Source organism: Physella acuta, unplaced genomic scaffold, assembly GCF_028476545.2.
Source record: "Physella acuta isolate Inbredline_101_S28 unplaced genomic scaffold, ASM2847654v3 ptg000606l, whole genome shotgun sequence".
Classification (NCBI taxonomy): domain Eukaryota; kingdom Metazoa; phylum Mollusca; class Gastropoda; family Physidae; genus Physella; species Physella acuta.
Window position 1 is genome coordinate 65,001 of NW_026732125.1, and position 489,260 is coordinate 554,260.

Here is a 489,260-nt window from a genome sequence, read left to right on the forward strand (position 1 = left end):
CCACTTACAACCCCACCCCAACCCCAACCTGATTTCAGCATCTAGATCTACTGGTAAACAAAAGTACTCCTCTGTCGTTGTTGAATGAAACGGAGTTCCTGTAGACCTACTTGCGTTTGGCAAACATCTTCGTAACAATAGCGATAATCCAATAAAACCTAATCCAGCTATCACTGAACCTTGAAGCTACACCTAGTTAGGACTCAATCCTAGATCCCAGCCCATTCGCTAACCAGTTCTAGTTCTGGCCTAAATACGATGCTTATAAAATAAATTTTTAAAAACTTAATACGACAAGGTATTGCTCTATTGCCATTCAACCGTTTATATTTGATCACCAGTATTCTTAGGGGAGGTGAGGGGAGGGGGGAAATCACCAAAAAGTGTGACGCCATTTACGGGTAATATTTCTAGGCGTAGGCCATCGACCCTCCTCATCTTAAGCCACGCCCAAACCTAATATGGCGTCTTAAAATATTAAATACTAGCGTACCCGTCCCCCGCGCGTTGCCGCGGGGATAGAAGTAAGTTTGACGAAATGTATTAGAATGATTTCAGCAACACGTTACCAAACATATGTTCTAAGACGCGTGACCGTCTTTTCTAAAAGTGAGTTATTTAAATGTAAACAATGCCTGCGCTTAAATCATAAATATCGGGACACGGGTTTACCTACACTACAGCATGTAAACATTGAGTGTACATTAATCACTCACCGAAATAATGTTAGAACACACTTCGGTGACCGCCCATGTGTCAGAGACGTACAGGGGCGCTCTCAGGGCCCAACCCCCGATTAGACTACCGCATATGCGCGGCGTACGACCCCTGGCTCCTTAAAACTAACAGGCGCCATCGTGCCAAATAGCATCCTGTTAATAATGATGCAGATTTCGTCATTCGCTAAAGCGACACAAATGAACCGGATTGTTTTCTTTAACACGTAAAAAAAGTATTTAACGTGTTTTAAACATCAGTGTGACTGATGCAATATGCTAGCGTTACTAATGGTCTATTATTAGACGCTCGATCTCAATTTCTGACTGGCTTACGAAATTAAAAATGATTTTTTTACAGAACCCTTCCCTAGAGTTTTATAATGAACTCCCCAAAGTTTCATGCCTATCGGATAAACGGTGTCACTGCAATTCACTTTTATTATTTTTATATACCGTACATAGAAAAAAATCTGACCCTCCCGTGGCGCCGCCCTTGCGTAATTAATTTTTTTTTACAGAACCCTTCCCTAGAGTGGTATAATGAACTCCCTAAAGTCTCATGACTATCGGATGAACGATGCTAAACTAAAATCGACTTTCATTTTTATATACCGTATATAGAAAAAAAAGCAAATCGCGCCCTTTCGGGGCGCCACCCCTGCGAATTTGAAATATTTTTTTTCGCAGAAACCTCCCCAGGAATATTGTCAACAACTTACTAAAGTTTCATGCCTATCGGATGAACTCACTGCAATTCACTTTTATTATTTTTATATACCGTATATAGAGAAAAATCGGAACCTCCCTTGGCGCCGCCCTTGCGAAATTAAAAATGAATTTTTTTACAGAACCCTTCCCTAGAGTGGTATAATGAACTCCCTAAAGTCTCATGACTATCGGATGAACGATGCTAAACCAAAATCGACTTTTGTTTTTATATACCGTATATAGAAAAAAGCAAATCGCGCCCTGTCGGGGCGCCACCCCTGCGAATTTGAAATTTTTTTTTTCGCAGAAACCTTCCCAAGAATATTGTCAACAACTTACTAAAGTTTCATGGCGATCGTGTGAAAGGTGTCACGGCAATTCACTTTTATTATTTTTATATACCGTATATAGAGAAAAATCGCACCCTCCCGTGGCGCCGCCCTTGCGAAATTAAAAAATATTTTTTTACAGAACCCTTCCCTAGAGTTTTATAATGAACTCCCCAAAGTTTCATGCCTATCGGATGAACGGTGTTACTGCAATTCACTTTTATTATTTTTATATACCGTATATAGAGAAAAATCGGACCCTCCCGTGGCGCCGCCCTTGCGAAATTAATTTTTTTTTTACAGAACCCTTCCCTAGAGTTTTATAATGAACTCCCCAAAGTTTCATGCCTATCGGATGAACGGTGTTACTGCAATTCACTTTTATTATTTTTATATACCGTATATAGAGAAAAATCGGACCCTCCCGTGGCGCCGCCCTTGCGAAATTGAAAATTATTTTTTTACAGAACCCTTCCCTGGGGTGTTCTTATCAATTTCCCAAAGTTTGATGGCGATCGGATGAAAGGTGTAAACCGGAATAGACTTTTATTTTTATATACCGTATATAGAGAAAAAATCGGACCCTCCCGTGGCGCCGCCCTTGCGAAATTAATTTTTTTTTTTACAGAACCCTTCCTAGAGTTTTATAATGAACTCCCCAAAGTCTCATGCCTATCGGATAAACGGTGTCACTGCAATTCACTTTTATTCCTTTTATATACCGTAAATAGAGAAAAATCGGACCCTCCCGTGGCGCCGCCCTTGCGAAATTGAAAATTATTTTTTTACAGAACCCTTCCCTGGGGTGTTCTTATCAATTTCCCAAAGTTTGATGGCGATCGGATGAAAGGTGTAAAACCGGAATAGACTTTTATTTTTATATACCGTATATAGAGAAAAATCGGACCCTCCCGTGGCGCCGCCCTTGCGAAATTAAAAATTATTTTTTTTACAGAACCCTTCCCTAGAGTGGTATAATGAACTCCCCAAAGTCTCATGGCTATCGGATGAACGATGCCAAACCAAAATCGACTTTTATTTTTATATACGGTATATAGAGAAAAACAAATCGCGCCCTGCCGGGGCGCCACCCCTGCGAATTTGAAATTTTTTTTTTTCGCAGAAACCTCCCCAGGAATATTCTCAACAACTTCCCAAAGTTTCACGGCAATGTGATGAGAGGTGTAGTAATGCATAAAGGACAAACACACACACACCCACACACAAACACACATACATTGCTTTTTATATATATAGATTCACTACAGATACATTGTGTGATTAAACTTAACTGTTAACTATGTGGGACCCACTTACTTATGATACCATTCTACTTAGAAAAAAATAATGGGGAAAAAAAGAATATTGGAAATCAGTTTTGTAATAGCGTTGCTCTACACTACAATCTACAATAAAATTATCATCACCCAACCCCATACAGACTATTAAAGGTTAAACGTGCCTGTCCCGCCTGTCCCCAATCGTTTTATATGTAACTTTCGTTTTTTCCCCACAAATTAAGTCACAATGTTTTACGATATTTACCTGTATCCCTTCTTCACAAATGTTCATCGTCTCCCCCTGCTGACGACCCCCCCCCCCCCCCTGCCGCCCATACTCAGATACAAACAAAAATTGTAAACAAACCTCGCTTCAACATAGAACAGTGTCAACAACTTTTTTTTCCAGAGTTGCTGACTGTTTGGTCTGGTACCCATATAGATGAATATCGTCTTTTGGCCGACAACTTCACGGCTCCCTATAGGTAGGTCTACATTAATGTATAAGATAAGTATCGATTAGCCTTAAACATAGAATTATGGACCATTAGTTACGTTGTGTAAATGTTAGTTCTTTTTTTAAAGGGGCGTTAACCTTTAATGATATTGCACATGACTGTTCTAAACATAGAATTATGGACCATTAGTTACGTTGTGTAAATGTTAGTTCTTTTTTTAAAGGGGCGTTAACCTTTAATGATATTGCACGTGACTGTTCTAAAAATAGAAATATGGACCATTAGTTACGTTGTGTAAATGTTAATTTTTTTAAAGGGGCGTTAACCTTTAATGATATTGCACGTGACTGTTCTAAAAATAGAAATATGGACCATTAGTTACGTTGTGTAAATGTTAATTTTTTTAAAGGGGCGTTAACCTTTAATGATATTGCACGTGACTGTTCTAAAAATAGAAATATGGACCATTAGTTACGTTGTGTAAATGTTAATTTTTTTTTAAAGGGGCGTTAACCTTTAATGATATTGCACGTGACTGTTCTAAAAATAGAAATATGGACCACTAGTTACGTTGTGTAAATGTTAATTCTTTTCTTTTAAAGTGGCTTTATGGAAGACAACGGCTGGCTGCAAAATTCAACCTACGACGGGGACTGCGTGAGTTTGGTCTACACCTGTAACCCAAATATGTGAGTAGATTTGCTAGTTTTACCAGTTTTAAAAAAAACCACATGGTTAAATAAATGATGGTGTTGTCCTTCATACTTCTGTTTACGTTTCTTAATTAATTTTGGCTGCTTTGGATTACTGTCTACGTGTAATTACATGCTAGGTTTCGGATGTATCTTTTGCATGGGTGCCGGACATTACTCCCCCCTCCCCGTCTATTACCCTTCTGACATTTCCCCCACGACATTACCCCCGGAGCATTTACCCCCCCCCCCCCAGGTATATCACTCTCCCCCCCCCCACCCCCGTCAATTACCCCCATCCAGTTATGAATAAATAATGGTTAGAATTAGAGCTAGTGATATAGTTAGATGTAAGTTTAGAGTTAAGATTAGGATTGATGTTGGGGTTAGGGATGGTTTTAGGTTTGTGGTTGGGTTTTGGGGTTAGGGCTCTTCAGCATGTGGGGCTAGGGGGGGGGGGGGGGTAGGGGGGGGGGGTAATTGACAGTGAATGACTTCGTGGAGGGGAATTTCAGTGGGTAATTGACAGGGGGTAATGTCATTTACCCTTTTTGCATCAATCTGCATCAACCCATCTGCATCAACCCATCTGCATCAACCCATCTGCATCAACCCATCTGCATCAACCCATCTGCATCAACCCATCTGCATCAACCCATCTGCATCAACCCATCTGCATCAACCCATCTGCATCAGCTATCTGCATCAACCCTTCTGCATCGACCCATCTGCATCAGCTATATGCATCAACCCTTCTGCATCGACCCATCTGCATCAACTCATACACAACCACGCCTCCCATTTTCAGTAATAATAAAAGACAAAGATTTGCACCCCGCCCCTTATTGTCACACATCTCTGCAAAAGGCCAGATTCCCCCCGCCCCCCCCGTCACCAATTTATACTTCCCTCCACTCCCTACCATGCCCTAGATCCCCCCCCCCCGTCACCAATTTATACTTTCCTCCACTCCCAACCCCACCCCTGTCAGTGAACTAATAGACTGTCCTCGGAAAGTTTTTTTTCCAATTCTATCCGAATGTGTCAAGCCACAATGTTTCTTGATAACTTTTCTCAGCTGTATGTCTCCATGTCTCCCTAGATCAGTGGTTCGTAAAATGGGTTCCATCGAACCCTAAGGGTTACGTGAGTCAATCTCAGGGGTTCGGCTGGGGTCCAGGCAAACACCCGACTTATGATTCACAATCGCATCTTGTCAGTGTAGACGATTAAATGAGCGATTGCAGGCATGCTAGGCTTTGTCGCTTAGGTACAAATCTACAGGCATGTTTACATAGGGCCATTTTGCGTAAATTTTTATTTTTCCAGACACACATACCTTCTTCAAATGCAAAAATATGTCAGAAAATGTTAATTTTCAGTTAAAATGATAACGGTATTTGGTTTATAAGATGTTAATGTTTAGAAATAATTAATTAAAAATCGGAAAAAAAAACAACAGAAAATTAAGCTGAGTTCGGTGCTCCACCCCCTTATAAAACTAGTGGGGTTCGGTACCTCCTAAAAGGTTAAGAACCCTCCATTCCCCTGACATTTACTTTTACCTTTCCCTTGGTGTCCAACTTGAGCCGTTGTTGGAATTTTCTAGATATCGGCTGGCATTGTGATATAACTTTGTTGAAATATCTTAAAATTATCGTTTTAACAAAAGCTCATTATCTGAATGCTGACATGTCTTTTTTTATATCAACTTCATATTGCGTCCGTAAAAGAAAGGATAAAACATTGTTAAATATCAGATAATTATATTTAAACCTTTTTAGTAACTAAGAAATTGTAACGAAAGCATATTTCACGTTTTTTAACATGTTGCATCTATCCCGTCATATTCGTCTCGCTGACGTCCCTTTACGTTTTCCCAGTCTAGGAGAGATCGGTTGCACTGCCACCTACCTCAATAGATTCACCGCCTGCACAGAAAGCCTCAACTTTGTTTGCATCTTTCGTGGAATTCAAGGTGACTTCCCGGTCTACCCTACAGGTTTGTGTACATTTAAAAATAAACCGGGAGTGATTCCCCCTAATTTTTCTACAAACGTCAAGATTTGCAAACATTCGATTTTTTTTTCTATTTGATCTTTTTTTTTTTTTTTTTTTTTTTTTTTTTTTTTTTTTTTTTTTTTGCACGATCACAAGACTTTCTCTATACTTCGTATATAAGAAAAAGTAAAAAAAAAAAAAATTAGCAAGAGCTAAAAATAGTTGAACCACTAAGGCCTTTAGAAGTTTTGTGAAGATGTAGGACGAGAGACAAATAAGAAGTGGTGGTTAAAGAACTAAAACCGGGAATTACCTGTTAGAATTATTGTATTCGGATTGGGGATGGGTCGTCCATCAAGTCATAAAATAAGGGGTCGGGGGTCGAATTTTTGTGACAATATGTGACAAGAGAGGTCTGAGAGGTTCAGAAAGTGTGATGATTTGTATTTTGTGTTTTAAAAGGAAATGCTTGAAACTGAATTTTAGCCGTTGTTTAGCATCTATTTAAACATGTTTTGTGAAAATTGTAATAAAAACTTAACAGTATAGATAGACGACTGAATTTTGAACGAAGTTAATATTTTAAAAAGAAATTGCTTTCTTTTTAAAAATAGCAAATTTTGAGGGTGGGGGTGTGCTATGCTAAGCTGGGATGATGTTTTACTGGGATGATGTTTTACTGGGATGATGTTTTACTGGGATGTTTTACTGGGATGATGTTTTACTGGGATGATGTTTTACTGGGATGATGTTTTACTGGGATGATGTTTTACTGGGATGATGTTTTACTGGGATGATGTTTTATTGGGATGATGTTTTACTGGGATGATGTTTTACGGGGATGATGTTTTACGGGGATGAAGTTTTACTGGGAAAGCTGGGAGGCTGATCTTTTATGCCGATGTAAGGGGAAATGTAAAACTGTTTTTAAACGTTCACATCGTTTGCGGACTAAAAAATGTATCTATAAATGTTAAGATCGATTCAGTTTTATTATCTCAAAATAAATCCTTTTGTTAGTTTTTCCCCTCGTTTAAGTAGGCCGGATGTCACGTGACTCGGAGTACTGAGTAAATTTACACATCTTTTCTTTTTTTCTTTTTTTTTCCAGCCAGAGAGGGTGTGGTTGTTCTAAGTAACGACTACATCCTGACGGAGTTTTACATTTCTAACAAAGTGTCCAATGTAAACGGAAGTGACGACACCTGCCTTGCTAAGCTGTCAGGCGGGAAAACCTTCAGGTAGTCTTTCTGTTTCTATTCAAATAAATCTGGGCTTATACGTCATATTGACTATAAATACAACAACTGCAGGTGGAGAAGGGTTAAGTGTCGTCATCAATCTCTTTAAAAAAAAAAACTCAATAAATTCTAGGAGACTGCGCTATTTAAGTAACAAGATGATAATGGAGTTTTCTAAGAATTTTGTTCAGGATTTCTTTTAGATATTTTTCTTCAAGAGGAGGTGCGGATCTTAATAAAATGTTTTAAGTGGTGGTGGGGGGGGGGAGGGGGAGGTAATCCAAAAACTAAGGCGGGAGTGACTGTATCATTGTGTCAATAAAACGTTGCAGTACAGTGAGATGTCAGTGGAGAGTTTATATATATGTATATATATATATATATATATATATATATATATATATATATATATATATATATATATATAGAGAGAGAGAGAGAGAGAGAGAGAGAGAGAGAGAGAGAGGGGAGAGAGAGAGAGACAGTGAAACATCTATTATGGTCTTTAATCAATATTTTCTATTTACATTATTTTATATCTTTTTAAATATATCAATATTACCATTTTTAAAACTAATTGACTGCTGATTTCATACCCATGTCTTATTGTCTAGTCTGTCAACAAGCGGTCAGATAGCCCTGCTCAACAAGTATGTGGGGACTACAGCGTTCTCTGACTACACTGAACAACAGGTCTCCTTCAGCGGTGATCTGGAGTCCTTGCTGTTCTGGGTGGACGGTCTCAAAGACAAGTGTGTGGCCGCCCGATTTGTGGACAAACAAGGGGTAATTAATTAGTTTGTGAAATAAAGTAAACAGAGTTTCTTCCAGGTATCTCTTTGGGGGGAAGGGGGCTTTGCCCCCCCCCCCCCGAATGAAATGAAATTTATATAATTTATATAGAAAATATATACTTTTAACAGTGTCCCGTCCCCCCTGAAGAAAGTCTCCCCCCCCCCCGAAAATTTCAAGTGCCCCCCCCCCCCCCCCCGTAGAAAAAAATCTGGAAGAAACACTGAAAGTAGATATCCTCAACTGATTTTTATGGAAACGACTTATGATTGGTTATTTTTGTTAAAATTGAAGGAAAAAGATAATGTGTTAAATTTGTTTAAAATTCGCCTCAATTATGGAAATTGGAGTTAAGTCAGTGTTTGTTGCTTCATTGGGAATTGTGTTTGTAAACAGATCTGTTTACAATTCATATTTCGTGTATGTTAAAAGAAACAACTGAGATCTACATTTTTCTTCAGGCATACACAGTGACCTTCACCTCCTGGCCATGTGACCAAGACTTACTTGTCCTGTGCCAAGTCGCAAAAATTCTACCAGGTAAAACACTTTGATGTTGTTTCCTGCTTTATTTTCTAACTATACTTTCATCTGATACAATGGCTGTTCTTTATTAAGTGTAGGATTTAGAAAGAGACATCACAAAGTCAGGTGTCAACTTGGACTTGCGCAACCTTTCTCTAGTTTCTTTCAGAAAACTCTTTGAGGATGGCCACTTAAACTCCCCTTCCTCAAGCATATTGGCCTCAAGCCCCACCTCTGAGAAAATGAAAACATATAATTTACATAGAAAATGTATAGATAAGTGTATAGATTACTTTTACCACAGGCCACCCCCACAGAAATTTGAAGTATGCCTTCTCTAAAGTTTTGAGTGCCCCCCCCCCCCCCCCCCAAACCCTCCTGAAAAGAATTTCTTGAAGAAACTCTGCTTTCCTGCCAATAGTATTTATTTTTGGTAGAACATAAATCTAACAGAATTTGGTTTGTATTTTTTAATAGAAACGCCAGTCCCAAGATTAAAGTTTGACAGTCCTCGGTCTAACATTATTAAAGTGGACAATGAAATCCAAATGCCGTCAAGCTATTACCTCAACATCAACCCAGTCAGACAAACAACACCCGCAGTGAGGTTGTACTGTGTTACTGCTCCACTGCAGCCTGTAAGTAGCTTGAATCAGTAGTGTAGTGTAGTATAGTCACAACTTTATCATTGTGAAGGAATGGTTTGTTTTAAATTCAATATGTAAATATACATATGGATGATAAATATACATACAAATAGTAACCTTCATAGACTACATATACACACCGTTAACAATATGCATACACAAGTGCATAAGCATGCACAATATACTCATTTACCACATATACATATATGTGTTTGTGTATATAAATATGTGTATATATATATATATATATATATATATATATATATATATATATATATATATATATATATACACACATACACATATATACATACACTCATTCACCACATACACATATATGTGTGTGTATATATATATATAATATAATATAATATATATATATATACATATATATATTTACATTTATATTATGTCATTTTGATTTGAGAATAAATTTTTTTAAATCTATTGGTTTTATAAATTATTTGCCAAGTAAACGCCTTTTTTCAGAGCAAGAGGGAAGTCTGAAATATTTTACTTCAACACATGATTTTTTACAAATTTAATGCATCATTAATACTAACTCTGTACTTCATGGTTAAAATAAACCATTTTATTAATATATTTTAATTCTATTTTAATGAACATTTGCAGCCTTTCCAGACTGTTGTTATATATGCCAATCAAATACCTGTTCAAACCTCATCTGGTGTTAATCAGACTCTACATGAGATTCAGCTGTATCGCAATAATGTGAGACAATTTTTCCACTATGTTTAATCCTTTCTTGGTATTTAAACTACATTGTAGGCCTATATTAAACGGTTCAATCACCTATCTTGTGTTAATGATATTGAAGAGCTTGCGGCTCAATGGACAACAGATTTTCACTGCTGTGCAATGATGTAAAAAAATAAGTTAAATTACCTATTGACCAAATCATCCATATCCCAGATGACATATAGTTCATATTTTACCCAGATCTCTATACACGAGCATGTATAGTCAACACTATGCCTCATCATCTTTACTTTTCCCAACTGAAGTCAGGTACCAGTCAGAGATGAGTGAACTCACAGATATCCTACTCACTCTAACCACTGAATATTTGCATTATTTATCATGTAGTGGGAATATAAAACTTCTAAGCTTTTTTAAAACAAATTATTTTTTTCTATGAATAAAACAATTTTACAAACTTAGCATTTTTTTGTATTTAGGATTTCTCTTTAAATTTCAGGGAGATGTATATCCCACTGACCAAGGAAATATTTACTACCGCTGTGAGATCAATGATGCTAATGATAACAGGGTGTTAAAGTCAAATAGTGTTTTTATTCGTCTGATTGGTAGGTTTTTATTTAACCTTCTTATTCAGACCAATAGTAAGCAAGTAAAGTTCCCTTTCAAACCTGCCTGGTTTATAGGGCAAGTGAAGTAGAGTTCACTTGTTTCTGTGACCTTGGCATATGAAGAGATAGTGTCAGACCTATAGACACAGCTTTTAATAACATGGCAATATGTGCAATATACACATACAGTAGATAATCAATTAAATTATAGGGGATTTGGTGATTATGAGGTAAGAAGATATTTATGACAATTTTAATCATTATTCAGAATTAATCTGAATGGGATTGTATTAAATATCATATACATCAAAACATCATCAAAATGTTGGTTAACAAACTAAATTTATTCATTAACATATTTATTAACTTAGTTAACTTTAGTTCAAATATTATTCAGGTAGAGTGTAATTTTTCATGCAAAATATAGCCTACTTTTTAAAAGCATGAGTTCATTGTTGAGTCTGTTGTCCACTCTTACCATTCAAACACAGCACACTAAAAAGCATCTAATTAATTTTTACAAGTCTACAAAATGGGATGGATTAAAAACAAAACTTAACAAGCTAAAAGTATTTTTAACTTAAATGTACAATGACTTTGTGATAATCTGCTACAATTAAAAGATGGATGGAAATTGGCTAAAACGACATCAGGTCATTCACGGCTGTACTGCTGTGTAAACTTTTATAATAAAATTTTACTACTGAATCAGATACATTTTTTCCCTTTCTATCTCTGTTGGATGGAAACTATCCAAGCAAAAGGACAATTACTTTTTACAGACCAATCCACTGTCTTGTGAATTTTTATTCACTGGTCTCAAAAACATAAGTCTGAACATTGTAAGTATCATTGCATGCTTGATTACAGATCAGGAGATATACGCTGTCCACATACCACTAAACAAGACGTATGATTACACAACTCGCGTGGCATGGATGCTGCACAAAGCCACTTTAATTGACAACTGGTTTACAAGTGACGCTTACTATGGGTTCAATGAAAATATAAGGCTAAACCTGAATGAAATAACTACAAGTTTACAAAGAATAACAACTGCAACAGGCTTTACACCAGTACCTAAACTGTTTATGTAAGTATCATTAATATATTGATTAATATATATTATATATTAATAATATATATGTATCAGGTGTTAAATGGGGTGTGTACATTTGTATATAATCTGAACAAAAAAAATAATATTAATGCTGATCAATTCTTTTTTCCTTTTTTTTTTCAGAGCTGATAATGAAAATCCTACTTTCATTTTCTATGTAAAAAGGACAATACCAAATAACTTTACAATAAATAACTTATCAAAAGCAAACTATGATAAGACTGTGAATGCATTAGAGTCTTCTATTAAAATGGTAACTGAAGAAAAAGAATATATATATATATATATATATATATATATATATATATATATATATATATATATATATATATATATATATATATATATATAATGTTTGTGTGTGTGTGTATATATATATATATATATATATATATGTTTGTGTTTGTGTGTATTTATATGTCTATATGTCACCTATATGTCTGAGTACTTATGTGTGTATTTCAATATGAGCTTGTGTTTATATACATACACGTATACACAAATAAACACATGTATGCATGTTAATGTAATCTTTTTACAAAGCTCAAGGGAAATCTAAGTTACTTTGATGTGGGCTCAGTTCAAGTGTTCAGCATTGACTGGTGCTGGAACACCTCAATTCAAGCTGATGCCGTTGGTTTAAATGTCACACTGCCTCGGTCCAGGATTGGCACTGTCTGGTCAAGTGCCCAGCTCTGTGCCCAAGGTAATTCAAACTTGTTAAATATACTATACAATATTTTTTTCTTTACATTTTTGTTTCTTCTAAAGGTTTGAAAGTATTTGTAATCATTTTGTGTAGATGGACAGCCTATCCTAACAGTGAGGTGTAATGGAAATAAAAAAGTTGGATTGTCTTGGAGTAAAATCAGAGTTAACCCCCTTTGTGACTACTCAAGGGTTTTACAAAACAAGACTAATATTACCCACATTTTGGAAACTGTCTCACAGGTAAGCTAGGTAATCTTTCTTGTGGTATTTATTGTTATATCTTCTGCTCACTTATTGTGTATATATTTGTCAAATATTTTTTACCTATTTATTTGATAAAATACCTTATTAATAAAATAAATATTTAAAACTTTTATAATATTAAACTTTTTTGATGCACTGAAAATAAGAAAATAAAAAGTCCATTAAAATTAATTTGCTTTCTTTCAATCTTTAATAAAAGCTTTGGTCACTCTTGAGATATCTTACATATTTTAGCTACCAATGCTTTTACTGAAGAAATCAAATGATATTTAATTTTTTTATTTTGAATGTAGTTAAAACCTTATTACTATAAATTATTTTATGTTTTATTTACCACTTTTTAGCAATTCTTTATTAATGAAGTTGACACCGATTAAGCTCTTACTAAAAATATTTGCATTAAAGCCTGATCAGTAGCTTTAATTAGACTTAAACCTGATATTCTTTCAAGGACACTGGAGATTAATTTGTCTGGAAAGTTTGAACAAAATTAATTTTTTCACATTCCATTGTTTTTCTATTGTCAAAACATATTTTCAAATTGTAAATAATTCATGCATTATTTTTTATGTTTTTCTTAGAGCTATTATTCAGTTATTTCAAAATAAATATAAAATTGTGTTCTCTTTTTTTTCAGCAAAACATTACATCTATCAATGTTACAACTATCATTGATGCTGTGAAAAACTTGACGAGTGTACTTAAAAATGGCACAACAACTTCCATTGACATCGTGTATCTAGCTGACATCTTACAGAAGAGCACACAGGTAGCTAATCTATCATCAGACACAGTGCAAGGCATTATGGACATGGTATCCAATTTGAAACGTTTTTCCAGAAATCTACTGCAAGAATCAAACCAGATAGGCAATGCCACAAATAGGTGAGTCATTTTATTTTACATGAATTAAATTTTTTACTTTTCTTTTTCAAATATACAGGCTATATCAAAGCAAGCTAGTTAAATATACTAAAAAAAATTGGTAACTCTAACCTTACTACTGTTTTTCTAGATAAACCATGGTGTGAAATGGTTAAAAGGTTAAAATATGAACTCCTAGTTTGCTTAAAATATTACTAAGTGGGCTTACTATTGTGACCTGTAAAGTTTTCAAAAACATTTAATTAATTTGATTGAATATAGTTAGTTACTTTCATTGCCTCTTCAAAGGTATACAATGCATTTACTGTAGGCCTGCATATCGTACACTGGCTATCTTATTTGAAGTACTTGTAGTTCTTGAATCAGATCCTTTTAAAACTCTATACTTTTGTGAGCAACTAGCAGATACAATAATTACTATACCCACTACATAATCTTCTTTAGTTAATGTATATGTTTTTGATTGATCTTTGGCAAAACATTTTATGAACAATGTCTGGTGTTTGCTTTCTGTACAGAAAATATTTTCAAAAGTACACTATATTTAAATTCTAGTGAATTTTTAGTTTTCACATTCCTAGTTTTGCTATTAATTATTATAGTTTTGAAACTAGAATAAGGTAGATTAAAGTAATAAAAATAATTTATTTTAATTTACATTTAAATTTTTCAAAATAGACTTCTTAAATTAATTATAAAATACTTATTCAAATGTCAAGCTAAATATATACAGTAAACATTTCCAAATTAAACTTCAGATTACTCAAAAGCATGGACCACCTTGGAAAACAAATTGCCTCACAAACTGAAGGTGGTCTTCATCATCAGAGATTGATATCTGGGGGATTAGGTTTAGATGTTTGGGACTTTGCAAATGCTAAAAATTTGACAACCATTATTGGTTTAAAGGTTTGTTACTAGGAGTTAACATTAATCATTTGCTTTTAACACTATGTTTTTCATTTTATTTTTTATTCATTTTTTTTTAGTTGTTATTTTGATTTGTTTTCTTTTAGCTTAATAACTTAACAAATTTCTCTTTGAAAAAACAAAACTTTTAAAACTTCCAAACAAAACACTAAATCTATTTATTAAATATTATTCACTATTTCTGATATATAACTATGCGTTATTAAAAAGAACTTGGTATATCTGGATATAACAGGTCCTGTCTGGAGGTGAAACAGCTGTTTTATCAGCAGGTGAGCTCATCTCTTTGTTCACTAAAGAGAACCTACACTACAACGCAGCGGAAGTGGCTATAATATTGCCAAGAGAGTTCATTGAGGTATAAAATATTTTATTTTAGTAATGCAGTCTTTTTTAAAAAGAAAATTTTGTAGATATTTTATAATATTTACTCCATATTGAATTATTTCAAATAAAAATAAATTTCGTATTAGTCTCAAACCAATGGCTCAACATTTCTAATAAAACAATAATTTCTATTACAGCAATTTCAAGCCAATGGCTCATCACTAAGACTGTCAATGAATGTGTATAAAGACACAACGCTTTTTACAAGCATCCAAGACAACAACAACAGAACACTTAACAGTAAAGTTATAGCAGCACAGGTAAACTAGCCTTTTCAAAATAAAAACAATATAAGACTATGCAAATGTTGTATTAGCATTTTATGGAGGGTAATGGGTGGAGGGCTGACAGAGCAACAGCCAAGGGCCTCTGATAAAATATATTTTTGTTATAACTATATTTGTGTTTTGCTGTTTATTATGTATTATTTTCTTTTTAAAAATCAATATAAAACAAGATCTGTAATTAAAGTAATAAGTAACATAAATCAAAACAAACACTGGAATAAGGAACAAAAAACTGTAAATAAACATATCTTCTTCTAGAAGTAGAATATTACAAAAGATTCAGTTTATGAGCTGTACATGCTTAGCATTGATTTTTAAAATTAACATATATCACTAATTAAAAAAAAAAAAATATATATATATATATATATAATGTATGTATGTATATATATATATTTATATTTATATTAGTAATATTTAGTCAATCGATGTGATTTCATTTACTCCATCACATACAGATTCTGTTGGACAGCCAACAAATTTCTGACCTGAGCCCATACAATGTGACCACTGTATTTTTACCCTCTCAACAACTGCCACCAAAAGCTAGGACCAATCTGACCACCTGTGTGTACTGGTCATTCACTGAGAACTCTGGTGCAGGGGGTTGGAGCAGTGACGGATGTATGTACCAGCAGACAATAGAGGGCAGGGACATATGTGTGTGTGACCACCTCACCAACTTTGCTGTTCTCTTGGTAATATTTACATATATGTATAATATATAAGTATATATATATATATATGTATATATATATATATATATATATATATATATATATATATATATATATATATATATATATATATGTAATATATATATATATATATGTAATATATATATATATGTAATATATATATATATATATGTAATATATATATATATATATGTAATATATATATATATATATGTAATATATATATATATATACTTATATATATATATATATATATATATATATATATATATACTTATATATGTATATATATATATATGTATATATATATGTATATATATATGTATATATATATATATATATAAATATGTATATATATATATATATATATATGTATATGTATATATATATGTATATATATATATATATAAATATGTATATATATATATATATATATATATATATATATATATATGTATATATATATATATATATATATATAAACATATTTTATAGTTATACAAATAATACAACAACAAAGTCATTTAATTTATTTCCTTAGAACAATCGCTTTTTTATGTATAGATTTTTCAAATATATTGTTCAACACTTCTATAATTTAGCATTAAATTTGTGTGTATTTAGAGCTTCAATGATCAAGAGAGCATGGACCAAGAGAATCAGCTGGCACTAAGTATCATCTCCATTATTGGGCTCAGTCTGTCCATCATTGGGCTTTCGTTATCCATTCTTTCATTCCTGCTTATAAAGTAAGACTTTCAATAGGAACAATTATCTTTTTACACAAAATCAAACTGAAGTTGCATTTTAATCGGAGCTTGTGTTAAATGTTTATTAAGAGTGCACTGCTACCTCCTGCAGAGCACTGCGTCAAAGCCGCCCCCAGCAGACCATGTTCAACCTCTCCCTGGCCCTGCTCATGGCCTGGATTGTCTTCCTGGCAGGCATCAACCAAACGTCTTCCCACGCTGGATGTATTGTGGTGGCCGTCCTGCTGCATTACCTCATCCTGGCATCTTTCATGTGGATGTTGATGGAAGGAATTTTACAGTACCTGCTCTTTGTTAAAGTTATGAACATATACTTCCATCGTTACTTGCTCAAAACTGCCTTACCTGCTTGGGGTAAGAATAAATGAACTATTAATAGAATATTTTGGGTCAGTTGTCTATGAACTCATACTTCCATCGGTACATGCTCATAACTGCCTTACCTTCTTGAGGTAAGAATAAATATTATAAATGAACTATTAATAGAATATTTTGGGTCAGTATTAAGCTATGGTTTAGCCTTGGAGCACAAGTTTACAACTATAATGGAAGGAGTTTGCGTTTGTCTTAAGATTTATAGTTGTCACTTAGTCCAACCAGCTCTGGTGGCTATGGCATGTAGTTAAGTAAGAAAAAATGTGTATGGGTTTTGTAAAGTTCACATAATCTTCTAATATTGAATTAACAAAAAACCTTTTTTTTCCCCTCATTGTGACACAAGCAATTTCTTAATCTTTTGTCGTTTCTGAATTTCACTTTCTTATTAGCTGGTTTGATGGAGTTTATTCAATATTTCAGACTTTATGATCCCAAAGGGGTATTTTAAAGTGAATGGGTAGAAAGTGTAATGAAATTATTGCTACATAACTAATGATTTGTGTAAATAATGTGTAGTGAGAGTAGAATATTTGTATGTTGGTGGTTGAATTACTCAATGTATTGTTAGCATCAGGTTAGTGAATGTGTTTAGGTAAGTGTGTTAGTTTAAAGGCCCTACTCATGAGAGTAAAATTGAATTGGAAAAAGAAACAATTGGTGGAGTGAGTACAACAGTATGTCACGTAGTGTGTGTGTGGGGGTGGGGGGGGGATGAAGCAAAACAAGCACAAGTGGTAATGATGTACATAAGGAAACTTTGGTGGTGACTTTTGATGGTTACAATCAAATCACATTTTAATAATTACATTCACTATCATCACATTTACATAGTTCTAATTTTTTATGTGCCAATTTTTCATGTTGATTAATTTCATAAATCAGTGTTTGATTTAATCTGTTTATGACATGGAATCGTTGTTACCTGTGTTCATTTCCGTTGTTTTGTTTCTTTAAATAATTAGTAAAGACAAAATTATTTCTCAGCATGTATACAATTCTAAATTCTAAAAATAATTTTTTTAGGCCTTCCTGTTGTACCAGTGATAATTATACTGATTATTGACAAGGAATTATACAAAGGAGGAAATGAATAGTTAGTATATTTTATACTGTTGCTTTCATGTTTTTTGTGGTATTTTTTGTTATTTTTATATTTTTCCTTGTTAGCTTTATAACATTTAAATTATTATTAATCATGGTAAATTAATCCAATAAACATAATACATGGACCTGATGCTTTGTAATTTTTATGTAAATGTATTTTACTATTTGTTTCGTAAAATGTACTTACTCAATTTTTCAGTTGTTGGATGTCTTTACCGGCATTGTACTATGGGTTTGCTATCCCAATTGGAATCATTATCCTGACGAACATTGTCTTTTTCATCATGGTGACTGTGAGCCTGTGTCGCAGGAGGGACATGAGCAAACACTCAACCTCCAAGAGAAATCAGACGGTGGTCAATGTTAGAGCTTCCTTTATCTGCTTTTGTGTGCTGGGTAAGAACTTGGAAAATTTAAAATTACACTGTTGTTTTTTCTCATAATTAATAAAAAAGATCTAATGTTTCATTGGGCAGATGAAGTGGAGTTCATGTTTCTTGACCTCAGCAGAGGCGTAGCGACCCTTCCCGGCGCCCGGGGACAAACTTTTCTATTTGCACCCCTCCTCGAGATTTTGATTTGCACCCCCCCTCCAACTTTCGATTTGCACCCCCCCTCGAGCATTTGATTTGCAGGCCCCCCTCCCTCAAACTTTCGATTTGCACCCCCCCCCCCCTCGAGATTTTGATTTGCACCCCCCCCCCTCAAACTTTCGATTTGCACCCCCCTCAACCTTTCAATTTATTTTTCCAACCCATTTTTGGCGCCCCCTAAACTCGGCACCCGGGGACTTATGTCCCGTCCCCCCTCCCCCGCCCCCCCCCCCCTTGCTACGCTACTGGACCTCAGCATATAAGGGATAATGTGGTCAGCACTATGCCCAGCTGCCTTTACTTTCCCTAACATGAGTTAGGTAACCATCAGTGTTGGGTGGACTCAGGGACTCATAATTAATACTGGAGCTAAATTTAAACTAGCTTCAAGAAATTATACTCATTTATAATTAGCATACAAAGTGGGTGATATAGAATTAATAAACCATAGTTATGTCAGAAAAAAAGTGATAAACTAAAATTCTATGTAATAAACAAGTAACGCAATAACATTTCTTTCCCTTCCATTTATACATTTTAAGAAACCACCTATAACTACTCTGGTTTGAGTGCTATATTATATATGTAAAAATGTTATATCAAATTTTAGAATGTTTATTATTTTAAGTGTTGCAAGTATATTGAAAATAAATTCTAAAGTAAAAGTTTGATAAAGCCAAAACACTTAATAATTTTTCACATGATTTTTCTTTTAGGCCTGTCCTGGATATTTGGCTTCCTGGCAATAGCTGATGCTCGTGTTGCTTTCCAGTACTTGTTTTGTATTTTCAATACACTCCAAGGTTTTATAATGTTCATTATGATGACAGCTCGAGATAGTAATGTGAGAAAGTATTGGTTATCCAAGTTTTACAAACACCGCAAAAAAGAGAAAGAAAGAAAGACTGGTAATAGCTTAGTTATGTAATAAATTTATTCATAATTTAAATTACTTTTACCTAAGTTAAGAGATGATCATTCTAAAACAAATAGAACTATGTGTCATAGGTTAAAATAATTATACTTAATAAGAATTATACAAATTTTGTCCATTTTTAATAAAGAAATACTTTTGTTTCAAAAGAAAAGTCTATTTTGGGGAAATTTTTTCACTTTCTTTCATCTTACATAATGTCAAAAACAAATTAATGATGTAAATAGTTTTCTATTTTTATATCCCACCAAGTTCTTGTTTATTAATATACACAGTTTTATTGTAATATCATTGTATGCAATTTATTAACTGGTTATTTATCTTAAAAAATACATTCCTTATTTAAAATTTCTTCCTGCTTTAAACCAGAAAAAACATAACTTTTAATTACCAGATACTTACTTCCCCTTAACTTATTTAATTTCCCAGAATAGTGTAGATGTAGATAAGCAATTATGTTTCTCTAAAATTAACAGTATAACATTCATATCTTCATTTGTATGAAGTATTAATTTGTTCTTTATTTCAACAGGAAAAAGCAACTCTGAGAATACTAATTTCTATCCTAAAGCTGCTGCAACAAATAATACAGTCTCCAGTAATTCAAATTCAAAAAGCACAACTACAACAATTTTTGATGGAATAGATAAACATTGATCTGATGCAGGAATCAATAAGCATGATCAATTATAGTAACCTCTTGGTTCTGTTGTATAAATAGATGTCTTATAAACACCACTCATAATTTACTGAAAAGATATGTTTTATGTAGTTAAAATATTTTTTTCATATAGTAAATGATGGTTGTTTTTAAATATTTTATTAAAATGTATATATCTTATATTTTTTAAATAGATAGGTTTTTTAAAAGCTGTATGTTTATAATGAAAGCAATGTATCATATTTGATTGAATGTACTGAATTTATTAAAATTTTTAGCAAGAGACTTGCTTTATTTGCAGTGCTTTTATTTCTATAATTATTGGCATTATGGTACAAACACAATTATTGTTTTTTAATGTTTTTATGTGTTTTTTCCCTGGGTTCTCAAATCTGTTGTAACATTGAAACTAATAACTGTTGTTTTTAACCTAATCGGTTGTTCCATGTCTACCACAACTTAACCGGTTATTCCATGTCTACCACAGCTTAACCGGCTATTCCATGCCTACCACAACTTAGCCGGCTGTTCAATGTCTGTTACCACTTAACCGGTTGTTCCATGTCTACCACAACTTAACCGGTTGTTCCATGCCTACCACAACTTAACTGGTTGTTCCATGTCTACCACAACTTAACCGGTTATTCCATGTCTACCACAACTTAACCGGCTGTTCCATGTCTGTTACCACTTAACCGGTTGTTCCATGTCTACCACAACTTAACCGGTAGTTCCATGTCTACCACAACTTAACCTGTTGTTCCATGTCTACCACAACTTAACCGGTTGTTCCATGTCTACCACAACTTAACCGGCTCTTCCATGTCTACCACAACTTAACCGGCTCTTCCATGTCTGTTACCACTTAACCAATTATTCCATGTCTACTAAAACCTAACCAGTTCTATTTCTACCACAATCTAAACATATGTTCCATGTATGTTAAAACTAAACCGGTTATTCCATGGCTTATACAGCCTAGCCAGTTGTTCTAGAGATTACTTTACTGCTGGATAGGAGGCAGCAATTGTTTATACACGTTTTTTATTCACCTTAATTCCTCTGTAATGCTTAATGCTTTATTCAACATGGGTGGAATCTTGTGATCAGAGAATTTAACCAGTTTCAACCAAACTAGCTTGAAACATGGCTATGCTCCAATTATCATTATAGTGATTCCTTCTAACTATTTAGTTCATTGTTTAAATTATATTCCAATGTTTATGGGCTCATGACTAGATACTACTATGCCTACCCTTTTATATTTTAAACACTTTTTTACTTAAATTTATATTGTAAACCTTTATTTACTTTTTTATATACATTTTTAAAAAGCTTTTTAAACAAAGAAATAATGTGCATTATTATTTTTTTTTTGTAACTATATTTTGTGGCATTAAGTTAAGATGCTATTGGGAGGTTGTGCACAATAGTCGGATGAAAAAAGTTCTATAAATATAAAAAAAACAAAAACTATGTAATAGGTTTTTTCCTCATTAATTTTAAATAAAACAAAAATAAAAGTAGGTGTCCTTTGAAACCTGGTAGTCCATGAGGCAGAAGTGACCTCCCCATGTGAAAGGACAGTGTGGTCAGCACTATACCCAGCTGCCTCTACTTACCCTAATTTGAGTCTAGCTCCCATCAGTTCTAGGTGAACTCAGGATCTCCCTTGGCATATTGAGAAGCCTAAGACTTGATCAAACAAGCTAGTTTGTGATTTCAGTTTTTATTTTATCCTGAAGTGATCATGAGTCTCTTTTAAAGGCTGTGTAATATAGTCAAGTCATGTTCTTGTACTGGTCTGTAATGGTTAAAATTATTGTCTATGCAGACATACTCTAAAGAATGCTTGTAACTTTAAAATCTCAATTTGAATTCAAGACTTTTGGGCTATAGCATACAGCAACCATGCTGTCCCATTTAAATGTAATATTTACATTCATTTTCACCCTGCTCTGGCTGTCTAGACCAATTATTAGAACAGACTAAACAAGCTTTATTGTTTTTTTTTATTATCTGGAAAAGACACTAATATAGACTTATGATAAAAACAAAACTATTAGATTTTGTATTACTTTTATTTATTGAAATTCAAACATTTGTTGAAGATGAAGGAAATTCTCAGCACTTTACATAAAACCTCCCTTGGAAATTTTTCAAAACCATTTTATGTTTGATAAAGAGATTAAGTTTTAATGACTTTTTCCTTGATTAACATTGTTTAAAAATTCACTTTTTGAACAAAATGTAAAGAATAAATTAAAAAATCCTCAAGTGGTAAAAAGCTAAAAAAAACTCTAACATTTGTTGAACATTTTACTTTGTGTTATAAACATGTTATTTTGAAGAATCATAAAAAAAAATTCAGCATGTATAAACCTACTTATACTTGTTGTTAAAAAAACAATTTCTAGATTAATATCATTTATACATTGTTTTAATGGCACTTTTTTGAAAAAAAATATGAATAAAGTTGGCTTATAATAGGGCCTAATTAAATCATAGGGCAGCTTCTAATGAGCAGTAGAATTTAATCAATGGATAAAAATATGGATGTACTCATAGTTGAACAATTTAATGTATCGAATGCATCCATTTTAATTTCTGAGAAAAAATGTGCAGTTTATGGCACATGTTCACTTTTAAATCTGCAAGCAGGATAGGATTAAAGTAAAATTTAAACACTGGATTAAATCAACTTCAAAGTTTTGAGACGCAAAATCTTTTTCAATGGAAACCCAAAGTTAACACACAATTTAAAAAAGGCAATTAATACATGGCATATACACAATAAAATGTAAAGATTAATAAACATTCTATTACTTATCACAGTTTGCATGTAAAAATAAAATAATAAATCAAGGCTTGTGTTTGTAAAAATTTGTAGTAAAGGCTTTATAATACAGTGAAAAGAATTGAAGGCTTATGATGATAAATGAAATCAGTTGAATATGTATTTTATTAAATGAAATCTAAGAAACACATCTCATTCAAACACACAATATGTAAAAAAAATGTTACTCAACCTAACTACTAATTGTAACTGGTTTTTAGCCTTATAGTTTTACAATGGCTTTCAATTTCACTGAAACCAGTAATATAATAAATTAAAACTATTAAGTGCATATCAAAAGGCATTATATAAAAAAGGCTAGTTTTTATGATCATTTTATGCCATATTGATTATTAACAGGATCAATACTGATATTTACCATCAGGGTTTATGATACCACAAAAATACTGAGACAGTAATACTATTTGTAAAAAAAACTTGATTGAGACACAAAATACTGTTGTAATCAATATCTGTAAGTGCATTTTTACATTTTTACTTTTATTTAATATCAAGTGAAATGGGCTTCTAAAATATTAGTTGTTCTAAAATATTATGTACAAAAAACTCAAAGCATTAACAAGGGGTGATTTTTTTTTTAAACTGTTAAAAAGCTATTCATGTATTACTTTGATATTTTTCTACTGACAATACTAGTAATCTGAGTCACAAAGCTTGTTTTATTTAAGGGCAAAACATAATATATGGACTGTTTTAATTTATTTCAAAATGGCAAGAACAATAACAGTCTGCTATAAATTATTTAATACTGTAGTTGAAAACTGTTTATCTTTTCATATAAACTTTAGTTAAAATATGACAAAGTGGGTGGAAAACCAACATTCATAAGAATTATTTTATAATTCAAAAACAATTAAAACTAAGTATAAATAGTGATAATTTGAAAATTGTGCAGTAAAATGCTCAGTGTTATAAGACACTTGTGAGTTTTAAAATAATTGGACAATTAATACTGTAATTAACATCATGTAAAATGTTTAATGCTGACATGCAATTTAATATCTAATCATAATAATGCTGTGCTGAATCAATAAAATGATTTAACTAAGCTTAATGAAGCTAAGCAATTCAATTTGTAAACTTAGAAAACAGTGTAAGCATATGATTAAAAAATCAGTTATATCATCTTATTTATTTAAGACCTCTTAAGCTGGAACAGATGATTCAGAGTTGAAATTTTTTTGTGAATCATGGTATCTCAGGTCAAAAATACTGTAAAGATCTTACAACCAAATTTTTTTATTTTCCCTTATATTAACAGGGCTGTAATACATTACCAACAGAATATGCATTTATTCACATAGATGAAAGAATTTTAAAATCTCTTAATTGTGTACTTTTAAAACATTTAAGAATAGCTTACCATTGCTGGTGCTGAATTATATAAGGAAAAACATTCGCAATTGAAAATTATTTTTCTGAAGAAAGATATTTTTCGGTTCTTGAAGAAGCTTACTGCGCCTCCCCTAATGAAACAGGATGTATGCCAGCACGAATCTGCCTAACCTGGATCTCATCTAGAATATTCCTGAAAGATTCCACACTGACATGACCTTTGGGGTGAGTCTGGGAGGCCATTTTGTAAACTTTATCCAACTCCTCTCCTGTCAATCTCACACCAATATTTGTGAAGATGGAGCGAATCTGAAAGTCGGATAAACTTATGGATAACAAATAAATGTGCACATTTAAAAACATTTTAAAAATTTCATACATATTTAGTAGACCTATTTGATTTGATAAAGAAAGTTGGAGAAAACATTTGATCTTAAAGGTACATAAATTTTAAAAGTAAACTTAGATTAACAATTTCTTTTTAAAATATTAGTAGATTAAATTAAAATATTCTGAATAAAGACATAAAACCAAATGTTGAAAAGGCTGACACAATAGTTAGCTTTGTTGGCCTAAATTATAGAGATATCATCTTTAATTGAAGGGAGATAACTCACCTCTTCAAGAGTTCTTGGTTGAAGTAAATCTCTCTCATAAACACTGTGCTGACTGAAAAGAGAGGGGTACATCAAGCCGTACACATAGGCTTCATCCCCGTAGTTGATTCGATCAGCAATCCTCTTCACTTTGGGGGCACGCAGGTCAGAGCGTACACTTGGCACCCCGTATGTTCGAAAACCTTGTTTAAAGATAAAAAATGTGTCTAACATACATGATTTATTGTAATAGAAACTCAATGTACTGAGAAATAAGAAAACACTTTTTTTAAAAGATAAAACATTCATCTAACAAGTTCTATTGTAACTTAAACTAAACATACTGGGGAATTAGTAGAAAAAGGGCTTTGTTAAAAAGATTAAAAACGTATGCCAAAAATGTATTAGATTGCTAAAGTGCTATTTAATTCTAATGTTTTGTTTCTTACTTCAAAATAAATAATATTTAAGTGGTTTTTGCCTGCATTAGCATACTGCTTACTACATACTGATTGGAGCAATATAAGAATAATTATCTACAGACTTATGTTTTGACCTGATGAATGTGAAAGTGTTTTGGGCCTGCATTCAACAGCTATGAGTTCCCATAAACATAATGTTACTGTCAAACATAATGTCTAGACAACTCAGTATCACTGTTAGTATCAGGATTAAATTTCGGGTAGTGATACATAATTTTTTTTAGCTTTAAATAACTATTGCTGGAACTAGTTTTTGGTCAGGGTTGGGGTTACAGCAGCAATACTAAAAAAATTGCCTTGGATATAATTTTCTGGTTTAGTTCTAAAGCCAGACCGAGGTTAGGATTAAGGTAGCTATTCTAACAAAAAGTGTCTTACATTCTGCCAACTTTAATAAGAACCTGATTTTTTTTTATACATTAAGTGCACTCACTTTTTGAACTAATCCCACCTGGGCCGATGACTGCGTTGTACATGGCATTACTGGTGCTATGGTTACCAACATTGTAGTCAATCTGCCTGGGCAAAGTGCGGGCTGTAACTTCACTTGTCTGTGGTGTCTTCTGGACCAGGTCTGACTCGTTGATGAGTTTTTCAGGTGGGTTTGGATTCCTCAGGTAGTCGGCTCCAAACATCAGCGGTGGGGGCGCTAGGAAAGTATATTTTGTTTCAGGTGATTTATAAAGTTATGTTTTGATCAATCGTCAAGTTCAATTATGTAAACATTTTATGTAATTGTTGGGGGTTTGCAAGTTAAAATGCTTATATACAGTTGACTGCCACTGACACAGTCACCAACAAATGAACATTTAACTCAGATCACATGTCCTGTGAAAAATTCAGGACTTAAATTATTTAGTGACTAAACTTACATTATATACCATTTTAACATAAAAACAGAAATTTTGCTTATTGCTTAGTATTACTGTGCAAATGTACTAAAAATATCTTTTTAAAAATGTATTCATTTAAAGCTAAGCCTACTTATAATGAAAAAAAATGACTAAATTTTTAAACAAATTATTTGATAAACTATGTATAATTAAATTTAACTATAAAGACGCAAATCTTTATAAATGTTAGTATGAAAAATTAGTTTCAAAATAATTATAATTTTTGTGTGTGTATCAAGTAAGATAACAACGCAGAGGAAAATACTTACGGCCCAAATCATCCAAGCCTGATGGCATTTTTTCCTTCCAGTTGAGAAAATTACAAAATTCTATGTAGCTGATCATTCCATCCCCATCAACATCACAATAGTCCAGCACCTTCCCCAACATATCATGGTCTACTGGCAGTCTGTACTTTACACACACATTGTGCAGGTTTGACAGAGTTATTTTCCCTTTACCATTCTACACACATAATAAAACAATAAACTGTTAATATTATATAAACATTCAGAGTCTTAAAAATGAAATAGTAAAGTTTAATAAACCGGGAGTGATCTCCCCTAAACTTTCTCGAATATTCTTATATAAAATAACAGGGGATGGGAACTCGGGCTATAGACATGATTTTTAATCCATTTTAAATACTTTAAGTTTTAAAAATAGAATAAAATCTCGTAGACAAATTAATTGCACACCAAGTGAACGCCAAATAAAAAAGCGCATAATGGTGCGCAATATTATTAGTACTTTTAAAATTTACATTAGTTTTTTGAGAAATCGGAAGTAGCGTAAATTACTACTTCCAGTCAACGGAAATTACTCAAAATTTAACAGAAGGTAGAGAATTAGATCTTTTACTTACATGTGAAATTTCATTTATCTATCTGAAATAGTACTCAAGTTATAGGCTTTTGAAAAATTCAAAGTAGGAAAAGTACCACTTCCGGTTATCGGAAATCGCTCAAAAGTTGATACGGATCTACGATTTCGATAAAATACTTATATATGAAATTTCATCAACGTAGCTGTAACGGTACTCAAGTTATCGTGTTTACACACGGACAGACAGACACACAGACACACAGACAGACACACAGACATACGGACAAGATTGCAAAATTATGTTTTTCCGTATCAGTGAGGTGTAAAACGTCGAGATTTGTAAAAATCTCGATTTTTTTTTTTGCACGATTACAAGACTTTCTCTATACTTCGTATATACGAGAAAGTAAAAAGGGTTAAAATACATACTTTTCTATTTAAAACAGAACTAATTAAATTTGATAAATTACATCTAAAGCTTAATTGTACAGTTCAAAAAATTGGATTATAGTCTGTTCATTAATATATTCTTTCTTTGTTTATAATTATTCTTTTATTTTAACTGTCACCATACCAGCCTTGCCAACCATCATCGGTGATTCCGCCCATATACATTTATATAGAGAAAAACTTTGGAGATGTTATATACAAAACCAATAAAATATGTCTATTATGGTAGTATCACAACAATACCACTAATTTATCATATAAGCATGCATCATGGTCTTCCATTGATGTCACATACCAAGGGGAGGTAGTTTCTTTTAACTGAATTTTGTGACTATGAGTAATGCCAGGGTAAAATACTTAAAAAAAACTTTTTAAAAAACCACGTTTTTCTTGTGGACTAAAAAGTAGAAAATAAAATTTTCTTTTGTGCTTCCTCGAGCTGTGCAGGTTCTTGTGATGACTGACAAAAAACGTGGGTACGTTCACCATCAAATTTCCCGACCCATCTGCCCGACCCACGTTTTTTGTCAGTCATCACAAGAACCTGCACAGCTCGAGGAAGCACAAAAGAAAATTTTATTTTCTACTTTTTAGTCCACAAGAAAAACGTGGTTTTTTAAAAAGTTTTTTTTAAGTATTTTATTTTCTCCTTTTTAGTCCGTTGCTACACATGAAAAACGTGGTTTTTAAAAAAAGTGTTTATAAATACACGGACTAAAAACTTGAGCGACCAGGATTCGAACCTGGGTTGTCGCGGCCACAACGCGAAGTACTAACCACTATACGATCACGGCCAGCGCGCTCACATCGATTGGGGCCGAAGTAACTGGGTCAATAGGCCTCCAGTCTTGTCGGTATCTTTAGAAATCATGTCCTCAATTTTATGGTCCTTGGGGCGTAATTAAATTAAGCTAATTACGGTCACTAATTGCTAGTTTTTATGATTGCATCTGAAATTGTTAGGCGAAAGTAGCATGCATGCCAAATTTCAGGTCTATAGAGCAATCAGAAGTGGGCTAATTTTCGATGTCAATTTTAACAACAAACATCCAAACAAACAAACAAACGCGAAGCTGAGTTAAGAAAAACGTGTTAAAAATGGGTGAGGGGTTGAAGAAATGCAACAAAGCATGCTTTACTTAGTTCATAAATTTAAAGACACTTAAAAATTATGTTAATTTTTATTATAATTTCATTTAATGCTGGATGGGGGTAGGTAGTTAGAACTTTGTGACGTCACCATCTCAGGTGTGAGATCGAGCCTTAAATAACCTTACTGGGTTACCTGAATGTATAAACACAAGAACAGGTGAAAGAAATCTCTCAGCCTACCTGATCATAAAACCTAAAAGCTTCTAGAAGATTGTTGAAGTGGTGGTAGTTTATTTTTTTCAGCTGTTGTCTTATTGCGGCAACAAGAGCTCTCTGGTTCTCCTTCCCCCTGAGTAGGTTGTCTACCTTACGATTATGAATTAAGTCCCCTGCTCCATAGGGGTCAGGCTTATGCAAGGCTCCAAAAGTGTGGTCAGGGGGGACGTTCAGTGTGTCTTTTATTCTACGCAAAAAAAGGAAAAAAGGTTTCACTCATCTAAAAATGTTAAACAATTTAATTTTAACAATTTAAGATTTTCTAAATGTATGTGTGTGCTAATCTAAGTAAATACTACATAAATGTATTAAGTTACTTCTTGAAACTTTTTTAAATTTAACATATATTTTAAAAATTGTAAATGAAAGGGTTTTTATTCTGTAAATATTGTGTTAACATTCTGTAAATATGATGTTAATATTCTGTAAATATCATGTTGCCATTCTGTAAATATCATGTTAACATTCTGTAAAAATCATTATAACATTCTGTAAATATAATGTTACCATTCTAAAAATATCATGTTAACATTCTAAAAATATCATGTTAACATTCTGTAAATATGTTGCCATTCTGTAAATATCATGTTAACATTCTAAAAATATCATGTTAACATTCTAAAAATATGCTAACATTCCATAAATGCCAACTTACGGGTCGTGAACCTTCCCCAGCTGTGGCTGGAACTTCTCCCTGAAGTCATCTAACCTCTTGTTGATGATTTTTGTGGCCTGGTCTGCCTGTGTCTCATGGATCCACTCAAGGGTGTGTTTCGTCAATCTGCCGTCATTGCAGTGCGGAGTAGGCAAACCGTATTTCTTCTATTAAATAAAAAAACAATACTAAATATTAAACACACTTTCTTGATTTAAATGACACAAAAATATGTCACTTTCTGTTTTATGATTAATTCAAGTATAGATAGTAATGAGCCATCATGGCCTAATAATATGTGTGTTGTTTTTCTAAAAATAAAATATTTAACATTGAAAAGCATAAACAAGAGTTGTGTTGACTTGTAGCAAGACAAAGGTATTGCTACCTTAAGTTGATATTAATACCTGAGGGTGAAAGTTTGGGCTGCTGTAGCTGCGATTGACACGTTCCAAGGGGTAGTAGTCTGCATGAGACTTCACATAGAGATCATGTCCCTGTGAGGCCTCTTGAAAAACTTGCTCGTAATTTTTTGGTGGGTTTATAAGACCCCCTGCTCCAATCTCTGTGATAGATTTTACAAAGTAAGATTTTTAGATGTTTTTTTCTTCTAGGGGTCATCCATAAATGACGTCACACTCGTAGGGGGAGGGTCCGTAATTTTGTGACGGTGTGTGATGAGGGGAAGGGGTAGGGGGTCAGATGGTGCGACATTACACTTTTGCATTATAAAAAAGCAATGTTAGAAAACGAATTTTAGCAGTTTTTTCGCGTTTTAGAAAACTGTTTTGATAAATTGTAATAGTAATTAATTAAAATACTCTATGTTGACAGAGTTCAGACAAGATTTTGGAAAAATATCGATGTTTTAGGAAAAATTCAATTGCAATTTTGAGGGGGTTCTAAGCTGTTGTGTGACGTCATTTTAGGGGGGGATCTGGCTTTTTGTGACAATGCGTGACGGAAGGGAGGGGAGGTAAAAATCGTCAAAAAAATCGTGATCAGAAATATTGTGTATTAATAGTATTAGGTAAGCAAGGTACCTTCAGTTGAATGAATATCTAGTTATTAGAGTATAATAATACAACTGATTTCTATTTTTGGAAACAACACAGTTAGAATCTAGGTTAAAGGACCACAATAGTGTACAGATCACATAAGAGGTTTAAATGCACAGCTTACAGAAACCTTTTTATGTATTTAAACTATTTTCTTTATAGTGCAATTAGTTGTCATTTATTTGTTCCTTAAATATAATTATTTTATTAAAAATAATCAATAGAACTACTGATACAAAGTGCATCAAAGACAGTATTTTACTAGTATGGCTGTTAATTTCTTTGTAAAGGGAAACAATATTCACAATTTTCTAAATTTAACTTTTTAGTGGGATGTTCAAATTAAAAAAAATATTAACTCTTTCTATACCAGAGCCGTTTCCACCTCCTGACCTCATTATTTACGTGACCCAATTTTTTTTACACAGCCCTCACCTACTTAAACAATTATAGCTCCTATGTTTTTCTAACCAGATTTATGTATTATACATCAAAATGAACAGAAATGAAATTTCTATAGTAGTATATGAAGATAATTGTGAGTTATGTTAAAGAATGTAGGTTTTTTACATGTTAAATGACGTGTTAAAGAAACAAACACTAGCGGTGTCGAGCCGTACCTTGCGGCTCGCGGGCCTACGGTGAAGCTGGCTCAAGCCACATCTCGCGGCTCATGGGACGGATTGAGTTAATAGTTTCTCATAAACTTCTGTTTCTTTTTAGCTTAACATCTTTATAGTTATTAACATACCCATTTCTGTTGGAATGCCAAAGGTGAAACTACTGGGGTCAATGTTGTTAGGTAAATTTTTTCGCTGATCGTATGATCTCCCAAGTGGGGCTTTTTTATGGCTGAGATAGTCACTCTCTTGTCTGAAAGTATTTTATAACTTTTTTATTTCAATAAAATCACTTCATTTAAGTACACATAAAAAAATACACACATCAAAAAATAAATGGAGATCATTTGGCCATGTGTTGAGAAAAGAAGATACCTCAATATCAAAGACATCACTTTTAGTACATCCGATTGCAAAAGAAGGAGAGGGAGACCAAAGTATACCTGGTATTGAACAGTCAAGAGTAAACAAAGACAGCAGATCAAACCAGAAGGCAACAGAGAACCTGGCCAGACACAGACAGGAGTACGAGAGTTTTGTTGCGCCCCTTCATACTAAACAGTGTAAAAGGAAACAAATGGCAGTCCATGGTACAAGTAGAGCTCACCTGTTTCAAAAACCTCAGCATATGAAGGGATAGTAGGGTCAGAACTATGCCCAGATGGCTATACTTTCTCTAATTTGACTGAGGTACCCATTAGAACTGGGTGGACTCAGGGTGTCTTACTGACTCAAGCCTAGGATTCGAACTCCAGATGCTCGGGTTAGCAGTCAAACGCTCTACCATCCAACCACACTTTCCCCTCAATGTTATAGTTTGCAACAGAAAAAACGATATTTTTCATTGAAAGATTTAACATGTTTTGAATGAAAATCTAGGATGAAATTTTAAAATCTAGTCATGTAGTGTAGATTTCATATTATAGTTAGCTCTGAATACATACAAAAATTATCTTCAACCTGTCAAGAATCCTTTGAGTGAAGAAGCTTTTGGGATCCGGATTGACCACTTCCTTGGCACTGCTTGATGGGTGTGTGTTAACTCCATGTGTCATTTCTACAGCCCATTGTCTGTGGGGATCATAAGCAGTGCCATAGAACACTCGCATCTGTCCAGCATCAGGGCGGACTGTAGCTCGAAATTTTCTAATTACTTCTGGAGATGGAGGCTGGTATAAAGATATAATTTTAAAAACATAAATTTTAATTATTTAATAATATTTAATAAAAAAAAAACTTAGATTAAATAGTAATAATTTACAATTAGAGATACATAATTTCGTGAATTTGTTTAATGCTCCATAACCTATGTGCATAAGAATAAATAGTAAACAATATTTTAAAAATTTTACATCTTTTGGCTAAAATTTCTAAAGCAATAGCTATTTATTTCATTTGCCATGAGGTAAAGTAAGAAGTTGGGGGTTGTGGATCTTAGAAGTGTCAGTGTTGTAAATATTTATTATATTTCCTTTGTTTTGTTGATCTTTTTCTTTCCTGGCAATTTGATATTGTTACATCTTTAAAACTAAAATATTAAAACACTCACCCTGGTATCCTTTACACGTAAACATTGATCAGAAGAATCTCCAAAATAATTTAGCTTTCCAGCCTGTACAGGAAAATAATGAAATTAGCTGCTTTTGTTGGAAGTAGCATAATCATTAATTAGCCTAACAAATAGATCATCAATTGCTTCCATTGGCTTGAAAAGTCTATGGAATCATACTAAGAAACTGTTTTAAATCTATTAAAAAAAATATGGCAAGAGAAAAAATTATAGTTACATTTCTAAAAAAATAACAGTCAGGACCTGCCCATACAGCTAAATGGATAAGATTTACGAGAAACAAATACATATCTGGGAAGTGTGATCAATAAGGACGGGGGAGCAGACAAGGACATAAAATGCAGTATGAACAAGGCTAGATGTGCCTTCAACTCACTGCGCCCGATGTGAAGGTGCATGGCCCTGCCTGTCACTCCAGAGCAAAATTGGGATTTTCAACACAAATATTAAGGTAGTATTGCTCTAATAATAATAACATCACAATATTGCTACTTACAGCCACACATTGAGGTGTCCTGTCAATGAATTTTCCCTCATAAGCTGGTTTACCAGAAAGTGCAGGAAATTTAGAAGTTGTTGGATTTGCCATTTTTATTTGGCCAATGTCATTAAAACTCAGAATAAAGAGTTACGTGAGTGAATTTATTTGTTTACAAAAGCGCCATTTAGTATAGGCCTGATTACACGTATAAGTATAAAAGGTTTAATGGTCTTATAATTAGTACTCAGGCTTGTGTTGTTTCAATTACTACACACGACCTCCATCTTCATAGCAATTTCCTAGCAACCAGAAGCTATTACTTGACACGCAAATTGTGGAAATAGAAAAACAAATGTTTCACATTTATTTTACCCAAATCATTTAGAACATCTTTACAATATTTTAATAATTTACTGGTTTTATTTTGAAACATTATTACTTGTTCTTTATTAATAATTTTTAAAAATAAACTTCCTCCAGAAACAATTATTGTGGAAAATTAATTTACCATTAGTAAGATGGCGACCTCCATGGCTTATTTCGTCAGGAAATGACTTTGCCAAAGAGCGCAGGCTAAGATTAATTATTTCTTTAAAGTATATTACTAAAATCGAGTGTATTATCGTTTATAATAAGTATTGCAAATATGCAACTAATTAAAAGGGCAGGGTTTGCTGTGGCAAATCTTGTAAAAGTCAATGCATCAACAAAATTCTCCAGGCAAGTTTGTTTCAAATTGTTTGGTTTTTCTCATTTTTGTGCGATTGAAGAGTGATTAGAATGTAGATCTAGATCTAGAGTCTAGATCTAGATTCTCTAGATCTAGTTAAAAGTATTAAATAACTAACTTATATGATTTTTTAAACACAAAAATGAATTTCGCCAGTATGGACAATAATAACAATTAGTTGTCAATTAGGCCTAAACTCAAGGTTTGATTTCATTACTTCCATTTCGGCACTACTGACTCAGTACTGAGGCTTATCCACTATCCAGTCTCACCAAGGCCCTAGACTGGGTGGCAGGAGATGTGGAACGCAATAGTTCTGTGCATGCAAACTGACCTTATAGCTGCGCAATAGGCACAATTTAGTATTTACCCTTTTACTTTTAGACTTATTCTTCTGTCAGCGCTTTCTGTACCATGTGATTGAGCGGTTGCGCTTTTTTTGCTGTGTTTTTTTTTGTTTTTGTAATAATGGTTTTTCATATATCAAATTGATAGGATAATAAGTAATTATTAAATGCTTGTGAGATTAGTAATTGAACAAAAAGTAGCAAAATACGAAAAAAATAGTTACATAGGCCTACGCATTTGCCTTTTCCGGCTAGAATCAGCCGTAACTTATATTCCCCCCGCCCCTCGTCGTTTTGAAAGCGCTTGTAAAAAATGGCATAGATTATCTATTTTTTCAAGTACTTGAATATTGAAATTAAAGATTTTATAGTTATTGGCTAATTAAAGAAGCCTAAACTCATTTTTATAATAGTTAATAAGAATCACGTGCGTGTGACCTAGTCTTTGTGGTTTGTTTCATGAGATTGAGTGCTGAGCTGCATGAGCGAAAGTCTGTTACAAAGAAAGTATCTTAAAGTAAAGTAGTTTAACAAGAACTAGATTTATATTAACAGTAACAGGTAACCACTGCTAATTCCTCTTTCCCACAAGTATATAATAAAATAATTGTGATGACTCAAGTTAAGTTATGGATGTCAAGCAGAAGATAGAACAAACAGAGCATAGCGTAGTCAGGTAGACGAATAGAATTACAGGAGATGACAGGTCACGTGAGACTGTCAGTTGACCACTGAAGCGTGGGTCAGCAGTTAGAGATAGGTAGCGCTAGGGGCGGGAAAGATGTAAGAGTTAGAATGTAGGTAGTAGTAGGGATGGTCATAAAAGCGTGTAGGGAGAAGTCAAGTTTTAGGTGCAGTCATTTAGTGATAGTAGATAGTCATGTGTTTAAGGCGTAATTATGGTAGAAGTCGATTTGATGTATAAATAAAGAAGTGTATTATATTGAATTGGACCTTTTGTGTTGATTCCACTCTGTACCAGGCGTACATAAGAAGAGGCGATCCCCGTAGAAAGAATATATACCATATGTTCATAACGAAACATTACAGCTATATATATAATCAAACTTTCTACAACTCTGCCACAACTGGAAAAACTCCACCCTCTCAATAATTATAATAAATTAGTCACAATTGTTTAATCTAGCTCAGCCATGAAATTCTTCGTTTATTACGACATAACGATGCCTTTAAAAAATAATCAACAATCCAAAACAGAAAAGGTAAAAATGGGTGGGGACTGATGTACCTGGCAAAATCACTTCAATCACACTCTTAATATAAATAAGTTTTTTGAAGTTATTTATTAATACATAATACATGTAACTTTTAGATTTAGGCCCTATACATTCATTCCTAAGATATATTTCCTCACAGCATTCTTAAAAGTCTAGATTACATTATCTGTTTTACCACAATTAAAAATATTATGTTTAGCAGAATAGATCTTCATCAACCCTGAATTGAAGTCAGTTTGGGCCTTGTTAAATCTAGTGTTCAGTTAACTTGAATGAATATACTTTGCACTGGAACAAGTTAAAAATTTTTTTAAATCTATTAAAGTTTAATTAATCAACATTTTACTTTATTAGAACAAGAAATGTCCGCTGGCTTAGTGACGAGGTAAACAAACGTGTCAGAGCATTGAAACCTGGTGACAAGCTTCATGGCTACACAGTCGAAAAGGTATACATTTGAAATACATTTTAAACTTTACTCATTTGCTTTTCCAGAACTTTTACTTTCTTAGTACTTACTTTATTTTATCATAAACAAATGTATTTAATGTGAATCAGGTTGAAGAAGTCCCTGACTTTTTCATCACTGCTGTTATGCTCACCCATGATAAGACTGGTGCTCAACATTTACATGCTGCTAGGGATGATGACAATAATGCATTTAGGTCAGTGTAATCACCATTAATAATATTTTTAATTAGCAATTTTGTCTGTTACAAGTATTTATGTTATATATTTTTTGTATATTTCTAATGACCACTACTGTTTTACTATATACATTAATATATAAATTGGTGTGAAATTTAACTTACTGCTGTCTCTGTTGTTTGTTATAGCTCATCATCTTTCTTTTCCAGTGTAACTTTTAGGACAACCCCCCTGGATAGTACAGGTGTCCCGCACATTTTAGAGCACACTGTCCTCTGTGGGTCTGAACGTTTTCCAGTCAGAGATCCATTTTTCAAAATGTTAAGCAGGTCTTTGGCCACATTTATGAATGCCTTAACAGGTATTGTATATACTCTCATTCATTTTGTTGTAACTTTACTATTCATTTAATTACCTTGATAACTTATTTTACTTTATTTAAAGTATTACAACCAAAAAAAGATTGACTTAGATGTATGTTAACTGAAAATCTCCTCAAACGTTAGTAGAAAAAACATTGCTGCAGTAAATGAATTTTCAGTGTGCTTTTGTGTGTGTTTAACTCCAGTACTGTAAACCTTTTTATTTTGCAGCATACGACTGGACCATGTATCCCTTTTCTAGCCAGAATGAGAAAGACTTCAAAAATTTGTTGTCTGTGTATATGGATGCAGCATTTTTCCCATTAGTCAGAGAGCTAGATTTTTGGTAAGGATAATACCTAGTCACAGTGTATAGGGCTTGCTTATTTCCAGTCAAACTTTACAGCTCTTGTACAGTATAATTACTCAGTTGTGTTATTCACTGTGCTGTATATTTATAAATATTTGATTTACCTTATTTTATGATAGTTACAGCAGAACTATAAAATTTAATAAAGACTTTTTTAATGTTTTAGAAAAAGAATATGTCTTTTTATCTTTTTTAGCCAGGAAGGTTGGAGAATTGAACATACAGAACCAGGAAATGCATCTTCACCTATTATATTTAAAGGAGTAGTTTACAATGAAATGAAAGGTGTTTTTGTAAGCATCCATTTTTTAACACTTCTATCTTGCTATAATTGAATGTTTAAATAGATTAAAAGCAAAGTAAAGTTAAGATCTTTAGACCTAATGATCCTTTGTGCAGATGAAGTAGAGTTCATATGTTTCTTGACCACAGCATATGAAAGGATGGTGTGGTCAGCACTATGCTCTGCTGCTTTTTCTTTCCCCAAAATATGTCATGTACCCATCAAAGCTGGGTTGACTCAGAGATCTCCTACAGTAAGAAGTCTGAACCGAAATCCAAACTCAAGATCTTTGGGCTAGCAACTAAACACTCTACCATTTGACCATGCTGTTCCTATTTAAATAGATTACAAGTATTTATATTCCTAAGGGGAAATATTTTCATTTTTTTTTTTACTTCCAGTCCAATTCTCAAAATGTTTATTGCCAAGAGGCTTTGAGCTCTCTGTTACCCAGTCATACCTATGGTGTGGTATCTGGGGGAGACCCTGCTCATATACCAGAACTAACATATCAACAACTTAAAGAATTCCATTCTACCCATTACCACCCTAGTAATGCCAGGTCAGTGTGCTTTGTTGAAGGCTTAAATTTCATTAAAAAATTTCACCATTCAAGTTTTGAATTCTTTTTTTTTTACGTTTATCTGAGAGCATTTATTTAAGTTTTTTTGTCTTTTCATTAACTTTATATCAACATTTTTAACATAACTGTAATCATGCTGTTAAAAATAATGCTTGTTAATTTCTTAATGGTTCACTAATGCTAGATCAATACTAATAAATTACATTTTGCGGTTAATTATAATTTAATTATTAAAGTCTGTTACAAAGTATTAATTTTTACCATGTATCTTCATTAATATTATCCTTCAGATTTTTCACTTATGGAAATTTTCCACTAGAGAACCACCTGGAGTTCATCAATGGATACATCGGTAGATTTGACAAGATCGCGCCCAGTGCAGAAGTTCCTAAAGAACCCAGATGGGACCAGCCCGTAAGTCTGGCTTTTGTTCAACTGTTAATTAGTGATCTAGTTATATTTTTTACTAATCTCGTCCATTTAGGTTAGTAGATTAGTCATCATCTAGTCTAAGAAATTTTAAGGCTCTCATGCTTTGTTAAAAACAAGCATTTGTTTAGTTCAGATGTTTATTTTTTTTAAATCTTATTTAATTAAATTTATTGGGTGTTAGCATTTTACTGTCCACAACATACACCCAATAACCTACAGTTTTAATAACTGTTGTGGCTACATCATGTTAACTTTACTCCATTGATTACCCTTTGTTTAAAACAATTGTAATTAAGAGCTCTTATCTTTTCTGAAAGAAATCCAAAACCATATACTGCCCTCCTGACCCAATGGCAGCAGATCCAGAAAAACAAAGTACAGTATCTGTGAGCTATTTGTTAGCAGAGTAAGTAGCACTTTACTAAATAATCAATGAGTACTTGCACTATATGTTTATAACTTTGTTAAGCTATATCTTTGTAGTTGGTGTTTTTTTTTAAATATTCATATTAAAATTGTGTTTTGCTAATTGGTTTCAATTAATAACACTCAGCATTTTTAATGAGTTGTTGGTTTCTATAACAATTTATTTAATACTCATATATTGCCACAGTACTATTGTTTACATTATCAACATTTTTGAGCATAAAATGCTTGATCTTCTCTTTACACATTCTTTCCCATGTCTGCAAAACTAAAAGTTAATGGCCTGTTAAATTGCCATATCAATAGCCTGGTTTTGATATGTGTCCAAAGTATAAGTCCTCCATGAAAACTGTTGTGTATCCACAGTATAAGACCTCTGTTGAAAATGTTAGGAATCCACAGTATAAAAGACCAGTGTTGAAAATGTAATGTATCCACAGTATAAAATACCCTTGTAGTAAATGATACGTATCCACAGTATAAAATACACTTGTTGTAAATGTGTATCCACAGTATAAAAGACCCCTATGAAAACTTTGTGTATCCACAGTATAAAAGACCCCTATGAAAACTGTGTATCCACAGTATAAAAGACCCCTATGAAAACTTTGTGTGTATCCACAGTATAAAAGACCCCTATGAAAACCTTTGTGTATCCACAGTATAAAAGACCCCTATGAAAACTGTGTATCCACAGTATAAAAGACCCCTATGAAAACTTTGTGTATCCACAGTATAAAAGACCCCTATGAAAACTGTGTATCCACAGTATAAAAGACCCCTATGAAAACTTTGTGTATCCACAGTATAAAAGACCCCTATGAAAACTGTGTATCCACAGTCTAAAAGACCCCTATGAAAACTTTGTGTATCCACAGTATAAAAGACCCCTATGAAAACCTTATGTATCCACAGTATAAAAGACCCCTATAAAAACCTTGTGTATACACAGTATAAAAGACCCCTATGAAAACCTTGTGTATCCACAGTATAAAAAACCCCTGTAGTAAATGTTGTGTATCCACAGTATAAAAGACCCCTATGAAAACCTTGTGTATCCACAGTATAAAAGACCCCTATTAAAACCTTGTGTATCCACAGTATAAAAAACCCCTGTAGTGAATGTTGTGTATCCACAGTATAAAAGACCCCTATTAAAACCTTGTGTATCCACAGTATAAAAAAACCCTGTAGTAAATGTTGTGTATCCACAGTATAAAAGACCCCTATGAAAACCTTGTGTATCCACAGTATAAAAGACCCTTTATGAAAACCTTGTGTATCCACAGTATAAAACACCCCTATGAAAACTTTGTGTATCCACAGTATAAAAGACCCTTATGAAAACCTTGTGTATCCACAGTATAAAAGACCCCTATGAAAACCTTGTATATCCACAGTATAAAAGACCCTTATGAAAACCTTGTGTATCCACAGTATAAAAGACCCCTATGAAAACCTTGTGTATCCACAGTATAAAAGACCCCTATGAAAACTTTGTGTATCCACAGTATAAAAGACCCCTATGAAAACTTTGTGTATCCACAGTATAAAAGACCCCTATGAAAACTGTGTATCCACAGTCTAAAAGACCCCTATGAAAACTTTGTGTATCCACAGTATAAAAGACCCCTATAAAAACCTTATGTATCCACAGTATAGAAGACCCCTATTAAAACTGTAACCACAGTATAAAAGACCCCTATGAAAACTTTGTGTATCCACAGTATAAAAGACCCCTATGAAAACTTTGTGGGCAGTTTCTTGGGCCACCTATTGACAGAGGGGGAGACCTCACCATTTTACAGAGCTCTACTGGAGCCCAACATTGGCAGTGACTATGCTCCAACCACAGGGTAAATCACTTACTTTAATGTTCAGTGGTTAGATTATAATCTTTTGTTGTAGATGGGCAGAGGATTAGCATTCAGTTATTCAAACTGCAGGATAAATTGTAAATCAATTACTATAATGTTCAGTAATTAGATTATCATCTTTTGTAGTTGAGACAAAGGATTTATATAATTAGATGCTAACTGGAAGTTTATTATAACAACTTACTGTAAAAAAATATGTTAATAGTTAATTAACTCTTAAAGCCAAAGATTTAAAATTTTCTTTTATATATTAGCAATAGGTAATAAATATGAGTAGGGTAGGGCTGATTAGCATATTGCTAAATAAGTGATGTATCTATATTTTTACAAAAATGCCTAGCATAATCAATTTAAGTATGACCTTTTTGTAAACATAAGCACTTAGTTAAATGTATTTTTATTTAAATTTGCAAACATCATAGAAAGTTAATTGTTTACCAGTTATGGCTTGTAGTAAAAATAACATTTGCTGTGTTGGTTTCTAGAAGTCTTTTTGTAAACTTTAACTTTTGTTGTGTGTTTGTTAGAGGTAATGTATTTTCTGATATTTTAGCTATCAGTCAGATACCAGGGAGGCTGTGTTTTCTGTTGGGCTTTCAAACATCAAACCAGATGATGTTGAGGAGGTGCTTAAAATAATTGATGAAACTATTGGCAAAGTTATCAGGTTAGTTGGGATGGTTAGTTGTATCTTGACGAATAAACTATCCAGAAAGTTATCAGGTTAGTTGGGTTAGTTGTATCTGGACAAACTCGCATTGCATGGAGCATTTGACATTTTGTTCATGTGATTTTATATTAGTTTTTTTTTTAGTTTTAAGTTATCATGTAAGTTTTGCTTGATAATAGTGTCTTGACAAATTAATTTCATATTGAATCACATATAAGAAGCATAAAAAATATAAGGTTTTGATAGTGAAGCTTTTTAATGTATTTTTTATTTTGTTTTAGTGAAGGGTTTGACAAGAAAAGGATTGAAGCTTTCTTACACCAGATTGAACTGGGTAGAAAACATGAAACTAGCAACTTCGGTTTCAAGTTAACACAGGTAAGTTTATATTTTTTATAATGACAAGTGGGTAACTGGTATCTTTTTTTTTGGGGGGGGGGGGGGTGTTCAGAAGGAGGAAGTATTTTGTGTACTTTCCTTCAAACTTGCAAAGGTTTAATTTTCATTTAACATGGATTGGAGTTTGTCAAGGTGATTTGGGGGGGGGGGGGGGGGGGGTGGAGTGGAGGACAGGTGAAAATCGCTGAGGTCATTGGAATCACCAATTTGGTTTACTAGATTCAGTCAAAATTGAAAACTAGTGTACTGTAAATTGTATATCTCTCTCTAACCATGTCCAGGCTCTATACAACATTGACTTGTGTAGTATTAAAGTTGTGTATCTCTAACCATGTCCAGGCTCTATACAACATTCGACTTGTGTAGCATTAAAGTTGTGTATCTCTCTCTAACCATGTATAGGCTCTGGCCAGTGTTTGGAACCATAATGGTGACCCAGTTGAAAGCATGAAAATAGAAAGTATTCTGAAGAGGTTCAAAGATGATTTGAGAAAGAACCCCAAGTTTTTACAGGAGCAGGTCAAGCTGTTACTCAAGGTCGGGCTAAAATATCTTTTAGTTTTTAATATAATTTTACTTTCTTTCTTTTACTGTTCCATATTTGTCAATAATGTTTTTTTGGTTTAAAATTCAGCTTTATACAATATATGATCAAACTAGGGTTCAAAGCATTGCTTAACTAACTTAGCAAAATTGTTTTAAAACAATCGATCATTTTTCCTAATTACAATAGGTAATTAGTTGTTTTTTTATTTTTAAAATATATTGCTATATTTTTTAAATGGCTTATAAAAAAAAAGCTATTTAAGTCTTTTAATTAACCTTATTCAAAATGGCTAAGCTTATTCAATTTAAAAAAATGTGTGTAATGTTTGAACTAGCTTGATCGCTCTCTATGATGAGAAGGTAAAAACTGTTCTCTGTTTACACAGGACAACCCCCACAAGCTGACCCTAACAATGCACCCAGAAGACACCTACGCCAGCAAAAGAGACCAGAGTGAGAAAGACAGGCTAGATCAAATTGTTACCAAACTCAATGATGCTGAGAAGGAATCTCTGCTTCAGAGAGGTGACTAAACATGACAAAATATCAGTGTTTTATACCTTTTTTCTGTCTTTCTGTTGTGAATAGCTCTTTTGTACTGTGAGTTTTTTACTTGAAGTTGGTTAATGCGATAGAATGTTATAGTTCTTTTGTTATAACCCTTTTGTTTGTTTCTATGTCAAACTATTGCTCTTGGCTGGAAAGTTTTGTTCCTGGTAAAGAATTATGTTAACTCGGACATTTAAAATAGTTGCATAATTTCAGCTGGTTTATTATTCTATTACTAGTTTATATAGAAAAATTTGATAGGCCACAGTATTTACAATATGGACTTAGTGCTGCAGTAATAATAAGCAAATCTTACTTGGGTGCAGTACACAATATATTCGTTCTACTCTTAGGTCTAGAGCTCCAAGGATTACAAAACCTTAAAGAGGATATTTCATGTTTACCATCCTTGAAAGTCAGTGAGATCAGTAAGACAATCAAGCCAGAGGTGATAGAGATAAGAGAAGCAGGTGAGTACAGGTAGAGACGCTGGTAGTGGGGGGAAGGGGCAGGTGAGGACAGGTATAGAGGCAGGTAAGTACAGGCAGAGAGGCATGCAGTGGGGGAAGGGACAGGTGAGTACAGGTAGAGACGCTGGTAGTGGGGGGAAGGGGCAGGTGAGGACAGGTATAGAGGCAGGTAAGTACAGGCAGAGAGGCATGCAGTGGGGGAAGGGACAGGTGAGTACAGGTAGAGACGCTGGTAGTGGGGGGAAGGGGCAGGTGAGGACAGGTATAGAGGCAGGTAAGTACAGGCAGAGAGGCATGCAGTGGGGGAAGGGACAGGTGAGTACAGGTAGAGACGCTGGTAGTGGGGGGAAGGGGCAGGTGAGGACAGGTATAGAGGCAGGTAAGTACAGGCAGAGAGGCATGCAGTGGGGGAAGGGACAGGTGAGTACAGGTAGAGACGCTGGTAGTGGGGGGAAGGGGCAGGTGAGGACAGGTATAGAGGCAGGTAAGTACAGGCAGAGAGGCATGCAGTGGGGGAAGGGACAGGTGAGTACAGGTAGAGACGCTGGTAGTGGGGGGAAGGGGCAGGTGAGGACAGGTATAGAGGCAGGTAAGTACAGGCAGAGAGGCATGCAGTGGGGGAAGGGACAGGTGAGTACAGGTAGAGACGCTGGTAGTGGGGGGAAGGGGCAGGTGAGGACAGGTATAGAGGCAGGTAAGTACAGGCAGAGAGGCATGCAGTGGGGGAAGGGACAGGTGAGGACAGGTATAGAGGCAGGTAAGTACAGGTAGAGAGGCAGGTAAGTACAGGCAGAGAGGCATGCAGTGGGGGAAGGGACAGGTGAGGACAGGTATAGAGGCAGGTAAGTACAGGTAGAGAGGCAGGTAAGTACAGGCAGAGAGGCATGCAGTGGGGGAAGGGACAGGTGAGTACAGGTAGAGAGGCAGGTTGTGAAGGCGTAAGGAATCTCATAGAATACACTAACAACACATTAAGGCTAGTTATAACAGTCTCTTTTATTTTTCCTTTACAGTTCCACACATCAACCGGTCTACTTTCACCCCAACCTTCAACTGTCGTCCGCATTCATTTCTACACACCTCCTTTCTTTCGCTCACAACACAACCGCTGTCACTCGAACAGTCGTTTCCTGTGTACCTTCGTTCACTCCATACAACACACCCGGTCTCACGTCTTGCTGCAGGATACATGCACACAGACAGTGATCCGTCACATGTTTACACCTTTCATCCACATTACATCACCATACATGTGTATCATTCCCCATGTTTAACACTTGATGTAAATAAAAACTTGTATGTTTGCCACTTCTCAGGAGGGTCATTCATTCAAGCTTGCATCCAGCCCACCAATGGCGTCTCTTACATTAGCATGGCATCAAATCTAGAGACAGTCCCAGAGGATTTAATGCCCTATGTTCCACTGTTTTGTGACGTCATTACAAGGTAAACATACTAGATCACCTATTGTTTCATCAGAATTTATTTCTTTACCAATATCTAGATATTTAATAAAGTTAAATAAAGGGAATTGGTTTTTTTTTCTAACATCACATTTTTCTCAAGATAATACCAACATTTCAACCAGCACATGATTTTTCACAAGCCTTTTTTTAAAGTACATTTTTTTTATTTATGTTTTTTTCACTTAAGCATAGGAGCCAAGTCATAATTTTAAAACATATTTTTAGTAAACTTTTAATTAAATTATTTTATCCAATACCTAAGTATTGGAGCCAAAAACCCCATTTAAAACACCAGATTTTTTTCTTTCACATTAGTATTGGAGCAGGGGGACATGATTACTTATGGGTCTCTCAACAACAAGAGTTATACACAGGAGGCTTGAATGCTTCCCCTTTGATCGTACCCCACCACACTGATGATGGCCGTGTCCAAAGAGCTGTCCTATTTTCATCTTTTTGTTTGGAGAAAAACTTTCACAAAATGATGGAATTATGGACATTTATTATCAACAGGTAACTTTTGGATGTTTGTTTTTAATTTTTTTTTTTTTAAAGAGACTCTTGAATTGTGGTGTTTACTTCAAAATAAAAACTCTTTTACTCTTACCCTTTTTTTCTCATCCTAAATTTTTAAAACTCTTTTACAAAGTTGAATTCTAAAACTTAATTTAATTTAACATTGAGTTTAAATTGGGGTTATTTATAAAATTCAATTGTCTGATTTCAGATGTCTTTTCTGTTTTTTTTTTTTTTTAAATTATTTACATACATAGAAAATCATCAAAAATCTATAAAGATCTATAATGTATTTTATGAATTACCCATTAATTTTAACAGCCCACAATTTACACATCAAATATATGCCAACTGTTAAAAACCCAAAATCACCTTAAACAAACATTTATTTTTAATCTAACAGCCCTGACTTCACAACCTGCGAACTCTAAATACCTAAACTCACCAATAATACTAAAATATTTAATTTGAATTCAACAACCCTGACTTCACAATCTGCAAACTCTAAATACCTAAACTCACCAATAATACTAAAACATCTAATTTGAATCCAACAGCCCTGATTTCACAGACAGCAATCGCCTGTCAACACTAATCAGAATGGCTGCTAGTAACTTGGCCTCTAGCCTTTCAAACAATGGACACAGCTATGCTCTCTCCAGCGCTGCCTCAACTTTAAACATCACATCTTCTTTACATGAAACCATGTATGGGTTTTCACAGGTTGGACATTGTTTTCCTCTGCTAAATATTTAATATTAATGTAAATATTACTTCTAATTAAATTTGCTCATGTTATATTACTGACTCAGGAGTATATTACTGACCATGAAATATCTGACAGAGGAACATTACTGGTGTTGTGTGGTAGGGTACTTAAAGCTCATGGTTGCCGAACTGAAATGTCCAGTGTTCGAACCCCAGGGGAGAGGCTTAATAGCTTGTGACAGCATCTAAGAGAGACAACCCAAAAATCAAACAACTGCTGTGTTGTAGTTTGTTCTTAGATGGACAAAGACTATGGAAACAAATCCAAAAAAAGAAAAGCAGGCTGAAATCGGATTCAATGGCCTATATGGCTCTTGATAAGTTGACATTTAATAACTAATTATGTAGGAGGATTATCATTTCAACATTACAATTAAGAACAAAGAAGAACTGGCTCAGGAACATCTTAATGACTCAAGAACATCTGACTCATGAATATCTTACTGACTCGAGTCAGTAGCAAAATCAAAATGTAACAATTGTGTGCTTTACCATGTTTTCCCTCATGGACAAACTGGGAAGAGGTTAAAAAAATTCTTTCCTGTGTTTAGAAACATATTTGTATCATACATGACAGGCTTCAGTAAAATAAGACTTTACTTAATGATGGTCAAATCTGAAGTTTATGTCTTGCAGGTACAAACAATGAAAAATATAGCTGAAAAGGCAGATCTCAGCGACGTAACATCTAAGCTGCAATCAATCGGTGACGTGGTGTTAGACCAATCCTCCCTGAGGTAATAGCCATGCCTTAAGCACATACTCTTATTAAGTTGTGGTAATAGACGTCTTTTTTTTAATCCAGTTAACTGACTTGTTACCTAATTTAATTTTTTTTTCAACCATGCCAGGATTTCTATAAATGCCACACCTACAGCCATGGATAGGTCTGTTCAAGCCATCAAAACATTCTTGGGGAATTTGAAAGGAGAAGCTGAGATGACAAACATATTTCCAGAGGTACTCTTTGAAATTGGTCTATTTTAACATTTATTGTTTGTAATTTTTAAAATTTAAATGTTTTACTTTTATTCTTTCAAAATTGTAGCCTACAATTTTGACATTGATCTGTTTTAACATTTTTTGTTTAAATATTACCATTAGAGGTAAGTTAAACTGTAAGTCTAACGTGAGCCAAAAATCAGTTTTCAGTGTGAAGTCTTTTAATGGCATTTCATTACATTATAATATTAAGTTAGGTTTCTTTGCAAGTATTGCTTTTATGCTTTGATATAAGATAATGGTTTGGGTAAGTATGATGACCTTGGACCAGTGTTTGGTAGCAATCCTAGCAAAACATAGCTTCATTAAGTATTCAGTACTGATTTTTTAATATTGTGTCTTTTATTTTGGATTTCTAAAAAAGAAATTTCTTAGTGAAAATGAGTCTTTTAATTTTAGTGTAATCTACTTTCAGATTGACACAATCAAAGGAACTTCCCATAAAACACAACTAGAATTCCCATTTACAGTGAATTATGTTGCCAAGAGTTTTCCTGGGGTTCAGTACACACATAAAGACTACACACCGTAAGTCCAACTACTGTGCTGTCTTTTTGATTCTGTAAGAGATTTTTCTTTGTACAACTTCTATGCTGTCACTAATTGTGTTACAGATTTGTTTCTCTAACTGATAACTTGAAGGGTCATTTGTTTTGGCTACACTAAATGTACTTTTTAAGTTGTGATTAAAACAATGTTTTTTTTATGTCAGTGTGAAGTAAAAATTAAAATGTGTCTTTTATGTCTTAGATTAACAGTGCTTTCCAACCTCATGACTAGGAAGTTTTTACATAGAGAGATAAGGTAGATAACATTGTTTTGTTTAAATGTTTACACATAATTTATATAAACTATTTCCTTTTTTTTAATGCAATGATTTTGTGTTGCATGCTCTTTTAAATTATATTATCTAAATTATTATTTGAATTTTTTTTACAAAAATTCAGTTTTATTTATGTTCAGTTAAAAATTGTTCCACGCAACTAACATGAGTAAATCACAAAGTATCATATTTTCATTATTTATTTCATAGAGAGAAGGGTGGAGCATATGGCAGTGGTGCACAGCTTGGTTCGGGTGTCTTCAGCTTTTTTTCATACAGGTAACTTCCTTTTTTCATAGGGGTAACTTGTCTTTTTAATTCTCAGTGTTGATTTTAAAATTGTTTTACTATCTTTCTACTTCTATACATAACTTAAAATAATAAAAAACACACTTAAAATAAACAGTTTTCTTTTATTGATGATTTTCATGTTCAAAATTTGGCCTTGTATTGTCTTTTCATAGTAAATTTAGTTTTAATTTGCGAACGGTGAGAAACTCTTTTTTTACAACCACATAGCTATGTTGAAAGGAATTTTAGTAATGATGATGTTTTTGTTGTTGTTTAGAGACCCCAACAGCCTGAAAACTCTGGATGTCTTCAAACGTTGTGTGGAGTGGGCCAGCAAAGGAGATTTTACAGCTGAAGATGTAGACGAGGCCAAGCTTGGAGTTTTTCAAAAGGTATGCCTCTAGAATGTTTTCTGTATTTTATACAGAAGTGTATTTTTCTTTGTACACAGTTTCTTTTTTTTTTTTTTAAATAGAATTTCTCTTAAGTATTTTGTTTAAGATTGGTATTCTCTTTTTTTATATCAGTATATTTTCACCCCTTTTCATACAAGAAAAGTTAACATTTTATTGAAATTTTATCTAAAAAATTATTGGCATTGACAAACCTGAAGAATTTGACCATTTCAATCCTACACAAAATGTATCTTATGTTATAGATAGACAAGCCTGAAGAATTTGACCATTTCAATCCTACACAAAATGTATCTTATGTTATAGATAGACAAGCCTGAAGAATTTGACCATTTCAATTCTAGACAAAATGTATCTTATGTTATAGATTGTCTGTAGAATTTGACCTTTCAATCCTACACAAAATGTATCTTATGTTATAGATAGACAAGCCATTCACCATTTCAATCCTACGCAAAATGTATCTTGTGTTATAGATAGACAAGCCTGAAGAATTTCACCATTTCAATTCTAGACAAAATGTATCTTATGTTATAGATTGTCTGTAGAATTTGACCTTTCAATCCTACACAAAATGTATCTTATGTTATAGATAGACAAGCCATTCACCATTTCAATCCTACGCAAAATGTATCTTGTGTTATAAAGTCTTTTGAATTTGACCATTTCAATCCCACACAAAATGTATCTTATGTTATAGATAGACAAGCCTTTCACCATTTCAATCCTACACAAAATGTATCTTATGTTATAGATTGTCTGTAGAATTTGACCTTTCAATCCTACACAAAATGTATCTTATGTTATAGATTAAGTCTGTAAAATTCACCATTTCAATCCTACGCAAAATGTATCTTGTGTTATAGATAGACAAGCCTGAAGAATTTGACCATTTCAATTCTAGACAAAATGTATCTTATGTTATAGATTGTCTGTAGAATTTCACCATTTCAATCCTACACAAAATGTATGTTATGTTATAGATAGACAAGCCATTCACCATTTCAATCATACACAAAATGTATCTTATGTTATAGATTAAGTCTGTAAAATTCACCATTTCAATCCCACACAAAATGTATCTTATGTTATAGATAGACAAGCCTTTCACCATTTCAATCATACACAAAATGTATCTTATGTTATAGATTAAGTCTGTAAAATTCACCATTTCAATCCCACACAAAATGTATCTTATGTTATAGATAGACAAGCCTTTCACCATTTCAATCCTACACAAAATGTATGTTATGTTATAGATAGACAAGCCATTCACCATTTCAATCATACACAAAATGTATCTTATGTTATAGATTAAGTCTGTAAACTTCACCATTTCAATCCTACGCAAAATGTATCTTGTGTTATAGATAGACAAGCCTGAAGAATTTGACCATTTCAATCCTTCACAAAATGTATCTTATGTTATAGATTAAGTCTGTAGAATTTGACCATTTCAATCCTAGACAAAATGTATCTTATAGATAGACAAGCCTGAAGAATTTGACCATTTCAATCCTACGCAAAATGTATCTTATAGATAGACAAGCCTGAAGAATTTGACCTTTCAATCCTACACAAAATGTATCTTATAGATAGACAAGCCTGAAGAATTTGACCATTTCAATCCTACGCAAAATGTATCTTATGTTATAGATAGACAAGCCATTCACCATTTCAATCCTAGACAAAATGTATCTTATGTTATAGATTAAGTCTGTAGAATTTGACCTTTTCAATCCCACACAAAATGTATCTTATGTTATAGATTAAGTCTGTAGAATTTGACCATTTCAATCCTAGACAAAATGTATCTTATAGATAGACAAGCCTGAAGAATTTGACCATTTCAATCCTACGCAAAATGTATCTTATAGATAGACAAGCCTGAAGAATTTGACCTTTCAATCCTACACAAAATGTATCTTATAGATAGACAAGCCTGAAGAATTTGACCATTTCAATCCTACGCAAAATGTATCTTATGTTATAGATAGACAAGCCATTCACCATTTCAATCCTAGACAAAATGTATCTTATGTTATAGATTAAGTCTGTAGAATTTGACCTTTCAATCCTACACAAAATGTATCTTATGTTATAGATAGACAAGCCTTTCACCATTTCAATCCTAGACAAAATGTATCTTATATTATAGATAGACAAGCCATTCACCATTTCAATCCTAGACAAAATGTATCTTATGTTATAGATTAAGTCTGTAGAATTTGACCTTTCAATCCTACACAAAATGTATCTTATGTTATAGATAGACAAGCCTTTCACCATTTCAATCCTAGACAAAATGTATCTTATATTATAGATCACGGGTTCCCAACCTGGGGGTCGCGACCCCCCTGGGGGTCGCAAAGGGCTGTCTGGGGGGTCGCCAACTGGTATACTAAACCTTAGTAATTTGAAACAAAACATAAATATTTAGAAGAATTTTTTGAAATTCGGCTTTACTAACAACACTGGAAAGGGCTCAGAGAAGAAGCAAAGCATACTGTACAAAGTTGTTCTCAGTCACGAGTTTATGAAATCTTCAAAACTAAAAAAAAAGATATGGAGTTCTTTCGTCGGTATGAAGCTAGTTGCGGAACGTCAGAGACTTGATCGAACAGGAAAATCCCAAGCAAAAACAAACACAATAGGAGAAAATCTCATCAAACGCTGCATGTTGAAGATTGTAAAGTTAATTCTTACATGTCCGTAGATGTTAAATAACACATTTTTATTGAAATTAAGCTTTCACCATTGTTTGCTTTTCAAGTTGATAAATCAACAGACGTGAGTTCGTGTTCGCAGTTGCTGGTCTTTGTCTATATTCATTCAGATGATAGCAAAGAAGAGTTGCTCTTTTGTGAAGATAGCATGGAGCAAATAAATAGTGTTTTTTTTTTTAATTGGATGATTAAAATGGGTTAAAACGGCTGTGAGGGTTTGTACGGATGGTGCACCATCTATGTTTAGGTCAAAATCGGGCTTTCAGAAAGCAGAAAAGATTTAGCTCCCTAACCACTGCCCTCGCCAAAATCCATCAAGACTCCATTGCTGGTATAAGTGGTAAATTATATAAAATCTGGAGCCTTCAAAGAACTGAGCAAAGACCTGAATAAAGATCACGAGGTTCTGCTCTTCTACACTACAGTGCGCTGGCTGTCAAACGAATTGGTGTGAATCGTGTTTTTGAATTGAAATCTGAAATCAAATTGTTCTTAGAAATGCAAAGGAAACAAGACCTTTTGGTATACTTAAAACGACATAGAGTGGTTGGAGAGAGTATCATACCTAGCAGATGTGTTCGAACATCAACATAAGCATAACCTGAAGCTTCAGGGAAAATGAACGAATATTATCACTTTCCATGATTATCTCGGGGCATTTTTAGCAAAGCTGCAAAATCGGCGAAGAAAATAAATCTTGGAAATATTGTAAATTTGAGAAACTCTGCAGCGTGGTAGATGAATCTAATTGTGAGATAATTAAAATTTTGAAAGAAGAAATTTCTGGGCATCTTGAATCAAGTGAAAACGAACTGCAGCGCTATTCATCTGAGCTGAAAACAAAAAGAAACTGCATTGACGCATTATCCATTCTCTTCTTCCCTCGATGTTGCCAGCATTCCCGATGAATTACAAGATGAATTATTTGATTTATAGAATGATTCCGCGTAAGATAAAAAATGCAAACTCAATTTTGGTGTAGTATTCACCATTCATACCCAAACGTAAAATTGATTGACTTTTCGAGAATAGATTTTCAACACTATTTTTCGATTAAAAACAAAATTAAGATAATGAAATAGGTTGGCATTAACAAAAAAAAATACTTTAAAAAAAATTAACCGCGAATGTTAAGTGAATAGTTTGCAATTTTACTCATGGTATTAAAACAGTTATCAAGAGTAGTTGATATTGAAAGTCTACTAGAAAATTAATTTCCATACTAATTTCGGCTTTTTAATTCTATGGGGGTCGCGGGTCACTTAATTTTTATAAAGGGGGTCGCCACTCGAAAAAGGTTGGGAACCACTGTTATAGATAGACAAGCCATTCACCATTTCAATCCTAGACAAAATGTATCTTATGTTATAGATTAAGTCTGTAGAATTTGACCATTTCAATCCTACACAAAATGTATCTTATGTTATAGATAGACAAGCCTTTCACCATTTCAATCCTAGACAAAATGTATCTTATATTATAGATAGACAAGCCTGAAGAATTTGACCATTTCAATCCTACACAAAATGTATCTTATGTTATAGATTGACAAGCCTGTGCCTCCAGGCAGCAGAGGACAGACAAGGTTCATCTATGACATCTCTGATGATATGAGACAGAAAAACAGAGACAGACTTTTTAGAGTAACACCAGAGGACCTGAAACGTGTAACAAATTTGTAAGTAAATACAAACTTACATAAGTTGAAGAGGTGGGGGGGGGTATATTTAGGCAGTGGCTTTTTTTCCACATTGCCAGGTTGGTAAATCAAGCTTAAAATTGTTTAAAAATCCAAGCAGAATTAGTTTTAAAAAAGTAGGATTATTTTTGTTTTTTTTAAAATGTGTATACTACTTTTGTATGCTAGCTTTGTATTTTATTCTCCAATATATTTAATTAAATGTGTTATATTATGTTATTTCTTTTTGTTTGTTCAGGTATCTGAAGTCTGAAGGTATCCCTAATGGTTGTGCATTCCTGGGTCCCGCCAATGAGGCCGTGAGGGCAGACAAGGCATGGAAAGTTGTCAAAGAAGAAACTGCGAAACCTGCATCAGCGTAGCTAACAGAATCAAAGGCTAGTTTGACAGTTTTCAGGCACTCTTGTTGCTGATGGTGGTAATATAGAAATATGAAATAATTTGTGTTTTGTCAAATTGAGCATGTGCTAGGTGGTTTACTTTATTAATTAATAAGAACAATCATTAGCACATTATATATTTTTAATTTAAAAAAAAAATTAAATAAATATATTAAAAAATATCAAGCTCATTTGTTTTGACAAACAACTTGCATCACAAATATTATTTTCAATTTTTCTTTGGATAAAATAACATTTAAGTTGTAGGCTTACAATGTTTTATAACTTGTTCTGGTTTTGTTAACTGAGTTGCCACAAGGTATGGTTAACTGCTTGTAAAGATTGTCGATGCATTTATAAAATTTTGTATTTATTGAAAAAATTCAGAGAGGTTTGGTTCTAGATCTGTAATGGTTTGTGGCATTCAAATTAAAAATTCATTTTTACTCAGTTGCTGAACTAATTTAGTTACATTTTCAACTTTAATGTGAAGGATTTTAATGTTTTAAAATATTGTTTTGGTATATTTTCATCTTTTTTTTTCAAAGAATTATTATACATTAATCCTCCATAAGTAGAATAATTATAAAAACTGGCATGACACTAACCAGATGAAAAAATTATACAAAACAGCTTGTTAAATTGCCTTCAAAAGTTGACATGTGTTTAAGTAGTGTACTGACCACATGGAGATTTGTAAATATATTTTACAGTGCACAGAGATTTCATGTCTGATTTGTTCATTTGACATTTGTGTGATAAAAATTAAAATAAAATTTGTTAAAAACAATTACTGACTTTATTTTTATGCTCCCTACTTTGTTGTTAAACAGCCTGTTAGTGATACAAGAAATTGTACGTAACATCTACCCTGAAAGAATTATCTTCCCTTGCTTTGTGAATGTGTCATTTAATAACAATGATTATAAACAAATTTACCCAAAATATGTTACCACTGTTCTACTGAACACCTCAACAAAAATTGGAAATTTGTATAATCTACCATGAAATGGTGATCAACAATATTTCTACAAACAATTCAAGGTAACACCCAGAGAAACTTGGTAATTTCAAAGAAATATTTTTGTAAATAGAAAAATAAAAATTTTCTGATAAAAAACTTTTTAAAGAGTTACTGGTAATTTTAGCTTTCAAAAATTACATATATCAGTGAACGTTACTTTTAAAAAATGTACTAAAGGATTAAATATGTAATAATAGCATGTTATATATATATATATATATATATGATTGAAAGTGTTTCTTAGAGTTTTAAATATATATATATATATATATATATATATATATATGAAAACACAAAATTACATTAAATAAAAAAAATTGTATGCTAACAGAGACTGATAAAAGACAAGCAAATGTAACGATCTTTTCTAGCAGAAAGATTACACCTAGAAATATGGAATGTTTTTTTTTTTTAAAAACTAGACTATTATAGTTAGTGCCACTAAATGTCACGCAAAAATAAACGACTTCCTTTTTCCATGAACCATAAAAGAGAATGTTCTAAGAATAATAACTTACACCATTTGAGCCATAATCATTCTTAGATATTATCAAATATATTGAGTATCTAATATTCGGTAAATAATGATCTGATATATGTTACAGCAGTAGATAAAAAAGAGCATCAAAACCAGATAATTGGTTCTTCATAAACATCAAAAAATGGTAACATGCTGCCCTTCAAATTGTGAAATACATAAGTTGGCCTTTTGGAATTGGTGGTACATAGAGCAGATGAAGTAAAGTACATCTGTTTTTGTGATATATGAAGGCGAAGGGATAATGTGGTCAGTTCTGTGGTCAGCTACCTTAATTTTCTAATCTGTAAGGTGCTCATAAGAACAAGGTAGTCTCATTAACCTCAAGTCTAATATCTGAACTATAGTCTTTTGGGCTAGCAGTCATGGGCTGTATTTCCTGATCTTGCTGTTGTGGGTAATGTTTCACATTGTAACTTTATGATAATAAGACATTTGTGCAATTTGTAAACAAAGTCAAACTTGGATAGTCATAATTTCAAAGACTGCATACACATATTTTGTGTAATACTAATAACTAATTTTTTGAATGGTTGAAAAACTGCAACTCTGAAGTTATGGTTTTTGCTTCAGTTAATAAAATTCTTTAAAGCCATTTAATTATGTCGTTTAATCATTTGTGTTGAATTGAAAAATAGTTTTTACTTAATTTTTTTTTCATTTAACAATAAAATGGGTAAAATATCACTCTTCATGTACGCTAATGTATGGGTGACTGGAAAGAGGCACAACGAAAAGATGCACATTTTTTTTTTGCAGATTTAGGCTAAAGTGTAAAAAATTAGGAATTGTTTCTATGCTAAGTATATTAATATTAGTTATGTGAGTAAATCCTTTTTTTTTTTTAAATTTAACATTAGTTATGGCAATTAAAGTATGATTGATAATAAAATCAACATTTTTAATGAAAGTTTGCAAAACCCTCCAAAATTTAGTTCTAAGGGGAACCAGCAAGCAAGCACAAATGGACCTTTTTATCTTAAAAAAAACTTCTGGACAAAAGAAAAGGATGTTGGTTTATGAACTTTTATACATTTTTGTGTATACACTGAATAATGAGATTGTAAGGAACTGTATAATCTGGTGAGTGTTAATATTGTGAAAATTTAAGTCTTTCTTTTCTAAAACTAGAACTACATCAACTTCATAAATCAGATATTGGACATTAATTTTTAAATGACCTCACTAAAATCTAGTGTGATGGGACAGAAATGCTGGATACAGTGGTTTAAGTTCTGACATTTCAATGCTGCATTTATTTTTCTTTTAAGAAACGACATACAAAAAATATGAAATGTATTAAGATATGAATGCAAGTTTGGGGGCAATATGAATGGCATTATGGAAGGCACCGACGTCCCTTGCTGATTCAGGTTATTGGAGGACCTGGCACATATGGTATTTATTAAGCATTTTAAAACCAAGGTTTCCCATCTATCATGGTCCTATTGTCAGAAAATAGCTTGAGATCAATATTAAGACATGAGATACAAACCATTTCCATTTAATAATTAAAAAAAAAAAACACTGGTGGCCTTTGGTTTACCTGGTTGCATAAATATTAGGAAGGTTTCTTTGTTGAGTATTAACACATCTAACTGCACATGTACACAATATAACAAATAAACTTTTTGGGTGTGTAAACAACAAATTATAATATCAGTGCTGTTACCCCTACATCTATTAAATAATTACCTGACATTAAATAATTTACTTTTTTTTTTTTAAATGCTGAACCAAAACGGAAAAAAAAAATGTTACTTAACATTTGATACATTAAACAAAATGTAAATTGGCATTTTTTAAAAAATGAAATTTTAAATCTGAGATTGTTTTGTTATTTCTCTTATTGAACATGTGTCCTTTATTCATTAATAAATATGAATATACATTTCTACAAATTTTAATGGCAACATTATACCAACAACAGTATATTCTTTGATAACTTAGAACCTATACATATCACTCCCCTCCAATATGCTTTGGGTTTAGTTAAACCAAATAATTTGTTTCATTTCTTGCAACAATGGAACAGCAATGAGCAATGAAAACCAAAACAGTCTCTTAGTAGACACTGTGCAATAATTAGAGACTTAGCTCTTATGGAGCATGAAATTCATTGAGTGAAAGAAGAAAAAAATAATGACTCAAGATGGGGACCTTTGGCTTTAAATGTTAAAAAAATACAACCTCCATGTAAAGTAAAGAAAAGGTAGAGTGGTGTAAATTATGACAGTCACATGATATTTGTTAGCTGCTGAGTTTTCTTGTGGTTTTGTGGTTTTATCCTGTGGGCTTGTGGGAGGAACTATATTTTGATGATCTGTATTGACCTTTAAATTTAAAAAAAAAAATTATTTCTTAAAATTATCAACTATTAAATATTTTTAGTTAACATTTATGAAGATTTCAATTAGCAAATTTAAAAAAAAAAAAAAAAAAATTTGAATCAAGGTTTTTTTTTTTTTAATTTTCATCCCAATTATTCACTTGATTAATTTATAATAATATGTAGGCTAACACATTAATTAGAAAAGTGAATCTCAATTAAGTGAACTCATATGTTACCTGATCGATTGGAGTTGTGTTCACTTTTCTACACTTTCTGTTTTTGTCTTGCCTGCACTCCACAACTACTTCCTCATCACTGTCACAGATAGTACACATTGAACATTTTGGCAGGAGTGGGTATATAATATCTGAAAATATACAAGTTATTTATTATTCAATTAAATATTACATCATGGTAGGACCAGTTGTAATGCCAGAATAGTACCAGTTGTAACGGCTAGGGTTAGTTGGATGAGAAAGACATTTTTTATAAAATGTAATCAGATATATTAATTCAGGCCTACAATTGTCTTTCAGTTTTTAAAATAAGAGAGCACCCTTTCTAGACTTGATGGATGGTCAATAAGGCACATGAAATAGAGTCCCTTTAATTTTCAGGCTTAGCATAGCTAGTTTCTTTTTAAAAAGAATTTCTTCCAGTTCTTAAATTTTAGGTTCAATTGCACTACTTAGCATAACAACTAAATATTAGTAATGTAATTTTTCCTTGTAAGGATACGTAAATCTACAACCTAGGCGTAATCTAAAAGTCTACTATTCCAAGCAATTTACACTTATGACCCTAATCCTTAGATCTAAAGAAAGAACAGTTTTTGGTAATACAAACTAAATAAGATTGATCAGTTTGTAATATTCAAGGTTCAGCACCTCAAAACCTCAACAGGAAAAAAAATTTTTTTAACAAGGTCGTAAAAAATTTAATGCAAACTTAGGAGACTCAATATCAATTAGCTTTAATCGTACAAGAAATATATTATTGTAAAAGAAAATCATGTTATAAAAAATAGTGTTGCATTTCAGTTACGGCATGTTTTAATTATAATGGTTAATATAAATGACAAATGTGAGCAAGCAAGATATTTTATTTTATGCAAACATTTTCTAAATTATATTATAGAAAAAAATAATGATTTTGGGCTATACCTGAACCAGTTTGGTAAAAATTTTCAGGACATACATAAACAGCATCAGATTGATATGTGCAAGGTGATTTTTCAATGAGATTGTCTCCAGGATTCAACTTAGTGCACGCTTTACATCCTTCACATTGATGCAAAGTCTTTTTCATGTATGTTCCTGAAACAGATTTAAAAAAAAAAATAACAATCATTGTGCTAATTTTTAGCTAACTTATTTTTGTTTCATTAATGTTTTAAATGTGGGTTGGTGTGGTTGAATGGTAGAGCATTTGGCTGCTAGCTCAAAGCTTTTGAATTCTCATCTCGGAGAGGAATTGTAAGTGTGGGACATCCCTGAGTCTATCCAGCTTTAATGGGTACCTAACAGATATTAGTGAAAGTATAGGCAGCTGGCCATAATGCTGACCACACCATCCCTTCATATGCAGAGATCAAAAAAACATATGAACTCTACTTCATCTGCTCAATGGATCACTGGATCGAAAGAGAAACTTTAATTAATGTTGTAAACATTATGAATGGGTCAATTTGAATCTAAGAAACATGTTAACATATATATATATATATAACTATATATATATATATAACTATATATATAACTATATATATATATACAACTATATATATATATATATACATATAGGGGGGGGGGTGACACCAAGGCAAAAAAATAGCTAAATATATAGAGAAAAATGATAATTCCACTTAATTAAGTGATTAATTGAAGTGTTAAATAGTCTTTTAAGAGGTGCAAATTGAAAGTATGAGGGGGGTGTGCAAATTGAAAGGTTGAGGGGGGTGCAAAAAGGGTCGCTACGCCTCTGAGGGGTGACACCATTATGTGCCGCACTTGGTGACACCCGAACTCGCTACGCCACTGCCTATAGGGCGTATAATATATATATATATATATATATATATATATATATATATATATATATATATATATATATATATATATATATATATATATATATATATATATATATATTTATATTTATATTTATATTTATATATATATATATATATATATATATATATATATATCCCTATATATAAGCTGTCAATAGATGTCATAGGTTAAATGTTAAAGAAGGCTTACACACATAAATATATTAATTAGCCTACTGATACAGGTCTTATTGCTAAACCTAGTTACTAGTAGTATCTTTGTTTAGTACTTGGCTAATGCTAAAAGACCTAGTAACACTGCTAAGTAGTGTCTTAGTAGATACGTAATCAAGTAGTATTAGTAATTGAGCTACCTTTAAGCCAAGCAGATTATTTAATTAATTATACAACAAATCCAACTGAGCACCAACAATGTTTACCTGCTGGACAAGTATAACACTGAGACTCAGTAGCATCGAAATACTGTCCAGCCATGCATAAACCTGGTTCACATTCTGCTTCAGCTTCTCTCTTAACGTAGGTACATCCTTGGCAGACACTGAGACAATTTGTAAATATACACAGCAAAACTATCATCAAAAACTTTGTTCCTTGAAATCTAGAGTTAAAACTAGATACATGAGCTACTCTCTTGATTTGTTCTGGTAGGTCTTTTGTTCTCTTTGCTTTGCATTTAGATATAAATTTAGAGTCAGCCATCATTTTTATAGTATAGATCTAGATAATTCTAGATGTACTCATTTTCAGTAAAGTAATTAAAATTTAATTAAAAACTTGTATCGAATTATCTAAGTATATTATTAACTATGCCAACGTTGAGTCTGCCTACACTATAGTTCAATATCTACCCTGACATATGGCCGTCAATTAATTATTATGTATAGTTCTAGAACCTGGATATTTATATTGCCATGCTAACAGAACAGAGGAAATTCCCTTTCTTCTACTTTCTATGCCTAGGGAATCCCCTCTATTAAGGCGCAGAATATGCAGGCCACTCCCCCTACGACCATTAAAGGATAGTAGTGCCTTTTTCGGAGATTAATTGAATACAATTTAAAACACTTTCTGCTACACACACACGCACATAGTGCTTCTTTCAGACTTTTTTCTTTGGGGGGGGGGCTATTGATATTTTCGGGGGGCGGTCAACATTTTCCGGGGAGGGGGAGGAGGCGGACACTGATAAAAGTATATGATTTTTACATAAATTCTATTTCGTTCGGGGAGGGGGGGGTAGACTTTCTTCTGGGGGGGGGGGGGGGCTCAAGAGAAACTCTGCACACACACACACACACACACATCAAACACATTACTTAAACTACAAACTAAATATCACCGTAAATATCACATTTTTAAATTATCTATCGCCAGTAGATTCTAGATCTTTAGGCTACTTCTTGGCTTACACTAGGCATGTCCGATGCAGAGGCGTAGCGAACCTTCCCGGCGCCCGGGGACAAACTTTTTTCGATTTGCACCCCACCCTCAAGATTTCGATTTGCACCCCCCCCCTCAAACTTTCAATTTTGCACCCCCCCCCCCCTCAAGATTTCGATTTGCACCCCCCTCAACCGTTCAATTTATTTTTCCAACCCATTTTGGCACCCCCTAAGGTCGGCGCCCGGGGACATATGTCCCTACCCGCCCCTCCCCCCTCGCTACGCTACTGGTCCGATGCGCTTTTCTGTCACATGGTCTTTCCACTTAAGCGCATGTACATCTGCTCATTGTGTTGTAGGACCTGTTGGTTTCTTCCTGGCATCTCTTCGGGGAAGGGTGGGGGGGGGGGGGGCGGAAACGATCTGGAACTTATATAGTATATACTTTTATCAGTATCCGCCCCTCCCCCAAAAATATCAACGTTAGTATGAATCAAGATGATCAGCAAGTACATATGTCCTTAAAGAACATATACTGAAATACCTCGGATAAATTTATAATTAAAACAACATAAAAGCACTGTGGATAAGAGTAATACTGCCTTTGGTGGTGGAATAAGCAAACTTCAAATAAAGAATAACTACAGGTGTTTACTTTACAAACAGAATCATAGCTATTGAAACTGGTAAAACTGAATATTATTTTGCGATTACCAGTAAAGAGGTGTGTGAGGTGTGTGATCTAACCTATACCTTATCATTATGTTAAAAATAATCTTTAAGCAGAGGCGTAGCGACCCTTCCCGGCGCCCGGGGACAAACTTTCGATTTGCACCCCCCCCCCCCCTCGAACTTTTCATTTGCACCCCCCCCCCTCAAACTTTCGATTTGGCGCCCCCCTAAGGTCGGCGCGCGGGGACATATGTCCCCCCCCCCCCTCGCCACGCCTCTGTCTTTAAGGCAGAGGCGTGGCAAGGGGGGCGGACCGCACCGGGTGACTCCATTTAAGGTGGTGACACCAAGGCAAAAAATAGCAAAATATATAGAGATAAATGATAATTCGAGTGTTAAATAGTCTTTTAAGAGGTGCAAATCGAAAGTTTGAAGGGGGGGGGTGCAAATCTTCTTCTTTCTTCTACTTCGTTCTTAATTGAGAATATGGTGGAGGATTTAGACAAGTCCAACTTCGTGAATAAACCGGACTGTGGTCTCCAGATCAGCAGGCGCCCCATATAATTTTTCCCTGAGTGGGGTGAGCAGGGGCCAGTGTCTGACTCGCGCCTGGCTATACAAAGAACATTCCTGAAGGACGTGCTCCGTATTTTCCGGGGCCTTGCCACAAGGGCATATTTCGCCACACCCAATTTTTAGTTTTTTATGCATGTGTTGATTTAGTCTAGAAGGTGGAACTAATCTCATGACAAAGGTATCATTTTTAACACGAGAAAATACTAGCAGGATGAATATTTAAAAATATTTATTTGACAAAAATTATGAACATATTTAATTTTTGTGTATTCGTTACAAGCTAGACATATTAACACTACCACGTGACCGGGTACCCTTGTCAGTTCCACACCCCAGCATGTGAAAGAGAATCTTCCTAAACTTGTTGTTGAGTATGACGTAGATGAGAAAGTTGACCGCGCTGTTGGCGTAGGAGCTGGTCAATACAAGACTGCCACACATCTGCTCCACATCCGCGTCTACAAAAACACCCTGAGAGACAGCGTAACGGAAGCGGATAGCCTGGGTCAACCCGAACACTAAACACACCGTCAACAACATTTTGGTCGTCCTTAATGAAGACGCTGAACCCGATGACGTCATTTTTCGACGCTGTCGTTGTATGGCTACAACCTTGACCAAAATGGCGGCAGATCCTAATAATATGAATAATAGCTGGACGTAGCTAGACAGCCAGAACATGAACGTGTCAAGAATTGCTTCCTGTTCACTGTAGTGAATATCGTACGTAGCCAAACAGGTAACGCCGTCATTGAGACTGATGTACGCAAATTCAAATAGTTTAACATACATGAACATGTAGCCTATCCAGAATAGGTATAAGCATACGGACACAACCCAAGCCCATTTTGATGTGAAAATTACAGAAAATTTTAAAGGGAAGAAGACGGCAAATAATCTCTCAATCGTTATGACAACACACAAACAGTTACTGATGCTTATACCGCTGTAGGTTATGATGAATATAGCTGTTGAGATGTACAAGATTGTTTCCGCAAACAGAGGGTCCGCGCATGCGTACTCCAAATAATCGCTACCAAGTGGTATGTGGCTGGGGAACTGGGATAAGATTTTGTAGACGTCAAACGAGCCTAGAAGAACGCAGACGTCAGCGATAGCCAGGTTAAATAAAAACACGTTGGATGGTTTTTGAAATCCGCTCCGTTTTAGAACGGCGCAGTTGATTAGATTTCCCAGAATTCCAAGCACGCCAATAATCGGATCTACAACAACAGATGAGATCCATTTCAGGGATATGCGGATATTTCTGTTGGGAGTTGCCACCGGTGTGGATATCTGCTGGGTCGTGTTGTTGGTGTACGTGGATGATGTTGTTTCGTTATCCATCTCAAGAAACAAAACATTATTCGCTTCTTCAACCAGATGAGTTTCCGTTTCAAGAACCGTCTGATTGTCTGCATTAAAAATTAACTGAATATCTGCTCCAAGACCTATCTGATTATCTGCTTCAAGAAACGTCTGATTATCTGCTTCAAGACCTATCTGATTATCTGCTTCAAGAACCTTCTGATTATTTGCTTCAATACCTATCTGATTATCTGCTTCAATACCTATCTGATTATCTGCTCCAAGAACCGTCTGATTATCTGTTCCAAGAACTATCGGATTATCTGCTTCAAGAACCGACTGATTATTTGTTTCAAGACCTATCTGTTTATCTGCTCCAAGAACCGTCTGATTATCTGCTTCAAGAACCGTCTGATTATCTGCTCCAAGACCTATCTGATTATGTGCTCCAAGACCTAACTGATTATCTTCTCCACCGTTCGTCCCCTTAAGCCCTGCTGTCGACATAGATCGGATCCAGCGGTCTGTAATGACGCCGTTACAAACAGACGAACTAACGCTGGAGCTGTTGTTGATTATGTTACGTCCCACATTGGTCACTTGACTGTCATCCTGTCCGGCTGTCTTCCCCAACAGGCCCACAGTCGTGTCTTGAGGTGGCGGATGTTCTATGACCCTGGTCCAGTTGCTGGGACCGCCTGTCTCCGTCAAATAAACACTGTCCACATGGACATTCTTGGAGGCAAATTTTACGTCAATGACGTCACCGGCGAGCAGGCAGATCAAATGTGAGAAGACAAAAGTGAAATACATGGTCGATTCAGTGTCACGTGGTACCCTGCCGCCTGGCATGATGACGTCATACAGTCAGCTCAGGTAAAAATAAAGTCCCAGCATGACTTGGGATGATATTCAAAATAGCTCTATACCTGACTTAGTTTCACATATATATATGTAGGAGTGTAAACTCTTTACTTAAATGTAAAACTCTTACTAAACTTTTGTTTAGTTTTAAATATAAATATTTTTTCCGATGATAAATCTAAAGTTATATTTCACTGGATTTTTTTTTAAATAGATCAACGTTGTCATTTGATGATATAAACACTTAATTATATGTATTTAGAATAGTGTTTTATATTGTTTTGAAAAAAGAACAACTTAAATAGTGGAAAAGGCCGTTCCTATAATTTGACAAAACACCACGTTGGGAAGAAACTGCGCCACAAAAATACTGCTGTAATATAGGTAATGATGTACGTTCTCCCTTGTAATTATAAAATTTACAGCCGAACAAATAACGACAAAGGATGACATCACATCAATTTTAAAATGTTTGAAGTGTGTGTGTGTGTGTGTGTGTGTGGTGAGTGTGTGTGTGTGTGTGTGTGTGTGTGTAAATAGTAATTCTAATCATACATTACTTTCAACGATACTTAAATGTCATTACAAACTGTTTAGAAACAATACAGTTGTCTAGTTGACGTACCTATGTATCATTACATTGAGTGGGGTTTCAGGGGTCGGGCGGATGAGGTATCAGGGGTGGGGGCGGGTGGTATAAGGATAGGCTGATTCAAATGTTCATGAACGGAAACTGAGCTTGCAACATGAACAAAGAATGTGACAAGAGAATTTTTGTTGATAGAGCTAGCAGTTTTTTGTCAGTGGTTCAATTACATCAGATAGCGGCACTTTATATTATTCATATCAATAAAATTGTACAGATGATTTAGTCTATGTAGAGATTTTATATGGTCTCTGTTAGTCAGGGTAACGTGTAAAAATTATTTGGCGCTATTATACACCCCCCCTCCTTATATATAGGCTGTATTGTATAGCATGCCTATTTGTTGAACTATAGCAGGGGTCGGCAACCTTTTGAAGCGGAAGAGCCAAAAGTTACAATTTTCAAAATTTCTCTGGTTTTAAAGAGGCACTAACATTTTTTTTATTTCAAATATTTTATTTTTTTATTAAGGTTATTAGTATTTGTGCAAGGAGCTGGAGAGCCGCATCTTGATATCAAAAGAGCCGCATGCGGCTCGCGAGTCGCAGGTTGCCGACCACTGAACTATAGAAATGTTAAGTGAGGTGGGGAGGGTACAATTTTATATTTTTGTGTTATATAAAAAGTCAATGATCGCTGAATTCTAGAAACTTGTATAAAAACGTCAGACGTTGACAAAAGTAATCGTCTATTCTGTGGAAGTTGTGATGTCTCTCGAGCTACACCCAACAACATCCTTAAGGTATGTGTCTTCAATCAAAGTTACATAGGACAGCCACTTCGAGGTATTTGGTTATTTAATCTTTACATCATACGGTCTGCAATTAACGTTTACAGGTTAATTTTATAGTGTAGAATACAGCAGTATTTATGATAGCATTTATTAAATAACTTTGTTTATAATTTTAATATTTTTTTTGTTTGAAATTTATTTTATTAAATTTCTTTGTGTGTATTGATTACTCTTTGGCTGATAAAATTCGACAAAACTCAAACCGACAAAAAAACGCTGGAACTTTCTCACTTATTTTATTGCAATATGCAGAGAGATAATATTCACAAAAATGTGTAAAGTTTTTATAAATTCGTACACAAATCACTTACTTAATCAGATACGTTTAAGGTCACAAAAATTGTGTATAGTTTTTATAAAATCGTAAACGAATCGCAATTGTTATCATCTAATAGTATTGTCTTGGTTAAGCGAGGTCTTCCATAAATGACGCCAAACTTCTAAGGGGGAGGAGGGGTTCGAATTTTGTGACGATGTGTGACGGACATAGTTGGGAGGCTAAAATTCGTTGTAAAGGCGTGACGTCATTTATGGCCGACCCCTTACACCAAACAGCACTTGTTGACTTTGATAATTTTAAAAATAAAAAAAAGTAAAATAATATCATTGCCTGCAACTATCTCAGATCATGTTTATAAACAGAGCTTCACATATGCCAGCTCAGGCGCCTACTATATCATCCAATTACAGGATACATTTTCAGGACAAAATTAGAGAAACGAATAGTGTCTTAATATATTCATTGAATATCAAAATCTGTCAGATACTTCATAGTCATCACCAGTAGCGTACGCAGGGGGGGAGCAGGGGGAGCGGCCGCTCCCCCTCTGGCCATTTTCAGCAAAGTGGCGCCTTTTTGGAAACTTTTTTAATTCAAAGTTTTAAACAATGAAATTTGTTAAAAAAATATTTTTGGTCGGCACATTTATGTAAATCACAAGATTTCTCTTCATGCAGCAATTAAGCATTATTGTACTAGTCTAGTAGTGTCTACGATTACAACACGTATTAACAGCTGCATCATTTTGCCATTCTAAAAATAACCATTACGATGCATTGCAATGTTTAAAAAACCTCTACGGGTAGTACCACTTGGCAAGAGGGGTGTTAAGTTTAAGGCAACTGTATAATGTTTTTGCGTACGAATAATTGAATTAGAAAATGTTATATATAAAACTGCACACAATTACTTTATATATACAGTTTGAATCGTGTGATTAATTAAAAAAAATACAATACAGAAACAAATACAACTGATGTGGCACCTCTATTTAAATTTACTTATGAGCAAACTGCGTAGTGGTGGGGAAATTTTGACAAGGTCAACAACGTCATCACGATGAAGTAGTAGTATTCTTACAGTTTGGGCGATAGTGATTACGATTACAAATTGTATGAAACAGTTACAACCCCCTCCCCCATGGACCCCTCTGTAAAAAAATATTGTCATAATACCACTGCTACTTATTTAAATCTATTTCTGTAATATATATCTGTGTAATATATATTTGTGTAATATATGTATGTTTAGAACAGTCATCTAAAAACTGACGCTATGTTCACTCTGAGTTGGTTATCTCCCCCCCCCCCCCCACACACACACATACACACAAACACCACCACAATTGTGTAGAGCGATGTTAATGTCACACCTAGGTATACACTGGGTTGGATAATTGACCTAAAGTGACCGGACAGTGGTGAATGAAGTTGAACCGACCCCCCCCCCCCCAACCCACCCCGGACTGATCTGTTAAGTACATGTAGAAAAACGCGTAATGATGTACCAAAGTACCATGCCGCCAGAAAATTAGCTTTTTAAACGTAAAACTCTGTGAATATTGTTTTTGCAATTACCAGTCAAAAGGTGTGTGATCAATACAGTGATCTAACCCATACCTATCACTATGTTAAAAAATTACCTTTAAAGAACTCAAAGAAGCAGTAGTTAATTAAAAATATTTGATCTGTACAAAAACATCGATATTTAGTTAAATGTAGGCTGTTATTCCGAATGTTTTTCTATTTTATCGAAAAGCGTGGTTTTAAACCAACTCTGATTTTAAAAACTTTCTTTATGCTGTAATGCTTTAGCATTTATAATGACGATATATTAAATTCTGATTATAGACAAAAACATTTTGTAAACACGAATAGTGTAAAAGAATTTCATTATATTCTAAAGTAATTATTTATTTGTTTTGACGTTTATAATTAAATGTGTAGATATATACATATTTATAGTAAGAGAGTGATTATTTCCCATATTTCACTTGTCTTAAATAATTTCCCAGGAATTATTATGTAAGAATTTTTTTTACAAGAATTACAAAACAGATTGTGTTACGTTCATTGTTTTTGGTTGTTGTGTGTGTATATTTTTTTTTGTTTAGATTGATACAATTTTTGTTTTGTCGGCCTACATTGTATGTTTTTTCTTATTTCTTCAGAGTGCTACTTTCAATTTATTTTACATCATAGCGAAGTAATGACATAAAGCTAGTAATTATATATATATATATATATATATATATATATATATATATATATATATATATATATATATATATATATATATATATATATATAATACACGTATATAGAACGTGTTCAAAATTCGGCGCCTTTTTTGCTCTTTTCGCTCCCCCTACAACGAAAACCTGGATACGCCTCTGGTCATCACACTTTCTGACGTACTATGAATGAGGGCAGTGCTTACTATTTTGACTTGACATTGATAAACAAAAGCTCCATTTTATTCCAGCTCATTGGATTTCACGTAGATCTATGTATTTCAATTTATTTCCATTTATTTCTATTTATTTCTATTAATTCAATAACGGTAACAACAGTAGTCACGGAGGCTTTTTTCACATTGGCTTTTTATAAAACTAAAAACAAACAAAAAACAACCCTTAATAACAACATTTTAGTTAAGAAAACATGATAACAACATTTAAATTAAAAAAGCAATTTTACAAGAAATAGACAGTTCAATGTGTCCTGTGTATTTACTATACAGTAAGTAGATACTGTCTGAGGAATAACAACAACAATTTTACATAAAATGTAGATCTATAGTTACTTCATTTATTCGGTTAAAATTCTGAATATTTGCTTTGATATTGTTAGTTTCTGATACTACTCATATCCCTAATCCACCCAATTATTAACCTCTAGCCCCACTACTTAACCTTAACCTTTAGCCCTAGCCCCCCACCCCCAACCCCTAAGCCCTGACGCGTAACCATAAGTAAGATATAAATAATGCAATACAAAATTAATACTAGGACCTAATGCCATTTGAACTAATACAAAAATGTATTAAATAAAAAGTCTTCTTTTTAAATATTCAAAAGCATCTATGCTGATAAATAGAAGCTAAATATAGAGGTAATAAGCACATCCAGAAAAGCAATGAGCAAAAATAAAATCCACTCCCATAGCAGTCCGAATATATATATATATATATATAATATGTTTGTGTGTGTGTGTGTGTGCATACACATTTTTTTCAATTTTTTATGTTTGCAAATGGATCATAATTATAGTTGGCCTACAACACAGATACAGATGATAAACATTGTGATGATCCGAAGCCATTTTGTTTTTATTTGTGAGGCTCCATTTAAATGCTGCGTCTCGGAGCTTTCTGTATTGCTTTGGAGCTCAATGGGCATCTGAAGAAAAGTATCAAAACATATATATATATGTATGTATGTATATATATATATATATATATATATATATATATATATATATATATATATATATATATATATATACATACATACATATATATAACGTGTGTGTATAATGTGTAGATAAATATAGATATATGTGTATTATTGTGTATAGATTATGAACAGTAACAGAGTAAAAAGTGCCATTCAACATACAATGGCCATCAAATTTGCAGTTCGAGCTTGTTCAATGCACACCGTGTCTTTGTTCTGAGTGCACGGTTCAGCAACGCCAGTGAACGGACATGATGAACACTCGGTGCACTGAGGTAGATAGTCGTAGATCGGGTCTAGGGAAAGACAGAGAGAAGGTCTTTAAAATAATAAATTTAGTTACCCGTAAATACAGTATAGGCGAGTGCCATAAATTAAGTACGTTAGTTAAAACTACGACTGAGTATTCCTAAAAAATTGAAAACGATAAATTGTTTTTTTCACTTTGAACAAAAACCTACCCCCTCCATCACTCCTCTATCCACCCTCGCCCCTCCCTGCAAACTTCTAATTTAATATTGCCTGAGCAATCAAAATGTTGCTGGGCATTACTCATTATCTTGGATGGTGTGGTCGAATGGTAGAGCACACTGCAATTCACCCCGAAAGTTTCGAGTTCGGTCTGTGAGTCGACCCAGCTCTAACGGGTACCTGGCTCAAGCCACTAAAACAGCTGAACTCTATCTGCTCTCTAGACTACAGTTCCTGACAAAACAATATGTTACATCATCATCTGGTCGTACCGAATCCTATGCAATAGAAATTGTGTGGACAGCCCAACACTGTATCCTTTGTCCGATTGCACGCGTGAATGACCACCGCCACGTCCCCGGGCTCCAGGGTAGTGCAGGGCTGGCAGCTCAATGCTCTGTGGTCAGTCTCCTCCATATAGGTGCCTGTGATAGAGAGAATGTTGACAACTTAGACACGTTTTTATAAAGTGTGGCCAGTCTCCTCCATATAGGTGCCTGGGTTAGAGAATGTTGACAACTTAGACACGTTTTTATAAAGTTTGGTCAATCTCTTCCATATAGGTGCCTGTGATAGAGAATGTTGACAACTTAGACACGTTTTTATAAAGTGTGGTCAGTCTCCTCCATATAGGTGCCTGTGATAGAGAATGTTGACAACTTAGACACGTTTTTATAAAGTGTGGCTAGTCTCATCCATATATGTGCCTGTGATAGAGAATGTTGTCAACTTAGACACGTTTTTATAAAGTGTGGTCAGTCTCCTCCATATAGGTGCCTGTGATAGAGAAAATGTTGACAACTTAGACACGTTTTTATAATGTGTGTTTAGTCTCCTCCATATAGGTGCCTGTGATAGAGAATGTTGACAACTTAGACACGTTTTTATAAAGTGTGGCTAGTCTCCTCCATATAGGTGCCTGTGATAGAGAATGTTGACAACTTAGACACGTTTTTATAAAGTGTGGCCAGTCTCATCCATATATGTGCCTGTGATAGAGAATGTTGACAACTTAGACACGTTTTTATAAAGTGTGGCTAGTCTCATCCATATATGTGCCTGTGATAGAGAATGTTGACAACTTAGACACGTTTTTATAAAGTGTGGTCAGTCTACTCCATATAGGTGCCTGTGATAGAGAATGTTGACAACTTAGACACGTTTTTATAAAGTGTGGTCAGTCTCCTCCATATAGGTGCCTGGGTTAGAGAGAATGTTGACAACTTAGACACGTTTTTATAAAGTGTGGTCAGTCTCCTCCATATAGGTGCCTGTGATAGAGAATGTTGACAACTTAGACACGTTTTTATAAAGTGTGGCTAGTCTCATCCATATATGTGCCTGTGATAGAGAATGTTGACAACTTAGACACGTTTTTATAAAGTGTGGTCAGTCTCCTCCATATAGGTGCCTGTGATAGAGAAAATGTTGACAACTTAGACACGTTTTTATAATGTGTGTTTAGTCTCCTCCATATAGGTGCCTGTGATAGAGAATGTTGACAACTTAGACACGTTTTTATAAAGTGTGGCTAGTCTCCTCCATATAGGTGCCTGTGATAGAGAATGTTGACAACTTAGACACGTTTTTATAAAGTGTGGCCAGTCTCATCCATATATGTGCCTGTGATAGAGAATGTTGTCAACTTAGACACGTTTTTATAAAGTGTGGTCAGTCTCCTCCATATAGGTGACTGTGATAGAGAAAATGTTGACAACTTAGACACGTTTTTATAATGTGTGTTTAGTCTCCTCCATATAGGTGCCTGTGATAGAGAATGTTGACAACTTAGACACGTTTTTATAAAGTGTGGCTAGTCTCCTCCATATAGGTGCCTGTGATAGAGAATGTTGACAACTTAGACACGTTTTTATAAAGTGTGGCCAGTCTCATCCATATATGTGCCTGTGATAGAGAATGTTGACAACTTAGACACGTTTTTATAAAGTGTGGCTAGTCTCATCCATATATGTGCCTGTGATAGAGAATGTTGACAACTTAGACACGTTTTTATAAAGTGTGGTCAGTCTACTCCATATAGGTGCCTGTGATAGAGAATGTTGACAACTTAGACACGTTTTTATAAAGTGTGGTCAGTCTCCTCCATATAGGTGCCTGGGTTAGAGAGAATGTTGACAACTTAGACACGTTTTTATAAAGTGTGGTCAGTCTCCTCCATATAGGTGCCTGTGATAGAGAATGTTGACAACTTAGACACGTTTTTATAAAGTGTGGCTAGTCTCATCCATATATGTGCCTGTGATAGAGAATGTTGACAACTTAGCAGGGGCGGAACTACAGTGCCGCCAGACCCCGCAATGCGGGGGGGCCCACGCCATTTAGGGGCCCAAGGCCGCCCATAATAATTATTTTTATAGTTAAAAAAAAATAATTTTCTTGCATTTTTGACTTGATGGTTGTTTTTTATAAAGAATATTGTAGCTGCGGTTGGATTATCTTTATTCTATAGACACCATCCCACACTCTTGTATATTATTTTTCCCTTTGTTTTTAAACCCTAGTGAAAGCCGAGTCATCTTTCTTCTACAATCAAACTTATCAAAGATAAGCAAACTTTGAAACCACTTCCATGACTTATTTCCCTTTTTAAAAAAATCAAACAGGGGTGCTCATAAGCTCCTTTTAATAGATTTGTACTAAACAAAATAAAAAGCAATTACCTCTTTTAATTATTTTTTTTTATAAAGTACTTACTAAACTTACTAAAGAATGACACTGTATAAAAAAGAAATGTATTTAAAATTAATAATTTAAATACAAAAAAATAAATAAAAAAATAAACATAATACGAGACACCATTACTTATTCAAAGCTTTCATATTTTATAATCTTTTGATTGAGAAGGGGTCAGAGGTAGTATACTAGAAAATTTGTATTTTGTGAAAATCAGTTTTATCTTATCTTAAGAAATAAGATAAAACTGATTTTCACAAAATACAATAAAGCACTTAGATGTACACACATATTTTGACACGATGTTGTAATTTGTTTTAATTGAAAAAAAAAACTTTTTTTTTCCCAACTAGAACAGGCCAGCAATGAGTAACATATATTCGTATTTTGTGTTTATATATATATATATATATATATATATATATATATATATATATATATATATATATATATATATATATATGGGGGGCCCTAAAAGTTTTTTTGCGGGGTGGCCCTTTTTTTCTAGTTCCGCCACTGCAACTTAGACACGTTTTTATAAAGTGTGGTCAGTCTCCTCCATATAGGTGCCTGTGATAGAGAAAATGTTGACAACTTAGACACGTTTTTATAATGTGTGTTTAGTCTCCTCCATATAGGTGCCTGTGATAGAGAATGTTGACAACTTAGACACGTTTTTATAAAGTGTGGCTAGTCTCCTCCATATAGGTGCCTGTGATAGAGAATGTTGACAACTTAGACACGTTTTTATAAAGTGTGGCCAGTCTCATCCATATATGTGCCTGTGATAGAGAATGTTGACAACTTAGACACGTTTTTATAAAGTGTGGCTAGTCTCATCCATATATGTGCCTGTGATAGAGAATGTTGACAACTTAGACACGTTTTTATAAAGTGTGGCTAGTCTCATCCATATATGTGCCTGTGATAGAGAATGTTGACAACTTAGACACGTTTTTATAAAGTGTGGTCAGTCTCCTCCATATAGGTGCCTGGGTTAAAATATGTTGTCAACTTAGACACGTTTTTATAAAGTGTGGTCAATCTCTTCCATATAGGTGCCCGTGTTAGAGAATATCATGTCAACTTAGACATGTTGCATTTTTAGAGTATATATTTTCAACTTAGTCATAATATATTGCTTTTTTTTAGAGAATATGTTGTCAACTTAGTTCTATGCTTTTATAAAGTGTGGTTATCCTCATAAAGGTGCCTCTGTTAGAAAATATTTTGTAAACTTGATCCCATTTTTTTGTTCTTCTAAAGACGGTAAAATGGTTTTACCGCCATCTTGCCATCTATAATTATATATATATATATATATATATATATATATATATATATATATATATATATATATATATATATATATATATATATATATATATATATATATATTTATATATATTCTTCTAGGATCAATACATAGTATTAATACATTACTGCAAAGCTAAATTTAGATACGTAGACCCTCTGTCAACCTCACCCACCATCGTCACTTACCCTCGGGACAATCTTGGCACCATCCAGTTGCCTGCTGATAGAATTCCCCAGAATGACAAGGTCCTTTGTCGTTCGTCACTGGACTGAGCGCTTCTGCCACCAAACGACCGGCAGACGTGAGCAAGAAGAGACACCACACCACGTGACCTGCTAACCTTGACATTTGCATTCCTCGCTGCTCACGTCTTGCGCGTGCTGTCATTTTGACTCCACGTTCGAAGCTCACATTTCAATGTCTTTCAGCTGAGAAAATCACACTCAAAGAAATAGACTGTCTAAAAAAATTGCAAGCGTAGATCCTTCGTTTTGTAGTCCAGATATCAATATTTTTATTTCATCAAATCTAAGAGCCAATGAAACAATTTTGTAGGTTCATTGATGAATTAATTAATGGTAAAATTTGCGTATTTCTTTGAGATCTTTTTTTTCAATAGAAAATGTTTTAAAAATCAAAGTTTTTTTATCCTTGCAAAAGTTTTCAAATTGTAATTCTTGTGAATTTACAGACCTCGTAATAATTTAGGTCGCGTGGATGTTCGAATAGCAGTCTGTTGGTGTTGGCGAAGAAAAATTTACTTGAGAGACTGCTAAAAATCACGTGATAGAGGTCATGTCTAGTCAAAGATCCCGAAGATGTTGAAATTCTTTGTTTCTGATGATAAACGAGTTTTAAAGCTCAAAGTAAACGAATTGGCTTTAAAGTTAAAGAATTTCTGTATGTCGAAGAACAATAACTCTAGCTCAATAGTTGGAATAGAATAAACACATTGTGTTGTCTTGATTCTTCCCTTTTAGAATTTTAATTTTAAATACGAATGTTTATAAACATAATCTTGTTAAGAAAACATTTTTAATTTTCAAGATTTATTTTTTAAAACTATTTTTCTAATTAATATTGAATATTTGAAAACTATTTCGCTTTTAATTTTTGTTTTGTTTTGATTGCAACAAAATACATTAACTTCTGATAATCTTATAAGGTCTTTCCAGTTCTAATTTTAAACTGTCACATACAAAAACTAACTTTAGTCATTAAAGTAAATAGGATGTAGTAGTTTTAAAAAAACCATAAAATTTAGAAAGTTGAAAAAAAAATTATGTAATAAATTTAAAAAAATAAACATACAAAAACTAACACATGAGGTAAACCAAATAGTCTATAGTGTATAAACAACGCCAACCTTCAACTAGATCTGCAACCACGAATCTTTTTAATCTTCAGATTTTTAGTGTTACCCTGGACACGCAACATTAAATCAACCATTATTTTTAGCTCGTCATAAATATAATGTACTTTAATATTATACAACAGTCTATCATACTATCATAAGAAGTATTTAAAAAATTCACAATTCTCACGTAAATTATCCATTAGATTAACAATTTAGAAAGAATATTTCTTCAACAGGAAGATAAATACAAATATATCACTTAAACTTACATGTCATCGGAAAAATCCGATTCAACTGCCATGTAATTTTTTAACAGGTGAACAACTTTCCACCTGCTGACGTCAGAAGTTGAGGGTTAAAATCTGGGCAACGTCAAAGTTTAGTTTCTATAACAATAAAGAATGTGGGGTAAAGAGTGGGCCTAAATCTTGATGGCTAAAACACACCAGAAGACATGGCCACGAAAAGGTGTGAGGCAGTGAGGTAGGGGGTGGGGTAAGACGACATGACCTCACTGAAAAAAACGCAGAACCCACAAATTGTGCTATTGTGTTCACACAATTAATTGTCCGTAAAAAACATTTTACTTTAAGCTAAACTAGAGTTGTTAGATTTCTGCCTAATACCAATTCGCCCCCCCCCCCCTTTTTTTTTCTTTTCTCCAAATAAAATAGACTAGGCAAATAGAGTTATTTACCACCATTCTCTCATTCCTTATTTTCTTCGTTCTAAAATTGTAATATTGGAGGGGATTTCCTCATACATAATTAAGTGTTACGTGTCAACATGTTACCCGCTATATGGCCGTTGATTCCGACTTCAACCTGCTTTGCTTTTTGGATTTGCTTCAATAGGTTTTGTCCACTCAAGAACAAACTACAAGGCAACAGTTATTTCGGAGTTGTCTCTCTTAGACTGGTTGATGTTCCCAGCTAACAAAATGCTTAGGCCAGGGGGAAGAACTCGAAACGTTAGGAGTTAGCAATCATACGCTGTCTCTCGCATGACCAATCCAATCCTCTCATTTAACTAATGAGGGGGGAGGGCAAGTGAGAGAAGCAACCTGGGGGAGACCACAACTCCCCAGGGGCAGAGTGAGATTTATAAGACCTCCAGCCCTTTCCTGAGTGGAGTTACTTTTTGAAAGAAAAATAAAAAAAATAAAACATGTTATTTTAGGAAAATTAAATTTTATTGACATTAGAAAAAATGTATATTATATATTTTACAGAACTATTCACAGCAAGCTCTACAACATTACTAGTCTGGTGAAAAACTTAGCAGAAAATCACAAGGTTAATAACTAATTAAGAAGTCTACATGTTAGAACATGCATTTTATTGTAATTAATTAAATTTCTAAAATCCTTTAAAATGGCAGTTAAAATTTTCATTGGTTGGGTTTAGACACATCAGAGACTTGTGCATATGTTTGAGGCGTACACATAAAAATAAGTCAGAAACATAAAAATTAGAACACATAAAAACAAGTCGTATAGGGCATAAATAAAATAAAATCTGAAATGTGAAGAATTCAAAAATAAATTATACTCACCAACCATAATTGGTTTACAAAGAATCATTAAGAAGTTGCAATCACATAAAAACAAAATTAAAAATAAAATAAAAATGGGGGACTGAGCAAACACACTTCAAGTTCTATAACTCTGAGCAATTCAGGTTGTTTTTGTTGTTAACTAAAGGAAAAACTTTTAAAGCCACATATTGTAAAGAACTGACAATTGTAAAAGGAAATCGTTGATAAAATGTATTTTGTTTTTGCGAATTAAACATTGAATAAAAATTTATAAACTCTAATAGGTTAAAAAAAAACAACTTCTATTTACATGATAAATTGATGCATCATAAATACATAACTATTATGCCTGGATTTTTAAAATGTAACCAAATTAAATAAAAATAGTCCATTAACTGTTTATGTGGCATAAAAATATAATGTGCTAATTAACAAAAGTGCAAAATTTAAAAAATCTGGCAGCTTGGTGAACCATGAATAGTATTCTTGGGATACTTTGTCTACCTATATGGCAGGTTTTACTGGCTAGATATATGTATACTTAATTTACTTTTAGATAAAGGTAAATTATTAGTTGTCTGATAAATGTATACTTATGCCAGATAAATGTATACTTTGTTGGTTGCCAGATAAATCTATAGCTTGTTGGTTGCCAGATAAATGTATACTTTATTGGTTGCCAGATAAATGTATACTTTGTTGGTTGCCAGATAAATGTATAATTTATTGGTTAACAAATATATGTATACTTGGTTGCCAGATAAAAATATACTTTTAGTTCAAGATAAATGTATACCTTATCCACAGAGAACACAATGTTTTTGTTTGCTTGTAAATAAATTTACCAGTATCCACCTGGTTTATTATCGGCTAGTCGTACGATGGAGCACATTTTTATCCAAATCAAGATAAGAAAATATTTTCTATAAATATTTGCATCAATCACTTTTTTTTGTTTCCAACAGAAATAACATGAGGAAAATATATCCTTTCCGAATAGAGGAATTAAATATTGGAATGATTCCTGAACAGATCACATTTGTAGGACAGTTAACTCTGCTGAACATGTGACTTCTCCGTGAGAGTTAACGGCCTTGCATACATAGTCCCCTTCGTCGTCTTCTTCGATGCTTCGTATAATCAGAGAATGAGCGCCAGTTGTTTTGTTGGCATTCAAGGTGTGCCTGTCATCCTGATGGACTTCCTCGTCCTCAAGGAACCATGTGACGTCAGGTGACGGGTCACCTGACACAATGACGTCAAACCTGGCAGAGTCACCGGCACATGCCTTGCAGTTTTTTACAGTTTTGGTGAACACTGGAACTGATGTTTTTGTGACAGTTCCTGCATCTAATTGTTTATCATCCAGTTTTTTCTTTGCTAACGAGGGCGAGACAGTGTTAGGTGCGGGGGCTATCCTCGCAGTTTCTTTCACCTGCGAAATGTCCTTTTTGTCACGTCTAAATTTAGAGTCACTGTTAATAGAGCTCAGATCTTTAGAGTTTTCAGACGCAACATTTTCCTTAAGATTCTTGTGTACTGCACGTCCTTCACTTGTTTTATTATTTTCTTCTTTTGTCAGAGAAGTAGCTTTGTGGGAATTCCCAATGTTCTTTTTATCACTTTGGGAATTCCCGATGTCTGAATTATCATCCAATCCATTTACATTGGAACTTTGGGCAATTTTAGGTGAAATTTCATCAAGATGGTCATCACTGGACATCAGTTCACTGCGGGTCAAGGTCGGAGCTTCTCCCTCCTGACCAGGTGATTCTGAGATGACAGGTCTTGAAGGTGAGGAGCTTCTGGAACCCAGGATGCTGTCCTGGCTGCTGCTTCTGCTTAGGTTAAAGTTGTTTTGGCTGGGGATTTTCTTCAACCTTCCCACAGCGAGCACAGCCTTGCCAGTTTTCTGTTGACACGGGAGAAATAAATGTCAGACCAAAATGTTACCAAACAATGGAAAAATATAGGCAGGAAATGCTTTAATTAAATAAGGTTAAAAATTGTTAAGGGCATGGGCAGGTGATGAAAACCAAAATAACCAAAATGCTTATTTCTAACATAATGCTATAATATTTAGCATATAGTTATGACTCAAAGAGATTAGTCAAAAAATTTTAAAAAATGGCAAAAAATGTCCTTCCGTTACCATGGTGATGGCGGCAATGTATATGCTAAATACTTAAGAATTAGGTTAAGAAATAAACATTTCTGTTATTTTGGTTTTCATCACCCACCCATGCCCTTAAAAATAAATGGCTAAAACTCATTTGATTTAGAAGTTTTCTACCATCAACCAGTAGTTAAATAGACTCATGTGGTGTATTGTGTATAACAAAATGTATGAAAGAGGATTTTTTTTTTATTAAAGCTTAGGAATACTTGCAGATAATTAGTTTTAATAAAGGGTCTACATTTACAAAAAATCCTGAACAAAATTTTCAAAATATAGACCAGACGAATTAAGTCCACCTGTTTCTGACTTTGGTATAGGAAGAGTTAGTGTGGTAAGGTCTATGACCAGTTGCCTTTGCTAGGGAATGTAAATGCAGATGGCAGCAGGCAGATGGTAGCAGGCAGATGGTACCCAGCAGACATCAGTGAACAACCGCTCATTCTATTTACAGCAATCCAGAACTGAACTTGAGACTTAAGCACTACCACCTAACCTCACCACCCCATCTCTTAAGTCATAACTCCCTAAATACATTTTTAACAAAAGCAGTTCATAATCTGCTCTATACTTTCACACGATTTTGGGGAACTGAAGACAACAGGGTGTCTGCAAAATCAACAGCCACGGAGCAGACAAAATGGAAGGTTATGGTTGAGGCCCTATCCTCCACAAGGAGTAAAGAGGAATAAAGGCAATCAAGTCACCCAAAATTAAGATCCCTTGATGTTGTAATTTCTATTAGCAGAAAATCTAAGGTTTCATGTACCAGACAGCTTACAAAGTGGTAAAAAATGAAACAATTGTAAACAAACGGACCATCCACTTGCAGACAGCTTACAAAGTGGATGAAAATGAAACAATTGTAAACAAACTGACCATCCACTTGCAGACAGCTTACAAAGTGGTAAGAAATGAAACAATTGTAAACAAACTGACCATCCACTTGCAGACAGCTTACAAAGTGGTTAAAATTAAAACAATTGTAAACAAACTGACCATCCACTTGCGCCTGACCATGAAGCGTTTCAGTCTCTCTGTGTTGAGGCGCTTGTACCGTATGCCGTCGACCTCGTCTTGGTTCAACCAGTCATGTGACAGGCAGTCATGTGTCAACATGCGGTCCCTGTTAGAAACATTTGAAAAAATCATGCGTCAACATGCGATCCCTGTGAGAAACATTTGAAAAAATCATGTATCAACATGAGGTCCCTGTGAGGAATATTTTAAAAGTCATGTATCATTAAATGAATTGTGTTTCACATTATATTATGTAGATGATCAAATGTTTTAAAATGCTCAGTACCAACACATTACTTGTATTTCACATTATATTAAGTAGATGATAAATTGATTTAAAATGCTCTGTACTGAAACCCTTCTTCACTCCAAGCAGATTGTACTTAATATAAATAGACAGTAGTAATTTCCTGAACTTGGTTATCAATAACAGTTCAACACAAATAATTGAGTGTTGTTTTTAGTGCCAACTTTGATTTTTACAACTCACTGAGTAAGTTGAATGTGTAATGCTCAAGCAATACATCTACTGAATAGTTCATGTATTAGAAAAAAAACAACGAACAATAGGAATAACAGCAAACATGTTTGAAAACTTTAGTATAGTTACCAACATGAAATGACCACATATCAAAGCATGACTTACTCTAACTCTAGTATAGCTACCAGCATGAACTAACCACATATCAAAGCATCACTTACTCTTTCTTCTTGACCAGTAGCTTAGAGATAAAATCTTTGGCTTGATCGGAGATCTCATCAAAAGCCTCGTCATCAAAGTCAAACTCTCCGCTGGTCACGCTGGCCAGGGTCTCGGCCTCATTGTCACCCAGGAATGGGGACAGGCCAGATAAGCTGTGATACAACAAGATACAAGATAAGCTGAGAGATATAGAAACAAGTTGATACAAGATAAGCCGAGAAAAACAGATACAAGTTGATGACATGGTGAGAAAGACAAGATAAAGTGGCTGATGAGAAGGGTGTCGTAATTAAACTGTGATTTACCAAGCTCTTATGAAAAAAAAATGGCATTAAATAAAAGCTAATATGAATAATTTACTGAATATAATACACTCCATAAACAAACAAATTACAGCACATAACAAATAACTAAAACACCCCACAAAAAACTTACAGCACATAGCAAATGACTCCAATACTCCACATATCTGTACTAAATCCAATCTCATCATAATTGATGACTTCAGGGGCAATGAACTCTGGAGTTCCAAACAAAACCTTGACACTCTCCCCTGCTTTAAAGAAGCGAGCCAGGCCAAAGTCTATGATCTTTATTCTAAAAACAAAATATCATAATCTGTACGGAACATATTAATTAACATCATTTTGATTTAAATGTCACTTATATGTCAGTATATTCACCATATTATGACAAGGGGTCATCTATAAATGACATCACGCCTTTTTTGCAGATTTTTACCTCCCCCCCTCCGTCACAAAAAGCCAGCCCCCCCCCCCCCCCCCCTTATAATGACATCACACCTCAGCCTACAGCCACCCTTAAAATTGCAGTTGAATTTTTCTTAAAATACGATATTTTTTCAAAATCTTGTCTGAACTCTGTCAACATAGAGTATTTTATTCAATTCCTAGTACAATTTATTAAAACAGTTTTCTAAAATGCAAATTAACAGCTAAAATTAGTTTTCTAACATTGCTTTTTTTTAAAATGCAAAAGTATGATGTCACACTATCTGAATCCCCCCCCCCCCTCATCACACACTGTCATAAAATTATGGACTGCCCTGCTCCCCCCTACGAGTGTGATGTCATTTATGGACGACCCCCAACTGCAATCCATAACAGATTTTTATAAATCTTAAAGGAATGGTGGGGTCAAAAGTTAGAGCTTGAGACTGCAAACCAAAGGGCTCGAGTCTGTAAGACATTCTTTGGGGGAGTCTGTAAGACATTCTTTGGGTCCACCCAGCTTAGATGGTTACATGACTCATGTTAGGGAAACTAAGGACATGGGAATATTGCTGATCACCTCAAGCTTTCGATTTGCACCCCCCCCCCCGCTCAAATTTTTCTCCATATGTTTTGCTATTTTTTGCCTTGGTGTACCCCCCTAAATGGTGTCACCCAGTGTGGTCCACGCCCCCTCCCCCTCTCGCTATGCCCCGGTTGCTGACCACACTATTCCCCTGTATGCTGAGGTTATTGATATGTCTAAACTCTAATTCATCTGCCTCATGTGTTTTGGGCCCGGGCACGAAAAGATTATAATGATAAATCTGCCTTTGGATAATTAATCACAATGTGAAAACCTGCCAGAATTGTCTGCTACACGCAGGATATCTTCAGGCTTGACCGCCACCCCGCATCAGCTGATCTTTAATTAGACTTAGTTTGCTTGATTATTCTCATTAATATCGCCAGGTAATAAAACAGCTGGCGAGACCCACCTGTTGGAGTTTTCAGCCACGCAGAGAATGTTTTCTGGCTTGAGATCAAGGTGAAGGATGTTGAGGTTGTGCATGTAGGAGACCCCCTCACAAATCTGTCTCAGAAAGTGGACGCAGTCGCGCTCGGTGAGGACAAAATCTTCCCCGATCACTCGCTCAAACAGTTCACCTGCCCCAACGCTGTGGACAAACAATAAACATGTGATTTCTTGCTTCATAACTGCACACATTATTTTTTTAAATTTTATTCAGTAAATATAATATTACTTGTCCAGTTGTTTATATTATAACATTAAATTAAGTTAACGTATTAAATTAAGTAATTATGACCTAATTTAACTTACAAAGTCATGACTAAATCCAAAATTTTTGTATTTTTCATGGCTCTTATAACTCATATAACAAAAGCAAACAGGCTGACATAAACATGTAACTCACAATTCCATAACTCATAAAAATTAAAAAACTCATTATTTCCTAACTAAAAAAAAATCTCTTTATTCTATGAGATAAAAAACAAACATCAATTTACTATACCTGACTTAGAAAACAAAAACCATAAACTCAATATTCCATAAATTAGAAAAAAAAAAACAACTCATTATTCCATGAATTAGAAAAAAAACCATCAACTCATTATTCCATGAATTAGAAAAAAAAACTATCAACTCACTATCCCATGAAAGCCATCAATTCACTAATCCCATCAATTAGAGAAATAAACCGGGAGTGATCTCCCCTAAATTTTCTCAAATATTCTAATATAACACTACGTGGGCAGGCAACTCGGAATATAGACATGATTTTTGTTTACTTAAACTTTAAAAATAGAATAAAATCTAGTAGAAAAAAGAATTGCGCACCAAGTGAGGTGTAAAACATAGAGATTTGTAAAAATCTCGATTTTTTTTTTTGCACGATTACAAGACTTTCTCTATACTTCGTATATACGAGAAAGTAAAAAACCATCAACTCACTATTCCATCAATTAGAGAAAAAAGCCATCAACTCACTATTCCATCAATTAGAGAAAAAAGCCATCAACTCACTATTCCATGACCAATATGATTCTCCTGGGTTCCTCAAAGGCGTCCCATAACATGAGCAGCTTGGGATGGCGCAGCTTGTTCATGATATCTATCTCATTCTTCAGCTGAGTTTTTTCTTTTTCTCTGCATTTGATGATCTTGGCAGCAAACACACTTCCGTCTGACTTTTGATTGCACTTATATACAATGCCAAATTTCCCTCTAGAATAGAAAATAATTATGTAAAAAAAAGATTATTTTAACCAGCAATTGTTTTCTTTTTGTTATAGTATATATAAACTGTTTTTTTTTATTATAATAATAATAATAATTAATATACTTAGATTTAAATTAATTAGGCATTATTTTAACAATCAACCTTTTTCTTTTTTATTTGAAAAAGTTTATTTCTTTATTTGTTTATTAATATTTACTATTTAGTCTTAAATTAACTAATTAAAAAATTATTTTAACCATTAACCTTTTTCTTTTTTACTTAGAAAGTTTAGTTTCTTTATAAATTTTTAAAAATATTTTTAGATTTGAATTAATTAAACAATTATTTTAGATTAATATTTATACTTACTAAAACTATATTTTCACTACTTATAATTATTTAACCAAGTTTGTATGACAAATAAATGCTTTACAAAATGGTTGTCTACCCACAACCAGCTTTGTTTGTGTAGTTAACAGTTATTTCCCTTGACTAGCTCAGTCTAATATTTTTACAGCAAGAACCATTGACAGTGACAGAAATTAAATTCTTTAAGGGTTAAAAAAACAAACTTACTTCCCAACTTCATTTTGGAGATCATAAAGATTTTCAAACTGATCTTTTATGTTCACTTTAACATCTCTTGGTTCAAACGGTAGCTCATCTGAGGGAAACAATTTAATTAGGTTTTTAATTATAACAGTCTTTTTACATTTAAGGTGTTTAATTTATTTACAAATCGAATTTTATTTTTATATATAATTTATGTGTAAAAATATTACAAAACTTATATTAATGTCAATGTCATTTTATGGTAAAAGTTAAAGAAAACTAATGTTTTAAAGCCACAAAATCTTATACCGCGTTTACACTTGCGACATGTATACTATATATTTCTAGGAAAAAAAACTTCGCAATAAGTGAGTAGGCTCCCCTATTATCGTAGGCCCTATAGCGAAGTTTTTTTTTCTAGACATGTATAGTATACATGTCGCAAGTGTAAACGCGGTATTACAGAAACTGTTTCATAAACTTTTTTAAACACTAAAGTAAACTGTCACAACTTATAGAAAACAAAGATCATTAAAGTATTTTATTCCACTACCAAAGTTAATTAATATATATGATCTAAATGTTAACTATCCATTGCTAAAGTGATATCTAGATTTTTAGCTACAGACTCAGAGTTTTTAACACAGAGAAAAGTTTTAAAGTTATTACAGGTTTCAGATTATTTTAGAATGGTTACATATTTAGATATAATAAATAAATAGTTGTTATAATTTAGTTGAATAAACAATTTTATTTGATCAAAACATGATTGGATTGTTTGAAAGATTACTAAGTCCACTGTCAAAATTTAAGAAGGCAATCTAAAAAAGTTTTTTCAAACAAACAAAACAGAAGCGGTAAGCTTCAAGCCGTAATACATTACTTCCTAATTATCATTTCATTAAAACATTATATTAAGTATTTTTTAAAATTCCGTTAGACTGTTTAAGATTTGCACCCCTCTCCCCCCCCCCCCCTTTGCATTATAATTAAGATCATGCTTGACTGATTATGAAATCTTCCCCAATTAATTTAACTCCTGCAGACAAGCCAGCAATTGTTCATGCAAATGATATAAAAACTATAAAATTGTTTCTCATTAAACTTTAGTTACTAATTGCATTGCATAAGTATTCACGATGCTTGTTCTATTTTAATTAAGAGAGTTCATTATTTATGTTTACAATCCTGATGTTAAAATTTGGATAAATTTTCTCTATATCCCTAAGCGTGCTGAAAATTTAATACAAGTTCCAATGATATATTAAAAGTTTAATGCACCATATATTTCAAATCTAATAATACATCATGGATCAAAAGTCTATTTTATCATGTGTTAAAAATCTAATACAAAAATCTGGGTACATTCACCCTTTACAACCTGAAGCAAATATTGCTGGGGACTGGTGAATACATTTCTATGGTGAGCTGCAAGGGGTTAACACACTTAGGAATGATTGACAAATGATTGACAAAGGGATTGATTCACAAATGATTGACCAACATGGGAATGATTGACAAATGATTGACAAACATAAGAATGATAGACAAATGATTAACATACGAATGATTGACAAACAGGAATAATTGACAAGTTATTGATCAACTTGAATGATTGAAAAAGGACTGGCCAACATAGGAATGATTGCCAAGCTTGTCACTCATGAACGCAGTAGACAATAAAACCAATAATTACAATGACCTTTGAACCGATAACTTCACTTCATTCAGGGAACCGAGTTAACATAACACACACCTCCACACAATGTTAACATGCTCATCCTCTTGGTGCAGTGTTAACAATCTGACATGCATTTGACATGCTCTTGATTATATACCAGGTGGATGTTATCTATGGGTTCTTACTGAAGCACAGGCAGGATGTAACAAAGATCAAAACTGTGAGTTTGCTTATGGGAGGGTAGCCTAAGTCATAGTTGAGGGAAGGGTTCAGGCTATTGAAGTGTGGGTGGTAATGGGGGGGGGGGGGGGGGGGGTAAGAGAAATGTGTGATGTAATTCAAATCTCCTAATAAAATTGCATGATGGCATCTATTGGCAGACCTTTATCATTATCCCAACCTTAAAATTTCTACCAGCATAAAAAACTTTAATATAATATATTATATTATCATCCAACCTGTGATTTAATAAGAACTTTACACAATTATTGTAACCTTATTATTAGGTGATAGCATGCACCAACACAATAAGGAAACTCTACCTCTGGGGTGGTGACATGTATAACCGGCACCAACACAGAGAGGGGGGGGGGAATGACTAGGACTGTGAGTACACTCTACCCATGGGGTGATAAGTTATGTATATTATAATCTTTCTGCACCAAGCTGTTTTATTTTCACACAGGTGTCTATTTGTTTTGTGTATAACTCCTTTAAAATTCATCAATTTTTAGATTAGTCATGGGAGGTAACTACAAAGTTGTTTGAATACAAACCTTACACTTAAAATGTAAGTGATAATGTTTACAATTGCAATCAGTTTTGTGAATAATTTTGTTTTAAATTAACGGCAATATAAAATGAAATTATAAAAAATAAAATATATTTAAATTCATTAAATTACAGTTGTATGAGAAATGCCAAAGCCTTTAAAATTTTGTTCTCAGTTGTCACATATTATATAAATTATATACTTTACAAATGCTGCAGTCATTAGGCATGTGTCATTATGGTTGTCCACCCCCCCAGTAATTTTCTTTTTAAGAAACTAAATAAAACAGCCCCCCTCCCCCTGTAATTTACATCCTTCACCAAATAAAAATTTATAATGTGACATAACAGTATAGATCCTAACAGAAATGTGGAGAGAATGTTAATGAGAGAGTACAACAAGAACTATAATCATTATTTCTCGCATTTAACTACAATATAAAAAATGTAATGTAAGTTTTAAATAAGAAATCATTGAAGAATTTTAGAAAAACATTTAAAAGCTTTCTGAGAAAGACAAACAAAAGTTACCTGTAGGAAAATTATTTTTTTTAAAATGTCAAATTATAAAAAGATTTCACATTGAATGTTATTACAATTAGATCCAAATGAAATATAAATTAATTGAAAAGTTTAAAATAGAAGAAAGAAACTGACATGTATTACTGCTATGATTATTTTTCTAGTGTTAATATTGGTATGAGGTTGATGCTTGTATAGAATACGTAAGTCATACATATATGATTGAATTAAAATGAAGAAATGAAATGAAACAAATAAAAAAATTCGGGCGCAAGCTCATGACAATGTATAAGCTGTTTAGTTCAGAGTTCATTCTTTAGCATTACCTCTTCTTCGATACTCAATAGTGGGGGTAAAAACTTCAGGGTACCCTGGTGAAGCAAATGTAAGACAGAAACAGATAACTTGGTGGTCAAATCTTTTCAGGGATTCTCAAAGTACACACCAAATGCACAACATACCATCTTCATAATTGAAAAACTCAAATACCTCATTGAATTTTACTTGAATTATATTCCTTTTTTTGCCTTCTATTTGTTCTTAAATATATAATTAGCTAAATTAATTGTTGAGAATCCCAATTTAATCAAAGAGAGTCGAATCTAGAGACAGATCCTTGATGAAGAGAGGCCTCAATTGTAAAATATAACCAGGACATTAATTAAATTAAAATACTTCATAACAGATCCTTGATGAAGATGAAATTAGGCTTCAATTTTAAAATATAGCCAGGACAAAAATTAAATAAAAATAATTTATTACAGTTTTAAGATTTGAAACAAAAACTATTTTGGGTTGTGTGGTACGAAAAACAAATTTGGACAAATCAACGGCTGTATCTAATACATATTTATGACATCAAAGCATGCCTTTAAGATATGCATGTAATATATTTCTAGGTTGTAAATAAAAAGTGATGAAATAAAACTGAATAAAAGCTTTCAGATTTTAAAATATATATGAGCTTAAATATGTAATATTGTAAAGATGATACTGAAAAGAGAGAGTATAATAATTTCATTTAGTAAAATAACTATTAAACAAATGGGTATTAAAAACTAACAAATTTTGAAAACATGAACTGTTTATTGGTTATATAAAAAAAGTGAGTCATCGGCAAAGAAATATTTGTTTACCTTGAAAAGGTCGACCTTCAGTGAAACAAAATATAATTTCTTAAGGATTTTTAAAATTAAAAAAAAATAATTCAAGATATTTGCTAAGTCATTTGCATTAGATGGGTAGAAGAAGTTTTGAAAAATATGTTTCAATAAAAATAAAACTTCAGAATGCTAATAGACATAATTAGACTAATGATTAAAACTATATTCCAGCACAATCAGTGCTAAAAGCTACCACGTATGCCATCAATTTTAAAAACACACGCAACAAAATTAGATTTTGACTTTAAATTTGATGGAGGAAAAGAAAACAACATATCAGCATCAAGACTGATAGAGATAAAAATAAAATATACATGAGAGATATGAAGAAACAAGCAGGTCTTCTATTGAAAGATGTTCTAATTCACACAAAAAGCTAGATTTCTATATAGATAATTTTACACAATAACAGTGATATAAAGGTAGGTCTACACAACAAAGAAGATGAACAGATAGTTCTACACAATAAAAGTGATATACAGGTCTACACAACTAAAGTGATATACAGATCTACAAAACAAAAGTGATACAAAGGTCTACACAACAAAAGTTCTATACAGGTAAGTCTATACAACAAAAGTGATACACAGGTCTACACAACAAAAGTGATATACAGGTCTACACAACAAAAGTGATATACAGGTAGGTCTACACAACAAAAGTTATATACAGAGTGTGTACTTCATGCACACTACCAACGCACTATTTAAATTTTTCTTATTAGTTTTGACATACACAAATACAGCAATTTATTGTGAACTGTGCTGACAAACTACGCAGATGTGCATTTGATGCTACAAAGACTTGTGAGACAGCCATAGCTTTCAAGCATTTTTGAGTAAAAACAATTACATCTACTCCAAGCTTACTTTCAAATAATTTTTTAAAGGTCTGTTTTAAAAAGTAATCAATTTTTAAGCGGTTTTTAAATTCCATATGGCAGCTACATTATATGGTTCTAGCTTCAAAGCAAATCAGATCTACAGAAGCTCTTTAACAGATATAAACAGCGAAACAAAAAAACCACTTGATGCTGACGAAGAGAAAAAAAACCCAAATTATCGATTAGAAAAGCTTTTTGATAGATATAAATAGGTTACTGACCTTCTGACTCGTAGTCGCTGGGTGACCTGAAGGGGTCAGTTGTGATGACCTTCTCCGAGGGCTCCGAGGGTGAGCTCAGTCCATGCATGTTGGCTGCACATACACGGAACTGGTACGTGGTGCAGGGCTTGAGGTCAAATATGTGGCAGGAGAGTTCCTAAAGGACAACAGGTTGGTGGAAAATATTGTTTTAAAGAAATATAAACAAATTACAAAAATACTTTATTTTAAAAATGTGTACAACTTGTAAAATTTAATCTAAACATTTATAACTCTTTATGTCAAATATGTGGAAGTATCATTCTTACATGACAACAGGTGGGTGGAAAGTATTGTTTTAAATAAATAAAAACAAATGACAAAAAAAAAATTATTTATTTGTAAGCTCGTAAAATTTTATCTGAACATATATACTCTTTAAATAAAGTCATAGGATTTACTTCTAAAATATTTTTTTTGTTGAAAATTTTAGTTAATCGGGTTTTCCCCAATATTTTGGAATAAGTTATGTAACTTATAATAACTTTAAAAAAAATAAATAATAATAATAAATAAAAATAGTAAGTACTTTTTCAAAGAGAGTTACTTCACTTTGTAGTACATGTAAGTTGTTTTGAACAGAGTTGTGGAACTTACTTGTAAAAATACTTTTGTTTGTACAACCAAGTTCATTAATGTTCAAATGTTTCAATTATTTTTAATGACAGTTAATGTGTTTATTTTGTCAAAGAGAGTTATTGGACTTGCTTTTAAAAACTGTTTATTTTGTCAAAGCAAGTTACTGGCCTTGCTTTTAAAATGAGTTTAATTTGTCAAAGAGAGTTACAGGACTTACTTTTAAAATGCGTTTATTTTGTCAAAGAGAGTTACTGGACTTACTTTACACTGAGGAATCAAGACATCCCAAGTCTTCTGGCTCCGTGTCTTGGCCTCAATGATGTAGTAGATGACAGGGCTGCCACCATCAAACACCGGCCCACACCAGGATAAGGCTGCTGAGGTGGAACCAATCTCATAGACATGAGGTTGACCTACAGGCACCCCAGGCACATCTAAATACGGCAGTTGAAATAGATGGTATCAGTTTACATACAAATATAATAATCATTAAAATATAAAATAGGGTGTATGATTAGGCTACAGGACATTACCCCCCCCCCCCCAAATTTACCCCCCAGAGCAATTACCCCCCCCCCCCCCCCCCTGGGGAATTACCCCCCCCCCCCTCAAGTTATCAAGTTAGAATCCCAACTCTAACTAGAATTCTATACCTATATATTACCTTAATACTAACCTTAAGAAAAAGACCAAAACCTAAGCATACACCCTCAGCCTAAAACTTAACACAAAACCAAAACCAACACTAGACATTAGTTTAAGCTTAACCCTAACCCTAGCCCTACCCCTGTCCAGGGGGTAATGTCCTCCTGGGCGGGGGGTAATTACTCTGGGGGTAATGTCAGGGGGAAATGTCTGGGGGTAATTGACAGGAGGGGGGTAATGCCCTGTTCCTGTATGATGAGTACCAATTATACATTGAAATATTTTAAAAAGAGAAATTATTTTTATTATATTAACAAAAACAAAAGGTTTTAAAGTTGATTTTGCTTCTTGCCAAGTAGTGCCAGGTACTGATAGGAACTGGGTGAGCTCATAGATACCATAAATACCCAAGTCATCTACATATTCAACTACCAGTATTCAAAGGTTTTGTCACTTAACCCTGCTTTCATATACCTTCGGAGAAAGAAAGTCTAAAAACAAATGTCAGTCTGAAATAAAAAGCTAGAAGCCTAGAATTACCTAGAAATTAAAAAATAACAGTTTAATTTTTATTTCTCACCCTCAATGGAGATTTTAGCCTCAGCTTGATCAGACCCAATACTGCTGGTCAGACAGGCAGACAGGGACCCTGCGTCAGCTGGCAGGGCAGGGTTAAAGGTCAGGACACTGCTGGTGTCGTCTGTCTGCATACACACTCTCTCGTCTGGTAGAGAAAATATAAAAACTTTGGGTTAAAATGGTTTGTTATTAGATTGTTGTGTTCATTAAGTTAGGAAGCTCTTGTTATGTACATATCGTTTAGGAAACTCAGTGGCTTTCAAAAATTAACGTTACTGTGTCATTATTTAAATTGGGTTAGTTCATTTGTAGGGGTGTGTAGTGTGTCAAAATGTGGCTGAAGTAGTGTCTACAACAAGATGTGGTGATGGTGTTGTGGGTGGAGGTGGAATAGGATGGAGTATATTTGCTTGGATAGATCGGAACATGAAGTTACTGCCTAAATTTTATGTTACTAGTAAAACACTTCTCAAACTTTGTCTGAACTCTGAGCATAATTTCAAGTTAAACTAGAAGCAGCTTGTGACTCATTTCCCTGTCTAGGGTTTAAAAGGAAAATATCCCATAAAAGTTCAGATAATCTAATCCTACATGTCAAGCCTCATCGTTTTGTTTTGAAACAAGTTTGAGAGAATTGATCTGGCCACCAGTTGCCTCTCATGTGACCAGCATTGATAAACCTTATCACACTTGTTCCCTGTGTACGTTGAAACAGACAGAATTGTGTAACATCCATTACACTTTCTGTGAAACAGGTGTTTGCTTGCTTAAGCTTTTTTTATTGATTGATTCAGACCTCCTAAAATGTGTCCGAGGTATAAAAAAAAATGTCGTAAATTTAAGTTGTAATGGGAGAATGAAGTTATCCATACAGGGGTTTACTCGCACTAGGGAGAAAGCTGGGAGGATTCAAGAATAGGAGGGGTGGGGGTTATTCACACAAGAAACAAGGGGGAAGTAAAGAAGGGTTCTCTGTTAGTCTGTGATGTTACTGTAAACATTACATTGCTGTACTAAAAAACGGAGCTTGTTTCGTAAATTTGAGACACGGCAAGAATTGGAGCCACGGCTAGAATTGGAGCCACGGCTAGAATTGGAGCCACGGCTAGAATTGGAGCCACGGCAAGAATTGGAGCCACGGCTAGAATTGGAGCCACGGCTAGAATTGAAGCCAATGCAAGAGTTGGAGTAACGCAAGAATTGAAATCAAAGATGTTAACTAAATTAGATGTTGGTGAGACCACTAATGGTATCTTATTCCGTGCTTTATACGGTGTGTTTAATTTCAACATAGCCCGGGTCCCAGATCATTGAAATACAAGAAGTGATGACAGGAAACGGGATACTCCTGGTAGATGTATGAAAGACTAGTCCAAGTAAAGGGTCGTTTTTAAGATTTGTCATCAATAATGGACGATCCCTTGGTTAAAGTACACTGATTTAATAAGTGAAGCTCATTCAACAGGACTGTGCCAAGTTTAGGTCTGGCATTTTGTCATTCGGATACAGAAATCAGTACACGTATCGGCTAAGTTTCCACGAAAACCACAGGTCGCTAAAAGATGGGTGAAATGAAATAGTCGACCAAACATTGATGTATAGCTCAACCTGTGAGGATAATTATTTGTATAAGGGTTTATGCACTCAATGTTCACATATTTTGAACATATACTTGATATTTTGATGTGTTAAGTAAACAAAGTCCAAAAATAAATACAAATAAAATGCTAGCGTAGGCAGATGCTTAATAAACAGCTGATTTCGATTTGTTTCAGGTTGTTTGTTTTTTTTTTAAACGAGCCGGCCCGCGGCATAACATACGCCGCTATTTAGTTGTTTTTTTTTCTACTTTTCAGTAATTCATAATTTGTGAATTCGACAGTACCAACGCTGCCACTGAAAATATTTCTTTAAAACACTATAAGTAGCTCGTTAAGGACCATAACCCCCCCCCCTTCCTTCCCCCTCCCCCCTACGTTTAAAAACGTTGGCTCTGCTTGTAAACATTTAGAGTGAACACAGCTCAATAAGACCATGTAGGGGTGGGGAGGTAGGGAGCGGGTTTACAGCTTGTTTTCTAGCGGCTCCCAGAAGAGAATTATATATACGAGCCGGCCCGCGGCTTAACATACGCCGCTATTTAGTTGTTTCTAATTTTCAATAATTCATAATTTGTGAATTCGACAGTACCAACGCTGACACTGAAAATATTTCTTTAAAACACTATAAGTAGATCGTTAAGGACCACAACCCCCCCCCCTTCCTTCCCCCCCCCCCCTCCCCCCCCCCCCTACGTTTAAAATCGTTGGCTCTGCTTGTAAACATTTAGAGTGAACACAGCTCACTAAGACCATGTAGGGGTGGGGAGGTAGGGAGCGGGTTTACAGCTTGTTTTCTAGCGGCTCCCAGAAGAGAATTATATATACGAGCCGGCCCGCGGCTTAACATACGCCGCTATTTAGTTGTTTCTAATTTTCAATAATTCATAATTTGTGAATTCGACAGTACCAACGCTGACACTGAAAATATTTCTTTAAAACACTATAAGTAGCTCGTTAAGGACCATAACCCCCCCCCCCCCCTTCCTTCCCCCCCCCCCCCCCCCTACGTTTAAAATCGTTGGCTCTGCTTGTAAACATTTAGAGTGAACACAGCTCACTAAAACCATGTAGGGGTGGGGAGGTAGGGAGAGCGTTTGCAGCTTGTTTTCTAACGGCTCGAAGAGGAGAATTATAAATATAGAAGATAGAAGATAGATAGATAGAAGATAATGGCGTTCAGGGGAAATAATTAGAGACAAAAGGGGAGAGAATAAATGACAGAATAGTCGCTGACGTTAACGCGTGTTTTCTAATTTGGGAATCGCTACGGTACAAAAACTAAGCATACTTTTAAACCTCAAAAATTACAACAGCGTAGCCTGTAAAATCCACATTGTTAACAAAATAAATGATGCTTATTTAGAAAAAATAAACAATAAGTCTCAACCTATGAACTTCACGATATTATAATTAGAAGATATGATAAAATCATAAATTTCATAACAGTTGGTACGTCATTGTCTTGTACAAACTTTTCTCTAACTCACTTCCTCGTCAGTCTGTCTAGACCGAAACGCCCGAGTGAAAATTCGGACGCTTCTACTTGACCAATACGATTCACACTTGGCATGTGGGTCAAGACATGAAGACAATGCAATGTGATATTAAATTTGACTTAATCGGATGCCTAATTAATTTTGTATGAATTAATTAAAATTTGGACCGAATTAGTAGGCATGTTTAGCCAACCACACCACACGCGTCATCACGTTCAATAGCTGCGCCATCACGTTCTATGGCTGCGCCATCACGTTCAGTAGCTAGGCGCGCAATGGTTTTTAGTCATGTAACTCTATTGTAAATAAAACATGTAAAATACTGAAAAAAAAATTCATAAAAAACGTTTTAATAACAAGCTTTTTTATGTAATAATGCACTAAAAAGTAGAAAATAAATTATAGACTATTATTTAAATAACTAGAAAGAAAAGCGTGGGTCACTTTAGTATCTATTGGATACCTTTACTATTGTTAACGAAGACACCCACCCTTTTCTTTCTAGTTATTTAAATAGTAGTCTATAATTTATTTTCTACTTTTTAGTGCATCTATATATATAAAGCAAAGTGGTCAAGTGCCCGATAGGGCACTTCCCGGCACCGCAGGCGCGTCAAATTTGGCATGATGGTGCCTTGGGGCAATAGAACACGAGGGCCGGTGACGGTTTGCCGAAAAGTCTACGGAGAGGGGGTAAAAAAAGACCTCGACTGACCGGCGCCTTATATGGGCTATATTACGAAAAAAAAATTCCTCCAACGACCCCCCTTGAAATTTTGTGAGGTGGTAGGAGAACGCCTTGGGGTGTCACTAAAAACTCGCCATGTCCGGGAAAATTCGTTAAATGGGTCAAAACTGACCAGTCGTATTTCCCTATATAATCTTTGTATTTTATAGGAAAAACAGAGGGTGATTTCAAAACGGATTTGAGGGCACTTACCGTCTTTACATCTGGCTAATTTTTTGCATGCTCTTAGGTAAATGGCTTGACCTTTAGGGAAAACTGTCGGTTTCACTCATAGCCCTCGACGACGGCTAAAAAGTGACCGCGAGTGAAATTCTCATTATACGAAATTTGGTCATTTTGTCTATGAACAGGGGAAGTAACTTTTTAATGTAATAATTTTTTAAAATTTGTATTCTCTTTTAAAAAAAACCAAAAATCATAGAGTATAGCATTGTTTTAAATAAATATTTAGTTATAAATTAAGTTTTGTATTGTACTGACATTGTAAAAATTAATTGCAAAAGTATTTTATTATAATATTTAATTGATACTATTGAGAAACCCCTTGCAGTTCTAATAACCGTGCAAGTAATAAGTTTGCGAATATTCCATCAATATCTGTTATAACCGAAATTATTCCGCTGTATAAATTTAGGCCCCTAAGCATTTAACATAGCAGCCAATCACCTATTAATTAATCATTCAATTCCACAATTTTTTTTTGTAAACCTAAGCGAAGCTAGGCAGTATGCCTAGTTATTACATAAAAGCTTGTTATTAAAACGTTTTTTATGAATTTTTTTTTCTCGCCATCCGCGAAAATTATTTAAAATTATTTTAATCCTCTACCTTCTAATGTCCCTAATTCCATTTGACTCATCACGCTATCAACAGAGTCGTCCATTGCCCTGCTCCTTATCCACAGAACATAACCATTAACTTGTACATGATATCCGTGCGTACGGGACCACAGAGATACAAGTGTACAAGCCGCAGGTATGTACACTAACCAGCATCCCTGTAACAGCTAGGCCTAGACATAATAGCCCAACCAGCTGCCGTACACAATTAAGCGAGTGTTAGTCAGATCTTTCCGCACACTCGCATTTTTTTACTTCTAAAATACTAATCATTCAACGACACGCTGAGAACACAAGTGATCCAAAACATTACATAATCTCATGTCGCGGTGTCCCAGTTGGGTTTTTGTATCGCTTGAAAGCGTTTGTTTATGTTTTGGTATTCGCGTGCGCGCGGTGAAATGTGGTGTGGATCTGATGGGTGATTAGGTGTGGAGTTTGAGCATCAACGATTCACCAATCACCGGGTACAAAAGCTTCACCTATTCGTGTACACAAAAATGTCACCTGTGACCGCATTTAAACAGTCTAGGATTTTTTATACAGTTTACGTAATTGATGATTGTGTGTGTGGGGGAGGGGGAGAACAAATGCAAAGCTCGGAGCTTTGAACAAATACACCATTGTAGATGCGGGTTCAAATCACGTATTTACAAGCTCACTAAAGCGATTACCCCCAAGATTTAAAAAGCTGTAAATAGTACCCCCACCCCCTCACGTATTTACAAGCTCACTAAAGCTATCACCCCCAAGATTTAAAAAGTTGTAAATAGTACCCCCCCCGGCCCCCACGTATTTACAAGCTCACTAAAGCTATCACCCCCAAGATTTAAAAAGTTGTAAATAGTACCCCCCCCCGGCCCCCACGTATTTACAAGCTCACTAAAGCTATCACCCCCAAGATTTAAAAAGTTGTAAATAGTACCCCCCCCCGGCCCCCACGTATTTACAAGCTCACTAAAGCTATCATTCCCCAGAATCAAGAAGTATTATAGCTACCCTCCCCACGTATTGAAAGCTGACAAGCTATTACCCCTTAAATCTTAAAGCTATATGTAACTACCTATCCCCCCACACGTATTTACAAGCTAACAGAATCAAAAAGATGTATCTAGCTACCCCCCCCCCTCCCCTCCCAACCAGTAGTATAAAACTATCACTCTCACCAGACACCATACACAAATCCCTGCTACAAGTCTAGTTCTTCTAGACGAATCTGGCACATCAAATCCCGAGCGTGACACACCAAATCACGAACGTGACAATTAACGTTTTCACCGGGCCATCGTGGAAGCCAGACTTAATCACCTTACGATATTAGCCCCACCCCCTCGCCCCCTCCCCTGATAACAGGACCAGGCAGTCTAGACCCGATAATGTCAAATGTAAACACCCGACTTATTGAATCTACTCACACAACTAGATCTACTGAAGATATGGAGGAACACATCACGTGTAAAATATAAACACCCGACTTATTGAATCTACTCACACAACTAGATCTACTGAAGATATGGAGGAACACATCACGGGTAAAATATAAACACCCGACTTATTGAATCTACTCACACAACTAGATCTACTGTATAACACGTGAAGATATGGAGGAACACATCACGTGTCAAATGTAAACGCTTGACTTATTGAATCTACTCACACAACTAGATCTACTGAAGATGTGGAGGAACACATCACATGTCAAATGTAAACACTTGACTTATTGAATCTACTCACACGACTAGATCTACTGTATAACACGTGAAGATATGGAGGAACACATCACGTGTCAAATGTAAACACTTGACTTATTGAATCTACTCACACAACTAGATCTACTGAAGATACGGAGGAACACATCACGTGTCAAATGTAAACACTTGACTTATTGAATCTACTCACACAACGTGAAGATTTGTAGGAACACATCACGTGTCAAATGTAAACACTTGACTTATTGAATCTACTCACAAAACTAGATCTACTGAAGATTTGTAGGAACACATCACATGTCAAATGTAAACACTCGACTTATTGAATCTACTCACACAACTAGATTTGCTGTATGGCACGTGAAGATTTGGAGGAACACATCACGTGTCAAATATAAACAACCGACATATCGAATGCACTCACACAACTAGATCTACTGTATAACACGTGAAGATATGTAGGGGCACTGATTATAGTTTTTATTTTCTATATAAATAAATTTGTTTCTGTTTCATTGGGGGGGGGGAGAAAACTGTGGACCGCAGAGACCCTGAAACTCTCTACCCCACTCATCTACGCTTCTCATATGATGTATATATATTTCCATGTTCCGTCTACATGCCTATAATAGTCTATATCATGGACAGTTCGCTAAACTGCAAGAAGTGCTCACTGATAGACAGATGAACATACTTTTTAACGGAAAAATACCGAAGGTTCGATATTTTAAAACATTGTTAGAATTATATCGATAATGAGTAGATCTAGTAATTACATACTTGTGTTGGGAGTGAGAGATGTATGCATACACCAACATACATTACATATACATATATACATATATAATACTGTATCTTGCCATGAGCTAAGAAATACGAATATTTACTAGTAATAATATCTAGATCTACATACCAGCAGGATCCGAGTTTATTCAGTATAGTAAACCATCCAACACAACTACAACAGAAAAAGATAGACAACTCTAGGTCGCGTTGTTATCAGCGAAGAGTTATCCCGTTTTTAAGCTTGTTTTTGTGATAACAAATTGATAAAGAATGATGGATAGAGTTTGGCCTACAAAATCACAAACTCTCCAGTGGGGTATTAGACTCAATCTATCTCCCATATTATATAGGGCATAGCTTAAACTCCATTAAAAAAAATACTAAACACCTAAAAGGAAATATTATTTCATTTTAAAAACTCAAGCTTGAAAATTCGATTTTTAAAACAGCTGTAGTTGAATTTTTAATGAAAATATTACCGATAGTCTACTGAGTTACGAAATAATATGCTAACATAAGCGTTTATTTAAACCTTCATACTATCAAGCCGGTCAATAAAACTGTGTATGAAAAACATTCAAAAGTCCAAACCATCTCTGCACTCTAAACTCTACATCTAATCTCACTGCACTTACAATTGGCATGAACTCCATCACTCACGTCATAATTTAACCCTCGTCGACCCCCGGTCCCAGAAATATGCCATCGCTCCACAAGAAAGACAGCCGCCATCCTCCCACACGTATCTTTTATATGGCTCGCGTCGAGTTCTGGACAGGAAGTGACGTCATTGAACACAACTAGATATGGCTCCCTCGCGTGCAGGGCAGATAGATACATCAACGGATCCCCGCCTATTCATTTCGATGTAGGCTTCAATCACGCACTTTACATCATGTACGTTACAAGTTAGAAGCTACATAGCGTTGCCTAATAATACAGTATGCTAGAGTGCTGCCCCCTTATTTCTTTTTTTACTTTGTATATGTGTTTTTAAGTATTAAAATTGTCCTCATAAAACTGCCAAGAAGAATTTACAATCAAATTTAGGTAACTTTCCTGGGAACTTTGTGTAGTTAAGGTTAAGATTATCTCTTATCAGTTAATTTAGGTTTAACACGGAAAATAACGGCTAAAATTTAGATTTAGTTAGAACAATAAAATAGGCCTAAACAGTGTTTCTTCGAGACTTTTTTCTCCAGGGGGCACTTGAAATTTCCGGGGGTGGGGGGAGGAGGGGGGGGGCGGTAGACTTTCTTCGGGGGGGGGGGGGGGGCGGACACTGTTAAAAGTATATATTTTCTATATACATTTCATTACGTTCGGAGGGGGGGGGGGGGCGGAGCGGCGGTAGACTTTCTTCGGGGGGGGGGGGCTCCGCTCCCCCGCAGAGATGCCTGGAAGAAACTCTGGGCCTAAAGTGTAAAGAATTGTATCAGACACAGCTAGCTCAATTGTTGACATAAGGATGACATTTGCTAGATGTTGACATTTTGTAGGATGTCAACAATATAATGACATTTGGTAAGATGTGACGAACTTGCTGACTCGCGAAAAAAACAACATTCGCCGACATGTTTTTTTTTCGTCAAAAACTTTTGTCAACAAAGGCTAGAGGTTACATCGCGTAGGCTGGTGAACTTTCGACATCAACAACGTCAACACCCACAACAACAGCAACAAAGTGAGTACATGAACATCAACAGCCATTCTAAACGTGTATAGTCAGTGGTGTAAGAACGTAAGTCGGCAGCAATATATCGTCTACAGAGGCCAGAAGTTTTAGAAAGTTATAGAGTTCTGTACATGTCAGATAAAGATTGCTCGTTAGACCTAACGATAAGTTGGGCAGATGAAGTGGTGTTCATGTTTCTCGACCTCGGCATATAAAGGGATAATGTGGTCAGCACTATGCCCAGCCGCCTTTACTATCTCTAACCTGAGTTGGGTGGACTCAGGGACGTTCCACTAAATTGAACCCGGATTCGAACTCGAAACTATCGGGATAGCAGTCTAGCGCTCCATCGCTAAGCCACGCCGTCCCATGTATAACTTACAATAAGATCTGTAGAGCGAATTCAAAAATATCGATACAGGTTCTATAAAGTAACAACCCTTTCAGGTGGAGGGTGTTCACTATAGGAAGACAAGTGGTTGGCGTGACCCCCCCCCCCCCCACCGTACCAAAATACTGACTACGCCACTGATGGTATATGTATCATATTGAGTATGACAGAGGAATACACAATATTAAATCAATATCGAACTTTTAAGATAAATCGTAAGCTAGATAAACTATAGGTAAACAAAGATAAAAATGCTCAACTTATAAGCTAGCTTCACGAGAAATTACTGTAATCGTTGTTTGTTGTTGTTTTTTTTGTCTTTCAAACCTTAACAGGAAACCTAAAAAAATCATATTGCTATTCCTGCTAGAAGATTTACTAAGTATCCGAAACTTAATCATTAAGTCAGTGTACCCGGAAATAAAATTCAAGAATCAATACAATAATGACTCATATATTTTTTCCTAATTGTAAAAACCAACACGGGTAATATGCAACACACGAAATATAAACAATCAAATAAATAAAACGATACAACTAAAATAAAGCTCTATAAAATACCCGTTTAGTTAAAGTGTACTTGACAATCGTAGGTAAAGAAAACACAATGCGAATCCCTGCAATGAGAAATGTCAGTGTAAAATGTAATATCCCATATTACAATCTCGTCAATGTGAAAAGTTAGCGGCCTCGTACAGGGGAGAACCCAAGGATACAACCACAAAGTTGTAGCGTAGGGGAGTCATGTGATACAACCACGTAAAGAGGTGTGCTGGACCCTACTTGAGATTTGTAGCCCACTACTTGAGAGAACTGTATGGAGGAGTTGCGCTGATTTGGTGATTGTTCTTTTTTTACTTCTGCGCTGTCAAGGTTCAATTTCAAACAGCTAAATTTCTTTTGACAGTTATTTTTTTAAATTTGTTTTACGGCGAACCAATGGCCAATCCAAAACAATAATACCTGGCGCTGCGCCAGGTGGGAGAAGAGAAGGGGGGAGGTAAATACGTCATTAGATGGAGGACATAAAAAATTATCGTGGACTGCCTTTTGCAGAACTAAACAAAGCAGCAGAGGACCGAGACAGATGATAGAAAATTATGAAATAGTCAACTGTGGTGCACCCACAATCCCAAGGATTAAGGGATGATTGATAGATTAAAGGTACTATCAATCAAAAGCGAGACTACAATTTTTATATATACATATACAAATATATATTCTCTTTTTTTTTAAGTTTGAAAACTTTTCAATTTGACCGAAATGTGATCTCAGCATTAGTTGAACCGTCTGCTTTAGCATGAAGCTACAAAACGTGGACTAGATATTTTTAAAAACGTCAGCTCTAGTGTGGCACATCTTCACCCACATTGACCTCCCCACACGCTCCCAACTGACCACTTGAGCGTACAAAGAACATCAAGTGGACCTTGACCTCCCACTTGTCTCCCTTACGGCTTGCCTCACCTGATTCAAAGTTCATAACACCATACCCACACATATATATCTGGGAGACGTTTCATGCGTTTAACTGGGGTCAATCAGTTCTTAAGATACGGAACCGTTCAAAGTTTATTATTTTAAACAACCGCAAGTATTAATGTTTAAAAGTCAGATTCATTGATTCACTGGAAATTAATTTAGCTACCCAAAGACAATAATTTGTAAACTTGACCTCTATTCTCACTCTTGCGCCTTATGGACTTAATTTATACAGTCTTCTGATATCTTCTTTATTATTTCATTATTTTTCCCAAATATTTTTAAAAAGACAAAGGAGATAGAGTGATATAACTGCTCAAGGTAAAACAACAAGATGGCTAATATGAGACAATAATGATTAGATTGGTATCACAATCACATACGATTCATAGCCAATACAGATGAAGTTTCTTACATAAACAGATGATTCACATACAATACAGATTAGATTTGTTACATAGATGATTCACAGGCAATAAAGATTAGGTTTGTTACATAAACAAATGTTTCAAATCTTACCTGGCTTCAGAGCTCTCCCGTTGAGTAACCACTTGACAGAGGGGGCGGGGTTTCCCAGGTAGGTCAAGGTGAACTGTAGGACGGTGCCAGACAGGACCGAGGCGCTGGGAGGGGAGAGGGAGACGACACGTGGGGCCTGGGACACGGGACCCTCAAAGGCTCGGCCCTCGGCTCGTGATGATACTGGCAGAAGAGGAGAGTTGTGTGTAAACGGGAGGGTTGGTCAGTGTGTGGGGGGCGGGGGGGGGGGGTCAATGGGAGGGTTGGTCAGAGGGAAGGTTGGTCAGAGGGATGGTTGGTCAGTGTGAGGGTTGGTCAGTAAGAGGGTTGGTCAGTGGGAGGGTTGGTCAGTGGGTGGTTCGGTGTGTGAAATGGTTGGTCAGTGGCAGGTTTAGTCAATGTGAAATAAATTTTATAAAGCAGAGTATTGTATTCGTAATAAGTGTATCATAAAATAATGACGTTGATCATACAGCTACAGTAGAATATTTTTTTTTATAATTCATCAAAATATCGCCATAACTTTATTGCATTAAACTCTAACTTAATTCAGATAAAAATCAAATTTACGTAGTTAAAAGTATTAACGAGAGGCAGATCTAAACTATTTGGTTAACTATTTATTCGGTGATGTTTTGTAGCTATAACTAACGGACATTATTTTTCCATGCTTAAGTTTCACTGCTCTAATGAGACGCGCTAATATCGAACCTGTAATTAATGTGTCCAGGTCATGACTTATTTACATTAAGGCTAAGCTTGATCTAAATTTTAAATTGCCCGCACATTCAAGGGGCATAACTCGACAGGGGAAGTAACTCGTCTTAGTAAACTCAGTCTTAATTTAGTTTTTAGCTTGGCCCGGCGGATATATAAGGAAGATTATGTGTTGATATTTAAAGTGTGGCTCTTTCAAAGATAGGACTACAAGATATTCATACAGTATCAGAACTCAAATATTACAGTATGTGAGTTTCAACCATAAATTTTAAAGAAAAAATTAATAAAATGAACATCAAAAAGATTACAGTTTAGCAGCCCTATAACTAAACTAGGTAGGGACCACGATGTAAAAAACGTGAGACTCATTGATTACACTGTAGCAGGCTATGACTAAACTAGGGTAGGGATCAAGGTGTAAAAAATGTGAGACCCATTGATTACAGTGTAGCATGCTGTAACTAAACTAGGATATTGACCACGTTGTAAAAAAAGTGAGACCCATTGATTACAGTATATTAGGCTATAACTACTAAACTAAGACTAGGGACCACGATGTAAAAAACGTGAGACCCATTGCCTACAGTGTAGCAGGCTATGGCTAAACTAGGGTAGGGACCACGATAAAAAAAAACTGAGACCCATTGATTACAATGTAGCAGCCTATGATTTAACTAAGACTAGGGACCACGATGTAAAAAACGTGAGACCCATTGATTACAATGTAGCAGCCTATAACTAAACTAAGACTAGGGACCACGATGTAAAAAAAAAACCTGAGACCCATTGATTACAATGTAGCAGCCTATGATTTAACTAAGACTAGGGACCACGATGTAAAAAACGTGAGACTCACCGCTGAGGGTCAGCTGACAGTGTGTGGAGATGCTCCCGTAGGGGTTCCTGGCCCAGCAGGAGTACTCACCCACGTGCTCCGTGTACGTCTCTAGGATGACCAGCTGGGCCACGCCCTGCTCGTAGCTCACCTCGATGTTGTGGGTGGGCTGTGGACAGGGAATGGGCAAAGGTCAGTCTCACATGTCAATCACATGACATTTACACATGGCATTTGTATGTCAGTCAAAAAATGTCAATCACAAATGCCATTTACATACGTCAACCACGATTGTCAGAAAAATGCGCAACGGAAAAGTGCGCTACTGAAAACTGCGAAATGGAAAATGCGCAAACAGAAAAATGCGCAAATACAAACTAATTTTACTAATTCACTTTGATTTCGTCCTATTTCGTGGAAATATGTTTTATTATGCTTAAGTGTACATGTAGGCACTCTTTGCTGATTTTTTAAATTTCTATAAATGCTCGATTTAAGAAAACAAAATGCCCTGGTGCTTTTTTGTGCGCAGTTTTCCGTTGCGCAGTTTCCTTTACGCATCTTTCAGATCACCGTCAACCACATGTCATTCGCACGTGTCATTCACATATATCCTTACGCATGCCACTCTAGTAACTATCAACACGACTGATAAAAATGCAAAATACTGCACTGAAAATATTTCGGTTAAATCTTTCATTTAGATTTGCTAAACAAAATTCAAGCAACACAAAATGCTATAGTAGTAGCTTTGGATACTGTGAGTGTTAGTCAGTCAATCCATAACCCCAACCCAGAGACCTAACCCATCACATCGACAACAAATCTCTCTCGACTTGAACATAACTATACGCGTACCTTTGGCATGTTAGGGTATTGAAAATATTATGGTGACTCGTAATCCTAACCAAACCGTAATATGAACTCAAACACTAACCATCTCAACAACACAACATTTAAAAATAACTATCTGTTAGCTGAATGACAAAAGCCTATGTTACCCTACATAAACACTTCCCAACATGCGTCGTACTGAAGAGTTCAATGCCCGCCTTAACTTGTGAAGAACCGTTAAGTTTTCGATTGAAAACAAAAAAAAAGTTGACAAAACATCGACATATTATTATGCTGACTGATGTTAAATAAATAAACACAAATTCAATCACGCAATCATCAAAGTGAACTCATTCTGTGAACGTCTATATAAGAACACTCAAAGGTCGACTCAGTCACGCAACGTCAAGCGCATGTCCATCGGGAATTTCCGAACTTTCGATTTCTTCAGCACCATCGAGCATTGGCTGGATTTGATAAGCTTGGTGGGTGGGAAGGGAGAGAAGCTGGCGGTTGTACTTTTGATTAATAATAAGAGAAGATGGGAGTAGCTTCCCGTGGGTTGGTTAAGTTAACTCGCGAATTTCCAAGGAAATAAATGAAAATTTATAGACCATAGTTATGAAACAAAATACTTTTTTTAATGGGCAGGACAATGTAGTACAGAATCTATTATTTTTCCCCACCGTTATCGCAGCAAGCGTTAGAGTATGAGTTAGAGTTTATGGATAAGGTAACTATCTAACAAAGAAGCAGCCCTGTTGAATTTCGACAAGTACTCCCCCCCCCCCCCACCTCCGAAAATATGCCGATAAAATTGAACAAAGTAATTTATTGACTAATGAACCAAACTACGCAGATAAAAATTGTTGTATTTTGATATTTATCTGATTTTTCCCCCCAAGTCAGCAGCACTAACAATAACCACACAAAAAAATGTACAGATAGACATGCAGACAATGGCTGGGGAGACATTGAATTAAAAATTCCCTGACAGCCGGGTAAACAGACTTCCAGACATACATTTTTTTTTCTCGTTAGATATCGGCTGTCACAGAGTATTGAATAACACAAACAGGCAATAAAAGACACAAGCAACAAGCCGCGCGGCTGTACAAATCAATAGGCAGTATGTAACACACGGACAAACCCACCCACCCACACACACACACGGTTCGTATAACAAGAACTAAAACATTTGAGATAATACATAAAAAAAAACAATACATCAAGAACAAGAGATAAAACATGGCCTGTGTGTATTATTTGAGCTACTGTTGTACTGGCAAGTCTATATGCAGAGGGGAATATCAATCAAATGTTAACTGGTTTACTAGTTAGACGGGTTGCTGAATCAGGGCTGTTTACTTATTGATAGAGGGCGGCAATGTGGAGGTATTGGTGGGGTGATGGGGTGGGAGGGGGGAGCTATGGTTACAGATAGAGGGCGGCATTGTGTAGGTGTTGGTGGGGTGTTGGGGGGTGGTTACTTACAGATAGAGGGCGGCATTGTGTAGGTGTTGGTAGGGTGCTGTCGTGCTGGGGTGGGGGTGGGTGGTGGGGGGTGGATACTTACAGATAGAAGGCGGCAATGTGGAGGTGTTGGTAGGGTGCTGGTGGTGGGGGAGGGGGGTTCATGGTTCATTGGAGGTGAGAGGTAAGGTATCGAGGGCTACGCAGTTTACTTGAGTATATTGGTAACGTGAGATTTGATTAATGGGTGGGTATTTTACTGGAGTGTACGTATACATCATGGAAATAAGGCTTGAGGCTTTATGAAATGTAAATATAGTAAGGTAAAATAATTTGTTATTGAAGTTGCGTGAGAAAAAGCGCCAGGACGCTAATAAGTCACACCTAACATTAAGTTAATAGTAAAGTAAATAAAGTTCCCTTTCGAACCTGAGGGTCTATGGAGCAAGATGAAGTAGAGTTCATCTATTTCTGTTACCTCGGAATGCGAAAGGGATAGTGTGGTAAGCACTATGCCCAGCCACCTTTACTTTTCCTAACGTGAGTTAGGTACCCATCGCAGCTGGTGGAATCAGGGACGTTCTGTTCACTTGAACTCAGATTCGAACTCGAGGCTTTTTGAATTAGCAGTCGTATGCTCTATCCTTCGACCGTCCTAATATCATTACATAAATAACCCATAAACTAAAATTTCTGAATACAAATACTTCAGAAAAAGTATATTTCATTTTAGAATTAGAGAATGTTAAAGAGCACTGACCCTAAACGATAGACGCAACCTTTGACAGCACACTAAAGTCCCAGTGATTGGAAATAATAAAGAATCTACATCCAGGAAGTAATGAAATTTTACGACGGGAGGTTTTTATAGATTAGGGGTTATTTTTAGGGAAGAGGATGAAGTGGGGACTGTGTTCTTCAAGGTGAAGGCATAGGGTAAAGAGGGTATGGGGGGGGGGGGGGCAGAGTGTGTACGTGAATTTTTCCTATTCTTATTCTTAAGTCCACATTTAGGGTTAAAAAGTGGGGCAAACATAATATCCCAGATTAATGCTAGGTTTGTTCTAGATGATGTCTTAAAATATCAGCACAAATTGATACTTTGAATGGATATCGTCAGTAACTTAGATAACTATACCTAAACTAAACTTAGATAACAATAAGTGAATTAAACTTAGATAACTATACCGACACTAAACTTAGGTAACATTGCCAAAACTAAACTTGGATAACAATACCTAAACTAAGCTGAGATAACTATTCCTAAATTTAACTTAGACAATAATACCTCAACTTAATTAAAGTATGGCCTAAGATTTAACTCCCAGCTCTAAATCTCACAATATGTTTTTATCGACAAACGCCACCGAAATGTATAAACTAGTAATGCTAATTGACAAGAACCGAAAAAGAAAAACGTAAAATGTTTAATATTTTTTTCCAAACCTACCCAATGACAAAAAAAAACTAACGCCGCCCTAAAAAAAAGTTTACCAACAACAGCAATCTCACATAGAATGACTCACATATCAAAAGCACGCGCGTCTGTGTTGTGACAGGGTCGCCGACATCAATCTAACACTAAAATGTTTTTCTACCCCACTCTCAACTCCGCTGGTACCGTAAATCCCCTCGTCCCAGCTAGATCAGAGCCAACCAACACCTCCTCCACCCAACCGTAAACCCCCTCCACCCAACCTGAACCCCCATCACCCAACCTAAACCCCCTCCACCCAACCTAAACCCCCTTCACTCAACCGTAAACCTACACCAATCATGCGTCAACATCCATCAGTCAAGCGCGACTGTTTTATAAGTCCGTGTTGATCACCAACAATACTTCTAATCCAGTCCAAGTTTATCCTACCATAACAAAACGAGGTAGACCTTACCACCGCCCATTTAATCCAGTCCAAGTTTATCCTACCCTAACAAACCGAGGTAGACCTTACCCCCGCCACATCTAATCCAGTCCAAGTTTATCCTTCCACAATAAACCGAGGTAGACCTTACCCCCGCCCCATTTAATCCAGTCCAAGTTTATCCTACCATAACAAACCGAGGTAGACCTTACCCCCGCCCCATTTAATCCAGTCCAAGTTTATCCTTCCCTAACAAACCGAGGTAGACCCTACCCCCGCCCCATTTAATCCAGTCCAAGTTTATCCTACCACAATAAACCGAGGTAGACCTTACCCCCGTCCCATCTAATCCAGTCCAAGTTTATCCTACCACAATAAACCGAGGTAGACCATACCCACGCCCCAATCCACCCATCACTCAAGATTGAGTCACCTCAGTGGTTCCCAAATACAGCAACAAGCGACACCCTCAATTCACCCAAGTACCATTTCGATGGTTTCTATTGAAAGCACTCATTCTGCTCAGTTACGCTTATTAACAAAGTTAATTGAAGGGGTCGGCGTGGTCGAGTCGGTAAAGCTCTTGGTTGCTAAACCGAAAAGTCTCGCGTTCAAACCCTCGGGCAGATGAGGCTCGTTAGCTGGGGACAGCCACTCTTCTAGGAGAGACAACTCCAAAATTAAACAACTTCTGCCTTGTAGTTTGTTCTTGGTTGGACAAAGGCTATGGAAGCAAATCCAAAAAGAAAAACAGGCTGAAATCGGAGTCAATGGCCTCAATGGCGCATAACCAGTTGACACGTAACGCTTAATTGTGTTGGAGGCGTGGTCGAGTCGGCAAAAAGCTCATGGTTGATCAATTCGAACAAAGTCTTGAGTTCAAACCCACTGGCTGATAAATCTCGATCCCCTTCAACACTAATAATTAAGAACGAAGAAGAAGAAGAAGAAGAAGAAGTTAATTGACAATAATTTTAATTTAACTCAAATTACCACGACATATTTTAAAATCTATTAACCCCAAGTTTGTTATTAGTGTTACTATTCGTAATTCGTACTCAACCTCCAACCCCTTTTTTTCTGACGAAGGCCTTTGGTCGAAACTTTATCATATTTCTACATTATTTTGAGGACGGTGAGATTGCAAGTGAGATCGTAGGATTGCTAACTCCTGAAGTCCCGAGTTCGAAACCCCGTGATGATGAGGCCCTTTGGCTGGGGGCAGCAACCCAACAAGGAGAGAAAACTCCCAAATCAAACAACTGCTGCCTTGTAATTGTTTTTTTTCTTGGATGGACAAAGGCTTTGCAAGAAAATCTAGCAATTACCAGGTGACACGTAATACTTAATTGTGTTAACTAAATCCCCTTTTGTTTTACAATTAAGAAGAAATGACTGTATATTTTCTCGTACCAAAGTTAGCAGTGTAAGGGCACCCGATACAACACAGTGTGAGAAGCTCTATCGAGTTCATGTTTCCCATATTGACACACCTCATACGTTAACCCATTAGATAAACACACACATAAACGGGGCCAGATATTCAACCACTGCAATACAAGGTCAAAGGCCATGGCACTTGGACGAAATACTGCAGAAAGCTGCATGTATAAAAAGTAATTTGGTGAAAAATCGATACCGTCTTGGTAGATTATTTATGGTATCCCACAGCGTGTTATCTCGGAAACTGGTCCGATTTTTGTTTTACTCCAAAAAAAAAAAGAAATATGTAGAGATCACTTATGAAATATAAAAGCGACCAAAAGTAATTTGTAAGCATTCATATTATAAAATAATCTACCTAGATTGTGGGCGTTCAGACAATTTATTAGGATGTTAAAAAGTAAAAGTCAAGTTCATGTAAAAGGAACTAAAAAATATCAAGGGAAACAACTACCATTTAGCCTTTACTTCAAAATACTAAGAGTTACTGTTCCTGCAAATAACATTTTGATCAGAAAGAGTTAACACTTTTTCTCTGCGAAAAGGACATATATTTCATTTAATTTACAGCCTATTTAAAAACGCTTACATTGACTAGGCCGGACAAGACATAAGTGTTGTATATGAAAGAGACCTTAATTTCAATTTCAACTCCAACTCATAATCTAATCTATTCAAAATTAGCCCAATAATAAAAGTAGACCACGTCTAGACCAAGTCGTAAGCTGATTGCTTGATTGTGACGTGTTTTAGCCAAAAGAAACTCGTAAATAACCCCGACATAATTGCTAATTACCTGTTTATTAAAACTTTTAGCTACATTCATAATGTTATACAAATAATAAATGTATATTTTATAGGCCTATATAACAAATATATAGGCTATATCACTGTACTTTTTTACTTTCTCGTATATACGAAGTATAGAGAAAGTCTTGTAATCGTGCAAAAAAAAATAGAGATTTTTACAAATCTCGACGTTTTACACCTCACTGATACGGAAAAACATAATTTTGCAATCTTGTCCGTATGTCTGTGTGTCTGTCTGCGTGTCTGTCTGTGTGTCTGTCTGTCTGTCCGTGTGTAAACACGATAACTTGAGTACCGTTACAGCTAGGTTGATGAAATTTCATATATAAGTATTTTATCAAAATCGTAGATCCGTATCAACTTTTGAGCGATTTCCGATAACCGGAAGTGGTACTTTTCCTACTTTGAATTTTTCAAAAGCCTATAACTTGAGTACTATTTCAGATAGATAAATGAAATTTCCTATGTAAGTAAAAGATCTAATTCTCTACCTTCTGTTAAATTTTGAGTAATTTCCGTTGACCGGAAGTAGTAATGTACGCTATTTCCGATTTCTCAAAAAACTAATGTAAATTTTAAAAATAAACCGGGAGTGATCTCCCCTAAACTTTCTCGAATATTCTTATATAAAATAACAGGGGATGGGAACTCGGGCTATAGACATGATTTTTAATCCATTTTAAATACTTAAAGTTTTAAAAATAGAATAAAATCTCGAAGACAAATTAATTGCACACCAAGTGAACGCGAATAAAAAAGCGCATAATAGTGCGCAATATTATTAGTACTTTTAAAATTTACATTAGTTTTTTGAGAAATCGGAAGTAGCGTAAATAAGTACTTCCGGTCAACGAAAAATTCTCAAAATTTGACAGTAGGTAGAGAATTAGATCTTTTTCTTACATATCAAATTTCATTTATCTATCTGAAATAGTACTCAAGTTATAGGCTTTTGAAAAATTCAAAGTAGAAAAAGTACCACTTCCGGTTATCCGAAATCGCTCAAAAGTTGATACGGATCTACGATTTTGATAAAATACTTGTATATGAAATTTCATCAACCTAGCTGTAACGGTACTCAAGTTATCGTGTTTACACACGGACACACACACACACACACACACACACACAGACACACAGACATACGGACAAGATTGCAAAATTATGTTTTTCCGTATCAGTGAGATGTAAAACGTCGAGATTTGCAAAAATCTCGATTTTTTTTTTTTGCACGATTACAAGACTTTCTCTATACTTCGTATATACGAGAAAGTAAAAATACTAATAATATTGCGCACTATTATGCGCTTTTTTATTTGGCGTTCACTTGGTGTGCAATTAATTTGTCTAAGAGATTTTATTCTATTTTTAAAACTTTAAGTATTTAAAATGGATTGAAAATCATGTCTATAGCCCGACTTCCCATCCCCTGTTATTTTATATAAGAATATTCGAGAAAGTTTAGGGGAGATCACTCCCGGTTTATTAGAAAAAGTCAACCAAACACTTTAACAACAGCAAAACAAAACAAAAAATTAAGACACAAAAAATCTGAATTTTTACAATGACAATAACAGGTAAGGCCGTGCTAGACGTGGAGGCCAATAGAAAAAAAAAGCAACTAACAATGTCAGGACTGTCTTGGGGGACTGCCAACAAAATAGCAGGTGACCGACAAAAGTGGAGGGAGCTTTCTGTGGCGGCCCCGTGTGTCTTGGACACAAAAGGGAACAGTTGAAGGATTTAAAAAACGAAATTAAGACTGAAAAAAAAACTTTTATCTAAAGTAAGCGGTAAGAAGTAAAACGGGCCTTACCTCGATAGGTGTGAGGTTCATGAGCCACCTAATATCAGGTGCGGGGTTTCCTGTCACCTTACATTGGAGGGTGGTTCGTGACCCGTACAGGACGCAGGTGTTAGACAGTAGCAGGGGGAAGCTGGGCGGGCACGGCGGTCCTTGATCTGACGACGCCATCTCTAGCGCAGACATCGGCCCCGCAACACTTGCTGTTTTAGCTTCTAGAGACTCCATGGAAGACGATAGAGAATTATCCTCGAGAGTTAAGGAACCGGATGTGTTATCTAAAGATTTCGCTTTGTTTCTTAATCTCGCCAGCCTTGACCCCGATGTAAGGTCAAGGTCGGACGGTCGTTTAACTCCCCCAGGGATATCCGCTCCGCCCTGATCTTCGCTTTTAGAGACCCGGTACCTGCTCCTCCTGGCCAAGACCTCGCTGTCGCTCTCGTTGGAGTCGGAGTTCAGGTACTCAACTTTGTGCTTGGTGCGGAGGTACGAGCTGACCCGCCGCTCATCCCTGATTTTGGTGGGGTCACTGGGCTCCTTGACCTGTTCTTTATTCAACCTTGACCTTCTCTCCGTGGCATAAGACCGTCTGCTTTCAGCGTCTTTTAATTTATCCGAACTGGTATCAGCATCTCCTGATTTATTCTCTCTGTACTTAGTTCTGTAGATATCCAATCTAGTGCTCCTATCAGGTTCAGTGTTTGTAAGTTCGGAGCTTGAATTTGTTTTATTCAATTTTCCGGAGACATTTTGGTCGTAAATTTGACTTTGGCTGTTTGTGTCTACTTCTGTCTTGTCTGGAACATTGGTGAGCGTTGTCTGCGAGACGGCTGTGACGTCATTGTCGTCCATGGTAACCAGCGCAGGTGCGTCTCGGCGAGCGCGGATTTTTTCCTTGTCGAAAATTTTCCGCGAGTCGCCGCTTCCGTAGCTGGAGTCGTTGGTGACGTGGGAGAAATCTGACGCCGACGAGGACATGGAGGTGGTGGAGATAGCTGACTCGGAGTCATCGAGCGATCGGGAGAGATCGGTGGGGTAGAGGGGTTCGTTGTCGTGGGTGGGGTAGAAAGGGATGGCACGACTGAGTCGGGATTTTCGCCACTGGGCCACATTGGGGATTTCCGCGCTGTCCTCTGGCGTGGGGAAGTATGACTCTGAAATCTTGGAAGTTTTGGGGATTTCGACCTGCTGCTCTGGTGCAGATGTAGCTGATGGTTGTGTGGAAGATGATTCGTTTTTGTCGTCTGCGTCTGGTTTAGATCGAGCTGGTCGAATGGATGTCTGCTGTGTAATACTTTCTGTGGTTATTTTTTGCTGAATGTTTTCCGATATTTTGGATAATTTTTTATCAGAAATTTCCACGATTTTATCATCTATTGGCATATTAACTTCATTACCAGCTTTTGGGGGTGAAGTTCTCTGAGATGGCTTGTCTTCTGATGGCACTGCTGCTGGCTGTGGTGCCAGAGTATGTGTTTCAGCTTTGTTTTTGGTGACGGTACTATGTCTCTCTGTTGCTACAGCATTACTACTAGCAGCACTCATTGATTGGTCTGTATTTTTAGACAACTTATCATCATTCAATGATTGGTCAGTATATTTAGACAACCTACTTCCAACACTCGCTGATTGGTCAGAATGTTTTCCAACATTGTTAACATCATGTAAAGATTGGTCAGAATATTTAGAAAGCCTAGCATCACTTCCTGATTGGTCAGTATATTTAGACATCCGAACATCACTCACTGATTGGTCAGTATGTTTTCCCACACCAGAATCCACCATCCTAGCACCAACGTTCCTCAACGTCTTTTTACTCACCCATTCAGGCTTAGCATCATGCTTGACCCTTGACCCTATGACCCCACCTCTCGGTGACTTATCACGTATGACCCGGCTCTTGCTATGACCACTACCGACCACCTCCGGGCTCTCAGAGATGAGCTGAGCCTTCTGCTGCAAGCTCTCGAACAGCTCCTTCTTGTTCTTGAAGCTCCCAGCATCCACTGCTTCCTTCTTCTCTTTCTTTGGTTTCAGCAATGTCTTCAGTGCAGTTGTATCATCCTGCCCTTCAAACACAGATCTTCTAGAGCTAAACGGAGCTTTTTCGATTTGCAAAGAAAACCTTTTATCCGCAGATTTGATTTTCACCCAGTCAAGAGGTTTGTTTTTCACAAAACTTTCTTGCAGAAGTTCATCATTGGATGAAGACTTCCCAATTGCGCTTAACATTTTCTTTGGCTCAAAACTTTTTTGGTCTGATAAGTTCACATTTTTATCTGGCTTGCTGTCAAAACTAGCTTCTTTGGTTACGGCAGATCGTTCCTGGTGAGATGGGACTTGTTTTGAAAGCTTTAAGTCCGTTGTAAAAGAACTTTCGATAATTTTAGCAGAAGTTTCAGATTTAGCAGAAGTTATTGGTGACTCAGCATATGAATTATTTTTGCCTTGAGAAAAGTTCTCGAACTTGCTGATTATATCTTTAGGTTTAATGACTTCCTTGCTGTCTCTGTTTCTAGTTGTTAGATTATCTTTCTTTGTAGATGGAGGGTGATCTCTCCTTAAAGGAAAACGGTCTGTGACTTTGGATGAGCTTGTAAAACGTGTAGAAGTGTTAAATGATTTCACGTCAGCAACGCTGGAAAAGTTACCGCTCTTAGCCTTAGGTTGAACCCTATCGAGAATAGGTGCGTGTGATCTCCTGGAGTTTTCAGCTTTAGCATTAACAGGTTTGAGTCTGACATGTGTAAACAAATTCTCCGTGGACTGAGACAGGTTTTTGCTAGACCTGAATTGGGAGTTTACTGCAGGTTTTGTACCTGATGACCTAAGCTTAACCGCACGGAAATCATCAGAATCACATTCTAAGTCTGGCTTAAACGATGTGGACTTCGACCTGTTTGAGTTTAGCTTAAACGTGGAGGATTTGGTATTGGAATTTTCATCCTTTTCTGTTGAAACAAACTGTACAGAAGTTCTAGAATCTGAGGATTTCTTTGCACCATTTGTATAGGTTTGTGGTATAGTAGAACTTAATGGTCTATCCATTGAAAAACCAGCTTCAGTGGTAGTAGACCTCAGGTTTTTTAAAGAACTGTTGCCGAAATCTTGATAGGATAATGTATCGGAGATGGACGAGGACAAATCATCGGAATCTTCAGAGAAAACATCACAGTCTTCTGTGTTCGTTTCACAACCAAGTGATGAACCGTCTAGCGAGAAGGGGTGGTCAGTGTGTAGGGAGAATGACCTAGGCAGAGTGGCAGATTTGGGCATATTTGGTGAGATGGATTCAGATGTCAGCAGTTTGGTGTGGGCACTGGGTAGAAATTCAATGTAACTTATTCTCCGCGTGCTTGTTTCTTCAGATGGATCTGTGTTCAGACTCTTAGAGTTGGTCTGAGAGGAAATATCTTCAGCTTTTTCTACAAGATTAACTTTAGCGAGATTTATACTATTAACACCAGGATTTGTTTCAACGTGTAAGGAATGGGTTTCTTTAATTTCAGGTACATTGTAAGAGAATTGGTCATCTTTTGAGCTATTTATGTGGACTGACATTAATCTTTTGGACTCTGGGTCTGTTGAGCTGACAAGCACCATGTTCACTGGGGAGCTAAGTGGAAGACTGAAAGACTTTTCTGTTGTGTTGGGATAAGCACCGGGTGGGGTGGAACTGTGAACACCTGCAGCGTGGAACTGGATGGGGACGGCTGTGTAACCACCGCTGTTGTCCTGTTTGACAGAAACAGCTGTTGGGGATATGACCAGGCTCATCGTAGTGGTGAACTTTTCATTGGCTTTATCCTGCTCGAAACTGTGGTTGTCACCTTCATCGTAACCGTTAACCGCGTCTAAATCTTTAGATGTGAGGTGAGCTGATGATGAAGGAGGTTGAACACTGAGCTCATTAGCTCTGAGAATGATGGGAGTTGCCACAAAAACTGGGTCTGTAGAAGGTTTTGGTTGGTCAGACACATTCCCAACATCCACGCCACCTTTTCTATGGGATGTTATCTCACTAGAGTGTAAGTTATTTTGATGGACAGTTAAAGGCTCAGGATTTGAAAACACAATTGTAGATTTGTCACTGTGAGATAGCACTATGTCAACAGGGCCTGCTAAATTTGGAATGGTTTTCACAGAATCTGTTTCCTTGGAAATACTTTTCACATTTTTATCCTTACTTTTAGAGAGAACTTCACGAAAATCTATCTCCTTCTGCTTGGTTCCAGAATTTTCCGGAACAATAGACTCTCTAGGTTTAGATTTTAAAAGACTTCTAAAATCAGTTATAGGTTCTTCATTCTTGGGTAAATCCTTCTTTAACTTCTCCCCCGTTTGGGTTTTAGATTTTTTGTGTAGAACAGATCTAAAGTCAGATATGGGTTCATTAGGCTGGTTAGGATGAGAAGGGGAATTCTCTTTTGAATACCCAGTTGATTTGATTTTATCATAGTCTGTTGATTTGATTTTAGCATTATTTGTTGGTTTGATTTTATCATTGCCTGCTGGTTTGATTTTATCATTGTCTATTGATTTGATTTTAGCATTATGTGTTGGTTTGATTTTATCATTGTCTGCTGGTTTGATTTTATCATTGCCTGTTGGTTTGATATTATTACTGTCTGTTGATTTGATTTTATCATTGTCTGTTGGTTTGATTTTAGCATAGTCAGTTGCTCTGTTATTAGCCACTGGGTTACTGTCCTCTGTGTTGTAAGTATTGACGCCTGCAGACTTTGCTGCAACTGTGGCCTTGTAGTCTTGTAGAGTTTTAGTCCTAGGGGCAGGCACAGGTGGTTTGGGGTCCTTGTGTGCACCTGAATGGGGTCTCAGCTCAATGGGTGCAGCTGGGTGCTCAGTGTCAGGGGGGAGGGTGTGTGCACTCACATGAGACCTTGGCTCACCAACCGTAGCTGGGTACTCAGTTTCAGAGTGTAGTTCTCTGAGCTTGCTCAGCCTAACAGAAAAAAAAAAATGGTTAAAAACTTGTCAAATCATTCATGTCATCAATGTAACACCATGTTTACACTTGCCATATGTATACTATAGGCCTACTCATCTAGAAAAAAAAATTACAGCAAGTTTGTATACATGTTCCACGGAAAAAAAATGTTTTCACATGACATTAACTTGCTGCCAGTTTTTCTCCTAGACATGTATAGTATACATGTTGCCAGTGTAAACACAGTATAACTTTCAGATTAAATAAATTGTACACATAGAAAACTCTAAAATTTGTAAAACTAAATAATTAACATAAAATATTTTAAAAGTTCATACTCCAATTTTCAATAGTTAACCTAGACTAATTTTTTCACTTTCAACTATCTAAAAAGTTGATCTAAAAGTTATTCAAATTTACAAAATAGACAAAGTTTAAAAAAAAAAGATTCTAATAACCAACCTCATTTTTAAAGCAGCCTTGACCTCGTCTGTGCCCCTGGTTTCATCATCTGCCAGGTGTAGAGTGCAGGTGGAGGATGTTTTACCTACGCTGTTTTGCAGGTGACAGGTGTACTCCCCCGTATCAGACTGGTCAACATCGTATATAAACAAACTGTGCTTGTCCTGGATCTGAGTCAGCTGTCAACGAGTTAAAAAATTTTGTACCACCGCCAAACTACAGGGCTAAAAGAAAATTTTTGTACCACTTTCAGACTACAGGGCTAAAAGAAAATGTTTGTACCAGTGTCAGACTCATTGGCTAAAAGAAAATTTTTGTACCAGTGTCAGACTCATTGGCTAAAAGAAAATTTTTGTACCACTTTCAGAATACAGGGCTAAAATTTTTGTACCAGTGACAGACTACTTGGCTAAAATTTCTGTACCAACAACAGACTACTTGGCTAAAAGAAATTTTTTGTACCACTATCTTGGCTAAAAGTTTCTACTTGGTAACCCAGTATGAGACCAAAAATCAGTTAAGTCCCCTTCAAAACTTGATGTTCCATAGTATCTCTGCATATGATATCAAATATCGATCAGAACTGGATGTATCATGGAATTAAAACTGACTTCAAACTGTTAGGAATCAAGTGTTCTATCACTTGAACCAAAGACTGAAGTCTACCCACTATTTACACACTTACATCACTAAAAAGAGAGACTTATATTTAGTCATATCAACTTACTTTATATTTTTGGCTAGATGCTATGGCCACACCTCCCTTTTCCCATATGACCTGGGGTTGAGGTTGACCTTTGACATGGCAAGTGAAGGTCACAGTTTTCCCCTCTTGTGAGGTGAGTGAAGGTATGGGTTGGGTTATGAAATCTGGGGCTTCTGGGTGTTCTACTTCTGCATGCAAATGATGGGTAAAACAAAAACATAAACACATGCAAAATAAAACAATCTTCAGGATGTGTAAAACTCAATCAATGACATTTAACAAGCCAAATTAAAGGTGGACTGGATCCAAACTAAAGCTGGATTGGACAAGCACACAGGTACTTATTTTGTAAAAAACATGGAAAGGATAAATTATTTAATATATGTATCACAAAAAAGGTAGTTTGTAAAATGTCTGTAAAGTTAAAACATTAAAATTAAATAAAACTTTGTTGGAAATATGATTGAAAGAGTGCAATATAGTTATAGGATATAAATGGCACATGCAAAATAATAATTAAAAAACGCATGTCCTTGTTTTCTACAACTACGTAGTATTTTTTTAAACACTACAACTTAAACAATAGACCATTGTAAAAAAATTGAATGACAAATGGATTGGGGTTAGGCTAATAAACAAAACAAAACAAAATCCAACATAAAAAAGTGGAGGAACAAAAATAAACGAATGAAGGAAGGAATGAATGAATGGTGGGCCAAGTTTATAGTCTGGCAAGTTTTGGGAGAAGGTCTGGTCTGGATTCTGTTGAAGAAACACATCCAATATTAATCAAATATTTCAAATATTTTTTTAATTATCAACATTTAATTAACTTTCTACAAAAACCTGCCCTAATTATGTTAACTAATTTTAAAACTCAAAATGTATTTGCAATACTTGCATTACATTATACTTCTTGCTGTTTCAAGTTTCAAATTCAATGCATGCAAGTTTATTTAAATTTCATTTTTCCTGAATCAAAAATTGATAGTTATATTAACTTATTATTGGTAACTTCATCTAGTATGTACTGAATTAAATTTTAGCTGTCATTCAATGAAGCAATATTTTATTAGATCTACAATTTTCAAACATGCATGTTATCATCCCACTACACAAACAGCTAAAACATCTTGCAAGTAAAACAAGGGACTGTTAAAAATCACATTCCTTTGATAATTTAAAAAAAGACAACTAGGTTCATGCCTGAAACAAACAAAAATATTAGTTTTTGATAGGAGAGGGGGAGACAAGATGTCTTTCTTGGCCTACTGTATCAGATCACTAAAAGGTAAGTTACAACAAGATAAATTAAGCTGAAATTGATTTCAAATTATTCATAAAACTTTACGCATTAGAACACTAATTCTAACAAGTAGCTAGTAATTATAATTATAATATAAAAAGCTACTACATATTAAATTATTAAGTATTAGCCTCTAATATTATGTATAGCAAAATAATTTCAGTGTGAATAGTTTAAGAAAAGTATTTTAAAAGCAAATATATAAAAAAATACTTTTTGCAAAAAAAATTAAAGCGTGTTTTTTTTTTAAATGTGTATTAAAAATCAAGCTAAATAACTAGGCTGCATAACAGGGTTTCTTAAACTGTGTCCCTAACCCCAGATTAGAAAACTAAATCGAGAAACATAATTGTTCAAACTAATTAAATAATCATGTAATCAAGGGGTACAAGGTGAATAAGTTTGAGAAGCCCTGTTTACAGTAGAAAGATGTAGAGGTATACCTTTCACATCTACTAGACAAAAGGTGTCAGTATCGCCATAATTATTATAAGCCTCACACACAAACTCTCCAGCATGGTCCAAGGTAACACAGGACAGAGTTAGGGTGTGAAGGGTACCCACTGACGCCAGCAAGAAATGTGGGCTGTCCTCAGTTATTTCCACATCATTGTGGTACCAGAACACCTCGATTGGCGGTTCGCCTGTGTAGAGGGAGGTAATCACACACGCATGCTATTTTATATGAGTTGTGGGCCTTTCGAAACAAAGTGCTGTTTTCAAGCTTGGTTAAATATTATTTGTAAAAAGTATTGCAGTTGAGAAGTTTTTGAGAAAATAAATTGTTGAAACATTTTGTAGTAATTCTGTTTGTTTAATATAATTTTTACTGTATTTTTTTTACTGAGTTGTTTTTTTTTTCCATTTTTAATGAAATTAGAAATATAAAGCTTTTCATTAAAAAAAAATATGTTCTTTAAAATGTTTTCTTTTGTATGGTATGTTATTTAATTTAAAAACAGTTAGCAACATGTTTCCATTTAATTTTAAAGGTTTTAAAATTTAACAAATAGGCCTAATGAAATTGTTTTTAAAAAATATTAATTTTTAAAATAAAGGCAAAAATGAAACACTTTTTCTGCAATACTTTGAGTCAAAGTTAAACCAGTTAAATACTACATATTAAAATAAAATTATAAAGGCATATATATCACAACTAAAAATAAATGATATTATTAAGCATACATGATAAAGCATTAAAACTGTGCTAGCAAGAATTTTTATAATGAGCCATTAATTTTAAAAAAATAAAATAAGCCACTAAAATAGTTGAATGTGATATTGTTTTCAATAAAACCAATTTTCTAAAGAAAAATATTTTTTAAAAAAACTATTACAATCTAGTAAAGATGATCTTTTTTTAATATCTTATCTCAGGGGTCTCCAAACTACGGCCCGCGGGCAGGATGCGGCCCGCGAGGTCCTCTCATCCGGCCCGCGGAGATCTTTTTGTCCAAGGAAAAATCGTTTGTTGCTGATGGCTGAGGAACTTTGCCCAGAAAAATCAAAGACATGTCTGGAAGAAACTGGCCCCCGAACTGAAAATTTATAGTTAATGCGGCCCTCGTACTGAAAAGTTTGGAGACCCCTATCTTATCTGTAGTTAATTAAACATTGGTACAAATGTTTAAATCTGAGGTTTTAAAATCAAAATACTTTTAAAATATTTAAAATAATTTTTATTTTTAAAATTATCTACTCCCAATTAGACATCTAGATTTTATTATCTTTTAAAAAAATATTTAGGAACTACAAAAATTTAACAAATCTTCTTGCACTATGTGTAGCTTTTATTTCATTAAGTTTTATTTCATTAAATTTTATATTAGTAAATAAAACCTACCAAAACAATACACAATGCACCCATTCAGATGTATTTTTAATAAATGCAGTTAATTAAAAAAACTTGTGCAGATACATTGGTTAAAATGTAATTAACAAAAATGCAATCAACTAGTGAGTCTAACGATGCTACAGCCCAGGTAAACAAATCTCACCTGTGACCTCAACTCCCAGCTCCAACTTAGCTCCCTCCTCTACCTCTATGTCTTCTAATTCTTTCACAAATACTGGAGCTTCCAGTTCCTCGTCTTCTATATAACATGGAAAATAATTTGTCGAAACAATTAAAAATTAGCCGGTAGTTAGATAGGTAAAGTTCTTAAAAATTTATTTAAATAATTTTAAAAATTTCTATAATTTAATTTTGAATATATAATGTAATGTATATTAGAGTCTAACGTGTATCAACTTTTTACACAAGCAAATAGTAAAAAAATTAAATTAAAATTTTTCATTTCACTTTGATTATTATTTGGCTTGGCGTGTGGACGTTTAATTTATTTTCCAAAGAGATATAAAAAAATTATTTCAAATGTTTAATACTAATCCAAAGCACATGCCTCCAACTTTTAAATGACACGAGGTCTCTAGTTCTCCGTTACTTCCTGCCATTATGCACTTAAACTCTCCTGCGTCAGTCCTGCGGATCTTCTTAATGCTCAGCGTGCTAGTCTGTGCTTCATGGGACAGTTTCATACGGAACCCTGAAAATATTTCTTGGCCATTGTGGAACCATTTGCTAGTAGGTTTTGTGATATCTGTAGAAAAAGGGTGTAATAAGTTAAACAGTTTATATCTAACGGAAAATATGGATATGTTAAAGCAATTTTTTTTCTATAAGTTATAAGAAGAAAAGGTTAACTAAAAAACAGTCTATATTTCATTTTAAGTATCACTTTCTTTAATTTCACAATACTGCCTAAAAAAATTATACATATATACCCAATTTCATAATAATTTTAAATCTGGATGAGTCTATTGTATATTTTCAATACAGTGGTAAATAGGTAATTAACATACTTTATGAATGAATGGGATTTTGTTTCTTAATGTAAGCAACAACAGCAAAAAAGCTTTCCTTGTAAGGGATCAACTAATAAAAGTACTAATAAGTGATGAATAATTACCCCTGTAATAAAAATCATAGTTTAACACATTGTCTAGTAGGAAATAATATTTTTAAATTCATTTTTGCGCCAACTGAGCATACAACTGAGCCTATACATTATTTCCTATATGTTTAATGAAGTCTTATATAAATGTGATATATTTAACACTTATCATTCATTTAACTAATTTTAATTTTCCCAGCATATTCACAGTATTACAGATATGACTTATTAATTAACTAACAACACTTTTATTCTCATATCCACAGAGTTCCTAAAAACTTTCCTACCTTTAGCAACACATTTCAGCTTCCAAATTCTCAAATCAACAGAGTTCCTAAAAACTTTCCTACCTTTAGCAACACATTTCAGCTTCCAAATTCTCAAATCAACAGAGTTCCTAAAAATTTTCCTACCTTTAGCAACACATTTCAGTTTCCAAATTCTCAAATCAACAGAGTTCCTAAAAACTTTCCTACCTTTAGCAACACATTTCAGCTTCCAAATTCTCAAATCAACAGAGTTCCTAAAAATTGTCCTACCTTTAGCAACACATTTCAGCTCCACATTCTCTTCATCTTCTGGCACCACTAAATCTTTCAATGGCTGCTCCCATTCTGGTCCAGATTTAGACAGAAGTTTTGGCTTCACTGGAAATAACAACATTGGAATTTCATACATTTACAGTACGGTAGATGGGCTATGAGGAATTGATAACAGTGGGAACAGGGCATATCCCCCCCCCCTGTCAATTACCCCCCGGACATTCCCCCCCCCCCCCCCGGAGTAATTAGCCCCCTGTCAATTACCCCCCCCCCCCGGACAGGGTTAGGGCTAGGGCTAGGGTTAGGGCTAGGTTTTGGGGCTAGGGTTAGGGTTAGGGCTAGGTTTAGGACTAGGGCTAGGGTTAGGGTTAGAGTTAGGGCTAGGTTTAGGACTAGGGCTAGGGTTAGGGCTAGGGTTAGAGCTAGGGTTAGGGTTAAGTTTAAACCAATGTCTAGTGTTGGTTTTGGTTTTGTGTGAAGTTTTAGGCTAAGGTGGATGTTTAGGTTTTGGTCTTTTTCTTAAGGTTTGGATTAAAGTAGTATATAGGTATAGAATTCTAGTTAGAGTTAGGATTCTAACTTGGGGGGGGGGGGGGTAATTGCTCCGGGGGGGGGGGGGGAAATCCGGGGCGGGGGGAATGTCCGGGGGGTAATTTCCAGGGGGGTAATGTCCTGTAGCCGATAACAGTACAGTAGATGGGCTACAAGGAATTGATAACTTTATTAACAGTACAGTAGATGGGCTATGAGGAATTGACAACAGTGCAGTAGAAATTAATAGATAGAAAATAATGTCAAGACCTAGATATCTTGAGGAAGCAGCAAATAGAAGAAGAATCTACACATACTTAGAAACATTTTTCTTTACATTTAAATAAACAAATAGAGGGTGCATTTAGATCAACATAGAGTACTACACTCTAAACCCTGACGGCTTCCTAAACTACCTTTGTTCACATTAAGGTTGTTAGCAGTCAGTTAGACTAGACTTTAAGCCTAGATTTAGTACTAGTTTGATTCTAACTAATAGTCTAGATTAGATATGTCTAGTAGTCTATAAATATGAATAAAAATTAAAACTTGTAGACCATAGATTTAGTAAGAGTATTGAAGTATTGATCAACATTTCAGAGTAGTAGACCTAGATCTAGGTCTAACTTGTTAAAGTTTTTTTTTTTCAAATATTAATATTAGGCTGTGTCCTGAGTGTTTCCTATATGCATTGCAAGATTATAATCAATGGGTGTACAATGGCCTAAATATTACATAGATCCACATCATAGGCCTACAACAGTCAAAGGCCACTGGAGTGTCCAGGCTGACTGGAGTGACCAGAGTGACCAGTGGCTGGAGTGACCAGGGTGAAAAAAGTGACGGAGTGATCAGAATGACCAAAATTATCAGAGTGAACATGGTGACCAGAGTGAATAGAGTGACCAGGGTGAATAGAGTGACCAGGGTGAATAGAGTGACCAGGGTGAATAGAGTGACCAGGGTGAATAGAGTGACCAGGGTGAATAGAATGACCAGAGTGAATAGAGTGACCAGGGTGAATAGAGTGACCAGGGTGAATAGAATGACCAGAGTGAATAGAGTGACCAGGGTGAATAGAGTGACCAGGGTGAATAGAGTGACCAGGGTGAATAGAGTGGCCAGGGTGAATAGAGTGAATAGAGTGACCAGGGTGAATAGAATGACCAGAGTGAATAGAGTGACCAGGGTGAATAGAGTGACCAGGGTGAATAGAGTGACCAGGGTGAATAGAATGACCAGGGTGAATAGAGTGACCAGGGTGAATAGAGTGACCAGGGTGAATAGAGTGACCAGGGTGAATAGAATGACCAGAGTGAATAGAGTGACCAGAGTGAATAGAGTGACCAGGGTGACTAGATTGACCAGGGTGACTAGATTGACCAGGGTGACTAGAGTGACCAGGGTGACTAGAGTGAACATAGTGGCCAGAGTGAATAGAGTGACCAGGATGGCCAGAGTGAATAGAGTGACCAGAGTGGCCAGAGTGAATAGAGTGACCAGGGTGACTAGATTGACCAGGGTGACTAGAGTGACCAGGGTGACTAGAGTGAACATAGTGGCCAGAGTGAATAGAGTGACCAGGGTGACTAGATTGACCGGGGTGACTAGAGTGACCAGGGTGACTAGAGTGAACTTAGTGGCCAGAGTGAATAGAGTGACCAGGATGGCCAGAGTGACCAGGGTGGCCAGAGTGACCAGGGTGACCAGAGTGAATAGAGTGACCAGGGTGGCCAGAGTGACCAGGGTGGCCAGAGTGACCAGGGTGGCCAGAGTGAATAGAGTGACCAGAGTGACCAGGGTGGCCAGAGTGACCAGGGTGACCAGAGTGAATAGAGTGACCAGGGTGGCCAGAGTGACCAGGGTGACCAGAGTGAATAGAGTGACCAGGGTGGCCAGAGTGACCAGGGTGACCAGAGTGAATAGAGTGACCAGGGTGGCCAGAGTGACCAGGGTGACCAGAGTGAATAGAGTGACCAGGGTGGCCAGAGTGACCAGGGTGACCAGAGTGAATAGAGTGACCAGGGTGGCCAGAGTGACCAGGGTGACCAGAGTGAATAGAGTGACCAGGGTGGCCAGAGTGACCAGGGTGGCCAGAGTGAATAGAGTGACCAGAGTGACCAGGGTGGCCAGAGTGAATAGAGTGACCAAGAAGACTGGAGTGACAGAGTGAGCCAGACTTACCAAAGACTTCCAACTCGGCAGAAGCAGTGTCCGAGCCTGCTGAGTTCTGCACCGTGACCGCGTAGATCCCTGTGTCGTCTGCTGTGACGTGTACGACCTCTAGATAATGGAATCCGCCGGCCTCGTAAATCTGAAAGTTTGACAGAAATGTTGACTAAACTAGATTGACAGATCCATTTGCAGAATAGACTAACTATAGTTTTATTCTTAGCTATGAAATAATGTTCTTTCATTTGTCATAATAAACTAGAGCTAGATGTACAATATTTTGATTTTATAGGACTTTGGTTAAAACCGGAAAAAAACATTATCTCTTAAACTACTGTCTAAAAATAGAAACACCGCGTAATTCATTGAGAGTGCTTTGAACTTAAACCAGTTAGGCTGAACAATGAACTCTTTTAATTCAGGAATTTAAATGTAATCGAAAGTGAGCCTACACCTTCCACGCCCCCCCCCCCCCCCGTAGAAGCGTGATGACTCCTAATTTAAAACATAAGTCATACCCACTGCACCTCGGTGTCTAAAAATAATAATAGACCATTAGTAATACATTTTATTCAAAAGACTGTCTAGTATGAATTTCTCATCATTTAGCTACATTACCGCCTATTTAGAGAAACTATGAATGGACAAACGAACGGAAATTCCCACGAGCTCCTAATGTTATTTTGCGAAAAGCCTGTTTGGTTTGGAGAGTTTAGTGTGAGCAGGGGCGAGTTGCGCAGCCAACCCCACACGGAGCGGGGAGGTGGGGGGGGGGGGATGGAAGAGTAAACAAACGACGGCTCAGTCAGTGACCAAACAGGAAGCTGCTACTGTCAAGCTAACGTTGTCGTTAAAGGTTAACTTTTTTTTTTAAATACACGTGACATGGGGGGGGGGGGTCATTTGATGGTGTTTTTTTTTTTTACTTTTTGCATTTATTGCAGGTAATTTTTAACCAAGTTTTACAAAGGGACATTATTGCTGTATGTGTATGTCCTACGATACATTATTTTTACAAGATTTATAATCGGCGCATACATTATACAACAGTCCAATAATTTTATATCCTCCAATGTTAAAAAAAAAAATTAACAGTAGGCTCAAAGTACAATATTTAAAAAAAAAAATAAAGAGTAGGCTATATAAAATGTTACTGCTTTAGTCATCACATACATCACTCAACATTCCAATAATTTTAGAACATCTTCCAATATTTTTAATGAGTACACACTTTTTTTTTTATTATTAGACGTCCTTTGGGTTTAAAAAATTGCGTTCTATTTTCTTTTTTTGACAGTTCGGGCGAAGACCGATTGCCGAAACATAAAAAAAAAAGTTCCGTTTTCTTCTTGAACAATAAAAAATAAGTCCGTGTGTGGTTACAATAACATCTTGTATATATTTTTCTCTGTTATTTTTACATAATGTTTTTTTTTATTAACAAAAACCCAACTTCCTTAAGACTGATTACTCAGCCGCTTGTTTCAACCGTCATACACTTACATCTTAGAGCTATATATAGAAATCCGTGAGTAGCCAACGCCCACTCGACCTCACATAAACTGCTGTCTCAACACGAGCATGCCACAACTCACTCCCTCACAAACTGCTGCCTCAACACGAGCATGCCATAACTCACTCTCTCAACACGAGCATGCCACAACTCACTCTCTCACAAACTGCTATCTCAACACGACATGCCACAACTCACTCTCTCACAAACTGCTGTCTTAACACTCTCTCACAAACTGCTGTCTTAACACTCTCTCACAAACTGCTATCTCAACACGTGCATGCCATTGCTCACGCTGACCTTAAAGTGCTCATCCGAGATCAGCACGACCCCATCCTTGCTCCAAAACAGAATTGTACTCGTTGACCCGTCGAAGCTGGCCTTGAACTTGGCGGTGGCCCCGTCGTCGGTGAACTGTCTCCTGGGCTTGACCACCAGCTCTGGGGCTACTTCCGGTTTTTCTGGCACTTTCTGAGACTTCTTTTTTGCGGAAGTTGCTTTATCTGTGGGTTTGTAGAAGTTGATAATGTCCCAACGGATGATTATAGATACCGGTGTCCGATAATAGACTCTTCCATAAAATAGGTGTGTTGGGTTGTTAGTAGTATTGTAATCTCGACTAATTTTATGGTTAGAACTTAGGGTTAGACATATGGTAGGACCAGGGTTGGGGTTAGGGTTAGCATTGACAATAGTTAGCCAAGTTTTTATTTAGTTAACTACCAGTAACCTAACACCCCTTTTTTAAAACGGACACCGGTGTAAATATTCTCCCTTCAACTTAGGGCGATACATAGTGTGGTCAAACCTAAGCCCAGCCGCATTATTAACTAACGAGAGTCAGGTACCCAATAGAGCTGATTGGACTCAGGGACGTTTGTAAAGAAAAAAATTATCCTTTTAGACCAGACGGACAGAGCAAGTAGAGTTCACATGTTTCTGTGACTATGGCCTATGATTCTTGTCTAGCAAACCACATATAAATTGTGTATAGTACAATAGGCTATATTTAACACTTCAACAAAGAAAATTGGACTCACCTTCTGTGCCGTCTGTTTTCTCTTTGGCTTTACCTAAAATACGAGAGGAAAATACTATTTAGTGTCATATACAAGGAATTAAATATAGGACATATAAGTACTTTATTTTGACATCGCATGCTAGCTATAAATGCATTTCTATCGAAACTCTTGTATTATAAGCAAGAGCTTCAGAACAATATAGAAAGTGTTTTTGTTTAATTTCACTATCCAATGAATTAAGTGCATCAAATGCTATAAAGCCTTACTGCGCTACTAGTAAAAAAAAATACAACACAGATTAAGCGTACATATCGTGGAGTAGAGCACGCAACAAGTTAATAAAAAACACACCAAACTGTACTATAGGAGACACAAAGGTGAAATTGATTAAATAAATGTGTACTAGCAGGACGATGATTGGTGACTCGAAACTCACTCCCTAGTGTAAAAAAAGTTTACGGGGCTATGTGGCACATATAGATCTAGATCTATGGACGTAATTTGGCAAAACATCACTTTCTGTAACTTTTTTTCAATTTACTTTAAAAAAAAAATATCATGGTATAGCATATGCCTCATCTGCCTTTACCTGAGTTGTTAGGGTTTTATGTACAGCAGCTAGTTTGTGCAGGCAGATGCTCAGTCGATGCCTGGCTATTCCACGAGTAAGTTGAGTTAACGGGTCACATCTAGACCAATCGCTATGTAGTTTACAGGACACGTCTCACACAAGCGCGCACACACACACACACACACACATATATATATATATATATATATATATATATATATATATATATATATATATATATATATATATATATATATATATATATATATATATATATATATATATATATAACGACCAATAGTTACAACAACGTAATACAAATGTCATTTAGGGAATTGGGGGGGGGGGAGGTACACACCCACCTGTCACTAATAGCTTCCATGCCAAGATATTTGCAAAGGTCCAACGGTCAACGTTTAAAACAACGTCTAGCTCCCCCCCCCCCCCCCCCCACGTCAAACTGTATATTGCTAAACCCGCCATATTTGAGCAGCTAATCTGGGTTCTAATCCCACCCAATCCACAGTAGCTACGTCCTCACTGGGCGATCTATCACTCTGTCAGGGGCTCGTTATATTTTTCTACGGGCGTCACGTGCCCCCCAGCCATTTGTCAACCGTCGCCGGACGCCCGCCACACCTGGTAAACGCTACACAAGTTTGCCAGATTTTTTCCCCTCTCTCGACTTAAACTAACACGGGAATGGAACGAAAGGCCAAAGCTAAGGGAGATATTAGTGCATGTTTCCATTCAAATAGACAATGTGTAAATTATATTCAAATAAATTGGCGCGCTGTTAAAGAGAGCTTGATTACAATTTTGAGACATTTCTTTGGGGTGACATTTTGTAAGCTAGGATATATTAACTGCATATATGAACACACATAAACACAAACACACACGTTGTATTTATTAGTTGCTTCGACCAAGCAAGGAACTCATTTTTAATTAAAGGGAATTCCCGAAGAACAAGCTATTCGATGAAATTAAAAATATCACGATCATTTAAGGAATTAATCAAAACTTTTCGAAGAAGTAGAAAAAAAACCCAGCAGTTTATAAATATACCATTTCGATCAACATTGGTAGGGGAATATATAGCCAGAATCTTTCACGTCATGAGTGTGCCCTAAGTTTGATTAGAATGTAATTCTTTAAAAAGATTGGTAGTGGAGATGGGGAGGTTGGGGGGGGGGGGGGGGTGAGGTGGCCTATTGACATCTTGTTGTGTGACGTGCCCTAGAAAGCTATGCCAGATATCTAATCATTCCCAGCGAAGGTCAAGGTTGGACGTGAATTAATCCATCGCCCTTCTGTCTTCTGTAAGTGACGTCTTGTCTCTTAACAACAACTGCAAGAATGTGGCCACCGTAGCGAGAAGGGGGGGGGGGGGGGGGGGGGGCTGGGCGGGATGCTGGGAAGGGCAGTGACTTTGATAAACGCTTAATTATGGTTAGGACTAGAGTATTGGCATGAATAGGAAATAGATCTAGTAGTATAAGTAGATTAACTAATTTAAGTTATTACTAACTAATAACTTGAAAAAAACCCACTATTTTTCTGAATATTTCAATTATATTAACAATTTCGCAGACTCAAATTATGGGGGAAAAAACACGTTCTTTCAACATTTAAAGACACATTTTTAAAAAAAACAGTTGATTACTTACAGTTGTTTTAGAAAGAAAACAACTCGAGAAAAAAATGTCACAAAGCACGCGAAACAAAACATCCACAATTTCACTCTCAAAGTTTTAAGATCCACGCTCCGCTTTCGTTTTCCGCAGACGGCTAGAATGGTAACGGTCCAGTTACCGCCACACCGACTAAACCAACACGCGCGCACCTCAGCACGCCTGTCCTTCATGACCGGACATGAAATATTAATCTCTCGTGTCCAGTCTAGTCCATCACGTTTAACTAGCGCCGGAAAAAAAATTCTCCAGGAATTTCGGTCATATTTCTTTGACATTCCGCATATCGGATTAAAATAACACAGGCCGGTCCTGCTGTTGCTTGAAGGAGGCTACACAGTTTTCCCCTGGGTTTTTTCAATTGGCGGATTAACGCGGGCTTTGTGCGAGTTAGGGCATAATGAAGACTCGGAAATACTAAAGCACGAAGTGAATATCACATTCCCACGAAACAAAGACACTACGTCACTTCCTGGGGGTGATTAAAGTATTATTTTTTTAAAGACGAATGTTAGTATGTACTTTAGTAAAAACCTTTCTTTAAAAATACGCTCCCGTATTATATATATATATATATATATATATATATATATATATATATATATATATATATTATATATATATATATATATATATTATATATATATATATATATATATATATATATATATATATATATATATATATATATATATATATATATATTATATATATATATATATATATATATATATATATATATATATATATATATATATATATATATATATATATTTACATGCAGCTAGAAAATATCAAACTATACGGCAAGTAAGTAGGTTATTTACTTTTGCCTCTAAACCTATTAATTAGTTGAATGAAGTACAATATAATAAGTAGTCCTAATTAAAGTGTGCAACTCTGGTTTACTATAAACCAACCGAACGAGCTGTAAATGTATTCACGTAAGATTGCTCGCCCTTGGTTGTTTATGTTTACATTAGCTTGTGAGCAGTAATCGTTTGCGACCCGCCACAACAAAATGAAAACAACAACAAATGACGCTGTTTACAGGACGGCTAAAACAGACGAATCGCACGTTAAAATTTCGACGGACGACAATCACCCCGTGGGTGTTTCTTTGTCTCCCAGTCCCCAGCGAGCCGGAAGTCATACCAGGCATTCCAATCAAACGATAGGCAGACGGTTAAGACGTTGCTCTTGTCTGAGAGACAGATGTGTATTTGTTAGAGCGGAGCCTGTAAGGGGGGGGGGGGGGGGGGTCGGACTCTTTGCGGCCTATTTAGCGTCACCATAAATAAACAGGTTATTTTTTTTACCGTTGTCCTTGATATACACAAGCAAAGTGCAGCAACAGTTACCCTTTATGGGCGGATGATGAATACTCGATTAGCCAAAATGCTTATTTATAAACCTAATGGAATCATATCTAGTATATAGTTTTGATTTAGAGATCAGTTTTTGAACACAAATAGAAATTATGTACTCTTTATCGGATACTGAAGGTAGGTCTCTTCTAGAGTGATTCAACATTGAAAGAATCAGTCGAAATTTAACCCACTTGTAAGCATTAGCTAAACGATAGTAATATAATAAATAACGATCTATTTTATTGTTAGTTATTGTACCTCCCCCCCCCCCCCTTTCACCGATTATAACCTCGCTTATTCTTGCGCCACAATTAACACCAACTTACTACAATTACTGTTGAGCAATGTTTGAACACGTCATTGCAACCACTACAACCACCCGCCACCCCACACCTAAAACCACCCCACCTCACACCTCACCCTACCCCCCACACCTAAAACCACCCACCACCCCACCCCACACCTCACCCTACCCCCCACACCTTAAACCACCCACCACCCCACACCTCACCCTACCCCCCACACCTCACCATACCCCCACAACCACCCGCCACCCCACACCTAAAACCACCGACCCACCACCCACACCTAAACCACCCCACCCCACACCTCACCCTACCCCCCACACTACAACCACCCTACCCCCACACCTCACCCTACCCCCCACACCTCACCCTACCCCCACACCTAACCCCCACACGGATCAGAGTTTCCTGATGCGATAACACCCGCACACGAACACATCAACTTTCGACACTTGACACAAGTCACACAGGAAGTCATCTCCATGACAACGACAACAAAGCCTCGTCTCCACGTACAGCTGTTCGCACATCAGTTGTGTACACTGTTTAATCTCAAGTAGTGAAATAGCTGGGGACTCTTCGCACAACTTTCGTGGCGGACTCGAAGTGGCGCTGTACAATGTTGAATTAAAGGCGCCGTTTTGTTTGAGGGAAGAATTCATTACGTAATCCAGAGCCAGGCTTTACCTCCCCTTGACGCGTTGTTTCCCGCTCAATAGTTGTGTACTTTGAACAGGATTTGTATGCAATGTCTAGGTTTATAATAGTTGGGGTGCCCTTTTAGATCAGACGGTCAACAGACCGGGGAGGGGTGGTGGGGTGGGGAGTGAAAATACACGATTGCTAACTCCGAAAGTCCTGATTTCGGTTCCCCAGGCAAATGATACTCGTTGAATTTGGACTAAATATCCGTCTAGGAGAGACAACTCCAAAATAAAACTAACTGCCTTGTAGTTTGTACTTGGTTGGACAAAGGCTATGGAAAGAAATCCAAAATGAAAAGCAGGCTGATATCTGGGTCAAAGACTTTTATGGCGCATAACAATTAACATGTTGATAAGAAATGCCTAATTGTGTCGGAGAAAATCACTGTCAATATAACAAGTAAGGAAAAAGAAGATGAATAGAGCAGGTAAACTTCATCTGAACATTTTTCTTACTTCAGCTTATGAAGAGATTGTGGGGTTGGGTAGTGAACAAAGCTGGTTGAACTCACAGACATGTCTGTTGGGTTACTATCGTGTGCGCTACTACTCGACCATTCGACTATACGCGCGATGTGGAGGTAACATACTGCAGGTGTATACTCGAGAGTCTCGTGTGCGAAATGTGTACTCACGTCTGTCTATCTGTGACACGGTGTTATGATGGAGAAAGATGAGTGTTCGAACCTGAGAGGTTTGGGTTTGTTAACGTGTATTCTACCAATCGACCACGCAGTCATATTGTCTATAATAGTGCAGTGTTTCTTTCAGACTTTTTTTCTCCGGGGGGGGGGGGGGGCACTAGAAAATTTCGGGGAGACGGACACACGGGTAAAGCACATATTTTCTATATAAATTCTATTATGTTTTGATGTTTTGGGAGGTAGACGTGCTTCAGTTTATATTAGAAATCTATATAATTTTTGGCTTTTACTTGCCAAATCTCATCCACACAAAAATATTTGAAAACGCCACAGGAAACGCAAGCGTAGCCTTGGAGAGCCAGATCTAATAATAGCCCCATGGAAAACCCCAGAATACAGTGATCCCTACGGCGCCACAAAAGACCAAAAAAAAATCGTCACATATATTTTTTTTAAAAATTCTTTTCTAGAAGCAGATAGACACAACGCAACATGGGGCCAAAAAAAAAACCACACCAAAATCATGGGTATGTTATGCTGATTAGCATAACACGCCTACGGACGGCAGGAAATGTTAATGCCATGGGCGTATGGAATTTAAACTAGGGGTGGGTCGACAGAGACCCGCTGCCCATTTTTAAAATTAATTCTGGGGCTAAGGTTGCAAGGTAAAAATACAGTCTATACAATTTAAGAATGCGTTCTAGAATTAATTAAATGAATATAGCATGTACAATTTTTCTTTTTCTTCGTATCTAGGAAATCTACGCAGACATATATATATATATATATATATATATATATATATATATATATATATATATATATATATATATATATATATATATATATATATATATATATATATATATATATATATATTACGGTCAAGGCCCGGAGAGATCATTTAAAAACTAGGATTTAAAGTTGATATTAGTACTTGTTCTTCTGTATCGTTCATTGCTTAAAGCTGTGAGCAGAGTTTCCTTAAGGCATCTCTAAAGCATGTCCGTTAACCTCTCCCCCTAATCCAACGAAATAGAATTGATATAGAAAATGTATAATTCAACCAGTGTCCATCCCTCCCCACCCCGAAAAAAAATGTTTGAAAGAAACACGGGCGGTGAGAAAGAATCGAAAATTCGGTTGCAACCTGCCTTGGGTTCGAATCCAATACGAACTGCAAATATTCCAAGGTTGTTAATTTTTGTTCTCTAACTTTTGTTACCGTTGTGCTTTTTTTTTTTTACACGGCAGGAAAACCCAACGTACCGGCACTGAATTTGATTGGTTGATTTTCAACTCCCCCCCCCCCCCACCCTCCCAAACCCAACCCTACCCTCCCATTTCTAAAGAAAGATTGCAGTATGAGATTGTATTATATAATAACCGCTTAGGGCTTGAATTTTTTTTTCATAACCAGTTTCTATACAACAACCTGTTAAATAAAGTTTACTCTAGTCGCGGCGTGCTGTCTACGGTTAAAACATTGGAAAGGGACCAAAGTATGCTGCATAAAGCTACCAGTAAATACCGCTGAGGTTGTATGTTGTGGTGGTATGTTGTAGTTGTATGGGCAGGTAATACATGGTCTCAAAGGTTCAACGGTGTATGAAATTATAGCTACTTGCTAGTTTAACATCGTTACCTGTGGGTTTAAGATCTTTATCTGCAGGTTTAAAATTATTTTTCTGCGTGTTTAACATCGTTATCTTCCGGTTTAACTTCATTACCTGTCGGTTTAACTGTCAGTTTAACATGTTACCCGCCGGTTTATTTTCGTTAACTGTCGGTTTAACATCGCTATCTGCCGGTTTAACATTGTTAACTGCGGTTTAACATAGTTACCTGAGGTTAAGCATCGTTACCTGCCGGTTTAACATCGTTACCTGCCGGTTTAACATCGTTACCTGCCGGTTTAACATCGTTACCTGCCGGTTTAACATTGTTACCTGCAGGTTTAACATCGTTATCGGCCGGTTTAACAAGGCTATCTGCCAGTTTAACATTACATGCGGTTTAACATCGCTATCTGCCATCTTAACATTGCTACCTGCAGATTTAACGTTATCTTCTGTCGGTTAAACATCGTTAACCAACGATTGAACAACATCGCTATCTTAACGTCTAAAGTTTGACAGTCTGACGTTATATAGGATAATATTTACATGTTAACTAGGACTGGTTATATTTACATAATTTGTGTTAGAGGATTGGGGGAGGGGGAGATAGGATCATGTCTGTTTATTGACATGTGTTTATGTGTTTTAAATATATCTCTAGCCATACTTTCATTGAATATAGATTTAGTTTGCTAAAATTGGGGATATTGATAGTGCTAATCTTGCTTGTCCCCTGCGACCTTAAGTCTGAGTTCCATTTTAGGTTGTAGTAAAATAAAATGCTTAGCACTCTCAGACTAAACCGCCCACTGTATCATATGACACTCAGACTAAACAGCCCACGACTAAACAGCCCACGTATCAAATCATTCAAATGACTTTTAGACTAAACAGCCCATTGTATCAAATGACACTCAGACTAAACAGCCCACGACTAAACAGCCCACGTATCAAATCATTCAAATGACTCTCCGACTAAACAACCCATTGTATCAAATGACTCTCCAACTAAACAACCCATTGTATCAAATGCTCTGACTAAACAGCACATTGCATCAAATGACTCTCCGACTAAACAGCCCATTGTTTCAAATGATTGTCCGACTAAACAGCACATTGTATCAAATGACTCTCCGACTAAACAACCCATTGTATCAAATGACTCTCCGACTAAACAGCACATTGTATCAAATGACTCTCCGACTAAACAGCACATTGTATCAAATGACTCTCTGACTAAACAGCCTATTGTATCAAATGACTCTCCGACTAAACAGCACATTGTATCAAATGACTCTCCGACTAAACAGCCACTTCTTCTTTTCTACTTCTGAGTTCTTAATTCTAATGATGGAAGGGATTCCCTCTAACACAATTAAGTATATGTGTCAACTTCTTATGCGCCATTTAGGCCGTTGACTCCGATTTCAGCCAGCTTTTCTTTTTGGATTTGCTTCCATAGCCTTTGTCCAACCAAGACCAAACTACAAGGCAGCAGTGGTTTGATTTTGGAGTTGTCTCTCCAAGAAGAGTTGCTGTCCCCAGCTAACAAGCCTCATCTGCCCGAGGGTTCGAGACTTTTCGGTTTAGTAACCATGAGCTTTACCGACTCGACCACGCCGACCCCTAAACAGCCACTGTATTACATGATACTCTTAGTTTGGTCATACTAAAGCCTACTTAGACAATGTCAGACCCTAGTTCATAAGCCTATATCTGTGTATACATTCAACACAAATTGTATCCTATAAACAGCAGTTCTTTTATTTTCACATATTCTTTAGCATAACCTCTAAAAACTATTTTAAATCTTTCTACACGCTAAATCCAGCGCAATCGGAAACTCCATACACTAAAAACCCTTCTTTATGTTTATTATCTAAGTTTCGCAACCATTAAGAACATTCCAAACACCGAAAAAGCCCTCGTAAAACAATTAAATCAGCAGTTAAGTCACGACCAAGGGTTCTTCACGTAGAGTTATAACTAGGCTAAACACAGGCGGTATTTTCCTTTCACATGTATTTTTTTTCAACATGGACCAATGTAAAGATCTTAAGACAAACTTCCCAGGCCGGTCTGTACTCAGGTAGGTCAAGGTAACCTGGCTTGATAAAGACGTGACCTTATCAAGACATCGAATTAGGGGACAGGGGTGAGGGGGAGGTTTGCATTCCTGGTGCGTGACTGGAAGAATTAAAAATGTGCATATGTGTCCGCTAAGGTGATTGTCCCTAACTCCGACTAGGTAACTATACCTTACCTTGTCAATCAAATTAATATCGTGTAGTGTTCCCTTACGGTCAAATGGGCATAGTGATATGTACCTCTTATTCTTAAACGTGGTTTAATGAACTGCTCCATACACGATAACAATTCCTTTATTCGACTCAGATGTCGACTGTGACAACCAGCAATGATGGTGTTTGGTGGTGTGTTGGTGGTGTGTGATGTGTTTGTTGGTGTGTTGGTGGTGTGTTGATAGTGTGTTGATGAAGTGTTGATGGTGTTTGTTGGTGTGTTGGTGGTGTGTTGTTGGTATGTTGGTGTGTTGATGGTGTTGGATGGTGTATGATGGTGTGTTGGTGGTGTGCTGTTGGTATGCTGGTGTTTATGGTGTGTTAGTGGTGTGTTGAACGGTCTTTTCGTCTCATGCTACAAGCTAATATAATGCGCAACATTTCCCTGAAATAACTCATCGATCCCAAAGAATTGGGTAATATTCCTTCACACATTTTATTAGAGAGAAATGTCGATCTCCCACCTCCACACTTTTTATAAACTTCTCCCCGCCCTAAACTAAGTGAAATGACCCCCCCCCCCAATAACTTATAATAAGTGAAATGACCCCTTGAAATGACCCCCTCCATCCATAACAAATTATCATCGAAATGACCCCCTCCCACATAACTTAAAAGCGAAATGATCCCCCCACAAAAAACCCAACTTATTATAAGCAAAATGACCCCCGCCCACCACCCACATAACTTAATATAAGCGTAATGACCCCTACTATCCCACTACGACACAGACCACTGCCCACAAACTTTGTCTAATTATACAATCTAAAAGCTGTAAAAACACAACTACTATCATCAAATTAATGTATTGTGTTCTTTGTTCCTTATAATCAAACTACCACAGTGATATTTTAATAGCCATTTTATGGTCCATGTACCTTATGGTCCAAGAACAAAGGGGAGGCTACTACAAAAAGAATTGTTTTAAAAGTTCTATCTTGTCTTGTTTGGTAATCATTTTTTATCAAAAGCTTTTGAACTTTTTTTAATAGCCATGTCCCTTTTTATGTGACTATAAAGTAAAACAGATTAGTGGGACATGGCTTGCCAAACACGATAGGGATTGAAATAGGGGCGCTGGATTCTTCTATTCAACATCAGCTAAATTCGTTATGGTATTTGTCTTAAATGAACTAACATAGATGGATGAAGCCGTAGGTGTAATGAATGTGTGTGTGGGGGGGGGGGGGTGCTGATTTGTAAAAAGGGACAGAAAGCCCAAGACGTGATGTAACACTTGTGTTAGATTAAAATTGATTAATAACGGGTTTTTTTAAATATTCACGATTACTTGATGGTGTGTGGAGGTGGAGATCCATGACGAAAGGGTGGGGGGGGGGAGAGAGCGAGAAAACGGTAGCTGGCTTCTTGTCTTGGTGAATAGTCTAAAATTACGAACTTCAAATTTTAACACGTGGCAACATTTCAGCCCTGTTTTAGCATGAGCCTAGCTCTACTTTCTGTGCTAAAATGTATTGATTTTTATTTCACGTTCTGTTTTCAACTTACGCCACCAGTTAAATATTACATGAAAGACATTGTCTGCGCCAACATATTTTCTCTTTGGTGTTATGCTAATATGGGGTAGGGTTGGGGGGGGGGGGTAATTGATGCTAAGTAATGCTAATGGGTTTGTTGTGAAAGAGATTTGTGAATATTTAATTGATACGTTAAACCCTTAGCCGTTTTTGAAGGGTGTTTTGAGGGGGGGGGGGTGGACGTTAAAATAAAATATGCAACATAAACACACACACACACACACATTCTGTTTTTCCAAAAAAAAGTTTTTAAAAGTGGTTTATAAACAAAGAAGACACAAAAAGCAATAAAAAATAGGTACTACCTTTATAGAAAATTGTCACAAACACCTTCTCTGAATGATAGTGTAACGTGATGAATATTACTATCGATTAAAAATTACAGGTCTTCAAGTTAAGATTGGTAAAAAATACCACAGCGATCAAGATGTGGCAATGTGTAGCAAATCTCTTTCACCTGTTATCGCCAGTTCAATCATAAATGATGACAGCATGCCTTAATCCTAATTAATCTAAGAAATACATCTTGCAAATTTAATCACAATTAATAAAGCGACTGAAAGCACGTTTTAATTATAATTAACTATGTAGCCTGTTAATGGCCGTGTCAAAAATTCGGGTAAATCCGGACATAAAAATAAACTAAGACTCATGAAAAAAAATTCTGAGGTTACCAGAACTGAACTAGTTTCGTTTAGACGCTACCATTCTTCTTTTTTTTTTTTTTTTAATTCGACCGAAAAAAGAACAATCATATGGCTATATTACGAAATGTTAGGTTACTACAAATATTCATTTCATTGAGATTCTTCTATCATTCTCCCCCCCCCCCCCCCCCCAAATTCTTTCCCACTCACAAAAATGTCCCACATAAAGAGAGAACAATACAACTATGATGATTTAACTTTAGTTTTCACCGCAGGTCTAAACAATGTCGCCTCGGCCCATGATTTACGACAATTAGTTGAATTGGTGCACGTGTTTGTCGTGTATGACTAATGCTGAGAATGCGCGGTATGATTTCAAGTGGCTTCTGTATACAGGAATGTTGATTTATGGTGCAGTGTTGAACAGGGCCGGTGACAAATGTTTTGTCTCAATTTTTAATCATAGTATTGACGTGGGGGCAGCGGCGGATTAAGGAGTGGGCTGAGCAGGCATTAGCCAGGGACCCCGACATTTTTTTGAGGGGTGGGGGGAGGTATTTCATATGCCTAGGCTGACGTGGCTAGAGTGACACTGACCTATGTCTAGACTATGGCTAGAATATGGCTAAACTAATCCATTCTAGACTTAATAATGGCTAGGTTGGCATACTGACCTATGTCTATTTTGTGTCTAGACTGAAACATTGCTAGAATATGGCTAGACTAATCCATGGCTAGACTACGGCTAATCTGTGGCTAGACTGATCTATGATTTACTAATCTATGATTATACTAAACCATGGCTAGACTTAATAATGTCTAGTCTGACCGTTAGCCCTTAATGGCACACCGGACAATGACCTTAGTGTATCAAACTTCTACCCGTCAGTTTACCACCAATGATCAATTTACCACCTTCCAATAAATTTAACACAAATATTGTATTTACATCCAATTGAACGTTCACCACCAACGATATTTACCTTCATTTACCACTAATGATACATTTACCACTAATGGTAAATTTACCACCAATGGTACATTTACCACTAATGGTAAATTCACCACCAATGGTACATTTACCACCCAACTAACCAACTCTCCACTTATCTTAGCTAGTCACATGACAAGGGCGTGTCGCCAGTACAAAGTAACCAGCTCACCGAAACTGGGTTTATTTTTAAACTTTGGCTTTTTCAATTGACAGGCATTTATTCTAAAACGGTAATAAAGTAAAGCACCATTTTTGGACACGTCAATAATGCAGATGAAGTAGAGTTTATCTGGTTCTGTTACCTCGGCAGCTCATGGTGAGAGGGCGGTGTGGACAACACAAAATAAAATTACAATAAAATTTTCTGACTAACTTTTGTTTTGTTAACTAAAATATATAACATGTTCTTCACAATAATTTCCAAAGTAGAGGGGAGTGACAAAAATATACTCATCACTTCCTTGCATTTTCTATTATGTGTGTACACCTATACTGATGACGTCATTTCGCCTATCTAAACATGATACTCTTAATCGCAGAAATATTCCATAAAGTCGATAGAAACATCGACTTATGCTACCGTGTAGTGCTTGTTAAAGTAGGCAGACTACAGGACAATGGAATGTAAAGTTATGAAGTGAAATCATCGACCTTTCCTTCGGAGGCGTAGCGACCCTTCCCGGCGCCTGTGAACAACCTTTCAATGTTCAATTTTTACCCCCCCCCCCCCCTCAAACTTTCAATTTGCACCCCCCCCCCCCCATATATTTTTTAAATATTTATTATGCAAAACTGCAGCTAAAATGAGATTTTAATTTGTTTTTACAACCCATTTTAGCGCCCCCTAAGGTCGGCTCCCGGGGACATATGTACCCCCCCCCGTCCCCCTCGCTACGCCTCTGCTTTCCTTACACAGTACAGTGCTTGCACAAGTGGCTAGACTACATGACAAAGGCTAGGAATGCGAGAGTATGACGTGATGAAATCATCGACCTCACTTACACAGTACAATGTTGCCATAAAAAGTCATTCTCGATTGGAAACAAATAAAAATAGGTCTAGTCTACATGACCTCACTTACACAGTACAATGTTGCCATAAAAAGTCATTCTCGATTGGAAACAAATAAAAATAGGTCTAGTCTACATGACCTCACTTACACAGTACAATGTTGCCATAAAAAGTCATTCTCGATTGGAAACAAATAAAAATAGGTCTAGTCTACATGACCTCACTTACACAGTACAATGTTGCCATAAAAAGTCATTCTCGATTGGAAACAAATAAAAATAGGTCTAGTCTACATGCCCGTTTATCCGTTGGCTGTTTAATTATCATAAACTATGCGTCACGCGCGCGTGCTCTGTAGTGCGAGTAGTGCGTTATACAATAGCTTAAATTAAATGTGAATTGATTACTCTCGTTTTGTTGTTGTTAGTTATGTCCCAGTGAACAATTACAATGAACAAAGGGAGATTATTTTGTGAGAAATCATTTGGTGAGAATTGGGGTGGGTACTAATAAGGAAAATATTTTTATTATTTAATATTGTAATTAAAATGTGTTGAGATGGATCGTAAAGAATTTTTTTTTCTATTTGCGAAAAAAAAACCAACAACAACAAGAAAATGAAAAGAAACAACGGTTGTGATGTGTAAGGTTTAAGTAGGCCCATGTAGAGAAAAACGAAACGATGTAGCTTTGTTTTAAAATAATAATTATCCGCAGACAATGAACTAGGTAAACACAGGCATTAGAGTGTGCTGGATCACACGGAAACTGAAAAACAGTTGGGATTTAGTCAAGCATTGCCCACCCTTTACACCCCCCCCCCCACACACACACACAACTATATCGAACATGAGATATGGCATTTCCATTTAGATAACTCCTGTCCATAAATATGGGACTGTGGATATTTATGTCCGTGTGGTTGTGGATAATTACGACACTGTGTTGGTGGATATTTATGTCCGTGTGGTTGTGGATAATTACGACAACGTGCTGGTGGATACGTATGTCGAGTTAAAGTTTAACTGCAACACAAGAACAACATTTACAGTCCCAGTTTTATGTTTTATGAAGTCATTTCGACAACGTCAGCAAGCGTGACGAGACTACTGAGGTATTTACTGGTGGAAGACACGGCAAACAATTCAACCGTGACCTGCAGTATTAGGGGGGGGGGGGGGGGGGCAAGGGTTACGTTATAAATAACCCCAGCACAAAGCCCCAGGGTCGACGTTAGTTTTATAAATTAGGCCGAGCGTTTGGGGTAAATCGTAATGTTTGCCTGGGTTAGGGCAGGGATTAGCTTTTAACTGCAGGGTTCGGGCCTAGTGTTGGGTCCTAATTAAAATTCCTGTGCAGGTATTTCCATTGTGATCGTGCAGATTGAAGCAGAGATTAAGGCGCATGCAATGCTAGAGCTGAGTTGATTGTGCAGAGGGTAGTTTAAGGACATGGAGGGTAGGTTATACAACGGCAGTTACGGGTTCGAATCCATGGCTAGAGCCAGTAAAACGCCCTTGAATCCTCCCCGTTGTAAGTAATACATCTTGGAGAGTCACGGTGAACTAAGTCACCTGGTTAAAGACCTGACTACAAATTTTAATAATTTTTCTTTAATCAACAAACATAAAAAAAAGCAAGAAAACAGAAAGAAAGAAAATCCCAGACCAACTCTACTTCATCTGCCGTGTGAACCTTCAGATTACCCTGAAACTACTTTTGATTTTCGAACCTAATAATATACTAAGCACTGGTAATCCGCTGTTTCGGTGATTTTACTTTATTGTAGTGTCCTTTCATTCAGCAATAGTTCGTGTGCTCCATCTCACTAGAAAGTCTTTTCTCATTACACAGCCAGGGTACAGTGAAGTCCAAGTTAATTAATCGACAAAAAGCTAATAAACCCACGCCGTTTACAAATAGCGGCAATCTAAAAGCTTTGTTTACATTGAATTGTAGTCCTATTTCTACATGCACTTGACCCCCAAGGGTCAGTCGTTGACCTTAGGAGGGTAGATGACGTTTTTATGGAGCGTAAAGGTCGCGGCAGCTCTATCAACACGCATGCTGTTTGGTACAGGGCTGTTGTAGTCGGTGCTGTTTGGTACAGGGCTGTTGTAGTCGGTGCTGTTTGGTACAGGGCTGTTGTAGTCAGTTGGTGCTGTTTGGTACAGGGCTGTTGTAGTCGGTGCTGTTTGGTACAGGGCTGTTGTATTCAGTTGGTGCTGTTTGGTACAGGGCTGTTGTAGTCAGTTGGTGCTGTTTGGTATTTCTGATATCGCAGATGATAGGATTGAGATATTATCAAAGGCTTGAGAAAATATTCTCCTAAGGGGCTTGGTTTATCGAGATACATGTTGAAGACACCCAATTGCCACAGACAGCATAAAGATACTATATAAACATGTTGTGTTAAATATAATTCAGTAAATGTATTTGTATTGTTAAACATTTGAGCATAGTCGAAGGACATTTTTTTTTCTATTAATAGATGAAAAAAAAAATGACACGAAATAAAACGAGCTCGTTTAGTAATTCAAATGGAAAATGCAGTGGTATACTAATACATCTTACAAGCAACAACTATACTTTTACAATCTAATCATACAATTTGGTGATACATTTTTATAATACTTCCGCGCTTGTTTCTTATAATCTCAATATTTAAATTACAAAGCATTTAAGCTTCTCATGTTAACAAACTAGACATGTTATACAACCATAACTCATATAAATAAATTGCCCTTTGAGACCTGTAATGTACATAGGACAGATGACGTAGAGTTCATCTGTTACCATAGCTCTGTGAATAAACTTCTGGAGTTGTATAAAACGTTTAAAAAACCCACTTGACATATAGTATACATACAACTCGTGATGTTGACATAACTATGCACGTTAATCAACAACACGTGTAGGTATGACAGTCGCAGGTATATCCTCACACCTGTGGCCAGGTACCGTGCTCAACCAAGGTGAGTGGTTGGAAGATTTGTGTTCACAACAAAGACATCAGCTTGACTCACCTGCATGTGACCCGGGGGTGGGGGGGGGGGGAGGGTGAGTTCCCTTTTAATGTGGGTTAACAGGGCCGAGTTGTTGGTAAACTGTTGCTCACTGTCAGCTGGTGGTAGCACGTGCTGTCTTTTATCTCGTTACATCATCGTATGACAAACATTTTGGTTCTAAACCAATTAAACACACACGCACACACACACATATGCATAAAAAGCTTAAATATATCAATATATATGTGTGTGTGTGTGTGTGTGTGTGTGTGTGTGTGTGTGTGTGTGTGTGTGTGTGTGTGTGTGTGTGTGTGTGTGTGTGTGTGTGTGTGTGTGTGTGTGTGTGTGTGTGTGTGTGTGTGTGTGTGTGTGTGTGTGTGTGTGTGTGTGTGTGTGTGTGTGTGTGTGTGTGTGTGTGTGTGTGTGTGTGTGTGTGTGTGTGTGTGTGTGTGTGTGTGTGTGTGTGTGTGTGTGTGTGTGTGTGTGTGTGTGTGTGTGTGTGTGTGTGTGTGTGTGTGTGTGTGTGTGTGTGTGTGTGTGTGTGTGTGTGTGTGTGTGTGTGTGTGTGTGTGTGTGTGTGTGTGTGTGTGTGTGTGTGTATATATATATATATATTAATCAACCTGTTTTTCATTAAGAGCTAATTAGGTCGACGTAGAAAACTTAAAATTTAACACGTACCCTTTAAGGTGATATAATCTCACAACCTCCATCTACTCTGTGTTCAACGTAACAACTTCAAGCATTTTCTTGACATTCCTGTATGCCAGTGTACGGTGTCTTTTTTAAAAGGTACACGCCTGTGTGACTGTATGTAAACATTTTTTTTTATCGTGCATCAGTGAACAAGGAAGATCCGTTTCTATTTTTAGCCTAGGCGATGATCGCCACCGTGTCATTAATTTACGCTGTTTGGTGAGAATTTAAAAGAGCAACATTATTTATTTTCAATTCAAGATATAGATTTTTCGGGTTAAAAATTTGCCACTACACCGCTTCAATGTTTTTACAATAGTTTTAGACGCCTTCTTGTAATGGATTAATCGTTTAATTGCGTGCTTAGAAATTCATTTAATGTAAGTATCTAATATATAAAGCTCAATTCTGTATGTAAAAATACATATGTTTGTCGTTGACATACTTTGATGGATTAAAGTGTTAGACTATTATCGTGCGCATTTGTCTAAATTTATGAGTTAAAAAATTACTATTGAAAGTGTTGGGAAATAATTTTCATTTTTCAAACTGATAGTAATAATTGTCGGCATGTTCATTAAACACAAGTTTTAAAAAAATATCATCTTTTACAAAAAATTCTAATTATGTCTTTATTTAGTCCTATAGCACTTACTTTCCTTTGATAAATTAGGAAAACACAATTACTTCCCTTTATAAAACCATTGCATTAGTGGAAAAGAATTTACTTTTTATTACTTTGTTTTGGTGTTGGGAAAAAAAATAATTACATAATTAGCGGGGATTGATCAAGTGCAAATGTTGTAGGTATTTTACGGATAAGCTTGGAGTATTAAAATTGTTCATTAAATTGAAACAGGCGCGTTCGTTTAAGTGAGTGCAAAAGACTATGAATAAGTTGGGGTACTATAGTCGTTTATTAAGCTAAAACAGGCGATTCCGTTGGGTTTGCGTTTGTGGTTGCGGTTTGATTTGGTTCGTTTTTGTTCTTTCTTTTTTCGTTTTTGTTTGTGTTTTTTTCTTTGGGTTTGTATTTGTGTTTTTGGTTGGTTTTGCGTTTGGATTTGGTTTGTTTTCGTTTGCTTTTTCGTTTTTTTTTTGTGTTGTTATTGGTTGGTATTGGTGTTTGTGGTTGTGGTTGGGTTTGTTGTTAGGTTTTTGTTTTCGTTTGCTTTTTTGTTTGTTTTTTCTTTGTTTTTGTATTGGTGTTTGTGGTTGGGTTTGTTGTTAGGTTTTTGTTTTCGTTTGTATTTGTAATTGTGTTAGCGTTATGTTTGCGTTTTGTTGTTTTGGTTTTGGTTGGTTCAGTTTGGGTGGGCAATGCCGGGTTTATGATGATTACTAAACACACAGGTAATGGTCTTTAACAGGAAGGTTTTTCACAGAAGCCAGAGAAGGGCCTGGCCGGGACGGCTAGTACACTATATGAATCAAAGAGGGTATATGTAAAAAGGAAATGTTAGCGTATCCAAACATGATAAGGCTTTCACACAGCAAGTGAAAAACTTTTTTTTTCTCATTTAAATAAAGACGAAGTGTTAATCTAAAAACAACACTATAAAACCGTGCAACGAAACAAAACAAAAACACAGTGGGACGAAATTGGACCAAACACAGATTTGTGTCCACCCATTTAGGAAATCAACCAATGGCAGCAAGTTTATTTTTAGCGAAGATGGTTTTATAACCGTGCTGTTTTTAATTAATTGAATTGTAATCGCGGTGTAATTGTAATATTGGTGTAATTTAGTTATAATCATGATGTAGCCAAATTGTAATTATGTTGTAAATGTAATCGTAACTTAGTTGTAATCTTGGTGAAATTTAATTGTAATCATAGTAAATTAATAATTATCATGTAATTGTAATTATGATGTGATCGTAAAACAAAATATCTACAGCATACATGTCGTGTTATACGGAATTACACAGCACTCAGTACTTGCCTTACACTAACTGCCAAGGTTAATCCTAACCCACGACACTAATCCTAACTATAATCCTGTAATCAAATAATTTTTAACGAACTACTGACGCCTACCTGGTTGTCTGGCTTCCAAACAGAAATTTCTAGATTTTAACAAAGCGTTTATTTAAATGCCAGTAGTTATTTGAGGATACCGTAAACAAAGTGATTAACGCGATTAGATCCTGAAGATCCTTACTTCGACCTCTCGTTGATGAGTGGGTTAACTTTGAAGTCACCAGACTTTTAGGTACGTCTAATCAAATCGATCTACATTTTTTTACTGCCATTTAGAAAGTTTAAAAATAAGCCAACTAAAATGTTGTCTTAATTAAACAAATAAGGATGGAGCGTGGGTTGGTGATAAGTTAATTACAACTTTTGTGAGAATACATTGAGGTCAGAGGTATAACGTGCTACCACTCGACCACTGCCATTCAACACGACGATCCCAAATAAACTTAATTACACTAAATCAAAAGGTTTCGAACCCAAGTCCTTTCAGTCAGGTACAGAGTATACTATCACTCCACCATTGCCATTTAACACGACGATCCCCAATAACCTTAATTACACTTAATCAAAAGGTTTCGAACACAACTCCTTTCAGTCAGGTACCGAGTGTACTACCATTTGACCACAACTATTCAGATTTTTAAAATACACTTTGGAATATTCGGATCAGAAATGAATGTCAAATTAAGCCAATAATTATCAACTTAATATAAACCTGCTGACAAAACATTCCAAGCATTCCGTATCGTCCACACGTCGTTTACCTGAAGCTGTGTCAATACAACCCCAGGGGGTGGGGGTGGGGGAGGGGCGAGACATCCTTGATGTAGAGCCTTTTATCAAACTGGTTTCTTCATATAAAGAAAAAAATTCAAAGGGAGGCGATTTTTTTTTTGTTTCCCGCTAGTTGCCCAACTTTTTTATTCTATTTGTACAATTTTCTTTTCATGCCCAGGTAACCTGTTTTTTTTTTCGCCGTGAGATACATTTTCAACAGATAATTTTCTATCACAGAAACATTATCTAACTTATGAAGGGACGAATTATCTTTAACATGTCAGCTAAACCTATAATGATGTGCATACGATGCTATTTTTAGAATAAAATTTCTCGCAGGTGGGAAATTCCTGAAGTGGCTATTCATAAATAAAACACGATTTTAATTAGGGGGATTTTTAAAATGCAACAATCGGGGATAAATCGCTCAATATAATAATGGGTACGATGTTTTAATAATACTAATCTTTAAACGGAAAACGGTTTTCGCAATCTATCCAAACCTACATATTCAAATATCTAATCTAACATGTTGATACTTCACCTCGTAAGTAACCATAGTAACAGTAAAGTAGGGGACGGCGTGGTTGATTGGTAGAGTATACATGTCCGTACAACGTCACTGAGACCACCCAGCTCTGATGGTACCATCTGACACACGTTAGGGAAAGTAAAGGCGGCATGACATAGTGCTGACCACACTATCTCTTTATATGCCACGGTCACAGATACAGGTGAACTCTGCTTTACCTGCCCCATGGACCTTCAGATTCGAAAGAGTACTGTACTTATAGTGAAGTGGGATATGTGTTGTACCGGTGTCACAAAATGGCACAAAAAAATGGAATCCCCAATTTTAAATAAACGTATGTTAAATTAATGGTAGTTCACTATATTCAAATATAACTTAATGACAACAGCAACCCTACACCTAACCCTTCCATAACCCTAACCGTTATTTCTGAACGCTAAACCTGAGATTAAAATACAACTAAAAACCTAACACACCCATTTTCTGATGATTCTATAGTCGGACATCAGTGTTTCTAATACTCCAGTAAAGTTATGGGCGATATCTTTACGAATACGTAGTTCCTAGCAATCAATACAAATCAGGAAAAGCAGACACCGGCTTCAGTCGTGAATGTTTACAAAAGCCCGACCTGAACGCAACACGGGGTTAAGTTGTCTGCCGTGCATGTTGACAATAATCGTAAAAACCTGTTGGACTGGTGTTGGTATCTGTTGGCTGTGTGGGGGGGGCTGGGCTAAGGGGAGGCTACTGCTGGTCACAGATACAGGGGAAGTAACTAGTCACTGATGACAGGTAAAACACATTCAGTCATGGATAAAAATAGACAGCACAGTGTTGTGACTTGGTGGTATCACCATGTGCTGAAGTTAATGGGTTCGGTTTATTTTAGTGCGTCGCATTTTTTAAATTTATTTTTCGATTCAAATTTAACATAATGAAAAGTGCGCAGGGTATTGGTATGCATTGCCTTTTAGAAGGGGGTGGGGACTGGAGAGTGCCATTTGCTGAGCTACGATGTAGGGCTATTTGTTATTTTAAAGAGCACAAAAATACAAAAAATCTCAATCAACCCCCCCTCCCTACACACACACTTACCCCTAGTTTTTAAAGCCACTATATTATACAGTGTTTAATGGGTGTATGTTAATATCCTTCACCTTAAAAAAACCTTTAGGTGTATCATTTAAAAATTTAAATCATTACTAATTGAGTTCTACAACTACATTTTTGTTGGTCACTTAAGGCTTAGGTGACTATATGCTACACTGGTCATTGTGGCATGGGTCAGTCAGATAAAAAATCAACTCCATTGGCCAAATAGAGAGGGTCACTAAAGATCTAAGGGTCATTCAAGTTTTAACCACATATACATAGATCGAGTACTTTTTCGTAGCGTCCGTGCACATAGTCTAGAAAACAACAGCATCACTGAATACAGCCAACATTCATATTATGTTTTTATAAAGTTTTCTCTAGCCGTAAATTTAATACGAAACGTGATACACGCCGTACATAAAGAAATATATCCCTAACACATATCACTAACCGGTAAGTGTCTTTTGAGTGTGTTTGTGAACTATTCGTGTTGACACTGTACACACCACGGCGGGCTGACACTGGGAATGTCACGCTGATTTTTATTCTGTGTGATTTCACGTAAACTGTAGGCCCTAATGCTAATGTTAAATAAAGCAAAATGACGCTGAGTTGAATTTTTAACGAATGTTTGCACAATCCATTTTCTATATATTTTTAACTTTAAACAAAGATACCGGTTAAAATCCTAACCATAAACCGACTACACTTCTAATACAATGTACTAAAACACAGCTAACGTGTACACATGCTTCAGTTTTTTTAAATCACCAAGACGAAGCGTAATTTGTCAATTTGGCTTACATTTATTTTTATCTGGCAACGTTAATTCATTCCAATCTCAATGTTTCTTGCGCCCTGACACAACACATATGCCATGCTGCAATGTTCGCCGACCAACACAAGACAGTGTTGGACTATAATAAATCTGTACTTCTAAATCAATGTGTCGTGGATATTAAAACATCTTAATGGACTAAAAAAACACATCGTACCGAGCTAGAATATTGCTGACCATTTAAAAATAACTCAGAGAAAATATCCGCCAGCAGTTATTTGTTTTTACACCGCGCAATGTCACAATCACAACTCTCGAAACATAACACAAAACTACACCTTAACGGCTAGCCTATCATACCTGTAATTTAAATTTTACCGGCGCGAAAGAATGTTAGTTTAGGGTTTCATTTTTCTCTACGGTGGGGATTGGCGCCTGTGTGACTAATGCAACATGCGAATAAGTCGTATTCATCAACAAAAGCTACACTTAAAAAAAAAAAATACGGAGATAATAGTAACGTTCCTTTTTCAAACCATGACGGTATATGAGGCAAATGAAGTAGAGTTCATCTGTTTATGTGACCTCGGCATATGAAGGGATGGTGTGGTCAGCACTATGACCTCCCGTGACTTAGGGATGTTATACTGACAGACTTAAACCCGGATTCACACACCCCCCCCCCTTCACACACACACATTTATATTGCAAATTCTTGCAACCCAACTCTTCGTTTCTTCTTAAACCAGGGATTTTTAAAACCGTTTTCACAGAAGATGAACAAGTCATGCAAATTTTTCGGAAATGAACCATCAGACAGGAAACGCGTACCGAGAACAATTCAATTGATAAAAACCACAACTGTTATGTAACACAACTCTCAATGTCCCAGTCCTTGTAATATAACAAAATGATAACACAGCACACCACTTCTTCGTGTTATATCATGTGTGATGGTGATATAAGGGCCTGGAGAGAGGGGCTGGAGAGGGGAACAGCAACACTGGTGGATGTGTCACACAGCCAACAGTAGGCCTGGTGTCCTGCAGGTTTAAAGTGCATTACTAATTAATTAACCGTATTAATCAAGTAATGGGAAGTAAGCACGGTTAACAAGCAGGGGTGATGTATTGCACTGTTGATACAAGTGGTGATGTATAACACAAGGTTGATACAAGGGGTGATGTATTACACTGTTGATACAAGTGGTGATGTATTACACTGTTGATACAAGTGGTGATGTATTACACTGTTGATACAAGTGGTGATGTATTACACTGTTGATACAAGTTGTGATGTATTACACTGTTGATACAAGTGGTGATGTATTGCACTGTTGATACAAGTGGTGATTTATTGCACTGTTGATACAAGGGGTGATGTATTATACTGTTGATACAAGGGGTGATGTATTGCACTGTTGATACAGTTCTTGATAGATTACATTGTTTATACATTAAGTTAGGCTTTTTAAAAAATGCATTTCTTCAAACCTTTTGTGTTTCCCCAAATCTTGTATCGAAAGTATTTTTGGTAGCTAACTCTGGTGGTGTGGGGTTCGAATAAAGTGGTGATGGGTGGGGGGGGGGGGGGGGGGGGGTAAGAACGTGTGACGTCACTCCTTGCATTTACCATATGTGAAAAGAGGGAGGGGTAAAAAATCGGCAAAAGCATGACGACCCTTAAGAGTTGAACGTATTCATTGAAGAATCGTTATCAGCTATTCCTGCTATAGACCTACTGTTTAGCTGATACTAAATGACCAATGTCTTATAACTTCTGCTGGTAAAAATATTAACTTTTGATCAAGATCTAGATAATGATTAAGTTGAGTTGAGGGCTTGTTGAGGTAAGTCCGGAGACAAAAGTTTGACAACTTTACCAGCAAGAATAAAAACAACGTCAATACCGCCTAGACATTAATTGATTTAATAGATCTATATGATCGATTAACAAGACTCAAATCACAGTTAGGCTACTTTTACTTTAAAAAAACACCAATAAAGAAAACTAGATCTAAATCATACACAAAAAAAAACCTTACCTCTTGAAGAAATCGAAGTACCCCACAGACGCCGGTAGGATAAAGAAAGTTCTTGGCTAAATTCCTTTCTTATCACAACTACTTGTTGTTACAGCACTTTACAACTTGAAACAAACCCCCATCAAAGCGGGTGGGGACTGGTGGGTATGTCAGAACAAAAGGCGGGATTTCTGCTAGTTTTGGTTCTGTTTGGTGCTAAAACATTTTTAACATTAACTCGGTAGGTCTAATAATATTAATTTTTTATTATATTATTATGAGCACATTAAGAGGAGATCTAGAATCTATATAGATTCTATCTACTATACTATGTATTAAGTACTATTAGTATTAAGTATAGGCCATAATATAAGTAAAAAAATAGATCTAGATCTAGATTCTAGATCTAGAACAAAATAAAAAGCAAATAAGTTACAAAACTAAATTATTTAAAAATACTAAGTCTACACTCTATGATAAATAATAAATATTATAATATTCTTAGTCTACTTCGTACTAGAATCTAGATCTAGATTCTAATGACTATTTAGTATTATTATTATAATTATATTAACTATTATTTACTAGATTATTAATTATTACTTTTCTTGTTATGACGGCCTGCTGTTAACTGAATAATCTAACTTAGTTAATATTTATTAATATTAAATATCAATTAATCAGATTGAAATAAAATAGATCAAATAACTTAACGTAAGTTACTCTTAAACTCTAAAGCCTTAAGTCCTTAAGCTTAGTAAGCTAATCTGAATAGAAATAAAAACCTAAGTGAAATTACACGAAGTTAATCCAATGGAAATCAAGTACAGTTAAATCCGTTTGAAAAAGTACGAGTGTAGAAAACTCGAGTCACTTGTGCACAGCACAGATCCCGTGTGTCAGTAATGACGTGTGTGTGTGTAGCGCTGGTGCGAGAAGGGGGGATAATCAAGAACAATTCGCTTTAAAAATAAACCACCCGCTAGACGCGTCGAGAATTTGTCGCGGTCCCCTGTCAACTATTGGCAAAACTTTTTTTTTCGCTGCTAAACTTAGTCCTTCCGAGTGGCCTCCCTTTCCGGTTTCGAGACAACTGTCGAGCTTTGGTTGTCGTTCTTAGTTCTGCCGCGCCGTTGCATTTCCCCCCTCTCTTTCACCCCCACCCCTCCAAATTCTGTTAGGTGCATCAAGACTTTAATGGCGTGTTCAAAATGTCACTTTTTTTAAATATTAGAATACTGCACCATTTAACTCGACAATTGTAAACAGTTAACAAATGTTTAAGCATGTTTACTATATTTAGTTCAGAAAAGAAACCTAAAAAAAAATACAATAAATAGTGGGGGAAGGTGGGGGAGGAGCCTGTTCTTAGCTATTACAAGTTTTCCCAATTAAAGAATCGTTTTAAACAAGGATAGTTCTAAAGCGTGCGTTTATGTTTCTTATAACATGGATTAAGTAGCCAATGTAGCTGGGGAAAGTAGAGAAACTTCTAGAACTGTAAAACAGCCTCTTCTATCGTCACAAATTGTCACAGTGTGACGTCATGCTTTCTCCCCCCCCCCTTCCGTCATTACACATCATCAAAGAAGTCCCATCTCTATCTCTAGGTGAAGCATGACGTCATTTATGAACCGGACGAATACAGATACTATTGAGTCTGGATGGTTACATATTCAATTAAAGTAGGATGAATACATAGAGTTAATATAGGGACGAATACATAAACTTAATATAGGGCCTACACTGAACGCCGATGTAACACAACATATCCATGTAGTATGATAACCCCCCCCCCCCCAACCCCAAAAAAAATTCATGGTATTGAGCAGGTATACAAACACTTTTATACGATAAAGGGGGGGGGGAGGAATGGGTAGACAGAAAGGCATGTAATATTACAATCAGCTATGTAAAAGCTGTTCCACATCAAACTCTGCGTGTAAGAGGATTGTATTACATGTGGTAACACCACACCCCCACACCGTGGTGTGATGTATAACTTCAAAAGCTACGGGAAGTTCAAACGAATTCCTGTGACCTTTATTTCAAGGTGAAAATGTTAGAAGGACAGGACCGGTACTTTTTTGATAATCAGAAGTGTCTTATCGGGTTGTAATATTGTTGTTGCTTTTTTTTTTTTTAGTTACGTTTAACCTAACCCTAATCCTAACCAAGACATGTCGACAGAAGGACATGTATACGATACCCGATTATTTAGCTAGTGGTAATAAAAATAAAATGACCATTCCGGGGGGGGGGGGGGGGGGGGGCTTTATATTATATGCCAGAAGTCATTATTGCGTGTTTTTTTTAATTCCCAAGGCAAAAAACAATTTTTAAAAAGTAAAAATGTTATTTATTTTTTAATTGTTTTACAAATAAAGTCGATTATATTATGGCTGATTGGCTTCTCACTAATAAATCAACACACTCGGACGAAACAACAGTAATGTGAACGCGGCGTCTGTCTCGGCAGATGGCACACACGCATCTTGACACGAGCAATCAAGCGTTCACCAAGGGACGTCATCCCCAATACATCTCACACTAACTGTTGCCGTTCAGCCCGTTTAAAAATATCGAAACTAAAAATAGTTTTTTTTTCTACAACAACAAAGGCAACAACCTGCGGCTCTGGGAATCATACTACTTGTTGAATCCGAAATTGTGGCTATTTTTAGCTGGTGTAAAAATGTCAGTGGGAAAATTTTCGAATAAAGTAGTTAGAGTTATTGTGTTAATATGGCTCTTTAGTTTTAAATTGGAAACCTACCCCTGCCCAGTGTTTCTTCCAGACATTTTTCTCACGGGGGGGGGGGGGGGGGGGGAGATGCCTGGAAGAAACTCTGCCCCTGCCTATAAGCATTCTCCCCACCCCCGGAAATTGTAAGTGTGTCCGTTCCGGTAAGGTTTTAATGCCCCCCCCCCCCCCCACTATTGTTTTGTAGTTATAAATTAATTGATCTGGAATGTTTCAAAGAAATCGCTACACTAAAATTTGCTAAAAATCATTTACAAAAATTGAACACAAACTGCAAACATAACCACACATGAATCCACTACAAAACAATCTTTATGAAAAAAAAAAGAAGAAAAAACTGTTAGTAATGAGTGTGCGTAAGGATTTTCTTTATAAGGGAAGTAACTGCGTAAAAACAAAATAACACAATTGAATTGTTGTTGCTTCCCTTTAAGCAACATCTGAATGGGCCTACATTTTTCTTATTTTTTTAGCGCAATTTCCATATTGGACAATTGCGATTATTAACTCGTCATTTCTGGATGGATGAATGGATGGATGTGTGTCCGCAGCTTTAAGTCGTATCTCCTCCTCAACGAAGCAATATCGAGGACTAGTTCCAAAAGCAAATATGTTAAGCAAGCTCCAAGGATGATTGTGGGCCAAAAAAATTCCCGGAATTCCTTCCTGGATTTCCCGGAAAAGCCAAAAACCATCGAACAAATGCAGTTTTTGGTCCATATCTCGGCAACCAGACCACTTAGCGACTTGAAACATTTACCAATCGATTCCTGCCATAATTTAGACCAATGTTGCCGAAGAAAGTTTTCAAAAATATCCTTTCGTTCGGTCACAAAAAATTAATTAAGACCATTTAAACTGAGCATCGTGTAGGCCTAGGATGGTTTAAACTGAGCATCGTGTAGGAGTTTATATTTATAGGATGATATTTACAAAAAATTAAAAATTTAAAATTGTTATGGATAACATAAGGAAATTGCGCTTAAATTGTCACTAGACTTTTTATTAACTTGTTTTTTTATTTAATTTTTTTTTCTGCTAATAAAAATATTTGTGCTGATTTTTATTTTAAATAAAAAATATTTCAGGAACGTCCCCCCCCCCCCCCCTCCTGCACAATACGACACAATATAACAAAATGATAACACATCCCCTAACCCTCTTTTTTTGTATAAGCCCAATCTATAATGCTGCTTTGTGAATACATTCATGTGCGAGTTAACAATGTAGTGCCTAGCCTATGGATGATATTTTAAATATTTGTTGCTGTTAGTTACCACCGTAGTAGGCGACCTGACGAAATAATGAACAGAACTTTCCCTCGGTTTTTTATATATATTTTTTTAAAGCGGAATCAATCGTTAACTTATTTGTCAGAATTCATTTCTTTGTCTATTTTTAACCACGACATCAACCTATTTTAATTTTACTGTCGTAAGCGGACGTTCGCACGGACTGTTATTTTAGTGAGTGTCGGTATTAGTGTATGGGTATTAAGTGTTGAGAGCTGGCTTGAGCGTGCTTTATGTTAGAAAAAAAAGGAAACGGAGCTTGTGAGTTAAACATTAAAACACTGACTAGTGACTATTCCAGTTTTAAAATCTGGGGGGGGGGGGGGTGTGTTTAGGGTTGGGGGGGGGGGGGGCTAAAAATCACGGACTGCTGCCTTGTCAACTCCCCTCCCCCTTAGTTTCGCCACTGCCTGACACTGTCCGAGTTGTGATACTGTCACACATCGTTAACATCACTGCCAATAACCCAATATATTATGTGGTGTTAGATTTCATTGTCAGCTGTTTCCATTACACAACTCGTGTATGTAATGTTTAACCATTATATATTTTTGTATTACTTAATTAACCTCCACCGTAGTATTATCCAACTCACCAACCCAGAGGCGTAGCGACCCCTCTCGGCGCCGGGAAAAACTTTCAATCCCCCCCCCCCCCCCCCGCCATATATTTCTTATGTTTATAATTCAAAACTGCAGCTAAAATGAGCTTTTTTTTCCAAACCCATTTAGGTGCCTCTAGGGTCGGCCCCCGGGGACATATGTACCCCCCCCCCCCCCCCCCGCTACACCTCTGCCCGCACCCCCAGAGAATGATGGGAAAGCCATGGTCATCAAGCTTTATCCCCAACACAGGCCTTGTGACCTAGCAAAGTCCACACGCGACCACAGGGTGCTGTTAAAGAGCCGAGTTACGATGCCTGTGATTTGGTCTATGTCGCCCTGTGTTCGACTGGCTTATTAAACTGTTATTTTGCGAGGTAAATTTGTTCACACTATTAACAACTGACGTATGCAAAGCATATTCCGATTCACATTTTTAAAGTGTTCTTAAATATTTCCTCGAAATGATTACCCTTTATGTAATACTAAAATACCACATTTTAGAATTGTTTCGTCTACCAATAAATTTACTGAAAAAGTTTCAATACGAGCAATCAAACAATCAACCGATACATATCAGTATATCGTGCAGTGCAGCTCTACTTCACCTGCCTAAAACAAAATGCCTGAGCGTCTCAGTGATTTATGCACATGTTAGTACTTATGGTTGTCGTGGACAGTGTCCAAATGTTAGATCATGCTGATGGATCAAACGTATTAGATAGCCACACATAAATTAAGGCAATATGGGAAAAGCAGGTTTACCGCCCCCTCCCCCGAACGAAATTGAATTTATATTCAAAATTTATACCCATGCCTCCCCCTCCTCAACCACAGAGAAAAATGTCTGAAGGACATCAAAATTTGATTACCATCAGTTTGTTCAGAGGTGTAAGTAGCTGTATATAAAATTTAATGGATTTTTTTTTTATTTAAAGAACAACATGGCAACAATTTTACATGTTTTATCATTTATTACTTCATGAAATAGATTTATGTAGAAACCAATAATTACTATAAATAACAGGCATGATAGAAAAAGAGTTTTGTAGAAAGCAATAATTAAATTACAACAAAGAAATTATTAATCGCTAAATTTTTTAAAGAAACCTTTTGGACGATGTTTAGTTCGACAAAGGGAAATAACAAACAAAAGCTGTAAATTCAAGTATAGTTGTTGCTCTTAGCTAGCATAAACAGCATGTTTTCTCTTTCATGATTAAATTTATAAAACTAAAATCCAAACAAACAAGAAATTTTCTCATATTTTGTTTTCTTAATGAACAATAGAAAAAAAATTATTATACACTTTTTCTTTCATTTCACACTTCTATAGGTGCAACAATTTCAATTTTCAAGGCAACAATAGATTTAGGAAATTCGTTTCTTTACTTTCCACTTAATGAAATGAACAAAAGGAATAAATATATTCATGTACAGAAATGGCACTTGGAAAAGATTCTTGTTGATGGAGAGAAGTAAAGACAAAGACGATGTTGTATGTACACAACATTATAGGGTTGTTGGCAGTTATTATTAATTTTGTTGTTAAAGTAGCGTCAATAATAAGATAACAAAGGGCTATGGGAAACTGTATTGATATCTGTTTCAGTTGATTTGTGTACATAATCAAGTTATTTTTACTGGTTAAAAAAAACATTCACTTAACCTTAACAAAGGTGGAATTTATTATAATCATTCAAGGTCAAGGTATTTTCTGGCTTTATGGAATGCATGACTAAACATGATTAGCAATTCTTCATGCAACTAATTTTATGGAATGACAAAACTAATAACTAATTAATTAGTAATTCAACCAACTGTTGTATTACTTGGAGGGCATTTGAAGAATAACTTCGCTTTACATTATATACATAACAATATTAGATATATTATAGTACTTAGTCATACGACAATTGTTATAAAAATACAAATCTAAGATCATGCTTTATGTGTCAGTGTAGTGACACAGGTCCACGTGGCAGTGAATTGGCAAGTCAGTATTGTGCATATTGTTATTATGCATGTAAAAACATAACAAGAACATTGTATATCTCTATATACAGTACAAGACACAGTGGAGTATTACTTTGAGTATCTGAGATTGTCCTAAATAAATAATTGTTTTACTGATATAAGCAACTATAATCTAAGTTTTCTATTTTCCAAAAAAAAAAAACACACAGTATTAAAAAGGTGGGCCCACCCATACATTATTAGGCCATTGTTTAGAAATTAACTTGTTCAAATTAGCTAATTATTGCACTTAAAATTTATTTAAACATATTTTAGATGGCAGTTGAAAAAAAAAATCTTGATTCAAAAGGTACAAAAAAAAGTTACTACTTCTAAATTTGAGTATGGTATAAAAGTAAATTTTAAGTACTTGAATATTTAAATAAACAATGCTTGACTGTGTAAGACTATTTCGAAACATTTGTAAGATTAAAGGGTGGTAACCCTCACAGCATCTTCGTCCTCGTCCGCATCATCTATAGTGGTAAGCTTTCCTCTGGTTAACACTCTAGCCTCCCCTTTCTCCCCCAGAATCATTCCCATGACATCAGGCAGTGACCTAGCTGACTTCACAATCATGTTATCTGACTGCAAAACACTTCTCAAAGTCCGGAAGTCTCTGTTGTTATCTGCATAGATACTGGTGGCCAGATAAGCGCTGTCACTGTAAGCCAAGTTATCCCCTTCCAAAAATCCCTTGCCAATTAGTGCCATTCTGGCCATCTTGGCATCATCACACAACGGCGCTGCCATGATTTGTTCTGATACCCCATTCACTGAACCATCTTTTTGCCAAGGGTTTTCTAAATGGTCGTAATACCCTTTCAACGAGTCAATGTCTAAATTTTCTCCATTTAATTTTTGTTTTAAATTGTGGAACTTGAGATTTTCTTCTGTGATTTCAAACTTTTTCAGGCCATCGGCCATGTTGTAAATATCTCTGTCTGACTCAGTGTCGCTGACTTTAAGACACTGACTGTAGTCGCTGAGCACCCAGTTGTTGTTGTTGGTGGTGCTAACAAATGTGCTGAGGAAGTTTGGCTCGGTGCTGTCACAATTTGTCTTCCGTTCAACTCCGTCACAGTGGTCGTCAGAGTTGTTGGAATAACACAGGCTATTTTTAGACCCTTTCTCAAAATAATCCTCTTTTGTATTAGACACAGTCATGTCTGATTGGTTAGACTGAATGCTCCCTCTTGAACTCTGGGAATCCTGGCCAGATTTTTTCAGATTTTCAGTTGAAACGGAGGAAGTGTTACTGTCGGAGATACCGGACTCGACACTACTTCTAGAGTCCCTGTGTCTGTTTCTGGCAGACTTTTTGGGAACTGTCTGGTTCTCCGTGGAACCGTTCCTGAGACTGTTCCGGGATTCTTTGAGTCTGTTCAAGGAATTAGTTCCGGTTCCTGGCAACAGAATGGGTTGAGATATTTTCCTGTTTTTGAGGGAGGTTCTGTGTATGCTACCCCTGGTCAGGGTATGGGTCATTTCATCATTTGTTGTTGATGACTGTCTGGAAGAGGATGTTTTCAAAACAATATCCGAGTGGTTTAAAATGTTGGTGATGCCACCATCAAGATGGATGTTGAAGCTGTGCCGACGTCGCACATTTTTATTTCCCACCTCCTCCACCGCACACACAGGCGTCACCTCAATCGTTCGTTGATTCGCCAACGTCTCGAACATATTCGTTACAACAATATCCGACGGAACACTCGGTTTCCCAATCCCGTAAACATTTTCAGCTCGTACGCGGAAAACGTATTCTGTGTTGCTAGCCAGGTGACGTATGTCGTAGCTGGTACCCTGGCACGCCTTGGTCACTGTCTTCCACTGCCTGTCCCCACACGGGCTCATGTTGGCGATCTCTATGGTGTAGGCCAAGATGTTTCCGCTGTCGGACCGAGGTGGCGCCCATGTTAAGGATATTGTGTCGTGGGTCACTTCAGTAAACACAGGTTTCCCCGGCTGACTAGGTTTGGCTAAAACAAAAGAAAAAATTACAATCTATTATTGCAAGCTGATAATAGATACTTTTTTAAACACTTCATTATATATTAAGACCAACTGTGATTTTGCTATATTTAACTATATTTACTAAGGACAAATATTTTTTTTTAAATATGTAAAATTTGTTCACATTGTTGGTTCATGTACATTGTTCTATTTTTTTGTAAAAGCTTAATGATCACAATAGGATAACATTAGTATACACGTTTACTGGTCAAATGGAGTATATAGAGCCAGATGTGTGAAAACCTTGACCCTTAACTAACCCACCTTACCTCTTAAGCAGTACCCTAAATAATATATTATTATGGGACACCCCCCCCCCTCCACTACTCCTCATAGAAACACAAAATGTATGTATTCTAACTAGAATATAGCTTAGAAAATAAGTTATTTAAATTAATAGCAATTTAGTTTTTAAGATTTAAAAAATATTAATAAAAAAATAAATCACCTTTTATTTTCCTTTCAGTTCTTGGATATAACCCATCAACTGAGTGATGTCCCCTGAAACTTGCTGTCTGATATGGGTTGTCTCCCAAAGTCCTGCAACTCTCGTGTCCCAACTCTCCGTTTGACTGGTTAGCTCCCATTTCCAAACAAAAATCAGTAGCTTCTCTTTTAAAAAAAATCCTCAAACACAAAAGTGTTTATTTACATGTTAACAGAATCCTCTCAGCAATCACTGTTTCGACCAATCGCGTTCCTCGTTACATCGGCAACCTTGTGCATCCCTCGACACAAAATCTTTGTTGGGAAATAAAAATCTATCCACACACACACACAATTTTTTGTACTCCTTTTTATATAATCGTCTGTTGTTTTTTTTAAATTTTAAATGTCCTCTTCTCCTGAATTAGACAGTTATTCGTGCACGTTCATCAACTAGAAATAGATTGTTTTCGATCTCGAATTTTTGTAAGTAATGAACACGAGTTATTTCCCTTCTTCACAGCGTGAAGCAAATTTTTGAGTGTCAAGTTGTTACTGATAGGTGGTTGAGTATCTGTACTAACTAAATCTCTTAGTCTACATGTGTTAGTAAGTCTGCATGCGGGTGAACAAATCTAAATGGGACTAGGTCTACTTGCAAGCACTGAAAAAGGAGGGAAAACAAAAAAAAATCGATTAAAACAATGAAATAATAAATTAAATTTCAATATCGTCATCTATAAATTTAAAACATTCTAAAAATAAATTTTATAAGGTCATTAGAACATTGTTATTCTGATGTGTCGATATTTAAAACACACAAAAAAACTCGTTAAAACAATCATTTTAAACATTTTTATAATAGCCAATCACGTTCAGACAGGCGTCTTTTAGCTGTCAATCTTTTAAAGACATGCGCAGACACTCACTGGCATTTGATCACGTCAGATGACGTCATTCGCACAACAAAGGGCGGATAATTCCATCTCAGATCGGGTTTCTCTCGAAATGAATTCTTTCATATTAACTTTTAATGAAATGTTTACGCTAAAAAAATAACATTTTATATGTTCTTTTAAAAAGAAAACTGCTGAAGTTTTACTTTCCTATTTTCAGATAGGCTTGCCAAAGATGGATGTCATCCCCCCTCCCCACACACACACTACCCTCACCAGATAATGACAAGTGGTTAAAACGATGCCACACCATGACGCCCCACTTTTCCTTTGTTGACATTTGGCTCTAAAGGCCAAAGGTCATGTTTGGCTGACCCAGCGTGAGCTTAACGTATGACCACGTGACCCAGTGTCTACACACAGGTCAGCTATAAACAATCAACTGACCTTGCTTTGTGACCTGTCAAAGTTGCCTAGCCATAGGCTGGGGTAGATATGAACACAAGTACAGTGTGTTTATGAACACGTCGTTTATACAAAATACGAATACTAATCATGTGTAAATATGAACACACATAATGATAATATAAACACGTAGGCCTATATAGCGGGTGAACCTATGATTTTATACACTGTGTGTTCAAACATTTTATGTGAAAATATGAAAACACATTTCCGTGTAAGTATAACACAAATTTCCGTGTAAATATAAGACCAAAACAGCCTTGAGTACAACACTATTTAGTGACATTACTAAAATTGTGTTAAATATCACGCAACTACAGCCAAATAGTATAAGACATATTTAGGGAAAGTAAAACACAAAGATACTACACAATGCAGTTTAAACTTTCTATTTTTACCCTTCCCATTATTAAGCAGGAAGATTATTGCTGAGAACAAATGAGTGTCACATTTTTTTAAGGAAACAGCCATATCCGGTGACAAAAGTCAGATATCGAATCATCGAATCATCCAAGTTTTCAATGGTAGACGAAACAGGCTATAGTGTTAGCCTTGCTTGCCGAATTCGCTTTCGATCCAGCTCAAGATATATTTTCTTTTCTAATCTGCACGAATTTTTGTTTAGCTCTTAAACCACGACGGTTCAAAACTTGATGTATAAGGGGAGGGGGATTGTAGGTAATCCAGACTAGAAGTTCAGAGCTAAGTGCGAAGAAAGAGCGCGGACTACTATAAAAGTGATCCTTTCTCTCCAACCTCTCACACCTTTTTAATATGGATCTACTGTGTCACATACATAGGGGCAATGGAAATAGAATTTAGAATCCCTGATCTAGACACGTCTCCGTTGTATATCCCCCCCCCACCCTCTGCACTTTTTGTGCGTATTCTAATTCCCCCGATAATGAAATCCAGGAGAAAAAAAAAATCGGTACGTTTTAAAACAATAGCTGGTAAGACAAGTCTTCTTGTGGTGCATTGTGTGGGTCTGTGGTGCATGTGTATGTATCTACGGTGTGTTTGTGTATGAATGTGTCTGTGGGTGTCCGTGTCGGGTCATCGTCGGGGTGCATTGTGTGTGTCTATAGGGTGTGTATATATGGTGTGTCTGAATATTTGTCTGTTGTGGGTGTCTGTGTCTCTACATATGTGTATGTGTGTGTTTAGGCCTACGTATTTATGTGTGTGTGTCTGGGCGTATGTCCCTGTGTATGTGTGTCTATGTCATATGCGTGTGCCTATGTCTTATGCGTGTGGCTGCGTCTCTTCTGTATGTGTCTCCGTGGATGTGTCTGATCGAATGTGCCCGTGTTTACGTTTTGTGTCTTTGATGTGTCGACACCAGAATCAATGCACAGCGCAACTTTTCTGTCGCACGATCAAAACAGTGCAGTCTAGACGAAGGAATACTAAACAAGCTGAACAAATGCATTTAAATTTAATGGCCCGGAACTTGGTGAAGAACTTTCTCAACAAGAAGTTATGTATAGATAGATATATACCACTTTACAGCTGTTATAAATAGTCTATACACCGATGTTTGTGTCGGTGGGTTAGCCAGTTAGAGCAGTTAAACTAACCTGAGAATTCGTATGGCGATAACCTTAAAGCAAATTTAAACCCAAATCTATTCTGATTATAAAGTGATTCACTTGCGCAGTAATTTAGGTCCGAGTAGCATGAATTGAAAGATTTTTTTTTCAGCTTTCGCTTCTTAGTTTCACATTTTTTAAAAGGATGAGTTGCGGTTTTCCTGACGGTTTCGGTGTTGTGTTAATTTATGTTATGGCAATAGCGAAGCTATAGACTGGGATAGAGATACCGATGTAACATGATATGACAACGGTGTAATAAGTTCTCACGTAGCCTGATATACAAGATTATAATAAGAGCAGCTGGAGATTTATCATCGTCCTAAAGCCATGATACATTTAAACCGTTTGTCCGTTGAACCATTAGAGTCATGTCATAATTGTTACTGTTGTGTTACTGTTGAGTTACTTGTCGCTGAGTCATCTCTACACTGTTACTGTTGTGTTACTTGTCGCGCTATGACTTACACAGGTTTATCATAATTATAGGATTCGCGTGTCGGTGTCAGAAGGTAATCTACCTGACCCTAACCAGGTATTCTTTCAGGCACCTCCCCCACCCAATAAGAAAAACGGCCACTCCTCCCACCCCTCCCCCTCCCCCCCCTCCTCGGCCGAAACAGAAAAATACTAAATTTAAATAAAACAAATACACCACTGCTCTTCCCCCCCCCCCCCCCACCTGAAATTTTAAACCCAATCTTCCCCCGGGGTAAAATTAAATGACTGAAAGAAACCCGTTCGGTGTATTATAGTGAATAGTCACCTTTTTCAAATATTTAATAAGAAAATAAACTAGACTTGAGAAACTGCCAATCAATATCAGTAAGAATCTAAGATAGTTGAGATAGTTAAACGTCTGGAGCCACACAGAGGTGAAGGTCACTCGATCTAGCCGACTCCAGCAAACCACGGCGTCAACGAAATGTCAGACGACATTGATTTCTTAGGTATGTCAAGACAAAGGGGGGGGGTGACACATAGCCGTCTGGAAATTAAGCAGACGTCAATACAGCCTACATCACAAAACAAAAATTGTGCTGACAGGCAGGTCGTTTGTTGTCAGGCGATGAAATATCGTCTGCTACTGATGCAACTGTTATACAATGATGTTAGCAGTGGTTTGATATTGAGTGAGATTCAGAGTTTCTTCCAGGCATATGCCCCCCCCCCCCCCCCCGTCGAACGAGATGGAATTTATATAGTAAACATACACTTTTACTAGTGTCAGCCCCCCCCCCCCCCCCCGAAAATATCAAGTGCCCCCGGAGAAAAAAGTCTGGAAGAAACACTGGTGAGATTTACAATCGAACTGCAATTTTTGCCTTGGGAATATTATTTTTTAAAACTGTAAAACGGGCACTTTCCAGTAAAGCATATATTATACGTTATATTTTTAACTACTTTAAGAAATACATTAACCCGCACAATGTTGACTCATGTATGATTTTTACACGTCTATTTCAAATGAATTATAGTTATTTATTATTTAAATATGATTAATGAGCATGCAATTTTTTTCACTTCATGTTAATAGTAATTACTAATTAGTTCGTAATTAGATATTTAGATTTTTGGCTTTGTACCTGTAAGCTATAGCACTATAGTAACTATACACTACACTGAACAGAATAACGTAATTAAGAATTAATTAATGGTGATTATGAAAGTGCTACATTAGACCATTAAGAATAGACAATAAAAGTTTTAATTAAAAAATATATTAATAAATTAAATAACTAAACTCACATTATATTTTAATAAAGTCCGTTATATAAAAATCGTTTGAATGGATCATCCATAATCCTACACATGTTTACAAATACAACGCTACTTCCAACAGAACTAGCGCTTCGAAATGCAACCTAGTTTTATAATAATCCGCAAATGACGTGATGACCTTAATTTTTAACGCCGCTTTCCATTGGCTGAGCCTGGTCTAAAAATAAAACCTTACTCTCCAACCGGGGAAACAAAAGCGAATTCACCCAGCGCTTAATTTAAATACGCTTCTGTCAACAGAAATGGAGTGTTCCTACTGTTTGGGTTTCTCCCTCAGTGACTTCCCTTTGCTTGAGGAAACTTGAACGAATAGAAAATCCGTGTTTTTTCACATAGGGAATACCACAAAAAACTATTTTTGTGCGTGTACCAATCCCCGTACCTACCCGCAAATAAATGTGTCATTGATCATCCTTCACCACTTTACCACGGGAAAATAACAAGCCCATGTCACACCATCAAAGAAATGACGTGACACTAAAATCGGGGACTGGATTAATTAAAGTAAATGGATAATATTTTAATATATTCAATGTGGATGTGTGTTGTTGATTTTATTATTATTTTAATTTAATCTAAAGTAGTCTTAGTCAACGCGTTTCTACGAATAACTTTTTTTAAAACTGCACTTAACGTTATTTTGTGAATTAAATAACGATTTTTTAAAGTAGGGGAAATCAAGAGATATTAGAACTTTTAACCCCCCCCCCTATACACACACACAATAAAAAGGGAAGAAAAAAGCACCACGTAAGTTAGGCGAACATTTCAAAACCTTGAACAGTTAACCACAAAAGGGATGTACTGATAAAAGGAATGTAAAGGTTATCAGGGGAAGTGGCCCTAGGTTTTTGCGAAAACTTTTGTAATTTTAGATAAGAGAACTTAACTTTAAATTGATGATGATAAAAATAGACAACATATTTCCGTTTAAAAAATTAACCGGGTAAATTTCGTTTATTTTGTATTAGATGACATGTAATGCCCAGTTGTATGTCTACATCAAGAGCATGGAAGGGTGCACGATTAATGGGGGGGGGGGGTGTACAGTGTGGGACAACTAAGCTAAGTGTGTAGGGGTCAGTGTGGGATAGTAAGGCTTAGTGTGTAGGGGTCAGTGTGGGACAGTATGGGACAGTAAGGCTAAGTGTGTAGGGGTCAGTGTGGGACAACTAGGCTAAGTGTGTAGGGGTCAGTGTGGGACAGTTAGGCTAAGTGTGTAGGGGTCAGTGTGGGACAGTTAGGCTAAGTGTGTAGGGGTCAGTGTGGGACAGTAAAGCTAAGTGTGTAGGGGTCAGTGTGGGACAGTAAGGCTAAGTGTGTAGGGGTCAGTGTGGGACAACTAGGCTAAGTGTGTAGGGGTCAGTGTGGGACAGTTAGGCTAAGTGTGTAGGGGTCAGTGTGGGACAGTTAGGCTAAGTGTGTAGGGGTCAGTGTGGGACAGTAAAGCTAAGTGTGTAGGGGTCAGTGTGGGACAACTAGGCTAAGTGTGTAGGGGTCAGTGTGGGATAGTAAGGCTAAGTGTGTAGGGGTCAGTGTGGGACAACTAGGCTAAGTGTGTAGGGGTCAGTGTGGGACAACTAGGCTAAGTGTGTAGGGGTCAGTGGGTGACAGTAAGGCTAAATGTGTAGGGGTCAGTGTGGGACAGTAAGGCTAAGTGTGTAGGGGTCAGTGTGGGACAGTAAGGCTAAGCGTGTAGGGGTCAGTGTGGGACAGTAAGGCTTAGTGTGTAAGGGTCAGTGTGGGACAACTAGGCTAAGTGTGTAGGGGTCAGTGTGGGACAACAAAGCTAAGTGTATAGCCAAGCCTGTATACAAGCAAGTACACCAATACAAGATATGCGCATATAAATCACATGGTCAGTGGTCAAGTGTGGACAGTGAGTGTGGTAGGACGGTCTGACAGGATGGGGGGAAGGAGTGGACTGTTTGATGTTTGTCAAGGGTGAGAATCTAGATCTTTCTGTTGTAGGGGTGGCCCCGTGTGATCTGGGCAAGGATCGGAAAAGATGAATTTTGTAAACAGGATTTGGTACTTGATGTATCACGAGGCTTGGACAGGGAGGTAATTGTCCATTTGAAAACAGTACAGGCGTTGGGGTGATGGTTGTAAGCTGTGGTGGTCAGTGGGAAATTGTGGGAAGATCGGTTGGCCACTGACCTAGTTCACACGGACAGGTTTGTCAGATCTGTGTGACGGGGGAGGGGGGGGGGGCGGCACTGTCAGTCTCATTCAGGTCGGGTACGACCGACACTGAACGACACGGGTGTGTTGTGTTGGATGTGCTGAGTTGATAGTGGGTGTGGGGGAGGGAAATAGTGTGGGAGTGAGAGAGTGTGGGGTTAAAATGTGTGCGGGATGCTCTATAGAGGAGTTTGTCGTACCGCTGGTAATAGCCGCTAATGAGCAAATAGATTTAACTAGGGATATAATCAAATATGTTGTGTTTTTTTTTACTTTAGTTAAACATGCACTTTAGCTTTGCTAAATACTAAAATTGAATGATGAGTAGCCAATCTAAATACTGTATGCCTATTTATAATTAGGCTATGCTAGACTAAAGACTATCCCACACACCCATTCACGAACCCGTATTTGCTTTGTAAAACAAGCTAGTAGATAGGACCTAGTTAATTATTTAAATAAAACATGTAGGCCTACAAAGTGAGAAATAAGGCCTATATTGTATCACCCAAGTTTAAAGTGTCTAAGATGGTTGCTAGATCAGTTTAAGGTAAGTTGTTACCATAAACATAATGTTTAAAAAAAATCGACACAGCAACAGTGTGTGATTTTAACATTTTACGACATACGACTTTTTAAAACTAACACAGCGAGCCGGTAGTATACGTCTAGGCTATTTGCTGACATATCGCTTATCTAAAACGAAAACAATGCTTTGAATTATACAACATAACTACTGTTTTCCGGTAGGTTATTAGGCCTATCTAACACAAGCAGCAGCCTACATAAAAATATTAACGGCAGGTCTTTTCATTAGCCTAAACATCCCAGTTAACAAAGCTTTGGTTGTTTTAATGAAAAATAAATTAACATAGGCCTAGGCCCTAAATGTATTATAAATTATAAGGATTTCGAATGCTTTGTATTATTAGTATCCAAGTCAACACTAATAACTATACAAGTTCTAAGCTCACCTTATATTTATAAAACCAGTGTGTGTTGTGTACCCATTGAAGACGACATATTAAAACAAAGCCACAGCCGAAGTAAACATCCAACCGACGGGGAGTGTAGGCTAACACACCAGCAACACACCGGGCAGTCCGCCTGACCAGCACACCGATTGTTAAGTGGTCACTACAGGCAGGGGAGGGGCCGGCGGTGGAGAGACGGGCTCAGGTTTCACAGTTAAGATTGCCTTGGTTGACCCAGATAAATGTTTATGGCTCACACTTCACGCGACCACTCGAGCTGACCGGCGCCTGACCAGCCCGGGGGGGGGGGGGGGGGTCGGCTAGCTGAACAAAAACAGTTACTTCATATTTATATTCAGGACTTTTACAACACCTGACATTCTTTTTTTTTCTCGAAGAACAATCTGCTCTACTTCAAAAATACCATCGCTCAAAATGTGTATGTCAGTAATTGTTCCATAGACTATTATTATAATACTCCCAACAATTGCTTCTTTAAACACATGGTCCCACTGAAGGTATAACTTTGTTATAATCTACATGTGCCAAAATATGTAAGCTACTCAAACAAATATAGGTTGTTTTTTTTTAAGTATATCGGGAAATTCCGTTGAAACAGACCAAAATAATGTTTCGGTAGAAAAACCCGTGTTTAATGCACATAGACTACAGTGTTGGGATATAGCACCACCGGTCATCTCGTTAAGAGTGTGGTGGTTTCGACAGCAGGGTCAGTTACAGAAAATGTCAGGTCACGGTGATCTGACCGTCTATCGACCGGACATGCCAACCTGGAAGTTAGACCGGAAAGAAAAGCCGGACATGTTGGTCTTGGTACTGTTGGGTTAGCTGTACGGTGCCGTAATAAAAAAAGTAAAGAATCCACTTTAGACCTAGCGATCCACTGGGCAGATGAAGTATAGAGTTCATGGTTCTTGACCTCGGCATATGAAGAGAAGGTGTAATTAGCACTTTGTCCAGCCGCCTTTAGGTTAGGTACCCATCAGAGCTGAGTGGACTCAGGGACGTTCTACTAACGTGGTGTCGTATTATATTAAATACTAATTTATCGATTAGGAAACTAACCCTAACCCACTAGAACAAAACTTGGTTGTTAGTTACGTTTGTTACTAGCAAGAGAAGACTATTCATTTGATGAGATGACTATCTAACAGTGGTTGGGAAAAAATCCACAAAAAAGCGTATACTTTTAAATAACAACAGACTCCTACCATAAATTGACCAAGGCTGGTATGTGTCAATTAATGACCGTGTCGAGCGTGTAAGATGACCCACGTGACCATTAACCCTCGGCCTGCCGTCGTTTATCGGCCGACAGAGATTTACAATCTCGGGAGTTTGGGTCGTGTCAAAAACTGAACGGGCAAACAAACGCCGACACGGGGTTAGCGCGCGGCGAGGGGGGGTAACAATACGTCACATCGTAGGGTGGGGAAGGGGCGGGCTGGGCAACGGGTGGTGGGGGGGGGATAGTGAGCGACACGGAGGAGGGGGGGGGAGGAGGAATGTAACGCTTTCATTCCACCATTAGACGGATGTGTTGAAACAAGAAATTATAATTAACGCGTAATGGGAGGGGATTGTTAACGAGGGCGAAAAGTGGGCGGGAGTATTGGGGGGAGGGGAGGGGGGGGAGGAGAAACAAAGGAATTCTGGTGAATGCTGGGACGACCTGACCTGAATACTTTTCAACAACGTTGTTGAATGGCCGGCGTTAAGGTCATTTGATCGTCAGACACGTTTCAAGATTGAATCATCAAATCGATTAGGTTACATTTTGTCCACCACCACCCCCACCCCTTTGTACCCAACGGTTAAGTTTTAATGTTTTAACATTCACCAAATGGTATTCGCGATACTTTATTACCCTACACTGATGTTTATAACATATGGAATCATTGATAATACACGTACTTTAACAAGCATAGCCGTAGAAACAGTCAACAATTTTAACTTTTGAGTCGCTGGTGGCAAAACAGTAGTCATAAATAACAGTATAAAAATACTATGCAGCTATAGCGATGTAAAAAAAATTGCTTACATATGAGTTTGCTCTGCAACAAATCCCTGTTTCTATAAAAATAAATGTAGCATGAAACAATTTCGTATTTCTCTTCATCTTAAAATCACTACCCACTACAAGTTATCACAACATATTTTTTTCAACTTGGATCATTCCTGATCTACATGACTATTCATGCCATTTGAATACTTGCAGTCAACTAGAATCCAATAACATACAACACTTCACGTACCAGTTGATGTCATTCAAATACTGCCAATATAGGTCACAAGGTACGACAGGTAAAATAAGGTAACCACCCACCTATTTGTTTGTCACCTGAGAACATGAGTCATCACCTGTTGATCAGGTAAGACAGTCCACACAGCTGTTTCCGTGTTCAGCTACAGATATTTTTATATTGGTATTGTTTAAGTGAGATTCCTAAACTCAGACGTCATACGCCGTATTAGAGAGCTTGTTGTTCTCATAATTAGGAAAGATGAATCGTCAAGCGGATGTTCTTTTATTTTATACAGGTAACCACAAGGTCAACAACCTTTCAGTAAAATCAAGGTGTGTTTGTTTTCAAGAAAAATAGTTGGAAACCGCACTAATAACTCAGATACTCAAATCTTTAAGGTTGTCAAGTGCTAGAGTTTTGATTATTTATTTATACACTTAGCTTTTAGCATATAAGTAACATATCGTAGGCTAATACATTATCGGATTGTTTTTCTATGCCGGTGAACACTGTTAGTGGAGGCTTAAGGATTGAGGCACTAAGGGCATTGATGCTATAAAAAAAATTCTTTCCTGTACGTCCGCATACGATCTGTGACCATAAACGTAGCCTAGGTTATATGTGTTGAGCTTTTTGAGTTATTCACGCTAACAATTATATGGTGGTGTCAGCTATGGAAGTGTATATGGGTGTCCACTCCTGCTTTAAAACAAGTATTACGTCACATTACACACAGAAACATAACACGGATGAACAAAATATACGTAAAAATAACGTACACAGTATACACATCATACACCAATACCCAATAATTCTCAATTTATGTCTTTTCTTTGGATCTTCAGACACCGTACTGTGACCTCCACAAAACCCACCTTCTCAGTTCCCACTGACACGTCATCATTCAAACCGACCACATTCCTCAATCCCCATGTGATCACTCCGCTTGACTGACCACCAAGAAATAAATGACGTAATACGGCTGATGTGTAAGGCCAGTCTGTTTGACCAATCGGAACGATCGTTCGGAATTTAAACCAAGTCCATTACACCAGAGTATGGAGGGGCGGGTGGGTGGAGGCGTTGTGTAAGGGGAACGCGTGTTTCTAAATATCTGCAAGTAAATTGGCCGGAAAGATCGCCGGATAGCAAGTGATACGGAACTTCGTCAGCAAGCAGATTTATCGCTCATAAAGATTTAGGATTAGTTATTCCTATTTTAAGACGACTTTTGTCACTTATTATAGAGTGCATGTAATGGCGTCACACAACAAGTACATGTTGTTCCCGGTATAGAATAACATACGATCACTCCCGGTTACCAAATGTGCTGCTTCGTGGATTTGTATGAGCACATATTTTGGTAACTGGGAATCGGGAACTGAGCTTATCACTGCATAATAGATACACATAACGTTCCAGCTACAACATAGACATACCCCAACCATCGTAGAATGACATCAGCTCCCACTATTAAGTTACTCCAGCTCCCACTATGAAGTTTCTCCAGCTCCCATTATAAAGTGACTCCAGCTCTCTTATATAACTTTGAGATTAGACCTAGGAGCTGTGGATGGTCTGCCTACAGCACGATGTCGTAAAACCTTGAATAGACGTCAGACATGCAAATAGCCATTGTAAATAAGACAAGGGAGATCACTCACGCCCCGAGCAGAGTTCGCGAGGAGGCAAGAAAACTCTTGGCAGACATTTGGAATAAACATGTCAAAGGCGCACAACTCTGTCACAATCACTTTGGGTTTGAATGTGTCTGACCGGGGTAATGTCCCCTTATCCGGATAACAGCGGGGTCGTATGTGAACACTAGGATTGATATAATAGATCTCTAACAGCTAATGGACAAGTGGGGGGGGGGGGGGGAATAGAAAGGCGGACGTAAGACCAATTGTTTACAAGTACCCAAGTATCCAAACAGGATAAGTTAAGACAGTTTACTTCGTTAAAAAATTTTTGAATCCCTGAAGCTAGAAAAAGTACCCCCCCCCCCCCTCTCCCTCTAAGCATCAATTCTCTATTGTAGACTTCGGTTACAAAGATAACAATGGGCTTTATCTCTCCCACGCCCCTGCCCACCCACCCCGTTTCCGCCCCTGACAAAGCAACCAGCGCCAATGACACGATCACATTCCAGAATTCACTTTCCCACACCCCATGAATGAACTTGATCAGAGTTACTTCAGTCCATTGAAAGAACTTGGTCATTTCGACCAAGTCAGAGTTACTTCAGTCCATTGAAAGAACTTGGTCATTTTGATATGATTAGAGTTACTTAAGTCCATTGAAAGAACGTGGTCATTTTGACTAGGTCAGAGTTAACTTCAGTCCATTGAAAGAACTTGGTCATTTCGACATGATCAGAGTTACTTCAGTCCATTGAAAGAACTTGGTCATTTCGACATGATCAGAGTTACTTCAGTCCATTGAAAGAACTTGGTCATTTCGACATGATCAGAGTTACTGCAACTCATTGAATGGACTTGGTCAATTTGACTAGACCAACATAAGCATTTCAACACATTGTATGGAAGAACTAATTGTTAAAAGTACTTATGTGACAAAAATACTTTAAATAACCACCAAATTGGCTATACAAGGATATTGTTTTATTTGTATTGGTTGTTTGTAAAGAGGTACTTCTATACATATTTCAACTTTCCAATATTAACGGCTGATAATAATCTGATATATATATATTACTTTTTAAGTACGTCTCATTAATTTAATTAGTTGTGGATAAGATCATTAAGGTTAAGTTAGATATCCTTATTCATTTGTGATATACGCGGAATTGTTCTAAATGGTTGGCTATTCCGTGTAGAGGCAGAGTTTCTTCCAGGCATCTTTTCGGGGGAGGGGGCAGAGTCCACGAAGAAAGTCTACCGCCCCCCCCCCCCCCCGAACGAAATGGAATTTATATAGAAAACATATACTTTTACCAGTGCCGCCCACTCCCCACCCCCCCCCCCCCCCCCAAAATATAAAGTGCACCCCCGGAGAAAAAAGTCTGGAAGAAACACTGTGTAAGATAGGATAAGGACGAAAATAATTCAATCGAAAAATAAAACACCCAAAGGATACAAGACAAAGTAATCAGCGAGAGAACATTAATTAAGGTAAATCTAAATCAGCCAATCAATTCACCCCGAATGCGCGAGCTATGGATTTCGTTGACGGTTAGGATGAGGTTCCCCCACCGGTGTTGAAGACCGTGGTTAGGATTAGGTTCCCCCACCGGTGTTGAGAAGACCGACAGTTTCAAACGACAGATGCTCCCTGCTCGGGAATTTGAACCCGCCTGCTTTGTCTGAAATTATTTCAGCATCAGACGCCCCCACCCCCTCCCTCATCTCTCCCCCCCCCCCCCCCACCTCCCCATTGTCGCCTCACAAAGCAGAAAAAACAGGGACGGTGTAGCATGCGAGGTCAGACGGGGATAAGGGGGGGGGGATTCAAATTTAAATCGTGGTTAGGGGTGGGAGCGGTACAGTGGGGTTGTCAACTTGAATTTATTTTTTAAAGGTCTAGACTGACCCCTGCTGACCCTTGTTTGAACTAGTGGAACAATCACGTGAATCTGGGAAAACAAAAAAAGGAGGCGCACGTGTTCGGTAGAGACGCTGTGGTGAGCAGCGTTGTGGTGAGCAGAATCGGCTCTCGTCAACATTAATATCGTTGTTCTGTTCACGTGCATCATCCAAAAACATTAATATCGTTGTGTTAACGTGCTATCAACCACCAACATTAATGTTGTTGTTCTGTATACGTGCATCAACCACCAACATTAATATCGTTGTTCTGTTCACATGATATTAACCACGGAAATTAACGAGCCTGTGTGTTCTTTTGTGTTCGCACCACCACCAAATAGGAGAGGCGTAAATTTAAATTCAAATAATCCTTAGCTTTGACCATAGAAAACAAGAAGTCAATCTAGTTAAAAGCCTTAAAGGACATTAATAAGCCTTGTCAAAGCCGTAATGAATTAATTTTGCCAGTAACGCTACTTAACCCTACTCCTAGACTTAACTGACATCGACGTAAAAAAACAACGTAAGATAATAATATTGCACCACTCGCTTGTTGACAGTAACTACAAACAACAACGACGCTCTTCAAATCTTTACGCCACAGTTGTTTTGTGTGAAACAAAATATATAAACTCATTCACAATGACGGAGTACATTTGAGACAAATAATGACGTTTAATAGTTATTTCAGGCATACCTTCAATCACGTCTACCCCCCCCCCCCCCCCCCCCGAACGAAATAGAATTTATTAACAAAATATATACTTTAAAAAGTGTCGCCCCCCCCCCCACCGAAGAAAAAAAAGGCTGAGCAGTACACAAAGCAATAGAGAATATCTGAAAATGTCATAAAGGATACAGCAATATTGTTTGCTGATCTTTTGAAACCAATAAATTTGCAGCAATTTTTTTTTAAAGGTGAAAAAGCGTACGACATAAATAAGCTACTAAAAAAATTATTTTAGTGTCACCTAAACGCATTCTGTCTAATACAATGGCAGTGAATTAATCTCACTAATTACATTAACTCAACCCAATATTGATACATTATTTTTTAACCTTAGTGAAGTAAATCAAGACACGTGACCTAGTTAACTGACCACTTACCTCTTACCACACAGCTATCTGACCATCCAGAGGTCAATAAGGTTTAAATGCACGGCATTAATCTCACAAACGTTTTATCAGAATTATATCACTGGACGATAGCGTCAGTTTCGCCGACTCAGAGTCGACTGACTCACGATAAAGTGGGTCTACTTGAAGACCACGTGACGTGTGGCCACGCCCCAACAGATGTACCGAGGGGTCACCGTCTACTCACGGTCACTCAAAGAGGGAGGTGACCCAATATGACGACCAGGAACAGAGACACATGATTGCATACTAATGTACAATTCTCAATATCAATCGATTAGATCATTGCATAGATCAAATTCGACAACTATTGTGTTGTTATAAAAGTAATTTTTGCAGTCCCCTTTTATTGAAATACAAACAAACCTAACAACATAGATCTATTACTTTTGCCTATACAAATCTTTGACCCAAATCACGATTAATCTATCCAAGATCTGACAACGATACTAGATCTAGCAAAAAATAATTTGCATTAAGCCCTGTCGACGATTTGTATACATTACCGCTGGTAACATACTTTAGAAGTTGCACCAATCCCCCAATTTCGAGAGTGCTATATTCACTTTTTCTTGTCAAGTTTCAAAAGTTACTTTCTTCAAAAAAGTCTCTAGACCTAGATTAGTAGTTTATCTAGATCTAGTAGACCTAGATCTACTAACTCGATCAAACTTCGGGAAACCTTAAATAAATACTTAAAAGTGACTAGATCTGTCTACTAGACATCTATCTATGGCAAAGTTTAATTTTTTTTAAATTTTGATCTAGTCAAGGAGATGAAACATTTTTAAAGAGTAGTTCTATTTTTTTAAATTAACTTACTAAAAGATCTAGATCCAGTAAGTTCCCAGCAACTAGTATACAACTACTAGATTCTAGATCTAGATCTCTAGTACTAGATCTAGTAGCTAATTTTATTTTATGATCTAATAATTTTGATCTGAGTTCGGTTCAACTCGCAATACAACAAACTGCCCTTTCATTTGCAGATTATAGATTCTATCATTAGGCAGGCCTTATGGCTTATTCGAGATCTAGATTATTCTAGATTAGATCTAGTTCATAATTTTAAAATAAATTTAATTAATTATGAAAAGTTAAATGAAATGCTTACATGTAGATTCCCGTGACAGCAGTATATATTGTAATCCAGTGTGTCGATGTGTAGGTGGTAGGTAGCAGGTACACAATGATTGAAATGATTGACATTGGTCAGATCAACGGGCGACCAACTAACACTCAACAGAAATATTTCAGCCGGTTGAAATGATTATAGATTTCTAGATTAGAAACTTAGAAACTGCTGTTTCAATTTTTAAAAAGACGAGGATTGTCCACAATTGATAGGGTCAAGATCTGAGTTAAACTACAGCGTCCAGCGGTCACATTCCTACAAGATCCTAACAAAGCTGACGACAACAAATCCTCGTGTGTCCACTTCCGGTACCTCGTGTCACGAGTCCGCCGTGTCGAGATGTCCGTATGAATGAACAACAGCAGACGACAGTCCGCCGTACCGTGTGTGTCCACGGAGCACGGCGCAGTTTGATAACAGTCGACCCCCTTTTTTTGTCTGGACATTTTTTGTGTGCGTGAGGACGGGGAAGTCGGGGAGGGGGGAGGGGAATCGATACCGTGTCTTGAGCTCGTCTTAGTGGCCGAGTGGGGGCTACAAGAAAGCGATGCACAGAGGTGCGTGGATAATTTATGACCGTGTTCGAATATCTTTAGCTACACCTGACCACGTTTGCAAACAGATATCTAACTATTAAAGCCTTTCACATGTATTCTTTACTCGTCTTGGAAAAAAAAACTCTCTCAAAAAGTAAATTTTATATGAAAACATTTTTCCCGCGGAACATGTATACATACTTGCTGCGAGTTAGTTTTTCATAGAGTATAGACATGTTAGACATGTATAGTATACATGTTACACATGTAAATGCGGTGTTATGTTCGCATGTCAATACTCCATAAATGTTACGATGTTTGATGTGGTCTAGATTGTAGGAACATTTCATAGAATTCAAATATATTATCGGATGAACTTCATACGCTTTTATTTTATAACTAGGCATGCTGCCCAGCTTCGCTTAGGCTTTCGAAAACATTGAGAATTTGAATGCTTAATTAATTCGCCAGAGGGTCGGTCTACGACCTCAGGAGTTATGAAGAGGTTCCTCCGTGGACATTTTTTTTCGATTTATAGCTCATATAAGGCGCCGGTCAGTCGAGTTCAGTGTTGACCCCCTCATCGTAGACTTTTCGGCCAACCGGCCCTCGTGTTCTGTCGTCCCAAGGCAAGATCCTGCCAAATTTGAAGCGCCTGCGGCGCCGGGAAGTGCCCTATCGGACACCCGACAACTTTGCTTTATATATTATAGAGATTAGCAAATTGCATAGATAAACAAAGATTTCAATAAAGTAATTAAGGCCTGAAATACTTTAGTATAGAAATGTATTGTTTGAATAGATTCTAGATCTAGGTAGGGTCTACATCTGTGTAAGTCTAGTTTCTCCGTAGATCTAGATCATCTAGATCTAGAATCCTAATAGAATTATTTTTTTTTAAGTTTAGCCCGAGCAAAATAAAAAAAAAAAAAATTTACCAAGTAGACTTGGTGCGTCTCGAACCCGCACCACCTGCGTGGGTTTAAGTACACTATCATCTCCGCTATATAAGCACCTTATAAAACACGGAGAATAAAAGACGTATTTTAAAATCTTAACTTACGCGAATATGCCTATTTTTTCAAATTAATTTTTTTATCCCAAATTAGCCAGTTCCAAACAAAGACTTTGTATAAAATAATTATGTCTTGAAATAGTTTAGTCCTAATATAGACATTTATTTTTGGAATAGATTCTGGAGAAGTTAGAGTCTAAATCTAGATCTTAGCGTCTACGTCTCGATCTAGATCTAGTTATTGCGTAGATTTGTAGATTTAGATCTAGTCTAGATCTAGAATCTCTAGATCTAGAATCCAAATAAATAAAATAAATTTTATGAGTTTAGGCCGGAAAAATTGTATTGTATACATTTCATAGTGTACGTAGATCTAAATCAAATTTGAATGAAATAGTTCATTTCTTTTCATTCTAAACACGGCAGATGTCGTCATTAGTTAATGTATAAGCAATAGTGACGTCACAGTTTTATGCGTTCTTTTTCACATGTATTAATGCTTTTCCGGTTGCATAAATAATACTGTTTCTCTACATTCGAATACGCCTTTAATTTTTATTTTTCTTCTTTAAGTAAAATTGTGGTTATACATTTAAAACATCTAACATATTATTTTCAACAAAAGTCCGTAAAAAGTTCTCCATATACCGCTGCCGATTCTGACGTGATGTCCGGCGAAAATTTTTTGCGGACAGAGAAAGAGAGAGAGAGAGAGATGTGCGAACGTGGGGATTTATATATTAGGATGATTGACGGGTGGTTAATATTTCTACCTTTCCTCTATCTCTGTCTCTAACCTTCACAATAATATAAGTAGGCCGAAGCGTTACTTTAAAAATTTGTAATATTGGCCCACTTGTTGAAAAGGAAGTACTAATATAAAACTTAGTAAGAAAAAAATACGTTTTAATTAATAGGTTTAAAATCTACTAGTATTCTTTTTATTAAAAGATTTGGCTGAAAAATGTCCCTATGTAGGTGGGTGGGTTTCTTCCACCCCCCCCCCCCCCAACAAAATGGAATTAATATAGAAAATATACACTTTTAACTGTGTTTGTTTTCTATATGAGTGATTTTTTATAGTGTTGTCACCTACACTCCCCCCTTCTCCTCACACACATACACATACACACACATACACAACGTAGATCATAGAGACCACGTGTCATGTCTGAAAGCAGTGTCATCTCAGAAAACTAGCAAGTAGAAGAAGCAGAAAGCATGCTTTAAGTCAACGCAGAACGCGACTGTGATGTATTACAGGACGTGCCCACTCGATATTATCTAATCGATGCTGTCGATCATGCATCCAATCTTATCAATCAAATCGATGCTCTGGATTAAGCTTCCAATCACGTTAATCTAATCGATGCTCTGGATTAAGCTTCCAATCACGTTAATCTAATCGATGCTAGTTTGACACGATTGGAAGAATATTTAAGTGTACACAACTTTTCGGTAAGCTCCTTTCCTGCCTGTTGGACATACAGCTCATCGATACATATATGGTTTATTTGGGCCCCATACACGGAACTTCTAAACCACCACGGAAGATTTACTTATCGATCATATGGGCTCTTATATACAGATTCATTTAAGCCCTCTATACTCAAATGGATTTTTTTTACTCACACCCTATATATAAATGGATCGTTTGGGCCCCATATATAAATGGATCATTTGGCCCCATATATAAATTGATCATTTGGGCCCCATATTTAAATGGATCATTAGTTCACACATACCAACACACACCCTGGCAAGATGTTTTTAAAAAACGATTTAAAAAATTCCTTTAAAGACGGTATTGTCATCCCTCTTTGATGTTGTAGGACACCGCCACACTCCGATCATAAACTTCAAAGCGGCCGCCCCAGGCTACGCTACGGCATCTTGAACGCACCCACCGTCGCCTCAAGCTCCGGTAGCTTAAACGTACCCTCTTGTCTAGACAAGGTGGAAGTGACGTAGCAACACGCGCTATCAGCATGGATGGTCGTCCGACGATGAATGACGTTGTTTGGGATAATCATGACCAAAGGAGAGACAGGATAATGAATGGTTAGATTATATGATTCAATGTGAATGTGATTAATTTCTCTAAAATCATAAATTTGCATATGATTAACTTTTGACATAATTCGCGATTAGCATGCGTTCAACGTGGTACTATAATAAAACGGAAACACTATAGCAACACTACCACGCTTTTAAACGCACTAAACGGAATTGAATACACCTTTTTAACAAACTATAAAACAAATTTAGCAAAAATGCTTATTAAAGATATAAAATCTAAATTCTATAGATTTCCCGACTAATTGAAATGAAATTCAGGTATTCTTGAATTGCAATGAGATACAAAGTATGATAAGAAAGAAATGGGTCAAATTTAAGTTTTATAATTAGACACACACACACCTACCAACGGACACAAAGGCATAAGAAACAAAATTATTAGAAATTTTAACTACATTTTACAATAATGGTAAAATGATATTTGATGATATACAGACTAAACTTAACTCTAATCGACCGTAAATGTCACCCTAATTTGTGGACTGATTATTTAATTGTAGCCAGAGGCGTAGAGAGGAAGGGGGGGGGGGGGTGACATCAATGCAAAAAAATGCAAAATATATAAAGAAAAAAATTATCATTCCAGTTAAATAAATGATTAATTAGAGTTTAATAGACTTTTAAGAGCAAAGTTGACATCAACAAAACGTTGCAAAATTTGTCAGAAAAAAGGTTTTGTTGAAAATCGTAATAACTTGTATGTTTTTTGTGACTTCAGCAAATTAAGGTATAGTGTGGTCAGCAGCACTAAGCTCAAACGCCATCATTTTCACTTACGCAAGTCGGGTACCTATAGGAGCCGAGTGGATTCGGTGAGATTGGGGTCAGAAATAGAAACGAATGTGTTTCACCAACACTGCTAACCTACTAGATGTATGTCCTTGTGACGAGGGACAGCGATTTGTCGGATCGTGTTGGATCATCGCCACTATAGGATAGACACGATTGGGCTTACCAGCACTGATAATTATCTATTGATTTCACTTTTTTTTTCTTTTCTTTTTACAACCTTCGCAGAGCTGAATACACTACTTCAGGAATGTCGAATTACGAAGCACATTGCATGTGACCTTGACTGACGCAAGCCCCCCTCCCCCTCCCGTAACAGCACCAATAAATTTTAAAAAGTCGGCTCCTATAACTGAAACACAAGGGCGGCAACCCATAGTTTACGAGGAACACCCCGAGTTGTGTCACACAGCTGGTTGTTGACGACGTTACCAAGGGGCATAAGCACTATGGTGGGGGGGGGGGGGGTATGGAGCTTGTCTAATGTCCTTGGCCGGGTACATGAGGGGGGGGGGGTGTAAATATAGAAGATAGGCTTGGGGTTGGGCCAGGCTTAAATTTAGGGGCGGGGATTAGGGCTAGTTCTCAGACTAGATTGATTTAATACACCAGCATAATAGACCGTCGATAGCGCCCAACTAATTAGCATAGAAATAAAAGCACGGCTAATTACAATGCTAGCTTAAAATCAAAAACATCCGAAATATTTTTACAGACAGTTTCAAGGTCTGTAGACTGGGTGCTAGGGGTTACAAGGGCAAAGAGAAAATTTTAATTATCTCATCTTAATTATCTCTTAGAACCACTTAGATTGTAAGTTTAAAATTGTGATTTGCTACAATCACACACAGCTTATGTGCCAAATTTTAATCAAGCCAAAACAGATTTAAAACACTTTTTCCTGTTTCAATGTTTGCTTCGAGCACTTAAAACATTTTTATTTCCTTTTCTAGAAATCGAAAACACTTTCCGGTCTATTTTTAAACTGATCCTTTTAAAAGTTAAAATACACTAAGTCTGTCTACTGGCGCATCCACTACCACCAGACCCCCCCCCCCCCCCCAACTACACTTGTAACCAGTGGCGTAGCCAGGATCGTCTCAAGGGGGGGGAGTTCCAATTTTTACCCGGGGACAAGCTTTCGATTTGCACCCCCCCCCCTCAGACTTTTGATTTGCACCCCCCCCCCCTCATACTTTATATATACTGAGGGGTCTATGGGGGGGGGGGGGTTCCCCCTGCCTTCGCCACGGCTTGTAACGAAATTTTCTTGAGGCGGTCACTATGATCTAACTACGGTAAACAAACAAAACATCATCGATTTAAATTTCGTTAACTTGCGGGCACAAACTAACAAATCACAAAACAGACTGAGGGGAGTTATTGTGTTAACTTGGTCTAAGCCCTGATCTAATCGGACATAGGTCTTCAGAGTTGAATAGATTTTCGTCTTGTGTTGATTCAAATCAAACGATCGCCTCCCCTAACATTTTAAATTACCTCCCTTAACATTTCAAACGTGTGAACAAACAAACCACAACTTGAAATCTTCCAAAGCTAGAGAGTGGCACGCGAGGAGATCGTTGATTGGTCAGTTGGGAAAACGTGAGGAAGGGAGTGTGGAACAAAAATAAAAGGTGGAGTGGTCAGTTGAAGATGACCCCCCATACGTCAAGTGAATCAACGAGATTTTCACACATTTTTCAGCCCCTCGCCCTGGGTATGGCGTGACCTCGTTCGTGATGGACGCTGACAAAGAAAGGTCATTTAGGTCGGGTACATCAAATGATGATTGAGAACCATTGAGGTGTCTATTCTGAATGGTACTGAAGATTGGGGTTCTAACTTGTCGACAGAATGATTGATTTTGTGGCGTTAAGGACTTCGCAGAAAAACGTTCCGCTTGACCGCCTCCCATCTTTTTCTTATAAATTAAAAAAAAAACATAATGGATGTCCTTCAAACTATGCGAACGATTTTGTTGAATAATTTTGGTTTCGACTGTAAATGATATATTGAGATTTTAGATTAGAAGCTGCCTCTAGTACAAAAATACTGGACAGCAAGCAAGTGATATTACAGCTTAGAGGAGTATTGCTGTTTAACAGTAATATTTGATTTAGAGAAAATGATACTTGTTTTATTTTTAAACTGTGTATGTTTGAGGGGGTTGGGGTGATATCTAAACTGTAACACGGTGTTTTAGCCTTATTGTTGCTAAACCACGCCTTCTTCCTTCTTTGGCGATTACAAGTGCATATACTCGCCACGCCCATACGAGTGTTTCATACCATCGATACAACAATACTGATCTTCCTGTTTATATATGTGATACAACATTATGTACCAAATACGTAATCTGCTGTTATGTTTATCACAACCCCCCCCCCCCCCCCGTACGCTGACACAGATGGGCATGGGGGTGGGGGAGGCGTTGTTCCCCAGACTTGTCATTGTCTTAAGTTGATGTGGTGACCGCGTGGTGACACAGTGGTGACACAAGTAGCTGGTGAATCATGGCGACAACAACGGTACTTGTAGTATCTGTCCACACCGGCCCCTCCAGCCAATCAAATCTGTCCAGGCCGGCCCTCCAGCCAATCAAATCTGTCCAGGCCGGCCCTCCAGCCAATCAAATCTGACATCATTGACGTCATAGGAGATACGCCGTTAGGGATATGTAATTATCATGGATATGTAGGCCCCTAATTATCCTGGATATGTTATTAACATTGAACATGGATATGTAATCATCAAGCCGTGGTTTGTCGTTAGGGATTGCTGTGACGGGGAATTTATAAATGTTTTAATTTTTTACCTCCACTTTAAACTTACAAAGTGGCGTTCTATTAATAAATGACATTGGAGTTAATATTCCCCTTATCCACATTCGTAAACTTATTTTTACTGTATAAACTTAGGCCTTCGTTTTTGTGGCATGGAAAAAAAGGGGAGGGGTGGTGATCTTATGGGGCAGTTCGCTGGTAGCTTATTATGTAGCATATATGAAATAGTTATGACGTTAACTTCTACTCTATTGCAAAACACACCTTAATTCACAAATTTATGAAGAATGAGGGTGTCCTTAAAAAAACGTGATGTGCAACAATAATAACAATATTAAAAAGTCAAACATGGTAATAATAATAACGATAACTCACTTTATTCGTGCGTTGGATCAGTGAATAGAAAAAAATGAGATAATTGACTTGGTGACTCCTAAATGTAATAATCAGCACATCTGCTGACCCGTTCAATGAAAGTGATTTCTGGACAGAGCAAGGGCGTGGTCTCTAGCAGGCCTTGGGCTCGAACCCACACCTCTCTTGTACACATACCTGATGATAACAACCAGTGACTCATCGTCGCCATTATCGTACTGATGCAATCGGAATACGTTTCTCCCATAGTACTATTTCACGACATTTTAGAGGTCAGGATCAGCATAGTCTACCCCCCCCTCACTAATTTAAAAGTCTACCCCCCCCCCCACTAATTTAATAGAGTCAGTCTACCCCCCCCCCCCACTAATTTAATAGAGAGTCTATCACCCACTAATTTAGAGAGTCAGTCTACCCCCCCCCCCCCCCCCCACTAGTTTAATAGAGTCAGTCCATAATGGAGTCAGTCTATCTTTTACTAATCAGTCAGTCTATCCCCCCCCCCCCCCCCTTTACACACATCTAAGAGTCAGTCCTCTCCCTCTAGTTTAACATGACAAAGTCACATTTTGCCCCGCTGATTAACAAGTGAGAGACTCTAGACCCCCCCTCCCCCTCAAGTAAATTGCCTGTGAAAGCGCTAAACATCTAATATAGATCTATCTTACGCCCGCTTCATTTTTCCGTCATGTTCGTGTAAGATTCACCCATCCGTGGCATTTTTCAAAGCTTATCTGTTTATTAACTACTTCAAAGCCACCCAACCGTGTCGACACAGATGACTGAGCTAAAATGACTATTTTTAAACACTGCAATTAAAACAACAATCCAACCGACGCAAATATGTGCAGCGATGAGTCGGACTGAATCACTGGCAGATTTAAGCAACATTCCACGGGGGGTTGAAAAAAAATGATGAAATTATTTTGTTCGAAACAAAGACAGGATGTGATTTGGGATTGTTCAGCTGTGTAGTTAAGTAAAAGGAAGGAAGAAGGTCTGAGAGGAGGGGGGCGAGGGGGGGGGGGGGGGATGATACATGTCGTGCGGATTTTTTCCTCTCTAAGTATCTATAATGTCTGTATTGAGCGACAAAAACCTAGAGTGTCACGGAAACATGTAGATCTACATGTCGTTGAGGTTGCAAGTTTAAAGGTCAAAGGTTGCCCATAAAAATATGAGGTTCGGCTTATTTTTTTTTTAAATGTAAAAAATAATTTTTCACGCTTCACCAAGAGAGAACAGACGAGAGCCCTGCCTTTTTTTTTTTAAATAAATTTTCTGACCGAAATACCAACAATCCTATCCTCACCCCTCTACTGAAAAACTCCCTCCCCTATAAAGAAAGACCCACATCTTCTAAAAGAGGCACATCGTCATCTCCCCAATGTCATATTTTATACGTCACCTACAATGTCCATAAAAACTGAAGACGCTTTAAAGATCCAAGAAAATTGGCCTACACGAAGTAAGAAAACAAACACCGATAAGAATCGCCTTTGAAGTCTTGTACCCAACTTATCATCCCTCCACGGTTCATTGGATTTGTTTTTCACCCCAGCTCCGCTCCCAGTTTTATAATTGTTGTCCTTATATCGCATAACAACACATTAAAGTATTTTGTTTGAACGCACAATCCAGCACCGTCGCGCGACAAAGGACACGTGGGGCGGGGGGTGCAAACCCCACCCTGGGAGTGACGCCACTAGACATACAGCCCGTTCATCAAACAGAACAAAGGTAATGCCTCGCGCTTGTTTGCTGAAAAAAAAATAAGTGCGCATGCGTAAAAAGGGTGACGCATTTGGGCAGATTTCAAAATAATTACCGGAAATGAATTATTTGGGTTTTACCACCGGTCAACAAAGTGATTCAAGTTTATTATATTATGCTACATCAAACCAACCCTAGTGCTCTATATACCAGAACTGGAAATACTTAATATGCAGTACCTTATTTCTACTTTTAGTCGTTAGTGGTAGCTAATACTAAGCTAGATAAAAGTATCAATACTTTATTTTCTATTAATTTATATTTCTTTCTTTTCGCACAACCATCGAGTCACCAATGGAGAACTTATAAGTGCGCCGGTGCGGGGAAAAAAACGCGAATGGACTCCCCACTTAAGCCCCCCCCCCCCCCCCCCCCCCAAAAAAAAAAAAGCTTGCATTGTGTAGTTTTCAAAACATTTAGAAATTCTGGAATCGCTTACAGCACTAACGATCATTAAATCCCCCTAGATTTTTACCCCCGTACCTCTACTGATCCTGGGATTTGTGGAACTATTGGTCTGTCTACTCCATGTGTCTCGTTAACAACAAACGCTGACTTTGGACATGTCTCCGTAATGTCAAAAACGAGGTTATCTCCCAGAACTTGACCTACAAGGTGAAACACAAACTGCAGACGATGAACGATGTTGATCGTCTGCCAGGGACGACGTGTATCTGGTCAGACAACCCGGCAACATGTCTCTGGCGTACATCGCCGTCACGTATCTGGCCCATCTCCTATGACAACAGCGTTGTAGCGGTGTGTCTAATTACCGCAAGACACGAAAAAACACCACCGTGCAGACATAACAAAGAACCCACACTAATTCATTCGCTTCGCTGCGGAAACAAGCTCAGTTTATTTATTCATAATTCCCCGGTCATGATGAATGCCTGTAAATTTATGTTTTACCATGATACACCATTCGACTTTAGCTATTATCAGTGTTTCTTTCAGACTTTTTTCTCCTGGGGGGGGGGGGGCACTTGATATTTTCGGGAGGGGCGGACACTAGTAAAAGTGTATGATTACTATAATTACTATAAATTCTATCTCGTTCGGGGGGGGGGGGGGGGGGGGGAGGAGGAAGGGGACGGTAGACTTTCTTCGGGGGGGGGGGGGGGGGGATGCCTGGAAGAAACTCTGGTTATTATCTAAGCTTACAATAGTTATTAACAACCTTTATTTATTATATCCTAAATTTATTTTGTTATATATAGACCAATATATAGGGATATATATATATATATATATATATATATATATATATATATATATATATATATGTAACACATATGGTTACGAGCCAAAGGGGGATAAAACTATGAAGTTTTTATTCATTGGGTTGCGGCCCCTGTGGGACTGCAACTGAACTGTTGACGTTTTTTTATGCTTTTGTGAGCGAAATTACCTGTGTTCCATGTCATGTGACATGTGCCTAGCCGTGTCGCACACGCAAGGCTGCTGTCTGTGGACCAAGATGTAGACCTAATGAAGGTAGTGTAGATATTTAAATTATGTTTGTTAAAATACTTACTTATGTATTCCTGCTAGTGCTGCATGTGCACACTAGTTAGGGTGATGTATTAAATTAAGTATTTATTTTGTAGTACTACTTATTGGTACTTGTTGGCAGTACTGTGTACTGGCCGAAAACATAATTTATTGTACCCGTGTATATTGTAGCTTACACGTGGTGTTGTCCTGAATGTAACTTTTTTATTTTACATTTGTTTTAGGGCTACAGTTCTTGTTTCTTTCTTTCCTTTTTGGATTGTTTGGTCTATCTTGGCTAGTTCGTTTTGTGTTGCATCGCCGTCATGGCTCGATGCTGTAAATAAACGAGTACTGGACAACAACTGTCGGTGTCGGTGTATACTTAATCTCAGGGTCAGCCCGTCTTAACCACAACACCTCAGTGGGTAAAAGCATCCCCACTGAGTGAGGGTTACATTTGGCGCCCAACGTGGGGCTTGACCTTGGGAGATAGGATGGAAGACAGCGACCCGACGTTGGAGAAGTTGTCGCAGGAGCTGGCCAAGTTGACGGCTAAGATGGCGGCGATGCAGGCAGATGCGCAGCGGCCCGTGAAGGTGGAGGTGTGTGCTCCAGCACACAACAGCAAGCTGAGTGTGTTCACCGGCCTTCCACCCACTGGAGGAGGGGAGGTGAGTTTCCCGGAATGGGAAACCCAAGTTCAATGCTTGCTGCGGAACACCAGCGTTCCGAACCCGTTGCCACGCGTCTTAGGCAGCCTGAGAGGGATTGCCTATGAGCGGGTGAAGCAAGCTGCGAGTCCAGAGGAAGTGCTATGCCTCCTACAAAGCACTTTTGGCGACACCAGATGTGCCGAAGACAGGTATCTGCAGTTCAGCCGACTCACTCCACATCCAAGGGAGTCAGCGTCGGAATTTCTCTGCCGACTGTGGTCAGAGATGACGAAGCTAAACCAGCAGCGTATCTTTACTGAGGCCGATGCCCAGAAGAAGGTGTATCACACTTTCTGCAAGGGGGTTTCACCTCTTCTGGCGCTCGAACTTCGCGGCACATTTGGTTTCGCAGGGGAAGCCAGTCCGAAGGTGGAGGACGTTCTGAAAGCTGTTAAAAGGCTGGACGGGTCAGCTGAGTCCCCAGTCGTAGCCACGGCAGCAGCTAACAGGACTATCCAGGTCGACGCAGTAACGGCAGCTGTTCACCAAGAGACGACGCCGCCGCTGATGCTCAAGGAGGAACAACTCGACCGTCTGGCGGAGAAGGTCGACGCAGTAACGGTAGCTGGTCGCCAAGAGACGACGCCGCTGATGCTCACGGAGGAACAACTCGACCGTCTGGCGGAGAAGGTGGCAGATATCCTAGCCCGGAAACAACAGCCCTCCAGAGGAGCTTGTTACGGGTGCGGGTCCACGAAGCACTTCGTCCGCGACTGTCCGAGAAAAGCAGCTAGGCAACGGGGTCAGCAGCAGGGAAACGCCAGTCGATCAGCGTCGGGGAGCGGATGCTGATGCGTGTTCTGCCAAGCTCCCAGCCCAAGTTTACACCACCGAGATCATCACAGTGTCGAGCAACCACAGCTCAGGTTACCTCGCCTAACGGCTGGAGGTACGGCTGTCGGGTGTTCCGCCGTGGAGGAGGGTTGCAGCCGGAGGGTGCGCGTGAGAAGGGTAGACAGCCACACTATGAATGTCAGTCTCAGCGCGAGCAAGATCGACGCTTGGGAGACAGACATGACACAAGCAGAGGTCGGAGACGCCGCCGGAGGAGAGGCCGACGACGTGGTGGACGCCGCCGTGGTTGGCAGCGACCCGACTATACAATGTCGAGTGCTGAACCCACTGTGGCGGAGGGGGAGCGACGGAGAGAGGTCATCCCAACCAGTGAGGCAGATGAAGGTGAGGAACTGACAATCAAGGTGGTAGTCCCAGCCAGACTTCGGCCGGAGGCAATGCCTTTCGTGCCAGAGGTGGTCGCCCGGGACGGGCAAGACAAGGAGATGGTCAGGCCAGCCCCACATCTGGATGAGGTGAATGCGAGGGACGAGGCATCGGACGAGGATGACTCTTGGATCAACCCAGAACCACCAGCGGAGCTGCGGAGGTCAACCCGTCAACGACGACCCGTCGAGCGACTCAACCTGGCGCATCAAGTGGTGACCAGTACCAGCACTGGAGCCTCTACCGGTTTGCCGGGAATAATCTATCTGAGTTGAAAGGACTTAATGTCTGTGTACTTGTGTACTGAACTTTTTTTTAAGTATGAGTTGTAAATGTAAATGTAAATGTGAATTCCATTGTACATTTATTTGTGAGGGGGGCTGTGTAACACATATGGTTACGAGCCAAAGGGGGATAAAACTATGAAGTTTTTATTCATTGGGTTGCAGCCCCTGTGGGACTGCAACTGAACTGTTGACGTTTTTTTATGCTTTTGTGAGCGAAATTACCTGTGTTCCATGTCATGTGACATGTGCCTAGCCGTGTCGCACACGCAAGGCTGCTGTCTGTGGACCAAGATGTAGACCTAATGAAGGTAGTGTAGATATTTAAATTATGTTTGTTAAAATACTTACTTATGTATTCCTGCTAGTGCTGCATGTGCACACTAGTTAGGGTGATGTATTAAATTAAGTATTTATTTTGTAGTACTACTTATTGGTACTTGTTGGCAGTACTGTGTACTGGCCGAAAACATAATTTATTGTACCCGTGTATATTGTAGCTTACACGTGGTGTTGTCCTGAATGTAACTTTTTTATTTTACATTTGTTTTAGGGCTACAGTTCTTGTTTCTTTCTTTCCTTTTTGGATTGTTTGGTCTATCTTGGCTAGTTCGTTTTGTGTTGCATCGCCGTCATGGCTCGATGCTGTAAATAAACGAGTACTGGACAACAACTGTCGGTGTCGGTGTATACTTAATCTCAGGGTCAGCCCGTCTTAACCACAACACCTCAGTGGGTAAAAGCATCCCCACTGAGTGAGGGTTACATATATATATATATATATATATATATATATATATATATATATATATATATATATATATATATATATATATGACTCGGGACATAATGTTTTTGTTTTGTATTAGTTGTGCGTGCACGTACATCCGTCTACTTTTTGTACCTGTCAGGTGAGTAACATCCGATGTCAGGTAAGTTTGTACCTGCTAATTTAGTCTCGATCAGCAGGCGAGACATTGTCGGCTGCTCGGTTGACCGTAGCGGAGCGCAGACGACAATCCGCCTTTTGCGACAGCAGAACCACCGGCAGTTTAAAAAAGGGGCGTGTCAGTCGCGTCAAAAAACGGATTGAAGCTGCCAGCAGACAACATAGAAGCAGACGATGGCTAGCAGACGACACTACTGGGTGGTCTTATAACCGACACGTGAAATAAAAAATTAACATTTTAAAATTTAAACTTCTAGAAAAATCCTCAAGATTATAAGAACTAGTTAAACGTTTAGGTAAAGATCTGAATCTTGAGGTAACCTTACGCCCAGCGGTGAGGTATGGGGAGTTTAGATGTTTAAACAAGGCTATGAATGCCAAGGCAAGATGCTAAATGTGATACCAACATGTAACACGGTTCACCATTCACATCTGAATGTATCAATTATCACGTGTGGTCCCTTTTAGCTCCGTATATAGGTCAACATTGGAATATGTAAAGGATTTTTAAAAAAAAAACTTTGGTAATCCCCCCCCCCACCCAAAACATCCACGTCCTACTTTACTGCTCTAGAGAATACCAAACAGAAAACCCTAACCTAATCAAACCCTAACCTAACCTAATTTAACCCTAATCTAACCTAATTTAACCCTAACCTAACCTAATTTAACCCTAACCTAACCTAATTTAACCCTAACCTAATTTAACCCTAACTTAACCTAATTTAACCCTAACCTAGCCTAATTTAACCCTAACCTAATTTAACCCTAACCTAACCTAATTTAACCCTAACCTAACCTAATGTAACCCTAACCTAACCTAATTTAACCCTAACCCAACCTAATTTAACCCTAACCTAACCTAATTTAACCCTAACCTAATTTAACCGTAACCTAACCTATTTTAACCCTAACCTAACCAAATTTAACCCTAACCTAACCTATTTTAACCCTAACCTAACCAAATTTAACCATAACCTAACCTAATTTAACCCTAACCTAACCTAATTTAACCCTAACCTAATTTAACCCTAACCTAACCTAATTTAACCCTAACCTAACCAAATTTAACCCTAACCTAACCTAATTTAACCCTAACCTAACCTAATTTAACCCTAACCTAACCTAATTTAACCCTAACCTAACCAAATTTAACCCTAACCTAACCTAATTTAACCCTAGCCTAACCTAATTTAACCCTAACCTAACCTAATTTAACCCTAACCTAACCTAATTTAACCCTAACCTAATTTAACCCTAACTTAACCTAATTTAACCCTAACCTAGCCTAATTTAACCCTAACCTAATTTAACCCTAACCTAACCTAATGTAACCCTAACCTAACCTAATGTAACCCTAACCTAACCTAATTTAACCCTAACCCAACCCTAATTTAACCCTTACCTAACCAAATTTAACCCTTACCTAACCAAATTTAACCCTAACCAAATTTAACCCTTACCTAATTTAACCCTAACCTAATTTAACCCTTACCTAACCAAATTTAACCCTTACCTAACCAAATTTAACCCTCACCTAACCAAATTTAAACCTTACCTACTCCTATGAAGACCTCACCGTTCAGGAACTTTCAGTTTCCTGGTCACCTGCGTGATTATCACAAGGGGAGATCAGCCGTTAGTCACACAGCGATGAGACAGAATAAGTCATTACAAAACTCAAGGACACACTTAATTACTGTGTCTAAAATCTCATTAGCCTTAATTAATCCTAGTAAACGTCTGTGGATGTAGAAATTATTGCCCCACCCCTCCCCCAAGACAAGCAAGGTAGACAACAGTGTGTTGGTATGGAAGATTGCAGAAAAAAAAAATCACAGGAAAAAAGTCACAGAAAAACAGTCACAAGAAATAAAGTCTCAGGGGGAAAAACCCCTCATATGTATTTGCATGGGAACTCGAACCACAACCCTAAGTAACAAACCTCAATGTCTTATATATATATATAATTTTTTTATGTTTATCTGGATTATCTTTGCTAAAACAAACACAAACCGTTGTTTAGTAGAAAGATTCTCTTTAAAAAAATGTGACGAATATTCACTCACGCATTCATAATGACCTTTACTTACTTTTCCCTAGATCGTGAAGGGCTCTAGATCTATATCAGATGATTAGCTTTCATTTGATTAAAATAAATTACACGCTCATTACTGACTCAACGCATCGTTATTATTTTTTTTCCTAAGAGAAGACAACTCTGAGGTCACACGAGTTACAGTTCGCAATATCAAGTGGCTGATTAATTGCCCCTTGACTGAAGTGCATCGTAACGAGAGAGGTTTTTTCGTTGGCTGATGGACCGCATGTGGTGTCGTTGTTTTATGTAACACGCGTTTTGATTGGTTGTGAGAGGTCTATTCCTGATCATTGCTAGGCTGAGTGTGCCAATGTCAAGGTCACGGCTATGACAGCTGAGAGAAATTTAATTTAGGATGTTTGAAATACAATTTTATACATTAACAAATTCTTTTATCTGACGCTTAAAATTAAATAAACTGTGTATCCATAATGTAAACATTTTGGCTATTAGTACATATAGGCCTATCCTAATGATTGAAGAACTGTTATTTAATTCATTATTGATGGAATGATTAATTATATAAAGCCCCCTTAGCAGTATGATAACAAAAATTAACCGGCTATGCAGCTAAGGTTAGGATTTGGCCTTAGATGGATCAGTGTAGTTCCAGCTCAAGGATTATGGTTAACGTTAGGGCTGAGCTTTATCAAAAAGTAATTGTATCAATATTATCAGAAAAAATAGATTCACTAAGGTTATAAAAAGGTTACTGGAATAAAGGATAAAAATAATTTCATACAATAACCTTCTGTCAGCTTATCGTTTCGTACCAGCTTTAATTATATATTATATATATTAGACCGAAAATATGAGAAGGATAGATATTTCGGTAGGTTAATTATCCATAAAGTGAATATTTCCCAGTTTTTTAAAAGGGATGTACTTTTAAACAACAAAACTAAAAATAAATTCGAGGCACTAATTTCAACACAGACTCGGAAATGATCACGTGATTTTGTTTACAAACAGATCCTTGTGTATGCTAGTCGATGATACAACAAGGATATTAAAACAACTATCTGAGCGTATCTACCTACACATATTCTAACATGATTCAACATGACTATCTAGTTGTACCTGGTTGAATCTGCCCATACATATTTTAACATGACACGACATGGATATTAAAACACAACTATCTGGCCGTATCTACCTACACATATTCTAACATGATTCAACATAACTATCTAGTTGTACCTGCTTGAATCTGCCCATACAAATTTTAACATGACACGGCATGGATATTAAAACCCAACTATCTGGATGTATATGCCCACATATAATCTATTATGACACGACATGGATATTAAAATAAACCGGGAGCGATCTCCCCGAAACTTTCTCGAATATCCTTATATAAAAAAAACAGGGGATGGGAACTCGGGATATAGACAAGAATTTTAATCCATTAACAATACTTAAACTTTTTAAAATAGAATAAAATCTCGTAGAAAAAAGAATTGCACACCTGTAAACGCCAAATAAAATGTGCATGATCGTGTGGAATATTATTAGTACTTTGTAAATTTATATTAGTTTTTTGAGAAATCGGAAATAGCGTAAATTAGTACTTCCGATCAACGGAAATTACTCAAAATTTGAAAGAAGGTATAGAATTAGATCTTTTACTTACATGTGAAATTTCATTTATCTATCTGAAATAGTACTCATGTTATACGCTTTTGAAAAATTCAAAGTAGAAAAAATACCACTTCCGGTTATCGGAAATCGCTCAAAAGTTGAAACGGATCTATAATTTTGATATAATACTTATATATGAAATTTCATCAACCTAACTGTAACGGTACTCAAGTTATCGTGTTTACACACACACAGACACACAGACACACAGACATACGGACGTAATTGCAAAGTCCAGTTTTTCCGAATCGATAACGCATAAAACGCCAAAATGTTTATATATTTGTATTTATAATGTTTGCCTGATTAAAATAAGTCCTCTATACTCCGGATGTGATGAAGGACTGAGGAGGTGAAAACTGTCAAAATTTCATGTTATTTTTGTGCACAATTACAATACTTTCTATATACTTCGTATATACGAGAAAGTAAAAATCAGAAAAAATACTTTTTTACTTTCTCGTATATACGAAGTATAGAGAAAGTATTGTAATCGTGCACAAAAATCACTTGAAATTTTAACAATTTTCACCGTATTACACCTCAGTCCTTCATCACATCCGAAGTATAGAGGACTTATTTTAATCGGGCAAAAATTATCAATCCAGATTTATCAAAATTAAGAGGTTTTATGCGTAATCCAGTCTGAAAAACTGGGCTTTGCAATTCTGTCCGTATGTCTGTGTGTCTGTGTGTGTGTCCGTGTGTAAACACGATTACTTGAGTACCGTTATAGCTAGGTTGATGAAATTTCATATATAAGTATTTTATCAAAATCGTAGATCCGTATCAACTTTTGAGCGATTTCCGATAACCGGAAGTGGTACTTTTCCTACTTTGAATTTTTCAAAAGCCTATAACTTGAGTACTATTTCAGATAGATAAATGAAATTTCACATGTAAGTAAAAGATCTAATTCTCTACCTTCTGTTAAATTTTGAGTAATTTCCGTTGACCGGAAGTAGTAATTTACGCTACTTCCGATTTCTCAAAAAACTAATGTAAATTTTTAAAGTACTAATAATATTGCGCGCTATTGTACACTTTTTTATTTGGCGTTCACTAGTTCACTTGGCGTGCAATTATTTTGTCTACGAGATTTTAATCTATTTTTAAAACTTTAAGTATTTAAAATGGATTAAAAATCATGTCAATAGCCCGAGTTCCCATCCCCTGTTGTTTTATATAAGAATATTCGAGAAAGTTTAGGGGAGATCACTCCCGGTTTATTTTTTTCACAAATTAAAAAATTTTCACAGGAGCTTATAGTGAAGTCACATAAGGTAACACTAAAATAATTAGGTTCTACCTATGATATATATTATTGTTGATCGTCTGTAATAAATTTACTCATACCCATATGGGTTATTTACTATTAGTTGTACCTTACTCCCGGTAGAGGCGGTTGAATTTTATTTTTTATTTACTGATTGTTGTTAGTATAAACGGTGCAATTAATCAACTACCGTTGACAGTCGGTTAGAACTGCTTGAAATCTGTTTCGATCCAGACAGAAAGTCAAACAGAAAAACAGATGGATGGAAAGAAAAGAACAACAAACTAAGGTAGCAAAATAAATAAAAGCTGGTAAAAATGTAATATTGCCTTTAAGAAATTGCACACCGCTCAAATTAAAAATAAAACTATTATTGCCGCACTTTTTTTGATTCAGTGCCTGATTGTCTATATTGTACACGTTAGTTACTTCCGAAATAGAAAAAAAAAATCATCGATTCTGTTACGGATGAATAAAAGTAGGTTAACGTTATTTTAATTGTTTTTAAAACGTTAGAAATATATCTTGCTTTGAAAATCTATGTCTAATAGTAAGAATGTATTATTTTTATTCTTATTTATGTTTGCACTATTTCATTTAAAACTATTCAAAGCTTATAAATGATTACCTTGTTTAGCGTACGTATTAATGTTCAGCCAATAAATAATTCCTATGCAAGTGCTAAATATTTATGACATGTTTACTTTAGGAATGTTTCCATCATGACGTCATCAGAGATATGTGTTAATATGGTCAAGTGTTTGGAGAATGTCTGGAGTGATCAAATGTTGTTTGACTTTGTGGTTAAGATCGCAGACGAAACTATCGAATGTCATCGGCTAATCCTAGCTGCATGCTCGGAATTTTTTAAGGGCCTCTTCCGTTCCGGCATGCGAGAAGTCACGGAGAATTGTGTTGTATTGGAAGATATTTCCAGTGACGTATTTAAGATCATTCTGAAAATTGTATACACAGGTTCTAATCTGTTGACTTTAGAAAATAATTTTGAAGTCTGGCGCGCGGTTCATCAGCTACAGATCCCATTTTTAGTGAATTTGTGCGAGACTTTTGCTATAGAAGCACTTACAGTAGATACTTGGGGCAATATTTACACAAATGCTAAACTTTTAGATTCGAAAAGAGTTCTTAAAGGGCTTCAAACTTTCATGTTAAAAAACTTTGAACAAGTCAGTCTTTCAACAACATTTCTGCAAATGTCTTTCAGTGAAGTTCGTGATTTGATACAGAGTCAAGACCTCGTAGTTGCTAGTGAGGATATAGTCCTAGAGTCTGTGATAAGATGGGTCGGTTTTATACCTCATAGTGAGCTTAACAGAAACAACGTTTTGGAAACTCATTCTAAACCTAATATGAACGGAAATGATCCAATTACTGAAACAACATTGGTTGATAAAAATCACGGCGACATTACAAAAAGCATTGAAGAAAATAACACAAATGCTATAATTGAGGCAAACTCTATTATTGAAACAAATCCCGAGTTGAAAGATTACCGTAGTGATAAGTCTCGTGATATTCTACCTGACTATTCTTCTAGGAAAGATAAACTTACAGAGTTGTTGCAGCACGTGAGGACGTGTCTTGTAAGTCCATCTGTTTTATCTCATGTCTACAAAATGAAAATCATTTCTGAAAGTAATGTGTTAATGAATATTATATTTGATGCGATATACTATGTTCAAAACTTTAGACACGGTCAGTGGCCAACGGCTGCTATCCAACGATCTTGTAGTAAATATTTTGAAGCTGGAGTACTCGAACAAAACGATGGTGAATTTACTGTGCTAAACGTACTCGAATACAAATTGTATGATATTCCAAAATGTAAATTTCTACAAGAAAATGTTCAGCTCGTCTCTTTTGACGGTGAACTTTTTGCTACAGGGAGGCAACTCAACCAACCCAATGGACCTTGTAAACTTTTTGTATTTTGCGACAAATACTGGTTGGAGGTTCTGTCAATGCCAGGACCGAATTTGCTCTTGTTGTCACATGATCAATTTATTTACATTTTTAACAAGGACAATCAAATCATTTACAGAATACAGCCAAAGCAAAAACTACCTATTTTAGAAACGTTTACACTGCTCCCGAAAAATGCTGAAATTAAACATTCGATGAACTTTGAAAAGTTTATTTTAATATTTTGCTCTGAAACTGACAATGGCATAGACAAAACAGCTGTCCATAAATTAGATATTTCATCCAAAATTTGGACTAAATTAGCCATCCTGGATGGAGCAGCTGAACACATAATTAGTTTCAAGAACGATAACTACTGCTATGTTTTACAAGCCGACGGATGTTTGTGGACTATTTTAAATTCAAATTCAAACTCGATCATTGAACTAAAATTTGTTTTAAAACTTTGGAATATACAAAAAATCTTATACGGCGCTTTGGCATACAGGGACCTACTTATTATTGGATTTGATTGCCCGAGTCCTTCAACAATACACGTGGATAGAGTAAAAATAGTTCCTGGACACTTTCAAGAGATAAAATACTGGACATGTAAAGATAAATGTTCAAATTTAATTCCTATCACATTACCGAAAAAGTATATATCTTAAACTTACTGCTTAGGATTGTTTCCAACTTATACTTGACTGTTTAATTTACCTCTTTTAAAACAAGAGATTGATCCTCTAAGATGTCATTTTTACTCATCAGTTATATCTATACCATTTTTATGAAATAAAGCTGCATCTTTAAATTTAGTTAAAACAAATATCAAAATAATAAAATTAAATAATTTCTATAGTAAGACAAGCAGATTTTTTTTTTTTACTTTAAATTTTGTAATGAAATTAAACTTTTACATTTTTTTTAGATATATCTTACAAATAAACAAAAAGTTTTTGCTTATTCAAGAAACAGCTGGTGGCAACAATACGTGATAGGTGAACCATGTGTATTTACCCAAACAGGCCTACTGTAATTTGCATGTTAGTAATTTAAAAACATCTTTAACTGGTGATTTGAATAACACCGTGTATTAGTGATACAAATATAAATATTGGGGCATTTTGTGTAGTTAAATCTATAACTTTTTCAGTTTAAATTAAAAAAAATATTTTTCCAATTTGTTGAATTTAGAGAAGAGGTAGCCTGTCGTATTATTGATGTTTTTTAAAAATCAAGTCGAATTGTTACAGATAGATTGTCTCTGTTAGCTGGACTTAGACTTGTGTTTATCGTCGCCTGGCATTTGAGTCGTTTTACACACAAAAACACTTATATTTATAAAATGTATTCTAAATGCATTCAATTCTTTAAATACATTTTAAAAAGTTATATTTACCAGAACAGAATATTTACAACTGATTGTCTGCGAATGTCAAAAACATGCTTTTAATAGATATCATTATATCAATTGTTTCATATATTTATACATCAAAACATGTAAAAATAAATACTTGTTTAAAATGCTTTAAGTGTGATGCATACTATCTTCTTTGATATAATTACATACTTATATATATATATATATATATATATATATATATATATATATATATATATATATATATATATATATATATATATATATATATATATATATATATATATATATTGTTCTAGTTTGATAACTGTTGATTTAATCTCAATATTTTGTAGAATACGTCACAGTGTTGTTTATACGGACCGATAACATAATGTTATTTTTTATCATTTGTAATTAGATATACTAAACACTCTATTTTATATTTCTCCAGTTTGTACACACATTTTTATTACATAGAATGTGCAGCAAATTACTTTATAATACCACTTCCTCAGGGGTATGAGAGTAATGCTCAACTACTGAGGGTTATTCCGAGTAGGGGCTAATCCTGAGATATAAAATAATTCACAATGTACGTGTTGAGCCAAATGCAATTTCTTTTGGAATAAAAAAAAATTGCCTAGTCACTGAAAATGTTAACTAAATTCGTTTAACTTTAAGTCCGACAAAAACCTTGCAATTGAGTTTTTATAATCATACTTATTTTTATACCACCTAATACGATTTTAAAAATAATATTTCTATTCATATTTCAAACTTTAGTCACTGTATTTAGCCACTGAATATACCAAAGCCAGATATCTGTAGTTCTGCAAATCCACACAATTTGGTTTTTCATAATCCCACTTTTTGTAACACCGCGTCGGATTTAAAAAAAAAAAGAAAAAAAAATCAAGAATGTGCACACAGTTCAAAATAAATATAAATCTATTAGTATTATTGTCGCATTTATTATGATTCAGTGCTAGACTATCCATAAACATGAAACAAGGTGTATATTAAATTACTTAGAGGTTAACGCTTTTAATTAAAAAAAAAGTTACATTATACCTTGTTTTGGCAATTCATTTCTAGTAGTACGAATGTATTACGGTTATTCTTACTTATGCTTGTACTGCTTAAATAAAAAAAAAACTAAAGCTTCTTAAAAAAACACATGCATTATGTATGGATTATATCAATGTTCACTTAATAAATAAACCGGGAGTGATCTCCCCTAAACTTTCTAGAATATTCTTATATAACTTGGAATATAGACATGATTTTTAATTACTTAAACTTTTAAAAATAGAATATAATCTCATAGTAAAAAGAATTGCGCACCAAGCGAACGCCAAAACAAAATGTGCATAATAGTGCGCAATATTATTTAAAACAGTTTTTTGAGAAATCGGAAATAGCGTAAATTAGTACTTCTGGTCAACGGAAATTACTCAAAATTTGACAGAAGGTAGAGATGTAGATCTTTTACTTACAAGTAAAATTTCATTTATCTATCTGAAATAGTACTCAAGTTATAGGCTTTTTAAAAATTAAAAGTAGAAAAAGCATCACTTCCGGTTATCGGAAATCGCTCAAAAGTTGATACGGATCTACGATTTCGATAAAATACTTATATATGAAATTTCATCAACCTAGCTGTAACGGTACTCAAGTTATCGTGTTTACACACAGACAGACACACACATACACACACACACACACAGACACACAGACATACAGACAAGATTGCAAAATTATGTTTTTCCGTATCAGTGAGGTGTAAAACGTCGAGATTTGCAAAAATCTCGATTTTTTTTTTGCACGATTACAAGACTTTCTCTATACTTTGTATATCCGAGAAAGTAAAAAAAAAGTATCTGGCTCTATCTGCCTACATATAATCTAACCGGCACCCAACCGTGTTCTTACAATTCAAATATCAACAGTCCTTACATACAATATAGCCACTATACAATTGCTCACACAATAGGCCGCCATATAGTTAAAGTGGGGGAGCGACTTTAAATATTGATGCCCCCCCCCCCCCCCACACACACACATAATCTAAAGTACTGCATTACTCCTAGTCTTAAATAAAACAAACAAACCATTTAGTGAAATAACTTTATGATCAATGGCAAACAAGGGAAACCAATTCATTGAAAATGTTATAAATAAGGATCGGGTTTTAAGGAGAGGATTAAGACATGAATGCAGGCTAAGTTTGAGTCAACAGGTCATATGGCACACAATATTTTGGCACGCAATACTTAATTGTGTTGGAGGGAAAATACAGAAGTTGAACTTGTAGATTGATCCCATCCAATGCTACAATTAAGAAAGAAGAAGAAGAAAACAAAACTCTCTAGAAGGGCCGTCGTAATAATACAACTGACAGCTTTTGACTAGCAGAAATGAAAAGCATCCTAGTCGATCTTTAGGTCATCCCGACCCCTGTTCCGCCTCTGGAAGGTCATCCAACATGGGCTCAGCAAGGTCCCCCAACACGACAGTGAGTGAGGCGTCAGTGTTCAAACTGCTCAGGCTTTGGGTCACGTAGACCTGGATGGACGGCTGCAGTTGCGGGTCACAGGCCGGGGTCAAGGTCACTGTAAGGTCAAGGTGGAAAAAAGTAATATATCACTACACAGTAATGAATAAAATACTCTAATACGAGTTAATCCATTCCCATAAATTCATTTAATAACATTGATTCTAGACCCTATAGCACATTTTAGCAAGTTTTATATCTGCTTGTATGAAGTAGGGTTTGTGCCACAATGGGGACTCAATGCTTTTAGTGTTAGACTGACTCGAGTTAACAGTCCTGTGTTGTTGTTTTTGTCTTGTATCCATGTTTGTTAAGTTAGGTGGTTTGGTCAGGAGACTTGTGTCACGTGGTTCGTGTAGGTCAGATGGGTCATCTAGGTCAGACGAGAGTAGGTAACTTAGGGCATTTAGTTCACGTGAGGCTTCTAAGCCAAATAGGTCATCTGGGTTAGTAGGTCATCTAGGTCAGTCGTCGGAAGTAGGTCAGATGGGGTATCTAGGTCACATCGAACTTCTAGGTTAAGTATATCATCTAGGTCAAATAGGTTAATAGGTCATTTATATCAAATATGTCACATATGTTATGTAGGTCACATAACTCGTTGAGGTTTAAAATATGTCATCTAGGTAAAATATATCATCTAGATCAACTAGGTCTATGTCATCTAGGTCAAATTTGTCATATAGGTCAGGCGGGTCATCTAGGTCACATTAATTATTAAAAAAATGTAAGCAACTCACCTGTAGGAGTAGGAAATGTCTACAGGAGGCCAGACGAGAGCTTCAAGCAAGAATTGTTCTACTATCAGACGACATCTCGCGTCCTCAAGTCTACAGGCTAGCAAGGTCAAGGGTAGCAGCAGTAAGGGCAAGGCTGCAGCAGCAAGGTCAAGGCTGCTGCAGCAGCAGATAAAGACCAAAAGCCGAAATATGACGTCATGCTCTAGCTCTCGCGACAGTAAAGGAGAAGCAGGGGGAAATACAAGTTTTCGCTAATTAATAAGTCTAATTAGTCTAATAGGGAAACAGTTTAGAAGATTAGATAGAAGATATATATATATATATATATATATATATATGTATATATATATATGTATATATATGTATATATATATATGTATATATATGTATATATATATATATATATATATGTATATATATATATATATATATATATATATATATATATATTTCCCTACGTGAATATGTTGTTAATTATTTACATTTTTAAATTCATTCTAATTTAATATGTTACCACTTAGAATTCGAACCTTTAATTTTAAATTTGCATTGTATTGTTAACGAAATAAAAATATGTACATCGAAAATCAGCGTCTAATTTAATAGGACACTGCAAGGACCCTTAAGACTAAGTCTACTCCAAGATATAAGGGGAAGCTACTGCAACTATCGTTTGTGCTTCAGACCATAATGCAAGGGACCGTACTCTGTAAAGTTATGAACGAACTGCTTTATTTAACTCTCAAAGCTCTTCTGATTGTTTAAATGTGTATCGTCTTTCATTGTTTTGCAAGATTATTTTTTCATTATTTGTTCAGTATCCGATATAAAGTACATCGTATTTAGGTTAGTAGGTCAAAAGGTCAGGAGGTAACTCGTCCCAAATATCGACATTCAAACTTTGAAGAAACACTTCAAGAAAGCACGACTTCAAATGATGAATCAGATATAATTTTAATTGTTTAGGAAAATAGTTTTCAAGAAAGTTTCCCCAAAAAAGTCCTTACAAGGTCATTTAAAAAAAATTTCCGTGTAAGCATTTTTAAAAATGTGTTAATTAGCTATTATTTATTTTAATTCAATTTTAGTCTAGACTTAGACTGTGATTGAAAGTTCATTTTATTTGAAAAACCTAAAACGTAAATTATATTTTAAAAGCTTACGAACTTAACGTGTGCCTATGTCAAGTTTGTCAATTAATTGGCAACAGCATATATCAAATTTTAAAAAAATTTCCAGTGTTCAAAATATTACGTGGATCATAAACATACTTTTATTTTTTTGTGTCTTGGGAAGAAACTGGTACGTTGATTTTGGTGTCTGGTCGCTGTTCAGTTAACAATGCTAACCTATCTAGTGTGTGTGTTCGTGTGTGATTATGGGGTGTTTATATATATTGTGTATGTGTGTATTCTTGTGGGATTATGGTGTGTCTATATGTTTGTGTGTGTGTTCGTGTGTGATTATGGTGTGTCTATATGTTTGCGTGTGTGTGTTCGTGTGTGATTATAGTGTGTCTATATGTTTGTGTGTGTGTGTTTACGATGAATGGGGTTGTGTATCTTGCTAGCTCTGACATCTGCTGATCTGCGATGACATCTAAACTGACATTTGACATTCGAATCGACTTTAAGATTGACTTTCAAATTCAACATTAAAATAAAATGTACTCAACAATGACAGTAGCAATTGACGTAGAGTGACCTTCGTACAAATGACGTTGCGGCGTGAGTGAACGAGTTAATTATTTTCAACTGCTGTGAGCAGAACACACCACAGCACGACCGTTCTTTCAATGACCTCTCAATGACCTCTCAATTACCTATCGGACTTGACGGCAGACGATGACCACCAAGAGATAACACCACACTATTCAAACAACTGTTTCACCACACTATTCAAACAACTGTTACACTCTACGGTGTAACCAAGTGTTTTCTCCAAGTGGAGTTTTAAACAATGCAATGCAGCATGTGGCTACACACTGCTGCTTCAGGGGCGGAGTCAGAACTGCGCAATACCGGAGGGAGGGGGGGAGAAAAACGGGGAGTTTCCTAAAAGAAAGATGGGTCCCATCTGCACCCTGTGTAAGCTTTTAAACGACAAATTTTACACCCTCTAAATAAATTCTGCTCTAAATAAAAGTAGATTTATATCAGTCAAAGTCCGATAGATAACTGAATAAGAGATGTTTTTTATTTTATTTTTTTACTTAGCTCTAATGAGGTTTGGGAGGAAAGGGAGACAATATGATGCTAGCCCGTTAGGTCCGATCAACATTCATTAAAAGTAACTTAAGTAACAATGTACAGGCCAACACTTTACCAAAGTCTACTATAGCTATAGCACTATATCTACATTCATTACACTAATAAAAAAAATATCACGCTAATTTTAAAAATTACATCTTTTTTAAATAACTTTTTATAACAATATGTTTTTATACTCAATTGACCAGCTGTTAAATTTTACATATTTTTTTATTCGCGGCTTAAAGTGTCTAAGCCTACACGGGAGATAACTCATTAGAAGGGGAGGCCACTTGCATCAAACAGAGGCTATTCCTAATTGAGGTCGGATTTTTTTTTCGCTTTGAAGAGCTCATTAACCAGCCAAGCAGCTGGAGTGTCTGGCACGGAAATGTGCTGAACACGACAAAACATGACAGGAACTAGGGCACGTTTTTTTTTCTTCAGGTGATCGACCTAAATACCAGCCTAGGTATCCCATCGTGAAGGTGTTCGCGCCTGTTTGTTTAATTAAAGGGGAGACAAACGGATAAATGCCAGTGTCACGCTGGTGGTCAACATGGGACACAACTCGTGTAAAAAATTATTTATAGATAGGATCAGAGACTCGAAGAAACAGGGACAGTTGATTCATTAAATATACAACCGTAAAAAATAAAAGTAAAGAGATTTGCTCAAGAATTGTTTTAGTACCCATAGAATCCCGATAAAATATAATAGCTTATAATATGTTTATTTTTTACACCTACTTAATGTCAGAACGAATTTTTTATAAAAACCATAATGTTACGTTCGTGTTCACTCAAATAATTTATACACTTAAACACCAGAGTTTTATATATGTACCACCTTACTTAAATGCGAGCATTTAAGATGTACATTAATAGGGGCTTTTTATATATTTAAGTTACTTATTTCCTCAAAGAAATGTAAACCAAGTTACTGTAAATTTGTTGTATTTCCTCTTTCTTACTGTATATGATTAATATATTTACTTATTTTTTCAAAGAAATGTAAAGCAATGTTACTGTAAATATGTTGTATTTCCTCTTTCTTCCTGTATTGATTACTATATGTACTTATTTATTCAAAGATATGTAAACCATGTTACTGTAAATATGTTGTATTTTGTTTTATGGAAAATAAAAGTATTAAAAAAAAAAATCCTTAAAAAGTAGTCCCAGATTGTAAGTGGCAAAATTAAAATAAAACTCATTCAGTTAAGAGTCTTGTTTATTTATTTGACTGTACAATCTTCTGAGTTTATCACTACGAATACCTATCTACCGGGTATATATTCAGTATCTGGTAAAATACACTTTGCTAAAGCAAATAGGCGCCACACATACATATACATATCTGTACTTCGCATATTTTTCTTGTACTAAGTGTGATGTGTACTGTTTGCCAATGTGACTGGTCAGATCTACTTGACATACATTGACGATAAGACGAATAATCGTGTCAGGTACTAAATAGAGCTGAGTGAACTCATTCTTGATGTGTCTATTCACCTGATCACTATAACTGTCCAGGCAGAGATTTTCTTCTTCTTCGTCGTTCCTAATTGTAGTATTGGACTTAATATCCTCCAATCTAATTAAGTATTACGGGTCAACCAGTAACACAGTGACCCCGATTACAGCCAAGAACAAACTATTGTTGTTAGATTTTGGTGTCTCCTACCCTAGATGGGTTGTTGTCATCTGCCCGGGGTTCAAACTATGAGCTTAACCGACCCAGCAGACAGAGTTATCCACCAAATATTTCACTTCATTTGCAATATACAAGCTGCACATCTAGCTAAGATCAAAACTCGAACTGGGGATCTTTGGTTTATCAACATGAGATAAACTCGGGATCTTTGGTTTATCAACATGAGATAAACTCGGGATCTTTGGTTTATCAACAGGAACTCGGGATCTTTGGTTTATCAACAGGAACTCGGGATCTTTGGTTTATCAACAGGAACTCGGGATCTTTGGTTTATCAACAGGAACTCGGGATCTTTGGTTTATCAACGGGACTTGAACTCGGGATCTTTGGTTTATCAACATGAGATAAACTCGGGATCTTTGGTTTATCAACATGAGATTTACTCGGGATCTTTGGTTTATCAACATGAGATGAACTCGGGATCTTTGGTTTATCAACAGGACTTGAACTCGGGATCTTTGGTTTATCAACAGGACTTGAACTCGAGATCTTTGGTTTATCAACATGAGATAAACTCGGGATCTTTGGTTTATCAACAGGAACTCGGGATCTTTGGTTTATCAACATGAGATAAACTCGGGATCTTTGGTTTATCAACATGAGATAAACTCGGGATCTTTGGTTTATCAACATGAGATAAACTCGGGATCTTTGGTTTATCAACAGGAACTCGGGATCTTTGGTTTATCAACTTGAGATAAACTCGGGATCTTTGGTTTATCAACAGGAACTCGGGATCTTTGGTTTATCAACATGAGATAAACTCGGGATCTTTGGTTTATCAACGGGACTTGAACTCGGGATCTTTGGTTTATCAACATGAGATAAACTCGGGATCTTTGGTTTATCAACAGGAACTCGTGATCTTTGGTTTATCAACATGAGATAAACTCGGGATCTTTGGTTTATCAACATGAGATGAACTCAGGATCTTTGGTTTATCAACATGAGATGAACTCAGGATCTTTGGTTTATCAACGGGACTTGAACTCGGGATCTTTGGTTTATCAACATGAGATAAACTCGGGATCTTTGGTTTATCAACATGAGATGAACTCATGATCTTTGGTTTATCAACATGAGATGAACTCGGGATCTTTGGTTTATCAACATGAGATAAACTCGGGATCTTTGGTTTATCAACATGAGATAAACTCGGGATCTTTGGTTTATCAACGGAACTTGAACTCAGGATCTTTGGTTTATCAACATGAGATAAACTCGGGATCTTTGGTTTATCAACTTGAGATAAACTCGGGATCTTTGGTTTATCAACAGGAACTCGGGATCTTTGGTTTATCAACATGAGATAAACTCGGGATCTTTGGTTTATCAACGGGACTTGAACTCGGGATCTTTGGTTTATCAACATGAGATAAACTCGGGATCTTTGGTTTATCAACATGAGATAAACTCGGGATCTTTGGTTTATCAACATGACTTAAACTCGGGATCTTTGGTTTATCAACAGGAACTCGTGATCTTTGGTTTATCAACATGAGATAAACTCGGGATCTTTGGTTTATCAACGGAACTTGAACTCAGGATCTTTGGTTTATCAACATGAGATAAACTCGGGATCTTTGGTTCATCAACTTGAGATAAACTCGGGATCTTTGGTTTATCAACAGGAACTCGGGATCTTTGGTTTATCAACATGAGATAAACTCGGGATCTTTGGTTTATCAACGGGACTTGAACTCGGGATCTTTGGTTTATCAACATGAGATAAACTCGGGATCTTTGGTTTATCAACATGAGATGAACTCAGGATCTTTAGTTTATCAACATGAGATGAACTCAGGATCTTTGGTTTATCAACTTGAGATAAACTCGGGATCTTTGGTTTATCAACGGGACTTGAACTCGGGATCTTTGGTTTATCAACATGAGATAAACTCGGGATCTTTGGTTTATCAACATGAGATAAACTCGGGATCTTTGGTTTATCAACAGGAACTCGGGATCTTTGGTTTATCAACATGAGATAAACTCGGGATCTTTGGTTTATCAACATGAGATGAACTCAGGATCTTTGGTTTATCAACATGAGATGAACTCAGGATCTTTGGTTTATCAACAGGAACTCGGGATCTTTGGTTTATCAACATGAGATGAACTCAGGATCTTTGGTTTATCAACATGAGATTTACTCGGTATCTTTGGTTTATCAACAGGAACTCGGGATCTTTGGTTTATCAACATGAGATAAACTCGGGATCTTTGGTTTATCAACATGAGATAAACTCGGGATCTTTGGTTTATCAACATGAGATAAACTCGGGATCTTTGGTTTATCAACGGAACTTGAACTCAGGATCTTTGGTTTATCAACATGAGATAAACTCGGGATCTTTGGTTTATCAACATGAGATAAACTCGGGATCTTTGGTTTATCAACATGACTTAAACTCGGGATCTTTGGTTTATCAACAGGAACTCGTGATCTTTGGTTTATCAACATGAGATAAACTCGGGATCTTTGGTTTATCAACATGAGATAAACTCGGGATCTTTGGTTTATCAACTTGAGATAAACTCGGGATCTTTGGTTTATCAACAGGAACTCGGGATCTTTGGTTTATCAACATGAGATAAACTCGGGATCTTTGGTTTATCAACATGAGATGAACTCAGGATCTTTGGTTTATCAACAGGAACTCGGGATCTTTGGTTTATCAACATGAGATAAACTCGGGATCTTTGGTTTATCAACGGGACTTGAACTCGGGATCTTTGGTTTATCAACTTGAGATAAACTCGGGATCTTTGGTTTATCAACAGGAACTCGGGATCTTTGGTTTATCAACATGAGATAAACTCGGGATCTTTGGTTTATCAACATGAGATGAACTCAGGATCTTTGGTTTATCAACATGAGATGAACTCAGGATCTTTGGTTTATCAACAGGAACTCGGGATCTTTGGTTTATCAACATGAGATGAACTCAGGATCTTTGGTTTATCAACATGAGATTTACTCGGTATCTTTGGTTTATCAACAGGAACTCGGGATCTTTGGTTTATCAACATGAGATAAACTCGGGATCTTTGGTTTATCAACATGAGATAAACTCGGGATCTTTGGTTTATCAACATGAGATAAACTCGGGATCTTTGGTTTATCAACATGAGATAAACTCGGGATCTTTGGTTTATCAACGGAACTTGAACTCAGGATCTTTGGTTTATCAACAGGAACTCGTGATCTTTGGTTTATCAACATGAGATAAACTCGGGATCTTTGGTTTATCAACATGAGATAAACTCGGGATCTTTGGTTTATCAACGGAACTTGAACTCAGGATCTTTGGTTTATCAACATGAGATAAACTCGGGATCTTTGGTTTATCAACATGAGATAAACTCGGGATCTTTGGTTTATTAACATGACTCGAACTCGGGATTTTTGGTTGAGTAATGTTTTTTTCTACCGCCTGCCCACTTATTCAACCAAGTTTTATCCATTACAGTCTAGATAGATTTTGTGTTTTTGGTAGTTTAAATTTCTAAAAATGATAAATCTATACAGACGTGTCATCTGGTACAAAATGATGAAGCAATATTGAATTTGGACCGTGAGTGTTAAGTGATGAACACATTGGCACATACAACATACACACTACAACATAAGATCGACACACATAAATCGAGGAAAGAATGACGGCTGAAGTTAAGTACAAATAAATAGTTTATTTATCACAACAAAACAAAAATCACAAATGGCTAAACACATTTTTTATATCTCTGTCCAAAAATTATTTCTACAGCCTGTTAAACAAATTATTGAATTTTTGTAACGTTTTATGTACAGAACAGGTTTATACAATAGGCAGTGCAAATGATCACACTTAATATCCCCTTTATAATCCCTTACCAATTATTTTTTATATAAATTATAAAGTAAAATAAATAATTAAATTATATTAATTATAGGTGTTAATTTTTTTTCAATCGATTTTTTAAAAATTAAATAAATTGTATAAACTATAAATCTAATCTAGATTAACATAAATAATGGTTTAGAGTTAGGGTAAACTTTATGAATAACGCGGCATAACAAAGTGATACAGTAAAACAAATTTTAAATTGTCATGGATAAAGTGTACACAAGTTTCTAAGTGTTTACAGTAAAGCTAAAATGAAAAAAAAAATGTACAAAACAGGTTGACATGTTTGGTTTCAGGTTTTGTTTCGCTAATAAACCATAGGGTTTACTTTCGTTAACATTTTTACGGAATTAGTTTTCAACAAGACCTTAAGGGGAAGAAAGGACAATTCATTTTTTATGTTAAGTCAGTCTTGTCTTAATTAAGTATCAGGGTATTCACTAGGTTCCTAATTACACAACTAACTCAATTAACCTAAGGTAATTATATTTTTCATATAGCAAGGGAGATAACCGATCATTCAGCAGACGGTATAATCCAGCAGTCACGAGGGTGATAACTTCCGTTAGCATCTTGGTGGTAGCAGACGTCAGGGAAAATGTCGGGGAAAACTTTTTCTATCCAGGTCTGCTTGGTTTCATGCGTGTGCTGTGAGGGAGGTAAGGGAAGTAACAAGTTAGAACATGCCAGAAACACGTGAAGAATAACAAGAAATGCCACACTAGAAGAAGAAAAGCTCTTTCTTAAAAATTGTTTCATAATAATTTCATCCTAAATTTTAAACAGCCTTAAATGTTTTGTATAAAGAAAAACAAAATATTTTGAAAATTAAAAAACAAAGTGAGAAATAAAATATTAACAAAAGTGTAGGTTAGTCAAATATATAAAGCATAATAAAATCTTTAAAAATAAATAAAAGAAATGTAATTAAAAAATAAATTAAATGTACATGCTATAACGAGGCATTTCATTCAAGTTTTTTTAAAATTCTGACAAAGAAAAAGCAAGTAAAAATAGTTTTCTTTCGATTATTTGTGAGAAACTTTGATCAAAATATCCTATGCCCACGTATACTTTAACGCGACAAAGCTAAATTAAGATTACAAAATTAGTCGGGAAAAAAATTAAAAATAATCAATTTTTTTTTAAATGTATATTTCTTAATTAAGCCTAGTTGTTTTGTTTGTTTAATCAAGAGTAGGTACACTAAGTACTAAGTGGTTAATTTTAAAAAATAACCTTTGAAGCATATAATTATAGCAAAAAAGAAGAAAAAATAGAAAGGGTTTCAGTAGCTCTTTAAAAAATGCAATTTAAGTAAATTTCAGATAGAGGGCGCAGCAAGTCTTCGCTACAGAAAAAGGGGTAATGGCAGCATCTTCATGAAGAGAAAAAGTTGTACTGGTAAGTTAAATCCAGGAAGTTATAAAACAAATGTTTTATTGTAGTGTACACGACATATGGCAAATTGTTTCTATTGTAGTCTCTACCTACAGGGTGGTTAAGACGTGGGGGGGGGGGGGGGGGGCAAACTTGATATGCCTAGATGGGCTGGACTTCTAGGATTATTTGATGTTTTAGCCGTGATGTATTGGATTGTTTAAATTACTTGTTTCTTTTAGGGTTTCTTGGATTACTAGCTGCCCTGCTCATTATGTGTTAGAGTGTATGTGGCCATGATGTGTTAGAGTGTATGTGGCCATGATTCGTTAGAGTGTATGTGGCCATGATGTGTTAGAGTGTATGTGGCCATGATGTGTTAGAATGTTTGTGGCCATGATGTGTTAGAATGTTTGTGGCCATGATGTGTTAGAGTGTTTGTGGCCATGATGTGTTAGAATGTTTGTGGCCATGATGTGTTAGAATGTTTGTGGCCATGATGTGTTAGAGTGTTTGTGGCCATGATGTGTTAGAATGTTTGTGGCCATGATGTGTTAGAATGTTTGTGGCCATGATGTGTTAGAGTGTATGTGGCCATGATGTGTTAGAATGTTTGTGGCCATGATTCGTTAGAGTGTATGTGGCCATGATGTGTTAGAGTGTATGTGGCCATGATGTGTTAGAATGTTTGTGGCCATGATGTGTTAGAATGTTTGTGGCCATGATGTGTTAGAGTGTATGTGGCCATGATGTGTTAGAATGTTTGTGGCCATGATGTGTTAGAGTGTTTGTGGCCATGATGTGTTAGAATGTTTGTGGCCATGATGTGTTAGAGTGTATGTGGCCATGATGTGTTAGAATGTTTGTGGCCATGATGTGTTAGAATGTTTGTGGCCATGATGTGTTAGAATGTTTGTGGCCATGATGTGTTAGAATGTTTGTGGCCATGATGTGTTAGAGTGTATGTGGCCATGATGTGTTAGAATGTTTGTGGCCATAATGTGTTAGTGTGTTTGTGGCCATGATGTGTTAGAATGTTTTTGGCCATGATGTGTTAGAATGTTTTTGGCCATGATGTGTTAGAGTGTTTGTGGCCATGATGTGTTAGAATGTTTGTGGCCATAATGTGTTAGTGTGTTTGTGGCCATGATGTGTTAGAATGTTTTTGGCCATGATGTGTTAGAATGTTTTTGGCCATGATGTGTTAGAGTGTTTGTGGCCATGATGTGTTAGAATGTTTGTGGCCATGATGTGTTAGAATGTTTTTGGCCATGATGTGTTAGAATGTTTGTGGCCATGATGTGTTAGAGTGTATGTGGCCATGATGTGTTAGAGTGTATGTGGCCATGATGTGTTAGAATGTTTTTGGCCATGATGTGTTAGAGTGTTTGTGGCCATGATGTGTTAGAGTGTTTGTGGCCATGATTCGTTAGAGTGTATGTGGCCATGATGTGTTAGAGTGTATGTGGCCATGATGTGTTAGAATGTTTGTGGCCATGATGTGTTAGTGTGTTTGTGGCCATGATGTGTTAGAGTGTTTGTGGCCATGATGTGTTAGAATGTTTTTGGCCATGATGTGTTAGAGTGTTTGTGGCCATGATGTGTTAGAATGTTTGTGGCCATAATGTGTTAGTGTGTTTGTGGCCATGATGTGTTAGAATGTTTGTGGCCATGATGTGTTAGAATGTTTGTGGCCATGATGTGTTAGAATGTTTTTGGCCATGATGTGTTAGAATGTTTGTGGCCATGATGTGTTAGAATGTTTGTGGCCATGATGTGTTAGAGTGTATGTGGCCATGATGTGTTAGAGTGTTTGTGGCCATAATGTGTTAGAATGTTTGTGGCCATGATGTGTTAGAGTGTTTGTGGCCATAATGTGTTAGAGTATGTGGCCATGATGTGTTAAAATGTTTTTGGCCATGATGTGTTAGTGTGTTTGTGGCCAAGATGTGTTAGAATGTTTGTGGCCATGCTGTTATAAAAGTGTTTTTGGCCATGCTGTGTTAGTGTGTATGTGGCCATGATGTATTAGAGATTAGAGTGTTTGGGCAACTTGATGTACTAGCCATGACGTATTAGAGTGTGTGGGCAACTTGATGCCCTAGTGAGTCAGCCAACCAAATGTATTTTATTTAAACATGTATTTGTTTCGTGCCTCACCGGAAAAGTTTTTGTTTTACCCTGTAGAGGCCCCGGATGGAGCACGTGACACGAACAATGTTGACGATGTCTGCGCATGACTCAGCGTGCCGTGACAACAATTGTCAGTGTTTGAGTTTAGAGTGGACTTTACTTTTAATTTATTTGTCAAACTGCCGACAGGGCGGCATTAATGAAAGCGGATGCTGAACAAGAGAAATTTATTTGCCAAGTTTGTCGAGTGCACTGAAGAGAAAAATAATCTAAAAATCTATTTGAAAAGTGATAACAGGTAAATCTAATTTCTAAATCTACTGGTAAAAAAACCCAGTAACCTACCAACACACATTGGAAGAAATTAAGTAGTGAAAATAAGCTACAAACATAGATGTAAACGAAAAGCAGAAAGAAAAATATTGAAGTGTGAAAATTAAAATAAAGGTGCGCAGAGTTTAAGAAAGTGCAGAAATAGAACAAAAATAAACTCAAATTGTTACCATGCAACGTGTCTTGGCTGGGGAGACAAAAATTGTTTGGTTAGTAAATAAACATAGGCTCGTGCGTGTGGGAAATGTGTGGTAATAGGTGGGTAGACGTGGGGGTAACAGGTGGGTAAACCTGGAGGTAACAGGAGGGTAAACACGGAGGTAACATGAGGGTAAACATAGGGGTAACAGGAGGGGGAGGTAAACATAGAGGTAACATGAGGGTAAACATGGAGGTAACAGGAGGGGGAGGTAAACATAGAGGTAACATGAGGGTAAACATAGGGGTAACAGGAGGGGGAGGTAAACATAGAGGTAACATGAGGGTAAACATGGAGGTAACAGGAGGGGGAGGTAAACATAGAGGTAACATGAGGGTAAACATGGAGGTAACAGGAGGGGGAGGTAAACATAGAGGTAACATGAGGGTAAACATGGAGGTAACAGGAGGGGGAGGTAAACATAGAGGTAACAGGAGCGTAAACATGGAGGTAATAACATCGAACAACAGATTATATAGATCAGCACTGGCAAACAAAAAGCTTTTCCCACTACCAAAAAGCAGTCTAGCCCTCAACCGCTAGGCCACTGCGACCCTTAAATATTCCAGATGGAACAGGAACTGTGTGTAAGCGACCAGTTACAATCAGAAAACACTTTCAATTGGAGATTCAGACGCCAGTGACAGATGACACAACAAGTGACCGTCATGCCACACACAGGGGGGGGGGGGGGGGGGGGGGGTTAAACAAAAACGTGCAAGCTGTAAATACGACTAGTTTAGTCTTTACATTGGGGCCGTCATCATAATGCGACAGATTCACAAAACCTAGGTCTATCTTACTCTATACATCCAAGGGTGTAAGGGGAAGCTACTGCAGCTATCATTTTGTATGGTAGATCATAGTGTAAGGGGAAGCTACCATTTTGTATAGTAGATCATAATGTAAGGGGAAGCTACTGTAGCTATCATTTTGTATGGTAGATCATAATGTAAGGGGAAGCTACTGCAGCTATCATTTTGTATGGTAGATCATAGTGAAAGGGGAAGCTACTACAGCTATCATTTAGAACGGTAAACCCAAGTATTCGAGGAAACTACTGCAGTTAGTTTTAACCGATTTAGTACGTCAGACAACAGTGGAAAAAGAAGCTACTGCATGTATTATTTTTAGCCCTTGTACAAGCGCCTATTGTGAGCAAGATGCACTAACGTTTGGGTTTTACCGTACGGCAGACAACCGCCGCGTCATGACGTAAGAACGGAACGGCTCTAGTCTGAGTGGAGTAATTAGGACCATGAACCAGTTGATTGTGTCCAACTGTCCAGTAGACGGACTGGCAACCGTCTTGTTCTGTTCTTGTCTGCGTCTGATTCTTCGTAACAAAGTCTTGTATTTTATCATGTCTTAATTACTTCTAAGTGGCGGGCAAACAACTGTCATGCCCTGTGACTCAGATAGGTGGTGCAAGGATACGTTAACAGGGTCATTAACGGAGATGGATGGGGGGATATAAGGGGACAACATGTTGCACCGAAATTGATGACGTGTTACACTGAATGGGGTGACGTGTCACACTGAAAACGGTGACGTATTGCACTGAAATGGATGAGGAATCACACACGTTACGAAGACGACTAGTTTGTTCGAGAATGACCTCAGTAAAACAAGTTAAAAAGTTGAACCTGACACAAAAGTCGTTAAGAAGAAACGAGACAAGCTTTAGAAGGGAAAAAAAGTTTCAATTAGATTTCTATTGTCATGAAGTTTGTGGGCTGTCGTGTTATCAGCAATTTATTTCAACCGATGTAAAGGAAACCATTAAAGACGGAACGGCCAGAATAAAGGGCGGGTGCCAGCAGATCTGATGGGGACGGACAGGTCAGACAATAGCTTGACCCCTGGGCGAGGGGACCAGGAGCGTGGCCGACGCGTGCTTGACCCACCTGTACGCTAACTGACCCCTTGCACCTGGCGTCCACGCGTCTTTGAGCTCACCAATCCTAAGGCTCCATAGCCTGGATTAAATCTACACCCCCCTCCCCCACCCCAGACACGCGGCCACGACAGCTGGTTGAGCGTCTCGTAGACTTAGCGTCTTTCACGGCTCAACATATCATTCACTCATCCGAGCCTGGGCCATCTAGAGAATAATGAACTGTGGCCATCAACCCCACCCCTTGCCTATCTTACACTAACTGGGCCATCTAGAGAATAATGAACTGTGGCCATCAACGTTGCCTATCTTACACTAACAACTGGGCCATCTAGAGAATAATGAACTGTGGCCATCAACCCCACCCCTTGCCTATCTTACACTAACAACTGGGCCATCTAGAGAATAATGAACTGTGGCCATCAACCCCACCCCTTGCCTATCTTACACTAACAACTGGGCCATGCAGAGAATAATGAACTGAGGCCACCACCCCCACCCCTTGCCTATCTTACACTAACAACTGGGCCATCTAGAGAATAATGAACTGTGGCCATCAACCCCACCCCTTGCCTATCTTACACTAACAACTGGGCCATGCAGAGAATAATGAACTGAGGCCACCACCCCCACCCCTTGCCTATCTTACACTAACTGGGCCATGTAGGCTATAATGAACTGTGGCCATCAGCCCCCCACCCCACCCCCTCCCCCCCCCCTCCCCCTTGCCTATCTTACACGAACAAACCTCCCCAACATTTGGTATAAGGAGTGCAGAGGTCAAAGTTGGCTTTGTCCACTGAAAGGTCAACTTATTTGTTAAAATTGGTGGAGATGGCGTGTTTTATACTTGAGATGTGGATGAAATGCCAGTCCTACTCTTTTCTACGAGGCAAAATGTGGCAGCATCACCCACGAATATGTTGCAGCATCACCCACACACAGCATCACCCACACAGTGTCACCCACACAGTGTTACACACACAAGTTCCAGTGTCACCCACACAAAGTTCAAGCATAAATAACATCGACGCACTATAAGCCTTATTTCCCACCAAAAAAAAACAATGTTTTTACTCAGTATTATTTCCCTGCCTGTTAATTTTTTAACGTCGAATTAGCATACCATAAATGTCCTCAACTTCGGGTTCATTGTCTAGACCCGAGTGCGACAAGACGTCACAGCGAAACTAGACGTGTGTCTCCCACGCTCAGTGACGCACCATTTGTCACCGTTCGGGAAATCCCGTTCTATGGTGTGCAGCATTGTTTGGATACATTCTTCATGTCGCCGTCCACAGCTTTTTAAAACCTACCGTACACGTCAGTACACGACAAGGGGAAGGAATGCCGTTCATGTCAGATATAGACGTGATCAATAAACAAGGGCGGTAATCCCCCACCTCCACCATGAGGGTTAAACAAATGATAAATATTATCTCCCTTGTGTGAATGAGCTTAACCCGACAGCGGACGTCCAGTGTTGTGTTTGCTGGCCGTCAACCACCGAATGGTTGTCGTCTGACGTGTCAGTGTACCACGTGGTTTCGGACACAAGACCACCCGTGACTGAATTGAGTCGAGCATGAGGGAGGCATGTCCCCATGTCCCCGGTATGACGGGACATGATATGAACTGACGGGCCGACACGGTTCACGGAGATGGGGAAGGGGGGGGGGGGAGCTTTTGGACATAGCCGACGACATGACTGAGTTAACCAGAAAGCAGGCGGGTTTATGGGTAAAAATCACCTAGGTTCAAAAGCCGGGGCGAGGGTTATGAGCTTGTACACTAGTTTAATTACCGAAAGTCCTTATACAGCAATTTAATTACCGAAAAACTTGAAGCTAACATTTACACTAGAAAGTGCTTGTACAACAATTTAATTACCTAAAAATTTGAAGCTAATATTTACACTAGAAAGTGCTTGTACAACAATTTAATTAACTAAAAATTTGAAGCTAATATTTACACTAGAAAGTGCTTGTACAACAATTTAATTACCTAAAAACTTGAAGCTAATATTGACACGAAAAAGTGCTTGTACAACAATTTAATTACAGAGAACTTGAAGCTAATATCTACACTAGAAAGTGCTTGTACAACAATTTAATTACAGAGAAAACTTGAAGATAATATTTACACTAGAAAGTGCTTGTACAACAATTTAATACCTAAAAACTTGAAGCTAATATTTACACTAGAAAGTGCTTGTACAACAATTTAATTACCTAAAAACTTGAAGCTAACATTTACAAAGAATGCCCATCGCGACCGACGCTACAAACTCTATTTCCCCCGGGTAGAGAATAAATCTGTGAAATAAGATCAAGGAGTCGGCTCCCCTGGATTAAAGAACGACAACCCACCTACGCCTGGCTTCCTGGCTTTAAATCCCACTTCAAATTTCCAGTTATGCATCGCGCCAAAACGCGAAATGAGATTCCCATTGAGAAGGTGCTGGAAAAAATGCAGAGAATTCCTCCATGATAGACGACCAAGTCTGGCCCCATGTCGGGCTTTCATAGGGGACTAAGCCGTGCACCAGGGGAGGTTACTTGAAATAAACCACTTGATAACACCGAGCGCCACTGGATCAAAACCCCCAGTGTACGTTTCATGGCCAATACGAGGCGCATTTCTATAAGGAATTATAGATGCGTAGATCTAATTCGATTAGGAGGAAGAATGCAAGAGGAAATGCAAGCATACAGCTAGTATACAATAGATGTGTATTTCGCACTATTTCGTTAAAAATTGATATCAAAGCTGATTTTTTTTTTGTATTTAGCTATCCGTTTGATTTAACAATAAATGTAATGCTTTATCCGAAACTAGTTTTTTTTTATTTACTTAAATGTGGTTTTGTTAAGGTCTAATTTAATTTAAATTTAAAATGTAAAAAAGAAAATCTATAAGTAAATAAATCTTCAGGTTGTTTTCTTAACGCTGGCTTAGCGAAATAAAAAAAAATAAAACAACGTCGACGTTGTATAGAAAGTAAAGCACAAGGCTGTTGTAATGGATGTTGTGGCCTGAGAGAGGAATAACGGAGAAAGACGCAGTAAGGCTGGGAGTGACTTTAATTACTGGCTCAAAGGTTACTCTAAAGGGGGAGGGGACTCAGCGGAGCCGTTTTATCGCCTCGTTAGCACAGGTGCCGAGGGTAGGGATGGGATGGGGGGGGGGGGGGGGTCCATTGTTCACAAAAATTTACGTCTCGAATTCGTCCTCACGGGAAACGGGTCATTACGGGCATCACGTGTCTACCAATTATCGTTTTAAGATTGGGAGAGGACCGGTGGAGGTACGAAACAAAGCTGACAAAAAACATCAGCGCTGCTCAAAGCTGAAGGAGGCCTTAGGTCGCAACGTTTGTAAATAAAACAGTTCTAAATTACCAGGCCTCAAATTTCTAATCACAATAGCGTTTATAACGCTGATTTTTTTAGTAAAGGGAGGTGGGGTGGGGCGAGGACGACGACGGAATATTACATTAATTTCTTGAAATCTGCCATAACCGATACTTTTGAAAATGTGTCAAATATTTCTTACATTATGAGACATTTTCGTACCAACACGACATTGGACTTATAGGTGGACATCTTGCGAAGTAGCACATTACACTTGACCCCAACTACATTAGCACCAACTGGACATCAGGACAACTACCACAAAACGCTGTAGCCCCTCCACATTAATATCAACTAGACATCAAGTCAACTACTACATGCATTAATATCAACTAGACGTCAACTACCACACAACGCCAGAGTGCATCATTTAATAATTTAAAAACTCATTAGAAAGTAGTAACACTTTTTTTAAAATGATAAAAAAATTGTACTTCTCCAAGGCAATAGTATCATTATTTAACCGATCACGTTTCTCTAAAGTAAACAAAAAGAAAACAATGTTAGCCCTACGGAGAAAAGAATCCTTATTTTTTCTGCGCCCCATCCGCGGATTTAATGATGCGCCCCTTGACAATTAGTGAGGTGACGTCCAATAGTAATAAATCATTAGCCGGGCTCTAGAGTGCGGAGATGTTTAGATAGGGACTGCCACAATAGTCGTGTGAATAGATCTAACCGTGGAAACATTTACTGTGTCTATAGACCCGAGCTAGAATTACCGGCGGCAGGGAAGGAATATAAATGTACACCCCCAAAGTTTGACGCTGGTCGAAAAAAATATGCCAGGAATAGGGGTCTTCGCCGGGCGTGGTGGGGGTGGGGTGGGGGGGGGGGCTGAAATGTTTGTTCGAAGATTTACGGGAGATACCACGCGCGGTTACACCAATGGAGGGGGGGGGGTGGTTGTCCCACCTGGAAGTCTTAAGGTGGGGGGGGGGGGGTGTCTCACGCAGGTGTTGCTGTCATTCAATACCGGGGATGGTCTCAAATAACACCTGACGTGCCAGAACATTCAGACTGACACCGTTTGATACAGGTGGAACCGTTGGGGACATTTTAGGTGGAACCGTTAGGGACATTTCAGGTGGAACTGTTGGGGACATTTTGTTGGTGACATTTCAGGGGAACTGTTGGGGACATTTTGTTGGGGACATTTTGTGGGGACATTTCAGGTGGAACTGTTGGGGACATTTGAGGTGGAACTGTTGGTGACATTTTGTTGGTGACATTTCAGGGGAACTGTTGGGGACATTTTGTTGGTGACATTTCAGGGGAACTGTTGGGGACATTTTGTTGGGGACATTTTGTGGGGACATTTCAGGTGGAACTGTTGGGGACATTTCAGGTGGAACTGTTGGTGACATTTTGTTGGTGACATTTCAGGGGAACTGTTGGGGACATTTTGTTGGGGACATTTCAGGTGGAACTGTTGGGGACATTTCAGGTGGAACTGTTGGGGACATTTTGTTGGGGACATTTTGTTGGGGACATTTTGTTGGGGACATTTTGTTGGGGACATTTCAGGTGGAACTGTTGGGGACATTTCAGGGGAACTGTTGGGGACATTTTGTTGGGGACATTTCAGGTGGAACTGTTGGGGACATTTCAGGGGAACTGTTGGGGACATTTTGTTGGGGACATTTTGTTGGGGACATTTTGTTGGGGACATTTGAGGTGGAACTGTTGGGGACATTTCAGGTGGAACTGTTGGTGACATTTTGTTGGTGACATTTTGTTGGGGACATTTTGTTGGGGACATTTCAGGTGGAACCGTTGGGGACATTTCAGGTGGAACTGTTGGTGACATTTTGTTGGGGACATTTCAGGTAGAACCGTTGGGGACATTTTGTTGGGGACATTTCAGGTGGAACTGTTGGTGACATTTCAGGTGGAACTGTCAGGTATCCTGAAACGGTTGTTGCCTTTAAGGTGGGACTGTATGATACACTGTATATAACACCACTTTCACAACAAGTGCGAGTATATCTATACTAAAACTGATTGATACTTTAAAGCTGAATCTATCCGAAAGATTTTAGTCGGAAGAATTTGACAGGATTTGAACTAAACCTTTACAGCTGAAGCTACTTCAAAGATTACAGCTTGACGGCACGGTACGGGTACAATGTGCCATAACAAAAAAAAATTGTCACTGTCTCTTGCAATGTTCCCTCTAAGGGAAAAAATTAGAAGGCAACGTGTATTTTGTGTGCGCGGTGTTCTAAAAGTCTTATACAAGGATATAAGTATTTTATAAAATCACTGCCTAGCAGCTCAAAACTACTGCGCGGCCGCGCAACCGCGCAGCTTAGAGGGAACACTGGTCTCTTGTCCAGCAGGGCTGCCACCTATAGACTGGCGCGTCATGCCAGCGTCCAGCCCACCTGCCAGGTAAAGGTGTGGTTGATGCTCACACCTAGCATGCACAACATGATGGAGGGGACAATAGCACAGGTAATGTACCTGCGGTATTGGCATGACGGCATTATGAGATCATACTGATGACAATATGTGAACACGTGATGGTATTATAAGAACACGTGATGGTATTATGATGGCACATGAGTAATTTGGGGATACATTTTCATAATGTACTAAAATTATATGACAAAGTACTAGATCTATCAAAGATTGAAAGATGTACTGAAATGTGGGACGACACTTAATGGTTTCCGATGGGCACTATGGGTTAAAAATGACAACGTGAATACGAGACAATAGCCAATCACGATACAAGAATTTGTGCTACAACCATGCTTATACTGACATTGTTATAGTTCACAACGATGATTGACATGAAATGATTTCTAACTTTATGTTTATGGCTGTTTGAAGGGGAAGAAAATACATAGTAGTTCAACGATTTTGCTTCCAACTTCTTTCAACGAAGGCATTTAAAAAAAAAAAATCTGCTCAAATTAAAACGAATCGGGGCAGATTTTTAAAAAAATGCAACCATTTCATGTATACGGTTTAATTTAGTTGTGAATCTATTGCGCGTGATGGCAATGACAATACTATATTTCTATAGTAAATATTGGTGTTGCATAAGTTCATTCCACAAGTATTGACCCTATGGTCGTGCTTTAGAACAAAAAGTGATGACAATACCTCGACCATCAGTGGTTTATTCAACGTGTAACACATACGTTTGGTAAGAAACATTAACAGAATCGTGTTATTTCTTCACAAATAAATAAAAAATGTAACAGAAATAAAGTAAAGATAGAGTAGATGCACACATAGTAGAAAATGGAGAGTTGAACTAAAATTGTGTAGGAGAAAGTAGACAGCAGGCAGAAGAAATGTGTAGGTTACACATCTACAGAAATCAAACTGAAATAGTTTGATAAACAAACACATGACCTCCATACGATTAGTTCACCGCCGACTTCCGGAAGGGAACTCAAATCGTCAGGAAGCAGCCAATCAGTGCTCGAGAAGTCGACAACAGCCGGTGTTAGTTTGGCTTTGATTCTATAGAACAAATTAGGCCAACCAAATCAGTGATGTAGATAGTGTAGTCCACCATTGGCCTATATTTATTCTACAGAAAAAAGCTCATTATAGCCTCTAACACCGCCTAACGCCTCTGATCACTCTTTAACTTGGCTTTTGTTTTGTGCCTTCAGCAGCTAGAGGGCGTCTAAAAATAGATATAGTCACGCGGTCAACCGGATGTACGATACACTCAAGCTAAACTCGAATTCTTGTTATATAAGATTAACTCAATAACAATTAAAATAAGTTAATCCATTTTTTTTTAAATTTGCTTTTTAATTTTATAAGGCATTAAATATTTAACTGAACGGAGAGATTTAGAACACGTAAAATCGGTTCACAAATATCGGCATGACGCCTAGCTGCTGAAGCGACAAACTAAGGGCAAGCACTACGGCAGAGACAACCTCGATGCATGCCCACAACATGATCGCTTCTTACCGTTACTTCTAGACGAGGTGGTGGAAGCGGAGTCGGCCGACACGTAGCCGCCCAGTTCTTCACACGGGGGAGGACAAGGAGAGAGAGAGCATTATGTAACAAGGTGGATGACATATGACAGTGTGACATCATCATGTAACAACGTGGATGACATGACATAATAACATCATCAACATCACAGCAAATATGCTCATGGCCTATTCTTATACACACTTTATATGAATAATATATAGGGGTGTAGGTCTGTGCATGTAATTAAGTACGTTTATCCGTATGTAATGTATGTATGGACTTAAGCATAGTATGTATGGAGTCTAAAATAGGCATTTGTGTGTTGCTCTATGTATGTCTGTAATGTATGTATCGCACACTTATCTCTCCTTAAATGTATGTACATATTATTGTGTACCCTATGAAGAATGAGACCATGATCCTATATTTGTGTGCATTACATCAAGACAAACATAACGACGTTCTGTCTACACAACACCAAGACAGCGCCGCGCAACACACGCGCGCATTTTTTAATTTTCTTGGATTGAAGAGTTATTCGGTAGGATAAAAACTATTACAGGAAAAATGTTGGAAGATTTTAAGATTCATTTTAAATTCTGCAGGATCTACACATTAGTAGATGGTTGAGGAATGTGTCAGTGATAGTCTAATTTTTAAAATTGTGTCGTTTGCCTTTCTACACGTTTAAGATGTTTAATGAGGAAATAGAATTACCACTACTACTCACTACTAGAAAAAAAAGTTAAAATGGTTTCATCATTTAGTAAGAACCGTTAAATTGTATTTGGGGGGGGGGGGGGGGGGGGGGTGGAGACGGGAGGTCTTTGGAGTATTGCAATGATTGATGGATGGGATCTAGTATGTTTTGTTTAGACAATCATATGTGGGCCAAAATATAGAAATGATTTTTAAAAAATGTTCATTGTACATAACATGATATATATCTCAATATGTTCGTTAACAAAATGTCTTATTAGTTTCTTTCATTTTCCCAATGTTGAGAAACTGATTTCTTTAAGGATTCCCTATGGTGTACACTAAATGATGTTGGAAAATTGTATTTCTATAGTAATAGGACACGAGTGTTACACAACTCATTAGCTACACTCCCCCCCCCCCCCCATCCCTCCTCCCCCCAAATATTTTCCTACCTCAAGAAAACTAACAATTAATTATTCAATTTTATGACTTCGGCTTCAGGTCATATTTGTTATTGTAGTTGGGTCAACATGACCTGCTTGTTAACCCCCCCCCCCCCCCCACCCCCCCCCATACAAACCTAACTGCTAAAAATTCAAATCAATTTTTTGTCAAAATTTTAATATTTAAACTTATATTTAATTTAAAAAATATGGGATAGATTTTGTAGCTTACAAAATGAGGTGAAGTTGAGTTATAGGGTTGTGGGTAAAATAAAATCACAGTTTAGTGTGGAGGAAATGGCTGCAGCTAGATATATAACAACGGTGTCGCAGCATTTTTTAGCTAACAGGATGAGCAGATATACAGCTTATTATGGTACAGCTTGCAAGGACAAACAGCATATTTGGAGTACAGCTTGCAAAGATAAACAGCCAGTATGGGAACAGCTTGCGCATGCAGCAATACAAACACCACATCAACACCAACACTTTACCAAACACAGCAGCACAAAAACACCACAGCCACTTGATCAGACCGACACTAAAAATTACATGACCCAACAACAGCTGACAGACAAGACAATTTTTACCAACTCAAATGATAAACATTTGACAATATTGTGGTTTTTAGCTCATTAATTTGGCTCAATGATGCTTATCATTTGACTTGTTTTTTTCAAATTACAACATTTAAAAAAATAAAGGTAAAACATAATTTTTAGAAATGCAGATTCTTAAAATATTAAACATAACAATAGATACTTATGCTAGTAAACTTTGATATAGAGATGCTTGGATATAATATACTGTTCCCAAATTTTAATTCACTTAAGTTTATATAATACATGCAGATTAGAAATATATAATGCTAATGAGTTATAGTTTTAAATTTAAAAACATCTAATCATATAATTACGTATCAAAACTTCTGGTTTTAATTTTTAAAAATAAATATCTGTTTCAAGGGACATAATCTCACCTTCAACAGAAACATAACAAGCAGTGATTGCTTCCCCTAAGTTGTTGACTGCCTTACAGCTGTATTTGCCCTCATCTTCAGGGTAGATCTCATTGATTTGAAGTTTACAATGGGAGCCAATCATAGAGATTTGGAAGTCCTAATGAGTGAACAATTCATACATTAGTTGAGCAATTATAACATTTGCCATATTATAATATATACTGCACCTATATCTTATCCTTAAAGCTACATTTTGTTATTCTGGTAAAGGGGCAATACAGAGCAATGTTATTTTACCCTGCATTTTTATTTTTATTTTCATTTTTATTTATTCTGTAAACTTTCTCTTCTATTTAGAAAAGCTAAGAATACAATTCTATTCTTAGAAATGATATGTAATTTAGGGGTAGTGGTCTGTGCACCATCCCTAAGCAAATGAAGTAAAATGTGTAGTGAAAAAAAAAACAACTAGGCAATGGAATTGTTGACATCAACACACCTGACTGTCAAAAATCTCCACACCATCCCTGATCCACGAGATCTGGGGGCGGGGGTTGCCTTCAATTTCACACTCCAAGGTCAGCCCCTCCCCATCCTTGACAGTTGTGTCTTTTAATTTTGTTGTAAAGTGAGGTTCAAATCTGCAAGAACAATTTTTTTTTTACAGATTGTTATAAAGTGATACGCAAATCTGCAAGAAAATTTTTTTTTTTTACAGATTGTTGTAAAGTGAAACTCAAATCTGCAAGAACAATTGTTTTTTAAAAAGATTGTTGTAAAGTGAAACTCAAATCTGCGAGAACAATTTTTTTTTACAGATTGTTGTAAAGAGAGGCTGCAATTTTTTAAAGATTGTTGTACATATGTTGAAAAGAAAAATACAGGTGAACAGCTTAATATTTATTTTACAAGATCAGAATTTTAAAAACATCATGCAATAACAACATAACTTACCCTTCTTCATTTGTTTCTTCAGCTGGTAAAATAAAATGTAACAAAAATGTATATTAATAATATGGAAGAAAAAAAAAATTAAATGAAAATTTAAAAGATAAAATGAAGATGATGTAGTTCAAGTAAGGAAAAATATTCAATGTTAATTTTGTAAAGGGTAGTTAGATGTAAACAACTGGTCAATAGATCACTAATATAAGTTGTTTTAATATATTTTTGTCTGTCAGTAGCTGGTATGTATGCAGATAAAATAATTTGTTGTCTGTTGGCAGCTGTCAACTGTGCTGATAAAATAATTTTTTGTCTATCAGTAGCTAGTATTTATGCTGATAACATAATTTTTTGTCTGTTAGATCAAATAATTTCCTGAGCCTACCTGCTATGGTCACTTTGGTGGAGGTGTGAATGAGGTCACCATCCTTGAGTGTGACCACACATGTGTATTTGGCTGAATCTTTTTCTGTAGCTTTACAAATGGTTAACTTGTGTTCGTTGATGGCTTGACCACAGGAAACAAAGAAACGAGCTTCCTTGGGCAGCTGAGGGAGAGGGATTTATCATTACAGTACCACAGGCAGTGTATTTTTTTAAACATCAACAACATATGTTCTATAACCAACATAATAAGCCAACAAGGTTTATGTTTCTTTTTGGCTATTTTGAGGGAGACAGTGAGACAGGTATTGTGTTGTCTATACAGTGACTAGTTCTTAACCCCACAATGATAGTTAGATTGTATGTTTTTCAGGTGCAAGCTAAAAAGTAATAAACCTAGGCAAAAATGATGTACATTATTTGCTTTTGGGTTAGCAAAAATGACCATTCTTAGGGAAGATGATGTACACCTCAGGCTTTGTTATGTTGACGTATGAAGAAATTGTATGGTCAGCAATATGCCCAGATGGCCTTTACCTTACCACATACAAGTAAGGTACTGATTAGAGCTGGATAACTTAAAGTCAGGTACCCATCATAGCTGGGTGAACTCAAGTCAGGTACCCATCATAGCTGGGTGAACTCAAGTCAGGTACCTAAGCTGGGTGGACTAGTCAGTTACCCATCAGGGCTGGGTGGACTAGTCAGTTACCCATCAGGGCTGGGTGGACTAGTCAGTTACCCATCAGGGCTGGGTGGACTAGAGTCAGGTACCCATCAGAGCTGGGTGAACTCAAGTCAGGTACCTAAGCTGGGTGGACTAGTCAGTTACCCATCAGGGCTGGGTGGACTAGTCAGTTACCCATCAGGGCTGGGTGGACTAGTCAGTTACCCATCAGGGCTGGGTGGACTAGTCAGTTACCCATCAGGGCTGGGTGGACTAGTTAGTTACCCATCAGGGCTGGGTGGACTAGTTAGTTACCCATCATAGCAGGGTGGACAAATACTGACCTCCTTTCCATCCATCTCCCACTTGACACTGGCCACCTCCCCAGGGGACACTTGAACCAAGAGTTCAACGTCCTCCCCATGTTTGGCGCTGGTGGTCTTGGGAAGGGGTTGACTGAAAGCAGGCTTTTGTGGTTTTTCATATTGGACATTTAATTTGTCTTGCTTGCCATCTGTTTGTTGGCCTAATCTGTCTTCTTTTTCTTCTTTCTTTTCTTGTCTGAAACAGAGAAGTAAAATATTTTAGGTCCAGCTAAATTAGCATGGAACATTGATAGACTAACGATGTTTATTACTATCAGAGCCAGGTGGATGTCCTTTGTCTCCAGGTTAAAATATTCAACTTCTAAACATCTCAGACATTTCATAACCTTCCTTCATTAATTTATAAAGGTCTACAACTACTTTTCCTTCACTCAAGTACTTAAGGTACTTAAGTTAAGGCTAATCTAAAAATGAAGTTCCTTAAGTATTTATAATGTATTTATGTTAAAAGTTTTAAAAAATCAAGAGATTTAATTTTAATGCAAAATGCATGAATGTTAAAAAAAATAATTAGAAACTGACTTGGGACTGGATTCTTGTGTCTTGCTGTCTGACGATGTTTGTTGATCCTCCTCAACAACTGGTTGCGTTTTAGAGGGTCTGCGGTCAGAGGAATCTGCGCGAGAAAATTTTTCTTAAATTTTAACTCAACACTCAAAATGGTTTCAACTATTCAATTAACTATGGGTTATTTTAGCATAAAGATTTAGCAGTCTAAATAATTAGAATTTACAATTATTTTCAATCGATCTTAAAGCTTATGTTGTTACATTTTTTTTAGCAGTAAATAAAAACCAGAAGTGCAGCTTGAAGAGAAAAGAAAATATTTACCATCAACCACCGTTAAGACAGCCCCACAAGTCTTTGTCCCTGCGATAGATTTGGCCTTGCACTCATATTCACCTTGATCGGATCTTAAGATGGATTTTAGTTTCAACTTATGTTTGTTTCCTATTGTGGTCATTTGTACTGATCCTGTAGCTATCAGTAATCTGCCATCTTTGTACCTAGAATTGTGCCGGGGGGGGGGGGGGGTGTTAAAAATTAATAGATGGCATAATATAATTACGTCATTAATACATAAAAAGACATAATATATTTGGTTATGTGTTGTCTGAATCATTAATTTTATGACTTAATTAACCCTGGTAGAGAAGAAAGTGCAATATAAAATTTAAAAAATAATTTTTTTATCTTACCATTTGATGTAGGAGATATAAAAGTTTTTAGACTTTCCATTTGATGTAAGAGATAAAGTTTTTAGACTTTCCATTTCATGTAAGAGGTACACAAGTTTTTAGACTTACCATTTTATGTCAGAGATAAAGTTTTTGACTTACCATTTGATGTAAGAGGTACACACGTTTTTAGACTTACCATTTGATGTAAGAGATACACAAATTTCTAGACTTACCATTTGATGTAAGAGATAAAGTTTTTAGACTTACCATTTGATGTAAGAGATAAAGTTTTTAGACTTACCATTTGATGTTAGAGGTACAAACGTTTTTTGACTTACCATTTGATGTAAGAGATAAAGTTTATAGACTTACCATTTGATTTCAGGCTCAGGATTGCCAGAGCTGGTACACTCAAACACAGCCTCACTTCCAACTGGACGTTCCAGATCCTGGGGTGTGGTCAAGAAGAGGGGGTGTTCCAGTCTACTGTCGCGGTCTGAAAATGTTCACACATTGATGTCATACTCTTTGGTATCACATTGTTTTTGTACAGTGGTTACACACTTACATGAAAATTTGGACTTGGTCTGTTCATACATTAAAGACTGCATACAGATTTAAATAAAAAACAAAACAATTAGTGACATTGTTCTATCTGGTAGGTATAAAAAACAAAAGTACCTGATTTTCTTTCCTCCTTGTCTTGAGAGCTCTTACTCATGGGAATGAAATCTCCATGGTAGCCCTCATCAGCAAGGTCTTTCTTTGTTCTCTCAACATCAGGTGAAGTGGACCATCTGATCAGCTCAATGCCGCGACGCAGGATGCAGTCCAACCTGACATCAACGCCTTGCATGACGTCAATTGTTTTGGGCAAATGTTTGATGAAGAAAGGTGCTGCAAGGGAGAAAATTTTATGTTTATAAGCTGCATTGACACATCAAATTATAACAACAAATTTAGTGCTACCTGTGGTAAGTTGCAATGTAAACAAAAAATAATAATGAAATCAATTTTTTTACAGTTCATAAATTATAAAAATAATTCATTTTAAAAAAATAGTTTAATAATAATTATCAATTTTTATTTTTACATAAAAAAAGTTGTAGTTGTAACAAATATTTATTGTTAAATCATGAATAATATAAAAACATTAATTTTGCAAACAAAAACCTCTCATTTTTCTCTAAAGGAGCCTGGTAAAAATGTAGTAAATAGTTTTATGTGCTCAGCAATCTGGCAACTGTGTCTACACTTTATTTTGGCAACTGTCAACAGTTTATCAGGCCACTTTAGATTTCAAATAACTTTAGTATTGTAGCAACTGATATTAAGAGTCAGTTTTTAAACATCATTTCTGTGTGCACAAAATAAAACTCAAAATTGTGATAAAAACAATTAGGATTATGTAGTTAATTTTGACTTGAAAAAAATAGCATTGTTAAAAATACATCAAATTTATCAGTATAAATCTTCAAATTAAATTTTTGTTAGTGAAAAAATTCATTTTTTTGTTAAATATTAAAAATAGTTTTTAGTTCAAATATTTTATTTGGACAATTTTTCAAATTTGTTTTTTTTTTAATTTGTCAGGCAAAAATAACTTAAACAGTTTCAACATAATTTAATTTTAAAACAACATAGATACTAAATATAGTTGTAACTATTTCCAACAAACTAGTTGACTAATATGAATGATATATAAATGTAAATTATAAGTGCTTACAGACAATATCAATTGTTTTAAAATGATCATTGATTAAAAATTGTGTATTTTAAAAATAATATTAGAAGAAAAACACAATGTGCATGCTACAGAAAAATAATTGGTAGTATTGTCAATAAGTGCAGATGTGCTTAGAACCACTTCAACAAGTGCCACTTCCTAGAACAACAGTATGACATTAATGTCACCACAGAAGTGTACCTTGTGGTCGTCTGTGTGCCGAACCCACAGCTTCTCTTCCACATTCTTCGTCTATGTCTGTAACACCATCAGCATCATAGCATGCAAGAGATGGGGGTGGTGGGTGGAATGGAGGGATGAGAGAAAACATGCATTGAAATAAAGTTTTTTTTTTAAGCAGAATCTTTTTCGGTGGTGTGAAAATGATTTTAAGAAATTAAAAGTCTTTGACAAATTAATGGAATGTAAAAACTACAACATCAACATACATGGTAGAAACAACATGGTGTATTGTTTATACATTTTAAATTGTATAAAATGGAATGTTATATGGGTTCTCTGTATGTAGCAAGGTTGGATTTAGGAAGCAAGAATAGACAAAGGTTATGAGGGACAATATAACTAACATGTTACAACGTACAAAATAATCTTATCTTCTTCACAACTTCTTCATCCTTGTGATCAGTGTTTTTAAAATTTAAGCTCTTATACTATACAATTATTTTATTCAGTAAGCTGAGTGAATCCCTGATAAATGCTCTTGTCAACAACAATAACTGAACTATTTTTATTTCATTTAGTGTTTATTTTCTCTATTGCAGTCATTCTTTATTTTATTTATTTTTCTTTGCAATTTTACTATTTTTAGCTGCTAAAAGGATAGTTTTGCTTTCTTTAGAAAAAGAGTATCCCAGAGGTGTAGCGACCCCTCCCTGCGCCCGGGGACAAACTTTCAATTTGGCGCCCCCCCCCTATATTTTTTATATTTATAATTCAAAATATCAGCTAAAATGAGCTTATTTTGGCGCCCTTATGGTCGGCGCCCAGGGACATATGTACCCCCCCCCCCCCATCGCTAAGCCTCTGGAGTATCCTTTCCAACCAAACTTACTCCCCTTCCCAGAGAAAACCTCTTTAATAAGCTTACAATAAACTCTATATTTAATTCCAATATTTAACAGATTTAAATCAAACAATAAAAAATTCAAATTAGACTTGGCAAAAAAACAAAGCAGAGTACCAAAAGCACAAAATTGTACACAAAACGCAGCATGTACCATACATACACACAAAAAAAAGAGTAAAAGAAGAGATTCTACCATACAAACTACAATTTCTACATCGTAAATCAAGGGAAGTGATCCATAAAGGGGAATTAATATAGTAGACTCACAACTGAGTCAATATATTTTCAAGTTCTAAATGGTAATTTACTACAAAGGATCAAACTGCACACTCGTACATATTTTAAAAAAAATATACCCCAAATGATGTAGTCAAGAGAAAATAAAAGTGCACTAAATTTAATTTTTGGGTAACTTATTACAGAAAATGGTCGCAATGAAAAAATATTAGGCAATAAAATTTATAATACAAATAAACAAATTATTTATAATGCATGGAAGCGGGTCGAGACTACTCTTTAATTTTTATAAGCTAAATATTGATGCCAACATTGCTGAGGAGACTGAATTTTTTAAATACTCCAGACTACAAGTAGGAATATATTTTTAGTTACTGCCTAAGATCAAATCCTAACAAAATGAGAGAGATTTCCTCACCTTGTAAGTTCATTCTAGCAGCATCTCGCATTGCCTCACGTCTGTAGTCTGGTGGTACAGCAACTTTAGATCTGTATACAAGTAAACACACAACATCAGCAAACATGTTAGCTTTTCTTAAATACTGCTGTATTTTAGAGTCTGGTGGTACAGCAACTTTAGATCTGTATACAAACACACAATATCAGCAAACATGTTAGCTTTTCTTAAATACTGCTGTGTTTTAGATAGGAAATATTAGCTAAAGTTGTCTCTTTATGTATTTTTATGAACATTTTATGGAAAAAATTGGGAGGGGGGGGGTAGGTCTAGTAAAAGGATTTGTGAAACAAAATGGCTAATTTTAGAGTCATCAAAAAGAAACAATAAAAAATTTTGAAAAAAAAGCACATGAGAAAAGGGTTTAAAAAGTATGTTCCTACCTTTGTGGTTAGATATTTAGGCAAAACGTAAAATGAAATGTTAATGAACTATGTACCTATACCTGACTTCAGATATTAAGTTAAAGGAATAAAATAAAATTGGAATGAACTATGTACCTACCACTCATTCAAGACATTAAGTTTAAAAAAAAAATTAAAAAGAAGATTTGAATGAACTCTGTGCCTACCTAGGATTTAAGATGTACAGGTGAAAAAATAAAATTTGAATGAAATATGTGCTACCACTGATTTAAGACATTAAGTTAAAAAAAAAAGATTTGAATGTGCCTACCCCTGAGGCAAGATGTTGACATGACAAGAGGTTTCAATGGTTCCGTAGATGTTGGTTGCCCTGACGATGTACTCTCCCTTGTCTATGGTCATGGTTTGAGGAATCTCCATGGTATGGAGAGTTCCACACAGGATGATGCGATGGCGCTGGCTATACATGAGCTCTCTGTCTCCCTTATGCCAAGTCACTGAAGCACGTTAAAAAAAACATGTTTATGATTTCATTCAAATATTTTCTTATTTAGTAACTGAATTTGTTTAAACCAGATATTTATGTGACATTATATAAAAACATAAAAGGAACTTCTTAGCCCCATAATTCAAAATCTGTAGTCTTAATGTTTTTTTAAGCTTGTAATGGTTGTTTTTTTTTTTGTTTATGTGAACTATTTACTCACACTTAAATTTGGATCAAAGATATTATAAGAACTTATAAACATGGGTAGATCAACAATACTTGTTAAAAAATTGGAAATAAAACCATATCTGTGACGTATCAAGAGGGACTGAGAACCCCTGTATATTGTCTGTGACTTACCAAAAGGAACTGGGAACCCCTGTATATTGTCTGTGACTTACCAAAAGGAACTGGGAACCCCTGTATATTGTCTGTGACTTACCACGATGATTTGAGAACCCCTGTATATTGTCTGTGACTTACCAAGTGGGACTGGGAACCCCTGTATATTGTCTGTGACTTACCAAGAGGGACTGGGAACCCCTGTATATTGTCTGTGACTTAGAGGGACTGGGAACCCCTGTATTATGTCTGTGACTTACCACGAGAATTTGAGAACCCCTGTATATTTGTCTGTGACTTACCAAGTGGGACTGGGAATCCCTGTACGGAACAGTCCAACTTGAGCCTCTCCCCAACAACAACGTCCAATGAGTTGGGCAACATGAGGGCCAGGGTGGGGGGTGAGCCCAGGTTAGCAAATCCTCTCTCAGAGGATCTCACCTCTCTATAGCTGGCCCTGGCATATTCAGCTGTTTCTTTGGTGCTGACGGGGGAGGGGGATTTAGCTGGTGGGGGAAGAAAACAATGTGAGAATGAGCCAAAACAATCAAGATTTGTTTTAAGTACTCTGTTTGACTTGAGCCATGCTTATTTTATAGTGTAAGTAGAATAGTTTTTATAAAAATGTATGCTATTTCCTGAAATTTTTAATTTGTCTTATAATAACCCAGATGTTCAATTAACAGCAATTTCTTTTTCTTTTGGTGCATATTATACAACAAATGTTAATGATTAACTTACATGAATTATTAGGAAATGTTGCAGTGTTATGAACCAAGATTTCAGATCCTAAACCTACATTTTGAATAAATTAATGAAACAAAAAAAACCAATCCAGACATACAGGAGTGGACTTACCTTTGACATGGAGGTAGGCGGAGCATTTGGCCCGACCTGACCGGGAGTAGGCCACACAGTAGTAGAGACCACCATCTGAGGGCTTGACGTTTTTCAAGGTCAGGTGGGCGTGGCCTTGGTTGTCCCACTCAGACTCAACATTCTTGCCAGCGGTGATGTTGATCACATCGCGTTGCCTGGAGAAATTAAAAATTAAACATGAGGGTTTCAGAGACAAGAAAACTGACAGATCCATACGAAGTGTCAGCACAATTATCATTGTTTCATCATCGTTTCCCGTTTGTACCCAAGACACATGCATGGGGCAGATAAAGTAGAGTTCAATGCTTCAGAGACCTCGGCAAATGAAGAGATAGTGCAATCAACACTATGCCCAGCCGCCTTTTTTCCCTAACAAGATGTAGATACCCATCAGAGTGGACTCAGGGACTTTTGGGTTAACAGTCTAGCTCTCTACTGCTAGGCCACACTGTCCCATATCATTATGTTTACTTGAGTATATATATATTGTACATTGACTTGTGATCTGGTATCAATTGATCAATCTTTGATTACATGATGTAAGAAGTCAGTATATTATAAAACATTAAAGAGTCAAACCAAAATGTTTGCAGAATTACCCTTCCCCAAAGCTCAATAGCTTTTTTAATAGTCCCAGTAATATGTGATGAATGTAATGTGAAAAACATTAAACCCAACTCAACAGTATCCTAATATTTTATCATAATGTACCCTTGTATACAATGATGGCTAACTACAAACCCAGACAAAATCAAGTCCCCACTCACCATTTGAAGGCAGGCATTGGCTTGCCAGTAGCAATACATGTGAAGGTGGCATCTTCCCCTTCATTGACATAGAGCTCTTCAATCTGTTTCAAGAACTTTGGTCTCAGGAAGTCTAGCTCTATGCTGGAGGCCTCTTCTTCACCTGAGATAGGAAACACAAGTTAAACAACCACTTCCTGTTGTTACATTATATCCCATTGTGTAGCCAACTTAAAAAATTAAGCTAAGCTGATTATAGTGATATCCGCACATTTACTTCACAGAAACAGATGCATTGTTTTATTTACTGTATTGTTTTTTAGGTTCAGATAAGGTACTTAACTTGTTTTACTTTTACTTTGTAATAAAGGATAATGGTGTGAGCCACTTATTTCTATCAGACTTTGGGAATAGCATGGTAAAGTGCTGGAGCACACAACTGCGAACCTAAAAGTCTCAAGTTTGGTTCCCTGACTTCAATCTGTTGAACATTTTTCTGTCCAACCAATAAATACCAGGCTCAAGTTTGACAAAGTAAAGTTAACCAAGCACTTCACTGGCCACACTATCCCTTCATACGTTAGGTCAAAGAAACAGGTGAACTCTACTTCATCTGACTTTCGACTTTCATTTAAATAAATCTCTTGTGCAGCTAGAATGATTTTATCATGTTTTTAATGCAAGCATACAAGAATACAGGACTCTTACATTCAACATCGAGGGTACATGAGCATGAGAAAAATGCAGGACACTTACATTCAACATCGAGGGTACATGAGCATGAGACAGACCCCTCACTGTTAGAGGCCTCGACTGTGTATTTGCCTGCCAGGGATTGTTTGGCGTAAACAATCTCCAAAGACAGGAGGCCGTAGTTGTTCTGAAAGGGAAATACGTTTGGTCTTCAGCACTTTATTTGTAGCATATCAAAATTCAAAGTAAAAAAATATTGCATTAATTTAGAAAGAGATACAACTATGTCTGGGTTAGAGCTAAGCTTGGGATACATTATATGTACACATATGTAGACTACATACATACACACAAACTCATAAATAAACACACACAGGTAATCACATATGTACATCCACCTACAGGAATGCACATATTCATAACAACATACACACACAAATGTATATAAATAGTGTACTCACACATGTATAAAAACATACATAAGCACACACGTACACTCACAGTGTATCCCATAACACACTCACCCTCATGGTGTAATCATGACCATCAAAGATCTCCTGACCATCTCTCAGCCACTTGACCGCGGGTGCTGGAACTCCAGTGACGGAGCAGCTCAGCCTGACAGTGCTGCCCTCTGGCGCTGTTTTGTTCTTCAGCTTGGCTGTGAAGTCAGGTGGAACCAGGGTGCGGTACTTCAGGTAAGGCGCGTCCTCTGGCCTGGGGAGACCCTCCAAACGTGAGGTGGTCATGTCCTGTGTGGGTCTCTCCTCGTAGATCTCTGCAAGTGACAGCATGACATTGGGTGACATTTGGTCATGTGACAGGACAAGTTGTGATGACATTTGGTCAAATGACAGGATGAATTTCAATGACATTTGGTCAAGTGTGGACATAGGAATGGTTTATTACACACCTTACTTAAGCTATATGGCTAACCTGACATAGACTTACTTAAGCTATAAGGCTACCCTGACATAGACTTACCTAAGCTATAAGGCTACCCTCACATAGACTTACTTAAGCTACCAAGCTACCCTACAAGAGACTACAACAACAACTTACTTAAGCTATCAGGATACCCTAACATACACTACAACAAAAACTTACTTAAGCTACCAGGCTACCCTACAACAACAACTTACTCTGTACACGTATCCTGGCCTCAGTGGAAGTTGATCCTGCATCATTTTCTGCCACACACATGTAGGCGCCAGCATCTTCAACATTGACGCCCTCAATCACCACAGTAGCGGTGCCATCTTCATAGGATCGGATCTTGTAGTGGGCATCGGAGTCAATCCTCAGACGATCTTTGTACCTAAGAGCACAATAACAAGTGTGGATGTCATAAATTATTTTGAAATGTTTCAAATAATGATCTAATAATGAATCATTAAATACAAATAACAAAAATGCATATAACAATAATTATTAAAACAAAGACCTAAACATGTATGTAAAAAAGTAAAGCAGTTAACCAATAAAGTAAAGAAGTGACTAACTGTAATTTAACCAGTCAAAAAGTGACCACTAACCCAAAGTTAACCAGTCAAAAAGTGACCATTAACCCTAAGTTAACCAGTCAAAAAGTGACCACTAACCCAAAGTTAACCAGTCAAAAAGTGACCACTAAAAGTGACCACTAACCCTAAGTTAACCAGTCAAAAAGTGACCACTAAAAGTGACCACTAACCCAAAGTTAACCAGTCAAAAAGTGACCAAACCTAAGTTAACCAGTCAAAAAGTGACCACTAACCCAAAGTTAACCAGTCAAAAAGTGACCACTAACCATAAGCTAACCAGTCAAAAAGTGACACCCTAATTTAACCAGTCAAAAAGTGACACCCTAATTTAACCAGTCAAAAAGTGACCACTAACCATTTAATCTGAGGTTTGGGCTGGCCAGTGACAGCACACTCGAGCCTGACCAGACTGCCCTGGGTGACGGTCATGTACTCCAGCTCCCTGACAAACCTGGGCTTGACGTGACCTTCTGGAATGTGCTCTACACGGAGATAGAACAATTCACGTTTAGCAAAGCAACTCACAGAAAATATTGTACAACTAAAGCTAGAGAGATCAACTTTGAACAAAATGATTGACATAAAATTAAATAAAACCAGAGGAATAGCAGTAGGATAACAAAGAAGTTTTAAACTGTATTGTACACATTTAATTTAAATTAAATTAAAATATTCAAGATAAATTTTAAAATAATATTCTAAGCTAACATAACTTTAAAATAAAATATTACGTCATCATTTATCATTTACTATCGTTACAATATCTTACAACAACTTGTACTTAAGACTAGAAATTAAAACTCAATAAAAAATGTTGAATAAAATACAGATATTTGGCTTAGCTACAGTATAACACAAGATTGCAGCTGAAGATATTTAGTCACAAAACACACTTTAACAGTATAAAAGGTAATTAACTTAACGACTGACCGATTATTTTTAGGTCACAAGAGCACCAGGCCTCGCCATAGGCGTTGATGGCCTGGCACTTCCACTCTCCGGCGTCTTTGAGGTTGAGGTTGAGGATGGTCATGCGGTAGACCCCCTTCTCGTGATGGAATGAAATTCTGCTGGATCTCAGGACTTTCTCGCTGCCAAAGTACCACGTGACATCTGGCTCGGGTCGGCAGGTCACTGAAATGGTAGGCAACTCTAGGTTGAGTTGATTCAACTCTTACAAAGTTGGTATCAAATCTAAACACTACACAAGTCTCCTGATATACAATCTTAGGGTAAAGAACTCTTGGCCAACAAAACAAAGTTAGGCAACTCTTGATACAAAACCTCTAAGGTAGACAACTCAAGTAAAACTCATGACTTATTAACTAAATTGCACAATTCTTCAAATTCAATCTAAAGGTTCATTACTCTTGGTTTAAAATCTTGATGTAAAAAACTCTTGATCCATAAACAAGGCTAAATATAGCTTCAATATTATACGACTACTTGAAATGTTACATGAAATATTCTGTTACGCCATAAAATTGAATGTAGTTAAAGTGTTAATATTTTGCATATTAATATATCAAATTACTAATATGTTTAATAATATGTTTAATATATATAGTATTAATATTTAGCATTGCTCCATCAGATGCCCAAAGGGCCCTTATTAAGTGTGCCCAAATACAGCAGGACAGAAGTAGTTAATGATAAAAATCTCTAGGATATATTTTAGTAGCTATTAGCTTGATCTTTTTAAATTTATTCAATTTCATTTGAAAGTTTGTGTAAATTTTGATTTAAAAACAGAGGTGACTAAAGTGTACATGTGACATTCATTTCAACATCAAAATATTGCACTATTTATATTGACATAATTAAATAGTTTCATTTATACATATACAAAAAAATAATAATTTTTTAGCATATGTTATATGTACGATGACATAATGTATATAGATTTAAATTAATGACACCACTGGTTTCCTTTCATACAAACACAAAGACCTGTTTAAATAAACTGTACCTGTTACTGTGAAGGTCACCTCATCCCCAACAGCTCTGGACTGGTCAATGAGAGGCAGGGTGAACTCAGGTGCTATGTTGGTGTCCAGCATGGTCATGTCATACTCATGGGCCGGACGCCTGGGGACACAGCATACGTATGACAGATTGTGCTTTCATACACATAGCATACGTATGACAGATTGTGGTTTCATACACATAGAACACACAGATTACATGCATACAGGTCAAGTGTGATAGATCTAAGAATATTACACAAAACTAACAGGGTGCCCGGTATAATGTATTTTGGTTACCCTATCAGACCTAAAGGTCAGTAGGGCAAATGAAGTAGAGGTCACCTATTTCTGTGACCTCATCATTGTTTCTTTCAGACTTTTCTCTCGGGTGGGCATATGGGGCACTTAAAGCTTTCGGGGGGGGGGGGGGGGCGGTCACTGAAGAGATGCCCAAAAGAAACTCTGCTCAGCATATGAAGGGATAGCGTGATCCATTGCCTTTATTGTCCTTAGCTTCACTCTGGTGCTTATCAAGTTAAGTTGCACTCAGAAGATCCTACTCTAGCATCTAACTCAATGTTTCAGTTTAGCAGTTGTATGTAAGGACTAATCACACCCAATACATTCAACTACTGGCTGCTTAACTGATTTCTACAAGAAGGCTATCTTACATTTTACTAGTTGTTCCATATTTTTTGAACAAAGTAAATATGAAAGTACTCACATGAACCTAATTGATGCCTCATCATCTTCCATCCTCTTTCTTCTGTGCCTGACCTCTGTAAACAACATTACACATTTTAAAAACATCAACAGATAAAATATACTCTTATATACCCAACCCAGGTTTACAATTGGAAAGTTAAAATTGGAATGTTGTTATTAGAAGTTCAGGTTAGAAAGCTAAAAATTAGAATTTTTAAGAAAGGGAGGTAAACTATTTTAAGAATTTAAAAGTTCACTTAAGATGTTAAATTTTAGCTTTTGTTTTTTTTAATGAAAAAATATTAGGTTTCAAAGAACACCTGATATATATATATATATATATATATATATATATATATATATATATATATATATATATATATATATATATATATATATATATATATGTAAAATACATCTTTTTTCTATATAAAATACATCTTTTTTCTATATAATATAGATATTTTTCATTATAATTAATGGTTGATCTTTGCTAAACAAATGTGTTTCATATATAACAGTATATAAAGCAATCGTGGATGTGACAAGTGTGAGAAGTGGTTGGTGTCGTGCTGACCTTCAACTGTAACATCTGCGCTGGTCTCTGCCACCCCCAGGTCATTGACGGCCTGACAGGTGTAGGTCCCAGCGTCCTCTGTGCTGAGGACGTTGATCTGGAGAGTTGCCTCCCCGTCCTTGAAGGTCGTGTGGTGGCGCTCATCTTCAGGCACGGTCTCGCCATTCTTCAACCTGGGAGATTTGAAAAAATTCAAAACTTTAATCTTGCTCAGTTGAGGGGTAGCAGCAGTCACTAAAACTTAATTAATAAAAAAAAAAAGAGCAAAAAAAAAACAACAACAAATAAAATAATCAAAGATTTAGAAGGCGGAGATTAATATGTAGCAAAACACATAACAACAAACTCATGAACTGAAAGACTATAACATTATATATATATATATATATATATATATATATATATATATATATATATATATATTTACAGTTGACAGCACACTATAAGTATTAGTTTAGTAAGAATATGTGTCAAGTGTATGTATGACCTAAGAAGTAAATATAGGTTTGTTTAATTGTGTATGTTTTTGTAGTAAACCATAATCATAATGTGAAATCCAATTTATGAAAGAAATGGAGAATAGAACAAAAAACTAGAGGACAGAAATGACTAGAACTATGCGTATACAGAGATTATATGAACAATAGAAGCAGGTACAGATGATGGTATGGATGCAAGTACGGGCTATGTTCTTGAGCTATGCACCTAAACTATGTGTTTAAACAACAGAGAAGTGTTCGCCCCATACAACATACTGGGTTTGTTTAGGCTCAATGAAATCAGGGATAATTATCTCCTCTTGAATCAAGGGCAGCAACTCCTCCTCGACCTCCATCTCCCGGTCGCTGTACGAATCAAACATCACCCCCGAGTCGAGAGTCATCGTGGAGTCATAATCGCTAGCCACTGACTCTTCTCTAGTGGAACCAGGGAGAGTCAGTGACTCCTCGTAGGCGGCGTGCTGTGACTTGAGATGCTCTAACTCCACAAGCGGCAGGGTGATGTCGTGGCTGGTCTTCCTGGGGCAGTGGAGCTTGTTGCCCTCGACCAGACTGGTGGCGATCTGCTGGTTGATCTTGGCCAACTTCTCGGCCAGCAGCTGCTCGGAGATGAGCCGATCCTCGTGGGAGGCCAGGGACATGGCTCGCCTCTTGCTGACGATCTGAACCTCCGCCTCTTCCTCCTCCAGCTGCTCCTCTGGAGGGTGGAAGGGGCAGTTCTTCTTGTTGGGGCATTTGTGGTTGGGTAACAGAAGATACAGTCTCTGGACTGTTGCCATTTTTTACGCACTTCAGAACATCCAATACTCTCTAAATCATCATTGTTTTTATACTCTCTAAAACGTCATTCTAATTTATCACAGAATTTTTAGGTAAGAATTTGTAGACACAAGCTCGAAATGTTAATCCAAGCACGAAATATCAGAGAGAAACTAGTATTGTAGAAGAAAAGAATATGTTGTGTATAAATAAAGGGACACTACTCAATATAAAAAAGGGGATATAATCACGTTTACATCAAGGTGGGGGGATAAATGTCAAAGATGTGGTTCCATTCTAAAAAAGGAGACCGAGGTTTATGTGAGTCATGTTAAACAGCTGACGTACCTTCCAGGAATAGATTTACCTTTAGGTTTAGATAATGTGTTGGACTAAACAAAAAACTCCAATTTTAGCTTTGGCTTTATGTTTAGATGTTTTTGAGTTTTAATTATCAATAACGCTTTTTAAAATTTATATAAGAAAAAAACACCAGGCCCTATAACTAAACCAAATTATGTTTAATTCATCAAGATTAATTTTATAATATTTTTCAAGCTATTGTTATTTTTAAAGATAAAAAACATCAAAATGTATATTGTTTTAAATTTAAAAACACGAAATTCGGAACGAATAAGTTTTAATGACGGTGATTTTGCTTATGAACTAATTAATTTTCTAAAACTAATTAGAAAACAATAAACGCTCCAATGAGAATAGTTTTCACACTTCTAATCCAACACTGACGTCTCGTAGGTCCGCGCCATTAATGAAGCTACTCACGATCTTCACACCAACAAGTAAACAGCTCGCAAATAGTAAACATAGCTCTTGTTCCCGTCTTGACGAAATGGAATTTGTATCCTCTGAAATAAACAACAACCTGCAGTTTGCCCTTGCCTCGTCTCCCTGCCTCAGCACCGCCTACAGAACTATCCAGCTCATTCCAGAGTTACCTTTCTTTTTTTTTGGCTGATTCACTCCCCTGCGACAGAGTTGAGTCCGCTGCTCTCCCTTGCCTGAGTCCCGCCTACGTTTGCTGAAGTGCTTCCAACAAACTTTTATCTCGTCTGCAAAAGATCCTGCTGGCTTGGATAATTTAAATTGATACCATCGGAGCATCACTTCATTGATCACCGGCCCCTGATCACTGAAGTACACACTGGCGTACACACTGTGTACACACCTCCATCTTCAGTCATCCGTGAAATGGCGTAAGATGTGTACATCACAGCCCAAAGGATTTTCCTAACGCTGATCCAATGTGTTTTTCACGTATCCTCAAGGGAAGTAATTTTTCCATTTCCCCAATAGTTCACGTTTCAAGCTAACTTCCAATGACAACTAACGGCAAATGTTTTCTAGCGTCCACCATCTCAACGAAAAAAAATATATCATTATTTCAGAGACAGCGTGCGGTAATCTAAAGTGAAATATTTCTGCGACGAAAACAATTGTTTAACTAAAACGCAGTATAAACAGGTTAAATAGACTTTGATAAAGTAGTATAAACTTTTTTTTTACTTTAACCCCTGTAGTGTCGCACCTGGAACTGACAGGGTTAAAGTATTCAAAATACCTGGCAAATTGGGCATGTGACTTCTCTAATTATAGAAAAGCCAGACAGACACTATCATGTAGGGTTGTAGTGACCTGACAATTTAAAGAATTTCTTAAACGCGATCAAGCAACGGGTGTAAGTATATATATATATATATATATATATATATATATATATATATATATATATATATATATATATATATATATATATATATATATATATAATATAAAATTATATATATATATATATATATATATATATATATACATATATATATGATTGATCCTAATCCTTTTGAGTTGCTAGAAGTATAGGGCCTGTCTGCTGTCCGTGTATAAATAGGCTGCAGTGCGCTAAGTATAGAAGAATGAATGCCGGGAATGCAAGAGGAGTGAAGGTGAGTAGATAGAAAAAAAACCTTCGAGCTCTTTCAAAAATAGATCGCATGCTGCAGCTGCACCTTGACGCAAGCGGCAGACGAGATTTAAAAAAAAAAAAAAGGTTACCGCCCCTAGACCCCACCTGTCGTGGAAGGAATACCTAGACACGACGTAAACTTGAAGAAAAAAATACGCCGATTTAAAGAATAAGTAATGATAAAGCAGAAATAAACGTGAAATATGTGGTCTATTGTAGACTAGCAGGAAAAAAAAAGAAGATTCACCAATAAAAATAGTTTGATGGAGATAGGGAGACACAAGCGAGATCTCAGCCAATGCAAATGGGGAAAGTTGTGCATGTTAGGCCGATCTTGTGCACCTTAAGGCCGATCTTAAAGATATGTCGCGTCTCTGCTTGCTGACAGGCTAACGTCTAACCGGGGTATTTTCAGAGATTCTCTTGGCTATATTTGCTCCTTGGTTAATTTGGAACCTGCGCACAGGTTCGTGTATGTGAAGTGTATCATCTTCTAATGTACTAGTCACGACATAGATCAATAGCTTAAGTAATGTTCACCAGATCACTACATAGCAATGTTTATAAACAAAAGGAGTTTCGATAAAAAGAAGACTGCCGAAATGGGAATTTTTATTTCAGATTTCAAGTCGTTAAATAAGAAGTTTAAAGAACAATAAACGTATTTTTTAAACGTATGTTCTTTTTGCTGACACATAAACTTTGAACTTGTAAATAACACCCCCTCCTCTTCCACACACACACAGACCCTCCCATCGGGATAAAAAAACGAATGACATTTTTATGTCTGTTGTAAAACCCCACCACATCCAGCTGAAGCAGCCAAACCAAAAGATTCAAGCTAGCTCACAGGGGCAACCACGCCTACGCATTAAACATAGGGATGGGATTATCTCTGTCTAAACCACCCCTCGTCTAATTTTCATACCTCCCTGTATACCTCTCCACCCCTCATATAATCATCATACTTCCCTTAATCTCCCCACCCCTTAGATAATCTTCATACCTCCCTTAACATCACCCCTTGTCTGATCCTCATATCTCCCTCTATACCTCTATACCTCACCCCTCATATCTCCCCATATACCTCTTTACCTCACCCCTCATATCCCCATCTATACCTCTTTACCTCACCCCTCATATCCCCCTCTATACCTCTTTACCTCACCACTCATATCTCCCTCTATACCTCTTTACCTCACCACTCATATCTCCCTCTATACCTCTTTACCTCACAACTCATATCTCCCCATATACCTCTTTACCTCACCACTCATATCTCCCTCTATACCTCACCCCTCATATCCCCCTCTATACCTCTTTACCTCACCACTCATATCTCACTCTATACCTCTTTACCTCACCACTCATATCTCCCTCTATACCTCTTTACCTCACCACTCATATCTCCCTCTATACCTCTTTACCTCACCACTCATATCTCCCTCTATACCTCACCCCTCATATCTCCCTCTATACCTCTTTACCTCACCACTCATATCTCCCCATATACCTCTTTACCTCACCTTTCATATCTCCCTCTATACCTCTTTACCTCACCCCTCATATCTCCCTCTTTACCTCACCCCTCATATCTCCCTCTATACCTCTTTACCTCACCCCTCATATCTCCCTCTTTACCTCACCCCTCATATCTTCCTGTATACCTCTCCACTCTACATACCCCAATATTACCCAAACATACAAACTAACTTGCGCACCCACAAATAAACAAACACTGTTAATAATCGTATTTCATCTCTGTAAAAGCGCATCAATTATTTTTGTTTCGTTTGCGTAGGTTAAGTTTTTATTAATCTAAGTTTAATTATCTGATTGCGTGGAAGTCGGTTAATCATCATTTGGCTAGATTAAGAAGAAAAATGCTAATTAAAATTTCAATTAATGCTTTAAAAATTGTATTTGAAGTTTTTTCATTACACTACCTGCGTGATAGGTCACAGGTTCACTTCATAAAGTAAAACACACATCTGTTTAATCAACGATTTCATGTACAGATTTTCACGATATGTTTTTCTAAACATAAAATATCCGTGAGAGATGATGTAATTTTATAAAGTTTACAACCGTTCGTGCAGCTTTAAACCAAGAAAATGTAAGAGGCTTTAATTTTCAGCATGTCTTTGAAACGACCTTCAAATGTAAGCAGTTTTACCAGGCGCTGCGTCTATTATCTCCCCTGAAGTTATCTCCCTTGAAATAACCCCCCCCCCCCCCCCCCTTTTGCTCACTGTCTTACTTCATTCATTGCTCCTCACTCACCGATCACACACAAACACACATGTCTCGTATCTTCTGATCTCTAGACCATTGTCTTATCAACAGGAAACTACCCGGCCAAGCAATGACACACACACACACACACACACACCACACACACACACACATAAACACACACACAGACAGACACACGCATGTCTCGTATCTTCTGATCTCTAGACCATTGTCTTATCAACAGGAAACTACCCGGCCAAGCAATGACACACACACACACACACACACACCACACACACACACACATAAACACACACACAGACAGACACACGCATGTCTCGTATCTTCTGATCTCTAGACCATTGTCTTATCAACAGGAAACTACCCGGCCAAGCAATGACACACACACACACACACACACACCACACACACACACACATAAACACACACACAGACAGACACACGCATGTCTCGTATCTTCTGATCTCTAGACCATTGTCTTATCAACAGGGAACTACCCGGCCAAGTAATGACACACTCGCCCTAGGTAAGAAAGGAGGTATGACGTCACCGGTCCCTGTCTTAGTATAAAGCGTGTTTTTATATTTTTTAATTTTTTTATAAGACCCACATCCCAAAGCCCAACATATATTTTACGAATGCACGGGTTAAAGGTCAAACAACAGCCCTGTACTATTAATCTTTAAGATTGTGTAACTTTAGTTAATCTCTAAAACATTCAGGAGCAACTATGCCTTAAATTTATTTACAGAATGTGATTCAAATTATTTCTTTTAAATTTGATCAGTGAAGCCAGGACAACATCTGCTTCTACTTGTGTTGTTTCTCTTCCCGCGATTAATAAATAGCTTTCATGAAACACGAACCAAATGAAACATCTTTACAACCATTACAGCTAGATATCGCTCAACATGGAGCTTCGTTAGGGCATTCTAGTCATTGCAGCTAAATATCGCTTAACATTGAGCTTAGTTAATGCATTAAAGATATCATCGTTTGATATATCGCAACTTTAAAGGTATCACCGTTTGATATCGCTGAATATAAAACATCGTTAGGGCGATTATAATTATTTCAACTGGGCTGTGTGTTGGCTAGGTGTAGGTTGTAACACACTAAAACAATTGTTGTAATCTCTTATGAAATAAATAAAAAATCTTTCTATAAATGTGTTTCTAGTTGTGACATTCAAATTGTGAGCATTGAGACATTCAAATTGTTATATATATATATATATATATATATATATATATATATATATATATATATATATATATATATATATATATATATATATATATATATATATATATATATATATTTATTTATTTATTTATTTATATATGTATACGTATTTCCTGGAAACAAACCAATACCTTCAGCGACCTATAAACAACAAGCAGACCAGCCGTCGATCAAGCCCCACATACATACACAACTTATCTAAAGGGCAACATGAACGATAAACTTTTTTTAAAAATGTAAGATTTCTGAAAAAGATTTAAAAGCACTTATTTTTCATAGACGTGTGTTGAAACGGCGTCAACAAGTGAGCGATAAAAAAAAATTATTGAGTTCTTTCCCTTGGGACGCTGCCAGCACCACTGTCAGTGAAAGAACCTACTAGAAAGTCTATTACACCTTCAGACGTGTGCAAACAAACACGTGAAGAGTACACGGGAACTAGTGAATCAACAACTCAAACATACAACTCTTGCTGTTGGTTTTTTTTTACCGTGCTGAAATGTGTACATTTTAATATAGATTCTAAATGCCAAGACTTTTATTTTTAATAAGCTGAACACGAATTAAGTATTGGGAAATGGTTTTTAAAAAATGCATTACTGTTTTTAAAACGGCAAGTATAGGAGAACTTTAACAATTGAAAGCCAACAAAACACTTATGGCATTTTAATTGTATCTACTTGAAGTAGTTCTACTTATATTAGTTCTATATGAACGCGTGTTACAGTTAAGCAGCATTCAACTTAACAGACAAACAGAAACAACAGCAACTGACAATACGAAATGTTTAAAAAAAATTAAAACAGAAAAAAGAAGGTTTCAAATACAAAAATTAATTAAATTTGGAACGTGGTAGACAATACGTCGAAATTATGACAAATCGGTCACTTGTGTGCTAAATATTTTAGCTGGGGATTGATCTCTGAGCTGACGCACCGTCAGGACTTAAGCAATGATACACGCATGTAATAACCATAGCATTATTTCTATGTTTTATAATCTCAACGCGATACTTGTGGACAATAAAGTGTACAACTAAAAGGGATCCGAACCCACTCCTGACTCTAGCCACCACACAACATGTTAAGGGAAATAACCAAAACAACATGTAAAGGGAAATAACCTATACATATAGTAAAGGGAAGTAACCTTTACAAAAGCAATCAAAACGGGGTAAGGCTTTACCTGAGCCAGTTTTACACCGAGATTTGCTGAAGGCGGCACGGGGCTATTTGATCCCCCCAAGCTTTGTTTCTTGTTCCCCCTTTTACCTGCCTCTGCAGGTAAAGACAAATGCACCCGACACCGACGGCTCTAATCTACGGTGCCGCAGGTGTAATGTTCCGTTACCCCTAGCAACCGCAGGTAGAGAGGAATTATTATTACGTTAGCACCGTGTGATGTGCACGACTCCCACACTAATACCCACCCACACCCCACCCTCACATCTACCTAGATCTTTGGTACGATAAAACTTATAAAACAGTTTGATGAACTGAGCACCCTACCTCCCCCTTCCATAATATACCGTAGTTTGCCAAATGATATAAAAACGCAAGAATTACTGAACTATATTGAGTGGCGAGTCAGGGTATTGTATTGTATAGTGAACAAATTGAAATTTAACATAGTTCTTTAATTAGGATAAACAAGCGTACAAAAGCCACAACATCGGCATGCAAATGGAATACAATTTATTTTTAAGGCTGATATTGCCCCGACAACTGTCAGCTACCCTTCTGCGCCAATGACGTAGAACACAAGATGCCAATGACGTAGAACACAAAATCGCCCGTAACATATAACAACACTAGGGCGCCAGCGAGTAAAGGTCAAATGATATAAGGAACACGAAGATAAAAACATCGGTAGAGATGGGGCATAGGTAAGTATAGATGTGAGCTAAGAAATCTGACATTCCCATTGGAAAACGTGTAGGCTGATTAAAAATACATACGGCTGAATGAAAGATACCATACGTACACGCACACTTTAAATGCCGAGTAACGCGTTTTCAAAAGCAACAGCATAAAAACGACGGGGAAAAACAAATCAATGATAAAAGTTTCAGGTTAAAAAAATACCTTTGTAGTGATTTGTCAACAACACAAAAATCTATTGAAGTGTAAAGGGTGGGCGTCGACAAATATATTAGACAACCACAAAAAATGAATTATCCAAAAAAAAAATCTACATTTGGCGGTGTATCAATATATTAGAACACACACACACACAAATATCCATAAATAATTCTTCACAAACCTGTACTGGATTGTCATCCTAGACAGTTCTGCTTCCCTTGCTACAAAAATCCGAAATAGAAGAAAAACGAATACAAACAACCTTTGAACTTAAATATATTATATCCTCCCTTAGAAAGTTGTTCAATCGACAGTGAGCGTGGATACGCTGCATGTAACCTTTGAACCTAAATATATTATATCCTCAGTTTGAACGTTGGTTAATCGACAATGAGCGTGGATACGCTGCATGTAAGAGCTAAACCTGCGCCCAACACAGACACCAATGTCAGAAACTCGAAAGTTAAATGCGTGTCACAGTTGATTCCATCTTGGGCTGGAGCCATTAATCCCGGGGGTACAAAACACGTCTTGTTCTGGGTTTATAAAGCCGAGCAGACACAGTATACAGGCAGCTAGGTGACACACATTAATTATAGGATGATTTTCTGATTTAAGGGGTAGGCGCTCGAGGATATGTCAATTTTCGACGAAATTGCCAATTTTTCCAAATGTGTACACCTATGTAAAGTCAAATATTCTTATAATCGATTTCTGTATAAATTATGCTTATGAATTTAATTAGTATTTAGATTTTTGAAATTACATCCACAGAAACAGAGTTTTAACCTTAAAATGCCTTTTTAAAATGATGCTAAAATGTAATATTTAGTTTAAATGTTATCTTTCTAAAATATATAATAGCATAGTAGGATATTATTTTCCTAAAAACCAATAAATATTAATTCAAAACGATCCACTAAAGCGTAATCTGCGAGTTTGTTTCATTTTCAAGAGAATCGGATCTTTATGCCAAGGGAGGTAAGAAAGGATTAGTTGAACAAAGTGAAAGAATTAGAAGTTCAAAGTCGCCCAGCAATGTTTTTAACTTGAAATTTGTAATTTAAATAACTTAGTTACACACATAATTTTTTTTATCAGAAAGCTTAGGGTTGCCAAGCAGCTAGCAATAAAAAAAAAAGAGAGATCGTTTTAAACACATCAGCAGCTGCTAACAAATAATTTTACGAGACTATTTTGCCAAGTAGTTCAATTTTTTTTTTGTCACAGTGAACTCATCGTTCGGCATCGGGTGAGAGATGGCGGCCATTAGAAGAGAAACAAACTGCTACTGTCTACCTAACACATGAGAGCTGACAATCAGAAAACACAGAAACTGTTCTCATCGGGCCTAATCAGAAATGAGAACAGACGACAGATAGAAAGATTGGATCAACTATTATTTTTCTTTCGCCGTGACGTCAGTAAAGTTGCGTCTACAGCCGTCTGACGTCAGCAAAAGCGTGGCGTTGCCAGCTGACAGGTATACAGAAAAAAAATTAGCTGATTCGCCAAGCCATTGAAAGATTTCCAAGATAAATTTACCATAACCCTTTACTGTAATCCTGATAGTTATCAAAATGAGGCAACCCTACCGATTTATTAGTCCTATTATAAACGTTTCCGTTAAATAGACTTAGTTAAAGATGGTTCCATGTCCTAGCCGTATTTTTATTTCAGCTACTTTAGTGCCCCCAGAAACATGGGAGGCAATTCAGTCAGACGCTAAGCTATGGAATCGTAGAGGTGAAACAAGATAACTAGAGGTTGGTTGGGACAGATACCTACAACTTTGTTGGAAATAATTGATCCCAGATAGTATATCTTAAAGTGGAAATCATAAGGTGAAAAGAAATTTTGTTAACAAGTTAAGATCAAACTCAGTGTTTAATTAGACGGCAATGTAAACTCATTAATTAGATGCTGTGCTTTGTATTTTTTTTTAAAAGACGAGACGGGTATATTATTACATGACGTGACATATTGTTTAAACAACTTTTTTCTATTTCACTAGATGAGTAAATAGCGCTTATGTACATTCAATGGCGTTTACATTACTTAAAAAGATGGTTTTTATAACATGTATCCAGATGGCATTTATATAAATTCATCAAACGATGGCCTTTCAGAAGTATTTACATGACTTGAAAATGTAAGCCTAATGAATGAAAAGAGATATGAAAAACTCACTGCTCAGCAAGTGCTACATCAAACACGAAACACAGTCTATTAACACAACTATAACACAAAGCTAGAGCGGCCAACACGACATGTGCAGCACCTAAAGAAGCAGAACTACCAGCGTGCAGTGGCTACACAAGCAACAGCTAATTCACACAAACGAATTAATGACGAACATCTCCGAAAGAAATTATCCAGTCGGTCTCTGAAACCACGGGCAAAAGGAGATCACCTTCCCGGGACCTCACTGTACCCCCAGGTGGAAGGGGGTGGGGAGGGTTTGACATCACGTGACTAGACCTGAGCACTGGAAATCAAAGGTCATCGGAGGGGGGAGGAGTGAGGGTGGAGGTAGCTTATAATAAAGTAGTATTTAGGGGATGGAGGGGGGAGGTGTGATGTTTGTGTATGAGTACACTCCACACCTGCTGTGAGGATTGTGTAAACGGATGGTGAGCGCATACAACCGTGTGGAGACGTGAGTTTTATAACATGCTCCTGCCCGCATGAAACAGGAGGGTGCCCTTTGCTGGGTACCTGGATGGAGCCAAAGGTCTTCAGGGAGGGGAAGTGGGGGGGGGGAGCTTCTGCTTCTCGACACACTGGGTGCACAACGTGATGTAGAACCGTGGCTCGGTCTGCACCAGAAGGGCGCTTCCTGTTAGACGATTCTGCGCCACTTGTCGTTGCACATGCGCATGTTTACAACTTCCGGAGTCTGTATTTAAGTTGGAAGGGAAAAGGACGACAGAATTGGGTTCTGGGCAAACTCTTGCAGAAACAGAAAGACAGAATGATGCTCTGGCAAAACACGAGAAACAGAAAGCCAATCACAATTTCCAAACAACTTTAATCGGCGGTTACATTCGCTTAAGACATCCCAAACAAATCACACTAAGTTCCCACAATCAAAAAGCTATGAGGTTGTACACTTTACTGTTTAACAGAAACGATTTAACGTACTTAAGTCTCGTGTGGATCTTTTGAAAACATTAGACGCTGAAGTAAAATGAATGTACACCCACACAAAATAAACGGAGGGGTCCCCAAACGGCTCAAATTTCATCACTACAATATAAGTTATCTGCCCTACTCGAAGTTATTTAGCCTACGTTAAGAGTTATCTACCCTACTCAATGAGTTATCTACCCTACTCAATGAGTTATCTACCCTACACAAGGAGTAGTCGGTCTTGTCTAAAAAGGTCGCGCTGTCCTATTTTTACCCCCACCCCTCCCATACACACAGGTGAGCGAGGAATATTGGCCTTTAATTATAGAGTCACATCGATATAGGCTTCAAATTAACCTACAGAACACATGAGGCAGGGGCTGAGAGAAAATAGGCAACAATTGAATGAGGACTTCTCCAAGTGGAGCAAGTCAAGGCTTTAAGCCAGGGATATTCCAACATAAGGAGCATGTATAGAAGGCAGAAACACTATAATATGTACAGTCGTGATAGGATTAGTTTCAGTATTTGATCATAGTGTCTTTAAAATGGCATCCGCCAAGTTAGCAGAGTGTGCTATTATTGCTGACATGGACCAAAAAATATCCATTAATCTCGTCTCTTTAGTAGACTTTAAATAAACCGGGAGTGATCTCCCCTAAACTTTCTCGAATATTCTTATATAAAACAACAGGGGATGGGAACTCGGGCTATTGACATGATTTTTAATCCATTTTAAATACTTAAAGTTTTAAAAATAGAATAAAATCTCGTAGACAAAATAATTGCACGCCAAGTGAACTAGTGAACGCCAAATAAAAAAGTGCACAATAGCGCGCAATATTATTAGTACTTTAAAAATTTACATTAGTTTTTTGAGAAATCGGAAGTAGCGTAAATTACTACTTCCGGTCAACGGAAATTACTCAAAATTTAACAGAAGGTAGAGAATTAGATCTTTTACTTACATGTGAAATTTCATTTATCTATCTGAAATAGTACTCAAGTTATAGGCTTTTGAAAAATTCAAAGTAGGAAAAGTACCACTTCCGGTTATCGGAAATCGCTCAAAAGTTGATACGGATCTACGATTTTGATAAAATACTTATATATGAAATTTCATCAACCTAGCTATAACGGTACTCAAGTAATCGTGTTTACACACGGACACACACACAGACACACAGACATACGGACAGAATTGCAAAGCCCAGTTTTTCAGACTGGATTACGCATAAAACCTCTTAATTTTGATAAATCTGGATTGATAATTTTTGCCCGATTAAAATAAGTCCTCTATACTTCGGATGTGATGAAGGACTGAGGTGTAATACGGTGAAAATTGTTAAAATTTCAAGTGATTTTTGTGCACGATTACAATACTTTCTCTATACTTCGTATATACGAGAAAGTAAAAATGTAAAAACGTAAAATACGTAAAAAATTACAGCTGAGAATATTTGGTTTAAGAATCAATGTTATAAAATCTATAAAATTAGCAACTTCAGATATCTCGAAAAATATTTTCTCTACTTGAAAGCTACAATTTTATTTTGATATAGACCTACCAACTCTATATTTTTAAAAAAGTCAAGTTTATATCGCAAATGCTTTATTAACACTGTAAATAGATGTTAACGTATTTATTGACCTCTGCACAAGTCCAAAGCCCAATGGATATTTAAGACATTTTAGAAACAGACGTCTTAGAAACAACCCGTGGGACAACCCAGACACAACCAGTAGAACAACAAACAGACAACCCGCTGCACGAGTTACAGCCCCAAGCTGTTTGAAGTCCCCCCCCCCCCTCCCACACACACACACGTATGACGTCACTCCCCCACTGCCACGAGTACACCTTGTCCCCAGGTAACGCAGCAAGGTGAGTAGATCACGTGCATGACATACAGGTAGAACTCCGGTCTCTGGCTTCAGCTAGACTCAACCCAGGTGGGGGAGAAGCGATGCAGGGGGTGGGTGATATTCACAGAGGGTGGGTGGGTGATATTCAAAGAGTGGGGGCGACAAACGACCCACCAATACTACACGATTCAGATTAAGGCTTCTTACACATAGGAAGAATATTTTACTAGAAATGAAACTTGACATAATAATGAGTCCTCGAGTTGCCACGGCGACACAGTGTATTGGAACAGCCTACATTACTAGACCTTATACTTAAGCCACTGTGTACTGTTACAGCCTACATTACTAGACCTTATACTTAAGCCATTGTGTACTGTTACAGCCTACATTACTAGACCTTATACTTAAGTCACTGTGTACATATATAGCCTACATTACTAGACCTTATACTTAAGCCACTGTGTACTGTTACAGCCTACATTACTAGACCTTATACTTAAGCCATTGTGTACTGTTACAGCCTACATTACTAGACCTTATACTTAAGTCACTGTGTACATATATAGCCTACATTACTAGACCTTATACTTAAGCCACTGTGTACTGTTACAGCCTACATTACTAGACCTTATACTTAAGCCATTGTGTACTGTTACAGCCTACATTACTAGACCTTATACTTAAGTCACTGTGTACATATATAGCCTACATTACTAGACCTTACACTTAAGCCACAGTCTACAATGTATAGCCTACATTAATAGAACGTATACTAAAGCCACGGTCTACGGTGTATAGCCTACATTACTAGACCTTACACTTAAACCACTGTGTACTTTTATAGCCTACATTATTAGACCTTATACATAAGCCATTGTGTACTGTTACAGCCTACATTACTAGACCTTACACTTAAGCCACTGTGTACTTATATAGCCTACATTATTAGACCTTATACTTAAGCCATTGTGTACTGTTACAGCCTACATTACTAGACCTTAAACTTAAGCCACTGTGTACTGATATAACCTACATTACTAGACCTTATACTCAAGCCCTGGTCTACGATGTATAGCCACATTACTAGACCTAACACGTAAACATAATGCTACCGGGCTAATCAACGAGCCATCACTAGAATATAGTCTAAAATACTGAATTTAAAAACAAGCATTTCAGCTAGATTTGCCAAGCACTAAACGAAAAAAAATATTATACTTGGCAGCCTGCATATTGATAGAACAACAACAGGGGAAGTAATTAGCCTAAGTGTAACCAGATGTTTACATTGCTGGTGTACGAGTCTAGATCATTTATTTATTTTGTTTTTTTGTTTCATGTAATTAATGGACTATGATTTTTAGACAGATAACAAAAAATAAAAGAACAATGGTGAATAACATGTTGTCTATTAAGACGAGGGAATTCAAAATATAATTATACCAAAATGAGTGGGCGGGGCTATAAAAAAATGATGAACAGACAGAAACATCAACTCATTAGTACACAGAAATTCAATTTTTAATCATTTATGATCATTTTCTCTGTTTTCTTCAAATGTTAGTATTCAAGAGAATAGAAAGCATGTCAACAATAATACTCACCTGATGATAGTACTTTAGTGTAGGTGTTGTGTGGGTGTGTGTGTGGAATGTTTATGTTTACATTTAAATGTGTATGATGGAAGTGTTGCTTGTTAGTTTAGTGCTTAGACAAGAAAACGAAACAAAACACACAGACTTTATTATTTTTAAATAACCACCAATAAAAGACAATAATAGCAATAGTAAGAGAAGCAGCAGTTTATAACAAGATATTTTTCACAATCTTACTTTAATGAAGAGATTTTGAATATTAAATACAAAAAGATATATCATTTGGGGAAAAAAAAAGGTCATGGATATATTATAGCTATGTAAGTTTCTCCAATTCCTCCCCTCCCCCAACTTCTTTAAATCTATGGTGCTGAATTGTTAAAATATGCTGCTTTAAGTCGATCACTACACAAGAGGAATAACTCACCAGGTAATTTGTGGGGTAGGTTTGCCAATGACCTTGCAGGCCAACTGTGTCCTTGACCCTTCATAGCCTGTCACATGTGAAAGTTCTTCTATGAAGGATGGGGCATGCTCTGGCATTTCTGTATAGAACAATAACATGTAACATTAGCCCATGATATAAAATCTCCATAGATCAACTACAATGTATTCAAGTTGTTAAGTTCCATGGAACAAATTACAATTATCACTAATTCAACTTTTTAATTATAGAGGTATAAAGATTTTCTCATAAGGTTCTGTATAGAACAATTACTGGTTTTAAAAGCTACATAGAACAAACTACAGTTAGCATCAATTTAAGTTTTCAAAGATCTAAAGAAAAAAATATAATTAATTCAGGTTATAAATGATAGAGGTAGGGCCTATAAAGATTTTCTCAGAAACTTTTACACTGATAAATTACAGGTAACATTAACTCATGTTTTAAACCTACATAGAACAAAGTACAGATTCAAGTTTTTAAAGATCTCTAGAACAAAGTACAGATAGCATTAATGCAAGTTTTTAAAGATCTCTAGAACAAGTTACAGTTAGCACTAGTTTGAAATGAGATAAGAATGCAGGCACTGACCCATGACAAGTTTCCTCATCACAATGCCCAAGTCTCCTTCCTTCCTCATGACAGCACTGTCCCTGGACAGCTTGCCAATAGGCAGGACGTCCATCTCATCCTCCTGCAAGATATTGGTGGGTAGAGCCACGCTCATGGTGGGACAATAGGTGACCACATGCATGGTAGGAGTGGTGATCAAATGGTGATATAGCAGTATATTGGTGGGTAGAGCCACGCTCATGGTGGGACAATAGGTGACCACATGCATGGTAGGAGTGGTGATCAAATGGTGATATAGCAGTATATTGGTAGGTAGAGCCATGCTCATGGTGGGACAATAGGTGACCACATGCATGGTAGGAGTGGTGATCAAATGGTGATATAGCAGTATATTGGTAGGTAGAGCCATGCTCATGGTGGGACAAAAGGTGACCACATGCATGGTAAGAGTGGTGATCAAATGGTGATATAGCAGTATATTGGTAGGTAGAGCCATGCTCATGGTGGGACAAAAAGTGACCACATGCATGGTAGGAGTGGTGATCATATGGTGATATGGCAGTATATTGGTAGGTAGAGCCATGCTCATGGTGGGACAAAAGGTGACCACATGCATGAGGAGTGGTGATCAAATGGTGATACAGGTGTATTTGCACAGGTAGTGAGGTAACGAAATGGTGATACAGATGTTAGGATTTGTAATTAGATGGTGATATAGCTGTGACTACAAAGGGGGTGAGGTAATGAAATGGTGACACAGAGGTGCATACATGTTAAGGTGGAAACTAGATGGTGATATAGAGGTAACTGCACAGTTGAAAGGGTAATTTAGAAGTGGTGACAAAGCATGTACATAGATGATTACACAAGATGGTGACACAATAGAATTTACAACCACATTGTGTGGTAAAACAAGATGATGACACAGAGGTAGCTACTTAAAATATAGGAGGGTTACAATGGTGTTCATATACAACTCACTTAGATGATAATATAGTTGTAATTTTAAAATAAAGAGATCAAATGAGAGTGTATCTAGTCAGATGAATGCTCAAATTTTAGTCTATTAAAAAAACAATGCTTTGTATGTTTAACTATTAATTCAGTCATATTAAAAACTATCAAATTATATCAGCAATTAATTTATAATATTCCATTCTATTGTAATTTGTGTTTCAAGAGTAGCATTGAAACAGAAAGACATGGGTGTCACAACAACAAAACACAAGACAGACAGACAAAGGATGAGATATTTTTAGCTACCTTGTGCTTGGTTCGTGTCCTGTAGTCTTTGTGATGGGCAGTGGACAGTGGCTGACCAGTAAGTTTCTTTTGAGCAGATCCCTGTCAAAAACATTAGATCATGTGGAACTGAAGCAATTAACAATAGCTGGGTGATAATTTTTTACTGGATCATGTTGTATAATTAAACATAATTCTAATCAAGGAATGGCTTAAGATAAACACAGAGTCAATCAATTATAATATAATTACAAAAACTGTGAACATAAATTATTTTAAATAAAAAACAATTATTAATAAGTTAGTAATGTTATCTCACATAAGGGTTAGTTTAGTTGTGCTCTCAACAAAATGAATATCAACTGAATGTTATAATTGAAAATCATAAAAAAAATATTTTTGGCACATTTAATGAATGATGTGTTAATAGAAATTGATTTAAATTGCAAACCATTCAGTTTTTTTTTAATAAATATTTCTTTACATACGTAGAAAATAAAATTCTTTAAACAAAAATACTGATAAACTGTTGTGTTGTCAAATTTGCAGAAAAGTTTACGAAATAAAAAGTGCAAAAAGTTGAAAATACAATGGAAAAAGTACAATATTCTGATAAAACTGAATGTTGAAAACAGTACAAAAAGTTGATAAAAAACAAAAGCAGTACAAAAAACTGATAAAAAAGAATACGAGTACAAAAAGCAGATAAAACTGAGTGTAAGCAGATGATGATGGTCAGTACTTACATCAACTACAGCAGCAGGAGCGCGAGGGTGTGGCTGTGGGCGGAGGAGATGAAATGAGATGGACAGCCACAATGATTTTGCTATATATTTCTATAGAACCTTTTTCATTCCATGCCTATCCTATTCCATTCTATGTTTGTAAATCATTGGACTCCTGGTCCAATTTAAATCGGTTATGGTTTGACTCATTACTTATTTTGTACTGTTTCTTGGTTTTTAAAAGAAATATGCCTTATATGAATTTTTTAACTTATTTTAATTTTACCAAATACTTTGATAATTTTAGAATTGTGGCATCAAAAGTAATTTGTTAAATTTGAGATCTTGTTTTAGATTTTAGATAAAAATAAACTACTAGAATGCCCATTTTTAAATTGTAACTTTATAGAAAATATAACTTCAATATAGACAAATGTTTTTAAGGGTTAAAATGAAAGAAGTCCTATAGATGAGATATGAGAATATTGTAGCAGGTACTGATAACACAAAGCCAATCACCACAGTAAGCAATATAAAAACAAAATCACAGGGATTATAACCTACTTGTAATCTAATAGGGAGCTTTTAAAAAATTAACAAGATTTAGAAATTTTCCTCACTACTTTGTTATTTGCTACTTTTTTAATATAAAAAATGTGAAGTTATTAAAATGACAAAAAAATGACATAACATAATCTTCATTAAAACTTGATATCTTTATAATATTTATTATTTTCTGTATCAAAAGAGTTAAACTTATAAAAAAAAAACAAGAACAAAATAGCCTTAACATTTTTATACATTAAAGTAATAAATAGAATTAGAAATTTAACTAGTTACACTCCTAATTAAAACAATATTAATCTAATTATGTTGATTAATGTTCTAATAAATGCTATGAAGGAAGATGAATATGGATCATATTAAAATGTGGTTAAGTTGATTAATTAACTTCACTTGATGAATAACAAGATATGAGGGTATGATACTATTGGCCAGTTCACCATAGCTGAGAGCAACATAGAGCAGGATAATAGAGGGCTGTTACAATATAGGGTGTGAATATACTTACATTGAGCCATGGGTGATTCAAAGCCTCATCAATAGTTAATCTTTGTCTACAGAAACAAAACAAGACATATATATATATATATGTATATATATATATATATATATATATATATATATATATATATATATATATATATATATATATATATATATAGGCCTATATCAATTGTATATTCAGCATTGCTTTGATCACTGATAATTAAATTTAACTCACAATATTTATATTTATTATGTTAAAGTGCTTTAGTTCCAAATGTATTTTTTGCCTGTTTCTAATTTTTGATCGATTCAAATTGAAATGCTAATCTTAACTGCAACAATAATAAAAAAAATCTCCCATGTCATCACTAAATCATGACAAGCACTGATACATCACGTGTATAAGGCAATAATTTATAAAACAAAAAGAAAAGAAACCCAGGTGTATTGAATGTTCCTACAAGTTAAAAATAGCACATGACATTTATGAGATGACTTATGACATTCTGCCCATACAGAAGAAATAAATGGCAGCAAGTTTGCACCACATATCTCTTGGCTCACTGACAAATTTACCTACTCTCCAGGATGAGAGATAAAAACACACACCTTATTTACACTTATAAAATTAATACTTGGATCTATAAAGATTATTTTGTTTAATTAAAAGGAGAAAAAAATTAATGATAGAAAAATCAAACACTATGTATGAAATTATTTTTTTTTTTGCTTGAGAAAAAATCAAATTAAAGTTTTCACCAATCATTCATCAATTCCTTGCCAAAACTAACACAACAAAATTTAATTCATCTAAAGTTAAAAGAAAACATGGAACATTAAAGAGCAGGTGCAGATTGTTTAAAGCTGGTGCTATACATTCTGCTATAACAATAACCAGAGATCCCAAGTTTGTTTGTACAGTGAAACTTGGCACAGGTTAGCATTACCACCAGTGGGTAACCTAGAGGGAATGTTGATATTTGATGAAAAGATCAAAGTCTAGGGGAGACAACTACCTGGAGTTATGTCCCCTGGTCTAGATCAAAACTTGCAGTGATCAGCAATTTTTTAACAGTGTAAATTGGAAACTAGTCAGTATTTTTATCAATAGGATGACAAAATAAAACCAGCTTACATTTTATATGGATAAGAACCCACTGCTATTATACTACATAGTTACAAAATGAAATTTTTACTACTTTAGACTTTAGATATGTTTAATAAGATAGAAAAATAAAAGAGCATCTCAGACAATGAAGGAACAAAACTACTAAATTAATTTTAAAACATAGCTATTTTCTGTGGTAGGCCTAGCACTCTATATCTGTACTATTTAACTGAACATCCCTTTATACCTGTACTGTTTCATAGACAACTAAAAATACTGGAAACTTTGTAGTCCCTATTATTAAAAATTTTTGTTTCCTTTATAGTTTTTGTGACTCTAACCCTTAACACTTAAAGCATGCGCCACATGGCCTTATGCGTTATAAGTTATATAACATCAAAGCCACGCTCATGGCTTGGCGAACTTTCAGTGTTAATGCAGTTACTCTTTCTCTAACTAATAGCAAAACCATCTCAATATTTTGATTGTATGAGCAGCATTTGTCATCCATTTAAATCATGTGTTTTTTCTTCATCTTTTTTTTTGTATTGACTTAAAGCTAAGGACAGCAAAAATTAGATTTTGTCGAGTTAAGATAAGAAAACATAAAATTCATTAGGTATAAGATTAGGGGAGAAAAAGTTTCTTATTTTTTAAGAATAAAATTCATTAGGTGAAAGATTTGGAGAAAAAAAATTGCTTACTTTTTATGAATAAAATTCATTAGGTGAAAGATTTGGAGAGAAAAAAGTGCTTACTTTTTATCCTTGATGAGCAAACGTTTGATGAAGTCTTTAGCGTCGTCTGAGACAAACTCCCAGACCTCATCATCAAAGTCATAATCAGCTTGGTTAACAAATTGGAATGTTTGGTGGTTGTCATCACCAGCAAATGGTGAGTAGCCACTGAGTCTGTTGGGTGGGGGATAAATATGTATCGTTAGAAACATGGACATTTCATGGTCAAGTGGTTTATTGAAGGGACAAATATGTAGGGTTAGAAACATGGACATTTCGTGGTCAAATGGTTTATTGAATGGACTAATATTTCAAGGTTAGTAACATGTAAATTGTTGAATAAAAGGGACAAATATTTCATAATTAGAAAAATGATCATTTTGTTGTTAATTTTTGAATTAAAGGGATAAATGTTTTATGGTTAGAAACATGGACATTTTATGGTCAAGTATTGTATTAAAAGGACCAATAATTCAGACCAGGGACATGGACATTTCTAGTCAATTTTTTTAAATTTACAAGGCCAACATTTCAAGTTAGAAAAACTGACAATGTGACAGTGACAACACTTACAGCACATAGGCCACCACACCAAGTGACCACATGTCAGTGGAGAATGATACAGGCTCAAAGTTGATGATCTCAGGGGCACAGAACTCTGCTGTACCAAATAAAACTTTGACTGACTTCCCTTCCTCAAGTTTCTGGGCCAGACCAAAGTCAATGATTTTGACATCGTTGCTATCCCTCGTCACACACATCACATTCTCAGGCTGAGATAAAAAAAACATTAGATTCACATTTTCTATCTTGATTTCAAATTATTTTTTGTGTATTACACTATGACAAAAAGTTTAAGCCTTTGACAGATACAAATGCATCCCCATCAGAAAGACCAAAGAACATTAAAATGAGCTTGTGTGGTTTATGTTGAGCCAACTCAGTTACAAAAGCTATCCTTAACTTAATTTTTTAATCTAAAACTTACTTGTTAGTTTAGTAAAGGCTACTTTAAATGATATCTATATACATTACATTATAGATAAGCAATATTTTTCAAACCTTTTACAAGTTTCTAAACTTTTTAAATATGTTTGTAAAAGCAGATCAAGGGAAGCTACTCTAGATTATTTTTCATAAATTCTAAGTTCTATTTTATCAATGTTAACTAAGCCCAAATATTATTACATGCTAAATTACCTACCCCACCTATATAATGTGGGGTTTGATGGATGCAGTTAGTGTTAGTACCTTGAGGTCCAGGTGTAGTATGTTGGTGTGGTGCATATGAATTAATTACCCCACCTATATAATGTGGGGGTTAAAGGAAGCACTTAGTGTGAGTGTGTACCTTGAGGTCCAGGTGTAGTATGTTGCTGTGGTGCATGTGAATTACCTACCCCACCTATATAGATTGGGGTATTAATGGATGCAGTTAGTGTGAGTACCTTGAGGTCCAGGTGTAGTATGTTGCTGTGGTGCATATGCTGCACACCTTGACAGATCTGCCGCATGTAGGTGATGCAGTCCTCCTCTGTCAGTGTGTACTCCTTCTCCACCAGCCTGTCAAACAGCTCACCTCCACTCAGCCTGACAGAGAACAAATGTACACAAATATCATGCTTGGTGTGATGATATGTTATGTAAGCAGGTTTACAAGTTGATAAAACATGGAACTGAAACTTTTGATGCTTTGCAACTCATTATGGAGATATGTATCTATTAAAACATTATATATATATATATATATATATATATATATATATATATATATATATATATATATATATATATATATATATATATATATATATATATATATATATATATATATATATATATATATATGTATATATATATGTATATATGTATATATATATGTATATATATATATATATATATATATATATATATATATATATATATATATATATATGTATATATATATATATATATATGTATATATATATATATATATATGTATATATATATATATATATATATATATATATATATATATATATATATATATATATTTATGTATACACAAATATACATAAAAATATATAGGGCCAACATATATATATAATCACATTAATACAACGTATTTACATACCCAATAAAAAAGATTTTATTTTTATTTTAAAAGTTGATGGATCCTATTTTATTTATTTTTAATGGAGTTTTTCTCTTAGCGTAATTAATATTTTTAAGTTATGTTAAACTTTCCAATAAACTTTCTAGAAAATTTCATTGCATCAACAAGGTTAAAAAGAACACCAGAAAAAAATGACGTACAGCTCCAGTATCATGACCATCTCTCCTCTCTGGTCAAAGGCCTCGTGAAGCTGCAGAAGTTTGGGGTGATGTAGACTGTTCATGATGTCAATCTCGTGCCTGATGATGTCCTTGTCCTGCGGGCGGCAGTGGATGAACTTGGCTGCCCAGTTCTTGCCAGTTGCCCTTTCTACGGCACGGTGGACCACTCCAAAAGCCCCTCTGGTTAACCAGAACACATTTGTAAATGTTAAACTGATTGAAACATAACAGAAAAGTATAGTAACAAAATAGATACATTGAGATCTCCTTTAAAAATAATGCATGTAAAACAATGCCTGGACTAACTCTTGATTTTTCTCCCTCCCCCCTCAAATATATTTTTGGTATAACAATTTACCCTAATTGTACTTCATAAACCTGGCTATATGTTTTAAAGAATTTAACGTTATCTGATATTTTACAAGTATAGAGTAAATTGTATTTCACAAAAGGCCAAACTTTAAAAGAAAAAGTTTCATGATGATCAAATCTCACCTTCCGAGCTCTTCACAAATGATATACTTCCCGAGGACATCTCCTTTGATGCAGTTCACATCAACAATAGATCCTAGGAATTTTTCATCATCTGAAAATATCACCAACACAAGTTGTACACAACAATGGTAAAATAGAGGGCTCAGTCATTTCAATTAGATGGTTTTTTAATTTGTTACTATATTATAGAGCTGGCAAAATATGAAACATGATGTGAAATATTGTGCTTAAAATTAATTTCTCAGCGAGCATTCTAAAACCAAAAAAAATCTTAACACATTTATTTTATTACAATTTATAATCTGTTTTTTTTCTTCTTTTTGTGGGTATTTTAAGTATAATAAATACATCTCACATTTAAACTTAATACCATTCTAATGTTTAATCTATGATTACAATTAACATTAATTAATATGCATCGACTCACAGAGCTCATCATAGTTAATTGAAGGCAAAGCTTCCTTCGTCACAACAATCTCAGACTCTCTGCTCGGTTCACTGACGCCAAATCTGTTTTCAGCCATGACGCGGAACCTGTGTTCTCCGTGTTCCTCCAAACAGGCAACTGTGCAGAAAGCGTCCGGAGTGGCCAGGGCCCACCTCCAGATGCCTGTGATTGGATCCCTGCGCTCCACAACGTATCCAGTTATGGGTGATCCTCCGTCGTACTGAGGGGGCGTCCACGACAGCTCGACACTGTGTTTGTCGGCTTCTTTGATCACAGGCTGTTGGGGAGGGTCTGGGGGCTCTGAGAAAATAAACATTGGAAATTAACTTATTAATTTAGAGTTAAGAGCATCTAGATAAAAAATAATGTTTTTAAATGGAGTTAATTTTTGCGTTCAAATGAATGCCATGAAGACTTAAGGCCTAAGCAAAGGTAATTTTTTGTAGATTAGTCTAACATTATTCTGGTATCTAGGAATTAGCAGTAGTTTTGTAACTAGCACACTGCATTGACAACATCCTGCAGTCTAAGAAAATATTATTTTTAGCTGTCTTAACTTATTGTTTTCAATCATATTAAAGTAATACAATATGAGTGTTTATAAAGTAGAAATGTGATTTGCCATACTACAACATTAATGGTTTTAAAAATTAAATAATGTGACTTACCAACTACAACAATATGATTGTTTATATATTAGATAACGTGACTCGCCAATTACAAGAACAGGACCGTTTATAAACTAGATAACGTGACTCACCAACTACAACAATAAGATTGTTTATAAACTAGATAATGTGACTCACCAACAACAAGGATAGGAATGTCTACCATGGCTGAACCAAGCTGGTTCTCCACCTGTAATGTGTAGTGCCCCTCATCTGACTTGAGGCAGTCCTCAATGATCAAGGTGGTGTGCAAGTTGGTGCCGACAATGTCCACACGACCTTTGCGACCTCCGACCTCCAGGATTTCCCTACCCTTTGACCAGGTGGTGCTGGGTGTTGGGGTGCCTGAGATTGGGATGCGCACCTTGATGGTGTCGCCACGGCAGAAGCGCAGGCCCTTGCCATAGCTGTCTGAGAAGTCTATCTGAGGTGCAGCTGTGAATCAGATTGATTTTATTTACACAACTATTTTAACAATTTTTTTTCTTATAAAATTGGTGCTTAAGAATTTGTTAGGACATATTTGATATTTTTCTGTAGTAGCACTACCACGCTGAACACTGTTACTGTTACCCTAACATTAACCTAGCCATAGCCAAACCACAGCTTTGACTATAACCTTATAACTAGCATCTGTGTAACAATGATCATCAAAGGAATGAGTCTCACAGTGACAATGACCATAAAAGGCCTGGTCACATGACTTACCTAACACATGAAGTTTGGCCCTGATGCTAGAAACTAAGTGACAATGACCATAAAAGGCAACTAGCCTCTCTGTGACCCTGGTCACATGACTTACCTAGCACATGAAGCTTGGCCCTGATGCTGACCGCTCCGTACTTGTTTCTAGCCTGACATTCAATGTCCCCAGCATCAGCAAACTCCACATTCTTGATGATCAGAGTCTGGTTGGTGGCCTCATGTCTTATCCAGCACTTCCTTCCCTCGTAAGCTTCCCTGTAGTTGCGGAACCTGAAGGACAACAACCAACAAAGAAAATTGTAGCACATAATCAAAAACTATTCCCAAGGCAATAGCCAAAGACCAATTTAAAAACTTGTGGCTCAAATTCATAACATTTGCTCAAACAATAAAAAAAACAATGATACAAGTTATAAAAATGAAGTAATGTTCTAGGAAAAATAACCTACATATCAGTTGGTGAAGCTTGTTTTTAAAAAAAGTGTTTATGTTATGAACAGGTCTATACAAAGGTTACTAATACGTTCTACAAATGTAATCATGTTTTAGAAGTAATCTATAAACAAGTATTTGTATAAGTTCTACAATGTATTTCTGTTGCAGTTCTCAATGGGATTAATATTATCTTCATCATGTTCATCTTACAACATGCAGCAAAGAAGGAGAAAAACTAGAGCTTTACCAAGAAACTTCGGGTGTTGGCAGACCAATCACTTGACACATGAACTTGGCATCTTGACCCACTGGCACAGATAGGTCACCAAACTCGGCTATGAACTTTGGAGCATCCAGAGCTAAAGAGAAAAAAAAAGAAAATTTTCTGAAATATTTTCTTTTACATTCTATATACGTTTTTCTGACAAGTCATTTTTTTTTCTGATATATATTAAATGAGAAACCACATAAAAAAGTTTTTCTATAATATTTAAATTTTCTAATTTACCTATTTTATGTCCACAGATGAACGGCTCTGAAGAGGGTGACGGCTCAGACACGCCCACACCATTTTCAGCTCTGACTCTGAACTCGTATGCCAGGTTGTTCTTCAAGTCTGTTGCTCTATAACTCAATTCTTTGATTGGCTGTTTAGTCACAGGTAGCCAGGATTTTCCACTCATGTCCAGCCTCTCCAGGATGTAGCCAGTCACAGGAGAGCCTCCATCTGACTCTGGAGGCAGCCATGACAGTTGTACAAAAGTTTCACCAATCTCGTCTACACTCGGAGCTTTCTTGATTGCTTTGGGTTTTTCTAATACAATTATAAAATCTTGTTAAGTACCACTCTCTTTGTCTAATTATGAATGAAAACATATATTTTAAAATATTTTACTTGCATTAAGAAAATTTTGTTTCAGAAATAAAATATTAACAATAAGAAAAAAATATTGTATAAAATTTCACCAAAAAGCATAACAAGCATTAAAAAATATGCAGGCAAGCTATTTAAAAGCAAAAAAATTACATTTAAAATGTTCACAAATAAATAAAAAATATACACAACAAATAAACAAACATGCCCATGAGCCAACTAAAATCAAGTGTAAATGTGAAGGTAACTTTTTAATTTCATTGCCGATAAGACTAACAAAAACTAATATTCAAAATGCACACAATATTTTAAATATTTATTTTTGAAAAATGAAAATAAAAATCAACAATACCTAACTAGCAGAACTCAACATTTTTAAATGAAGAAAAAAAAAATCTGGTTTATAAACAAGGAACAATAATACAGGGAAAATGCACATGGGATACATAAAAAGTGTATGGGGCAAACTGAAAAATAAAAAGTGAGAATAAAAATAATCAACAAAAATTAACACCTAGTAGCAATTGCTAGACAAAAATAATATTCTACAGCAAGAATGTGCAATAATTTACCATGCATTATAAAAGTTAAGTGCAATTAATTAATTATTAAGTTAACTAAAATAGAATAATTTCACTTCTATTTTTAAATCACATTAACATGCAATACAAATTTACAAAAATAGGGTTGATTTTAAAATTTAAGTTTAAGCAATATAGTGCTAGCAGTCATGCAATTTTGATAAACATATCATGCAATGACAACAAATGAACTATTTTAATACAAATGTACCTACCTTTTATAACTTTAAGTGCAACAGGACTGGAGAGCTCTGTTGGTTGACTTCTTCCAGCTGGGTTCTCAGCTGATACTCGGAAAACTAGAGATTTACCCTGTTGAATATCAGAATCACATTAGTGTAATGTAAACAACATCTGTAGGAATGCAGATTTGTTTTGTTAAAAATAGTTTAGCATTTTCAACAACTGTTACAAACATTTTTTATTAAAATAGCCTACTTCGTATAAATTCTACAACAAATATATTATTTTTTAAAATTCTTTAAATATTCAGCTATAATTTAGAACAGGGGTCTCCAAACTACGGCCCTTGGGCCGGATGCGGCCCACAAAGTCCTTTCATCCGGCCCGCGGAGATCTTTCTGTCCAAGGAAAAAACGTTTGTTGGTGATGGCTGAGGAAATTTGCCCAGAAAAATCACGACATGTCTGGAAGAAACTGGCCCCTAAACTGAAATTTGATAGTTAATGCGGCCCTCGGACTGAAAAGTTTGGAGACCCCTGATTTAGAAGCATTATTTATTCATTGATTGATTTATTTCTGACATTATTCATAAAAAAAAAGATGAAAAAAAAAACAGAGGTCTTACTGTAGGGAGATTCTTGGCCATGAACCATTTAGTTTTGCCTGGGACTTCAGCAATCTTCTCCCACTTGTCGGAGTCAGCCAACTTCTGTTCCAGGATGTACCTGGTGATTGTCCCATCATCATCCTCAGGTGGGGACCAGACGAGGGTCAGGGAATCCTTGTCCACCTTCTCGGCCCTCAGGTGTTCAGGGGGTGAGGGTTTATCTAAGGTGGTGGTGGGCAGGTTTGTTAGAAACCATTTTAATCAAATGTCTCTGGACTATTCTTCACATACATGGATACAGTGCACAGCATGTTTGGGGATTTTATGAAGACAAATGCTATTGCTGATGTGGAAAGTATCTGTCTTTATGTTTGCTCATAAAGGTAATGAATAGATGTGCATCAACTGTGTTGCGCCAATGACCCCAATAGGAGTTAAGGGATGATGATGATATATGTGCATACAAATATCCACAAATAAACACAAACATATACAACATATTTATTTTAAAATGTATTTGTTTATTTATTTATGAGTGTGTTTGTGTATGTTCATGAATGTTTTTGTGTATTTTGTGTGTTTAAAGATGTATATGTGTATCTATATATATATATATATATATATATATATATATATATATATATATATATATATATATATATATATATATATATATATATATATATATATATATATATATTACAAATAAATGTAAGTAAAGACGACTAGTGGCATTTAATACATATTCAAAATATGACTTGAAAGAAATGGATAAAGCTAAATATCCCATGGACCAGATAAGTTAAAGGATTTGAGAATGTGACAGTATCAGACACTTAGAGGAAATTTTGGAAGAAGAAAAACAAAGTACTCACCAATTTGAATAGACTCTAAATGTTTTAATTCCAGAATAGACTTTTTCACTAAACACATTGTGTGGAGTATTCCTGGCTTCTCAATGGAACCAGGAATTTTCTCTTTGATTGATTGTAGCGATTATTTTTAGATGCCTCAATTTACTTTTTAGCAGTGTCTGAGTTCAGTGTCTAAAAGTTACTAGTGGCCATTACAATTTTCAGTCACACTATGATTTATAGATTTGATTAAGTTTTGGTCGACTTTAAGACTTTGTGCTAGCAGTAGTATATCTCTGGTAAATAAAAACTATGCATTCTACACCATCTTCTTGTTTACAAAACTTAACACAGACAGTAGGATGAGTTACCAATACATGTAGTAAACTTATAAGCTTATATTTATAACAAAATAAATTCAATTTTTGCCGAAGATTTTTTAAAAAACTACTATAATATTGTTATAGTAGTAAGCTGTAATAAATAAGATTAAGGTTTTTACTCACCGAATCTTAAATTATGTCAGGGAGCATCAAATTACAACAAAATACAAAATTCTGGTAAATAATTATTTTTTGTGTGTAGTTAATAGATCGGCTAGCAATTGTTAGCAATTATTTTATCATCTAATTATTTTAATGTTAAAGAAATTTTTTTACTATATTAATTTGTGAGTTGGTTATAGTATTTTAAAATATGTTGTTTCATATATGTGAGTGTGTATTAATATGAATAAACTGTAAAAATATATTCCTCAAGAGAATTATTAGATAGAGGACAATTCAATAGATTTGTATTAGCTTTAAGATATTTTTATCCTAAAGCTTTCTTATGGCTTAGGGCTTTATTTTTTTTTACCAGGACAGAGATTCACTAGCAATGGGCTTCAGATTTTATTGACAAGTGGCTAAAGATTCCTTGGAGCATAGCGATTCCTGTATTACTTTATCTTTAATTAGCCTACTTTAGTAAAACTAAATTTAAGTATAACATTTTCATCAGCATATTAAAAAAAAATGACCAAAAAAAAGTTAATCAATAAAAAATAAACATAAGTTGAATAAAAGTTTTATTAGGGAATGTATCTCTAAATAAATCTAGTCAAGAAAAAAAAGATTTTAAAAACAGAATTTTTTTTTTAAACACAGGAAGGTCATCCCACACATACACTGCTTAGTAACAGAATAAACTTAGGATATAAATAAAGTGTGTAACAACCTTGGTTAAGAAAAACATTTGTAGGTTCTGATTGTAAAAAACAAAATTGCAACTTCAATAGGGAGGTAAATATCAACCTTTACACTTTAACTTAAGGGGAGGCTATTCATAATTACAATAATAATAGGATATTATATCTGAGGGTCATAAAAAAGTTATCATAAACTTTAGAACTATATAAAAATGTATGTACAAACTTAACTAGTTCTTTAAAATTTTACCTCTGAAACTGAATCTAAAAATTGTTTACTATTGTGATACTTTGGAATAAAAATGTGATTTTATTGTCATAATTAAACCCTATTTTTCTAAAAATTAAAGCAACAACAACAAAAACTCAATGAAAAAGCTAAATAAGCCTATTCAAATCATACAGTGACTAATTGCTGCAAAGAAACCAAAACGATGAATAAAAGCAAGATTTCATAATGTATAAAGTGAATAAGCCATGAAACTAATAAAAAAAATAATTTGGGAAGTACTACAGTAAATAAAAATTGGGCATGCTTTCAAAGTAAATGTGGATGTGATAATTTTCAACCAAAATAATATATTGGGCTATATAGGCTGATATTAATTGCTGTATTTTATGTACTATAAAATTCTTGTCGATTAAATTATGTGATTATTAAATCTGCAAAAGATCCCATTTTTATGCCAAAGTATCAAACCATAATATAACCCTACATTTAAAAAAAAATAGTGGTGTTTAATTAATTTCCATTATACTGAAGTTATTTAAATAATATTTTAAACAATAAAGAAAAAAAAAAACACACATAACAAAATTATAATTTTTAAAAAGAAAAAAACAGCCAAAATATTATTCACTGGTGTTAAAAACAGTTAACAAAGCACATTTCAGATCAGTTTAGTCACAAATTAACAATTACATAATGCAAATTTTGGTTATTGATAAAAAGAACTTCAACAACACAAATTTAAAATCAAATATGTATTTTTTAGTTACTGAAGTTAAATTTGAGTACACTCTAAAAACTTTTTTATTAAAAATAAAAATAAAAAATTTTAAATTAGTACAACAAAGATTATTGTTTTTAAACTTCATAATGTTATTTTTTAAAAATTCACCATTTCAATTAATTCCAACAAATATGTAAAATAAAAAAAAGAAACAAAAATGCATAACAGTTCCATTTAAAAAAGATCAATGCTCTACTTCTTCATCTAAAATCTGCCTTCAATGGAGCTCAAGTCTATTGTATCCCAAACAGAACTAAGAGGATTATCTGCATAAACTCTGTAAAAATATTCAAATCTTCTCAAATTCTGTATCATGTAGACATCAATACATGGCTGTAAGCTGGCTTCATTGAACCATGTCAAGCCGGTATATTCTGGTTAGAAAACATAACAATAATGTTTACACTCTGGCCTTTTAGATGCAGTATCCAGATTTTTTTAATGTTGCTGGTACGTTTAGGTACATTTTATTTAGATTTATTTAATTCTGCCCAATACAGGTTTAAACAATTAGTTACATTACAACAAAAATACAGCTAATTCTATCTTATTCCTACAAACTATCTCTGTCTAAACACCCCTTTCTTTCTAAATTAAACACATGTTCTAATAATAAATCTAAGAAATAGCATTCAAATCATTATTTTGATTGAATTAAAAATAACATCACAGCAAAAATCTAAATGAAATCACAACAATGATCATGCATAAAAAAATCTATATTGAAAATTGAATTTTTAAAATGAAAAGTTATATGTATAAATGTTTATTACATTTTTTTAAATTACCAAAATAATAAAAATGCTATTATTAAAAAATTTTAAAATTTGATAAATATTCAATTATTAAGCATTTAGATGATTTCATGCCAGTGAAAATCAAGCAGAGTGGAATGCAAGTTTCCATGCTAAGTTGCTATAAGGAACAAATGAAATACATGCTATTGTTGTTGTTGCTTTGTAAACATAAATTAAACTGATATTAATTAACAAAAAAAATGAAACTTAAAAAAAAACTTTTATAAAAAATACATCATTTTTTTTTTGTTAAAAAAATTTGAACTTATGTCAGATCTTATTACACATCTAATAATAGTCAGCTAATGAGCTTGACTATTTCATTTTTTTTTTATTAATACAGGATGAGGGTAAAGTGTAATACAGGAATCAACTAGCCCCAAAATCTATATCAGTAAGGTCAGGAGGGTGGGTGGGAGGGAAGTGGGCTTATCTAAAGGTAATACTGGATATTATTAATAGTATTAAAGTTGGTACTATGTCTAAGTTGTGGAATTAATAAACACATTGTCTACCACAGTGGTTCTCAACATATCACAAGCTTACAGCCCTGGATCATGATCACATGGAGCATTCTGCCCCAATCAATCTCCAACTGTTGAGAACCACTGGTCTACATCTCTTTGAGATAAATCTGTTAACTTCTTGTGGTTAAATTTAAGTCAAAGGGGGATTTTCATTCCTAGTGCAGGTTTCACGTTTTTGTGTTTCTGTGATTTGAGTATTTTAAATCTTTGAAATTTCAATTTAGTTTATATGTTAATGGAAATCCAAGGTAAAATATTTTTTTTTTTTTAATTTCTAACCTCTTGATATCATTGAAGTATAAGTTCTTTTCATAAAAAAAAAAGAATAATAGAAACAAAATAAATAAAAGAGAATAAAATATAATTTAAAAAAAAAGATAAATGTAAGTGAAGTAAATAAAGAAATTGTTTTTTAAAATTACTATAAGTGGCTTCTGAAAATATTTTTTCATTGCTTGTATGTAGTTGAAAACACAGGCTTAGTATTAACCATTGTAAAACAGGTAGGAGAGATAACTAAGTAAAAGAGGAAGGAAAGATTACTCTAGCCAAGAAGAACATCACACCTCTAAAGTGTCAGCAGAGAGGAATCTAGCTGAGGAGCAGTAACACAGCAGCTGCCATATCTGGTCTATGGGATCATTTCCAAAAGTAAGAACAAGTAACAAGACACATGGGATGGTAACTTGATATTTCAGATACAGTTTTTGTAGAAGTGTTAATTTTTTTCAGTGTTCCCATCCTATGTTTCTGTTTTTACTAATGAATCAATATCTAGCAAGAAAAAACAAATTTGTGAAAACAAATTTAATAATTTTTTAAATTCGGTTTTTTAAGTTTGATTTAATTCATGTTTGTTTTCACATTTTTTGTTAATTCTTTAAGCTATTAAAAAAATTGTTGTTTCTTTTCTATATTAGATTAAGTACTCACCAAATACTCTCTTTGGAATGATTGCAATGTCAGACTCTAGCGGCTTACTGCGGCCATATTTGTTTTCAGCGTAAATTCTGAAGAAATGTTCTTGGTTTTCATACAAAGCTGCGCATGTGAAGATGTTGACAGATGAGTCTGTGCGGCCGCAGTACATCCAGGCTCTCTTCCCCTCCTCATGGCGCTCCACCACATAGCTTGTTATTGGGGAACCCCCATCAGATGACGGAGGCTGCCATTGGATGGTTGCTGAGTCTCTTGTTATTTGCAGGGTTTTGATTGGACCAACCGGGCTAGATGGAGGTCCTAGGAGTTCAAAATCAAATCATTTAGCCTCAATTTTGTTTTGCTGTTTACATGTAAAAGAGAAAACTCATTAATAATGAAATGGTATTACTAATAAGAATTTTTTTTTGGAATAACTTGTTTTTAAACTTAGTTTTGTAATGCACAACTCAATAATTTAGTTAATCTGTTATTTTCAAAGGTTAACAAAACAAACATTTCTAAAATCACACTGAACTTTGAAGTTCTGCTTATTTAAATATATTCAAATTAATTTCAAGCCCTTAATTAAAAAAATGGTAAACATATTTTAGAAAAGATGTTTCATGTCTGATATCTCATAAGTTTTATAGTATAGAAAATAACAACAGCAATGTTTAAATCAAAATTGAAACATTTTTCAATGATTTAGCCCAGATTTAGCTGTTACCATAAGGACTCTTGGGTTTGACTGTCTGGTCTGATGTTAAAGGCTGGCTGATGCCCACTTTGTTTTCAGCCATCACACGGAACTGGTACTCAACACCTTCCAGAAGGTTCTCAACCTGGTGGGTACAAACAGGTTATCTTTAAAAATCTGGAGGGTATTTCTTTTTTTTTAAATCTGCTAGCATTTTATTATTGATATTTACAAAATTGTCGCAACAAACCTTGAAAGTCTAATATTTAATGATTTTAATTTTAAAAGCCACAAACAAGTTAAATAAAGAGGATACTAAATTTGAAATAAATCAAATGCTACAGTTTTTCTTACAATTTAAAAAAAAACTATAACTACAAACTAAATGTTTATAGCTTTAAAATTACATGGCTTTTAATGTCATTTACTTTTGATAGTATTCAAAAAGTGTGAAAATTTAAATAGTAGAATTACACTGAAAATAGGACAATATAACAGCAGTGATTTTTCTAAGTACCTTAAATGTGGTTTCATCAGAAGGTATAGAATCCACTCTAAGCCACTTTGGACGTCTCAGATCAGATTTCTCAATGATGTAGTGTTTGACAGGACTGCCACCATCAAATTTAGGACTTGACCACATCAGAGTGACCGTGTCCTCTGTGATGTTTGTTAGCTCTAGTGGTCCAATGGGGGCTGATGGTTTTTCTATGATGAGAACAGAAAACAATGCAAGCGTTTGGACATGAGTTTTTGTAGCAAGTCATAGAAAAATGGGAATTCAATTTTACTTAAATTATTTTAAGGTTATGTTTAGAAGCCAGGTTTTGGTACAATATAATTATGGTCCATTTTCAAAAATTAATTTTGATTTATTTGTAGTATTATGATTTTAGAATAATGAAAATCAATTTATATATATATATATACATATATATAAATTGGCAGCGCCTTATATATATATATATATATATATATATATATATATATATATATATATATATATATATATATATATATATATATATATATATATGCCAATTTTTTCCAACAGATTATCTTACCCAGTGGCTTTGAGGGTACAACCGAGGCTGACAAGTTTCCAGGTTCACCAAGACCAGCAGAGTTCTTGGCCCTGACTCTGAACTCGTACTCGTACCCCTCAATCAGGCCCCTGACCACACACTTGCAAGTGGTGCCCTCTGTGTCAGCAGCTGTCACCCATGACGCTGCCTTGCCCTCACGCTTCTCTACGATGTAGCTTGTGATGTGTGCGCCTCCGTCGTATCGGGGTTTCTGCCACTCAAGTGTGACAGAGTCGCGGTCAATGGAGAGGCAGGCAACATCCTGAGGTGGGCCTGGGGGCTCTGGAAGGCAAAAAAAAAATACTAATTAATCTAGAATATATGCAAAACAAGTAAACTATTTACTTTAAACATGTACTTTGACATTTCAATAAACTAAAAATTTACACAGCAAATTATTCTCAAAGGATAACTTATATATAACTCTAACTGATATCCTTATCTCTTGACCATAACAAACCAAAATAAAAATCACCATAATATTGCATCAAATCACCTAGGATTTTCGTTTAGAGAAAAAGATTTATTTTTATCAAAATGTAACTGAAATCTTGAGGCTAAAAATTTATTATATTAAAAAAATTGATTTCATCACCCACCTATGGGTTTCTCTGGTGTGATGGGCTTCAACAGTGTCAGAGGTTCACTGAGACCCTCCATGTTTTCTGCCATCACCCTGAATGTGTAAGGACGGCCCTCCAGAAGATTGCGGGCCTTGATGGACCTGGTCTTGGCCTCAGTGTGTCCAACTCGCGTCCACTGTTGCTTGCCTGCCTCGCGCTTCTCTATGAGGTATCCCAGGACTTCAGTGCCTCCGTCTTCCTCTGGGGGTGACCAGTCCAGCTGGGCAGATTCATCTGTGATGTCAGAGACGACCAAGTCTCTTGGACTGGATGGAACATCTAGAGAAAGTAGGACAAAGTTTGGTGAATATAGGCCAGAAATTATTTTTTTTGTGCAAACCTAAAAATATTTAAGCTACTTGAACAATTCTAATTTTTTTAAAAAACTGTTTCAGGGTATTTCATATTAAGAAAAACAGTTCATTGATCCCAAGGCCAGTGTTGTTTACTTTTCTGTCACATACATTTTGCTATATGAAAGTAATACTCGTGTTATCCAAATATTGGTACCATTTCATAAGCCGTATCATTATAATTAAAATACCAGCATGGCTAACAACATTTCAACACTAAACTAAATGGTTAATTAATGATCATCAGTGAATCTAGCTGTTGTCACAAAAGGTGTAGCTAACTAACAATAATGAAATATTCACATAAGGCGGAGTCTTCAGATGTTATACATAGAGAACGAAACACAAACACATGTGTAGCTTGAATAGAGAACAAGTGATAGTTGTCTCTGTGGTAAAAAAAAAGTCACCCAGCTTAAACTGACAGAAAAAAAGCTGTGTCCAGCTTGCATCCACTTACTGTAAGGACTCTTGCACTTGATGGAGGCCTTCATGTCCAGGTGTTCACCCACACCCAGCTTGTTCTCAGCGTAGATGCGGAAGTTGTAGTCGTGGTCAGTCACCAGGCCACTGACCAGACAGTTGGTGTTGGTGGATGGCACACGGGCAGCGCGGACCCAGCCTCCTCTTTGAATGTCCAGCTTGTCTATGATGTAGTGGGTTATCTGGAAAAAATTCATTAGAAAAATATTACCTAATTACTGTATACAAGTAAAATAAGCAGTTTATTATAATAAACTTATACTTTTAAGAACTTTTTTCATCAAGAGTAGAAAAAAAAATATAATAATCCCAAAAATATAGATTGATCTTAAAAATTATGGAAGGTTCTCAATTTGTATCTTTTAAATTTTAAGAGGTGTTCTTATATCATTCAGGTCCAGTGGTAATTTTACCTGACCAACCAAGGTAAAATTCTAACTAAACAGGTCGATGTAGGACAGTGAGTGTAAATGAACCACTTACAGGTGAGCCACCATCATCCAGAGGGGGTTGCCAGGAGAGCTTGATAGAATCCTTGCTGACATTCTCAGCTTTCAATGGACCTCGAGGTGCTCCTGGTGGCTCTGTAGACAGTCAACACAATAAGGTTAAGACACAATAAATGTAGATTATAGAGAAAAAACAGCGTCATTAAAGTAAGGTTTGTAGGCATCAAGTGTAGAGTGTATAGTAAAAACTGTGTCATTAAAATAAGGTTTGGAAACATCAAGTTTAGCATATAGAATAACACAATGTGTTTAAAGATATGGTCTCACACCTGTACCATTAATGATAAATTATAACACAAAGACCATCCTGTCTAAAGCTTAATGTTTATATCTCTCAGCCCTAATGGGTACTTGTTCCAAATTGAGCATAGAGCTAACCACACTCAGAGGCGTAGCGACCCTTCCCTGCGCCCGGGGACAAACATTCGATTTGCACCCCCCCTCGAACTTTTCATTTGCACCCCCCCTCAAACTTTCGATTTGGCGCCCCACCTAAGGTCGGCGCCCGGGGACATATGTCCCCCCCACGGCCCCCCTCGCTACGCCTCTAACCACACTATCCCATATATATATATATATATATATATACACCTATATGCAGAGTTCAGAGAAAAAGATGGACACTAATCCATCTATTTCATGGACCATCTAATCTGAAAGTGTATTTGACTTTTAAAACAGTGAAAAGTGAAGACAAACTTACCCAGTGGTCTTGACGGAACAACAGTAGACTCTGTCTCTACAGGCTTACTGCGACCAATCACATTCTGGGCACAGATCCTGAACCTGTATGGCTCTCCTTCAGTCAGGTTTCTGATCAGCTGTCGTGTAGCGTTAGGATCAACCTCAGCCACTGTTTTCCATTCTGGCAGAATTCAAACAAAAATATTTTATCAAGAGATCTTTTAGTTATGAAGTTTACAGCTTGCTATGTTAGAATTAGGTATTCTTTTAAGAAGTTTAAAAATAAAGTAGTTTAAAAATAAAGTATTACCATTAGATTTGCTGTCCATTGCCTCAATGATGTAGGCTGTTAAGGGGGAACCACCATCATCTAAAGGTGGCAACCAATCAAGGGTTACTGAATCAGGTTGGATTTTACTTGCTCTCAGCTTGCCAGATGGTGAGCCAGGTTTTTCTGCATTTGGGTTTTAAAAATAAGTTAATTTAATTTTAAAATTAACTTTATGATATTTAAAAGTATAAGTTAAAAATAAACAATATTAACACACTCTAATTGTTTTAAAAAGTAAAATAAAACCAACAAACCAGGTGCTCTACGGCATGTCACTGGGGCATCTGACTCTAGAGGGCTGCTCACACCTTCAGCATTTTCAGCAAACACCCTGAAAATGTAGTTGCTCCCCTCCATGAGTCCAGTCACCTCAAAGGTGTGGACAGTAGGCTTGACAGCATCCACCTGCAGACATAAGTTCACATGGTAATATATAGAATAAGTTTACATGGTAATATATAGAATAAGTTCACATGTTAATATATTGAATAAGTTCACATGTTGATATACTGAATAAAGTCACATCAATATACAGAATAAGTTTACATGTTAATATATATTAATATATGATTAATAAAGGTTTGCTGTGTCCTTCTCCATTTAGATACTAAACAAGCTATGGGTCAAAACCTAAATAAAGACATTAGTTTTTGTACCTTCATCCAAGCCTGCCTCTTGGCATCCCTGCGCTCTATGGTGTATCTTTTGATGGGTAAGCCTCCATCTTTCTCAGGGGCCTTCCATGAGATGGTAGCAGTGGTGCTTGTGATATCTTTCACCTCTAGTGGGCCAACTGGAGCTGATGGGGGCTCTGAAAGAGAAGTTCTCCATTTTTAAAAGTTGAAAATTTGACTTTTTGAACAATTAATACAAAGGTAAAATCTTTGCTTCGATTTCATTAAGTATTTTGTTCAATATGATTTCTTGCCTTACAAAAACACTAATTTTTATTTAAAAATGGGCTAATATATGGATTCAAATTTAAGTTAGTTGATGTATATTCAGTGTAAAGTCAGAAGACGTACTGTATGGGCTCTGTGGGACTACTGCATCATCTAGGACAGCTGGTTCGGATATTCCGGCCACATTTTCTGCCATGACCCTGATGTCATAAGACTGACCCTCTGTCAGGTACAGAACTTCTGCTGATGTGACAACAGATTTTACCTGTTGGGAAAAAGTTGTTTTCAATTTAGAATTTCACATTTTATAAAATTGATAACTAAACAGAAATTCATATTTCTGAATGAAATCTCAAAATAAATCTTTTTATTTTAAGTATTAACTTTGTAAAAACATTTTTTACAATTTTTGAATAATTCAATTATTTAACTTGATTTAAACTAAAATTGATCATCCATTTTTTAATGTTACTATACAACATATTTTCTATAAAACAAGTTACTTAAAAACATACATAAATATTGCACAAAACAACTTAGACAAATTCCTTTATCCACATTTCATTCATCATATTAACACATAGCCTCCAGTTTACACACACCCTTACACCTATTGTAAACAGCTTTCAATTAAAACACAGAACAGTTTACATTAGTCCTATCAAAAGTCCTACTAAAGTCCTATATGAACCAGCCAAAGCATGACTCACCCTGTCAACGTGAGCCCATGAGGATTTATAGGTTTCCTTCTTCTCTATGATGTAGTTGGTGACTGGAGATCCTCCGTCACTCTTGCTGTGGTCCCAGGCGATGGTGACCGCGTCGCGCTGCACCTCAGTGGCCCGCAGGTTCTCAGGTGGGGATGGAGGCTCTGGAAAATTTCATCAGGTGTTGAAGCTACATGCTACTAAATAACTTACCACATAACTTAAACGTAGTGATAGCGTTTCACTAAACTACTTTTTAGTAAAACCACAAATTACATAACTAAATAACTTCACTGATAGGTTTTATAGGGTCGCTTATTACTAAAATCATACCCGCCATAATTTAATAAACACATTGATACATCACCTAACTCAAATACTGAACTTACTTATAGCATTCGTTTGGACTATTTTCGACTAAAGCCATACATCACACACTAAACTCACTCATAGCTTTTGTTGGGGCAACTTATCATTACAATCACACATCACACACTGAACTCACTCATAGCTTTTGTTGGGGCAACTTATCATTACAATCACACATCACACACTGAACTCACTCATAGCTTTTGTTGGGGCAACTTATCATTACAATCACACATCACACACTGAACTCACTCATAGCTTTTGTTGGGGCAACTTATCATTACAATCACACATCACACACTGAACTCACTCATAGCTTTTGTTGGGGCAACTTATCATTACAATCACACATCACACACTGAACTCACTCATAGCTTTTGTTGGGGCAACTTATCATTACAATCACACATCACACACTGAACTCACTCATAGCTTTTGTTGGGGCAACTTATCATTACAATCACACATCACACACTGAACTCACTCATAGCTTTTGTTGGGGCAACTTATCATTACAATCACACATCACACACTGAACTCACTCATAGCTTTTGTTGGGGCAACTTATCATTACAATCACACATCACACACTGAACTCACTCATAGCTTTTGTTGGGGCAACTTATCATTACAATCACACATCACACACTGAACTCACTCATAGCTTTTGTTGGGGCAACTTATCATTACAATCACACATCACACACTGAACTCACTCATAGCTTTTGTTGGGGCAACTTATCATTACAATCACACATCACACACTGAACTCACTCATAGCTTTTGTTGGGGCAACTTATCATTACAATCACACATCACACACTAAACTCACTCATAGCTTTTGTTGGGGCAACTTATCATTACAATCACACATCACACACTGAACTCACTCATAGCTTTTGTTGGGGCAACTTATCATTACAATCACACATCACACACTGAACTCACTCATAGCTTTTGTTGGGGCAACTTATCATTACAGTCACACATCACACACTGAACTCACTCATAGCTTTTGTTGGGGCTACTGCTCTCTCTGTCTCCAGGTATTCACCCAGCCCTATCTCATTTTCAGCAGCCACCTGGAACTTGTACTTCTTGCTGGTGTCCAGATTGGGCACTGAGATGTTGGTCTTGAAGCCATCGGTGGTTCCCACATCAACCCATTTGGATGACGGAGAATCCTCTTTCATCTGTGGAAAAAATGGGTGTGTACAATTTGTAAAATTTAATTTACTTATAAAGGCCTATATTTTTTCATCTCTATCTGTTTATATTTATATAAATATATACATCTTGAAATAAAAATATACATATACATAAATAAATAAATTAGCCTATATATATATATATATATATATATATATATATATATATATATATATATATATATATATATATATATATATATATATATACACACATATGTATATAATGTAAAATGTGTATAGGCATATCCTTGTTCATCTATTTATTTATATGCATCTGTTTATATTGCTAATATCCTGAAGAACACGTATGTTTTAATTAACTGCTGAAGGTGAAAATTTTGGTAAAGAGCTGGAGTTAAAACTGACCATTATTAACTCTCAGATAACACAAAATATGCTGTAAACCACTTTAAAGACTCACAGGTAAAATATGTTAGCACCTGAGGTGTAGAAGCAAGCCTTACCTGTACTTTGTATTTCTTAATCCTGGCACCTCCATCATTGGTTGGTGGTTTCCACTCCACTGTCAGTCCATCCTCAGTGGACTTGGGTACGTGAATGGTCACTGGTTTGCCAGGTGGCTCTGTTGCAGACACAATTTTTGTGAGAATAAGATTATTAATGTTTACATACATTGCTACTAAGTTCTTACATCAAATAATACACATCAAAATAATTGTAAAAAATTGTTGATATATAAAAAGATGTTTTTTCATAAACGTTTCCTGGTTTAGACACAATTTTTGTGAGAATACCATTTTTAATTCACAAATAATTAGCAACTAAGATCATATATCAAAATTGTCAATTTATAGATAATTAGTTACTAAGATCATACATCACGATTATTACTTCATACATACCTAATAAGATTTTATATCAAAGAAGCTCACATCAAATTGTGTAAATTTAATAGCAGATATATAAAAAGTGCTTTAGTCTAAAACCTTACCTTGTTTTATTCTTGGAGTAACAGACTCTGTTCCCTCCAATGGCTGGCTCTCCCCCTCTGCGTTGACCGCCCGGATGCGGAAGAAGTACTCATTGTTTATAACCAGGTTGCGGGCAGTGTACTTGGTGACATCACCTTTAGTGACACCAGCTCTGCCCCACATACTGCGCCGAGATTCACGGATTTCAACAGAGTAATTCAGGATGGGTGAGCCTCCATCAGACTTAGAGGGAGACCACTCTAAATCACAGGAGTCCTGAGTTACTGTTAGTATCTTCAATGGTGCCTCAGGGGGAGATGGGACTTCTGATTTTAAAAAATACAGAAATAAAATTTAACATTGAGGAAATGTTTTCATTAGTAAGTTTTATAAATATCAATTCTGACATTTAATTATGATCCTCAATATTAACTTTGTTTAAATAGTTTTTTTTAACATTGCATTTTGAAGTTTGAGATACTAGCATTAGAAAATAGCTTTATGTAATTAAATATTAAAGTTAGTATCTGGCTAAAATAGAAATATAATTGAAAAATGATTTTTAAATATAAAAAAGAATTCAAAAGAAAATTATAGATGTTATTTTATAAGAGATATTGAAAAAAATAACTTAAAAAAAAGAAATGCTTTTTTTAAACTCACCAAATGGAGATTTAAGCATCACTGGTTTGTCCATCTCTAAGAATGGACTGGTGCCTTGCTTGTTGACCGCGGCGACACGGAAGTAGAACTCGCTACCTTCCACCAGAGCTTTGACTGTGACAGTTGTGGCGTCAGTCAGTGTCTTTTCTGCGCGGGTCCAGTTCATCCTCAGGGCTTCTCTCTTCTCTATGATGTACCCCGTGATGCCAGAACCTCCATCATCCTCAGGGGGTCCCCACGTCAGGGACACAGAATCTCTTGTGAGAACCTTTGCACTGATTGGCTTAGTTGGAGTGCTGGGTGGACCTGAGTAAATACATAAGAGTTGGACTTAGAGTTGTTACAGGGTTTTACAATAGTTACTACGTGTAAGAAATATTAAGGTGTGCACCAGGTGGTATCATAGGTGTGTCACCATCTTAAGGTTGATACAGGGTTTTACAATAGTCACTAAGTGTAAGAAATATTCTGAAAAAAAACACCCAGCAATTTTTATTGCTATAAATTTGTCCAACTCCAAAATGGCATAAAAGTCACTTATTCGCAACCCACAACTTTTATCAAAATATTTTAAAAATGTAGAAATTTTTTATCAAAAGATCCACAAAACTATATTATCACAAATCATAAGCCCCCTTCCACCCTCTTCCACTATTGATGTGTGACATATGGACCACCCCTTAGAAGTAATTAATGAAATGAAAGTTTCCTAAAATTAAATAAAAAATAATTACCTTTCTGGCGTTGTGGCACTACAGAGTCAGATTCAAGAGGTTTGCTAGCTCCGACCTTGTTGAAAGCAGTGATTCGGAACCAAACCTTCTGACCTTCTGTAAGATCCTTGACCTTAATCTTGGTGACATCAGCATCTGTGATGGTCACTTCTGTCCACACGTCCTGTTTAGAGCTAACTTCAACCTTGTAGGCTGTGATAGGAGAGCCTCCGTTTTCTCTGGGGGGCAGCCACTCCATGATCAGACCAGTGGCCTCGATGTTGGTGAACCTCACTGGTCCCACTGGCCTTTCTGGGGCAACTGGGAATAACACAGCAGATAAGTGGAATGAGATTTTGTGTTCAAGTATAGACTACATGAGCACACACTCATAGGAAACTGGGTTAGGTAAAGGTCTTTTAATTGAGTCAGAAGAATGTTCACACAATTTTAACAGAGGAAGTACAGACAGCTGGGCCACTCTTCATACACAATGGCTACTAGAAGATAGGCCAATCAATCACGTTTTAAACCATGGCCAAATCACAGATGAGCTACACAATCTATTCATACACATTGGCCAAAGAAGCAGGCATAAACCTTTCTACCAAGTTTTCTATACTATTTCATGTAGTAAAGAACTTTAATTATTTGTATGAAAGAGATTAAACAGATAATGCTAATAGACATTATTTGGAAAACAAATTACAAGGGTGGCCTCAATTACAAACAGGCATACCTGGTTCTCTGAGTGGAATAACTGCCTCAGTTAACTCAACAAAAGGTCCGAACCCTTCTTCATTTTCTGCAGAGACGCGGAAGAAATACTCCGCCCCTTCCAGCAGTGAGGGCACGTCTATGGTGGTGGCTTTGACAACTCCGGCCTTGATCCAGGATCCCCAGCGCTTGTCACGGCGCTCCACCAGGTAGGAAGTGATGGGCAGACCTCCAGTGTCTGAGGGAGGCTTCCACTGGAGGCTGGCTGAGCTGGAAGTGATTTCTGTGGTTTTCAGACTTTCTGGAGCACCGGGTTTGTCTGTTGGAGAAACGTTAAAGCTTTTTACTATATATATTTATATATTTATTTAAAACTGCGCAATGGAAATCTGCACACATAAAAGCGTGTAAGTACATTTTGCTTTCTTAAATTGAGCATTTATAGACATGAACAAAGAGTGACTACATGTACGCTTTAGCATAATGAAAACATTTCCATGAAATATGACAAAATTTAAGCATATTAGTGTAATTAGATTATTTTTGTGCATTTTTCTATTTACCCATTTTTTTGGAACATGATATTAGATATTTATTTATCGCAAGATTTTATAATTTTTATATTTTACAAAAAATGCTAATTTTTAAAGTGTTTTTTTTTAATTTAATTTATTTAATTTTTTTACTTCCCTTTTTTTTTAAAATTGCATTTTTAGTATTCAAGTTCAAAAAGTTATATACTTGACGTTACATTTTAATAATAGAAGGCTCTCAAAACTTACTGTATGGAGATTTAGGAACAAGTGGGTTCTCTCCCTCTAGTGGTTTGGACTGTCCAACAACATTCTCAGCCGTGACGCGGATGAAGATCTCCTGACCTTCCTGCAGGTGAGTCAGCTCACAGGTGAGCTTGTCCCCACTGATTCTCTCCACAGGCAGCCATGTTGTCTTCCAGCCCTCACGCTTCTCCACGATGTAGTGGGATATGGGAGCGCCTCCGTCATTCTTGCTGTGTTTCCAGGAGACACGTGCACTGCGTTTTGTTATTTCTGAGAACACTAGAGGTCCCTCAGGAGCAGATGGGGGATCTACAAACAGAGGTAAAGTAAATACACACATACAGATTATATATATATATATATATATATATATATATATATATATATATATATATATATATATATATATATATATATATATATCTATATATATATATATATATATATATCTATATCTATATATATATATATATATATATATATATATATATATATATATATATATATATATATATATATATATATATATATATATATATATATATATACACATATACATATATATAAATTAATTTTTTTTAAATTTATTAATTATTAGTTTTACATTTTTTTTTGTGTAACAAAAGTAATATTTTTGCATTAATTAGCTACTTATTTTTTTAGGTGACTCACAGATGGGTTTGTCCAGCTTGATGGCCTTAGATGTGACAGCTTTGTCGCCCACTCCCACATCATTTTCAGCAGAGACAGCAAAAAGCCACTCAGTCTCCAGCTCTAGGTCTGAGACTTGCAGGTAGTTTTTGTAGCCATCCACAGACACAACCTACGATATTTTAACAATAAAGTATATATGAGATATTGCTAAATTAATTTAATATAAGCCTCTAATCCTGAAATATTAATTATAACTTAAGATATAGTAATAATACTACTTGATCCTTAAAAAGGTTACTTTAAATCTGAAATTCATTAAAAATATATCGGCAAGAAATTATTCTTCGGACAAAATTTCTGTACTCTAACAGCTAACATTGCAATCACTCTAGAAATGATATAAATAATGCACTGTTAAATGTAACCTAGGATTTATCAATAAAAGTTACCTTCTCCCATTTATCTGTGCCCTTCTTGGATTTTTCAATGATAAACTTCTTAATTTTAGATCCACCATCATTTTCAGGAGCAGACCACTCTAAAGTCAAATTGTCTTTGCCAATGTTTCTAACATACAGTGACTGTGGTGCACTTGGGCAAGCTGTAAAAATGTATTTCAATATTAACAAAAGTAAGAAAATGTGAAGTATTACCAGTGTGAGTTAATGTCTAAATAGAACTAGAATTAAAACAGATTATGTAAACTTTACAAAAAGAAGATTAACTTACACAAAATTTTCTGAGGCCTGATTAGTTCACTGATGAGACCTTGACTTTGACCTTCCTTGTTGACAGCAATGACCTGAGCAACATACTCGTTATCTGGCACAAGTCCGGTCAAGGTGATCGTTGTTTCATCAGCTCTCAGTTCCTTGAAGTTGGTCCAGGCTGACCTCCTGGCTTCCCTGAGCTGCACCAGGTATCCTGTCACAGGTGTGCCACCATCTGAGTCTGGAGCATTCCATGTGATGACAGCGGTCTTGTCAGTGACGTCAGTGACTTTGACTGGGCCAACAGGTGAGGACGGTACATCTGGATAAAACACAAACTTAAATCTACATCTGAACAATAGTAAAATGTTATCTTAAATTTATGACATCATTGTATTTTAATTTGATATTTATATAATAAACTTCAAAAGTTTAATTAAACAACTTATTATTATAAAATATTATTAGCAATCTTTATGTTTTTGCAATGTTTTTGCTTTCATATTCAGTATTAATGTTAAATGCAACTATTAATTACTGCAAATTTTCTAGTTATATAAATCTAACACTCATATTTAAGACTTTACTTTAAACAAATTTTTAAACAACTCACCAAATGGACTCTTGATCTTCACCGGCTTGTCCATCTCCAAAGGTTCACTCATGCCAACTTTGTTTTCAGCAAACACACGGAAGTACAGCTCAGAGCCGTCAATCAAGTTCTGGACACAGTAGCTGGTGATGTCTGGGGAGACTTTGTCCACGCGGCTCCAGCTGGTGCGGGTGGCATCTCTCTTCTCTATCAGGTAGTTCTTGAGGGGTGCTCCACCGTCATCCGTTGGTGGCTTCCAGTGGAGGGTGGCTGAGGTCTTTGACACATCCTGAACAAGCAGTGGCCCCACTGGCTTAGAAGGCTTGGCTATAAAGATAAGCAGAAAATGTACATTTAAATTTTTTTTTTCTTAAAAGGCTGGGCTATAAAGATAAGCAGGAAATTTACATTTAATTTTTTTTTTTTAAATTGTATAGTTACTTCTCTGATACTATTAATGTTAACAGACACTATTTTTACTTTTACATATACTTATAAAGCATAAGACAGATCAAACTTACAGGCTTTTTTCTGTGGCACCAAAGTTTCAGACTCCAAAGGTTTGCTCTTTCCAACTTTGTTTTCAGCAAACACCTGGAAGACATGCTTGGAGCCTGTCTTCAGGTCCTTGACCTTCAACTTGGTGCTTTTGCCTTCAGTTCTGCCAATGTCCTTGAACTCCTCGCCATTAACAGACATCCTGACTGTGTGGCCTGTGATTGGTGTTCCGCCATCTTCTTTTGGCAGAAGCCAGTCCAAGGTGACTGAGGTTTCTGTGAGATCCTCAAATCTGATTGGTCCAGTGGGGATAGAAGGTGCCACTGAAATTTTTCAGAAAACATTATTAACATATGAACGTCTTAATGTTATTTTAAATTAATAACAAACTCCATGCCAATGTTAACCTGTTTCACTGTTGCTCAAACAAAAATTATATTTAAAAACTTATTTGAAAAATAAATATATTTATTATTTAGAAAATAAAAAATAAAAGAAATGAACCATATTTAAAAAAAAAATACAGCTTTACATTTATTACATTAAAATACTAGGTTATGAGTTATTTAAACAAGAATAAAAAAACAAAACAAAAAAAAAATTTTAATAAGAATATACAGTTGTTTTTTTTTATTTAAAAAAAATTATTCATGCATTAAAAATTTAACTAAACACAGATTTCTATAATAACATGCCCCTAACAGATAGGATTACGCAACAAGGAATAAGATAATGGATACCCTAGATAGCATGCTAGGAGATGAAAAAGGAAGAATCTGGTGCTGAAATAGTGTATGCTTGTCAATGTTTTCATCAAATGTAAAACCAACATTGTGGTGTGACGTTTTTTTTTTTTTTTTTAATTAATCTTACATGACATACAGAAGCAATGGAGTAGCTAAACTATGGAATCATTAAGCAATGGTCTACATACAATCATACTTTAAGCTATGATTGTTTTGTTATATTTAGTTGTTTGTTTTGTTACTTTTAGTTGTTTTTTTATAATTAGTTGTTTGTTTTGTTATTTTTAGTTGTTTTTTTATAATTAGTTGTTTGTTTCGTTATTTTTAGTTGCTTGTTTTGTTATTTAATTGTACATTTTGTTATATTTAGTTGTTTGTTTTGACAAATGTGGCATCAAACAGCTTAGGGAATCTACTCTATGTATCAATCAATGAAAGAAAAGGCATTTCTACATAGATAGGAATATAGAAAAATCTACGTAGATAGGAATATAGCAAAACATTTTTTTTTCTTTACTAGGTTGTTGAGGTCTGGTTTCAAGCTATCAATCATTAAATGCTGTGGAGTTATCCATGGCTACATAAATAGGTAACATGGTTCAAAAAGATATGGCTGCATTTCTTTATGAAGGAAAAAACCTATCATCTCTACAATAAGGAGAAAGATGGGATTCAAACAAGGGTTGTATTTTTTTTTCTTCAAATACTACAAGGCTTGAAATTATGGGATGTAAACCTGGTGGTCTCCCAGGAGTTATGGCTTCTTTAGTTTCTAGAGGTTCACTCCTTCCTTCAGCGTTTTCCGCAAAAACTCGGAAAACATATTCGTTTCCTTCTAGAAGATTCTGGATGCAGTAGGTGTTTATATTTGGTTTGACAGTGTCCACTTTAATCCAGGCCGTGTACTTGGTGTCTCTCCTCTCTATGTAGTAGCTGACCAGATCTAAGCCCCCGGTGTTAACAGGGGGTTTCCACTTAATTGTGATATCAGTGACGCCTACATTGTCAACTATAATTGGCCCTTGGGGCGCTTCTGGTACAGCTGTTGGTTAGGGTTAGGGGTTAATTGACATTTAACATTGAAAAAATAATATTGTGATTTGTTTTTTACATTTCTGTGCAAAAATAAATTTTTGAAATAAAATACTTCATTTAAAAAATAAATCTGTATGTTAAATGCAGTGAAGAACGTCAAAAATGTGTTATGAAAAGTTTTTGCAATATGTTATCAGATTAAACTTACTGAATGGGCTTCTTGGTTTGTAAGGTGTAGTTGTTTCAATAGACTTGGATGCCCCAACAGAATTTTCAGCAAACACTCTAAACATGTAGTCTTGGTCTTCTTTAAGACCTTGGACACAGTGGGTCAGCTTCTGGCCAGGTGCCTCTGGCTTGACCTTGGAGACATGTTGCCAGGTTGTCTTCCAGCTCTCACGCTTCTCAAGGACGTAGTGCTGGATGGGGGAGCCGCCATCTGATTGGCTGGGGCCCCATGTGAGGGTGATGCTGGTCTTGCTGAAGTCTGTCATTGTTAGAGGTGGTTCTGGCTGGCCAGGTTTTTCTAAAAGTTTGATTTTAAAATAATTTTTTTATAACAGATCATTCAAACTGTATCACAATATGCTCAAAAAATTATTTAAAAATCAATCTGCAGTAAATCAGTTGACACCAAAACTAAATAGCAATGGAAAAAGATTTTTAGACTAATCTTCTGTACTTATTTTAGGCAGATTTAAATTTAAAAAACTAAAATTTAATATAGATACTTCAGATGAACTAATTATTATTACCCCATAATACATTTTTATAAAGAAATTCTTTATTTCCACAACACAGAATCAGCTTAAAAAATATTTAAAACTATCATACCTGGTGGCTTCTCCAGAACAACCTTATCAGACTCCAACCATTTGCTCTGGCCCATCTTATTGACAGCAGCGACACGGAAAGTGTACTCTGTCTTCTCCTTCAGGTCAGTGGCCTTGAACTTGGTGGTGAAACTTTCCACTTTGGACAGCTGTGTCCATTCCTTGGCTGCAATGCGGATTTCAAGGACATATTTTGTGACCTCGGACCCACCATCATCATCTGGGGGCAGCCAGTTGATGGTCAGTGTTGTGCTAGTGAAATCTGACAATCTGATTGGTCCTTTAGGAGCTCCAGGCTCACCTGGTTTTAAAATTAAAATAAATGAATTATAAATAAAAATAAATAAAACTAAACTTTTGTAATTGTTCAAAAATAAACTTTATATGCTGTTTAAACAGATTTGGCTGAGTAAATGTAATTCAAACTGCTTTAAAATTACTAAAGCTAATCCAAACTTTAAAATATAAAAATCATTAAACCGTAAAGGGTATTTGAAAAAAAATTAAAACAGTTGCATTTATCTGTATTCTTTAACTATCAATTTCTTTAAAGTTCACTAAAAATAATTAAAAGTACCTTTTAAATTAACATCAAATTCATTATGAATTAACAAAATTATTTTTAGATTTACCAAGAGGTCTTGTGAGTTTAATGGTAGCAGACGTCTCAAGTGGGGGGCTGACACCTTCAGAGTTTTCAGCCATGACCCGGAAGTGGTAGTCTACACCTGTGGTCAAGTTCTGGACAGTGTATGATGTTATCTCAGGCTTGATTTTCTCCACAGGTGTCCAGGTGGTGCGCTTGAGGTCACGGCGCTCGATGATGTAGGCCGTGATTGGCTGACCACCATCTGACTTGGGGGGCTTCCAGGTGAGAGTGACAGTGGTTTCTGTCATGTCTGACGTCTCTAGTGGACCTTGAGGGGCACTTGGTGGACCTGAGGGCAGGTAGTGTTATATTGAGACAATTAAACTAGGGTACCAGAGTGGATTAAAAAGTTTTGAAACAAAACAATTTGTTTATAATTTAATATTTTAAGTTAAAATTGGTAAAAATAAAGCAAAATACTATTTTTACCTGAGTGAATTAAAAAGATACAAAAAGTTTTGAAACAAAAAAAGGAGTAACAAAATTTAATGTTCTGATAGGTAATTGTTTTAATTGGGAAATTAAATTATATTTAAACAGAAGAAGAAAAAATATATATATATAATGTGTACTAATTTTTAAAGACAAATAATAATAGGACTAATAAACTATGATGTAAATGTTGCTTACTGAATGGATGTTTGGGGATGACTGAATCAGAGTCGAGTGGCTGTGACCTTCCAACTGTGTTCTGGGCCATGACCCTGAACAAATACTCCTGTCCCTCCTTCAAGTTCTGGACACAGTAGCTGGTGATGTCTGGCGCCACGACTGTTGCTGGTACCCAGGATGATTTCCAGGATTCGCGGTACTCTATGGCGTAGCCGTTGATGAAGTCACCACCATCATCTTCAGAAGGTTTCCAGGTGAAGGTCACGGAGTTTCTGGTGATCTCAGTGAATTTGATTGGTCCAACAGGAGCAGATGGTTTAGCTAAAAAAAAAATATTTTGTTTTTCCTTTAAATATTTATTTATTTCAATGGCTTCTGTTAATACTTTGCCATTAGTACTAAGTAAACAACATTTTTGATAATTCATATTTGCTATTAGTAAGTATTTTGATGGGATGGCATGGTTGAGTTATAGAGCTAACAATGGCAGACACTAAATAATAGAGTTTAATCCCTTGGTAGTTAACTGACCACAATCCTTTCATACGAATTTGTCAAAAGAAACAAGCTCTATTCCACCAGCTTAATGAACTATCAAGGGATTTTCTTTACATTCTTAAAAGTTGACATCACTGGTTTTTATAACTGCATAAAGCACTGATGTAACTCTACTTACATGAGGGTCTCTTGGGTTTCACAGAGTTCTCTGTCTCAAGACGACCACTCTGGCCTAACTTGTTCTCAGCCACAACAGCAAAGAAATATTTCTTTTTGTCACTCAAGTTCTTGAAGGTGTAAGACGAGTCAAACCCACCAACTTTTCCCACTTCCTTCCACTCATCCGATCCATCTTCACGGATCAGCAGGCGGTATCCAATCAGTTTGGATCCACCATCCGACTTTGGTGGACTCCACTCAACACTGACAAAGTCTTTGCCGATTTCTTTCACTTTCAGGTTAGTTGGTGCTGAAGGATTTCCTAGTCAAACAAAAGAAAAGGTTGGTTTGCAAAAGTACAACAATTAAATACAATAAAAAAATTTTTTTACTCTAGATCCAAACAGCAGTGTTCCACAAATTGTAACAAGGGTTAGATTAACTAGAGATCAAGAAGTTATTTTTTAAGCAAAATAGGTAAGGGATACATTTTTTTTTTCAACATACCTGCTGGTTTGATGGGCTTGATGGTTTCAGCAGATTCCAATGGCTGACTCTCCCCTTCATCATTGACAGCAATGACCCTGAACTTGTAGTCATTGCCTTCATTCAACTTGTCCACCTTGTAGGCCGTGACATCAGCAGGCACAGAGTCAGCCTTGATCCAGGCAGTACGACGCAGGTCCCTGTACTCAATGATGTAGCTCTGGATGGGCTTGCCTCCATCACTGCTGGGTGGCTTCCAGGTCAAGGTCACTGAGCTTTCCTCAAGGTTAGAGAAGCTGATTGGACCTTCAGGCTTGCTTGGTTTGTCTGAGCACAATGAATGAGATAGTGAATTGTAATGTGAATGAAAGGTCAATGATTAGAATTTTAATAGTTTTGTTCAGTGATGCAAACAAAGTTAAGTAAGTGCTTGGTGGTCAATGGGGCAGACTAAGTAAAGTTAATCTTTATTTGATATGAATGGATAGTGTGGTCAGCACTGAGCCCTTTACTTTGCTTATCTAAAGTCAGGTACTCAACAGAACTGGGTGGGTTTAGGAATGCTGTACAAACCTAAATACATAAACCAAATAAGGCTTTTGGGTTAGTATGGTTCACTTTAACCACACAACCACAATGTGCCACAAGGGTTGTATTTATTTTTGGTTTTATTTTATATCTTAAAAGATAAATTTCTTATCTTTAGCATTTGTAGCTTTTAAAATAGTATTTAAAACTAAAATAATTTAAATTAAAAAGAATAAAACTTAGAAATCTTACCAAATGGATGTTTGGGAGTGACCTTGTCTGACTCTAGAGCATCAGATCTACCCACTGGGTTCTCTGCCATGACCCTGAACAAATACTCCTGTCCCTCCTTCAAGTTCTGGACACAGTAGCTGGTGATGTCTGGTGCCACAACAGTCACAGGTGTCCATGTTGTCTTCCAGCTTTCACGGTACTCAAGGGCATAGCCAGTGATTTCTGCCCCTCCATCATCTTCAGAGGGTCGCCAGGTAAATGTTACGGTGGAGCGGGTGATTTCTGTAAATTTGATTGGTCCAACTGGACGGGACGGTTTGGCTGTTTGATAAAAAATTAAATAATATAATAACAAACTTGTCAAATTATTTGAATAAAGACAAATAAAAAATTACATTTAAAATCATTTTCAGAACAATTTTTCAATATAAAAAGTTTTCAATTTTAAATAGATCAAAATTTTTTTTACTAGTTAATAATAAAATATTTTCTCTGAGTTGCATACATGGAAGATTGAACCAAATGTTTAAGTATAAAGTACACCAAAAAAAGGATTTAAAGTGGATACAATTAAAATCAAATAGAATGTTTAATTACTAAATACACCAGTAAGTGTAGAGGCAATGACGTAGATGTTAAAATATGTAAGACAGCAGGAAGTGAAGCAGCCATTTGTGATGCCTTACTTGCAGGTTTCTTTGGCTTCACTGGCCTGTCAGTCTCCAGCTTCTCACTGAGACCCAGCTTGTTCTCAGCGGCCACGGCGAAGATGTATTTCTTCTTGTCGCTCAGGTTTTTGAAGGTGTAGGTGGACTCGAGGTTGCCCACCTGGCCCACTTTCTTCCAGTCTGATGAGCCGTCCTCACAGACGAGCAGGTGGTAGCCGGTGAGTTTTGAGCCACCGTCTGAGTTGGGCGGGCTCCATTCCACTGACACAAAGTCTTTGCCAATGTCCTTGACCTTCAGGTTGTTTGGAGAGCTTGGTTTTCCTGAAGAAAAAACATACAAAAAATGAACGCCAATTACATTTTTTCCATACAAAATACATTTTTACATTCAAATATCTGTTTATATATTCAAGATGACATGGTTTTTTTTTTAAATGAAAGACTTATAAACCAATTTGTTAAAAATCTTATCAACATACCAGCTGGTTTAATGGGCTTGATGGTTTCAGGAGATTCCAATGGCTGACTCTCCCCTTCATCATTGACAGCAATGACCCTGAACTTGTAGTCGTTGCCTTCATTCAACTTGTCCACCTTGTAGGCTGTGACATCAGCAGGCACAGAGCCAGCCTTGATCCAAGCAGTACGACGCAGGTCCCTGTACTCAATGATGTAGCTCTGGATGGGCTTGCCTCCATCACTGCTGGGTGGCTTCCAGGTCAAGGTCACTGAGCTTTCCTCAAGGTTAGAGAAGCTGATTGGACCTTCAGGCTTGCTTGGTTTGTCTGAGCAAACAATAATTCATGTATTAGGCAAATCAACTTAAGCTAGAATCCTTCTTAAGTTATTCCCTGCCCACTGTCTCTGCTATTGTTTATTCCCATTTATTACAACAGACCTACATCTGGTATATATTAATTGATGAATATGTTATAACCTGTTTTTTACAATGCTGGTCTAAATACTTAAATTTAAAAATTAACTGCTCTTTAATACCTGATATAGGCAACCTGAGTGGATTTTGTGTTTAATTTAAGCATTGTATGAGATAACTGTTTGTTATTGTCAAGTCAGGTGATAATAATAATGACTTTGTTTTTGTCAAGTCAGGTGATAATGATAATGACTTAGGGTAGTGCCTGAGTGCTGGCAAGACTGAGGTTAAGCATTGCATGCACTACCATTTTACAAAACATTAAAAAAATTTAAATTAAACCCCAGCTGAATTTTACTGAGTCATATTTATTGCAAAACTAATGAAATAAGTATTTATAAAAAAAACTTACCAAATGGATGTTTGGGTGTGACCTTGTCTGACTCTAGAGCATCAGATCTACCCACGGGGTTCTCTGCCATGACCCTGAACAAATACTCCTGTCCCTCCTTCAAGTTCTGGACACAGTAGCTGGTGATGTCTGGTGCCACAACAGTCACAGGTGTCCATGTCGTCTTCCAGCTTTCACGGTACTCAAGGGCATAGCCAGTGATTTCTGCCCCGCCATCATCTTCAGAGGGTCGCCAGGTAAAGGTTACAGTGGAGCGGGTGATTTCTGTAAATTTGATTGGTCCAACTGGACGGGACGGCTTGGCTGAAAGAAAAATGTATTTATCATTAGAGAAAATTTTCAATTAAGTTTTAAATTTAGGAGGCTTTTAAGTTATAGATAGCATTGTTATGTAGGTAAAAAAGTGGCAATTTGACACTTTAAAAAATAAAAAATAAATTATTTTTAAAGATTGAATTGTAGGAATAAATATGTAATTTTTTTGTCAAATTTGAATTGCTATTGAAATGCCTTTCACATTTGTCTCATCTATGTTTACATTCACAGAAAGATAGACAAGTAAAACTCAAGTCTCAGCATGAAAATAAAGCCAAACTTTACCAGCAGGTTTCTTTGGCCTGACAGGACTGTCTGTTTCCAGCTGGTCGCCTTGACCCAGTTTATTTTCTGCCACCACTGCAAAGATGTACTTCTTCTTGTCACTCAGATTCTTGAAGGTGAAGGACGTCTCGAGGCTTCCAACTTTGCCAACTTCCCTGGCCTCATCGGACCCATCCTCACGTACAAGCAGGCTGTACCCTGTAATCTTGGACCCACCGTCAGACTTGGGGGGACTCCACTCCACCTTGACGAAGTCTTTACCAACGTCTTTGACTTTCAAGTTTGTAGGTGCACCAGGAGTTGCTGAAAAAAAAATTTAAAAAAAATTCAAATATTAGTTTAAAATTTCATTTCTAAATCCCAAATTTTTGTTACTACTATTTTATTCTGGAGAAGAAAAAGAAATATTTTTCTTGAAAAACAAACTTAAATCAATTATTTGTATAATTAAATTAATTTATCTGCTGTTCTTATTAACCTGCAGGTTTCTGTGGCTTGACTGTGTCCAGAGATTCCAAAGGCTGGCTTTCTCCCTCTTCGTTGACAGCCGTGATTCTAAACATGTACTCAGTGCCTTCCATGAGCTTCTCCATCTTGAAGGTGGTGACGTCCGCGGGCACAGAGCCGGCCTTGGACCACGTGGACCTGCGCACATCGCGGTACTCAATGTTGTAGTTTTTGAGAGGTTGGCCACCATCACTGCTGGGAGGTTTCCAGGTGAGAGTCACAGAGCTGTCATCTAAGCCAGAGAAATCTACTGGGCCTAGCGGCTTACTTGGCACATCTAAAAAATATTTTCGTTTGTAATTTACAATAAAATAATCAGGCTATTGAAAGCAAATTATTCTTAAACATAAATAATGCTGATATATTTCAGAGTTTAGTAGCATTTCATATTTCTACTAGATGGGTTTTTAACTGACACAACCAGTATAATTAAGAGACTTTGAAAAGTAAGATTGCGGAATGCTGAAATGAATTGTATTATATTTTGTTTCACTAAACACAATTTACTGCCTTATTTGTTTTTACCAAAACAAATATTTTTTTTATTGATTTTTGTAAAACAAACAAGGTTTCAGTTTAGTGAGGAAACTTACCAAATTTGCTTTTGGGTTTAATGGAGGTATCAGTTGCTATGGGTTCACTGGGCCCGTGCTTGTTCTCAGCCAAGACTCTGAAGTTGTAGTCAGAACCTTCTAGAAGATTGGTCACGGACAGACTGGTCTTGTCTGGGCTGACACGCTCGACCTTTGTCCAAGTGGGTCTAGTAGCCTCCTTCTTCTCAACCACATAGCCGGTCAGGGGTGACCCTCCATCATCAGTTGGGGGCTGCCAGGCTAGAGTTACTGATGTTTTCTCAATGTCCTTGACCTTTAATGGTCCAACAGGTGGGCTTGGTTTACCTGGAACATTAAGTAAAGGAGGAATTTTTATTCATGTTCTCTATCATTGATAGCGCAGTAGTGCTATTGATTTATATCCCTTTAATTCAACATTAAGTAAAGTAGAAATTATTATTTTTGCTTTCTATCATTGATAACGCAGTAGTGCTATTAATTCAATCTTTGAAATATCACAGATAAGTTTTCCTATAGCCTCATATTAATTATAAAAATAATTACATTCTGCAACCACAAAAATTCCATTTAGTTTTCACAAAAAATTAAAAACAATTTACTTTTAATTTTTGTTAAAATTAGCTTTATATCAATTCCCATACAATTATAACTCCAAGATCTCTCATCAATTAAGCAAAGAAATTTTTAAGTTTTTTTTTAATTCCGTCAACTTAATAATTATGGAAGTATATTAATTACGACATATAAATAGAAATAAATGAAATAAAAGATATCTTACCCTCTGGTCTCTTTGGCTTGACACCTTTGTCAGTTTCCAGTGGTTCACCATAGCCCACTTCATTCTTGGCCGAGACAGCAAACAGGTAGGAGGTGTCATCCTTCAGGCCAGTCACTTTGTAGGTTGTGTCATAGCTCATGACCTCTGCAACCTTGACCCACTTATCACCATCCTCTTCACATTTCTCCACCTTGTACCCAGTGACCTTTGACCCTCCGTCATTAGTTGGTGCCTTCCATTCCAGGTTTACGAAGTCAGGTCCGACCTTTGAGATTTTTATACTGGCTGGTGGGCCAGGTAATTCTGTAGGAAAACAAAAGTATTGATATTTAGGAAGATCTATGTTGTAGAGAGTTCCATGTTCATTTTGTAGAAGGTGCATAATTGCACTAAGTGTATATTTGGAGAAAGGACTATGTCACTGTTGTTGGATGGTCAATTTTAGTGTTGTAGACAGGTTTGAATTAGCATAACTTTACACAATGAATGAAGGTTTTGTTAGTTTATTTTTAAAAATCACAAGATAACATAATAAAGCCTTAGTTTTCAAGATATTCCCATAGTTTTTACTAAAAATAGTGCCACATTTTGATATCATTTTGTTTACTAATGATGTATTTTTTTTTTTTTTTGCACTTGAATATAGATTTAATTAAGATAAAAAGCATGACAATTGGTGTAATTTACAAACCTTTTAGAGCATGTAATTTCTAGTTACTAAACAAGGTATACTGACACCATGTCTACAATTTAAAATATTGTGATCACAACACTTATCAGGCATCCCAAGTGCCATTTTTTTTAGTGCTAAGGAAAATCAAAATTTAAAACTTCAATTATTTTCCCCCAGAATTTTTATTTTCAATTGTTACTAATGATGTATGAAACTTAGAGCCATTAACAGTTGCAAAGATAATAGAATATAAAATATCAAGTACCGTATATGGTGTGGAAATTATGTATGAAACTTAGAGTGATTAACATTTGTATAAATTTAAAAATAAAATATCAAGTACCACATATGGTGTGGAAATTATTTTAACCAAACTCTAAAATATAGTACATACCAATCTTTTTAGTTGGCTTGACTGTGTCTTTAGCTTCTAGGGCAGGACCTTGACCTTCCAGATTGACAGCACTAACACGGAAATGATACTCAGTGCCCTCCCTTAGGTCTTCAGCTGTGTATGTCAGAACATCACCTTTAACTTTGCCCAACGGGGACCATGAAGAAATGGCTGAGGGGCGGGACTCAATGATGTAAGCGGTCAGTGGGGTGCCACCATCACTTTCTGGTGGTTTCCATGTTAAGGTCACTGACTTGGCGGTCAGGTCACTGAGATCTAAAGGTCCAATGGGTCTGGTTGGTTTTTCTGAGGGTTTGAGTTAGACAAATTATAAATTTATATAAGCGAAATTGAATTACAGTAAAAGAAATCTAGGAAAAATATAAATACTTAACTAGTGCACCAGACTTCATTTTTAAATATTAAGAAACTATGAAAAATGTTTTAGTTTGATGAAAAAAAAATTAATAATAAACTTACCATAGGGACTTCTCATCTTGATTGGGCTATCAGTCTCCAGCCAATCACTGCGGCCGTGCTTATTCTCTGCACACACCCTGAAGTAGTACTCATTGCCCTCAATCAGGTTTCTTGTGGTCACTGAGGTATCCGAGGGTGGACACGAGTCCAGCTTTGTCCACTGGGTGCGGGCAGCCTCACGACGCTCTATGACGTAACCTGTGAGGTCAGAGCCTCCATCTGAGGTGGGCGGTTTCCAGGTGAGGGTCACAGTGGTCTTGTCAAGGTCAGAGTATGCAATGGGGCCAACTGGAGGTCCTGGTGGGCCTGGATAAAAATTGGATACATTGAAATAAATTATTTAACTTATTGTTCGGTACACAAAAAATCTATAAAGAACTATAAATTGTTAAGAAAATTTCAGAAAAATATATTAACTGGCAATGTCACTTAAACAGCATTGTAAACATACAATATTATTTAAACACCCTAATGAAAACAGAAATGTATAGCTGTTAGCTCTAACTTAAAGCCACAATTCAACAATGGCACAAATCCCCTATTTCATAAAACCTCAACAGTTATTTTTTATCACTCTGACCAGTTATCTTAAAGATACTGCTCTCTTCACACTAACATTATTGTGTCTCATAATAGATTTGTAATAAAAAAAGTTAAGTTTACAATGCTATTTGATAACTCAGTATCTTTAAAACAATTTAAAAAATTGTGTTTATTTAAAACCAAGGTTTATTTAATGTTCTTCATAATCCTTACCTTCTGGCTTCTTGGGTTTAATCAGTGCATCAGTCTCGCAGGGCTCACCAAGACCTGCTTCATTTTTGGCCGACACAGCAAAGTAGTAGCCAACGTTTTCTTTCAGGTGCTCAACCTTGTAGGTTGTGTCCACCGCCTTGATGTCAGCGACCTTGACCCAGTCACCAGAAATCTCTTCTGCTTTTTCAATGCGGTAGCCATTGACCTTTGACCCTCCATCAGTGGCTGGGGGTTTCCATTCGAGTGTGACGTAGTCGATGCCAACTCTGGCTGCACGCACATTTTGTGGTGGGCCGGGGGGTGCTGTCATGGGTAAACAAAGCAAAATATTTGCATATACATAATGTTTCTGTAGTATTAACTGTCGACATTTTGAATATTTTTAAAATCAAAGTGAGAAATTTATAACAACAGAGGGAAATTAGCCTGCATTGTCATAAAACTGTTTTAATTTCAAATTAGCCTTTTATGTCAAAGTTTGTTGAATAAACTTTTCATTATAACTAATTAATAAAAGAATTTTGACAATTTTAAAATGCTAGCACTTTTGATATCCGTTACACAGACTAATTATTACTATAGTTAACATTTCCGATGGCATTAAGTGTTTTTAATTTAGAAAAACCTGCTCAAAACTTACATATTTTCTTGGTTGGCTTGGCGGATTCCTTGCCTTCCAGAGGTGAACTCTGACCTTCAGCATTGACAGCTATGACACGGAACAAGTACTCTGTATCCAAGCGCAGGTCTGGCACTGTGAAGGTGGTGACGTCCCCTTTCACCTTGCCAGCCTGTATCCAGGTAGAGCGAGTTGTTGGCCTTGACTCTATGATGTAAGAGGTCAAGGGTGACCCTCCGTCACTTTGTGGTGGCTTCCAGGTCAAGTCTGCTGTTGTTTCTGTCACATTGGACACCTCAAGGGGACCTACTGGGGGTGATGGTTTGTCTGGGGAAAGCATTATTTTTTTCATTAAAAATTTTTAAAAAAATTCATTTATCTTTAAAAGTGTTAAAAATTGAAGAGAACTGGAATCAAATAACATTTAGGTTTGCAAATACATGGTTGATTTCTCACTAATTACAGCAAAATGTTCCTGTTTAAAAAAGAGTAATTAAAGCACAAGTCTTGGATTTTAAGTTCCATAGCAGTGGATGAAATAAAGTTCAACCGTTTCTTTGACCTCTATATGCAGAAGTTACTATTGTGAATTTACTTCCTGTCTGTGGACTGACCAGATTTTTATCACAGCACAGGCAGCTTCCACCACCTGTCTACACCATCCCAAACATTTAAATTAAAGACTTACCAAAGGGACTCTTTGCTGTCACTGGTTTCTCAGTCTCCAGTCCTTCACCTTGACCCGCTTTATTCTCTGCCATGACCTTGAAAAAGTACTCAGTGCCCTCCAACAAATCCAGCACATTGAACTCAGTGGTGGACCCGCCCACTTTACCAGCGGGTGCCCAGTTTGAGCGTTTGGAGTCCCTCTTCATGATGACATAGCCAGTGATGGGTGATCCACCGTCATCACTTGGTGGCTTCCATGAGAGGGTGGCTGAAGTTTTCTGGACATTGGAGATTTCTAAAGGTCCGGTAGGCTTGGAAGGTTTGGCTGTAAGAAGAGTTGTGTACATTTGTTAGTCATTGATACACTCCACATATATCACATTTCAAATATGTTACAGCTGAAGGAAATCTATAGAATCTAGGTTAGCAAAATATTACTTGATTTCAAGAGACTCTGATTTACATATTTGGTAGTTTTTTAAAGTAAATATATATATAAATAAAGCATTTTCTCTATAAATTTAATTTTTGTAACGGTTAAATTAATGTTACTGTTTTAATGTAAAACCTAGGAATGCTAACTATAAGCTTGTAAAATTTTATCAAGGTAAAATAAAACTTACTGATTTGTCTCTGAGGGGTAACTGCATCAGACTCCAAGTAATCTCCCTTGCCTACACTGTTGACAGCAGCCACCCTGAACAAGTACTTCTGGCCTTCTTTCAAGTTTTTAGCTACCAGGCTGGTGGTCTTGGCATCCACTGTGTCCACAGCAGACCAGGTTTTGCCTCCATCTGAGGAGAGCTCCACAGCGTAGCCGGTGATCTTGGAGCCGCCATCTTTCTTTGGTGGGGACCAGGACAGGGTGACAGAGTCCGCCAAAATTTGGGAGAACTTGACCGGTCCAACTGGCTTGCCTGGGACAGCTGAGGGTAGAATATTTCAGATATAATCATCAAACACCTAACTAATTTTATTATTACACTTTAAAACCTGAAAGGTAAATAAGGCAGATGAAGTAGAGTTCATGTGTTTTTCTGTAACCATGGTAGTTGAGGGAATTGTGTGATCAATAATATCTAAAGCCAATTTTACTTTCTTGGACTCAAGCTAGTTATCTATCTGGGTGGATTAATGTATTTTTTTCAAGCCTGGGAACCAAACGTAAGGCTTTCTTGTTATTAGGTGAACACTTAAACACTCAACCATTCTGTTATATCTAATGCTAGTAACTGCTGCAAAAAAAGGGGTCCAATTGAAAGTGTACCTGCTGGTGTTTTAGGAACAATCTCCTTATCAGCTTCCAGTGGCTCACTCTGCCCTTCCTCATTGACAGCGCTCACTCGGAAGATGTAAGGTGTGTCCTCCAGGAGTTTTTGGGCAGTGCAAGTCAAGGTCTTTGAGTCGACCGTTGCTATTTTGGTCCAGGTGGTTTTCTTGGCATCCCTCCTCTCAATGATGTAGCTCTTGATGGGGGATCCGCCGTCTGAGGCTGGTGGTCTCCAAGACAGTGCTGCACTGTCTGCTTTAATATCTGAAAATTCTATTGGTCCTTGTGGGGATGACGGTTTACCTGGCAAGGGAAATTTTAAAAACATGAAGCATGTGTTCAACACACTTTTAAGAAACAATACTACAATCTTTAAAATTGTAATTTATAAAATAAAATTTAAAAATTAATATTCATTACATTTATAAAAAATAATTAATATTCATTATAATTCAAAACTTTAATTACTTTTTGTTAATAAAGAAGCTTTAAAAATGTTACATACCACATGAGCTTTGAGCAAAAATTTTGTTTTGTCCTAAAAAGGCCATGCAAATCATGCCTCAGGAGTAGGACAGCCATTTCATGTTTTTAAAAATCTCATGCATTACAGACAAGGAATAAAGATATTTAGTTCAAACCTATTCAGACTTTGGAGAACCTTAGTAAACTGACATATAGGACTAAACAAAAGACATATTTTAATTATCAGCGATGAGTCATTAAGATTCAAGTATATAATGCTTTGACTTTTAAAATCTTTATTTATTTAATAAATAATTGTATTGGATATAACACATTAAATATTTGTATGTACAATTTGTGAAAATCTGGTACACTCATTGGAAAAGTTGCCTGATTAGTACATAATTTTCACAGGAGTTGATTGTCTAAGTCTAAATTGCTAGTTCTATTGTACTACACCAATCTATCATTTAATAAAACAATGTGGGTGTGTGAATGTGTTGCAATATTTCTTGTATTTAATAATACAAATATTTGATTTTTGTTTCAATATTTCTATCTTTTGGATACATTTTTTGTAAGTGCAGCAAACAGAACTTACTCCATAAGAAATTCAACAATAAAAGTAAACAATTTAATATAATACAATACATGACTGACAGGTTAACAAAACACTTTACCTATATACAGAATAAATATTACCCATAAATAATACATTATCAACTAAGATAAAGTACCCTTTCTTGGATATGAATTATATATCTTCAGCACCAAATGAATTAACTGAATACTACAGTATGAGGTATATTTAAAATAAAAATGTATTAAAAAAAAGTTTATCACAAATATTTGGAGATGATTATGAGCTAATGGGACTTGTCTGAATTATAAAAGTTCTAATTGCTTAAGAAGCAATGAGCTTCAGTACATCATAAGCCATTTACTAGCATTGGGTAATAAATTTTACCTCTTTTTAAAACTAGAAATAGTTCAACTTTTTTCTATAATTAGAAATTTCGGGTGGTAATTTAAAAAAAAAAAGACAAAAGCATTAATTAGGTAACTGACTAAGTCAGGCAAATCCATCAGTAAGATTTACATGCAAAACACATGTATTAGTCAACTGAACTAGTAAACTACAAAATTAGTTCCTGCTTAATGAACAGTGTAAAATCTTTACACATTTCTTGTAACTACAGCATGCTGTAAGTACTTTCAGTCCTTGAATTAATTTTTTTTTATATATCAAGCCATTGCCAACTGGCAACTCTCCTAATGCCAGGTACCACATCACATTTTAGGTCAAACTTTTTAGAAAATTTCAGCTATAGTTTTTATGTAGTCTTTTCAAGCTGGCAACGTGAGTCATGCCAGATAAAAATCACACCACCTACCAAACTGACTCTTTGGAACAACTGGCGTGCTGGTCTCCAATGGTTCAGACTGGCCGACTTCATTCTCCGCAATCACCCTGAAGTGGTAGCCGTTTCCCTCCACCAGGTTGGTGGCCTGGTAGTCAAGAGTGACCCCATCCAGGGTGGTCAGTTTTGTCCAGACGGCTCTCTTGGCATCCCGTCTTTCAACTATGTACGCAGTGATGTCACAGCCACCATCATCTTTGGGTGGCTTCCATGTTAACACTGCGCTGTCCTTGGTCAGGTCTGACACTACAATAGGACCTTCAGGAGCTCCAGGTTTATCTGTGGTACCATACATTGATGCTTTTATACCTCATTAACAAATACAGAGTCATTCATAATTTTTTTTAACGGAACTATAGGATGATTAAATATCATAAAGAACTATTCCATGAAATGGTCACTACACATAAACAAGATAATGGTTAGAATTCCTATGCTGTTATTGCACGGAATGGTGGTAAACACACTCTCTTTGTAAATAGATGAAGAAGAGTTCACCCTTTATACAATACCCACTCTCTGAATAATAATGAATTTTTTTTAAAATAATTAACATGCAAGCTTGAGCGTGTAAAGGTGTGTATATTATACTATATAAAATAAGAAGCATGTTTTACCTAGGACTTCAACATCAAACTTGGCTGTGGCTTCTCCCACCTCGTTTTCTGCACTAAGTGTGTACAGACCATCATCCTCCTTGCTGATTTTCTTGACAGTCAAAGTTGTGCTCTCCTCTTGGAAGTCTAGAGTTACCTTCCCCCCAGTCTTGAGGGTTTTATTCTCTTTTAGCCATTTGACATGTGGGTAGGGGATTCCTCCCACCCGTACAGGGATCTTCAGGCTGGACCCCACATGTAGGCTGATGAGATCCCTGAACTTGTTGTCAAAGTCCAGAGTTGGTGCAGCTGTGAAGTAAACATCTAATTATTTAATTATTCTCTGTTCAAACCATGATGACTAATTACTAATTTTAAAACACTTGTTTTGGAATTATATTTCCTATACAAAATTTTATTATTTGAGAAGTTTTAATACAAATGAAAAAGTGTAATACCAAATTGGTAGTTACATTTTTTCAATATTTACCTCTCGTAAGATTAACCCCAATCACCATTTAGTTTACAGACTTGCTAATACATGATCAAGAAGTTAAATACAAATGCATAAAGCCATAACAATTGTTTACCCTGTATTTCAAGCATCCCTGAGGTGTTGACAGTGCCCAGGTCGTTGCTAGCCTCACAAGTGTAGCTGCCAGCATCTTTCTCCTGGACGTCTTTCACGACAAGGGAGGCAACAAAGTCCTCATACACCATCTCATGGCGTTTGTCTGCTATTACTTCCCTTTGGTCCTTCAGCCTGAAAATGTTATTACATTTAAGTAGCAAAACTAACAATCTGTAAGGTATGTTTGTATTTTACAAACTTAAATTTTAAAATCATTTGAACAATTCAACTTTAATAAGAAAAATAGCAGTTTCTAATTTCAATTATATAACAGTAGATAACCCTAAATTGCTCCCCCCCCCCCCCCCCCCAAATATAAGAAAGAGCTGTGTTCCACTACCAAGCCAGGCTGCATTTGTTTTCTCAGGCTTAAGTACTCACGAGAACAAAACAAACTTATGGATGTGCTGGACCCCAAAAATAGAGCTACCCCTCAACCACACCATTCTGATAAATTAAATTTGTTAAAATATAGCAGTTTTAAAGTACATGACAACAGGTCATGTCTGACTAACCATTTAATGGTTGGGACAGGCTGACCACTGATCTTGCAGCCCAACATAGCCGTATCTCCTTCAGTCACAGCTAAGTCTGGTAGGCCTTCAAGAACTGTAGGGGCTTCACCAACTAATCATGGGAATACAAACACAAGTTAAAACTCTGAGCTAGTCAAAACTAACAGATGTGTAAACATGTCATGGCGACCTAGTTTAAACAACATAACTAACAGGTGTGTAACATGTCATGGCGACCTAGTTTAAACAATATTGTAAACTGACAGATGTGTAAACATGTCATGGAGACCTAGTTTAAACCAGATTGTAAAATAACAGGTGAGCTAGTGTGTAAATAGATCACAGAGACAATCAAGACAAGAGTGTAAATATGTTGCAGCGACCTAATAAAGACAAGATTTTAAGACAGTTGGTTAAAACAGTTATAGCAGGTGAGCTAGGGCGTAAACAGGTCACAGTGACATAATTAAAACAAGACGGACAGGTCAGGTAGTGTAAGTAGGCCATTTTGACCAGTCTAAAACAAGACCAACCGGTCAGCTAGTGCAAGTAGGTCATGTTGACCTAGTTAAACAACAGACAGATGAGCTACTGTAAGTAGGTCCCGTTGACCTAGTTAAAACAAGACCAACAGATCAGCTAGAGTAAGTATGTCATGTTGACCTAGTTAAACCCAGACCAACATGTGAGCTAGCGTGTGATCATGTACTCACCCACAGGTTCCCTGGCAGTTATGGGCACAGAGGGGGGTGACATTGGCCCGACCCCCGCCTTGTTCTCTGCGGCCACACGGAACTCATACTCGGTTCCCTGGACCAGGTCCTTCACGACAAAGCTGGTTTCTGGGACCTTAATGTTGGCGTTGGCCAGCAGCCACTTGGAGGAGCCCAGGGACCGGTACTCTATGTTGTAGTTGAAGATGGGGCTGCCGCCATCTTTGGCAGGTGGCAGCCATTTGAGGGTGACGGAGGAGCGGGTGGTGTCCACTGCCTCTGGTTGTTTGGGAGCCTCAGGTTTGTCTAAAGAAATGAGATGGAACAATCCATTAAAGCTTGGAAGTTATGTTACAGATGTCTGCTGTTTACTTAATTAAAAGCAAATCAGCATGTATTTGTATTAGGGTTTGAACTGAAGTCAAATAAGTTACGGGTTTCATCTAGAAATATGAGTAAGAATCAACTGCTAGCAATCATAAAACTATCAATCAACTTCATCCATGTAGAGAAAATGATGTTACAATTAATTGGGGATATAGAAACTGAATTTTAACTATACATTTGTTTTAGTACAAATATATAATAAGGCTCATTGTTCTCACTCTCAATTTTCAAGTTACTATTATGTATATGAAATATAGTTAAGTTAGATACTATAGGTTATGGTTAGGTCAACAGTTTTGAGAAAAAAAAACATTTTAAAAATAATTTTTCTGTTATCAAATATTAAGGAGGACATTGTGAGTGCTTTAAAAAGAGATTTATACATCCTGAAGTTGTCAACACTTTCCTTAGACCATCCTAATATTATAAACAGCAAACTTGTTTTAGGTGATGTAGATTTAAAACTGAATCCCACTCACTGAAAGGATCCTTGGCAGTCAGAACACCAGTGGAAGCAGAGGGTTTACTGAAGCCAGCTGGGTTCTCAGCCAGGACTCTGAACTCGTACTCTCCGCCCTCCACCACGTCATTGACTGTGTACACTGTGTCGCGGATGGGGCTCTTGTTCACACGCACCCAGCGTGATGTGGACGGGGACTTGCGCTCCAGGGCATAGCCAGTGATTGCAGCTCCACCATCGCTCTCTGGTGGCTCCCAGGTCAAGGTCATGTGGGAACGAGTGATCTCTGTGGCTGTCAGTTTCTTTGGTGCATCTGGGGCATCTAGTAATAAAAAAACATTCATATAATATATATTCTATACACTTTAGTTTATACAGTTTTATTTTTTTTTTATATTATTTAAAATAAATCTCAAGAAAATATTTTTAAGCATGTAAATTAAGTTAGTGAATTAATTTTTAACTAACAATAGTCTTAAAACTTGTTATAATTAAAAGGGGCATAAGCCAGACAAAAACCAATTGCTGCCCTTACCAAAAGGACTCTTGGCAACAATACCATCTATCAGTTCAGCAGCCTCGCCCACACCTAGCTCATTCTCTGCAGCAACACGGAAGTAATACTCCTTGCCTTCCAGAAGCTTTTGTACAGACAGAGTCTTAGTGCTGACGTCCACATTCTGGACCTATAGCCGACAAAACCAGACATTTTATGTGGGCCTGACATGGTGAAATTAATCTCAGGTCAAACACAGGAAACGCGCAGGTGAGATAGGTTAGCTCTACTTACGGCTGCCCAGGTGTTTCTGTTAGCCTCACGTTTCTCTATGACGTAGCCTTTGAGAATACACCCTCCCAGGTTGGCTGGTGGCTCCCAGGCTATGGCTATGCTGTCTTTCAATATCTCCAGCACATGCAGGTTTTCTGGCTTGCCTGGTTTGTCTACAACAATTCAAATTTCAAAAACATAATTTTACTCGCTACAAAAAACAAAAATTCACAATTAATTACTATATACATAGACTATAAATTCTAAACAGAATTATTCCTTACATTTAAAACAAGAACTCAGAAGCAAAATTAATAACTTTTTTAGTATTATTATGTTTTAATCTTCTTGAATAATAAGACGAATTAGAAATATGAAATTGCAATTTTTGGTGCTTATCCCCACTAATTATTAAAAAACATAAAAACAAATACCATTCCCTTCACTCTGATCTAGCGACACTCATGCTAAAATTTTAGAGCAAAATCTGATCTTTAATTATTTAATTTATTTAAATTATTACCACCCCGTCAAATCTAGCAACGCCTTAGCTATTAATTTTATAGAAAAAAACTGACCTTTGATATTGACTTCAAAATCAGCAACAGCTTTTCCGACAACATTCTCAGCTACGATAGTGTAGACGCCAGTGTCCTCAATGGCAGCATTCTTGATGGTCAGCGTGCTGTACTCCTGGTTGGTCTCCAGGGAGATGCGGTCAGATTTCTCTAGAGCCTCGCCATCAAGTCGCCAGGAAATGGAAGGAGATGGGATGCCACTCACGTTGACCTTGAGGACAATTGTGGCTCCTGCTTTGGCTGTCTGAGCACTCTTCAGACGGTTGTCATACTCCAGGGTTGGCATAGCTGTGAAATCAATTGTTTTTTTAAGTATTCGCAATACTTAAATATTACAGTTTTCATAGATTATAATACACTTTATTTTTCATAAAATTATGTGATTATGATTGGATAATGGTGCAGATGGTTTTTTTTTTCATTTCTAAAAAGATGTATTTAGACATTTTTCTCATAGTAAGCAGCTTGACTCCCTTTAATAGTTTTCTTAGAATCAACAATATTGTATTTTCTTTACATTACAACAAGCAAATCTGTTTATAAAAATATTATGATTTTAAAGAATTAATAACATCAAATCAAACGAAATTCACTTTTTCAGCTAAAGAATGGACAGTCTACTAGATGACAACAGCAATATTAATAGGGTCAAAATCTCATTTTTTTTTTTGTTTCTTACTGTGAATAGATAATGTGCCTTCTGTCTGCACTTATAAATGTGCATTAAGCCACTTACTGTTAATAGACAATGTGCCTTCTGTCTGCACTTATAAATGTGCATTTAGTCACTTACTGTGAATAGACAATGTGCCTTCTGTCTGCACTTATACATGTGCATTAAGTCACTTACTGTGAATAGATAATGTGCCTTCTGTCTGCACTTATAAATGTGCATTAAGTCACTTACTGTGAATAGACAATGTGCCTTCTGTCTGCACTAATAAATGTGCATTAAGCCACTTACTGTGAATAGATAATGTGCCTTCTGTCTGCACTTATAAATGTGCATTAAGTCACTTACTGTGAATAGACAATGTGCCTTCTGTCTGCACTTATAAATGTGCATTAAGTCACTTACTGTGAATAGACAATGTGCCTTCTGTTTGCACTTTGCCGAGAGGATTTGAGGCCTCACATCTGTAGACGTCAGCATCCTGTGGCTCTGTTTTGTGGATGACCAGTGAAGCCACTTCGTCTTCGTAGCTCATCTCGTACTTGGCACTCTTCTTCACCTCTTTCTTGCCACGGTACCTGCAAAATGACAAGTGTCATAACATTTCTTGACTAAACTTCTTTAAAATATCTTTAAGAAATCATGTTTCAACTGAAATGAAGTTGAAATTTTTTAAAAATATAGTTATATTTAAAACTTAAATCATTGACATTAGTGGTGGAAATATTTTTTTGGAGTCTTTTTTTTATTAAAATTTTAATCAAATAGTCAAAAGTAAATTATTTGTTCCTATAAATTATTTGCAGAATATTGTTTAATCAAACAGAACTTAACAGTTATTGAAACTGTTTACAAGAACCATATGTTTTTAATTCCAATAATTTATTGAAGCTAAATATAAGTTACAGTAGACACAATTACTTATGGCACTACACAACTAAAATTGTTTTAAACACATTAAGATTAAACAATTTTAGTAGTCCATTTACCATTTTATTTCAGCCTCAGGTTCACCAACATCAATGTCACACTCAAGGATTGCATCATTGGGTGCTACAACAGCGATGTCTTGCAAAGGCTCCAGCAATATTGGGGACACGCCCACTGTAACAAAACATTGTACATCAATTGATAAAAATACTTAATACTTCTTATATACAGCATTTAATTACACTACAGCATGAATTGTGGTCTAGAATTTATTTTGTTTAGTTTTGATTTCTATATTTTTTAATGTATTTTGTAAGAACAAAAAGTTAGGAATTCTCTGTATAACATTAGAGGACAAGTAGGCCAACACCCCAGTAAACAGTTTTAGTGCTGATGATCTAAAATTATTTACTTACAATAGGGATAATACAATTACCATGAAGTAAAGGCAAGTTTGAAAGAATTGTAATTTAATTTTTTAAAAATTGTAATTTAGATATTATTTAAAAAGCTAATTATGTACATTAAATGTTATAGAAAGCTAATATCCAATAAATATTATCCAAATGTAAACTAATGAAATGACATACCAATAGGCTTGACAACTTTGACTGGGGGTGTTGACTTGGAAGCCTCTCCAACACCAGCTTTGTTCTCAGCGCTGACACGGAACTCATATTCCTTGTTCTCCTTGAGACCAGTGACGCTGAAGGTGGTGTCTGGGACCGTGAGGGTCTCGTTGGAGCGGATCCACTGGGAGGTGCCAGCAGGCCTGTGCTCCACCACATAGTTGAAGATGGGAGAGCCTCCGTCTGATTCTGGGGCTGTCCACTTGAGGGCAACTGAGCTCTTGTCTGTGCCGGTAACTTCTGGTATGCCAGGACGGCCTGGTACAGCTGATAAAGAAAACAGGGCAGATTTTTTAAAATAGTCAACGCAAAAAAAAAAAAAATTATCTCATTTCCACATTTTTTTTTAACAACCATATTTTTAACAATGTTTTTCTTATTGAGATTTTTTTTTAAATAATTTTTTTTTAAGTTAATCAGATTTTTATAGTAGGAATTTACTTGCTATTGATACAAGTAAGTATATAGGGATGTATGGTTGCAAGTTTAAATTCATGATCAGTTTAAATTCATGATTGATCAGTTTAAATTCATGATAAGTTTAAATTCATGATAAGTTTAAATTCATGATAAATTTAAATTCATGATCAGTTTAAATTCATGATCAGTTCAATATCGAAATGTTTTTTAAGTTCCCTAAGCTTTTAAGTCTTAATGTAGCTCATGAAAATTAATGGTGGTTGGGCATTGCACTGACCATGGACTTTAAGCTTATGATGTGGCAATGGAAATAGATCTACTCTAATTCATCTTGTTTACAGATCAAAGGCATATTAATAGTACTTTAGCTGTTAGGTTGCAGCTATTAAAATAACAAAACACTACTCACTCCATGGGTCCTTGGCTTTGACTGTGGGTGAGGCCTCACTGGGCTTGCTAGGGCCAGCTTTGTTATGGGCAATAACTCTAAACATGTAAGAGTTGTCCTCCACCAAATCAGCCACTCTGAGCTCCGTGGCCTCCACTGGGGATTTGTTGACCACGACCCATCGAGGTGAGAACGTGGACTGCTTCTCTACAGTGTAGCCAGTGACTGGGGAGCCACCGTCATTGGCTGGGGGTTGCCATGTGACCAGGGCGTTGTCCTTGAACACTTCTTTGACAGCTGGTGATTCTGGCGCATCAGGCACATCTGAAACATAATCAGACACTTAAGCATGGTAAACTTAAAACATGTGCAGTCTTTTAAACTTCTAGCAATACAAATGTACAGTCTATAAAATATTAAAACTGAATTGTTTAGTAATTCACAGGAGCCGAATTAATATTCAGAAAACAATTATCCAATGTTGAGTTTGTCAATTTATTGGTTGAACGAAAAAAGTATAACTGTACCAAAATTTTAAAGTTTATATTCAGAAAACTTATCTTGGCAAAAAGGGTTTAATAAAAATTTAATAACCTTACTAAAAAGTTTTAATGAAACATTAATTAACAAGCCTATGAAAATTTATTTAATGAAGAATTTTATAAGTTTACAAACTTGTTAACTGTAAAGGCTTACCAAATGGATTCTTGGCTGTGAAAGTTTCTGACTCAGCAAATTTGCCAGTGCCTACAGCATTTTTAGCAGCAACCCTGAACACGTATTGCTTGCCTTCAATAAGACCTTTAGTGTCATACGGGGTTGTGTCATTAACCTCTGCCACAGCATTCCAGGTCTGACGGCTGGCCTCACGTTTTTCCAGAATGTACGAGGTGACAGGCTTTCCTCCGTCATCTTCTGGCGTCTGCCATGTTAGTGTAGCAGTCTCAGCAGTTATGTTTGTCACTGTCACGTCTCTGGGCACTGAGGGCTTGTCTGGTGGTGATAACATACAAATACATGTTTATTTGTTCTCTTTCTTCACTTACAAATAGATGTTAATTTTTAAAAATCATTTACCAAGCTATGCTATATGTAGTAAATGTAGTTATTTACTGGAAACAAAAAAGGAAGGGTTGAGCAAAAGAAAATATTCAAGTAAGTTTACTGCATTCTTTTTGTTTACTTATTTCATTTCCCACAACAATTGTAATAGAAAATATCTATTACTTCTCAATCTCACACTCTTGTTTAGTTTTGTTGATGCCTTGAAAAATAAAATATGCAATGCAAGACCTTCCACTTAACTTTAACTTCTAAGCTCAATGTCTTGTTTTACTAGTCTACACCTACGATACCTAGCACTGATTTAAATTCTTTAAAGAGGTAAACAAGTTTTTGAAGCAACCCTTGGTGTAACAGGGACCTACCGAGTACAAGAAGTTTAATTGTGATATCAGCCACACCGTTGGTGTTCTCAAGCGTGACCGTGTAGTTTCCACTGTCGCCCCTGATCACATGACCCAGCCTGACCGTGGTCATGTTGTAGATGGTCTCAGCCTCCATACGCTTGGCGTCAGGTAGCGCACCATCGTTGAACGTCCAGGTGACTTTGGGCTGAGGGTTGCCAGAGAATGGGATCTCGAACGCGGTCGACTGACCAGCATTGAGAACCACTGTTTCCTGGTATTTCTTGTCTACAAACACCTTTGGTGGGACTGAAATGTAAACACAACATTCATGTCATGAATGTACTAAACAATCTTTTTGATAGACATAGAGATGATTAATGTTATTGCTTTACACAGCTAGTGCAAGTTGTGATACAATAATAATATAGTAGTTAGTATCTGGTCTTTTTATAGAAAACTACATCACTAATTTAAGAAATAATGTAAGTGTCAATTACTATTTTTGTAGTTTTACAAGAATCAAATTACTGACAACGGAATTTTCTGAGATGACATATTTTATATTAATGTTGTATAGTAAAGGTTGTAAAAATTATTTTCAGTAAAATACATAAAAAAGTGTAATGTTTTTTTCTTTTACCTTCAACAGCAAGCTTAGCTTCAGACTTTTTGTCCTTGACCTCTATCTTGTACTGGCCTTCATCCCTGCCATCAGCATCATTGATGGTCAGTCTGTGAATGACACCTTTGCCGAAGAACTCGTGCTTATCGCTGGGGACGATAAGCTGACCATTGTGGTACCACTTGGCTGGGACGTTGACCTTTGAGACCTCACACTCAAATGTTAAGGTCTTGGGGATTTCAGTGATGGTCACATCCTCCAGTGGGCGGATAAACTCCAGGTCAGTTTCTACAACAGAAAATTATTTTAATTAATTAATAATAATTCAAGTATTATTAGTATAATTTTTCAATATTTTAAATAATAAAGATTTTTTAGTGGTGAAAAGTATAACTTAATTCATTATTAATGGAAAATAATTTTAAATTATTAATAATTTAATCATAACTACTAAAATTGTTGAATAATCTAAATGATAAGGATATGAGTTGTAAAAGACATTATTATTAATCAAAATAAAAAATTAATATATCTAGTTGTATATAATGTGAAAGAATCAACAACTCATCTCATCCAGTTTTACAATGGTAATCACAAAGAAATAGAATGAATAGAAGGATGAAATCTATAAAACTGACTACCAAACTGAGCTAATGAAATCAGCAAATAAAACAAAGAACTCACCAATGACTTTGACATCAGCTTTAGAAGACTTGCCGTCCACCTTAATGGAGTACTCAGCTTGGTCAGACAAGGTGGCTCTTTCAATGGTCAGTGTGTGTTTGTCTTTCACTGATGTAAGGGTCACTAGCTCTGAGGCTGAAAGCTTCACACCGTTCTTGTACCAGTTAGCGGTGCGGTCTGGCTTAGACACGGTGCACTCCAGTACAATGCTCTGTCCCTCTGTGACTTCAATGCTGGCCAGGGGTTTGGTAATTTCTAGTGGCTCTTCTACATTTTGTGAAATAAAATTAGTAATTTAATTAAAAGAAACAAAATATCTTAATAAACTTAATTGATACTTTTTTCTAAGACAGACAGCAGTCAAATTTTTAAAATAATAAAGACCAGTTTAAGCTCATCAAAACAATGAGGAGCTACTTGTAAAATAGATTTAACAATATTTAACAATATGATATTCATAAAACAAGTTGTACAATATAGTATCATACTGAGATTTTTACTCTGTGTTGTTGTAAGGGTCAGGGTAGGGTCAAGATTAGTGTTTAACTAGATTTGGCTGCTTTTACTAGCATGAACACAGTTTTGATAAGACTTGTGTGTGCTTTTACACTTTTTAAAAATAAATATTCCATACAATGCCTCAATATTAAATTATTTTAATGAATCCTTTATTCACCTTTGACAGTGACTCTAGCTGAGGTCAATACTAAATTATTTTAATGAATCCTTTATTCACCTTTGACAGTGACTCTAGCTGAGGTCAATATTAAATTATTTTAATGAATCCTTTATTCACCTTTGACAGTGACTCTAGCTGAGCTCAATATTAAATTATTTTAATGAATCCTTTATTCACCTTTTACAGTGACTCTAGCTGAGGTCAATATTAAATTATTTTAATGAATCCTTTATTCACCTTTGACAGTGACTCTACTTGAAGTCAATATTAAATTATTTTAATGAATCCTTTATTCACCTTTGACAGTGACTCTAGCTGAGGTCAATATTAAATTATTTTAATGAATCCTTTACTCACCTTTGACAGTGACTCTACTTGAAGTCAATATTAAATTATTTTAATGAATCCTTTATTCACCTTTGACAGTGACTCTAGCTGAGGTCAATACTGAATTATTTTAATGAATCCTTTATTCACCTTTGACAGTGACTCTAGCTGAGGTCAATATTAAATTATTTTAATGAATCCTTTATTCACCTTTGACAGTGACTCTAGCTGAAGTCAATATTAAATTATTTTAATGAATCCTTTATTCACCTTTGACAGTGACTCTAGCTAAAGTCAATATTAAATTATTTTAATGAATCCTTTATTCACCTTTGACAGTGACTCTAGCTGAGGTCAATATTAAATTATTTTAATGAATCCTTTATTCACCTTTGACAGTGACTCTAGCTGAAGTCAATTTTAAATTATTTTAATGAATCCTTTATTCACCTTTGACAGTGACTCTAGCTGAGCTCAATATTAAATTATTTTAATGAATCCTTTATTCACCTTTGACAGTGACTCTAACTGAAGTCAATTTTAAATTATTTTAATGAATCCTTTATTCACCTTTGACAGTGACTCTAGCTGATGTCTTCCTGTCTTTGATGGTACACTTGTACACAGAGTCGTCCTCCAGCGCTGCCCTCTCAATCTTCAGAGTGTGTGTTACGCCATTCCTCACAATCTGGACGCGGTCCGAGGCGTCAATGTTCTTGCCGTCCTTCTGCCAGGTGGCAACCAGGTCTGGTTTGTTTACCTGACAGGTGAGAGTCAGTGGCTGGTTCTCCATGATCTCCAGGTCCTTGAGGGGTTTGGTGAACTCAATAGGCAGCTCTAGCAGACGGAAACAATGAGTCAATGTAAAGTTAGTGTCTTTTTTTAAATGCTTAAAAGTTTATTTATACAAATATTTTACTTGTTAGAAACGTGATTGCAAAATATTGATTAGGGCTATTAAAAATGACATTTTCAGAGATTAAGAATGTAATTTTTAAGTAGATTGATTTCAAAATTGAAAATTTAATAATAATTTAATAATGCTGATTTATGTTATATTTAGTTGTTATTTTGTAAAATAATAAATAGTGCATGCAATAATTTAGTTTTTTAAAAAAAGACAAAGAAATTTTTTATTAAAGCAAGCTATACCCCTTTTTATTTTACTTAGTAAAATTGTTATGACCCTTTGAAAGGCAGGGAACTGAGGGTGACTATAAGAAACAAATACAACTTCACCTTAAGTAGTTACAGGGATTTATATGATTTAAGGTTTAAATGTCTTAGGGGACAAAGATAAGCACAAAATTTTAATGTTTCAATGATCCAGGAACTATTCAATAAAACTATAAAAAAAAACCCACCCAGCAAGTTAATGATCCCCCAAACCAAGTAAAATAATAGGGGGTAACATCAGCTTAAATCAAACATTCTAGAAACAGAAAAATAAAACTTGTTTCTGTCTTCTCAAGTTTACCTCTGACTTTTAGTTCAGCTGAGCTCATTTTATCATCAAATTTCACCACATATTTTCCTGCATCCTCTACTTCCACCCCTTCTAAATTCAAAATGTGGACTCTTCCGTCTACTTTGATATCATAACCCCCTTTAACTGTGATAGTTTTGCCATTGTAAGCCCATGTGGCAACAGCATCCAGCTTAGAAACTTCACACACAAAATTAGCTGTTTCCCCTTCAATGGTTTCAATGTTGTGAAGCTCTTTAATAATTTCAAGAGGTTCATCTGTTTCAATGTAATAGGTTCAACATAATAAAATAAACATGCTGTTACGAAAATAAAATTTCAAAAAGTAAAATATTTAATTGTAGAAAAATAGATCAGTAGAAATAAAATTTATTAGTTTAAATAATAAATATTAATTATAACTTTGTTACACTTTTTCATCTACCATACAAAAAGTAAGTAAAATTAAGGAGATGCATTTAAAAACTTGATGAGTGTATCATAAAAAATAATAATGATTAGATATTTAGATTATTAATTATATTAATTATAAACTGAACTATACTTCAAAAAATATATAAAACTTAAAATTGTGTTAACAAAATTGAAAGCAGAAGTGCATAAATTAAAATATAATCTTACTTGAATGTTGCAACAAAGGTAATTAAAAAAAAAACATGCTATTATAAAAATGTTTGCACCAAGTACTAGTAAGGGTTAGACTTCTGAACTCACCTTCCACAAAGACAGAGGCCTCACTGACAGCGCCATCGACGTCGACTTTGTACTTGCCCTCATCATCCAGGTCAACAGACTCAACACTCAGACGATGTACCTTGCCCTCAGAGGTCAGCCTGATGTGGGCCGAGGCAAACACCTCCTCCCCATCCCTGAACCAGCGCGCTGCTTTGTCAGGGTGGCTGACCTCACACTCTAGTACAAGACTTTGGTGCTCTATCACAGTTATGTCAGCTAGCGGGCGCACAATGCTTGTTGGTAGGGCTAGGATAGAGGGAGAGGATACTTAGTAAAGCAAAACAGAAATAATTGTATTTTTTTTTTACTTAAAACAGAAACAAAGCAATATTATGGCAAAAAATGATGACGCTAAATATAATCGATGAAATTGTTTGCTGGCCAGTCTGCCCAGATTTTAATTATGATTTTCAAGTAAATTATCACAATTGCAACTAATCCTGGACCCTGTATTTTAATGTTTTGAATTCTAGTTTTTTTTTTATATTACCAAATAAAATTGTTATTTTTAAAAGCTATGACTGACTTTATTGACTAATTGTTCATAAATTATTGCAAGTCTGCAAAAAGAATTAAACAAGAAAAATGCTTTAACCTTTGGCCTAAACTTTTGCTTTGTTATTCAAATTATTAATGCTATTTATTTATATTGAAAACATTGTTGTTCCTGATTAAACTTAAGTTGGGGGGGGGGTGGGTCTCAAACAGTAGCGTCTCCTACCTTCTACTCCAAGACTTGCAGTAGATTTCTTGTCCTCAAAGACCAGCATGTATTTCCCAGCATCCTCTAGTTTGGCAGAATCTTTCTTCAGTGTGTGGATGTTTCCGTTGACCTCTACCTTGAAGCCATCCTCAGGTGAGACTTTGAATCCATCTTTCAGCCAGCTCACCTTGACCCCAGGTTTGGAAAGCTCACAGGTGAAGGTGAATGGTTCCTTTTCTTTGATGTTTTGGTCTTGCAGGTGTTTGATTATCTCAATGGCGGATTCTGAGAAATAAATTCACAAGTTTTGTATATCTCAGACATTTTTCAATATATACAAGAAAACAAAGAGTCTAATTAAGAAAAAATTGATTTTTTGTTTTGTTAAACAATAAGTACTTACAGCCCTATCAACATTTAATGTATAAAAAATATATTAATCATAAAATAATAAAATATTAAAAATACAATAAATATATAATAGTTATTTCCCTTTAGTCATGTCTCAATTCTTGAATTTTGAGTATCACCATAATAATTTATGTATCCTCAATGTAAAACTAAAAATTAGATTTAACCAAAACCCCTTGGTTAAAGCATTATGTCTGGCAGATTATTTATGGGGATACACGAAAAATATTGTAACAAGTACTATAGTACACTGGTATGGTACCATATATATGTAATATTGTATGTTTACATATGTAGTAGTGTACTATGGATACACTTAGCCAAACCAATCAATCCAGAGTACATACCCTCAACAAGTACGAGTGCCTTGCAGCTCTTATCTGCCACATGGAAGGAGTAGTTGGCCTCATCATCCACATCAGCAGCATCAATCTCCAGGCGATGAATGCAGCCATCTACGATGAGACGTGAGTTCTCACGTGGTACAAAAGTGACGCCATCCTTCTTCCATGTGACTGGATAATTAGGCTTGGACAGCTCAACTTCCAAGACCAGTTTCTCTCCCTCGGTGACTGTGGTGTTTCGTAGTGGTTTGAGGATCTCGACTGGTAGTTCTAAGACAAACATTTTCATTAGAGGTTAGTGTTTATCTACTTTACAGATGATGGGGAGGCAAATATTTCATGTCGCTTTTATATAGCAAATTTTTTTAAGCGTTAATTTGATAGTGTTTACATAGAAAACTATGTAATCGTTTGCTAAGCTGTATCATAGCATGCAATATCAAGGAGACTTAACAATTATTCTTATCTTCAGTTTAAAACTAATACTGTAGTGAGGATAAGTTAAAGAAAAGCTATGAGTGCTAAAAACATACTGTAGTGGGGTTAAGTTAAAGATAAGTTACGAGTGCTAAAATCATTTCCTTATCTGTATGATCACAATTATCTCAAATGTGATGTGACCTCCAAAGCTGCTACTTTAGTCATAAGTGTAAAATAATTAAACTAGGTGTTTTCCTCACATTATAGGCCAACACATGTAAACAACTGTATGTAACCATGGCAACACAGCCATTATTTGGCTGGAAACATACCTTCCACTGTGAGCTCCCCAGTGGTGGATTCCTCTCCCATGACACACGTGTATTTTCCAGCATCTTCCAACCTGGCATCTTCAATGACCAGTTGCTGGACATAGCCATCAGTGATTGCCTATATGAACAATAGCATTCATTCATTATAAATAAATTTATTTGCTTTTTTCCTGGTGGACATTTTATGTTTATCATGTTCAATGGGGATGCAGTGTTTATTTCATTATTTATTCATAACATACTTTTTTTTGGAAGAAATTTATTTTAACTTATCTAAAATCTATAAAACATTTTGATTGGTTAATAAATTACTTGTATTCTGTCATCTAGAGTTATCTCCTTCCCATCTTTAAGCCACTTGACTGGCCTGTCTTTCTTGGACACCTGGCACTCAAAGATGGCCATCTCTTTCTCTGGCAGCTCTTGGTTGTTGAGTGGCAGGGTAAAGATTGGTGGAATCTCTGAAATTTTCAAAATGACCAATCAAAATTTAAGAAGTATTAGAAAGTCAAATTTTCATCAATGTTCTGAAACTTAATAATGGAAATCTGGAAAATAAGTATTATTAATTAAGACACAAAGGCAAGATAGATAAACCTCTAATATTTTGTGATAGAGAAGTTGAAAAGTAAATTCATTGTGGAAATAAAGCGTATTGTTTTAAAATAATTGACTTAGTTAGTTTTCTAGATTAAAGCTAAAGAACAATAAACAGTAATAATACATACCATAGATCTTGAGCATAGCGGAGGATTCTTTATCATTGGGCAAGACAGCTGTGTATTCGCCCTCGTCCTCTGGGATGGTGTCCATTATCCTCAGGATGTGACGATAGCGGTCACAAACAATCTTAATGCGGTCACTTGGTGTTAAAGGCTTGCGGTTCTTCAACCAGCGTACCTTGACCCCAGGTTTGCTTAGAATACACTCCAGCTCCACATTTTGGCCTTCTTGACCTTCAACATCGTGGAGGGTGGCGGTGAAGTCTGCTGCAACTTCTGAAATGAAAAAGAAAATACAGGTTAGTTCTTCCAAGATTTTTATAACATTGTATTTTTTTTTTACTTTAATATGAAAATGTAAATTTAAAAATATATACTATATTAGCTAAATAGTTCTTTTTTAAATACCACATTCTGAAAAACTAAATTTTAATTTAGTAAAAGTTATTTAAATTTTTTTACCAAAAGAAATAGATAATGAAATAACTTTACAAGCCATGTAATACATTATGAAATTAATGTTGCTTACTTTACCAACAGAGGTTTATCTAAGTTATTTTTTTCGGGTATTTACGCTCTCTCTCTAGCCCTGTTTCTAACTCTAGCCCCTACCCTAATATAAAAAAAACCTCAACACTACATTGTATTGGCCTGTGAACAAAAACAGAAATACTAAAAAAAGCACCTTCAACACGCAGCCTCGCTTTAGATTCACATCCGTTAATCTTGACGATAAACTCGGCATCATGGTCCAAGTTGGCCTCTGGGATCTTCAAGATGTGTCGCTTGCCATCCATGATGAACTCGTAACCATCCTCCTCTGTGATGATGAGGCCATCTTTCAGCCACATGGCTGGGGCATTCTCCTTGTTGACCTCACAGACAAAGCTGACAGTTTCCCCTTCCAGACACTCCATGTCAGAGATAGGTTGGGTGATGCGCAGTGGAGCTTCTGCAAGACGGAAATTTTGACGTTTTTATCACCATTAATTAAAATAATTAAAACATTTTATCAAGCTTCAAATATAAAAAAAACTATGAAGTCTCTATAAGGGTTACATTTTATGTTTTTATAGCCATTAATTAAACTCGTTAAAACATATCTTAAACGCAGAGGCCTATCAGATTTGGTATTATTAAGCATTCAACAAAATTTTTAATAATGATATAAGTATAATCAACTAGTCTAAACAAACCTTCAACAAGCAACAGGGCAGTTGAGCTCTTGTTCTCCAGCTTAATTGTGTACTCAGCCTCATCCTCGAGGTCAGCTTTTGGTATGGTCAAGGAGTGGGTTGTACCATCCACTGTGAGACTAAGGATGTCTGATGGCTTCAGCTCAACATTGTCCTTGAACCATCTGGCCTTGACATTGGGCTTGTTGACCTCACAGGTCAAAGTGACAAGTTCCCCTTCAGTGACCTCAGTCTCAGAAAGAGGCTTGATGATTTCCAAGGGAGTTTCTGTTTGATGCAAGTACAGAATACCACACAATTACAAGGCAATCTACATGATACCAAGGAACTAAGCCAACAGTTCCCAACCTTTAGCTAATTTACTTGTAATTTATCCATCTCTGATCAGTTGTTATCTTTAAATTATTCACTTGAGCTGTTTAATTTGTTTCATTAAATTATCCTATTTGACAGGTTTTAATTGAATTATTTACTCGAGCTTAATAATTTGTTCGACCAGATTATCCATTTTTGAGAGCTTTTATTGAATTATTTACTTGAGCTATTTTACTTGTTCCACTATATTTCCATACTACTTTTATTAAATTAATTTTTTTGCACTATTTAATTTGTTCCATTAAATAATCCTATTCTGATACAGCTTTTATAAAATTATTCACCTGAAATAGTGAGTGAGGCTGAGGTGTCGTTGCCTCCCACTCTCGCTGTGTACTCCCCACTGTCTTCAGGCTGTAGGTCATGGACAGTCAGGGAATGTTTGCGGCCTTCGCGGGAGATCTCAAACTTCTCGCTGGGTTCAATCTTCTCCTTGTTGGCCAGCCACTCCACTTCTGCGTCTTCTTTTGTGACTTCACATGTGAAGGTAGCTGTTTCATTAACAGGGGCCGCTGTGTCAGCGAGTTGAACAGTGAAATCTGCTTCAATTTCTAAAGTGGAAACAGAGATTATTTTTAATAAGGTGAAATTTTTCATTTTAAATATAACAAACAATTTTAATGTTACTTTTCTAATCAACAAAACTTTCAAAATTAAAAAGGAAGTTAATTTTAGTGAAATTTACCTAGCATACTGAAAACTATAGTTTTTCCTCACTTTATCTCATTCAATATCTTAATCAATTTTCAATTTATTTATTTATTCAATAAAGGTAACAACAGTCATAATATAATATCTTCATTACATTAAGTTAGCTAGTAATTACTGAATTTTAGACATACATTATTATATTAATATAATAGGGTTTACTAATTTATGTACTGCCAATAAGCTTTAATTAAAAAAATGTTTGTTATTATTTTAAACTTTCTAAGGAGTACACAATACGTTTACGTTATGAAAACTAATCATGGGCAAGGACTGACCTTGGACTGTGAGTTTGGCAGAGCTTTCCTTGTCTTTGATTCTGATGGTGTATTCAGCAGAGGCATCCAGAGGAGTATCCTTCAGTGTTAGTGTGTGGGTCCTGCCGTCCACTGAGGCTACCACCAAGTCAGACAAGGTGATCGCCTGTCCATCCTTGAACCAGGTGGCGGGCAGGTTGGACTCTGTGACCTCACACTTGAAGGTGACTGTCTCCCCTTCTTTGCACGTTTGCTCAGTCAGAGGGATGGTGAACTCTAGAGGTGCTTCTGTTTTTATAGTTAGTAGATTAAAAACATTGATGTTGAAATGTACAAAAAAAAATAATTATTAATCCTATTAAAAAAATTTCTTTTGAGGTTGATTTAGTAAAAAATGAAATGAAGTTAATAAAATGACATTATGTTTTTGTTTTGCTATGGGAAGTTAATTTTTATGAGGATAAAATCCACACATACTTTAGGTAATGGTAGAAAAGGTATAACTTATAGTTAAAGTAATGCCATACAGGCACAGAACACGCCCATGCATCAACTCAAAAATAAAATAGTTAGATCTTGTGGTTTTCAACATATGCAAACTCATGCATCAACTCAAGAAAACATACAATTATCTGACGACTCTCAACCAAAAAAAACACATGTATCTTGTAAAGATCAACCAACCTTCCTTCAGCCCAAGGCCAGTCATGCGCCTGGACCCAATGACTACCAGATAGTCAGCATAGTCATCCACACACAGATCATGCACAATCAGCTGATGCATGCGACCTTCATCAACAAGTTCATGCTTTGGGGAGGCAACGATTCTCTCTTCTTCTTTGAACCAGGAGACCAGGAGGTCCACCTTGGACAGCATGCAGGTGAAGTCTGCTCTGATCTCATTGGCTGAGGTGCGTTTCCTCAAGGTCAGGGTCATCCTGAGTGGGATCTCTGTAAGGCAATGATGGGCCATCATCCTGCCTACTACTGTGTTAACCTCCCAGGCTTCAGGGATAAGTGTGTTAGCTCCAGCATAACACACATGCACTCAAGATTGCTTAGTTAACTATTCATTATCAATATGTTGTACTTAAGAGTAGAAGCTCAAAACTATCAAATTTACCTCATTTTTTTTTCATGACCACATTTTTAAGTGTGATATTTGTGGGCATATAAAATTGTGAATTTTGTGAAAAATGATTATATAATGATTACATTTGAACTTTCTAATGCGGTAATGCAGTTCAGCTAATGTATATTCAGTGTTAAACTTTTTATTTGTTTTAATGTGTTGTGAACAAGGTTGATGGAGACAAGTTTTTTACCTATATTACTGGGTAACGTTATGGGCTTGATAATGGGAAAGTAACAATAAGGATGGCTCATGGGCAGCAATACACAAAACAACAGACAACAAAACAAAACTGTAAAAAACAAAATATACAGTGTTTTACTCAAATCAACAAGAGAACACACCATTCCAAAGTTTTAGTGTGCATACAGTAAATTATAAAGAGTTATTAAATTTGTTTATATAATACAGTGCAGTAGCATAACCATATGAAAAGCAAGCACTAGCAGACAGTCTATCATACTAAGTGTTTAATCACTTGCAAACAAAACATCACTGACCAATGTGCTTTTGTTATATTGTGACAAGCAGTTAGAATAATTTGATCATAAATTATGTTAATCAAGCTCTGAGTAATTGAAATAAAAATGAAATTTAAAAAAACTGGCAAAAACAAGTTAGTTACAGCTTGGCTTGAAAAAAAAATTTGATGAAGAAGAACTAAAAACACCAATTATTTGTATGTACATTGTATTTGAAATCAACATTTAGAATTTGATTATGAGTGATTTATGCACCAATATTCAATGAATATGGAAATTATGAAATTAGATGATCCGCAGTGATTCGCTGGACGGAGGATCATTAATGTTTAGTGCTTTAGTTAATTATCCTTTGCAAGAACTACTGTAGTTTTTAGGACTAATTATGACTCAAGAGCCGCCTAGACACTGACTCTAGCAATGACTAAAATAAATGGGATAAAGGGCATTGACAGACTGTGAAATGGCCAGAGGAAGGCACACTTCCGTCAATTTATTAGTCTGAATATCCTCAAGCTTCTAACAAATGCAGAGATTTTTTTTTCAACTTGACATATGCAGCAAAAAATACAGTTTTGCACATTTCTTCTTTAGCAAATGACAGCTAAGAATGTATATAAATAGTTGACACTATAATACAGTACACTTCTAAAGAAATCAAACCCTTCTAAGTCATCATTATAATTAGATGATTTCCTTGTGGAGATAGCTTTCATTATCACCACTATTATTTGTTTTCTGCAAAAATAATAAGTTTTTTTGTTTAATCACAGCACCAACTCCTAAATTATCCTAATTTGAGCTCTATGGAAAACATCCTAATATGTGTCTTTTTGAAGCTGACTTAAAATTTTTGAACACATGTCTCAACTTATCTGATTGCTGATTGGACGTTTAGATTTACAAATTTAACACAGTACTCAGTTCATTGAGAATATTGAAATTTAAATTGATTTATAATTCATACTTTATTACAAGTTTGTGTAATATATATTACAGAAGACTAATAATATATTTTATAGTTTAATTAAATTAAATATTTTATAATCTCTTAGGGATAAATATGTACATCGTATTTTAAAGGGATCACTTATTATATATGATAAAAGTAAATAAAGAATACATATTTTGTTAATATAAGTAATATTTGAAAAGAACAAAAAAACTGAGAAGATGGCAGTAACTGCTATCAGAAAATAACTTCTGTCAATCTCATTTTAATATGAAGCTATGAGTATTTTAAAATGTTTGATCTTATTTCTAATTGTAATTAATATTACAATGAAAAGACCTGCATGAGGTATTGAAAATTATACACAAAAAATGCAACTTAAAAACAGAACTAATTTTACAATATGATTTTGATTATTTTTTCATGTTCATTAATATCATGCACAAGTGTGGGTTAGGTTATAAATTAAAACATTCAATGTAATATCTACATGAAGTGCTGTTTTTACATTAAATATTAACACGGTACACAAGGACACTTGCACTCCAGGGGAAATGTTATTTACAAAGTAATTTCTAGATTAAAATTAACTACTAATTATACTTTAATCCAAATGAAATGATAAATTATGAATATCAAATTCTTAGTGCAAAAACAAACAAAAATGTAAATGAAAGCTTTCAAAGCTAACAAAAAATATCAAAGACAAAATTTTTTGTGAAGAATTATAAAAAAAAAATTTCAACAGTGATTAAGAAAACAGAAAAAAAGTAAAAAAAAAAACAACAAAATCTAGCTAGTCTAATTTTCTTCTCTTGCTTAAATTTAAAAAAAAAAGTGTTTTTTTTTATAACAACTGTCTATAATATAGGCTACTGCTAAAAATAAAACATTCTCAGATTTACATTAAATTATGTACACATATTGAGATATACACAAGGATAATTGAAACAATAATTTTCCAAAGTGTGTTTAAGAAATCTGGAATAACAAAAATATTGATTGTCCATTAACTTTGGGAAGGTAATAATATCCATTGATTATATATCAAGTAAATGTTGCTGCCTATTGTGCAGATTAATAAAAAAAAATCTAGCTACATGCAGGGAAAATAATATTAATTTTTAAAGTTACTGACTACAGACTGGTTTAATGGGCGTAACATAGCATACTACAAGCAAATGCAAAATGTGCACATTTATTAAGGATATTAGTCATAAACACACATAAACTTCAAATGGAATGTTAATGTATTATATATGAATATGTAAGTTTCACTGAAAGATTAAGGGAACAGATTGAAAAAGTAATGATGAAAGAAACTTAAAAAATAAATTGCTGATGATGATAATAAAAGCATGAGAAAAAAGAATTAGAAAAATATTTATAGTATAGCTTTTGGTATCAGGAAGTTTAAGCAAAGTATTTTTCAATTAAATTCTGTAAATATATCCCTGTATGTTAAGATTAGCTAGGCCTAAGAAGCCAGTTTTATTAAAAATTAAATTATACACAAATATTTTTAAGTATTTAATATTTCAGTATTTAAAAAATTTCTCTACTATTAAGTAGATAACAATTTTCATAAAAGATTTTTTACAGTAACTGATTAATATATAATCACATTAGTAAGCCTTTAAACAAAATATAAATATGATTTGTTTAAAACTTAAAATTAAGTTTTGTTTTTTTATCTGTAAGCTTAATTATTTTTAGAAGCAAATCAAACAAAAACTACCTCCTCATACCACGCTGCATCAAACTCACCATCTAAATGTAGCTTGGCAAGGCTTTTCTTGTCCCCAACAACCACACTGTACTCCGCAACATCAGACTGGTCAACATCCTTGATGACCAGGGAGTGTCTCCTTCCTTCAGTCTGGATGATGTGTTTGTTGCTGGGGGTCAGGGTTTCACCGTCTTTAAGCCATTCTACAGAAACATCATCCTTGTTTACCTCACAGCAGAATACAGCCATTTTGTGTTCTTCTGTGTGAATTTCAGACAGTTCGGCAGTGATATCGACAGGGACTTCTAATTTAATAAAATAAAAAAGATACATGTATACATAAATATATAAATATGTGAATAAAATAAGTAATGTCATAATATGAAGTACTAGTTTCAATATAATTAAAATTAGGTCTAAAGAAGAGACTGCTAGTCAAGCGATGAAAACCATTGAGTTAGCATTATATTTTACTAGTTTAGAGGAATGGTTAATCTCATACCTGACACTGAGAGAACAGCATGTGTTGACTTGTTCTCAACTTTGGCCATGATCTCTCCAGCGTCAGGCATGATGGCATCCTTGATGATGAGCTTGTGTACCCGCCCGACCACCAGGACCTGGTAGCGCTGGTCTTCATTGACCTCACGGCCCTCGTGGAACCATTTGACAGTGGCTCCGTCGATGTTGAGTTCACAGTCAAATGTTGCAGTCTCACCTTCTTTGATGCTCTGGTCTTTCAGTGGGCTGATAAACTCTGGTGCTAGTTCTATTCAGTGAAAAAGAAAAACAATTAAATTATAAATTCGCACTTTTGTTAAAATCCATAATTAATTTTTCTTCAAGTTAAAAATCTATCAATTGAATTAAATGTATTAAATACAATAAGCATTATCTTTTATGAAAATAAACTGACATCTGTGTAGTGTTTTAATAAACTTTAAACTATGCATTAGATTAAAAGAATTTCCAATTTCTAGTTTGACATGATTGGGTACAAACCTTGAACAAAGAGAGAGGCAGAAGATTTTTTGTCACCAACTTGCACTGTGACAACTCCTTCATCATCAATGCAACAGTCAGAAATAATAAGCTTGTGTTGCTTGACATCTTTGACAAACTGGATTCTGTCCCCTTCAGGAAGTAAAATCTCATCCACAAACCACTGTACTTGAGACTAAAACAAAATAAAATTTGGAAATTTTTTGTTAAGTGTGATTTATTACTTACAGAAATAACGATTGTTAATATAAATAACAAAGACATACCAAATTACATGGACATGAGTAGCCCATAATTTTAAAAATGTATATTTAGCAAAAGTGTTTGTTAAGAAAGATTACCAAACAAATTAAAAGTTTACATAGTGTATATATCTAGATGGTTTAAGGGTTTGTTTTGTACAACATATGGGCAAGAGTTATGGTAATATGTTACAGATATATAGATATGGTTTGGTAGCACTTATTAAACAAAGTAATAGACAACTTAATGAAGGACAAAAGGGGCTGTAACCAAAAATAGTCAGAACATTTTGTATTACATGGATGACCAAAAGCACATACAGAATTATAAATAGACCAATATCAGTGAGTGACACCATTGCACATCACCACGTTCACACATATAAACACTTGCTGCATACCCGTTCTCCGCCATGGTAAATCTTTTTTATGTGATTACTTTTATGGTTCCAAAATATATAGCGATGACTGACGGACGGACTGACACACAACCAGCCTACTTATATTATAGATATATGGTTCTGTAAACCAAGGTCTCACCTTATCACATATAAACATATAAGGTTCTGTAAACCAAGGTCTCACCTTATCAACTTCCTTAGTGAGTTCACAGACCATCTCAGCTGTAGCCCTCTCCATGACAGACACGTCATTAAGTGGCACGGCAAAATCTGGACCCAGCTCTTCCACAACCAGCTTAGCCTGGGAGGTCTTGCCTTTAGCCACGACCTTGACCACACCCGAGTCCTCTGGGGAGACATCCTCGATGCTGAGGGAGTGCTGGAGCCCTTGTTTCTTGATGTCGATGCCGTCTTTGGGTGATGGGGACAGCTTGTCGCCGTCCAGGAACCAGGCGACATCATCGGTGTCAATGTTGAGCCCACAGGTGAACTCAACGTTGGATTGTTCAGGTACAGTCTGGTCTTGGAGTGGGATTGTGAACTCCACTTCAATTTCTGGTATTCAAACAAAAATAACTTTCTTAATGTGTGAATTAAAATTTAAGTTGATTAAAAATTTAGGGTCTGCTGTATTTAGGAATCCAGATAATATATTAATTAAAATCGTGTTAGGAAATATGATTTTTTAAGGCATCCAAAAAAACTGTTTAAATAAAAATTAATGTTGATTGACATAGTGTATTTATTTGACTTTTAATTTAACAAAGTAATAAACTTACTTTTAACATTAAAAAATATTTTATTGCATTATTTTATTAAGTTCTTATATTATACACATAAGATTTTTAAACAACACATTTAGATTTAGTCACCTTCGACATTAAGTTTGGCAGTGCTTTCCTTGTCCTTGATCCTGACTGTGACATCACCAGCATCTACAGTCTCTACTGTGTGGATGACCAGCTTGACCGTGTTGCCATCGACAAAAGTTTCAAAGCGTGGTGAGTCCAGGTCAACTTTTTTCCCACCAATGAACCACTCAATGTGGTCTGGTCTAGCTGGTACTGTAAGGGTGCATTCAAACTCAACTGTTGATTTTTCTTTCACGGTCTGGTCTTTTAGTGGTATCAAGAAGTCAGCCTCGATTTCTAAAAAGATGGTGTTTGCAATTTGTGTTATTTAAAAAAAACATCACATGATTAGTTTGTATTTTTATTTAAAAAGACAGTCAAGATTTTGTTGTGGTTTTTTATTGTACCAAAATTTTTAAAAATTTACTTATAGGTGAAACTTGAAATTTCACTTTAAATGTAATTCTAAGTTTTAATTGATAATTATCATATCCATATCAAGCAAATATTATTAAAGTAATATTTAAAATTTTATCCTGATTAAAAAAAAAATTAGATTGATTGTAAGGATGAAATAAGTTTTTGAATAAAATATAAAAACTTAAGATCAAGGAAATGTTCAATATATTTGTATCAATATATTGGAGTACTACAAATACAATTATCATTAAAAATTCAGACCTTCAACTTTAAGCTTGGCAGTGCTCTCTTTATTCTTGATGTGCACTGTGACATCCCCAGCATCCACTGTCTCAACTGTGTGGATGACAAGCCTCACTTTGTTGCCATCAACAAGAGAATCGAACCTTGGTGAGTCCAGGTCTACTCTCTCTCCACCAATGAACCACTCAATGTGGTCTGGTCTGGCTGGGACTGTAAGGGTGCATTCAAACTCAACTGTTGATTTCTCTTTCACGGTCTGGTCTTTTAATGGTATCAAGAAGTCAGCCTCGATTTCTAAAAAGATGATGTTAGCAAAATATTGTTATTTAAAAAAATATCACATGATTAGTTTGTATTTTTATTTAAACAGACAGTCAAGATTTTGTTGTGGTTATTTATTGTACCAAAATTTTATATATTTACTTATAGGTGAAAGTTGAAATTTCACTTTAAATATAATTCTAAGTTTTAATTGATAATTATAATTTCCAAATCAAGCAAATATTATTAAAGTATGAATTAAAATTGTTAAGTATTGTTTAAAATTGTATCTTGATTTAAAAAAAAAATTAGATAGATCATAAGGATCAAGTTTTTAAATAAAATATAAAAACTTAAGATAAATGAAATGATCAATATATTTGTATCAATATATCCGAACACTACAAATACAATGATCATTAAAAATTCAAACCTTCAACTTTAAGCTTGGCAGTGCTCTCTTTATTCTTGATGTGCACTGTGACATCCCCAGCATCCACTGTCTCAACTGTGTGGATGACAAGCTTCACTTTGTTGCCATCAACAAGAGACTCAAACCTTGGTGAGTCCAGGTCTACTCTCTCTCCACCAATGAACCACTCAATGTGGTCTGGTCTGGCTGGGACTGTAAGGGTGCATTCAAACTCAACTGTTGATTTCTCTTTAGCTGTTTGGTCTTTAAGAGGCACCAAGAAATCTGCTTCTATTTCTGAGAATAGAATTTGAAAAAAAAGTTCAATTTGGTTTACTTCATAAATTGGTAGTGAAGAACTTTCTGGTCTTCGAAGGTGATTTTTAAATCAATTAGAATATATGAACATAAACACACAAAAATGAAACAATTATCTATTTTCACATTCATTTAAATAAAAATTAAGATAAAAGAATAATTGTGTTCATGAAAGTTAAGAAGAATAGTTTTAGCTTATATTTAACACTTGTTAAAGTGTTTAAGTATAACATCTTAAATCAGAACTTTCTCGAAACTAACCTTCCACTTTTAGTTTGGCAGTTGATTTATTATCACCAATGACAACAGTGACCTCACAGTCATCATCTGGTTTCAGATCTTTTATGGTCAGTGTGTGATTGGCGCCATTGGACTCGACAAGATATTTGTCTGAAGGGGTCACAGGTTTGCCATTGATGAACCACTGCACCAGAACCTCATCATCGTCAGTAGAACAAGTGAAAACGGCGTCAGCGTTTTCTTTACCTTTGGTGTCTTTCAGTGTCATAGTGAAATCAGCTGGTACAGCTATAGAGTAGAGAGCAGGTACAGGCTATAGTACAAACACAAAGTACATTAAAAAACAATATTCTTTTTCAATATTATATGAAACAATGTTTTAAACTTTGATTTCATAGATTCAAGAAAAATACAGGGTATTATTATCAATTTTAGCTAAATCCTCTGACATTTTTGATAAAAGTACTATAATTTTGATGTTAAGTGTTAAGTTTGGGGTTGAAGTATTGTTATTGACAATACTAGCTTAACATTATAATTTAAATAAACCTATATTAAAGTCAATTTTATGTCATAATCAGCTGTGTAGAAAAATATTATCTAATTTAATTGACTTAAATATTTTAAAGTTAACTTTAAGTCTTAGTAAGCAGTGTAGAAAAACTTACGCTGTACAATAAGCCTAGCGTCTGTGACGATGTCACCATAAGCGCAGGATATTGGTCCTGCATCTCCTGGTCTACACTTGCTGACAACCAGCACGTGCTTGCTGACATCAGACTGGATGGCAAACTTCGGACTGGACTCCACAATTTCGTCCTTGACTTTCCATACAACATTGACATTTGGAATGGAGAACTCACACTCAAATTTGGCGGCTTCTCTCTCTTTGACGGCCATGTCTTGTAGTGGTACAGTCCAGCGCCACTATAATAATAAATAAAAAAAGCTCATGTAGAACTACAAAAAAACCACCTTATATTTAATAAGATTGCTACTGGATTCTAAGAATGATTGCATGATTACTCAAAGTTGTTTTCCTAGTATAGCTACCCTAACAGTGGTTCTAAAAACAGAAGTAGCAGGTAAACTTTAAATACAATTCTAAAATGCCTTAATAGAATGGAATTCACATACTTGTGCTTTCTGTTTAACGTAAGTCATTTCTTCTGCCTCTTCCAGTTCTTGTGATTTGACTGCTCTAGTGTAGCCCAGTGAAGCTTCTTCATCAACAGCAGCAGCTGATGTGACAGGAGCACTCATCTTATGGAACTGTTCTAGTTCTTCACGTTCTCGTGGTGCCATCTGGAACACCATGGTCTCTCCCTCTTCCAGCTAAAATTATTAGTCAATTTGTCATTTTAGTGTTTATTTTAACAGCATGTCAAATAGTCATTTTCTAGTTTATTTTAAAATTTTATTTTAAATGTCAAAATTAGTAATTTGTTAGATGGTTTAATTTTATATTTACCAAACTAGTTTAAGTAAAGCAAGAAAAAAGATGCTTTCATTACCTCTGGTCTCTCTCTCCTGGCAATTGGATGATACTCCATCCTTTCAATTTCTGGACTAGGAGGCTTGGGTTTGGCTTCTGGAGATGGGGACTTTTGTTCTTCAATCTCCACATGCTTGAGATCCACTTGCCAGGGGGATTCTTCCTCAGCCTCAATTCGTTTCACTTCTCTGTGTCAGTGAAGGGAAAAAGTTGATAAAATAAAATCATTCATTATTTTGTATGATCAAATGAATTTATTATAAAAAAATGCATTTTGGAAAAAAAAAAATTGGTATATAATTATTTTCGTTTTTAAAATGTCTTGGTTATTTTTTTTTTAAATGTTTAACTCTTTTTCTACATATGTCAGACCATCTTACATGGCAGTCAATTTAAGAATTATTATAATTAAAATACATTACATATTATAATTGTCTTAATTATCTCTGAAACCCTTTTAAGTTCACTCAGATAAATTACTCCTGAAATGTTTTCTAAAAAACAGAAAATTCCTCAACGAAACAAACCTGTGCTTGAGCTGTGACTTCCAGTCTGCCACCTCCTCTTCCTTGTCAGTCACCATGAGAGTTGCTGGCGCCTGCTCCGAGCCGTGCTCATTGCTGGCAGTAACTGTGTAGGTGCCAGCATCTTTGCTCTTCACATCCTGCATCTGTAGAACGTGCTCCCCTGTGGCCTCATCCACTGAGATGGTATAGCGACCTCCGTGCTGAATTTTCATCCATTTGCCTTTAGACCATTCCACTTTAGGTTTGGGCTCGCCGTCAACAATACAGCGGAACTCAGCTGTGTGGCCTGGTGGGTAAAACAAGTTTAATCACTCATAGAGTTAGGTTATGGAAAAAAACTGATTGGTGGTTAATTAGGCCTATATTTTAAATTTTATATTAATGTCAAGTTACATGTTTTTTTTAAAACATAAAAGTTTTATGAAAAAAATGTAAGTATATTTGTCTAGATTGTATATAAAAATAAACCTTTTATAACATTGTTTGCAGAATGTCACATTCAGGTTTCTTCTGATTGTATTACTAATAAGGGCAGGGTTCAGTATAGGGACTGACTTAGGATCGAGATTAGCGTTAGGGCTATGAAAGATATTATGGTAGCCATTCTAGCAAAAATAGCCTAGGCTATATCTTGAAGATGTTTTGATAAATGCCAGACACAAAAATGAATAAATTCAAAATAAGAAAAATTAAAACAAACCTTCAAGAACTGTGCATTTGAGTGGTGCCTCAATAAACTTGGGAGCCCTGCCTCTGACATCCAGGTGAGCCGAGCACAGAACTTCTCCACCATTGTTGACAGCTACAGCCTTAACCTCACCAGCAAGGTCAGCAGTGGCTCCTGCTATTGTCAGGGTGTAGGTTCCATCCTTAGGGTTCACATCCATCTTGATGAACTCACTGGGTTCAAGCTCTTTGTCGTTTATGTACCTGGACGACAAAATATTCAAACCTTGTAGGTCAACTAATTTTCACTATTACATTTGGGTTGAAAGGTTACTTGAATATAAAATTAGAAGCCGAAAAATATTTCAACCATGGCTTATATTTTATACATAATTTAGGTTAGCTTTAATATGTCATTTGAAACTGAAAAATATTCCAACCATATTTAAAATTCTCTTGCTTTAATAAGTTATAAAGCTTTGTGACTTAAATATAGATAGTATTTTCTTTATTCAATTTTTTTATGCAAAACCGGTAAAGATTTGTTATTGTTAGCTCAGTTTCTCAAATATCTTGGGCCTGCTTTCTAATATATTTCTAGACAACAAGCCATTGAACAAAACAAAATGTATAGGGCAACTAAGCTATATACTAAACTAATGAAGTATTTAATGAAACTGAATAATTCTCACCATTTGATCTCTGGCATTGGCACACCTGTTGCCTTGCAATCAAACTTAACAGTACCATTTTCAGGGACAAGAGCATCAGACAGTTTTCTTACAAATGTGGGTTTTTTGGCAGCTGCGGTGGCAAGTAACACAAAATTCAAAACAATTTTTATAGTGATCAATTTACAGAGGTCAAGGATCTACTTTACTGGGTATACATTTCATTGCAATATGAAAACTAAGGTTAAATTATACAAACATAGGCACAGTTAAAATGAGGAACCAAAAACATACCAATGAGTTTTAGCCTGCTGTTGCAGGAAACCTGGCCAGCTGGGTTTTTGGCTCTAGCAGTAATGACACTGGCATCATCTAGCTTGGTCTTGGTGAAGGTTAGTGTGTATGTCTGATCAACAACTTCTATCTTGGTGTCTTCACAGTCTTCCAATTCCTCATCTCCTTGTAGCCTGGGGGAGAACAAAAATCAATATTAAATGCAGTTTAGTAAGGTCTCGGACATTATGACCCAGTAAATGGGGGGGGAGGGGTATGTAGTATTGAAGTTTTCTGATGGAGAAGAGCTAGTTCATCTGAGGAGAATTACAAGGTGTTAACTATTGGGGGAAGGGGTGTAATTAGTTTGGTGGTAGGGGGGGGGGGGGGTAATAGATAGGGGGTTAGTACATCTGAGGGGGTTGATTATTGGGGGGTGTAATTGACTTGAGGGTAATGTCTTACTGCTGTTTTGTTGGGGGGTGGGGGGGGGGGGGGCGGGAGGGGGGCATAATTGACATGGTGTAATGTTTTGCAACCAGATAGAAATCATGTTCTCTAGCCATGAGACTAATTAAGCAGAGATAAATTAGCCTCTATCTCACCAGGTAACATGAGGCTTGGGTTTCCCACTGACAACAACCTCGAACTTTGCAGGGTTGAGTTCAATGACTTCGACTGTTTCAAGTTTCTTGATAAACTTAGGGGCTTCTTTTTTCTCTGTAAATTAATAATACAATGTTTATAGTTATTATTAAGTCTGCAATTTTTTTTACATTTTTTTTTAAATTGTGAAGTATCATCAAAACAAAATTTACAAGTAGATTAAAACTTATCCAAATTCTAGACTTACCATCAATTGTCAGAGTTGCCTCTGTGGTTGCTTCTCCGGCTTTGTTCACAGCAACAGCCTTGATGGTACCAGCGTCTTCCACTTGAGCTGAGTCAATGATAAGGCTGTGGGTTACGTCAGCAAATCCTTTACGGGATTCAATATTGAAGTGCACGCCAGTTTCCACAGGAGATTCTTTCACAAACCTGATTTGAACATTAAAAGACAAATTCAAATAGTATTCAGCTAAAAATTTAAAGTTAAGAAATTAATAACAATATGTAGGTAAAATGGATGGAGGGTACGAGGATGTTATTTATAAATGATGTAACTATTTTAGATGATTTTTGTCTCATCTCTCTTATTGTAATACATAAGTAAACCTATAAACCACAAAAACATTTTAAAAATGTCCACTCACTTCCTCTCAGCCCTAATTCTAAGGATAATTAAGATTTTTTCATCATTTATTAAAGAACTACACAATGTATGCTTTATTACAATTTTTACCCTCAATTTAGTTCATCTTTACATGCCAGGACCCCCACAGTTGATAAAAAAATACATACCAAGAGACTTCTGGCTGGGGCAGACCAACAACTGCACACTCAAACTTCACAGGTCGACCTTCTTTAACCTCTTTGTTTGCCAGAGGTCTTGTGAACACAGGAGCTTCAGTTTTGCCTGTACACACAAAATAAGCAATTCAACCCACCTTTAATCAATACAGAGTATTACATATAAATACTCATGAAATTAAATGTGCTCCTATTGATTAAATAAACTGCACCTGCTAAGATGTTTTTAAAACTTAAATTAGAAAGCATTTACAATATCAATTTTTTAATTTCATCTACAAGCAAATTAGGCAGTATGTTTTCTGTGTGAGCAGAAATAAACAAGAAGAGAGAAATATTTCTAGCCTACCTTCAACAACCACCCTACTGATACATTCTGCTGAGCCAGCAGAGTTGGTGGCAACACATTTGTAAACGCCCTCCTGGTCTATTTTCACTGATGAGATCTTCAGCTTGACAGCCTCATCTTCATATGTTATCAAGACATTTGGTGTTTTAATCACTTCTTTGTCATCCCTGGGGTCAAAACAAAATTGGTTTAGAATGCAAGTATTTTAGTAAGTTAAACTCTAGTGGGTTGTTAAAAAACTGGAGTCATTTCTTAGGTGGAGGAAAGGGTGTGCACATTTTTTTCCTGTTAAAATATGTAGTTCAATAGTAGTGGATTTTTAAAAAAAATATTTTAGAGGGAGAGAAAAAAATGGAGTAAGACAATAACTTGTAACATGTCACTTTAAGAGCAAACAATTATACTTACTGGTACCATGTGACTTGGAGAGGTAAAATTTATGTTAAAATACTTGTACCATGTGACTTTGTGAGCTGTCGTTTATTGTAAAATACTTACTTGTACCATGTGACTTTGTGAGCTAATGTTTATTGTAAAATACTTACTTGTACCATGTGACTTTGTGAGCTAATGTTTATTGTAAAATACTTACTTGTACCATGTGACTTTGTGAGCTAATGTTTATTGTAAAATACTTACTTGTACCATGTGACTTTGTGAGCTAATGTTTATTGTAAAATACTTACTTGTACCATGTGACTTTGTGAGCTAATGTTTATTGTAAAATACTTACTTGTACCATGTGACTTTGTGAGCTGTCGTTTATTGTAAAATACTTACTTGTACCATGTGACTTTGTGAGCTGTCGTTTATTGTAAAATACTTACTTGTACCATGTGACTTTGTGAGCTAATGTTTATTGTAAAATACTTACTTGTACCATGTGACTTTGTGTGCTAACATTTAATGTAAAATACTTACTTGTACCATGTGACTTTGTGAGCTAATGTTTATTGTAAAATACTTACTTGTACCATGTGACTTTGTGAGCTAATGTTTATTGTAAAATACTTACTTGTACCATGTGACTTTGTGAGCTAATGTTTATTGTAAAATACTTACTTGTACCATGTGACTTTGTGAGCTAATGTTTATTGTAAAATACTTACTTGTACCATGTGACTTTGTGAGCTAATGTTTATTGTAAAATACTTACTTGTACCATGTGACTTTGTGAGCTAATGTTTATTGTAAAATACTTTCTTGTACCATGTGACTTTTTGTGCTAACATTTATTGTAAAATACTTACTTGTACCATGTGACTTTGTGAGCTAATGTTTATTGTAAAATACTTACTTGTACCATGTGACTTTGTGTGCTAACATTTATTGTAAAATACTTACTTGTACCATGTGACTTTGTGAGCTAATGTTTATTGTAAAATACTTACTTATACCATGTGACTTTGTGAGCTAATGTTTATTGTAAAATACTTACTTGTACCATGTGACTTTGTGAGCTAATGTTTATTGTAAAATACTTACTTGTACCATGTGACTTTGTGAGCTAATGTTTATTGTAAAATACTTACTTGTACCATGTGACTTTGTGAGCTAATGTTTATTGTAAAATACTTACTTGTACCATGTGACTTTGAGAGCTAACGTTTATTGTAAAATACTTACTTGTACCATGTGACTTCTGGTCGAGGGAGACCTATCACTCGTGCCTGCAGTTGAAGTGAGTTCTGTTCCATCACAGTCTGGTTTTTTTAAGGTGAAAATAAATATTAATAATAGACAACACCATAATAGTTATTTTAATGAATTTTTAAAATATAAAACTAGATAATTAGTGTTATCCATTGGATAAGTCATTCACTACACAAATTCACTACACGATGCCTTCAAACCCCACCCTCCTTCTCAGCATCCTAAAATTTTTTTTGTTACCGGTGTGATGACCACTTAAAAATATACCAACACCTGTGATTTTAGTTGCTGATTGATATTATTTAATGTGTGACAGTTACTTACTGTGTCTTTGAACACTTCAATGAACTCAGGAGCTCGAGTTTCTTCCTGAGTTTTGAGAACCAATGGAGATTCAGACAACCTTTCATCACGAGGTATTTCTGGTGATAAAAATTTGACAAGCTTACACATAGGCTTTATCATGAGTCTCATCCTCACAAATATTCCTGCAAAAAACAAATTGAATGTTGGGGTGAGCAAAGCAAAATCTACTTACCAGTCACGAACAGGGGAATGTCAACAGCGGCGCGGCCAAAGTCATTTTCAGCAACACATGTGTAGACACCTACATCCTCTTTTTCTGTGTCTTTAATCTCAAAACAGTAGGTATCCTCATAGTTTTCAAGGTGATAGAGATCAGCATCTTCTAGTAATTCTTTTTCTTTCATCCAGGTAACTGATTATAAATAACAATGTTCACAAATGTAAATGTAGTTTAATTTTTGTAAGCCAATACTACATATATAGAACCTTCTAGGGCTTGTTATTATAGTAAAATCAATGAATTAAATAAATCACATCGCAGTATATTTTTTATAACAAATTCTAATTGATGTAAAAAAAGAAAAAGTAAATCACCTTCAGGCTTTGGTTCACCTATCACCTTGACTAGGAATTTAGCTGTGTCATGTTCTCTAACTGTCAACTTTTCTGGAACTTTAATAAACTCTGGTGCAATGCCCTTTTCTTCTGGCTTTTCTGTTAACAAAACATATTTCAGATTGTCTTAAAACTTACTTGATGTAAACTTATTGTTTCCTTACTTACAATTCTTAATGTTTTTATCAATAGACATAAGCATAGTTCCACATTGAGCAGCTAGGTATTAAAACTTAACACAAACTTTTACTACCTTCAACAAACAGATCTGCCTTGCATTTATCTTTTCCAGCTTCATTAGTGGCCTCACAAGTGTAAGTTCCATCATGAACAGGCAGAACATTAGTGATGACCAGCGTGCTTTCACCATCAGCAGGGGAAGAAATTGTAAACTGTTTGTCATCTGCTTTTATTGGTTTATCATCTTTGAACCAGGAAAGTTCAGGAGTAGGTTTACCAACAGCTTTGCATGAGAATGTAACTGTTTCCCCTGGTAATGTTTCTACTGTCTCAATGGGAACAACAAACTTGGGTGCTTGCGTTTCAGGTTTTTCCTCTTTTGGCAGTGCTAAAAAAATTTAAATATTGATTTATTTTTAAAACAGCCAATAGTTTTTTTTACTGTGAAAATAAAGATACCTAATCCAGGTTTCATTTTGATCCAAATAATGTTAATATAGAATAGCAGTTTTATGAACTTTTGTTATAAAGGAAAGAATGTGAATGCTTCTGGGCAATCCTAGTCTAATCCCACCTCATTTATTTGGGATTAGAGAACTGTTCAAGAAAAAATACCAGCATAATATAGATTTGCAGGTCATATAAATAGACTTTTCAATTATATTTTGTAAATGAAAATATATTCAATATAAATAAATAAAATATATATAAATACAGATGCTAAATTACTAAAAATACTAAATACTCGTCCAGTATACTTAGATAAAATATCTTAGATTGCTCACTTCATTTTTTTTTAAATTAAACTAGGACAGTGTACATAAATTTGGCCTATATATGAAGGGGTGATGTTGTGGTTTATGACTTATATATTTTTAGGTTATATAGTGTTGGTTGATGACTGGTATAGAATCTAGTAAGCTGACCCAATAAATCTAGGTTTTGAGTACAGCAACTCTTTTTTTAATTGATTTTTGAATTGATTATAATTTTTGCTAAATTTTGTCATGTAGAATGTGTGGTCTACATATTTAATATTTTTAATACAAAATATAACTTTACAAATAGGCCTATCTAGAAAAATAATGTATTATAGGGACGGTAGTCTACAGTAATTTCATACATTGATTTAAACCTACATTGTAACATTATAGATCTAGTATTTATAGGGCAAAATAGTGGGACAAAATAGTGGTTGCATAATAAAATTGCTTTTTTAGACTTGATGTCACACAATTTTTAATCCTTACATTAGTCACTGTCAACACACATATTGAAGTTTTAATTTTCAATGACAAATCTTTTTCGGATTTTGATCTAGATCTAGAATTTTTTAAAATTAATTTGTTAGTTTTGTTTAAAATATTTATTTAGTTTTAGATTTATAGATTAGAATCCATAGAAATTAGATAATAGTAAATTAAAGATCTGAGACTTGGATCTCTTGATCTTTAACTATTTGCACTCTTTCATATGAAAGCCTAGATCTAGATTTCAAGCTAGATCTATATCAAATAATTTGCACTGACTGAGATATTCTAAGGATTTTCCACGGCTGGATTCTCGGTGGTAAGTATGCGTTAGCTTAATGACGTCACCGGGGGGGGGGGGGGTGGGGTCCCTACCGGCGGGTGTAATCATTAAAGTTTAGCAAGGCTTAGGTGTTAGGGGATTACACCACGATGAAAAAAATTGCAACATTCATTGTCAAAACAATGCTTAACCAGTTAAGATTACGACATATTTTTATCAAGGGGTTATACAGAATCAAAAATGCAAATATGTAGGAGGGGGTGGGAGTAAAACGCGACGTGCGGCACTCGGTGTCACCCGACGCAGAACTGCTACTGCGTTAGCCGCCGTTAGCTTAGCGTGATTTTTTTTTTAAGTTACTGAGTTGTTTTAGAATGTAGATTTCTAAATCTAAATACGAATAATTCTATGTGCATTAAGTTAAAGTATGTAGATCTAGATCTAGTATGCCTAGGTCTAGACCTAAATTTCTAGATCTAGATCTAGATTTAGATTTTAGTACAGAAATAGCGTAGCTTGTACATTTGTGTAGGCCCTGTCTAGACTCTACTAGAGCTAGGCCTGTACAATAGCCAAAATATGTTAACTAGATCTAGATCTAGATCTAAGATCTAGATCTATATATAGATCTAGAATCTAGATCTAGTAATGGTATTAAGATTTTGATCGTGTTAATGCTACAAATTTTAATGTTAGGACTATTTTCAGTTTTCAAAGTAGTCTAGTCTATTAATTATTTTGTACCGAAAAAAATTTATTTAAATTGTAAAATGTGCGGTTTAAATATTGTCCTAGTCAAATTGGCCTGTCTTTTCATCAAAATGACAAAATGTATGCCAGGTAGAATTTTAATTTTTTAGTTTTTTTTTCTTGCCGCTGTAGAAATAATTAATCCTACGACAAATGATTTAGATCTAATTACTTTTACATTCGCGTAGATAATTTTATTAAACTCAGAAGAATGATTACGTATTTTGAAACCAACAAAAATCCCTAGCTAAAATGTCTCGGTACACATACTCAGGTTTCAGAAACGTTGGGAGGAAGGTGTGGAGCTTGTTCTAGTTATTTAAAATCGGATATCTAGGCACTGAAGCATGAATAATAAAGGGGCATAGAGAGCAATCCAGAAACCTCCCCCCCCCCCACCCCACACACAGACACATCCTCTTCTCCTTTTTATTTGACCTCGGAAGAGCCCATTCCCAAAGTTCCTTAAAAACTAGTTTGAGTTATCTGATTTGTGGGCTAACGTATCGACCATACATCACAGAGCAGTATAAATGTAATAATCCAGATCTATATGATTACGTTTAAAGCTATAAAATTAAAAATACTCAAAATTTCTTTAGTATTGTAATTTTTAAAAGTAGCAATATTATTTTTTTATTAAGTTAATATGAAAACAGATTGGCCTAGACCTAGTAGATAAGAAGATATGCTACACCACCAGAGTTTCTTCCAGCTACCCCCCCCCCCCCCCCCGTCCCCGAATGAAATGGAATTTATATAGAAAATATATACTTTTAACAGTGCTCGCTTCCCCCCCCCCCCCCGAAATTTAAAAGAAACACTGTACCCCGCTATTTATACTTTTTAAAATTATGACATAATTTATGCCTTTCAGAACTTTTTTGGTTTTGGTGAACATTAGAAATTAGGCTATAACAGAAGATAGGCTTATATTGCTTTAATTTAATAGATTCAAAACACAAGTCACAATGCTAGTGAAATTTTAGGGTGGATTACTAGATTTGGATAGCACTGAAAAAGCTTGATGGTTGAAATATTGAGGTAGTTGCTTTATTTACTTAAGACATTTAACTCAGCTTGACTTTAAGACAAAATGTGAAGCAAAAATCTATATATATAATTCTCTTCTGGGAGACGCTAGAAAACAAGCTGTAAACGCGCTCCCTACCACCCCCACCCCTACATGGTCTTAGTGAGCTGTATTCACTCTAAATGTTTACAAGCAGAGCCGGGTTTAGTGACGACTATTAGGGGCAGATAATTTAGTTTGAAACGATTTTAAACGTGGGTGGGGGAGGGGGGAGGAGGGGGGGGGGGTTATGGTCCTTAACGTGCTACTTATAGTGTTTTAAAGAAATATTTTCAGTGGCAGCGTTGGTACTGTCGAATTCACAAATTATGAATTACTGAAAAGTAGAAAAAAACAACAACTAAATAGCGGCGTATGTTATGCCGCGGGCCGGCTCGTAATTACTAATGTTGATGATCTTTGATCATTACAAGTTAAAAAATTAATAGCAAAGTGTCCGACTTTTTAAGGCCTACGGCTGCATCTAGCCAACAGTAAAGCTCTGCCTCAGTTAAAATGAACACACACTGGACATAACTAGCTTCAAACACTGACCAAACCATGCTATGGCAGTGCAAAGGCACTACCAACTTACGTTTTGTAACAGTAACAGGGACATCACATGTGTCAGATCCAGTATCATTGGAGATAATCAGTGTGAATGTAGCACTATCTGACACCTGAGATTTAGGGATGGTCAGAGTGACGGTCTCTGAAGTTGAACTGATCAAGTGGCGGTCATCCGTGGACAATATCAAGCCATTAACTGACCATTCAACAGTTGATTGGGGTAAACCTTCTATTGTAACGAAGAGCTCTACAGTTTCACCCTCTAGAACAGCAACTGGTTCTGGTTTGTGGAGGATGCGGGCTGGAACTGTCATAATAACATGCCAAAATGGTCAGATTGGTATAAATAAGCAAGCATTTTATAAAGAGTAATATTTTTAGTTGTATTTGCTTAAAAAATTGTTATAAAATATAGGCCATATAGAAATCTATCATCTGTTAAAGTGTAATAAGATTATATAAATGTAGTGTTTATATTACACAGCCAATGAGGTTTTTTATTACTACTTAAAACATTTATAATTATTCTCCTTACTAAAAACAATAGTAAATAAAACTGTTAATGTTAGTATATAGGGTGTAGCTCCACAATTCCACATGCTATATATATATAATGAGTAGGTATATTATTTTACCTTTCTTTTAGTTTTAGTAATGATTTATTTGTAATTTCAAACACATTCATCATGAGTGCAAGTGTTATTTTACAAAGGTGTTATTCAACAGTACTATCTATTATATGTATGTAAATGGATAGTGTTGAATACTTGTAGCAGTAATGACATAACTGCATTGAAGAAAAGTGAAATAGTAAAACTATTAAAATGCAGGAAATATTCTGTTAAATATTTTAGTGTTATAAAAAGAGCTTTAAGAGGAATGAAGTGAAAATTAAGTAAGTAATCTTTAAAAAATATACTGAAAGACAAAATAAAATGTTTTAGCAGATAATTTTATTTTTCAAGCAAGGTATATAAAATATTCATCCAGTCAAGCAAACAGAAGCATAAATTAAATAGAGATATTAACATTTTAAGTGTGACAATAGGATTATAAAATGCCTTCCATTTTAACAGAGAACAAGTAACTGATAGCTACAATCACTAGTTTAGAAAGTGTTAAATGTAATTACTAATTAATTAACATTTATAATAAAAGCAAATCATTTAAAAAATTTGGTATTACATAATATTAGTGCTGGCATCTAGCACAAGTCCAAAAACCATCACAGATTTTTCATTAGTTTTTTTTAAAGAGTGTTCTGTTTTTTAGGTTTTATGAGCTTCAAAACTGTTTAAATTCTTTAAAAAGTTTTTGTAAAACCAAGCAGTTTTAGACTAAGGGAAGTAAAAACTGAAATATATTTCAATTTACAAAATAGATCAGAAATATTCAGTGACAATGAGTAATTTAGTTTTTAAAACTATAAAATTGATAAGACAATGGGAAAATATTGGGCAATTTGTAAAACAAAGTATTTTTTTTTTATATTGTTTTCTAAATTTTCATTTGAAATAGGATATGTTCTTATATCAAATTTATTTTATTCTAAGCTTTAAAAAAAACAACTAATTTCATTACAAAAATTTAATGCTATTGTGATATGTTGAGAATATATTGATACTGATCATATTATAGTGACACATTAAATCCACAATTCAATTAATCAAAACCACTGCAATAGTTATAAACCAACGTTTTAAAATACTTTTTTATATATACTATTTAAAAGCTGCAATTTAAAATGGTAACAAATATATTATATGTAAAAACATAAGTAATACAACTGTGCTTTAGCTTTTTTTAGGAAGGCTAGGTATTAACATATTTTTAATAAAAAAAATAATATATTTATATTTTTTAAAATTAAGAATAATGAAAATTATTTACATGTATATGTTGAAATTGTTGGTTTTTTCAAGTTCTTTCAAGTTTTTAATGTATAATGGTTAAATTTCAGTAACTATTTACAAAATTATTGCAAAGAAATAAAATTTTGAAGCTAATATTTCTATATTTTATCCGAAATATTAGGTTTTGCATTTATCTTAAAAAATCAAGCACTATTCACACAAAAAATATTTGGAAAACAACATTAGTAAGATTTGATTAATAATTGATATCCTGCCTTCAGGTTATGGTTGAAATAGCATGCAAATAGATAAAAAAAAAATCATTATGGTTTTTGCCAAAAAACAAACTGATTTTTACTAATTTTAGCCATTACAAACTCACTAACTAGCTAAAAGAGGTGAACATTGATCAGAATGCACAAATCAAATTGTTATTATCTAAATAATTTTTTTCACTAGCAAATTTCAATAGCACTGGATTGTTGCAGGTGTACTGACTATTAAACTATTTACAGGAGTAACAGCACAGTGATAATTACATGCAGTGTTATATAGGTGCAAGAATATTTGCTTTGAAAACAAATGTGAAAACTGTGTTAATACAAGAGTTATAGTGTTAAAACTGACATTGCTGAATACACTGGAAGGGGAGGTTATTGCGGGGTGAACAGTATTTAGCATCACTGCCACACATTTAGTATGCAACAAACCTTGTGGTAACAGTCTGGCTGATGTTGTTGCTTCTCCAACAATATTTGTAGCTTTGCAGGTGTATGTCACAGTTGTGTCTTCAAAAGCCACATTTAGTATTCTCAATATGGCAGATGTATCTTGATAAACCATTTGATATTTTGGACCTTCTTCCAAACAGATATCATTTCTAAACCATTTAACATCTGGCTTTGGTATGCCATGTACTTCACAAATGAGTTCAGTAACAGTGCTCAGTCGAGTGGGTGTGTCAGAGAGTGGTTTAGTAAACTGTGGTGCTTCTAAATTGACTGTAAGATTAGCAGTACATGATGTGACACCATGTTTGTTTGTCAGTGTCACAGTGAATTCGCCTATATCTTTGGGCAACGCCTCTTCTATTGTCAACCTCACAGTATTTTTTATCTGTTCAATCCTGGAAAAGATTAATTTTATTATATAAACACATAAAGTAACATACATAACTAAATATAATTTTACTGTTTATATATAACTACAAAATTTCGCAATAACTTGTGTTTTGAAATATTTCTAGTAGGGTAATGCAGTTTATATATATATATATATATATATATATATATATATATATATATATATATATATATATATATATATATATATATATATATATATATATATATATATATATATATATATATATATATATATATATATATATATATATATATATATACAAAATTGTTGTTCCTGAGTAAGCCAGATTTGTGAAGTAGATTACATAAACTAAATAGACTCAAAACAAACCTGTAACGTGTGTCACTAATCGTAACACCTTTGAAGAGCCAAACAACCTCAGGCATAGGTTCGCCTTTAATCTCTGCCTCAAGAACAACAGTTTGCTTGTAATCCACTCTAATATCTGTAAATGTGGATACAAAAGATGGAGCTTCCCCTGGAGAACAAAAGAAATAATCACTTTTAATTTCATAGTTGAAAAATACAAAACAAAAACTTTTTTTATTAATAAAAATAAGCCATGATTTATAAAAAACTTCCAGTTATTTAAGAAATGACTTTGGTTATAAATATAATAAAAGTTCCTACCAGCTGGGTTTACAAATATCTCTGCAATTGAAGATACACTGCCCAATGTATTAGTGGCTGTGACAGTGTACTCAGCGTCATCATCCAGTGTTACATCAAAAATCTTTAGTGAGAATGTAGCATCTACTTCAGTGATTTCATGGCGGTCATCTTTTACAATTTCAACATCGTCACGGAACCTGCAGTTGAAAAAAATAATTTTTAGAAGTAAATGAAACAAGTAATAAAATAAATCATTGGTCGATTCATATTTTTCTTAAGCTATGTAACAAAATTTCTAAAAGATGTAAATTGTCATTTGTATTTGAAAACTTATTTAGTGCGACATACCATTTGACTTCAGGCTTTGGTGCCCCTGTTGCTGAGATCTCTAAGTACACAGTGTCACCCTCAGTAACTTCTTGATCTGATAGTTCAGATAAGAACTTGGGTGCAAATGTGACATCCATGGTAAATTCTTCCGTCACTGTTTCAGATCCCTGCAGATATTTTTCATATTTATATTAATATAAATTTTAAATATTTCAATACACTGTGGAGAAAGTATTACATTTTACTGATAAAAAAAAAAACCCACCTGTAATCTACAATAAGCAAACAAATATGTAAACAAAGCAAACATGACTGTTAAGCTGATCTAGAGTCTCTAAGTTTTGGTAGCTGATATAAGGCAGAAACTTAATACACCCAAACTACTGATATAATATAGTGAAATTGATTAGTAACAATTTTTTTTTAAATACATAGAGAACTCAGATTGACTATACAGTTAGTTAATGAATAAGTGATACAATATGAAAAGAATTGAAAACATGAAAGTTAATGAAATGGTGCACAACATAAGCCCCACAGACAACAATATGAAGTTCAAATATATTACAGTGATGACACAAGATTAAATGCAAACCACATTTTTATGGATTTATTTGTTGTAGTTTGTGAAAAGTTCTTCAAGTTTAAAACTCAATCTGAGTTTATCAGATAGGATCTGAATGTGCTTTTCATAATAAAAATAATGATAAAACCTTCACCCTACATAGTAATTTTTTTTGAAAATGTTTATCATACGATTTAATTGTCTGTGACTGAACTAATTTATAATAAAATTTTCATAATGGCTAGAGCAGATAAAACAATACTTGGAAAGAATATGAATAAGGTTAAAATTTTATGGGTATTGAAAACGGGGTTTGATATGTTCATTCCAAAACTAAGGATAGGGAAATAACTACAACTATTTATCTAAATCAAAACTAAACATATTTGTAGCCTATGTATTCATATACATTAAATGTACAAGCAATGTTATAAGAGAATATTTCCTTATTGATTATTAGAATGACTGTTAAGAATTTGCACACAATGATCAGCAAACCCACCTCTACCTTTACAACTTCAGCAAGATCCTCAAAGTTAATCTTTTCCTTTACATCAGAAACTGGAACTTCGGCAATAGGCAGAGAGAAATCAGCAGTGGTTTCATCTACATGTGTAAACTCCACTGTCGTGTCTAAAGTTATCTGCATAGCTGCTTCCTCTGATGTCTCAACTGGTTCCAGAGATTTTTCATAGGCAGTTTCACTTACCTGACCATCTACACTATCTACTATTATCGATTCCACTTCTTCACTCTCATCAATATCTTTATCAGAATCAATTTCTTTGACTTCCTCAACATCAACTTTGGATACAATGCTCTCATCTTTCACTTCCTCAACCTCAGGTTGTGAAAATGATATTTCTACAGAAACTTCTTCCTCTTCAGGCTGAGAAATGATGATTTCCTCTTTGACTTCCTCAACCTCAGGTTGTGAAAATGATATTTCTGCAGAAACTTCTTCCTCTTCAGGCTTAGAAATGATAATTTCCTCTTTCACTTCCTCAATCTCAGGTTGTGAAAATGATATTTCTGCAGAAACTTCTTCCTCTTTGGGCTGAGAAATGATAATTTCCTCTTTCACTTCCTCAATCTCAGGTTGTGAAAATGATATTTCTGCAGAAACTTCTTCCTCTTCAGGCTTAGAAATGATAATTTCCTCTTTCACTTCCTCAATCTCAGGTTGTGAAAATGATATTTCTGCAGAAACTTCTTCCTCTTTGGGCTGAGAAATGATAATTTCCTCTTTGACTTCCTCAACCTCAGGTTGTGAAACTGATATTTCTGCAGATACCTCTTCCTCTTCAGGCTGAGAAATGATAATTTCCTCTTTGACTTCCTCAACCTCAGGTTGTGAAACTGATATTTCTGCAGATACCTCTTCCTCTTCAGGCTGAGAAATGATAATTTCCTCTTTGACTTCCTCAACCTCAGGTTGTGAAACTGATATTTCTGCAGATACCTCTTCCTCTTCAGGCTGAGAGACAATGATTTCTTTTGTGACTTCCTCAACCTCAGCTTTTGAGACAATGATTTCTTCCTTCACTTCCTCAACCTCAGGTTGTGAAACTGATATTTCTGCAGAAACCTCTTCCTTTTCAGGCTGAGAGACAATGATTTCTTCTGTGACTTCCTCAACCTCAGCTTTAGAGACAATGATTTCTTCCTTCACTTCCTCAACCTCAGGTTGTGAAACTGATATTTCTGCAGAAACCTCTTCCTCTTCAGGCTGAGAAATGATAATTTCCTCTTTGACTTCCTCAACCTCAGGTTGTGAAACTGATATTTCTGCAGATACCTCTTCCTCTTCAGGCTGAGAGACAATGATTTCTTCTGTGACTTCCTCAACCTCAGCTTTAGAGACAATGATTTCTTCCTTCACATCCTCAACCTCAGGTTGTAAAACTGATATTTCTGCAGAAACCTCTTCCCCTTCAGGCTGAGAGACAATGATTTCTTCTGTGACTTCCTCAACCTCAGCTTTAGAGACAATGATTTCTTCCTTCACTTCTTCAACTTCAGGTTGTGAAACTGATATTTCTGCAGAAACCTCTTCCTCTTCAGGCTGAGAGACAATGATTTCTTCTGTGACTTCCTCAACCTCAGCTTTAGAGACAATGATTTCTTCTTTCACTTCTTCAACCTCAGGTTGTGAAACTGATATTTCTGCAGAAACCTCTTCCTCTTCAGGCTGAGAGACAATGATTTCTTCAGTGACTTCCTCAACCTCAGCTTTAGAGATAATGATTTCTTCTTTTACTTCTTCAACTTCAGGTTGTGAAACTGATATTTCTGCAGAAACCTCTTCCTCTTCAGGCTGAGAGACAATGATTTCTTCAGTGACTTCCTCAACCTCAGCTTTAGAGATAATGATTTCTTCTTTTACTTCTTCAACTTCAGGTTGTGAAACTGATATTTCTGCAGAAACCTCTTCCTCTTCAGGCTGAGAAATGATAATTTCCTCTTTGACTTCCTCAACCTCAGGTTGTGAAACTGATATTTCTGCAGAAACCTCTTCCTCTTCAGGCTGAGAGACAATGATATCTTCTTTCACTTCTTCAACCTCAGGTTGTGAAACTGATATTTCTGCAGATACCTCTTCCTCTTCAGGCTGAGAGACAATGATTTCTTCTGTGACTTCCTCAACCTCAGCTTTTGAGACAATGATTTCTTCCTTCACTTCCTCAACCTCAGGTTGTGAAACTGATATTTCTGCAGAAACCTCTTCCTCATCAGGCTGAGAGACAATGATTTCTTCTGTGACTTCCTCAACCTCAGCTTTAGAGACAATGATTTCTTCCTTCACTTCCTCAACCTCAGGTTGTGAAACTGATATTTCTGCAGAAACCTCTTCCTCTTCAGGCTGAGAAATGATAATTTCCTCTTTGACTTCCTCAACCTCAGGTTGTGAAACTGATATTTCTGCAGACACCTCTTCTTCTTCAGGCTGAGAAATGATAATTTTCTCTTTGACTTCCTCAACCTCAGGTTGTGAAACTGATATTTCTGCAGATACCTCTTCCTCTTCAGGCTGAGAGACAATAATTTCTTCTGTGACTTCCTCAACCTCAGCTTTAGAGACAATGATTTCTTCCTTCACATCCTCAACCTCAGGTTGTGAAACTGATATTTCTGCAGAAACCTCTTCCCCTTCAGGCTGAGAGACAATGATTTCTTCTGTGACTTCCTCAACCTCAGCTTTAGAGACAATGATTTCTTCCTTCACTTCTTCAACTTCAGGTTGTGAAACTGATATTTCTGCAGAAACCTCTTCCTCTTCAGGCTGAGAGACAATGATTTCTTCTGTGACTTCCTCAACCTCAGCTTTAGAGACAATGATTTCTTCTTTAACTTCTTCAACATCAGGTTGTGAAACTGATATTTCTGCAGAAACCTCTTCCTCTTCAGGCTGAGAGACAATGATTTCTTCTGTGACTTCCTCAACCTCAGCTTTAGAGACAATGATTTCTTCTTTTACTTCTTCAACTTCAGGTTGTGAAACTGATATTTCTGCAGAAACCTCTTCCCCTTCAGGCTGAGAGACAATGATTTCTTCTGTGATTTCCTCAACCTCAGCTTTAGAGACAATGATTTCTTCCTTCACTTCTTCAACTTCAGGTTGTGAAACTGATATTTCTGCAGAAACCTCTTCCTCTTCAGGCTGAGAGACAATGATTTCTTCTGTGACTTCCTCAACCTCAGCTTTAGAGACAATGATTTCTTCTTTCACTTCTTCAACCTCAGGTTGTGAAACTGATATTTCTGCAGAAACCTCTTCCTCTTCAGGCTGAGAGACAATGATTTCTTCTGTGACTTCCTCAACCTCAGCTTTAGAGATAATGATTTCTTCTTTTACTTCTTCAACTTCAGGTTGTGAAACTGATATTTCTGCAGAAACCTCTTCCTCTTCAGGCTGAGAGACAATGATTTCTTCTGTGACTTCCTCAACCTCAGCTTTAGAGATAATGATTTCTTCTTTTACTTCTTCAACTTCAGGTTGTGAAACTGATATTTCTGCAGAAACCTCTTCCTCTTCAGGCTGAGAAATGATAATTTCCTCTTTGACTTCCTCAACCTCAGGTTGTGAAACTGATATTTCTGCAGAAACCTCTTCCTCTTCAGGCTGAGAGACAATGATATCTTCTTTCACTTCTTCAACCTCAGGTTGTGAAACTGATATTTCTGCAGAAACCTCTTCCTCTTCAGGCTGAGAGACAATGATTTCTTCTGTGACTTCCTCAACCTCAGCTTTAGAGACAATGATTTCTTCCTTCACTTCTTCAACTTCAGGTTGTGAAACTGATATTTCTGCAGATACCTCTTCCTCTTCAGGCTGAGAGACAATGATTTCTTCTGTGACTTCCTCAACCTCAGCTTTAGAGACAATGATATCTTCTTTCACTTCTTCAACTTCAGGTTGTGAAACTGATATTTCTGCAGATACCTCTTCCTCTTCAGGCTGAGAGACAATAATTTCTTCTGTGACTTCCTCAACCTCAGCTTTAGAGACAATGATTTCTTCCTTCACATCCTCAACCTCAGGTTGTGAAACTGATATTTCTGCAGAAACCTCTTCCCCTTCAGGCTGAGAGACAATGATTTCTTCTGTGACTTCCTCAACCTCAGCTTTAGAGACAATGATTTCTTCCTTCACTTCTTCAACTTCAGGTTGTGAAACTGATATTTCTGCAGAAACCTCTTCCTCTTCAGGCTGAGAGACAATGATTTCTTCTGTGACTTCCTCAACCTCAGCTTTAGAGACAATGATTTCTTCTTTAACTTCTTCAACATCAGGTTGTGAAACTGATATTTCTGCAGATACCTCTTCCTCTTCAGGCTGAGAGACAATGATTTCTTCTGTGACTTCCTCAACCTCAGCTTTAGAGACAATGATTTCTTCCTTCACTTCTTCAACTTCAGGTTGTGAAACTGATATTTCTGCAGAAACCTCTTCCTCTTCAGGCTGAGAGACAATGATTTCTTCTGTGACTTCCTCAACCTCAGCTTTAGAGACAATGATTTCTTCTTTCACTTCTTCAACCTCAGGTTGTGAAACTGATATTTCTGCAGAAACCTCTTCCTCTTCAGGCTGAGAGACAATGATTTCTTCTGTGACTTCCTCAACCTCAGCTTTAGAGATAATGATTTCTTCTTTTACTTCTTCAACTTCAGGTTGTGAAACTGATATTTCTGCAGAAACCTCTTCCTCATCAGGCTGAGAGACAATGATTTCTTCTGTGACTTCCTCAACCTCAGCTTTAGAGACAATGATTTCCTCTTTCACTTCCTCAACCTCAGGTTGTGAAACTGATATTTCTGCAGAAACCTCTTTCTCTTCAGGCTGAGAGATGATTTCTGTTTCTTTTTTAAGCTGAGTTCTTACCTCCTCAATAGTCACTTGATAAGGAACTTGTGTTTCTGCAATAACCTCGTTTTCCTCTTCTACTTCAGTTTGCAAAAGTGATTTTTCTGCAGAAACCTCATCTTCTACAGGCTGGGAAATAATGATTTCTTCTTCAAACTTAGACTGCTCAGTTATTTCTGTTGGGATTTCTTTTTCTGTAATTACTTCTTCTCTTGTTACCTGAATGCGAACTTCTTCGATGGTCTCTTGAGATGGTACATCCGTTTCCCTAATTATTTCTGTATAAGGAGTCTCCTTAGATTCCTTTACTTGACCTATCTCTTTTTCCCGAGTTTCCACTTCTAATAAGTCTGTTGTTATTATCTGCTCTTCAATATTCTCTGGAACCAGAGAAACATCACTAAACACTATCTGATCATCTACTACATCCTTATCTTCAATTGTTTTTGCAGGAACGACATCTTGTTGAGACACCGTATCTATTGGCTCATTATATTCAGTGCCAATATCAATGTTAGTTTCTGGAATAATTACAATATCTTCCTCTATTATTTTAACCTCTGCTGCTGTTCTCTCTGCCATTATTTCCTCTGCCTTTCTTGCTAATTGAGATGTGAACTCCGGTGCTTCCTCAGAAACTGATTTCTCAATTTCGGAAATGATTTCATCTTTGATCTCCATTTTGTCTATGACAGTGGTGTCACCTTTGTCAAGACTTATTTGAATTTCAGCGAATGTTGACAAATCCTTCAAGAGAGCATGAAATCATTATGGCATTTTTCAACCCAAAACAATCTTTGGATTATTGAACTTATTAGAATGCTGAGCTCAAAGGCATTCACCAGTGTGAAATCTTCAATCGTGCAGATCAGTATGCATGCTTGACTATCAATACTAGGCAGAATTTTTCTCATGCAAGACATGTTTTTATAAGTAGTTGATGCTTACATTAAATAATGCTGTTTATTAATTATTCATAGCAAATCATCATGACAAACAGCACCGTATTACCTGAACTACATTAGTCAATTCATAAAAACTCATCATTTTCAATACAGATATTAGATAATTTTATTCACATAACTGAAAAACAAATTCGTTTAGGGTTCACCAGAATGTCTCATTTTTTCAAACAGAAAAAATGACAAAACAAATTGTAAATATTTAAATCTTTAATAGTCACTGCAAAACAATATTTATTTGATAACTATTATATTCTCTAGATGTATAGATTTAAGGGGCACCTAAAAATTTGTTTTCCAGATAAGCTTACAAAATTATAGTGTATTTTCATCGTCACATTTGTGCATTGTTGATGAAGCACAAAAAATTAACAATAAATGCAGAACAAACAAAAATAAAAATATTTTCAAAAACATACAGTTACACAAACAATGTCAAAAGCAAAATAAAAACTCCTTGTGCAGTAAGCTTTTTCATTAAAATCAAAGTTCTATAAAGATGTCAGATTTTTAAAAAACTTTTTTAATAAATCAGAAAAAAAATATTAAAAACCCACATACAAAGATGCAGTGAACGAAAAAAAAAGCCAGAACAGCAGTATTCGGTTAGATAGCGAGTTTTGTAATAAATAGCTGGTGCTAGTGCAGCAAAGGGTAGAAGCCATTTAAGCCTATTAGTTTACATAATATGACATTAAAATTTGTTCACATTTTAAAAAGAAAATTGGTTCTTTAAAAGTTTTCTTTCTTTTGAAATCTTAATTATTACAAACAAATAATTAATTTTTTAAAAAGAATCATTGAAATATGAAAAAAAAAACACCCATTTCTAACCAGAATAAAAATAAAGAGTTGTATATTTTAACATATTTATCTTCAAGCTTACCTGCTTCTCTTCAACTGTTACTGTAGAGTCAATGGTGAACTCAGATGTAAAGGTTGACCGTGTTTCCTTGAGGTGTTTTACTTCTTCCCTAGCCTAAAACAGTGAAGACAAACAATTTCAAAATTATGTAGCAGTTTAGTTGCCATCATTAGACCAGTAAACTAAGCATTAGAATAGAAAGCAAAAAAAACTATAAAATAAATGTATTTATTATTAAATTAATCAATTAATCTTATATCTTAATAAATATCCTGTAAACATTGAAGCAACTTTTCAATAATTATTATCGTAATAGTGTTCTACAGAGTAGAGGTCTATTTTCAATAATGAGTTTAAATAAATTTAAGGAAATGCAATTATAAAAAAGAATTAAAAAATACCACGATTAAATGGGCTGTTTAAAATAATGAAAAAATAGGTAGGAATAATTTTACCTTAAAGCCCCTGAATGCTGACTGAATCTTTACAGCGGCTACTTCTTTAATAGTATCAGTGATGGTTTCCTCCTCTGGTTTATCTTCTTTAGAAGTGACAGAGCTTGTCTCAGAAACCAGTTCTGTTTTTTTGGAAGAGGTGAAACATTTTGGACATAGATAAAAAAAAATTGACAAAGAAGACTATTATGTGCTTCAACACTATTATTCTTTTACTGCTTTGTTAGTGAAAGGTATCCTGTTTAATATCCAAATTTTAAACTAAATAAGTGAATAGAGGCATCTCAAAAACATCAACATACAAGTCATATAGGCATTTTAAAATAAAATGCATCATACCTTCAACAGTGAGTGTGGCAGAGCACTCTACTTCTGCGAGATCATTGAAAGCCTTGACAGTGTACACACCAGAATCTTCAGGGAATGCTTCAGAAATCAACAGGGTAAACTCCCCATCCTCTCCAGGGAGAATCTGATAAACATTATCAGATTTGATGGGTTGCTGGTCATGATACCACATGACCAATGGTTTTGGCTCACCTGTAATTTTACACTCAAATCTTGCTGATTCACCCTCCCTAACATTAACATCTTCAATAGGTTTCACAAATTCTGGTGATTCTTGTTTAGGCTTTTCTTTTTCTTCAGACTGAAGAGTACAGAAAGTATTATACAGTTAATGTATGTAATAAAATTTATGATTTTTTTTTATTGCTAAGGGTAGATAATTCATGCAATGAAAAATATTTGTACATAAATAATATAAAATATCTTTAAAATTGTTTGAAATAATTTAAAATTACTGGTCGCTTAAGAACAGCTCTGAAGTCAACTTGATCAGCCTCTGGGGCTTCTACAGTTAATGTTGTTTCAGCTTCAACATCTGAGGTAAATTTTCTGGAGATGAATAAAAAAAACATAAGTATTTTTTTCCTTAATTTTTCAAGCATTTTTTTTTAATGTTTACGGTTACATGCTTAGCATTCTCATAGTGCAAGGTACTTACAATAGATTTAAATAATAGATTAAATCATGCTTTTAAGCAAGCTGTAGTTGAAAAGGTTACTAAAGTAATAGGTTTTGAATATTTTAAGTAAACAAAACAATGTTTTCCTTCTACACTTACTTAGCCTTAACTTTAGATGCTTTTAGAAGATGTCGGAAATCAAGTTGCTCTGTATCATAATGAACTCCAACTTTTGTTTTTCTACCATGCAAATGTTAATGAAATTCAAAACATCCAGTTAATATCATGCAAACATCTCAGACATTTTGTTGCAAATAACAAGAGTATGATAAATATGTTCTTCAATCACGGCTAGAGGAAACTACTAGAAACAATAGGTTTTTTTTTTTAAATTTACAAGTGATGACTGAATCAGATTTAAGTTTGAAATCCAAGGAAAATAGAACCTTAATGACAAGCCACTAAGAATCTATATTGAGTGTGTTATCAAGAAAACATAAGTTAAGCACACATCATTATATAGTATTCCAAAAGCTTCAATATAAAACAACGTCAAGGAGTGTGAACATTGATAGCTCCATGTTTACCAACAACAAAAATGAAGACTTATAGAAACATTAGAAATGCAGCAATAGTTTAAAACGAAACCTCAGTGTGTTCTAATATTATACAAAAGTAAACAGCAACAAAGTGAGTATAATAGGTATGGAAATCTTTAGGCTGTTAAACACAGTTTCAAAAAACCATGCAGTCATTACATTAATAAATAACAAATTTACTAAAAAAAACCAGCTTACACTTCAGTCTGTAGAACATTTCTGAAATCAACTTGATCTGGTTCATCTGGCTTTTCAGGTATTTCAAATGACACAGTAGTCAACTGGTCACGGAAATCTTTCTTTTCTTCTTTAACTTCTAAAAAAACAAAAAAAAAAAACGAGGACATAACATTATTTTGTATAAATTAGTATTTAGTACATAAAAAAAAATTTAAATATATGTGAAATCAAGGCAAAAAATTAAAAAAAAAATAAAGTAATTTGATTTAGATTAATCCTAAGTGACTTACTGTTAACAATGAGAGACACCTTTACTGTTTCCTCCCCAATATCATTTCTGGCTGTCACCTTGTAATAACCAGTATCTGATGGGAGGGTATCAGTAATAACCAAGCTAGTGTGATAAGTGTCTTCATCTTTAGTGAATGATGTCTGGAATCTTGTGTCGTCTGGCAGTGGACTGCTATCTTTGCTCCAAATTATCTGCAATTTTTAAAACATTTAGTAATGGTTAAAATATTTATACAGACCTTTGTATAAATTAAATAACTTTTCTAACCACAACTATCCAAAATATATACTTCATACCAAAGCTTTGATAGCCATTGATAGATTATTTATTAATAAAATATAACTTTTACAATTCAATTTACTGCTAAAATATTTTTAAAAAGCATAAAACGATTGTATACATCTGGTTTTTTATCTATTCTCACCTCAGGTTGAGGTATAGCCTCAATAGTTGCTGTAAATGTTGCCGTCTCAGTCTCATCTACCAACTGGAAGTTTGGCTTGATAGTGAATACTGGGGCAATACTAGAAGTCTCCTCTTGTGATATGTCACTTACTTCTGCAGCTGTGAGCAGAGATATAATTATATTACTAAAATTATCTTCAGCACTCTCTTTTTACACTTATGAGTTTGTAGTAAATACATGTTTTTTTATTAATTTCAAAAGGTAACCTCCTTTCTGTTGTAAACTTATTGCAAGATTAAGCTATACATTTCTTTATATTTTCTTTATATTTTATATAATCAAAAACCTTTTAAGAAACATAAAAAGAATCTAAACCTGTTAAAATTACTACTTGTAAAATACATTAAAATTATATTTTAGAACCAAAGTAATTATGAGGTCAAGCTCCCCAAACAGTTTTTAAGAGTAAATTATTTCAACATCAATTAATTCACCTTCTACTTCAAGACTGGCAGTTGTTGTTGCTGTACCAAGCTCATTCTTGGCAACAACTATATATTTTCCTGCATCTTCTGGTAAGACATCCTGAATAAACAAAGAGGCAATGTTCTCCTCGCTGTAAGCAATCTCAAATTCCTCAGATGGATGGATGATTTCTTCATCTTTGTACCAGGTGATTGTAGGAACAGGGAGACCAACTATTTCAGCTTCAAAACGGGCTTGGCCTCCATCTTTCGTGAAAATGGGTTTAAGAGCCTGTTTAATAACTGGCGCGAAGCGCTCATCTTTTACTTCTGTAATTACGGAAGGAGAAAAATTATTTTTAAAAATCATTACAATAATTGTAAGTTTGATGTTTTTTAAATTTAAATATTGACTCAATAAAGTACCTTCAACAACAGCTTGTTCAAGTGGAGTGGGAGAAATTTCTTTTTTGTCTTCATCAGATTCTTCCTCTTTTTCAATTTCTAAAGTGTAAAGAAAAATAATAAACCATTGTTCAACTGAACTTACATTTTAAAATTACAATACATTATTTAATGTTGCATTTATAAAGAAGACTTACCAGCTGTAACCAATTTCTCTTTTTCAGACAAAGAATCTTCTTTCTCAGCCAACACTGAAAATAGTTTTAAACAGTTTTAATCACATGTGAAAACTTTAACATTCACTTTTACAAACAATGACCTAAAAGAATTAACAAAGAAATTCACATTAAGGGAATCTGAAAATAATTTGCTTATTATAATTAATATGATAAAAATTATTTAAAATTGAAAAGATACAAGAAAAAACAGCATATAAGTTTATATAAAATTATATAAAATGTTTTGTCAAAATTTAAAAGATTATATAAAAAAGTAAATATAATTAGAAAGTGCACTTGGTTAGATTATTACTCTTCAATTAGTTGTGCACTTGCTGTTTTTAATGTTTTTTGTTATTATTAATATAGATATATTGATGTTTGTTAATTAATTCTTGTGCTAGTGTGACATTGTGTTTATAATTTTAAAACATTCTTAAATTATAATGTGCTTTTTTTTTTAGTGAAACATATAAAAAGAATTATGAATGAAACAATTTCTAATAATAAAATGAGGTAGCTATACAATAAAAATATAATTTGACATATTTACATGCTGTGGTTTATTACACAAATAATAATATAATTTGCTGATTTTAAATTGTAAGTTTCTACAACACTTACAATCCTGTGGAGAATTTCACTACAATCAATAATTTTCTAAGCTATACAACAATACATAAATTATTGATAAAGAAAAAGGTGCTGTTTGAGTTAAAACAACAAATATTTAAAACATCAAATATATTAAAACAATTGTTACTCTGTATGACCTTTTTTATTGCCTGATAAGTTAAACTAAATGTAAATAAAAAATTAAATAGATTTAGAATCTATAAAGAAATATAAAAAGTCACTAACATTAATTTTGCAGTTTTAGATTTTTTGAGTAGAAAATCAGTATTTGGAATGTATGAAGTACATTGTCAATGTATAATAATTCTATAGTAAAATGTGCTTTACTGTTTAAATCATGTCTGAGCTTTACTGAGTAAAAGAATAACTGTCAGATAAAGAAAAAAAGATTCTCTAGTTTTCATTTTAAAAGTTGACTGAAAGAATAAAACACTTTACTTAAACCTGGCAATTAACCATCTTGAAAACAAATGTAGATGAACAAGAAAACATGAATTATCTAATAATGATTAACGTTAATAGTGCTTTGACATCTGTGTATCTGTGCTGGTCATGCAATTGTCTGTCCTATATATATATACACTAGAAAATTAATCATGAATATAAAATGTTACAAAATTTAAAATATATATTTCATTGCAGCATGCTGTACACCCCAGATTCATTGTCAGTGAATGCAACATAGATTGTCTCATCCTCATGGGGTATACCTTCTTCTGTAGATGTATTGTCATCCACTGATCTATCTCTCAGAATATCTTGATTTTCTAACCATTTATAAATATGTTCATAACTAGCGTGATCTTCTGACTGCTCAATTTCTTTTTCAGAGGGGCCATTGTTTTCAAAAGTTTCCTCCCATTTATTTTTATCAGAAGCTTCTTCATCTTTAAATTCATTGCCGGTAAACATTTTATCAACATTGACAGAATCTTCAGTACATTCTGGTATTGGGGACAATACACCAAAAGTGTCATCTAAGTCATCACAGCTGGGATATTCAGCAATGTGGGGTTTTTCTTGTGACTCAAAAATTTCAGCATCGTCACCTGCTGTCTTTGAATCGGTTGACAATTCAAAAGGTGCAGTAGACTCTTCTGTTTTTATTTCTAATACTTGGTTGAAGCTAGTTGACTGCATTTCCTTTTCAACTTCATTTCCATCTTCAACATCTTCAGAGGGAGCAGAAAATGTTGCCAAAGATTCAATTACATCATCAGTTGGAAGAATATTTACAGAATTGTCTATTGGTGACACTAACTTTTCAACTGTTTTGTTTCCAGGTTCCAAGTCTGTAAAGTAATCTTTATTAGATATTAATGTTTCAGTGTGTTCTTGGTCAGCAGGAGTTTCTTGACCTAAGGTTTCAACCTCATGAGTTTCTTTTTTCGCATTTGAACCTTTGTCAATGTTTTTAAAGTCAGGTTCGTGACGACATATTTCCTCTACAGAATGTTCTTGGTAGCAATTGTTTTCTTGAAAAGATGTTTCTTTCAGTGTTTCTGTTTGTTGGATATTTCTAGATCTGTCAAGAGTAATTTGATCAGCATTTGGTGTCAGATCTGCAGTGGCAGCATGCTCTTCAATCTCATTACTGCTCATTTCTGTTTCTTGTAGACTGTCAGAGTTAATGTCCGCTTCTGTAACTGGCTCAGATTTAGTAACTAGATCTTCATTCAAATTTTCTTTCACTTTGACATCTTTCAAGTCTTGATTCCATACATCTTTCTTTGAAGTTCCTTCATCATGTTCCTGAGGTTGTGAAAACTTAGTGAAATTTCCTGCAAGAATTTCAGGTAATGCCAACAATCCTCCAAGTTTACTGGCACCTAGGTTAAAATCTTTGGCAGCAATTTTAATGCTTATATCAGAGATGGTCTTAGTATGCTTTTCTGATTTTACAGTAACAGTTACCATATTAGCTACTTCTAGAACTGTTTCTTCATGCTCATCATCATCAGAATCTTCCTCGACTTGCAAAAGAGGAATTTTGAGGTCGCTTAACTTTCTTTTGTTGATACCATCTTCCTCATGTGCTGATGAAGACTGAGACTCCAAGAAAGGTGACATTTCCTTTGTACTTAAATCTAAATCTTCATCAATTTCAAAATTCCTTGACACTGATCTTCTTCTCTCAACTGACTTTGGTACTGTTTCTGCTCCAAGCCTCTGCCTAAGACCATCAAAAGAGATGTTAATTTGCAAAATAGTATCATCTTCTTCATTTACATTCTCAGTTTCATCTGACTTTTCACTTTCTGGCCTGGTAAATACAGATTCTTGAATAACAATCTCTGAATTTCTTCTAATGCATGAAGCACGGCGAGATCTTCCCTCAGGTAAAGGTGTTGACTCTTTTCTTGGCCTATTATACAGTTCAAATAGCTCTTGACTTGAATTAGACGTAAGGGTTGAGAACTCTTCATAATCTGGTGACACGACATTACTTTCCCTGAGAGTTGTTGTGACTGTTGTTAGCTCAGGCTGTTGAGAAATTTTTCTAAGAATTCTCTCTGCTTTTTCTTCATCAAGAGACACATTGATGCTGACTAAAGGTGCTTTTGTTGGCTGTTTGCTTTCCGTAACTACATTTATCATCTCTTCATTAGCAGTTTCTTTTTTGTCTTTATTAATTGTTTCTCTTGTTAGGACTATAATTTCATGAAGTGGGGCACCAGTTTCATTTAAATAAATAGAATCTTCATCATTATTGCTAGGTATAGGTTCAATGTAAACTCTGTCAATTGAAGGTTTACCTGGTGAAGGTTCTTGCTGAAGGAATAATTCTTCTTGAGCTTTCATATAATGTTCAATCTCCATATCTTCGAAGTCTGGTTGTGTTGGAAGACTGGGAATAGGAATACTTGCCAAAATGTCCATGTCTTCTAAAATCAAATCATTTATCTCTTCACTTATTAACTCCTCTGATTTATCTGATGTAGGCTCAACATTTTCAAAGCTGACATTTTCAAACAATATATCAGTGTCATCTTTTTCCCTTTTGTCACACATTACTCTATCTACAGATGGTAATGAGAAATCAGATTGCTCAAAAAATAAATCTTTTTTGTATGTGGTGGCATTGATTTCATTGATATCATAGTCAGTAATCTCCATATATTTTGTTTTCTTAATAGAAATCTCAAGTCCTACAGCTTCAGCTGGTGCGTCAATATCATTACTTTGTGGTTTTTTCAAAACTGTAACCTCAATCTGTTCAGGGGATTTTGAGCGTTGTTTTGGGGAGACTAAGAACAAATATTCATCATCAGCATGTGTAAGCTCATCTATGTCATCAGATTTACCTTTGCTTTCCTCCTCACGGTCAGTTTGACGTGTACTAAATAATAGTGTGTTTCCAATATTTGAATTAGGGATGACCTCTGATATGATACTATGGCTTGTGGTTAATTTAGTTGTTGTTATTGAAACACTGACAGTTTCTGTAACCACAACTCCTAGAGGCTTAGTATTATTTACATCTTGGGATTCAATTGTTTCTTGTGGTAACCCAGAAGTTAGTTCAATTGCTGGCTGTTTATCAGATTTATCCTTAGCTTCAGGTTGTTCATCAGATTTATCAGCAATTGCTAGCTGTTCATCAGATTTATCCTTTGCTTCAGGTTGTTCATCAGATTTATCAGCAATTGCTAGCTGTTCATCAGATTTATCCTTTGCTTCAGGTTGTTCATCAGATTTATCCTTTGCTTCAGGTTGTTCATCAGATTTATCCTTAGCTTCAGGTTGTTCATCAGATTTATCCTTAGCTTCAGGTTGTTCATCAGATTTATCAGCAATTGCTAGCTGTTCATCAGATTTATCCTTTGCTTCAGGTTGTTCATCAGATTTATCAGCAATTGCTAGCTGTTCATCAGATTTATCCTTTGCTTCAGGTTGTTCATCAGATTTATCCTTTGCTTCAGGTTGTTCATCAGATTTATCAGCAATAGCTGGCTGATTATCAGATTTATCCTTAGCTTCAGGTTGTTCATCAGATTTATCATCAATTGCTGACTGTTCATCAAATTTATCCTTAGCTTCAGGTTGTTCTTCAGATTTATCAGCCTGTATATCAGACTTATCTGGAAAAGTAGATTGTTCCTCAGATTCAATTACAACTGACCATTCCTCATGTATGTCTGTACCTCCTGGTTGTTCTTCAGATTTATCTGTTGGCTTTTCCTCTGAATCAACTATGATGGGCCATTTCTCAGTAGCTTGTAGCTGTTCCTCAGCTTCAACTATAACTGGCCATTCTTTAGATATGTCTGAACCTTCTCTTTGTACTTCAGACTTATCTCTAGCTGTTGGCTGTTCCTCAGATTTATCTGTAGCTGTTGGCTGTTCCTCAGATTTAATTATGATAGACCATTCGTCATATTTATCTGTAACTGTTGGCTGTTCCTCTGTAGTTATTTGCTGTTCCTCAGATTTATCTGTAGCTGCTGGCTGTTCTTCAGATTTATCTGTAGTTGTTGGCTGTTCCTCTGTAGTTGTTGGCTGTTTCTCAGATTTATCTGTAGCTGTTGGCTGTTCCTCAGATTCAATTATGATGGGCCATTTATCAGATTTGTCTATAACTTCTGGCTGTTCCTCAGCATCAACTATAATTGGCCATTCCTCAGATACGTCCATGCCCACTTCTGGTTGTTCCTCAGCTGTATCTGTTGCTGCTGGCTGCTCAATGGATTCAATCATGATGGACCATTTTTCTGTAGCTTGTGGTTGTTCTTCAGATCCAACTAGGGTTGGCCATTGATCAGGTTTATCTGTAGCTGTTCGATGTTCCTCAGATTTATCTGTAGCTGTTGGCTGTTCCTCAGTTTCAATTAAAATTGGCCATTCCTCATCTATGTCTGTACCCTCTGGTTGATCCCCAGATTCAACTACAATTGGCCACTGATTGATTGTATCTGTAGCTTCTATCTGCTCATTCAACCTATCTGCAGCTGCCAATTGTTGCTCAGGTGTATCTGTATCAACAGTGAGTGGCATTTCTTCAGATTTGTCTTTAATTGTTGACCTTTCCTCAGGCTCGTCAACAGTAGATTGCCATTCCTCAGATTCATCTGAAATCGATTGCTCATTTTCCATTTCATCAACAAAAGTGTCATATATTTCAGACTGTTTGTCTAAATAATCTGTTATGGCCAACTGTTTAGATTCCTTGATATTTGCTGGCTGATCTTCTTCACCCAATGTGCTTGTCTTTTCATCAAATTCAACTTCAGATGTTGTTTGTTTCTGAGACTCTGAACCAACTGGTTGTTTCTGATTTTCAGCAAAAAGTGATAACTGTTCCTCATGTTCAATAATGTTTGCTTGCTGTTTCTCAGAATACTCAATAGGTATTAATTGTTCTACAGATTCAACATCTGGTTTTGGCTTATCTTCAGATTCAACATCTGGTTTTGGCTTATCTTCAGATTCAACATCTAGTTTTGGCTTATCTTCAGATTCAACATCTGGTTTTGGCTTATCTTCAGATTCAACATCTGGTTTTGGCTTATCTTCAGATTCAACATCTGGTTTTGGCTTATCTTCAGATTCAACATCTGGTTTTGGCTTATCCTCAAGTTCAACAACAGGTGTTAATTGTTCTTCAGATTCAACATCTGGTTTTGGCTTATCTTCAGATTCAACATTTGATTTTGGCTTATCTTCAGATTCAACATCTGGGTTTGGCTTATCTTCAGATTCAACATCTGGTTTTGGCTTATCTTCAGATTCAACAACAGGTGTTATTTGTTCTTCAGATTCAACATCTGGTTTTGGCTTATCTTCAGATTCAACAACAGGTGTTAGTTGTTCTTCAGATTCAAAATCTGGTTTTGGCTTATCCTCAAGTTCAACAACAGGTGTTAATTGTTCTTCAGATTCAACATTTGGTTTTGGCTTATCTTCAGATTCAACAATAGGTGTTAATTGTTCTTCAAATTCAACATGTGGTTTTGGCTTATCTTCAGATTCAACATCTGGTTTTGGCTTATCTTCAGATTCAACAACAGGTGTTATTTGTTCTTCAGATTCAACATCTGGTTTTGGCTTATCCTCAAGTTCAACAACAGGTGTTAATTGTTCTTCAGATTCAACATCTGGTTTTGGCTTATCTTCAGATTCAACATTTGATTTTGGCTTATCTTCAGATTCAACATCTGGTTTTGGCTTATCTTCAGATTCAACATCTGGTTTTGGCTTATCTTCAGATTCAACATCTGGTTTTGGCTTATCTTCAGATTCAACAACTGGTTTTGGCTTATCTTCAGATTCAACATGTGGTTTTGGCTTATCTTCAGATTCAACAACAGGTGTTAGTTGTTCTTCAGATTCAACATCTGGTTTTGGCTTATCCTCAAGTTCAACAACAGGTGTTAATTGTTCTTCAGATTCAACTCTGGGTTTTGGCTTATCCTCAAGTTCAACATCTGGTTTTGGCTTATCTTCAGATTCAACATCTGGTTTTGGCTTATCCTCAAGTTCAACAACAGGTGTTAATTGTTCTTCAGATTCAACTCTGGGTTTTGGCTTATCCTCAAGTTCAACATCTGGTTTTGGCTTATCTTCAGATTCAACATCTGGTTTTGGCTTATCTTCAGATTCAACAACATTATCTGCAGAATAATCTAAAGGTAATTGTTTATCTGCATCAATATTAGAATGGTGTTGTTCATCTTTCTCATCTTCTGGAATCAAAGTTTTTTCTGATATTTTAAAATGACTCAAGTCATGATCCCCTTCTTTATTCTTATCACAATTAGTATCTATGTCTTCCCTATTTTGTAAAAGTGTTAGTTTGGTATCAAGATATTCTGAGAGATCAGAGGGCCCTATGTTCTCTTGTGGTGATAATTCCTGAGTTATCTCACTATCTGGCTTATCCTCTTCTGATAGACCTTTCTGACCCTCCTTGTCAGAGGAAAATCCTTTGGTGATGGAAGATTAGGTAATATATCAAGGTAACAATATAAATTGGAATGAGCACTTAGACATTCCATTTGTTAAAATTGGAAAAAAAATTATATGAAACAAATGAAATCAACATAGTAAATGTTTCTTAAACAATCAAGATGATTTTAAATCAAATGATAGTGGTTAGTTATTCAATTAGGGTTCATTTTCAACTTTGATTATTAACTTCTAGGTTGTTTTTTTTTTCGAAAGGTTCTGGAATTCGTGGTGTTAAGTGTAAAAAAAAATTATTATTTATTCAGTATTTCTAGATGAAAAAAAACCTGAAAAAGGAGATACCATGGCTGTCAAAATATTGGAAAAGAAACATGTTATATAATATTAAGGCAGATAAAAGTTTCTTACCTTGAACATATAGGTCAGCTTTAGTAGAAACAGTTCCATAGATATTAGTGGCACGGCATTCGTATTCACCTTCATCTTCTGGGAAGGACTCGGGTAGAATAAGAGAGCAATGACCTTCAGGGCCAGGTTCAATCCTGTAAACTGGCGACTCTCTGATGATTTCACCGTCTAAAAACCAAGAGATTTCTGGCATGGGTTCACCAGAGACCACCACTTCGAAACGTACTGGCTGGCCCTCTGTGGCCTCTACGCTCTCAAGTTCCTTTACAAATGTTGGCTTCTGTCCGACTTCCTCAATGATTTCGAAAGTTTCTTCTGTTGTTGTTGGTTTGAGCTCTTTGTCGACGTCCTCTGAAACTGATATGGTGGATTCTTCAGTGATAGCTTCTTCAATCTCACTGATCAGGCTTTCAAAGGCATCAACAGTTGTGGATGTTACTGGGGCAGGTGCCTCAAAGTCTACTTCTGCAGTTACATCTTCGCGCGGTTTTTGTTCCTCTTGAGAAATCTCGACGGGTACAATCTGTGTGACCTCCAGCGCAGAGATTTCTGGGGTAGTGGAAGCTTCCTCCGTCTCTCTGATATCACTGATGTGATCAATAATGGTTTCTGTGGTAATAACCTCAGACGATGTAAATTCCAAACTCTCCGTCAGTGGTTGCTCTTCCTCAGGCTTTTCCTCTGTGGGGATTTCAATCTCAGCTGAGGGTGCTCTGAGCTCTTCTGGTTCTATTTTTTTTGTAATCACAGAAAAAATATGTAAGAATGTTTTAACAGTTGTTTTATTTTAAATGGAACGCAAATACGGAAAATTGTTTGTTGAAATCAAATTAGAAAACATGAATATTGTTGCAATAAAAGAGAAAACGTATAATGCCATCATTATACTTTCATTAAATGAAAGTTCAAATATTTCCTGTAAAAAATTGTTATAAAATATTGATTGAAACTTGTTTGGAATGCAGACACCAATTCAACCTGTAGAGAAAAAAGTGTTGTTAAAGATCAAAGCTCCAACTAGACTAGGAGCATAAATGTCAAATAACTTTGGACCAATTCAAGCACAATGAAGGAAATTGATTTTTTAAAAATATTTTACATAACTGTTTAGCAATCACACAGTTTAATTGCATCTTGTATGCTGTATTATTTTACATATATTTCAAATGAACCCAGCTGAAGTGTTTGTGCATCCTTTCTTTTTTCACAAGTAGTCAATTTGATTACAAAATCCTAAACTTCTAAGAATGTTAGAATATAATTAAATGACTTCTGTCATTTTTGTATAAGAACTATTAAATTAATGAGATAGTATATTAATATAATGTGTTTATGGTGGTGTTAAAAAAAACAATATTACCTTTTAATTCCTAAACTATTAAAGTCTGTTTGGTTTATTTTTTTAGTTTTTGCTGACTGGCTCATGCTATTTATGCATGTAAAAAATCTTACATTACTAATTGACCAATATAAGTAACCAGAGAAAAACTAATGCCTGATGTAAAAAATGTTTGTTAACATTTAAGGGTTTTTAAAATCTATGTATTTTTAACAACCATTTTGAATATGTAAATTTTAATGAGTTTATTGCCAAAATAAATATTAGTATATTTTTTATGCTTTTAAGCTGTATAACTTTTAAAAAGGTTACATTGCAATTTTGTTTCAATAATTGTCAATGGTAAAGTATTTCATTGATTCAAATTTACTATTAGTGATGTGATTATTAAATAGGAAGTTTGAAAAGAAAATGATGTCAAGAATTTATTACTTTAGCTAAGCCTTTTTGTGTTGTTTAAATAGAGGCATATCGAATGTTGTTTTCCTTCTTTTTTGTTCAAAAAATGAATTTGTTATGTACTTTGTTTTAGGTTATAATTATTAATATATTATTGTGTTTTTGTGCACATTACCATCACAAAAGTGAAATAATTTATGTGTGGTTTATTTTGTATGTATAATCTCCTAAAAAATGATATTTTGTATGTCAGAAACAGGATGGATGGATTCACAACTATCTTCAGGTTGTTCCAGGTGAAAAATAAATATTACTCTAAAAATTAAAATGAAGTTTTTTTTTTGTAAATCTCTCAACAGCTTGTTTGATTGAAAATTTTTCTCAAACAGTAAAATAGAAAAAAGTGACATTACTGGAATAGTGTTTTAATAATCAGTATACATTTTTGTTGTTAATTACTCAGCATGTCTTTAGGTTTATTAATGTATTGAATTTTTGTTATTACCTTTGTTTATAAATTGCACATGGTATTTTATTTTGTGACTGGTGAATATTTGTTTTTAAATTATTTCAATCTTTATTTAGTAGGCAAGCAGTTAAGTTGTTTCATGCTAAAATTACTGTCTACCTATAGTTGATGTTATTATTGATTATTATATCCAGTGTTCAATTAAAATTAAACTTTTAATGGCATTTAATGTAAAATATGTGAAGAGAACATTAAGTAATTAATTTTAAAACATTGAATTTAGAAAGTTTTTCTAATAGTTACATCTTAATGTAACTTAATTTAATAAGAAAACAGATTTTTCATTATTAGAAATATCATTTTACAATACTCATCAAGTCCAGTTTTGCAGTTGCATGCATCAGTCATACTGCAGGTCTAGTAATGCAACCTATCTTGGGAGGGAGAAAATCATGCTTAGTTAGTGAATTTTTAGGAAATAAAAGTTTCATTGTTAATGACAGATTTACTAAATATAGAATTGTGTAAGATAAATATAACATTAATCTGCATGACCAATAATTAGAGAAAACAAAGAAAAATATCATTTTAAGTATCTGTAATTGAGAAATGTCCTTGAATATTTAAAATAAAATAAAATAAAAAACGTCTAAGAATAAATATTTCTCATTAAAGTAAACTGTAAACATACTTAAACATTTAATCTATTATCTTTACTTTTTAAAAAATTACATACATATTACTTTTGTCACTGACATTAAAAATCACCCAGTAAGTATCATATAACAAAAAGCAAAAGTCAATAACGATATCACATCCCAAAGGTATACAGATAAAAGTAAAGAAGAGAAAGTGTTTTAAAACTTATTAAGTGCTTCTCATCATTACATTAAAAAATTCTTTTAACTAGCAAGAAAAAGTACCTTTTAAAAAGCGCTAAAAAAAATTATTATACAAATCAAAAAATGCTTTTGCCTTTTAATCTAAATAATATAAGTGAAGTTTAAAAATGTGACAACTTATCTACAAACTGGTAGCAAATGAAAGTGCACAAAACAACATCAAGGGAGGTGATGAGTGAGCAAAGTTTCATTTTTATAAATTAACATAATTGGAATTTTGATTATTTTTTTTAAATTGCACACACTAAACTATTTGATAGAAAAAGATTGGTTGGAATAAGAGCATGCTTACTTAGACAATCTCACACATTATATAAAATAACATGCAATAATTTGTTTTTGTTCTTTTTGTGAAATTGAGTAGACGACTTCTGTTTTTTTTTTCATTATAAACAAAAACCAAAATCAAAAACATGAGAGAAAAGTAATTTAAATTGATTTTATTGATACCTTAAAAATCAAAATAAACAACTTTTGAATTATTATTTTTTTGCAAAACAATGCAAAGACAGTTTAAAAGCATAAATGTGTCTTTAAGGAAAGACAGTCCATAACAAGAGTTAAAAGTGTGAAATTGGTAAGTAGCTGCTCAGTTAGGTAACTTACAATCAACAATGCTAATATGACTTTAATAAACAATTGGCACTTTGCTCACCCAAGTAATGTTAAAACAAAAACTATCAAGTTCTCAACCAAAACGGCAAAATTATCAGGGGAAAAAATACACTGATTCTATCATTGAAAAGTGAGGGTTTCATCAAAGGTGCTATCAAACACTTTAGCAATACTTTTTAAAATAAATAAAACAGTCTATAGACAAATTTGTTATTAGGGATGTGAAATAAAGTAAATGCACACAAAAGAATTAAATAAGCTAATTTCTACTTGTTTATTTAAAGAGGAGGGCACTCAGGGAAAAAATCTGCTGTGTTGGTTGCTCACATTGTCCAAAACTAAATATAACAACCCGTGCTTAATAACTAAAAAGTCATTCATCGAGGGCTTAGCAAACTTAATTGCTTTTTACAATTTGGCAAACAATTTAGCACAGCCAACATTCAATATAAGGCAAATATTGTTACATTTTCAATGTTATAATCTGTCAAGCCCCACAAAGTAATAAAATTAATTTATGATAAAATGTGCAACATTTCAAACAATTAATATAATGCTAATAACACAATGTACATGCTGTGAAATATTGGTCTTAGTAATGAATGCATTAGCATTTAAAAATAAAACTTTTTAAAAGCTTTCAAATATTTTATCAAATTTACATCCTTTTGTATAACGTTCATTCTTTCATTCATGATAATTGCTGCCATAATACTACACTGTTGATAACAGAATTTTTTTATTTTTTTAGTTTCAAAATGTTGTAAAAACTAATGAGGGTATATTAGGTTTTAAACATTTTGTAGATCCAAGTAAAACTTTTAAGAAAATGTCAAAAAAGAAAACCAACTGAAGCTAAGATCCAGTACAAAACAAATTAACCTTAATAATAATATAACTGCCAGAACTAAGTGTAGTATGTTTTTCATGCTTCCATCATCCATACCATCCGCGCCACCTTCCCTCCCACCTACTAACACCATGAAATTCTCATAAGAACTGTTGAATGATTGCATATGTGACAATGTCTGGGATCTTGGAATAAGGTGTTTGCAACTCCTAACTTCCTCCTGAATTGATGGAGCAGTTCCTTCATTTTTACAATGCTCCATTGTACACTTAGCTATACAGTGAAAAAGTAAAAATACATAACATTTTTTTGTTAGAATGTCAATTGCTGTTTGGTTGTCAAGCAGCTAAGCAAAGAAGAAATAACTCTTACCTAAAATATGCATCTACCAATTCAAGAGGAGAAATCTATGTGCTAATGTCATTTCCCACAATGGAAAGTTAAGAAATTGAATACTAGTAAGGAGTAAAAATAAAAGGCACTGCTCCATCTAATGGAACTCAATCCTTTAAAAATTACTACAGCATGCTACAAGTATCTCAGTGGTACAAGCTCTTTTGATCTCTATAACAATGACTTTTTTAATTTAAAAAAATTGAATTTTTGGGAAGCAAGTTTTAAAAAAAAATTGGTTGAATCACACAAAATGTTTTTAAATGTGCATTAAAACAGGAACATTCTTGTTAGTAAATTATTGTTTGTGCCTAATAGCTTGAAAGTTTTCAATGCTGTTGTCATCAACTGATTTTTCAGATAAATTGAATGACATTATATTAGAATTACATTTAAAATTTTGTGAAACTAAATTAAATTTTTTTCTTGTATTAATGTTAAAGGAATGTGACATATCACACAAAGGGTCAGTGCTACTAAGAGTATTTGATTCTGGAATGTTTCCATCTTTATATGATGATAATGTTTTAAAAGTGGAGACTGAACTAGATGATATATTTTGTATCTCATTCACAAATTCATTTTTATCTGAAACTACTTCACTAAGAAGAGAGCTATTTGTTAATTGTGATTGCTGATTGTTTCCTAAATTTAATTTTTCATCAGAATTGCAACATTTTTCTAGGGTTTTAGCATTAGAGTCAGAAGCTTGTGGCGGTTTTCTTCTGCGCCAGTGAATCTCTAGTTCTATTTCCATGCGATAGTGCTCTTCTCTCACTAGAGTTCTCAAAGGGCTGCCACATTCTGTTCACATGCAAAGACATAAAAATGAAATGTGATTATTGAAAAAGAATAATTATTATTTTTGTTAGCAGAGTATAAAATAAAAATGAAGCTTGAAGAAACTGTAAAAAAAATATATTATTATATCTACCTTCTAATAAATATAAACTAAGATATCACAACTGTAAAACAATTAACTTAAAAAATATTTGAAAACTTAAACAGTAAGCTAGTTACATGTGACTCACTCTTATACGCACCACTCATTAACAGTTCAAAAATGGTACACTGTGTTAGCTATATGTGTAAAGAAGTGCTTTTTAGATCAACTAAAACAACATATTAGATCAAATGCAAAGTTGATAAAACATGCCGAATGAAGCATATTTTTAAAATTTTAAATATGCATTTTAAAAATATTTATGATATCAAAATATTTTCAATGATTTTTGTAAAAATGAAAAAAAAGGTTTAGTTTGAAAATATGAATTACTGTAAAAAGAAAGGGACATTACATCTGAATCTGCAAATGGATTTATTATTCATACATTTAAAAAGAAAAGTATAACATCTACAGCTATTACAACTTATATAGTTTGCATTAATGTTTTTTTTTTTACTCAAATCAGGACTATGTTGTGTTTTATTTTTTAAAGCTAATGTTATCATTAAAAAACATTTTATAACCCATATAGTTGTTAAATATGTGCTGGTGATTTTCCTGCTTAAATTTTTTTTAGAGTAATAATTTGACTTTTAAATGATAAACTATTTCATATCATTTTTTAAATAAACATTAATATTATTTTATCTTAATATTGTGCTTCAGATTCTAATAAGCTTAACAGTTCCAAAAGCTTTCTCAAATCCTCTTTTTTAACAAAGTGTTTGGCAAATTAAATAGAAAAAATTATGTTTCTTACTTTCTACGAAAATATCCACATAGGTGGTAGTTGATCCGGCTTCATTGGTTGCTTTACAGATAAACTCTGCTTCTTCATCAAGAGTTACATTTTCAATGAACAGTGTACATTTTCCATTCTCATAAGTTGAAATGTAACGTTTATTCAGTGTAATTTCTTCCTCCTCCTAAAAAGTAAAATTGATTAATTAAATCAATATTTTAAAAAACTTATGATTCTTATCATCTGTTTATTCTCTATAGAAGTGATGGGAAAATGAACTATAAAACTGTTGCTTCTTACCTTAAACCAGGTAACAGTAGGCATAGGCTTGCCAACAACAAAGCATACAAGCGTTATGCTGGAGCCCTCGAACACAACAAGTTCTTTCTGGAGAGTCTGAGTGAAACGGGGAGCTTCTATAGGTTCAAATGGGGTTTCAGTTTCAACTGGAACATCAGGTTTTTCTTCTGGAGCAATAAATACAGCAGATACTTCTGTCAATAGTTTTAATAAAAGTAATTAGTTGACAAATGCTTGTTGTATTTTAAATAAACCACAACATCTAACTTTAAAACTGGTTCGTATGTTAAAAGATTCATTCTAATGTATATTAATAAAAAGCTTGTTAACTTTCTCATTACCCTCTACTTCTTTTTGCTTGATTTCAATCTCAAAATCTAAACTTGTTATCTCTTCAGTAACTTCCTCCTTGGCTGAAGTAGCCAGAGTAACAGTTTCAGTGACAACCTCTTTTGGTTGTTCAATGCTTTTGCTTTTTGCTGGTAATTGAAAAAAATACATACGAATATTAAAAACTAGGCATTTTTTAATTTTTCTATTACAGCTGAAAAAAAGACTGATATTAACTTAGTTTTCATAAATGCATCCAATTCAATCAAATGCTTTATTTAAGAAAACTTATATGTCTGTCTGGCGGATTTAAAAAGCTGGGGAAAAAAATCTCATTACTAATACAAAAAAAATCAAAACACAATCTGGTTGACAAGAGCTTTATTGTTACATTTGAAGAAAACACAAACTAGACTTACACATTGCATGCTATGTTAAAAGATTTTGTGGTTAACAATAATGTAAAAAAAAATTGAATTAGAAAGCTCGGGGTATTTTCTTTCAAAACTGGCAAATTATACTCATTTATGGGGCTTAAATACTCATTTACAGGATAGGTTATTTGAAGAAATTATCTTATGCTTAATTGAACAATGGTGATAAAAGTGTTTATACATTGATATTACATTTAAAGACAGAAATTTTAAAGACAACTTACATTGAACAGTTATACTGGCCACAGATTCTGCTCTGCCAACATCATTTTCCAGAACAACCTTATAAATACCTTCATCTTCTGGGAAAATCTCAGGTATACTCAAGACACTGCTAGTCTCAGAAGTAGAAATTTGGAATTCAGTAGAAGATTTTATTACTTGGTCATCTAATAACCAAGTAACTGTTGGAGCTGGTTTAGCAAAATATGTTACTTGTAGCTCTACACGTGCTGACTCAGTCACTGCAATATTTTTAAGTGTGGTGTAAAATACTGGCTTCATTCTATCATCTTCTACTTGTTCAATAACTGGTTCGGTTTCTTTTCCTTCCTCTTCTAAGTGAACATCCAAAGGTTTGGACACTTCTTCAAAGTTGAATTCTGTTTCAATATCCTCTATGCTTTCAGAAACATCAGCTGAAAAAAATTGCTTAATTATTTCTTCTTTTACTGACTCAATAAATTCAAAAGTGTCATCAGTTTCATTTAACTGTTTTGAATTGTCTGTAACATCTAATGCTACTTCTAATGTATCATTACCTTTAGTATCTGATACTTCAACATAATCAGTGGTGTCTGGACTTTCACTTTGGACAAAAACAAAATCTGTGTCTTCAACAGGTTTTTCATAGTGTTCACCAACTGAAAATTCAGAAGTAACTTCTTCAGAAACTTCAATTACTTCAAATTCATCATCTGTTTGGTTATCATGAAGCTCAGCAGATTCTGTAACTTCTGAAGAAAATTGAACGTCAGCTGTTACTTCAAATTTAGAAGTTTCATATTCTTCCTGAACCTCTTGAGGTTTCTCAAAGTCTACAACTATAACATCTCTTTCTTCTTCAACAATTTCTTCTTTGGGTTGTTCAGCCTCAACCTCTTCAGTTTCTTCTGTGGAAGTTATTTCTGTTACTTCAGTAACAGTTTCTACCTCTTGTGGTTTCTCAAATTCAACTGTGATGGATTCTTCGTGAACTTCAGTTTCTTCAACTGTAGACTGCTTGATATCAAATTCAATAGTTTCTTGGTATGTTGCAGTATCAATTTCCTCCACAGTTTCTTCCACTTCTTGAGGCTTTTCTTTCTCTACAGTTATAGTTTCTTTGTAAACCTCAATTATTTCTTCAGTGGGCTGGTCAATTTCCACTTCCACTGTTTCTTTCAGAACAGGAGCTTCAACTTCTTCCTGAACTTCTTCAACTTCTTGAGGTTTCTCAAAGTCTACAACTATAACATCTCTTTCTTCTTCAACAATTTCTTCTTTGGGTTGTTCAGTCTCAACCTCTTCAGTTTCTTCAGTGGAAGTTATTTCTGTTGCTTCGGTAACAGTTTCTACCTCTTGTGGTTTCTCAAATTCAACTGTGATGGATTCTTCGTGAACTTCAGTTTCTTCAACTGTAGACTGCTTGATATCAAATTCAATAGTTTCTTGGTATGTTGCAGTATCAATTTCCTCCACAGTTTCTTCCACTTCTTGAGGCTTTTCTTTCTCTACAGTTATAGTTTCTTTGTAAACCCCAATTATTTCTTCAGTGGGCTGGTCAATTTCCACTTCCACTGTTTCTTTCAGAACAGGAGCTTCAACTTCTTCCTGAACTTCTTCAACTTCTTGAGGTTTCTCAAAGTCTACAACTATAACATCTCTTTCTTGTTCAACAATTTCTTCTTTGGGTTGTTCAGCCTCAACCTCTTCAGTTTCTTCAGTGGAAGTTATTTCTGTTACTTCGGAAACAGTTTCTACCTCTTGTGGTTTCTCAAATTCAACTGTGATGGATTCTTTGTGAACTTCAGTTTCTTCAACTGTAGACTGCTTGATATCAAATTCAATAGTTTCTTGGTAAGTTGCAGTATCAATTTCCTCCACAGTTTCTTCCACTTCTTGAGGCTTTTCTTTCTCTACAGTTATAGTTTCTTTGTAAACCTCAATTATTTCTTCAGTGGGTTGGTCAATTTCCACTTCCACTGTTTCTTTCAGAACAGGAGCTTCAACTTCTTCCTGAACTTCTTCAACTTCTTGAGGTTTCTCAAAGTCTACAACTATAACATCTCTTTCTTCTTCAACAATTTCTTCTTTGGGTTGTTCAGCCTCAACCTCTTCAGTTTCTTCAGTGGAAGTTATTTCTGTTACTTCGGTAACAGTTTCTACCTCTTGTGGTTTCTCAAATTCAACTGTGATGGATTCTTTGTGAACTTCAGTTTCTTCAACTGTAGACTGCTTGATATCAAATTCAATAGTTTCTTGGTAAGTTGCAGTATCAATTTCCTCCACAGTTTCTTCCACTTCTTGTGGCTTTTCTTCCTCTACAGTAATAGTTTCTTTGTAAACCTCAATTATTTCTTCAGTGGGCTGGTCAATTTCCACTTCCACTGTTTCTTTCAGAACAGGAGCTTCAACTTCTTCCTGAACTTCTTCAACTTCTTGAGGTTTCTCAAAGTCTACAACTATAACATCTCTTTCTTCTTCAACAATTTCTTCTTTGGGTTGTTCAGCCTCAACCTCTTCAGTTTCTTCAGTGGAAGTTATTTCTGTTACTTCGGAAACAGTTTCTACCTCTTGTGGTTTCTCAAATTCAACTGTGATGGATTCTTTGTGAACTTCAGTTTCTTCAACTGTAGACTGCTTGATATCAAATTCAATAGTTTCTTGGTATGTTGCAGTATCAATTTCCTCCACAGTTTCTTCCACTTCTTGAGGCTTTTCTTTCTCTACAGTTATAGTTTCTTTGTAATCCTCAATTATTTCTTCAGTGGGCTGGTCAATTTCCACTTCCACTGTTTCTTTGAGAACAGGAGCTTCAACTTCTTCCTGAACTTCTTCAACTTCTTGAGGTTTCTCAAAGTCTACAACTATAACATCTCTTTCTTCTTCAACAATTTCTTCTTTGGGTTGTTCAGTCTCAACCTCTTCAGTTTCTTCAGTGGAAGTTATTTCTGTTACTTCGGTAACAGTTTCTACCTCTTGTGGTTTCTCAAATTCAACTGTGATGGATTCTTTGTGAACTTCAGTTTCTTCAACTGTAGACTGCTTGATATCAAATTCAATAGTTTCTTGGTATGTTGCAGTATCAATTTCCTCCACAGTTTCTTCCACTTCTTGGGGCTTTTCTTTCTCTACAGTTATAGTTTCTTTGTAAACCTCAATTATTTCTTCAGTGGGCTGGTCAATTTCCACTTCCACTGTTTCTTTGAGAACAGGAGCTTCAACTTCTTCCTGAACTTCTTCAACTTCTTGAGGTTTCTCAAAGTCTACAACTATAACATCTCTTTCTTGTTCAACAATTTCTTCTTTGGGTTGTTCAGTCTCAACCTCTTCAGTTTCTTCAGTGGAAGTTATTTCTGTTACTTCAGTAACAGTTTCTACCTCTTGTGGTTTCTCAAATTCAACTGTGACGGATTCTTCGTGAACTTCAGTTTCTTCAACTGTAGACTGCTTGATATCAAATTCAATAGTTTCTTGGTATGTTGCAGTATCAATTTCCTCCACAGTTTCTTCCACTTCTTGAGGCTTTTCTTTCTCTACAGTTATAGTTTCTTTGTAAACCTCAATTATTTCTTCAGTGGGCTGGTCAATTTCCACTTCCACTGTTTCTTTGAGAACAGGAGCTTCAACTTCTTCCTGAACTTCTTCAACTTCTTGAGGTTTCTCAAAGTCTACAACTATAACATCTCTTTCTTCTTCAACAATTTCTTCTTTGGGTTGTTCAGTCTCAACCTCTTCATTTTCTTCAGTGTAAGTTATTTCTGTTACTTCAGTAACAGTTTCTACCTCTTGTGGTTTCTCAAATTCAACTGTGATGGATTCTTCGTGAACTTCAGTTTCTTCAACTGTAGACTGCTTGATATCAAATTCAATAGTTTCTTGGTATGTTGCAGTATCAATTTCCTCCACAGTTTCTTCCACTTCTTGAGGCTTTTCTTTCTCTACAGTTATAGTTTCTTTGTAAACCCCAATTATTTCTTCAGTGGGCTGGTCAATTTCCACTTCCACTGTTTCTTTGAGAACAGGAGCTTCAACTTCTTCCTGAACTTCTTCAACTTCTTGAGGTTTCTCAAAGTCTACAACTATAACATCTCTTTCTTCTTCAACAATTTCTTCTTTGGGTTGTTCAGCCTCAACCTCTTCAGTTTCTTCAGTGGAAGTTATTTCTGTTACTTCCGTAACAGTTTCTACCTCTTGTGGTTTCTCAAATTCAACTGTGATGGATTCTTCATGTACTTCAGTTTCTTTAACTGTAGACTGCTTGATATCAAATTCAATAGTTTCTTGGTATGTTGCAGTATCAATTTCCTCCACAGTTTCTTCCACTTCTTGAGGCTTTTCTTTCTCTACAGTTATAGTTTCTTTGTAATCCTCAATTATTTCTTCAGTGGGCTGGTCAATTTCCACTTCCACTGTTTCTTTGAGAACAGGAGCTTCAACTTCTTCCTGAACTTCTTCAACTTCTTGAGGTTTCTCAAAGTCTACAACTATAACATCTCTTTCTTCTTCAACAATTTCTTCTTTGGGTTGTTCAGTCTCAACCTCTTCAGTTTCTTCAGTGGAAGTTATTTCTGTTACTTCAGTAACAGTTTCTACCTCTTGCGGTTTCTCAAATTCAACTGTGATGGATTCTTCGTGAACTTCAGTTTCTTCAACTGTAGACTGCTTGATATCAAATTCAATAGTTTCTTGATATGTTGCAGTATCAATTTCCTCCACAGTTTCTTCCACTTCTTGAGGCTTTTCTTTCTCTACAGTTATAGTTTCTTTGTAATCCTCAATTATTTCTTCAGTGGGCTGGTCAATTTCCACTTCCACTGTTTCTTTGAGAACAGGAGCTTCAACTTCTTCCTGAACTTCTTCAACTTCTTGAGGTTTCTCAAAGTCTACAACTATAACATCTCTTTCTTCTTCAACAATTTCTTCTTTGGGTTGTTCAGCCTCAACCTCTTCAGTTTCTTCAGTGGAAGTTATTTCTGTTACTTCGGTAACAGTTTCTACCTCTTGTGGTTTCTCAAATTCAACTGTGATGGATTCTTTGTGAACTTCAGTTTCTTCAACTGTAGACTGCTTGATATCAAATTCAATAGTTTCTTGGTATGTTGCAGTATCAATTTCCTCCACAGTTTCTTCCACTTCTTGAGGCTTTTCTTTCTCTACAGTTATAGTTTCTTTGTAAACCTCAATTATTTCTTCAGTGGGCTGGTCAATTTCCACTTCCACTGTTTCTTTCAGAACAGGAGCTTCAACTTCTTCCTGAACTTCTTCAACTTCTTGAGGTTTCTCAAAGTCTACAACTATAACATCTCTTTCTTCTTCAACTATTTCTTCTTTGGGTTGTTCAGTCTCAACCTCTTCAGTTTCTTCTGTGGAAGTTATTTCTGTTACTTCGGTAACAGTTTCTACCTCTTGTGGTTTCTCAAATTCAACTGTGATGGATTCTTTGTGAACTTCAGTTTCTTCAACTGTAGACTGCTTGATATCAAATTCAATAGTTTCTTGGTATGTTGCAGTATCAATTTCCTCCACAGTTTCTTCCACTTCTTGAGGCTTTTCTTTCTCTACAGTTATAGTTTCTTTGTAAACCTCAATTATTTCTTCAGTGGGCTGGTCAATTTCCACTTCCACTGTTTCTTTCAGAACAGGAGCTTCAACTTCTTCCTGAACTTCTTCAACTTCTTGAGGTTTCTCAAAGTCTACAACTATAACATCTCTTTCTTCTTCAACAATTTCTTCTTTGGGTTGTTCAGTCTCAACCTCTTCAGTTTCTTCAGTGGAAGTTATTTCTGTTACTTCGGTAACAGTTTCTACCTCTTGAGGTTTCTCAAATTCAACTGTGATGGATTCTTTGTGAACTTCAGTTTCTTCAACTGTAGACTGCTTGATATCAAATTCAATAGTTTCTTGGTATGTTGCAGTATCAATTTCCTCCACAGTTTCTTCCACTTCTTGAGGCTTTTCTTTCTCTACAGTTACAGTTTCTTTGTAAACCTCAATTATTTCTTCAGTGGGCTGGTCAATTTCCACTTCCACTGTTTCTTTCAGAACAGGAGCTTCAACTTCTTCCTGAACTTCTTCAACTTCTTGAGGTTTCTCAAAGTCTACAACTATAACATCTCTTTCTTCTTTAACAATTTCTTCTTTGGGTTGTTCAGTCTCAACCTCTTCAGTTTCTTCAGTGGAAGTTATTTCTGTTACTTCGGTAACAGTTTCTACCTCTTGAGGTTTCTCAAATTCAACTGTGATGGATTCTTTGTGAACTTCAGTTTCTTCAACTGTAGACTGCTTGATATCAAATTCAATAGTTTCTTGGTATGTTGCAGTATCAATTTCCTCCACAGTTTCTTCCACTTCTTGAGGCTTTTCTTTCTCTACAGTTGTAGTTTCTTTGTAAACCTCAATTATTTCTTCAGTGGGCTGGTCAATTTCCACTTCCACTGTTTCTTTCAGAACAGGAGCTTCAACTTCTTCCTGAACTTCTTCAACTTCTTGAGGTTTCTCAAAGTCTACAACTATATCATCTTTTTCTTCTTCAACAATTTCTTCTTTGGGTTGTTCAGTCTCAACCTCTTCAGTTTCTTCAGTGGAAGTTATTTCTGTTACTTCGGTAACAGTTTCTACATCTTGAGGTTTCTCAAATTCAACTGTGATGGATTCTTTGTGAACTTCAGTTTCTTCAACTGTAGACTGCTTGATATCAAATTCAATAGTTTCTTGGTATGTTGCAGTATCAATTTCCTCCACAGTTTCTTCCACTTCTTGAGGCTTTTCTTTCTCTACAGTTATAGTTTCTTTGTAAACCTCAATTATTTCTTCAGTGGGCTGGTCAATTTCCACTTCCACTGTTTCTTTCAGAACAGGAGCTTCAACTTCTTCCTGAACTTCTTCAACTTCTTGAGGTTTCTCAAAGTCTACAACTATAACATCTCTTTCTTCTTCAACAATTTCTTCTTTGGGTTGTTCAGTCTCAACCTCTTCAGTTTCTTCAGTGGAAGTTATTTCTGTTACTTCGGTAACAGTTTCTACCTCTTGAGGTTTCTCAAATTCAACTGTGATGGATTCTTTGTGAACTTCAGTTTCTTCAACTGTAGACTGCTTGATATCAAATTCAATAGTTTCTTGGTATGTTGCAGTATCAATTTCCTCCACAGTTTCTTCCACTTCTTGAGGCTTTTCTTTCTCTACAGTTATAGTTTCTTTGTAAACCTCAATTATTTCTTCAGTGGGCTGGTCAATTTCCACTTCCACTGTTTCTTTCAGAACAGGAGCTTCAACTTCTTCCTGAACTTCTTCAACTTCTTGAGGTTTCTCAAAGTCTACAACTATATCATCTTTTTCTTCTTCAACAATTTCTTCTTTGGGTTGTTCAGTCTCAACCTCTTCAGTTTCTTCAGTGGAAGTTATTTCTGTTACTTCGGTAACAGTTTCTACCTCTTGAGGTTTCTCAAATTCAACTGTGATGGATTCTTTGTGAACTTCAGTTTCTTCAACTGTAGACTGCTTGATATCAAATTCAATAGTTTCTTGGTATGTTGCAGTATCAATTTCCTCCACAGTTTCTTCCACTTCTTGAGGCTTTTCTTTCTCTACAGTTATAGTTTCTTTGTAAACCTCAATTATTTCTTCAGTGGGCTGGTCAATTTCCACTTCCACTGTTTCTTTCAGAACAGGAGCTTCAACTTCTTCCTGAACTTCTTCAACTTCTTGAGGTTTCTCAAAGTCTACAACTATAACATCTCTTTCTTCTTCAACAATTTCTTCTTTGGGTTGTTCAGTCTCAACCTCTTCAGTTTCTTCAGTGGAAGTTATTTCTGTTACTTCGGTAACAGTTTCTACCTCTTGTGGTTTCTCAAATTCAACTGTGATGGATTCTTTGTGAACTTCAGTTTCTTCAACTGTAGACTGCTTGATATCAAATTCAATAGTTTCTTGGTAAGTTGCAGTATCAATTTCCTCCACAGTTTCTTCCACTTCTTGTGGCTTTTCTTTCTCTACAGTAATAGTTTCTTTGTAAACCTCAATTATTTCTTCAGTGGGCTGGTCAATTTCCACTTCCACTGTTTCTTTGAGAACAGGAGCTTCAACTTCTTCCTGAACTTCTTCAACTTCTTGAGGTTTCTCAAAGTCTACAACTATAACATCTCTTTCTTCTTCAACAATTTCTTCTTTGGGTTGTTCAGCCTCAACCTCTTCAGTTTCTTCAGTGGAAGTTATTTCTGTTACTTCGGAAACAGTTTCTACCTCTTGTGGTTTCTCAAATTCAACTGTGATGGATTCTTTGTGAACTTCAGTTTCTTCAACTGTAGACTGCTTGATATCAAATTCAATAGTTTCTTGGTAAGTTGCAGTATCAATTTCCTCCACAGTTTCTTCCACTTCTTGAGGCTTTTCTTTCTCTACAGTTATAGTTTCTTTGTAAACCCCAATTATTTCTTCAGTGGGCTGGTCAATTTCCACTTCCACTGTTTCTTTGAGAACAGGAGCTTCAACTTCTTCCTGAACTTCTTCAACTTCTTGAGGTTTCTCAAAGTCTACAACTATAACATCTCTTTCTTCTTCAACAATTTCTTCTTTGGGTTGTTCAGCCTCAACCTCTTCAGTTTCTTCAGTGGAAGTTATTTCTGTTACTTCGGTAACAGTTTCTACCTCTTGTGGTTTCTCAAATTCAACTGTGATGGATTCTTTGTGAACTTCAGTTTCTTCAACTGTAGACTGCTTGATATCAAATTCAATAGTTTCTTGGTATGTTGCAGTATCAATTTCCTCCACAGTTTCTTCCACTTCTTGAGGCTTTTCTTTCTCTACAGTTATAGTTTCTTTGTAAACCTCAATTATTTCTTCAGTGGGCTGGTCAATTTCCACTTCCACTGTTTCTTTCAGAACAGGAGCTTCAACTTCTTCCTGAACTTCTTCAACTTCTTGAGGTTTCTCAAAGTCTACAACTATAACATCTCTTTCTTCTTCAACAATTTCTTCTTTGGGTTGTTCAGTCTCAACCTCTTCAGTTTCTTCAGTGGAAGTTATTTCTGTTACTTCGGTAACAGTTTCTACCTCTTGAGGTTTCTCAAATTCAACTGTGATGGATTCTTTGTGAACTTCAGTTTCTTCAACTGTAGACTGCTTGATATCAAATTCAATAGTTTCTTGGTATGTTGCAGTATCAATTTCCTCCACAGTTTCTTCCACTTCTTGAGGCTTTTCTTTCTCTACAGTTATAGTTTCTTTGTAAACCTCAATTATTTCTTCAGTGGGCTGGTCAATTTCCACTTCCACTGTTTCTTTCAGAACAGGAGCTTCAACTTCTTCCTGAACTTCTTCAACTTCTTGAGGTTTCTCAAAGTCTACAACTATAACATCTCTTTCTTCTTCAACAATTTCTTCTTTGGGTTGTTCAGTCTCAACCTCTTCAGTTTCTTCAGTGGAAGTTATTTCTGTTACTTCGGTAACAGTTTCTACCTCTTGTGGTTTCTCAAATTCAACTGTGATGGATTCTTTGTGAACTTCAGTTTCTTCAACTGTAGACTGCTTGATATCAAATTCAATAGTTTCTTGGTATGTTGCAGTATCAATTTCCTCCACAGTTTCTTCCACTTCTTGAGGCTTTTCTTTCTCTACAGTTATAGTTTCTTTGTAAACCTCAATTATTTCTTCAGTGGGTTGGTCAATTTCCACTTCCACTGTTTCTTTCAGAACAGTAGCTTCAACTTCTTCCTGAACTTCTTCAACTTCTTGAGGTTTCTCAAAGTCTACAACTATAACATCTCTTTCTTCTTCAACAATTTCTTCTTTGGGTTGTTCAGCCTCAACCTCTTCAGTTTCTTCAGTGGAAGTTATTTCTGTTACTTCGGTAACAGTTTCTACCTCTTGTGGTTTCTCAAATTCAACTGTGATGGATTCTTTGTGAACTTCAGTTTCTTCAACTGTAGACTGCTTGATATCAAATTCAATAGTTTCTTGGTAAGTTGCAGTATCAATTTCCTCCACAGTTTCTTCCACTTCTTGTGGCTTTTCTTTCTCTACAGTAATAGTTTCTTTGTAAACCTCAATTATTTCTTCAGTGGGCTGGTCAATTTCCACTTCCACTGTTTCTTTGAGAACAGGAGCTTCAACTTCTTCCTGAACTTCTTCAACTTCTTGAGGTTTCTCAAAGTCTACAACTATAACATCTCTTTCTTCTTCAACAATTTCTTCTTTGGGTTGTTCAGCCTCAACCTCTTCAGTTTCTTCAGTGGAAGTTATTTCTGTTACTTCGGAAACAGTTTCTACCTCTTGTGGTTTCTCAAATTCAACTGTGATGGATTCTTTGTGAACTTCAGTTTCTTCAACTGTAGACTGCTTGATATCAAATTCAATAGTTTCTTGGTAAGTTGCAGTATCAATTTCCTCCACAGTTTCTTCCACTTCTTGAGGCTTTTCTTTCTCTACAGTTATAGTTTCTTTGTAAACCTCAATTATTTCTTCAGTGGGTTGGTCAATTTCCACTTCCACTGTTTCTTTCAGAACAGGTGCTTCAATCTCTTCTTCAACTTCTTGTGGTTTCTCAACAACTATAACTTCTCTTTCTTCTTCAACAATTTCTTCTTTGGGTTGTTTAGTCTCAACCTCTTCAGTTTCTTCAGTGGAAGTTATTTCTGTTACTTTGGTAACAGTTTCTACCTCTTGTGGTTTCTCAAATTCAACTGTGATGGATTCTTTGTGAACTTCAGTTTCTTCAACTGTAGACTGCTTGATATCAAATTCAATAGTTTCTTGATATGTTGCAGTATCAATTTCCTCCACAGTTTCTTCCACTTCTTGAGGCTTTTCTTTCTCTACAGTTATAGTTTCTTTGTAAACCTCAATTATTTCTTCAGTGGGCTGGTCAATTTCCACTTCCACTGTTTCTTTCAGAACAGGAGCTTCAACTTCTTCCTGAACTTCTTCAACTTCTTGAGGTTTCTCAAAGTCTACAACTATAACATCTCTTTCTTCTTCAACAATTTCTTCTTTGGGTTGTTCAGCCTCAACCTCTTCAGTTTCTTCAGTGGAAGTTATTTCTGTTACTTCGGAAACAGTTTCTACCTCTTGTGGTTTCTCAAATTCAACTGTGATGGATTCTTTGTGAACTTCAGTTTCTTCAACTGTAGACTGCTTGATATCAAATTCAATAGTTTCTTGGTAAGTTGCAGTATCAATTTCCTCCACAGTTTCTTCCACTTCTTGAGGCTTTTCTTTCTCTACAGTTATAGTTTCTTTGTAAACCTCAATTATTTCTTCAGTGGGCTGGTCAATTTCCACTTCCACTGTTTCTTTCAGAACAGGAGCTTCAACTTCTTCCTGAACTTCTTCAACTTCTTGAGGTTTCTCAAAGTCTACAACTATAACATCTCTTTCTTCTTCAACAATTTCTTCTTTGGGTTGTTCAGTCTCAACCTCTTCAGTTTCTTCAGTGGAAGTTATTTCTGTTACTTCGGTAACAGTTTCTACCTCTTGTGGTTTCTCAAATTCAACTGTGATGGATTCTTTGTGAACTTCAGTTTCTTCAACTGTAGACTGCTTGATATCAAATTCAATAGTTTCTTGGTATGTTGCAGTATCAATTTCCTCCACAGTTTCTTCCACTTCTTGAGGCTTTTCTTTCTCTACAGTTATAGTTTCTTTGTAAACCTCAATTATTTCTTCAGTGGGCTGGTCAATTTCCACTTCCACTGTTTCTTTCAGAAAAGGAGCTTCAACTTCTTCCTGAACTTCTTCAACTTCTTGAGGTTTCTCAAAGTCTACAACTATAACATCTCTTTCTTCTTCAACAATTTCTTCTTTGGGGTGTTCAGTCTCAACCTCTTCAGTTTCTTCAGTGGAAGTTATTTCTGTTACTTTGGTAACAGTTTCTACCTCTTGTGGTTTCTCAAATTCAACTGTGATGGATTCTTTGTGAACTTCAGTTTCTTCAACTGTAGACTGCTTGATATCAAATTCAATAGTTTCTTGATATGTTGCAGTATCAATTTCCTCCACAGTTTCTTCCACTTCTTGAGGCTTTTCTTTCTCTACAGTTATAGTTTCTTTGTGTAGCTCAATATTTTCAAGCTCTTCAGATTTCTTTATATCAACTGTAATAGATTCCTTGTGAATTTCAGTTGTTTGAACAGATGTCTGTATGTGTTCCAGTTGAATGGTCTCTTGATAAGATGTATCTGTTTTCTCAATAGATGTTTCCTGCTCTTCTGTTACTTTAGTTTTTGCTAACATAGAAAAATTTTAAAAGGGGAAAAATTTTAATTTAAATAGGCATAGATACTTTTTATTTATTTATTTTTTTACTTTTCTTTCAAAAAATTATAGACTTAATTAAAAACAAGAAATATAATCACATTATGATTTACTTTTACAGTTTTCTAAGATAATTAAATTCATGCTGAGCATACCATGCAATACTGTCAAACTAGTGTAAATCAGTACTCTTTTAAAGAATTACTGTTTTTAATTTTTTTTTATATGTAGTTTTTTCACAGTAATATATTTCAACCATAATTCTGTTACTTTCATAAAGTTTTAATAATTTAGATAAATACCATAGTTAAGTAAAAAATATTTGAAATAGACAAATATAACATATTGTTGTCAAACTCACTTTATAAATAGATAGTTAAGGTGTAAGTAAACAAGCGGAGTTTAAGCAATCAACTGAGTTAAGGTTTTAATAGAGCATAATATTACAGTTATGAGTTCAGAAAACAAGTTTAAGATGCTAAGATAGTGTTACACAGTATATATTTTTTTTTAAATATGGTATGGTATTACATACAAATAAATATAATATTCCACAAGTATGTCTAAAATATTATGATAGTGCATTTAAAAGAAGGCATAAAAAGTACTATAAAATTGGTTTCAAACGGTTTTCAAGGTTTTCTTGCAATTTTGAAGTATTTAAATAAAAAGATATTCAGAATCTATTTTGTCTACTCAGATTTTTACCCCAATTTTTCTCTAAAGTTTTACATAAAAATTAATTTTAGTAAAGTAATTGATAATAAAAAAAAAATACTTAATAAAGAGCAGATTTTTATTACAGTAGAATACTGCTAAGAAACAGACGCGCAAGTTGAAATAAAATCTTATTGAAGGGAGTATATGAGAGGCTTGAATTTCACAAAGGTTTTAGTTAAAACAAGCTGGTTATGCTTAGTCCAAATCTCTACAGGTGATTTCAAAGCTCTACATTAACAATTTATTACAAAAGACTAATATCTAAATTAGAGGGTAATTTTTTTCTCAATATCTAGTACACATTATATTTATTGTAATAATTCTATTCTATGGTATTATTTTAACTAAAATAATTTTAGGTAGCAAAGGACAAACATATATTGTGCTATCATTCTCTTCTTTTATTATTAATCACTATTTATATAGTATTTAAGTGGGCAATAGTTAATTTTGCTTAAAATGAAAACATAATGTTCTTCAATATTTGATGTTCAAAGCTTCAAAATTGTCTAATGGTTTCTGGATTACAATATTTAAAACACCTAACAGTAAATAACATGTAGATCTAATAATGGTCACACAAATTCTTTTTTTCTAATTTGTTCTTTTATATTTATTTCTCTTCTACAATTGTTTGCGTGGAAAAAAAAATTACCAACCTTAATTTTTAAATCATATTATTTTTAAAAAGTGAAAAAAAATCATAAGAAATGATGAGTTTTTTTTACAGGTACTTAATTTTATTTTTATACTAGAATGTGAATGGTAAAAGATATTTTGTTCTACTCAATTAAACAGCGCAGTACTATTACATAATATTGTAATTTGAAAAAAAAAACAGCACTATATATATGTGTCCATTTAAGTCTTAATTATAGTGAAGAAAAAGGTCAAACAAGTTTTTTATTTAAACAGGTAAATTGGAATAGAATAGTATCAAGCTAAATTTTCCATTTGGAAAGGTCAGAATGTGTTAATTCTTGTATGGTAAAGATATATTTGCATTCAGATGTATAGATTATGCTAATATAAAAAGATTTCTATACATTATACATGACCACAATCAACAGCATGTACACATAGATTTAAAAGTAGAAAAGGATAGAAAAAAATGTTATCATAAATTTAAAGTCTTAATTTTAGCATGCTCTTGATCATGTGGTCAGCTAGGGTCTTCTAAGGTTTAACAAATGGAAGCTATTGGGTTACACTATAAAAAGTATAGTTGGATAATGAATATACTGGAAAAAGAAAGAGAGGTTAACTCTTATTAAATAATGGATAACTGGGTTAGGGGTTAAAGAACCATTAACACCAACAATGTCAAAGAGTTTGACTGAACGTCTGGACAAGAATAAATGGGAGCAATAAAAATATATTTAATTCACCTTTTCTCAAGTGTCTGTCAGTTTTATTAAAAAATGTGAAAAACAAAATTTTCAACGGCGGTGATTAGATTCTGCCGAATATATTAGAATCGCAGCTGTTTGAAGCATACAACATCAACATTCACGGTGGTAAGCACATCTAAAAATATTGCAGCTTTTAATGCCAAAAGCCTAGTAAATATCGGTAAAATGATAAATACTTATTATAGAGTCATGGAAATAAAGAAATGTTTTAATGCACTACAGGTAAGTAATATATGCAAACAGCTGATTTCTCTAGACTTGACATGATTCAGCTGGTAACATAATCATGTATAAAGAAATATAAATTGATAAATACGTTTCTTAAAGCACACTTCATTCTATGCACAGTAAACACAGAGTAAAACAAAATAATAAAATTAAAAGAAAATATACACTCTTTAGTAAAAATTTCAAAAGTAAATTTTTAAAAAGCTATTAAGTTACTCTGCATTTTTCATTTTTTTAAAAATTAGAACACATATACACATAAAAATATAAATTTGTGAATTCATAAGATTTTTGTGCAATGAAATTATCAAACAAGGCGATAAATGCACTAAGAATTATACTAAGCTATATGAAATGGAATGAAGATATAATCCAATATAAAGATTGCAAAGCAATTCTTAATAATGAACCAAGACGAGAGAAGATGTAGTTAACGATGGAAATTTGAAATATGTATACTCACATGTAACATTTATGTAACAACTGCTGATACACTTGCCAACATCATTGGTTAGTTCAACTTTGTATTCACCTTCATCATCAGAGTATACCTCTGTTACAGTCAAAGTAGAGCGGTTGGACTCTGTGATAATGGTAAGATCATCAGCAGGAATAATTTCTTCATCATCAACAAACCAGACAACCTTTGGAACAGGGTAACCAGCAAAGACTACTTCTAACACCATAGAAGTATTCTCCATGATAGTAATGTCCGACAGTGTTGTAATAAACCTAGGAGCTTCAGGCTGTGGCTCTTCACTTTTTGGCTTTATAATGGAATAGAAAATACATTTGTTTTTAATTTTTTTTTAAATAATATTTTAAAGAAATCTAATTTAAAAAAAAAAAAACAGCCAAGGAATTACAATAAAAATATCTCACATAAAAATGAAATCATGCAGAATACAACTACCTCTTCAGGAAGCTCTTCTGGTTGCTCCTCTTCAACTTTAGGAGTTATTTCTGGAGTTATAAATTCTTCCTTAGGTTGCAGTTCTCTGACATCAGCAATGGCTTTCTTTACCAACTCTTCTGCAAATTCCTCCACATGAACAGTTGCTAAACCACTATCAACATGATCGATGTCTACAACTTGATACTGTTCACATGTTTCCTCAGCACTTTCTGTAACTGATTCATCTGGTTTAGCAATCTGCACACTTTCAAATGAAGAGTCAATACTTTTTTCAGAAACAACTTCTAAAGTTGAAGTGATGACATCAGAAACCTCAGGTTGGGAAATAAATTCTTCAATGATCTCTGTTTTATAAGATCCTGGTTGTTCTTCTGAAGGCTTCTCAAATTCCACAGATATTTCTGATGGTTGGACATCTTCTGTTTGTGCCTCAGTCACATCAGATATCTCAGGTTGTGAAATGAGCTCTTCAACTGCCTCAACTTTGTATGAATCTGGTTGTTCTTCTGATGGCTTATCAAATTCAACAGTTATTTCTGATGGTTGGACATCTTCTGTTTGTGCCTCAGTCACATCGGATATCTCAGGTTGTGAAATGAGCTCTTCAACTGCCTCAACTTTGTATGAATCTGGTTGTTCTTCAGAAGGCTTCTCAAATTCTACAGTTATTTCTGATGGTTGGACATCTTCTGTTTGTGCCTCAGTCACATCAGATATCTCAGGTTGTGAAATGAGCTCTTCAACTGCCTCAACTTTGTAAGAACCTGGTTGTTCTTCAGAAGGCTTCTCAAATTCTACAGTTATTTCTGATGGTTGGACATCTTCTGTTTGTGCCTCAGTCACATCAGATATCTCAGGTTGTGAAATGAGCTCTTCAACTGCCTCAACTTTGTATGAACCTGGTTGTTCTTCAGAAGGCTTCTCAAATTCTACAGTTATTTCTAATGGTTGGACATCTTCTGTTTGTGCCTCAGTCACATCAGATATCTCAGGTTGTGAAATGAGCTCTTCAACTGCCTCAACTTTGTATGAACCTGGTTGCTCTTCAGAAGGCTTCTCAAATTCTACAGTTATTTCTGATGGTTGGACATCTTCTGTTTGTGCCTCAGTCACATCAGATATCTCAGGTTGTGAAATGAGCTCTTCAACAACCTCAACTTTGTATGAATCTGGTTGTTCTTCAGAAGGCTTCTCAAATTCTACAGTTATTTCTGATGGTTGGACATCTTCTGTTTGTGCCTCAGTCACATCAGATATCTCAGGTTGTGAAATGAGCTCTTCAACAACCTCAACTTTGTATGAATCTGGTTGTTCTTCTGAAGGCTTCTCAAATTCTACAGTTATTTCTGATGGTTGGACATCTTCTGTTTGTGCCTCAGTCACATCAGATATCTCAGGTTGTGAAATGAGCTCTTCAACTGCCTCAACTTTGTATGAACCTGATTGCTCTTCTGAAAGCTTCTCAAATTCAACAGTTATTTCTGATGGTTGGACATCTTCTGTTTGTGCCTCAGTCACATCAGATATCTCAGGTTGTGAAATGAGCTCTTCAACTGCCTCAACTTTGTATGAATCTGGTTGTTCTTCAGAAGGCTTCTCAAATTCTACAGTTATTTCTGATGGTTGGACATCTTCTGTTTGTGCCTCAGTCACATCAGATATCTCAGGTTGTGAAATGAGCTCTTCAACTGCCTCAACTTTGTATGAACCTGGTTGTTCTTCTGAAGGCTTCTCAAATTCTACACTTATTTCTGATGGTTGGACATCTTCTGTTTGTGCCTCAGTCACATCAGATATCTCAGGTTGTGAAATGAGCTCTTCAACAACCTCAACTTTGTATGAATCTGGTTGTTCTTCTGAAGGCTTCTCAAATTCCACAGTTATTTCTGATGGTTGGACATCTTCTGTTTGTGCCTCAGTCACATCAGATATCTCAGGTTGTGAAATGAGCTCTTCAACTGCCTCAACTTTGTAAGAATCTGGTTGTTCTTCAGAAGGTTTCTCAAATTCTACAGTTATTTCTGATGGTTGGACATCTTCTGTTTGTTCTTCAGTCACATCAGATATCTCAGGTTGTGAAATGAGCTCTTCAACAACCTCAACTTTGTATGAATCTGGTTGTTCTTCTGAAAGCTTCTCAAATTCAACAGTTATTTCTGATGGTTGGACATCTTCTGTTTGTTCTTCAGTCACATCAGATATCTCAGGTTGTGAAATGAGCTCTTCAACAACCTCAACTTTGTATGAATCTGGTTGTTCTTCAGAAGGCTTCTCAAATTCTACAGTTATTTCTGATGGTTGGACATCTTCTGTTTGTGCCTCAGTCACATCAGATATCTCAGGTTGTGAAATGAGCTCTTCAACAACCTCAACTTTGTATGAATCTGGTTGTTCTTCTGAAGGCTTCTCAAATTCTACAGTTATTTCTGATGGTTGGACATCTTCTGTTTGTGCCTCAGTCACATCAGATATCTCAGGTTGTGAAATGAGCTCTTCAACTGCCTCAACTTTGTATGAACCTGGTTGTTCTTCAGAAGGCTTCTCAAATTCTACAGTTATTTCTGATGGTTGGACATCTTCTGTTTGTTCTTCAGTCACATCAGATATCTCAGGTTGTGAAATGAGCTCTTCAACAACCTCAACTTTGTATGAACCTGGTTGCTCTTCTGAAGGCTTCTCAAATTCTACAGTTATTTCTGATGGTTGGACATCTTCTGTTTGTGCCTCAGTCACATCAGATATCTCAGGTTGTGAAATGAGCTCTTCAACTGCCTCAACTTTGTATGAACCTGGTTGTTCTTCAGAAGGCTTCTCAAATTCTACAGTTATTTCTGATGGTTGGACATCTTCTGTTTGTGCCTCAGTCACATCAGATATCTCAGGTTGTGAAATGAGCTCTTCAACAACCTCAACTTTGTATGAATCTGGTTGTTCTTCTGAAGGCTTCTCAAATTCCACAGTTATTTCTGATGGTTGGACATCTTCTGTTTGTGCCTCAGTCACATCAGATATCTCAGGTTGTGAAATGAGCTCTTCAACTGCCTCAACTTTGTATGAACCTGGTTGTTCTTCTGAAGGCTTCTCAAATTCTACAGTTATTTCTGATGGTTGGACATCTTCTGTTTGTGCCTCAGTCACATCAGATATCTCAGGTTGTGAAATGAGCTCTTCAACTGCCTCAACTTTGTATGAATCTGGTTGCTCTTCTGAAAGCTTCTCAAATTCTACAGTTATTTCTGATGGTTGGACATCTTCTGTTTGTGCCTCAGTCACATCAGATATCTCAGGTTGTGAAATGAGCTCTTCAACTGCCTCAACTTTGTATGAACCTGGTTGTTCTTCTGAAGGCTTCTCAAATTCTACAGTTATTTCTGATGGTTGGACATCTTCTGTTTGTGCCTCAGTCACATCAGATATCTCAGGTTGTGAAATGAGCTCTTCAACTGCCTCAACTTTGTATGAACCTGATTGCTCTTCTGAAAGCTTCTCAAATTCAACAGTTATTTCTGATGGTTGGACATCTTCTGTTTGTGCCTCAGTCACATCAGATATCTCAGGTTGTGAAATGAGCTCTTCAACAACCTCAACTTTGTATGAACCTGGTTGTTCTTCTGAAGGCTTCTCAAATTCTACACTTATTTCTGATGGTTGGACATCTTCTGTTTGTGCCTCAGTCACATCAGATATCTCAGGTTGTGAAATGAGCTCTTCAACTGCTTCAACTTTGTATGAATCTGGTTGTTCTTCAGAAGGCTTCTCAAATTCTACAGTTATTTCTGATGGTTGGACATCTTCTGTTTGTGCCTCAGTCACATCAGATATCTCAGGTTGTGAAATGAGCTCTTCAACAACCTCAACTTTGTATGAACCTGGTTGCTCTTCTGAAGGCTTCTCAAATTCCACAGTTATTTCTGATGGTTGGACATCTTCTGTTTGTGCCTCAGTCACATCAGATATCTCAGGTTGTGAAATGAGCTCTTCAACTGCCTCAACTTTGTAAGAATCTGGTTGCTCTTCAGAAGGCTTCTCAAATTCAACAGTTATTTCTGATGGTTGGACATCTTCTGTTTGTGCCTCAGTCACATCAGATATCTCAGGTTGTGAAATGAGCTCTTCAACTGCCTCAACTTTGTATGAATCTGGTTGCTCTTCAGAAGGCTTCTCAAATTCAACAGTTATTTCTGATGGTTGGACATCTTCTGTTTGTGCCTCAGTCACATCAGATATCTCAGGTTGTGAAATGAGCTCTTCAACAAACTCAACTTTGTATGAACCTGGTTGCTCTTCTGAAGGCTTCTCAAATTCTACAGTTATTTCTGATGGTTGGACATCTTCTGTTTGTGCCTCAGTCACATCAGATATCTCAGGTTGTGAAATGAGCTCTTCAACTGCCTCAACTTTGTATGAATCTGGTTGTTCTTCAGAAGGCTTCTCAAATTCCACAGTTATTTCTGATGGTTGGACATCTTCTGTTTGTGCCTCAGTCACATCAGATATTTCAGGTTGTGAAATGAGCTCTTCAACTGCCTCAACTTTGTATGAATCTGGTTGCTCTTCAGAAGGCTTCTCAAATTCTACAGTTATTTCTGATGGTTGGACATCTTCTGTTTGTGCCTCAGTCACATCAGATATCTCAGGTTGTGAAATGAGCTCTTCAACTGCCTCAACTTTGTATGAACCTGGTTGTTCTTCAGAAGGCTTCTCAAATTCAACAGTTATTTCTGATGGTTGGACATCTTCTGTTTGTTCTTCAGTCACATCAGTGACTTCAGGTTGAGAAATTTGTTCTTCAAGAGCTTCAGCCTGAAATTCAGTTTCCTCAACTGTAGTCTCCTCTTCGCTTGGAACAGACTGCTGCGATACTATGACTGATTCTGAAACTTCTGCAGTAATCTCTGTGATGTGTTCTTCCTCTTCTGGTTGTTCAGCTTCTACGTCAGCTACAGCATATGTTTCAAAAGTGTCTTCTTTTGGAACCTGTTCCTCATGGTCTGTTAGCTCAGAAAATTTTTCTTGAAGTTTTTGCACTTCTTCAACAAATTCCTTTGTGTGTGATATTGTTTCTGTGTCTGAATCAGCGGGTGTTGGTTTAGGAGAAGAAGGCTCCAATGAGGACATCATTGAGTCTGAAGCTTCCTCTGTATCTGCCATATATTCATAAGCTGGGGAAAAACACATCATATCAAAGTTTGATCAACTTGAACCAACTAAAAAGTAAATCGATTTTTAAATTAATATCAGTTTTTAAAAACTCTTTTAAAATAATTAAAAATATTTTATTTTCTCTAAATTAAATTTTAGGAAAAACAGATGGCTTTAAATTAACATGATCCTATGGAAAATTAAATCCCTATAATTAAACACATTTAAAAACAATTAAAGATAAATATAATACAAACTTGTATACTATCTGTTTGCTTATATTGTAAAAATTAGGTTGACATATTTAACATATACTCACACTCAACTTCAAGGAAAGCTCTAGTAACTGCTTCCCCGTATGGGTTAATGGCTATACACTTGTATTCCCCAGCATCTTGAGGGAAAACTTCAGCAATGAGAAGAGTGCATGCTCCACTTTCTATGTCGTAAGTCAAATTGAAATCTTGATTTTCTGTGATGATCTTGTCATCATGATACCATGAGATTTCTGGCATTGGTTCCCCTATGACCTATTGTTTAAATGTTTTACAAAAGTTTCATTATTCATAATAAATTGGGTTGTATTGCATTATAATATTGTTATGCAGACCTACTATATAATAATTTTTTTACAGATTGCTTTGTCATTTTCAAAGTCTTTAAAAATAAAGTTGGACTGTGCCTAAAATATTACCTCGCATCGGAATTTGACTTCTTCTCCATCCATAACTTTGAGTGACATAAGTCCCCAAGTAAATTCTGGAGCTCTACCATGCTCTTCAATTACGTGCATCATCTAATATGGATGGTTGAAATATAAACAGGTTGTTACATTAAAAAAGAAAAGTTGAACTTAGTGATTAAACAAATTTATAAAACTAGTATCAGTGATAGCCATACTTAAATGTAGTATCTAAACTTTCAGTTTTGCCTTAATTTAAATGGAATGCTTACTTAGTACCAAACCTGACCCTAAGGGTTAAAATATTATCTACAAAATGTAAAAATAGGTATAATTAACAGTATGAATGGGAGTAGTATTAATGTAGGTGCTGGAAAGCAGCACCGATTTATAAATTGAGTATTACCTCTTCTTCTGGTTTTTGTTCCTGAATCTGAAGTGTAATGGCCATCTCTTGCAGCTCTTGTGGCTTCCCTTGAATCTGAAAACTTAATTCCTCCCGGTGAGACTCAGTAACGTCTAATGTCTCTTCTCTAGACATGTCAACCTCAGACACAAAAGTGACAGATTCCATAGGTTGTTCCTCCTGAACCTCTATTTCTATCCTATCCTTTGGTTGCTCAGGCTGAAGTTGAATAGAAAACTGAACTTCTTCTGGCTGTTTTGGTTTCCCTTTAATCTGGAATTCAATTTCTTCTTTATGAAGCTCCAGCACTTCTTCAGTTTCAGCAACTTTGATCTCCTCAGTTTCAGTCTCCATAACCAGTGGCTCAATATTTTCTGTCTCAGACATCTGGACCATGAAAGTCACTTCTTCAGAGCTTTCCTCAGTGGTCTGAGGTACCTGAGGCTTGTCAAAGTCTATAGTCAAACTTGCCACCTCAGTTATATTCTCCTCTATGGGTTTAACCTGTGATATCTCTTCAGGCGTAGGAAACTGTGTTTCAAGTGTTGTGATAGTTTCAGATTCTGATGCTGTGATTTGTTCTTCTGGAGATTCAGTTTCAAACATATCCTCTCTTTTCTCTTCAATGACAAATTCCACCTCAGACAAAACCCCAGGAACCTTTTCAGCTGCCTCAACAGGTGCTACAGTTAGGGTCTCTGCAGTTTCAATGATAGTTTCATCAATGGGCCTGTCCACTTCTTTAGGTTTCTCTTCAGTAATGACATCAACTTCAGATGGAACTTGAATCACCATTTCTATTTCTTCAGTTTCAGTTGCTGGTATAGTTTGGGATGGCTGCTCAAATTCAATCACCATTTCAATCTTGCCAACTTCTTCAGATGTTTCTTTAGCAGCTAGAGTATCAACTTCGGTAGGAACCAGGCTGATTTCCAAGTTCTCCATCTGAGTTTCTACAATAGACTCAGCTGGTGCTGCTGGTTTATCAGATACGAGCTCAACTTCTTGTCCTATAGTTTTGTCTTCAGAAGATTCTTCCACTTTAGATGTTGTGATTGTCATTTCAATAGAAGCCTTCTCTGACTCAGTTACTTCTTCAAAGGGCTGTTTCACTTCTGTCTCCTCCACATCCATTTCTATTTCATCAGTGCTCTGTTTATCTTCAGATACTTCTACTTCTGAGGGTATTAATGTCAGATCTACAGTCTCCTTTTCAATTTCAATGACTTTTTCTGAAATTTCTGTCACTTCTGTTTCCTGAATTGGAATAGTGTCTTCAGGTTCAAGGCCAGAAACTGCAAATGTCAACTGGATTTCTTCCTTTTGAGGTTTACTAGGTTTGATTTCAATAACCTTGGTTGATTTTGTCAATGTTGTGCGAGTTTCAATAATCTGTTCCTCCGTAGGCCTGGGGGATTCAGAGCCCTTTACCTCAGGAATATCAATATCCACACGACTAACTTTACCAATAGAAATTTGTAGCTCTTGCTTCTGTGGTTCCCTCTGAAGAGTGGTTTCATGAATTTCAACTTCAATTCTTTGAGCAGCACTTCTAAAGGATTCAACATTTTCAGTTATCTGGGTTGTAGTTACCGAAGAAACAGGGATCTCAATTTCTTCAGGCTGTTGAGATATTTCTATAGTCTCAGTATGAGTCTCCTCAGGCAAAGAAGTGTCCACAATAGGAATAGTTTTAATCTCTTCTGTGATCATTCGTGTAGCTTCTGTATAGTGATCTAAGAACTCCTCAGTAGGCTGAACAGGCACTTTAATTCTGAGCTCCACTGGTATGAGTTCCTCGTCTTTTCTCAGAGAGATGGTAGTTGTATGAAGGCTTGAGGCACCTTCTGTTACAGTAGGCATTTCCTGCACAAATTCTTTAGTCACCTGAGTGTAGGTTGATGTTTCAGAGATGACAGTTGTGGATGTTGTAGTGGGTTGTGGAGCAATACCAATGTGTATTTCAAAGCTTTGAGGCTTTGGTTGAGGCTGTATTTGGGTTTGGTACTCAATTATTTCTTTAACTGTGGTCTCTTCGGGTCTTTCAAGCACTTCAATTGGAACATGATCTATTTCAATAGTTTCCTTGTGGATTTCATCTGTTACTATTGTTTCCTCACCTAAAAAAATTTTAAAGTAGATTTGGTAAAAAAATCTGACTAAATCTTAAGCTGAGTTTTTTTTTTTTAAATATTATTTTAGAGTAAATTAAAATGATTTCTAGGATTTTAAAAAATCTATTTTGAGATAAAAATGTATAATAATAAAATGTAACTTACTAATAACAGTCAATCTACAAGTTGTGATTGATTCTCCAAAGGCATTGACAGCCACACATGTGTATTCACCTTCATCTTCAGGGAAGACCTCAACAATAATTAGTGTACTCTCTCCACGTTCAACATCAATGGTTATTTGGAAATCTGTGCTTGGTTTTATGGGACTGCCGTCAAAGTACCAAGTTATTTTGGGAGAAGGAATACCAGTGAATCTTACTCTCAGTACAACTTTTTCTGTGTCCTTGACAGTAATTGGTTTGAGAAGCTCCGTGAACAGTGGTGCTTGTCCTTCAATGCCTTCCTCAGGCACTGTTGTCTCCTGTGGAGTTGGCTGAGGGGTTTCTTCAACAGGTTGAGATTCAGTAGGAGCTACTTCCTTTGTGAATGTCTCTTGTTCCTGAGGCATCTGATCAGGCTGAATTTCAATCTCCATACGCTGAGTAGCTGTAAAACACAATACAGTTAATTACTGCAGTTTGCATTTAATTAATTACACTTTTAAAGAAGGAAATAATTTTTTTAAGGAAAATTAATTTTTATTACGTTTATAAATTTGGAAAAGTCTAAGAAATATTTGAAACAACAACAATTTATTTATTATAGTAAAATTTGTCAATGAATATATCGCACACAATTATTTGCTTGCATTTTAAAATAATACTACTTACGAATAACAGTTAATGTTGTCTTGCACACTGTCTTGCCCAAAACATTTTCAGCCTCACAGATATATTCTCCAGAATCCTCAGGTTGAACATTCATTATTATCAACACATGAGTATTCTTCTCCTTCTTCAACTCTGTACGTTGAGTTGGGGTGATTAGAACCTCATTCTTGTACCATTTAATAGTGGCATCAGGGATGGCATTTACATCAACTTCAAGTCTAATGTGAAATTTTAAAAATTAGAAAATCCAAATTTAAAAAAAATACTTATAATAAAGATAAATTAGTTTAATATAACAGATACTAATTTTTTAATTATGATATCCTTTATTTAATACTGCAAATATTACTTCATTAATACAGACTAATTTAAAGTAATTCAATAAAAATATTATGCTAAAAGTTTAATAACTTACCTTACAGTTCCTCCTTCATTAACCTGCATTGATGGTATAAGAGGCTTAGTAAATCTAGGTGAAATTTCAAGAGAAGTCAAATGTTTCTCTTCTATTACTTTGACTTCGGTATCTTTATCTTCCTCAATCCTGAATGTGGTTGTAGTTGTAGTGATGGTCTCTGTAGTTGTAGTCTCTTCAGTAGTTGATATTTCTGACTCTTCAATTTCTAAAACAAAAGAAGAAACACGTTAAAATATGTAGCCCATTGTATTTTATGCTAAAAGTTTAAATTAAACATGAATTAAGGAGCAAATTTCGTAATGTGAAATTTTTTAATAAGAATTAGGTTGGGAAATGAAGTAAATAGTAAATTTCTCATTAGTGTGGACTTGCCTTGTACAATTAATGTAGCTGATGTTAGAGCTTCACCAAACTGATTCCTGGCACAACATGTAATTTCTCCAGCATCATCTGGGAAAACTTCTGCCACCTCGAGCCTACAAATTCCAGTCTCAGGCTCAAAGTACAATCTTATGTCTGGTCCTGAGCTGATCTCAGTAGTGTTTTTGTACCAGGTGACAGCCGGGATAGGTGAGCCAATTAGGCGACAAGTCATTGTGAGACTATCTCCATCATTAACAACCTTAAATAATAAATTATTCACAATTATGTTTTAAAACAAAACTTAATTAATTTTCTGTGACAAATAAAGATAAATTCAACATTCTTGTTTGAATTTCTCCCCCCTACCCACCATTCACTAGTTAAAAGATGATAATTTATCAGGCAACCTTTTTTTAATATGAATGCATTAAGTTAAAAACGAGACAGTGTATTTTGAACAGGTTAATTACTTTGTGTAACATAAGCCTATTACCTGTGGCTGGAGCATTTCCACAAATTCAGGTGCCACCTCATCTGGTGCCTGTTCAGGTATCATTTGTTGTGGGGGTTGTTCAACATCCTCCACTTGAGGAATAGTACCAATGACTGATTCAATTGTAGCTTCCTCCATAGGGCCGGCATCAGGTGGAGTTGGGATACCAGTGTCTGTGATGTCCTCATCAATTTTGAACACCTAATATGACAGAAACAACCGTAATTTTAACTTAAGGCCTTGTGATGAAACATGTAAACAAAGCTGCTGATAGTTTATAAGATAACTTGCCTCTTCAGGCTCCTCTGGCTTAACCTCAACACCCTCCTCTACAATAAATGTTATTTCTTCAGATTCAGTTTTTACTTCTACGGTTGTTGTGTCTTCCTGAAGTACAACTTCAAAGGGCTCTTCTTCTTTAGGGGCAGGGATTTCAACCTCTTTAACATGTAACACTTTTTCAACTGTTTCTTCAACAACCTAGAGGATATTAAAGGAACTAATCACCAAAATGTTTTTTAATTAGTGTAAGCTTAATTGTCAATAAATGTTAAAGAAAAAGTGTTAGCCAAAAAACTAAAGTTTAAAAAAAAATGTAAATTATTCAATAACTTTTTCTAGGCTACTAAAAATCTACATCATTTTTTTTCCGTACCTCCTCCTGTGGGGTGGGTGTGACCCTTTCTTCCTCATCAACCAACATTTCCTCAACATATAAATCTCGTTCAGGAGATTCAAAAATCAACTCCTCAGGTTCAATGGAAACCAACTTGGGGCGATCAATAGTTTTTTGAACTATAGCTGCCTCAGTGATTTCTTCATCTATATCTTCTTGGGCTGTGTAATAGGCGTCAGATGAGCCCGCCACTGAGGTGATTGACTCTGGGACTGGTGAGAAAATTGGTGACTCTGGCAATGGCTCCTCTTTTTCTAAAGGCTCCACCTTTTATAGACAGAATGTACAATTATAGTATCAAATTTTATACTATTTATTTGTGGTAATTTTTAACACCCTAGCAAAATGTTATGTAATTTTATAAATATGAAAGAGTTTTTTTTGAAAAAGTATTTTTTAGAGATATACCTTGGGTCTCTCAATAACTTCTGGAACTACAGATTCCTCTTCTATTTCTGAAGGTTCAACCTCCATTGCTGTTTCTTCCTGAGGCTTAATAACAAACTCTATTTGTTGAGGAACATTTGTTTCTATTACAAACACTTCATCCTATGGAAATAAAACATAGGAAAATATTAAAGGATATAAATTCTAAAGAAAGTTCACCAATTATAACATTCCAAAAACTATTAAATGTCATACAAAATAAAAATGTTTTATATAAAAAACTTGTTGACTAAGAATTCATTACTATTTATAAATATTATGCCCTGCACACATTTTTAATGGAATAAATTATAACTGATCTAACCTGAGGTTGTTCTGGTTCAAGCTCAATGCCAGTTTCTTTGGTTTCCTGAACTGTTAGATATGCTGAAGTTGTTGCCTGACCAGCAGGGTTTCTGGCCACACAAATATATTGACCCTGGTCTTCAGGGAATACTTCAACAATGATAAGGCTTACCTAGGAAAGAAAGATATACAAAAATGAATGGTAAAAAAATAAAAATTAATTGTCTATTATTAAAATAATTTTTAAAATTCTAGTAAACAGCTTTTCCGTCCCATATTACTGACCTCTCCTGTTTCAGGATTGTAGGAAATGACAAATTCTTCATCGTCATCGATATTCTTACTGTCGTGGAAAAATGAAATAGTTGGCATTGGTGTTCCGCTGACACGGCAATTGAGTCTAAGTTCCTGTCCATCAAGAGCTTCTGTGTCTTTCATGGTGTCCAGGAAAACAGGAGGAGATAGCATTTGAGAAGGAGAAGGCAAGACTGCTGAAGTATCTTCAGGTCTCTGGATATCTGCCTGGGCTGGCTCTGTAAAACATAATCGTATGAAGATACAGTGTGAACAATGATAACAGTATTTTAAAAATTCAATAAAAAATTTTTTAAGATGTCTTGGTGTTATATCTTAAAGGTTAAATTAAATAAAAATTAGTTAAGTAATAATAAACAGACATATGACAGTGCTCCTTACCTTGAACATAAAGAGTAGTGGAGCTAACAGCTTCTCCAATCTCAGACACAGCCTTGCAGGTGTATTCACCTGTGTCCTGAGGTCCAACTTCAATGATAAGAAGAATGCTCTTCCCATCTTCATAACGAATTTCATAATGTGGGGAGGGCTTGACTTCCATACCATTGACAAACCAGGTGATCAAAGGAGGTGGGTGGGAATCTACCTGACACTCAAGCCTAAATTAACAAAAATATATTTTTAGATGGAAAACATCTAAGCAAGCAATAACTAACTGACATCCACAAAGTAAACTGATTTAACGGTTTTTTTTTTCAAATATTATTTATGACTGTGAACGGACTAACACCATACCTGGCAATGCCCCTCTCCCTGACATAAATTTCAGGTTCTAGTGGTGCTACAAAAACAGGCTTAACTTGCTGCAGAACCACATGTTCTTCTCTTTTAATGGTTGTTACTGTCTTTGTAATTGTCATAACTTGATCTGTTTCCATTCCAGGAATCTCAATCTCTTTCTCTCGTCCTAAAGTGAACAATGTCAATATTTTTCATAATGCAATGTTTAATTTTCAAAATTTGAATGAGTTGCTGATAAATTTTATTTATTTATTTATTTATAGAACAAAAAGTATACTAATTTAGTTAACATAACATGGAAAAAATGTTAGCAAATTAACTAAATCATGTTATCATTCACAAAGCAAAACAAATTATTTTTATGAACCAGGCCTATAAAACAAATATACCTCTAACAATGAGAGTTGTCCTGCAGGTCACCTGACCAAGTTCATTCTCCACTTTAAGGACATATTCACCCTCATCTTGACGGGAAACATCAATGATGATGAGAATGGCTTTTCTGTCTTCACTGACAGTCTTTGTTCGCTCATTAACCTGAATCTCAATGCCATCCTTATACCAGGTGACTCTAGGCTGGGGTTCTCCAACAATCTCTGCTTCAAGCCTGTAGAGAACAATTACATTACATGCGTTGGTTATTTCCTTCAAGACGTCCATTTAATTTTTTTACAATTTAAATCTCCATTAAATAAATTTAAAATTTCAATTGAAAATATCAGAACTGTGAATTATATTAGATGCACCATTCCTCAACTGTAAATTAATACATTTACAGAATATTTGCCACATCAAATCAATTCTAGGTTTTAAATTTGTTATTGTTTATCTTTTGACATGACCCTCAAATCAAATAAAAAACTGTACCTGACAATTTCACCAATGGTGAACTCCTGGTAGGGTAAAAGTGGTTTGATGAATTCTGGTGGTTTCTGGACGACAGCAATATTCAACTGTTTAGCCAGCTGCCTTGTCTCTTCTTCAGCTGTTATTAAAATAAAAATTCACATTATAACAAGCCTAAAACAATATGGTTAATTTAGTATATGAAAGCAGACGTGATGAAATGTACATAAATATGAGAAGATTAACCTTGCATACACACAAAAATGAAGACAAAATATAAATAATACTATATCTTAAAGGTATGGTAGTTTACACTTATATTTTACATATTCCAAAGAATGCTGTATATATATTTGTAAATGAGAATTTAGTATATGAAGATGATAGCAATAATGTGCTTGAGCTTGATTTTTCTACTGCTCCTGCAGTATTAAAGTTCACACAAATTGCGAAGTCAAATCATTTGCATATAATGATAGTAGAATTGCTTGTTGAGCTATTAGTTACCTTTATCAAATGATTCTACTTCATGCTTTATTATTTTACCATGCAAATACATTGTTTTTAAAATTTTCAAATAAAATTTTAATAGTTAAATCTCATTTTATTATACTAATCGTAATCACACGCTTTGTGTCAATCGATCATGCAAAGAATTACATGCATTTTAGTGGCTGGGGTAAGCTTTAGATATGGTTTCTAAATAACTCATCAAAGGACACATTTTTATATTTGTTGCTAAAAATTATTATTAGAATATTTTAACTCAACCAATAAATAAATAGCACTAAACATCTGATGTATTTTTTTAAAAAGTTTTCTTATATGTATTTTCTTAAGTAAAAATTTAAATGATTTAAACTTAATAATAAATATTTCTAATAGGATACAGATATCAAAGGATGTAAGCTAGTTACTCACTAGGTTAGATTAATGACATGCACCAACACCTGGCTCTGGGTTGCAGTTCAAAGTTCAACATGCGAGGGAAAGGGATGTTTAAAGTCAATCTAGCTAGAGAAGCCATGCTCTGACGCTGGAAAAAATCTCGTTGTCTGGTTCCTTCTGAATTCTTTATTTGCCAAAGCATGCTTGGTTCATCCATGGAGTGTTAAAACATTTTCTTACACATTTACGCTCCATTTAGAGCCTTAGCTGTGATCTATTCAAAGCATCTCTACAACATTTGACAAACTTAAATATTCAACTTTATACAAATTTTATGCATTTGACTTCTGAAAAAGGGAATCTTCTTTTTTTTTTGCTAATTACAATAATATTCAAACAAATTCAGACTAGCAATTCACAAAATTTACAATGCTAAATAGTAGAAGAGTAATGTTATTGGTCATGCAGACTTATGTAATTTATCTATCATATACACAAGTCCATATACATTGATTAGTAACAAATGCAAGTGCAGTGTTAATAGAGAAGGTACTGTAAGCAAAATGATAGACTTCTTCATTGCTGAAAACAATATCAAGATTATATATACAAATTAACAGAATGATGAAATATGATTTACTTTTCATTGCCTGAAAAAATAAAAATATTAGTTTATAGAAATCAAAGAAGACATTTAGTGTGGTAACATATTCTGTTAACTTACGCTGTACATAAAGCTCAGCAGAGCATTCTGTAGTACCAGCTTGGTTCTTGGCCCTGCATGTTATCACACCAGTATCCTCTGGATGAGCTTTATAGATTGTGAGTGTCGTCAAACGGTCAATGGTTTCAATCTAGTAGAAAGTGTTTTAATAAATAAAAATAAAAATGATACCAATCATAAATAAATTGTCTTTAAGCCTATGTTTGTATGTATATAATATAATTTTTACTCAGTAATTAATGTAAATCTTGTAAATAAAATGTTATATCAAGATAAGTCAAATTACTTTATATTCTCTTGAGTCATGTAATGTTTGTATTCCATTTCTGATCCAAGTAACTTCAGGTGTTGGCACACCAGAGAAGACAGCTTCAAATTTGGCTGATGTATTTTCAGTCACCATCATGTTGCTGATGGGTCGAACAAAGCTAGGGGGTTGAGCAAAAGCTTCTGGTTGGACCTGATCGGCTTCACTTTCAGATCCTAATTAAAAATGAAATGTAATTTAGTTACATACAATTTTTTATGTCACAATTTTCATTTATGAGGCAATATTAGTTGACAATAGCTCTAGATTAAAACTGGAAATCTCCATAATAAAAAAAGAGAAAATTAAAAAAAATATAACATTGAAACATGTAATTAAAATGTATTGTGTTCGTGATAAAAGACCAAAATGTTAAACAATTTTTAGTTGTGGCAGTACTATCAAACAGATAAAAGTATGGCTCACCATGTACTTTAAGGTAGGTAACACATGCTACCTCTCCTGCCTTGTTTCTAGCAACACATTTGTAGGTACCAGTGTCTTCTGGGAAGGCTTCCATGATTGACAAGGTGTGCACACCTTCCAGGGTGGAGTCCATTCTGAAGTATTTTGATGGTTTCACCAACTGGTTGTTGCGATACCAAGTTACAACTGGATCTGTAACACAAGCAAACAAGCAATCAGCAACTGTTTCTTGAAAATGAAAGGTTTATTTCTATAACATTAGAAACAAACTTTCTATGATAATTAATGAAGAGCTTACGTGGTTTTCCCTTGATAACACATTCAAAATGGACTGGTTGGCCTTCATCAACATCCACCATTCTTGGTTCTGATACAACATAGGGTGGTTCCACTGAAGACTCCAAAGGAGGTTGTGTTGTGGAAGGTTCAATTGGTTTTTCTGGTTCTGGAAAACAAGTATTTTTTAATAAGGTGACTTGCTTTATTCTTCTAACACAGTTATTTCAACCACAAACATAAGAACCAGGAGTTAGTTTAGAAATTTTAAGCTGCAATATAATATTAGAAAACTCACTCTCTACAGTGAGCCTTGCTGTGCATGTAGCTTTGCCAACAGAATTGATGGCAACACAAGCATAAACGCCAGCATCTAGAGGTTGAGCCTCGTAGATTACAAGTGTGTAATTGTCATCTTCTTTGATAAACTTCCACCTTGGAGACTCAGGAAGAGGATGCCCCTCCTAAAAAACAGAAAAAATAACAATAGCTGATTATATTAACAATATCTAAAAACCAACATTCAGTAATAAGGATATCAAAATGTATTACACTGACCTTAGTCCAGTGGACCTGAGGTGCGGGTGTGCCAGTGATTTGACAGTCAAAAGTGACTGGTTCTCCTTGAAGTACTTTAGTGTCACGAGTCAGGCTACGGAACTCTGGTGGGATTTCCTTTTCCGGAGCTTCCCCTTCTGCAATATTCACACAAAAATTTTAAAGTTAAATTTAAAGCAACCCATTAAATGTCCTCTTATGGTAGCTATTTTCATGATAATAAGGTAAATTATATTGTAAAAAAGAAAATTACCTTCCACTGTTAGTTTAGCTTTACACTGCACCATGCCAAACTTATTGTAAGCTTTAACTGTGAAGAGTCCAGCATCCTCAGCAAACACTTCAGGAACATGCAGCGTGCTGGTGGTCTCAGAAGTGGAAATCTGGAAATCTCTAGAGGGTTGAATCTCAAAGCTGTCTCTATACCATGTAATGTTTGGAGGAGGAATACCTTTGAAATGAACTTCAAGGCTGTCAAAGAGAAAAGTACATTTTTCAGAGATTTTTCTTGAGAGGGATGTTTTGGTAACATGTAAACCTAATTGCTAAATATTGCTATAAATTTGAAAAAATTAATCTAAAAATAACTTTAGACTTTAGAGTAACATCAAGTCCGAGCATTAATTTTTATTAAAGTTAAAATATCATTATATGTTTTTTAAATACTAATTGTTTTTCTACTTTTTTTTGCTATGTTATTTCTAGGCAGTTTCATAGAATACTTAAAATTATAATGTACATATGGTTTAGTCACTTATTTATTTTTATACTTTTATACTTTTATTGTGATCTAAAAGGAATAAAACTTTTTAACAGATAATAAATATTAGTTAATATTAAGAGAAAAAAACAAAGACTTGCATACGTACTTCACTGAGCTGCCTTCTGGCACTCTCACAGGCCTCAAAGGTTTAGTGAACACAGGTGGTTCTCCCCTCTGGAGGGTTATTTGCTGCTCAATAATCTGTTTATCCTCAATAGGAGCAGTCTGGGAAAGATCAACTGGGACCAGCCTTGCTCTCTCAACAAATACTGGTTCAGACACTACAGCCCCATCAGTGTGGCGTAACTGAGTGTGAATACTGATGTACTGCTGCTCAGCCAAAACAACTTCAGTATCTCTTTGTACTCTAACTTTAGATTCTGATGCTGAGTAGAGAATAGATTTTAGTGAAAAATATTATACATTTTAAAGAAAATAGAATCAATTAAAATTATTTTTTTGTAAAGAGTTGGTAATGAAAAAAAGGAGCTGGAAAACATTTAGAAACAAACCTTTTTCAAGCTGCCTGAGCTCGTACTCAGTAGCCTTAGGTCTCTTGAGAGCATTCTCTAATTCAACTGAGCGGAGTTCAATTTTCTTTCTGCGCTCAACCTCTATTTCTACCTCTCCTGAAGGCAGGGAAACAAAAATTATTTATAGAATTATATGCTAGCATTACGTAAATATAAAGGGCAAGGAAAAAGATATGAAAATACAAAAATGCATCATAAAACCAAGCACAAACCTTTGGGGGCTTGCTTTAGTTTTGCCCTCCAGTCTTCTTTGGGCAAAACAACAAGAGAAGTACTACATTCCTCTTCTCCTTCTGAGTTCTTGGCAATAACTCTGACTTGGCCTGCGTCGTACTCTCTGCATTTTGGAATCTCCATGTGATGCATCATGCCATCATATGTTACTTTAAAACGAGTGCCCTGAAATATTTTTGAAGCAATGTGGCATTAAAAACATGATATTCAACAAGAATTAAATATAAAATGAACTTCACTTTCTTTAATACTTGGTGTTCCAAAATACATGCCCTCTATATGTAAAATTATAATGGTATATTTTCAAAATTGATTTGAACACTATTTAAAAAAAAAAAACAATAACACATAAATGTTCTTACAGCAACAATGAGGCTTCCATTGATCCACCAGTTGACTCTAGGTCTTGGGTAGCCGCTGACTTTCACTAAGAATTTAGCAGGCTCTCCTTCACAAGTTTCCACAGGCTCTGGTTTTAGGTCAATGCTGGGTGGTGTCTTAGTCTTTGGCTCTTCTATGACTTTTTCTTCAACATGCATGTGGCTAACAGAAAAAGTTCACATGTATAGAACCAGAATATCTAACAGCACGATGACAAACACTAACAAGAACATTGTTACAAATTTTAATGCATACCTTCTCCAGTACTCTTCCATTTCCTGAAGTCTAATTGCTCCTTCTCCTGGAAGTTGTGTGTCCATAATGATGGATCGAAGAGCTAAAAACAGAAATTAAGAATTTTAATAACTTTGATGTTTATTAATTTTATTTTAGTACTTAATTAACTTTTCTAGTTGGCTAATTATAACACTTACGTCTGCAAACAACAGTTGCTGAAGTTTTGTCTTCACCATAATCATTAGTGGCACGACATTCGTAGACTCCAGAGTCTTCAGGGTACATCCAGAGGATATCAAGGGTGACAAATCCAAAATCATAAGCTGGTATGTAGCGAGTACCTAAAGATAAAATTAAGTGAAAATAAAAGATATTTAAAATAAATAAATAATAACTTTCTAGTACTGGAAGATAACTGATAGGGTTTTTATGTTATCAACTTGATAAAACATCAAATATTTGTACCATAATGCAGAGGTTCTCCATCCTTGAACCATTCCACTTTCATTGTTGGGTCTCCCAATGGCAAAAGTTTGCACTCAAAATGAGCAGCATCATTCTCCTTGAGTTGCAGATCTTTAATCTGAGTTTTGAATTTGGCAGGTTTGTGTTTTTCCCTGTCATAAAGATCTTCAGGAGCCGGAGCTTCACCTTCACGACGAATGTACTCTTTCACTGCACTTTCTTGATATTCCCTGGAATTTATTTTAGAAATATGCCATTTTAGTTACTGATTTTAATTTTTTACTCAATTTAGACAGATTTGGAAGGAGTACATGTTTCTTTTTTAGACAAACAAAAAAATGGTATGTTAGATGATATTTTTATGCTGAAGTACTTCTTTGAATAAAAAGTAAACAAAAGCAAGTAAACAGAAGTTTAAAATACTTTTTATACTAATAAATAAAGTTAGCTTTTTTTGTTCCTGCTTTGTAAGTTGAAAAAAAAAATACTTGTAAATACCCAATTTATTTTTAAAAAAAGGTATTAGCAAATATCAACACACCAAACAAAAGGAAGAAAACTGCATTCTCATTTTGAAAACATAGAATTAGTAATAATTAACCAGTAATATTACTTTAAATTATTACATTGATAGTAATGAACCTTAATTATATTGTCAAGCAAAATAAAAAGTTCTTTCCTGATAAATAAATAGTAAAATACAAAGATAAGATTTGAGACACAAAGCACTAAGATTTTTTAAAATGATTACTAAATTTACTGCATCCTTCTACAAGCAAGTACTAAAACAAAAATGATCCAGATTTTGAAAATATTATTTCTGAAACATAAATATTGTTAAAACATTTAAAAACCATGTTAGAATCAAGTGTTATAAAAAAAAGTATATTAAAAACTAAAATGACGAAAAATGTATTGAAAAAACTGAAATTCAGGCTGTTTTGTCAAAACTGAAATTGATTTGGGTGCTTGTTATAGCTGATAAAATTTTAAATAAATTAGTGCATCAATCAACAACAGCTATATTTTCATTAAATTCCAACCTCCAGTCAGCAAGTTTAATGGATGTTGTTGAAACCTGTCGAGCCAAGGGAGTGTGTGGAACTGCTTCCTTACTGAAAATGTGTAGGTATACAAGCAGGAAAGGGAAAGAAAAAAACACTATTACTAAGAAGTATAATACACACCAATATTATTCAACTGGCTAGTATAAATTTATAAATGTAAAGGTTAAATATATTGAAAAAATGTATACATCCCAGTATTTAAAATTTTTGAGAATGTTCTAAGTTTGTATATAATGATGTTGAAAAAGTTAACTCTGGCTTTTACTTCTAGCTTTAGAGACTATATAGTTTTGAAAAAATATATATTCATATCAATATTTAAGAAGTGCATTTTTTTAAATGATGAACAGATTTGTATCAATAAAATTATTTATCATGAGTTAGAATAAAATTAATTTTTTAAAGTACTTTTAGTAAAAAAAACTTGGCTGCATACAAACATTTAGTTTATTAAAACCATTCTTGTTTTAATTATGATTAAAATAAATAAATTCAAAGATGTAACTGACCACTTGAAAACATGCAAGAAAACAATTAAATTTTGTTTTCATTATTTTCTTAAATGGGAAATTGGGGGGAAAAAAGGATTTCTTTTAAAAAAAAGTTACATCTCTGAACTGCATTCCTATAACCACTAAACAAATCTAATAACATAAAGTGAGGGCATTTCATTTAAGCTGTGAGAGATACAGAATTAGGAAATTGTAAAACATAAACAATTACTTTTAAAATATTAAACAGTTACTAACCATTCTTTAAAATAAAAAAATCTAAAACTACTAGCTAAACACAAGAAAAATAGTATGAAATATAATATATTTCAATAAAAGTGTTCAAACAAAAAAAAAAGGAGGCTACATGACAGCCAATATGGAAAGCATCCCCAAGCAAACACTATACTTCAAAGAAATCACTAAAGGGAGAGTCAAACAGGGCACTGTATTTGGTTGCAACTGTTATAAATACTGCACCTGTCTTCAACAGTCTTAGCCACTGCAGGAACATCAATGGACTCAGGAGCCCACATAGGAATTGGCTCCTGGCGCAGTACAATGGGTCTAGATTCTGGTGGTGAAGGTGCTTTTCGCACTCTCTGTCTGGGAGTAGGAGCAGGGGCTGCAGGTTTAGGGGCAACCGGTGCAATGGGAGGGGGTCTGATTGGTTCACTGTAATGTAAACAGCTCATAATGAAACAGTGATAAGGCAAGTGCCAATGTTTTGGGAAAGTGTGATAGATCATTATCAGACACCAATTTAGAAATTTTTTAAAATGGTGACAAAATTTTTTAAAATTCTCTAATGTTACAGCCACATCAATAGCACAATTTCATACTACAACTATGAATTACATCTAACACAAATACTGACACAGTTTGAAAGAAAATAACACATAAAAAATTATTATTAAAATACATTTACTAAATGTAAATTTTTATATATAATTTAAAAAGAAACAAAAAAAATTTTTTTTTGTCTAAATAAAAAGATAAAAATCTCAAGTAATTATCATTTGTAAACTTTTTGATTTTTATGTATATTGCTTTGTAAATTATTATATTGAATGTCATAAACTTTAACTGTAGGGATTAAAATACTTATAAAATAGTTTTGAAATAAAAACAAAACGACAATTTAAGTCCACTCCATGCAATGTTTTATTCACCTTGGAGGCATATAGAGCTCAGTCTTCTTTGGCTCTGCTTTTTGTACAGGTACAGGAGGGGCCACTGGTCTATTATATATTATATTGTGAAGTTAATATATACACAGTTGTTTAAACAATCAAATTTATGTGCTTTATAAATGTGGGCACATGAAATATGTATATATAAGCCTATATATATATATATTTTTAAACCTGGACAAAAAAAACATTTAGTTGTATGCAGGTAAAATAATGATAAAAAATTTAGATAACAGCCTTACCTGTACTCTTTCTGCTTAGGAACAAGAGGAACTGTGGCTTCAAAAGGAGATAATTCAGGTTTAGGAGCAGTTGCGACTGGTGTTGCACTGAAAAAGAATAATTAAGTATAAACATTCAAGCACCAAAAATGCATAAATTAAAAGTGTAAAAAAAAGTGTTAAAAATGTATATTTGCAAAAGCAGTGAAAATATTAATGTTAATCAAAGCTACAATAATATAGATGTATCATTAAAACTAATGGGGTTATTTATTAAATGAACAACAAATACATTTAAACTATATTAATTAAAGAATCATAATTTGTTTTGTTATTATTTAATCATGTGAGTTACTTTAAAATGTATACTTTGAAAATTCAAACTAGCATAGCAAAAAAATATTTCATTCTTAAATTTCATATTGTTCCTTATATAGTTAATCTATTTTAACAGTTTAGTAAATCAATTGTTAATAAGCACTTTAAAAAAGGAAATGGGGGATAAACCATGCCACCTTGTAACCTGAATAACTTTTTAAAAAAAAACTTTTGATTTTCAGGTAATTAAAAGATAAGATAGTAAGTATTCATTTGAAATTAATCCTTCAAAATCATTCAATATTCAGGTTACAATATATAGATTTATAGCAAGAGATTCAAACTTTTTAAAACTAAGGTTGCAGGCTCTTAAAAGGTACTCAGAGTAGAATTTTACAAGGAATTCATTTAATTAAAAAAAAGTTTTAAATTATTATGAAATACTTTTACTTCTTTTGAATTTATCATGCAAGATATTTATGATGATGTGCATGCAAAAAACAGTATAAAAAACTATTAAGGAGGAACTTTGTTTGAAATATATGCGTATACCTTAAAAGTTTTTACTAAAAACCCAAACCACAAGTGCAAGGCACAAAATACTATTTCTGTTCTAAAGTTCAAACAAAACTACTGGAGTGGAAATATTGCAATGGAAAAAAAATCTGATAAAAATGGAGAAAGTTGAAGGAGAAAACCACTCTGGTAAGCACACTGTGTTTCAAAGACTACCTTGATAAAACCTTTTCAGGCTTAGGAGCAACAGGTGGAGGAACTTTAATTATGGCAGTTACTGGTTTCAATTTAGGCTCAAAGTCTTTCCTAAAGATGGTTGTCCAAAAATTCATTATGTTAATAATAACTTAAAGTTAGAAAAATATTCTAAGTTAGACCTATGTAGGTGATGTATTATTTTTTTTAAAATATTATTTTAAGTGAAGTATTTTGTTTGTACTTACTGAGCTTCTGAAATGTATGATGGCTCTGGTTCTCCTAGCTCCATTGGCAATTTCCTGTGTAATTAAACAGTAAATGGTTTTGTAAAATAATGTACGGATTAAATGCAGCAGAGATATTACAGCACATTTTTCTCAGTGCTTTTTCAAATCCAATTTATAGAAAAATTATTTCATAGGGTTATTTTAATCATTAACATCAGTAAACATTTATAAAGATAATTATTATAAAATGAATAATTTTAAACATGCCTATATAAGCTCAAGAATGTAAATAGTTGACAACTATGTCTAGTTAACAAAAACTACAATTTACTAAGAAACAATAAGGTTACAAACTAAAGATAAAAATGAGGTATTATTTTAACAAGACAAAAAACAGCATAAAGTATACAGTTTAACTGACATGTTAGAATAAATCAAAACTAAACTGAAAAGAAATTTCCTTAAGATTTTAAGCTGAATACTGAAAACAATTTGATAAACATCATCCATGCAAAGTACTAAAACAGACATTGTTTTAAATTAATTTCTTTCACACTATGTCATGCACTACTCTAGATTGAGTCTTTTCATGCCTTATCATCAGACCTTTCTAAATCTTGTTCATCAATCAATCTCAAGTAACCCCTTTCATTATCTGATGCATAACTAATAAGCTGCACTGGTCCAGTCTTATGGATGTCATAGCTAAATTTCATGGAAATTACAAAATAAGTTTACAAATAATGGATAAACATCAGTAATTTAATATGGCGAAATTAAAATTTAGATGAAAACTCAAAATATTTGGAACATTTTTATTTAACATTTAAAATAGAATTTGATGTATTTCCAATAAACATAAAACAACTAAGGCTTAAAACAATCCATGCGTGAATCTCAACATGCAGTAAGCACCTTGGAGAAGGTTCTCTGGGTTTAAACAGCACAGTGATTGGTTTGTGTGGTCTCACTGGAGCTGGCTTAGGCCTTTCATCAGGTTTGCTGAAGAGTTTCTTTGCTTCAGAAATACTCTTGCGCTGATACTCATCTTCCTCCTCAGTCAACATGGGTGTAGTGACTTCTGGCGTAGGCGCTGGTGGTGCCGGTACTGGTTTGGTAATGAATGGCTTGGTAGCAACTGGTGGTGCTGCTTTTGGTGTCAGAGGTTTCTCTTGTGGGGGCTGAGGTCTGAGTTTAGGTACATGTATGAATTATTATCAACTGCACTTACAATAAAACTATCATGCAACTTTGAAATTATGTTGAACACTGAAGTTATCATAACATTGGTCTATTTTATCACTGCTAACACCCGCTAAATAGGAATTCATTTCATCAAAAGATTTTCTTGTAGTTATTCTGATTTCAGTAAATTTTTGCATGCAAACACAGATATGGCATGCTAGCTCCACCTCTTTAGCTGCTCCTCCTTGATCAAACGCAATGTTGCGCTGTCATGCTCTGTCACATAAGAAATTTGCTGGACTGGACCCTCTGATTGGATCTCATAGTGGCTGATAAATAATGGTCATTATTTATTGATACAATTATCAACACAAAGTCTGACATTAAACATGGACAATTTTTGTAAAAAAAAATATTTTAAGTATTATAAAATTTGTATTTTCATTAAACAAAATTGCACAATGGAATTTTAAAAATATTGTTACACGAGCCGGCCCGCGGCATAACATACGCCGCTATTTAGTTGTTTCTAATTTTCAATAATTCATAATTTGTGAATTCGACAGTACCAACGCTGACACTGAAAATATTTCTTTAAAACACTATAAGTAGCTCGTTAAGGACCATAACCCCCCCCCTTCCTTTCCCCCCCCTCCTCCCCCCCCCCCCCCTACGTTTAAAATCGTTGGCTCTGCTTGTAAACATTTAGAGTGAACACAGCTCACTAAAACCATGTAGGGGTGGGGAGGTAGGGAGAGCGTTTGCAGCTTGTTTTCTAACGGCTCGAAGAAGAGAATTATATATATAGATTATAAAACATTATGTAGCATCACATAACATTTGAATAATTGATTAGGTATGTAGGCTTATAACAAAAATTTTAATGCAATTATAATAGGTGTTGCACCTTCCTACACACTTAACTTGTATTATAACCATTTAAATAAAATAAATGTAATCTACATGTATGATCTGTGATCAAGGCTTAATTTCTTATGAACTTGTTTCATTTATAACTAGTAAATCTCATGTTAGAGGAAGATTATTTTTCAAATATTGTAGAATCATGTAAGTAATATTAACAAAAGCTCCTTTATTATAAGCTGTTACATAATTGACATATTAACATGTAGAAAAAAATGTAGGTTTTTCAACTGTGGTAGCACTGATTTAAATGCCTTTAAAAATATTGAAAAATTTGAACTTACGGTGGTGAGACAACCCTCTTTGGTCCTGCTTCCGTTGAGGGTAGTTTCTTCAACTTGTTCAAGTCTGGCTGTACAACTAGCTTAGCACGGGTTGAAGCTGTACCTGCCACATTAACAGCTGAGCACTGGAGCCAGGCACTGTCACTTGGCTCGGCACTTTCAATGATCAGTGAAGATCGACCATGGTCTACCTCAATTCTAAAGAAATTAATAATCCATGAGTTACAAAATGTCATCATCAAGATGTTGTTTTATACTGTGTTTTTGTTTCTTCAACTTAAAACTTGTGGTAAATTTATATCTAAAATAAATATACCTGTAATCCAAATCGCTAACCATGCGACCATCTTTCTGCCAGCTCATCATTGGAGCAGGTACTCCAGTCGCCATGCAGGTCAGAGTTACAGGCTGGCCTTCACCAACTGTGTAATTCTGCATGCGATCTATGAACCTAGGTGGCTGCATTTGTTCCTTTTCTAAAATTTTAATAATTTAAATTAAAATTAAATAAAACTTAAGTTTCTTTATCTATTTCATCAATCTGATTAGTTTCAAGTAATATAAAGTAGAAATTGAAATATTATTTTGCCCACCTAAAACGTTTAGGTTCACAGTGAAAGTTTCTTCACCACCACGATTTTTTGCCACACAGGTGTAAGTTCCAGCATCGATACGTGAAGCTGAGATAATCAACAGTGAGTTTACACCGTCCTCATTGATAACAATCTGGAATAAAATAAATATTACCAGGGTTAATGTCTATAACATTTACAATTTCATTTAAACTATACTTTAAATAAAACTAAAGATATGGGAGAATCATTAAAAAATAAATGTATTTGATGGACAGAATAAGATACCTTGTGGTTATCATCATGATGAACTTGTACTCCATTCCTGTACCAGAACAACTCAGGCACTGGGCGTCCCAAAACCAAAGTGTCAAATCTAACTGGATTGCCTTCTCTGACTTCAAGGTCTTCTGGGATTCTCTTGAACTCAGGCTTTGAGATGGTTTCATAGACACCACCTTTGTCTTCTGATCCACGACGTGAGCCCCTCACAGAATCCCTGAATATGACATTTTTTAAATTATATTTAGCCCTAATTCTATTTAAGAAGTAAGAATTATTTGAGTCTAAAACACTATAAATTTTTACAAAATAGTTTACTTTAATGGTAATTATAAAAAAAGTATGACAAATGTGAAATGCAACAAACCTTCGCAGGATTCTCTGAAGAGTCTCAGCAGACACAAAAGAAGTGGCATCAATGTTGCCTACAGCATCAACAAACAGCTGACCAGAACAAGTTGTTTTTCCAACTGAGTTAACAGCAAGCACTGTGTAATGGCCTGTATCTGAAGCCAATCCAGTATGGATACGAAGAGTGCAGTATCCATCTTGAGTGTATTTTATTTCGTATCTAGTGGAGCGTTTGATTCTTTTGCCATCTTTATACCAGGCAATCTGTTATTAAAAATAATACTTTTTTAATAAAACAAAACTTTTTTTTTCTGAGTAGAAATCACTGAAATGTAAGAATTCTCCATTCTTTATACACTATTTTGAATTGTATGTAACAATCAAAACAATGAAATATTACCTTTGGTCTTGGTCTGCCCGTGACTTTGCAGACAAAGGTCACATCAGTGCCCTCCATAAGTCTGAAGTCCTTCAGTGGCTGAACAAACTGTGGAGCCTGAGCATGAGTGCTGGTGACACGCTCTTCTGGTTGGTCAGTGTCATATTCCGTTTCAGTTTCAGAATGGAGTTTAATCTTCCCTTCTCTGTACTCTATTTCTTCCATCAGTCTTCTCTCAAAACTTGAAACAACAAATTCCTACAACACAAAAAAAGTTTGCTTTAAAAAGATGTTTAAAATCAGAATTAAGTTAAGATAAAGTATTTTCTATTATCTTTAAATACAGACATTATCTGAAGTGGAAAATATAATGAATGTCCATTTCCATAATACTAAATTTCAGTAAACTTACAGGTTCTGTACTGATTCTTCTTTCCACACTCTTTGAAAGTCTTCGCTCAGTTTGTGGAATATAGAATTCCTCAGGGGTCGCCTGTCTCTTGCCTTGTTCTTCTTGCAAGAAACGCTGCAAGGGTGAAATGTCTTCTTCCATTGGCTCTTGTACTCTAGGCCCTATAAAATAATTATGGCATTCTTTAAATAATTGTTTTTTTAATAATTTACAGTAAAAATCTTCTTCTTCTTCGTTCTTAACTTTTAGTGTTGGAAGGGATCTAGCCTTATCTGCCAGAGAGTTTGAAATCAACTTTTTTTTTTTTTCGAATTTATCAACCATGAGCTTTTTGCAGACTTGACCACACCTCCATCACGATTAAGGATTACGTGTCAACTGGTTATGCGCCATTGAGGCCATTGACTCCGATTTCAGCCTGCTTTTCTTTTTGGATTTGCTTCCATAGCCTTTGTCCAACCAAGAACAAACTACAAGCCAGCAGTTGTTTGATTTTGGAGTTGTCTCTCCTAGAAGAGTGGCTGTCCCCAGCTAACCAGCCTCATCTGCCCGGGGGTTCGAACTCGAGACTTTTCGGTTTAGCAACCATGAGCTTTACCGACTCGACCACGCCGACCCCATACAGTACAAATAAAATGTAACTACTCAATTAAAAAAACAATATTTACATAATAATTAGCAGTTTCATTCCCTACACTAGGTTTTTCTAAAAATAAAAGCTATAGAACAGTAGTAAGAACACCACAAGTGTCAATATTTATCAAACAGAAAGAGATCAGGAATTAATCCTCAAAGGTTGGTAGATAAATAAAAGAATTAATATGCACAAAAAATGCACTTCTTTATTACCTTCATGAATGACCTTGGCAGAAGTGGCGACCTCTCCTGCAGGATTCATGGCAGTGCATGTGTATTCACCTTCATCATCAGGATGTGCCTTTGTGATGAGAAGAGTGCAACGGCCAGTCCTCTCATCAACTGTTACTCTATGCCTTTAGTGAATTCAATAAACTTTTGTGAAAAAAACTATAACATTTCAGAGACTATGTACATCATGTTATGGTGGATGTCAGAGCTAGCTAGAAGCTAATATATCTGATATATTATAACATTTATAGTTAGATAAAATGTATTAAAAGTATTCTTTACCTTGGTCCATCAAAAATTGGTTTTCCAGCTTTGGTAAAGATGACCTGTGGGAAAGGTTTTCCCAGGACACGACATTCCAATTTGATGTTGGTTCCTTCCACCATTCTGACATCAGGTAAACGCTGAACAAATGATGGTGGAATATGTGCTGGTGGTGGTGGGGGTGTGAATTTTGGAGCAGTCGTCACTGGGGAAAATCCTTCTGACTTGGGAGATGGCAGCAGAGGTGCTGTTGGAGTTGGGTGGAACAGAGGTAGAGCTGGTGGAGCTGTCTCTTGTGGGGATAGAGGACCAGCTGCAGAAAAATGTAGACATATATCATCTAAGTGTAATATGTTATACTTGCAGCTTCAATATGAGAATTTTAACTAAATAATAATTGTACATTACTTAACTTAATATAATGATTAGTGTTAAATTTTAATAGGTAACAAACTGTAGCACTATTTAACTTTAGATAATGACTTACGTTCAACTAATAGCAATGACTCTGAGAAGACCGATCCCTCTGCATTAGTTGCAATGACTCTGAATTTGCCAGCATCTTCAGGGAATACTTCTACAATAGTGAGTCTGTATGTTTTATTGTTTCTTGAGAGCTGGTAGTCTGGGGTGCTTGAGATTTCAATGCCTTCTCTGTACCATTTAATGATTGGCTCAGGGTGGGCTTCGACTGTCACTTCAAGGATTACTGGCTCACCTTGTTTTGCGTAAGTGTCCTTCAAAGGCTGTGAGGAGGATTGGAGGTGTTTTATAAATTTCTAATTAATAATTAAAAAACTTACTGTGTGGACAAAAACAATATGTAAAAGAAAAATTACATAAATTTAAGAAATTATGTCATTGCGCAGGTGAAAATTTTTTTTTAAATGTAATGAGGCTGTTACCTGTGTAAATTTAGGCTTCTCCTTGTCAGTGACAAACGGACGTCTTGGAGCCATGTCAGCCGGCATAGGTTCAGGTGGGGCACCAAAGAGGGCCACTCGTTTTTCAAAGGGAGGCAAGTCTGGGTAGCCATCAACCTGCATCTCCAGTTCTTCTCTGAACTTTTCTTCTGCAACAGGTGACTGAACTGGTGATCCTGGTGAAGCTGAAAATTCATATATTTTAAAAATATTTATTATTACATGTATTATTTAATAATAAAATTCAATTTTTACAAACTGCTGGTAGGTCAACACAGCATCAGTATCATAGTTTTTTCTGCCTGTATTACTGCTTTGCTGCTAGAGCAGAGGTCAAGGCCAGAACTACGGTTAATGTCTGGGTTACTGTTGTGATAAAAGCAAACAAATAGCTTCAATGCACCCTGCCAGAAATTTTTTAAGCATAAACCATCAATCTACTTACGCTGGACATATAGGTAAGCCTCTGTAGTTGTTGTGCCTACAGCATTGGTGGCTACACAAGAGAATTTCCCAGCATCCTCTGGGAAAGTTTCAATGATTTGTAGGCGATACATCCTATCAGATCTGGACAGCTCAAAATCAGGGGAAGAGACAATCTCCACATCCTCTCTGTACCACTTAACCACTGGTTCAGGGTTACCTTCAACTTTGACCTCAAAGATGACCCCGTCTCCTTGTTTTGCTTCAATATTACTGAGTGGCTGGAAATATTTTTCAACACAACAATGTTAATAAGTCAAATAATTTCTATATTTTTACACTAACCACAAAAGATAAAATAACATTTTAAATTATTTAATGAATGTACCTTTGTAAAAACAGGCTCAGTTTTCTGAGAAACAACAGGTGGTGGAGGTCTTTGAACTGGTTTCACAGGTGTTGGGGGAGCAACTTTCCTGTATGTCTCTTCCTTCTTAGGGACAATTGGCTGTTCTACAGGCTTTTTCTCAATAAGTATTTCTACTTCCTGTTTAGGAACAGGTTTTGCAACTGGGGGTGGTGGCACTTTTGGTAATGGTGGAGCAGGAGCAGCTGAAACAAAAAGGAAATTATTTGATTAAGGATTTTCAAAAACTTTTATCACAGCTCTACTTAAACCAAAACTTGAAGAGATTATTTAACTAAATCATAATAAAATGTGTCTTTTAACAATGGTATATTGAAATCAATCTTTGTTTGTTCTAGCATAGTAGCTTAGCTAGTAATACAATTATCTTAAAGAAGATCCAATGATTTAATTAAATACAATTCTTGCTATTGCCTATTTAAAAGAACATAACTATTACTGAATAAAATATCTTCAAGTCTGACAATAATGAGTAAGATTTCATAATCAGTTAATGATGTACACAAATACAATACTGTAAATATGAAAGACAAATGTATATAAGAAATGCATTTTAGGCTTACCTTCCACATGGATATAAGCTTGAGTCTTTGTTGTGCCCTCAGCATTCATAGCCACAGCTTCATACCTTCCAGAATCTTCTGGGAAGACCTCAGCAATGATCAGCATGTAGCGGTTGTTCTTCTGTAGCACTTGGTAATCTAGTGAGTTGTTGATCTCAATGGTCTCTCTGTACCACTTTACTATTGGCTCTGGCTGACCCTCAACAATAATTTCCAACACAAGTCTATCTCCTTCTCTAACAGTCACATCTTCCAATGGCTAAAGAAAAAATAATGAAAAAAAAAGTCACAGATTACGTTTTTAAAAGTAGCTGAATTATAAAAAAATTTCATGTTCTTTTATTGATTTTGTGAATCTCAATGTGAAATTTGATTTACAAAATTTTAAGGCCAATACTGAATAATTTAATGTGCAGTGATTTTAAAAATTTTACCTTGTAGAAAACAGGTTTTTTCTTATCAGCGACAAAAGGCCTTTCTTCAGCAGGAGCTTTCTTTACTGGCGTTATTTTCTCTTGGACTGGCTTTGGACGAGGAGCTGGAGGAGCTTGTGGCTGCTGTGCCTCATCTCCAAAGAGTTTGAACCTGGCCTCAAAGGGAGGAAGTTCATGCTCTATCTGCATGTCCAACTCATGTCTGAACCTCTCCTCTGGCCTGGGAGAGACTGGTGTAGGAACAAAGTCAGATGGTCTCTGAAGCTTCGGTATTTTAGCTATAGGCTGTTCTTCAGTAACAGGTCGTGGAGACCTTGAAGCTGGGGACTTGGATGGGACAACTTGCTCATAAACTGGTTTTCTGTCCGGAGCTCTTATTGCTAATGGCTGTGGCCTCTCTTGTATGGCTGTAAAATAAATAAACAAATAATATTTCAAATATTTTTAAAAATTTTAAAAACTATATTTAGAAGTTTTGGAACATTGATAAAAAAAATTATAAATAAACCAAGAACTTACGCTGTACATAAAGCTGTGCGTGGCAAATAGCCTCTCCTGCAGGGTTCTCAGCCTTCACACTGAACTTTCCAGTGTCCTCAAAGAAAACTTCTGGAATGTACAGTGAGTGAATGTCTCCTTGCTGAGTGATTTGGAAGTCTGGGGAACTGATCAGTCGGTTGCCTTCTCTGTACCATGAAACATTAGGAACAGGATCACCTGTTACCCTGACAACCAGTCTGATAGGCTCGCCTTCATGAGCATGTTCTGTCTTCAACTTTTCAGTAAAACCAGGTGGCACCAGGGTAGCTGAAAAATACATTTATACAAACATGAAGTCTAATACAGGTATTTAGAATATCTCAATGGATCCAATACTTAATTAATAATTTTATAATTGAACAATCTAATGTGTCTGAATCTATGTTTACAAATGTATTTTAAAGAATTTAATTTTTAAAGATGTAAAAATAGTTTGATGGTGTAGGGGGAAGGGTGCTTACAACAAATATTTCTTATTATGAAAATATGTCTTTGATGTAATGTATCTGAAGATATTTTATCCTAAGAAAGCAAAACTAAGTTGTATAATCAAACCAGCAACAAACCTCTGACAACCAGTTCTGCAGTGCTGGATGCTTTGCCTGCTTGGTTTTCTGCTGTGCATGTGAAGTGACCACTGTCTTCTGTGAACACTTCTGGGATGGTGAGTGCCACACGACCATTAAAGTATGAAATTTCAAAATCAGCTTGGTCAGAGAGTTGCTTCCCTGCTCTGAACCAACGAATCACAGGCTCTGGTTTACCTAAGTAAAGAAAATACAAATTATTTGTATCTTTCCAGGAAAAATTATAGATACTATTAAATTCTTTTAGTTTCAACGAGCCTTTGTTTCATTCAGTCTTGTTTTGTAACCTGTTTGTGATTGTTTGTCTTGTATGTTGCGCTACGCATCGGATCACCCGAAAGGCGTGTCCGTGTGTTCACAACAAATCCTTTATATGAGGTAACAATACAGAAATGCAATTACATTTTAAAAAGTATATACAGTATCTTACCAGTGATGATGCCTTCAAAAGTAACTCTGGTTCCCTCTGTTACTTGCATGCTCCTCAGAGGCTGGACAAAGTTTGGTGGTACAGGGACCATGATAGTCAAGTCTACTGGTTGGAATTTTGGAGGGATATCTGTGGTGATGGTAGTGGCGTATCTCTCAAGTGCAGTCATGCGCTTCTTCGGCTTAACTTCTGTCATTATGGTTGTAGAGTGGTGGCTTTCTCCTCCAGAGGACATGTACCTCTCTTCTGACATGAAAGTATGACTGACACGTTTCTCTGTCTTTGTCACAGTTTGAGTGCTATAATGGGACAAAAATTTAGCATCAGTTTTTATACTTATCTAAGCAAACCATGCACACACAAAAAAAGTTGTTATAATTAAAAGGTCTGTAAGTTTCAGCAGATTTATTTTCTAAAGCTACAAAAAAGCCTTCTTGTAGAATGCAATGGTGCAATTAATTTTTAATTTTTTTTTTGTTTCATTAGAACTGTCCGGAAAAAAAAATAGTAAACTTACATTTCTGATTCTGACCATGATGGGTAACCATCAAGCATGTCACCAGAATCTGGTCTTTTGGTTCTCTGTACTGTAGGTCTTGTGACAGGTACTAAAGGCATTGTTGGCTCTACAGTCAACAGAGCAGAACAAGTAGCTTTTCCACTGGGATTCTCAGCTGTGACGGAAAATCTACCAGCATCTTCATCAAAAACTTCTGGAATAAGTAGACGGTAGGTGTCTCCTTCCATACTAGGGATGTAGTCCTGGGAGACCAATGGTTCTCCATTGAATTGCCAGGTTATCTGTAACAAAACAAAGGGTTATCAAATTGCTAAAACTCTGGCCTAAAATAAGTATTAGCTTCTTATAAAAATGACTAAAAGGGAGAATACAGTACCATATCAAGGAATTTGGTTATTTGATATAGTTAGAGTCAGGTTTAGGATTAGCATTGGGGGATAGGGTTAAGGCTTATGATTAAGGCCAATATAATAATCCTAATGGCCTTTTCCAAGTAATAATAAAGTGTAAGAATGTACACACACCTTTGGTTTTGGCACACCAGTGATAGTACACTCAAAGGTGACAGAATCTCCTGGTTTGGCACCGATGTCCTGGAAGAGCTTAGTAAACTCAGGTGGTGATTGAGGAACATGCTCTCGTTTGCCTACTCTCTTCCTCTCCATGGGTCCCTCTTCTGGCACAGGCTCCACAGTTAGCTTGGCTAGGCAGCTGGCCTCTCCAGCTCTGTTTACAGCCTTGACTGTGTAGTTGCCACTGTCTTCATCAAACACTTCAGGGATTGTCAGAGAGTGGACATCAGCAAAGGCAGTGATCTGGATAGAAAGAAAAGAAATATTTTAAACCATCTGAGCCTTAGATAATTCTTGACATAAATCAACCTAAACATGTAGTATGATTTGATTTATTTAAGTAATAAAACTCAATTAACTTGTGGTAAGATCATAATAAACTTCTTTCTACTCTGACAGTTGATTTAATTTTTATTAAGATCAGTAACTGAATATTTTATCTTGTATTATCAATTAGAGGAGAAGGGAAAGGCAATGCCATAATTGGATGTAAGAGATCAGAGATTGGACTTGGCTTTCAATTGCAGAACTACTCCGTGAAAAATGGTAGAAAATTATAAGAAAAAAAATTGTGGTGCCCCAACAACCCCAATTAGGGTTCAGGGACTATTGAATGATTGCTTGATTATTAATTAAACATATGAAGCTTTTTGTGTTTACCTGGAAGTCTGGTGAGCTCTCCAGTGGGTGGTTATCTCTGTACCATGTCACTGAAGGCAATGGGTGGCCCAGCACACGGCACTGCAGGCAAACACGTTGTCCAGATTTAACATTCTGGTCTCTTAAGGGCTGGGTAAACCTGGGTGCTGCCACTTCAGACACAGATACGTCACTGAGTTCACTTACAGCTGTGAGTTTTAAAAAATGGTATCAATGTTTTGAAAACTTCTAGATGATAGTTAGGTCAATGATAAATACTAAACAAATAGATAAATGATAAGATATATAAATTTATTAAGAATGGAAAAAATAGATAACAAATATATATACTTACGCTCAACATGAAGCTTACAGCTGGTTTCTGCAACTCCCTGTGGGTTTCTAGCTGCACATTTAAAGTATCCACTGTCATTTGGCATAGCCTCTCTTATGACTAAAGTGCACCTATCTCCTTCAAACAGTAGTTGGATGTCTGGGGATTCTTTGACAGGTTTCTCATTCTTGAACCAAATCACCTATTCAAAATAGATGGAAATGATGATGGTTAAAAATTAAAATAGTACAGAAATGAAATTAATTCAAATGCATCTCATTTACAGATATTATAATTCATAACATTTAAGGAATTTGATATAATCAGTCAAAGCAAGCATTAAACCTGTTCATTATAACATTTTGTACTCTTTTAAATGGAATATTTTGTACTCTTTTAAATGGAAATGATTTATCCTTTCAAACAAATCAAACTAGACATTATGAATGCTAGCCCTTCTTTGAAAATTTTAAATGCTATGTACAATCCCATTAAAAAGTAATGACATATAATATTTCATAGATACAAAACTAGTGTACATATGTGAACACATCACAACTTAATTGATCATACCTCTGGTTCAGGGTGTCCAACCAGTATGCAATCTAAACGAACTCTTGTTCCTTCAGGAACTTCCCTGGTGGGTGGAAGTTTTTGTACAAATTGAGGTGGGTGAGATTCCAAATCTGCTGATGCCTGGGATGCTTCATCACTGTGTAAAAATAGAGCTCTTTCAATTCAAAAGTAGAATAGCACATAGTTAAAGGAATTAATGTCTGATGGGATGACAGTATAGAGGGCTTAGAAAAGCTTTGGTAAAATTGTTGTTAAAAAAATCTAAGATAACAATGATTAAACTGTGATTATACTTCTTTTAATGGCTCTAACTGCATGGTAAAACTAATGTGCAGACCTTTTTTTAGATAAACAAGCACTTACCCAGGACTGGAATAGAATGGTTCAATAACAACTTGGCAAACAGAAGTAGCTTCACCAGCTACATTACGAACTATCACAGTATATGACCCTGAGTCTTCTGTGTAAGCTTCACGAATATCCAGAGATGAATAGTTGGTCGTCACAGTAATCTAAACATTTATAATATTAAAGGAAATGTGTATTGGTATTGGAAAATAAAAAGCTAAAGAAACAGGTTACATTTAAAAAGTGGAACTTTTCTATTTTTTAAAACAATAAAAGATGATCACAAATGTAAGAATATGTAAAACCAAATTAAATACTAGTCAATAGTTATTAAACAAAATAAAAAAATTCTAACCTTGTACATGTTATTTGGTACGATGCGGTTGCTGCCTCTAAACCAGATAACTTCTGGTGGTGGTGCACCAGTAAACCTAACCTCTAGATGAAGTGTCTTGCCTTCAGGAGAGGAAACATCTTGCAGTGGTTGTTGAATAGTAGGAACTTGTGTTGCTAGAAGAAGAAGTACAGGTATTGTTAAAATTAAATACACATAAAAAAAAATAAAGTAATAGTAAAATATTAAAACATAGATCAAAATTTAAAGAACTAAAAACAAATTTACTTGTACGGCTTGTTTTATAATTTCTTTAAAGCAATCTTAACTTAACATTTTAAACAATACATGAGATCTAATGCTAGGGATGCTGTGCATGCAAAATGTATTAAAATGTAAATAAAACATGTCAATTAGAAATCAGAAATAAAGCTGTTTTAAAGAAAATATTAATATGAAAACAAGAAAAAAATATGAGTGTCTAGTAATATTCTGTTGTTTTTTTTTTAATTAGCTGTATTTGAAACTTAAATTGACATTGAACAAATAATCTTAAGTTAGTAATATAAAAAATAGTTTAAATTTAATTACTGGTGAAAAAAGTATTGTTTACCCTAAATCAAGCATTGTAGAATTAAATTGATTTTCATGAGGAAAAAATCATAGCATGCGCTCTAAGTAGAATAGTTTTCTATTAAATATAATACAGTATAATTCATTTTATATATTTAACTTGATTTCAAGTTTTAACTAATAATGTTCTAAAAAATTCTACAGCATTAATAAACTTACTGTGCACTTTTAAAAAGAAATGAAAATAATTACTGAATAGGTTTATTTTGTTAATAATCTAAATTTTTTTAAACTGAAATATTTAGTACTTTTTTAATCAAATGAAAATTTAAAACTTAGTTTACAGAAATAAAAATTTTGTGGTAAATAATAAATGAAATTTATAGTAAGGATTCCTCACACATGAAAAAACCCATAGCCTGAAAAATAATTCAAAGCCATAGAATTGAAGAGAATTAAGAAAACAGTAAATGGTATCAGTCATTCAGTCCATGCAATGTAGTCATGAGAAAAATTTGCTAAAAGAAACTAAAAAGAATTGACATGCTGAGCAATGGTGATTCCATGCTGACCAATTAACAGGCAGCCCTTACGTATGACTGTAAGTCTGGCTGAAGATGAAGATTCACCACCAGGGTTGATGGCCCGGCATGTGTACCGGGCACTGTGATGGCGCTGGACTTGGCGAATCTTGAGCGTGCAAGTGCCATTGATTTTGGTAATGATAAACTCGGGTGAGTTGTCAATGTTTATGTCATCCATGTACCATGATATAGATGGGGAAGGGATTCCAACAACATGACATTCAAAAGACAAAGGTGAACCTTCAGGTACGTCAACAGATTTCAAGTTTCTGGTAAACTCAGGGGGTAAGATCTGTTGGTGGGTCTCTGCAGTGGAATTTATTCATTGGTTTATAATGAGACATCAAGTTTTCTTTTTCTGACTTCTATAGGAAAACTATCTACTTGTAAAAATACTGAACAGGTAGTGATGGAAGAAGGAATTGTGGAATGTACAATATTAGATCAGGTCATAATGCAGTAATTTTATCTAACAGGAAATATCTTTGTGGAATATTTTACAATAGTCAGGATATATCAGGTAAGAGGTCAGGTAGTTCATTCAGGTACATCAATAAGGCTTATTCAGACTTACCTTTAACAGTGAGATAAGCTGAAGACTCAGCCATACCAGCTTCATTTGTGAAGCGACAAGTGTAGCGTGCTGTATCTTCAGAAAATGTTTCTTCAATAGTCAGAGTGGCTACACCATTCATGAATCGTGTTTCATAGTCTGGACTAGTCAGTGGTAGATTATCCTTGTACCAACGAACCTCAGGAACTTGGTCACTGTCAACTCGGCATTCAAATGTAAACCTATATTTTTGGAAATGATGAATTTGTTTTCATAAAGAAAGTTTTGTATAAAAAAAATGCATGTATATATAACACATAGATAGGCCTATATACAAATATATTTTTAAAATAGAGCGGTTCAAATTTATCTAAATAAATGAATAAAGCAACGTGATCTTTAAGTTAACTTACTTTTCACCCTCCATAACTTCAGCATTTTTCAAGTGCTGGATGATTTTGGGTGGTTTTACTTTGGGTAAAGGAGCAGCAACTCTTGTACTGACATCCTTTGGCATAAACTCATCAACAGAGACAGGCTTGAAAAAAAAAAGAAACAAAGCCATTGAAATTATTTAAATGAGAAGTGAAATAGTAACACAAATAAAAAAGACATTGACCATCAAATTAACAATAGATATATATCAATATATTATCAAGACTGAAAAAAAGACTTTCACTTACTGATTTTCCTTCCAAGTTATCTTTGAGATTGGAAAGCTCATTATCTGCCTGTTCAAATGATTGCATCATGTCTTGATACTGAATAACTAGAGGTCGAACTTTGTTTGCTCCCTGTTCACCTACAGGTAGAGAATAATAAAATAAATGTAGTAAACTATACTTTTTGGGTTTGGTTAATATTAGTTGTAAACTGAGTTTTCATTAAACTCAATCTAGCACAATCAAAAGCATTTTCCTCATTAGACTTCATAGTTTTGTGGGGATATATAACTAACCATAAAGTTTAACTGCTAATTCAGAAATCTTTTGCAGTCTTTCCTCTTGTTTAGATTTGCCTTTTTCAACAAATTTCTCAAGGTTTTTGATAAGATTTTCTGCTTCTTGGGGAGTCTTGCACTGTGGAGCTTGATGTCCTGTGTCAATGAGCAGCTGGCTTCCTTCACGCATCCAAAGCTCACACTAAAATTTTAAAATAAAATGTTACTTAAATACATAAACGTGGTAAAACTAATTAAGGCCAAGAGATATTTTTTTAATTTACTAAGTTTTATATTTTTAAAGAAATGGAAATTGAGAAAAAGTATTAACCTCTTCTATCAATGTGAAGTATCTAATACTAGAATCGAGCTGGTTTCTATAATCTTTAACTCCAGCATGAAAAGAGCTCCATTTGTTTCGAAGAACATCAGCTTCTCTTCTAATATTATCTGAGTCATAGTGCTCATCTTGTACCATTAGTTCAGCAGTACTGATGAAGCTGTGAATTTTGTCCTCAATCACCTGCGCAATCACCAGTCAAAATATTAGCAACTTTAAAAAAACTGTCTAAAAAGTCAATTACCTTATATTACTTCTAGAACAAAACAATAATCAATAGTTTTCTTTTCTCTAAAATACTTATAATACAAATAAAATTAGCTTTTTATAATTTTGTTGGTTAAGTTTTGAAGGTACTAAGTGCTCTACTTACTTCAACAGTTTTCTCAAACTCTTTGAAAGTCTGTGAGGTCATCTGAGCATTGGGTAAAGAGGTGCCATAGTTTCCTCTTCTTGATTGTAAATGTTGATGAAGTTGATCTATCTCAGAATGGATCTATTTGGTATTTGGACAGAAAATAATTAAAACACCTGAAGCTAATATAACAAAACAAGATGTTGTCTATAATTATTCAGTAGCATGTAAATGGAAGCCCTCATTGTTTGAAATCCAAGTAAACCGTCAATAATAAGAGCATCACTGTTTATTTTAAGTGTTGCTAGTTATTAACTAAGGTAAACACAAATAGGCAAAGTAAAACAGTAGATTGGTTACCATTAATGGAGGCTACATACCTGTCTAAGGTCAAAATTAAATTGACAAATTTGCAGGTTTTGTCTCAGGCGCCGTTCCTGCTCTTCCCATGAATCATCCCATCGACGCCTGGTTTCAGCAGTGACATCCAAAACATGACGGACGTCATCAGATGCGGCGGCACTAGCATCCTAAAAACATAACACAATTTGGTTCATCACAATTATGTTTTATCATTTTCTTGATACTAGCTGCTCAATGTCACCCTTACAAAAATGTTAAGGTTATTTCATTACTATTAAATGACAAGTTGTGTCAATTTCTTTAAAACATGAATGCAAGATATCTTTAATTCTATTTTCAATAATCTAATAATTTATATTACAACACATCTTAATAACCTTCAATGATAAGTGGATGTGAATTAAAAATTATTAAATTTAAAAATTATAATGTACAAACCTGCTGGCGCACACGCCGAACTATTCTATCGCCCTCCTCGGCGGTGTAATTAATAAACTGTGAGACCTCAGTCTTCTTGCGTTTGTGTTGTTCTAGCATAGACTCAGCTTGGTTCAGATCACTTGGAAGGTTGGAATGTAGATATTCCTTCTCTGTCCTCTCAATCATATCATCCAGCTGAGTGTTGAAAAATGAAAAAGCCAAGTTAGCATCTGATAATTGAGCATTTCTTAAAAAGAATCTGTATATCAGTTATCTTTCCTAATAATTTACATAGACATATTATCAATGCAATTTCAGAAAATAAGGTTTCTCAAAATAAACTTAAGAAAATAATTACAATGATACTTTAAGCGCTCCTTAATATTCTCATTTAATTAAAGCAAAATTTTAGCTACCTTTAGATTATAAATAAATCAAATTGATTGATGACGATAGAAAGAATTACAGATATCTACAGCATTTATTGTTAACTTATATTTAAGTTTTGGAAATTATAAGCATATCCCTTACCTGTCCAATATGTTTGTAGAATTCAATGGTCATCTTTAGTAACAGTTGATATTCATTAATCCTGGCCTGGAACCTTTGATGAACCTTGATCAACTCATTAATGATCTGGTCTTTTTGTCCTTTAGTATCTCCTTTCAGGCCAAGAAGTTCAGCAGTTTTAATATGATCTTCAATTTTGACTTGAGCTTCCTGTAAGACAATACTTCACATTCAACAAAAAGAAAAAGAAGTGTAACAAATAATTTTAAATCAAGATTAGGTACAGTGCTTTTCAAAGTCATGCCATGTCAGGCATTAGCCTTCAAAACAATGTAATATTAAAAAGTATATAAAAGAGACCTTCAAAGAAGGATGGATAAAATAACCCACACATTTTGAGAAGCACTGTTGAACCTTTATATTTATTAATTCAAAACATATTTTTAAAAATAAAATAATAATACTTATCCAAAAGGTAAAGTCTGATAAGTGTATATATAGTAGAATAATTTACCTTGCACTTGAACTGAATTCCCCTTACACAACCTAATAATGATCCTAATTTTACCTTAGAGGTAGGCACAAATTCATCCAATTTTTCTTGTAGTTCCCTAGCCTTCTCCATTGTGTTGGCAAGTGTACCCGATATATAGGGTAGGAAAAATTCCTTCTCTAGCTTCATTACGTAATCAATGGTCTGAACAGAACGATTGTGCATATTAAATTAACTGAAATAACTACACCGTCTGTTTTGCTGAAATTCAAGGACTGGTGGCAAAACAATTTTTGAGAATTTCTGGAAGTAGTAAATTATTCAAACAAAAAAATTGGAAAAAAATTGCCTTGTAGTCTTTTCTGGGGTAACTCTTTGAATTGTAGCAGAACAGACTTTGTTGTTAATACTGATTATCTGATGCTACCTGATAGATGGGCACAAAGTGATCCAAGCGAGCTTGCAGCTGATTAGTCTGTTGTAACGAATCACCAAGCTCGCCTGATATGAGTGGGAAAAAGTCGTTCTCAATTTGCATAACTCTATCAATTGTCTGAAACGACAAAGAGAAAAGTTTATTTTGCCACAACCGAAGATTGGCAAAGTGGGGGTTGTGATTATTTCTTTTCAGTCTAAGTTGAAATTCTTCTAAAACAAATTTCTTTGAATATACTTCAGAAAACTTTATTTAGAAAAAAAATGCACTTTAAAAAAAATGAGTTTTTAAAACTCCATGCGCATATGTACAAGAAATTCAGATTGAATATATGCATAGTATACATTGTGCCATAATATAGAAAAGCTCATAGCAAAATAGCAAGAGCAAATAAAGTAGCAAGATATGTAATCATGAAACATGATCATATTTTCCCAGACATAAAAACAGCTGTTTAGAATAAGGCTGTTTTTTTAACAAACTGAATAAAGCTTCCTTAAGAATTCAGTTATGAAGATAAATTGAGCATGATGTTAAACCATAAAAATGGTTTAGGCTTTTCAAAACCTTTTGAGAATTAAAATCTCAAAGGTTGTAGAGTTATTATTCTTTTTATAATCATGTTTTCTTGAGTTTTTCAAAAGAAATGTGCTTTTGCAAAATAAAATAAAAATACTACACTATGACCAAACATAACTTTTCACCAAACAACACCCAAAAGTTCAAAGAATAGCTGTGATTAATAGAAAATTAAAACTTAACTCCAAACAGTGATTTTCACCAAATAACATCAATTGTCAAGGGCTAATTACTAGAAAAAATGTTCAAAGTTTCACAGACTGAGAACAACTTAGGGGTAATTAATGATGTTAATGAAATGAAGCTAATTTTTCTATTAATGTTATTTATATTATTTTTACGTTAAATTTCAACTCACATAAATATTAAGGATGAGGTTAATTTGATATAATTGGTTTTAAATTGTTAATCTGGAAACAGGAAATTATTCAAGGAAAATAAATTTAATTTCAATTAAGGTACTTGTTATTTTATAAAGTTGAATTGATTTGACAATGATTTATGGTGATGGGGTTTCATGCAAATGGATGCAGTTAAAAAATATACATATAAAAAAATGTGAATTGATATTAGTAAATAAATTGTCATTTTATAAACTTTATCTGTTAAAACAATCATGCAATATACATTCAAATCAGACTTGTTTTCAAAATGATGAATTTCATAAGTAAACCAAAGTGCTAAATATTAGTTAAAGCACAATATTTAACCTATAATACGATACTAATAGATCTCAGTTTCTTTAAAAGAAAATATTTTTATTTTGATATGTTTATCTTACCTGGGTGCTATGTTACATTTGCCTTATTGCTTTAATATTGACTTTTGTACTAGGTATTGTTAAAATATTTTTTTTAGCTGTTACTTATCTAAACAATTATGATTAGATTGCAATCAAAGCAGCTTATTTTGCATAGATTTTTTTATTTATTTTAAATTAGTAGCAAAAAACCTGTGCAATGATAATGAATAAGTTTCATACCCTTCGAGCTTCCTGTATAAACTGATGCCATTGTGATTTGAACTGTTTACTCGAGATAACATGTTGTTCCCAAGCCTCCCAGTAGTTAACTACTGAAGAGAAGCGGCTGTCTTCTAAAATCCTCTCCACTGTTTGAACAGAGCTTCGAAGATCTAGGGTTGAGTCATCAGTTATCTAAACAACACAAAAAATATTCAAATCTTTTGCCCATAGCATTATATAAGTAGGCCTACTAACAGGCCTGATTTCTACTGAATTCTTTAACATACCATAGATGCATTTTGCAAGAATTCTTTCCCCTTAAGGTTGAGGTCGTCGAAAATATGTCTTGTGTTCGAAAACATTTCACGCAGTTTATGTACAGCTGAATCAGTAATTTCTTGAAGATCTTCTGTTTCTGACCGTACAATATGTTCCAGCCCATCAAGGTTACTAGAAAGCTGGTTAACAAAATTTGAAAACATGATAAAATGTGTTTTTTTAAAAAATGTTTTGCAAATTAAAAGCTCAAAGTAAAATTATTTTAAATAATTTTATATTAAATATAGACAATTCAAATCATACCTGCTGCGCGAGTCGATGAAAAGAGACGTACATCAGGGCCAACTGAATGCGAGTCTCAACGATACGTTGCAATCTCTGATATTGTTGTTCTGTTTCCTTTGCCTTTTCTGCAGCTTGTTGTCCTGCCTGGTCCCCTGATTGAACCAGTCTTGAGGCTGCACTAGACAAGGCAGATAACTCTGCATTCTTGTCCTGAAATAAATTATTACCATTTTAATACCTTAGCTTTCTCCAAAAGATAAACTTAAAGGAAACTTACATTAAAATGAAGATAAAAGAATAAAGAAATCAATTAGCTACCCTGATGTCTTCATCTAGTTGTTCATGTACTTCTAAAAAGTCTTTAGCACTGGCAAGGCTTGTTCCCATGGAGTTGTGGCGAGAGACAATGTTCTGTCCTATTTGGTGAAGCCAGGTCTGGAGCTAAAAATGATAGACAGTGTCATGTAAATAAGGGGAAATATAAAGTTCAAAACCTAATTCAAACTGCATAGTCTTCTCTAATATAATGAATGGCTTCTATAAAATAAAACAATATTTAAAAACTTTAAAATTCCTTGGGTACAAATAGAACAGTCTTAAATTATATATTGAAATGAATGTATAAGCATACACTGTTGTATTTCTCTTGATAAGAAAGATACTCCTGACTTCGCTGCCATGCCTCAGCACGTCTTGCCTTGCACAGAGATTCCAATTGTGTGCATTTAGCCATGAGCTCATCCATCTAGTAATAAGTGAAATATTAGTTTATAGAACTTCCTTGTTAAAAAAAACTTTTAATACATTGCTGTACACACAAAAAAATAACTTACTAAAATTACAATAAATGTTTAAAAACATACTTTATGAAAACAAAACACAAGTATACAGCTTACCTTTCGTCTCACGCCATCCGCCCCTTGATCGGTGCTACTGACCCTCTCAAGTAGCAGCCGACCTTCGTGGGTCGCTTCGGTTGAATAATCAACGATGGCCTGAGATAAACGTGAATGTTGCTCTGCTAACTCTGCGCTGTTTCTTGGGAGATCCATGTTGTTCAGTTGGAACTCCACATCTCTTAGTTTATTTAGAGCCTACAAAAAGATGTTAATTGTCACTCAGGGTTCCTTTTTTTAAAAAATGTTTATTATTTAATACACAATTTTTGTTACTTAAATTAACTTTGATTTCATAGAAATAATTATAGAACTAACCGTTTCTGCAAGTCTGAAGAAAGCCACCGCCATGCCAATATTTTTACGTCTGTTGTCAAGGCGGTTTGAGAAGCTTTCTGCCTCGCGATCTACTGCAATGAGGCGCTGACGAATTCCTTCTGCATCGACACTAGCTCGTCGCAGAAGTCCATCAGCAGTCCTGAGAAGTCCAAGCATGCTCTCTTGGATATCCTACAAAAAAAAAGAACAGAATTAGTCATTATTTTATCAGTCTATCAAAACACAATTTTTTTTAAGCACAGGCTTAAATTGTAACTTGATATTTCTTATATTATTTTGATTTTATTTGTAATGTACTTACTCTGGCTTGTGCCTCAAACTGGTTGTGGTCTTGCTGTATTTGTTGGGCCTCACTATAAGAGGAACCCAGTTCGGTGTTCTGTAAATAATTGTTGCCTACTCCACGGTACCATTCTAAGATCTGAAAATTTAAACAAGTATTTATTTATTTAGAATAATTATTAGCATAACTGCTATTAACAAATAATGCTGAAGTAAAATAGTTTACTATCTAATCAGTTATATAGATTTACAATAAATTGAGCTTCACTACAGGTTAGATAGATATATTAAGTTATCACTATGCTATCAGCAATAATCATGTTTCATTTCCGCTGATCCAGGTGAATATCATTAAGAAATAGCCTGACAAAAATGAATACCAGCCTTTAAAAACAAAGTAAACCAACCTTATTAACCTCCTGATCAAGTTGACAGAGCTGCAAGCAATGTTCAAGTCTAATCTTGCGTTGGTTCCACAATTCTTCAAGGTGGCGTCTGCGATCATGCAGCAGCTCCAGAAGGTGTTCAATGCCATAGCAGGCTGCTGTGGTGGCGTGGAGGTTGGCAAAGTCCGCATGCATACCCATCTCTTTAATCTGGTCTAGCAGGGACTGGCCCATATCAAGGGTGGCTTTTGATGTCTCAAGAATATCTATTAGAATGATAATAAAGTAGTTTTATACAATGGTATAGCAAATTCAATTTATGCTTTTTTATATTTACACCTGTACTTGTTTCTATGTATACAAGTTTAAGAGTTAACTGTTTGGTAGATTGGCCTAATTAGAGAAACAAAATAAATACTAACTATTTTTCATGTCAAGATGTTGGTCTAAAAGTCTTTGTGCTGTTTCTACATCTGATGCTAGGGGTACTTTAGAAAAGTTCTTTTGTGCTTGTTCCATAGATGATGCCAACTGAAAGATTTAAAACAAACATACTTTATAATTTTGTATAAATTAAGAAATGATAAAAGATGTTTTGTCTTTAAAATATCTGTTTATGTAGGGCCTAAGCTGTGTATAAAATTAAAATTATGCTACTGTTTCTTTTGAAATATTGCTGCATTTAATAACTTACAAAGCATAGAAAATTATGTTAAAATGGACTAGTAAAATCTTATTTTAGCTTTAGCTTTTTTTTTTTTTAAATTTATGTTATGGCATAGAGGATAAAAATAAATATAAATAATTATAATATATAGTACATACATCTTGTGCACTCTGATGGAATGCTACACTCTGTTCTAAAAGTGTTCCCCTATATGCTAGCTTGTCATTGAGGTCCTTCCAGGCTTCAGCAAGCGTGTCTGCCATAGCATTATGTACATCCACTTGTGAGCGGTTCTGGTCAGCTTGTGCATCAATATTTCTGAGCAACTGTTGAACCTCATCCTCTTTTGACTGTTTCAAAATTTTAAAACGTGAAGTTATTAAAGAACTCATTATTTGTTTTAAAAAAAACAGAGAACTTTTTATTAAAAATATTAGGCCTAATTACCCTTTATCATCATCTTTTCCCATTGTGCCCATGACACTTAGGGCCGATGAAGTAGAGCTCATCTGTTTCAATGACCTCGGCACAGAGGCAGATAGTGTGGTCAGCACTATGCCCAGCTGCTTTAGTTTCCATTACGAGAGTCAGGTACCCATTAGAGCTAGGTGAACCCAGCGGTGTCATACAGAATTGAGCCCGGGATCCTAACTTAAGTCTTTCAGGCTAGTCATAAGCTCTACCATTCGACCATGCTGTCCTTAATTTACCCTTACCTATCTAAAATAACTAGACATGCACTTTAAAACAGAAAGCTTATAGCAAAGACTCTAGATTCTAGATCTATATTATATAGCCATCTGTATAGGCCTTTTGCCAGGCTTACTTTGAAAATTCAACACTCTGGAAATTACATAATAATTTGAATTAGTTAAAGTGAATAAATAGCCTAAGCCTAATTAGGGAGGGGGTAAGGGAGGGGAGGGCACTTAAAACTCTTGTGGGGTTCAGACAAAAATCTTCAGGGTGAGAGGGGGCGGGTGATGGTGATTATAACAGGCCTTTCTTCTATATACATCTAGATCTATATTTGGTTGAAAATGCTTCAGTTCATTGCCCTCCTCCCCCCCCTCTCTATCTCCTCCTACCCAGGGAGTAACTTCAAAGGTAAAGTTCTTAATTCTAAACCTAGATCTCCCTCCCTCAGAGTTTCTTCCAGGCATCTCTTCGGGTAGGGGGGGGGGGGGGCAAAGCCCCCCGAAAAAATTTTTACCGCCCCCCAACTATTGTTGTATTTGGTATAGTCAGTACTCTAGATCTAGGTCTAGAATTAAAAACTTTACCTTTGAAGTTACTCGCGGGGTGGGAAAAGGGGGGGGGGGGGTGTTTCTTCCAGACTTTTTTTCTCGGGGGGGGGGGGGTGGGGGGGGCACTTGAAATTTTCGCGGGGGGCGGTAGACTTTCTTCGGAGGGGGGGGGGGGGGTCGGACACTGTTAAAAGTATATATTTTCTATATAAATTATATAAATTTCATTTCGTTCGGGGGGGGGGGGGGGCGGTAAAAATTTTTCGGGGGGGGGCGAACTTGAATTGATAGTAAAAGGACTGGCAACTGCTAGATCTAGATCTACTCCTAGATCTAGATCTAGATCTATGATTCTAGCGTCTAGACTAGATCTAGATCTGGAAATCTAGATCTAGATCTAGATCTAGATTCTAGATCTAGATCTAGAATCTAGACTAGATGTAGAATCTAGATCCAGATATCTACTAGAATCTAGTACTAGACTTCTAGAAATCTAGATCTATCAACTATCTAGAGATTTAGAGATCTAATCAATCTAATGTCTAATCTAGATCTAGATCCTAGATCTAGATCGAGATTCTAAATAGAGCTAGATCTAGAACTAGATCTAGAACTTCTATCTAGACTAGAAGTGATAAAATACTCAGGTCTAGAATCTAGTTTAGTAGTTTGGCCTACTAGAAATCTAGGAGCTACTGGATGTATAAAAGTTTTCTAGCAGACGAAATTTTAACTGATATGCCAGTTTGTAATGGCTTTATAATACTTTACACTTTACATAGTAGGAGACCGACCTCTCTTGCCCTGGCCTACAGTTTTAAATATTGTTTGTGATTTATAAGCCTAGCTTATTAAGTTGTTTTCTCCCCAAACGCACTGTTATCTGGCAAATGTGTACATAAGTACGGGCTTAGGCCTAGTGATATTGTAGGAACTTCTAGGCCCTAGCGACATTCTTTGCTTTTGATTTTGAGCGAGCACACCAAAAGTTTATACTGACCTTTAGTCTAGCAATGAGTTGATCGTGTTCTCGCTGTAACTGTAGAGCTTCTTCAAGATTGGAACCTACATCCATAAGGTCAGGTTCCATCTGGTGAACTCTGACACGCACCCATTCTGAGCTCTGTGAATAAAAAATAGATAAATTCTATAGAAATAAACTTAAGAAAGAGTATTCCTCATCGTTGAATGTTGTTTAACATTTTGAAGCATTATAAATGAACGAAAAACAATTACCGTGAACGAAATAAAAAATAAAAAGCTTGCATCGTTTCAACATCTAGATCTAGATTAGATCTAGACCTGTGTTTGTGAGTGGGTGTGCTAAACTAAAACTAAAAGCAAATCGACCATGTGGATAGCAATAGCTAAAGGACAAGGTAAGGATCTACACAAATTTCGTCTTCCATTGTTTCGTACCTCCCATAATACCTCGATCAAGGACGACAGATTAAGAATTGATGAACAGTCCATGTACGACATATTAATTTAAGAATTGCTCTATGTAAAGAATATGCCCATTATGCTGAGGTGTTGTGTTTACATAACTCTCGCACTATCTCCTTCACTCCATCAGCTAAAGTAAAGGTGCTTTTTTATATATTTTTTTTTTATTTTATAGAGCAGGCGTTGAGAATTTGTAATGTGTTATGCCATTAATATTATAAAATTAGCGTGGCTTCCTTTCCTTCTCAAATATATTCCAAAATTGTTTTCATTTATTTTTGTATAAGTTTTTTTTTTTTAAAAAAACTTTTCTGCCATGAAATACGTAGAAGCTATAAGCTATACTTGTTCTATGTGGTCTTTGTCTAATTTCCTATTCCCTTACAGCTCAAGGTGGATTTCGTAAGAAAGAAAAGCAAAAATCACCCGTAGATAACGCTGGAAGATATCCCAGGCCAAGATAACTCGGTAAGACGTTACCAAGGCAACTAGGTGCCCCCTTGCTCTTCATTTATTTGCAGGTAGGGAGGGTATACCTTTAGCGCTAAAATGCACACTTGGTTCAAGCAGAAGCGGGGTATGCACTCCTTTTTATTGTAAGGTTATACCAACATGTTCTGTGCTGCAAGGCTTGGCTAGAAACCCTAAACCTACTTTTTATTTTTAAGAAAAATCAGTTTAAACAAAACAAAACCTTTTTTCCCTAGATTTAATTGTGAAGGAGAAAAAAAACAATAGCAATAAAGTTCAAAAGCTTGAAGAACCAGGTTCTCTATGTGAATGTTTAAGATGTTTGATCACTTAACTTACAGCTTGTTTTAAAGGTGGGGAAGGTGGTGAAGTGGGAGGGGGGGGGAATTAGAGAGAATGTGGCACTTCACATCAGATGTAAAACCGGATGTTGAGGAAAAATTTTAGATGTGGTATTTATTATTATTATTAAAACGGTATACTTAGACATGTTATAAATAATCTAAAATACAATCCATCACCCCCACCCCCACGCAAAACAGAGATTTTGTATATGAGAATTGCATATTTTAATTTTAAAAGTAATTTTAACGAATCTCTTTTACTAGAAACACACATTTATTCTATGTTAATACGCAAAACTAAGGCATAAATCATGATGAAACGTAATTAAAATGGGGAGGTCACACTCTTGGGTGAGGGGGCGGTGTTGGACTTTGGTTAAATTAAATAGATCAATGAAAAAAAAACAATCAAAATTGTCCTAAACACAATTTTAAAATGTTCAGTATTCAAGTTCAAGCCCAGTCTAAAAGTTTCAAAAATAATATCAGTGACCCGGGGATTGACCTAATCACCCCGCAGTGTTAATGGGCTCTTCCGCATAACACGATGGCGCCTCGAGCAACAGTACCAGAAAGGAAGTCGGACATTATTTCAATTAAATTTCATGAAACAGTAGTCCTAGTAGGCTTATAACGTATACTATTATCTGTATTTACTGTAAGTATCGCTGTACAAAATTGTTCAAACATGTCGCATCAAATGATTTAGTTTCTAAATAGTGTTGTTGTAGTTGTTGCTTTAAAGAGTTACAAATAAAAGCAAGCACGGAAAATGGCAACTCAATCCTGGATAAGTTTATCCAACTCGCCTTAGCGGCAACCCAGGTTTTACTTGCCTTTTGTAGTTTACCCTGGAAACTCCTTGTGATAATCTGTCTTACTCATTTACTGTCTAAATCGTCTGCTTCTTAAGTATAATGCCAATCAATCGAAGGGAATGGTTACTAATTTATGGAAACTAATAGTAATAACGGTGCATGAATAGGCCTACTTATACAGATTACTTATTAAACATTGGACATAAGAACCGAGCGTGATCTTGAATTGCTTGTGTGTATGGTGGGGGGGGGGGGGGTAAGGAAGTATATGAAGATATAGGTATATTCCTGCTTTCATTGTCATGAACATATTTTTTTAACTCATCCATTTCACTTTTTCAAAATATCAAGCACCCCACCGAACCCCCTCTTCTCATTTTACCAATACAGTTATTTTATAAAAAGCAAGCAGCAAGAGCCCTATATGATTACATCACACTGCGGCTCACGTCACACTCAAATCCTGCTGCAGCAGACAACCGTAGATAACTGTTCAACCCTCGCTCGTGTGCTGCTCCTTCCCCCCCTTGTGTTCATGTAAGTAACCTGTGTACAGGAACACTCACGCCTGCTGGCCTATGTCTTTGGGTCTCGGCAGCCGATAATCCGGGCTTGGGGTGGATCAGATACTTGTTCAACAATTTCATTTGGAGTCACGTGATGGTTAGACGATTTTTAATTTCTTCTTTTACCCTATATAAATATATTATTTCCTCCTCCTCAGCCCCTACCGTTGCCAATAACGGCATAAAGATCAACCCCGTACTTTCCCCTAAATAACAACAATAATTACTACATAAATTAACACATTATTTGTAATCAAGAAAACAATATAATGAACGTCTTATTCCCGGGGCGAAGGTCTCCATGTGAGCCTCACCCTCACTCACCCAGGTGTCTGACTACAAGTATGCATGATTTCCCCTCCGCCTTCTTAAGGTGTGCATGATAAGCTAAAATAAAATTAAACTGGGTTGTGTCATGTGTGAGCAGTTGTAAGTGCAAGACATTCCTAATGTATAGAGGCGTGAAGCCATTTCCTTAGACTGATGGTACAAGCTTGTGGCTGACTACTTAAGTGCTTTCGGCAGGCCAATCATTGATGGGTGAAGCTCGGTTGTCGGTCTATGCCCAGAAAACCACTCAAGGTATGTAGGTAGGCCCAGGGGCGTAGCGAGGGGGGGGGGGGGGCGGGGGGTGCGGACCGCACCGGGTGACACCATTTAGGGGGGGTGACACCAAGGCAAAAAATAGCAAAATATATAGAGAAAAACTCGAGGGGGGGGTGCAAATCGAAAGTTTGAGGGGGGGGGGTGCAAATCGAAAACTCGAGGGGGGGTGCAAATCGAAAGTTTGAGGGGGGGGGGTGCAAATCGAAAACTCGAGGGGGGGGGGTGCAAATCGAAAGTTTGAGGGGGGGTGCAAATCGAAAATTTGAAAGTTTATCCCTGGGAAGGGTCTCTATGCCTCTGGGGGGGTGACACCATTAAGTGCCGCACCGGGTGACACCCGACCTCGCTACGCCACTGGGTAGGCCTATCAGTGAGATATAGGTAAAGCTGACTGCGTGGTAATGCTGTTTAAGCAGCCGTATGAAATATGTCCAAGGCGTTTCAAATAAAAAAGTCAATATATTGTACTGAAATCATGTTTTCAAATGCTGATGTGTATTAAGAGTTGTCTAGATAAAAAAAAAAAAGCTTGCTATAGACATGCATTTAAGTATTACGAATGAAGTAGGCTTTGTTAGTACAATAATATGTAACTGTTCCTTTGTTTATTTAATACAACATGTTATTTAAAATACACCCGTTTGATAAATTGTCGTGTGTCTGATAATGTAATATTATACAAATCGTGCGTGTTACCAATATAATGACGTGTCTGTATGCTAGGTATTTTCGTGTTTTTCAATGTGCTCACTGTGTGCTCCTAATAAAATAAGATTGACGTATCATTGCATGGTGAAGATATGATGCCACTGTCAAAAAGACATGTAAGGTATATGCAACTTCAGTAATGTATAATAATTAGAACTGTTACGGGCGTATTTTTTTACCTTCCTGCCAAGAGAACACATCCGTTTACCAAGCGCCTCGACATGACTACTTTCAGCGTGAGCTAACGGTTAATACAAATTTAAAATGGGAAGATGTAGAAGGATTGGTTAGCTTCATAATTTTCAATAAATAGGCCTACATCTGAATGTTGGATGTATGTTAGGTATAATTCTTCTTCTTAGTCTGCGTTTTTTTCCAACAGTAAATATGTCTGGTTTAATTTCTATTGTAAAGGGCCTATTCATTTATCAGTTGCAAGATGTTATTCAAACTACTTTGCCACCCCTAGTTACTAGTAAGGCATTAAATATCATATTCATAGCGTAATGGACTGTAAATCTCTGTTCAATAACAAATAAACTCAGCACCGTTTTAAAGCACCCTCTTTATAAAATGGTATAGTTGGTATTCAGCATGAATATTGTTTTGGGTTTTATTAAATCATTTGAATTGTTCGCTTTGATAAAACCTAGTAAAGCGTTTTTTAAGTTGTTGTTTCAAATATTTCAATTGCCTATAACTCAATTTCAAAACAACATGGCATCTGTTAATGTGCTAAAAAAATATAGATAGTATTTTAAGCTTGCAAGCAAAGAAACACTACAATCGTCAGATTACAATTTTAAACAATTTTCTTTTTGATTTGTAAATAATGTTTGTTAATAGTCTAATTAGCTCAAGTTTTGTTTTCTTTTTTTGGGGAAATTTTCAATCCTAATCACTTAGATTTAATCCGTACTCTGATTTTACTATCCAAGACTAATAAAAGATAACAGATTATCCCGTCTAGTTAAATAAGTAAAGACGTTTTTTTTTACTTCTTAAAACCCATTAAAAATAGAACTGACCGACATACCCCCTACCCCCCTCCCCACCACATACCGCACACGCCACGGTCGAGGCTAAGAGCTCAGGTAAGTTTAGACTCAACTTCAGACACCCACCAGACCATCTCCATCAAAAAACACTGCATCCAATGATAAGAAATCTTTCTCGACAAACCTGAGTCAGATCCAACCGTATTAAATAAAGAGCCAGCCTAGCAAATTTGAGGTAACATTTAAAATAAATCAGCAGAACTACGTGGAGAATAAAAAAGGGCCTATATAAATCCTAATACATAGTCTATTCAATATATATATATATATATATATATATATATATATATATATATATATATATATATATATATCTAATATATAAAGCTCAATTCTGTAACGCATATGTTTGTCGTTGGCATTTCTACGGATTTAAGTGTTAGATCAATTATCGTGCGCGTTTGTCTAAATTTATGAGTTAAAAAATTACTATTAAAAGTGTTGGGAAATCATTTTCATTTTTCAAATTATAGTAATAATTGTCGGCATGTTCATTAAACACAAGTTTTAAAAAAATATCATCTTTTACAAAAATTCTAATTATGTTTTTATTTAGTCCTATAGCGCTTACTTCCCTTTGATAAATTAGGCAAAACACAATTACTTCCCTTTATGAAACCATCGCATTAGTTGAAAAGCATTTACTTTTTAATTACTTTGTTTTGGTGTTGGGAAAAAAATAATTACATAATTAGCGGGGATTGATCAAGTGCAAATGTTTTAGGTATTTTACGGATAAGCTTGGAGTATTATAATTGTTCATTAAATTGAAACAGGCGCGTTCGTTTAAGTGAGTGCAAAAACTATGAATAAGTTGGGGTACTATAGTCGTTTATTAAGCTAAAACAGGCGATTCTGCCCCGGGCGTTTATGTTCGCGTTAGTGTTTTCTTTGTGTTTAGGTGGGTTTGCGTTAGTGGTTGCGTTTTGATTTGGTTCGTTTTTGTTCTTTCTTTTTTCGTTTTTGTTTGTGTTTTTTTTTGTTTGGGTTTGTATTTGTGTTTTTGGTTGGTTTTGCGTTTGGATTTGGTTTGTTTTCGTTTGCTTTTTCGTTGTTTTTTTTTTTGGTATTGGTGTTTGTGGTTGGGTTTGTTGTTAGGTTTTTGTTTTCGTTTGTTTTTTCTTTGTGTTTGTATTGGTGTTTGTGGTTGTGGTTGGGTTTGTTGTTAGGTTTTTGTTTTCGTTTGTATTTCTAATTGTGTTAGCGTTATGTTTGCGTTTTGTTGTTTTGGTTGGTTGTGGTTTGGGTGGGCAATGCCGGGTTTATGATGATTACTAAACACACAGGTAATGGTCTTTAACGGAAAGGTTTTTCACAGAAGCCAGAGCAGGGCCTGGCCGGGACGGCTAGTATATATATATATATATATATGCATTAGACTTTATTAACACCGGCGCAAATCATAAATAACACGCAAAGTTGGTATAGAAATCGGCGTTTTCTATTAGACATGTGAGTCTAGCTAATGGTTCTCTAACCTTTAACTGTGCACCGTAGGGATGGCATGACAGCTGGAACTAGTAATGGATGAGATTGCTGGGAACATACTAGACATAGTAGCGTGGCTTTTACAACTTTTAGGCAACGCGTCATGACTAGGTTAGAGGTGAGAACAGGTAGATCTATAATCCTATATAATGTGGTAAAGCCTCAAACAATATGTGAATGTGTGGGTAGTGTGTGGTCAAGAAGTAGTCACTACCATCACGTTTCACAGTTTCAAAAGTTATGTTTTACCTAAATTAATTTAGGCGTTGATTGATAAGCTCTGTGTTTAATAAATGGATGCTTTAGACAAAGGTGCCGAAAACATTTGGGGGGGGGGGTATTTTAGGCAGAGCTTGGATTATTTTTACCTTTGGGTTTTGCTCAGTTGTTTTATACACAGATATAAAAAATTGTGTGAAACCCAGGTAATACAACTGCACCCTTGTGACGTTATTTCCTGTACGCTCATGGGGGGGGGGGGGGGGGGGGGCTAAGAGAAACAAGATGGCGACTGTGAGTCTATTTACTGTTGCTCACCGTCAGTGATTCATTGCCGAAGTTGTGATGGCTCGTAAATGATAAGACAAGTTATCATCAGTAAAGATGAGTACTTTAACCCAAAGGTTTTATTTTTAGAAACCAGCGGAAGAAAACAGAAAACAATATGTATATGTTATTAATTAAAGACCAACCGCTTGTTATAAAAACATCGAATGAATACAGTATCGTTTGGGGAGAAAGAAATTTCTGATGGTATCGCTTTATAGGTCATAATGTTCGGAGATAGGGTCAGGATTGGGTTATGTTTAGGGCAACACTACTATTAAATAAAAATGAAGTACCAACCCAAACTTTCTTGAATACAAATTCAGAAAAGATGAAAACAAACATAATTTTGTCGTATTGAAGTGGGGGTGGGGGCTTTTTAAAAAAAATATTTTTGGGTTGATATTTTGCATCCTATGGAATGATACTCCATTTATGACAGTTTCGATGTAACTGTTCGTTCAAGCCCTATGACATTTTTCTCATTGCCATGAATGTCAAATTTTAACCAAAAATCTGCCACAAACTGGCGCCCTCTTGGTTATTGATTTATGGCTTCCTATCGATACAAAATTTAATAGACACACCCAAAACGAGGGCTATACATCATATAGTGCGAGTTCATCGGTCTAATTTCAGAATGAGTAGCCGTATACATTTTCCACAATTGAAAATAGAAGTCAACAAAACAGTCGTAGAAACGGCAGGCTAAAACTTAAAGTGAAGTTATTACCAAAAAAATAAATAAATAAAAAACAACTGCGTTAATAGCCATCACGTGTCGTTAGGCGTGTCTGCTCCGACGTTTTTGCATCCATTAATTGTGTGATTAACCATTACTTTAATAGCTGAGTTCATCAATAGAACGATAGAATGACTGTAGCGTATCAAATTTTGAAAGACGAGAACGATCAATAAAACGAAGGAGTACTGTATTAAGAGTACTTAATACCAAATTATTAAATAATAACACAGAACTATGTTAAAGGAAAGGAGTTAATTTACAGGGACTTGTTTTTTTTTCTTCAATTTATCATAAAAGAAAGTAAAGCCGAATAGCACACTAGCATTTAGAGAATACTATAAAAAATAAATAAAAAGAGCTACGTTCAGAATGAACGGCAAGTGTAGACTGGGTATGGTAAAGGTCGGGATGATAGGCGCACAACAAAGTGAGTACGCCCCTGTGCGCTGTGGGGGGGGGGGGGGAATCTGGTGGGATGAATAGTTGTTGTAAGTAAATCTTGGTTTAGTTCTCATATTCACGTATTTAACCCTTTATAGAAATCTCACTGACACACTACAATTTACCCATAGGCCTATAGCACTCATGGCTTGTTGTTGTTCTGTATTTAGCCTATTTGTATCGTTTGCTACATTTTTGTTCTGTTTCTTTGATAAGTCGTTTTACAGTGTTATTCGTACAATTTTATTTAGAAAATTAAATTTTGAGTAGTTTTAAACCATTATACGGTCGACAAAAGGGGAGGATATATTTAGGATTATTTTAGAAACGTGTGCAGTACGTCATCAAATTATGTTAAAAGTACGTCATCAAGACATTCTGCCATTACACCATCAAACAATCCTAAAAGCGAGTTATCAAATGGAGGTAACAGGACGTCATCAAATTATGCTAAAAGTACGTCATCAAACATTGTAGTACTACGTCACCACACTATTCTCCTAGTAGGTAAGCAAACATTACTGACACTACGTCATCAAAGCTAACAGTGGGTCGTCCAACAATTCTCTCATCAGTAACCCGTCATTAAAGTATCCGCTAGCATTCCTGCTGAGAGAACCAGGCGGTAGTTTTCAACAGAAGGGAATGTGGGCTCAACGCGAAATGTAAACAGCTGATTTATCGTGTGTAGCTACTGGCTACTGTTTTAAATGCATGTGTCAACACACCCCGTGTCAGGCTGGGTGTGTGCGTGTTTTGCTCATAATCACCACAAACAGATGCTAGCTGCACACGTGAACAACACTGTTGCGGGTGTAGGTTGCATGCTAAAACGGTCTATGTAGTGGACTAACGATGGAATAATTTTTACGTTTGTTGAATCATTATGAAACAGCTGTGACCTGAATATACAGGGCTGTTTAAAAATAATTGAAATGAGTTAGTCAACAGTCAGCAGTTATGGTTTGAGATAGAACAAGACAGATAACTATTGTCACTACTTTAGTAGAGTGACTGCCCTTGTTTTGCTTCTGTTTATATCTCTATTCTTACATTCGATCTGAACAAATGTCATTGTATTTAACTATAAAAATACTTATTCCTTACACATTTTATGTAATTACGTCTAGAAGTATATTGCACATTTGTTGAAATATATATTTGAACATTGTTATTTAGGTAAACATGCAGCTACAGTAATAATCTTGCATTTTAAACGCATTACTACTAATAATTAATTTGGGCTATATATGTTTGGTATAATGCAGTTTTACCGGTATGATTGTGGCGAAAAGAAACACGGGTAATACTGAATAGTCATGTAAGATTAGTCAAAATGAGAACGGGCTGTCTAAACGAAACCAAGTATAGATTTCTATATTTCTGCTCGACTTACCCTGAGTACAGCTAGCACGACCTTTGCTCGCCCGGCCTGGACAGCAACAGTACTGATGGTTGTTGTGGACGGAGGAATTTCCGATAGATCCATAGATTCGGCTCTTCTAGCCGCCATACTTGTTGTTTATAGTCGTCAGGTGGGCGCGATCGTAGTTATCATAGCACAATCGATGGGAGTGACAATTTCTTGGATATTTTTATTATGTATAAAAATTTATTCGGGCACTTTCCTTGTTTTGTTGAAATTATGAAAACGAAGTGGAATCACATCAACGTTAAAGAAAGCGAAAGGTTAGTCCAATATTCTGAGGTTTTCATACTACGAGTTTTGAAACACGGGTGATGTTTCCTATTGTAAACATGTATTTACAGTTAATCTTTCAATAGGCATGCATGCAGTACCTGCTTGATCGAAACACGGCTCTAAACAAAACTCTGGTAGCTGGATGCTTTCCCTTTACCCCCTTGCTACCGGCATTACTAACAGAAAAGTTGGCAGACGGCCTAAGATGCGACAGGTAAGGGAGGCTAGCGCAGTCGAAGTTCTAAATATAGCAACAGTTATGAAGAGAGTAAATTAAATATATATTCATTTAATAAATTACTCTAAATAAATAACGGTTTTAATATGTTTTGATATAATAACAATAGCAATTTATTTTTGATTAAAGTATGAATAAAAGTAAAAGATAATAAAAAATATGTCCACCTTTAGAACTACCTAAAAGTAGACTCGCCCGCTGATTCCTAGCACTGCAGAGGTTTGATAAAAATAGCCGCATCCCCCATATATGGGAAGCACCGTCTGATATTCTAACGCCAAGAAGTTCGCGATAAAGGCAGACACGGCTCAGACGAGTGCTAAGAACAGACGCAGAAGAGGCACAGGCTAGAGATAAGAGGTTCTAGAAACAAATTTTATGCGTTTTACTTTAAAGTCTCTTCCAAAATCTATTGTGTCAAACTTTTTTAATGATTAAAATTTCTAGAAAACTATTCTCTCTGCGAGATTTTTATTAATGATAGAAAATTATTTTATTAAAACACGACAGCCACTAATTTGTATTATTATTAAATTAACTATGTACATCAAATGTAATTAATTAATTTAAAATATACATTTTTTTTTCACAAATTAGTACAAATATTTAGTAAAATTTTACATTAATTTTTTCTCTAACTTTAATTAATACATAATTATTTTAAAATAAATTACAAATTGCCTTCTCCTAGTTGGTGAGAAATATAAATTTTTATCCGGCCAGCGATGCAGAAAAAAAATGACGCCATGACAAAAGTACATAGATTCTACCATGTACAAAAAGTAAAGCACTACCTGGCAATGTTGATGAGTTATCAAGGTGTATATATAAAACAAAGATGCAGGCGTAAGACAAACATCTTTTAACCATAGCCCCAGAATGATAACGATGAGAAAACGAGCAGTTTATGCTTTTTTTTTAAAAAAACATGTTCAACAACAAGATGTGTTTTTAAAAAAAAATTGGATACTGTCATCATCAAATAAACAGATGTCCCAATTGGAATCATATAGTGCTTGACATTAAGTGCCAAGTACTTTAAGTTCTTTAATTATTTTAATTAATACAATGTATAAAGTTGTCATATTAGACAAACCATAGATACATCGACAGCTGATACCAAAATAGACATATTTAGGCCTACCGGTTTTAAAATTGTATAAAACTCCATTCTCTCTAAAATTGCTTTCCGCATTTTGTATGATTGTTTTCTGCTAAAAACACATATTTTATAAGATCCCAACGCAAAGAAATTGTTTACATTAATTTAACTACAATTTACCGATGGAATTTTAATATTAACATTTTTATTTGGCACTTCAGCGACAGAAACAGTCAAAATAAATCTTCATTGCAAAACCATTAACACGATTAACTGCCAAAATGTTCAAAGAACTCTTTTAAAAAATCATTTAAAAATTAAACGCTATGATGAAAAGTAACTTATTAATCAGTGTATTTTCTTATATAATTTAAAAAAAAAAAAAAAAAAAAAAAAATATATATATATATATATATATATATATATATATATATATATATATATATATATATATATATATATATATATATATATATATATATATATATATATATATATATATATATATTTATTTATTTATTTATTAGAAAAACAATTTAGAGAGCTGACCAATCGATAAAACTTCGAAAATGCAACTTTAAAAGTAAACTTGCACGGTAAATTGTTTAGTTAACCCGTTTAAAATTTGAATGTGTTTAAGCATGAGCACATTTAATAGTCGACAGTTACGTAAAAGTTACACAGCTAGTGGGTTTTGTGGCGTGGGAGGGGGAGTAGGTAGGTGACCCAAATATATATACAGGGAGGGAAAAAAAAAGAGAAAAACAACAGGTGTGAGTGAATACCTGAGGCAGACGCCTGGAAGAAGTGAATGATGCTCTTTAGAGTGAGTAAGTTGGGCAGACGGCGAGGGAGGGTTTAGTAGAGTGGGAGTGGTGAGGAGGAGGCAACTGAAATATCTGCACTTTAGTGTACGATGGTATGCTAGGTACAAGCAGGAAATAGTCCTACTGTCGGTGTTAAGTGTGTGTGGGGGGGGGGGAGAGGGGGGGGGGTTCTTCCGCTAAATTGGTCTAATCATCTCGCCTGGCCATTACCATTCAATGATTTAGAATAACAAAGCACTACAAATACAGTTTAAAATATATAAAAATTAAAAAGCCAAAATCACTATAATATTAATTGTGCTTTTGCTTGCACATTTTCCTGTGCTTTGTGGAATTTATGAAGCGGTGCAGGTTTTAACTCGTGTATGTCCGCTTAAAATAATTAGGATACGACGAATGGGTATAAATTAAGTGGGTTTTTTTTTCAAAATCCTGTAACGTGACCCGTCAGCCATGATTTGTTTTCGAACAACAGAATGCGAGATTGCTAACCCCGAATTCTTGAGTTCAGTTTCCGTACGATGCCCCTGAGTTCGTCCAGATCTGATGCGTAGGTTACATGAGGTGGGGGGGGGGGGCACTGAATTAGCAGGACCTTTGTCTACCACGTTCACATTAAAGCGTCAGGTCCGATTGGGAATCGTATTGGAAAGTTCTTTTTTTCAAAGTGCCAAACATTCCTTGGCAAGTTTTCATAACAATGACATTTTAACAAAATAAACAAAATCTATGTATTTTTTGCTGTTCAAATTGATGCCAGATTTTTAAACAATCAAGGCGAAATAATTGTAAATAAATATAATTTTTTACTGTTTAAAAAAAATATAATTTAGTTTGTGATGGAGTCAAAGTGTTCTTTTTGCGATCTCAAAATCGACGGTCCTAACAGTTAATCTTCACCAATCACCTGATTAATCATCGATAAGTGTAAGAGGGTCCAGACAGTTCATGCCTTTATTTTCGTCTGATTGTATGGAATCCAGACTTAGGATGAGTAACGTCAACAAAGCTAAAGTAAAGGATTGCGAACTGAAGGTGAGCATATTTTTGGTGAGTAACTCCCAGCAGACGTGGCAGATACGTGTCAGGAACAGATCGTGTAATCTCGCGGAGATAGCGCGTGATTTAATGCTGTGGTAACATACAGCAAAAACAACTTCTAAATTTAATCACGTGACTTGACGACACTATCTTGGTCAAAGTGAAGTTTTCGGCATTAAAAAAATCTTATAATTAAATTAAGTAGTCCATATGACACCTCTAATTGAACTGTATAAAAGAGATATCTAAACTGAAGTAGGCTCTGTCACTATTGGATTTATAGGCATATTGAAGACTTGTGAATATTTTGTTAGGATAGATATCAAGGGTTAGCCTCAAAAACAGCGATTACAATCTGTTTAGAGATTAAGTATCCGTTTACCATATCTTCGTGTTGTAAATAAATAAACTGTAAGGTGAAATCAAGGGGCTTAACTTTGTAAGCACAACTTTACTTATAGATTGTGTAGTCTAGAGGTGGTTTATATATGCTGGACACCTTCTTCTTTGATGTATCTAAGGGTGGTGTCCATACGCTGGACAACTTTCAACTTTGTGTAGAGGTGGTTTATATATGCTGGACACCCATCCCCCTCACCACATCTTTGGTGCCTAAATGCTGTACCCACTGGTTGGTAATTATGGATCGTGAACGTTTTGACGTAACACAAAATATGACATTGTGACCCACCCCTAGAGCATATTTCCTTACATCATCCTCTAATACTACACAATACTTCTAGAACACTCCCCCTACACACATTCTCTACTACACACATGTTTTTAAAGTCTGTAGAATACCTTCTTGGAATCAAGTCATTTTGGAGAAAAATGGTAGGCCCTACATCTTTCATTACAATGTTACAAAAATAGCCTTACATTATGTTGAAAAATCCTTTTGTTAATTTATTTATCAATTCATTTATCCACCATTGTAAATAGGAATAAAAAGCAACGTTATAGAACATTGCTTTATACCGCATCCTAACCGATATGACTCGGTATAACTCAATACAAAAAAATGATTATCATCTTTGTTAAATATGTGCAAGATCCCTTAGTCCATTTATGCGGAGGGTGGGACCATTCTGGACCCTTTCTACTTGTAGGCTATACGTTTTAACAAATAATATGACGCATATCAGAAGCTCTGTGTGCTAAAATTACTAGCTTCACCATTTCCTATTGGCCAAATCACAACACCCAGAGAACATCTTTTGACCGGACTACTAAAAAATTTTTACTGAGTGCACTGAAGATATCTGTCCGGCCCCTTTGGGGAAACCAGCGCGCGAGTGAACACACCTAGATCTCACAGCGCATGCGTAAGCGCGTGTCGGCAGCCGACATTTAAAATATCGCACACGATCTTTCACGCTTTAAGCCAATCTGACATTTTGTTTATCACAGCCGATGTGGGCATCACACAAGCATTCTTGATAATTTTTTGGGAGCTCAAAATTTTTATTTTTTAAAGCTAAAATTATGTTTTGATTTTATCATTATAGGTTGCGAGGGGTAATAGATTAATAATAGATATATGAGGTTTACACGGAATTTGTTGATTCTGAAAGAAGTCAACTTTAGTGAATGCGTGGTAGAGGAGTTGGCTCCAGGTGGACGTCTACCACACATTATATTTTGAATATATATATATATATATATATATATATATATATATATATATATATATATATATATATATATATATATATATATATATATATATATATATATATATATGGGATTAAACGGACACTAGACTATCCTCTATAGAAAATGTATATTATTAGTTCAAATGTCAAAGCTAGTGTTTATAAGCAAAAAATAAAAATAAAAACAAACTCAGGACTTATGTTGAACCTAACTATGTTGTTATGTTATTGCGTTTGCATATAGAAATTTAGGTTTTATGGAGCTGTATATTTATTGTTGATGTCTACGTCTACGTCTGGGGCTGGGATGGGGGTGGAGCAGAGGCGTAATGACCGGCGCCAGGGGAAAACTATCAACTCCTCACAATGTACCCGTTAGCTGATTAGCCCCAAAATACCCGTACTGTTCAGATAATTACCTTCACGACAATGCAGCAACTGTGCGACTACTGATAAAATCAACAAAACAGCTGTTGAATAATGTTTTGTGGGTCTGGCCTTTGAGATGTTACCCCCCCCCCCCCCCCCCAACCAACTACTAAGTCAATTACGTCAACTTGAATAATCTTGTCCTACAGAAAATGTCCTAGTCTTAAATCTAACATTGCCTTACAGTTAGGTGATTCGTTTTGCATAAATTCGCAATATACTGGGTGGGGAGGGGGGGGGGGGGGGTAATATAATACTTTTTGGCGTTTGGTAATACCCAGCTTTTTTTGGGCGCGAGTAAGCACGGGATAATGTACTGGGGTATTGATCCAGTGGGGAAGTCTCCGGGGGGTAATTGACAAGGGGGTAATGTAGGGCCTAAATGGATGTATTAAATCCGTTGAACGCGGGGCAATGTCCAGGTGGTAATTACAAGGGGGGGGGGGGGGGGGGGGTAATGTCCAAGGTGTTATCAACAAGGGGGTAATGTAGGGCATACATGGGTAAGGTCCACGTTAGTAGCACTAACTTTTAAAAACAAGGTATCTATGAAATAAAGTACGGCAACACGTTTATTTATAGTCAGTGCAGCTATTACGTAAAGCAAAACTGTTTTTTTTACACAGTAGTAGTTTTTAAATCCTTCAGAGAAGACTCTCTCAAGACAACTCATCTTTTGGCTGAAGTACGCGCAGCATATTGGCACAATCTGCTCATCTCTACACAGTTCACGCGCAGGCTTTGGTACGTGTGTACCGGGGGGTGGGGGTGGGGAGGGAGAGAGAGAGGGGGTTAACCCATGTCATCATCAAAAAGCTTATTATAAAGGTCAAAAGATCGGGCGACGGAGGGAACGTAAAATAAACAATGATATAAAGACTTGAATGTGTTGATTGGATGCCTATACACTCTCGTGCCGTTCTGATTAAAGAAAAAATCGATGGTTCAATCGGTTTAATCAAGGATAGATCAAGTGATAGATCAAGTGATAGATACAATAATTGGATACAACAACTGGGTTAATTTTTATAATTAGATTTCAATACACCTTTTAAAAATGTACGAATTTCGCTTGCTTTTATAGAGAGTATAAAATAAAACTAAATAACAGGATTTTGACTTATTTAAGAGCTTTAAGAAAACTAAGTGATTTTTTTTTTCAATTAGCTCTAATTGAGAGTTTATGGTCGGGTTATACGAAAGGAGGTTTGGTCAGTATAATCTCTAGGAGCCTTTAATTTGCTCTAGTAAAACCAAACCCCAAGGGAGCAAGGGTTTAAAACAGTTTCTAGCACTCGAGCAACATACATACAGTGTTTCTTTCAGACTTTTTTTTTACATTTTCACGGGGGGGGGAGGGGGGGGGGGAGTATATTTTCCTGGGGAGGGGAGTGGGCGGACACTGATAAAAGTATAAATTTTCTATATAAATTCTATTTCGTTCGGGTTGGGGGGGGGGGGGGGAGGAAAGGAATAGATCTTATAAATCTATATTCGAATCTCATCATATCATTTGATCGAGCATTCGTGTTCATACTTTTAAAAAATACAAATGCATAACGACTGTCTACGTTACTATTACAGTAACATTAATTTAAATTTCAAACACAACCAAGCTCTAAGCATCGTCCGTTGTGTCAGCTTGATATAACCTTCTCAGCCTCATCCAGAAACATAACCTACATAAGCCTAAGCTGCTCACGCATACCTGTATGAGCACATAGTACATGCCTAAGCTCTGTTGTCTTGTGTGTGTTTTTTACCGCATGCTCGTGCAGGTAATGTTGGGGTGTGCCTAGCTGGCAAGCTTTCCAACAGATGAAGGTGGGGAGTTGAAAGGTGATCCGTTGCGCTGATGTGTTTTTTTTTTTTTTTTTTTTTTTTTTTTTTTTTTTTTTTTTGCGTTAAGGTAAGGTGATGAAGTCATATGTACGCAGGTAAGTCTCGACGTCTCCTACACAATGGCTGACCACACCTAGTTGATAAAACCTGCTCTGGTAGCCCTCACACGCAGACGTCGTTTCGATTCTTTTATTTACTTCAACTTCATCAATGTTACATTTTTTTAAAAATAATAATAAATACACCTGAGCTGGAATACAAGAATTGTTTATCGCCTTCTAAAATGGTCTACTTTGTTTATGAAGTTTAATTTTAGGATATTTTTTTTTTAAAAGCAGTTAAAGCAGTTATAAGGGCGCATCATAAAACAGAGTTTCATCCAGGCTTCGCCGAAGAACGTCTACCTCCCCCCCCCCCCCCCCCCACTTCCAGAATGAAATATAATTGATATAGAAAATATATACTTTTACCAGTGACCGACCCCCCCCCCCCCCCCCGAAGAAAAAATTTGAAGGAAACTGTAATCAAAAATAGATCTGTTACTACAGCTACCTTACCCTAATCCTTGACCAAACACTAACTCTGCCGTCGAACCGAAACTTAAACTTTACCCTAACCATTATTCTGACCTTAGAAATGACACGTGCGTTCTAATAAAAAAAAACTGGTATACATATTAAAAATAAAATAAATTTCTAGTTCAGCAGTGACTTGGTGCAAGGGCACCTGCACGTAGCTCAGTAAAGGGCACATAGAAATAAAACCATGCAGACCTGTTGGGCGAAACACGGCACCATGCAGTACACAATCGGCACCATTTAGTACACAACCGGCGAGTGCAGTACACAATCGGAGCGTGCAGTACACGATTGGCGCGTGCATTAATTGTTAGCCGGTGCGAGAAGGTTAATTCCTGCACGTAGCTGAGTAAAGGGCACATAGAAATAAAACCATGTAGACCTGTTGGGCAGAACACGGCACCATGCAGTACACAATCGGCGAGTACAGTACACAATCGGCGAGTGCAGTACACAATCGGTGCGTGCAGTACACAATTGGCGCGTGCATTAATTGGTAGCCGGTGCGAGAAGGTTAATTCCTGCACGTGCTCTCACTTATTGCCCAGCCGAGACCACCGGCATCTCAGCTTGTTTGTGAGGGTGCTTGACCACACGTGCACCAGGATCTGCTCACACTTTGCTCTTTGACCAATTGTTACTCACGGTGCTTACATTCTCAGCAGGTACTTTATTCACGTAAAATCGGGCGAAGTTGGTGGGATTTTTGTAAAACTGAAAAATATGTCCAGCCTTAGGATATTGGGATATTTAACAAACAATAAATAATCATATGCCCTCGCTAATTATTGAGAAGACAGACTCATTTTTATACGAGTTATTTTGTATAGTCACTTTTAAAACCAAATAAATAAATCACATTTAATAAATGTCATTTTTGGACGTGATTGGCAATAATAAAACAATTTCGAGCTTCAAATTTTCTACTTCGAATGTATAAGGAGTTGTTTGTCCTTGTGTCTTCAAATACCAGACTAACGAAATATACTGTAGGGGGTGGGAGGACTGACGGTCTGATAAAAAATACCTGACATTATGCAGGTTCACAGACGTATCGTAACTCCGGACGTCTTACAATGGACGCCATGCAGGCCATGGACATCATAACAATGGACGTCATGCGGAGTCACTAATATACTAGAGACCCTGGAAGTCATCAGACTTTCTTCCAGGCATCTTTTCGCCCCCCCCCCCCCCCAGAAAGTCTACCGCCCCCCCCCCCCCCCGAACGAAATGAAATTTATATAGAAAATATATACTTTTGACAGTGTCCGCCCGCTCCCCCCCCCCCCGAGTATTCTTGTCCGCCCCCCCCCCCCCCCCCCCCCGAAAATTTCAAGTGCAACCCCGAAGAAAAAAGTCTGGAAGAAACATTGAAAGTCATACAAACTGACAATATACAGGCTCGTGGGTGTACTTTAACTCTGGACTTTATACAAGCTCACCAACTAGCTACAAAAGCACGTTCTACAAATCTGCACTACCAGCAGTTACTGGCGTATACATTCAAAAACATAAACCACAACCTCTAAGCAGATACTGGTGTATACATTTTAAAACCTAAACTCTTAAGCAGGAATCTAATTAATGAGCTCCGGCACTACTAGTGCGCTATAATAAATCACACGTGCAGTCAAATTAGTTGGCGTGTTAGATTAGATAACCACAAAACACTGAAGCAAACGTATTTTTAAAATTCAAAACTACCAAGTTTTTAGAATTCCTGATTATGTTGGTTAGTGAAAATGATGCAGAAATGTGTAATTTATTATTACAATCTGAGAATAGATTTGGATAGAAATTTATTTTGCAAAATCCGTTCAATATTTACAATTACGAACTGAAAATATTACAAATTCTTTACAATTTTCCCTAGAATGTGACACCCTATGAAACAACTATCATGGTGAGGCTGTTGACAGTAAGACATAAAATTAAGACGCAATAAGAGCGCAAAAGTTTGGGTTTTTAAATGTTTTTTTCGGTGTATTAGCGCACTCAAACTTTAGCAGACTGAAGCGATAGCTGATTTGACTGACACCCACAGTGGTAAAGTTTAAGGTTTCTGTGCTTCTTCAGACGCATTACCGTAGAGTTTCAGTCCAAGCTGGCACCGACAGGGCTGATAATATTGAAATCTAGGCTACATATATTTGGTGAGCAGTGTTTGGTGCGGGCACGCAGTTTTCACTCAGTATTTTTATTAACATTTTAATCAAAGAAATTAAATATTTGACTGAATAATAACATTTTAGACTGGGCTTGTTATTGCTAGAAACATATGAATATTACAGACCTCTATATTTGATAAGTAGCTTACAATCACACTAGAGACATGAAGATACTTGCACCTCAACAGGGGTTGGGGGGGGGAGGGGTTACATAAATGCCGAACTTTGTTTTAGCCTATTATCACACGTCATCAGAAAAAGCCACTCCCCATATTTAAACGGCGTCACACAGTTCCAGGTGTGTGTCGTCGCTCTCCCCCCCCCCCCCTCCTGAACCAGAGCTCTAATTAAAACGATCATTTTCGTCAATTTATTTTTAAGAAATACTAAATCTATACTACGTCAGTTTGCTTAAGCCACCCCACCCAAACAGCATCAGAAACTTCAAGTTAAACTAAATATTCAGTTCTATTTTTTTTTTTTAAATCACCGACCAGTCAAGATGATATTGTACCCTGAGTTTTATTCGGCTGTTATTCATGTTCAAATTAAGTCGGAAGCTAATTAAGGAGAAGCTGGTTGGCCCGGCAACACATTGTCCCCGAATTTAGGAATCCCATTGTCTTTTTTTATTGCCTAAACAAAAGTAGTCTCTGTTGTATAACAGGAATTGAATATTTTTGCAGTCCATTGTCCCCGAATCAGAGTTTCTTCCAGAGCCCCTTTCCCTTCCCCCCCCCCCCCCCCCGAAGAAAGTCTACCGCCCCCCCCCCCCCGAACGAGATGGATTTTATATAGTAAACATACACTTTTACTAGTGTCCGCCCCCCCCCCCCCCCAATGTTTACCGCCCCCGAAAATTTCAAGTGCACCCACCCCCGGAGAAAAAAGTCTGGAAGAAACACTGCCCCGAATTTTAGGGACCCTAAATGTTTTCTTATTGCTGAAACAAAATTTGTCTTGTGAATAGCAGTCACAAGTAATTGAACATTTTTCAGCCTAAGATTCCGTCAAGTTTAATCTGCCTACGGGTAAGTGTTTGGATTAGACTAAGGGTTTAAAATAAGATTAGTAATGCTGCGAGAGCAAGCCAGCTTCAATACTTCTGCCGAGGTTCACAGACTGCCATTTTTTTTACTCATTTTATTTCCACCTTCTTCTGTAACTTTCTCTTTACTAATGTAGTCTATTTTTAGCCGGGTACAGCAGTTCTCGCCTACTGCTCATTTCAAGATGACTCACGGCTATTTTTAAACGTTAACGCATGCATTCGGGGGCATTTGTTTTTTAAACAACGAAGGTCAGCGTGTTCCGAGTTAGTAAAAAAAAAAAACAAGCTTTTCTCTTTACGTTATCGGAAGTCCATTTCATTATTATTTTTTTAGTCTAAGATGTTCTTATACAATTTCAATTAAAATTTAGTTTTAAGTAGAACAATAAAAATTGTTTATTTTTAATGAATGATTTAGTTAAATTGAAAGCTAGCTGCTTAACTAGGTCTTCAAAATTCTTTTTTATAAATTACAACCATCCAGTGTTTCGTATACAGCGACATTTTTTTTACCATTGGATGTAAGAAAAAATTATTACATTCAGTGTCTTCTATGTAAAACCAATCAACGCTGTTTACATTAGTAAACCACTGTTGTGAAGAAACATTTTGCAAAGCGACAATTATCCTTTACTAAGGATGATAAGTCTAGACAACCCAAAAACAAAGAAATCGACTGAAGTTTTTTGAAAACGTTTTACACTGTTACCAAAGTAACATTGCTGTATGAAAATCAAGTCTGAGGGTAGGAACTCGACAGCGTGCATGAACACGTAATGAGTGGCGTAACAATAGGGGGTAGTCCATCCCCGTAAGATCCTTTTTTTTCCCCCTAGATAAGTGTGAAATCCAGAGACGTCCCCCACCCCCTTTTCCACCTTAGTACGTTCAGATTCACCAATAGGTATAGTTACTTTTGTTGTAATAAATTGTAATCCAATTTCCACCTCCTCCCGTTACAAAAAAAAAAAAACCCCAGACAACATATAAAGCTATACGGGGCACCCGCTGATCTGGAGACCACATTCCAGTTCATACACGAAGTTGGGCTTGTTTAAATCCTCCATCATATACTAAATTAAGAACGAAGAAGAAGAACATATAAAGCGGCGTCTCCAACCCCCCCCCCTCAATCCCACTACCTCATAACAATATTTCTGATGAAATTTATAATACTTTATAAAAGGTTTTTTTTCCAACTAAAATCGTTATATATTTATATTTCTAAGCCACCAGCACCCCAGCAGTTCGTTATCAATAAAATTATAATCCTCACTCCCCAACATTTGGTGCGTGACGTTAATCATAGACGAACCTACAAACCTACAAACAACAACAGATGGAGCTGTACACCCTAATTGAGAACCTCTGGTATCTGTTGTACCCCGGCCTTCTAGCACAGTCAGACACAGGATGGGCACCACAGCATCAGCGGTAACAATATCGGTTACTGTGTTAATGTCAAAAGAAACGACTCGCAAGCCAGCCGGGAACTCAACCCTGCTAAATACCTGCCAAACAGGTAAAAAATTTGATTTGCCTGAAAATGCCAAGGGAGGGGGGAGGTTTATTCTCTGATGTAGCAGAAAGGAGTCGGTGAGACCTACGTCATATCCGTTTTTATGCGCCTTTTGTTTCCAAACTACGTTTGATGTGACGTGTCTGTTGGCTTGGAATAGAGGCAAGAGCAGGTTCTATTTTTTTTAAATTGGAACTTCTTTTAATTATTTTAAAACGTTTTTTTAAAGACAATGTGACTGTTATTTATTTGCTAATGAAAATACATTTGATGTTGAACAGAATTGTGTAAAATGCAATAGTTACCTCATTTTAATGAGAAGGCGTTGTTGACGGTCAAATACGTCAGTTTTTTTTTAAACCTACCACCCCCCCCCCCCACCCAATCTTAACAAAATTTAAAGGTGTTCGCATTCGTAAGGCATAAGAAACAAAACATTCTGGTTCACACGGCTCTCGAAATTAGGGCTCCCGACGAAATAGCTTCTGACTAAATAGCTAATAAGCTAACAATAAATTGCTTCAGTCAATAGGGTTTCCAACAAAAAGCCTCCACTAGAAATAGCCCTCGAATTAGATGGATTTAGATATGAATAAACAAATTTGACAAGAGGTGTTGTCTGAACGCCATTTTTTTCTGTCCCAGCATATTTATCAGCTCAATACACCTTTTAGTAAATCCATGCGAGACATGGTATATTTAAAAAGTCAGTTTTTGTAAGCTATATCAACAGAAGAATTAGACAATAAAGATATTTAACGCTGAACATATGATTTAAGTTGACAAACTCATAAGGACTACACTAGGGTTAAAGCTCGATTTTCCTTCAATAGCTAAGCTGGGGTGGCCGCCCCATCTTCCACCCCCTAACGCCGCCTCGGAGAAAAAAAATAAAACTTGCAACTATTTCGTTGGATATGTTGCTGCCAATAACACATCGACCAGGGCGCCTGACTCACAAGTGTTCTGAGAGATGTTTCGGTAATTAGACGTGCCGGGGAAAATGCTAGAGATACATAGTTCGGATACAAGACGTTGTATCATATTGATCCTCTATCTCAGGTAAATGGTAGCTATCGTACCATATTGATCCTGTATCTCAGGTAAATGGTAGCTAACATACCCTGTGTTTGCAGACTCTGCCAACAGGATATGAGTGGATCCTTGGGATGGCCGAGGTCAAGCGTTGGGGCATTTGATATCTATGAAGATCTTTTGATTGGTTGGCACAGTGAGGAGTCAAACAGTAGGTCACGAGGTCAATAAGGATCTTTTGATAAGATGTTTGAGAGAGGAATAATATACTGGGCATATTAAGGATCATTTTACGTCATCACCGCCCTTTGGAGCATTTCCGGTGGGGGGGGGGGGGTAGAGTGTTTCTTACAGACATTTTTCGCAACTTTACTTATATTTCGGGGGGAGGGGGGGGGGGGGCGGAAACTGATTACAATATGTATTTTCTCTATAAATTATTTCCAACACCACCCCCTCTTTCCCCCCCCCCCCCCACCCCACCATCCAAAGTGATGCCTGAAGAAGGTTATGGAGGGGGAGGTAGAATGGTGCTTATTATTTTTTTTTTAATAGCAATATAATAACGTTTAGTCGGACTAGATAAGAACTTAATCAATGGTCGGGAGGGAAATTGTTATCAGGAATAAATATATTTGTTAAATAAAACATAAGCCAAATAAGCCTACAGATTCGTATTTAAGATACTCTGCCAACTTTACCCTAACTGATAAGTCAAAATACTCTTGAAAGCAGATAATCTCGATGTTTGATAACAAAGTTAAAAATAGATGTAAGCAAGGGTAATAACCAGCATCGCCTGAACATTCTGGCTGTTAAAATAAAGGTATCTAAAATTGAAATAGATGATAGTAGAGGCAGACAATTCTGGGTCCGTATCTTTATCATTTGTATTTGGTGTACGGTCTATAGTGTAGCTTTTTATATATATTCGTGGTGGCTTAGCCCGCACCCACCCTCGCATGGTTATTATGTAAATCTCCCCCCCCCCCCCCCTGAAAGTTAGATATACTTATGATAACAGGAAAGTATGTTAATCCTAGAGACCTAAGCAATCTGAAGAGTTTTAAAAATAAATTGTATCTTAATTGTATAATGTGACATAATTAACCTCACTTATTTAGTCCACTAATTAGGTTAATGTAGTATATTTTACAACTAAATACTACAGGCCTAAGTAATGTAGGCCTACTTTAAGGAGGCTTCATAGGCCAATAACTCCAATTAAAATTTTGTATGATATAATCCTGTAGGATAACACAGGAGTTTCTGCTAAACCAGCAGCACATAAATAACTTTAAATGTGTAATTTATTTTTAACCCCATAAGTGAGCGACTGATCTGGCACAAGCACAGCTGCGAAAGGTAGGGAGAAATGTAAACTCCTCTAATCAACACTTGATATTAACTGGCATGTTCTCTTAAAATAGCAGGATGGAGCTTTTCTTAGTACCAGGTGCTGGCTGCTCTAAACAGATAGTTGTTTTATTTTGGGATTATTTTAACAGGCTGGAAGGAATGTCTAAAAATAGCTGCTACAATGAGCAATTTTTACAAAGAGTTTCATAAAACTTCTTATTTTATTTTAAAACTTAATCATATGTATATTGTCATTGTCTGTTTGGTAAAGAACTTTTATAAAATAGATGTTGTCTTTAAAAATACAGTAATTTCGATGCTTAGTTTGATTTGTAAAATAAAATTGTATATCAAATTTTCATACAATGGGGTTAAAATTGTTTAAATCTAATGAAAATATGAAAAATTTATATATTTTTTTAAAAAGTACTTTAAACTTAACCGAACCAATATCGCTTAGATTTTCTGAGAAAGAAAAGCAGTTTTAAAATGTTATGTCCCTTTCAATGGCAATACTACTAGATCTTGAGGGTAAAGTTGGATGTTGTGCAGTTAAGGGGAAAGAACCAAAACAAAACATTGCTAATTATTTATTTTTTTGGCATATAGTAAAGAGGGGAAAAGGCATCTTAAATATGCTCATAACTAAATACTGTTGTTTGTCTAGGAATATAATGGGTAAAAATAAACCGGTAGTGATCTCCCCTAAACTTTCTCGAATATTCTTATATAAAACAACAGGGGATGGTAACTGGGGATATAGTTATGATTTTTAATCCATTTTAAATACTTAAACTTTTAAAAATAGAATAGAATCTCATAAAAAAAACATTGCGCACCAAGCAAACGCCGAATAAAAACGCGTATAATAGTGCGCAATATTATTAGTACTTTAAAAATTTACATTAGTTTTTTGAGAAATCGGAAGTAGCGTAAATTACTACTTCCAGTCAACGGAAATTACTCAAAATTTAACAGAAGGTAGAGAATTAGATCTTTTACTTACATGTGAAATTTCATTTATCTATCTGAAATAGTACTCAAGTTATAGGCTTTTGAAAAATTCAAAGTAGGAAAAGTACCACTTCCGGTTATCGGAAATCGCTCAAAAGTTGATACGGATCTACGATTTTGATAAAATACTTATATATGAAATTTCATCCACCTAGCTGTAACGGTACTCAAGTTATCGTGTTTACACACGGACAGACAGACAGACACACACACACACAGACATACGGACAAGATTGCAAAATTATGTTTTTCCGTATCAGTGAGGTGTAAAACGTCGAGATTTGTAAAAATCTCGATTTTTTTTTTTGCACGATTACAATACTTTCTCTATACTACGTATATACGAGAAAGTAAAAAGCTAATTCATTTTGTAAAGATATTTTGTCAAAAACTTGGCTCAAAATTAAATTACATAATTTTTTGTGTTGAGAAGCAATTACACCACCAACTTAAGTTGTTTTTCTTTTTAATGGCTTAGCCTGAAGGTTGTGTAACGTTAACATATTTGTGTGCTTTGTATTTAATTAGAAAGAAAGAAGTGCAGCTCTTGAGAAAACAATAGAGAGAAGGGTAGGGTGTTTACCTGCTGTACATGGGAGCCTGCCAGTCTAGGTCTAAGATACTGGTGTGTCTTCAGAAAAAAATAGGGAGAAGGGTAGGGACTTGGTGTTTACCAGAGGCGTAGGGACCCTTCCCGGCGCCTGGGGACAAACTTTAATTTGCCCCCCCCCCTCGAACTTTCGATTTGCACCACCCCTCAAACTTTCGATTTGCACCCCCCCCCCCTCGAACTTTTGATTTGTTTCTCCAACCCATTTTGGCGCCCCCTAAGGTCAGCGCCTGGGGACATATGTCCCCCCCCCCCTCTACGCCTCTGGTGTTTAGCTGCTGTACATGGGAGCCTGCAAGTCTAGGTCTAAGATACTGGTGTGTCTTCAGAAAACAATAGGGAGAAGGGTAGGGTGTTTACCTGCTGTACATGGGAGCCTGCCAGTCTAGATCTAAGATACTGGTGTGTCTTCAGAAAACAGTAGAGAGAAGGGTAGGGACTTGGTGTTTACCTGCTGTACATGGGAGCCTGCCAGTCTAGGTCTAAGATACTGGTGTGTCTTCAGAAAACTATAGAGAAAAGGGTAGGGGCTTGGTGTTTACCTGCTCTAACTGGTCTCGCAGGGAGGCTCTGGGGTTGTACATGGGAGCCTGCCAGTCTAGGTCTAGGATGCTGGTGTGTCTTCGGGGCTGGAGTGGCTGATTGCTGTAGAGTGGATCAGCCAGTTCAGTCGTGGCGGAGCTGACAAGTGGCGCTGTTTCTGACTGGAACTTGTCTGCTGGTGATGTTGGTGAGAGCTCATGCCCTGACACAAGAAAAAACAAATTTCAAATTCTTGAAATATTTTACACCAACTCTATTACAGGATAATTATTACAAAGTAGATTCATGAATTAAAATTACTTTATTGCCAGTCAATTGGTTATAAAAGGTTTTAATAATAGTAAGTCTACAAGATTTTAAAAATATAAGTAAAGAACCAATAATATATGCATTGTCCAACAAGAGTTAATAGAAACCTTGTTATATCTATCTATATCTAGATATTTATATCTAAAGATATATATATATATATATATATATATATATATATATATATATATATATATATATATATATATATATATATATATATATATATATATATTTATATTTATATTTATATATATAAATAGCCTATATATATATATATATATATATATATATATATATATATAAGACACAGTTAAGCATATTTAGCATTCTAAGATTCTAAGAATAATTTTAACAAGTACACAAATTAGATAATATTAATAATAGATAAGAAAAACATTGGCAAAGATAACCATGAGTTTGAATGGAGTCAAACCTACCACGCTGCTGATACTGGTTGTCTGGCATGGATCTGCTGTAGTTTTCAGGGCTTCTCAGTGTGGCTGGGCTGTTGTCAAATGAGATGTTCTGTGCTCTTCTGTCACTTGCAGGCATTGGTGCACTTTCGTATGATCTGTTTGATATTATTAGCAATATGGTATCAACATACATTTAATTGTAGAAAGTACACAACTTAAGATCAATAGGGCAGATGATTGTGTGGTCAGTATCCCTTATAAACCCCACTTGAGTCAAGTATCCATTACATATGGAATGTCTAAAAGACATAATGTTTGGGAAACCAGATTCAAGATGTTTGAATTAGTATATTGTCACCTACTACTTGACTATGGTAACTAAAGGTTTTAAACATGATATAATATTTTGAGTAAAATATCAAACATTTAAAAAGTACTTGTGTAACAGAACTCAAAAACATATGTATGGTTTAGTCAACTATGCCAGTATTTAGTACTGTAAGCTAATTAACTTCTATTCTAGCACTATTTTCTCTCATTAATTAATTCACACACAAGCTTCACAATTAGAAATGAATAATTTAAATGGAATGTTTACTTCATGTTATTAGCATTCTCATCCAAAGAAGGTCCCCGTCTAGCTGGGGTTGGGGCAGTCTGGTCACCATTCTGGTCAGGAGCTGCCTTCTTCCTTGATGCAATGCCAAAAGGATCACTTTTTCTGCGTTTTTCCTCTGTCTGAGGGGGCCGTCTGAAAATATTGTATTTGATAGATGTTTTAAACGGGAGACAATGAGGTTTTGTTCAAATCAGTCAAATTTTCATGTTTTTATGTGGGCCTAGTTTCATTAAGATTAAAATGAATCTAGGCCTATTTTTTAAATTATAGAAACTGATATATGAAAAACATTTTTCAAATTTTGTAAGCACAATGTGAAAACATTTATAAACTTTTTATGACTATCCGCTTACAAAGTTAAATATTTAAATATACCGTTTTCTTGGAATTCTTGGCATTCTTTTCTCCTTTTTCTCTGATGGAACTCTCTCGAGCGTGTGAACAGTTTTAGGTTGAAATTTAGGATCTGCTTGAGCGTTGATCAGTGTTTCCCAGTAGTGGTCAGTTTCATCCATTTTTCTATCCAGCTTCTTCAGGTGATTGCCGACAGTCTCAGCCGCACCTTCCTCATCCATGGTCAGCTTTTTCTCGTCTCTTTTATAAATAAAAACAACAGTAATAATCATAAACATTGTAGTGTATCATTCTATTTCATTGATTATTATTGTAATTTATTGATAAGGTGTTAGGGGAGGGTGTGGACCACACCAGGTAACGACATTGGAAGGGGGGGGGGGGGGGGTGACACCAAAATCAAAGTAGCAAACTTTTGTAAGAAAGTCTTTTTCCAGTTTAATACATTGTTGTCAAAGAAGAGGTGGCCCTAAATGTCATGACATAGAGTGTCACCTGACCTACAGACACCACTGATCCAGAGGCGTAGTGAGGGGGGTGCGGACCGCACCGGGTGACACCATTTAGGGGGGTGACACCAAGGCAAAAAATAGCAAAATATATAGAGAAAAATGATAATTCCACTTAATTAAGTGATTAATTCATTAATTTGAGTGTTAAATAGTCTTTTAAGAGGTGCAAATCCAAAGTTTGGGGGGGGGGGGTGCAAATCGAAAGTTTGAGGGGGGGGGGGTTGCAATTCAAAAGTTGAAAGTTTGTCCCCGGGAAGGGTTGCTACGCCTCTGGGGGGTGACGCCATTAAGTGCCGCACCGGGTGACACCCGACCTCGCTACGCCACTGCACTGATGTCAGTAAAATTAAAATTCCCAAGTTAATCTCCACAGCCAACAGTTTCATTTGTTTTCATTGATCTGAAATCTTTAAGCATTTTTCACATTTCTGGCTTATAACAATAGATCTAACTTACCCTTCCACTACAATAATTGGTTTAGCCAGCCGATCAACCAGGGTTTGGCCCATTTGCATAGCATTGTTGTAGTCTTTGTCAATGTGAGATTTAGGAAGGGGCAGATTTCTGACAGCGTCATCAAGACTGTCTTCCCCTGCCAGGGCTCTAGCACAGGCTGTGATAAAATCATCCATTTGTTTCATCAGCTGAGGAAGACAGAGATTGATGTTAGTTTTTCACTTGAATCTGATAGTAAATAAACTAAAAATTAACATTTTCTTGGTTTTGGTGAAAACAAATTAAATTGAATGATAGTAAATAAACTAAAAATTAGAAAAGTAATAACAAAAGCAATAAAAATTATTATTGAAAAGGTATCTATAAAAATCACACCCCGATCTTGAAATTAGGGAATTTTTTTTATTTTATTTTTTTTAAATAAGGTTATCCTATATGTTTCATTCTTTGGATTTAAATCTTAATAGACCTATTATCCGATTTAAAAAAAATTATAACATTTGGTCGCACAACTTAGAAAATTTTTCACTAAAAAATGGAAATTGGTCAAACTTGGTGTATTAGAAGAGAGTGTACTAACTTTGTCAGATTCATTTAAGAACATTACAGAAACTGTGAGGCGATTGGTCCTCTCATACGTTCCCTGAGAAAATCTTTTCCAAGCCTCTTCCAGTCTCCTCGCTTGATCATGATTTGGTTCAATTTCCTGTCTCAGAGATCTGCGCAGGACCAACGCAGCCTGCAGCAGTTGTTTACCATACTCATAAGTACCCTGAAAAGAAAAATAATAACTTTTTTCCTCTACACTTGATAAGAAGTCAAAAAATTATAAAAATATAATTGTAATAAATATAATATTTTTAGTTATTGATAACACCTCAAAAAAAATTGTTTGTGTAAAAAAAATAATTTAAATCAGAAAATAATTTATTCTACTTTCAACATGTGCATTTTGAATTAGTGAACTCCCATTATATCTCATGAAAATTTTTTCAACCAACTAGACACATTTTTTAACAAAAAAAGTAAATAGGATATATATAATACATGAACAGCATTACAGTGCAAATATTATCTATTCAACGCTAAATATTGCATGAGAAACAGATTATATTCTCCTTGCAAGGACTTATCGTCATGACTTACATTGAGCTGACTATACTACCATGTTTAGGAATAAAGGTATACTTTAAATATATACGTAGGCATACTATAGAGCTAAACTACCATGTTTAGGAATACAGGTATAATTCAAATATATATGTAGGCCTACTATAAAGCTAAACTATCATGTTTAGGAATACGGGTTTATTTTAAATATATACATTGGCCTACTATAAAACTAAACTTACCAGAGCTGTTGCCTCAAATTTTTTGTGCTCTTCATGCAAAGCTTCAGCTTCCTCTGCACTCTGTCCCATATCTGTGTGTGTGGTCACCATGACATCACACAGCTCGTTAATCCAATCAATGGCCTGATGAAAAAATTATCAGTTAAATCTACTTTAGTCATAATTATCTACAAGTATAAGGTTATGATCATTTTCTGAACACATATTATTGCACATTTTCATTTGCAAGATGATTGTAAAACCTGTTGGCTAAGTTCATATTTTGATTGTAATGTGTCCTGTGTTCTTCTATACGGAATCCCATGTAATGTATACTGTGTTTACTATACAAAATCCTGTCTAATGTGTACTGTGTTCTTCTATACAAAACTCCATGTAATGTGTACTGTGTTCTTCTTACAGAAACCCATGTAATGTGTACTGTGTTCTTCTATACAAAATCCCTTGTAATGTGTACTGTTCTTTTTTACAAAATCCCATGTAATGTGTACTGTGTTCTTCTATACAAAATCCCATCTAATGTGTACTGTTCTTCTATACAGAATCCCATCTAATAAGTACTGTGTTCTTCTATACAAAATCTGTACTGTGATATCTTAATCAACCACATCCTCATTACTATGCCCATGCGACAGTTTGTGTACACTGGTAGTACCTGGTCAGTGTCCCTCTCACAAGTCCTCAGCTGCAGAAACTGCTGCAGCTTTAACTTCCTGACGTCTGCCAACTCATCACACCTCATCTTTCTCTCCTGAAGCTCCTCCAACCTTTTGTTGATGTACTTGATCTTGCTGGCGTAGTCTGGGGTGATATCTTTACCAAAGGCATTTTTGATTGGCCTTGACATTTCATCCAGTAGACTTTGACCTTCATTCAAACTTTCCTCTGCTACTTTATCTGTAAAATTGACATAGGTTTTTTTATTTAACTAAACGACAGTCAATACACTATGAAAATTAACGTAAGTTTTTTGTTTTACTAAACCACAGTCAATACACTATGTAACTGTTTATTTTACATTAATGATATAGTTGGGATATTTAGATTTTAAAAAATAATAAGTGAAATCTTGAAATATTATTTAGTAAATATTCTAGTAAATTTATTTTTATGTAGTTTTTGTTGAGGTTATAAGAATATATGTGGAAAATAGTCTCATAATGACATTGAACCAAAGTTTTAAAATGATTAAAATTAAATTAATTAACGTCGTTTTAAAAAGTTTGACCAACCACAAGTGTCACACTTGTCCTGGAGGACTTTCATGGCCTCCTCCACCATCTCCACTGTATCCGCCCTGATGTCACTACAGAGGAGTTCCAGCAGCTCGTCAAGGCATTTGGAGAACTGGGGGACGGACAACAACAACAGATGCAGCAATAGGTTGTACGCTAGTTGGCTAAACTATAACACAATTGAATCAGGGATCTACTTCTTCAAAATACAGAAACATTGCTAGCAAACAGATCCTTGTGCGCACACTATTAAGAAACAGATCCTTATACACACACTGCTAAAAGAATATTACACACATACTGTTAACAAACAGATCCTTACACACTGCTAACAAAGAGAACCTTAGACACACAATGCAAATAAACAGATCCTTATGCATACACACTGTTCACAAACAGACCCTTACACACACTTTGTTAACAAACAGATCCTCACATGCATTTTGTTAACAAACAGATCCTTACACACATATTGTTCAAACAGATCCTTACACACACAAACACACACACACACACACTGCTAACAAACAAACCCTTACATCTTCAGCAAATCTATGAAACCTGACTGAGGTTATCAACAGAGTCCTCCTTCTGTCCAGCCTTGAGGCAAAACTTCTGCACACTGTATCCATGTAGTCCCTCTCAGCCTTGAGGTCGTCCTCTGCTGATATCCCTTCCTCCAGTATTTCCTCCGCTGTGTGTCGTAATTCAGCATACTGACCATACGTATCCTATCAATAAGGATACATACCACTATATATTTGGTATCCTATTGTATTGACTAGCATGACATGATATTTTATTTTCAACCCTTATAAAAGTTGTAATCAGAAATATGATTCAGATCAGAATTAGTTTTGTTAGACTTGGGATTAGGAATAAATTAGTAGAATAAAGAAAACAACTTTTTTATCACCTGCAACAAAGACTTTTTCTGAACCAACAAACAATATAAATTAAATGAAAATTAAATTTATTTAAAAATACCAACCAAAATTACAAAACTATTTTGATTCTTATCATTTAAAGTTTTAAGTATACGCACAAAAATATGAAATCATTTAAAATAAAATATGTAAAAATATTAAATGTGTATTATTAAGAGTGCTTACAGTACACTTGATCTCCATCTCTTCATGTCTTTTCCTCAGTTCCTCGGCAGCTTGGTAGGAGTCTCCAATGTCACTCTGTGATGCCAGCAGTTTTTCCCCTGGGCCTAGCACCCAGTTCACCACCTGGTTTTAATGGAAATTGTTTTAATCTTTTGTTTAATTTTGGAGTTGTCTCTCCTTGGAGAGTTGCTGTTTCCAGCTATCATCTCATCTGCCTGGGGGTTCAAACTTCAGACCTTACTGTTTAGCAGAGTTTCTTCCAGCATCTCTTCTGGGGTGGCAGAGCCCCCTCCCCCCCCACCCCCAAGCAAAGTCTACCCCCCCCCCCCGAACGAGATGGAATTTATATAGTAAACATATACTTTTACTAGTGTCCGCCCCCAGGAAAATGTTGACCCCCCCCCCCCCAAAATACCAATTCCCCCTCGGAGAAAATAGTCTGGAAGAAACATTGCTGTTTAGCAACCATGAGCTTTAACAACCAGGCCAGGCCAACTCCCAATTTAAATAATAACAGAAAAAATCTGCTTCATTTGTGTAAGAGGGTATTTTAATTTGTGTTATCATGCAACAGAGAATTTAGCCCTTATTTTGCTATCCACAGAATAATGCATGCTTAATTAATGCTAAAATATTTTTTTTTTTAAATTAGCTTTTCAAGGTAGAGCATTGTAAAAATTTTATTAGAGATTAGCATACTGTTTTTGTGTTGCGTTTCCATTCTTCATATTGAATATTGGAGTTGAGAGATTTGTCTCTGTCTTCTAGAAAGTCTTGGAGCTTGTCCACTCTACTGGTCAGATACTGTAATATCCTCTTCACCTGTTTGGGTTCAATAATTTCAAATTTAATTCAATGTAACAAATTGATCTTTACAATTCTTTTTAGATGATTAATTACAGGTCGTGTTTTTTTCATAGTAATGAAAACTATGAGAATTTAAAAGAAAAATTCTACTCAATAACAAAAAATGTTTACAGAATGTTATATGAAGAAATAATATATCATTTGAATAAAAATTGCGTTCAAAGGGAGATAATAACTTAAATAGCTTACATTATTATTTTGTCTTACAATCATGGATTTATAAAAAAAAAATGATAAAATTTGTTTAAAAATGTATATTTAATTTGATTTATAATTTTTACTGACCTGTTTTTGAGCTTCTAGATTATCTAGTGTTGGCACAAGGCCTTGACTGTCCATGTATCCACTAAATCCATTTTGTTGCAAGGACTCCAGGAGGTCTTGACCTAAGTAGTATGTAATATTCAGACTACAATCAAGTCATTTGACTAATCTTTTTACATTGAGGGGATAAAAATAAAAACTTGGAATATTCCTTATGTTAAATGCCTATTATTGATTTTTTTCATATGTATCATACAATATTTAACTTTTGTCATCTATCTTATATATACAAGAAGGGGAACTAACCCTGTCTTATGACCTCAGTTGGAACTGTCTTGATAGCATCTTTGAACTGTCTGTGTTTTCTTAAGGCCTCCAGCGGACTTGAAGGAGGCTCCCCCTTGCCAGTTGACCCATAAGACTGTTGTATTTCAGACTCCTGGCTGTCCAGGTGATCCACTGTGGTCTGGGCGTCCTTCATGAATTGTTCATAACCCTGTAACCATAAGGACTATTGTAAATCACTGCATTTAAGGCACAAATTTATTCTATTAAAAATAATCTGTTAGTAAAATTTAAAATATGAGCTGTATTAACACAAATGGTATAGGAATATATCAATGAGATTTGGTGTGGAACAAAGTTTAGATAATGTATAGTGGTATGCAGCAGACTTAGGTAATGTCATGTTTTATTGTACATACAATCTAATATCAATATCTAATATTAGTATCATCTAATATGCAGTGGCGTAGCGAGGTCGGGTGTCACCCGGTGCGGCACTTAATGGTGTCACCCCCACAGAGGCGTTGCGACCCTCAAGTCTTCTATTTGCACCCCCCCCCTCAAAGTTTCGATTTGCACCCCCCCCCCTCAAGTTTCTTGATTTGCACCCCCCTCAAACTTTCGATTTTGCACCCCCCCCCTCAAGTTTTTCTCTATATACTTTGCTATTTTTTGCCTTGGTGTCACCCCCCCTAAATGGTGTCACTCGGTGCGGTCCGCACCCCCCCCCCTTCGCTACGCCCCTGCTAATATGTAACTTCATGTTTTATTACACACACACACACTCATATATATATATATATATATATATATATATATATATATATATATATATATGTATGTATGTATATATATATATATTCCATAATGATTTCATGAATGCAACATTGTGGTCATGTGTGTGTGTGAACCACATACCAGCTGTGTTCTGAGCCAGACGTCATGATTATATTCCATTTGACCTCCCAAATCAAAGGTGAGCTGTTTTGGGTCGATGTATCTATGCAGAACATTCAAGGTCACAAATCGAGGCTGAAAATTTAAAAAAAAAAATTGTTATAGTATTCAACACATTTTAAAATTGGTGATGACATTTAAAAATTATGGCAAAAGCAAAAAAGTTCGTTGATGGAAGCATAGGAAGTAATGGTTTTAATTTTTAAAAATGTTCTTGTATTATACCTCCTGGGCTGCTGTTTTGTCTTGGTTGGCTCTTTTGTCGTTTTCATGAACCACAACCAAAACCTGTTTCAAGAAACCATTGATGGTTTGCTGTGAAAGAAATGAGTAATTTCTCAGTTAGATCTCTCACAATTATATTGTTAATATCATTTTAATATATTAGATGGAAAAACCCTGAACTAAATATATATATATGTAACACAACATTGATGTTTGATTAATACATTAATAATTTAATAAGGGAAAGGGGCGTTAAAAAGTTGTACTCTTAATCCTGAGTTGCCTACCCTACAAATATTTTATTGTATTCAACTACAAGATGGGCGATTTTAGCCCATATGGAGCTATACATAAATGAAAATCGTCAGCTGACTAAGAAAATTGTGTATGGTAGGACAGGAAATGGGTCAGGTTACCTGCAAGCAGGACTGCATCATGTTCAGATTGGCCCAGGAGCCGTCTCTTGTGTCCACAATTACGGTAAAACCTTTCTTCTTTGTCTCTTCACTGGAATACAAATTTGACCATCAGCAAATGTAAAGAAAAATTTGCCTCCATTTTACATTAGAAATAAAGATAATCCATTCCTTGTCTAAATTAAAAGAAAGCAGTGACGTAACAAATATGTAACCAAAGTCCACGGACCCCTGAGGTCGCAGGGCCCCCTATGTTCCAGGGCCCCCTATGTTCCAGAGCCCCCGAGCTATTGAAGTAAATTAAATGAGCCCTTGAAAAATAGATTCTCCTTGGAAATTACTTATTTTAAATTACTAGCGTTGCAAAGAGAATGTGCGATTTGTCCGAAATCATATTGATATTGTAAAATTAGTCTTGTACAAGGTAACAAGCAGCTGCTTGTGCAATTACTATAGTAGTTTCAAACCTACAACTAATTATAAGTTGAAATGATTTGGGCTATTTAATGAAAGTTGTGTCATTAAAAAATCAAAATAGAGAGGGTTTGGAGTTATAATTCACATAAGCGACGAATACTAAAGTTTGCTATTATTTCAATTTAGTTTCTATTAAGTCGCATCATTGTTTAAATGTATTGCATATATTCTAAAAATAAATTTATTTTAATAAAAATTAAATACATGTTGCAAAATAAATAGCGGACAGCTAATTAATATAATTTATTAAAAGTATATTGTTTAGGAAAATAAAATTGGAAAAACATAATAAAATATTATACAAAACAGCATTAAAGAGGGTCGATTATTTCCCCTAATGTGACATTTGCCGCTCCAACAACCGCAGAAATCTGCATATACTTCGGGCTAAGGCCGGAGTCAATTATTGTCCATGTTCGTCATGGTGTGGGTAAAAACAAAAACCTAGTTGGTGGTTTAACTTACACGAAATAGTATCCAAGTTATTTGACACACACACCTTATGCATTTTAAATGTTTGTAAAATAAAATATATTTGTAAATAAAATATTTCATGAATTGGTTTACAAATTGCCAGTCATCACAACACAATACAAGACTGTAATTAACGTAGGTGGGTAACTTTAAATTAGATAAAAATCAGATTTACAGGTAACTAAAGTCATCACAATACAAGACTGTAATTAACGTAGGTGGGTAACTTTAAATTAGATAAAAATCAGATTTACAGGTAACTAAAGTCATCACAATACAAGACTGTAATTAACGTAGGTGGGTATCTTTAAATTAGATAAAAATCAGATTTACAGGTAACTAAAGTCATCACAATACAAGACTGTAATTAACGTAGGTGGGTATCTTTAAATTAGATAAAAATCAGATTTACAAGTACTGTGAGACAATGGAAAGTACTTGGGTATTCGGGTGAGGTATCTCAAATCTTTACATTTGATGAAACGAGATTTACGAATATCGCCACGAGACAATGAAAGGTACTTGGGTATCTGGATAAGGTATCTCAAATCTTTACATTTAATGAAATGAGATTTACAAATAGCACCATGAGACGTGGGTATCTGGATAATGTATCTCATTAATCTCAAATCTTTAAATTTGATGAAACGAGATTTACAGATATCAAAAGTCACCATAAAACAATGTCCAATACGTACGTGGGTATCTGTATGAGGTATCTCAAGCAGAGGATAAGTTCGTCTGGGCTGGGGTCGTTCCTGTTGTGCATAGAGGGGAGGGTGACCACTGGTCCACCTTGGGTATCCCGTCCACCTGGTTGGAGAATAAAAAACTAAAATGACAAAATGCTAAATGTATTGTGTAGTTGTTTGTAAAACAGAATATGAATCATATAACGCCACAACATGTGGGGTGTGGCAACAGTGGCTGGTGTGGTGTGACAGTCTGTGACAAGGGTGTGTGTGGTGTGATGTAACACTATGTGACAAGGACGTTTCTGGTGTGATGTAGTGTGACATATTGTGACATGGACGTTTTTGGTGTGGTGACACTATGTGACAAATAGGTTGACTGGCATTGTATGGCAATTAATTGAACACTTAATTCCAAGTAGCTTTTCCCTTTGAGTGTTGAGTTAAACACGCCTAATGCTTATGTATATCTTCACAGTGCACTAGTCTAGTGGTAAACCAGTGGCGTAGCGAGGTCGGGTGTCACCCGGTGCGGCACTCAATGGTGTCACCCCCCCCCCCCCAGAGGCGTTGCGACCCTTACCAGGGACAAACTTTTAAGTTTTCGATTTGCACCCACCCCTCAAACTTTCGATTTGCACCCCCCCCCCTCAAGTTTTCAATTTTCACCCCCCCCCCCCCCCCCCTCAAACTTTCGATTTGCACCCCCCCCCCCCCCCGTCAAGTTTTTCTCTCTATATTTTGCCATTTTTTGCCTTGGTGTCACCCCCCTAAATGGTGTCACCCGGTGCGGTCCGCACCCCCCGCCCCCCCCCTCGCTACGCCCCTGTGGTAAACTGTTTTCTTTTTCTTCTTCTTCGTTCTTAATTATTAGTGTTGAAGGTGATCGAGATTTATCTGCCACTGGGTTTGAACTTTGTTCGAATTTATCAACCATGAACTTTTTGCCGACTCGACCACGCCTCCAACACAATTAAGCGTTACGTGTCAACTGGTTATGCGCCATTGAGGCCATTGACTCCGATTTCAGCCTGCTTTTCTTTTTGGATTTGCTTCCATAGCCTTTGTCCAACCAAGAACAAACTACAAGGCAGCAGTTGTTTAATTTTGGAGTTGTCTCTCCTAGAAGAGTGGCTGTCCCCAGCTAACGAGCCTCATCTGCCCGAGGGTTCGAACTCGTGACTTTTCGGTTTAGCAACCATGAGCTTTACCGACTCGACCACGCCGACCCCTTAAACTGTTTTAAAACCACGAGATAAAGATACAAAGAGACAGAACTTTAAAGCAAAGACGAATAACTGTAATAAAAACTGTCTCCCATTAATTAATTATTTCCTGTCACCTACGTCCTAATTAATCGCGACACAGAAATTTATGGTCTGAGTGAAGTGAGGGTCTGCCCATTTGATTATCGTTTTTTTTTTATTCCTTAATTCTTAAAATTTTATACAGGCAAGTAGTTTGACCTTCTGTGGTTCCTAAAAGCCTTGCCTAGACACTGGGTATTTAGGCGGTGTTTATAATTTGTCTCGACCTTAGGGGTCATCTATTTATGGCGTCCACAAAAATATTGAAATTTTTACACCTCCCCCCCCCCCCCCACCCCAAATCTCCTCTCTGTGTGGACGTCAAATATAAAAGACCTCATAGCTCATAGTATAGCAGTCTTTTCACCCTCGATTTCCATTACACTTTGAAACATCTTTAGGCTAGAAATTTTATTCCATTTTCCATAATAGCTGGTGTGTATTATTATTATTTTTTAAATTACCCATTGCACAAATGTACACGTAACCACCCATTTCACAACAGTAGCCTACTTCGTGGACTGTTCTAAAAGTGTTTTTATTCCGTGCTTTTGTTTCTTACCAAGGCCGCATGAGGGCATGGATAAGAAAGAGCCCTTTGTGTAGTAGATCTATAGGACACGTTACGCATGTAGAACAATAGACCTGTCGAGTGTTGGAGAGATGGACTAGTACTAGACCAATAGAACTCCTTCTTACTCAAGTGTTCAGTCGGGTATGTTAGCCATAACGGACTAGTTGTTTGAATGGTTAAGGTCTGAAGTGGTTGTCCGGTTTATTTACTAAGGTGGACGGGCGATGGAACAATATATTATTGCTAGGACGATGTTGCTGAAGTAGCCAGTGGTTTGTTTGTTGTGGGTTTCAGATTTTGATGTTATTTTATGACAGTGATATAAATGGCGTGACTTGTTATTTTATGGGTTAACGTGTGTGGGTTCGAGAGTGTGGTGACTAGTGTGCTTTGAAAAGTGTGTGGTGGTTAGGTTGCCCGATTGGGGGCGTGTGTGTGGGGTGCTTAGGTGTGGGGGTTGTACGTTTAGTAATCTGTGGTATGTGGGTTACACTGTGCGTTGTGACAAGGGTGGGTTACAGCGTGTGAGTTAAAGAGGTTGGCCTGTGTGTGGTGTGTGGGTTGGTGCTGATGCGTGTTGGGTCCAAATGAGAGGTGAGGTGTATGGGTTGTGGTGAGGATTGTGGATGTGCGAGTGTGTGTGTGTGTGTGTGTGGTTACCTGAGTGAGTTTAAGTGTGTCTTGTTAACAAAGAAATGAAACAAATAGAAAACATAAATAAAACAGTTTTCAATTTAACTATACTAGTCGTTAGAATCATTTTAAAAAATAAAGAGAACAAATCAAAATAATTGCGAATAAAACGATTACAAAATAAAACAATCAAAATTTCATTCTCATTACTTTTATTTAAGAAAGTAAAGTATAATAATAAACATATTTTTAATGAGGAAAAGTTTAGTTTACTTTTAGTATACAAATTTAATTAGGCAGATTTTAAGGCACTTCTATTGTGGCTACTGGAATAATATTCCTTGACATTATTAGTTTGATCCCCAGGCTCTATAGATCCCCGAGGGTGATCAACAGCTGTACCTACATTGTGGAGTGGTGGGGCGTTATTTGAATGCCCCCCCCCTCCACATACCCTCAAGCAAGCCCTGTGACTTTGTAATGCCGTCACGTTTCTCCAGCCCTATTGTTCATGTGGGTTCACAAGTAACGTGTGCGATTTGTGAAAATAGTTCCGGTCTACAACAGGGAGGTAACTCTATTTAATCCTCATCTACATAGTTGTGCTTACAGCGCCTAACGAAACCTAATCAATGAGCACAGCGATATTGTGTGTACGAACTTCAAACAGAATGTCCCCACCCTACACCCCACCCCCGAAGGCCCTACCGATTCGGCCATCCACCTGTTTAAAAACGTTACGTGCTAGTTAGCTACTTCCGTTCTTTTACGTCACGTGTATTTCTTCTCACCATTATCAGGGACGGGTCACCATTATTCTTGCTAATATTTTCAGGTTGCTGATTTTTTTTTCTTCTAAAAATAAACTGAGTGCTAGTCGAGAATATCTATTAGATCTAGTATTAGCCACCTAAGTGGCATAGGTAAGAGTCAGTGTTTCCTCTAGACTTTTTTCTCCGGGGGGGGGGGGCACTTGCAATTTTCGGGGGGGGGGGAGCGGTAGACTTTTTTTCGGGGGGGGGGGGGGGCGGACACTATTAAAAGTATATATTTTCTATATAAATTTCATTTCGTTCGGGGGGAGGGGGGGGGGGGCGGTAGACTTTCTTCGGCCCCCCCCCCCCCCCTCCCCCCGAAGAGATGCCTGGAAGAAACTCTGGTAAGAGTTTGTTATGAGAGCGGGGCATAACGTAAAATGGAAATTTTTATGATCTTTAATGTTTGGCTATTGAAATAGGAAGCGGTAAATTAACGCGAGATATCTTTCATTTTTGGAGTCTATGGAGAGGGTTTTAAGCTTGTAGTTTAATTCAAGTATTTTTATCCCCGTCTTTCGGAAAAATCATTATCGCATTCAAGTTTCTAATGCGCAAAAAAACGTCTCGCATTATGACGCAAAAAACAAACAAACATTGATGGATGAATGCCCATTTAGGCCTGACTTAAAATCTCACTCCATGAAATAGGAAACATTACGACCTATGACCTACCATTAGTCACGATGTTTCGATTAACCTACATTCATTACATGCGAATCAAAACCGATAAATTACCTGTGTAAGTAATTTACTTCATTAATCACGACATTACAATCAGCGAAATGTAAATTAGTACAACACCGACCCAATCATGCATGAAGCGATACGATCGTAAATAAGTTTTTCTCAATTAAGCTGTTTGACTTCGAAATTATTGATTTACTTGTTTAAAAAATTACTTTGTTTCATTTTCCATGTCATATTTCTTTGAAAATAGTTTTCAATTGGGCCATGATGAAAAATAAAATGCAAAGGCCATGTTGAATTTGGGCCAGGATAGAATAGGGCCATGGCGAATGTGTATCATTGATGAATAAAAAATGCTTTGCGTGGCAACACAGGACTATCACTGAGCAATGGCCGCAACAAACTAGGACCACAACAAACCAGGGCCAACACAAACCAGGGCCTACAACAAACCAGGGGCCACAACAAACCAGGGCCACAACAAACCAGGGCCACAACAAACCAGGGCCACAACAAACCAGGGCCCCAACTAACCAGGGCCACAACAAACCAGGGCCACAACCAAACAAGGCCACCAAACCAGGGCCATGACAAACCAGGGCCACAACCAACAAGGCCACAAAACCAGGGTCACAACAAACCCAGGGCCACAACTAATCAGGGCCACTACAAACCATGGCCACAACCAAACAAGGCCACCAAACCAGGGCCATGACAATCCACCAAGACATGACAAACACATGTAGCAGTCTGGCCATCGTTTCTTCTGCTGTATAAAAAAAGACCATCTTAAACACAGCAATTGTTTGTCTCCCCTGGCCCTGTAACTCTCCCGATAAAAATCAGTGAACACACCTGGACAAAAAATATCGCCCTCTACAGAAAGTCGTCTGCCGCCTCAAACCAACAAGATATCTCCCAAGACAGCGACAGGGTTAAAATTTAAATATTTAATGTGTGCAAGACGTAAGTAACGGCAAACATTAATCGGGACCGTTACATACTTGGGGGGGGGGGGGGGGGGGGGACTTCCGGCTGACGATTCTCTCGTCTGACAAAGTGCCCTCACACTTCCGGTTTGTAATAGCAATTTTAATTTCAAATTTTTAAAATATTAAAATGTGTGGTTGTTTTTTTTTTCATTTTTTTTGTATCAAGAAAAACAGCACCTAAATCTATATCATTATGTAAAAAAAAAAGTAAAATTACCTGTCAATAATACATATCCATATTGTAGAATGTTTGCTAGCTCCATTCCGTTCAAACGCCGGCCTGAAATGAAAAAAAAATTGTTTACATTGTTAATAAAATAAATTGTAAGATCTTTAGGTTAATTCAATTATTGTACACTGTCATCCATAAATGACGCTACGCTTTTTTGACGATCCCCCTTTCCGCCCCCCCCCCCCCCCCCCAATCCTATTAAGTAAGCATCTTGGTTTCTAAATAAGCCTCAAGCTCATTATAATTATTTGAGCTTAATCAATCAAAATGCTTTGAATTTAAGACCATGCTTAGTGGAGAAAGTTCGCAATTTCTCTAGGATATTATCATAACAGATGCAACAATTGGTGAGCTATAGTAATTTGGACAACAAAATTTAATATTTAGGCCCTACTTAAGTTCAATACAATTTAAAATATGCTCGTATCTTTATGCTTCCCGTTCAACTTTTTGTATCGCTCCGTTTTATTGACTTCCCTGAAACAAGATGACCTGTGACGAACTTTGGGGACCGAGGTAAAAGAAGGGCCGTAAAAAACTGGGCCAAATCAACAATTGTGGGGAGGAAAACACGGACGTCTGAACAAACATGTACACCGTATCTCAACTGTTACTGCGTGCCGCTATACACCGCTGTAACACAAAAGACTTTAATGGTTTTCTTTAAGCCAGTCTAGAATTTACCAATTAGATGTATTAGACTTTAATAATAAAAGAGAAAAAAAACAATCCACTTTTTTTAAATAAATAATTTTGATTTGATTAAGAAGAGAAACTAAAATTTAATAGAAAATAGTTTTAAAGTAGTTATAATTATAATATAGCCGTGTAAAAAAAGACTGTAGTGTATGTTTGTAATAGTCCCTACTTGTAATTAGTTAAATTAAGTAGGCTACCCATTAAGACACGAAAACTTAAAAATTATATTCTACAGCTGCCTGCTGATGTTGTGGTTCTACCTGTGAATCTGACCGATCCCCAATTGTGTGATCCAGACTATTCTCAGTTGACTTCCATTGGACGTGACAGGTACTAATTAGAGCCGAGTTAACTCAACGATGTCCTCGGGAACACGAGCCCGTCGTGGTCGTTTAAAAAAAAATGTATCTGTTGCTTAACTACTGTCCTTATATGCTACATTTATAGTCCTTAAATGTGTCATCTAATCCTAGATGGATCCGAACCCTTGGCATACGCAATGTGGTACAGGACGTCTACTTCTGGTGGAGGAAGGACCCGAACCCGTCACATAAACAAAGCGGTACACCGCGTCAACTTCCGGTGGGAATTAAACCGCCCCGGGGGTAGGGGGAACGGTGTCAGAGATCACACATTTTAATTTACGAGTCAAGTCTCTGTCAAGTTTATATTGACATAACGTCTCGAGATACGGGGACATAACTCGTGTACTAATTGGGCCAAAGTTTCCTGCCCTCAACGCAAAGTTCTAGCCCAAATAGATATAGGCTGCAAACGGCTAAAAAATAAACACGACATTGACCCAATTGTATGGCCTACAAAAGATTAAATGGATTAAGAAATAATATTGTAAATATGTTAATTATTCAACGTATTCGGCTATTTTTTTTTGTGTAAATTTCCTTCTTCTTCTTCTTCTTCGTTCTTAATTCTAGTGTTGGAAGAGGTTCCTTCCAACATACTTAAGTATTGCGTGTCCATTTGTTATGCGCCCATACAGGCCTTTGACTCTGATTTCAGTCTGCCTTTCTATTTGAATTTGCTTCCATAGCCTTTGTCCAACAAAGAACAAGCTATAAGGCAGCAGTTGTTTGATTTTGGAGTTGTCTCTCGTAGAACAGTGGCTTCAAAGCGTCACATCTGGGAAGGTCTGGTTGTTCAACACACTTAGCCATCGACCGCAAAAATAAATAACTACATAAATGTTTAGCATCATTATATAACGCGCTTTTAAACTTAGTTATCATGCAAACTTGTCGTCCAAGTTGTGACCTTCTATAAATTAATTGTGGTAATGAGGATGAAATATATAAACAGAAGATCTATCTAAATTATAAATAACATAGATATGTTTGGTCTTTGATGAAGTCCTATTATAATTCTATTCTCAATACACACTAAATAAAGAGATCAATGACTTTGCTGTATCTGCCTTAAGCTTAATGGTTAAGTGTGTACGATGCTGAAAGTCTAGATACCAGTTTTACCGGAAAGTTTGGCCCAAACGTTTGTAAAAAATGACCTTTTATTATAAGATGATTGAGAACTTTGGCAAATTTCGCTACTCGTTTGATATCTGACCATTTTTTTAAAAAATCG

At 35.7% G+C, this 489,260-nt stretch overlaps 10 protein-coding genes and 2 long non-coding RNA genes across 21 annotated transcripts in view; 7 read left to right on the forward strand and 5 right to left on the reverse strand.

Moving 5' to 3' along the window:
• Positions 1 to 3,522, forward strand: part of LOC131947762 (uncharacterized) — an 8,257-nt gene extending 4,735 nt beyond the window's left edge. Inside the window, exon 3 of the long non-coding RNA XR_009387921.1 lies at positions 3,446 to 3,522. This is a non-coding gene — a long non-coding RNA (uncharacterized LOC131947762). The remainder of the gene's footprint in view (positions 1 to 3,445) is intronic.
• A 202-nt stretch (positions 3,523 to 3,724) lies between these two features.
• Positions 3,725 to 16,758, forward strand: LOC131947752 (uncharacterized). Its single transcript, XM_059309043.1, has 18 exons — positions 3,725 to 4,183; positions 6,070 to 6,188; positions 7,299 to 7,428; positions 8,043 to 8,214; positions 8,682 to 8,760; positions 9,223 to 9,383; positions 10,026 to 10,124; positions 10,612 to 10,720; positions 11,594 to 11,816; positions 11,967 to 12,096; positions 12,387 to 12,549; positions 12,646 to 12,794; positions 13,456 to 13,703; positions 14,462 to 14,612; positions 14,869 to 14,991; positions 15,158 to 15,280; positions 15,766 to 16,005; positions 16,630 to 16,758. Exons 1-18 carry the CDS (start codon positions 4,104 to 4,106, stop codon positions 16,756 to 16,758), a joined length of 2,628 nt encoding a protein of 875 aa, XP_059165026.1. The 5' UTR covers positions 3,725 to 4,103.
• A 115-nt stretch (positions 16,759 to 16,873) lies between these two features.
• Positions 16,874 to 20,565, forward strand: LOC131947763 (adhesion G-protein coupled receptor G2-like). The gene is made up of 5 exons (XM_059309060.1): positions 16,874 to 17,129; positions 18,177 to 18,246; positions 18,457 to 18,653; positions 19,567 to 19,758; positions 20,317 to 20,565. The coding sequence occupies exons 1-5, from the start codon at positions 16,898 to 16,900 to the stop codon at positions 20,439 to 20,441; spliced, it is 816 nt and encodes a 271-aa protein (XP_059165043.1). The 5' UTR covers positions 16,874 to 16,897; the 3' UTR covers positions 20,442 to 20,565.
• A 1,906-nt stretch (positions 20,566 to 22,471) lies between these two features.
• On the reverse strand, positions 22,472 to 33,925 carry LOC131947765 (EF-hand domain-containing family member B). The gene is made up of 11 exons (XM_059309062.1): positions 33,651 to 33,925; positions 33,134 to 33,196; positions 32,545 to 32,753; positions 31,716 to 31,837; positions 30,314 to 30,471; positions 29,907 to 30,073; positions 29,216 to 29,438; positions 26,878 to 27,073; positions 26,149 to 26,364; positions 25,255 to 25,436; positions 22,472 to 24,946 (listed from the first exon to the last, which is right to left on the reverse strand). The coding sequence occupies exons 1-11, from the start codon at positions 33,741 to 33,743 to the stop codon at positions 24,755 to 24,757; spliced, it is 1,821 nt and encodes a 606-aa protein (XP_059165045.1). The 5' UTR covers positions 33,744 to 33,925; the 3' UTR covers positions 22,472 to 24,754.
• A 217-nt stretch (positions 33,926 to 34,142) lies between these two features.
• LOC131947764 (presequence protease, mitochondrial) lies at positions 34,143 to 53,699 on the forward strand. Its single transcript, XM_059309061.1, has 26 exons — positions 34,143 to 34,355; positions 36,305 to 36,398; positions 36,509 to 36,615; positions 36,808 to 36,959; positions 37,192 to 37,306; positions 37,527 to 37,623; positions 38,015 to 38,175; positions 38,487 to 38,610; positions 38,946 to 39,034; positions 40,782 to 40,910; positions 41,485 to 41,598; positions 41,883 to 41,979; positions 42,403 to 42,537; positions 42,933 to 43,071; positions 43,449 to 43,565; positions 44,882 to 45,011; positions 45,347 to 45,544; positions 46,105 to 46,270; positions 46,952 to 47,052; positions 47,167 to 47,275; positions 47,733 to 47,845; positions 48,068 to 48,121; positions 48,351 to 48,419; positions 48,709 to 48,823; positions 53,115 to 53,248; positions 53,508 to 53,699. Exons 1-26 carry the CDS (start codon positions 34,282 to 34,284, stop codon positions 53,629 to 53,631), a joined length of 3,057 nt encoding a protein of 1,018 aa, XP_059165044.1. The 5' UTR covers positions 34,143 to 34,281; the 3' UTR covers positions 53,632 to 53,699.
• Positions 53,700 to 56,727: 3,028 nt separating this feature from the next.
• Positions 56,728 to 60,506, reverse strand: LOC131947767 (tumor necrosis factor receptor superfamily member 1A-like). The gene is made up of 4 exons (XM_059309063.1): positions 60,034 to 60,506; positions 58,707 to 58,859; positions 57,780 to 57,910; positions 56,728 to 57,544 (listed from the first exon to the last, which is right to left on the reverse strand). The coding sequence occupies exons 1-4, from the start codon at positions 60,314 to 60,316 to the stop codon at positions 57,380 to 57,382; spliced, it is 732 nt and encodes a 243-aa protein (XP_059165046.1). The 5' UTR covers positions 60,317 to 60,506; the 3' UTR covers positions 56,728 to 57,379.
• An 8,846-nt stretch (positions 60,507 to 69,352) lies between these two features.
• On the reverse strand, positions 69,353 to 75,664 carry LOC131947759 (tumor necrosis factor receptor superfamily member 6). Of its 4 annotated transcripts, none has more exons than XM_059309054.1 (5): positions 75,442 to 75,664; positions 74,261 to 74,912; positions 70,336 to 70,488; positions 69,755 to 69,888; positions 69,353 to 69,535 (listed from the first exon to the last, which is right to left on the reverse strand). In XM_059309054.1, the coding sequence occupies exons 2-5, from the start codon at positions 74,460 to 74,462 to the stop codon at positions 69,401 to 69,403; spliced, it is 624 nt and encodes a 207-aa protein (XP_059165037.1). In that variant the 5' UTR covers positions 74,463 to 74,912; positions 75,442 to 75,664; the 3' UTR covers positions 69,353 to 69,400. The 4 variants fall into 4 exon arrangements, with proteins under 4 accessions (XP_059165037.1, XP_059165038.1, XP_059165040.1 ...); XM_059309055.1 differs by having other exon boundaries at positions 74,261 to 75,048; XM_059309057.1 differs by having other exon boundaries at positions 74,261 to 75,092.
• Positions 75,665 to 75,803: 139 nt separating this feature from the next.
• On the forward strand, positions 75,804 to 76,727 carry LOC131947760 (uncharacterized). The gene is made up of 2 exons (XR_009387920.1): positions 75,804 to 75,915; positions 76,664 to 76,727. It is a non-coding gene; the product is annotated as an uncharacterized LOC131947760 (long non-coding RNA).
• Positions 76,728 to 76,816: 89 nt separating this feature from the next.
• Positions 76,817 to 487,010, reverse strand: LOC131947753 (titin; the record flags this gene model as incomplete). Of its 5 annotated transcripts, XM_059309044.1 has the most annotated exon segments (273): positions 76,817 to 78,880; positions 80,144 to 80,270; positions 80,867 to 81,019; positions 81,303 to 81,464; positions 82,597 to 82,776; positions 83,646 to 83,846; positions 84,418 to 84,505; positions 87,694 to 87,738; positions 88,504 to 88,518; positions 89,635 to 89,791; positions 90,514 to 90,686; positions 91,478 to 91,621; positions 102,723 to 102,905; positions 104,299 to 104,446; positions 112,516 to 117,466; positions 117,914 to 118,092; positions 118,641 to 118,807; positions 120,369 to 120,569; positions 121,923 to 122,018; positions 122,328 to 122,525; positions 123,419 to 123,526; positions 126,137 to 126,266; positions 127,938 to 128,140; positions 128,678 to 128,710; positions 224,825 to 224,881; positions 226,961 to 227,099; positions 227,442 to 227,583; positions 227,897 to 227,918; positions 228,273 to 228,435; positions 229,283 to 229,499; positions 229,847 to 229,940; positions 230,156 to 230,331; positions 230,878 to 231,001; positions 231,187 to 231,402; positions 232,433 to 232,489; positions 233,974 to 234,044; positions 234,688 to 234,874; positions 235,509 to 235,712; positions 236,065 to 236,240; positions 236,853 to 236,994; positions 237,588 to 237,711; positions 238,049 to 238,302; positions 238,667 to 238,842; positions 239,403 to 239,529; positions 239,978 to 240,181; positions 241,017 to 241,135; positions 241,739 to 241,793; positions 242,297 to 242,469; positions 258,142 to 258,259; positions 258,751 to 258,853; positions 259,996 to 260,076; positions 260,721 to 260,753; positions 261,772 to 261,817; positions 263,616 to 263,768; positions 264,168 to 264,367; positions 265,043 to 265,184; positions 265,893 to 266,093; positions 266,409 to 266,499; positions 266,836 to 267,156; positions 267,663 to 267,959; positions 268,327 to 268,499; positions 268,912 to 269,023; positions 269,173 to 269,478; positions 270,335 to 270,431; positions 270,928 to 271,130; positions 276,223 to 276,528; positions 276,938 to 277,052; positions 277,425 to 277,615; positions 277,972 to 278,274; positions 278,592 to 278,894; positions 279,429 to 279,633; positions 279,935 to 280,035; positions 280,664 to 280,825; positions 280,955 to 281,098; positions 281,230 to 281,380; positions 281,632 to 281,786; positions 282,001 to 282,142; positions 282,588 to 282,748; positions 283,960 to 284,146; positions 284,629 to 284,747; positions 285,117 to 285,422; positions 285,760 to 286,065; positions 286,494 to 286,793; positions 287,212 to 287,508; positions 287,972 to 288,277; positions 288,641 to 288,791; positions 289,072 to 289,223; positions 289,352 to 289,654; positions 289,946 to 290,251; positions 290,446 to 290,745; positions 291,905 to 292,210; positions 292,412 to 292,729; positions 293,038 to 293,337; positions 293,669 to 293,974; positions 294,316 to 294,618; positions 294,974 to 295,276; positions 295,462 to 295,767; positions 296,221 to 296,523; positions 296,889 to 297,191; positions 297,350 to 297,655; positions 298,157 to 298,459; positions 298,757 to 299,059; positions 299,235 to 299,540; positions 299,857 to 300,162; positions 300,617 to 300,919; positions 301,684 to 301,989; positions 302,164 to 302,469; positions 302,920 to 303,222; positions 303,560 to 303,865; positions 304,227 to 304,532; positions 304,831 to 305,133; positions 305,475 to 305,780; positions 307,337 to 307,642; positions 307,981 to 308,268; positions 308,550 to 308,722; positions 309,106 to 309,217; positions 309,819 to 310,124; positions 310,685 to 310,987; positions 311,201 to 311,351; positions 311,456 to 311,607; positions 312,013 to 312,300; positions 313,091 to 313,263; positions 313,675 to 313,789; positions 314,206 to 314,511; positions 315,074 to 315,376; positions 315,749 to 316,045; positions 316,480 to 316,767; positions 317,102 to 317,371; positions 317,768 to 318,034; positions 319,344 to 319,610; positions 320,251 to 320,517; positions 320,974 to 321,240; positions 321,716 to 321,982; positions 322,456 to 322,722; positions 323,205 to 323,322; positions 323,517 to 323,665; positions 323,933 to 324,202; positions 324,612 to 324,878; positions 325,123 to 325,389; positions 325,782 to 326,048; positions 326,484 to 326,750; positions 327,147 to 327,413; positions 330,796 to 331,062; positions 331,260 to 331,526; positions 331,760 to 331,934; positions 332,587 to 332,957; positions 333,275 to 333,550; positions 333,935 to 334,210; positions 334,611 to 334,886; positions 335,169 to 335,435; positions 335,816 to 336,074; positions 336,285 to 336,482; positions 336,662 to 336,830; positions 337,170 to 337,455; positions 337,870 to 338,099; positions 338,528 to 338,639; positions 338,801 to 338,973; positions 339,385 to 339,499; positions 339,633 to 339,817; positions 340,181 to 340,295; positions 340,539 to 340,705; positions 342,165 to 342,241; positions 342,516 to 342,613; positions 342,730 to 342,909; positions 343,092 to 343,211; positions 343,366 to 343,680; positions 347,243 to 347,524; positions 349,781 to 350,196; positions 350,547 to 350,694; positions 350,847 to 351,025; positions 351,177 to 351,325; positions 358,937 to 359,029; positions 359,371 to 359,492; positions 359,710 to 360,019; positions 360,174 to 360,267; positions 360,497 to 360,577; positions 361,135 to 361,252; positions 361,407 to 361,599; positions 361,833 to 361,972; positions 362,309 to 362,608; positions 362,705 to 362,782; positions 362,881 to 362,934; positions 370,852 to 371,580; positions 409,670 to 409,799; positions 409,956 to 410,152; positions 410,403 to 410,594; positions 410,701 to 410,847; positions 410,977 to 411,142; positions 411,237 to 411,373; positions 411,490 to 411,707; positions 412,106 to 412,385; positions 412,512 to 412,628; positions 412,745 to 412,931; positions 413,129 to 413,309; positions 413,403 to 413,484; positions 413,582 to 413,725; positions 413,850 to 414,079; positions 414,893 to 414,964; positions 415,888 to 416,082; positions 416,580 to 416,648; positions 416,843 to 416,929; positions 417,872 to 417,961; positions 418,099 to 418,152; positions 418,687 to 418,785; positions 418,996 to 419,268; positions 419,493 to 419,594; positions 420,474 to 420,671; positions 420,790 to 420,949; positions 421,067 to 421,199; positions 421,334 to 421,544; positions 421,695 to 421,942; positions 422,079 to 422,315; positions 422,470 to 422,630; positions 423,319 to 423,461; positions 423,619 to 423,913; positions 424,088 to 424,346; positions 424,506 to 424,708; positions 424,969 to 425,227; positions 425,335 to 425,558; positions 425,937 to 426,195; positions 426,371 to 426,777; positions 426,890 to 427,177; positions 427,477 to 427,674; positions 427,928 to 428,226; positions 428,445 to 428,728; positions 428,972 to 429,262; positions 429,680 to 429,867; positions 430,014 to 430,194; positions 430,566 to 430,704; positions 430,932 to 431,080; positions 431,272 to 431,426; positions 432,417 to 432,713; positions 432,982 to 433,202; positions 433,374 to 433,498; positions 433,644 to 433,762; positions 433,919 to 434,102; positions 434,232 to 434,423; positions 434,614 to 434,736; positions 434,976 to 435,125; positions 435,397 to 435,573; positions 435,910 to 436,098; positions 436,457 to 436,585; positions 438,379 to 438,552; positions 438,648 to 438,818; positions 438,943 to 439,134; positions 439,243 to 439,365; positions 439,556 to 439,669; positions 439,821 to 440,018; positions 440,139 to 440,330; positions 440,461 to 440,580; positions 440,849 to 441,093; positions 441,250 to 441,358; positions 441,653 to 441,844; positions 443,742 to 443,864; positions 470,694 to 470,896; positions 471,444 to 471,577; positions 472,021 to 472,173; positions 472,417 to 472,635; positions 473,364 to 473,551; positions 473,944 to 474,135; positions 474,716 to 474,838; positions 475,371 to 475,612; positions 475,948 to 476,062; positions 476,490 to 476,681; positions 477,063 to 477,185; positions 477,762 to 477,884; positions 478,215 to 478,315; positions 478,500 to 478,689; positions 479,397 to 479,510; positions 479,661 to 479,750; positions 480,077 to 480,167; positions 481,726 to 481,840; positions 486,948 to 487,010. In XM_059309044.1, coding segments are annotated over 273 exon segments (58,613 nt in total), but the record flags the coding sequence as incomplete, so codon positions are not given.
• Positions 158,565 to 178,112, reverse strand: LOC131947755 (uncharacterized). Of its 2 annotated transcripts, none has more exons than XM_059309051.1 (3): positions 178,028 to 178,112; positions 162,091 to 162,732; positions 158,565 to 161,608 (listed from the first exon to the last, which is right to left on the reverse strand). In XM_059309051.1, exons 2-3 carry the CDS (start codon positions 162,227 to 162,229, stop codon positions 160,056 to 160,058), a joined length of 1,692 nt encoding a protein of 563 aa, XP_059165034.1. In that variant the 5' UTR covers positions 162,230 to 162,732; positions 178,028 to 178,112; the 3' UTR covers positions 158,565 to 160,055. The 2 variants fall into 2 exon arrangements, with proteins under 2 accessions (XP_059165034.1, XP_059165033.1); XM_059309050.1 differs by lacking the exon at positions 178,028 to 178,112 and adding an exon at positions 166,771 to 166,856.
• LOC131947758 (uncharacterized) lies at positions 188,714 to 191,857 on the forward strand. 2 transcript variants are annotated; one of them, XR_009387919.1, is made up of 3 exons: positions 188,714 to 188,898; positions 189,141 to 191,427; positions 191,670 to 191,857. XR_009387919.1 is itself a non-coding variant. In XM_059309053.1 (2 exons), exon 2 carries the CDS (start codon positions 189,393 to 189,395, stop codon positions 190,401 to 190,403), a length of 1,011 nt encoding a protein of 336 aa, XP_059165036.1. In that variant the 5' UTR covers positions 188,714 to 188,898; positions 189,141 to 189,392; the 3' UTR covers positions 190,404 to 191,857. The 2 variants fall into 2 exon arrangements, 1 of the variants encoding a protein (XP_059165036.1); XM_059309053.1 differs by having other exon boundaries at positions 189,141 to 191,857.
• On the forward strand, positions 197,505 to 200,462 carry LOC131947754 (uncharacterized). Its single transcript, XM_059309049.1, has 2 exons — positions 197,505 to 197,564; positions 197,796 to 200,462. Exon 2 carries the CDS (start codon positions 197,809 to 197,811, stop codon positions 199,678 to 199,680), a length of 1,872 nt encoding a protein of 623 aa, XP_059165032.1. The 5' UTR covers positions 197,505 to 197,564; positions 197,796 to 197,808; the 3' UTR covers positions 199,681 to 200,462.
• Positions 487,011 to 489,260: the final 2,250 nt, after the last annotated feature.

Bases quoted from the DNA above. Each gene is read 5' to 3' on its own strand.
- LOC131947767 (XM_059309063.1), bottom strand. From the start codon at position 60,316: ATGATGGCTGACTCTAAATTTATATCTAAATGCAAAGCAAAGAGAACA. The intron at 58,860-60,033 runs GTAAACATTGTT...AATCTGTTTCAG, and splicing joins GTGTTATACTTGTCCAGCAG to GAACATACATGAAAAAGACT. The intron at 57,545-57,779 runs GTAACATATGAG...TTAAATTTAAAG, and splicing joins ACACAACTCCAATCGATCAG to GTCAATACAGATCATCAAAA.
- LOC131947765 (XM_059309062.1), bottom strand. From the start codon at position 33,743: ATGGCAAATCCAACAACTTCTAAATTTCCTGCACTTTCTGGTAAACCA. The intron at 33,197-33,650 runs GTAAGTAGCAAT...TTTCCTGTACAG, and splicing joins GGACACCTCAATGTGTGGCT to GCTGGAAAGCTAAATTATTT. The intron at 31,838-32,544 runs GTTGAAGATAAT...AAATACTTTCAG, and splicing joins ACTCAAAGGATTCTTGACAG to ACAAGAGAGTGACTATCTCA.
- LOC131947752 (XM_059309043.1), top strand. From the start codon at position 4,104: ATGGAAGACAACGGCTGGCTGCAAAATTCAACCTACGACGGGGACTGC. The intron at 12,795-13,455 runs GTAAGCTAGGTA...CTTTTTTTTCAG, and splicing joins TTTTGGAAACTGTCTCACAG to CAAAACATTACATCTATCAA. The intron at 16,006-16,629 runs GTAATATTTACA...GTGTGTATTTAG, and splicing joins CCAACTTTGCTGTTCTCTTG to AGCTTCAATGATCAAGAGAG.
- LOC131947755 (XM_059309051.1), bottom strand. From the start codon at position 162,229: ATGGGAGCTAACCAGTCAAACGGAGAGTTGGGACACGAGAGTTGCAGG. The intron at 161,609-162,090 runs GTGATTTATTTT...CTTTTGTTTTAG, and splicing joins AACTGAAAGGAAAATAAAAG to CCAAACCTAGTCAGCCGGGG.
- LOC131947764 (XM_059309061.1), top strand. From the start codon at position 34,282: ATGCAACTAATTAAAAGGGCAGGGTTTGCTGTGGCAAATCTTGTAAAA. The intron at 37,307-37,526 runs GTAAGGATAATA...TATCTTTTTTAG, and splicing joins GTCAGAGAGCTAGATTTTTG to CCAGGAAGGTTGGAGAATTG. The intron at 48,122-48,350 runs GTAGATAACATT...TTTATTTCATAG, and splicing joins TTTTTACATAGAGAGATAAG to AGAGAAGGGTGGAGCATATG.
- LOC131947763 (XM_059309060.1), top strand. From the start codon at position 16,898: ATGTTCAACCTCTCCCTGGCCCTGCTCATGGCCTGGATTGTCTTCCTG. The intron at 17,130-18,176 runs GTAAGAATAAAT...TAATTTTTTTAG, and splicing joins AACTGCCTTACCTGCTTGGG to GCCTTCCTGTTGTACCAGTG. The intron at 19,759-20,316 runs GTAATAGCTTAG...TTATTTCAACAG, and splicing joins AGAGAAAGAAAGAAAGACTG to GAAAAAGCAACTCTGAGAAT.
- LOC131947758 (XM_059309053.1), top strand. From the start codon at position 189,393: ATGGAAGACAGCGACCCGACGTTGGAGAAGTTGTCGCAGGAGCTGGCC.
- LOC131947754 (XM_059309049.1), top strand. From the start codon at position 197,809: ATGACGTCATCAGAGATATGTGTTAATATGGTCAAGTGTTTGGAGAAT.
- LOC131947759 (XM_059309054.1), bottom strand. From the start codon at position 74,462: ATGACAGCACGCGCAAGACGTGAGCAGCGAGGAATGCAAATGTCAAGG. The intron at 69,889-70,335 runs GTACGACCAGAT...GTCTTTCCCTAG, and splicing joins TTTCTATTGCATAGGATTCG to ACCCGATCTACGACTATCTA. The intron at 69,536-69,754 runs GTATGTTGAATG...ACTTTTCTTCAG, and splicing joins CTGCAAATTTGATGGCCATT to ATGCCCATTGAGCTCCAAAG.